The sequence below is a fragment of the Bubalus kerabau genome, chromosome X, assembly GCF_029407905.1.
Source record: "Bubalus kerabau isolate K-KA32 ecotype Philippines breed swamp buffalo chromosome X, PCC_UOA_SB_1v2, whole genome shotgun sequence".
Classification (NCBI taxonomy): Eukaryota; Metazoa; Chordata; class Mammalia; order Artiodactyla; family Bovidae; genus Bubalus; species Bubalus kerabau.
This window is the reverse complement of record NC_073647.1, coordinates 115,928,993-116,505,708: the sequence shown is the minus strand read 5'-3', so window position 1 is coordinate 116,505,708 and position 576,716 is coordinate 115,928,993. Positions and strand designations below refer to the sequence as shown.

The following is a 576,716-nucleotide window of genomic DNA, read 5'->3' as shown; positions in this document are numbered from 1 at the left end:
ACTGGTTCTGTTTCTCTGGAAAACCCTAAATGATACACCAGGTTTCTACCCACTGGATACCAGTAGCACCACCACTGCTCTCCCCTTCCCCACCATTTGCATGCAACAAACAAAAGTGTCTCTAGACATTGCCAAATGTCCCCTGGTGGGGGCAAGGGAGGACCAGTCCCTGTTGAGAACCATTGGTCTAGATGAAAGCACCTTGTACTGATTGAATTAGATGTCTAACAAGTCTCTAATGTAATTCTTTCCCTATCCAACTGAGACAAATCAGGGACAATTTGAGCAAATAAAGCCTATGCATTTGAAAAGCTCATTTCTAAGATGAATAAAGGTGCTGCCAGACATGAATACATGATGATGAAAAGGCAAATGATGAATTGTATCCATTAAGATCACACACATTCACTTCAAAGATTTTGACTTCAGTGGTCCTGGGTTGACCTCATCAGACTTGCTCATTAAAATAAGTGCATCTGAAAATGAAAGGGAAATCATTACTGGCTAATTATAGAGATGATTACCTTTAATAAATGCTTCTATATCTACAAGTTGGTGGGGAGAAGAAAAATTGCCCATGATGAAGGAAAAAAAGAAAGACCCTTGAAAATCTGGAGGCCCTCCCAAGAGGCATATCTCTTTAGCTGATAAACACTTCTGTTAATTCAAAAATGCTTGAAAATTTTGCATATTCAAAATTATTCCACCAAAACAGGTAGTTGCCATATTGTTCATCTCTGGCTATCTTATCCTAGAGAGTTCATTTCTTCACTTTGAGAAACAATTGCTACTGCTAACTACTATTTGGAGCTTCCCTGGTGGCTCAGTGGTGAAAAATCTGCCTACCAGAGCAGGAGATGAGAGTTTGATCTCTGGGTCAGGAAGAGCCCCTGGAGAAGGGAATGGCTACCCACTCCTGTATTCTTGCCTGGAGAATCCCATGGACAGAAGAGCCTGGGGGTAGCGAAGGAGTCAGAGACGACTTAGCAACTAAACAACAACACAGCAAGCTACTATTTGGAAGTTCATTAAGAATTGATCTCTATGGGAGAGATAAGCAAGATGTATTCATAGCACATTTTTCCTGATTCAAGAAATTTTTCCCTTTAGTGAAATTAGAAAAAAAAATCACTTATTCTAGGAATTTATTAAGTGCAATGGATTAATGGATTCAAAATATGGATTAAATGAATGTATACTTTGAATGCACACTGTTTTAGGGAATTATTGACCAAATATTAGAAGAAACTCTTTTATCCTTGCTTTCTTTAAAAAGTAAAACTTTGAGTGAAAGTTTTGGAACTCCAAGAGATAATCAGTCAAAAGGATTTTCAGTAAAGTCCCTTAATTTCCTACTCATGGTAATAATCAGGTATAGGACTTCTATTTCCAGCAACATGATGTATATAGTAGATGCCCTGAAAATTTTTCCAATACAAAACAGCTAAAAATGCTAGATAAAATATAACAGACATCACATAATGTAAAACAAAAGAAGGCTAACACAAAAGGTCACAGATAGAATGATACTATTTATATGAAATATAAGCAATAGGTAAATCCATAAATACAGAAGGCAGTATAGCAATTGCCAGGGCCTGAGGGGTGCAAAACAGGGAATTAACTGCTGGATGGGTTCAGGGTTTCCCTTGGAAGTGATAAAAATTTGTAGAAATAGACAGAGGTGGTGATTGCACAACACTGTGGATGTACTAGATATCACTAAACTGTACACTTCAAAATGGTTAATTTCAGGTTATATGGAATTTCTCTCAATACAAAACAGAGAGAGATGTAACAAACATCTTTTTATGTGTGTGGCCAGGTTAATAATAAAGTGGTAGAAATTATGAAGGGCTAAAGAGGCAGATGGAAATGCAAGTGATCATATGAAACTATAGCTCTAGTGGGGCTATATGATTTTCCTAATGAAGGGAATTGACTTTTAAGGGCAGCACAGGGCAGGAGGCAGTGCTTTGGATACATGCTGCATCAGGTGAGACCACTGGATGAAGCCACAACACTGAAAAGAATGGTTTAATGAAAGGGTTCATTGGAAACAAGCCACCTGCAGGAAAGGTAGAAGAAGAACTTATCTCAGCTTGGGGTGTGAATGTGGGTAAAAAAGTTTCTTTCTGAAAAAACTAACAGCAGGTTGCAGTTACAATGAATGCTAGAAATGATGGGGAAAAGTAACAATTGAAAACATATAATTAAAAGGGATATTTAGCACATTAAACAATTACATAAAATTAAACAGAATGGTGAAAATATAAGAAATTGAAATGAAAATAATTGGTTAATGTCTTGAAATTAAAGAATGAAAATACTATAAAGGTGATTTTTAAAATTAAAGATCATATAAAATGAAGAGATAATCAAAAGGAAGAATTTTTAAAGGAATAAATCTTAGAGTCAAAGACCAGAAAATGGTGTACTAACCCATAAAAAATAATTTAAAATAGGCTAAGCAGAGTAAGGGGGCTTCTCAGGTGGCTCAGTGGTAAAGACTCTACCTGCCAATGCAATAGTTGCCAATTCAATCCCTGGGTCAGGAAGATCCCTTGGAGAAGAAAATGGCAATCCACTCCAGTATTCTCGTCTGGGGACTCTCATGGATAAAGGAGCCTAGTGGGCTACAGTCCATGGATGTCACAAAAAAGTTGGTCACAACTTAGCAACTAAAGAACAACAATAAAACAAAATAGTGTACAAAACCAGAAATGCCAAGGTACAAATAATTCTAAAATAAAGGATATATATACTCCATTACTGTGAGCAAAAATAACAGCCTCGCAAGCAATAACAAAGTGATTGAGACTTCCTAACTGTGAGTGGCCATATCCCAGAGTGGGAACTGGTAGAGGCCCTCAATGTCAGAGGGACATTGGTGGCAAAGTCCAAATTCCAAAGGTCACAGACATACCTTTGGTTATTTATAAGATGACTTGACATCCAAGTCACCTCCTCAGTAAAAACACACACAGACTGGGAGGCAGGAGATAGATGGGCCCCAGACTGAACAGTTTCTCCCCTGTGGACAGAAACTCCATGATAGTAGAAACTCCATAAAAGCAGGATGATGGAGGAGGCTGGGCCCTGTCCAGATAAGAGATAAAAGGCCACCTATTCCTTGTTCTTGAAGTTAAGAAGACCTCCCCAACTATGCATGCACAGAAAGGCTCCTTGGAGGTCAATAAAGGAAGAGGAGTAGTCACCTCATAATGAGTGATGTCAGTTACCCATAGACCCCTTCGCTGGAGTCCATCTTGGCTAAGAGATGAGCATGCACACGTGGGAGGACCCTGAGACATACCAAATACGGACTCAGAAGCAAGCAAATGAAAATGATCAGCCAAAAGAAACCTGGAAGAAATGCCCCCAAAAAGTGACTCAAACCACCATGAGGTCACAACCTTCCCTCTAAGTCTGCCCATGTGTTGTATCTACCTACACACACTGTACTCTTTTCTCCCCCTAATAAATACTTGCTTCACTACTTTTCATCTTTGTGGGAATTCTTTTCTGCAAAGCCACAGGGCCAGGGCCTTGTCACTGACTACTGGTCTAGTGGCTAGGATTTGGTGCTCTCACCTCGACAACCTGACCTCAGTCTCTGGCTGGGGACTGAAATCCCACTTCAAACCATTGTAGGCCAAGGGCCACTCGAGATCAAGAGTACCATGGATAGGGGCTTTTCCAACATCACACAACTGATAAATGACAGAACTATGAGCATATGCCTGGGCAAAACTGTTACTTCAAAACTGGGGACAAAGGATGTGCTAGGAGGATTTGAGGCAAGGCACCTGAAGGGTCTGATACAATGTTTTGGTCAAGTAGAAGAAGGATCCAGAAGCAGTTGCCTCATGATAAGCAACAAGCTTTCAAGTGAATCTTCAGTTGAATTTAATGCTCTTTCCATTAGCCTATAGCACTTCTGGCCTCATCCCAGTGACAGCTTCAGTGGGCAGGCAGTTCTTCTTCTTCTTCTTTTTTTTTTTTTTTTTAATTATTTTGTTATTATTATTATTTTTTTTTTTTACTTTACAATATTGTATTGGTTTTGCCATACATCAATATGCATCCGCCACGGGTCCTTGAGGGGCTTCCCAGGTGGCTCAGACAGTAAAAAAATTGGCCTGCAATGCAGGATACCAGGGTTCCATCCCTGGGTTGGGAAAATCCCTTGGAGAAGGGAATGGCTACCCACTCCAGTATTCTTGACTGGAGAATTCCATGGACAGAGCCTGGTGGGCTACAGTCCATGGGGTTGCAAAGAGTTGAACACAACTGAGCGATTAACACTTTAACTTTCTGGTGTATAGCAAAATGACTCCGATATATATATATATTCTTTTCGATTATGTTTATCACAAGATATAGAATATAGTTCCCTGTGTTATACAGCAGGACCTTGTTGCTTATCCATTCTATATATAATAGTTTACATCCAGGCGGATGTTTTACTAACACACCATGTAACCAACCCCAGCTGAGACTCTAGCTGGTGTCTTCAGGTTTCTTCCTTCCCAAGGTCCCTACTTTCCTCTCATATTTGCACAGTAACTGCAGTGATCTGCTCTTTGCATAATGACTTGATAATTCAGTCTCACGTGTTACTGCAATGGGACTCCTTCAATTCTCCATGGCCTAGACTGGCTCAGTCCCAGCCTGGGTCAGGAATAAGGTGTCACATTTGTACAACCCTGCCAAACTTACAGAACATTTTCACATGACATTTCTTGTTTAACCTTCACATCAGCCCTGGAGGAATCAGTTTCAAATAGTAAAAGTGACAGCTGCATTCCAGAGGTAGCATAGCTACCAAGCCATAAAATGTTACAATTTCTAACAATGTTCTTTCCTATTAGATTCTACATTTTCTTTACAACAATTTGGAAAAATAGCTGTTAGGCCCAAATAACTTTATTCTTACAAATTAAAGGTAGGACATTGCAATGACCATCTTCTGTCACAGTTGTCATTATTCTTGAGTAAGCAACTGAAATTCGATTCTATCTACCTTACGAAACAAAGAATGTGTTGGAAAGATACAGGTTGGTTAACAGAATCAGTGGGAAGACTTACAAACTAGGCTAATAAATAAACAGGAATCAAAGTTACAGGGTTGGCTAGGTTATGTTTAAGCAGCTTAAATCAATAAAGTCTTATTTCTTACTCAATCCACATATCCATTCTGAGTTGACAAAGGATCTCTACTCAACATAGTCCCTCAGGGTCCTAGGCTGATAAGGCAGCCACTATCTCAAACCTTGCCAGTAGTCACACCAAAAGGAAAAGATAGCTCTAGTGGGTTGTGCTTGAGCATTCTTTGTGTTGGAGAAGACTCTTGAGAGTCCCTTGGACTGCAAGGAGATCCAACCAGTCCATTCTAAAGGAGATCAGTCCTGGGTGTTCATTGGAAGGACTGATGCTAAAGCTGAAACTCCAGTACTTTGGCCACCTCATGCGAAGAGTTGACTCATTGGAAAAGACTCTGATGCTGGGAGGGATTGGGGGCAGGAGGAGAAGGGGACAACAGAGGATGAGATGGCTGGATGGCATCACTGACTCGATGGCCATGAGTATGAGTGAACTCCGGGAGTTGGTGATGGACAGGGATGCCTGGCGTGCTGCGATTCATGGGGTTGCAAAGAGTCGGACACGACTGAGCGACTGAACTGAACTGAAGTGGGTTGTATGGGTGTGTGCTTTGTTCCTTTGTCGTGTCTGACTCTTTGCAACCCCATGGACTGTAGCCTGCCTGGCTCCTCTGTCCATGGGATTCTCCAGGCAAGAATACTGGAGTGGGTTGCCATGCCCTCCTCCAGGGGATCTTCTCAACACAGGAATTGAACCTGTATCTCCTGCATTGGCAGGTGGATTCTTCACTAGGAGCCACCACTCGACCAATTAAACTCTCAGTCCTGAAGGAACACTCTTCACTTCCACCCCAGTTCATTGGCCATAGCTAGCCACATGGCTCCACCCAACCACAAGGCAGCCAGAAAATGAAATTGTACCATGTTTCCAGAGGAAGGAAAGAACTGGAAGTCAATGACAAATAGTACTCAGGACCGACACAGTCGTGCAGAAGGAAAATTCACTGGTTAGCATGTCAACCCTGGGCAATGTTGGCCACCACTAGCAATGGCAGAATAAAGCCTAAACTCTCCTTATCATTCATTCTGATTTCCAAACCCCGAATGCATTCTGAATTCAAAGTCCATATCCATTGACTGGGCTTGGGTGACATAACCATGCTCTAGTTGTCAAGACCTGTCTCCCACCATGTCATTGTGTGAATTCAATAGTAGATTCCCCAAATTCAAGAAGGAAGTTTAGATCCTGGGCAATCAAAAGGGAGAAAAATGTCTACTGAGCAACAAATTTCCAGTATGCTTAGCTTGCAGAAGAAAATTTTTAAAAATATATAAATGACCTTATCTGAAGTGTCTTTTCTATTTGTTCTCTGATTCATTTGGAAATCAGTGCTACATGGGACATTCACTCATATCCACATCCATATATTCATTTAAGCAACAATGTTCACAGAGAGCTCACCTATTTCCAGGCATTCTGAACACACCAAGATGAATAAGACATGGTCCTCTGGCAGCTTATGTTCCAATAATAAGATAGACACTAAATAAATAATACTGAAACTAACACAACATTGTAAGTCAACTATACTCCAACAAATTTTTTTATAAAAAGAAAATATTTTCTCCCATTCTGCATGTTGTCTTTTCATTTTGTTTATTGTTACTTCTACTGTACAGCAAATTTTTAATTTGATTGTCTCTTGTTTATTTTTGCTTTCATCATTTGAATTTTTGGTGTCACATCTTAAAAATCATCCTCTAGACCCATGTCGAAGTTTTTCTCCTGTATCTTCTTCTAGAAGTTTTATGCTACAGTTCCAATTATGTCCTTAATCTACTTCAGGTTTTTTTTAAAGTGGTATAAGAGAAAGCTCTAATTTTATTATTTTGCATGTGAATATTCAGATGGTAAAGGATCTGCCTGCAACATGGGAGACCTGGGTTTGATCCTTGGGTAGAAGATCCCGTGGATAAAGGCATGGCAATGCACTCCTGTATTGTTGCCTGGAGAATCCCCATGGACAGAGGAGCCTGGCGGGCTACATCCATGGGGGTCACAAAGAGTTGGGCACAGCTGAGCAATGAAGCACATGTGCACATTCAGTTTTTCCAATGCTATCGGTTAAAGACTGCCTTTTCCCCACTGTGCGTTTTTGGCTCTTTTAAAATATTACTTGATAATAAAATGTGATAACTGCAATACAGTGTGATGTCTTTATATAGAAATTAATGTTAAAGAATGGTGTTGGCACAAAGTAGAGAGTAATTAACTTTAATGAAGGAGGGACCGCATGGTCAGAGATGGTCATTCTGGGAAGATACTATACAAGTGAGATGCTGCCTTGGAGAAAGATGATCACAGTAGTATACCAGGGGCATAGATGAGCAGATAGAGCTGGGGCTAGAATCCAGGCTGCCAGATTTAACAAATAAAAAAATAGGATGTCCAGTTAAATGTAAATTTCAAATGAACAATAAATACTTTTTGTGTGTATGTCCCATACAATATTTGGGACATCTTTACACTAAAAATTATACCAAAAATTGTTTGAGTAAGACAGATTAAACTGTGTGTCTGTATTGTATCTGGCCACCCTAACTGGAATGCTTTCTTACTCACTCTTTAGGATACATTTCAAATGTCCTGAACCCCTTGGTTTGCCCGAATACCTTCTTCTGGGCCCTTCTGGACTCACACATGTGCCTCCATCATAGCATAGAGAACATTTTTGTGAAGTTATCCTTGGTACTGGGTGAATTGTCATAAAGAACTCCAAGAAATCATATCATAATCTTTGCAAAGCATCAAAACGTTCAGGCAACATAGAAGTTTGACCTTTCAGGGTAAATATATGCTTGACATGAAACTTTAGAAAAAGGATATTTTGTATGTTTTCTATTTTAGAATGCTGACAAAATGATAAGTACATATGAAGAAATTAGTGCTTTAAGAGGAAAAGCATTGTTTAAAAGCTAAATCATTAGGTAGCCTGGCAAGGAAATCTAACTCATTTCCTTGACTTGAGATAGAAATCATATCAGCAAGATGAGAATCTAGTTAAGAATTAAGTGTTCTTTTACAGGTACAGAAATTAGGACTCAGAGAAGCTGCGTAACTTGTCCCAGGTCATGGAACTAATTAGTGATTAAGGTTTAAAGGTCTTTTGATCTCCAGCCCAGCACACTGGTAATTGTCTACAGAAAACTTGGATGGACAATTTCCAAGGTCATTTGAGTGTTTATTACCTTCTTCTTATCAAAAAGTCCTTCTTTCCTTCCATCTTATTTAAGAGCTTCATCCTGCTTAAATTCTTGCTTTGGTTCTTCTTCAATAAAATGGAAAAATAAACCTCACTCTCATCAAACCGTGCTTTGTATATTTAGAGCACTATTAATTTTATTCCTAGATCATCTCATTCTCAGGCAAAAATAAACACAGTTTTTTTTTATGGAGTTTGTTCTCCTGGACCAAGTGACTCTCTTTTGAACTATTAGATCTTTAGATCTGTCCTACATCAGAGAGCATGGAATAGAAATGGCATTTTAGCATGGTTCTGCTCATTTTGAGAATAAAGAAAGAACTACAATCAGTGCATTTTCATACATCCCAAAGAGTCCAAAATGTAGTACTTGGATGCAATCTCAAAAACGACAGAATGATCTCTGTTCGTTTCCAAGGCAAACCATTCAATATCACAGTAATCCAAGTGTATGCCCCAACAAGTAACGCTGAAGAAGCTGAAGTTGAACGGTTCTATGAAGACCTACAAGACCTTTTAGAACTAACATCCAAAAAAGATGTCCTTTTCATTATAGGGGACTGGAATGCAAAAGTAGGAAGTCAAGAAACACCTGGAGTAACAGGCAAATTTGGCCTTGGAGTACAAAATGAAGCAAGTCAAAGTCTAACAGAGTTTTGCCAAGAGAATGCACTGGTCATAGCAAACACCCTCTTCCAACAACACAAGAGAAGACTCCACACATGGACAGCACCAGATGGTCAACACCAAAATCTGATTGATTATATCCTTTGCAGCCAAAGATGGCGAAGCTCTATACAGTCAGCAAAAACAAGACCGGGAGCTGACTGTGGCTCATATCATGAACTCTTTAATGCCAAATTCAGACTGAAATTGAAGAAAGTGGGGGAAACCACTAGACCATTCAGGTATGACCTAAATAAAATCCCTTATGATTATGCAGTGGAAGTGAGAAATAGATTTAAGGGAATAGATCTGATAGACAGAGTGCCTGAAAAACTATGGATTGAGGTTCGTGACATTGTACAGGAGACAGGGATCAAAACCATCCCCAGGAAAAAGAAATGCAAAAAAGCAAAATGGCTGTCTGGGGAGGCCTTACAAATAGCTGTGAAAAGAAGAGAAGTGAAATGCAAAGGGGAAAAGGAAAGATATAAGCATCTGAATGCAGAGTTCCAAAGAATAGCAAGGAGAGATAAGAAAGCCTTCCTCAGTGATCAATGCAAAGAAATAGAGGAAAACAACAGAATGGGAAAGACTAGAAATCTCTTCAAGAAAATTAGAGATACCAAGGGAACATTTCATGCAAAGATGGGCTCGATAAAGGACAGAAATAGTATGGACCTAACAGAAGCAGAAGATATTAAAGAGATGGCAAGAATACCCAGAACTGTACAAAAAAGATCTTCACGACCCAGATAATCATGATAGTGTGATCACTGACCTAGAGCCAGACATCCTGGAATGTGAAGTCAGTGGGCCTTAGAAAGCATCACTACGAACAAAGCTAGTGGAGGTGATGGAATTCCAGTGGAGCTATTTCAAATCCTGAAAGATGATGCTGTGAAAGTGCTGCACTCAATATGCCAGCAAATGTGGAAAACTCAGCAGTGGCCACAGGACTGGAAAAGGTATTTTCACTCCAATCCCAAAGAAAGGCAATGCCAAAGAATGCTCAAACTCCCACACAATTGCACTCATCTCATACACTAGTAAAGTAATGCTCAAAATTCTCCAAGCCAGACTTCAGCAATATGTGAATCGTGAACTTCCAGATGTTCAAGCTGGTTTTAGAAAAGGCAGAGGAACCAGAGATCAAATTGCCAACATCCGCTGGATCATGGAAAAAGCAAGAGTTCCAGAAAAACATCTATTTCTGCTTTATTGACTATGCCAAAGCCTTTGACTGTGTGGATCACAAGAAACTGTGGAAAATTCTGAAAGAGATGGGAATACCAGACCACCTGACCTGCCTCTTGAGAAACCTGTATGCAGGTCAGGAAGCAACAGTTAGAACTGGACATGGAACAACAGACTGGTTCCAAATAGGAAAAGGAGTACGTCAAGGCTGTATATTGTTACCCTGCTTATTTAACTTATATGCAGAGTACATCGTGAGAAACGCTGGGCTGGAAGAAGCACAAGCTGGAATCAAGATTGCCAGGAGAAATATCAGTAACCTCAGATATGCAGATGACACCACCCTTATGGCAGAAAGTGAAGAGGAACTAAAAATCCTCTTGATGAAAGTGAAAGAGGAGAGTGAAAAAGTTGGCTTAAAATTCAACATTCAGAAAACTAAGATCATGGCATCTGGTCCCATCACTTCATGGGAAATAGATGGGGAAACAGTGGAAACAGTGTCAGACTTTATTTTTCTGGGCTCCAAAATCACTGCAGATGGTGATTGCAGCCATGAAATTAAAAGACACTTACTCCTTGGAAGGAAAGTTATGACCAACCTAGACAGCATATTGAAAAGCAGAGACATTACTTTGCCAACAAAGGTCTGTCTAGTCAAGGCTATGGTTTTTCCAGTGGTCATGTATGGATATGAGAGTTGGACTGTGAAGAAAGCTGAGCGCCAAAGAATTGATGCTTTTGAACTGTGGTGTTGGAGAAGACTCTTGAGAGTCCCTTGGACTTCAAGGAGATCCAACCAGTCCATTCTGAAGGAGATCAGCCCTGGGATTTCTTTGGAAGGAATGATGCTAAAGCTGAAACTCTAGTACTCTGGCCACCTCATGCGAAGAGTTACTCATTGGAAAAGACTCCGATGCTGGGAGGGATTGGGGGCAGGAGGAAAAGGAGACGACAGAGGATGACATGGCTAGATGGCATCACCGACTGGATGGACATGAGTTTGAGTGACCTTGGGAGTTGGTGATGGACAGGGAGGCCTGGCGTGCTGCAATTCATGGGGTTGCAATGGGTCGGATACGACTGAGCGACTGAACTGATATATTTTATGATCACATTTCTTTTAAAGAAAAAAAGGTAGAGAAAATGGCTTTTAGTTGCTGCTGCTGCTAAGTCGCTTCAGTTGTGTCCGACTCTGTATGACTCCATAGACGGCAGCCCACCAGGCTTCCCCGTCCCTGGGATTCTCCAGGCAAGAACACTGGAGTGGGTTGCCATTTCCTTCTCCAATGCATGGTTCATGATTATGTCACTCACTTCAAATCACGACATAATTTTACTGCTACCCATAGTGAGTCCCTTGTGGCTCAGCTGATAAAGAATCAGCCTGCAGTGCAAGAGACCTGGGTTCGATCCTTTAGTTGGGAACATCCCCTGGAAGAGGGAAAGGCTACCCATTCCAGTATTCTGGCCTAGAGAATTCCACAGAGGGTGTAGTCCATGGGGTTGTGAAGAGTCGGACACGACTGAGCAGCTTTCATTTTTCATTCATAGTGAGTCCACTGAGATCCTGGTACTTCTGCCCTGTAACTAGGCATTAATATCTTATGTGCCCTACACCTTAAAGGGCGTATTTTGCCAAAGTAAGCTGAAGCTCATTCTCTTTGGTATTCTTATGCTTTCCCTTAGATGCATTTTACTAAGAATGCAAAACCATGAACATGCAGACCATTGATATTAACTAGGGCAAAATGTATTACATTTCAAGGAATTTAAGTCTAGAGTTTCTTCTTGGCCAATTCTCACTGAAGTCCCAATATCCTTTTTACTTAATCTCCCTCACAGCCTTTTCGTATGTATTGTCCTTATTTTTAATCTACAAAGTCTCTAATTGCCCTGTAATAACACAAGCTTATCTTCTTAGGACATTTCCTTATACATTACAAATCTTTAAAGGTACATGATGTCTATATTCTAACTTAGAGGGTAAACACGAATATCTGCTCATAAACTGTAATACCAGGATCAGAATAAATATTAAAACCATTCTGTTCAGAATCTGGCATAATCACCTTTTCTTCTAATACTTTTGTTTGAACCTTTCCTTCTTGTCTAAAAGTGTAAGTCTCTTCTATCTAAATCCTCCCCATTCATAAAGATTTACCTTATAATCTCTCTCCTCTATGATGATTTGCTGACCAAAACATTGTTACCATACTTACTAAACACACACCTTTTAAACCTACCTTTAAGTAGTATCTGTTACTTGAAAATTAAGTTTTAACTAGGGAGGCTTTCTGGAGAATGTTACAAACAAAAATTAATTTTGAAGAAGTGGGAGTTTACAAGATGAATAGACTGTATTTGAAAGATTTGTAACTGTGTGAGAAGGGTATAGAATAGCTATATGAATGCAGCAGAATATCCAGGCAGTCTTAATATTCCAAAAGGAAGAGAATCTGAAGGGTGTGATAGAAGGTATGGTGGAGAGACAGACAGGAGCATAATCCTGTTGCTTGCATAGCAAGGATAAAGAATTTGATATGTATCCAAAATTGAAGATAAACTACTGAATAATTTTAAGCTGGAAAAGAATTTGTATTTCAGACTGATCTTGCTGACTTCAGCAACCTAACATGATTTTGGGGACTCTAGACTGTCAAGAAACTATGGATTTCCATCATCCAGGAAAGGGGTGGAGAGGTCTGAATCATAGCAGATATAATTATGTCATTAGTTGCCTCAAAAGGGGAATTTTCTTTTAAAAAAAAAAACTTTTTATTTTATTTTGGAGTATAGCTGATAACAATGCTATGACAGTTTCAGGTGCACAGCAGAGTGACTCAGTCACATCTATAAATGTATCCATTGGGAGTTTTAAATATCAATATGTCCAACTAAAATTTACTTAATACTTACTACTTGGGGATCATCAAAAAAAAATAAAATAAAATATTTGACAGAATTAAAAACAAAAAGAATATACATTACTTGGAATTTGGGGTATTTTGAGAGACATTCAAGTGTTAGCTTTAACTACATTTCTAGTGAAAAGGACTCTTTAGGGTCAATTGCTTTCACCTTCTTTCTTACTCTAAATGTACTTGAGCATAAAAACAAACCAAAATGTCCCACAAGGAAGCCAGCACATGTAGTTCCACAGTTCATTTATGCACACAATCCAGACACATTAAAGTTTTACCTTAGAGGAAAATAAACTGACAAAATTAATATTTGAGTAGGGAAGTCCCACATATTTAGATTCTGCTGGCAAGTTATGCAGTATGATCAGAATTCAAGCTGGAGAGACATAAACAAGTAATCTTGAGGTTAACTTTCTATAAAACTGCTAAATACTGAGGTTCAAATATATGTTAGTTTCAAATAGCAACAAGTTTCCAGGGTTGTTAGATTTTTAAAAATTGTGCTCAGTGGACTTCGCTAGTGATTCAATGGCTGAGGCTCCTTGCTCCCAATGCAAGGGGCCAGGGTTCCATCCCTGGAAAATTAGATCCTACATGCCGCAACTAAAAACAAACAAACAAATGGATCCAACCGGATGCCACTAAGACCCAGCACAGCCAAATAAATAAATAATAATTAGAATAAAATGGAAAAAATTGTGACCAAATTATATTTCCATCTTTCTTGACCACAGTCTCCTCTCATTTCCATATGAAAACAATAGCAATTGTCCATCTATTTCTTTAAATACCCCCAGAGAATCTCACTTCCTTTAAAGAAGCCTTCTGGTTTTGTTTGTTTACTCACAATTTTTAGGGATAGAGAGCTGCAGCTTGTACATTGTCCTGTGTGCTTCAGACTTAAATACTTCCTGTATTTTTCCTACGCTATTGTGCCAATCTGTTAATTCAAGATACCACCTTTCATTTAGCTGGTGCCCTTTAAGTCATTCTGAATTATGTTGATCCAGGGTGCTTCATATCTAAGACCTCTTTATAGTAAAATAGCATATGACAGAGCTTGATCGAAACTGTCCTGAGGAAAAGCAGGTGGGGTTTAAATTCTAAAGGGAAAGCATAGCTTTTTTATTTGATTTTCAAGGTAATTGCTCAGATCCAAACCAGTCAATGCAATAAAAAATCTTATCTGGAATAAATGTTATTATATTATCCTCCAGTTGCTTCAGTAACAACCATAAATTAGTCAATTCTGATCATAATAACAAGCATTTTAAAATAAATTGGTCAGATGTCTATGCCTGAGACAAAGCAATGGGGAGGGTGTGTGTGTACATAGACATAAAACAAAGGATGGATTTCATAGATTGCAGTTCTGATATTTTCTTGGCAATAAGATCAGAAGTTATGAACTACATGAACCTGAAATCCTTCCTAGAGGAAAACAGTGCTTCCTTTATTTAGCTCAGGGCTCTCAAAACAAAAGACATCTGTAAAATGTGGCTTCAGATTCCAAAGGTATTTAAGCATGGATATGAAGCACACAAAACACTATTATTTAAAACATTCTTTTAAAAATTTTATGTGACTCCATACATGTTTTCATATAAGTATATTTTAAAAATGCAAACTTTTTTCTCTTTTTCACTTTTGCTTGGCTGCTCCATCTACCTCCCCTACTCTCACCCACAATCACCCCTCCTGAAGGGTAAAAGTTTAAATTTTACATAACTTTTTGCTCCTTCTGCCTTTGTAACTCAGCTTGCTCCTTGCAATGTCTGGATCATGTAGGTCACATAGTCTCAGAAAGTGGGGACTCAAAATACTAGGAACTGGAGCTTATCTCCCTCACCCTTGTCCTGTTTGTTGCAATCGCCCAGCCTCTGCAAACCCGCTTAATCATGCCTGTCTGTGTATAAAAACTGCAACCCCTTTGTTTGGGGCTCAAAACTTAAAGTGTTAACTCCTTTGGGCCCGCCTGCATAGTAAACCTGAGTTCTCCAACTCTCGGAGTGTGGTGCTTAGTTTCTCGAGTACTGGTTTCTGCAACATTTCTGGAGGCCCCGGTGAGATTCCCTTGAGCCGCCGGACTGGTGGCTCGGTCGGGCTGGAGTGAAGGAACCCCAAGAGGGACGAGGAGGTGCGCCACCTGATGGTATTCCAGGTTCTCTTTCGGACCACTGTTCCCACTCTCCGGACAGACAAGACCCAACTTGACTAGTTGGAGAGACGGACCAACTCACCGGGAATGCCCACAGGATCACGGAAGGCCCCAGGGCCAGACCCCAGTCAGATCCTACCCCAACGGGTAGAAGAGACAGATCACCTCCTTGGAGCTCCCAGGAAGGGAGCAAAAGTTAAGGAAATCTGGAGACTTGGGAGAAGGGAGGCATTGACTGATAACTTCCTTGGAGCTCCCAGGAAGGGAGCAATAGTTAAGGAAACCTGGGGACTCAGGAGAAGGGAAGCATTGTGATAGCCTCTGAATGATTGTGAGTGCATGATTGCTGATTGAATGCAGTGAGAAAAAATTTTCTTTTTGGAAACTGCAAAACCAATTCTTTTTTACATATACAATTAAAAACAACTAGCTTGTTAAAAGTCCTGCCTAGGGAAAAGCTTGAAGTTAACCATTTCCACATCCTTGAAATACACAGACAACTTTGCCTGAGGCCTCAGCCTTGGGCAAATTAGAACTTCAAGCAAAGAAAAAAAAAGGGGGGGGTCAAAGAGATATTTTAAATCTCAAACGGGAAACTATAAGATCTCCGTCTGTCTGTATTTATGTATGTCTCAGCGTATGTCTTTTGTTTTTTTCTGATAATATTGTTGAAGTTGTAAATGAATTCTAATTTAATTGGCCTAAAAAAGTAAGCACTTGAAAATCAAACAATTCTAAATACAAGAAAAATTAACCTAAATAAATTTCAGATTCACGAAAACTGGGAAATATTTAATATTAAATATCTAGTATTAATGTTTGTTTGCTAATCTAATAAAGAAGTAGGATGTATGTTTTTAATGAAGAAGACATAAAAAATAAAATTACATTTTATAAAGGGAAAAGAAAGTAGGTCTGACTTACAGGTGGCTGTTACAGAAAGTGGATAAAAAGTTTGTGGAAGGTGGACCCTGAAAAAAAATTTTGTGCATGGTTAGGACTAAGTTTAAAATAAATTTAGTTAAGTTTACCTAAACGAGTTTAAAGTAAGCTGGTACGAACTTGAATTCAGCCTTTCTTTCTGTTAAGAGAATATACTTTCTTCAGATGTTGAACTGCTTTTAATAATAGATTTAAGTTCCTTTACTTCTTAATTGATCTGTTCTATATTTACCTTAGAAATCTTTTGTTACCTTTGGCTAAGTAAATAACTATTATTTCACAGTGACTTATATGATCCTACCTGAGTGTTATAAACCCTTTTGATATTTATCCACAAAGCTTCCTAAATAACTTGACTTCTAGCTAACTTTGGGATGCTTCAGAGGGCCCCGAGACATCCCAAAGAGCTATCAAGCTACCTGGGTTCACCGGACATGTTAAATTACATGAGAAGTACTGCTGAAGGGGTGATAAACCTTTTCAGGTCATACTGTATAGTTGATGTTAGTAATACAGATATCCTAAAATTACGTGAAATTCATATAAATCCGATATGCCCTGATAAAATATGGTCAATTATAATTTTAGTTATCATATTAAGGAGTTATGACCAGGTTTCTTTGTCAATTACAATAGAATCAGATTTTAAACATGCCTTCTATGGTTTTGCTCTCATGCCTTTAGAAAAATACTGCTAGTTCTTCAAAATTTATGGAAAAGACTTTCTAAGATTAAACAGATAAACAAATTTTGTTATTAACAGTAAATTGGCACCAGACTGGGATTTTGTCTTCTCTCTGTTTAGAGAACGAAGTTTTTTTAGAATGCAGCTTTCAATAACAGATTATGAATTTCTTTGTCTTTAAGTGATTTACATTTGTTTTTAAAATCTTGTTGTTACTTTGGTAAAGTAAATAAACATTTAAGATTATGGTACATGTAGACAAAGCTCATTCTGCATCTACAAAAAATACCCACTCACAGTTAGACTTTTGCTCTCCTGATGTCATTTCTCTGATGATTAGTGATGCTGAGCATCTTTTCAGGTCCCTTTTGGCCATCTGTATTTCACTTTGGAAAAATGTCTATTTAGGTCTTCCACCCATTTTTTAATTGGGCTGTTTGTTTTCTTGACATTGAGTTGTATGAATTGTTTATATATGTTAGATATTAACCCCCTTACAGTCATATCATTTGCAAATATTTTCTCCCATTCAGCAGGTTTTCTTTTCATTTTGTCAGTGATTTCCTTTGCTGTGCAAAAACTTTGAAGTTTAATTAGGTCCCATTTGCTTATTTTTGCTTTTATTTCCTTTATTTTAGGAGACAGATCTCAAAAAATACTGCTGCGATTTATGTCAAAGAGTGTTCTACTTATGTTTTCCTCTGAGTTTTATAGTATCTGGTCTTGTATCTAGATTGTTAATCCATTTTGAGTTTATTTTTGTGTATGGTGTTACTTCAGTTCAGTTCAGTCACTCAGTTGTGTCCGACTCTTTGCGACCCCATGAATTGCAGCATGCCAGGCCTCCCTGTCCATCACCAACTCCCAAAATTCACTCAAACCCACGTCCATTGAGTCGGTGATGCCATCCAGCCATCTCATCCTCTGTCGTCCCCTTCTCCTCCTGCCCCCAATCCCTCCCAGCATCAGAGTCTTTTCCAATGAGTCCACTCTTCACATGAGGATGGCCAAAGTATTGGAGTTTCAGCTTTAGCATCAGTCCTTCCAATGAACACCCAGGGCTGATCTCCTTCAGAATGGACTGGTTGGATCTCCTTGAAGTCCAAGGGACTCTCAAGAGTCTTCTCTAACACCACAGTTCAAAAGCATCAATTCTTTGGCGCTCAGCTTTCTTCACAGTCTAACTCTCACATCCATACATGACCACTGGAAAAACCATAGCCTTGACTAGACGGACCTTTGTTGGCAAAGTAATGTCTCTGCTTTTTAATAATGTCACAGTAATGTATGGTGTTAGGGAGTGTTCTAATTTCATTCTTTTATATGTAGCTGTCCAGTTTTCCCAGTCCCACTTATTGAAGAGACTATCTTTTCTCCAGTGTGTATTTTTGCTTCCTTTGTTGTAGTCTGCCTGATAATTTTTGTTCGGTTGTTAGACACTGTGAATTTTACCTTACTAGTAGTTAGATATTTTCGTGTTCCTAAAAAAAATGTCAAGCTTTGTTCCAGGATGTAATTAAGTTACTTGAAAGTAGTTTGATTATTTGGGGGCTTTGTTTTAAGCTTTGTAAGATGAGACCTGAGTAGCCTTTAGTGAACGTCTAATTTTTAACTCATGATTCAGTTAATATCCATGTGATTACTCTCTGTCTGCTGTTTTTGGATAGCTCCTTTCCCCAGCCTCTGGGAGTTCTTTTATACTCATTCATTTCAGCCCTCAGTTGAGGGGGCCCTATGTAAACCTCTGGAAAACTCTCTTTGGATACTGTCTTCTTCCTTATCAACTTCCTCAAAACTCAACTCAGGGAAATCGCTAAGCTTCATTGTGGTTCTCTCTCCCTGAATTGCTGCCAGGAAATCCTTTTTGAGCAACAGGTTCAACTTTCTCAACTCATTTGTTTATCCTCTCTCAGTGACCTATGTCTTCCACTGCTTGGTGTCCAATGTTCGAAACTGTTGTTTCCATTCAATTTTTTTCTAGTAAAATTGTTTTAGGCACCTGTTATTCCATTTTTTAAATCTATTTATTTTTAATTGGAAGACAATTTCCATTTTGAATTGAAGCAGAAATTCAAAGTAAGTTTTAACATGCTTTATGAAGGTTCAATTATTAAAAGCTTTTTTTTAGCTGATACAAGAATCCTTGACAGATAAATAAATCTGTATATCATTGACAGGTAGTCATGCAATGTATGATAAAGGTGGCACCATAAATCAGTGTTCAAAAGGAGGAATTAATCAGTAAGATGAGTTGGAAAATTACTTAGCTATTTGGGAACAAAATCAATTTATATCCTCACCACACAATATACTTGAAATAAATTTCAGTTGGAGTAAAGAATGACTGTAAGTCTAAACCAAGCAAATATAAGCAATCCAAGAAGTAAATACAAAAATAGACATGAGTATTTATTTAATCCCTCCAAGCACAGAATTTCTAAGTTTAAATTTAAGACTGTGTTTGGAAACACAGATCTGATGGATAGAAAGAAAATACTACAGGTCAAGAACTACTAAATACGAACAAGAAACGTTGAATTATTTTCAACATTTATACACATTAATAAATTTTTGTAAGTTAAAGAGAATGGAAATTAACACAAAATAAATATGATCTCAAAATATAAATGAGTCCATGTTATTAGTATATATCCCTCAAAATTCTAAATATGATTACCAAGTAAGCTTGTGATAAAGTACTGAAAATGGTAGTTACCAAATAACTGCAAACTAAAAGTAACAATTGGAATCTGTTTTTAAAGAAGTTTAAATCTGTTTAATCTGCCATATTAAAGAAGACTAAGAAAAGATGAAACCCAAAACTGGCAAGGGAGGGGAAATGAATTGAGTGTTTATCTGTATTACCAATGGAAATAAAAATAAGAATTATCTTTATGAACACAATTTGGCAATATTTATCAGCAGTCTTAAAAGTGTTCCTCTCTTCTGTTTCTATAATTTCATTTCTGGGCACCTATCCTTAGTAATGGAGAAGGCAATGGCACCCCACTCCAGTACTCTTGCCTGGAAAATCCCATGGTTGGAGGAGCCTGGTAGGCTTCAGTCCATGGGGTTGCTAAGAGTCGGACATGACTGAGTGACTTCGATTTCACTTTTCACTTTCATTCATTGGAGAAGGAAATGGCAACCCATGCCAGTGTTCTTGCCTGGAGAATCCCAGGGACGGGGGAGCCTGGTGGGCTGCCGTCTATGGGGTCGCACAGAGTCAGACATGACTGAAGTGACTTAGCAGTAGCAGCTTAGCATCCTTAGCAATAATAATTCAAAATGCAAACATTTATCTGTACATGAAAAAAATTCAAATTACAAAATAATGGGAACAGCCTAATATTGATTAAATAAATGACATAGCTAAATAATAAAATGGTACTGCATTATTAATAATGTTCTCAAAGAATTTAGAGACAAAATATAGTTATCAAGTTTAAAAAAACAGGAACAAAATCAAATATATAGTAAGTACTCTACCATGTTAAAATTTCATGGAATTGGTGGCCAGAATGACATTCACAAATGTGTTATGATCATTGAAAACAAGAATACAGACCGCTGCATTTTCTTCCTCATATTTCTCTGCATTTTATGAATTTTCAATGATAAACATACATTATTTTTATAATCGGCAAAAAGTTAACACTAAAAATTATCAGTCCTCAAGATGAATTTAAAACTTGCTACAGAGTCTATTTTATTTTTTAATTTTTTAAAATTAATTATGGTGGCTCAGACGGTAAAAAGTCTGCCTGCAGTGCAGGGGACCAGGGTTCAATCCCTGGGTCGGGAAGATCCCCTGGAGAAGGAAATGGCAACCCACTCCAGTATACTTGCCTGGAAAATCCCATGGGTGGAGGAGCCTGGCAGGCTACAGTCCATGGAGTCACAAAGAGTTAGACATGACTGAGCGACTTCACTTTCACTTTTTCTTTCATTATTGAACCCCTTAGCCAAGAGTGCTGTCATGTCCTGCTCCCCAGCTGCTGCACATGGTGAGGTGTTGCTTTAAGACTCAGCTTTAGACATGTAAGTTCCCCTGTTTAATAAGTCATTGCTATCTCTGTCATTGTCTCCAAGATATTCCTTTAGTCTCGAGGCTGGCAACTATAAGGCTTGTAGGCCTGCGTGGTGTAGATTGGTGAGTCAGCCATTAGGCTGAGGCAACTCCTGTGAGTGCCAAGATGTTGGGAAATGAGGACAAGGAACAGAAAATTGTCGGGGTGACCCTGAGGTGACCATTCACTAATGTGTGAGGCCGTGTGGCAGCTGTCTACCATGAGAGACGTCGGCGTCTGTCTCGTTCCATTATATCAACAGTATCCTATTAACTGGGCTTTCTCAGTGGCTCAGCAGTAAAGAATCCTCCTGCAATGCAGGAGATGCAGGTTAGATCTCTGGGTCAGGAAGATCCCCTGGAGAAGGAAATGGCAACCCACTCCAGTACTCTTGCCTGGAGATACCATGGACAGAGGAGTTTGGGGTCTACAGTCCATGGAGTCGCAAAGAATCAGACACGACTGAATGACTAAACAACAATTCTGTTAAATGCAGAGTCTCCTCCTAGTTTAAAACTAACAGCCCCATGCTCATGGCTCATTTGATTGCATGGAGATGGCTGGTAAATAGGCCACTGTTGAACAGCTGTGTGTGAGATACAGGACCCCAAGGACATCAATAGACAAAAGGACCCACTTTGTAGGCCATGAAGTTTAGGAATGGGTCAATAAGAATAACACACATGGGCATCTCCACCTACCTCACAACCTCACTGCTGCCGGGTTGTGAATGAGCTGCTTCAACAACAACTGAGATGAGAAATGTGCTCCCTCAGCATGTGGACACATCTGAGGAGTGATCCTCCCAGTACTATTGCCTTGGTAACCCAGAGGCAGCAAGTCAGCCCCATCTGAGTCCAACTGTTGACCACCGAAGGACTGTTGCCAACTATTGGTCAGTACAGTAACTCACGTTTGCCACAGGATCTATTCCCAGGGGAGCATATTATAACATGGCCCTGAGATGAGCAGTGGATAGAAAACAAATCCTTCAGCAAGAAGAGAAGCAACGGAAACACCACTATGCAAATGGATAATAATATTATTATAACATTACAGAGAAGCAGGAAGAGAGCAATTCCATAACCAAGAGAACAAAAATTTGGAACTTTCCTGGGAGGCACCTGGTTATCTATTTGCATAGTGGTATTCCCTGACAAGTAGTTGGTCATTCAGTGGTCAACAATTGGACTTGGATAGGGTTGACTAGTTGCCTCTGGGTTATCATGGCATTGACACTGATATGATCAGTAAAATTCCTGCTGGATATTTATCTTAAAGAAAGTGGCTGGATCTGAATTATTTCTCAGCTCAATATTTACCATGCTCCACTCACTGACAGCTGAATTTGGAGAAGCTTTGGTCATTATATGCTGAGTAATCAAGGGACTCTTTGAGGGGATAACACTAATAACTCAGCAAGTAGTCTGGAAAAAACCCTGATGCTGGCAAAGATTGAGGGTAGGAGGAGAACAGGGCAACAGAGGATGAGATGGTTGGATGGCATCATCGATTCAATGGACATGAACTTGGGCAAGCTCCGGAAGATGGTGAGGGACAGGGAAGCCTGGTGTGCTGCAGTCCTTGCAGTCACAGAGTAGGACAAGACTTGGCAACTAAACAACAATAAGTAGTCTGGATTAAGTGGGCTCCTCACCTGAAACAAAGCCAATTTACCATTCTGAGATTATCAGGACTTCTGCTAGGACCCTGTACTGTCCTGAATATAACTGAATTTATCTGTGACTCCCTGGGATGATGGCTCAAGGTCTTTTACACTTTTGGTGCTTCTGGCTGTGCCTTAAGTCTTCCCTGGTTCATTCTGTTTTATGAGGACCCAAAGAATCACTTATATATAAGCATCAGTGAGAAGGAATATGTCACGTCCACCCTCGTCCAACAGCAGGTCATATGGCAGACATCTTCCAGTGCAGGAATATTCTCAGCATATTCACCATCCAAAACTCTTCACCTATCAAGGACTTCTCCTTCCTGCCCTCTTCAGCCTGTGCCTACTTTACCTGAGTTCCAATTTCCATGGCACTATGATTTTCCTGATAGTTGCCAATGCAAGACAAAGCTTTATTTTTTGGGGCTCCAAAATCACTGCAGATGGTGACTGCAGCCATGAAATTAAAAGACGCTTACTCCTCCTTGGAAGGAAAGTTATGACCAACCTAGATAACATACTAAAAAGCAGAGACATTACTTTGCCAACAAAGGTCCGTCTAGTCAAGGCTATGGTTTTTCCAGTAGTCATGTATGGATGTGAGAGCTGGACTATAAAGAAAGCTGAGTGCCGAAGAATTGATGCTTTTGAACTGTGGTGTTGGAGAAGACTCTTGAGAGTCCCTTGGACTGCAAGGAGATCCAACCATTCCCTCCTAAAAGAGATCAGTCCCGGGTGTTCATTGGAGGGACTGATGTTGAAGCTGAAACTCCAATACTTTGGCCACCTGATGCAGAGAGCTGACTCATTTGAAAAGTCCCTGATGCTGGGAAAGATTGAGGGCCAGAGGAGAAGGGGACGACAGAGGGTGAGATGGTTGGATGGCATCACCAACACAATGGACATGGGTTTGGGTGGACTCCGGGAGTTGGTGATGGATAAGGAGGCCTGGTGTGCTGTGGTTCATGGGGTTGCAAAGAGTTGGACACGACTGAGCGACTGAACTGAACTGAACTGATTTACATACTTGCTCCTCGTAAAAGTAATATTTTAAACAAGATGCTTCGAGGGGCAAGGTCTTCACCTAAAGAAGGCACTTTTTAAAAAATCACTTTATTGAGGCATGACCAATATACAAAAGCTGTAGATATTTAATATATACAATTTAATGTTTTTCTGGGGAAAGCACACACTTGTGAAGCCATCATCTCTGTTAATGCCATAAACTTATAAATCACCTCTGAAAGTTCCTTCCCACATCCTTGGGTTTTTATTTCCTTTTGTCATAAGAGCACTTAATATAAGATCTACTTTAGAAATTTTTAAAGTATACAAAACTGTGTAGTTTATCACAGGCTCTAGGTTGTAAAACAGAGCTACAAAATTATTTTATGTAACTGAAGCTTTGTCCCATTTGATCAAACCTCCCCATTTTCCCCTTCATCTAGCCCTGAGAAACTACCATTCTACTCTCTGCTTCTATGTGTTTGACTAATTTAGGTTCCACTTATAGTTTAGTTAGTTAGTTAATTGCTCAGTTGTGTCCGACTCTTTGCGACCCCATGGACTGTAGCCCATCAGGCTCCTCTGTCCATGGGGATTCTCCAGGCAAGAATACTGGAGTGGGTTGCCATGCCCTCTTCCAGGGGATCTTCCCAACCTGAGGATTGAAGCCAGATCTCCCGCATTGCAGGCAGATTCTTTACCATCTGAGCCAGCAGGGAAGCCCCCACAGATAGGTGAGATCATGCAAAATTTTTCTGTGTCTGTCATGTTTCACTTGGCCAGAAGAAACTTCTAAGAGCAAATTTAATAATGTAGCAAGTGATCTAGAGAGTGATTTGGGAGCAACAGGAATCATCCTAGAATAACCTCCAGTCTTCCTTACTTTACCTATGGGTATGGTCATCGATAATAATAATAATGAAATCATAAAATTTCAGGCACAGACAAAATCTTGAATATTTTCCTTTCCACCAACACTTCATAGAGGGAAACCAAGACCCAATGAGCCGAAGGAATCTCCTTGAGGTATATCAGAGGCAGGCCTAGAAGCCAGATCAGGCTTTGGGGTTCCCAGTCTAACCTTCCCTGATACTATATTTCAAGATGAGGTGAGAAGGGAGATATCTGCAAAGGTGATAGTGATACTGCTAAAGAGAATTCCCATATGTGTAAAGTCTTCTCTTCACCTTGTTCTACAGAGGGACACTGATTTGCCATAGTGTGGTTTTATGGCTGAATTATGTTCCCATCCCCACTCCCTCAACCTGCCAAATTTGAATGTTGACGTCTTAATCTTAACCTGCAGTACCTGAGACTGTAACACTATCTGGAGACAAGGTCTTTAAAGAGGTCAGTAAGTTAAAGTGGGATCATTAGAGTAGGTGCTAATCTAATATGACTAGCGTCCTTTTAAGAAGAGGAGGTTAGGAAGCAGACAGCACAAAAAAAGTGATCACCATGTGGGGACACAGCTAGAAGGCAGCCATCTGCAAGCCAAAGAGAGAGACCTCAGAAGAAATTAAACCTGCCAACACCTTGATCTTGAACTTCCAGCCTCCAGTTCCGTGAGGCAGTAAATTTCTGTTCTTTAAGCCACCAGTCTGTGGTGTTTTGCCATGGCAGTCTGAGTAAACTAATATACATGGCAATTTTGTCCTTTTTATGAAAGCAATTAGCCAGTTATTTGCATGATTCCTCTTGCTGATTAGAACTGGTCCTGATCACTTGTGCCCTTCTCATGGGGAAATCTTTCATGAGTGAAGGCCTGGGAGAAAGGAAAGAAGTGCAAAGATGAATCAACAAAGGAATTCAACCCTAAACAAAGTAGAAGAGGATAGAGAATGAAGTTGGTTAAAAACTGACAGACAATATAGGGAAAATACCACCCTTGTGAGTGAATTTTTTCTTGGGTTTAGGAAAATTTTCTTTTTGTTTACAGAGATTTTAATGTTGATCTAAATGGATTTCCCTCCCTTGAAGCCTTTCACCTGCAACTTCTTTTTTATTTAAAATTAATTAATTTATTTTAGTTGGAGGCTAATTACGTGACAATATTGTGGTGGTTTTAGCCATGCATCAATATGAATCAGCCATGGGTATACATGTGTCCCACCATCCTGAATCCCCTCTCACCTCCCTCCCCACCCATTCCTCTGGGTTGTCCCAGAGCACCAGCTGTGGGTGCCCAGCTTCCTGCATCAAATTTGCACTGGTCATCTATTTTACATACACCTGCATCTTCTTTATCATTGTATTTAATTACATAATAAGTACATTTTGCATTGATTTTATAAGTGGAAAAAACAAGGCTTCCATGGTTCAATGAATATGAAATTATAAAAACTCATCATCATCCTGTACATAACAAATCACATCAACTGAAAGATAGCAAGATATTTATTTTGATCTGCTATGACATGTCACAAAGAAGCCCATGTCACTTGTGTGCATACAAGCAGCTTTAACCTGCAAATGAGTGTGTTCTCATTGTGAAAGCACGCCACTCTTGGACATTCCATTTCACCAACTAACTGAGTGCCTGCCCACTTATTATTTACCTCAAAGAAAAGATTTATGCCTCTGGCTCAAATCAGTATATATTTGTTTTTTAAAATGTTGATTACAGTTTAACTTATTTCTTGCTTTATTGTTTGCTCTCTTTCACAAAAGTAATGATGACCTGAGAAAGAAAGGATAAGTAGTGTGTACTCAGATAGAGACTTGTTTTAACTTGGAAACCTTTGACAAATAGAGTTACTGCGTTTTCAACCTATGTATTTACATGTCCAAGACTAAAAATGCCTGTACTTTTTATTCCGTGTTTGTCAGTATTTTAGCAAGAAACATCAAGGCCTACAGAATCAAGGTGCTTTTGTAGGGTGTTGTAGATAAATTTTTATTTTTAAATTGTAAGTCCTACCTTATCATCAAATAATTTCTTCATAACTTAGACACAACACATATCTCATGGTAACTCTCCAGTAACTGATTATATAAGCCCTGATGGCAAACTTATAATTATGAAGGGGTCTTTTTTTTCTTTTCAGACAGAGAAAAAGCTTCTGGGATAAGTCTCTCAAGCTTAAGATGTCATATTTCTAGCTTTTTCTTTGAGATCATTTAAATTAAAACTGAAGCTGAAAAATGGTATGTCAAATATTGTCTAGTGATTTCAAATACTCTGAGTTCATTAGAACAGCAAAATACTTGCTAAGAATTTATCAGAAACTGAACAAAGTGGTACCTACCAGGTGAAGCAAAGTATATTTAATAGGCAGCTTAATTAAAGAGTAAAAAATTGTGATGATCATATGAACCATATATTTTCATGAGACAAGTGACAGAGGGAGGGGATATACATACATATATAGATGATTGACTCTGTTGTACAGCAGAAACTAACACAACACTGTAAAGCAATTATACATCAATTAAACAACAAAAAAGTGTCCATAGAAATCTAGGCAGGCCATAATAAATTGTAGTCAAAACCCTTGCAATTTTAACTTTTGGAATGTTCTTGAGAGAATGAAGATTCAGTTTTAGTAGAAGTTTGAGTGCCAGGCAATTGTGTGCATGAAATTTAGATTTCATGATGACTCATCAGATGGCTTTATGTAACTTTGGGCTTTAGTTCTTTCACACCATGGAAGGAATTACAATTTATTTTCTCACATAAATCTTGGTAAATGTTGGTTTAAAAAAATTAGTCCATCAACCCAAAGTATTTTATTTGGAGCCTTCTAGGCACATGTGGTCCCTCTGGTTCATGACCTTTTTCAAAACAGACACAAAGAATGATTAAGAATAAGTCATTTGTACACAAACATGATGAGGTGGTCTTCTTTTCAAAAAGCAAAAGCATTTTAGTTTCCAGAGTTTAGGGGCCTAGAATCATAAGACAAAGGAAATACAGTTCCAATTCCTCAAGTAATGCATCCACTCTCTGGGAGTTAAAAAGAAAAATTTCCTTCTTTTTACCACACAGAGGATGCTTTCTTGGCAGACTAAAACACCACCTAACAGCCTTTATTTAATTTTGGCTTAAGTGCATTCTGCTGGGAGAGTGAGACAAATTAATGACAATATGTCAATTCTCATAGTTATCAAGAAAAGCAGTCGCAACAATTTTAACAGAAATTTTGTCAGAATTTAATATCCGAGGGTTTTTTATTTGCAAAGTCTCTGCTGTCTCTTATAGCTGTGCCATCCGGTTATTCAATCTGTTTACAATCTCTATAAGCATAGGCAGAGATAGACTGGTAGATATAGGTGTGGAACTGTATGGATAACTCTTGTGACAAATTGCTCTGGTTTCAGTTCATATATGATGTGCAAGGATATTATGAAAATAAACCAATTTCCTCTTCCAAAACATTGTCAAAAGCTAAAAGCACAAAAGGTTGTGCTGGCTATCTCACCACCTTCATCTGACTTCTGAAGCTTTCCTAACCTGCAAACAGTTCTCATACTTCTCTGAGAAACCTATATGTTACTGTACCAGTTCGGTTTTTGCTACACAGCAAACTACTCCAAAATGAAATTGCTTAAAACTCCCATCGTTTAATTTGCAATTCTGTGGATTGGCAGTTTGGACTGGACTGGCTTCTGCTGGTCTTGACTAGGCTTCCTTATTGGTCTAAGGCGAGGGTCAGCAAACTTTTTCTGTAAAGGGCCAGATGTAACTATCTTGGGTTTTTAAGGCAATACTATCTCTGTCATGATTATACAACCCTGCCAGTATAACACTAAAGCCATAGATAGAAGTGAATGAATGAGCTTGGCTGTTTTCCAATAAAACTTTATTTACAAAAACAGGCAGCTAGCCTGTCAACCTCTGGTCTAGGGTCAATTGTTTGTCTGCTGTGAGCTGACTGGTCTAGAAGGGCATCAGCTGAAATGATGAATGTTTTTCAAGCTTCTGTTAACATCTTGTTTGCTCACCCCCCATCAACCAAAGCAAATCAGCAGGCCAACCCAAATTCAAGGGCTGCAGAAATAGACTACCCCTCTTGATGGGAGGGGAAGTATTTGTGGCCATTTGTGATCCTTGAGCTCCCAGCCAATCATACTTGACTTATCTAAATGATCTTGGGAAATACATGCTAAGGACCAAAGACACAGCTAGGGCTCATAGTAGCCAGGCATAGACAGGCTGCCTGCGTTGATCTTGAATTCTGCCTCTGCTGGCAGAGCTAAAATTCACAAAATCTCTTTGAAGGGTTCTCCTTTCTAGGATTTGGGCAGATGGCCCTGGAGAGATTGCCACCCTATGCATCTTTTTTTAAACGTTTTATTTTATATTGCAGTATAGGTGGAGCCAGCGGTAAACAATCTGCCTGCCAATTCAGGAGACGCAAGAGACATGGGTTTGATCCCTGTGTCAGAGAGATCCCCTGGAGTAAGAAATGGCAACCCACTCCAGTGTTCTTGCCTGGAAAATTCCATGGACAGAGGAGCCTGGCGGGCTACAGTCCATGGGGCAGCAGAGAGTGGGACACGACTGAGTGCACACACACACACACATAACTGATTAACAATGTTGTTATGGTTTCAGGTGCACAGCAGATCTCCTCAGCCATGTATACACATGTATCCACACTCTGTGCATCTTATGTGTATTAAATGACCAGGTAGGATAACCTAAGAATGAGAAAGCATCAACCACCACCAATAGCATATCTTTCACCATTAGAAGCACTTCTTTGGAGTAAACTATAGAGAAGCACCTGTCCTCGGGGGCATCCCAAGTGCAGTCAGGCCACAGAAAGACCAACTTATAGCTCTGATTTACTATCTGCCATCTTGCCAAGCACCTTAGCACCCAAAGGGCACCACTGTGTCTGTCGGCTGCTCTCACACCACACACAGCATTTCCATGTTGTTGTGTAATGGTCTCTTCATGACTGTTCTATTTGTTCCTTGTCATTGAGAGTGGGAGCAGGCCTTATCTACCCAATATCTATTCAAGGGCCACTCAGATGTAAATTTAGGGCACAGATGTAAGTACAGCAGAGGGGAGAGAAAGTATAGGCACAGAGGGCACACGCTTAGGAATGTAAATCTTAGGGAAGTATTGCTCAGGCCTGTTAATGACAACATGAAAACATCTCAAACCAAATGCATACTGTTTCATGACTTGCATGGAAGAAGCCTTTCATGAACTGAGTCTCTGCCATCTTATATTCCCATCTTTAAGAACTTGGCTTACATTCCCTTATTTACTCTTCCTAAAAAGCCCATGGTATATGTATTATTGTGCCCATTTTACAGATCAGAAAACTGAGACCCAGAAAAGTTCAGTCAATTGCCCTAGGCCATTCAGCTAGTAAATGACAGAATCAAGATCAAAGCTCAAAACAATGTTCTGACAACTCTGCTTACTCCAAGATGGGTTATATGGGTGTTTCTTCCTTCATATTGTCTCATTCCTTCTTATCAGGCAACATTAACTTTACAAGTGTATGACACCCAAACTTTCCTTTACACTTTGGTCTGATGAGTTTTGTAGACTATGCAGTGATCATCAGAAACAAACAGTAGTTTGAGTTTGGATCATGACACATGACACACTCTCTACTCTGTACTCAGAATCTTGTCATCTCTTATTAGAATTAAGAGAGACCCAAAGAAATAGTCCGTCTTGTCTGGCCCTCACTCCAAGGTTGAGAAGCTGCCTCAGCCTCTCTCAAATTGCTATCTTGTTCCTTTCTCAAGGATCTCTGGTAGAAAATCCATACCTTTCGCCCTGCATACCTCTTCCAGTGTTTTCTTCTCTTGAAAGAAAGGATTTTTTTTCTAGTGAAAATCTAAAGTTATTGCAGTTTTGACTTAAATCTTTTACTCTATTTCTGTCTTCTAAGAAGATAAAGAAAAGTGACCCAACTTATCCCTATGAAAATCCTACTATATGTTTAAAGACAGTAATCGTGAGTTAGATGGGGAAACAATGGAAACAGTGAGAGACTTTATTTTCTTGGGCTCCAAAATCACTGCAGATGGTGACTGCAGCCATGAAATTAAAAGATGCTTACTCCTTGGAAGGAAAGTTATACCAACCTAGATAGCATATTAAAAAGCAGAGACATTACTTTGCCAACAAAGGTCCATTTAGTCAAAGCTATGATTTTTCCAGTAGTCATGTATGGATGTGAGAGTTGGACTATAAAGAAAGCTGAGCGCCAAAGAATTGACGCTTTTGAACTGTGGTGTTGGAGAAGACTCTTGAGAGTCCCTTGGACTGCAAGGAGATCCAACCAGTCCATCCTAAAGGAAATCAGTCCTGAATATTCATTGGAAGAACTGATGCTGAAGCTGAAACTCCAATACTTTGGCCACCTGATGTGAAGACCTGACTCATTTGAAAAGACACTGATGCTGGGAAAGATTGAAGGCAGGAGGAGAAGGGGATTACAGAGGATGAGGTGGTTGGATGACATCACCAACTCGATGGACATGAGTTTGAGCAAGCTCTGGGAGTTGGTGATGGACAGGGAAGCCTGGCGTGCTGCAGTTCATGGGGTTCCAAGAGTTGGACATGACTGAGCAACTGAATTGTAATCATGCCTTCAGCTCCTCTTTATCTGCTCTACTTCCTCAGCTAGTTTTTGGCATCCTTTAAGAACAATAATCATATTATTATTAACATAATAATCATAATAATGATCATATATGTCTTTATCTTTAGAGACTACTTATTTACAAGGACTAGACTGACGGTCATAATTCCATCTCTTAAGAGATGAGCCTTTGGACTTGATCATGTGAAGCAATAAAAAGAGCAAGGAATTTGGAATTAGATAGTCTAGGTTTCAGCCCTGGGTCTACCAATGGTTAGTTTATTTTCTTCCGGGCCTCAGTTTTTCCTTAAATGTATTTTATTTGTTCTCTTTCTTTTTGGAGGGAGGCAAAGAGATGCAGATCCTATCCCTGGGTCAGGAAGATCCCCTGGAGTAATGAAATGGCAACCCATTTCTGTATTCTTGTCCATGGGAAATCCCATGGACAGAAGAGGCTGATGGATGAGCTAGTCCACGGGGTCACAAAGAACTGGACACAACAGAGCACACACACATATATTTTGACATTTGGGAAGTTTTATGTTTTTGTTGGAACCTAGTATTTAGCTACTGTGACAAAAAGAATAATGCCTTCTCCAAAGGTGTCCATGTCTTAATTCCTAGAATTTATGAATATTTTATATCACATGGTAAATGGAAGTCTCAATGGACATGAGTTTGAGCAAGCTCTGGTAGATGGCAAAGGACAGGGAAGCCTGGCATGCTGAAGTCCATGGGGTCACAAAGAGTAGGACACACTGAGCGACTGAACAACAACAACAAAGGCGAGTTAAGGGTGCAGATGGAATTAGAGTTGTTAGTTAGACTTTAACATAAGGAGATTATTCAGGATGGCCTGGCTTCCCAGGTGGCACAGTGGTTAAAGAACACACCTGCCAATGTAGGAGACATGGGTTTGATCTTTGGGTTGGGAAGATCCCCTGGAGGAGGACGTGACAACCCGCTCCAGTATTGTTTGGAAAAATCCCATGGACAGAGGAGCCTGATGGGTTATAGTCCAAAGAGTTGAGCACAGCTGGGCACATACACACTTGTGTTATTCAGGGTTATCTGCGTGGCTCAACGTAAACACAACAGTTCTTAAGTGGAAGGGGGAGAAAGGAGAGGCAGAGGGAGATATGATGATGGAAGCAAGGTCAGAAGGATGCAATGTGAGAAGCACTTGACTCACATGATGAGCTTTGAAGATGGAGAAAGGGGACCATGAGCCAAGGGATGCGGTATCTCTAGAAGCTGTAAAGGCAAGGAAATCAAGTCTCCTCTAGCATCTCCAAAAGAAATTCGGCACTTTCAGCACCTGGATTTTAGCCCAGTGAGACCCATTTTGGACTTCTGTCCTCCAGAACTGTAAAACAATAAATTTATATTGTTTAAGCTGTTCTTTACCAACTGAGCCACCAGGAAAGCCCTTAAGCTGCTAAGTTTGTGATAATTTGTGATGACAGCAATAGAAAATGAATATGATTACCTATACACTGCCTTTATCAATAACCTTAATCCTTTTTTGTTTATACTGTCTACAATGAGCAATTTTCAAATTACTCATAAACACTTTCTAACCCCTCTGCCTCCCCTAGTATATAATTTTGATCCCAGTTTATGTATATGTAAGACAGTCAGCAAATTTATCCTACTTTCTGTGTATTCTCTCTCATTCAATTTTTTGAACACTGCATTTACATGGTCAGAGATAACCATTACAAACTACTTTCTTCCTTATCACTATGATTTTAGTCTTAGGTCATTTTTTGGTTTTCCAAAGCTTATTTTTTAGTAGATTTTTTTCAGAAGGGCCTTATGAGAATAATATTCCCCAAATTCTTATAGATTTTGCAACAGTTTGCCTGTGGCCTCTATATTTAAAGGTCAGTTTGGTTGCTTATCAGCAACCTTGGCTCACATTTTCTTTCCCTTAGCATCATAAATGGAGAAGACTGGAGAAGACTCTTGAGAGTCCCTTAGACTGCAAGGAGATCAAATCAGTCAATCCTAAAGGAAATCAACCCTGAATATTCATTGGAAGGACTGATGCTGAAGGTGAAACTCCAATACTTTGGCCACCTGATGCGAAGAGCCGACTCGTTGGAAAAAACCCTGATGCTGGGAAAGACTGACGCAAGAGGAGAAGGGGACGACAGAGGATGAGATGGTTGGATGGCATCACCGATTCAGTGGACATGAATTTGAGCAAACTTCAGGAGATAGTGAAGGACAGAGGAGCCTAGCATCCTGAAGTCCACAGGGTTGCAAAGAATTAAACGCGACTTAGTGACTGAACAACAGTGTCATAAATATGCTGACTCCATTGTCTTTGGGCATAAATAGTCTAATGTCAATCTGATTTATCTCCCTCATCAATGACATGGTCTTCTAGCTTGAAAACACCAATAATTCTCTTAGAATATGTCTTAATGCTGACTGTTTTGGTGAATTGTTCTAAATGGCTTTCCAAGTTTTCTTCATTTTTTCTCAGGAAGATTTTCTTGAATTCCTTCCTGAGCTTTGCTGTCTCACTTTATTCTTATTTTTCCTTGCCTCTAGAGCAACTCTTTCTATTCATGTGGGTCTATTTATTAGGTCGGCTTTGAGAGTTCTTAGGGCCCACAACACTCCAGTGAAACTCTACCTTAACATGGTTCCTAGATTGGAACCTAGAAATACCCTTGCTAGTTTTAGCTCTTCTCAGGTTGACTCCTGATCTTTCCATGCTAAGGGGCATTTTGGAGAAATCAATGGGCAATTTTTGGATTATCTCTTTCTTGTGGTCACTGAAATTCCCATTCTTTTCCTCTCTTTTCCCCTGGACAGTGGCCGGTTCTATACAAGTCTTGTTGGTGATGGTGTTTTGTCCCAAATCTGTTTCTCTTTCAGAGTTGATGAGGACACCTTGCCACTTGCTTTTATTATAGATGTTCTTAGATTTACTATCTTAGCTTCTCTTTATTTTGTGTGTGTGTGAGCAGATTCAAAATATATGCTCCTGCCAGCACCAGTACCTTCCTAGGATTCCTTTCAATAAAATGAGATTGATAAATGATAGTAATAAAACTTATCTTGTGCCACAAGTTTGTTACAGAAATCAAGTGAGATAACATCCATGATAGCATGTGTAAGACACGGGATAATCCACACATGTTTCTTTGAATTGCTTGTGGGAGAGACTATAGCCCTTTCATTGCTCAGACCACATTCAATGCAGCCTCCACCCAATAGACATTCACAAGCTCACTTTCATGATCATTGATGGCTCAGTGTCACATGGAGGTAAGGAGCAATCAGACCCCATACACTGAGATCAAATCTCTTGTATTTCCAGAGGATTAATGCTATACTATTAAACTACAAACTAGAAACAGATCACAAGTATATAACATCCTAGTTCTCTAATCCTCAGTACAACATTCCAGAAGTAAAACCTGATGAAGATGAAGATAAGGAAGAGGAATAAAGGGAGGAAGGAGAAAGTCTAAATAAAATAAATTGGTTGAGTAAAAGAAGTCCATGGGAAAAGGGAAATTCACATTGTCATGGTTGGATGTTCTCCAAAATGTTCCCAAATTTAAAACTACAGCTGTACTACACGAAACAGAATGAAATTAGAACACCCTGTGACTCAGATGGTAAAGCATCTTCCTGCAATGCAGGAGACCCAGGTTCGATCCCTGGGTTGGGAAGATCCCTTGAAGAAGGAAATGGCAACCCACTCCAGTACTCTTGCCTGAAAAACTCCACGGACTGTCTGCCGAGGAGCCTGGTAGTCGACAGTCCATGGAGTCACAAAGAGTCGGACACGACTGAGCAACTTTCACTTAACCCCATACACAAAAATAAACTCAAAATAGATTAAAGGCCTAAATGTAAGGCTTGATACTATAAAACTCTTAGAGGAAAATATTAGGCAGACCACTCTTAGACATAAAGCACAGCAAGATCTTTTTCGATCCACTGCCTAGAAAATGAAAACAAAAGCAAAAATAAATAAACAGAAAAAATGAATAAATAAACAGGACTTAATTAAACTTAAAAGCTTTTGCACAGCAAAGGATATCATAAACAAATCTAAAACAATGGGAGAAAATATTTGCAAATGAAGCAACCTATCAGGGATAATCTCCAAACTATACAAACAGCTCATGCAGCTCAATATCATAAAAACAAAAAACCCAGTCAAAAAATGGACAAATCTAAACAGACATTTCACCAAAGAAGACATACAGATGGCCAACAAATGCATGAAAAGATACTCAACATCACTATTTATTAGAGAAATTTAAATAAAAACTACAATGAGGTATCACCTAACAGTCATAATGACCATCATAGAAAATCTACAAACAATAAATGCTGGAGGTGTGGGAAAAAGGGAGCCCTCTTACACTGCTGGTGGGAATGTAAATTGGTACAGTCACTATGGAGAACAGTATGGAGGCTCCTTAAAAACTAAAAATAGAGCCACCATATGATCCAACAAGGGCTTCACAGGTGGCGCTAGTGGTAAAGAACCCATCTGCCAGTGCAGGAGACATAAGCTACACAGGTTCGATCCCTGGGTTGGGAAGATCCCCTGGAGGAGGACATGGTAACCCATTCCAGTATTCTTGCCTAGAGAATCCCATGGACAGAGGAGCCTGGTGGGTTATAGTCCATAGGGTCTCAAAAGGTCAGATACTACTGAAGTGACTTAGCATGCACGCACATTAGATCCAGCTATTCCACTCATGGGTATACAACTGGAGAAAATCATAATTGGAAAGTATGCATGCACCCCAAAGTTCATGGCAGCACTATTTACAATAGCCAGGACACAGAAGCAATGTAAATGGCCATCAACAGAGGAATGGATAAAGAAGATGTGGTACATATATGCAATGGAATATTACTCAACCATAAAAAGGGATGAAATAATGCCATTTGTAGGGACATGGATGGACCTAGAGACTGTCATACAGAGTGAAGTAAGTTAGACAGCTGCTGCTGCTGCTGCTAAGTCGCTTTAGTTGTGTCTGACTCTGTGCGATCCCATAGACACCAGGCCACCAGGCTCCCCCGTCCCTGGGATTCTCCAGGCAAGAACATTGGAGTGGGTTGCCATTTCCTTCTCCATTGCGTGAAAGTGAAAAGTGAAAGTGAAGCCACTCAGTCGCATCCGACTCGTAGTGACCCCATGGACTGCAGCCTACCAGGCTCCTCTATCCATGGGATTTTCTAGGCAAGAGTACTGGAGTGGCTTGCCATTGCCTTCTCTGAAGTTAGACAGAGAAAGACAAATATCATATAATATCACTTAAATGTAGAATCTAGAAAAATGATACAGATGAATTTATTTGCAAAACAGAATTAGAGTCATAGATATAGAAAACAAACTTATGGTTTATCATGGAGGGAAGGGGGTGGGATAAACAGGGAGATTGGGACTGACATATAAACACCACTGTGTATAAAACAGATGACTAATGAGAACCTACTGTATACCACTCTAGTAAGTGGAATTCTACTACTTGGTGCTCTGTGGTGACCTAAAGGGAAAGGAATCTTAAAAAGAGAGGATATATGTATATGTATAACTGATTCACTTTCCTGTACAGCAGAAACTAACACAACATTGTAAAGCAACTATACTTAAACAAAAATTAATAAAAAATTAGAAATATAGAGAATGGTCCCCCAAAAACCCTACAGCTGTAAAACCCCTATAGTTATTGACAGAAATTTACTTTTAAAATTATAAAAACAAATGGGCTCAATAGAAATAGCTAAAAGGAGAATGGTAAAAGTGAAAAAATATCAATAAAAATATGGAAATCCATTTTAAAGATGCCATAGGCAAGATTTGGGTACTGAAAAATAATGGAAGTATGCAAACATATTACAGAACAACAAAGCTCTTGTCAGTTTCCTGACTCCTTATGGTAATTATCCTGAAAGGCCAGAGAAGAGTTCTCTTGACTATGCAAGCTAATTTAAGACAATAAATGCTGTATTAAAGGCAGTAGAGGGCGCTGGAGATCAATAGGTTTGTGTCAGCAGGTCCTGGATAGGGCAGAGTAGGCCACAGGAGCTCACCCCTCTGGACTCTTCCTCCCTCCCTGCCCAGGAAATCTGAAAAAAGCCTGGTGGATTTGCTTGCTAGCTTCATTTCTGCAGCCTTCAGTCCCCACCGTCCACCTCCTCTGGCAGTCGGGCCCCTTTCCTTTACACTTTGATGGCAAGTCTCTGACCAAGGTCACCAAAGATTTCCCAGAATGCCACTAAATCCTCTAGTCTTCACACAATCCTTGGCTGAAGGACGCACTGATGACTACCCCCGGATCTTCACCAACTCCCACTTCCTCAACTCCTTCTTTCCTGATTTTGCCTCAGCATCTCTGACAGAAACCACTCAGATGTCTCCAGCAGGGCCTGTTTTCTACTTGCCCCTTAAATGTGGGTGGTTCTAGGGTCCCCTGAAAGGTTTGCTTGTTCTCATGGCTTCCACTGCCATATCTGTGCTGAATACTGCTATACCTGTGTCTGGTTTTGGCTTCCATCTTGCCCAGCCCAGCCAAGTGCTTCTAAGGATTTAGCACTCCACCTACTGCAGACTGTGCAGGGAAACTTACAAATAGCCCATTTTACCACCGCCTCCAGAATCTAAACACCTAACCTCATCTGCAAGTCACTTGTCCCTTCTTTCTCTATTCCTCCTCCCATTATGCCTTCATCTAACCCTTAGGAGATGACAGATGTCACCAATGGAAAAACAACCTTGGTCTTCAGATATGATCACATCGTTCTACTAGTAAATGTGAAGTGTTCACTCAGATGCTCCCTGTTCTGTGAGTACTACCTTGTCCAGCCAATTTCAAACCTCTTTCACTTCCCCACCAGCCTTCCCAAACCCCTTTACCTTGCTCTACTTTTTCTTTTTTCCATAATACTTACCACCTTCTGGCATACTGTACAATTAACTTATTGATTATATGCATTTTTGTCGTCTGTCTCCCAGCTAGAATGAAAGCTACAAAAAGGCAGAAATGTTTGTTTTATTCTCTGGTGTATCCCCAGTGCTTAGTGCTAAACGTTCAATAATTCATTTTTGCATGAATAAGTGAATAAAGCAATAACACAAGAGCAATTCACGAGGCATATGAGAATCAGAAAGAGATACAGGATGCAAATGAGTCCAGAGGATATGGTTCAAAATTCCATCCATTATAGTGTAATAAGCATTAGTAGGGTATTATTATGGGTTTCCCTGGTGGCTCCGAAGGAATCAACCTGCAATGAAGGAGACCCAGGTTTGATCCCTGGGTCCAGAAGAGGGTATTATCAGTGGCTATGCAAAAGAGAATAATCAGTGGGCCTAAAAATGGCCCCAGCTAATATATTATATATATATATATAAAATATATACTTTCAAGTCAGAAATACTATGCTATATTGTATGTTTAGATCCTGAAATTTGTGTGGTTTGTTAAATCCCACATGTCAGGTAACATGGTAGACAAAAGCTGACCACAAGAAGGAGGCTTTCCCAATAGTCTCCTGCTTCACCTTAAGTGGGGTGTCCAGGGTATATTAGTCATGTTGTTTGTTTTTAATTTTCTGTATTTTATGATGCTTTGGCATCTTGGGACCTTGTGGACTTAGAGGAGGACTATTTCCTCCCCTGCTACTGCTACTAAGTCACTTCAGTCGTGTCCGACTCTGTGCGACCCCAGAGATGGCAGCCCACCAGGCTCCATCCCTGGGATTCTTCAGGCAAGAACACTGGAGTGGGTTGCCATCTCCTTCTCCAATGCATGAAAGTGAAAAGTGAAAGTGAAGTCACTCAGTCGTGTCCGACTCTTAGCGACCCCATGAACTGCAGCCTACCAGGCTCCTCCATCCATGGGATTTTCCAGGCAAGAATACTGGAGTGAGGTGCCATTTCCTCCCCTAGGGTTAGTTAATTCCTAAAAATAGCAAACAACTTGCTGCAAACCAACCAATCCTAAGTCTATACCCTCCATCTACCTCCTTTTATCAGGATCCTGCCTCCCAAGACAATATCCCTCTGCCCTAAATCACTCCAGGGCTAGGTACCAGACAACCAGGGACCATCCTCATGGCCCAGAGCCTGTCAAAATTATTCACACTATTCAAGCCTGCTCTGTTTGCCTACTCTGCCTCACTCATTCCTTTTCACAAAAACTGCACTAAAGGCTCTTGCTTACATTTCCCCCTGACTCTTTTTGCCTCCTAACTGACTCTGGTGCTTCCCCATGTGGCCCTGAATTGTGTGGAGTGCTTCCTGATTCTAGGAATCTGTAAGAACTTATTCTTTCATGGCAGTCATTTCCATGTCTGTGTGTCTTACCATAATTTAATAAAAGAAATCCCAGGAATGTTTTAAAATACAGGGCCTTTGATGCTTCTGGTCAGACTTTTACAACCCAGAATTTCTGACTAAGAAACCTCAGCTAAACTGAACTGGCAAATGTATTCCATTTGCTTAACTGAGTAACACAAGGAAGGTATTAAAAACAAGAACACTTTGGGAACGTTCTGTTTGGACAAGTGTACTGACAAATGTTGAAGGCTTGTGTTGCTCCAAATGGGCTTCTCTTTTCTTTTTTTAAGATCTTTGAAACACTTAAGAGAATTTGATCCACTAAATGTTAGGAAAGTTTTTCACATTAGATTTGTAAATCTGCCTTTGTAGCTGTGAGAGAACCAAATGCATTAACTTTGTAAATATAGTTTGAAACACCTAAGATCATTCAATTAATTCAAGTTGAAACTGATGCTAAATACTGAGGAAATTTTGGGTTGTCAAATTTATGAAATAAGAGCATATTAATCAAATAACCAATTAAAGTGATGGGTTTTTTTTCTTACACAGAAATCACTTAGGTTATAAATATAGCTTATATGTTGAGCTTAAAAGCTGAAAAGTAATGGTTTTTATATTTATTATGTTGATAAATTAAATATTAAGACACAAGTAACTGTAAGACTATTTTTCTGTGCATGAAAGCTCTTTGCACAGAAAAGTCACTAACACTTAAAATTTTCCAAAGGCTTCACAAGGCACCTAAAATCAAGTCTAAAATCCTTAGCACAGTGCAAAGTACCAGAGGCAAGTCAGCCAGTGCATCCCTTTCCTTGTCATCCCTATGCTCCTTTACCCTCTGCCTCACTTCCCATACCCGGTCTCTGGGGCTGCCTATTGCTGGCTGTCAGCTTCCCTATCCCCATAGGTGCTGGTGTCATCTTAACCTTCCTCTTCACCTGGCTCTTTTGTGCCCTTCCTTCAAGTCTCAGCTTGAATGTCTCTTCCAACCAAGCCCCCTCTGAAACAAACACGTATGGTATTCTGTATTTTGCAACTAAAATCCACATTAGAATTCCCACCTATGGGGACTTCCATGGAGGTCCAGTGGTTAAGACTCCAGCTTCCAATGCAGGCAGTGAGGGTCTGATCCCTGGTTGGTCAGGGAACTAAGATACCATGAGCTGTGCAGTGAGGCAAAAAATAAATAAATGAATAAGAATTCCCACCTGTGTGTTAATTTCTTTGTTCTCCCCTGGGCAGGAACAACTTCCCCAGAGTGGTACCATTTGGCCAGGTCCCTAATAGGTGTTTTTTAAAGCAATGAGCAAGTCTCTTGTCTTCTGAAATTCAACAAGAAGACCACAAGTGACCCTTCAGACCCCCAGGTCTAATCCCAACTACTGATGTTTGAGGCAAGACAATGCAAGCCCTCTGCCCCTCATATGACCACCCCCTCCCAATGTAATGTCCTCTCTGTCCAGTCTTTCATTTGAGTGCAACCTTTTGGCCAAATCCCTTCATCTATGAAAAATATGATGATTAGCATGATAATAATATTCTAAAAAAATGGAACTGGGCCAGTTGTATAGAAAACAAAGAGAACCTTGACTTCTACCTCACTCCATTCACACACACACAAAATTATTTTGGGGTGTATTATAAATTTAAAGGTAAAACCTAGAACTACAAAAGATTCCATAAGAAGGCCTAAGAGGATATTTTCACCACTTTGTAGCAGACAGATTTCATACACAGGACACAGAAAGCCTTAATCACAAAGGGTTGGGGTTGTAGAGTTTATTTAAATCTTTTATTCTGCCATACTGGTAAGCACAATAGGATATACTTGCCAAGCTGATATTTGAAAATTGATATTTGATACAGACCCTTTCACTTCCTAAAATCCAAAATCTTAAAAAGCTCATACTTGTTGGCATCACCAGAAATGTATCCTAGTGGATCCTGGAATCAGAGGGAAAAAATAGTTACAAAGCATACCATTCGAATAATTGCTGAAATTTGAGTATGGAGTGTATAATTTTACTCAACTTATGTAAAGTAGTGAAAGTGTTATTTCCTCAGTCATGTCTGACTCTTTGTGACCCTGTGGACTGTAGCCCACCAGGCTCCTCTGTCCATGGGATTTTCCAGGCAAGAATACTGGAGTGGGTTGCCATTCCCTTCTGCAGGAGATCTTCCCAACCCAGGGATCAAACCCAGGTATACCACATTGCAGGCAGATTCTTTATGTCTGAGCCACCAGGGAAGACCCGAGTTGTGTAAGAGAATGTCATTATTATGAAATTCATGATGAAATATTTAGGAATATAAGGGTATTTACATGTCATTTACATTCAAATGAGTCAGGGGAAAACACATATGAGAAAGAGTGAGAAAGAGAGAGACAAGACAGAGATAGAGAGCAAGTGTGGCAAAATATTAACAACTGAGGAATCTAGATCAACAACATATGAGTGTTCTTTGTACTATTCTTGCAACTCTGGTAAGCTAGAGATTTTTTTTTAAACAAAAATATATCAAATTTATTTTAATATCTAGTTTCATTTTTAAATTAAAGCTATTGGACAGTTTTTTTGTAATTTAAAATTCATTTTCAGAGGTGAAGAAAGAATTAATAAGCTTTTAACTATTGATGACAACTAAAATTATTAACCATGCATTTTTAAAGCCATGTTAGAGTAAAAATTTCCAGTTATGCTACTTAATGAAGGAACTATTCTTTAACTCTTTATTTCTAATTATAGTCTCATTTTGACATAATGTACATCTTTTTCATCCAATCAATACTATGCCAAACAAAAATTTTCCAAATGTTAAACCTTTCTTTACTATTTATAAAATATGACTTAACTGTTACTCTTTAAAAGTTCCTTAAAGGAAATTTGAAATTTTAATTTTCACCGTGAACCTGTTTGATCAAAAAGGTAAAGGATGTCACTACCACATTAATTAAAACAAAGAGTAGAATAAAAAGCAAAACTGGTATTTATATAATGACAAATTATCTGAAAAACATTTTAACTACTTCACATTTCTTCTTAGCACAAGTGAGAATAAATTGGTTCCAAGGTACTACAGGTTTGGCATTTTTACTACAAGCTTTAAATCATATTGTTACTATACTCAAATCATCTCTAAGAAAATGGTGGTGTTCACAAGTACAAAAATTATTATATCCAGTAAGTGGTGTTCTACACAGTCAAGATAATAAGAGAATTCTTTACAAAATTATATTTTGAAAAATGCAGAATGTTTGACAATTACCAGTATCACAAAAGCTAAAATGAGAAAAATACAGAAAATAGAAGTACTCATTAAATAATATTATTTTGCTTTGAGGAAGCCAGAAATGATTCTATTTGAGGAAATAAGTGATAATGATAAGAGATGTAATTAATACACCCTATCTCTTTTAAGCCAAAGCCTGCTTTTCACCTCAGGACAATTCTGATTTTTGCATTCTTAATCTCCTTTGTCCAGAGCAGGGCCCCATTTTAAGCCATTGTTTGAATAGAGTTCATAATCTAAAGCCATTTTCCTACACAGGATGTTTTCATTTTAGTATTAATACATAAGTTGCAAAAAGGCAAATGACTAAGTCAGTTACAAAGAATTTGTAGCATAATAAGAGCCAATTTATAGTAACTGTCAACCGACTTCTATACTGAAGCTGGAAAGTTGCTACAGTACAGGTGAGAACTAACATGATTCTTCCATATGCTCAGACTTTGTTTACTAAAAAATACCATCATAAGATCTGAAAAGAAACCTTACTGGGTCCTTCCAAAGCTGAATACTTTTCCAAACGATTTTCCTCTGGTTGCAGAGCCTGTTCATGCCTTCAATGTTTTTTTCAATCATTTAGCTTTTGCAATATTTTTTTGATATTTTTGTTTCTTCTTTTGCTCCTTTTCCCAATCATCTTAGCCAATTTCCAAGACAATATAGCACTTGCTAGAAACAATGACATTAAGGCCAAAATAACTGTGGAAAAGAAGTCATATGGGTCCTTTGAAGCCCATTCCACAACATACTCAGCCTAAGCCTTTATATCAACTCTTTGCAACTCCATGGACTATAACCCGCCAAGCTGTTCTGTCCATGGAATTCTCCAGGCAAGAATACTGGAGTGAGTTGCCACTTCCTACTCCAGGGGATCTTCCCAACCCAGGAATCAAACCTGAATCCCTTGCATCTCCTGGATTGGTAGGTGGATTCTTCACCACTAACACCACCTGGGATTATTAGCCAATCATAATTTCATATGATCCTTGGTTGGTTGTCTTCTTCTTTAGCTCTACCATGAACTCTGACTGAAGACTTAAATTCTATATACTCCAGGGTGGAAGCAGGAAGGCAGAAGCAGTGGCCTTCCCGAACCACCCATGGGCCAGTGCTCACCTGGATCCTAGAGCTGTTGTTTTAATTTTAAGAACAACAACAACAAAAAAAAAGTTCTTGCTGAAACTGAGTTGAATCCTGTCTCCCAAAGATTTCCATCTCTTTGGATCTAATTCTGTCCCTTCTGTGATCTTTCTGAACAAACATGTTTTTCCACTATAATACCATTTCAGACATCAGAATGATGGTATCATGACTCTCCCAGGTTTTTCTCAGCAGATAATCTGGGTGGGAACTTCACCTCTTTCCTGATCTCTACCCTTCTTTGCTCCCTAGTTGTTCTTCCTCTTCCACTCAGGGCAGATATAAACACATGTACACACACACAAACACACTCACAAGTGTATATATTAAGTGTGATGTCTTACTTTGGGAACCTCTGTCAGCTCCTGCATGTGCAGAGCTGTCCATGGGAATGCACAAGGAGTAATTTTCTTCCGTGCATAAAAATCTCAACAATGTCAAAGTCTTCTCAATGAGACTGTGACACAGCCTGTCACTCACTGCATTGGCAAAGAAAAACTAGAGAGCAAAGCATTGTCTCTTTTGGCAGGACTGTGAGACGAATGGAGTCTCAGGAACTCACAGTGTGTGGAAAAGAGAAGAAATAAGACATAAAAGCCCGCTGTAGAAAGGTTGCTATGGTGTGATGTGTTTCCCCCACCCCACCACTCTTTTCAGAGGCAGAAAAAAAATGAATGATGGTAGATTTCACCAATTCTTTCGTAAGTGAAAGAATGAGGCTTTCCCGGAAGAAAACTGTCTCACAAAATAAATGGCTCCATTACACAAATCTGGTGACACAATCAGACATTAGGAACCAAGATAGCCACAAGTTCTACTCAGTGCACAAAGGCACAGATGGATCTGAATTCTGAGGATGTATATTCACATTTAAAGTATTGACTGATGGCATGGATTGCATGAGATCTACCAAGAGTGAAAAGTGAAAGCGAAATTGTTAGTCTATCAGTCGTGTCTGACTCTGTGACCACATGGACTGTAGCCCACCAGGCTCCTCTGTCCATGGAATTTCCCCAGGCAAGAATACTGGAGTGAGTAACCATTTTCTTCTCCAGGGAATTTTCCCAATCCGGGGATCAAGCTCAGGTCTCCTGCATTATAGGCAGATTCTTTACTGTCTGAGCCACCAGGGAAGCCCCAAGAACATGAGTGGCTAGCCATTCCCTTCTCCAGGGAAGCTTCCTGACCCACGAATGCAAACCTGGGTCTCCTGCATTGTAGGTGATTCTTTAATCCGAGCCACCCGGTAAGGTACATTTAGCATGACCAAAACCTAGCTATAGCAATGAACACCTGTGAAATGTATTTTTACCAAGATAGCTCCAAACCTGTTTGCTGGTGTGTTCCCAGGGCTTGGAACAGGAGGTTTGAAATATAGCTAGCTTCTCAAGGTCCTTTCTACCTCCTTGATGCTGAGCACAGAGTTCTTGCAGACTCCGTGTTAAAAGTAGAACATTAGCACCATCTAAAGGCTACATTCCAAATGTCTTGCCAGTGTAAATGTTGCCTGAAATAGTGTTTACTGTGGATTTTTTTGGGCTCCAAAATCACTGCAGATGGTGATTGCAGCCATGAAATTTAAAGACGCTTACTCCTCCTTGGAAGGAAAGTTATGACCAACCTAGATAGCATATTGAAAAGCAGAGACATTACTTTGCCAACAAAGGTCCGTCTAGTCAAGGCTATGGTTTTTCCAATGGTCTTGTATGGATGTGAGAGTTGGACTGTGAAGAAAGCTGAGCGCTGAAGAATTGATGCTTTTGAACTGTGGTGTTGGAGAAGATTCTTGAGAATCCCCTGGACTGCAAGGAGTCCAACCAGTCCATCCTAAAGGAGATCAGTCCTGGGTGTTCATTGGAAGGACTGATGCTGAAGCTGAAACTCCAATACTTTGGCCACCTGATGCGAAGAGTTGACTCATTGGAAAAGGCCCTGATGCTGGGAGGGATTGGGGGCAGGAGGAGAAGGGGACGACAGAGGATGAGATGACTGGATGGCATCACCGACTCGATGGACATGAGTTTGAGTGAACTTCGGGAGTTGGTGATGGACAGGGATGCCTGGCGTGCTGCGATTCATGGGGTTGCAAAGCGTCGGACACTACTGAGCGACTGAACTGAACTGAATGCTTTGGAGTATTGACGCTGAAAATTTTTGCCTACCAAGAATGAAGCAGTGGGCCAGTATCACATGCAATGTGTCTGAGATGGTTATATTTCTGGAGAGGTACATGTTATCTGTAGTGCTTGCCTGTTTGAAAGAGTAGGCCTTTTAAAAAAAATTTTTACAGAAATATTGATTTACAATGTTGTGTTTCAGGTGTACAACAAAGTGGTTCAGTTATACCTATATGTATAAACACATACATTAATTTTTTTTACATTCTCTTCCCTTATAGGTTATTATAAGATATTGAGTAGAGTTCTCCATGCTAAACAGTAGGTCTTTGTTGTTTATCTATTTTATATATAGCAGTGTGTATCTGCTAATCCCAAACTCCCAATTTATCCATCTCTCCCCTTCCCAAAAGTAGGTCATGTTTATCAAAAGCTGTACTGGCTTGCTGTGTTGTTCAAACTGCCAGTGGGTCTAGTCTGAACTTGGCCATTGGTGGGAGGGAGGCGGTTGAGGAGCGGGGGGAACTGGGTGGTCATGAAATAGCCATTAGCCTTGTAGGAGAGATGGGGGGCTCCAGGTCTGCTTTGCTCTTTGCTAGGTTTGTGGCTTTAACCTCTCTGATCCTCTTAGGCATAAAGCAAGGTTGCTCAACTAGATTATCCTTAGGGACCTCTCCTTTTCTACCATCATTGTGGCCCTGCATTTTGAGACGATGATGTAACCTGGTCCCATACCTCTATTTTATATCATTTTGGAAAGCAAAAGAAAATGATCCAGGAAACTTTCTGTTATGTTATACCCAGGTGAGTTGTACCCAAATCCTTTGGGTTCAAAGGCAAGGAAAGTCTGACTTCAAGTTTCTTTGGAAAGTTTCCAAGGCCCCAGTAGTAAGCTAGAGTCCCCAGATTCCCTAGAAGTTACTAAGGACCTATTAGAAATAGGAGCTTGTCTTTACAAGACTTGGGTGGTAGGAGGATTTTACAATAGATTGACCCTCTGATACAGTCATCCAATGGAAATGTGACTTCTGAGGGTCAAACCTTGGCAGGTGTGGGGACAGAGAGTGGTGCAGCAAAAAGAAAAAGAATTTTAAGCTTAGTAGATAGAGATCTAGGGCTTCCCAGGTGGCGTTAGTGGTAAAGAACCTGCCTGACAATGCAGGAGTCGAAAGAGACATAGACTCGATCCCTAAGTCAGGAAGATCCCGTGGACGCGGGCATGGCAACTGACTCCAGTATTCTTGCCTGGAGAATCCCATGGACAGAGGAGCCTGGTGGGCTACAGTCCATAGGGTCACACAGAGTCGGAGATGACTGAAGCGACTGAGCACACGCGCATGCAGACAGAGATCTGTGGTTAGTTTGCCTCCGCCCCTTACTGGTCGTGAGACTCAGGACAAATCACTCAACTGCTCTAAGCTTTGGTTTCCATGTCTGTAAAATGCACCTAACAACCAAGTTGTTGAGAGGATTAAATTAGACACTGTACTCATCTAGTCTAGCCCAATACTGAATGCAGCATAAATATCCCATGAACGATGCCACAAGCTTATTATTTTAAAAGCAGACTCTCCCGTTTAAGGCAACACAGTGAACAAAGAAAGGTTTGAGATTCTTGTGCATTAGCACAAGCCCCAGCAATAGATTTTGAGTCTCAGATCTAACAATGCTTGCCAGGTTCCTCTGACACACAGCCCGGGTTCTTGCTTTTGTCTTTCACCATGGCCTCTTAGCTCTGTGCTTCTTGAGTGTCTGCCATCGGTTGCACCTTTCCCCTGCACCATCTTGCTTCTGCTTTTAGCACAGGTGGCTTTGCTGTCAGGGTATTTGAAGTCTTCCTTTGATGGCCCTGCAACTAAGCAACTTAATTATGAATGAGCACTCTGCCTAAAAGCCTGTATCGCTCTGCTCTTGTTTTTGTTCAAGTACCTCTGGCATATAGCCAGGGACTCGATACACAAAAGCAAAGGGATAACCGACCCACCCACCCACCACTGAAGGACCCCACTCCCTTCCCATCCATCTGCTGCTTGCTGCCTTTGTTAGAAGCGAAGAGAGGAAGAGTGGGCTATGAGGAAAATATCATGAAAATATAATACATTTTTGTGAAATATATTGATAACATATTTAACCTTTAAAAAAAAAGTTCTCAAAATGAATGATGCATTGTCAGCAATTCATTCTGTTCCAAGATTGGTCAAAGCAATGAGCTTACTTCTATTTTTAATCACTTATATAAAATATCACCCATGTACAGCTCTTGGAAAGAAGAAAAGGAAACATGAGAAACTCAATAAGTAAAAATACAAGGTTTCTTTGTGGTGAAAGTACAGCAGAAACTTTATCTTAAGAATAGTTAAGTTTTGGGGGGGGAGGAGCCAAGATGGCGGAGGAGTAGGACGGGGAGAACACTTTCTCCCCCACAAATTCATCAAAAGAGCATTTAAACGTCGAGTAAATTCCATAAAACAACTTCTGAATGCCGGCAGAGGACATCAGGCACCCAGAAAAGCAGCCCAACTCTTCGAAAGGAGGTAGGAAAAAATATAAAAGACAAAAAAAGAGACAAAAGAGGGAGGGACGGAGTTCCGTCCCGGGAAGGGAGTCTTAAAAAGAGAGAAGTTTCCAAACACCAGGAAACCCTCTCACTGCCGAATCTGTGCCGAGCTTTGGAAGCACAGAGGGCAACATAAAAGGGAGGGGAAAAAAAATAAACAATTAAAAATCGCGGATTGTGAGCCCTACGGTAACTCCCCCAGCGGAGAAGCAGCGCAGACGCCTGCACACGGCATTAGCAAGCGGGGGCTGGGCAGGGAAGTGCGGCGCGGGCTGTGTCCCTTAGAGTAAGAATCGGGCCGAATGTCCTGAGCGCTATCTGAGCGAAATAATTTGGGCTAGCAAACCAGACTGTGGGATATCTACCACGCGAAAAGCCAGCCCTAACCTAAGACACCGCCAGGCCCGCGCACAGAACAAAGGACTGAACAGAGATAGCTGGCTGCAGACCTTCCCCCTCCGGTGACAGGCAGCCAGAGCCGGAAGGGGGCAATCGCAGCCCCAGAGAGACACTATCTATAAAACTGTAAGCAGGCTTCTTTGCTAACTAAAACTTCTTGGGGGTCTGGACGGTCAACATCTGCCTGAGAAGGTGCGCCGGTTTTACACCCAGATAACCGAGTGGCGGGGAGGCGATAAGTCGCAGCATTGGCGCCCGCCAAACACCTCATCACCTGAGCTGCTCGGATCTGGGAAGAACACAAAACGCAGGCCCAACCGAGTCTGCGCCTCTGAGGACTACCCGAGTGCCTGAACCTGAGCGGCTTGGACCTGGGAGCTCAGCCCAGGGCCGGCCTCTGATTGTTCCCTGCGGAACAACCTAGAGCCCAAGCAGTGTGGGCAGGGAGGCTACACGCGCCGTGAGCGGGGGCAGACCCAGTGTGGCTGAGGCACTGCGAGTGCACGCCAGTGTTATTTGTTTGCAGCATCCCTCCCTCCCTCCCCACAGCGCGGCTGAACAAGTGAGCCTAAATTAAAAAAAAAAAAAAAATAGTGTCCTCAACCATCCCCTTTGTGTCAGGGCGGGAACCAGACACTGAAGAGACCAGCAAACAGAAGAAGCTATAACAGAGGGAAACGCCTTGGAAGCTACAGGCCATAGATTAAAACCCTGTGGTTACTACGGATTACATAGGAAGGGGCCTATAGATCTTGAGAAATATGTCGGACTAAGGAACTGCCAAAAATGAACTGAACCCACAATACTCACACCAAAACCAGAGAAAGACCTAGATATATTTTTACTATTTTTACGATCAATCTTTCTTTCCTTTTTTTTTTTTAATTAAAAAAAAAATTTTTTTAAGTCCTCTATTGTCCTTTAATTTTCACTTTTATAACTATTACTTTGCAAAAAAAAAAAAAGACCCTATTTTTTTTTCTTCTTCAGCAAACTTCATATATATATTTTATAATTTTTTGACCGTGGTTTTTTTTTTTTTTCTTTTTTCTTTTTCTTCTTTTCTTTAACATTGTATTTTTGAAATTCCAAATTCTACTCTAGATTTTTAATTTTAGCCTTTTGATATATGTTATCAATTTTGTACCTATAGTTTTTTTCATAATTTCTGTGACTTTTTTTTTCCTCTGTTTCTTTCTTTTCTTCTTTTATATAACATCGTATATCTGCAATTCCAAACTCTACTCAAGATTTTTAATTTATGCTTTTTGGTATTTGATATCAATCTTGTACCTGTATTTTCTTTATAATTTTTGTGACATTGTTTTTGTTGGTTTGTTTGCTTTCTCTCTTTATTTTTCTTCTTCTTTTTTTTTTTTTTTTAACGTTGTATTTTTGAAATTCCAAACTCTACTCTAGATTTTTAATTTTTGCTTTTTGGTATTAGTTATCAATTTTGTACCTGTAGTTTCTTTATTACTTTCACGACCTTGTTTGTTTTTCTTTATTCGTTTTTTCTCTCTTTCTTTTCCTTCTTCTTTTCATTAACATCGCATTTTTGAAATTCCAAACTCTACTCTAGATTTCTAATTTTTGTTTTTATGTATTTGTTACCAATTTTGTACCTTTAAGAACCCAATCTTCAGGACCCATTTTTCACTAGTGTACGAGATTAATGGCTTGACTGCTCTCTCTCCCTTTGGACTCTCCATTTTCTCCACCAGGTCACCTGTATCTCCTCCCTAACCCCTCTCTACTCTACCCAACTCTGTGAATTTCTGTGTGTTCCAGACGGTGGAGAACACTTAAGGAACTGATTACTGGCTGGATCTGTCTCCCTCCTTTTCATTTCCCCCTTTTATCCTTCTGGCCACCTCTGTCTCCTGCCTCCTTCTTCTCTTCCCTGTATAACTCCGTGAACATCTCTGAGCGGTCCAGTTGTGGAGTGCACATAAGGAAGTGACTACTGGCTAGCCCACTCTCTCCACTATTGATTCCACCTCATCTCATTTGGGTCACCTCTAACTCCCTCCTCCCTCTTCTCTTCTCCATGTAACGCTGTGAACCTCTCTGAGTGACCCTCACAGTAGAGAAACTTTTCATCTTTAACGTAGATGTTTTATCAGTGGTGCTGTACAGAAGGAGAAGTTTTGAAACTACTGTAAAATTAAGACCGATAACTGGAAGTAGGAGGCTTAAGTCCAAACCCTGACTCCAGGGAACTCCTGACTCCAAGGAACATTAATTGACAGGAGCTCATCAAACGCCTCCATACCGACACTGAAACCAAGCACCACACAAGGGCCAACAAGTTCCAGGGAAAGACATAACAAGCAAATTCTCCAGCAACAAAGGAACACAGCCCTGAGCTTCAAGATACAGGCTGCCCAAAGTCACCCCAAAACCATAGACATCTCATAACTCATTACTGGACATTTCATTACACTCCAGAGAGAAGAAATACAGCTCCATCCACCAGAACATCGACACAAGCTTCCCTAACCAGGAAACCTTGACAAGCCACCTGTACAAACCCACACACAGTGAGGAAACGCCACAATAAAGAGAACTCCACAAACTGCCAGAATACAGAAAGGACACCCCAAACTCAGCAATTTAAACAAGATGAAGAGACAGAGGAATAGCCAGCAGATAAAGGAACAGGATAAATGCCCACCAAACCAAACAAAAGAGGAAGAGATAGGGAATCTACCTGATAAAGAATTCCGAATAATGATAGTGAAATTGATCCAAAATCTTGAAATTAAAATGGAATCACAGATAAATAGCCTGGAGGCAAGGATTGAGAAGATGCAAGAAAGGTTTAACAAGGACTTAGAAGAAATAAAAAAGAGTCAATATATAATGAATAATGCAATAAGTGAAATTAAAAACACTCTGGAGGCAACAAATAGTAGAATAACAGAGGCAGAAGATAGGATTAGTGAATTAGAAGATAGAATGGTAGAAATAAATGAATCAGAGAGGATAAAAGAAAAATGAATTAAAAGAAATGAGGACAATCTCAGAGACCTCCAGGACAATATTAAACGCTACAACATTCGAATCATAGGGATCCCAGAAGAAGAAGACAAAAAGAAAGACCATGAGAAAATACTTGAGGAGATAATAGTTGAAAACTTCCCTAAAATGGGGAAGGAAATAATCACCCAAGTCCAAGAAACCCAGAGAGTCCCAAACAGGATAAACCCAAGGCGAAACACCCCAAGACACATAGTAATCAAATTAACAAAGATCAAACACAAAGAACAAATATTAAAAGCAGCAAGGGAAAAACAACAAATAACACACAAGGGAATTCCCATAAGGATAACAGCTGATCTTTCAATAGAAACTCTTCAAGCCAGGAGGGAATGGCAAGACATACTTAAAATGATGAAAGAAAATAACCTACAGCCCAGATTATTGTACCCAGCAAGGATCTCATTCAAGTATGAAGGAGAAATCAAAAGCTTTTCAGACAAGCAAAAGCTGAGAGAATTCTGCACCGCCAAACCAGCTCTCCAACAAATACTAAAGGATATTCTCTAGACAGGAAACACAAAAATGGTGTATAAATTCGAACCCAAAACAATAAAGTAAATGGCAACGGGGTCATACTTATCAGTAATTACCTTAAACGTAAATGGGTTGAATGCCCCAACCAAAAGACAAAGACTGGCTGAATGGATACAAAAACAAGACCCCTGCATATGTTGTCTACAAGAGACCCACCTCAAAACAGGGGACACATACAGACTGAAAGTGAAGGGCTGGAAAAAGATTTTCCATGTGAATAGGGACCAAAAGAAAGCAGGAGTAGCAATACTCATATCAGATAAAATAGACTTTAAAACAAAGACTGTGAAAAGAGACAAAGATGGTCACTACATAATGATCAAAGGATCAATCCAAGAAGAAGATATAACAATTATAAATATATATGCACCCAACACGGGAGCACCGCAGTATGTAAGACAAATGCTAACAAGTATGAAAGAAGAAATTAACAATAACACAATAATAGTGGGAGACTTTAATACCCCACTCACACCTATGGATAGATCAACTAAACAGAAAATTAACAAGGAAACACAAACTTTAAACGATACAATAGACCAGTTAGACCTAATTGATATCTATAGGACATTTCATCCCAAAACAATGAATTTCACCTTCTTCTCAAGTGCACATGGAACCTTCTCCAGGATAGATCACATCCTGGGCCATAAAGCTAGCCTTGGTAAATTCAAAAAAATAGAAATCATTCCAAGCATCTTTTCTGACCACAATGCAGTAAGATTAGATCTCAATTACAGGAGAAAAACTATTAAAAAATCCAACATATGGAGGCTGAACAACACGCTGCTGAATAACCAACAAATCACAGAAGAAATCAAAAAAGAAATCAAAATTTGCATAGAAACGAATGAAAATGAAAACACAACAACCCAAAACCTGTGGGACACGGTAAAAGCAGTCCTAAGGGGAAAGTTCATAGCAATACAGGCACACCTCAAGAAACAAGAAAAAAGTCAAATAAATAACCTAACTCTACACCTAAAGCAACTAGAAAAGGAAGAAATGAAGAACCCCAGGGTTAGTAGAAGGAAAGAAATCTTAAAAATTAGAGCAGAAATAAATGCAAAAGAAACAAAAGAGACCATAGCAAAAATCAACAAAACCAAAAGCTGGTTCTTTGAAAGGATAAATAAAATTGACAAACCATTAGCCAGACTCATCAAGAAACAAAGGGAGAAAAATCAAATCAATAAAATTAGAAATGAAAATGGAGAGATCACAACAGACAACACAGAAATACAAAGGATCATAAGAGACTACTATCAACAATTATATGCCAATAAAATGGACAACGAGGAAGAAATGGACAAATTCTTAGAAAAGTACAACTTTCCAAAACTCGATCAGGAAGAAATAGAAAATCTTAACAGACCCATCACAAGCACGGAAATTGAAACTGTAATCAGAAATCTTCCAGCAAACAAAAGCCCAGGTCCAGACGGCTTCACAGCTGAATTCTACCAAAAATTTAGAGAAGAGCTAACACCTATCCTGCTCAAACTCTTCCAGAAAATTGCAGAAGATGGTAAACTTCCAAACTCATTCTATGAGGCCACCATCACCCTAATACCAAAACCTGACAAAGATCCCACAAAAAAAGAAAACTACAGGCCAATATCACTGATGAACATAGATGCAAAAATCCTTAACAAAATTCTAGCAATCAGAATCCAACAACACATTAAAAAGATCATACACCATGACCAAGTGGGCTTTATCCCAGGGATGCAAGGATTCTTCAATATCCTCAAATCAATCAATGTAATACACCACATTAACAAATTGAAAAATAAAAACCATATGATTATCTCAATAGATGCAGAGAAAGCCTTTGACAAAATTCAACATCCATTTATGATCAAAACTCTCCAGAAAGCAGGAATAGAAGGAACATACCTCAACATAATCAAAGCTATATATGACAAACCCACAGCAAACATTATCCTCAATGGTGAAAAACTGAAAGCATTTCCTCTAAAGTCAGGAACAAGACAAGGGTGCCCACTTTCACCATTACTATTCAACATAGTTTTGGAAGTTTTGGCCACAGCAATCAGAACAGAAAAAGAAATAAAAGGAATCCAAATTGGAAAAGAAGAAGTAAAGCTCTCACTGTTTGCAGATGACATGATCCTCTACATAGAAAACCCTAAATACTCCACCAGAAAATTACTAGAACTAATCAATGACTATAGTAAAGTTGCAGGATATAAAATCAACACACAGAAATCCCTTGCATTCCTATACACTAATAATGAGAAAACAGAAAGAGAAATTAAGGAAACAATTCCATTCACCATTGCAACGGAAAGAATAAAATACTTAGGAATATATCTACCTAAAGAATCTAAAGACCTATATATAGAAAACTATAAAACACTGGTGAAAGAAATCAAAGAGGACACTAACAGATGGAGAAATATACCATGTTCATGGATTGGAAGAATCAATGTAGTGAAAATGAGTATACTACCCAAAGCAATCTATAGATTCAATGCAATCCCTATCAAGCTACCAACAGCATTCTTCACAGAGCTAGAACAAATAATTTCACAATTTGTATGGAAAAACAAAAAACCTCGAATAGCCAAAGCGATCTTGAGAAAGAAGAATGGAACTGGAGGAATCAACCTACCTGACTTCAGGCTCTACTACAAAGCCACAGTTATCAAGACAGTATGGTACTGGCACAAAGACAGAAATATAGATCAATGGAACAAAATAGAAAGCCCAGAGATAAATCCACGCACATATGGACACCTTATCTTTGACAAAGGAGGCAAGAATATACAATGGATTAAAGACAATCTCTTTAACAAGTGGTGCTGGGAAATCTGGTCAACCACTTGTAAAAGAATGAAACTAGAACACTTTCTAACACCATACACAAAAATAAACTCAAAATGGATTAAAGATCTAAACGTAAGACCAGAAACTATAAAACTCCTAGAGGAGAACATAGGCAAAACACTCTCTGACATACACCACAGCAGGATCCTCTATGACCCACCTCCCAGAATATTGGAAATAAAAGCAAAAATAAACAAATGGGACCTAATTAACCTTAAAAGCTTCTGCACATCAAAGGAAACTATTAGCAAGGTGAAAAGACAGCCTTCAGAATGGGAGAAGATAATAGCAAATGAAGCAACTGACAAACAACTAATCTCGAGAATATACAAGCAACTCCTACAGCTCAACTCCAGAAAAATAAATGACCCAATCAAAAAATGGGCCAAAGAACTAAATAGACATTTCTCCAAAGAAGACATCCAGATGGCTAACAAACACATGAAAAGATGCTCAACATCACTCATTATCAGAGAAATGCAAATCAAAACCACTATGAGGTACCATTTCACACCAGTCAGAATGGCTGCGATCCAAAAGTCTACAAGTAATAAATGCTGGAGAGGGTGTGGAGAAAAGGGAACCCTCTTACACTGTTGGTGGGAATGCAAACTAGTACAGCCACTATGGAGAACAGTGTGGAGATTCCTTAAAAAACTGGAAATAGAACTGCCTTATGATCCAGCAATCCCACTGCTGGGCATACACACTGAGGAAACCAGAAGGGAAAGAGACACGTGTACCCCAATGTTCATCGCAGCACTGTTTATAATAGCCAGGACATGGAAGCAACCTAGATGTCCATCAGCAGATGAATGGATAAGAAAGCTATGGTACATATACACAATGGAGTATTATTCAGCCATTAAAAAGAATACATTTGAACCAGTTCTAATGAGGTGGATGAAACTGGAGCCTATTATACAGAGTGAAGTAAGCCAGAAAGAAAAACACCAATACAGTATACTAACGCATATATATGGAATTTAGAAAGATGGTAACAATAACCCTGTGTACGAGACAGCAAAAGAGACACTGATGTATAGAACAGTCTTATGGACTCTGTGGGAGAGGGAGAGGGTGGGAAGATTTGGGAGAATGGCATTGAAACATGTAAAATATCATGTATGAAATGAGTTGCCAGTCCAGGTTCGATGCACGATACTGGATGCTTGGGGCTGGTGCACTGGGACGACCCAGAGGGATGGAATGGGGAGGGAGGAGGGAGGAGGGTTCAGGATGGGGAACACATGTATACCTGTGGCGGATTCATTTTGATATTTGGCAAATCTAATACAGTTATGTAAAGTTTAAAAATAAAATAAAATTAAAAAAAAAAAAAAGAATAGTTAAGTGTTAGGGCAGGGCTATGTGGGGGGGGGGGTGTGTGTGTAGAATATTCATGATATGGGAAGAGATCTTCATAATCTGGTCTACAAAACTGAGTAGCAGAAGCAAAGTGATGCTCTCTGGATCACACAGCCGGTTGGTGGTGGAGCCAGGAGGGCATTTGGATTTCCTGACTCCTAGATATTATTGAGAAAGGCCATGTGGACAGTGAAGTCTCCAAAAAGTCCAAGTAACTGTTGCTTGTGTTACTGTTGCTTTTGAACTGTTACTAAACCAGTTCAACTTCTTTTTTTGTTCCCTCAACCTCTTTGCTCTTGTTCTTAGACTTGTCCACTATATTTGCTCCCTTTTTACACAAAGATTTCAGTACATATATTTCAAAAATAATATATGGTTGGAATTGACATGCACTGTGAATGTAAAATAAGCACTAGATTTCAAAGACTTGATATGACAAAAAGAATGTGAACGATCTTAGTGATAACTTTTCTTATTGATTACATGTTGAAACAATATTTGGGATAGACTGGATTGAGTAAAATATGTTGTTAAAATTAATTTTTACCTGTTTAAAAAAATTTTAGTGCTGCTACTATGGAGTTAAAAATGATTTATGTGGCTCACATTAAAGCTTCAATGATGTAGAATTATAATCTTCCAATTTGAATTAGATATTCTACTCTTTGTTCAAATTCAAGATTTGCAACAAAGGCTTCTGGCTAAGGGTACATGACTACTGTTTTGGCAAAATAGAATTTAATGTAAGAAATAATTGACCTAGGTATATTAAGCTGTGCTAATCAATAATTGCACTGTTTGGGGGCAGATTATATAAATTATACTAATCCATAGTTGTACTATTCTGGTAAAGTAGAAATTAATGTAAGGCACAAATGATTTAAATGCATTAATTTGTACTATTTACTATAATCCTCCCTTCCTTGTGGTGGAACATATAGTCCCCGACTCTCTGGTGTCTTTAAATTTAAATGTAACCAAAAATGTTGCCTTCATAAAGTTCTTCCAGCAGGCCACTACTCAGAATATACCTCAGAAGAGGCTCATTAACTCACAGCTGTAAGCTGTTATTAAAGGGTGGGGTGTGAAGCAGAGGGAGAGAAGACAGGGCTTTTGAGAATAACTGAATGATGTGAGGAAGAAAAGGCTATACATTACTTCAGAATAAATTAATTTCCCAGAAAAATATTAAAAAGCTTACACATTGTTTTCATCTAAGCCTGATTCATGCATGGAGGAGGGCAAATAAAATGATCTAATAAGTGTCTTCTGCCACTAGAGTGAATGTAATTTTAAAGCAGAATACACAAGCTAAAAATTAAGCTATAAAATAGAAACCAACTTTGATTTATTTCTACCAATTTAGTACTATAACTTTAAAAATGAAAACTTTTTATTGTATAGTAATATAACAGAAAATCTTAGGAATGCATAAATTTTTCTGGGGAAACATATGGATAAGAATACCATTCAGCTTAGGCAAAGCTCTATTTGAGAAGTTGCAACTTGTTCTAACTCTGAATGCATAATGCAAATGGTTGCTAATACTCATGAGTGCTACTCAGTGCCAGGCATTGTTCTGGGTTTCTACACATCATGTATTAACGTATTTAATTGTCATAATAGAATAATGAATTCTATTCATAGACTCATCCTACCTTACAGATATGAAATCCAAGGCACAGAAAAATGGAAAAGCTTGCCCAGAAGTCACATGGCTAGTAAACAGCAGAACAGGGGTGTAAGGCAGTCTGGCCTCAGAGTTCATGATCTTAACATACAACAAGCACTCTGAGTGAGTAAAAGTGGCCAAACGGTTAAACAAAGTCTTAGAATATTGGTTTCAACAACAATAATGAAGAATTCATTTGCATGGATCATGGGAAACTGCCATGCAAGAAGAATCAAGGATTTAGCATTGGCCAATGGCGTGAGCCTTGGTTGAAAAGTCAGGAGACACAGGATCAGAAACCTCTATAAATAACAGTGGTCCCCAACCTTTTGGCACCAGGGACTGATTTCATGGAAGACAATTTTTCCATGGATGAGGGGGTTGGGGGGAATGGTAGGAGGGTGGTTTCTGAAAGATTCTCATAAGGAGTATGCAACCTAGATTCCTCACATGCACAGTTCACTGTAGGGTTTGAGCTCCTATGAGAATAGGAGATGGAGCTCAAGCAATAAGAGCCATAGGGAGCAGCTATAAATACAAATGAAGCTTCACTCCTTGGCCCATGGCTCACCTCCTGCTATGTGGCCAGAGCGAGGGGTGTGGGGAGGAAGGATGGGGAGTTGAGGAACCCTGTTCTATAGAGTGAGACAGTGGGATGACGTGCCCTCCGTGTACCTTTATCAGACCAATTATTCTGTTAGTATTATGGTTTCTGAGAGCTTCTTCCAATGACAATTACCTAAAAAGTCATGAATCGCAAATGAAGTTGTGGAATTTAATAAGGGCAGGTGAAGGAGACTGCCCCAATGCGAAGAGGCAATAATTGGACGCTAGGATTATGGGAAAAACACTGCTGGTGTCGACCAAAATTAAAGAGGACACACTGTTAAGAATTTAGTTATTTAAAACCAAACGCAGGGTTTAGAATATCAGTTCTTACCAGGAAATATCTTTACCTCTTTAAATTTTTTTCCACTGCACATATGCATGGACAGTTACTTTAATACACTTTGTGATGATGATGGCAATATTAGGTTTAGTGATTGTTTTGAAGATAATGAAGAATTCTGGGATACCAAAGAAAGTCTGAATGATTAGAAACCATAAGAACTTACTCGTACTATCTGTAAAGTGAGGGTAATATTAACCTCACAGTCTGTTGGAAGGATTAAATGAGATAAAGCAGAGAAAGTGCTAAGCTCAATGTCTGCTTCATTATGCTGTTAATCAAGTTTAAAAATGATGACAGCAACAGTGATGATGACAATGACGAGCCACACAAGTCAAACTGCACGAAGGGAGCCATGCCTAACTCTCAACAATTTTAAAATAAAACATTCCTTTTAACATGTATACATAACATGAAAATATTGAAGCTATTCAAAAGACTACAGCCAAATATGACAGGATTTTAAACTCACAAGCTCAGCTTTGGTTTCATATATAATTTGAAATATATTTATTTTCTGCAGAAGCTTATATTCAAATAGCATATTCTCTAAAGTTCTGTTGAGTCAAACCCCTCATGCTTTGTGTCAACAAGCTCTTTACATTCTGGGATAGTAGTTTGCAAATGAGAACTGAGAGATGCCAACACAAGACGGTTTGGTGGTCATTGTCTTCTGTTTTCAAGTTTAAGGGAAAAAAAAGAAGTTGTTACAGAGTTGCAAAGAACCTCTGGTTTCTTATCCAGGAGATTTTTGTAGTAATTAATTTACCTCATAAGGATGAGATACCATCTGTGTAAGTACTGTATCATTATAATGTTATTATTGAAAGTCATAGCCCCTTGGTTTAAAAATGGCCTCCTTAAAACCAAGCACCCAAGAACATCTGCTTGTGGATTATCTCTATGTGTCACCAGTGAACTTATTATAGTCATCTCTCACCCTCTCTAGGTTGTACACGTATGAAAATCAAGGCTATGGCTTTTTCACCTCAGTATCTCCAGCACTTAGATATTGGTACATATGTTGAAGCTGTGCATTTAGAGGAAGCAGAAATATTGATTTGAACCCTAAATATTATGGGCCACTTCAGAAGACAAGATGGCTTAGATGCACTTGCTTCCTTTTCCAGGCCAATAAAATATGTAGAAGTTATTGTTGCAGGTTTGGTTCCCAAGACTCAGAGGCTGAGATGGAGCTTGTGATGCAAGGTATTTATTAGGGATCATCACAAACACAAAGAAAGAAGCACGCCTGGCCAGAAAGAGAAGTAGAACTGACATGCCTCAGCCAACCCAGTTGGACAGCTCTGGCTAGAGTTGTCTTTCATCAGAGTAATATAGATAGGCTCTGATGACTCCACCTACATTAGTCACTGGATGTGAAAGCCACCCCTGGAAGAGCATACCCCTGGGCAAGGTGACTCTGCAGCTGAGGCAGTCTTGGAGAAGACTGACAGCGGAGGCAACAAATCCTTCCTTGATGCATGCATATCCATGTCCACCCTGGTCACCAAATTTTAAATGTCCTGTCTACCATGTGATAAGATGGCATTAACATGTCTTTAATCAATAAGATTAGACCACTAGACCATTCAGGTATGATCTAAATCAATCCCTTATTATTATACAGTGGAAGTGAGAAATAGATTTAAGGGACTAGATCTGATAGATAGAGTGCCTGATGAACTATGGACTGAGGTTCATGACACTGTACAGGAGACAGGGATCAAGACCATCCCTATGGAAAAGAAATGCAAAAAACCAAAATGGCTGTCTGGGGAGGCCTTACAAATAGCTGTGAAAAGAAGAGAAGTGAAAAGCAAAGGAGAAAAGGAAAGATATAAGCATATGAATGCAGAGTTCCAAAGAATAGCAAAAAGAGGTAAGGAAGCCTTCCTCAGCTATCAATGCAAAGAAATAGAGGAAAACAACAGAATGGGAAAGACTAGAGATCTCTTCAAGAAAATTAGAGATACCAAGGGAACATTTCATGCAAAGATGGGCTCGATAAAGGACAGAAATGGTATGGACCTAACAGAAGCAAAAAATATTAAGAAGAGGTGGCAAGAATACACAGAAAGTGAAGTCACTCAGTTGTGTCTGACTCTTTGCGACCCCATGGACTGTAGCCTACCAGGCTCCTCCGTCCATGGGAGTTTCCAGGCAATAGTCCTGGAGTGGGCTGCCATTTCCTTCTCCAGGGGATCTTCCCAACCCAGGGATCGAACCCAGGTCTCCTGCATTGTAGACAGATGCTTTACCATCTGAGCCACGAGGGAAGCTCCAAGAATACACAAAAGAACTGTACAAAAAAGATCTTCATGACCCAGATAATCACGATGGTGTGATCACTCACCTAGAGTCATATATTCTGGAATGTGAAGTCAAGTGGGCCTTAGAGACATCACGACTAACAAAGCTAGTGGAGGTGATGGAATTCCAGTGGAGCTATTTCAAAACCTGAAAGATGATGCTGTGAAAGTGCTGCACTCAATATGCCAGCAAATTTGGAAAACTCAGCAGTGGCCACAGGACCGGAAAAGGTCAGTTTTCATTCCAATCCCAAAGAAAGGCAATGCCAAAGAATGCTCAAACTACCACACAATTGCACTCATCTCACACGCTAGTAAAGTAATGCTCAAAATTCTCCAAGCCAGGCTTCAGCAATATGTGAACCGTGAACTTCCTGATGTTCAAGCTGGTTTTAGAAAAGGCAGAGGAATCAGAGATCAAATTGCCAACATCCACTGGATCGTCGAAAAAGCAAAAGAGTTCCAGAAAAACATCTATTTCTGCTTTATTGACTATGCCTAAGCCTTTGACTGTGTGGCTCACAATAAACTGTGGAAAATTCTGAAAGAGATGGGAATACCAGACCACCTGATCTGCCTCTTGAGAAATTTGTATGCAGGTCAGGAAGCCACAGTTAGAACTGGACATGGAACAACAGACTGGTTCCAAATAGGAAAAGGAGTTTGTCAAGGCTGTATATTGTCACCCTGCTTATTTAACTTATATGCAGAGTACATCATGAGAAACGCTGGACTGGAAGAAGCACAAGTTGGAATCAAGACTGCCAGGAGAAATATCAATAACCTCAGATATGCAGATGACACCACCCTTATGGCAGAAAGTGAAGAGGAACTAAAAAGCCTCTTGATGAAGGTGAAAGAGGAGTGAAAAAGTTGGCTTAAAATTCAACATTCAGAAAACTAAGATCATGGCATCTGGTCCCATCACTTCATGGAAAATAGATGGGGAAACAGTGGAAACAGTGTCAGACTTTATTTTTTGGGGCTCCAAAATCACTGCAGATGGTGATTGCAGCCATGAAATTAAAAGATGCTTACTCCTTGGAAGAAAAGTTATGACCAATCTAGATAGCATATTGAAAAGCAGAGACATTACTTTGCCAACAAAGGTCCGTCTAGTCAAGGCTATGGTTTTTCCTGTGGTCATGTATGAATGTGAAAGTTGGACTGTGAAGAAGGCTGAGCGCCGAAGAACTGATGCTTTTGAACTGTGGTGTTGGAGAAGACTCTTGAGAGTGCCTTGGACTGCAAGGAGATCCAACCAGTCCATTCTGAAGGAGATCAGCCCTGGGATTTCTTTGGAAGGAATGATGCTAAAGCTGAAACTCCAGTACTTTGGCCACCTCATGCGAAGAGTTGACTCATTGGAAAAGACTCTGATGCTGGGAGGGATTGGGGGCAGGAGGAGAAGAGGACAACAGAGGATGAGATGGCTGGATGGCATCACCGACTCGATGGACATGAGTCTGAGTGAACTCCGGGAGTTGGTGATGGACAGGAAGGCCTGGCGTGCTTCGATTCATGGGGTCGCAAAGAGTCGGACATGACTGAGCGGCTGAACTGAACTGGAATCAATGAGAAATTTGTAATTACATTCATAATTGAGTTAAATAATTTACCCATGTTTTCATAGATTTCCAGTAGAATCTACCAAAATATTTCATAAATATAATGAAGAATTCAGGGAAAACTTTGATTTGTTGGCATATGATGTCATTTTCACATGAACTATTGTCCTTCAGCAAGTGGTGGCTGGGTACTTGTTTGTACATTAAAACAGATGTTACTAAGGTGTTTCAATGGGCAGTCTTTCTGGGATGTAACAATATACCTATGGCAGAGCTTGGGTAGAACCTTTCTGCCCAGATCCAAGCCTTTCCATTATTCTAGTTCCTGAAGGGAATGGGCTTGTCTGTCTACCCAGATGTGACTGTGTCCTGGGGTCATGAATCAGCATCAGCAGGATATGGCTTCCATTTCTGATCTAAGCCCTCCCAACTACCCATGCATTTGGTGTTTCATCTTGTGTAGCTGTCTTATTCAAGTGTGTATGTTTCAATGGGGCCTGAAAAAGTAACCAAAAGTAAATCTGTATCTTAACTTCTCCAAGGTCACAAGAAAGAAATCAACTTACCTAAACAGTTCCCCAGTCATAACATGTAGGCATCACATTCTACCTAATACAAAATCATGGGTTGAGTGGATTAGCAAACACTTGAGTTTAGAAGAAAACCAATTGTTATTTCCTCAAGACCCAAACCAGTTGAATTGTTCTTCATTCTAAGTTTCTGAGGAAAATTCAGGTGGTTACATGAAGAAAACTAAAGTGATTGGTCTGGGAAATTGAGAACTCAAGAAAATCAGTTCAGTCCATAAACCTCTCCATTTTCTACTGCACTATTAACACATTATTATTAAATGCTTATAAATTATGAGGGTAAGATCAACTTACCCTAAAGGAAATCCTTATCCTTATCCTAAAGGAAATCAGCCCTGAATATTCATTGGAAGGACTGATGCTGAAGCTGAAACTCCAATAATTTGGCCACCTGATGTGAAGAACTGACTCATTGGAAAAGACCCAGATGCTGGGAAAGATTGAAGGCAGGAGGAGAAGAGGACGACAGAGGATGAGATTGTTGGATGGCATCATTGACTCAATGGACATGAGTTCGAGTAAGCTCCGGGAGTTGGTGATGGACAGGGAAGACTGGAGTGCTGCAGTCCATGGGGTTGCAAAAAGTAGGACACGACTGAGTTACTGAACTGAACTGAAGATCAGCTTATAAGAGGCTTGCCCTTCACAATTGTGGATTATCACACATATCTTAAAGATGTAAGTTGCTAAAAGTATAACATAATTTCCCTTTATTCATTCAGAGCAAATGGGGAAGACATTCCTTCGGCATTTCAAGAATGCAGTGTTTTTAACTGATCAATGTTTTCATTTAGTTATCTCTCAGTCCTTAGGGGTAGACATTAACATATGGCTAAATATGTTTAATTTTTTAAAGATATAGTGAAAATTCCATAGTAACTTACTATCCAATAATGTCTAAATTCTCTCCATTCCCAGGGCTATTTTTAGGTCTTTTGGAAAATTATAACTCTTTTTCCTCTGTCTCAGCCTTGATATGCCCCATTAAATTTTACTGTGTCTCGCTATGCTCTTTTCCAGCCCATTCACCATAGTCAACATCCAAGATCCTGAGAAAAGCAGGACTCCTTTCAGGGGCAATGGGAAGGGAAGAACTCATGGTTGTGGAGAACAGGAAGTCTGGGTTCTAGTCTGAAATCCAGGACTAAGTGTATGACTTTGGGCAAATTCCAGGGTTTCTGCAGGTCTCCATTTGCTCAGAGAGAGGAGGACGGAAGCTTTTTAATGGCTCTCCCAATGCCACTGTTCTCTAACGTTCCAAGCATATTCTACTTTTTTCCATGGGGGAAACTTTGACAATAGACCATGTAATAGAATTGGGAGGAAACACTTTCTATGGCTTTCAGAGAATTTGGAAAATATGAGTCATAAAACTGCCCCCCTCCAGTCCCACATTGGTAGCAAGGAAATAAAGATTTAGTTTAGGGCATATGACTCTCAAAGCAAATTGTTTTCCAAGCCAGGAAGAGATATTTTAAGACTAGAAGCACTATTTTCACTTTTTGATTACTGACATGAAAGAATAGCTATAAATGTGACCAGCAGTTAATACTTTCGTTATCAGTTATGAATTATAACAATTCAACTTTAGGTGTTAAATTTAATTCTTTTTTTTATGACCAAATTTCTCTTCTATAATGATTCAAATTACCACTACACATTTGCCTTCAGAATGAGGAGAACCTCCAATTTAGTGGACTGGCTGGCTCTGTCACCATGAAGGTTAGATCAAGGTCAAGGTTTAATATATTAGTCTCATTCTGTTCCAAAGCCACAAATATAAATTTAATCCTGCTGGCTTTCTTAAAAACGTGTGAAAGTTATGCCAAAGAATGTATAAAACCATCATCACTACAGGAAATGTAATTCTTGTGTTAACTACAGTGGGATGCACCGTCATCTCTGGTGAACCAAGACAGCAAGGTGTCACAGTTGCCTTGGAAGCTGAGTTGCCAGCCTGGGTTAGTGTTGAGATGCTTAAAGTGGACACAGCACTATGCCAGCACCATGAGTATTCTTGCAATGCTCCTAAGTACCATTGGCCCTGGATCAATGGGCACAGAATGGCACAGAAACCATTGTCTATGAACCATTTGTTTTCCTTCTGGTTCTTCAGACTTCATTTATGGATACTTATTTTCTTCTGAGAATAGTGCCTAAGAGATGCACCAGATTTTGTGCCCATTCAATAAGCTAGATTCTGAGACTAAAAGCCACATTTCATAAGCCCCCACTACCCTAGTACATTGATTTTCAAACAAATGTCCCCACCCAGTATCTTCTGAAACCTTACCTCCCTCTATTTCTGGATCCCCCTCACACACCATAGGGGATGCGTCCTAGCGTTGAGTAGGAAAAAACAATCCTTACACCGTCAAGATTTTGAAGATACTCTCTTTTTATTTCAAAACATGGGAATAACTCCAATTTTGAGCCTCAAGGACCAAAATCTATTTGAACCAAATATTAAGAAAATGAGCCAGGCCACCATTTTTGGCAGCAAGAGTCCCATGGACAAGTGGATATGAGAGAATGACGCCCACGACATGGCTAAAGCTATAGCACACCCACAAAGATATTTGTACTTGGTTGTCTAATTTGCATGCATGAGTATAGAGCATTTTCCATGCCACTAGTACATATATGGCTTTTTCAAAGTCAGTGCAGGATCCATATTTGTGCAGGTCTTTAAAAGTCTGCTCTCTTACTATACATTACCATAATTTATCTGAGAGAGCTTCAAGGTGACAAATTCTTTATGCCACTTTTACTTTCCCAAAGTCACTTCTGAATAATAATGATGGCTATCAGAGTTCCAGCATCACATAGGAGAATCTGCTTGTTAGTGATTTTAACATCAGTTAGCTGGCTGTGAATGAACCTGGCTAAACATATCCACATGCTTGGTGCCCGGAATTTGAAATTGGTAATATTTAGCAGCAAGGGCAACCTTAGACCCAGTCACAAGACTTAAAAAAAAAAAAAAGCCAGAGGATGTCCCAGAAAGAATTCAGCTTTCCTGCTTTCCAAAGCAAATGCTTCCGTCATCAATACTAAAACTGTGACAGCCTGATCCACTCTTGCCTGGGAGCCCGCTTTTCCCACTAATGCTGAATGGTTGGAAGCCCAGATGGCATTCAGCACTAAAGGGGGAAATGCCCGAATCTGAAAAGGAACCAAAAGAAATTGTAGCAAGGAAAGGAGATGGGAATGGAAAACAAGTTCCCAGAGTATCTCTGTCAACAAGCATGTAGACTCTTTATTACTAGAATATGCAGAATCCCGTGGGAATTGCTACATACATACATATATATATATATATTTTTTTTTTTTGCCTTAACTCTTCCCTTGCCAGTCCTTCCCTGGCTGGTTGAACTGCCTCAGCAAGGGGGAGGGTCTGTCCCATCCAGAAGCCACTCAACAGCAGGCCTCAGGAGCTGCACTCCTCACAGTGACAGGAGAGGATGTACCGGTAGGTGGCCGTGAGTCGCATGCCCCCGGAGCAGCGCAGCCGCAGTGCCTTCAGCTTGGACGTCTGGGGCCGGCAGCAGTGACAGGAGGAGCGGAAGGGCTGCTTGAGGACAGTGCTGAAGGAGACCAAGGGCTCAGACCGTGACGCCTGGCTGCAGTGTCCCTCACACCGGGCCAGGAGTACCATCTGGGGAGAGAAAAGAAATGGTTACCCCACGTGCGTGCATGGTAAGTCGTTTCCATTGTGACTCGATGGACTGTAGCCTGCCAGGCTCCTCTGTCCATGGGATTCTCCAGGCAAGAATACTAGAGTGGATTGCCATGCCCTCCTCCAGGAGATCTTTCGGACCCAGGGATCGAACCTACATCTCTTATGTCTCCTGCATTGGCAGGCGGGTTCTTTACTACTAGTGCCACCTGGGAAGCCCAGTTACCCACGGGGAAGCCAAAACCTTAGCCAAGTTCCAAAGTATCCTTTAAAAGGCCCTAACACTCCTGGCTGGATGAGTTCCTGCTGGAAGAGACCAGTGTAAAAATATTTACACATCTACTTTTAAGTCCACAGTTTAGCACTCTTATCGTTATGGCTTTAAAAGTTATAACACAAGATCTTTACATTAAGGACTGGGGGAAAAGATTCATTCAAAACAAAGCCTGATATGTACATGCTTTTTGCTTAAAAGTTCCTCATTTTTTTTCATCTGGTGGTAAAATGCTAGTGCAACTTTTCATCAAAATAAAGTTTGCCACAGACATAAATGAATTTTCCCAATTGAAACTGGCCTTTCAGCTGCTATTCAATGAAATTTCCCAACCTAAGTGAAAAAGAATCTGTATCTGTCATTATACACGAAAATATGAAGTATGATAGCATCACCCGTGGTTGTTGTTCAATTGCTAAGTCATGTCTGACTCTGTGAGACCCCATGGACTGCATCACACCAGGCCTCCCTGTCCCTCACTATCTCCCAGCGTTTGCCCAGGTTCATGTCCATTGGATCGGTGATGCTATCCAACCATCTCTACATTGCTGCAAATTTGCTTCTAAAATGTCAACACTCAGGCCCCATCTCAGGCCAAGTGAATTTATATCCTCTGGAGTCGAGCCCAGACTTTCATGGTTTTCCAAGCTCTTTAGGTGATTCTGAAGGTGCGCTGGGGATTTAGTACCACTGAACACAGCCCACCACCATGATGTGCAAATGAAAACCAAAGAATAAAAGAAATTTTTACTGACAGGTGGTAGTTTACCATTGGCTCCATGCCAGTTCCATCAGTCTCAAAATGTAGAACGTCATTCCAAACTGCAATCGGGGGTAAATAAAGAATGACTAAAGAAAAGAAATTTGCTATCTACAGGAAATTACTAAAGAGAAAAGAATATGTTTTCTGAAGAAGAAAAAGAGAATAACCTAATGATGCTTAGGAAGAACTATTCGGGACACTACAACTTGAAACAAGAGAGTGAAATAGAAACGGGATGTTTTGAGACCTGGAATCACACTTCTGGGCATATATGTTGCAGAAGACTAAGATTACGTGCAATTGCATTTTCAGAGTCGTTTAAGGCAAATATTAGGATGCATTCATTCTGACCATCTCCATTTCCAATGATAGGCTAGGACGATAATAAAGCTTAGGTTTAAGTAGCAGAGGCTGTGTGTTCTTTATGAAAGTGAAACTGTTAGTCACTCGGTTGTGTCTGACTCTTTGTTGACTCCATGGAGCCACCAGGCTCCTCTGTCCATGGAATTCCCTAGGCAAGGATACTGGAGTGGGTTGCCATGCCCTTCTCCAAGGGATCTTCCCTACCCAGGGATCGAACCTGGATCTCCCACATCGCAGGCAGATTCTTTACCACTTGAGCTACCTGGGAAGATTCTTTATAGGGGCTCTTAATGTGTCTTTAGTAAACAGACCCTTTAAGAATCTGATGCAAGTTACCGAAGTTTTCCAGCAAACAATGGATATAAGCACAAACCTTATATTTTGCATACAGATTAAAAGGATGGAGCAGAGACTCATTTATGTGTACCATACATAAATGGTATCCTGGGAGTGGTAGTCATAGTGGGAGAAGGGTGGGTAGCTTGATTCATTAAGCTATGGAACATTATATATTGGGGCACAGAAGGTGGTGGAAACCTGAGATTATTGGTCTGTTTATGTGGGAGGGTCTTGCTTGGTGAATTTCACATTAAGTGATGGAAAAAAAGTTGCCCTATTCTTCCAGAACCCACAAGAACATAAAAAGTGGAACTATTCAAATAAAAGATTAAACAGTCCATAAATATGCATGAAGCTGTTTGACATTTATCTCATGGTATTTTAAGAATTAGCAATTATTATTAAAACTCACCAGCTATTATCATCTCTAATATCATCCTATAGGACAGAATTTAATGCCCAAGAATTAAAAGAAGTAAATGGACTGCCCATCTTTCCAAAAGGCAAAGATGACTTCTGGTAATTAGAACTCATTAACATCAATATCTGAAAAGATGCTGGGTGAATTCAATAATCTCTTAGCAACCAACAAGAGAATATGAGACTAGCAGGGCTTGGTGAAGGATACGTTGGACTAGACCTACTGATTTATTTTCTCTGAAAGGTCACAGAGGCAGGGAAAAAATGGCAGCTGTAAGTCATTTTGATTGTATTAAAGGTTTGAATCTACCCTGCCTGCTCTTCACATTGACAGAGAAAGCAGACATGATCTGAAACTGGTTTTGAGAGACTATGCCACAAGTCTGTATCACACATGCCAGTTATTGGTGCCCGCTCCATCCATCTAATGAGAGAAAAAGTTCAAGGTCTTCCCAGTCTCTTCTCACCCTTGATAGTACATGGAAATAGTTCCTTCACATCTCACTTTGGAGTAATGTTAAAATTGCTCATCTCTAATGTGGATCATCTATTAGGCAGATGAATAGTTCTTCAAAGGATCACCTCTACAAATGGAGTCTTTCGAGATTCAGTTTCAGTCTGGATAGATAGAGCTAAGCTGTGGCAGCAGACTTCATTCAGAAGGGCAAAGACATATGGTGTGTCATATCCAAATGAGACATGGAGATGTAAGAGAGGCGGGTTCCATCCCTGGATCAGGAAATGGCAATTCGTTCCAGTTTTTTTGACTGGAAAATCCCATGGACAGAAGAACCCATGGGGTCTCAAGGAATTGGACACTACTGAGCATGCACACACCACCAGTGATGGAAGCTAACATTTATCGAATGCTTACAACATGTTATTTCATTTAATTCTCATAACAATCTTCTGTGAAAGATACTATTATTATCTGTATCATTATTACAGATGAGGAGACTGGGGCTTTAGAGAGTTTAAATAAATTCCCCAGACTCACCTATCTGGTAAAAGGCAGAGCTGAAATCAAATCCAGGTCTGTCTAAAACCAAAGCCCTAGTCTAAGGCACTGTAATATCATGCCTCCTAATATTAAGATGCTTTCCTGAGGCATGAGCCAACTCACCCCTTACTGTTATCTACTTTGACCTGCCTACGATATGGAGTCCTAACCATATAACAAGTCTGACCTTTTTCTTATGTATGGGCTTCTTGGGACCCATCATCACTATCTCTAAACTTAAGCACAGCTGAATCTTCTAAGAGCGATGACAGTCCTAAATAATATCTCCTCCACTGTCAAGTCTCTTGCCCAACTCCATTCCCCAGTGATTGAAAGACTCCCACAACCTCCCAGCAATTCACTGGATGATACCACACACCCTCTAACTGGTCACCAATCCATCCTTCAATTCAATAGACCTTTGACACCTTCAAGCATCAGTTTACCTGCCAAAACACACTGGCCCCCAGCTTAAGCTCAAGCACATTCCTCATACATGGGTGACCTGGCTGTATTTTATTAATTCCTCTGCATTTTGCAGTGCACTTAACTACTCTTAATGGAGACCATACACACTGCTCCATTATCAAATCAAGAAATGAACATTTTTGGACAAAGAACCCACATGGAGCTGCACCCCTACAGGAGTGGGTTCAATAGGTGGTTATTGCTCATACAAACTTCTATTGATTTTTCACAGCTTGAACTGGGGAGGGTGGGGGTGGTAATGTGTGTGTGTGTGTGTGACAGATACATAGTATCTGCTTTTGGTCAGGTTCAATTTTTGCTATCTTATGGCTTGATGCTAGGAAGTTAGGCAACTTCTCCAGCAGCCTAATTGTATCTCCCCAACCTTGGAATCGCTTGGCTCTGGCTGGATGTGAAATCTAGTTCTTTTTAACATAAACAGAGCTGCCGGGTTCAGAGGATTTGCTCAAGGATAGACTTTTTTCATTTTCTAATCTGATTTCCATGTGCTGAGGCTAAGAGCAACAGAAGGTCCTTGGGTAGTAATAAAAGAATAATGATGATGATATATAACATGTATTGAGCATTTACTAGGCTCCAGGCACTGTGCCAAGACCTTCACAGGCAACTTAATACTTAACAACCATTTCAAAAGGTAAACTCTCCCCACTTTACAAATTAAGAAATTCAAAGACAGAGGATAAGTTATCTGCCTGAAGTCACACAGCTGTACAATGGAGGGCCAAGTTTCTGAACCAAGACCCCACGATTCCTGAGCTCTCTCTCCTAACTGTGGTGCTATACTGTCAGGGCATAAAAGTCAGCCTTTCAAGCTCTCAAGTTTCTAGCATAAGATGCTAGTTGGTCATAAACAAGTTCAGGCTACATTGTGAGGGTTGTAGCCAGCTGTGATTCCTGGGGCCAGCCCAAGGATTGCAGCCAGATACCTCAGGCTCCCACTCTCTCTGGTGACCTACCACAGTTCTTAGATAGTTATGTCTTTTGCTGCAATACACAAGCGTCTTCCAAGAGGGAGAAAACCCAAACACAGATGGTTTTCATCACCCCTGTTGAAAGACTCACCCTCTCCAAAGCCACTTTCTTTTCCTGTCATGTGGAGACCCCATGAATTCCTGGTGCAGGTCATGGTCTCCATCACTATCAGAATAAAGACCCACCTGTTCCATCCTTCACTATCAGAACAGGGTTTTGGCTATTTTAGCTCAATCGAGTGAGAAAAATTTTTTGCGTTTTCTTAGCAGTGAGCATCCCTTATTCCATGGCACCCCTTGAAGCACCCCGCTTTCTCCTCAGAAACATGACTCACCTCTGTTTCTCCCCTTCCTCACCTCACCAACATCATTGATAAATGATGGTTTAGCTCATCCCCAGAGACCCAGGTCAACCTCTGAAGGGTCCATGTCAGGCTTAGGGCATCCACAAAATGGCACCCAGGGGGAGGAAGTAGTTGTGGGTGGTGGGGTGAGCTCTCATAGGGCGGGTGGAAACTTAGTGGATTCCAGCTAGAACCTGGTCCCTTTACTCCGGTTACAACTCAAACTGACATGAAGAGACTTCTGCACACCGAATGCTTCCCTTTCCTCTCTCCCCACTTTACTTATAAGCATGATGAGGGCAAAAATGTAGCCTGTGTTTTCTTTTAACTTTTGTGCCTCAACTACCCACCACAGTATAAATTTGTTCCTTTTTAAAAAAAAATCAAGTCATATCCATCCAGTAGGCAATTGTGTTATAAACTCAATATTCCCGATTCCCCTCATTTCTCCATGAGCTTCATGGGCAGCACTAGGAAATGGCTCAGGGATCCTAATCCCCTCTTCTCAACCTTGAGGCTCAGCCTGGGCATCAAAGGTCCCCTTTCCTTAGGGAATTTCCCCAGGCTTTGTCCCCTGAATCCTCCTCCTTCTTCTCCTTTGGCCGCTGCCTGCTTGCTCCTGTGGCCCTTCAGAGTTCACACAACCATATGCCCTTCTTCCCCACTCCTGGCTTGGTGCCGCCATCTCCTGTTCCTCACCCAGCTCAGACTTCACAGCCCTGTCCTGTGGACTCGCTTTCCCAGCCTCGATTCCTGAACACCTCTCCTTGCCCTGAATCCAGAACACACCCTACCAAGCCCTCCTTCCTCCGCTCACCTGAGAAGGGAGGTCAGACGGCTCGATCTGTTCCCTTTTGACTTGGATCCTCCCTTTCAGCACCCAGTACAGTGGCTTACATTTACTTTGCCCCTCTGTGCGCTTCCCCACCCCCACCAGGTCTCTGTGTTTAACAAGAACTGCAGTGAGCTTCATTTTCCTAATCCTTTAAGGCTGTAGGAGATCCCAATACTTATTGAGGTTTCAGTGGTGACTGAAATAGAAGAGTGAGTCTAAACACCTGTCCAGTTTAAAACTTCATCAAGATCACACTATCATTTATTAATGTCTATTAGATGCCAGATACTAAGCTGGATGCGTTACAAATATTACCACCAATACCCAGACCCATACCTTTTGGAAGACAGCGTTAGCTTCACATAGGAAGAAACTGAGGCACCAAAGAATGCTTTCACTTGCCCCTAAGTCACCCTTAGTCAGTGTGAAGCTGGAATTTCACAAACTGGGGAACTGGAATTTAAAACCAGGTCTTTCTCACTTCAAAGCCTGGGATGCCTCAGTTCCCTTGAAGATTCCCCAGATAACTCATTTCCACTAACCTCTGACCCCTTACTTGTTTGCTCTACCACCTTTACTAAAAATTCCAGGGAAGACTGTCAATGAAGCTGCCACTCCCTGAATCTTTTGCACCAAATCCTAGAAGCTGTTGCTGAAAGTCAGCAGGCACATCGTAACCTGTGGCCACACTGACCTCCTTCGTGGACCATGGTGGCTGGTCCTTTCTGCTTGACTCTGTCAGCCCTTTCCAAAATTGCTAGGAGATAGGAGACAGGCCCCCAGGGCTGACCAGCTGCAAGTTCAGAGTGAGGGGAAACAGTCTCATGGGAGGGTCCCAGAAAAGCTTTCCCTACTATTTTAATTTTTCTACAGATATTGTTGAGTGTAAATCATTATTTTCAGCAGACCAGAAGTTGAGCCTAGACTTCTAAATACCAGCTCCCATTTGCAGCAACATGGATGGATCTAGAGATTACCATACTAAGTGAAGTAAATCAGAAAGATAAAGACAAATACCATATGATATCATTTGTATGTGGAATCTAAAATACGGTATCAATCAGCATATCTACAAAATAGAAACAGACTCAGACATAGAGAACAGATTTGTGATTGCCAAGGGGGAGAAGGGGTGGGGAGAGAAAGAATGGGAGTTTGGCATTAGCAGAGGCAAACTATTATATATAGAATGGATAAACAACAAGGTCCTACTGTATAGCATAGGGAACTATATTCAATATCCTGTGACAAACCATAATGGAAAAGAATATGAACAAGCACATATATATATACACACATATATATATCTATATGTATGTGAAACTGAGTCACTTTTCTGTACAGAGGAAATTAACACAGCAATGTAAATCAGCTATACTTCAATAATTTTTTTAAAATAATAAAAAATAAATAGTGGCTCTTGCATTGTATTTGCATATCTCCAAAATAGGAAGAGCCAGATGAAAGACGAATGAATTGAATGAAAGATGAATTGATAGATGAACACTCCAAGGCAGACATTGCCAATCCTGAGCTAACTGACATTGACCAATCCACTTAACACTTCTTTCAGGTTTCAGCTTTCCTTACTTGTAAAATGGGGATGATAAAGCCTTCCATCATAGGTTTGTCAGCAATGATTAGATCATAGAGTATGAGGTGCCGGACACATTTTAAAATTTTAAGCAAATGCTCTTTCTTCCTTGAGCATGCGTCAAAAAGCTCCACTTTATCTGTCTTCCAAAGACCAGACACCAGATAAACTAGCCTGAGTCTGTGAGAATTAAGATTTATAGAACATCTCAAAATGAAAAGCAATTTTTATTCCTGAATACATAGAGAAAATTTAATCCAGAGAAGGTCTGGGTAGTTGAGATTCTGCCAGGCATATTTTATGGACAAGGAAGCAAGGTTTATAACTGCAAGCACCATTTACATAAAACTATTGCTATATTAGGGATAGTTTGTTATGTTTGAAAACAGATTGTTCCCATGAAATTACAAACATTTTTCTACAATCACGATTTTGCGCTGTTTATCATGGTATTCTGGAAGAAACAGAGGTGACCAAAGGTGGACTAAAGTCTGTTTCTAGGACTCATGCTCAAGCACCATGAGTTTGTTGGGTTCGAGTTAAGGCTATCTCTCCTTTGACCTTTCCTTAACTAATGTGATAATTTCTAAGCCGCTCCACCATCATTTCATCAAATCTCAGCTTGTTCTTTAGTTTTTAGAAATGTTTCAATTTTCCTGTTCTTTCCTATCATCAAGTGAACACTTTCTTTGAAATAATTTTATTTCCTTTCTTTTTAACTTATTTTTGGCCTCATCTTGCAGCATGTGGGATATTTTAGTGCCCCCCACCAGGGATCGAACCTGTGCCCCTTGCAGTCAGAGTGCAGAGTCTTAACCACTGGACCATCAAGGAAGTCCCTGAATTTTTTTTTCTTTTTTAAAAAGAATCATGATTATAGAGGACAACTCAGTAGAGGGAGAAATCATCCATGGAATAAGAAACACGAAGTACTAGTGGTCTCTGTAGGGGGAGTGGAGGAGAAATGAGTAATTGCTCTAGTCCATCTCACCTCAGGCCTACAGCTACTCAGCAATCACAGCTGTGAGAACATGTCCTGATTGTTTTTTCTTAATTTGTTTTATAATCTTTCCTAAGAAGGAATTGCAGGCTTGCACAATTTCAAGTTTATGTAGTTACTGCTTTTTTTTTTTTAGTTCAACAAGTACAAATAAGAAGTTTTGGTTAAAGTGAGTTAATCCAAATTCTGATCTCCCTAAACTAAAACAAACCATCATCACTGAGCTATACTCAGAGACGCTATGGAAATTTTAACAGGAGACAGAAGTCGTAATGTTTTTAAATGGAGAGGAGAGCCATTAATTTATATGGTCTCAGTTTTAGTGGTTGATATTACCAAAACTTCTTAATTATACTGGTAATTAAAAAAATGCATGCCATATGAGAATATTTAAGTGGTTTTAGTCTCAGGGTTGGAAATGAAAATCTCTGAGGTTGAGCTAAACAAATTCTTATTTACCAAATGTGGGCAAATTTCATTCATGTGACTGGGAGCAGTGACAGTCGTGAGAAGTCTCCTTCTGAGTCTATTTTTCCCTACTGTGTGCCTCCCTTCTGGGTGGTCCATGTGGCTGGCCACTCTTGGTGATGTTTAAGCATGGTATTACTTCATACGCTCCATTTCAACACTGAGACATCATTTTTGCCTGTGCAAAAAATATATATATAACCTGCACCAAACAAGAATGACTTGTATAATCAAGGTAAAATAATAACTTATCAAAAGGCCATTTTTCTTTTGAATTCATTTTAACATAAACATGGCAGTAAGAGAAAGGTATGGACCAGAAAACTATTTGAAGAGCCCACCAAGAAGTATGTTCCAATGCACAATCATATTGCTTGTATCCCCTTCCTCTTCATTGCTGGTGGAGATAGAAGGAATTATGATAACATGTAGACACCATTTTTCTTTCTTGAACAAGGATACCACTGCTCATCAATTTCACAGCCAAGGATAAAACATACTCCTCCCACCTTGAGCCTAGCATCAACTTTATTGTGGAAGCTTTCAGCCTTTCTTATTGACTTTGAGCAGTCTGAATAGAATGAAGGTAGCTAGGTATGTACATGGTCAGTTAGGCAGCTTTATTGACAACAGTTGAAAGCATGGTGGGAAACCCTGAAAGCGTGATTCTGTGGCAGTCCCTATGGGTCAGCCATATAGTTCCCCATCTCTTGTTATAAGAATAGGCCTTCTCTCCTGTTTCTGGGAGTAAGGATATCTCACAGAGATCTTGGTCTTACCTTGGAGCTACACTTGTATAGCGGGTGACTGATAGAATCAACATAGTGGTGCCTCATGCAGCGTCGAGGATCCGAGTCCATCATGAATGAGCTCTCTGTTTTGCTGTCTGTATCTCCCATTAGCGCCAGCAGGGAGAGCATAGAAAAGGATGCAGCTAGTACATGATTTCTCATTGTTGTAAGAGAAAAACTTCTCAAGAAGAACAGCAGAGGGAGGCAGAGGACTAAAAATTGGAAATGCCTTCACCTCCTAGGCTCCAGTTCCTTTCAAAGAAAGGGCAGGATCTGGTTGGAGCTTTCTGCTTGTCATTGTCCTTTGTATGCCGGAGTTTCGTCTTACTCTTTGCACTCGTGGTCCGTCATCACTGTATCTGCTGCACAACTGGAATGAAAGCAGAAATTATTTTCCCCAGAAACATTTATCCAGAAAAACTAATGGAACCCTGGAGGTATTGAGTAGAATTTTTCCATGTCATTTATGAGTTGAAAATATTGGTTTCTAGAGTGTCATTCTCATAAGCTGTCAGCCATTTCGTACCTCTTCCCCCATAGCTTATGGTATATATTTAAAATCATTTAAAGGTGGACATAATGGTTTAATGAAAGTACATGTTGACTCTGATCGCTGGAGTCCATGTTCCAAGTAACAAGGATAGTTTGAACCCATAGTCAAGATTAACCATGTGGTTCTGGCCTTAGCATAACTCAATTGGGTGGTCTCATTCTTACTCCTGGCTGGTGGGGGAAAGAGGGTCTATTTAGTGTCTCAGTAAGCTTTGATGTCCATGTCAGCTTCCAGGGCTTGAGAGGAGGCAGGTCAGCAGTAACAAACACAGGGCATGTCCCACGGGAAGGAAGCACATTTTCCATGTCCAAGTCTAACCCACCCATACACCTAGTTTTCCACTTCTGCACTCTGGGCTCATCCTGTTTTTCTGTGAAACTCCGTGCCACCCAGCATCAATGATAAGCTGCATCGGAAATACACATTATGCTAACCGCTCTCCAGTGTGGTTAAGGCAACACATGTATAGTTGCCAACAGACTCACACATTTCTGAAGAGCCTTTGTAGCCCAAGCACATGGTATAATTTGAAAAAGTAAGTGGTTGTTGGAGCAGAGACTTGTCATTAAAGTGGGATCATGCCATACCTGAAATTTGCCTCGTTTTTTTAAAGCATATACCTCTTGAACAAAGGACTCAGGTCCATAGTCAGCTCAAATCACTTCAGTAACCCCACCCCCAAGGCATGGCCAGCATTATCACACCAGAAGACAGAGAGCATCAAAAATATTTTCAACCATTTAGGAAAATTGGAGGACTTGACATTACATCAAAAACAAAAGGAACATAATAATTAAAGCTTCAGAGAAGCTTTCAAAGGTATTTCAGATAATAGTTTGAATATTTTGCTTCATAGTACAACATTTTTTTAAGCTTCCTACTCACGGTCTGAATAAACATGGCAAAGTATTGATAAGATGAAGTTCTAGTCCATATAAGTTGGTTACTCTTGCTCTAACAGAGTGGCCCCAGACTCCCTTAACCTCAGTTTAGCTGTCTTGCTAGTGTGGGATGGTGGAATCCCAGGTGGAAAAAGGTATGTAACACAGGGCTTTTTCAGAGTGGAGCGTCCCTGGCAATGGCAAAACTTGAGTATGTGTGTTTCAGAGAAGCCCTGTAAATTGCAGGAAGGGTTGGAAACAGTAATGAGGGGACTCACCTGGATTCTAGCACTGCCATTCATTAGCTGGGGATCATGTACAGGATCATTTGAACTGTTTCAGCCCCGGTTTCCTCATCTGTAGGGGAGTTGAGGAAAAATGGCATCTGCAGCCCCCTCTTGATCAAAAATGCCAACATTTTAGATACTTATGGATTCATTTACCCCCATCTTCATATGTAGAGAATAATCCTAAAGTTCAAGACACCATATTTGCATGCAACTTTGCACCACTTTCCTTTATGTGCATGCTAATGGTAACATCTCACTAAAATTGATCAAACCTGAACCTGAAGCTCCAAATCAGCAAAAGATGCAAAAGAGCATTTTTGCTTTCTTTTCAGCTGCATATTCTAGATTTTCCTCTGCATGTTACACTGAAAGTCAGCAAGACTTTAGCTCAAAGAGCCAGAGCTTTCTTCAGTTCCATGTCAAGAGGCTGAGGTATTACTGACCATTTCCTGAGTTTCAATATGACTATATTTTCCCAAGTGGTTATCTGTCTCTTTGAAGCCTTAATTAGTCTCAGAAAGAGAATTTATTGAACTTCTCCTTTCACCACTCTGGTCTACAGATATTTCCCCCAGGAATCAATGGCAAGGGGATGAAGGGGAAAAGCAGACATTCCAGTCCTGGCCTTCCCTTTCCACTGCCAACTTCTTTTCAGAGCCATGGCCAAGAGGTATGGTTAAATGAGCAAAGCAAATGAAAGAAAAGCATGCATAGCATGATGGTAAAAACAAGCGACGACATCGACAACAAAATCCTATAAAAGTGTGTGTATGTATGGTGGTATGTGTTGGCATTTACATTTATTCCACAGAAAACGAAATATAACAGGCCCTTAAATATAGAAGATGGCCCTTAAATATATAAGTCCCTCACTTATATAAGAGAAATGAAAATTAAAGTACTTTGAGATACTTTGTTCAGCCAGTCAGATTTATAAAAATCCCAAAGTCTAATTATGTACTCTGTTGGCAAGGCTATGGGAAAACAAGCTTATTTTGGAGACAGTACAGTAAAAATTGGTACAAATTCTATAGAAGCCAATTTGGCAATATTTATTAAGCCAAAAATGTATATAACTTAGACCAGCAATTTCACTTTGGAGAACTCTCCTACATGTGAGATCACACAAGCATATGGTTATTCACTACAGCATTGGTTGTCATAGCATAAAACTGGAAACAGCACAAAATTTCCATTAGCAGGGGGCTGGTTAAATATATTATACAACATTCATACAATCAAATAATGTGTACCTCCATAAAGAGGAATGCAGAAACTCTACTGATTTGTGTTAAAACAAAGAGGGATAAGAATATATATTTATGTTAATTTGTATTTACATAGAGAAGCTCTGAAAGGATACTCAAGAAACTATACAGTTAGTTATGTGTGGGAGTTGGAGGACAGGCCTGGGAAAAAGACTTTTTGCTATATATCTTTTCTTAAATTTGTAGATATCTGAACTTGCAAATGTATTACCTAACCAGAATTTCATTAAAAAAAATAATACTTTCTCTTTTCAAATCAAATCTTGGCTTAGAAATAGTAATGAAGTTAATGGATGTTTGATGTTTGTGCCACTTTGAGTGTTTTAATACTATTAAGCTTTTGTTCCTTAGAAGTATGGGAAGACATGTTGGTCTCAGTCAAATAGTTTTCTCCGTGGGCCAGTTTGTTCTTGTGCACTACTGCCACCTAGTAGTAATACTCTGAATTGCAAGCACAGTTAAAAATTTTTTTTTTCCCAAAAGATGAATAAAATAATTTTGTAAGCAAATGTTATGACGTTTATACTGATAAAGAGCTAGTTAATGTCATACAAAATGTAACTCTATTATTTGATTTTCTCTTTAAAGATAATAAGCTGAGCCGAAAAGTAGTAATAAAAAGTGTAAAAGAATGACAGAAAAAATATTGCTTCACCATTAATAAGAAATAGATGTTTTCATTTCAACACTCTCATAAAGCATGATACTTTTTGTTCAGTTGTTATATTAAACTCTGACATGAGAATGCAAGCAACAGTGTAAATATGCCACAGAACTCACAGAACCCTTGGAGCGTGAAAGTCTAATCCTTGCAACAGAATGCTGGGATTTTTGCCTTGTGCTCGAATTGAATGAACTAACACTACTGTGTTGAAGAAAAAGTAAGCAGAATGCTCAAGAAAAGAGTGATTCTCATTAAGCCAAGTTGCCTTAACATTGTGTTGGTCTGGATGTGCACAGGTGAGGGTGTATAGAGTGCCCTGGGAAGCACTCGCAAAGAGGAAAATCAGGAATGAAGGAGATTTGCATCACTCGAGATGAGATCCCCCTTTGATAGCAGCCTAGGAGTATCTATGTCTGTCTTGTAGGAGCTTCTGTTATTTTTCTCAAAATTAAATTAATTCTAACTTGCTTTAATTTTATTAAAGCCATGTAGCATAAAAATCAAATGCTGCCAATGAAGACTTAGAACCTCAGCCCAGCTAGTGATGGATTAAGTGAGAAAGTAACTGTCTCATTGAACTCAGTAGACCTGGGTTGCTCAGTGCTCCGGATACAGTCTCTGAGACATGAACTTGGCCGATATACAGAGCCCACATTCTAATAGCTCCAATGTGGAGCCTCTGCCGGCAGGAGAGGCACGTAGGCTGGCGTGCCCGACTTTGGAGCTACCCTCCAAATGATACCAGTGGAAAAGAACAACTGGTGCCCAGATTTCCCCACCTGTCACCCTCAGCGAAATAATATAGCAGAGCTTACAGTGGGCCCAGCCTCCTGGGTGAGAGATGGTGTTGTATCCACAGATCAACTCACTCTTGGGCTGACCTTCTCCCTGGCAAAGGATAAAGTGCTGGTTTCACACAAGTTATTCCAGCAATCGGCTAAGACAAGTGACATGTGCCGAGTGGCCTTATTCTTGCCCTGCTTGCCAGACAAGGGAGGGTGGTACTCAGCATCCATATTTCCCCCCTGGACTGTTTTTCAATATAATACATGCAGGTTTTACCTCCTGAAGCTTATTTCTACAAATACATATTTAACACATATTCCCACTGAACAGCTACTATGAGTCTCCTTTTGCTCTAGCAGATGAGACTTAAGGGTCAGGAAGAAAAATAGGTCCTATTCTAGTTCCTTCTTCCAGCTCACTGCATCCACAAGCAAAGAGTCTTGGCCTGTTGTCTTTCTGGGTAATCTTTTCGGACATGCCGATGAACTCACTTAACATCTAATTCATATGCAACATCCATTGCATCATTCCTAAGAAGATCAAGTTAAGCAGATGAAATCTAATGACTTTGGAATGACGTCAGTGTGCCAGACTGAATTATTCGATGTTTACTATCATTTAAAACAATCATCTCAGGCATGAGTAAGGTAAAGATGGCAGAACATAGAGCCTCTCTCAAAGGAATTGCACACACACAAAATCAGAGATTTAAAAGTGGAAGAAAGCTTGCCACTAGATAACACTTCACACTAGAATTAGAAAAACAAAAAATTAAAGTCTCATCAGAGAGTGTGAAGTGCTAAGTAGCCCCTTCCCAGGAACTCAAAGAATTCCAATTGGATCTAGTCAACGAGATGCCTTGGAGAATAAGTCAGATGCTCTTCCCAAGGCACTTAATTTATAAACTGTAAACAGCATGCTGGATTTTATAAAGCATCCCATGTGCTCAATGAATGGTTTTTTATATTATTCCTATCTGATAGCACATCAGTAGCAACAAAGAGGTCAAGCCTGGGCTCACCCAAAGGCAGCCCTCCAGCCTGCCCATCCCAGGTATCTCCAAGGAGGGGCAGCCCCAAGGTCAGTGGGGAGGGAGCAGCTCCTACCCCTGGCATCTCAAGTATGGTGTCTGTTCTACACTTAGAGGTGGCAGAGCATGGGAGGCAATGCTTGCCCCCACAGAGTCATCTTAGGAGAAAGATGACATCCTTGGGATTAAACAACAGCTCTCTAGTCTCGGAGAGCCTCTTTTCTCCCAGCCTGCATTACAAGGCGTGCTCAGTCGCTCAGTCACGTTCAACTCTTTGTGACCCCTGCACCGCATCCCGCCATGCTCCTCTGTCCATGGGATTTCCCAGGCAAGAATACTGGAGTGGGTTGCCATTTCCTTCTCCTGGCAGACATGGCCAAACTCAGGGGTGATGGTGAGAAGAGATGGAAACAAGCAAAGAGATGGAACAAGCAAAAGGGAACAAGAAATAGAGCCCCAGAAGGAAGCAATAAATCAAAGGCTAGGACAAAGAGGGATGTGAAAAAGGAGGACTGGGAATAGAAGTAATTTCTGACCAACTGTCAAGTGGCGCCACCTGTGTGTGTGTCCTTGGATGAATAGTTTTACTGTCTGGGGCAGGACTGGTGTGGGAGGACTGGACCTAGAACCTGACTGAAACTTCAAATCCTGATTTTTCAGGAAATCCAGAGAAACCACTCACTGTGATCCAAACTCCCACCTATCTACAGTTTTCATCTCTTCCTCCCCAAACCTATTTCTAGCCTGTGTCCTGCAACCCGCTGTCTTACATTCATTTATCAGAAATATTAGATATCTATTCTACAACCTTCTGAAACTCAAAGGGCATTCTACTGTTGTCTGCTCTGGCAGAAGGAAGGCCATATTGAGGAGCTGAAAACTCTACCTACTTTCCTGTCACTGGCTGTGTGATCTTGAGCAAGTCAGTTGCCTTCTCTGGGACTCAGTTTTCTCATCCACAAAAAGAACAGATTGGTCTAGATATTTCTATGGTTCTATCTGTTTCTAACATTCTCTAACTCTATCCAAGCTTATCAGAGTATATGTTTGCTTTGGGGCTACATGGTCCCCAAAGAAATACTACAGAAAAAGTTCTTTTCTTACTCAAGAAGTTAATGATCACAGAAAAGTCCAAACAAGTTCTAATGTGGGGCCTAAGCCAAAATTTGAAAGTCAAACTATGAGAATTTGACACTTGATGAGGCCATATTGGTGCCCAGAAATAAAAATAGCCCTTAATAATCAGTTGACTTGGTGTTTGAATGTACTATGGTTTATAAATTAATAACATGTCATTAATAATAGGAAGCAGTTAATGAATATACTTAACCAGTTCTTATTTCTCTTAAAGCTGTCCTAAAATTTGAAGTGTTTCTTTCCAGTCTTCACCAAATGAGGAGAAGAGAAAGACTAATAGTAGTCAGTCATGGTAAAATTAAACTTCTTTCAATTGAGGATGTTGATGATACAGGCTGAGTTCAACCTTCTTGCACCTTTCCTGTGAATGACCCTTATTCCTAATGGGTTGAGTCACAGATCTTCATGCCCTAGTGGGGCCATTTGTGATGCTCTGGTTTAGGATAGAAGAGGAAGACTGGTTAGAAGAACTTTCTTCTCTGCAAATGTGGTCAAGAGCAAGGCACTCTGCTTGGTAAAGCATCTATGGAAACATTGTGTTAGGGTTCCTGAAGCTCTAGGTTGGGCATTAGTTAGTGTTAGTCACTGAGTCCTGTCCAGCTCTTTGCAACCTCATGGACTGTAGCCTGCCAGGCTCCTCTGTGCATGGGATTCTCTAGGCAAGAATACTGGAGTGGGTAGCCATTCCCTTCTCTAGGAGATCTTCCCCACCCAGCGATCAAACCCTGGTCTCCTGGATGGCAGGCAGATTCTTTTACCATCTGAGCCACCAGAGAAGCCCTTCTAGGCTGGGAGTTGGACTAAAAGAGTTGTCCGTTGGGTATGGGTTTTGGATCCTACGCTGGGCTTCTGTAGGCTTCTATAGTTTCTATACAAAGACTCATTCTGAATTCTTAACAGTTGACATAACTGACTTTTAGAGGACAAAGCTTGCATAAATTGGAAATGACCAAGTCTGATTACCCATGTGTCAAGAAGTAGGATACAGTTGAAGGCTTCTCCTCTAGAGGTTTGGATTATTTCTGTAAATCCACTCCACTAAAAGCTGTGACTGATATGTTGATGAGCTATCAGAAAATGTATAGGGGTGGCCTTTTTGCAGTGCTAAAAATCAACAATAGCCCTAAACATGGAGCCCGCTTCCATTTTTTCATCAATAATAGGGAGAGAGGAAGCCGCAAAAGAAGTAACAGGAGAGATGGAGGAAGCATGATTTTTATGTTTCAAACCTTTCACTGCCCTTTCAGTGATTTCAGATAGCAAAATTCTACAAGGGGATGGTTTCCTTCATTTCACCCACTCTTTCCCAGGAAGGGGCTTTCACATGAAGACTGAGACATGCTCCACCACTCACCTTGCGTAAGACCCTTTGGAAGGAAAGCAGGGGAGTTCTGAGATACTCAGCACAGGGCACTCTGTCTCGTCAAAACGTGAATGTGCACTCTCCCTGTAGAAAAGAAAAGGTTCCCAGGTGTTCTGGGGACCCTCTGTGCTGATGTAATTTCATACTTGCTCTGCCACTGGACCACTGGCTGTGCTATGGCCTCAGGAGAAGAGGGATAACCAATGTTAGCTCAGGGTACAAGCTCCTGTTCACCCTGGAGCCAAATGAGTATGTTGGCGTTTCTTCAAAGTGTCCAGCAAAGCATTTCCAAAGCTGCATTTGCATCTCCTCACCCACAACAGCGTTCTGGAATGGTGGGTAGTGATCTCACCTAACAGCTGTAGAGCCCTTAGTTAGAAATTGGGCATAAACAATAGAGCAACTCAGTATTTCCACTCCCCATCCAATTTGCCTTTTCTGCCTAGTGATGGGACTTGGATACTGAATCCCCTCCTGTGGCAATCCGGAAGCAACACTTGCAGACAAAGATTCACGTCAAAGGGGCAAGGTTAAAGCCCAGGGAACTCTACTCAGTATTCTGTAATAAACTATATGAGAAAAGAATCTGAAAAAGAATACACACACACACACACACACACATATGTGAAAGTGAAAGTGCAGTCACTCAGTCGTGTCCAAATCTTTGGTACCCCATGGACTGTAGCCCGCCAGGCTCCTCTTCCATGGGATTCTCCAGGCAAGAATACTGGAGTGGGTAGCCATTCCCTTCTCCAGGGGATCTTTCTAACCCAGGGATCAAACCTGGGTCTCCTGCAATGCCAACAGATTCTTTACCATCTGAGCCACCAGGGAAGCCCGCCCCCACCACATCCACACATGTAAGTAATTCACTTTGCTGTACACCTGAAACTAACAATCATTGTAAATCAACTATACTCCAATACCATTTTTTTCAAAGTGAAAAAAAAAAAGCCAATCACATAAAAATGTGTTTCCCAGGACTTCCCTGATGGTCCAGTGACTAAGACTCTGCACTCCCAATGCAGGGGGCCAGGGTTCAATCCCTGGTCAGGGAACTAGATCCCACATCCTGCAAGTAAAGATCCTGCACGCCACAACTAAGACTCCTGTGCAGCCAAATCAATAAATATTAAAAATGTGTTTCCCTCTATCGCTAATCGCTCTGAACTTATTGGCCTTTAGGTTTTCTGTTTGTATTTTGCTTTGCTTAAAACACACACACTTTGGTTATGTCTCTTGATTGCCAGCCCCCATATGACACTTCTATTCTGCTGCCTTTAGATTTCAAACTTCAAAAGAAAAATTCTAATTCTGAAAAGAAGTCATTTCCTGTAACTGGGAGGAAGTCACAGAAATGTATTAAGCCCTTAAATACTGCCTTGAGCTTTAAAGAAAAATTGACCTTGATTAAGAATTGAATTTCTTTGACTCATCATATCCATATCAGGAATGTGTGTGCCTACATCATTTTACTTAGATTTAAGCAAGGGGAATTTTTTTTTCACCTGAAGAGTTGATTTTTTTTCTAATGACAAGTAAAGAAGGCAACTTCAGAGTTCAAGTCCCTCTTCCTGGCAAGGAATAGGTGAAATTAAGGGAAGCTTCCCTTTCTGAAATTATGCTATTTGAAAATCTCCAGTAGCAGATTTTGAGCATCAGAAATAATCCTTTCTCCTTTTTTTTTTTTTTTTTACTTCTCCCGTGGCCTACTCTTTTCCTATCTTTATTCCCTATTGATGAAAGGATGGGAGGAGACTCCATCTTTAGGGCTATTGTTGGTGGGTGGCACCACAGAAGGGTCACCCCTGAGCATTTTCTGACAACTCATCAACTTTCTTGAATGTATTAACCTGTTGCCCTTTCATTTTTAAAGGATATGGCAATCGGTTGGATCACAGCTTAAAAGAAAAAGTTGGGATTGAGCCAGGCTTTGGAAGAGAGAACATGGTATGAAAAGATTTTAGCTTTTGTAGAAAAAACAAAAAGAAAAACATATCTACTGGAAATCTTAAAGAACTGAGTTTAAAGCTATAGACCATGTTCATGTACAGATTAGGACATGAGGGAGAAATGCACTCTAATTGGATGAATTCCTGATTCTAAGCATGAGGGATATATTGCCTCCTAAAGCTACCCATTCTTTGCATTTCTGAATCAGCAGTCTTTCTAACAAGAAAGTGGTTGTCCCAGACGGTGAACCCCCATCCAGGGAGTTACATTCTAACGACTAAAAATGGCTCTGGTAAGGCGGGGGGGGGGTGATTCTCAGCAGTATAGTCTCACCCACCAGACTCTGAGACCCTCTGATGAGGCAGACAGGAAGGATGGATGGTACCAAGCAAATTATTGCCAGACACACAACAGAAAAGCTTTGCAGATGTGAGAGCAGCTTGCATCAGAAAGCATGCTATGGAACAATCTTCCTTAAAAACTCCAGTGGGTGGGTGTGTGAATTTGCCACATGCAACCTGCGTGGCCAAGTCAGCACTCGCTGAAGTACCAGCTACTCCCACCCAGCTGCATATGCACTGGGCTTTCAGCAGGATTCCCCACCCTTTGTTTTTTTCCTGGATGCCAAAATAGAAGTTTATGGTTGCTGATCTGAAGGGTGAGGAGTGGGTACTACCAGCTGGAATGTTGCCACTGGTAGGGGCAGACAGGAAAATAGGAAGGCTCTTAATGTCCTCCCAAAGAAAACCTTTGATGGACAAAAGAGTGGTTGTATTTTTACCCTCTCTCTTCACGCTGCCAGGCATCTTTAAATAGATTCTCTAGCCTAGGGACTTGTATGGAATAATTCATATTAAAACCCAAGAAGTGGCAACAGAGGGGAGTTGGTTCTTTCTTCGCTTTCTTTTCTTTTCCTTCTTGTCAAGCTAACAGGAAAAAAAAAAGGCTCATTTTAATTCAGCTGTGTTCAATTTTTCCTTTTGGGTCTTTTAATGAACTTTAGCTAATTCGGAAAAGACTACCAAAGCCCCCAGGAAAAGAAAAGGAATAGGAAGCTGCGTTGTAGAGTGCTCCTTAATACCTTTTGGACCCGAGGACATTAGTAGCATCTTTTAAGGATGCTGCACCTAGAGGGTTACACAGGCTCTTAAATGGGATGTCTAATTGAGAAGTCCAGTCGTTCCATTTGCAGCTCATAAACTGATCTGTTGTTCTGCTGTTTAAAGACAGAAAAAGAGAAGAAGTCCTCCCCACCTCCCTAACCCCATGCATTTTTAGTTCGGCTCAACCCAGGAACCATTTCTCCCCTCTCTCTTTCACAAAACGGGTTTCCTAAAGACGTTCAGCCCCACACTAGCCAAATTAAAAGTCCTGTCTGTCCTTCTTTTTCCATGGTAAGGGAAGGATGTGGGAAGGACAGAGCAAGGGGGCGGGTCCAGGTCCAAGGATCCAGGGAGCTTTGTTTCAAGTCACTTGTCTCTCTCCCTGAAACAGAGAATAACCACATTTCTCTTAATGTAGGCTGAAGTGCATTCAGGCGTTCCCATAGCACTCCCACCCCCGGCCCTTTGCTGGAGATGTGCGGGTCACTGTGATGGTATGCCGGTCCCTGCCAGCCCGGGTCACTCCAGCCCTTCTCTCAGAAGCCTAAAGGGCAGCCTGAGCCATGAGGCTGCTCCTCTCTGCAAATGGGCTCAGGCTCGGGGTGCTCCAAAAAGACCCCCGATCGCATCAGCCCGGCAGAGCTCCTGCCAAGAATGACATCCTGGGAATACTATGGATATGGGGAGACCTCATGGGCTGTTGGCCTCGGATGGGACAGGACCCAGGCTGTCTGCAAAACAGACTGAGCAAAAAGCGAGCTCACAATGGAAGGAGCTCAGGCGAGGGGAATAGGGGGCGGGGTGGGAGTGGTGGAGAGCAAAATCGAAGAAAAGCCACATGCCACCCAGGAAGATTCCAGGGAGGGCGGGAGGAGGTGGTGGAGGAAGGACTTGCAGGAAACTAGTACCCAGACATGGCACTGCCAGTCTAGCTGGATTCTTTTCTGAACTAGATTATGCGAAAGAAAGAGGAGAAATATATAGCCTGCCAGCTGTTCAAAGGCTTACAACCTTGCTTTTATTGTCCGGGTAAGTTGGTGAGGTGGGGCATCAGAGGAATTCCAAACATACCATCCCAGAGAAATTTTAATATGTTCCACAGTGTCATACACGAAGAGGAAATGACAGCTGATCACAGCCAGGGCAGGCTGCAGCAATCTGGGCCTTGGGGCTCACCCACCCTCACATGGCCCAGCTTCCCTCCTCTCTCTGTCCTGCCACCTGCCGCCCCATCCCTCCTGCTCCCACTGGCTCAGCCAGGGGGCCTGGACAAAGTTGCCTTAGTTGACTGTCATGGGAAGAGGTGAGGATGAGCTTGAAGGCTTCTGGCCAAGAAGTTGAGGGCTGGCTAGGGTGAGTCAGCCCCCCTCCCCCCACAACCCCAGGGAGTCAGAGGCATCTTAATCCAACCACAGGGGATTATCTGCTGATAAGGAGCAAATCAAGGACTCTGGTGATGCTGCCTTCAGGGTTTCCCCCACCCCACCCCCAGTAACCTACTGGTGTCAGAAACAAAAGATCGGATTATTTGAAAGCAACATTGTTAGTGGCTCTGATGGAGACCTGGGTTTAGGCAAGGACTTCCAGCAAGTTCTTCCCAGGGGCCTGTGGAATTTAGGCCAGGCCCAGAGGTCATTGGTTTCGATCCTGGGGGTGGGACAACTAAGTGGGGGGAGATACTGGCTACATCTTCCTCCGGGTGTGTTTCTAATTCAATGATTCATCAAGCAGCCCTGGTGTAAGCCACTGAGTAGGTGACTCATAGCTGTCCCTGATACAGACAGCACGTGGTCCTTTCCAAAGGGGGCTCAAGAGAGCAGAGAGAGGATAAACTGCCCTTTTGCCAGGCTTCTCCTAGCCAGGAGGGAAAGATCTGGGTTGTGCTAGCTGTGAGTGACGTGTCCCTAGGATCCGATGATAAAAGCCTAAGGGGAACCCCGTTATCATAAATGGAAAGAAAACCGACTGATATACAACCATCATTTCTAGTAAATCTGGGTACCGGCAGATATGTGAAATGGTTCTTTCTAACAAGGAACTCATTGACCAGTTTGCCCACTGGCCAAGTCCATGTCAGTTACAAAATGTAACTGGAAATAGCATAGAGACTGAGAATTAGGGCATGAGACAGTGTCTCATTCACCTTTGCATCCATCAGGACTGGCATAACATTAAAAGAATAATGGCATGAATAATTAACCAATAAGAAAAATAGGCCTTGAATTGTAAGTTCTCAAAATACAGTAAAAATTGCCAGCCACAACTGGTGGCTATAATTTCAAGAAACTCACCACATTTTTCAAGGGCCGAGGAAAATAAATGAGTTGGAAATTGTTAAATGTATTGAAAAATGATTTATTTTCCCCTTGACAGTGTCATTGGAGCTTGAATTAAGATTGAAAACTCCACAGACGTGTTTCCATCTGTGGCTGTCAGCTGATGGTACATGGTCATCTAGAAGGCTTCAGCCAGCTCTCCTTCTACCTGAATCCAATGTATGCTAAAGTAAACAATGCAAAACATTGCGTTTTGTGCTCAGACACTCACATATCGTGGTCTGAATAATAGTTTAAAAAATTGTTTTGATTTGGCTAAATGCTTTGTTAACAGCAGTAGTTTAAAGTTGTATAGCAATAGAATCCATGGTATTTTCTCAGACTTTCTCGAATAAATAATGACTCTCTCAAAGCTGTAAATTAGCTCATTCAAAAGCCAGATTTTCATTCAACAATGCTTGTTCGCTTAGTTATTAGAGAAAATCACACGAGTTTCCCCAGAAAGCACGTTCCTGCTCCACGATAAAAATTGGCCACTCGGATGCTAAAGTTTACTTTCAGAAGCCAGACAGATGAGAAGAAAATAGGCAGATATTTGCATTTGATCTAAACACACAACTGAGAAGCATCTGGCAGTCCCCATGGTAGGTATTTGGTAGACCCCTATAGCCAACTCTGCATTTTAGGCATCTCTACATTTGCAAATGCACCTGGCATTTAATTTAGGTGTTGAAGCAGTTTGCCAATGCCAGCTCCTTGTAATTAAAATACACTAGTATAAATGAAAAGAAACAAGCTTCACAGCATTCGGATCTGCTATTCATGACAGTTTCCAAGCATAGAATGAGGGACTCCCCTCTTGCCAAAGAGTTTCCTTTCCTGCACCTGAATCTCAGCAGAGAAGGGAGGCTACCTTTTTTCAAGCAGGTTTATCTCAGCTCCTCCCTGACAATGAGCCTCAGTTACAGGGCGTTCAGAGTCATTAACATTCTGTACACAGTCAAACTTCCCGTCTCCCAATAAAGAGTTATGCCCAGGCCTCCTACAGCCCAATTGTTCATTCAGAGAGAGAACTTGTATTCAGGAGCTTGAAAGAACCCTCTGAATATTCCTCAGGTGTTTGTAGGAGTCATCCCTACATGTCCTGGTCCCCAGGCTGGTGGGAGCATCCTTTCCCGGTTACTTCTTGGGCAAGGTAGCATAAGTGGAGCTGTAGAGACAAGCTGATTTACTAAAAATAATCCTTTGCAATAAGGCCAAGGCAAACAACATGCATTTCCCCGGACTTTTTGCGGAATGCAAATACTATAGTAAACCCATCCTCCTTTCTCCCTGGCGCTCCTGACCGCATCTATGGAAGTGAAGATCTTGCAAGTTGGCAGAAAGGTGCAAAGGAACAGGATTCCTGCAAAGCGTGACACAGAAAGGTAGAAATAAATGTTGCCTATTGTTTGAAGTCATTCTAAGCACTCCGGCAGAGCCCTGGCAGGAGATCAGCAGCATACATAAGTAGTAATAAAAGTAAACAGTGCGCTTTTAAACTCGCGGGCTTGCCCGTGTTCACAGTACCCCATTGTAAGAGGGATGAGGGCGGCGGGGAAGATAACCGGGGCTTCAGGAATCCATGTCGGCGAGTAGCTGCTTCTCAGTCTCCTTTCACGGGGACAAATAGAAGAATCATTACAAAGTTCCATCTAACTACGCAGAGTCTGAAAATCCAATCCCTTTCAGTCCAACCAAAGGAGATTTTCCAGCCTCTCTTGGAGGCTCCCCTGCTCTGTCACTGACTTCAAAGACCCGTTCATTTACAAAACACAATGCTAGCGCTCTACAGATTAATGCAAATTCAATTAATGCAAATTTAAGTGGTATTTAAAGGTTGTCTCTTTGTCTGAGAGGAGGATGAAACGCTCGCTTTGGAAAGAAGTAATTTCCTAGGGAAGCCGTCAGCGCTGTTTTCCTGCTTACCTTGGGGGAAACGCAGGGCTCCTTTCTCCCCAGACTTTTCTGAGAGCTAGAAAGAGGTCGTGCTACTTCCAATTGCTTTTGTTCTTCTGTCCCTCTGTCACATGGCTTGCCTTTTATATTTGCAACACACAAAAGTTAGGACTGTTGTTTAAGCGACACAGGGAGAGAGAGAGAGGGAGAGAGAGAGGGAGAGAGAGAGAGAGAGAGAGAATGTCAAATGGAAAAGAGCCATTGAAGTCATATATCAATCAGGCGTGCGGCCGCAGCAGCGCACTAGCAAATGGGAATGCCAGGGAAATGTGAGGCGCCCGGTATCGGGGACTCGCCGCCTCTGCCCACCGCTCGGCTCCCTTCCGCCGAGCATCTTACGATGGGAACCGCATAGGACTAACAAGGGCAAGGAAGTCCCCACCCACCCCCCTCCACTTCTTCTTCTTCTTCTTTTTTTTTTTTTTGGTGTTTTGGAAATATTTAATAAGGGGCTACATAATATTCGGGATTTAATTCTTTGGCAAGCATGCGGCTGCCCTAAAGAGGTGGCGTCCGCAAGAAAGACACAGAAATACAGAGTGGCACTCTGCTTAACGATTCAGCAGCTGACCAGGATGAAGTTGAAATTCTCAGAAAGAGAGGAGAAACATGGGAATCCGAACTCCTTCTCAGGAGATACTGTGGTAGCAAGTGCAAAAGGCTGCCCTGTTTGTTCCCGCTGTGGGTGGGTGGTGAGAGTTCTTCTTTTCTGACTTGTTTATCCAGTAAATGATTTTTAGCAGCAGATCCATGATTAAATTCACAATAGTACTTAAATCAGCGCCTTCTCAGCGTCATTTGAATAAAACTCTAGATCTGATTTAGATACAATGTCAAAGTGGGAGTCCTTGACTCCTGGAGTTCTCTGAGGGTGAGAATAATAACAGGTAAAGCCAACCCACTGCACCACGACTAGTAGAAAAATGACAAAGGTAACTATGTGTGTGGGCTAAATGCCTGCTAGCTGGATAATACTGTTATGAGCTGTGGGAATACAAAGGGAAATATTTCATAATTCTTGCCCTTAAAAGCTGAAAATTAAGACAGAAAACCATCAGCAATTTTTTGTGGAAAACACAAAGATCCATTTATAAATTTTTTTATGTCAGATGAACCCAGCTCCAGAATGTTTTTTTTTTTTTTTAGAAATGAACACTGTTGAAGAATTAAACTGAGACTATAAAAACGTGATAAATATGTCATAGAATTTCAGAAGAAATTTCTTGCGAGAACTCCATATAATTGTTGATGCTGAAACTGTTATGTTCAACTAGATCACATCATTTATTATTCATTCATAAATAGGCGATCACATTATTACTTTCCCACAGAACCTTTACTTCAGTCACTGAAGTTTATAAGAGGTGTCTTATGTTTTTCAGTTTGATCTCCACACTTTTCTTTTGCTTTACCAGGAAAACCTAGTCTACCTGGGACCAGCCAGTCACAAAACTGAATCTACTTTCAAGGATAAAGGACAAATGACAAGCTCAAAGCTTTGAAAGGAAATCTGGCACTTGGCCAATGATGATATTGGCCGAAATGTCTTAAAAGCAGAAGATCAAAAAGCAAATGGAAATTGGACCTTAAAAATGGAAATAATCTGAAAGGGGAAATGACTTGTAGCTGAGTAAGAGCCATGGAAAGAGTCATGAACACATTTTCTGGCTCAATTTTGTGGGTCAGATCGAGAGGGTGGATAAATCCTTTGGCCACCAACATTTTCAAATATCAGAGCTTGACGTCCATCCACCTTTTCACTTCTCCTAATAATTTGTGGATTTTTTCCTCAACATGTGTTCATCACTCCACCCTGCTATCTTTTGAGGGTTTTCAGAGTTACTCTATCTGCTCTGAAGTAACATGAAAAGGTGTGGTTCTTCCTGGTTGGAATTTTCCAGCCTCCTACAAGCAATAGCACCACAGAAAGTGTAAAAATTGCAAACACATTGATTGCTTGGCCACAGAAGACAGGCTGTCTCCCAGATGGAGCCCCACTGCTTCCTCCAGGAGTTATTCTGTTAGGGATAGCAAAGAATACCATCTGCTGCCCCTTTCAAGAGGGAGATTTGCCTCCGCCCCTTGAGCTCCAGAGGACCCGTTTCTCAGTAGGTATCTGGCAACATGACTCTTTTCATCACATCACCATGCTTTTCAGAAAGGTCACTGTGCCACCCATGGTTACTTTACCAGCCATCATTAACATTCCTGAGAAAGGAGGACTCTCTTTACATTTCTATCTATGCCAAAGGGGGTGAAAACAGTCCTGCTGTTATTTCATATGTGCTCAGGATTGGAAGAGTTTTGGAGAAGGTGCTGTCTATAAGCTGGATGGGAAATTCTTCAGGGGACCCTCCTGACCCTTTTTTTTCTGTTTCTGTTTTCAGCTTGCCTCTTTCTTGTTAGCTCTAGTGGATATTTACAGGAATTTCCCATCATCCAATTACCCCTGAAGGACAGGAAATCCCAAGGCTGCCTTCTCCCATCAGAACCTGTTCTCTCTTCTGAACAGCTGGAGAGTCAGGTGTGACCAAGCTTACCAGATGCACCATTCAGGAGGCATGGTTAAGAAAGACCTGCAGACATTCAGAGGTTATTCCCTATGGGTGCACTGGAGGTCCCAGAGGATACAGCAGCCAATGTCAAGGGCAACAGAGCCCAGCATGTGACAAAGGGTGTTCTGCGGACAAAATCCATGATGGCATTCTGAGCAGTCTGGTCTTTTGGGCTGCATCCATGTTTGTCACCATTTTATGAGGCTGAATCTCCAGCTTTCCTGGGGATTCTGTGAACTGCCTCCCTCATCACCACACCCACAGAGATCCTGCCAATAAATTCTTTTCTGCTTTAATTAGCTAGAGAAGTTTTTGAGGTTGGCAACCAAGAGTCCTGACCTGAACATTCCATTTTTCAAGTTTAGGTAACTAACATCATTAACATACAAATGGGAATGTAGCCTCTTCTTCTTCCTAACTACTTTTCCAAACAAATAAATGGTTTCAGATTAATTGCCAGTCTGCTATAGCTACATTTTGAAAGTAGAAAATTTCTAGGTGGATGTATAATAAGATACACATATATACTGTGTGGACTTCCCAGGTGGCATTAGTGGTAAAGAACCTGCCTGCCAGTGCAGGAGACATAGAGATGTGGGTTTGATCCCTGGGTCAGGAAGATCCCCTGGAGGAGGGCAGGGCAACCCACTCTAGTATTCTTGCCTGGGAAATCCCATGGACAGAGGAACCTGGCAGGCTATAGTCCATGGGGTTGCAAAGAGTCAGACATGACTGAACTGACTCAGCATGCATGCATGAGTATACTATGTACTTATTAAGACACTCACCAAAAACCAACAACATTTGACATCATGCCTACATGGATATAGATAGGTGTGTGTTTGTGTGTAAAATCCCAACATACCAGCATAGTCTGCCAAGCATGATTTATAATTATCTATGAGAATACTAGTCTTTACCATGCTCATGAATATAATTGTATTTATTCAAACATATCTATTAATAATAATAGCAACTATTTAATGAGTGTATACTCTCTACTGGGCTTTGTGAAAAATATTCTATATGGATTATCTCTTTTAGAGAAATACACAGTAATCCTATAAGGTAGATATTATTCTCTATTTTGTAAGTAGGGAAACTGGAGTTCTGAGTTGACAGGTGATTTCCCTGAGGTTGACCAAGTAAACAAATAGCAGATACGAGTCCTGGCTTTACTGTCTTTTTTCAAAAAATAATAACGAATGTTTATTGAAAGATTGCTCTGTGCCAGGTACAAAGTGCTTTACTTACAGTAACTTGTTAAATCCAAATAACCACTTAATGACATGTGCTTAGTTGCTCAGTTGTGTCCAGCCCTTTGCAACCTCATAGACTGTAGCCTGGCAGGCTCCTTGTCTATCGGGATTCTCCAGGCAAGAACACTGGAGTGGGTTGCCAATGCCCACCTCCAGGGCATCTTCCCAACCCAGGGATCAAAACCAGATCTCCCGCATTGCAGACGGATTCTTTACTGTCTGAGCCACCAGAGAAGCCCAAGAATACTGGAGTGGGTAGCCCATCCCTTCTCCAGGGGAATTTCCTGACTCAGGAATTGAACTGGGGTCTCCTGCATTGGCAGGTGGATTCTTTACCACTTGAGCCACCTAGGAAGCCTAAGCAACTACTGTTTCTTTAATATTTGTTCCAGCATATGTAAATTTTTTAAATCTTAAATATGTCTTTGCTTTGGGTATACTTGGATGGTTAAGCTTTGTTTTGTTTTCTTAACTGGTGACTTTTTTTTTTTTTTCTAAGTCACTTCAGTCGTGTCCGACTGTGTGTGACCCCATAGACTGCAGCCCACCAGGCTCCTCCGTCCATGGGATTTTCCAGGCAAGTGTACTGGAGTGGGGCGCCATTGCCTTCTCCAACTGGTGACTTTTTAAAAACATCAGTCCTTGGATTTTCTAAGAAGCTAGTCCTACTATATGATAGCATACATATTCATTGGAGTATAATTGCTTTACAAAGTTGTATTAGTTTCTGCTGTACAGCAAAGTGAATCAACTATATGTATACATATATCCCCTCCCTCTGGAGCCTCCCTCCCAGTCCCTACTCCAGCCCTCTAGGTTGTCACTGAATGCCAGGTTGGGTTCCCTGTGTTATATAGCAACTTTCCACTAGCTACCTCTCTTACATATGGAAGTGTATATATGTCAATGCTATTCTCCCAGTTCATCCCACCCTCCCTTTCCCCCACTGTGTCCACAGTTTTTTCTCTACGTCCGCATCTCTATTCCTGGATGGACCTAGAGTATGTCATACAGAATGAAAAAAGTCACAAAGAGAAAAGCAAATATCTTATATTAATGCATATATATATACACACACACACATATGAAATCTAGAAAAAAGTACTACAAGCTAAGTCACTTCAGTCATGTCTGACTCTTTGCAACACTTTCAAGGCAAGAAATAAAAACCTTAAAGATCAATGGCTTAAGTCCAGGTTCGATGCACGATACTGGATGCTTGGGGCTGGTGCACTGGGACGACCCAGAGGGATGGAATGGGGAGGGAGGAGGGAGGAGGGTTCAGGATGGGGAACACATGTAAACCTGTGGCGGATTCATTTTGATATTTGGCAAATCTAATACAGTTATGTAAAGTTTAAAAATAAAATAAAATTTAAAAAAAAAAAAAAGATCAATGGCTTAAAACATAAGGACATTTATGGTGCTCAATCAGACAGTAATAACTTGACAGTTGGTACAGTAGTCCTGGTATCATCAAAATCTCAAGCTCCTCCCACTTTCATCATGCTCAATACTGTTGGGTTCTGTTCTCCTGTGGAAGATCAATTCATGCACACAAGATGGCTGGTGGAACTCTAGAAATCATACTGAATTTCAGGAGTCAAGAGGGAAGGAGAGAAGAGCTTGTTTTGTTTTTTCTCTGCTTCTTCAATCAGGAGGAAAGTCTTTCCAGAAACCCCAAGGACTTCCCATTGCATCCTATTGACCAGAACCTGGCCACATTCCCACTCCAACAGTAATCTCTGCAATGTTGTTGCTGTTGTTGTTGTTTAGTCACTAAGTCATGTCCGACTCTTTGCAACCCCTTGGACTGTAGCCACCAGGCACCTTTGTCCATGGAATTTCCCAGGCAAGAATATGGGAGTGGGCTGCCATTTCCTTCTCCAGGGGATCTTCCTGACCCAGGGATTGAACCTGTGTCTCTGAGTGTCCTGCATTGGCAGGTGGATTCTTCACTGCTGAGCCACCCAGGGAAGCCCCAATCTCTGCAAAGAAAAGCACAATTGCCATGACTGATGTGGCCCAATCATGATCCATGCCCTGGGGCTGGATGCATGGCAGACTAGACATAGATTCTTTGTGATGAAAGAGGATCTGCTGCCGTGAGAAAGACAATATAAACACCAGGTGACTGGAGAGTGTGACAAATGCTATGAGGAAAATGAAATAGTAATGAACTAGACAGTAACTGAAGTAGTACAGAAAGAGGAGTGAGTTAATAGTGTGCCTGACCAGAGTTGGTTTCTCTGTAGACATGACATTTGAATTTAAATGCTAAGAGCAAAGTGGGCAAGCAGAACTGCCTGGAACAGAGTGAGAGGGGCAAGTGGTAGGAGACGTGATCAGAGATGAAAGCAGGGGGCATATATACAAGCTTTATTACATAAAGCTTGATTGGTCAGTGTAGGGAGTTTGGGGTTTTGTTTTTGGTTGAATTGTGTCTCCTCCAAATAAGATATATTGAAATCCTAACCCCCAGTAGCTTAGAATGCCACCTTATTTCAAAATTGAGTTATTATAAAGATAAATAGTGAAGTCATTAAGATGGGTCCTAATCCAATATGACCAGTGTTCTTATAAAAAGGAGAATTATAGACAAAGAAACATACATACACAGAGGGAAGAAAATGTAAAGACACAAACAGCGAGAAGATGGCTGTGTGACTGTAGTGAAGCATCAGTAAGCTGAGGAAGATCAAGGGTTTCCAACAAAGACCAGAAGCTAGAAGAGACAAGGAAGGATGCTCCCCTGAAGCCATCAGAGAAAACATGGCCCTGCTGACAACTTGATTTCAGACTTCTGGCCCCCAGAACTGTGGGACAATATATTTCTGTAGTTTCTTTTTTTTTTTTTTTCTCTCTCACAAAGACGGCTCTCTTTATTCTTTGACTCCAATATTTATCACTCACCACCCGAACATCACTTTTGTGTTTTCCAAGCAGCAAACATAGCCTGTTTCAAATAACCCATATTTTGATACCTATTATACTCTTAAGAATTATTATGTAGTATTTTAACAGTTAACCACACATCTGTTCTCATTACAAAGCACATTATTAAATCAATGCCCTATAGTAGCAGTCACCATACCTGTCCTCAGCAGTGAAAGGTAAGGGCAGCAGCACGCACTTAATAACATCTTTCCCAATACTAGTTCATCTGGTCTATTATTTTATTTCTTATCATAATCTTCTCTAATAACTCAGTTGAGGCACAAAATTATAAAGAGACAATTTTCATGTTGAAATGAAATGAAATCATTTCAGAGATAATATGTATTATCTCTGTGTAAAAGTTTGAGACACTTCTTGAATATATACACATACCTGGATTTTTTTTATTTTTCCTGAAAGAGGGTTGGATAACCATGGTGACTAGACTAGAACTTTTAATTGTGAGTCAATCTTCTAATGGCAGAAACTCCATTCTGAAAAGTAATTAAAATATGATCACACACAGGTAGATGGACTCACACTCTATGTGGACTTGCATCATAACTTGGTTATTGATCTCTGTGTTACTTTAAAGTTGTTTTCCAAAGATAAAAACTTTTAATTGGCTATTTAATTGCCTATTTTTGATCATTTTAGCTTATTCCAAAAGGGTACGTGCTGCTGCTGCTGCTAAGTCGCTTCAGTCGTGTCCGACTCTGTGCGACCCCATAGACGGCAGCCCACCAGGCTCCGCCATCCCTGGGATTCTCAAGGCAAGAACACTGGAGTGGGTTGCCATTTCCTTCTCCAATTTCTGTAGTTTTAAACCACCTAGGTTTTGGTACATTGGTATGGCAGCCCTTGGAAACAAACAAACAGTTTTGCTTGCAAAAGGATGGGAATTCACTGGTGGGTTTAAAGAAATGATTTACATTTTTTAGAAACTTGCTCTGGTTCATATGTAGAGATGGATCATGGGCAGATGAGGAAATGGGAAGTGACAAACAGTGGAAGGAGAGAGGTCACTGAAGTCTCCCAGGAAAGAGAAAGCGGTGGTTTGCACTGTGGTTGAAGTAGTCCAAGTGGAGTGGAGTGGACAGACTTTGGATGTATTTGAGGGGTGTAGAATATACATGACTTGCCTCTGAATTGTATGTGGAGAGGCCAAAAAGAGAAAACATCAGTCTTATGCTTGCCCCATGGTGGACTGAGGGAAGTACCAGTTGGTTTGATGATGTGTGGAGCTGGAATCATTCAATTCAATTTGGAACAGGTTCAGTTTAGCATTCTTATAAGACATCCAAACTGAAACTCAGAAAAGATAATGTGATATACTAGTTTGGATTTCAGGGGCAATTTCAGAGCTGGAGGAAAAAACATGTGGACATTGTCAACCTATGGAGGGTAGTTACAATATGTGGGTGATGAAGATCACTGAGGAAGAGAATGTAGCTAGACAAGAGATGAGGAAGGACTTCCCAGGCAGTCCAGTGGTTAAGAATTTGCCTTTCAATGCAAAGGGTGCGGGTTTGATCCCTGGTCAGGGCACTAATATCCCACATACCTCCAGGGCCAAAAACCAAAACATAAAACGGGAACAATATTGTAACAAATTCAATAAAGACGAGTCTTTATTAATAAAATAAAAATGGTCCACATCAGAAAAAAAAGAGAAAGAGAGATGGAGAACTAGGATAAAGCCCCAGAGCTCACCTACATTAAGTGAGATTGAAAAGATCAGAAAGGTAAGAGGAAAATCAGGATATTGAGCCATCACCAGAAAAACAAATAATAAGTTTTTTTTGTTTGTTTTTTAGTTATATAAAGTTGTTGCCTAAAAGTAGAGAAAGGGAGCTATGGCATTAGGCTTCTGTTCCTCCAATTTAGAATTAACTAGAGAGTGTTACTAAGCAACTAACACACACACACAGTGTTAAAATGCTGTTGCCCAGGCCTCACTCAGATTAACCAAAACAGACTCTTTAGGGGTGAAGAGCTGGGCATTTGATATCTTTAAATGCTCTCCTTTCTTCCTCAAAAAATTAAACATAGGGCTACCATATGATCCAGCAACACCACTCCTGGGTATTTATCCAAAGGAAATAAAAACAAGATTTCAAAGAGATATGTGTACCCTCATGGTCACTGTCAGATTACTCACAATAGCCTAGATATGGAAGCAACTTAGGTGTCTATCAACAGATGAATGGATAAAGAAGATGTGATATATGTGTGCACGTGTCTGTGTGTGTACCTGTGTGTATACACAATGGAATACTACTCAGCCGTGAGTAAGAAAGAAATTTTGCCATTTGGGACAACATGGACGAAATGTGAGGACATTATGCTAGGTGAAGTAAGTCTGATATAGAAAGACAAATAGTTTATGGTCTCATGTATATGTGGAATCTAAGAAAACTAAACTCTTAGATAGTAGAATAGTGGTTATCAGGAGCTACGGATTTGGGGAAATAAGAAGATATTGGTCAAACAGTACAAACTTCCAGTTATAAAATGAATAAGTTCTGGGGATCTAATGCACAGCATGGTGATTATAGTTAATCATCAGTTCAGTTGCTCAGTCGAGTCCAGCTCTTTGTGACCCCATGGACTGCAGCACACCAGGCCTCCCTGTCCATCATTAACTCCCGGAGTTTACTCAAACTCATGTCCATTGAGTCAGTGATGCCATCCAACCATTTCATCCTCTGTTGTCCCTTTCTCCTCCTGCCCTCAATCTTTCCCAGCATCAGTCTTTTCAAATGAGTCAGCTCTCTGCATCAGGTGGCCAAAGTATTGGAGTTTCAGCTTCAACATCAGTCCCTCCAATGAACACCCGGGACTGATTTCCTTTAGGATGGACTGGTTGGATCTCCTTGCAGTCCAAGGGACTCTCAAGAGTCTTCTCCAACACCACAGTTCAAAAGCATCAATTCTTCGGCACTCAGCTTTCTTCACAGTCGAACTCTCACATGCATACATGACCACAGGAAAAACCATAGCCTTGACTAGACGGACCTTTGTTGGCAAAGTAATGTCTCTACTTTTTAATATGCTATGTTGGTCAAAACTTTCCTTCCAAGGAGTAAGCGTCTTTTAATTTCATGGCTGCAGTCACCATCTGCAGTGATTTTGGAGCCCCCCAAAATAAAGTCAACCACTGTTTCCACTGTTTCCCCATCTATTTGCCATGAAGTGATAGGACCTGATGCCATGATCTCAGTTTTCTGAATGTTGAGCTTTAAGCCAACTTTTTCACACTCCTCTTTCACTTTTATCGAGGCTTTTTAGTTCCTCTTCACTTTCTGCCATAAGGGTGGTGTCATCTGCATACCTGAGGTTATTGATATTTCTCCCAGCAATCTTGATTCCAGCTTGTGCTTCCTCCAGCCCAGTGTTTCTCATAATGTACACTGCATATAAGTTAAATAAACAGGGTGACAATATACAGCCTTGACATACTCCTTTTCCTATTTTGAACCAGTCTGTTGTTCCATGTCCAGTTCTAACTGTTGCTTCCTGACCTGCATACAGGTTTCTCAAGAGGCAGGTCAGGTGGTCTGGTATTCCCATCTCTTTCAGAATTTTCCACAGTTTATTGATAGGGATTACACTGAATCTGTAGATGCCTTGAATAGCATGGTCATTTTAACAGTATTAATTCTTTTAATCCATTAATACAGTATATCTTTCTACTTGTTTATGTCACCTTCAATTTTTTTTTATCAGTGTCTTTACGTCACTTACTTCCTTAGTTAGATTTACTACTAGGTATTTTATTCTTTTTGATGTGATTATAATTGGGATTGTTTCTTTAATTTCTCTTTTTGATATTTCATCGTGATTGTATAGAAATGCAACTGATTTCTATGTATTAATTTAGTATCCTGCAACTTTACCAAATTCATTGATGAGCTTTAGTAGTTTTTTTGGTGGTGTCTTTAGGGTGCTGTATGTCATGTCATCTACAAACAGTAAATGTTTTACTTCTTCCTTTCCAAATTGGAATAAAATTTTCCAATTTGCAACAACATGGATGGGTCTGGAGGGTATTATGCTTAGTGAAATAAGTCAGACAGAGAAAGACAAATACTGTGTGTTATCACTTTTATGTGGAATCTAAAAAGTAAAGCAAATGAATGAATATAATAAAACAGAAATAGACCCACACATACAGAGAACAAACCAGTGGTTTCCATGGGGAGAGGGAACAGGAGGGGGGCCAGATAAGGGTAGAGGATTAACAGACATAAACTAGCATGTATAAAATTAATAAACTACAAGGATATATTGTACAACACAAAGTATATAGCCAATATTTTATAATATCTATCAATGGAGTATATACTATTAAAATGTCGACTGATTACTTTGTAAACCTGAAACTAAAACAATACTATAAATCAATATTCAGTTCAGTTCAGTCACTCAGTTGTGTTGGACTCTTTCTGACCCCATGAACTGCAGCATGCTAGGCTTCCCTGTCCATCACCAACTCCCAGAGCTTACTCAAACTCATATCCATTCAGTCGGTGATGCCGTACAACCATCTCATCCTCTGCCATCCCTTTCTCCTCCTGCCTTCAATCTTTCCCAGCATCAGGGTCTTTTCCAAAGAGTCAGTTCTTCGTATCAGGTGGCCAAAGTATTGGAGTTTCAGCTTCAGCATCAGTCCTTTCAATGAATATTCAGGACTTCCTTTAGGATGGATTGATTTGATCTTCTTGCAGTCCAAGGGACTCTCAAGAGTCTTCTCCAACCCCACAGTTCAAAAGCATCAGTTCTTCAGCACTCAGCTTTCTTTATAGTCCAACTCTCACATCTGTACATGACCACAGGAAAAACCATAGCTTTGACTAGATGGACTTTTGTTGGCAAAATAATGTCTCTCCTTTTTAATATGCTGTCTAGGTTGCTGATAGCTTTTCTTTCAAAGAGTAAGTGTCTTTTAATTTCATGGCTGCAGTCACCATCTGCAGTGATTTTGAAGCCAAAAATAAATAAATAAATAAAGTCTGTCACTGTTTCCGTTGCTTCCCCATCTATTTGCCATGAATTTATGGGACCAGACGCCATGATCTTCGTTTTCTGAATGTTGAGTTTTAAGCCAGCTTTTTCATTCTCCTCTTTCACTTTCATCAAGAGGCTCTTTAGTTCTTCTTCGCTTTCTGCTGTAAGGGTGGTGTCATCTGCATATCTGAGGTTATTGATATTTCTCCTGGCAATCTTGATTCCAGCTTGTACTTCATCCAGCCCAGCGTTTCTCATGATGTACTCTGCATGTAAGTTAAATAAGCAGGGTGACAATATACAGCCTTGACATACTCTTTTTCCTATTTGGAACCAGTCTGTTGTTCCATGTCCAGTTCTGTTGCTTCCTGACCTGCATACAGATTTCTCAAGAGGCAGGTCAGATGGTCTGGTATTTCCATCTCTTCAGAATTTTCTACAGTTTATTGTGATCCACATGGTCAAAGGCTTTGGTATAGTCAATAAAGCAGAAATAGATGTTTTTCTGGAATTTTCTTGCCTTTTTTTGATGATCCAGCAGATGTTGGCAATTTGATCTATATTGTACTATATACTGGAAAGTTGCAAGGAAAGTAGCTCTTAAACATTCTCACATAAAAAAAGAAACAGTAATTATGTGACGGGATGGAGGTGTTAATGTTATGGTGATAATCATTTTGAAAAATATGAGTATATCATATCAAATCAACATATTGTACATCTTAAACTTACACAATGCTATACATGAATTATATTTCAGTAAAGCCCAGGAAAAAACAAAAGGAAGATGAAGAATGTAAATAAATACATAAATAAAGCTCCCCTTACAACGTCAAAGGCCCAATTCGTTAAATAATTGAGCTGGACTTCATTAAAATTAAAACTTCTGCTCCACAACAATGTTAAGAGAATGAAAAAGAAAAAAAAGCCATGGACTGAGAGAAAAATATTTGCAAAAGACACATCAGATAAAGGACTATTACCTAGACTATACAAAGAAATCTTAAACTTAACACTAAGAAAACAAACAACCTAATTAAAAAATGGGGAAAAGATCTGAACAGATACCTAATCAAAGACGATACACAGATGGAGAATAAATATATGAAAAGATTCTCCATGTTATATGTCATCGGGGAAATGGAAGTTAAAATAGTAATAAGATACCACTACATGTCTATTAGAATAGCCACAATCCAGAAACTGACACCACTAAATATTGGTGAGAGTAATAGAAATTGATTTATGATGAGTAGGAATGCAAAATAGTAAAGCCACCTTGGAAGACAGTTTGGCAGTTTCTTACAAAACTATACATACTCTAACCATATGATCCAGCAATCGTGATCCTTGGTGTTTACCCAAAGAAGTTGAAAACTTATGCCCATGCAGATATTCATAGCAGCTTTATTCATAATTGCCAAAACTTGCAATGAACCAAGATGTCCTTCAGTAGGTGAATAGATAAACTGTGGTGCATCCAAACAATGGAATATTATTTAGTGCTAAAAATAAATGAGCTATCAGTCATGAAAAGACATGGAGGAAGCTTAAAGGTGAATTTTTAAATAATTTTTATGTCAATTATATCTCAACAGAGCTGGATTTTTTAAATGCATCTAACTAAGTGAAAGAAGTCAAACCTAAAATGTTATATACTCTATGATTCCAACTAAATTATATTCTTGAAAAGCCAAAACTACTGGAGACAGTAAAAGATAAGTAGTTTCCAGGGATTGAGAAGGGGAAGGGATGAATAGATGGAGTACAGATATTATAATGATAGATACACGTCATTATACATGCATCTAAATCCATAGAATGTACAACTCCAGAGGCGAACCCTAATATACACTATAGACTTTGAGTGATGATGATGTCCAAGTTGGTTCATCAGTGGTAACTTATGTACCCTGCAGTGCTGGATGTTGATGTTGGGGGAGGCTACGCATGTGCAGGGACAGGGGAATATGGGGACTCTGTACTTCCCACTCAATTTTGCTGTGAACTTAAAACTGCTCTAAAAAATAAATTGTGAAAAAAAAATATGGCAGGCTCCCTTCTCCCTGCAAAAATATTACCCAATTAGAGGAGACAGCCTCAGGAAAGAAAAAAAATTCCCCAGGAAATTTTAAAGCACAGTTAGAGTCAAGAACCAGTCTTTAGCCATTATAAAAGTACCCAGTCAATCAACTCAATAAACAATTTTATAATGTAAATTCAAGCTAATGAACCCCTAGACATGTGCTAATTGTAGTGAATAATCTTTTTTGGCATCCTTTCCACCATTTTATGAGCATCTTCAAAGAGTTGAGAGGACATCTTTTCCTTACAACATACTGTACATTTCATCAAAGGCATAACTCAGTACAATCTTTGGTTTATAAAAAGATGACGAAAGAAAGACTCTCAACTCTAAATCTAAGCACCTTTTGAACTTTATAAAAATCACTTAAAGAGCGACATAGTCAGTGTAATAGAAAAACTAAGATCTTTATCTAGCCCCTTTTAAAATAATACATCTTACTGTCCATGAGTTACTCCATAAGGATAATGAAAAATTATTTTATACTTCAAATTAAAAATGCAAGGATTCAAAAAGTCCAAAAAGCATTTGAGAAAAGAAAGGACTTATATTTAAGGAGGAAACAAATCCTCTAACAAAATGTAGTGTCTTACTTCATTATGGTTCTAAAATAAGCCTTTCTTTAGTTTGGTGAGGAATAGGTCTATTAAAATCATCAGTACTCTGCCAAATCACTGAGGGGGTGGGGGCTCCTTGCTAGAAGTAAGGATCTCAATGTTTATTTTAATTCAAAGATCTTATTCCTCACCCCATAGAACTCAATAGTATCTAACACGAATGAGTGAGCAACTCTTCCTTAAAATTCATCCTTCTCTTTGTCTTCATCATGTTATAGCAGGGGTCCCTAGCCTCCGGGCTCTAATGCCTGATGATCTGAAGTGGAGCTGATGCAATAATAATAGAAATAGATTGCACAATAAATGAAATGTGCCTAAATCATCCTGAAACCATTCCCCCACCCGTTTTCATTGTCTTCCATGAAACCAGTCCCTAGTGCCAAAACCACTGGGGACTGCTTGTATAGGAACCACTCCTATCCTGCCATCCTTTCCTTCATGGCCTCAATTCTTTTCTCCACAAACCCACCTGAGTGATTTATCTAGTTCATGGCTCAAATGTTACCTCCAGGTCCATTTCAGTTCTCAGTCTACTTTCTGAACTTCAAAACAAGAACTGCTACTTATTCCCAAGGACTCACCATTTAAATAATTCATTGGCACCTCTCACTGGGCCACCAAGTTGGCTCCTTTCATGCTACTCCAGTATTTTGCATCCTTAAATCAGGTGTACCACAGTTGCCCCAGCCTGAAAAATCTTATTAGTTCTGTAATTTAGGAAAAGTTGTTAACTTCTTACAACCTCAGTTACTTCATCTGTTTTATGGGTAAAGAAAAATAATCTAAGAGGCTCAGTGTGAAGGTTACTTGAGACATTGCTTTAAATTGCGAAGATTATTGCTCTGTGTTGTTGTTAGATGAGGCCCCGCTGGAGAACACCTAAGGAAACAGTGAACTCAGTCTCAAGCTATAAACAGAGCCAAGGTCTTTGACTCCCATATTATGATGCCTATAAAACTACTGGCTGGCTAGGAAATAATAACGTTCTCCATAGTGAAACAAAATGGTTTCAGTCATATTTGAACTTCAATTTCTTACATTCTAGCTATAAAATAATGTAGTCTACTGTCAAATCCTATTTTCTCAAAATCTTAAATTTCACAGGACTGAAAAATATCCCCTCCATTTAGTTTCAAAATGTGAAATTCATTTAAAAATGAAGGATTTTGGAGGTGGGAGGGGGCTTTAGGATGGTGGGACACATATACATCCATGGCTGATTCATGTCAATGTATGGCAAAAACCACCACAATATTGTAATTAGCCTCCAATTAAAATAAATAAAAAATTTAAAAAAAGAAAAAGAATGAAGGATTTGAAGGGAGGTCAGAGGGAGGTTCAAGAGGGAGGGATCATAGATATACCTATGGCTGATTAATGTTGGTGTTTGGCAGAAATCAACACAATATTGTAAAGTAATTATCCTTCAATTAAAAATAAATTAAAAAATTGAAAGCAAATAACAGCCTAAAATAAATTAATGAAAAAAATAAGGGATTTTTCATTAACTTCACATGTCTCAGAGATCATAGACAAACTATAGTCACTAGAAGCTCAACAAATTCATGTTAGGTCAGTTTTAATCCTACCTGAGGTCAATTTCACACGGAAAGAATTATTGTAAGAGTTCATACTGACAGCTTGTAATTAATGTATGCTTTTGAAAGGATGAATAGTCATTGACTGGATGCTCAAAGAAAGATTATATTTTTTGATCTTCCCCCACACAGCAAAAAAAAAAGATACCACCCATCATATTGGACACTTTGTTATCTTTCCCAGAAGAATCTTCTCACATATTGAAAAGTTTGTCTTCTTCAAATATATGATTTTTTTTCCAATTAAAACTTAATTAAAAAAACATATTTTGTGGTTTGAGTCAAGAAATAAATAACAGGCTTAGAGGCATTCTGTAGTTGTTCTATGTGATGAATAAAAGCAGCTTTATTTTATATATTTACTTATTCAATCTGTATTTATTAAACATTTACTAAGCCCAGAAATTTCCAGATGTACAAGCTGGATTTAGAAAAGGCAGAGGAACCAGAGATCAAATTGCCAACATCTGCTGAATCATAGAAAAGGCAAGGGAATTCTAAAAAAAAGTCTACTTCTGTTTCATTGACTACACTAAAGCCTTTGACTGTGTAGATCACAACAAAATGTGGAAAATTCTTAAAGAGATGGGAATACCACACCACCTTACCTGTCTCCTGAGAAATCTGTGTGTAGGAGAAGAAGCAACAGTTAGAATTGGACATGGAACAATGGACTGGTTCAAAAGTGGGAAAGGAGTATGACAAGGCTGTATATTGTCACCCTGCTTATTTAACTTACATGCAGAGTACATCATGTGAAATGCTGGGCTGGATGACTCACAAGCCGGAATCAAGATTACCAGGAGAAATATCAACAACCTTAGATATGCAGATGATACCACCTTAAGGGCAGAAAGTGAAGAAGAACTAAAGAGCCTCCTGATGAAGGTAAAAGAGAAGAGTGAAAAATATGGTTTAAAACTCAACATTCAAAAAATGAAGATCATGGCATCTGGTCCCATAAATTCATGGCAAATAGATGGGGGAAAATGGAAACAGTGACAGATTTTCTTTTCTTTTCTTTTTTTTTTTTTTTTGGCCTCCAAAATCACTGTGGATGGTGACTGCATCCATGAAATTAAAAGACTCTTGTTCCCTGGAAGAAAGGCTATGACAAACCTAGACATCATACTAAAAAGCAGAGACATCACTTTGCTGACAAAGGTCTGTATAGTCAAAGGAATGGCTTTTCCGGTAGTCATATACAGACGTAAAAGCTGTACCATGAAGAAGGCTGAGCACCAAAAAATTGATGCTTTTGAACTGTGGTGCTGGAGAAGACTCCTGAGAATCCCTTGGACAGCAAGGAGATGAAACCAGTTACTCCAAAAGGAAATCAACCCTGAATATTCACTGGAAAGACTGATGCTTAAGGCTGAAGCTCCAATACTTTGGCCACCTGATACGAAGAGCAGACTCATTGGAAAAGATCCTGATGCTGGAAAAGATTGAGGGCAAGAGGAGAAGGGGGCAACAGAGGGTGAGATGGTTGGATGACATCACTGACTCAATGGGCATGAGTTTGAGCAAACTCCAGGAGATAGTAAAGGACAGGGAAGCCTGGCATGCTTCCATGGGGTCACAAAGAGTTGGATGGCACTTAGTGAATGAACGGCAACCACAAAGTGTAGAAAACCCTGCCTTTCCTTGTCTAATTGATGAATAATTATATTTTCAGAAAGTTCCTCTGATTTTCCCAGGTTTCTGAGAAGTGATTTTCAGAACTTTTTAGTCCCTCTCATTAGTTTTTCAAGAAATAAATTTTGAGCAGTGCCAAGCCCTGTTTTAGGCCTTGCACAAAGAGTAGCAAATTAGACCGAAAGGTCCCAGCTCTCATGAAGCTGAAAATGTATCAGGGAGACAAACAGTCTCATGAGGAAATATGTAATATACTTTCAGGTGATAAGTATAATGAGAAAAAAAAAAGGATAAGGTGATCTAGAGTGAAGGAGAGTGCTACTTTAGATTGGATGGTTAAGAAACACATGAAGGAGAAATTAGTATTTGAACTCCAGGATATGAGTGAAGTAAAAGTCATGCAAGGGCTGGCAGAAGACCATTCCAGGCAGAGGGAACAGCTTTGGGATGAAACCAAGCTTAGCATGTTCATGATGAAGAAAGGAGGCCACTGTGGCTGGAGCAGAGTGAATAAGAGCAAGAGTAGAAGAAAATGAGATAAAGACCAAATCATGTAGTACCTTATACCCATGACTGGGCATTTAGAGTGTATTCTAAGTGGAATGGGAGGCCGCTGGGGATATTAGAACCAGATGGTGACATGAGCTGATTCATGTTTATCAAAGATGACCGTGGGTCTTTTGTGGAAATAAAAAGTGTGGTTAGGAGGCCAATGCAGTGAAACATGGTTGAATTCTGACTATATTCTGAAAGTAGAGCTCTTGCAGAACTTGATAATGGATTGGATTTATGGTTCAGATATAAAAGAGGAATTGACAGTGACATTTAGTTTCTTGATATGAACTGGTGATTCATTTAATTGAAATAGGGAAGATTAGAGGGTGAATACAGTGGATGGAGGAAGCAGAATCAGGAGTTCTTACTTAAACATAATAGAGAACCTGTTGTGCAACAAGTACAAATGATCTGTTGTCAAGTAGACCAGACCTGTAGGAACATCATTCATAGGAAAAATTTCAGGAAGACAGGACGAGGGAAGCTATGTGGATTCCTTGCTGCCCCTCACATTCTGGGGTAGCTTTGCCACAGATGCCAGATATGGGAGAGGGACATGATTTTTGGAATGTGGGGCTTTTAATTTGAATGGTTAGGGAAGAATCAGGTTCTTCCCTGATATAATGAGGGGCTGGGATATAATAGCAATATAACACAGTAAACTGTGCTCCATCCCCATCCTGCCAGTTCCTCCTTTGGGGTGATCAGGGACCAAGATATAATGGCAATAGGATACACCAGAAATTTGTTCAATCCCTATTTAACTTTGTATCCATCCCTCTTCTTCTGCTGTTGTGAAACCAAGAGAAGGATCCAAGGTACCTGTTGCAGCTGTATGACAGAGAAAGTTAACAGCACAATTTGCCACATCAGTGCTCATGATTGGAGAAGTACCAGCCTCTTTTGGGGGCATGCTGGGAGGGCTGTGGTCCAAGCCTTGTGGTTGACCAAGATTGATTGCCTTAAGCACTAGACTTAGCCAGTTTCTATGGAGATTTTCAGGAGGCCAATTCCTTCTCTACAGGGGATAATTCATGAACAAATTAACACTTACCTCTTCATAAAAACTTGGATTGAGTTGGTAGTAGTGGACTGGTGAAATGTGATTGGATTCTAGAAATACTCTCAATGTAGATTTCCAAAAGAACTTGCTGGTGGATTGACTTTTCAAAGGGAAAGGAAGCAATCAAGAAGTATGTATAGGTTTTTATCCTGACCAACTGATTTAATCATGTTGTCATTGACAGAAATAAGGAAGACTGAAGGAAGGTATAGTGGGGGTGGAGATGAAATCAAGGGTTATGATTTGGAAATGACTAAAAGACAGTCAAGTAAGGAGGTGGACAGCACCTGGAGTTCAGGGAAAAGATCTGTATGAAGGATATAAATTTTGGAGTCATTAGGATATAGGTGCCTTTTAAAGCTGTTACTGAGTCCAAGTTCATTGCTCACCACATTACAGGCCAATAATTCAAGAGATGAGTTGTTGGGACAAGTAATAGTGACTTTATTCAGAAAGTCAGCAGATTGAGAAGATGGTGAACTTGAGTCCCAAAGTCAGAATTCAGGTTTCTTTTGTACCAAAAGGGGAAGGAGCGTGGCTGGTTGTCGGAAACTTCTTGTTGCAGGAATCCTTTGTTCTTGCAGCTGTCCATGTAGGTGTGGTTACAATGTTCCTATAAACCTCCAACAAGACAATAGTTATTTTCTGTTTTGCAAATTTTTATGTCTATACAAATGAAAAAGTGCTATATCTTTAAAGGTCAGAGCCCCAAGAATGGCCTATCCTGTACATTTCAGGCTCTAGGCAACATTCTTCTATGAAGGTGCAGAGCCAGCACAAGTGACAGAACACAAGAGTTAGAGCTAAGGAATAGATTCAATATGGAGTCAGGTTTGTTCTCTGCTACAAAGCTGTGGAACTGGTTCACTTTAGGAGCAAATATAAGAGAAAAAAGGACCTCACACTGGCAAACTGAATCCTGCCCAGGTTATGTTAATATTTAGAAGCTTGGAGCAGGCCTAATATTTAGAAGCCTACTTGGCCAGGCAGACTCTTGGTTGCCTACATCAAAAAATAAATAAATAAATAAAAATAAAAAAGAAGGTACATTCAAGCACAATGTAATCTCAAAACAATACCTGTGATTTACCACATAAGGCAAAACTGAGATAGATCTAAATTGTCATTTTCAAGATAAAGGGGGAATATTTCTAAGGAGATATAAAACATAATAAACATAAAATTTGAAAAGCATGGCTTTCCCCTCACTCTGCTAAAGAGAATTACCCACCAGTTAAATATAAAATTCACAATATTCCATACTTTACACTTTCAGAGACTTCAATCAAAATTATAAAATTATTCCAAAGCTTTTTGAGCAAGATTTGTTTTTCTTTTGATTTTTTTAATTTTATTTTATTTTTTAAATTTTACATAATTGTATTAGTGAAGTAAGCCAGAAAGAAAAACACCAATACAGTATACTAACACATATATATGGAATTTAGAAAGATGGTAACAATAACCCTGTGTTTTTCTTTTGAATGCAACATTTTACTCTCTCCTCCCCCCAAAGTATAGAACTATTAAATTATAGGACATTCTTCACATGTGATATGTGTATTTTCTTTTTTGAGTCTAGGTTTTAAGACAACTGTTTCAATTACAGGGCAATGATGCTTCAGATATTGTTACTCCACTGCATATCATTCTTATTTTCATTCTTACTCTGAAGAGAAATCATTAAGGAAATTTGAAAATGCCATTGACTTTTCTTCAACCTTTGGATCTGGTACCCTGAGCTAAATGAACTAGACATTCAGTCATAATTAGGAATACTTAATTAAGAACCAAAAGAGTGCTGATTGGTAGGAAGGGAGCAACAAGTGTCCAATAATAAAAATAGGGAACTGTTCTTGTCCCTCTTTGTTTTAGCTTATTTCCTTCCACTAAAATAGATTTAAAAAATTGTAACATATAGTGGGACTATATATAACTTTGTTCTGTCTCTTGTAAATGTGTTACCATACTTTCATAATTTAAGAAATAAAAAATTAAAAAGGAAAAAAAATGCATATGAGATTCTCAAGGTCCCATAAAATTTTCAAAATTAAATTAATTAAATTCACTCTCAAAAAAAAATAGAAAGCTGAGTTTTTTTAAATAAAAGCAATTAAAATAGCATATTGGATTCTAATATTTGTCAGGAACTATATATGTGTGAAAATAGCCAAGAAATTTCTGGAAAAATTAACAATGAATAATAAAGAGTACAGCAAAACATCTACCTCTCATCCAATATTTATATCTTTTCCAGATTTCTCAGCCCCCTTGTTGTGGATGGGACTATGTGGCTAGTTTTGGCCAATAGGCAGGAAAGGAGTCACTTCTGGGTCAAACCATTTAAGATCTTGGGCACAAGCTCTTCAGTTCTCTCTTCCCATGCTTCAGTGACCTAGAGAGCATCTATTGAGGTTGTGGCATCACAACAGGGAAGCAGCCTGTGCCACTGAATCTCCAGATGGAGGACAACTGGCCTAGAACGTTGCCTGACCCATGGTGGAATCCACGTGAATGAGAAATGAGTGCTTCTTGTACTAAACTACAGAGATTTGGGGGGTTCTATTTCATCATAGCATTATCTAATACAAAAAAAGAAAAAGAAAAGAAAGATAATCACAGGCAAAACAATGACAACAACTCGCCCACTATGTTGTGAGGATGTCTAGGTTTTGCATTACTAATTACTAATTAGCATTACTAATATAAAAAGAAACTTTCTTCAATGAATACGACTAAACAGATCAATGAACTATAAAAACGTTCATAAATAGACTCATGCCTATTTGGAAGTTTAATATGTGACAATGAGGTCTTAAATCAGTGCAGAAGGATGGGTTACTGGTGCATATCTCAGTCAACAAAATTAACTCAAAATTTAGCAGTTTAAATGACAATAATCATTTGTTTTATTTTGTAGGTTTGGTGGGTCAGGAATTCTGACAGAACATCACAGAAAAAGTTTGTCTCCCCATCATGCATGATGTCTAGGGCCTCAGTTGGACAACTCAAAGCTGAGGGCTGGAGTACTCTGAAAGTTCATTCACTTGCATGTTTGAGGCTGATGATGCCGGCTATGGACCAGAGGCCTAGCTGGGTCTCTCAGCTGGAACACCCACATGGGGCCTCTTGCAAAACTTAGACTTTCTCACAACATAGTGGGCGGGTTGCTGTTGTTGTTGTTTGCCTGTGATTATCTTTCTTTTCTTTTTTTTTTAATTATGAAAGTATGATAACACATTTACAGGAGACTTGGAAAATACAGAACAAAGTTACATGCAGTTCTAGTGTATATTACAATTATTTTTAAATTAGATAAAATTAAGATTTTCAGTTGGAATTTCAATATCAAGCTTTCAAAAATTAATAGAATGACTGAACAGAAAGGTAGAAGGATACAGTAGACCTGAAAAGAGCACTATGAACCAGTTCAACATAATTAAGATTTATACAAACTTTTCATACAATCAGATCAGATCAGTCGCTCAGTGGTGTCTGACTCTTTGCGACCCCATGAATCGAAGCGTGCCAGGCCTCCCTGTCAATCACCAACTCCCAGAGTTCACTGAGACTCACATCCATCGAGCCAGTGATGCCATCCAGCCATCTCATCCTCTGTCGTCCCCTTCTCCTCTTGCCCCCAATCCCTCCCAGCATCAGAGTCTTTCCAATGAGTCAACTCTTCCCATGAGGTGGCCAAAGTATTGGAGTTTCAGCTTAAGCATCATTCCTTCCAAAGAAATCCCAGGGCTGATCTCCTTCAGAATGGACTGGTTGGATCTCCTTGCAGTCCAAGGGACTCTCAAGAGTCTTCTCCAACACCACAGTTCAAAAGCATCAATTCTTCGGCGCTCAGCCTTCTTCACAGTCCAACTCTCGCAACCATACATGACCACTGGAAAAACCATAGCCTGACTAGACTGACCTTTGTTGGCAAAGTAATGTCTCTGCTTTTGAATATGCTATCTAGGTTGGTCATAACTTTCCTTCCAAGGAGTAAGCGTCTTTTAATTTCATGGCTGCAGTCACCATCTGAAGTGATTTTGGAGCCCAGAAAAACAAAGTCTGACACTGTTTCCACCGTTTCCCCATCTATTTCCCATGAAGAGATGGGACCAGATGCCATGATCTTAGTTTTCTGAATGCTGAGCTTTAAGCCAACTTTTTCACTCTCCACTTTCACTTTCATCAAGAGGCTTTTTAGTTCCTCTTCACTTTCTGCCATAAGGGTGGTGTCATCTGCATATCTGAGGTTACTGATATTTCTCCCGGCAATCTTGGTTCCAGCTTGTGTTTCTTCCAGTCCAGCGTTTCTCATGATGTACTCTGCATATAAGTTAAATAAGCAGGGTGACAATATACAGCCTTGACATACTCCTTTTCCTATTTGAAACCAGTCTGTTGTTCCATGTCCAGTTCTAACTGTTGCTTCCTGACCTGCATACAAATTTCTCAAGAGGCAGGTCAGGTGGTCTGGTATTCCCACCTCTTTCAGAATTTTCCACAGTTTATTGTGAGCCACACAGTCAAAGGCTTTGGCATAGTCAATAAAGCAGAAATAGATGTTTTTCTGGAATTCTCTTGCTTTTTCCATGATCCAGCGGATGTTGGCAATTTGGTCTCTGGTTCCTCTGCCTTTTCTAAAACCAGCTTGAACATCAGGAAGTTCACGGTTCACATATTGCTGAGCCTGGCTTGGAGAATTTTGAGCATTACTTTACTAGCGTGTGAGATGAGTGCAATTGTGTGGTAGTTTGAGAATTCTTTGGCATTGCCTTTCTTTGGGATTGGAATGAAAACTGACCTTTTCCAGTCCTGTGGCCACCGCTGAGTTTTCCAAATTTGCTGGCATACTGAGTGCAGCACTTTCACAGCATCATCTTTCAGGATTTGGAATAGCTCAACTGGAATCCTATCACCTCCACTAGCTTTGTTTGTAGTGATGCTTTCTAAGGCCCACTTGACTTCCCATTCCAGCATGTCTGGCTCTAGGTCAGTGATCACACCATCGTGATTATCTGGGTCATGAAGATCTTTTTTGTACAATTCTAATAACAGGATACAAATTCAAGTTCCCATAGACTATAAACCAGGAGGCACTGGAACATATCCAGGGACTTAAAACTTTAAGATGCAAAAATGTCAGAGTCTAAAGGTATTGAAATAATACAGAGTCTACTCTCTTATCACTGTGGAATTATGTTAGAAATCAATATAAAAAGATATTTGAAAATAACCCACATATTTTCAAGTGCAATGTGACATTTACAAAAAGAGATCTTTGACTTATCCACTGAAAACATCAATAAAGTTAAAACACTGAAAAAACACAGGGGCTGACTGCAAACATGAAAGCATTTAAATTAGAAGTAATATCAAAATGAGAAATTAATACCAAGAATACTTAAAAAAAAACCATGTATTTGGAAATTAAATGTCCACTTTTAAATGATGAGTGCATTTAAGAAGTCATCTTAAAGTGTTAGTTGTTCAGTTGTGTCTGACTCTTTGTGATCCCGTGGACTGTAGCCCACCAGGCTCCTCTGTCCATGGAATTTTCCAGGAAAGCATAACAAGGAAAATTATAAAATATTTGTAATCAGAATAAAAATGAAAAGAGAATTTATCAGAATCTGTTGCATGCAATGGAAGCTGCTGAATGCAACTAAATACAATGTGGAATCTTGAATAAGGTATGGAAACAAGTAATGGACCACAGTGGTTTTAAGAGTAAGTGTAGCAAGAAAAATAAGCTATCTTGCCTATCATGACTTAGCCTCTGAAGTCACAGGGCATCACTTCTGCCATATTCTGTTGATCAAGGCAATTACAAAACGTTTCCCATGTTTGAGGGAGGGAACATAGATGCTATCTCTCAATGGAGACACATCAATAATGTATTGTAGAAAAGCATGAAGAATGTAATATAGATAGATATAAAGATATAGATATATATATATATATATACACAGATAAATAACAGCTATCTTTGGAAAATATAATCCGCCATAGTGCAAATGGTTGTTTGTTAAGGCTGCAATACCGCTTTTGGACAAGCTCAATCTATATATGTCCTCCTAGTATAGAGATGAGACTAAAATATATATTCTTATCTACAGATATTATAGTTTGAACAGATTGCTGAAACTTAGCTGTATAAAGAAGGAATTCAGTGAATAATCTTTTCTAAATTTATTGACAGGATTTTTGGTAGACTTTCCTCAAATTACAAACTAGTACACAGATTAAAGGGCTTCCCTGATATCTCAGTTGGTAAAGAATCTTCCTGCAATGCAGGAGACCCTGGTTTGATTCCTTGGTTGGGAAGATCTGCTGGAGAAGGGATAGGCTACCCACTCCAATATTCTTGGGCTTCCCTTGTAGCTCAGCTGGTAAAGAATCGACCTGCAATGCGGGAGACCAAGGTTCGATCCCTGGGTTGGCAAGATCCCCTGGAGAAGGGAAAAGCTACCCACTCCAGTATTCTGGCCTGGAGAGTTCCTACAGTGCATGGGATCACAAAGAGTCGGACATGACTGAGCAACTTTCTCCTCTTTCTATTTCTTTTCTATATAGATTAAAGGACTTCCCAGGTTGCGCTAGTGGGAAAGAAACCACCTGCCCATGCAGGAGACATAGGAGATGCAGATTCAATTCCTGGGTTTGGAAGATCCCCTGGAGAAGGGAATGGCAACTCACTCCAGTATTTTTGCCTGGAGAATCCCATGGACAGAGGAGCCTGGCAGGCTACAGTCCATGAAGGCGCAAAGGGATGGGCATGACTAAAGCAACTTAGCACACACACATATATATATATAAATTTCCATATATATTATTTTATTTAGCTATCTTGTATTGCTAGAAATAATTTGGGTTCTTTACTGAGATTACTTTTTATGTCCAAAGCTTTACAAAATTCCAGACTAAAGATATTTTTGTTAAATTATATGAAGTAGAGCTTCAGGCTCTTTTCCACGTGTCTATGCACTATAGTAAATGAAAACAATTTTCTAGGAGAATCTTGGCCTTGCCTATTGTTTCCTCATGTCTCACCTTGAAGCTAAAGTACTATGGCTTTCCATTCAGGCACACAGTCTTGTTAGATAGTTCCTCGATTTTCACAGAAGGATATCAGCCCTACTCCCCAGAGACTGATCATTTGATCATCTGCAAAAGTATTCCAACATAGAAGGACTGGTATCTGCAGGTGGCCCAGTGGTGAAGAATTTGCCTACTAATGCAGAAGCTGCAGGAGACGTGAATTCGATCTCCGGATTGGAAAGATCCCCTGGACCCTGGAGAACAGAATGGCAACCCATTCTGGTATTCTTATCTGGAAAATCCCATGGACGTAGGAGCCCAGCGGGCTACAGTCCATGGGGTCGCAAAGAATCGGACACGACTGAGCATCTGAACAGCAGCAGCACAACCCCTCCTCCAACTTCTGCAACTCATAAAAGTATGAGGACTGACCTCAGGCCACTGGAACCACTTTGCCCACAGGCATTAGAGCAGGAATTACCAGAGAGTTTACATCATCCCCCCTTACCCTTGAACCCCACAGCCCTTAACCAATGAGGCTTGTCATAGCTTTTCTTCCTAGGAGCAAAGGTCTTTTAATTTCATGTTTACAGTTACCATCCATAGTGATTTTGGAGCCCAAGAAAATAAAATCTGTCACTATTTCCACTTTTTCTACATCTATTTCCCAAAAAGTGACGGGACCAGATGCCATGATCTTAGTTTTCTGAATGTTGAGTTTTAAGCCAGCTTTTTACACGCCTCTTTCACTTTCATCAAGAGGCTCTTTAGTTCCTCTACACTTTCTGCCATTAGAGTGGTATCATCTGCATATCTGAGGATGTTGATATTTCTCCTGGCAATCTTGATCTCAGCTTGTGATTCATCCAGCCCAGAATTTCCATGATGTACTCTGTATATAAGTTAAATAGGGTGACAATATATAGCCTTGTCATACTCCTTTCCCAATTTTGAACCACTCACTTGTTTCATGTAAGACTCTTAACTGTTCCTTCTTGACCCACATACAGATTTCTCAGGAGATAGGTAAGGTATTCTGGTATTCCCACCTCTTTAAGAATTTTCCACAGTTTGTTGTGATCCACACAGTCAAAGGCTTTAGCATAGTCAATGAAGCAGAAATGGATGTGATGTTTTTCTGGAATTCTCTTGCTTTTTCTGTGATCCAATGAATGCTGGAAATTTGATCTCTGGTTCCTCTGCCTTTCCTAAATTCAGCTTGTACATCTGGAAGTCCTTGATTTATGTACTGCTGAAGACTAGCTTGAAGGATTTTGAGCATAACCTACCCTACTAGCATGCAAAATGAGTGCAATTATACAGTAGTTTATACATTCTTTGGCACTGCCCTTCTTTTAGATTGGAATGAAAACTGACCTTTTCCAGTCCTGTGTCCACTGCTGAATTTTCCAGATTCACTGACATATTGAGTGCAAGCACTTTAACAGCATCATCTATTAGGATTTGAAATAGCACAGCTGGAATTCCATCACTTCCCCTAACTTTGTATGTAGTTCAGTTCAGTTCAGTTCAGTTGCTCAGCAGTGTGTGACTCTTTGTGATCCTATGAATCCCAGCACGCAAGGCCTCCCTGTTCATCACCAACTCCCGGAGTTCACTCAAACTCACGTCCATCGAGTCGGTGATGCCATCCAGCCATCTCATCCTCTGTCGTCCCCTTCTCCTCCTGCCCCCAATCCCTCCCAGCATCAGAGTCTTTTCCAATGAGTCAACTCTTCGCATGAGGTGGTGTATGTAGTAATGCTTCCTAAGGTCCACCTGACTTCAGACTTCAGGATCTCAGGCTCTAGGTGAGTGACCACACCACTGTGGTTATCTGGGTCATTAAGACCATTTTTGTGTAGTTCTTCTGTGTATTCTTGCCACCTCTTTTTAATCTCTTCTGCTTCTGTTAGGTTCTTACCCTTTCTGTCCTTTATCATGCCCATTCTTGCATGAAATGTTCCTTGATATCTCCAGTTTTCTTGAAGAGATCTCTAGTTTTTCCCATTCTATTGTTTTCCTCTACTTCTTTGCAATGTTCATTAAAAAAAGGCCTTCTTATCTCTCCTTGCTTTTCTATGGAGCTCTGCATTCAGCTGGGTGTATCTTTCCCTTTCTCCCTTGCCTTTCATATCTCTTCTTTCCTCAGCTACGTGTAAAGCCTCCTCAGACAATCACTTTGCCTTCTTGCATTTCTTTTTCTTGGGGATGGTTTTGGTCACCACCTCCTATACAATGTTATGAACCTCTGTCCATAGTTCTTCAGGCACTCTGTCTGCCAGGTCTAATCCCTTGAATCTATTTGTCACCTCCAGTGTATTATCATAAGGGATTTGATTTAGGTCATATCTGAATGGCCTGGTGTTTTTCCCTACTTTCTTCAACTCAAGCATGAATTTTTCAATAAGGAGCTGATGATCTGAGCCACAGTCAGCTCCAGATCTTGTTTTTGCTGACTGTACAGAGTTTCTCCATCTTCAGCTGCAAAGAATGTAGTCCATATAATTTCAGTATTGATCATTTGTTGATGTCCATGTGTAGAGTCGCCTCTTGTGTTGTTGGAAAAGGGTGTTTGCCATGACCAGTGTGTTCTCTTGATAAAACTCTGTTAGCCTTTGCCCTGCTTCATTTTGTACTCCAAGGCCAAACTTGCCTGTTACTCCAGGTATCCCTTGACTTCCTACTTTTGCATTCCAATTCCCTATGATGCAAAGGACATTTTTTTTGGTGTTAGTTCTAGAAGGTCTTGTAAGTCTTCATAGAATGGGTCAACTTCAGCTTCTTCAGCATTACTGGTTGGGCCATAGTCTTGGATTACTGTGATATTGAATGGTTTGCCTTGGAAACCAACAGAGATCATTCTGTCATTTTTGACATTGCACCCAAGTACTGCATTTCATACTCTTTTGTTGACAATAAGGGTTACTCCATTTCTTCTAATGGATTCTTGCCCGCAGTAGTAGATAGAATGGTCATCTGAATTAAATTCTCCCATTCCTGTCCATTTTAGTTCACTGATTCTTAAGATGTTGATGTTCACTCGCCATTTCCTGCTTGACCACATCCAGTTTACCTTGATTCATGGACTTAACATTCCAGGTTTTTATTTACAATATTTTTATTTGCAGTATTTTTCTTTACAGCATTGGACTTTATTTTCACCACCAGACACATCCACAGGTGGGCATTGTTTTTGCTTGGCTGAAGTGCTTCATTTTTTTTTCTGGAGCTATTAGTAATTGCCCTCTGCTCTTCCCCAGTAGCATATTGGACACTTTCCAACCTGGAATATCTTTTTGCCTTTTCATACTGTTCATGGGGTTCTCATGGCAAGAATACTAGAGTGGTTTGCCATTCCCTCCTCCAGTGGACCACATTTTATCAGAATTCTTCACTATGACCTGTCTGTCTTGGGTGGCCCTGCATGGCATGGCTCATAGCTTCATTGAGTTATGCAAGTCCCTTTGCCATGACAAGGCTGTGATCCATGAAGGAAATAATATTATAACACTATTTAAATAATTCCAAAGTACAGAAAATGATGGAAAGCTTCCAATTCATTTGATGAAGTTACCAAAACTCAATATTAAAACCTAATAAATATTAAACACTCAGAAAGCTTATTAAATAGGTTAGCGAATATATAGAAACAAAAATATTTAAACATAGCATTGGCAAAGGGAATCCAGCAAGAAAATAAAGAGAGTAGTATACCACATAGAACAGAGTTTATACCAGGAAGGCATGGGGTATTTAATATTTGAAAATCTAATAACATAATTTATCACATCAAGAGAGAAATACCAGAATTTCAATAGATGTTTCCAATTTAATTAATAGATGATAAAATTATTAATTATAAATATGTGTTATAAACTGGGGCTGGAAGAAAACTTTCTTAACATGATAAATGGCATATTTTGTAAACCAACAATTTACATCATTCTGACAGGCTTTTCAACTGAGGTCAGGAATAAGATAAAGACACTTAAAATAATCACTATTCTTTTTTATTTCTTTTTTACTATTCTTTTTTATTTCTTGTAAGTTTGAAACCAACAGAAATAGGAGGTATAAGTATTAGAAAGAGAATAAAACTAATGCTATTTTCAATTTTTTTAATCTACCTTGAAACCTCAAGAAAATCATTCATGAAAATGTTAAAACTACTAGGAAGTGATGGATAACAACATAAGCATACAAGAATCAATGACTTTTACATATTAAAACTAGATATTAATATTTCATCTGTAAAATTAATAGAAGCTATACCAGACCACCTGACCTGCTTCTTGAGAAACCTATATGGAGTGAGGAAGCAACAGTTAGAACTGGACTTGGAACAACAGACTGGTTCCAAATAGGAAAAGGAGTACGTCAAGGCTGTATATTGTCACCCTGCTTATTTAACTTATATGCAGAGTACATCATGAGAAACACTGAGCTCGATGAAGCACAAGCTGGAATCAAGATTGCTGGGAGAAATATCAATAACCTCAGATATGCAGATGATACCACCCTTATGGCAGAAAGTGAAGAGGAACTAAAAAGCCTCTTAATGAAAGTGAAAGAGGAGAGTGAAAAAGTTGGCTTAAAACTCAACATTCAGAAAACGAAGATCATGGCATCTGGTCCCACCACTTCATGGGAAATGGATGGGGAAACAGTGGAAACAGTGTCAGACTTTATTTTTTTGGGCTCCAAAATCACTGCAGATGGTGACTTCAGCCATGAAATCAAAAGACGCTTACTCCTTGGAAGGAAAGTTGTGACCAACCTAGATAGCATATTAAAAAGGAGAGACATTACTTTGCCAACAAAGGTCTGTCTAGTCAAGGCTATGGTTTTTCCAGTGGTCATGTATGGATGTGAGAGTTGGACTGTGAAGAAAGCTGAGCACCGAAGAATTGATGCTTTTGAACTGTGGTGTTGGAGAAGACTCTTGAGAGTCCCTTGGTCTGCAAGGAGATCCAACCAGTCCATTCTGAAGGAGATCAGTCCTGGGTATTCTTTGGAAGGAATGATGCTAAAGCTGAAACTCCAGTACTTTGGCCACCTCATGGGAAGAGTTGACTCATTGGAAAAGACTCTGATGTTGGGAGGGATTGGGGGCAGGAGGAGAAGGGGACGACAGAGGATGAGATGGCTGGATGGCATCACTGACTCGATGGACGTGAGTTTGAGTGAACTCCGGGAGTTGGTGATGGACAAGGAGGTCTGGCATGCTGCAATTCACGGGGTAGCAAAGAGTCGGACATGACTGAGCGACTGAACTGAACTGATACCATACTTTCAAAAGATCTTAAGTATTGTGCTATATTGTATAAAGAAAACAAACAAAAAAAAAATACCTTAAAAAGAATTTAAAATAGAGAAAGACATTATATTTCTGGACAGGAGGATCTATTATTATTAAAGTGTTAATTCTCCCTAGTTTACTTTATAAATATGATATTTTAAATTAATTAATTTATTTTAATTGGAGGCTAATTACTTTACAATATTGTAGTGGTTTTTGTCATTCATTGACACGAATCAGCCATGAGTGTACATGTGTTCCTCATCCTGAACCTCCCTCCCACCTTCCTCCCCATCCCATCCCTCAGGGTCATCCCAGTGCATGAGCCCTGAGCACTCTGTCTCATGCATTGAACCTGGACTGGTGATCTATTTCACGTATGATATATACATGTTTCAATGCTATTCTCTCAAATATTTTTTAATCTAACCCCAATACCAACTGAACATTCTTGTAACTTGACAAAATGCTTTTAAAGTTTATCCAGAAGAATAAACATGAAATAATAACCAAGAAAATTTTTAAAAGAAAAATGAGAAGGAATCTGAAACCAAATGTTGAAATATATTATAAAGCCACAGTAATTTGAACAATGTGGTATGGGCACAGGACTAGACAAACAGTTCAAGGTAAGAAAAATAAAAAGTCCAGAACAAATGCAGGAATGTTTAAGAATTCAGCATATTATAGTAGTGTCTTTTATATAATACTTATTTTATAATTTTACTAAATATTTGTGGAAAAATTAAGCTAATTTCATTATTCCAGAATAGATTCCAGCTGAGCTAAGAATGCAAATTTTTAAGGAAAAAAAATCAATGTCCCAGAAGAGAATATAGATAGAACATTTATATATTTTTTATTTAAATTTATTCATTTTAATTGGAGGCTAATTACTTTACAATATTGTGTTGGTTTTGCCATACATCAACATGAATCCACCAGGGGTGTACACGTGTTCCCAATCCTGAACCCCCCTCCCACCTCCCTCCCCATACCATCCCTCTGGGTCATCCCAGTGCACCAGCCCCAAGCATCCTGTATCCTGCATCAAACCTGGACTGGTGATTCATTTCTTATATGATATTATACATGTTTCAATGCCATTCTCCCAAATCATCCCACCCTCTCCCTCTCCCACAGAGTCCAAAAGACTGTAGAACATTTATATAATCCTGGAGTGCTATAAGTTTTTCTAATCATGGCACTGAAAGCAATATCATTTTAAAAAATGATGTAGGGGATTCCCAGGTGGTCCAATGGTTAGGGCTCTGTGCTTCTACTACTTGGCACCAAGTTCAGATCCCTCAGATTCCACAAGCCCCATGGCATGGCAAAAAAAGTTTATTTGATTATATAAAAACATTAACACTACTATACATACAGAAAAAAAAAGTATATATTAAAATTCAAGCATATTGTACTTTTCTATCAGAAGAGAATAAACAAAATTAGGAAAACATTACTACTACACAGGAAGAAAAATAAATACATGTATACAATAAAAAGCTTCACAAACTAAAATAATTAAAATTGGCAAAGGCCATGAAAGGCCATATAATTCACAAAATTGCAGACTCAACCATTTTATTTTTAAGAAATGTTAGGTTCTTTAAAAATAAAGTGCAAATTAACAGTGAGGTGTACATTACCTTTTGTGTATCAAACTGATAAGAATTAAATAAAATTATGATACACAATGTTTTGGTAAGTGTATAAGCAACTGGTACCCTTGAACACAGCTGGTCTAAGTATAAATTCTATGAAGTTCATACAGAAAAGTGGACATTTATGTATAAAAATGTTTAAATATTGATCATTGGTTTTCCAGGAATTTGTTCTAAGGAAATAACTATAAATTTTTGCTATGATTTAACTATAAGTATGTCCATGGAGAAGGCAATGGCACCCCACTCCAGTACTCTTGCCTGGAAAATCCCATGGATGGAGGAGCCTGATAGGCTGTAGTCCATGGGGTTGCTAAGAGTCGAACACAACTGAGTGACTTCACTTTCACTTTTCACTTTCATGCATTGGAGAAGGAAATGGCAACCCACTCCAGTGTTCTTGCCTGGAGAATCCCAGGGACGGGGGAGCCTGGTGGGCTTCCGTCAATGGGGTCGCACAGAGTCGGACACGACTGAAGCGACTTAGCAGCAGCAGCAGCAGCAGCATGTCCACAGCATCATTTCTTATGGTAGCTAATCTTGGAAACATACTAACTATCCAACAATAGAAGATTTGCTCAATAAATAAATGCCTTTATTTAATGAAATACATAGAAACTGTTAGAAATATATTTTTTTAAGAGAATGTTTAATGGCTTGGGAAAATGTGCATGACATATAATTTAAGTAAAAACAGATTGAAAAATAACATGCAGTTTGAAATGTTTGTTAAAAATTTCATTCATGCATAGCTTGAAATAGGAAAAACACACCCTAGACTGTTAACAATTTTTTTTCTTAGATACTTGGATTTTAGATTATTTATAATGTCCTTTTCTACTTACCTGCAAGTTTCATATTTTCTTCAATGAAGCACATAAAAAATTCCCCAACATCATTAATTATTAGAGAAATGCAAATCAAAACTACAATGAGGTATCACCTCACACTTGTCAGAATGGCCATCATCAAAACGTCTACAAACAATAAATGCTGGAGAAAAGGGAACCTTCCTACATGGTTGGTGGGAATGTAAATTGACATAACCATTATGAAGAACAGTATGAAAAAAGTGAAAGTGAAAGTCGCTTAGTCGTGTCCAACTCTTTGCGATCCCATGGACTATACAGTCCATGGAATTCTCCAGGCCAGAATACTGAAGTGGGTAGCCTTTCCCTTCTCCAGGGGATCTTCTGAAACCAGGAAGCGAACCCAGGTCCCCTGCATTGCAGGTGGATTCTTTACCAGCTGAGCCACAACAGTTTAGGGGTCCCGTAAAAAGCTGAAAATAGAGCTACCATATAATCCAGCAATCCCACTCCTGGGAGTGTATCTGAAAGTAAAGTGGAAGTCGCTCAGTCATGTCTTACTCTTTAGGACCCCATGGACTATACAGTCCATGGAATTCTCAAGGCCAGAATACTGAAGTGGGTAGCCTTTCTGTTCTCCAGAGGATCTTCCCGACCCAGGGATCGAACCTAGGTCTCTCGCATTACAGGCTGATTCTTTACCAGCTGAGCCACAAGGGAAGCCCAAGAATACTGGAGTGGGTAGCTTCTCCCTTCTCCAGCAGATTTTCCCAACCCAGGAATCGAACCTAGGTCTCCTGCATTGCAGGCAGATTCTTTACCAACTGAGCCATCAGGGAAGCCCCAGTGTATCTGGAGAAAACCATAATTCAAAGAAATACATGCACCCCAATGTTCATTGCAGCACTATTCACAATAGCAAAACATGGAAGCAATCTAACTGTCCATTAGTAGAGGAATTGGATAAAGAAGATGTGATATGTATATATAATGGAATATTAATCAGCCATAAAAAAGAAAATAATGCCATTTGCAGCAATATGGATGAACCTGAAGATTATCATACTAAGTGAAGTAAGTTATACAGAAAAAGAAAAATATTGTATGATTCACTTATATGCTAAAAAAGTGATACAAGTGAACCTATCTAGAGAACAGAAACAGACATACAGACTTAGAAAAACAACTTGTGGTTACCAGGGGGAAAGGGTGGGGAGAGGGATAAATTGGGAGTTTGGAACTGACATATACACACTAGTATATATAAAATAGGTAACTAACAAGGACTTAGTGTATAACATAGGGAACTCTACTTAATACTCTGCAATGGCCTATATGGGAAAAGAGTCTAAAAAAGAGTGGATATATGTATTTGTATAACAGATTCACTTTGCTATACGTCTGAAACTTAACACAGCATTGTAAATCGATTATACCCCAATAAAAATTTTTTAAAAAGAACATTGTAATCTTTTAATTAAAATTTTTTATTTTATATTGGAATATAGCAGATTAACAACGTTGAGACAGTTTCAGATGACCAATGAAGGGACTCAGCCATACATATACATGTATCCGTTCTTCCCCAAACTCCCTTCCTATCCAGGTTGTCAAGTAATATTGAGCAGAGTTCCCTGTGCTATACAATAGGTCCTTGTTGGCCATCCATTTTAAATATAACAGCTATTATGTGCCAGATACTGTTTTAGGTGTTGAGCAGCCATACAGTGAAGGAGAAAATTACACAATTCCTGCTGTTATGGGCTGCACTGAGTTTTCTCACCCCCTGCCCCAAATTCATATGTTGGAGTCCTAATTCCCCAGTACCTCAGAATGCAACTGTATTTGCAGATAGTATCTCTACAGAAATAAATTAAAATGAGGTCATTAGTGTGGACCCTGATCCAATGTGACTGGTGTTCAAATTAAAGGGAGAAATTTGGACAGACACAGACATCTGTAGAGAGAAAATAATATGAGGACACAGGGGAAAGAAGGCCATCTCTAAGTCAAGGAGAGAGACCTGGAACAGATCCTTCCCTCAAAACCTTGAGAAGAAACCAGCCCTGTCTACACCTAGATAGAGGACTTCCAGCCTCCACAACTGTGAGACTGTAAGTTTCTATTGCTGATGTCATCCTATCTGTGACACTTTTTTACAGCAGTCCTGGCAAAGAAATCACCCACCATCAAGGGGATAAGGAGCAAACAAACAAACAAAAAATAATAATTATGATCAAGTCCTCAGGAAAGCCTGTCATGAGGAAGCCCAGTTTAAGCTGCAACCTGAAGGATGAGAAGGAAGTAACCTGTGAAGTGAAGAAAGCATCCAAGGTAGAGGGGCAACATACATGCAGGTCTGGGCCAGAGAGGGATTGAGCTGCTTTGAGAATTTGAGAATCAAGTGTTGGTGAATGGGTCCTGTAACGAGGCATTGGCGACAGACATCAGAACCCAATGAGATTCTTCTGTCACTTGTTCTCAATAGGTGTGATGAAGTGTAATGAGTCCTCAGTCCCCAGTGTGGGCTCTGTCACTTATTACTGACCTAATTTCTTAATTGAGTCCTCCATTATAAAAAATATTTTCAAGGGAAACCGCCTACACTGTTGGTGGGAATGTAAATTGGTGCAGCTACTATGGAGAACAGTATGGAGGTTCTTTAAAAAACTGAAAATACAGCTATCATACTATCCAACAATCCCACTCCTGGACATATATCCAGACAAAAGTATAATTCAAAAAGATACATGCACCCCTATATTAATAGCAACACTAATAACAGGATACTACTCAGCCATAGAAAGAATGAAATAATGCCATTTTCAGCAACATGGATGGAGCTAGAGAACTTCCCAGGTGGCTCAGCGATAAAGAATCTGCCTGTCAATGCAGGAGACACAGGTTCCACCCCTGGGTGGGGAAAATCTCCTGGAGAAAGAAATGGCAACCCACTCCTGTATTCTTGCCTGGAAAATCCCATGGACAGAGAAGCCTGGTGGGCTACAGTCCATGGGGTTGCAAAGAATCAGACACAACTAAGCAACTGAGCATGCACACACACAAGCATAGACCTAGAGATCATACTAAGTGAAGAAAGTCAGAAAGAGAAAGAGAAATACCATATGATATTACTTATAGGTGGAATCTAAAGTGTGACACAAATGAACTTATTTCTGAAACAGAAACAGACTCACAGACATAGAGAACAGACTTGTGATTATCAAAGGGGAAAGCAGGGGGAGGGACAAATTAGGAGTTTGGGATTAGCAGACTGTGTATAAAATAGATAACCAACAAGGACCTACTGCACAGCACAGGAAATACATTCAATATCTTATTATAACTTATAATGGAAGAGAATCTGAAAAAGAATGGATATATGTATATGTAAAACTGAATCATTTTGCTGTACACTTGAAACATTGTAAATCAACTGCTGCTGCTGCTGCTAAGTCGCTTCAGTCGTGTCCGACTCTGTGTGACCCCATAGACGGCAGCTCACTAGGCTCCTCCATCCCTGGGATTCTCCAGGCCAAGAATACTGGAGTGGGTTGCCATTTCCTTCTCCATGTAAATCAACTAAACTTCAATACAAATTTTTTCAATATATATGTATATTTGAATCACTTTGCTGTATACTTGAAACATTATAAATCAAAATTCTTCAATAAAAAGAATTTTCAATCACAGATACATAAATCCAGAAAGCCAGGTAATGAGAATATAAAAATACTCTCAGAATTCATTCTTAATTTTGATAAAGGTGTGTTTCATGAATCTCATTCTCTGTACTTTTAAAACTCTTTCCCCCTTCCTGAAACTTCCTGGTACCTTTCAAATTTCTAGGTCACTGCCTGATCCCAGTGAAGTGCATGAAGAAGTTTGGCCACCATGTCAGTCCTTAGCACAGGGAAAGTAAGCAGAAAGACTATGACTCCATGGTCATGTATGGATGGAAGTCTACACCTGGGAACTTCTCTAAATGCATTTCATTCTCTTCATGCCCCCACAGTCACCCATCAATCATTTAAGTTCACTAATTCAATTATACACCCCCTTCTTTCTGTCACTGAGGACTGCTGCTGCTGCTGCTAAGTTGCATCAGTCGTGTCCAACTCTGTGCGACCCCATAGATGGCAGCCCACCAGGCTCCCCCATCCCTGGGATTTTCCAGGCAAGAGTACTGGAGTGGGGTGCCATTGCCTTCTCCCGTCACTGAGAACATGCCACCTCATTTTGCCATGAGGCCTAACTCCCAATCACCCTGTGGAGCTGTTATCCAGCTCTTGGGCGGGCAGGCACTTAACTCATCCCTAATAGTGTCCTGACTCAGAGCAACATTTTATTCTTATCACTAAGTCTCCCAAATGCTTATTTGGTTAACAGCAAATGTCCACCTTGTAGTTACTTCAAAATGGATGGCTTTACGGTTCCATCACATATCCAGCTGATCTTTCAGCAAGTAAATTAAAATAGATTGACCCTTTAAAGTTATAGATTTTTTTAATTTGTGATTTTGAGCAGATTTCTGTATTTACTTTATATACACTACAAAGACAAAACTAAAATGACTTCAAGATATTCATTCTAGTTGAATCAAAGCTCATTTTTAAATAATCTAGTGAAAGTCATTTTTCTTCTCAAATAAGTTGAACAGAAAAGGAATTCTTTAAAAAGAAAAAAAGGAGATCCAAGTATATTATGAATATACCATGCAATTTAAAATTTAATACTGCAGCTTGGTTCTCTGCTCATTCTTTTGTGCATTTCTACTGTTGACATATCCCTTTGAGAGCACATCTAGAATACTAATAAACAAATAATGGTTGAGCACAGCTGATAGAACTCCCAAGTACAAACATAGATTAAAGTAAGCTTGATTTTAAACATGGGTGCATGCTAAGTTGCTTCAGCCATGTCTGACTCTTTGCGACCCTATGGACTGTAGCCCCCCAGGTTCCTGTGTCCATGGGATTCTCCAGGCAAGAATACTGGAGTGGGTTCCCATGCCCTTCTCCAGAGGATCTTCCTGATCCAGGGATCGAACCCGAGTCTTTTATGTCTCCTGCATTGGCAGGTGAATTCTTTACCACTAGAGCCACCTGGGAAGCCCGATTTTAAACGTATTGCCTTGCCAGTTCGTATTCAAATCCATATATTATTACTCCTTAACTTTAATTTGCATGGTTATTAAAAGTCAAATAGACCCTTTTCCTCCAGTATGTGGTTATGAGTACAGAGCCCCAGGATCCAGTGGAAGTGTCCTCTGGCAGTTTCCTGGGTCCGCAACCATTTTCAAACATGACTAATATGTCTTACCCTTCTTCATCTACTACTACAATCTCCATATATCCAGCTCTGTTGAGAACTCAATAAATATGAAATATCAGGGGCTATTACTGGATGCCCTTCCAACACCAACACATAAGAACTTTCCAACTCACACGACAACCTTGTGCCAATAAGTATTTTCTTTTACTTCCCTATAGCTTTTAAAACAGTGTATTTTCCTCCTTAAAAACTACCCCCCCAGCTTCTATAACACCAAACCTTGGCTATTTCCATCACTGTGGTTCAGCATGGACTCCACTACATGTTCCTTCCTACTGATTTACACATTACAAACCAATCAATCTTTCTCTCCTCTTTGAAAACCCCTGAGACCATTCCATATTGATTAGACCTGCCACTGACTGCACAGTATTTATACCATTTTGGTCAATAACCAAATATGGTTCAGCTCTATGGCATCTTTCATAATGTAGCCTTATATTTTAGTTAATCTTTATACTCTTCTTAAAGAGAAACATACTCTTCTGAGAGAACAAAGTTGACAATTTGGAATACTATCTGAGGCTCCTCTCCCTTGTCCTTTCAGTGACAGGCATCATCAATTCAGTGAAGAATGTCTTGTTAGAGCAGAGTAAAGGGGCAAAAAAGTACTGTTTTGGTTTTTAATTTAGAAATCAACGTTTGAAACTTGTGGTAGAGATAGTAGTTTGAGAGCCAAGGATTTGAGTTCCAAGAGTATGGTCTTTTTCTGTTTTAAAAGCCAAGGTGACTAGGGGCACAAAGTCTTTGCTAAACCAAAGGCATGGAGTGTAGGGCCAGCCTGGAGAAGAGATTGCAGTGCCCTGAGCTGGACTAAACAAAGAGTCAGAGGAGGAGAAGAGCTTTTGCAGGGAGTGAGAAATGAGTATGGGGACTTGTGTTCCCTTTCCAGTTGTATGAAACTCTTGCAAGAAGTCTCCCTTTGCCCTCCTCTGTAGTTTGAGGATATATGTGCCACAGTGGCTCTTGAAGATTGAGATGTCTAGGCAGAAGGACCTAAGGGAGACATGGGGGCCTCCATGCACTCTAGCATGGCACCAGAAACCATTCTAGTTCTTGGCTAGCTACTCCTAGCCATTCAAGCATAGGAGTAGCTGAAAGAAAAGTGGTGGGACTTCAGTATTCCCAGTTTGGATAAGGACAAAATGAGTGACCAGCAGAAACCATTGATCAGAGGCCAGATGGAAATGTATGGGCAAGTGCCAGTAAGAACAAATGCTAATGATATTCAGGGACAAGGGGGATCAGGTCCACACTGGCTCCTCTGCTAAAGTTCTTCCTGGCCAACCTTGCTGCCTACTGAGCCTGCTGGAACTTAGCTACCACTCCAAAGAAAAGGACAGAGTGGGAAAGCTTTGAAATGACCAAGAAAACCCTGGCTTGAAAAAAAAAAAAAAAAAAAACCTGGCTTGTCTGAATTCATGCAAAACTAACTGTAGTTAAGTTTCTTTGACCAAGCAGGGTGAAAGGTAGAGAGAGCAGTTCTAGAAAAGAGGTTTGGAAGGCTGTAATAAATCAGTATAAGTTGCATGCTCTGGGTGCACTTGGGCTTAATTAAGCCTAAAGAACTTTACTAACTACTGTGCAACATCTCTCAAACTAAGACAGGTATTTTCTTTAATTGTTTTTTTTTTTCCCCTAGAGAGCATCTAGAAGACTTGGTGACACCTGCCAAATAATCTCTGAATGACTTAATCATCCATTAAATAATTTGAAATTTTCAATCAGTGGCTATTTTAGGATGAAAATAACAGCAGCCTGAAGTTTTGCATTTCACACAAAGATGAAGAGGAGAACAGTTAAAAACTAGATGCTTTCACTTTTTCTTACAATCCACTCATTATTCCACTGAAAAAAACAGACTTCTTGTTTCAGGGAAGTGAGGAGATATAAAGTATGTTTAGTCTTCTACTTTTATGGACACCATAATGCCAACCTTGGAGACATGAAGGGACCCAACCACAAAGAGTTATCTGACCACTTGTAAGAAAATATCATTTCTGTTCATCTTCACAGTCATGCAGTAGAATGTTGTAACACAGATGAGTTGGAGGGGAAAAGCTTATGTAGTCATCACTGGGGGAATAGAGGACAATAGCATTAAAACTGAAACTATAGAACAATTCTATGCGTATAGGCTTATAAAAATATCTGAGTTTTGAAAACAAAGCTTTACAGAACCATTTAGATACCCCATTAGTTGCAGCAACATGGATGGACCTACAGATTATCATGCTAAATGAAATAAGTTAGAGAAAGACAAATACATATAATATCACTTAGCTATGGAATCTAAAATACAATGCAAATGACCCTATCTACAAATCAGAAACAGACTCACAGACATTGAGAACAGACTTGTGGCTGCCAAGAGAGAGGGTGAAAAGGATGGATAAACAGCAAGGTCCTTCTGCAGAGCACATGTGTGTGATGGGACCAGATGCCATGATCTTAGTTTTCTGAATGTTGAGCTTTAAGCCAACTTTTTTACTCTCTTCTTTCACTTTCATCAAGAGGTTCTTTAGTTCCTCTTCACTTTCTGCCATAAGTGTGGTGTCATCTGCATATCTGAGGTTATTGATATTTCTCCTGGCAATTTTGATTCAAGCTTGTGCTCCATCCAGTCCAGCATTTCTCATGATGTACTCTGCATATAAGTTAAATAATCAGGGTGACAATATACAGCCTTGACGTACTCCTTTCCTGATTTGGAACCAGTCTGTTGTTCCACGTCCAGTTCTAACTGTTGCTTCTTGACATGCATACAGAAGGACAAGATGTTAGAATAATAAAGACAAGACTGATCTTGAGGATTACTTGGTTTGTAGGCAGGAGTACCACACTAGGAAACTTATTATCCCAGACATATATAGATCAGTTAGGCATGTAATTTGAGTTTTTATTCATTTGCACAAATTACATTTTATATATACTTCAGAAAATATGACACGGTATGTGGGCACATCTCAAATCACTGACTTTTTAATAGCAGATATAAAAATGTCCAATACAACGGCAATTTAATAAAATGAAATGGTGCAAAGCACTCTCTTCATTGCAAGTAAATGCACCCCCATGAATCTTCACTCTAAGGCCATTTCTTAATTTCCCAAAGTGTTGATTTAATAATAATTACCACCAATAAGAATGTCTGTGGAGTGGAATTGACTATTTTATGATTGAAATCAGTTATTCTCAACCAGGGGTGGGATACAGCTGGTGTGGGGCAAGACAGAGAGTCTTCCCTTCTCTCAGAGAGATGCCTTGAAATCTCCTGGAGGCATGTTTATTTAAAAATGAATGATCCATATGATAAGTACAGATTTGATTTTAGTCACAGTACTTAATTCACTTTGAAGATGTAATCACAATTAAAAAGGTGTGGGAATTTTGATTCTTCACATGGAGACAGGCGTTAGGAAAGGTGGAGAAACACAAAAGAGCATGTTGTCTAGAGACAGATTAAACACAGACAGGCTGTCTGCTTCTTCACCACCCACACCACACATTCAGCTTCCTGAATGCCCATGTCCCAAATGTCCCACTCACTGCTCTGGACTTCCCCGATCTGAGTGTGAGTGGGTGGGCTGTGAGAGTTCCAGGAAGCAGCATCCCAGGGGCCCATGCTCTGACTCAGGCTTTCCCTGAGTATCAGGTTCTGTACTCCCAGAATCCCTGGCTTTGCCATCTGGGACCACCTGCCCTCCTCTTCTGACTTCCTTCAAAGTTACAGCGCCAGAACAAATAGATTCCTATTGCCTAGACAGGATAGGTTATAGGAACATCTCTAGTGTATCTGCCTGCCTCAAAATGCCATCATGTTCACACATGTGCACACATCCACACATGAAGGCACCCCTCACCAGTATACACACACACACACACACACACACACACTGGTCCTATTGAATGACCTAGCTGACCCTGCCCTCCTAGCCATTGCTGATTGGACCAGGGCTGCATAACTGACCCATCTGCACCAATTTCTTCCTCCAGCAAATTTAGAACTGAGACTCAGAGGTACCAGTCATTGCACTGGGAGCTTAGACTGCTAATGAAGGAAAGGTTGGGCTAAGACTGTCCTGTTTGACCCAGAATGCCTGAAAAAGCAGGGAAAGTCATCCAGGAGAGGGAGAGAGAAAGAGGTGGGGAGAAAGAGATTGAGCAAAACGAAGCTGGTTTAAGAGAACATGTGGCCCTGGAGGGATGGAGGAGCCCTGCTGTGCTTCTGATGGCTTTTCAGGTCCTGGATTCAAGGCCATTCTATACTCTGCTTTCATTTCTTGGTTTCTGAGATGCCTCTGTATTGTTATAATAAATCCCCCTCATGCATTTTGGTTTTACTTAAGATAGTTCATATAATTTTCTGCTACTTGCCATCAAAAGTTCTGGCACAAAAAAATTAAAATGTTAAATGATTGGTATGAATTTCACCATTTATACTGTACAATACCAGTTTTTAATGCACATATAAGAGCCCCTATCATATGCAAAATCACCACTATTACTCTATTCATATTTTATAGCTTGTTTTACATGTATACTGGAGAAGGGAATTGCAGCCCACTCCAGGACTCGTGCCTGGAAAAATCCCATGGACAGAGGAGCCTGGCGGACTATGGTCCATAGGGTCGCAGAGAGTTGGTCACGATGGAAGCAACTTCACACACACACACACACGTACACATTTTGTTCTTACCAGAACAATGGATACTCTGTATGACATTAACATGGAACATAACATGGAAGATGACACATAGTATAACATGTTCCTGGGTTCCTAAGATAAGGACTTGAACCTCCTTGGGGGCCATTATTCTGTCTAACACAGTAAGGACCTTGGTGGCCCCACATGGCTAGCTTCAGCTTCCTGACAACATAGTGATCTCAGGATAGTCAGACTTCTTACATTGTGGTTGGTTGGCTCTTAGAGTGAACTTTCCAAGCAGAAAAGCCTCAACGTGCAAGCACTTATCAAGCCTCTGACTATGTAGAATTTGGCAACGTTCTATTAGCCAAAACAAGTCGTGTGCTGAAACCCAGAGTCAATGTGAAAAGGGGCCACACAAAGCAAAAGTACAGGGAGGCATGGTTTATTCAGGGCCATTATTGCAACAGCTATGACAATCACAATTAGAATGTTCTGTCCAATAAGCTTTGCACATCCTCAAATATCTAAAATTACAAAAGAGGCAGCATTGTAAATAGCACACAATGTTTGCTAATTCAGGAAATTATTATTCCTTTGAAGTACAGATGAGACTAGACATATTCTGACCCCACTGACCTGTGCATCTAGCACAGATTCCCTGAGCATCTCTTGTGTCCAGGTCTTGTTGGGTGCTAAGCTCTTGAACTTTTTCACTGAGAGCTTCAATAAGAAAGGTTCTTTTTCTCTTTTTATTTATTTTTTAAATTATTGTGGTAAAATATATTTAACATAAAAATTACCACTTTAACTGGTTTTAAGTACATAGTTAAGTACCTAAGCGTCAAGTACATTCACATTGTTGTACAGTCATCGTGACCATCCATCTTCAGAAGTTTTTCCAAACTGAAATTGTCCATTAAACACTAACTCCTTTTTATCCTCTCCCACAGCCCCTGGCAACCACCATTCTACTTTCTGTTTCTGTGAATTTGCCTATTCTAGCTACCTCATAATTGGAATCTCACAATATTTGTTCTTTGCGACTGGCTTATTTCACTCAGCATAACATCTTCAAGGTTCATCTGTGTGGCAGCATGTGTCAGAATTTCATTCTTTTTTAAGGCTGAATAATATTCCATTGCAGGTATATACCACATTTTGTCTATCTATTCATTCATAGACATCTGTTTCCTCCTTTAGGCTATTGTGAATAATACAACTGTGAATATTGTTCTGCTGCATTTTTTAAAAAAAAATTAAAGTATAGTTGATTTACCTATTATATTAGCTTTAGGAGTATAGCATAGTGATTCAGTATTTTCGCAGGTTATATTGCAAGAATAGTCTATATTATATTATATACAGGTTACTACAAGATAATGGCTGTAATTCCCTGTGCTATACTGTACAATATATTCTTGTTGCTTATCTATTTTATACATAGTACTTTGTGTCTTTTAATCCCTAACCCCTAATTTGTCTCTCCTCCATTCCCTGTCTGCTTTGGTAAACTTTGGTTCCCTTTGTTTTATCTGTGACCCTGTTTCTGTTTTGCATGTATATCATCTGTATAATTTTTTAGACTCCATATATAAGTGATATAATATAGTATTTGTCTTTCTCTGTCTGACTTATTTCACTAAGCATAATATTCTCTAGGCCCATCCATGTTGCTGCAAATGGCAGAATTTTGTTAGTTTTTATGATTGAGTAGTATTCCATTGTATATGTATGCCGCATCTTCTTAAACCATTCATCTGTTGATGGGCACTTGGGTTGCTTCCATGTCTTTGTTATTATAAATAGTGTGGCTATGAACACTGGGGTGCATGTATATTTTTGAATTATTGTTTTAATTTTTTCTGGATAGATACCCAGGAGTGGAATTTCTGGATCATATGGTCATTCTATTTTCAGTTTTTGAGGAAACTCCGTATCATTTTCCATCATGTCTGCATCAACTTGCATTCCCAACAACAGTGTAAAAAGGTTCCCTTTTCTCCATATTCTTGGCAACACTTCTTACTTATAGGCTTGTTGATGATTGCCATTCTGACAGGTGTGAGATAATATCTTGTTGCTTTGACCTGTGTTTCTTTAATAATTAGCAAATGTTGAGAATTTTTTCATGTGCCTGTTAGTCATCCATCTGTATTCTCTGGGAAAATGTCTATACAGGTTTTTTGCCCATTTTTTATTGCACTGTTTGGTTTTTCAATATTGGGTTATATGAGCTGTTTGAATATTTTGGATATTAACCCCATGTCAGTGTATCATTTGCAAATATTTTGTCCCATTCCATAGGTTGTTTTTTCCTTTTATTGATGTTTTTTCTTTGCTGTCCAAAAGCTTTTAAGTTTAATTAGGTCCCATTTGTTTATTTTTGCTTTTATTTCTTTGGCCTTAAGAGACTAAAACCAAAAAATATTGCTATGACTCACGTCAAAGAGTGTTCTGCCTGTGTTGTCTTCTGGGAGTTTTATGGTTTCCATCTCCATAGCTAGATCTTTAAATCATTTTGAGTTAATTTTTATATGGTGTGAGAGAATGTTCTAATTCCATCATTTTACATATGGTTATCCAGTTTTCCTAGCACCACTTTTCTCCATTGTATATTCTTGCCTGCTTGGTCATAGATTAATTAACAGTAGGTGTGTGGGTTTATATCTGGAGTCTCTATTCTAGTCCATTGATTTGTGTGTGTTTTCATGTCAGTATCACACTGTTTTGATTACTGCAGCTTTATGGTATAGCCTGCTTTAGTATTTTGGAGTATTTTGTGATTCCATATACATTATAAGATTATTTCTTCTAGTTCTCTGAATAATAGATATTTTGATAAGGATTTCAGTAAATCTGTAAGTTGTTTTGAGTTCAGGAGAGGGACTGGTTACCAGAAAGACCAAGCCATGATTAGAAGCTTGGAACTTCTAGCCCCACCCCCCAACTTCTGGGAAGGTGAGAGGGGCTGGAGACTGACAGCTTCTCAAAGAGACCCCCTGTGTACTCAGGGGGAGAGAGAAAGAAAATGTCTCTTGTTGGATCTACTATTACTGTGGAGCTCAGTTTCCATGCTCTAAACAATACTGAATATTTCCTCAGCCCCCTCACCTTCCCATGTCAGATGTCTAACCTACATAACTGTAAAATAATCTGTGTCTGTTGCTTTAAGCCACTACTTGTGGTAATTTGTTACAATAGCCATAGAAAACTAATAGTGACAAATAGTGACATGGGGTCTCAAAGAGTCAGACATGACTGAGCAACTTTCAATTTCAAGAATCATTATGTCAGCTAGTTACTATACCTAGTTACTATATAGCTAGTTACTATATCAGCTGTCCCCTGGTCATTGGAGTTCACTCCTGATTAGGGTCCTTGAATCTCCAGGGGTTGCCCCCTATCTCAAGCTCCTGCATCTCTTCTCCCAGTTTTCTAGCCTCATAGTCACCTTCTCCTGTGGGTCCTCAACTCTTGATGTATCTTTCTCAGTCCGCTTGCTGGCAACAGCCTGCCTGAAACATACCCAAAACAGGAACATCTCATTTACCCTTACTTTCATCACATCTGCCTTACTTTTATATTTGCTGCTGTAATACATTCAGTTCAGTCCAGTTCAGTTGCTCAGTTATGTCCTACTCTTTGTGACCCCATGAACCACAGCACGCCAGGCCTCCCTGTCCATCACCACTCCCAGAGTTTACCCAAACTCATGTCCATTGAGTGGGTGATGCCATCCACCCATCTCATCCTCTGTCATCCCCTTCTCCTCCTGCCCTCAATCTTTCCCAGCATCAGGGTCTTTTCAAATGAGTCAGCTCTTCGCCACAGGTGGCTAAAGTATTGGAGTTTCAGCCTCAACATCAGTCCTTCCAATGAATATTCAGGACTGATTTCCTTTAGGATGGACTGGTTGGATCTCCTTGCAGTCCAAGGGACTCTCAAGAGTCTTCTCCAACACCGCAGTTCAAAAGCGTCAATTCTTTGGCTCTCAGCTTTCTTTATAGTCCAACTCTCACATCCATACATGACTACTGGAAAAAATACCACAAATTTAATGTTAAAACAACACAAATTTGTTCTTATAGTTCTGTAGGTTAGAAGTCTGACATGGGTCTCACTGGGCTAAAATCAATCAAGATGTGACACAGCCCTGCATTTATTCTAGAGGGTCTAGGGAAAGAATATATTTCTTTATCTTTTCTAACTTACAGACTTGATAGTGTTAGTCCCTCAATCATGTCTGACTCTTTGCGACCCCATGGACTGTAGTGCACTCAGTCAGTTCAGTTGCTCAATGATGTCTGACTCTTTGCAGTCCCATGGACTGCAGCACGCCAGGCTTCCTGTCCATCATCAACTCCCGGAACTTGCTCAAACTCTATCGAGTCGGTGATGCCATCCAACCATCTCATCCTCTGTCATCCCCTTCTCCTCCCACCTTTAATCTTTCCCAGCATCAGGGTCTTTTCAAATGAGTCAGTTCTTCGCATCAGGTGGCCATAGTACTGGAGTTTCAGCTTCAGCATCAGTCCTTCCAATGAACATTCAGGACTGATTTCCTTTAGGATGGACTGGTTGGATCTCCTTGTTGTCCAAGGGACTCTCAAGAGTCTTCTCCAACACCACAGTTCAAAAGCATCAGTTCTTCGGTGCTCAGCTTTCTTTATAGTCCAACTCTCACATCCATACATGACTACTGGAAAAACAATAGCCTTGACTAAACGGACCTTTGTTGGCAAAGTAATGTCTCTGCTTTTTAGTATGTTGTCTAGGTTGATTATAGCTTTTCTTCCAAGGAGGAAGTGTGTTTTAATTTCATGGCTGCACATACCATCTGCAGTGATTTTGGAGCCCAAAAAAGTCTGTCACTGTTTCCATTGTTTCCCCATCTATTTGCCATGAAGTGATGGGATGGGATACCATGATCTTAGTTTTCTGAATGTTGAGTTTTAAGCCAGCTTTTTCACTCTCCTCTTTCACTTTCATCACGAGGGTTATTAGTTCTTCTTTGCTTTCTGCCATAAGGATGGTGTCATCTGAGGTTATTGATATTTCTCCCAGCAATCTTGATTCCAGCTTTTCATCCAACCCAGCATTTCACATGATGTACTCTGCATATAAGTTAAATAAGCAGGATGACAATATACAGCCTTGATGTATTCCTTTCCCGATTTGGAACCAGTCTGTTGTTCCATATCTAGCTCTAACTGTTGCTTCTTGACCTGCACACATATTTCTCAGGAGGCAGGTAAGGTGGTTTGGAATTCCCATCTCTTTAAGAACTCTCCACAGTGTTGTGGTTCACATAGTCAAAGTAGCCTGCTAAGCTCCTCTGTACATGGACTTCTCCAGGCAAGAATACTGGGGAGTTTGCATTTCCTTCTTCAGGGGATCTTCCCAACCCAGGGATTGAACCCACATCTCTTATGTCTCTTGCATTGGTAGGTGGGTTCTTACCACTAGCACCACCTGGTCAAGCTCAAAGAGGCTACCCGCATTCCTATGTTTATGCCCCCTTCCTCCATCTTCAGAGCCACCAAAAACAGGTCAAATCCTTCTCACATATCACTTGGACCATTCCATGATCATATCTTCCTCTGACTCTCCTCTTCTGCCTCCCTCTTCCACTTTTAAGGACTCTTGTGATTATATTGGGCCAACCAGATTATCCAGGGTAATCTTTCTATTTTAAGATCAACTGATTAGGGACTTCCCTGGTAGTCCAGTGGTTAAGACTCTGCTTCCAGGTACTGACAAAAAAAAAAAAAATCAGCTGATTAGCAACCTTTATCTGCAACCTTAATTCCCCTTTGCCATCTAAAATTTTCACATGTTCTAGGAATTAAGGCGTGGATATCATTGGAAGAGGCTTTATTCTGCCTACCACAAACTCCAATTTTAATCCTCCTTCCATTGTAGCTAAAAGCACAAATAAAAATCTCCTTTTTTTTTCTCCCACTGGGCTTCCTCTATGCTTACTCCTAAATCAGGTCATTATTCAGTTCAAGGACTGGTACTTGAGAAAGAAGTTTTCAACCAATTATCACCTCACTTTGTACAGAATCACTTGTTCATTTTGTTAGTCTATAAATGAATGAGTCACTTTTCTATGCCCTAGAAAAAAATGAGAAAGCAATCCTAGCCACTTTTAGACTGTCTTGTACTTGATCAAAAGTCTTAACTACTTGACTTTGGGGTTTTGGCACTCTGTACAAAGTTAGTAGTTGCTCTTAGGAAATGGAACTCAGCGTCATTCAGATTGATTGTCAGGCCCATGAAATGGAAGCAGTAATGTCATTTGTGATTTGGGAAGTTACACCAGAGGCCTCAAAGCTCTTCCTGAACAGAGGAACAGTGAGGAAAGGGGGGTATGGAATGAGAATGTCCTTGAAATGTTTTTATATTCAAATAATTTTAATAAGATTAAGTAAAATGCAAAAGCGTCCTCAAGGCCTGGAGCAGTGAGACTTTATAGCAAAAATATGAGAAGAAGGACTGGATTCCCACCCAGTTTTTATCACTAACTTGTAGAAACTATCCATGATGCCTTCAAGTTTAATCTTCAGAACAAGGAGGAAGACACTTGGCGCCAACCACCTGTGTGCTAATCAAGGCCAGGAAAACAATTCTTGCTCCTCCTAGAGTTGATAGATTTGAGAGGATGGTTTCTTGCTTGTAACTCTGTTAAGAGTCTGCATCTGATGGGACTGAGTTATGGAATGAGTTGGCCTGGATGATCTCCAAGGCCCCCTTAGGCTGTGTCTATCTGGCGTTCAATGACACAGTCTTACTCAACTGACAACCACTGCTCTGCCCTTGGATGGCCCCAATCTCTGCTGCTCTTCAGGACTAATCTTCTCTGTGGCCTTGCTTGTGGCTTAACACTGCACTTCCCTCTTCCTTCCTGAAAGATGAATCAGATTGGCATGACTCTTGCCACTCTCTGTGAGAACTAAGCAAATGTACTAGTGTGCGTGTGGTGTGTCTTTTTTTCCAGCAGTTAGACAGTGACATTTATGATGCATCGCTCTTATCAGGCAAATATAGCCCATTGGTTTATATCCTTGGTCAGAAAATAACAAGCTAGTGTACTGCCTATTTTATTCTGTATGTTTTAATAATGCAATATGGTATCAGTCAGGCTTCCCAGGTAGTACTAGTGGCAAAGAACCCACCTGCCAATGCAGGAGATGTAAGAGACATGGGTATGATCCTTGGGTGGGGAAGATTCCCTGGAGAAGGGAATGGCTACTCACTCCAGTATCCTTGCTTGGAGAATCCCATGGACAGATGAGCCTGGTGGGCTATAGTCCACAGGGTCACAAAGAGTAGGACACGACTGAAGCAACTTAGCCCATGCACATGCATGGTGTCAATCTGTTTGGACTAATATAACAACAATACCATAAACTGAATGGCTTATAGACAACAAACATATATTTTGTACAGTTCTGGAATCTGGAGAGGCCAAGATCAAGGCACCAGAAGATTTGGTGTCTGTTAAGGGAATGCTTCCTCGTAGACAGTGTCTTCTCACTAAGTCCTCACATAGTGAAAGAGGCAAGGGAGCTCTCTGGAGTCTCTTTTATAAGGGCACTAACCTCATTCATGAGGGCTCTAACCACACGATGTAATCATTTTTCTAAAGGCCCTGTCTGAAAGTACTATCATAGTGGGGGGTTGGGTTTTCAACATACGAATTGGAGGAGGAACACAACCAGTTTCTAGCATAGGGAATTTATGAATAAGGAATTTTCTTTTTTTAATTTTTAATTGGAGGATAACTGACTTGCAATGTTGTATTGGTTTCTGCCATACAACATGAATCAGTAATAACTATATATATAGTTATGATATATAGATATGATACATATATATGATATATAGATACATATTTCTATATATCCTAGGAGTTTTCAAGTGAGATTCAGGAACAAAACCCAATTTACAATTTTGTATGTGTATGTATGAATTACATTTTTCTTAGAAGAGGATCAGATTTCCAACAGAATTCATGAGCAAATAAAAGGTAAGACTAACAAATGTAAAAGAATGTTCTATCACCATAGAGTCAGGATCAATCACTGTCTACCTCTAATGGAGGCAGCTCAGGGAGCCAAAGGAACTACAGAAGTAACATCATTAACAATTTTTTTTTTTTTTGGCTACACTGCACAACTTGTGGGATCTTAGTTTCCCAACCAAGGATTGAACCTGTGCCCTGGGCAGTGAAAGTGCAGAGTCCTAGTCACTGGACCACCAGGGAATTCCCCACTAATAATTTAAAGCATTTTATATCAGGCACGAGCTCAGTCATATCTGACTCTTTGTGACCCCATAGACTGTAGCCCACCAGGCTCCTCTGTCCATTCAATTTTCCAGGCAAGAGCACTGGAGTGGGTTGCCATTTTCTAGTCCATTATATTAAGCATCATGTAGTAAAAATCCTCTTCATTAACCACTCCTTAGCGAACTTTCCAACGTAACCAATGCTCTCTGTTTCATCTACAAAATACACTCATTGCTGCCTCCAGCCTTGAGCCCAGCACTCTCCCACACTTTTGGTCCCACCCTTGGATTTGATTCATACCAAGATTCAGTGATGGTTCTTGCCCATCCTTTTCATGCCAGGATATTATATTTCTATGATTTGGTTAAAAACATGAAAATTTGATTAAATATAAGCATACAAAGAAAGTTGCAAAGTTGAATTCTTTCAGATTCTTAATTAAGGCAACTTGATTTTTTTATATAACTGCAGAAATTTAAGGAAAATATGAAAAAGTTTCTGTACTCTGATTGCATGACAGGTAACTTTTAGTTCCTGCTTCACTTTAAAGAAAGTGGCAATTACAGAAGAATGTGGTTTGTGCAAACAGAGAGATACTCAAGAAAAAGTCTTGGTCCTTCATCAAAGGATTGGGGGGGTTGATGCAAATTTATGTTTTGAGTTAAATAAAAAACTTCAGAAGTGTACAAATCATTTTTATGATTCCCAGATTGAACCAATTTTTTCTATAAGCCAAACAACCATGGATTCTCATTGAAATGATTTAGAGCAATTCTACTGTATTGGGATCCCAGATAAGGAAAAAAAGTGTGTTTCAGAGCCCATGATTTTCAAGGATCTTCATATTAGTGTACTTTCACTGACCCAGAAAACAAAGCAAATGGATATTTTCAACTCTACCGATGATTCCACACACAGGATCAACATGTCCTTTATACAAAATGAATGCTTTCTATGTCAGTTTGAATTCTCCAGGAATCAGATGCTCAAGTAAGATTAGATGTGCAAGGAGTCTATTGAGGGAAATTTGTGTGAAAGAAAAAGGGGAAAGCTAGGTGGGGAGAGGCTTAGACCAAGATGCAGGTAGAGCAGTAAAAATGGAAGATTGGGTAGAAGGAGTCACAGACGGCAGCACAGCTCTGAGAAAGTCTCAGCAGATGCGGAGAGCCAGAAAAAAGTTTGCCTATAAGAGATGACCCATGTAAGACTGAAATGACCCAGCCGTAGTACTCCTGCTGTGCTCTGTCATGCCAGAGTGTGAATGTGGCAGTGGATTCTAAAGATGTGGGAACTGCAGCCTGTTGACTGACTATCCTTAGTTACATGAGTGTGGGCACCTTTCCTATTAGAAACCATGACCATTGGAAATAAACATCATTCTCTAGGGAGGCTCAGACCAGCAGGGTGTATGGAAGACCAATTATGTCCAGTTGTTGTTGTTCAGTCACTCAGTCATGCCCAAGTCTTTGCAACCCCATGGACTGCAGCACGCCAGGTTTCCTGTCCTTCACTATCTGCTGTAGCTTGCTCAGACTCATGTCCATCGAGTTAGTGATGCCATCCAACTAGCTCATCTTCTGTCATCCCCTTCTCCTTCTGCCTTCAATCTTTCCTAGCATCAGGGTCTTTTCCAGTGAATCAGCTCTTCACATCAGGTGGCCAAAGTATTGGAGCTTCGGCTTCAGCATCAGTACTTCCAGTGAATATTCAGGCTTGATTTCCTTTGCTAAGTCTTCTAAGAAGGACTCATCTTTATTTATCTGCCTGCATCTGAAACGTTGTGGCAAATGTGATTTGTCACAGATTCGATGATAAAGCTTGTGAAATCTTTACCCAGGCATAGAAACAAATGCTTCCTTGGCAGACCGACTTCAGAGTTAGCAGGTGTTCAGTGTGCACCTATTATGGCTGTGCCAGGCACCGTTACAGAGGTATAGAGTGGTGGCCTGTGCAGACAAAGCCTCCTGGAGCTAACACTCTAGCCAGGGGGACAGACAGTAAGCTAACAAATCTATGGACAAGATATAAATAAGTCCTGTGGAGAAAATCAAAGAGTGTAACATGTTAGAAGGGGGCTGGATAGACGTGGTGGTCAAAGGATTATGGAGAACTACCTCTCTGAGGAAGGAACACTTGAGGCGAAACCAAATTAATGAAAGAGGATGAGAATCTGGGGCAGAGGAAATAACAAAGGCAGAGATTGTCAAGTGAGAGAGATACACTGGTGGAAACGGAAAAATGCCCATTGGAGAGATAGGAGCCAGCTGAGGTGGGGCTCATGGGTCATGAGAAGGAGTCTTGATTCTATGCCAAGTGTGATGAAGGGTTCTAAGTAGGGGACCCACATGACCAGATTTACATCTTAACTTTGGTGGTTCCAGAATGTCTATATGGAAAGAATTTGAAAGTGATAAGATGCTTACAAGGGGGGTGATCTGGAGGAGGGGTGAGGAAGGTTGGTGGACACGGGGAGATGAGAGGTGGCATAAAGCAGCATACTGCTGCATAAACTTGAGAAAATATCCACTGTGTCTACCAAAGACTATGGGGAGGGGGCAGGTTTAGTAGTGATTATGGGCTGATTAAGAGCTTCCCTGGTAGCTCAGATGGCAAAGAATCCTCCTGCAATGCAGGAGACCCCAGTTCAATCTCTGGGTTGGGAAGATCCCCTGGAGAAGGGAATAGCTACCTAGTCCAGTATTCTTGCCTGGAGAGTCCCACAGATAGAGACTGGTAGGCTACAATCCATGGGGTCGCAAAGAGTCGGACATGACTGAGCTACTAATGCTTTCACTTTTCTATCATGGGCTGATTAAAGCGTCTCAAACTCAACTCACTCTCATCCCCAGACATCGGCACTGTATTTTTTTTTTTAAATCACCATGTGTATTATGTAGAGAATGAACATAGGGGAGCAAGAGTAGATGCCTGGCAGCTAGATAGAATGCTGGTTGCAGTGGTACAGGTAAGAGATGATATTGGCTTGAATTAAGGAGGTATTTATGGCAGTGGAGCAAAGTGGATTGATTGAAAATATTTGTTTTTCTCTGAGGGCATGAGTGACAGAGCACTGGTTCTGTAGCATCCTGGGCTTTGTAGAACACTCCTCCAAGCTGTGCCCTTTCCCTTTCTCTTTATAGTATATTTCTGAAATCAGATGTGTGGCAGACACTGTGGGTAATCAGGGATTGCCTCAAGCCCTTTTAACTATTCCCATGTGCCTATCTCCTGGCTGTACTGTGCTTTTGCCAATGATGGCCTTGTGACTCTTCTTCACAGGACCATCCTCCGGTTGCTGAAGGGTTTTGCCCAAATATGACAACTGGAAGTGTCTAGAGCTTTCCATCCCTCCCACCCTCACCTCACCATCTGCCCAATCAGACCTTAGCCAATGACCAACAAGAATGGGAGTATGAAAGTCCGGCCTCTTTGCCCTGAGTTGAGATGACCTTGAGGTATACCTTACTCATCAGAGCTCCCCAGTGGATCAAAGAAGGGTGCTCTCCATGACTTTGCCCACATACCCACCTCACTTGGCTTCTCCACTGTCCTATCCCCTCCATTTCCTTGTTTGTTTCTTCTGGGAGTTTCTTGAAAAATCCACTTGCACACAAATCCTTATGTCAGAGTGTACTTCTGAAGACCTCAGTCCAAGGCTCTCTGCTCACCACTGTCTCTTAATGCAAACTACCATCTCTTACACTGTACCACTGGAGCAAGCATCATACTGTTTCTGAGATTTTTCTGCCATCAGTCTTATCATATGATGGTCACCTGGGTGACTCTCTTCCATGGATGTCACTCCCAGGGTCGCCTTTTCTCCGCCATTGAAGACAGACTATTGTGCAATTGGTTAAGAGTATCATCATTGTAGGCATAACATCAATTCTGGTTTATTTTGTTAAAAATAAAAAGTTAAAAATCCACAAATGTCAGCACTTTAGCTATTACTACTAATAAAATTTTTGTGATATATCCTAACACTGATCATTACACACCAGAAAGGTCTGAAAGGATGATACAGAATCCTATGAGACTTAAGATAAGACTATATAAGAAAAAATACTTACGTACCCAAAGCACAGTTAACACAGGGCAAGCAGGAACAGAGAACAACCTAATCCATTTCCCTTTTCATCACAAAGCTATCCTTTTGTGAAAATAACAAGTAGAAATATTTAAGTATTAAGTTGCACCATATGAAGTCTCCATCAGCATTTTCATATGGTTCAACCTAACACTAATTATGAACTTTGGCTGGATTTTATAGATTTTATAGATACGCTATAGATTTAAAGAGGCCCTGTCTCACTCTTAACCTTGGCCAGATACCTTCTTAAATAAACTCTACTTAATTTCAAACACACCGATCTGGGAACATCCACTCTAGGGCTAAGTAAAAGGATCACAATCGTTTTCATAGATGCAAAGCCTTCCTGGAAATTTCAGCAAGCCCAGGTCTTTCTTCACCCTTTAGGCATCACCTCACTACTAATGGGAATGAGACAGGAGGGCATTTCTTACCATTCCCCAGGGAGTATTAGCCTCTACTTGAACCCTTCCAGTCGCTTGTTTTGGCACCCACCTCTTAAGACAAGCACTGAGCATAAGACAGAAGACCTAAGCGTGAATCAGACTCAACTATGTTCTGACTCTGTGACCATAGACTTCTTTTCTATTACAAACCCCTTCCCACCTTAAATACAAACATTGTTTTATTCTTTTAATTAACGGCTGCAATTTATGCTGTCTTTCCTTCCTTTATATTGAGGAAAACATGATTTATTTTCAAGTTAGTTTTCATATTAAAAGTAGAAACCAAAAAAAAGGCAAGAAAAACCAAGGCTGCAGGTGCCTGCCCATCCTCAAAATGGTATATTCAAATAAATATCTATTTATTTACTACTATTATAGAAACAGATAGCATCATGTGTTAGTTGCACTCCCAATGTTGTACATGGCATTGTAACATTTGCTCTCTCCCAGGACCATCTACCAGAGAAGGCGATGGCACCCTACTCCAGTACTCTTGCCTGGAAAATCCCCTGGATGGAGGAGCCTGGTGGGCTGCAGTCCATGGGGTCGTGAAGAGTCCGACATGACTGAGCGACTTCACTTTCACTTTTCACTTTCATGCACTGGAGAAGGAAATGGCAACCCACTCCAGTGTTCTTGCCTGGAGAATCCCAGGGACGGGGGAGCCTGGTGGGCTGCCGTCTATGGGGTCGCACAGATTTGGACACGACTGAAGTGACTTAGCAGCAGCACTAGCAGCAGGACCATCTACAAAGCATAGGGGAGGGAATGTGTCCTCACTCATGGTTCCTTCAGGGGATTTGCTCCCATGGGGTTGCCCAACTTGAATCAAATGATGCTTCGAGTCAAGTTGCTTTTTCCTTAACTGAGAAACCAAAGACAGACCACAGTTAATAATAGTCTTAAAAATAACATCTTGGGAATAATCATCACATGTTTCTTTATTACAGGAAATGCATACCAAATGTCGCCTTGTATTTAAACCCAAAAAGTGGGCAGAGTGTGGGCAGACAATTACACCAGAGGCTATTTAAGGAGGGCAGGTTTTCCATGACTGGCCACAGTTGGCCTTAGAACTCCATCTGTTCCTGACTTAATTTCATATGTAACTATTAGCACAGGTGCCACTGGTAAGTATTATAGAAACAGAAGTGATTGTCATGTAACCTTTAAGGATGTGAGCCATTCATTCAAATCCCTCTGGCCTGACCACACATCCAGTACGGGTAAGGAACAAAAACAAAGAAGAAACTTGCAAGGACTATGTCTTGTGGTTTTTTAGCCCTTGGAACCAGAGACATGAATTTAATTTCAAGACCCCTTGAACACAGAGGCCCTTTGATGATTCTCCCTACTTTCCTGAAACATATTCTAGCCAAATGCTGTAGGGGACATCAGAGCCAGCTAAATAATTGGCGGGGCCCTGTGTGAAACGAAAGTACAGGCCCTCTTTTCTAAAAAGCAGGAAAAAAGGTGCCACTAAAGGTACCAAAGTATAAAGCCTTTTCTTTTCTTCTGCAGTTTCTCTCTTGCCTTGTCCTGATGTTTTTCATGTGCTATTTAATGTCATTCTAAGTAAAGAAAAAACTAAAATTTTAAATTTTAAATTATTAGCACGAGTTTACCATTAACCTTATATTGCACGGTGCCAGTTACAAATGTATAAATAAGATCACATAACCCACGGGTGAAATTATTGAAATTCAGATTCCTTAGCTCATACATATGTGTGTATTTTGTCCTCATCAGAAAAGTGGAAATAGTGCCCCAAACTAGCCTGTTTTTATTTCACTTCTTCATATGCACACATTCTATTATTATGCTAAGTGAAATAAGTCAAAGACAAATACTGTATGATATTACTTGCAGGTGGAATCTGAAAAATACAACAAACTAGTGAATACAACAAAAAAGAAGCAGAGTCACAGATATAGAGAGCAAACTAGTGGTTACCAGTGTGGGGAGGATAGGGGTGGAGAAGTAAGAGGCACTACAAGGGTATATTGCACACCACAGGGAATATAGCCAATATTTTATAATAACATTAAATGGAGCATAACTTTTAAAAATTGTGGATCACTATATTGTACACCTGTAGTTTAGGTAATATTGCACATCAACTATACTTCAATTTAAAAAAAAAAAAAACCACTCTCAGTCTTGGTTTCTGATAAGTAAGGAAGCACTGGAAGGAGTAGGAACTATGGGTTGCCCTATTTTTCTCTTTCCTTCTATCTCATCATTTTCTATGTGAGTGGTTGGCCAATACAAGGAAGTATTAATAATACAGGTAAGATAAAGTTCCTTGTTCCTTCATGTATCTTAGAACACCCTGCTTTCATTCTGCAGTCAAAGTCAGTTCTGGTTCCAATGGAAAGCCTCACCTCACAGTCTGTCAGCTACCTCACTTACTCAGTTATAGGTTGAACACACTTGGCATCTCCCTGAACTCACATCATACAACGTGCATGCATGCAGTCATGTCCAATTCTTTGTGACCCTATCGACTACAGCCCACCAGGCTCCTCTGTCCATGGAATTCTTCAGACAAGAATACTAGAGTGGGTTGCTATTACCTTCTCCAGGGAATCTTCCCAATCCAGAGATCAAACCTGCATCTCCTGCACTGCAGGGGGATTCTTTACTACTGAACCATTGGGGATGCCCACATGATGGAATTCCACAAGCACTGGAATTCTGTGCTCGTGGGACATCATGAATGGTACATGCTAATGGGGCTTCCTAGGTGGGGCTAGTGGTCAAGAACCTGCCTGCCAATGCAGGAGATATAAGAGATGCAGATTCAATTCCTTGGTTGCGAAGATCCCCTGGAGAAGGGCATGGCAACCCACTCCAGTATTCTTGCCTGGAGAATCTCATGGACCGAGGAGCCTGGGGGACTACAGTCCATGGGGTCACAAAGAGTCAGACATGACTGAAGTGACTTGGCATCAGCATAGCATCAGTGGGGCAGCAAGGAACAGCAGATACTCATATCACTAATACCTCCTCTACTCTCACACATGCTCCCTTACTCCATCAGATTTCACTAAAAACAAAAGCACAAGTTCAAAAGCAAAATTTAATAAGGTCAAGAAGGTGATAGTGAAAGTGAAAGTGAAGTTGCTCAGTCTTTGCGACCCGTGGACTGTAGCCCACCAAGCTCCTCCATCTATGGGATTCTCCAGGCAAGAATACTGGTGATAGCAGGTCATTAACCCAAAGTGCCAGACCTTTCTGAGTGTGGGCCTCTGTATAACTTCTCTGATGGCTCAGACAGTAAAAGAATCTGCCTGCAATGCAGGAGACCTGGGTTCAATCCCTGGGTCCAGAAGATCCCCTGGAGAAGGGAATGACTACCCACTCCAGTATTCCTGCCTGGAGAACCCCATGGACAGAGAAGCCTGGAGGGCTACAGTACATCGGGTCGCAAAGAGTCAGACACAACTGAGCGACTAACACTACAACTCTGTATAACTACACAGATTGCACACCCTTGAAGCTGATCCTGGGGGCACTTCTTTTCATACTTCAGCATTTATTGAGCCTCAAATATGTGTGAAAAAGTGAATGAGACAGGCAGACAAAGTGCCACCTTTGAAGTCTATGAGGGGCAGTTTGGGTGATGGCTATGTTCATGTTTCCAATAGAGGAGTTATTTGCTCAGTTCCTAAAATGATGCTTAAAGTTTCAGGAGAATATCTAGCACTGCTGGGATATGCCTCATCCCCAAAGGTGCAATCCCTTGAGCTAAATAGGGAAAAATACAAGATCTGTACCTCCTGAGACTTCACACCAAACTTGTGAGCTCAACTTGACATTCACAGTTTATTACCCAGGTGGCTTTTGTAAACAGGCTACCAAGAACAAGGTGACCAGAAACAGCTCCCAATAACTTGCCTAAACAGTAAACTCGTGAGCACTTGTGGCAGAAAGCAATGAATTCTGTTAGACTTTTATTTTTAATTTGGTAAAATACACAAAACATAAAAGGTTCCATCTTGACCATATTAGAGTATACAATTTGGTAGTGTTAACTATATTCACATGTCATGCAAGTAATCTCCAGAATTGTTTCATCTTGCAAAACTGAAACTCTGTACCCATTAAACAGCAACTCCCCATTTTCCCCTCCCTCCAGCTCTTGGCAACTACCATTCTACTTTCTATTTATATGAGCCTGACTACTCTATATACCTTATATAAGTAAGTGGAATTATACAGCATGTCTTTTTTGTGACTGGTTTATTTTGCTTAGTATAATGTCCTCATACAACCATGCTGCAGCATGTGTCAGAATTTCCTTTTTTGAAGGCTGACAAACATTCCATGGTTTAGACATATCAATAGCACATTTTGTTTATCCATTCATCCGTAAGCGAACACTTAGGTTGTTTCTACCTCTTGGCTATTGTGAATAAAGCTGCTATGAACCTGGGTGTACAATATCTCTTCAAGACCCTGCTTTCAGTTCTTTGGCTACAAACTCAGAAACGGAACTGCTGGAGAAAACAATTATTTGAAATCATACTTATAGGGGCATGATCTATGTTGGAAGATCAGATGATGTTGGAATTGTCAGGAGACTACCTACCATGAGAATTTGAGGGGTAAGAGATGAAACATGGAAGGATCGAGTTTGAAAAAAAATCTAAGTGTATCCCATGCAGTTGTTCAACACTGTGGCTTTCCAAACTGGACAGACAGAATCACTGGCTGAAGTAAGCATCAAGACAAATACTCTAACCAAAAAAACTGGATCGTAATCAAGTGAAGCTAAAATAAGCACTCTGAAGATGTGTAGAAGAAATATTGAGCATCCAATGGTTCTTGGAAAGATAAAACTATTAAGACACTGTTTATAGGTTTTTAACGCAGCACTTGGAGCCATGCAAAAGAACCCTCTGCAGCAAGAGAGCAATCTTCAGACAAAAAACAATGTCCCCAGTGAGATATTACCACTACGCCCTGAAGTAACCTCGCTGAAAATACATCAGCATTCAACACTTAGACAGTCAACACCCTAGCAGACTACATTGATGGATTTTAGAATTATAGAACTTTCAACCTTATAAGAGCATTACAGATCATCTAGTCCAACTCTCCTAATTATAAAAGGAAGAAACCAAGGCTCGGAGGTGAAAGGACTCTCCTAGGACCACAAAGCTAGTTGTTGACACAGTAGGGTTGAATTTCTCAGTCCTAGTGGTGAATCTGTTAATATAGTTTAAGCCTGAAAAGACAAGAGCTTATGGATTATTTTCTATAGGACAGCCAGGCTATCATTGATGTTGTCCAAGAATACTATCCCAATCCAGGGGTGGAACAGAGGCTTTTTCTAAGATATATCAAGATGTTTAATTGTTTGCAGTCAATCAGAATCATGAAGGCAGTAGTCAGTGCCTCAAACGGCTATACAAATATCTCCGACCTCCTTTAAGTTAATTTAAGACATCAGGACTTCAGATAGTGTTAGTTGTTCAGTGGTGTCTGACTCTTTGAGGCCCCATAAACTGATAGCCTACCTGGCTCCTCTCTCCATGAAATTCTCCAGGCAAGAACACTGGAGTGGATAGCCATTCCCTTCTCCTGACCCAGGGATTGAAACCGGGTCTCCTGCATTGCAGGCAGATTCTTTACCATCTGAACCACCAGGTAAGCCCTCCGAATGTTCCTGTTAAAATGGAAATATATTTCCTAAGAGTGGTTATACACAAATTCATTATGGACATTAACACACTAGCAGGAATTCATTGACCAGATTAGTTAATAGTTAGTCGTCATCTCACCAAACAATCTCCTGGCACTGAGGGACAAGGACTTGGGACCAATGCATTTTTGTCAAGGGGAAAATTCACTTCTCTAACAATATCACCACCAACAGCTATTAAGAATGTTACAATTGATGGTTAATGTCTACATGACCCACACTATGTGCAGCATGAAATAATTTTTGATCATTTGACAACTTTTAAGACAAAATGTGGATATGTAATATGGGACTTTCAAAACTGTACTTTAAACTGTCCATACGTCCCCCCGTAATATTCCTACTTGACAGAGAATAATTTACCTTTAACTAAGATAGCAGCCAAGTTCCTATAACCGGAAGGAAAGGGAAACACTGGGGGAAAACCTGTGATATTTCACCGATGGTGGAGTCACCCAGTTTGAGGGAATTGTGCCTCCTCTGTTACTAGACAATTGGGACAAATGGATATGTGAATAGACCTTGTGGGAACTGGCTACAATTAAAGCAGAATGAATATTTATTTTCTTCACAGTATCTTTATTTTTCTATATCCTTGTACTGCATGTTGATTCAGCCACTAGAGACTGTGAAGTTTCAAAAATGCTCAGGGAAACCCCACAGGAGTTGTGGTTATTCTCCATTCTCTGGTTCATGTGTCTGCTTTGCAACCAGCCATGCTGGGTGGCTGGTTCGCTGGACCCAACTCTTGGTACCCAGGAAATTCCAGAGCTGCCAGGATCACTGGGGTCAGTCACAGAGAAATCCATACCACACTGATCCATTAATACATATTTGTGCAGAGAACTTGTTTCACACAATTCTGAGGATGTCTAGGAATGGCAAATTGGTTTTGAGGAAGATCCTAGAGAACTTACTCTTCAGAAAAACTAAGAACTCATAAACCTCAAAGAAGAATGTGTGTGCACTAAGTTGCTTCAGTCTTGTCTAACTCTGTGACCCTATAGACTGTAGCCCGCCATACTCCTCTTTCCATGGGATTCTCCAGGCAAGAATACTGAAGTGGGTTGCCATGCCCTCCTCCAGGGAATCTTCCCAACCCTGGGATCGAACCTGCAGTCTCTTATTGGCAAGCAGGTTCTTTACCACTAGCTCCACCTGGGAAGGCCCAAAGAATACTACAACTAAAATGGTCACAAAGGCAAGTGGTCCTGGGCAAGCCTGTATTCCTTCATTGCCTTATTGGACTTCTGCTGAATTCTGGTTGACCACTTACCCCTTTACTGCTTTCCCATCCAATCAATAACATAACAGACCCCCTAATTAATGTAACAATAAAGCACCATTCTGAGTGGTTATCTACATTATCTCATTTATCTCCCCCCCTCCACCATGTTAGATAAGGGATATCACTGTTCTCCTTTTCACAGATGAGAAAATTGAGACATAGAGAAGTGCAATGACCACCCCAGGTCACAGAATGAACAGGAAAGTAAGACCCAGACCCAGCGCTACGAACTACAAAGTTCATGGTCTTCACCACACGTTATTTTGTCTTCTGAGCATCTTGCTTTCTTTGGGAAGTGGGGAGGCCCCTCATTCTTCTACTTCAGTCTCCATTTCCCCAACCCTGCCCTCTGGAGCCTCAGCCATGTGGCCTCCTCAGGAAGGGCTGGGCAGGCTTTGAGGAAAGAATCCTTTCCCCTCGGTTTACTAAAAGCTGCCAAAGGTTAACAAGGCCCAGTCCCTTCCACAGGCAATGCCCCACTCTGGGCCCAAAGCATGGAGTCTGGCTGCCTGCTAAAGAGTTTCCATTCCCAAGGGGAAGACTGCCCAGGAGAGATGGCCATCTGGGAACAACCTTCCTGGTGTTCCTTTGGCTACACATTTTGTTGATTTCCTTAAGTGTGTTTTCTTATGGGGTTTCTGTTTCTTTTCTGGCTGGGTTTGTGACTTTACTTCATTTCTGTTTATTTCTTGTTATTTGGCCCAACACACTTGTTTTCATTTGATTTGTTTTTTTTTCCCTCAGATTCTGGCATATACGACCTGTAGCTCATTTTGCCGTATGATATGCCACCCCGTGTGTGTGTTTTGTCTAAAGTTCCTGGAAGCCAAAACTTAAACAACATGAAAATGAGATGGGGGAAATTCTTCAAACCTTTTGACTTAGGCAAAGATCATCTTGTTGATGAAATGCACAGCCACTATTTAAATCCCAGTGTACCTCAACTGCTTGCTACTTTTATAACCGATGAACACTGCCATTGAAAATGTAGCATCAACAGCCCTTAAAAAAATGAAAATGTGGCATGTTTCTGACTCTTTTCTTTTAGTAACCCGAAGATGGGACAGGAAAGGCTTGGAACAAGTAAAAACTTAACTCCTAACCTCAAAAAATCGAGTGGGCATGCTAGGTTAGTGTAGGGGGAAACCATAAAAAGGCAGGGGGCACTCAGTTATATCCCATAGAAAATCATTCATAACACTAAATATGGCATATCATGTCTATGTGTCCAAACTCTTATCCCAGATAAAGCTCTGAAATTTTTTAAAACAGGCTGGTTTGAAGTCTTTCTGGACCTAATTATTTTTCTCACACATCCAAGAACGTGTATGTGAGATTTCCTTCAGAAATTATAGGATACAAAACAATACTATAATGATTTTATCAGGGTAGGGGGAGATTAACTTATTTTATTGCAGTATAGTTAATTTACAATGTTGCGTTATTTCCGCTGTACAGCACCGTGATTCAGTTATACATAGATATACATTCTTTTTTATATTCTTTTCCATTATGGTTTATCATAGGATATTGAATACCATTGCCTGGGATATGCGGCGCAGGAGCGCGGTGGCTGCAATGGCACAGGAGTGCGGCCTAGAAGAGCTACCCCATGTCCAAGGTAAGAGAAACCCAAGTAAGATGGTAGGCACTGAGAGAGGGCATCAGAGGGCAGACAGACTGAAACCACAATAACAGACAACTAGCCAATCTGATCACATGGACCACAGCCTTGTCTAACACAATGAAAGTAAGCCATGCTGTGTGGGGCCACCCAAGGCGGAAGGGTCATGGTGGAGAGGTCTGACAGAATGTGTTCCACTGAAGAAGGGAATGGCCAACCGCTTCAGTATTCTTGCCTTGAGAACCCCATGAACTGTATGAAAAGGCAAAATGATAGGATACTGAAAGAGGAACTCCCCAGGTTGGTAGGTGCCCAATATGCTACTGGAGATCAGTGGAGAAATAACTCCAGAAAGAATGAAGGGATGGAGCCATAGCAAAAACAACACCCAGTTGTGGATGGGACTGGGGATAGAAGCAAGATCCAATGCTGTAAAGAGCAATATTGCATAGGAACCTCGAATGTTAGGTCCATGAATCCAGGCAAATTGGAAGTGGTCAAAAAGGAGATGACAGGAGTGAACATTGACATTCTAGGAATCAGCGAACTAAGATGGACTGGAATGAGTGAATTTAACTTAGATGACCATTATATCTACTACTGTGGGCAAGAATCTCTTAGAAGAAATGGAGTAGCCATCATAGTCAACAAAAGAGTCTGAAATGCAGTACTTGGATGCAATCTCAAAAATGACAGAATGATCTCTGTTTGTTTCCAAGGTAAACCATTCAATATGACAGTAATCCAAGTCTATGCCCCGATCAATAATGCTGAAGAAGCTGAAGCTGAATGGTTCTATGAAGACCTACAAGACCTTCTGGAACTAACACCCAAAAAAGATGTCCTTTTCATTATAGGGGACTGGAATGCAAAAGTGCTAAGTCAAGAAACACCTGGAGTAACAGGCAAATTTGGCCTAGGAGTACAGAATGAAGCAGGGCAAAGGCTAATAGAGTTTCACCAAGAGAATGCACTGGCCACAGCAAACACCCTCTTCCAACAACACAAGAGAAGACTCTACACATGGACATCACCAGATGGTCAACACCGAAATCAGATTGATTATATTCTTTGCAGCCAAAGATGGAGAAACTCTATACAGTCAGCAAAAACAAGACGGAGAGCTGACTGTGGCTCAGATCATGAACTCCTTATTGCCAAATTCAGACTGAAATTGAAGAAAGTAGGTAAAACCACTAGACCATTCAGGTATGATCTAAATCAAATCCCTTATGATTATGCAGAGGAAGTGAGAAATAGATTTAAGGGCCTAGATCTGATAGAGTGCCTGATGAACTATGGATGGAGTTTCATGAAATTGTACAAGAGACAGGAATCAAGACCATCCTCAAGAAAAAGAAATGCAAAAGAGCAAAATGGCTGTCTGAGGAGGCCTTACAACTGGCTGTGAAAAGAAGAGAAGCGAAAAGCAAAGGAGAAAAGGAAAGATATAAGCATCTGAATGCAGAGGTCCAAAGAATAGCAAGGAGAGATAAGAAAGCCTTCCTCAGTGATCAATGCAAAGAAATAGAGGAAAACAATAGAATGGGAAAGACTAGAGATCTCTTCAAGAAAATTAGAAATATCAAGGGAACATTTCATGCAAAGATGGGCTCAATAAAGGACAGAAATGGTATGGACCTAACAGAAGCAGAAGATATTAAGAAGAGATGGCAAGAATACACAGAAGAACTGTACAAAAAAGATCTTCACGACCCAGATAATCATGATGGTGTGATCACTCACCTAGAGCCAGACATCCTGGAATGGGAAGTCAAGTGGGCCTTAGGAAGCATCACTACGAACAAAGCTAGTGGAGGTGATGGAATTCCAGTGGAGCTATTTCAAATCCTGAAAGATGATGCTGTGAAAATGCTGCACTCAATATGCCAGTAAATTTTGATAACTCAGCAGTGGCCACAGGACTGGAAAAGGTCAGTTTTCATTCCAATCCCAAAGAAAGGCAATGTCAAAGAATGCTCAAACTACTGCACAATTGCACTCATCTCACACACTAGTAAAGCAATGTTCAAAATTTTCCAAGCCAGGCTTCAGCAATACATGAACTGTGAACTTCCGGATATTCAGGCTGGTTTTAGAAAAGGCAGAGGAACCAGAGATCAAAATGCCAACATCTGCTGGATCATGGAAAAAGCAAGAGAGTTCCAGAAAAACATCTCTTTCTGCTTTATTGACTATGCCAAAGCCTTTGACTGTGTGGATCACAATAAACTGTGGAAAATTCTTAAAGAGATGGGAATACCAGACCACCTGACCTTCCTCTTGAGAAACCTGTGTGCAGGTCAGGAAGCAACAGTTAGAACTGGACATGGAACAACAGACTGGTTCCAAATAGGAAAAGGAGTACATCAAGGCTGTATATTGTCACCCTGATTATTTAACTTATATGCAGAGTACATCATGAGAAATGCTGGGTTGGATGAAAAGCTGGAATCAAGATTGCCGGGAGAAATATCAATAACCTCAGATATTCAGATGACACCACCCTTATGGCAGAAAGTGAAGAACTAAAGAGCCTCTTGATGAAAGTGAAAGAGGAGAGTGAAAAAGTTGGCTTAAAACTCAACATTCAGAAAACTAAGATCATGGCATCAGGTCCCATCACTTCATGGCAAATAGATGAGGAAACAGTGGCTGACTTTATTTTTGGGGGCTCCAAAATCACTGCAGATGGTGACTGCAGCCATGAAATTAAAAGACACTTACTCCTTGGAAGAAAAGTTATGACCAACCTAGACAGCATATTAAAAAGCAGAGACATTACTTTGTCAACAAAGGTCCATCTAGTCAAGGCTATGGTTTTTCCAGTTGTCATGTATGGATGTGAGAGTTGGACTATAAAGAAAGCTGAGTGCTGAAGAATTGATGCTTTTGAACTGTGGTATTGGCGAAGGCTCTTGAGAGTCCCTTGGACTGCAATGAGATCCAACCAGTCCATTCTAAAGATCAGTCCTGGGTATTCATTGGAAGGACTGATGTTGAAGCTGAAACTCCAATACTTTGTGCACCTGATGTGAAGAGCTGACTCATTGGAAATGACCCTGATGCTGGGAAAGATTGAGGGCAGGAGGAGAAGGGGACGACAGAGGATGAGATGGTTGGATGGCATCACCAACTCAATGGACATGGGCTTGGGTGGACTCCAGGAGTTGGTGATGGACAGGGAGGCCTGGCATGCTGCAGTTCATGGGGTCGCAAAGAGTCAGACACAACTGAGCAACTGAACTGAACTGTGTTATGCAGTAGGACGTTGTTGTTTATCCATTTTATATGTAATAGCTTATATCCACTAACCCCAAACTCTCAATTCACCCCTTCTTTACTCCCCTCCCCCTTGGCAAGCACAAGTCTGTTCTCTATGTCTGTGATAATGCTACTGGAGAGACAAGAAAAAGAGCCACATAATATGTTTCCTGGGTTATAGTGGGAAAGATCTTCCAAAAAGCACAAAATTCACAGAAGAGATGGCCCAGCCAAATAGATCCTGAGTATAATTAAGTACATAGGACAGTGAAAAACTTTCTTACAGGGCTGTACTAGTCTTGAATTTATTTAGAACTCTTGAGGGTTTGCTGTGTCCTAAGGCTTTGGGGTCAGTGAGATCTGAGTTCAAACCCTGGCTGTGTAGTATCCTAACTGGGTGATAATGGGCATTCAGTAACCATATCTGTAAAATGGGAATAATAATATCTATCATTTACAATTCCTATCAGTTGCAACTGAAGTAATGTTTAGTACGATGGTGACATATTAACTTTTCAATAAATGGTTATTCTCAAATATTAGTCTAACATTGCATGTATTTCCTGTTAGCATTTCTTGAGCCCTTTATACATACAGCATAGCACCATATGCGGAGAAGGCAATGGCACCCCACTCCAGTACTCTTGCCTGGAAAATCCCATGGATGGAGGAGCCTGGTAGGCTGCAGTCCATGGGGTCGCTAAGAGTCAGACACGACTGAATGACTTCACTTTCACTTTTTACTTTCATGCATTGGAGAAGGAAATGGCAACCCACTCCAGTACTCTTGCCTGGAGAATCCCAGGGATGGAGGAGCCTGGTGGGCTGCCGTCTATGGGGTCGCACAGAGTCGGACACAACTGAAGCGACTTAGCAGCAGCAGCACCACCACCATATGGAATCACAAATATTGTTTCATGTATATTTACAGCAAATATTGGAGAAATGTTGGCTTATTACTTAATTATTAATAGAAACTAGAGTGAAGTCTGGCTTGGCCAAAAGCAAATGGCAAAGTATAGGGCAAGAACCAAAGCTAAAACTGAAAGATCTAGCAGCTCCTCTCCAACCCTTACCCCAGGAGTATAGTGGAAAGGATTTAACACTAGTTCAGAGGGGTTAGGAAGTAGTCTAAGGAAGAGATCCTAAGACCTGAAATAACTGGATGTGGACAAAGGAAAAAAAATAGATCCAAAAGACAAGGGCAGGTAGAGCTTCTTACATAAGGCCTTCCCTCTTCCCTCTACTTTCTCTCCCAAAGAATGTTTATGTCCAATGTTTCTTTGCAAAATCCCCACAACCACTTCAACTGGGGAGGTGGGCATATGTGCCACTATGGCCCTCAGGGACTAAAGAATGTGCCAAAGAAAAAATGAGTCCATCCATACCAGTCACTTGTATCAATAAATAATGGATGCTTTTATGTTTATAGAGCTCATAGACTGAGAATATTCTATATAATTAATTATGGCCCTTTAGGTTACTAAAATAAACAAAATACTAAAATTCATGAAGAGTGCTCAATTTTGCTTGGCATGACAATCAACAGTTCTGCCAATTCAGGAGCCAAGGTCAACTTGGAAATTAATTCTAGGTCTAGGTTCTTGCAGGTCACTTTCTGCTATGGTCTCTTTTCTGAGTCAAGAAAGAGAAAGGATTTTGCCTCTGTTGGTTAAAGTCATTGTTGTGGTAGATCTTAGATGTATTTGTGGACCCATCTCCACCTTTTCTAGGAGTTGCCAGGTGGCTAGTGGTAAAGAACCCACCTACAATACAGGAGACATAAGAGATGCAAATTCGATCCCTGGGATGGAAAGATCCTTTGGAGAATGGCGGGGAAACCCTCTCCAGTATTCATGCCTGGAGAATCCCATGGACAGAGGAGCCTAGCGGGCTACAGCCCATAGGGTCACAAAGAGTTAGACACAACTGAAGTGACTTAGCATACACATTCCACCTTTTTTTTTCCCATTGATAGTATGACTCTTCCTTGGGGGTCTGCTCTTCTCTGACCCATCCATATGACTCTTTGGGGGCTACCTCTCATGATATCCCACCTATCTAGTCAGAGTCAAGAGCATGTAAGTGAGGTTTAGATGTCCATGGTACCACTTTCCCCTGGACACAGTGATCACTCAAGAGATAGGTGCATAATTCCAGTCAGGCTAATAAGTCTTTCTCTTGGATTTTTCTAAATAGATGTGAGAAGGAAGAGCTCTCTTTCTTTCTCTGGCTTCAAGATGGTGAGGGTATAAACCTAAAACAGTTATGGCTAGGCTACTACCAAATGGAAAAATCCTATCTGTAGTGGAAGACAATGAAATGGACACATAGAGAAACGATGAGCCAAGGTCTTGATAGAGTTCAAGTCCCTGATTTGAGACCCCTGGTACCAGCTTCACCTTTTCTGGATCTTAACCTGATGTGAGTAGTATTTCTTATCACTTGCAACCAAGAATCCTGACTAATAGAGAAAACTCAACCAAGTTACACTCAGGACAGAACAATTGATCAAATTTAGTTTGACAATACATCCACCAGAGAAACTTGTAGGAGGGGCAAGGGGGACTATAAGTCAAGCAGTGAAAACAAAAAAGGTGGATTAGAGCCACTTTGAATCTTTGTTATGTAATCAACATTTCCTAGACTACAGAGAAATGCTGAGTTTCTTAACCAGACAGCAAATTTAGACCTTTCGCTTCTTCACTTGCACATATACTTCCATTTTTTGTGTATATTTCCAGACAGCTACAAATCTCTTGAAGCTAAATAGGAACTGTCTTCCAAGGGCTACAAATGCAACTGGTGATGATGGTGCTAATGAGTCATATTTCCACTTAGCCACTTGCTACCTATGTGTCATAGTTTAACCTCTCCAAGTCTTAGATCCTTCATTTATAAGACTGAAATAGTAAAAACACTGAAGGTAATCAGGGAGTTGAGAATGTTAAGTTGGGTGACATATGTAAACACCTGGTACAGTGAGTGACACATCACTGCCACTGAATGAATGCAACTATCATCACCATCATCATCATCACCAGATTAATTAATGGATGCTTATAGGCTAATTCACTGAGGAGGCACAGACATCAAGTGTTTGACTTTTATAACCAATTTTATATTTAATTTTGAACATGTCATTCTAGTCATGTTTCATCGCATAAATATGGGAGTGCGGCAGTCAAGAACTTCTAGAATATGCTTAAACACCACCTTTATTTAAGTGTAAAAAGGAGTCACATAAAGATATTGTCATTTACATCCCATTAAGATAAACTAAGGGCTTCCCTGCTGGCTCAGACAGTAAAGAATCTGCCTGCAATGCAGGATACCTGGGTTCAATCCCTGGGTTGGGAAGATACCCTGGAGGAGGGAGCAGTGAACCACTCCAATATTCTTGTTTGGAGAATCCCATGAACAGAGGAACCTCATGAGCTATAGTCCATGGGGTCACAAAGAGTCGGATACAACTGAGCAACTAAGCACAGCACAAGATAAACTATAAATAATGGACTTATATATAGTGTTATGGGCTGAAATTGTACCCCCTCAAAATTCATATGTTGAAACCCTAACCCTTAGTTTCTCAGAGTGTGACAATATTTGGAAATGGAGTCTTTAAAAAGGTAATTAAGTGAAAATGGGGTCACCAGGCTGGATCTTACTCCAATAGGACTGACATCCTTCTAAAAAGAGAAGACTTGGACACACATACACACACATACAGAAGGTAGATGATGTGAGGACACAAAGAGAAGGCGGCTGTCTGCAAGCCAAGGAGAGAGGCCTCAGAAGAAACCAATTCTGCTGATATCTGGATCTGGGACTCCCAGTCTCCTGAACTGTGGGAGAATAAATTTCTGTTATTTAAGCCACTCAGTCTGCTTGACTTTGTTATAGAAGCCCTGGCAAACTAATATATATATAGATTGTGATCCCAGGCAAGCAATAGACAACATTGGTTTTTCTTTTAGTGTAATTCGTGCCTTTAGAAATAATTGAGGTCCATTTGGTTGTAACCTGGGATGATGTATGCCATAAAGTGTGGCATTAAAGAAGTTAGGGTGGTGGCTTTCTTTCTGGGTTTAGGGCACATGAGATTTGCCTTGTTTCATGGTCAAATACTAGTCATTGAAAACCAAGCCAAGAGGACCTATTGAATATTGTGGAAAGCTAGGAACAGCCCTAAATTCTCAATCACAAATAATAGATGTATCACCTTCATTGATATAGTTCAAAACATATAACAAAACTTAATACCATAAATAATTACTATTTGTGATAGCATTGTAATCATTTGTTGTAGTTTTAGCTTAAATTTTTGTCCAAACTTTACAAGAACCCCCTTATGAGAGCTATTTTTTCATTTCTAATGTTTAAGATGAGAGAAAAATCAGAGAAAGTCAGTAAAGAAGGTGAGTTGCAGAGGTACATTTCCTATCTAGGCTCTAGGACTCTATATCCCATGTTCCTTTCACTACTTCCTGCTGCCTCTCCACATTTTCCATTTCCCATGACCCCCATTGCTGAGATCCTCAGAGCATTTTTATTAAATATGAGATTTTTTTCACAAAGAGCTTGGCAGCCATTTGTTCTACAGACTTGTGTTTACAGATTGAACATGTGGAAAAAATGAATATAAAACAATGGAACTGGAGATGAAGTTAGACATGAGTTCCTTTTTACAGAGTATTGAATTGACTGGAGATGTACAGATCAGAGAAGGTTTCTATACCAGGAAGGGAGATGAGAGGATTTACCTGGTGGCTCAGATGGTAAGGAATCCACTTGCAATGCGATCATGTCCAACTCTTGCCACCCCATGGACTGTAGCCTGCCAGGAGCCTCTGTCCATGGGATTTCTCAGGCAAGAATACTGGAGTGGGTTGCCATTCCCTTCTCCAGAGGATCTTCCCAGCCCAGGGATTGAACCCCGATCTCCTGCATTGCAAGTGGGCTACAGTCCATGGAGTTGCAAAGAGTTGGATACAATTAAGCAACTAACACACACACATATAAGGGAGATGAGAATAAAGTAAAAAAATCTTTTCTTCCTTGTAACAATTTTATGTTATTCTGTGCAGTCAATAATTAATGAGAATTGATGTAATTGTTCCATTTGCAAGGAAACATGCTTTTATTAGAGTAGGAATTCCAATATTACACTTTCTTACTTTGAAGCTAATCTTGTGAATAACTGACCCTTGGTTGCATTTTAATATGGAACACCTAAAAGAGTGTAAATAAGGATTGATGAGAAAATTAAGTAGTAAAATTTAGCACTAGCAAAGTGCTCCCACATCAGATGACCAAATTCAAATGTACAAAATTTCTCCATTAGATGCGGTAAGGTTTTATTGATTTGGAGTCCATCGATTCATGATGATTGAATCGAGGTCAGGCTGATGTTTACCTCTGCACTTTCTCGAAAAAAAGAATGTGCTGAGGAAAATACTATAGTAAAAATAAGAATAGGTGAAAGCATTTTCATCTTGCCTAAGCAAAACATGTTTTACAAAGCTTGTGGCACACTCCATGCGGACATAAAGTGTTCAATTGGTTGAATCCATCAGTGAATACGTGAATGCAAAGTATGCAGCTTTTTAACCCCTTAAATGAGGCCCAAGAGCTTGTCTGCCTACCAGGATGGTGGCCCTCCCTGTGGTTTACAGATCAGCAGCATCAGCATCACCTGGGAATTTGTTGAACACGCAACTTCTCAGGTCCCACCTCGGACCTACTGAATCCAAAACTCTGGGGGTGGGGCTCAGCTGTTTGTGTTTTAACAAGCCCTCCAGGGGTTCTGATCCACGCTTAAGTGTGAGAACACCGTACAAGAAAACAGTTGTTTGTTAGATGTGTGAGTGTTCTTAATTGCTCTCAAAAAATAGAACTGTCTTTCTGAGTATTCGGTTTATAAACTCTTTCACTATTTCTGATACACTGTCTTCCCAATGAGTCTGAATTAATGGAGATGAGCCATAACTGGGTGTTTGTTTACAGTGAGGCTAAGAAGCCAAAGTGATGCCCATTGTCCTGACAGAGGAATGAAGGTTGCCAGGCCAGGTGGGACTCCTGCTGATGGAGAGTACTGGAAATTGACCAGGATCTGGAACTCTCAAATGGTTGCAATGATTTTCAAATCTATTTTTTCCTTTCTTGTATTTAAGTCGTGTTTCAAATGAAATCCAATCCATATTTTGCCTAATTTACATGTAAAATTGTTCAAATGTGATGTTGGTATGGGGATAAGAGTCCCCAGGAGAGCTTGTGAACCTACTAAACCTTTGACTTCAAAACAGGAAGTTACACTTTACCCAGTGCAAACAAAGTTTAGCTTGAAAAGGCCTGCTTTGTACTCAGCATTTTTAGCCAAAAAATTTGGAATATATTTTTACTTTCAAAACACATTTTCTCCCATTCTTCTTACCATCATCAACCTCTTGATAATGTCATCCCCAATCATATATGCTAACTTTCCTTCTTCTCATCTGAACTAAATTATGAGAGCTCTAACCTAATTTTCATAATCACAGGTTTGCCTCTTAAGGGATTGTATAACTCTGTAAATGTACTAGTTACACCTAAATTTAATTCAGCTCAACAGCCATTTATTACTGCCTGTGCAAGGAAATAGGACTGACTGTAGGGAGGGGAGAGATTTTTTAAAAAATTCAGAAATGAATTGATCTCAGATGAGGAATGCCCAAGTCTTTGTCACACTAAATATATTTTGATCATCATTTGCTCCATAAATTGCCTGAGAATTAGATATAGCAGCCATAGTATATTTCTGAAATTTATCAGAGATTCTTCAGAGGTTTTCCATATTTGGGAACAAACAATTTAACTTGTGATCTGAAGAGAAAAAGAGGGAGAGAATTGTGGCAACTTGCCTGGACCAGGAGAGAATATAGTCAGCTCCTTTGTATCTGACTCCTCTGTCTTCCCATAACACTTTGCACCTACTTCCATCTAGCACTTTTCCTCAAGGGACTGCTGACTTCTGTGTCAATTTCTCTTATGAGGACATGAGCCTCCTGAGGGCAGGGATTGTTCCTTACCCAAGCAAGTCATGTGGAGTTGCCCTAGCTGCTTGATAAAGCATGTACTCGTCACTTGGTTTTCTTAGGTAGTTTGCCACTTTAGACCTCATGGAGGATTACAGAGCTATTGTCCCTTTGGTCTTACACATATAGAAGAGGTTCCCAGTCAGTGGAGGGCAGGGCCTTTCCCATTGAAGGAAGCCATAGTGGAGGGATAAAGGAGAAGATGCCTGGTAACTGGATGTGGAGGTGGAAGAGCCCTGAGGGGATGTGGTGAAAATAGAGAAGACAGAGATATGAGTCTCCCTCCTCCCCTCCCCCACCCATCTCCATCCCCACTCCATTCAGGCACCTCATCCTGAGCCAGTGTGCTCATATTCTAGTCACTATTGCTGTAAAATAAATCACTCCTATCCCACTCAAAAAAACTCCAGCTTAAAACAACAGTCATTATTATTATTATCCTTCCTAGTCTCCAGGAATTCAGGATGGGCTCTGTTGAATGGTTCTGGAGTGAAATATTGAGCAGTGACCTTAGATGAGGGGCCCATAGCAGCTGGGACTAGGTTGGGAATCTCTCTCACTCTCCATGAAGTTGCAGGGCCTCTTTCCAATGTCCTCCATGTGACCTAATCTGGGCTTCCCTAAAGTATGGGGACTGTGGGATAGTCAGTCTGATTCAATGAAGGCTCAGGACTTCAAACATTACTGTTGCAATGAGCAAGATGGCACCTCTTGCCTTTTATGATCTAATTTCAGAAGCTTCATAGTGTTACTTCTGTCATACTTTATTGGTTGAAATAGTTCCAACAGCCCACCCAGTTTCATAGTCAAACCTCATGATGGGAGGAGTGTCAAAGCCACACTATAGAAGAGGGCATGAGATGGAAGTTACTGTTTCCACCATCTTTGGGTGTATATGGTTTGCCACAGCCAGGAAGAGAGTTAACTAACAGCTGTGGGATCTCTTTACTTCCCACCAAGATCTTTTCCTTATACCCCTCACCCACCTACCCACACACACACCATACTTCTTATTCTGGTTACATTTTTCTTTTGTTTTACACTAAGGGAATCTGGCACAACGTTAATCTTAAATACCTTAAGGTTTCTGTCTAATGAATCTGAGTTTAGATTTCATAAAATTTAAAAATACCACAGGTTTGATTGTTCACACACATTCCCAAGTAATTTTCCCAAGGAAATGCTATTTCAAATTCTCTGTTAGGGGGGGAAAAGTTAAATGAAAATCAATACTGATGGGTAGTGCTGTACGAAAAATGTGTGCTGTAAGTTATTTTACCACAGAGGTAGTTTTCTGTGGAAACTGTGACTGGTGCTAAAACTCAGTTTTAAAGTATTTTGAGTCACAAGCCAGAATCTTGGGTGGGGAAAAATAATTCACTATTACCCAAAGAAAAGTCAATTACTTAGTACTAACATTTTAAAAGATGATTCAACTACATATCATTTCTAAAAGAGATTTGTAGCATGTTCAATAGTAGCAAGGATGTATTGGCCATTAATTATTAATGAATTCAATTCACAACTTATAGACAATTTTCTCCTACTAGAAATTATAGTTTTTTAATAAAGAACTACCATATTTTAAAATTTTAAAGTAAGCAGCAAATGACTCAAGCTTGGTGAGATAATGACTATTATCCTTAATTACCTCACTAGCAAAACCTGGTACCATTCAGTATCTTCTATATATAAGTTATTGCAAAGGGAAGATTCAAACCATCACAGATTTGTAGTTTGAAAAGGAATATAAATTATCCTTGCCTCTGTTTTCCATATTGATGACCTGTGTAATAAGCTGGAGAGGGAAAATTCAGGAAACCATCTTCATTAACAGTAAACTAAGAACAATTAATAATATTTTTAAAAGAAGATGGAGAAATCATTACCCAGGGCTAGATAATTGAATTGTAGAAATGTGTTTAAGCTTCACTCTAACTATAAATATGTTTTCCAGTAATTATCACCCACAGCATAAATAATTTCATAATATCTACCTGAGTCAACATTAGTCAGATTTGCAAAGCACCAAGGAAAATAAGCAATTAGTGGATTCCTTATCCAAGAAAAACATATTACTTAGTTACAAATAATTCTAAAATTTCCAAAGGAATTAGTGGGTGGAGGCTGGTTCCGTACAGCCCATGACCCAATTTGAGGAGTTATGGCAGGGGACCTGAGGAGCAGAAGGCCACCTTCTGGTAAGCTGTGTCTCAAGCTTCCTTTACTTATGTGAAAGCCCATAATAATAACACAGAGCTATAAGATATTGAAGTCTGGGAGCTATTAATATAAAAAGTACTAGTCACTCAGTTCTATCAGAGTTTTGTGACCCCATGGACTGTAGCCCACCAAGCCCCTCTGTCCATGGGATTTCCCAGGTAACAATACTGGAGTGCATTGTCATTTCTTTCTCTAGGGGATCTTCTTGACCCAGGAATCGAACCCCCATCTCCTGCATTGCAGGCAGATTCTTTACTGTCTGAACCACCTGGGAAGCATTCATGTGGAACCTGCCCATAAACACTACCTGAAGCACATCCCCAGAACCAACTTTTCAAAAAGACCCTCTGCCAAGAGCTTCAGGTCTGTGAGATAAAGGCCTCAAAGTGAACCATGTAATTAGACTGTGAAGCTCCTGTACTAAAAACTCCTTTCAAAAACAATATATGTTAGGAATGGAAAGGCCTAGAAACTATCTAAATAGTATCATGACATAATTTTTAGTACAAATGCATTCATCTCCCCCATACCACCACCACCAAAACTTCTGGCTGCTCTGCTGAATCTTATCAAATAATTATTGGGGACTTTTTTCTCTAGAATAAACAGAGGGCAAGACCAATCTTCTTAAAGCTAAAGTTCAGAAGAACATCCGTGTTTGAAATCTCACTTGCAAACACTCAGCTGCCATCCTGCCCATGGGTTTTGTGAACAAGGAACCAGCCCAGGCAGGTGTTGGAATAGTTGTGGTCTCTTCGTTCTAGCTTCAGACTGGTAAATTGCTGGGCACTGACTCCTCACCAAAAGCATTTCTGCCTGGCTCAGTCTTAATTGTCACAGCTGTTTCTTTGAGGTGCTTACAGGATGTGGTGCCCCAGTTCATCTTAGGAATGTGCTCCTGTGAATGAAGGAAACATGTTATCTGCTTCCTATCTGATTATATGTTTATAAATACATACCTACCTCGAACCTTGTCCACTCATTTGTTGTCTTAACTTTAGAAACTCAATCCCAATAATTTAAGAAAGCCTAAATCAGTAGGAGCCATCAAATTTCTAGGGAAAATATTTTGTAATACACAAGGTATTGTTAAGCAGAGTAACTGAGTCTGCACTTTTTTCCTTTTATTCTCCATCTAGAAATCTCCATTCACAACTGAAAGTAGACAGTAGTAATACAACTCGTCTACATATACGCCATTTTATTTTCCCCTAGATTCTCTATGTAACAATCCTCTGGGAACTTTGGACTTTCCCCTCTCTTGTTGCCAGTGAAGATGCTCTATGATCTTGAGAGTTCTGCTATTAGTAGAGAGTAACAACATAATTGGAGAAGGCAATGGCACCCCACTCCAGTACTCTTGCCTGGAGAATCCCATGGACAGAGGAGCCTGGTAGGCTGCAGTCCATGGGGTCGCTAAGAGTCAGACACAACTGAGCAACTTCACTTTCACTTTTCACTTTCATACATTGGAGAAGGAAATGGCAACCCAGGGTTCTTGCTTGGAGAATCCCAGGGATGGCGGAGCCTGGTGGGCTGCCGTCTATGGGGTCGCACAGAGTCAGACACGACTGAAGCGACTTAGCATCAGCAGCAGCAGCAGCAGCAACCACATAATTGTAGTAAAGGACTCTACACATGGGTCTAGTTATACTGTCTGGATTGTTTATTTGTCAAAGATAATTTTATATTCAAAGTTACAGATCCTTGAACTCACTCACTCAGGTTAAAGGAAAGAGCGTGAATTCATCAATCATATACAAAAGACAGCAATATTTTTCTTTGTGTTTTATTTTAAATGGGCTATCTTTTAAAACACTACATATGTAAATTAGCCATCCATCTTCAGCTTTCAAATGATAGAGTCTTGTTATTATTTGCACTTATATTTCGAAGTAAAAACCTGTTTTCATACTTGCCTCAAGGCCCACTCATGGGGTATTAAAGACACCAGAAGCTGAAGGTCTGTGAACCAGCCACTCTCAGGCAGGCACTTTGGTAGTACTCTCTGAATAACATTTGGATATGCTCTTCTTTAAAAATTGAATTTAGAGGAAAATCATATTTAGGACTTTGTGGTTGGCACCAGGGTAAGTGTTGAGAAATGTTTCCTTGGCTTGCAGGAAGGAAAGAATATGGCCATCCACAACCTTAAAAAAAAAAAAAAACCCTTAATCTTCCTGTTATACTCAATTTCCTTTTATATGATGTGTGTGGGACTAGAATTGCCATTTGAAAGAAGTGTAAAGAAATAGTGAAGAAGAATGGGAAAGGAGACAGCTGTGGGGTCCCTCTATTAGGTCCTATTCAGATATAATTTACAGTGTTGTGTTAGTTTCAAGTGTATAGCACAGTGATTCAGTTATACATATATATAATACACACATTTTTTCATATTCTTTTCCATTATAGGTTATTTTAAGATACTGAGTAGAGTTCCCTGTGCTATACAGTAGGTCTTTGTTGATTACCTATTTTATATATAGTAGTTTGTGTACACTAATCCCAATCTCCTAATTTATCCCTTTCCCCTCTGGTAACCATAAGTTTGTTTTCAAAGCCTGTGAGTCTTTTTCTGTTTTATAAATAAGGTTGTCATATTTTAGATTTCACATATAAGTGATATCATATGATATTTGTCTTTGCACTTAGTATGACTATCTCTAGGTCCATTCACGCTACTAAAATGGCATTATTTTGTTCTTTTTTGGCTGAGTAATATTCCATTATTTATATATCACGTCTTCTTTATCCATTCACCTGTCAATGGACATCTAGGTTGTTAGAAGCATTTTATGCAATCAAAGGTCTCCAAAGATCTGAAGATAGTCAGGATGCATCATTGAATCTACTAATCAGATATCTTCTCTGTGTCCCTTCATCTCCACTCTCCACCCTTCTCTTCCCTGCTCTGAACCTGGATCCTGCAGATCTGGACTACATTAACAGGGCTCCCGTGCCCTCTGGCTCTCAGGTGAGCTTTTCCAATGGAAAGCATCTTCAGAAGATCACAGATAAAGGAGACCTTCCCTAGAGGGATGCAGTCAATCCGAGGCAACCAAAGGGAGATGGTATCCCTCAACCACCTTTTCTGGGTAGCTAACTCTGACAACTCCAAGACTTACTCACCCCCTCACAATTCTACTACACACCGCCTTTCCACAACCATTCAGGCTTAGAAGTGGTAACAATTTAGTGTCTACTAGTTACAGATTACTGCACTATCCTTCATGGCTCCACTATACTTAATCAATCCTTAAATTATCCTCTCTGGAATATGTCAACTATTTCTTGTTATAACTCTAATATAGCCATAGACTAGAACGTCTGGATTTTTCAAGTTCTCTGAAGGACATTTTCAAGGCAGGCATACAATGAAATGGAAGTGCCAAGCTCTCACAAGATCAGTGTGGAGGGTGGGAGCTGAGGCCTGGGTGGGGGGGATGCCAGTGGGGAGCAGCAGAGAGAGCTAGTCACACTTTTGTAATTTGTCATTTTCCACCATCAGGGTTTACTTAACTACTGCTCCACACATAGGTAGGTGCAAAGAAGCTGTAGGACACGGAGCCAAGAAAAAGAGTCTTCTACCTCACATCCTCCTCCAGGGAACTATGTTCTGAGCTTGTAAGACTCTTCATTGATCCACCCCCGTCTGAAGGTCAGCTTAAGCCAGGTTTACAAGATGTGAATGTCTTTTGGAACCATTTTTCTTAAATCTTTTAAAGAATTTAAAGAATGTCAAGCAATGAAAAAGTTATAGGATGATAAGTTTATGGTAGAGAGATGGTATTTAGACACTCTTAGCCCATGTATTTATGGAAATAAAGAGACACCAAATTAGCTGAAAGTGCCAGGTATTTTCTTAATGACACTGAAATAAAGAATTGTGAAAAATCATCTAAGTCAACTGGCTGCCTCCAGGTAGTATCAATTATGTTTATTTCATTCAATTCTGCCTATTGCAGAAGATCTTTAGGGAAATGGTGAGATAACTGTCTTTCTTACTGTCCAGGTTTGCAATGAAACAAATGAAGAGTTAACAGTTATATTTGTAACTGAAGCTGTATAAGTGGTGACTATGGGAATGAAGATTACGGCATCTGGTCCCATCACTTCATGGGAAATAGATAGGGAAACAGTGGAAACAGTGTCAGACTTTATTTTTGGGGGCTCCAAAATCACTGCAGATGGTGACTGCAGCCATGAAATTAAAAGATGCTTACTCCTTGGAAGAAAGGTTATGACCAACCTAGATAGCGTATTTAAAAGCAGAGACATTACTTTGCCAACAAAGGTCCATCTAGTCAAGGCTATGGTTTTTCCTGTGGTCATGTATGGATGTGAGAGTTGGACTGTGAAGAAAGCTGAGCCCTGAAGAATTGATGCTTTTGAACTGTGGTGTTGGAGAAGACTCTTGAGAGTCCCTTGGACTGCAAGGAGATCCAACCCGTCCATTCTGAAGGAGATCAGCCCTGGGATTTCTTTGGAAGGAATGATGCTAAAGCTGAAACTCCAGTACTTTGGCCACCTCATGCGCAGAGCTGACTCATTGGAAAAGACTCTGATGCTGGGAGGGATTGGGGGCAGGAGGAGAAGGGGACGACAGAGGATGAGATGGCTGGATGGCATCACTGACTCAATGGACGTGAGTCTGAGTGAACTCCAGGAGTTGGTGATGGACAGGGAGGCCTGGCATGCCGCGATTCATGGGGTTGCAAAGAGTCGGACATGACTGAGCAACTGAACTGAACTGAACTGATGGGATAAGCCAGATCAGCATTCAATCTCTAATAGAAGTTTTTCTTCCTGTCTCACCCATCCAGCATTGGAATTCAGGAACCAGACACCTGCTCCATATTTTCAAAAATATAAATATATATTATGACTGAGCTGATTATAAAATGTCCTGAGGGAAATTTCTGAAACTAATACACAATCATTATGGCATCTTCTGGCTTGATCTTCTATAGATTATCTTGGTTAATTTCTACTACACGGTATATCTAGTGTTTATAGGAACTCGACATATGATTACCTGATTGAAAATCTGTTTTCTAAGTAAAATTAGGGATTTAGTTTACTATGACATGGGAATATAAAGATTTCAAGTCAGGTCTTGACTCTGCCACCTAACACCTGTACCTCAAGAGCTTGTTACATTACTACCAGGGGCTTCTCATCTCAATCACAAGGTTTCTATACTCTCATGAGGGGTTAGGGGTAGATGATAACTAAAGACTTTTTTGGATGGAATTAAAATCCTACCATTTGCACATGGGAAAATGGAGGGGCCCAAGTGTACTAATAAGGTTTCTGCTGAAATAGTTCTGTGTAACAAATGACTCCAAAACTTGATGACTTTTAACAATAAGCATTTATTTATAATTCAGGGATCTGAAGATTATCTGTGGTTCAGCTGGGCTTAGCTTCAAGCTTCAACTTGGGTTCAGGTTTGCTCGACATTTCTCTTCATTCTGGGACCAGCAGCTACCTGAGGCATGTTCTTTTCATGGTTGATAGCAGAAGTGCAAAAAACTGTGTGGAAATGCACAGTGCCTTTTAAGATCTCAGCTGGAAATTGACAACCTTTCACTTCTGCTAACATTCCATTGGTCAAAGCAAGTCACATGGTGAAGACCAAAGTCAATGGATCAGGGATAATCTTTCTGTACTGAGGGGTACTGCTAACTCACCTAGCAAAGGATGTGGAAGTGTAGTACCATTGCAAGAAGGGAATTAATAATTAGAAACAGAAAATAAGTGTACTATTCCATTAGTGACTAGGCTCTCTAAATTGGCCAGTTCTGATCAGTGTGCTTGCTCATGCCCTCATGTACAGTAGTAAATCCACACATCATCAGTGAACTTTACCAACCAAGCAGAGTTCTAGCTCTTAGAGAGGGAGACACTGGTTATCTGAGACAAAGTACCCCTCTATTAGCCAGCCACCCCAAGACAATGCAGAGTTAACATCAGTGGTCTATATCGGATGACCATTTCTTGAGGGTCCACATTCATCTAAATTCATGACAGAAGACAGCTATCTTCAGGTCCCAGAGACATTTTGTTCACCCTGATTCAGCTGTAAGTGATTCGACAACAGTCTTTAGGTTCTCCAGTATAGTATACTTCTTAGCTCTTTTCAAAAGATCTCATATAAGAAATTCAATAGAAAACTGAAAGTTTCCCACAGTGGCTAGCCTAGAAGACCTGGCAATGCTGTTGACTGCCAGAAATGCAGATTACTAGACTTGCATCAACAGAAATCAGAAGTTTCATCTCTCACTCAAAATCAATTGAGGCTTCTTGAAATCTGATCTTCAGTTTTACTTGTGTGAAGATGTGCATCCAAGTCTGAGTCAGGAAAATCACCACCCTACCCTTCCCAGACTCCTGTGTGGTATTCTCTTCCTTTGTTCCCATTTGACTCAGAATTATGGGGTGTAGTGGAAATGTTGGCGCAATCTGAACACTAGCTGCAGGCTGTACAAGGAGGCCTCATGTTTATTATTTTTTTTACACGTAAGCTGCCAAGACATATACCCATAACGTAAACTTCCTTGTTTTGGGTTTATAAATTGGATGTCTTTTTACAGACTCGAAGATCTGCAGGGAAATCACTCTGTCATTAACAACTCAGTTTGTTTAATGAGCCACTAGTGAAAGAAAGTGTGGGAGAGAAGCTCAACTCATGTCTATGTTCCAAGCCTCAACTGAAGAAATACAATTCCTTTCAGATGGGGAGACCTCCCTTCTATGGACAGTCATTCACCAAACCTGTGAGAAACCATCATGGGCTGTTTCCTGGCTGAATCACAGCCATGACTTTATCCAGCTGCCTCGCTGTTAGACCAGACAGCTTCAGTTGGATGAACTTGCTCACCAGTGACGGAGAGAAAGGATCCTACAAACAAGCTACTGGCCAAGGGCCAATATGGTCGGTCACCTCCCGGTAGTGATGCAGGCTTAGACCTACTCCTGGAAAAGAGGCTGTCTCCCAAGCTTGTGGAAATGAGTTCAAGCATGAAACAAGACTTGTTCAGAGAAGATATGATTCTGTTTATACGACTGCTTTAATTGATACCCTCCCTGGAAGTCATTCCAGTATATTCTGTTGATGAAAATTGATTTTTTTTAAAAAATGGTGTTAAGATCAAATTAGTAAAAGATAATTTTCCCTTTCAAGAGGAAGTGGAGATTTAAAAAAGGAAATGTGGACTAAAAATTGGTCTTTGATCAAAGATGAATTCTAACATTCTATAATACTAACAGGGAGAAGGCAATGGCACCCCACTCCAGTACTCTTGCCTGGAAAATCCCATGGATGGAGGAGCCCGGTGGGCTACAGTCCATGGGGTCGCTAAGAGTCGGACACGACTGAGCAACTTCACTTTCACTTTTCACTTTCACGCATTGGAGAAGGAAATGGCAACCCACTCCAGTGTTCTTGCCTGGAGAATCCCAGGGATGGCGGGGCCTGGTGGGCTGCCGTCTATGGGGTCGCACAGAGTCGGACACAACTGAAGCAACTTAGCAGCAGCAGCAGCATAATACTAATAAGGGGCATTGTTGTGGGTAACCATTATATTCAGTTTACTAGAACTTCTGGGGACAATTGTTCCTGCTGATTATTTAGTCCCTTTAGGAGATTTCTTCATTGATGTTTTAGAGTCTTTAATGAAGTAAAACATCTCAATTTTTAAAATTTTATATAAATATATTGAAATAATTTTCTTTATTGTCAGAGAACAGCAGAAAGTTACTTTATTAACTTTAACTTTATAAAACTCCTTTACTACTGTATAACAAATTACTACCAAACTTGGTGTCTTAAAACAAAATTTAAATTTATTATCATTTACATGAATTATTTGTTAAAAACAAATTTTTTATCTGACAATTTCTTCAGGTCAGGAGTCTAGGTGTGGTTTGCCTGGATCCTTTATCTCAGAGTCTCTCACAAGGCTACACTCAAGGTATTGGCAAGGCTGTGCTTTTACCTGAAGGCTTTACTGGGGAAGATCTGCTTCCCAGCTCACTCACATTCTTGTTGACCAAATGCAGGTCCTCACAGGTTATTGGACTAAGTGTCTCACTGACTGTTACCTGGAGGCCTCCCTCTGTCCCTTTGTCCCTTGCTGAATGGGATTCCCCAGAGGGTAGCTTACAACATGACAGCTTACTTCCTCCAGAGCAAGTGCCCCAAAAGAGAAGAGTATTTAAGAAATCACAAGCAAGAAGGAAGTCAGTCTTTTTGTAAACCAGTCAGGAAGTGATATCTCAACTTTGCTATTGTCTATTTATTAGAAGTGAAGCACTCGGTCCAGCCCCCACTCAAGGATGTGAATACTAACAGGCAGAGAGCACTGTGAGGCTTTTAGAGACTGCTTGAGATTGATCTTCTAGCCATTTAATAAAATATTGCTTAAGGTATAGAAAAATGTTATACAAACATACTAGAACTTAAAACATAAAAGCATATTGTCCCTCTTGAACTAAACAACTTATGGGACCCTATTTCAGCAATGATACCAAGATCCCCTGGAGGAGGGCATGGCAACCCACTCCAGTATTCTTGCCTGGAGAATCCCATGGACACAGGAGCCTGGCAGGCTACAGTCCATAGGGTCGCAATGAGTCAGACACGAATCAAGTATTTTCTGATCAATTAAAAACATTTTTTTTTTCAGAGCTACCATTAGTACCTGTGGCACATTCCATTCTTTGCAGTCCTCCAACTTCACCCCAGCCCAAAGTTATGGCTTTGCAGGTAGATTTGAATGATAGAAAGAGTTAAGAATTATTCAGATAAATAAGGTTAGTGAGCAATGTTTTTCATCTTTGCTCTTGTAAAAATGAAATTAGAAAGATGGATTTCCATATGTAGCTCACAAACTGGCCAAGAAGGCAGTGCCTGAAAAGGATTATTTTGATCTAACCTTCACTTTAGTGTTTAAAATCTGGTACTCATCTGAAGATTTTCTATCTGCATCCTTCTTAGCTATGGTTTATGTGTTTACACATCTTACTCTGCATCTGATACTGCAGGGCAAATAGAAAACATAAGACCATGTTGGGACATGTTGAAACAGCAGGAGACATTAGGGAGAGACTCAGAGCTTTTCAAGTGAGTTCCAGAGTGTACCCCACCCCACAAACAGTGCTTTTACAGCAGTACACACAGGGATCCCCCAAGTGTGCATCACGAATGCCTTCGGGTTTGTAGTTAGAGTCAGTTATGAGACTGACATGTCCCACCCACACCCTGGGACCCCTTCAGGGCTGAGGGAAATCTGAGAACACCCACAGCCACCACCCTTAACCTGGTTGGGAGAAGAGAGGAGCAGAGTAATGTTACATCACAAATGAATGGGAGTTCTTTACTGGGGATACCCTCCAAATTTAAAATCTTCAGGATGACTAACTATTCACAAACAGAATGCATCTTACTTGTTCAGTAAATATCTTGGATTTCTGTCAAGCTTAACAAAACTGTTATTTCTATCAAGCTCCATTTTCCTAAGTCTAGGGCTGGAGCTGAGAAACTGGGCTCTCCATCTGTGCTAACTCCTTAACCTGTGCAAAATGACCTTGAGCTTCATTCTCCTGTTCCTTCTGCCCACTCCTCCTCCCTCCCTATGGCACATCTTTTCCTTTCTCCAAACGTAAAGAGCAAACCTGCTACCCTGAGAGCTCCAATAATGACTTTCTTGGATGAAGAACTACATAATGACTTCATGTTAAACAAACCTGGAAGCAGCGATACACATGCTCACAACAACAAACTTTTAAGCAGTCGTATATTTACCTTCATAAAACTAAGGTAGTAGGATGATCCTTGCAAGTTTTTTTGGCTGTGCTGGGTTTTCCTTGCTTTGTGCGGACTTTCTCTTTAATTGCGGTGAGTGCCAGCTACTCTTCATTTCAATACTTGGGCTTCTCAATTTGGTAGCTTCTCTTATTACTTCTCCTGGACTCTAAAGCATGGGCTCAGTAGTTGTGGCAGACAGGCTTAGTTGCTCCATTGCCTGTGGAATCTTTCTGGATCAGAGATCAAACCCATGTCTCCTGTATTGGCAGGCAGATTCTTATCCACTGCGCCACCAAGGAAGTCCATCCTTGCAAGTTTTGATTTCTTGATTCCTTTCTGCATCATTTTTCTTTGCTGATGACCCTCCTGCTCTTCAGGGATCAGATTCTCTCACTTTCTGTGGTTGGTTTACATTAGTGGTCCTTGATGGACGGACTATTATTGCTGTTGTTCAGTTGCTCAGTCATGTCCGATTCTTTGTGACCCCATGGACTGCAGCATGCCAGGCTTCCCTGTCCTTCATCATCTCCTGGAGTTTGCTCAAATTCATATCCATTGAGTCAGTGATGCCATCCAAGCATCTCATCCTCTGTCATCCCCTTCTCCTCCCACCTTCCATCTTTCCCAGCATCAGGGTCTTTTCCAGTGAGTCAGCTCTTCACATCAGGTGGCTGAAGTATTGGAGCTTCAGCTTCAGCATCAGTCCTTCCAATGAATGTTCGGACTGATTTCCTTTAGGATTGACTAATTCAATCTCCTTTCAGTCCAAGGGACTCTCAAGAGTCTTTTCCAGCACCACAGCTCAGAGGCATCAATTCTTCGGTGCTCAGCCTTCTTTATTGTCCAGCTTTCACATCCATACATGACCCTCATGTCAGTCAGTTCGTGGCTCACTCATATCCGACTCTTCAACCCCATAGATTGCAGCAAGCCAGGCTTCCCTGTCCATCACTAACTCCTGAAGCTTGCTCAAACTCATGTCAGTCGAGTCAGTGACCCTCCTGTAGGCCCCTCCTACAATGACTTTGAGTTTGGTAATGTGCCATGTGACCTGCTTTGGCCAATGAGACATTAGCAAGCAAGATGCAAGGACTTGTCTTCTTAGAACACCCCTTGAAAGATCGTTGCCAGTAAAGAAGCCCAGGTTACAAGATGGAAAGGATGTTGGGAGACTAGGCACAGAGAAAACCTGGAGGATGAGATATCAGCTTAGATGTCGCCACCCCAGCATGGCTCTAGGTGCTGGAGCTTCAGTTGTGGTGCACAGGCTTAGTTGCCACGAGGCATGTGGGATCTTCCCCAACCAGGGATCAAACCTATGTCGTTTGCATTGGCAGGTGAATTCTTAACCACTGGACCATCAGGGAAGTCCTGAAGTCTGCATTTCTAGTTGGGGATTAGAAGGTGAGTTCATTTGGAGAAAGGTCTCTTCTCTACATGGGTGTAATGAAAACAGGACTTATTTAAGCAGCAACTTTTAGGATTCCACTCAGGGAGGCAGCCAGGAAGAGAAGCTCCCTTGTCCCTCATGGCTCAATTCATCCCTTCTTTCCTTACCTTCTTTACTGACCAGCACCCAACTTTTATTTCCCTTCATGCTCACTCTTTCATTCCATTTCGTATTTTATATCACATTAAAAGATGTTCTTCTGGTGAGCTCCTCTGTTTGCTCTTCCATGCCCATGTTCCTCCCCTCACTGCCTCCTCTGTGCCCTGAGGCTGACCTCTATGGTGCTGCATCAGTTGGGCTCGCCAGACTCCTGGCTTCTGATTGGGTTAGGCGATGTGAGGCACTGGCAGAAGTTTGAGGGTTGGAGGAGAGAGGCCATTCATGGCCTCTATGTGTGTCACCTCTATCATTGTTGTTCAGTCACTAAGTCGTGTCACCTCTACCATGCATGCATGCTAAGTCACTTCAGTTGTGTCTGACTCTCTGCAACCCCATGGACTGTAGTCTACCAGACTCCTCTGTCCATGCAATTGTCCAGGCAAGAATACTGGAGTGGGTTGCCATGCCCTCCTCCACCTCTACCATACCTCCCTGAAAAGCCAGTTTCCTTTATCAACACATCAGCATCATTCAGGTAGCCCCTCTTCCACAGCCATAGCTCTCTCTGGGTTCCAGGAATAGCACCCACCACTGGTCCCTTTAATTCTAGGGTAGTAATGGTTTCCTACTTTTGTTAGTCCCTGGGGTGCATCACCAAACTTGTTCATTCCCTTAACCCTGTCCACAATTTGATTAATAGTCCCTATCTTTTCAATCACTCCTGGAGTGTGTCATCTCTTTTCTGCAGGACCCTGACTGATAAAGATGCTGACTAAAATACAAATTGTACTCATTTAAAAATTATTTTTAAATTTCTTATTAATTATAAATATGCATAATGGTTAATATCTTCTCATTCACATCAGGCCAAGAGTTGCTGTGCTGAGTTGGTATCATCCCAGCCAAAAGCAAAGTTGCATGGGAAAGTAGAAGGAGCAAAATGACCACTTTTTTAAATTTATTTTTATTGAAGTATAGTTGATTTACAATGCTGTGTTAATTTCTACTGTACAGAAAAGAATCTTATATATTCTTTTTACATTCTTTTTAATTATGATTTATCCATATAGTTCCCTGTGCTGTGCAGTAGGACCTTGTCGTTTATCCATCCTGCATATAAGAGTTTGCATCTGCTAATCCTAGACTCCCTATCTATCCACCCCCACCCACCATCCCCCTTAGCAATCACGTCTGTTCTGTATATCTGTGAGTTCATTTCGCTTCATAGATAAGTTCATTTGTACCATATTTTAAATTCCACATATAAGTGATATCATGTAGTATTTATCTTTCTCTTTCTGACTTACTTCACTTAGTTTGATAATCTCTAGGTCCATCCATGTTGCTCCAAATGGCATTATTTCATTCTTTTTATAGCTGAGGAGCATTCCATTGTATATATGAACCACATCTTCTTTATCCATTCATCTGTCGATGGGCCTTTAGGTTGTTTCCATGTCTTGGCTATGGTAAATAGTGCTACTATGAACAATGAGGTACCTGTATCTTTTTGAATTAGAGCTTTTCCTGGATATATGCCCAGGAGTGGGATTGCTGGATCATATAGTAGTTCTATTTTTAGTTTTTAAAGAAACCTCCATACTATTATCCATAGGGACTGTACCAATTTACATTCCCACCAACAATGTAGGAGGGTTCCCTTTTCTTCACACCCTCTCCAGCATTTGTTAAATGTAGACTTTTTAATAATGGCCACTCTGATTGGTGTGAGGTGGTACCTCATAGTTTTGATTTGTATTTCTCTAATAATTAGCCATGTTGAATATCTTTTCATGTGCTTAGTGGCCATCTGCATGAAAATGACCACCCTGAGATGGAGTCCCCAGAACTGGGGACTTTCAGTTCTTTCAGGAGTGGATGCCTGGAATTCATCCAGCTGGGGAGATTGTGCTCTCCTAATGGGCCACAGTGGCCTGAGGCCAACAAGATTTCACTGTAATGAAGCCAGCAACAGCAGGCAGATGGAGAGGACCATGGCCTTCTGGGGGCTGTGAGGAGTCAAGGAGGGATGGCAGGCAGGCAGGCATCACCAGGCTGACCAGCACCAGGAGGGGCTTTCAGGTGTCTGAGAACACAGACTCTAAGCCACTGGTGGGGTACGGGAGATGATCGACACAAATGAAGAGGCTGGGCCCTTTGCCAATCTGGCTGTTAAGTCATTTTAAATTAAATTTGAAGAAAGTTGATGTGATAGAACTGAATCCCTGAGGGTTATGGGATGGATTTTAGAGAACTGTTTTGTACTGACTGTTTTTTTCAATTATGGAGATGTTTATGGTGTTATTTAAAAATCTCTTTCATGTGAAATAAGATTCTATAATTACACAGTGACTCACCTAAAATCTCTGTTGCAAGTCACAAGCCAGGCTAGAACAGGAAGGTATCTGTTGTAAAGCTCACTTGAGATCAACAGTCTAATCAGGTCTAGCCATGGGTTAGGGTTAGGTGGTTAGTGGGAAAAAAGTCAAGTGCAATACCTAGAAATGTTTGTGTTTTTTTTTTGCTATGACTTTCATGTGTAACACATGGAGTTGCAGGACAGATAATTTGAAAGGATACAGTTAAAAAGTTGGGATAACAAGGAAAGAAGGAAGGGGAAAGAAGCTGTTGAAAAAAACACAAAACACTTTGCCTAGAGAGGTTACTGGAAAAAAAATCTCTCTAGAAACATGGCCACATCTTTCCCAAGTGCTTTACAGCAAAATAACAAGAAGAAAAGCAAAAACTGGGCTTGCATATCTGATATGATAACTTTACTCCACTATTTCTCTCATCCCATAATCACTTCTGTAGTCTTGAATTATGCATTTTTTCTTTATTTCCATCTTACAAATTAGAATTCCCACACTGAACACAAGGAATGAACCTTTAAATATATATATATACCTACAGAACAGATACTATGTAAACATTGTCTCCCTGAATCCTTGCAGCAATTCTAGGCAATAGATATCATTACCTCAATTTTGCAAATAAGGAAACAAGCATAAAGAGGATCAATGAATTGCTCAAAGCCTCATGACCAGAAAGCAGTGGCACTGGGATTTGAGCCTAAGTTCATCGATTTTCAACTACTCTACACTGTTTTCTAGTTGGGAAGGGGAAAAAAGTTGGGAGGGGATTTTTGGTAGTTTAGTCACTAAGTCGTGTCCGATTCTTTGTGACCCCATGGACTGTAGCCCACCAGGCTCCTCTGTCCATGGAATTTTTCAGGCAGAAATACTGGAGTGGGTTGCCATGCTCTCCTCCAGGGGATCTTCCCAACCCAGGGATCGAACCCACGTCTTCTGCATTGGCAGGCAGATTCTTTACCACTGAGCCACCAACTGGCATTTTTGGAAAGTTGATTTATGGAAACATTTAAATATTTTATTTTTAAAAAATATCCTAGTTTTTAAATTATTATTAACATGAACTCTGTAGGCTTTAATAGTGACTTTTGATTGCAGACAATATTTAATTAGGAGAGAAAACAGTAGACTGGGGGAGGCTGTCTTATCCAACCAAGCTGATTTGTAATCCAACAAGTTCTCTCTGTTTCACCTTCTCATTGCTTGATGAGCTCTTAGAAGGGGACAGCCTTCTCCCTTTCAACTAGTTTTGAGATATGTTTTTAGTGCCTGTCTATCAAAGCATCTAAATCTGCAGAAATAAAATGATGTAGATATATATTCATGCAATTCTCTAGAACATTTGGTATGAATTCCAGGACAAAAAGCTTCTCTTCCTGCGGAAAAAGCATATGGAGATATTTGAAGATGCTCATTTGCATTGAATATGAAAAATAAACTCCCAGCATGCAGTGATGTGGATGGAATTCTCTCCTCTGCCTCTCAGATGGAGCCGGTCCCATTCTAACCTGCTCATCATGTCAATATGAGTTGATCTCTCTTGGCTACCTTTCTTTCCATGGACAGAGAGAGACACCATCCACAGGACACAAGGGAATTTGCCCAGTCTGCTCTGGGCACATATATCAGTGCCAGATCAATAAAGAGAGAGGGGAAAATAGGGAGGTCAGATGACTGAAAATGACAAAGTGTCATACGCTTGACCTAGTGGACCTCTGGTCTATTCCTTAGTTTGTGTACGATCATAGCCCATGTGAGCTTTGCCATGGAAACTGGGTCAGTATGGCAAGGTAGATTTTGAAAGTATTATTCATCTCTGATAATATTCTGAGCAGGTTGCTGATATCTGTGTAGCAGCAATCTGCTTCTTAAAGTGAAATATTAAGTTTCTTCTGGATCACTCCAAGCTGATAGAAACCAAGACTTAGTTATTCATGTAAATCAAATTAGAGGTGTGAAAATGAAGCTGTGGGAGTCTAGGTGTGTGTTAATGAGCATTAATATACGAGGAAAACAGTGTCAGTTTTGTTTTTTTTTTAACATATGTTTCATTTTCAAAGCTGCAAAATGTGGGAAAACTCACAGGATGTTAGCATGTGTGAATGTGGAGAGCTCAGCAGTCAAAAGGAGACCAGGGTGATGAAACTATTGCAGGGCTTGCTCTGTCTGCGTGACCCTCTTACTCATCTCCATCTGACTTTCAGCTCAAGAGCAGCTGGCTGTGGGAGATGCAGAAGATCAAGAAAAATATTTTTGGTTCTAGGTGAAAAGCAGAATTAAAGCTGCATCACAGACATCTTTGCAGGAGGATGGTCTCTGGGACCACTGTCTAGTGGTGTGCTGGTACGTGTTTCACAACCAGATCTCCAGGAAATAAATATTTCCTGATCTGTAGTGGCTTTCAATTTTCATAGCATCAATACTTCTACCATAATCAATTTCAACCTATCAACCTGACCTCACTCAATGCAGAGTTAGGAAGGAATGTGGAGCTGGTTCCAAGACACCAGAGTATGACTCCCCCAAGACCCTGTTCCAACCCCAAGATCTCTGCTTGACAGGGGCACTCCTCTGAGTGAGATGAAATTGATTGATCTCCATTTCAGAAGAAAAATGCCAGAATGGTCCTCGGAGTTTTTGCTCACACTGGCTCCTCTACATCAGACACTTTCCTCTGTCCATCTGCAGCCCTACTACTCATTCTTCAGTTTACTGTAGAAATCTTGCTTGGCTCCCCATTCCAAATCCAGGTGAGGTTCCCTTCCTACAACCCTGGGGTTCCTACCGAGACAACATTCTGTTTTAAGAGTCTGTTTACTGCTCTGGGAGCTCCTTAAGAGAAAACCTGATCCCCCTTCATCTTTAAACCTTTGGAATTCAGTACAGTATCTTGCAAAGAAGAAGAGGCTTAACACATGCTTATTTACTGATTGAAGCAGGGAGGAAGGGAGAGAATGACTGAGGGATGGACCTTGAATTACCATCATCTAGCTGCTTCTTCTGAGAAATAGAGCTAAGCAATTGATAGAGTCACAGAAATAATCTGTGGTTTGAAATGTGTTCATTGACTTGATCATTTTTATTACAAATCATTTACTTAGCAATCTAGCATTTCCATGGGGTTGTATACTGTGGCCTTTGATTGAGACTCTCTGGTATGAACTCAGTTCCTTCACTTACAAGCTCTGTAACTTGGGGACCAGTTCTGCACTTTTTCTGTGCCCTAATTTTCTCTTCTGCAAAATGGAGAATTATTTACAGCCTGTAGCTCACAGAGAGGTTGCAAGAAAGGAGGAAGCAGCGTGTTCAGTAGTTAGCTGAATATTTGGTTCTTGGCTCGTAACCAATACCGATACATTGTTCTCCATATTTTCTGTCAATTGATTTAATTAGAACCAATAAGTTTTCACCTAGCCATAAACACCTAGCTGAAGAATGCTATGCACAGCATGTGGGATTTGAAGACCCTGCATGCTGCAACTAAGACCTGGTGCAGTCAAATAAATAAATAAATTTTTTTTTCAAGAACGCTGGAGAACAAGATGGTGGAGGAGTAGGTGTACGTGGAGTACATCTCTCTCCACAAATATATCAGGAATACACCTTCAGACACAGAAGTGCATACAGGACACCAGCTGAGAGCAGACAGGAGTACCTGACCAGAGGAAAAGAATATATAGAACAATGTAAAACTCAGTAGGATGAAGGAACTAGGGGTAAAAACAGGAGTGTTAGTAGGACTGGACCTGCCCTTGGTGGGTGGGGCAACTGAAGCAGGAGTCCAATCCCCACATTGGGGCAATTGTCTGAGTCAGAGAAGAAATATTTAAGACTGAAACAGCTGATCTGTTGCAGCCTAAATAGAATGAGAATCAGACAGTCCTTGCCACAGCCATACATACACCAGACTTGGATGCCGGTCCCCTGGAAGGCACAGTGACTGGGAGCTGGAGTTTAGGGATTATGGAGCAATCCCAGTGCGAGGGCTGCTGTTGACTTCAGGGAGATGGATTGTGGTGGGAAATGCCTGTGGAGGAAAGCTGGGCAGCCATGGAAGCAAGGCGATACTGCTGAGCCACGCATAGAGGGTGAAGCCATTACTATAGCCTCTCTCCCCACACGCCAGCATCAGCAGCTGAACAATAGAGAGGCTGGCCCACCAAACACCCGATGCACTGAACTACAGAACAGGACCTACAGAGTAGAACTACAGAGTAGGACCCCACTCAAGGTGCCCCTTTAAGTGCCTAATGCACCTATCTACAGAGTAGGACCCCAGCCAGGGGGTGGAGGGCCCTCTATGTGCCTGATGTATTGAACAACAGAGAAGAACTCCAGGCAAGGGAGCTCTTTAAATGCCTGAACAGGCAGAGCTATGGAGAAAGACTGGCCAAAGAGGCCTTCTGATCACTCTCTACAAGAGGCTGGAAAAAACTCTGATAGGGCCATAATTCCTGCTGCAGAGGCAGTCTGTGTCCCTGCACACTTGGCACCACCAGGGTCCCAGCAAGCCAAGCAGCTGCGCCACCTTCACACTCAACTCTCACTGGGGCAGAGCTACCACAGGCAAAAAACATCTACCACAGGCAAAAAACATGTGTGCAGGGTTGCTTTGGTAGTGTTCAAAACTTTGCGACCCTATAGACTGTGGCCTTCCAGGCTTCTGTCAGTGAGAGGGGTTCTCCAGGCAAGAATACTGGAGCATATTGGCCAATACTGGTTTCCATACCCATCTAGAACACTGTATTTCCTGCTGCCCTAGCCGCCAACTCCCCTGAGTACCTGGTGCTACCAGAACCCTTGTGACCCAAGCAGCTGCACCACTTCCACACTTGGCCCTCACAAGGGCAAACACAATTCCCCCAGGGCAACCTCAGGAACAAACTCCAGTGGATGACCCATATCCAGAGGTAGACATAAAACCACAATTGAAACCCATGGGCAGTGTTGCTGAGAAAAAAGACCCAAAACCTTCTCACCAGCTGTACAAGCTGCAGATTAAATCCACACGATCAACTAGCCAGACTCTGTGTCTATGGAATATATAAAAGGTCATTGAGAGCACCCACAAAAGAAAATGCACTAGTTCTGATAGCTGTGGACATTGGAGGCAAGAACACACAGGAGTAGGAACAGATTAGAATCTGATCTGCCCCTACAGCACGTCCAGAGATCAGCACAGTGTTGGAGGGCATCCTAGGGAGGTGAGGTGGACTGTGATTCTCAGTGAAGGAAAGGATGCGGACAGCAATGACTCAAGAAAAACATCTATTATTCTTATGTTTTGACTTGATCTGTATATTCTTTTGGATTCCCCCCACCCTGCTCTCCCGCCATTGTGGTTGTCAACTTTATTGGCACTATGAAATCTAATTAAGTTTTGAGCTTTTTTTTCCCCCAGTCACATTTTTTTATTGTTGTTATAAACCTCTGCCTATACATTGGGCTTTTGCAGTTCTGTGGAGTTTTCCTCTTTTTTCTTTTCTCTTTTTTTTAAATTTAAATTTTTCATTTTTAAACCTATTGTTATTTTTTCTACATTTATTTCTTTGTTTGCTTTTCCTACTGTTCTTTTCCCCTTGCAGTTAATCTTTAATGTATATAAATCTTCATCTACCTCTATTTAACTTTGCATATCTATTCTTGTTTTTCTTTCTTTCCTCTCAACATATTTGTTAGTTTTGTTTTCATTGCTTTATTCTCCACTTGGCACCTTGCTTTAGTTTTGTTTTCCAGTTTTTGCTTTAGTTAGTTTTGTTCTTAACTGGTAAATATAATTTTTTATTTCCTTTGTTTGCCATGTCAATCTACTGTACTTTATTTTTGTTGGACTGTTTTCACTTTGCTCATGGGTGTATATATGTGTGTGTGTGTGTGTGTGTGTGTGTGTGTATTCCATTATTTTAATTATTATTTGCCTGATTTTGTAACTGCCATTTGTCTAGGGTTCATCTTTGGCTTCTTACTTTTGGGTATTTGTTTTAATCTCACTTAATGCCATAACAAACCACTTGTAGAATCTTTGTTCCTGACCAGAGATCAAGTCCTGAGCTTTTGGAGTGGGAGCACTGACCCCAAGATCCTAGACTACCAGAGAACTAACTCTAGGGAGTTTCAAATAGTGAGAACTTACACAAAGGAAACCACTTGAATACAAGACCCAGCATCACCCAACCACCAGTAGCACCCTGGGTATGATGCCTCATCTAAACAATAAAAAAAAAAAAATACAAACCCAGTCATCAGCAGATAGGATTGCCACCTCACTCAGCCTTGCCCATCAGAGGCAAAACAAATAAACAAACAAAAACTCAGCACAAATCTCACCCTATAGGAAGCTTACACAAACAACTGGACCAACCTTAGGAGGGCAGAAACCAAAAGGAAGAATTAAACCTTGAATCCTGGGAAAAGGAGATCTCAAGCACAATAGGTTAAAAAAAATAATGAAAAGGCAGAGAAATACTGCACAAATGAAGGAACAAACTAGAAACACAGAAGTCCAAATAGATGAAGAGGAAATAGGCAAATTACCTGAAAAAGAATTCAGAATAATGATAGTAAAGATGATCAAAAACCTTGAAAACAAAATGGAGAAAATACAAGAATGAATTAACAAAGACCTAGAAGAATAAACATACAGAGACAAACAACACAATTACTGAAAATAAAATACTCTAGAAGGAATCAATAACAGAATATCTGAAGCATAAGAATGAATCAGTGAGCTGGAAGATAAAATGGTGGAAATAATTTCTGAAGAGTAGAATAAAATAAAAAGAATGAAAAGAACTGAGGATAGTCTCAGAGACCTCTGGGACAATATCAAACACACCAACATTTGAATTATAGGGGTCCCAGAAGAAGAGAAAAAGAATTTCTCCAACATGTAAAAGGAAAGAGACGATCAAGTCCAAGAGGCACAAAGAATCCCATATAGGATAAACCCAAGGAGAAACACTTCAAGACACATACTAATCAAACTAACAAAGACTAAACACAAAGAAAGAATATTTAATGCAGTACGCTTAACAGCTGAGCTTTCACCCGGAAATTCTGCAGGCCAGAAGGCAATGGCAGAATATATTTAAACTACTGAAAGGGAAAAACCTACAACCAAGATTACTGTACCCAACAAGGATCTCATTCAAAATTGATGGAGAAATAAAAAGCTTTTCAGAAAAGCAAAAGTTAAGAGAATTCAGTACCACCAAACCAGCTTTACAACAAATGTTAAAGGGACTTATACAGTCAAGAAGTACAAGACAAGAAAAAAGATCTACAAAATCAACCCCAAACAATTAAGAAAATGGCAATAGAAATATATATATCAACAATTACTTTAAATGTAAATGCATTAAATTACACAAACCGTGAACTTCCAGATGTGGGTTCTAAATTACAAGCTGGATTTAGAAAAAGCAGAGGAACCAGAGATCAAATTGCCAACATCCGTTGGATCATTGAAAAAGCAAGAGAGTTCCAGAAAAACATCTACTTCTGCTTTATTGACTATGCCAAAGCCTTTGACTGTGTGGATCACAACAAACTGTGGAAAATTCTTTAAGAGATGGGAATACCAGACCGCCGGACCTGCTTCCTGAGAAATCTGTATGCATGTCAAGAAGCATTGAAACATGTAAAATATCATGTATGAAACGAGTTGCCAGTCCAGGTTCGATGCACAATACTGGATGCTTGGGGCTGGTGCACTGGGAAGACCCAGAGGGATGGTATGGGGAGGGAGGAGGGAGGAGGGTTCAGGATGGGGAACACATGTATACCTGTGGTGGATTCATTTTGATATTTGGCAAAACTAATACAATATTGTAAAGTTTAAAAATAAAATAAAATTTTTAAAAAATGTAAAATATCAAGAATATGAGGAATAAAAAAGAAGAAAAAAAAAGAAGAAGCAACAGTTAGAATTGGACATGGAACAACAGACTGGTTCCAAAGTGGAAAAGGAGTACATCAAGGCTGTATATTGTCACCATGCTTATTTAATTTATATGCAGAGAACATCATGAGAAATGCTGGACTGGATGAAGCACAAGCTAGAATCAAGATCACCAGGAAAAACACCAATAACTTCAGATATGCAGATGACACCACACTTATGGCAGAAAGAGAAGTAGAATTAAAGAGCATCTTGATGAAAGTGAAAGAGGAAAGTGAAAAAGTTGGCTTAAAACTCAACATTCAGAAAACTAAAATCATGGCATCTGATCCCATCACTTCATGGCAAATATGAGAAAACAGTGGAAACAGTGTCAGACTGTTTGGGGGGCTCCAAAATCACTGCAGATGGTGAGTGCAGCCATGAAATTAAAAGACACTTGCTCCTTGGAAGAAAAGTTATGACCAACCTAGATAGCTTATTAAAAAGCAGAGACATTACTTTGCCAACAAAGGTCCGTCTAGTCAAAGCTATGGTTTTTCCAGTAGTCATGTATGGATGTGAAAGTTGGACTATAAAGAAACCTGAGCACTGAGGAATTGATGCTTTTGAACTGTGGTGTTGGAGAAGACTCTTGAGAGTCTCTTGGACTGCAAGGAGATCCAACCAGTCCATCCTAAAGGAAATCAGTCCTGAATATTCATTGGAAGGACTGATGTTGAAGCTCCAATACTTTGGCCACTTGATGCGAAGAACTGACTAATTTGAAAAGACTCTGATGCTGGGAAAGATTGAAGGTAGGAGGAAAAGGTGACAACAGAGGATGAGATGGTTGGATGGCTTCACCAACTCAATGGACATGAGTTTGAGTAAACTCTAGGAGTTGGTGATTGACAGGGAGTCCTGGAGTGCTGCAGTCCATGGGGTCACAAAGAATCGGACACAACTGAGCAACTGAACTGAACTGAACTGGATTAAATGCTCCAACCAAAAGACACAGACTGGCTGAATGGATACAAAAACAAGTCCCATACATATGCTGTCTACAAGAAACCCACTTCAGACTTCAAGACACATATAGACTGAAAGTGAGAGGATGGGAAAATATATTCCATGCAAATGGGAAGCGAAAGAAAGCTGGAGTAGCAATCCTCATATCAGACAAAATAGACCTTAAAATAAAGAAGATTACAAGACATAAGAAAGGACACTACATAATGATCAAGGGATCAGTCCAAGAGGAAGGCATAACAATTTTAATATCTATGCATCCAACGTAGGAGCACCTCAATACATAAGACAAACACTAACAGACATAAAAGGAGAAATTGACAGTTACACAATAATAGTCGGAGACTTTAACATCCCACTCACACCAATGGAGAGATCATCAAAACAGAAAATTCATAAGGAAACACAAGTGTTAAATGATACATTAGATGAGATGGATCTCATTGATATCTTCAGGACATTCCATCCAAATGCAGAAGAACACACCTCCTTCTCAAGTGCACATAGAACATTCTTATAGATAAGGTCTATAAGGATAGACCTTATCCTGGGTCACAAATCAAACCTCAGTAATCAATTTAAGAAAATTGAAATCATATCAAGCATCTTCAACTTCAACTACAATGCTATGAGACTAGATATCAATTACAAGAAAAAAACTGTAAGAAACACAAACACATGGAGATTAAACAACATGTTTCTAAATAACCAATAGGTTACTGAAGAAATCAAAAGGGGAATCAAAAAATTTCTTGAAACAAATGACAATGAAAACACAACTCAAAACCTATGAGATGCATCAAAAGCAGTTCTAAGAGGGAAGTTTATAGCAATACAATCTTACCTCAAGAAACAATAAAAACATTGAATAGACAACCTCACTTTGCACCTAAAACAACTAGAAAAAGAAAAACAAACAAACAAAAAGCCACCCAAAATTAACAAAAGGAAAGAAATCATAAAGATCTGAGCAGAAATAAATGAAGAAGAAATGAAAGAAACAATAGTAAAGATTAATAAAACTAAAACCTGGTTCTTTGAAAAGATAAACAAAATTGACAAGCCTTTAGTCAGACTCATCAAGAACAAAAGAGAGACGAATCAAATCAACAAAATTAGAAATGAAAAAGGAGAGGTTACAACAGACAATGCAGAAATACAAAGGATTATAAGAAACTATTATGAACAACTATATGGCAATAAAATGGATAACCTGGAAGAAATTGACAGATTCTTAGAAAAGTTCAACCTTCCAAGACTGAACCAGGAAGAAATAATTATGAACAACCCAATTACAAGCACTGAAATTGAGGCTGTGCTCAAAAATCTCACAAAAAACAAAAGCCCAGGACCAGATGGCTTCACAGGAGAATTCTATCCAACATTTAGAGAAGAGCTAATGCCTATCTTTCTAAAACTATTTCAAAAAATTGCAGATGAAGGAACAATTTCAAACACATTCTATGAGGCTGCCATCACCCTGACACCAAAACCAGACAAAGACAACACATAAAAAAGAAAACTACAGGCTAATATCACTGATGAACATAGAAGCAAAAATCCTCAACAAAATTTTAGCAAACAGAATTCAGCAACACATTGAAAAGCTCATACACCATGATCAAGTTGGGTTTATTCCAGGAATGCAAGGATTCTTCAATATATGCAAATCAATGTGATACACCATATTAACAAATTGAAAGATAAAAACCATATGATCATCTCAATAGATGCATAAAAATCATTTGACAAAATTCAGCACCCATTTATGATTAAAACTCTTCAAAAAATGGACATAGAAGGAACCTACCTCAACATAGTAAAGGTCATATCTGATAAGCCTACAGCAAACATTATTCTCAGTGGTGAAAAACTGAAAGCATTCCCCCTAAAATCAGGAACAATACAAGGGTGTCCACTTTCACCACTATTATTCAACATAGTTATGGAAGTCCTAGCTTCAGCAATCAGAGAAGAAAAAGAAATAAAAGGAATCCAGATTGGAAAAGAAGTAAAGCTCTCACTGCAGATGACATGATATTGTACGTAAGAAAATCCTAAAGATATTATCAAAAAATTACTAGAGCTAATCAGTGAATTTAGCAAAGTTGCAAGATACAAAATCAATACACAAAAATCACTTGCATTTTTATATACTAACAATGAAAAATCAGAAAGACCAATGAAGGAATCAATCCCATTCACCACTGCAACAAAAAGAATTAAATATCTAGGAATAAACTTACCTAAGGAGACAAAAGAACTGTACACAGAAAATTATAAGACACTAATGAAAGAAATCAGAGATGACATAAACAGATGGAAAGACATTCCATGTTCCTGGGGAGAAGGAATCAATATTTCGAAAATGACTGTTCCTGTTAGTAGCTGCAGTGACAGACACTAGGACCTATGGTGCTCAGCCACCACCTCCTTTATCTTTTAGATTATGTACAGCTTCCATGGACAGAGAAGCCTGGCAGGCTACCGTCCATGGGGTTGCAAAGAGTTGGACATGACTGAGTGACTAAGCATTCACTCACACACATCTTAATTCATTCCACCTTGGGTGATCATGCAACTCCTCTTTGCTCCTCTTTGCCTTGTCTCTATAACTACATATGCTCTCTGTTTATTCTCTCATCCCTATTCTACTTTTCCTCCCTCCTCCTATTTGTGAGCTCTATATAGTCCCTTCACATGAGTTGTACATCAACATGAGGGAGACAGAAAGTGAAATAAGACAAAATAGAAAACCATCAAAATTAACCTCTAAAGACCTTTAAATAAACCTGGAAGACTCCCCCAATCCCCACTTTATCTTTTCAAATGCTTCCAACAGTGCTTTTATGCTAATCCCCAGCATTCTAAATCGCTAAAATCAAAACATGTATTCTTTTTTCAATTCCAATTTTATTGAGATATAATTGACATACAGTACTTTATAAGTTTAAGGTCTATAGAGTAATGATTTGATTTACATCCATCATGAAATTATTACCATGATAAGTTTAGTGAACAACCATCATCTCCTATAGATACAAAATTAAAGAAATAGAAAAAAAAAACTGGAGCCTATTATACAGAGTGAAGTAAGCCGAAAGAAAAACACCAATACAGTATACTAATGCATATATATGGAATTTAGAAAGATGGTAACGACAACCCTGTATTCGAGGCAGCAAAAGAGACACAGATGTATAGAACAGTCTTTTGGACTCTGTGGGAGAGGGAGTAGGGGATGATTTGGGAGAATGGCATTAAAACATGTATAATATCATATAAGAAATGAATTGCCAGTCCAGGTTCGATGCAGGATACAGGAAGTTTGGGGCTGGTGCACTGGGATGACCCAGAGGGGTGCTATGGGGAGGGAGGTGGGAGAGGGGTTCAGGATGGGAACACACGTACACCCGTGGCAGATGCATGTTGATGTATGGCAAAACCAATACAATATTGTAAAGTAAAAAAATAATAATAATTAAAAAAAAAGAAAAAAAATTTCCCCTTGTGATGAGAACTCTCAAGAATGATTCTCAACAACTTTCATACATAGCATACAGCAACGTTCATTATATTTATCATGTTGTACATTACATTCCTGGTACTTATTTATCTTCTGACTGGAAGTGTGTTCCTTTTGACAGTCTTTATCCCAAAACAAACCACAGATTTAAATTTTTTTTCTTTACTAACTCATTTTGCAAAAGCTTTGTTTCCACCTAAATGTACATTGTTTGTGTTAATAATATCCAAGCTAAACTTTTTCTGCTAAAAATATTCCAAAATGATCCCAACTAAAAAATACACCATGATTAATGTTGGTTTTCTTGGGCGGGGAGGGGTGGTGCAAGATAGAGACTAACCTGAGAACCTGAGTATCCCAATAGTATTGCTTCTATAAGAAAATATTGTAGAGCATGAACTGTAAATGGAGAATTCCTTGTCTATGTTGTTGATTACAAATAGTTGAAATTAGGGGCTTCGTTTGTCACTCAGGGTCTTAGTGCCAGGAAAGCCCAGGCAAGGCCCACATGTGTGTGTGTGTGTGTACGTGTGTGTGCATGCTAAGCTGCTTAAGTCATGTCCAACTTGTGAGACCCTGTGGACAATAGCCCACCAGGCTTCTCTGTGCATGGGACTCTCCAGGCAAGAATACTGGAGTGGATTGCCATTTCACACTCAGGGCGCAACCTTTTCAAGGGACATGTGCTTTGCTACAAGGAAACAATCTTTTGCTTTTGCAAGATAGTCTGTTTAGAATGTGTGGAGATTGAGTACAGCAGGACCCAGCAGGATGTGTGTTTTGCTGAATATCAGCATGTTGATTCTAGACACAAAGCTTATCTGCTTTGCTCAAAAAAACATATTTCTGTGCTTTTGTAGAATTGGATAGAAATCAACATGGGGATACCACACTGACTCACTGTTAATGCTGTTGAACTGAAAGGCTAAGGTGTTAGGAAAACTGCCCTTTAGAAGTCCACACTGAGTTCAACTATTTCTTATCCAGTGACCTTTAATCTTGTTTTGAAAAACTGCTCTTAGTGCAGGCATTTTTGATTCCTTTATGATTCCAAACATATTATTACTATATAAATGATGTAGTCATGATATTAAATTAAGACATATTGGTAGGCTAGAAAGAAAGTATAAGGAATTGAAAACTGGGGTCATTCCTTTTGTCATTCCTAATGGAAGTATTTATTTAAAAGCCAGAGGCCAGACCTGAAAATGAGGTTTTAGGTAGGGAGAGGAAACTTGAGATGTATAATCAAGTTATGAAAAGCCCTGGGTGATGGGCAGGGCCACTAAGTATAGTTGGGCTGGTCGTTCACTGAACAAAAGTTCCTGGCTGGGGGAGTAAGTTGAGGCTGAAATTCAGGCCACCCTCTGCTCCCCAAGAGAAGAACCTACAGAGCTTCCAGCTGCCCAAACAGAGTGTGCGTGAGTGCTAAGTCATTTCAGCTCTGTCCAATTCTTTGTGACTCTATGGACTTTAGCCCACCAGATTCCTCTGCCCATGGGATTCTCCAGGCAACGATACTGTAGTGGGTTGCCATGCCCTCCTCCAGGGGATCGTCCCGATCCAGGGATTGAACCCATGTCTCTTACATCTCCTGCATTGTCAGGCAGGTTCTTTACCACAAGTGCCACCTGGGAAGCCCCGCCCAAATGGGGCACCTTTGTCAAATTCATACCAAGATGCCTCACAGGCTAGCCAAGGCCCTGGGTGATGGGCTTCATGATGGCGCCAGTCACATGACAACAGAGATATAAAAGGATCAGGCAAGGGCTTGACAATTTGGGCTTCAATACACAAACCCCAACACAGCACATGAAAGGGTGTATGGGCTAAAAGCCCTGACTGACAAAACCAGTGTCAAAAAGCTACTCGTTAATCTTGTACCACTATCTGTGTTTATTTCCTTTTGTTTTCCCTTAGAATCATATAAAACTTTTATGTAAGTTCCAGCCTGTCTTGACTGTGTTTAGAGGAACATTGGGAAAGGTGGTTTGATGTTTGGGTTAGTATTAGAGAGTCATCTGTCCCCCAGGGCCCAGAAATGTGGTCATGGAAGAAATTAAAACTGCCCACCTTCACCCCCACCCTCTTTCACTCAGGAGTCTTATAGAGTTCAGCCTATTTGGGAATCCTTTGGTTTGGTTTTCTTTTTAATTCATGGAAGTTAGTAGAATTTCTTTATGTTTTTTATAGAGAAGAGGGGTAGATGCTGATGGTTATGTAGCCACTCCCATAGTTGATTTTCTTTTGAGAGGAACAAAGGAAAGTGTCCAGAAAGAGAGTGATAAAATACTATTTCTGCTTTTTGTGAAAATCTTCAAGGAATCCCACAATATGGTAACTTTCAGTTCAGCCCCTCCAAAGGAGTTTTAGGAGCTCAGTCTAGCAACCATCTGAGTAGGAAGCCATCTGTTTGGGTGTCTTCTCCTCATAAAGTTGTGAACAAATTTTTTCTGCCCTTTCTAGCACTGTCAAGGCTTCCAGCATGGACTGAAATCATCACACAGTTGGCAAGCAAGTGAACAGAATCAACTGTTGATTTCTTCAGCCCTTAGGGTGAAGACTTGCCTTTTTTCTTCCCATTAAGACCGGATAGGTTATCTTAGGATGGCCTGTAAAAATGTTTGGGGATTTTAGAGATGAAGTTGGATTGCTTGCCTTGTCAAAAACACCTTCTAGGGCCCAGGTGGGCTACCCAGGTGGCACTAGTGTTAAAAAAAAAAAAAACTCACCTGCCAATGCAGGAGAAGTAAGAGACATGCAGGTTCGATCCTTGGGGCAGGAAGATCCCCTGGCAACCCACTCCAGTATTCTTGCCTGGAGAATCCCATAGACAAAGGAGTCTGGTGGGCTACAGTCCGTAGGGTCGAAAAGAGTCGGACATGACTGAGGCGACTTAGCATGCATACAGGGCCCAGGTACAAATTCCCTGGATTCAATAAGAGCTGCCTTTGATGGTCAGGATGTTGCTCTAAGGCCAGAGAAAGAACAATGCGTTGGACTGTACTGGATACACACTTAATGTGTACCATGGCCTGCAGAAATCTTAAAGCTCACCAGTGTTATTACTTTCCATTTGTAAAAAAATTTTATTTATTTTTTGGCCATGTCAAGCATCATGCAGGATTTTATTTCCCTGACTGGGGGCTGAACCTGCCCCCTGGCAGTGAAAGCCCTGAGCCCTAACCACTGGACTTCCAGGGAATTCCCATTTTCCATTAATATTTTCTTTTCCTTTTTTTAAATTTTAAAAGTGAAAACATTTTGTAAATTGTAGTGAAATACACATAACATAAAATTTACTATCGTAACCATTTTTAAGTGTACAGTTCAGGGGTATTAAGTACATTCACTGTTGTGCAATCGTCACCACCATCCTTCTCCAGAATTCTTTTTGTCTTCCCAAACTGAAACTCTGGACCCATTAAACAAACATTTCCCACTCCTCCCTCCCCACAGCTCCTGGAAAACATCACCCTACTTTCTGTATCTATGAGTCTGAGTAGGTACTTAAGTGGAATTCAACAGTGTTTTTCTTTGTGTGTCTGTCTTATTTCACTTAGCATAATGTCCTCTGAGATTCATTCATGAGGTAGGATGTGTCCGAATTCTTTTTTATGGCTGAATAATATTCCACTGTATGTGTATACCACACCTGTTTATTCACTCATCTGTCGGTAGACACTTGGATCGTTTTTACTTTTTGGCTAATGTGAATCATGCTGCTATAAATATGAGGGTACAAATATCTCTTCAAGACCCTGCTTTCAATTCTTTTGGATATATACCAATAAGTAGAGTTGCTGGACCGTATGGTAATTCTTTTTAATTTTTTGAGGAACCATAGCATTTTTCATAGGGGTGCACAACACCACTTTTCATTTAGACCCACACATCTTCTGGGTCCTTCTTAGGAGTTTCCACTCATGAAGATGAAAAAGACCAACTTGGTCATTTGTAACAGCCTTTCTCCCTCCCCTCATCCTCCATCAGAAACAGAACACCTAAGCAGAAAAGGCTATTCTGATTAGCCTCAATGATAGTTTTGTCTCTTGAATTGGGAAAAAGACATTAAAGTTCTCATAATGGTATAGGTCAATCTGTATTCTTTTTTCTTGGGGATATTCAAACCAAGATTAGCACTAACATCCACAATCCCTTGGTCTTGTACTTACAATCATCCCTTCATCTCAGGATCACAAAAGACTTCTCTCCCAAGTAACTGATGATTATCATTTTGTGATTGTGGAGGAAATGAAGAGCAGAATGTTTAAATGACTTGCCATGGGTGGTTGGGGGATATGGTAGTTGAACTAAGAAGGAAAGTGAAGAGTCTGTGGCCCCCTGTCTGAATCCCCAACCTGTACCCATTCTAAGCAGCACTGAAGGATCCAGAGAGGACCATGGTTTTCAGAAGCTGCCCTCTGAGGGACTAATAGGTTAGCCATCTCCAGCTGGAGAGAAGAAAATGTGTTTTACATTGGGTTTCACATCCAGGGAGATCCAGACCACCGTGCGCTTGCTGCTACCTGGGGACCTGGCCAAGCATGCCGTGTCCGAGGGCACTAAGGCTGTCACCAAGTATACCAGCTCCAAGTAAATATAATATGCCTTGCTGCTGTTAACGGAGAAGGCAATGGCTCCCCACTCCAGTACTCTTGCCTGGAAAATCCCATGGATGGAGGGCCTGGTGGGCTGTAATCCATGGGGTCGCTAAGAGTAGGACATGACTGAGTGACTTCACTTTTTCACTTTCACTTTACCCTCCCAAGGATGGGAGAGTCTGACCTTGGACAATAGAAAAACAGCTCAAGGAAGGTTCCTTTCTAGTGGGAGGTGTAAGGAACAAGTTATTCTCTTGAGATTATTATAAACAAATAAGAAAGCAAGTCATCAACTTCAGTCGGGCCAAAGGATGCTCTTTAAAGTGTCTGCTTCCTCAGTTAAAAATGCATGTCTAAGGGTTCAGAGAATACTACCAACCAATGAAAAGTAAGGGCACATCTTGGCTTACTGAAGCATTCCAATCTAGTAAAAGTAAACATGGGTGATATGGAACAGCAAGGCAGACAAATATCTCTGGGGCCAGTGAGCATAGACTCTGGTTCTAATAAAAGATTTCATCCTGTTGTTGGAGAGGGTATACACAACTCCCTGATGGATTCTGTAAAATTCATTTGACTTGCCTACAACCTCTCTATATTCCAGGGTTTTACATTTTCTAGATTATGTTACAAGAGGAAATAAAATATGTGCCCAACTGTATTGAATTTGTTTATTTTCTGTGACATGATGGTTATTGTGTATAATTCACAGTGATACAGGGGAGAAAACACACTCCTTTCTCACAGAAACACTGCCTAAACAAAGCTGTTAATCTTCCAAATGAACATATCGTTCTTTCTATTGTATGCCTCTGGAAAATGTTCAACTCAGTCCGGGTCATGTGGGTTCTGTAAAAGTTACAAACCGGTTAGACCTTGCCCTTTTGGCGGCCATGCAGAAGTTAGAGATTGAGGAAAACAGATGGGCTCTTCCAGATTTTTCATGTTGCCTATTCCCTACATATGCAAACAACAAGAGAATGTTTCAAGTGGCTAATTTGGACAAAGATACCGGGGCCACATGAGTCTATTTCTGGTCCATAAATCATCCATAAAATATAGACTCCAATGGGAGAACTTTCTATCTTTCTAAGAGATTTTAGGAAATGTTTCGCAAACAATGAGAGGCCCCTAGACAGAGCCAGTCTTAGGGCACTGGGAACAGTAGCCTGGATGCTTCATGTAAGAGTGACTCAGGGGCCATAAGAGAGGAGCAGAAGGATGCAGCTCTATCAGCTGGTGCTAAAAATAGCTGGAGACAGAGGCAGTTATGCCATCTCCCCATGCATGACTCATGCCCAAGGCTAGGTGGGCGGTACTACCCTTTCTCCCTTGGCTCATCCCTTTAAGCTACAGACCTTTTTGTGGTTTTAATCTACTTCAAGGCTGTCTGAGGTTTATTTCAACCTCATTTTAAGTTAACAAAAATTCTGTGTTTAGAAGATAGAGAGAGAAGGGGGGGAAGGAGTGTATACTTTGTCCCAGGGTTTAAATACCCTGCCTCTGAGTCACCTTTATTTTTTTTTAAGTTGATTTACTATCATGTGTTGCAAATCACATCCCCAAAGACTATCCAAATGGCCTCAGATCTTACTCTCTGTGAAAAGTTTGCACTGGCAGTTACCTCACTGACCAGAGTGTAGTAAATCTAGAGTAGTAAATTGGTTAGCCTCAATCTACAAAAGCCTTTAGCAAAATGTACAGCCATATGAATGACGGCAGCCTTGTCACAAGTCCAGAATTTGTCACAATCTTGAAATGCATTATTAATTGCCTCCCAGCTTGGGAGTAAACCAGGATTTCCCTATTTTTTTCACAGAAGCTGAAAGAACAAAAGCAAAATGCATACAATGCAACAGACAGAATGAGACATCCAGGATTATAAAAGCCTGAGGAAGTATTGTGCGTGTTCAGTCATGTCCAACTCTTTTACGACCCCATGGACTATAGCCCACCAGGCTCCTCTGTCCATGGGATTTCCCAGGCAAGAATACTGGAGTGGGTTGTCATTTCCCCTTCCCGGGCATCTTCCCAACCCAGGGATCAAACCTGTGTCTCCTGTGTTTCCTGCGTTGTAGGCGGATTCTTTACCCGCTGAGCCAACAGGGAAGCCCTGAGCAAGTGCTGATAGATCACTAAAATGTATCGAAGCCTCTTTCTTTGCCTTCTTGTTTTAAAGAAGTTCCTCAACTATGTGGTGATTGCATGTGATTTATGCTCACTAAGCTCAAACAGAAAAGCAACCGCTTTCTCCAACTGACTTTAATAATTTTTCCTCTTTCCAAGCATTTTTACATTTCTTTGGCTTCACAACATCCTTGAAACTCTAAATAGGATAGGAGTTTGTACTGACTCAGCTTGGCAGGGGGCTGAGGGTGTTATCCCAGGTGGGATAACACTTCTGTAAAGCTGGAAGTGGGCCCTCCCTAGTGTAAGGAAGACCCAGACTAGCCTCCAAGATCTCTGTGCCAGAGCATCTCAGCTGATGCTTAAAGGTCAATTTCTCTCTTCAGTGACTCTGTTGTCCTTACTGGCCCAAGCTGTCCAATGAGAGCCAGGATGACTTTTATGGAGCCAGCCCAAATCACTTTCCAAGAAGCAAATCACATGAAAGATAGCTCGAACAATGGGACAGAAGAGGGATGCCTTCTCCCTCCCTTCAATTTCATTAGGACACTGAGAAGCTATTAGTGACCTGAGCTGTCCCCAAATGGGAATCAAAATAACTAACTTGTCAGTGAAGAGAGCCTGACTGGGGTCAACAGGCTCCTTATATTTTGGTTCCTAAGTGTTCTGCATTTCTTTGTTTTCTATGCCAATTAGCCCATTGTGGTATGTATCTCATGTAGAGAACATGCTCATAAATCTAACTGGAAACCAGAATGTGGCACGACCATCTGATTCTGGGAAAAATCCATTTGATGTATGAGATATTATGACCCAGTGAGCTATATTGTACTTTCTTCTCTACTGCCTGGCTTAACTGTGCTGGCAATCAAATCGGTCTCCTTAGCCTCACAATCCAAGGATTCATGGCCTGCTTCTAGTAGCCACATGGGTCAGGGAGGGAATGGTGAAGAGGAGGAAGAGTTGCTCTTTAATTACCACTTATTTGAATATTAAATTATTCTTCATGAAAATAGCTAGACTCAGCAGTCTGGGGCTGAGGGCACATTTTTCAGTTAATGTGATCAAGAGCCCTGCTTCAGAAGAACTCTGAGAAAGCCCACACTTGAGCAAATGTCCTGGGAAGTCTTATGAATCAAAGGCAAGCTGTAATTTCCAAAAGGGACATCATTGCAAAAGCCTCACAATTCAGTTACTCTACGGGAATTTGGTCTAGAGAGCACATCATGTAAGTGATGATTCCTCTGAGAATACTGCCATGTACATATTTCTGGCACTCCGAATGGCATTTTGATGAAGGCTGGTGATTTTCTTTGCTTCATGCTTGGAAACAAAAGTTAACTTTGGTTCAATCTGTGAGGCTAGCGTGGGTGAACCCAAAGTGGGGGCAAGGCTCCTCCTCCCCCACAGGTGAAAAATAGCCAATTACTGGAGCAGCCCACCAAGGAGCACTGCTTTCAAAGGAAGTGCAGTACAATGATCTGTGCTCTTTATCTCCGTAGAGGGCCCAACCCCAGGGCATGCTGGGAGTGCCTGGTCACAACGAAAGAACAAGCCAAGAAGGGCTGGGGTAAGAATGTGGAGAGGGGAGTCCTCTGGGGCCAGCAAATATGCCACTCTTGACAGGGAAGGTATGTCAGAGCTAATCTCTAAATCTATCTGGGCATAAGCAATCCAAGTCTGTCCAAATACAGGGCAGGGAGGCAAGGAGGCTCCCAAGCACCAGTGTGAATGGTGCCTATTTGAACAGATACGAATGTGCCTGAAAGTAGGAACGAGGCTGGGGAAGGGGGCAGCGCCTACATTATAAGCTCTGAGAGAGCACAGGTCTCATCCCTTTCATTTCCACACTCCCCTGTGCTAAAGGTAAGATCAGGTACAGAGTAGGGGCTCAAGAACAATGTGTGGAGTGAACAAGATGACTGGGGCGCCCCACCTGGCAAAGCTAGAGCACTAATGGGTATAATAATGGCTGTACCCATATTGAAGACTAATACTTAACAGAGAGCATGATATTCATTTAGTCAATGCATGTACAATGCTTAGCACAGTGTCTGACACATGATGACTCCCTCTGGCATGTCTACTAATAAAATAAAATACTATATCCAGTCCCTCAAACTACTCGTGAGGGGGCTTCCCTCATCAAGCCAAGCCTCCATTGATTCTAGAATTTAGTGGGGTCCAGCCCATAGAAGGGTGAAGGTAAGACTGATGGGGACCAATAGACACATTCTGGCCTGATTGAAGTCCCAACTTGGACCTTCTTCCTCACTTTTATGTAGCTACAAGTTGAAACTTGTGAGTCCGAGAGTCAAGTTCAAAATCCCTGCTCTGCCATGCAAGTTGCAAAATTCTCTGAGCTTTAGATTCCTCGTTTGCAAAATGGGCATGTTAACAGTATTTACTGAAGGGTTGTTATGAGACTTAAATGAAAAAAAATGTTAAATTTTCAGCACAGGGCCTGTTGAATATGGTGACCAAAATTGACCCACCCAGTAACAGTAGCTCTAGCTAGTACTGTTGTCAATCAGACATAATCTAGTGTCCCATCCTTCCCATTGTTCTCATGCTTAGTACCCCAAGACAGTGCCTTACATAGGGTGAGTATTTCATAGTTGCACATGCCTGACTCTGCCTCTTTTCTCTCTCTACCCCTCTGCTGGGGTGCCAGTCAACTGAAGGTCTAAGTGCCTCTTCAAGCTGCAGGTCCAGCTGACTCAAGAGAGACCCAAGTGTGTCTCATCTTTTTCCTGGTTCCAGTAGCTGCCTAAAGCACGAGCATAACCATACAGGCACATTTTGAGCTCCTGTTTGGTCATATTTGCAAACATCCCATTGGCAAATTATGTCACATGGTTAAGTCCAAAGTCAAAGTATGGTGAAATACACTCTAAGGGAACAATTGCCATTACATGGCAGAAGTCATAGCTAAAGGGAGGGTTGAAGAATCATGATCGATTATCAGAAAGCCTTCCTTGAGATATTTATGTTAAAGCCCACTCCTATTGTATGCCTCCAACACAAGTACTTACCACACCAGCTTCTAGATATGTTTCTTAGGCTCCCTACTAGAATGCGAGCTTTTCAAAGAGAAAAATGGTGTCTTATTCCTTTCTCTATCCCCAGCACCTAGTACAATGCCTGGCACACAGTAGGTATCTCATGAATGAATGTTTGTTTTCATTAATGAATGCATGTTTGTTCTCATGAATGAATGGATGTTTGTTCTCATGAATGAATGGATGTTCATTACCCTTGTTTAATCATCTTTCATCAGTCTGTACAAAATCAAGGCTTGGGATAACTAGGGCTTTGGGAGACACTGATGAGCCCACCCACTATCATTAGGGACCTGTGCCCCAGATAGAAATCTCTTCCATAAATGGCTCCCAGACCTCCTTATTGGTGGCTTCATCCTTCCCCAGTTCACTTTCTCACTCATGTTCGGGACCACTCTCAGGGCAGGTCTCTGTTTTGTTTCACTCCTAAAGAAGGGAAGTACTTTCCTCTAAAATAATTATAGTTTTTAGCCATCCTGTGTGGCTTAACCACAATTCTTTGAGGTCATCAGAAGTCACCCTTATCTCTCCAACATCAAACAGTTGTTTATCAAGCATCCTGAAGAAAGTTTTAGAGGGCTAGGGCCAAAGATTGAGCAATGACCAACCAATATGTGAAAACCAAATATTTTTCAGTTCTTTCCCTCTCCAGTATAAGTTCCCAGTGATAATCCCTAACTCCCCACACACAATCCAAAGAGAGATTTATGGAACTTTATTCCTGTTTGTCTTGATCCATAAGTCCAGTGGGCTTTCCAGGTGGTGCTAGTGGTAAAGAATCTGCCTGCCAATGCAGGAGATTCCGGAGATACAGGTTTGATCCCTGGGTTGGGAAGATTCCCCCAGGAGAGGGCACGGCAGCCCTCTCCAGTATTTTTGCTTGGAGAATCCCATAGACAGAGGAGCCTGGTGGGCTACAGTCCATAGGGTCACAAAGAGTTGGGCATGACTGAAGCAATTTAGCATGCACGTAAGTAATCTCAGTAACCCAGGAGAACATGAAGCCTCAATGCAACTAGAACTAAAGTGTTGTCCTGAAAGCACAGATTTCTGAAGATAAATAACATATTAGGCCCCTTGCATAATTGCATTTGATATGTACTGCAAACAGATCAACCAAAGATGTCTAGAGTTGTTGGCTTTATTATAAAAACATATCTTGAGGGCTCAGTTTACTTTTTATTCTTCATTGGATTTCATAATAGTAGACAGTTCTATGCTCTGTCATAGATAATTTGCTTTTCTAAACACACTTTTACAGTAAATTAGGAAGCATTTTACTCAATAAGACACTTTCTGAATTTCCAATGGGAGTATTCTTGCCCAAAAGGGAACTAGTATTGTCAAAGTCGTCTTTGTGATTTGCACTTGAGGTCAAATTAAAAACAGCCTTTGGAGCCCAATTATAGAACCATAGAAATCGTAGGCCTTACAGGAAAAATGGCTCTTTTACTTCCTGGAAAAACCCCGCCAAACTTGAACTTCTAAAGGTTGAGCTACAGTAAGAACTATGAAAGTAATATTTCCTCTCTTATTCCAGGGCTGGATTCAGCTAAAAAATGGACCAATCTTACAACAAAACTACCCTTAACATCTTTTCTGTACCCATCTAAGTGCTGTGGGAGAGAGAAAAAAATTAGAAAACATGGTGACTGTTCTTTGGAGTTCACAAGTCACACACTGGAAGAGACCAGAAAGAATACTATATAGTGTGTTCTAGCCCAGAGCTTCTTAAACTTTAATGTGCATACAAATAAATGCTGATTCAGGATTTCTGTCATGGGGCCCAAGAGTCCACATCCCTAACAAGCTCCTAGGTCATACCAAGGTTGCTGGGCTGAGCCCACACTTTGAGTAATGAAATTCTACTTGGGGAACATTGTGCCAGAATATTGTGCCAGAATGTAAAGGCGAAGGAGGTGAAGGAGATAATAAAGGTGAAAGTCATGTGGAATTCTCAGAGGATGCAGATCTGGAAACAATGTACATCTCACAGAGCTAAATTCCCATCAAAGATTCTCACTTATGAGGAGCCCAAAAGAATCCTAGAGTTAATTAGAAACATGGTGCTGATTAATTCAGGTTTGCTCATACATATTCTCACTGAACTGGTGAAATGTAAAACTGATTCTGCTCCTACCTAAGAAGACAGGGTTGCAATGATATCCATTAATATATATTATATATATTAATACTCATATGTATTAATATATATAAATTCATATTCTTTGCTGATCTATTTCCACTGAATGTTTTGTGACACAAACACGCAAATACAACCTCCACAGATCTTATTACACACCTAACACTAATTACAGTCAACTGAACTTCTGAACCTGAATAAAATTTGGTGGGGACTGTCTACCAAGAAAGAGTGATAGACTTAATAAGCTGCATTTAAAACCTCATAATATGCTTCCAAAAAAGTTATGTGACTTGGGAAATGATAAAAGAAAACCGAAGACAGAACAGAAACTACTTAAAAGACAGAAAGATTTGGTCGATCTTCTTTCACGTTTGGAGGTTTTTAATTCACTTTTATGAAACCTGAGCTGTTTGAGAGCATCAGAACACCACCATAGCACAGAAAATAGTGGGATTATCTGCTGGTCCTTGCCTTCTCAGGTCAGGCAAAAGTTGTTGTTTCATTACAACAACTGCAACTCCTCTCAGCTCTCAATCAATGCTCTTGGCTCAAATAGGAGGAAGGGGTGAAAATAGCGGGGTGGGAGATGTTCCTGAGATTCTGACACTGCTGGCTTCTCCTTTCTCCGTATTCCTTTCACTTCCCAGAAGATCCTGGCTGGCCTTGGGCAAAGCAGAGGTCCAGGAGCCGGGGATGGGACCGAGGATCAAGGGGAACTGCCCTTGGCCCAAGGGGATGTAGGACTTAGCCTTCTTCCCTATAGCTCCCCCACTGAGTTCACAGCAAAGCAAATACCTCTAGTCCAACAAACATACATGGAGGTATATTGAGTCCAGAGTCCAAAGGGACAAATGTGTGTTCAGCACTTGGAAGGGAATTAGAAAGTGAATCTGTTGTGTTTGTTTGGTTTTTTTTACATTATTTGCCTTAGTTTAAAAAAAAAAAACTATTGGGAGTTTGGGATTAGCAGATACAAACTGGTATATATAGACTGGGTAAACAACAAGGTCCTACTGTATAGCACAGGAAACTATACTCAGTATCATGCATGTGTGCATGTGTGTCCAACTCTTTGCGACCTTATGGGCTGTAGCCCGCCAGGCTCCTCTGTCCATGGGATTCTCTAGACAAGAATACTGGAGTTGATTGCCATGTCTTCCTCCAGGGGATCTTCTTGACCCAGGGATTGAACCCCAGGTCTCCTGCATTTCCTGCATTGGCAGGCAGGTTCTTTACCACTAGCACCACCTGGGAAGCCCATTAAATATTATATCCTGTGATAAACCATAATGGAAAAGAATATGAAAAAGAATGTGTATATATATATATATATATATATGTGTGTGTGTGTGTGTGTGTGTGTGTGTGAAGTCACTCAGTCCTGTCTCGCTCTTTGTGATCTTATGGACTGTAGTCCACCAGGCTCCTCTGTCCATGGGGATTCTCCAGGCAAGAATACTGGAGTGGGTTGCCATGCCCTTCTCCAGGGGAACTTCCCAAACCAGGGATTGAATCCAGGTCTCCCGCAATGCAGGTGGATTCTTTACCATCTGAGCCACCAGGGAAGCCTATATATATATATATATATATATATATATATATATATATATACACACATATATGTGCATATATATATATATCTGAATCACTGTACTGTACAACAGTAATTAACACAACATTGTAAGTCAACAAAAAATTTCAATAAAAAATAAATTAAAAAACTAGCTTTTCCCTCCATCACACACACTAAAAATGTTGAATAAATATTTATAGACTATCAGTGTGAAAAAGCACAGAAATATTATCCTGTTGTCCCCATAAACTCTCTCTAAGTGAAAAGGGTTTAGATTGGTTGGAGAGAAGAGTATTTCAGGCAGGAACAGAGCTCAGGCAACAGTGCAGTTCTGTTTGCTTAGAGCTGGAAAGGAGGTTGTGGAAAGTCAGGTCGCCAGGCAGGTTGCAGCCAGATGGTGGGGAACCAGCTGAGTGCCAAGCTAAGAGTCTGGACGCTCTTCTTTAGGTAAGCATATTTTTGACCCAGAGATGAAATAAAATCTGAAATTGGTTGTATTGAAGTATTTGTTAGTTGGCACTTGGCTCTGCCTGCTGTGGACCATTCACCCACTTGACAGCTCCTCGGGGAGTTCTAAGGGTGGTTCAATAGGGAGGGGTGCCCAAGTTCAAGGTAAATGCAACAGCAGACCTCTAAAAGAGACAGGCTAATCCCCAGCACCTTGGGACCAGGTTCAGACCAGAGACCACTCAGTGAGCCCCAAAGACACAGAGAGTAACTGGTCCTCAGAGGGGCACAGTGCCCAGCAGGTCCCTCAGAGAACAGGGGCATCCATATTTTTCTCATTAACTTCTACATGGCATGAAGTATTATGTCTTGCTGAGGATGGTGGAAAATATTTCACTGAAGTCTTAAGTTGGAAAAAAAAGAAAAGTTAAGAGTTTTTTTTTCTTTCTCTTTATGACCACAGGCCAAAGAAAAAGTTTGTCACTCTGAATGTTTATGAGAGGGGTAAGCCAGAAGAGCAGACCTAGCCAAATCCGTCTGACTCATTACTGAGCAGTAGGAGCGGCATGCTCAATTAGTAGGCAATATAATTTACCTAGCCCCCAGGGTTGAAGGTAGTGGGACAAGGGGTGGGGGAAGTGAGGTGGAAATTAGAATTTTCGAAGTTATAAATTTAGCCGAGTGAGATAGTAAGTGACCCCCTTGGAGTAAAGCCAGGGCTACCTGGCCGTCAGTCACTTGTGAGCTCCAATAGGTCATTTGTTTGACCCTGCTGCCTATATAGCTAAAATGAGTAATGTATAAGCAATGTGAGAAGCCTTGGCTCGTAAAACCAAAGGGGAATAAATCCGCCAAGACTGTCAGGAGGTGGAAGAGGCGGAAATTTAGAGCTAGGACTCCACTAGACTGGGTAATGCTCTTCTTGCTCTGTAGATGCCAATTTCTTCCTCCCGTGGTCAGGTCAGCTCCAGGGCTTTCCTGTGTGAGTACCAGCCCAGGACTGATTTTTCTTCTGCTCTTGGTGAGTGAGGGCTGTTGGTGATAAATAGCATCCCATGGAGAACTTCTTGATTGTTGTGGTTTTGTAATAACACTTGCTCTGTGTTTTACTCTTGCACACTCGTTATTTTCTTCATTTATTTGTTCATTCAGCAAAAAATATTTACACACCCACTACATGCCAAGAGCTGTGCAAAGCACAGCTAGAGTTGTTGTGCACTTAGTCACTCAGTCGTGTCCAACTCTTTGTGACCCCATGGACTGGAGCCTGCCAGGCTCCTTTGTCTGTGGGGATTCCTCAGGCAAGAATACTGGAGTGGGTTGCCATGCCCTTCTCCAGGGGATCTTCCTGACCTAGGAATCACACCAGGATCTCCTGCATTACAGGTGGATTCTTTACCAGCTGAGCTACTAGGGAAGCCCATGCAAAGCATGGACAAATATAATGTTGGCTAAGACTCAGGCCTGCCTTCAAAGAGCTTTCAGTAACAAGGGGCAGGATAGTCTGAACGTTTTGGGTTCTAGATTATTCTTGAATGGTCCATGCAAGAAGCTAATCCAGACCACAGGGCAGCATAAGTCCTCTAGGAAAACTGAATCTGGCTTGGACTGAACAAGAAAGAAGTCTGTCTCATGGTTTGAGAGGGAAAGTGGTTTGGTGGAAATTAGTCTAGAACTTTTTTCTCCCTGTCATCCTGTATGAGTGATAAAATCTCTACATGGATTCCCAGACTCAAACCTGAACCAACATACGTGAGCCTTTGCTTCCTCTTCTGATCAAGTCTGAGCATTACATACCCCAGGCCCCCATGTTATACTCACACTCAAAGCTGCTCTGTTCCATACTGGCAGTTCTGTAAGAATTGAACACTGGCTCCTCCATAGTGAATATAATTGCTTGATGGTGAAGCCAGAGACATCTAAAAGTGACAGGCTGGTTCTCATAGCTGAAAAATAAAAATAGTATACTGACTACAACATTCCTAAATAAGGATGGGTCTCTCAGGAAGGCTCTTCTAGTTCCATCTTAATGTAACGAGATAATTTTTGAGGTCTTAATTCATGTCCCCTATCTCCCTGTGTGTTTTTCCCTTTTTTCTTTTCCTGTTTCCAGCTGATAACCAGACTCCAGGCTTCTTCATCTCAAAGAAAACTGACAGTGGGAGAGCTGAAGTTGATCACATGGAGTGCCATTGGGGCCACAGAAAATGAGAAGAGATGCCTTAAGGCAGTGAGTATAGAGGAGAGAGAGCGAGGGAAACCCACTGTGGGGCAGGGGTTCACATTTTGTGGCTTCTCAGAATAGAGGACATCTGCAGATCTGCACCCTGGGGAGGGGGCCAGACAAACATCTTAGGGGGAGGACTATGAGATACTTCTTAGGGAGGCTTCCCTCGGTCACAGATGCTTCCATTCCGTGGCAGAATGTTGTGCTCCAAGCAGACCTAGGAGGAGAGCATATAGACTGTGAGGAAGGCCTTCTAAACAGTAACAAGAGTGAAAACCACAGGATGTTTGCATACCCCTAGGAGTAGGGGGAGCTTCTAAAGTTTTGGATTGCCTATTAATCCAGCCTAATGGAATCATAGTAGAAATGAAACTGATTTAAGTAAAATTCAGAATTACCATATTTCTACAGTCCTGAAAGAATTTGCTGAGTAATACCTGCTACTCTCCCCCAGATATTTCTTTCTTTACCTGTTTTGGCCAGAGTGGGGATATCAGGCTTAGCATTCAGGTGGATCTTAGCATAAAGCCTGCTCCTTTGAGGTAGACAGCCTCACCTGAATAAAAATTTTCTGGAGTAGAATCCTCCAGAATGTACATGTACATTTTATGCTCCTACGTGTGCATCCTATGCTCCATGCCTCCCTCTTCTCTCTCTCTCTTCCTCTCCCTCTCTCTCTCTCTTTCCTTTCCTCCCTCTCTCCCTTTTCCCCTCCTTCTCTCCCTGCTTTGGCTTCAGGGTTTATGCTCTTAACCGTTACACTATACTCCCTGTTTCTCACTTTGTAAGCACCAAGAAAGAATGGTCAAGTCTATCTGGGCTAATATGAAAATGTATTTCTAAGAATCAAGGTGCAGAAGAGCGTGTATGGAATGGTTCTTTTTGTGTAAATAAAGGTAGAAATTTGAATGGATAATCAGAAAGACTGATTGATTAACTTCTTGGTATATGCCTAAATAATTTGAAGGGTAGATAGGAAGAGACAAAATGTATTTACAGTAGTTGCCTTTAGGGAGAGAGACTAGAGGTGCAAGGAAAAAAATGTTCACTTTTAATTTTGCTCATTTATGTACTGTTTGAATTTTCTAACCATGTATATGCTTTCCTTCTTAAAATTATCTACAAAGATCATATAAAAGGTGAGATTTACATAAAGCTTTTTAAAAACTTACTAATTTTTATGTGCAACCAACTCATATAATTCAAATAATTATATAATAATTCATACAACATATATAATAATTAAATAATTTATATAATTAAACTCATATTTATATAATAATTCATATAATTAAAATAATTCATATAAGTCAAATAATTCTAATATTGTGATACCTTCCCAGTGACTCAGCGGTAAAGAATCCACCTGTGATGAAAGAGAAGCATATCCAATCCCTGTATCAGGAAGATCCCCTGGAGGAGGAAATGACAACCCGCTCCAGTATTCTTGCCTGGAAAATCTCATGGACAGAGGAGCCTGCCAGGCTGTAGTCCATGGGGCTACAAAGAGTTGGACACGACTAAAGCGACTGAGCACTCCCTCTAGAGGTCAAGAGAATTCTGAGGTGATCCTTAAGACACCCCCCTGTTATGGCTGGCTCTGTCAAGAGGCCAAGTACTAGATTGTTCTCGATGTGAAAAGGCTTGTGCAGCAGATGGAGAAGATAGCTGTTGGCTACATCTACTTTTCTCACCTCCAAACCCTCAAAGGCCCTGTGAGGAATCTAGAAACTGCTATGAGGATTCAACTTCCATGTGGATATGAAGCTAACATTGCCAAAAGCATTTTTAAGTTAAAAAGGGAAACAAGAATATTGACTTGGAAACTGGATCAAGGTTACCAATTGGTTACACTGGTGATTTGGTTTGCTTGTTTTTTTTTAGAAATAATTGTAGATTAAAGACATAAATGTAAGATCAGGAACCATCAAACTCCTAGAAGAAAACATAGGCAGTACACTCTTTGACCTAAGTCTCAGCAATATATTTTTTTAATCTATCTCTTCAGGCAAGGGAAATAAAAACAAAAAGAAATGAATAAGACCTAATTAAACTTAAAAACTTTTGCACAACAAACCATCATCAGAACAGAAAGATAACCTATGGAATGGCAGAAAATATTTGAAAATGATATGTCTGGTTATTATTCAAAATATATAAATGGCTCATACAACTCAATATGAAAAAGACAAACAACTCAATCAAAAAAATGATCAGAAGAATAGATATTTTTCCAAAGAAGACATACAGATGACCAACAGATACATGAAAAGATGCTCAACATCGCTAATCATCAGGAAAATACAAATTAAAACCGCAATGAGATATTACCTCACACCTATTAGAATGTTGTCATCAAAAAGACAAAAAAATAAGAAATGTCGGTGAGGATGTGGAGAAAAGTGAACCTTAGTGCACTGTTGGTGGGAATGTAAATCGGTGCAACCACTTTGAAAAACAGTATAGAAACCAGTGCTACTTCAAAACACTAAAAATAGAATTATCATATGATCCAGCAATTCCATTCCCAAGTATATATCCAAAGAAAATGAAAACACTAATTTTAAAATATGCATGCACCCTAATGTTCATAACAGCATTATTTATGATATCCAAATATAGAAACAATCCAAGTGTCTATCAAAAATGAATGGATACAGAAGATATGTTTATATATGTATATGGACTACTAGTTGGCCATAAAAAAGAATGAAATTTTGCCATTTGCAAGAGCATGGATGGATCTAGAGGATATTATGCTTAGTAGGATAAGTCAGACAGAGAAAGGCTCATACTATATGTTTTCACTTACATGTGGAATCTTATAAATACAACAAAAGAATAAATATAACAAACAGACTCACAGATACAGAGAACAACCTAGTGGTTAGCAGTGGGGAGGGGGAGGGGGAGGGACAAGGCACAGGTAGGGAATTAAGAGGTAAAAACTAGGTTTAAAATAAATAAGATATCAATAAAAGGATGGAATATATAGCACAGAGATATAACCAATAGTTCATAAGAACTTTAAGTGGAGTATAATCTCTATAAAAATATTGAATCACTATGTTGTATATCTGAAACTAATATAATATTGCAAATTGACTATACCTCAATTTAAGAAAAGAAATAATTGTGAGATTTTAATAATATTTGGCCACGAGTGCCCAAATCTTGTTCATGATAACTGCTCCTCACTTCCAGAAGGAGGACTTGGCCCCATGTCTGTGGGAATGCAACGAAACTAGTACCTGGAGCTTTAAGCCCATACCCCCAAAGCAGAGGCTCCAGTAAGAGGAGCTCCATGACAGCATCCAGCAAATATATATATGCTCAGGGGGCAGAGGGCACAACCCATCTTGTTTGCCCCAGACTGTCCCAGTGTCCTGGGAGATCTTTCAATTCCAGGCAAACAGGATGATTGTTGTTCATCCTACCAGTGGGTGTCCTCACAGAATTCTAGACCCAGAAAGGATCTTGGTAATTAATTCAATTTTCTGTCTACCTGAAATTTAAGTAACAAAAGTTATTATTTGATCCAATTTGATTTATATGTAAAAGTTGTGTGCATGCATGTGCGTGTGTGAGAGAGAGAGGAGTGAGATTCAAAGTGGTGAAAGCAATTGCTTTATTCTTCCAACAATGATTTACACCTACACCAACGCTTCCTTGGTGGCTCAGACATTAAAAGAATCTGCCAAGAATGCAGGAGACCTGGGTTTCATCCCTGGGTTGGAAAGATCCTCTGAAGAATGGAATGGCAACCCACTCCAGTATTCTTGCCTGGAGAATCCCATGGACAGAGGAGCCTAGCAGGCTACAGTCCACAGGGTCACAAAGAGTCGGACATGACTGAGCACCTAACAGTACAGAATTCTAGGAACTATGATCAGTAAAGGTTTGGTGCAGTATTTTGGAAGAAATAAGTAGAATTTCCATGATATTTTTAATTTTAAAAAAGTAAGAAATTTGATGATATTTAGTACACTGGTTGAATTGGCACCCTCTCCAAGGTGACATGAGGCACATGGTAGGCACCTTATTCTGAGAGAAAGGAGGGAGTTTCAAATACAATGGGGACAGGAAGCAGATGGGAAGATTTCCAGGGGCTGGGAAGAGGCTAGAATGGGAAGTGACTGTTTAAAAGTACAAAATTTCTTTTTGAGGTGATGGAAACATTCTGTAGTGAATGTTGTATAACATTGTAAATATGCTGAAAATCACTGAATTGTACACTTCCAAATGTACATAAAACGGTAAATTTTATGTGATGTGAATTTTACCTCAAAAGAAAAAATTTTAAATATCCTTACTCATTGACTTGCTGCCTGTTCATTGTGAAGGACTGAAGTTTGAACAGTCAGTTGGGTGGATTTATGGATTATGCTATATTAAATATCAGAATCTGTATAGAATGTCCTGATGCGATGGGTAATAATCATGAAACTTTCATGAACCATACAGGGAAGATCTTGTGGGAAAGAAATTTTAAAAGCAATGAAACTTAAAGATGACTACTGCATTTTTCTATTACTCTAAATATGGGTTTCAAATTTATTGACCTTTACCAGGATGTCAAGCAATCCTAACTTTTGGTATTTAGCATAAGCTAAAGAAAGCACATAATCTATCCCTTGATGTTAAAAACTTGAAATTTTTTAAATGAATGAGAAATTAATTTCTTTATGAAAGAAATATATATTATGGAGAGAGCTTAGATGTTTGGAAGATTTCTTCATTGTGTTATTTTTGTTGTAGGAAACAATGTGTATGGGTGACACATAAAAACTTTCATATCTGCACACATAAAAAATAGAACTGAAATTTTCAAATCTGTTTACCTATCTTTCAGATGAATACATCTTCCAAATGTTGCATCTTCTACTTGCTTTATTAGGACACTTTAACATTAAAAGATAGAAATTCACTAGCCAATTTTCAACAAAAATCTTTGCTTAATTGGCATATAGCTTGAAAAAAATTGTTGTGATTAGTCAATGCAGCCAACAATCCACTTCTTCCTTTTGAACGTGCCTCTTTGTCAATATCTTTTCCAGCCATGTCAAGTCATTACAACCAAATTTCATCAAAACAAATAAAAGTTAGAACCAGATGTTCAAATCACCTTTTTACAAAGTATTAAACTGGGTTTATTCCAGTTATGCAAGATTAGGTCCATGTTCAAAAATCAATTGTGATGACCTAGAAGGATGGGATGGGGGAGGGGAGGGAAGCTCCAGAGGAGGGGATATATGTATAATTACGACTGATCAGCATTGTTGTATGGCAGAAACCAACACAACATTGTAAAAATTTAAAAAACAAACAAAAAAGTTATTAACTACTTATACTCTTGCTCATCTCTTAAAATAAATAATAAAGGATAGTTTTGTGGGGAAAAAATTAATTCATGTAATCCATCACATTAATAAGCTAAAGAAGAACAATCACATGATCATATCAGTAGATGTAGAAAAGGCATTTGACAAATTCCAGTATCCACTCATAATTAAAAACTCTCAGCAAACTACTAACAGGAGGAAACGTCAACTTGATAAAGAACATGTACGAGAAACCTACAACTAATATCATTCTTAATGATGAGAAACTTGAAGCTTTCCAACTAAGATTAGGAGCAAGGCAAGGAAGTCCCCTCTCATACACTCCTTTTCAACATTGTGTGGAGGGCCTAACTAACGAAATAAGAAAAGAAAAGCAAGTAAAAGGTATACCAATGGGATAGGAGAAATAAAACTGTCTTTGTTTCTAGAAGACATGATTGTAGACATGATTCTACATAGAATGTAGAAAATCTGAAAGCATAAACAAACAAAAAACTCCTGAAACTAATAAGTGATTTTAGCAAGGTTGTAGGATACAAAAGTTAATGTGCAAAAATTAATCCCTTTCCTGAACAATAACAGTGAACAAATGGAATTCAAAATTAAAGTTTGTTTAAGAAAATAGAATGATTATAGTTTATAGCAGTGATCTAATTTTTTATGTGCATCACATCAGCAAAATATTTATAGAGTATACTCCCTCAGGGAATACCCATTTATCTTTTATAAATTTTATAAGCATTGACTGATTATACTAACACATTGTGCTTTGCTGTTGTTGACTCACTAAGTTGTGTCTGACTCTTTGCAACCCCATGGACTTGTAGCCCGCCAGGCTCCTCTGTCCATGTGATTTCCCAGGCAAGAATACTGTAGCAGGTTGCCATTCCTTCTCCAGGGTATCTTCCCGACCCAGGGATCAAACCTGAGAGTCTCCTGCAATGGCAGGCGGGTTCTTTACCACTGAGCCACCTTTACACATTGTGCACACTATAACAAATAAATTGAAAAATAGCATCCAAAATGTACTTTTATAATATTGCTTTTTAAAAAACTATTTTTGATGTTTTTTGTTGTGATAAAAGTCACATAATATAAAACATACTATTTAAACCCTATTTAACTGTATAGTCCAGTGGCACTAAGTACATTCACATTGTTGTGCAACTCTCATCATCATCCATCTCCCAACTTTTTTTATCTTCCTAAACTTAAACTCTGTCACCACAAACATTAAAAGGGGCAGGGGGTGGGTTGGACTGGGAGATTGGGGTTGACATATGTACACTATTAAGTGTGCAGTAGATTGCTAGTGAGGGTCTACTGTATAGCACAGGGGGAAAAACATACAATCTGTTTGTAGGACATGTATTAAGTTAACTTTAAAAGTGCATTCTGGTATAATATTGCTTGTTTTTATGTTTATTTCATACTTTCAGAATAAGTGTATGTTTTATAGTATATATAATAATCATTAATATAACTTATAAATAAACAAATATGCGTACATTAAGGGTGGGCTCAGAATTTTTTATTGAAAGGGGTTCAAGTTAGAATCCACCTGCAATGCAGGACACCTGGGTTCAATCCCTGGGTCAGGAAGATCCCCTGGAGAAGGGAATGGCTACACACTCCAGTGCTGTTGCCTGGGAAATCCCATGGACAGAGAAGGCTGGTGGGCTACAATCCATGGAGTTTCAAAGAACCAGACAGGACTGAGGGACTAACACTTTCACTTTTTCAAGTTCCACCAGAAACAGAGCTGAGACAAAACCTTGGTACAGGTATTTCATCTGATAGGTGATCCTGGAAGCAAGAGTAAAGGAACAGGGTATGTGAGACAGGGAAGATGGCAAAACTAATACATTGTTGAGTTGATTAACTCTGTGGGCAACTGAGGCTCAGTCCTACTAGGAACCCTCTAAAGAACTAGCAAATGTGCCTTGGAAGTGTTCCTTCAAAGGTGGGAAGCTGAAACATTTACCTGCTGACTCCCATCTCCCTGTAATAAAAGGTCCCTCCCATCCCTAATGATACCTCCACCCACAAACACACTTCTGGATTGCTCTGTCTGGGCTGAATGAGTTCCTGAAAGCAGAGAGAAGAGAGTGACACTTGGGGTGGAACTCTCAATGTGTATGGAAACTGTCCACCACAAGCAATGTGGTGTAGAGTACCAAAGGCATTTGCTACAAGAACTATATTAAAACAAAAGTCTGGAGATTCCCAGCTTGTCAAGGAAATGAATATAGGATTCCTCTTCACCCTGTAAAGCACATCCAAGCAAATGTCAATCACATTATGACATTAATTATTATTATTCTTTAAATATACATTTCTTTCCACTGTCCTGAAAGTGGTTTAAGAATGTTCTGACATCAGACTGAACTAGTTGAATATTCCCTGATCCTTTTCTTACTGGCTATGTGACTCTGATAAAGTTACTTTCTCAGTCTCAGTTTCACCCACTGTACACTAGAGATAATAATGCCTACTTCAAAGCTAAAAGTTAGGATTAAAGTTAGATATATGTGTAAAGGACCTGGCACAAGACATCGCCAATAAATAAGATTTGTGGTTTTCTTTTTGATTATTTGTCTCTCTTACACCTGGATGCAGTAGTCATAGGAATTGGGGGTTCAGACTATAAATCTTAAGACACAAAGGCTTAGTTCAGAGCAAGGTTCAGCAAAGGACCAATTTCAGAACCTTGAGCAAGATCTTTCTAATCTTGTTGAAACTCTTTTTAGTGAATTAACCCACTTCTTTGTCTAAGCACATATAGAATATTGAACATAATTTAAACAAGGTACCTATCACTGTACTTCACACTTGCACCATACATTACTTCTTGATTTTATTTTCTCTCTTGAGATTTAGGATCTCATAGTGTCTTGGTTTATCTTTTCTTAAATTATGGAAAATTTTAAGTAGATACAAAGAAAGATAATAGTATAATGAGTCCTTATTGCCCAACTTCATGGGCTTCCCTGGTGGCTCAGTGGTAAAGAATCCACCTGCCGATACAGGAGACGCAGATTCAATCCCTGGGTCAGGAAGATCCCCTGGAGAGAGAAATGGAAACCCACTCCAGTATTCTTGCCTAAAGAATCCCATGGACAGAGGAGCCTGGTGGGCTACAGTCCATGGGGTCGCAAAGAGTTGGACATGACCCAGCAACTGAACAGCAACAAATTGCCCAGTTTCAACAACCACTTTTCTTTCATCTATACCCTCACTCACTTCTTCCTCTCCCATATTATTTTGCAGGAAATCACATAACATAAGATCATCTTATCTGAAAAATTTCAATACGCATCTCCAAAAAATAAGGATTCTTTAAAATAAGGACTATACTATTATCATACCTTAAAAATTAGTAATTTCTTAAGATTATCGAATATCTAGTCAGTGCTCAAAATTCATGTATCTTGTAAATCTTTTTAAACCATTTATGTGTTTGAACTACTAAACAAAGTCATCATATTGTAATTGAATAATCTTTTACATCTCTTTAATTCTGTGAATATACCTTCTCTTTTTTTTCTTTCAATTTGTGAAGACATTGGATTGTTTGTCCTACAGACTCCCCACAGTCTAGATTTTACTGATTGCACCTTCATGGTGTCATTGAATACCTTTTCTGTTTTCATATTTCCTGTAAATTTGTAGGGGGATCTAGAGATTTGATCTGATTCAGGTTTTCTCTTTTTAAGAAGACTGCTTCATAAATGGCAGTGTGTTCTTCCATCAGGAAGTACATAATATATGATTAATATGATTCTGTCTTTGTTACCAGCCATTGATGATCAATGCCCAGATCTATTAATTTCCTGGGGGTTCACACTGACATTCTAGATCAATAATAAAGATTAAATAAGGACTCATCTTATTGCATCGTGGTTAGATATCTCTTTCATAAATTGGAAAGGATCAGAAAGGTGAACTTGAGCAGGATACTTTGCATTATCCCAACATCCCGTAGCTCGTGATGTTTAAATCTGCTTGAATTTACTGAAATAACTTCCAAGTCCAAATTCAAATCAAATTTAGTGTGCTGCCAGCAAGCATTTCCTTAGGCTTTGGAACAAACTAATCACTAAATACCAAACATATGACATGTTCCACACTCTCTGAACATAGCATTTCTATATGTTACCGAAAGGGAATAGTTCATTGTGATAACATAAAGTGTCCTTTTTCAAAAACCATTCCTGGGCTTTCTAACTGAGCCAGCTGAGGGGGGAGTGGGCTTTGTTATCAGAAAAGTCCTTAATTAACCTCTTTACTAATGACCTAGAGTAGATCAAACTACCCATGTGTGAGTGGCCACTGAACTGGAAATAAGGACAGGTCACATCTGAAATGGAAAGGAAAATAACAATGTGGTGTGATGTTGTATGTGAACAAATTCCTTGTATAATGGTCTGGTCACAAGGGAATGGGCCAGACCTATTGCTTCACTCCAGGATATGTAATAAAGTGACTGGTCTACCAACTGGAAGGAGGTCTGGACTGAAAAAACTGTGTGAGAATGATTTTTTTTAATGCCTGTGTAGATCTTACATAACAAAAACTAAAGAGGGATGGCCTTAGAAATTACCAAACAACACTTCATTTCTGTTTTTTCAAAAATGTAGGAATAACATTGGTGCAAGATAAACTGCTAAGTTATAAGCATAAAATGGATACAGGAAAGTAATCTTCATAGCTTTGTAAGGAATAAACTCAACAGAAGTTCCCATCTTAAATCACTGCCTAGACAATATATATAATTGTCCTTGACTTTAAAGAGCCTTTGATTTTGTCTGGAACAACAGATTCATTAGCAGACTAGAAAAATCCATGTGGTCCAAACCATACAATACTGGGGAAAGGGCACAAGTTCATACCCAGAGACTCATTATGAATGGAGCAGTCACCAAATAGTGATCTCTTGGCTATGCCAAGCACTTTACAAACTCCAATAACCCTGACAACTTTGTAAGGTTGCTATTATTATCTTCATTTTATTGATGAAAAATTGAGTCTCAAAGAAGCTAAATGGCTTGCCCAAAGTCCCTCAGCCAGTAAGTGGCAGAGCCTGTTTTTAAACCCTAGGTCTGTCCATCCCAGCCTTTATACTACTCTGCCTTATGACATTTTGGAAACAACACAAGGACATGACATTTATAGAGCAGCAGCATCTAAATTGCCCATCAAGGGCTACCACATAGCTTGCCTAAACCTGAACAAATAAACACAGTGATTCTTAACAGCTACAATCTACCACAAGTGGGAAGGTAGTACAACACCTCACACTTGAACAATGACCCTGAAGGTCAGCCTTTAATCCATTAGATGTTAGCCTTTACATTAGTGACCTGGGGGACAGAAGAAGCCTGCTCAACATATTTACACATAACAGTATTCTGCACATGGGGACTCCCAGGGAAGAAGCTACCCTAGAATCTAGGGACTATAGCATTGAAAGCCCCTAGTAAAACTCAAGGAATGGGTATAAAGCAAGAGGAAAGAGATCAGCAAAGGTAATTGCTAGGACTCTAGGATTCAATACAATAAAATTCAACAGCCTGTCCATATAGGACTAAAATACTTACAGACTTAATTCCTAAATGTGTCAGCTAAGTAGTTCTATTATTTAACAAAGGTCCAAGAGAGATATAAGCAGGAATATTGCATACATGGTTTAAAGGATTTTTTAATTGTAGAGCATCCCCTTCTGATTTCTATCAGTTAAAAATTCAGAATATCTGCATGAAATGTTGTAGAGATGACTGAACAATTCTACTATAAAAGCTACAAAAGAAAGTGCATGAAACCAGAAGTTTTAAAATAGCCAAAAAGAAAAATAGGAATAACTTAATCATGGGCTCTAAGGAAATTACAGGTTTAATCTTGCTGAAGATATTAGACTACAGCAAATTGAAAAAAAATTGCTAAGCATAATCTTAATATTAATCCATTGTAATTAAATAATTAGCTCTATCAGACAAATTTTTCTTCTACTCAACCCAAATTCCAGATTTTCTTATTCTTTTCTTTCCCTGGAATGGTTGAGAAAGCAACTTTTTGTATAACTAATTCTTTAATAATTATTTTAATATATTCTGCATTTCTAGCCTCATCATTTTAAATGTTAAAAGAAAACTGAAGCAAACGAATTGGGAGAAAGTCCTGTAGGAACTAAAAGTAATAAAATGTGAATATTTCTATTCAAAAAAGAAAGGCCCAAGAGTGAAAATAATCACATAGCACCAACATTGAATCAAATTGTTCTTTTCAGATGGGAGATTGGTTCTAATTTATCCTTTTGGCCTAAGTTTGACTTTGAAGCAACCCAGAAACCAAGAATGAATAAGTGCAACACTAGTTTTATAATGCACTTTAGAATTTATAAATCATTTTTGCATTTTTTTCCCATTTGATCAGCAAGCTAACTCTCTGAGAGAGATGGTGTGGGAATTTTGGTTCTCTTCTGGCAGATAAAGGCCTTCTTTTCTCAGGAAATGTTGGTAAAATGGTTGAGATAGAACTAACAGGACATTCAATTGTTCCCTGCATTAGGATTCTCCAGAGAAACAGAACCAATAGGAAATAAGAGATACACCTGTATCTATTGATACATAGATAAAAGGAGATTGATTATAAAGAATTGACTCGAAATTATGGAGGCTGAGAAGGCCAAAGAGCTACAGTTGGTAAGCTGGAGACCCAGGAGGGCTGATGGCATAGTTCACTTCAATTCAGTTCAGTCATTCAGTCATGTCCAACTCTTTGTGACCCCATGGACTGCAGCACACCAAGCCTCCCTGTCCATCACCAACTCCTGGAGTTTATGCAAACTCATGTCCATTGAGTCAGTGATGCCATCCAACCATCTCATCCTCTGTTGTCCCCTTCTTATCCTGCCTTAAATCTTTCCCAGCATCAGGGTCTTTTCAAATGAGTCAGTTTTTTCGCATCAGGTGGCCAAAGTATTGGAGATTCAGCTTCAACATCAGTCCTTCCAATGAACATTCAGGACTGATTTCCTTTAGGATGGACTGGTTGGCTCTCCTTGCAGTCCAAGGGACTTTCAAGAGCCTTCTCCAACATCACAGTTCAAAAGCATCAATTCTTTGTCGCTCAGCTTTCTTTATAGTCCAACTCTCACATCCATACATCACTACTGGAAAAATGATAGCTTTGACTAGATGGACATTTGTTGGCAAAGTAATGTCTCTGCTTTTTAATATGCTGTCTAGGTTGGTCATAACTTTCCTTCCAAGGAGTAAACGTCTTTTAATTTCATGGCTACAGTCACCATCTGCAGTGATTTTGGAGCCCAGAAAAATAAAGTCAGCCACTGTTTCCACTGTTTCCTCATCTATTTGCCATGAAGTGATGGGACCAGATGCCATGATCTTAGTTTTCTGAATGTTGAGCTTTAAGCCAACTTTTTCACTCTCCTCTTTCACTTTCATCAAGAGGCTCTTTAGTTCTTCTTCAATTTCTGCCATAAGGGTGGTGTCATCTGCATATCTGAGGCTATTGGTATTTCTCCCGGCAATCTTAATTCCAGCTTGTACTTCATCCAGCCCAGCGTTTCTCATGATGTACTCTGCATATAAGTTAAATAAGCAGGGTGACAATATACAGCCTTGACGTACTCCTTTTCCTATTTGGAACCAGTCTGTTGTTCCATGTCCAGTTCTAACTGTTGCTTCCTGACCTGAATACAGGTTTCTCAAAAGGCAGGTCAGGTGGTCTGGTATTTCCATCTCTTGAAGAATTTTCCACAGTTTATTGTGATCCACACAGTCAAAGGCTTTGGCATAGTCAATAAAGCAGAAATAGATGTTTTTCTGGATGGCATAAGTTTCAGCCTACCAATCAGAAGAAGGACTAACAATCAGAGAGCCAATAGAACAATCCCAATTTGAGGCCAAGGAGAAAACTAATGTCTGAACTCAGGTAGAAGAAGCAAATACTCCCTTCCTCCACCTTTTAGTTCTTTTTTTGTACCATCAACTGATTGGATGAGGCCCACCTACATTGGGTAGGCCAATCTGCTTTACTCAGTCTATAGATTCAAATGTTAGTCTCAACCAGAATATACATACACACACATGCACACACACACACACACACACACACATAAATATATATATATATACACACACAATGGAATATTACTCAGTCATAAAAAAAGAAAATGAATGAGGAAAAAGAATGAAGCGATGCCATTTGCAGCAACATGGATGGTCCTAGAGATAATCATACTTAAGTGAAGTCAAACAGAGAAAGATAAATATCATGATATCACCTATATGTGGAATCTTAAAAAATGATACAAATAAACTTATTTACAAAACAGAAATAGAATCACAGACATAGAAAATAAATTTATGGTTACCAAGGGTGAAAGAGGTAGGAAGAAGTTGTAAATTAGCAGTTTGAGATTAACAGATACACACTTCTATATATAAAATAATCAACAAGGACCTACTGTATAACATAGGAAATTATACTCAATATTTTGTAATAACCTATAATGGAAAAGAATCAAAAAAGTGTGTATATATATATATATATATATATATATTCATGTGTGTATCTACATATATGTATGTATAACTCAATCACTTTGCTGTATACTTGAAACTATTACAACATTGTAAATTAACTGTACTTCAATAAAAAATAATGTGATGGTATAAACATGAAAAAAAATTGACTTCAGAAATCTTAGTTTGCACCATCTAGAAACCCCAGAGAATTCCAGAGTAGGGGTAGATGTTAGAGATTTTCTCCACCCTTCAGTAGCCTACCTGTGGGCTCCCACCACTGCAGCACCGTAGCCTTATTGAGCAGGCAGGTCAGTACTGTGCAGAGAAGCAGATAGTAGGCAAGGACCCATAAGTGCATGGGTCTGAGATAGCTCTGGACAGGGCTGCAATGCCAGGACGCCTGGTGAGGGAGGAATTCCCAATCTAGACAAAACGGGTCCCAACCTGGGGCCCCAGAGTGAGTCTGAAGTAGGAAGCAGGAGTGAGGGAGCAAAGCAAGGACCTGGCTTCTGGAACTCGGTGTCAAGGCAGGGCCTGGGCAGGATGCAGGGTCCAGCTCCTAGGAAAATAAGGAGGAAGATAAAGGTTATGGATTAGGCTTACCCCAGAACCTGGGGTGAAATCAATCCTGGTTGAACACTAGAGCACACTTCTCAAAGGTTTGTTTTTGTTCTGTTTTGGGGGTTTTGCTTGTCTGTTTGTTTTGGCTACACCTTGCAGCTTGTGGGATCTTAGTTCCCTGACCAGGGAGGAACCTGTACCCCCTGCAATGGAAGCAAATGTGGAGTTCTAAACACTGGACCTCCAAGGAAGTCCCTCTCAAAGACTAATATGCACATGAATCATCTGGGAATCCTGTTGAAATGCAGATTCTGATTCAGTAGTTCTAGGATGAGGCTTGAAATTTTGCATTTCTAATAAGTTCTCAGGTTATATCCATGGATCACTAGGATTTCCAAGAACCTTCTAGAAGATGCACTGCATAGCAGCAGCCAGGTGACCAGGGTGACTCCTGGAACTCTTCAATTATCTGTTTCCTCTGAGTCTGGGTTCAGATGAAGAGAGAAGGGAACAACTCCCAAAATACACATACACACACAACTTTAAAGCCATGGAAATCAATAGTCTATGAGCCCTTCTAAGAAGCCCACTCCTATTTACTCAGGATTTAAAACACTGCCATAGATGGTGTTGCAAAGAGATTTATGGCTTTTAATCTTCTCATATGGCACAACTGCTAAATACAGCACAATATATGTGACAGGAATTAGTCCAGAATTTATTTAAGACTTTATCCCCTCAGTTCATATGTCAAAAGATTGCCATTTCCAATTATTTATTAGGAATGTGATGTTTTTCAAGGTGGAGGCATTACTGTTGTTATCTGCTTTCAATTAGCTGAGAATTTACTATGCTTAGCCAAATGTCCATTCATCAGCAAATTCCAGATTCCTGGCAGTCTGATTAACTTCCCAGGGATCCTCCTTTAGAGTTAAAATAAATGAGGCTGTCTATACCCCATACTTTCTTGCTTATGGAAGGAAACAGAGTAGAATTTGGAACTGAGGAAGGAGGAGGAGAAGAAGAGGAGAAGAGGAAAGGAGGGAAGAAAAAGGCTTCAGGCAATCAGGAAATATAAATAGAAATAAATGCTTACCTTAGACCAAAAGCTACTCTATACTAGAGTTTTTTTTTCAGCCCTATCAAAGCTAGCACTTCAGTAATACAATGCCTTTAGCAAAGGGTTGAAGGACTTGAACTTGGCACATTATTGCTGGGAGGCAATGAACTCTGGAACCAATGGGGCTTGGCTCTTAAAACTGGGGCACCTGAGCAAAGTTTTCCTAAACTCCATTTTAAACGCACTTAGCTTTCTTTTTTGGAAAATCATGGCAATAATGATATCTTCTTGTTTAGTCTCTAAGTCATGTCTGACTCTTTTGCAACCCCATGGACTGTAGCCCACCAGGCTCCTCTGTCCATAGGATTTCCCAGGCAAGAATGCTGGAGTGAATTGCCATTTCCTCCTCATTGAACCCGCATCTCCTATGGCTCTGCATTGGTAGGCCGATTCTTTACCACTTAGCCACTAAGGAAGCCTGGCAATAATGACTAACTTGCAGTATTATCATGAATGTAACAATGATGTCAGCTAAGGTAACCCTGCTCTTGAGTTTCAAACAACAGCCAATGTGTGCCGAGAATCCCCAATCTCTCTCAGTCTCTCTGGGGACTTGAGGAGGGATTGAGGATAAAGGAGTAGGGATGGTAAATGTGTCCCAACCATAGATGACCACAAGCTCTTCTACCTCCCAAATTAGTCCTCTTCCAGATTCCTCATCATATGTTCTACACAGGTCACCCCTGCACTTCCCAGTGTGTTAGCAACCATCCCCAAATCAAGCCACTCATGCAAGGTCGTGTGTGTGTAGCAGATTTTATTACTGATGGTCTGGGGATAAAGAGGAGGTTTACCTTGCAGCAATCCCATACTTAATATCAAATATTTACCACTTTGCATTTACCAACCTCCATCACCATTTTTGTTTTGTTTTGTTTTGTTTTTTCCACCATTTTTGTTAACTCCAGTTGTCAAACACCTGACTTAGACCTCGTCTGGCCTTCTCTCTGTCTCTTCTTTCTCTTCTCTCTCCTGGGTCAGTGGGGAAGAGGCAATAAGACAAAACCCAAAATATCTTGCCTCTCCTTATGCATATCAGTTTAGCTCTCAACTGGCACTGATCTTACTTTTGGGAGCCTACCTTGATCCTGAGTCTTGACATCTCACTGACTCTTTGATGTTCTCTTCGAGGGAGGCACAGTCCCTCATTCACAGGGATTTCTGCCTGAGGAGTTCAGATCACTGCATTAGAGCCCAACATCTGTCAAACACACACAGTGCAAGCTTGATGCATGGTACATGTTAAGTACTGGACAAAAGTCACTCTCACCTTAATGTTTACTGAATACCAGGCTTGCCTTGGGGGGAAGTGGCAAGGCTGGTGAAATGTGCCTTCCATCTGATTTTCTAATTCTTTTTCCCGTGATTAATTTCTTAGTATTTTTGTTATATTTTCTGGGAAAATTATTTTCAACTTTATCTTGCAAAGCCACATACAACAACAAAGAGCCCGTGTGCCACAATGAAGACCCCGTGCAGCCAATAAATAAACAATACCCCAATATTTTTTTAAGTTTGCACTAGAATCACTGTTTCCCGAGAAAGAATCTTTTCATTTTCTACTCTTATGGCAAAGGTATTAATAGTAAAGAGTGGGAAGAAGAGTGGAGAAACATAAGCCTGGAGGTTGGCACTCTTAGAGTGGGATAGAGAAAGAAAAGAGGCGGGGGTCTCATAGTTGAGCACAAGATCTTCAATTTTTCACCCTTTCTGGAGTTCTATGCTATAGAGCATAATGTGCTCTACAACAAACTTTAGATCACATAAAGATAACCAGAAGGTCTTGCTAAAATACACATTGCTGGATCTCACTTCTGGAATTCTGATTCACCTGAGGAACTGACACAGCCCTGAGATGTTTTCCTCCACCAGTCAAATCCACTGGATAGTTGAGGGAGGTGGAAAGGGCGTTCAGGATGGGGAAAATGTGTACACCCGTGGCGGATGCATGTTGATGTATGGCAAAACCAATACAATATTGTAACATAAAAAAATAATAATAATAAATAAATAAAATAAAAGGAATATATATAAAAAAGAAAGTGGCTGATGGGTATGCCACAAGACTATAAAAACAAAAACAGAAAAGCATCCTCTCTTCCACCATCGACAGCAAATGAATGCCCAGGGTTAAAGTGTCCTTCCTGTTGGTTACCAAACTCCCCCTTTAAACTATGACCATTCATGGAATGTACCTCATTGAAGAGTGACATCTATAACCCCTTCTTTTGAGTTTAGGCAAGCTGATGGCTGTTTGGACCAACAGACAAGGTGAATACAAGACTGAGTAATTTCCCACTGTGAGTCAAGAAGGTGAAGCAGCTTGTGTTTAGTTCTCCTGAACATTCACTCTTTGATGGTCCTCTGGGGACACTCCCTCTTGAAACTGAGATGCCCTGATCTGATGAGCTCGAGCCACATGGAGAGATCACATGTAGGGCCCTTAGTTAACAAACCCTGCTGAGCCCAGCCTTCAAGGCCTCCAAGCCCAGGTGAGTGAGTCAAGTCCCTCCAAGCCACTGGGTGAGTCACCTCCAGGTGACTGCAGCCCTAGCCTTCAAGTCATCCCAGGTGAAGCCCCAGATATCAGGGAGCAGAGACAAGCCATTACCACCATGTCTTGTCCAAACCTCCAGTCTTCCTGTCCAGAGAAGACTCTTTGCTTCACACCTGCTCAGAGCAGCATGAACGGGAGCTGCAGGTTCACATGGACACAGATGGTGATGAGCCTTTCTCCTTAAGGACTGTGAGGTCAGAGACACACTGCTTTGTTCATTTCTTAAAACAGCACCTGGCATATGTAGAAGCTCAACTATTTCACCTTCTTTATTTATAAATGGAGCACTCTAAGCAAAGCCTCTCAATTACTGTCTTAATAGGTTCAAATTCTGCTCTTCACTTGGCTCAGAAGAACCAGTATTGTCTGGTGCAAGGCTCAATGATCACATAGCTGGGCTTTGAGGTTAGTTTCCTTGAGTGTGAAGCCCGAGCTCTGCTTCTTTCTGGCTGTGTGACCTTAGCTGAGCTAAACGCCTTTCTGAGCCCCATTTTTCTCTGTAAAATGGAGACAATAATTGTACCTACCTTTTAGAGGCATTGGAAGGATTAGATACGTGTATATGTAATATGCTTAGTAAGCTATTTAACATTTAGTAGATATTCAATGGCTGCTGTTTTTTTTTAATTAATAGAATTTATGTGCATGAGGAAGTAGTTTTAGGTTTATAAAACTAGTGTGAAAAATAGAGTTCCCATATGTCTCCTCACCCACCCTAACTCTGAATTTCCTCTGTTATTAATATCATGCAGTAATGTGGCACATTTGCTAAAGTTGGTAAACTAATATTGATTCATTGAGTGGGTGTTAGTTGCTCGGTGGTGTCCAGCTCTTTGCAACCCCATGGACTGTGTAGCCCACCATGCTCCTCTGTCCCTGGAATACTGGAGTGGGTAAGACATTCCCTTCTCCAGGGGATTTTCCTAACCCAGGGATTGAACCAGAGTCTCCTGCATTGCAGACAGATTCTTTACCATCTGAGCCACCAGGGAAGTCCATTATGTTTAATTCAAGTCTGTAGTTTACATTAGGGGTCACTCTTTGTTTTGTACATTACATGAGTTTTGAGAAATGTGTAACGATTGCATCCATTCATTGGTTACAGTGAATGTAACCATTTCAGTATCACTCAGAATAAGTTTTCATTTCACAACCTTAAAAATCCTCTGCGCTCCTCCTTATTCATCCCAGCCTTCCTCTCCTCCAACCCCTGCTTTCTTTACTGCCTCTGTAGTTTTTGCCTTTCCCAGAATGTCATACAGTTGGAATCATACAGTACATAATTATATTTGCTTCTTTTGCTTAGCCATATGCACTTAAGGTTCCTCCATGTCTTTTTGTGGCTTGATAGCTCTTTTTTTCTTTAAATCTGTAAATAATATTCCATTGTATGGATGTACCATATTTTATATATCTGTTCACCTACTGTGGGATTTCTTGGTTGCTTCCAAGTTTGGGCAATTATAAATAAAGCTGCTATAGAACATTTGTGCACAGGGTTTTTTGTGGACGTTAGTTAAGTTTTCAACTCATTTTGGTAAATACCAAGGAATGTGATTGCTAGGTCATATGTCTAAAGTATGTTTAGGTTTGTAATTACCAAACTGTATTCCAAAGTGGCACTACCATTTTGTATTCCCACCCACAACGAATGGGAGTTCCTGCTGTTCCACACTCTTGCTAGGCTGCTAGTTATTTGAATATTATTGTTGTTGTTAGTATTATTATAAGGCAATTCTTCTAGGAATCAAACTGCAAATTCCCCCTTCTCATAAAAGCAGCTCCAAAAGGATGCTTCTGGCTCAGAACCAGCTGTTGCCAGTGCCCATGGCAATTCTCTCCACTGGGCTGTTTTTATGTGTTGGCCTTAGTTCTAAGGGGTCTTATTGAGTTTCCTGCTCAGCATGCGTCTGCACATATCACATGTGGCATTGGGGGCTTGTAAAATCTATTGCTTTTTACACAGTGACTCTTGGGTGTGCAAGAATCACCATGGAAGCTTGCTAAAAATGAAGATTCTAAGGCTCTGTTTTAGCCAGTCTGGAGTAGGGCCCAGAAACATGCTCTTTTAATAAACCTTCCCAGGTAGCTCCAACGCAGGGGTCCCTGGAAGCTCTGTTTCAGCAGATGGTCTCCTTAAGACAAACATCTTCCAAACCTTGACATCACCACTGATGATTCCTCAAATAACTGGATTGGAACTTTTCTAATTTTTTAACACAGAGTATCCAAAAAATCAAAAACCTCCAAGATAAATGTATATTTAAACAATATGTTAGTTTCTATTTCAAATATATGCTCTGTACATTTTTTGCAAACTTCAGAAATCTTCTAAGGTGAAACACCCCTAAATTTAAAGCAATAGGTCCAATAGTTAATCTGAAAAAAGTTATATATAACATATTAAATATATGGGCCATAAAGAAGGCTGAGAGCTTTCAAACTGTGGTGTTGGAGAAAACTCTTGAGAGTCCCTTGGACTGCAAGGAGATCAAACCAGTCAATCCTAAAGGAAATCAACCCTGAATATTCACTGAAAGAACTAAGGCTAAAGCTGAAGTTCCAATTCTTTGGCCACCTGATTCAAAGAGCCGACTCATTGGAAAAGATCCTGATGCTGGGAAAGATTGAAGGCAGGACAAGAAGGGGACGACAGAAGATGAGATGGTTGGATGGCATCACCAATTCAATGCATATGAATTTGAGCAAACTCCAGGAGATAGTGAAGGACAGGGAAGTCTGGTGTTCTGCAGTCTATGGGTTTGCAAAGAATCAGACAAGACTGAGCAACAGAACAACAGCAACAACATTACAGAAAGCCTAAAATATATGGAAACACAGAGAAAAGAGTGTATTTATAAATATAGATTTATCAGTTAATAAATAAATACACTCTAGAATGTCCAGAAAGTCTAGAAACATTTGAAAATGTAGCTAACATACCGCTTGATAATAAATGTCTCCTATGTTTCCTGGATGTTCAGACACCTTGTAGAATGTTAATACATCATTATAGTTACATGATTCTGACATATCAGGGCCCATATCAAGCCTCCCTCCCTCCTTTCCTTTCCTCCTCTCTTCCCTCCCTTCCTTTCCTCCTCCCTTCCCTCCCTCTTTCTTTCCTTTCCTTCCTTTCTGCCTCCTTTCCTTCCTTTCTGCCTCCTTTCCTCCATGTCTTTCTCTTTCCTTCTACAATCATTTCCCGAGCTCATAAAATGCACACAGCACTCTGTTAGACTTGGGTGTAATGAATGTATGGGGATGGGGAGATGCTATCCAAAAAATAAATGGCAGAATCCCTACTCTTAAGGAACATTCTCCTTGGGGTTAAAATGTAAACATATGACACATTTAAATGTTATTGTAAGCCAGCATCTCAATTAGGTGAGTGATGCAGAGAGTATGTGCTATAAAATTCTGGGGCAGAAATGTCAGACTGTCCGGGACAATCCAAATCACTTTCAAGGCATTTCATTATGCTGTGAGTAGACTTTCTTAATTATCTCTCCATCTTGGAAACAATCACATAAAAGTCCAACACCAGATCATAAATGAGCTCTATGATACAGTGAAAATGTTTTTCTAATTTTATATGGAAGGAGGTTTTGATTCAAGGGAATTATGTTTAATTTTCCACGCTGTGGGAGACTTGACCCCAATTCAAGGGTGAGGACAACAGCATGTCCAACAGTTTCTATTCCAAGGTTCTGATACAGATTTGACGTTGACATAGGTAGCAAAGTAAAATTGTTTTGACTGAAGTAATATTTATTTGCTTTTAATATTGTTTATGCATAATACTGGGGCTTCCCAGGTGGTGCTAGTGGTAAACAATCTGCCTGCCAATGCAAGGGACATAGATGTAGGTTTGATCCCTGGGTCGGGAAGATCCCCTGGAGGAGGGCATGGCAACCCACTCCAGAATTATTGCCTGGAGAATCCCATGGACAGACGAGCCTGGTGGGCTACAGTCCATGGGGTCACAAAGAGTCAGACATGACTGAAGCAACTTAGCATTCACGCATGCATAATATTCATCATATTTACATAATATTACTGTTTTAGGAGGTTGATTTGTATTCAGTTTTTTTTTTTTTGAGGCTATGGAAGCTTTTTAAAAATCTACTTATTTTTAATTTGAGAATAATTACTGTACAATTTGTGTTGGTTTCTGCCATACATCAACATGAATCAGCCATAGTCGGTTTACAAATATCATGTTAGTTTCAAGGAAGTAAATTTTCACATCTCATTTCTTCTGATTCTTTTCATGAGGTTATTGCTTTGGGGAGGTGAAGAGGTGAAGAAGATTTCATCTTCAGTCTCCAGAAGGCAGAAGAGAGGAGAATTTCCCTGCTCAAAATTATCATTCATCATTCAGTTATCCTGATTAAGAGAGTCTGCTGAGACAAAGCCTCTGACTTTTTACAGAGATTGTGCAGGAATCCACTCTCCATGAGAATTTGCCCAGAGCAGGGTTTCTCAATTTAGGCATGATTATCATTTAGGGCTGGATAAATCTTTGTTGCAGGGGGCTGTTCTGTATACTGGAGGATGTTTAGCAACATTCCTGGTTTCTACCCACTAAATATCAGTAGTACCCACCCCTAGTTGTGACAACCCCAAAATGTCTCTGGATATTGAAAAATGTTCTCTGGGGGTCAACAGTTACTCTGAGGAACAAAATCACATCTGGACTGCACAGTGGAGCCACCAGGGGAGCTTTAGAAAGTACTGGTGCCTGGGACTCTCCCCAAGAATGTCTGATTTGATTTCTCTGGGGGTGGCCTGACCTGCAGAGTTTTTAAACACTTCCCAAGGAATTTGGTGTAGACCAGGGTTAATCTCAGATTCATCTACAAATTCTGACTCTGACAGGGACCTCCTCCCAGATTGGACACCCAGTACCATGTTAACCCGGAGAAGGCAATGGCACCCCACTCCAGTACTCTTGCTTGGAAAATCCCATGGACGGAGGAGCCTGGTGGGCTGCAGTCCATGGGATCGTGAAGAGTCTGACAAGACTGAGCGACTTCACTTTCACTTTTCACTCTCATGCATTGGAGAAGGAAATGGCAACCCACTCCGATGTTCTTGCATGGAGAATCCCAGGGACAGAAGAGCCTGGTAGGCTGCCATCTCTGGGGTCGCACAGAGTCGGACACGACTGAAGCGACTTAGCAGCAGCAGCAGCAGCAGCAGCCATGTTAACCTGGTGATTACCCAAGCTTGCATCCTCCTGCCTTATTGGCACAATGTTGGCTTTGTTCTTTCAGGTTAGAACATTGCCTTTTCCACAACTGTTTGTCATTCACTTATCATGTCTTACTAAGGAAATTCAGAATCAACATCAGACCAATGGGGGGACATTTGGGGGGCAAGAGGTCTTTGTGATAGTCCTACAAAACACCCCGAGAAGAAGGCTTATCTTTCCAACCCATCTTGTGATAGCAAAGGCCACATGCACATGCCTGGGTATGTGCACAGGAGAAAGCACAAGAAGTGAAGCAAAGTGGGAAAGATCACAACTTCTCCTCTTGGATTATTCTGGACTAGCCCTGGTATGGCAACACTCCAAAATAATGAGCATCCGTGCTTCCACATCTTTTAACCAAATGTCTCCTGAATGGTTTAGAACAGCTATTAAATACAACCTACTGCCCCATATCTTCTGATCTAGGAACTCTACTCCTAGTTCTCCACCCAACAGAAATGTGTACTTATATTACCAAAAGAAAAATGTTAGAATGTTCATAGCAGCACTCTCCATAATAGTCATAACTAGGAATGGCCCAGATGCCCATCAATAGTGGGATGGAAAAGTAAATTGTGGTGTAGTCACACAAAGGAATACTACACAGCCATGAGAACGAAAGAGCAATAACTTCATATAGTACATTGATGAATTTCACAGGTAGAATGTTGAGCCATAGAAACTAGACCCTAAAAGTGGGATATATTGACAACTGACTTTATATAAGATCCCTCCCTCAAAGAGACAAAACTTATTGATACTGTTACATGTCAAGATAGGGGTGTCCCTCAGGGTTAGGGATAGTGAGTGAAGAGCATGAGGGGGCTTCTGTGATGTTTCAAGTTACAGCTCCTCTCTGGACCTGGGTATTGGCTAGGTGAGCGTGTTCAGTTTGAGAGAATGCATCAATGTGTACATTTATAATTCATGTGCTTTTCTGTTTGTCTTCACTTCAATAAAATATTTAGAAAAATTACCTTTTCTTTCTCAGCTGCTGTTTCCTCACTCCCAAACGGGGAGACTGGGGGCTTTGACGTGACACTGATGAGTCAGGAACTGGGCAAGTCCCAGAAAGCCCCATTTGTCCTTGTCATTGTCCCACCCCCACACTGTTGTCCTCCACTCAGGTGTCATGCATAGGCTGGAAGCAGATAGCATAGAAGTGAGGAGACTCGGTGTCCCATGGCCTGACTGCTGGAACCAAAACAATTCTACTGATGATCAACTCCCAAGACCACAAACAGTGTCCAGCTCCAAATTGGACAGAGAGCTATGCAAGTTTTTTCTTTTAATCTAGATTGTTTATCCCTAAATAAACAATCTTGCAGCAATGACAGAGTCAGGCTGCAGCTCCAGGGTGGGATCCACTGGTGTGGCCTTTTGGCATGCACCACCCCAGCACATCACACTCCAGACTGCACATCAACTCTGTCCAAGGCCTCTGCCCATCATGGCAGCTAACGTGTTTTTCCCACAGATGATACCATTGTATTTGTCCCAACATCTGGGTAATATTCTGGATGGCATGCATAAGTGAATCGGGCATTTATTTCACTAGTGAAGTACAACTGCATCATAAATAGTGTATGCTGACATCCTAAATAGTGCTGACTCTGCATTGAGACCTGGGTGAGGAGTTGTAAACCCAGGAGGTTCCTCCTTAGCAAGAAGAATCCAAGACTTTCCAATTCAATAAATCTGGATACTATTGAGAGAAGAGAGACATCATTACAGACAGATAATGGTCCAAAATCCCAGCCAGTGATGATTGGGGAAGCAGATGTAAGCCAGGGTGATTTTTATATGTTCCGATAGCCCCTGCCGGGTGGGAGATGAAGTACGCAAAAAGTCTGATTGATAACTACATTTGGGCCACTGAGCAATTTCAGAGGTAGAAGCAATCATATTGCCTATGCTTGTCTGAGGAAAAGGATGGGGTTGACCTGCTAAAGGCAATTGATTTGTCACATAGCTTTATGTACTCAGACATTCTCAAATACAGTTATATAATTCACCTAAGATGCTGCCCATTTGGGACAGTTACTGTCCCCCTCCTCAATGTATTCAGTCATTCAGCCAGTCCTTCTGACATTTGAAAAAAAAATTTTTTTAAGAATATTTATGCATAAAGTGAAGTGCTGGAATGTGACCCCTCTCCTCTCAAGTAGTTCATCATCAGCTTGCTTGGTTATTGCCTGCTACATAAGAAGCCACCTCAAAACTTAAGGCTTCAATATAAGAACAACCAGGGTGACTGTCTTAGTCAGTCCAGGCTGCCCTAACAAATAACATACACTGGGAGGCTTAAACAACAGCAATTTCTGTCCCACGTTCTGGAAGCTGAAAGTTCAAGATCAAAGTGCCAGTAGATTTGGTTCCCGAGACGGACCTGCTGGGCTTCCCAGGTGGTGCTATAGGTAAAGGACCAGCCCGCCAATGCAGGAGACTTAAGACATGTGGGTCCAATCCTTGGATTAGGAAAGATCTCCTGGAGCAGGGCACAACAACCCACTCCAGTATTCTCGCCTGGAGAATTCCATGGACAGAGGAGCCTGGTGGGCTACAGTCCATGGGGTCACAAAGAGTTGGACACGATTGAGCAACTTTCACTTTCTTTGCCATAAAATGATGGGACCAGATGGAGTTATCTTAGTTTTTTGAATGTTGAGTTTTAAGCTAGCTTTCTCATTCTCTTCTTTCACCCTCACTAAGAGGTTCTTTAGTTCCTCTTCACGTTCTTCCATAAGAATGGTATAATCTGCATACCTGAGGTTGTTGATATTTCTCCCAGCAATCTTGACTCCAGTTTGTGATTCATCCAGCCCAGCATTTCACATGAGGTACTCTGCATGCAAGTTAAATAAGCAGGGTGACAACATATAGCCTTGTCATACTCCTTCCCCAGTTTTGAACCAGTCAGCTGTTCCATGTAAGGTTCTAACTGTTGCTTCTTGACCTGCATACAGGTTTCTCAGAACACAGGTAGGATGGTCTGATATTCCCATCTCTTTAAGAATTTTTCAGGGTTTATTGTGATCCACACAGTCAAAGGCTTTCACATAGTCAATGATACAGAAATAGATATTTTTCTGGAATTCCCTTGCTTTCTCTATGATCCAAGGAATGTTGACAGTTTGATCTCTGGTACAGTAGATAGACTCATGGTATATCTTGGAGGCAGAGCTGATAAGAACAGCTACTTAATTGGATGTGGCACAGGACAGAAATCAAGGCTGATTTCTAGGTTGAGGGCTTGGGCAACTAGCCAATGATGGTGACTTTTACTAAGAAGGAGAATACTGGAAAGGAGCAGGTTTGGAATACTAAATGTGCTCACCAAATGTTTTGGGAGCATCTACTATGTGCCAGTGGAGGGGTTCAGAATATGTCACCATGACATAAGGATTATTTTGAACTGAAGATATTTGAGATTCAACAGCTGCAGGAAGAGACTTTTTCTAGCCTCCCCCTTATCTTTCTAAAAGCAAAGCCTCCTCAATTAATTCGCTCTCATAAATCTCCTTCCAGGAGTTTCACAACCAGGGACAATTGACTCTTATCACTGAAGAGGAAAAGTAAACACAGGTCAGCATCTGGATAAAAATTCACTTAAACAGATCAATTCAGTTCAGTTTAGTTCAGTTCAGTCGCTCATTCGTGTCGACTCTTTGAGACCCCATGAATCGCAGCACGCCAGGCCTCCCTGTTCATCACCAACTCCCGGAGTTTACTCAAACTCATGTCCATTGAGTTGGTGATGCCATCCAGCCATCTCATCCTCTGTTGTCCCCTTCTCCTCCTGCCCCCAATCCCTCCCAGAATCAGGGTCTTTTCCAATGAGTCAACTCTTCACATGAGGTGGCCAAAGTATTGGAGTTTCAGCTTTAGCATCAGTCCTTCCAATGAACACACAGGACTGATCTCCCTTAGAATGGACTGGTTGGATCTCCTTGCAGTCCAAGGGTCTCTCAAGAGTCTTCTCTGACACCACAGTTCAAAAGCATCAATTCTTCGGCGGTCAGCTTTCTTCACAGTCCAACTCTCACATCCATACATGACCACTGGAAAAACCATAGCCTTGACTAGATGGACCTTTGTTGGCAAAGTAATGTCTCTGCTTTTGAATATGTTATCTAGGTTGGAGATTGCCTTAAGACCTGATTAAAGGAGTGGGAGCCCTGAATGCACCCTGCTGCTTATCAGCAATTCTTCCCTTGAACCATTGCTATAAAATTCCTCACCAAATGCCCCCAGGAAAGGACACACAGGTTTAGAGAAAGCCACAAGGGTAGCTTGCCAGATCTTAGTTCCCAGACCAGGGATTGAACCCAGGCCTCCTGCAGTGGAAGTGCAGAGTTCTAAACACTGGACCACCAGGGAAGTCCCAGGGACACACAGTTTTGAAGGGCATGAGCCTACTGTGGCCCCTTTGCCAGGCAAAGCATTAGAGTTACTCTATTCTACTTTACCCAAAACTCTCTCTGATATTCGATTTGGTACCAGTGCACAAAAGCCAAGTTTTCAGCATCATTCTCTGCCCTGCAAGCCATAGTTCACTGTATTTCATTGCTGTCCAGCTCCAGGATGCCAAGAGCTGGGCATGGTCTTGGCTTCCCTGCTTCCTGCCAGGCTTTGAGCTCCTTGGCTTGGACTTTTAATTTCAGATTACAGCCCAACACAGGGTCCAGCAAATGTAAAATCTACTTAGTAATTGGCTGAACTGATTGTCTTTGAAATGTGAGAGAAGCCTGAAGCCACAGAGAACACACACCACCCACATCCCTGGGAAGAAGACCCAGATATACAGTCAGAAGAGAGGAGGCAGTGAAAAGCCATCAAAGACTGTCTAAGAGAGCTTCACATCAGCTGCGACCCAGGAACGTGGGAGCCACTTTCCACTGAGTCCAACTACTCTTCAATTTCTGTGCCCTTGAGTCAGCTCTGTTGGGCTCTGGCCAGTGATATAGGCAGTTACCCACATAGACCCACCATACCAAGACCACCAACCTTTTTTTACACATCACAAGACATGGCATTCATTGAAAGGCTGATATGTTTTGCCAATGCAGACCTGGGCTGGCCCTGAACCAATGGCTGGAGGGAGAAGGTGAAAATTTCCATGTCTCCTTTTATGCTGTTATTCCCTCTTACACATATGGGATTTATTTTTTTACAGGTTTAAATCTTACATTGAAAATAAACTCAAGTGACCCAAATGTTTTACTGAACAATCCATAATAAAGATAAAAGGCACCTGCATTAGGGGAGGCACCAACAGCCAACTCTAATTGCTCTAGTGTTTGGAACTTCCTGAATGAAAATATTAAGTGCTTTCTGAACAGTTTAAAGAATTCATCTGTCCAGGGTTGATTAGAACTATCTCAAACCAGGCTTATCGTACCTCAATCAAACAAAAAATGGAGGAAAATAAAACTCCCTGGAAAGACAGAAACAAAAGGAAATAAAATACAACAAAGTCACAACTGTCCCCAGTGGATTTGAATAACATGGAGTTTTCTTGTTCTTGTACAGAATCTAGCATATATATACATATATATGTATATATGCATGTATGTATGTATATACATATATAGAGTATATATAAATGTGTGTATATATATGTTTACACACGCATATATACATACAGACACATGTATATACACATATACACAGACACCCATATAATTTCCCTCTTATTCCACTATGGAATCTCAGTCTAAGATCATGACCCCTCCAAAAAAATAGTAATGTAATGAAGAGACCTTTATGGTCATCTCTACTTTTATGGTCATCTTTATGATTGACCTCATAAAGTAATGTGAGTTATATACATACATGTACACATAGGCCAGATTCTCAACTGATGTAATTCTATGGGAATTCACAGAGTTATATTGGTTGAGAATTTGGCTTCAGCTTCACTTATTGTAGTAATTCCCATCAACTAGCCTGAGATGAGGCTCCATGCACATGGCCACAAAGCTTCATAGGCTGAGAATCTGGCTGACGGAGCACAGAATAATGTCCATCTAAACATCGGCTTGAATTTTATCTGGCCTTGATTTCCAGAGCAGCTTGCATGATGGAATGAGCAAATGCCTTTGGCCTCTGGAGCTTTACAAATCAGTGTGACCCAGTATGGAAAGCTCTAGGTTGTCTGTCCATCTTGGAGGGACAGAGTCATTCCCACCTCAATCTATCCCTACCTGGGAATTGAGTGAAACAATTATTTGCTTGTCCCCTCTTCCTTTGAGCATTCTCTGCTATTTATGAAAATATACTTTGTAAATAGGACTCACAGAAAATAAGCATTAAGAGCTGGAGTCTGGCATTGGTTGCCAGGGAAAATGCATTTATTTGCTAAGTTAGCAAGTGCCAACACCACTAATTGAATTTGTGCCAAAACATGCATTTTTGAAAATGTTGTTCTGTTCCATTCATTATTTATAGAACATCACCTAAGGGCAGTGCATGCTACAAGCCAAAAATCTCATCCTGCATTTTATCAGAAACCCATTGCAGGGAAGGGGAGAAGGGAGACGGTGGGAAACAATAAAATGAGATTTCTGGAAAAAGCTAAAGGAACTTGTCTGGCGTGTTTTGTCTGGACAAGCAATGCCCACAGGGCAACTTGATAATAATCTCCAAATGCAAGAGGACTGGAAAGAATGGCTGCTCTCTCTTGTGACTCAAGGCTGAAGAAGAAATGAACCTCCACTGCAGCATGAAAGAGTTAGGTTAGATAGAAAGGAAATGTCTTTAACAGGGAATGCTACCGAGAGAAACTGAGAGCAGAGAAGAACTTCCGATGTAGGAAGTACCCCATGTGTCCCAGATACTCTAAGGGTAAGAAGTCAATTCAATATTTCCTCAACCCTGAGACAATAGATGTCCCTGGAGGTCATTGCCACACTAGGAAATTGTCCTGGTCCTGTGATTTGTCATCTCATTAGAGGCAGAGGGTTTGGTATGAGAAATCTGCTTTGAAACACCACACTGGAGCAAATTACTTGACCTCTCTCTGCCTGCTTAAGCATTTGTAAAATAGGGATAATTATTCATTCAACACTATTACTGCACCAGGCATTGCTCTAGGGTAGGGGGTCCCCATCCCAAGGGCCATGAACTGGTACGACTCCATGGCCTGTCAGGAACTAGGCCGCATAGCAGGAGGTGAGTGGCAGGTGAGCAAGCAAGTCTTCATCTGTATTTATAGCTGCTCCTCATCACTCTCATTACCACCTGAGCTCCACCTCCTGTCAGATCAGTGGCGGCATCAGATTCTCACAGGAATGAACCCTGCTGTGAACTGCACATGTGACGGACCTAGGTTGTGCGCTCCTTATGAGAATCATCCCCAAACCTTCCCTGACTCTGACAGTGGGAAAACTGTCTTCCACAATTTTGGTGGAAGTCTTTAGTACCAAAAAAAAAAAAAAAAAAAAAAAAAGGCTGGGGACCTCTGTTCTAGGGAATGAGGATACAGCAGTAAATACAATAGATTAAAAAAAAACCCTGCCAGTTCTAATGGGAGAATCAGCTTTATTATAATAATAAAGAATAAAAAAGTAAAATATACAGCACACCAGATGGTGATAAATGCTATGGAGTTAAATTAAGGAGGGAAGTGGATAGAGGTAGGAAAGTTTCCACTTTAAGTAGGATGGAGGGGGACTGCACCCTGAGATGGCATCTTCCAATGAAATATTTGAAGAAAGTGAAGGAGTGAGCTAAGAAGGTGTGGTGGGTTGAATGGTGGCCCCCAAAAGGTCATGTCCATGTTGTGATCCAAGAACCTATGAATGTGGCTTTGTTTGGAAAAATGGTCTTTGCAGATGTGATTAAGTTAAAGTTCTTGAGATGAGATCATCCTGGATTATCTGGGTGGGCCCTAATGGCAAGCATCCTTATAAGAGAGAAGAGGAGAAGACAGACACAAAGAAGCCATGCGAAGATTGAGGCAGAGAGTGATGTGGTCACAAGTTAAGAAACACCTGGCACCACCAGAAGCTGGCAGAGGCAAGGAAGGATTCTCTCCTAGAGCCTTCAGAGGGACTGTGGCCCCCAGAACTGTGAGAGAACCAATTTCTTTCATTTTAAGCCATCAAGCTTCTGTTTTTCACGGCACCCTTTGCTGTTGTTCAGTCACTAAGTCATGCTGAACTCTTTGTGACCCTATGCACTGTAGCACTCCAGGCTCCTCTGTCCTTCACTACCTCCCAGAGGTGGCTCAGATTCATGTCCAGTGAGTCAGTGATGCTATATAACCATTGTATCCTCTGCTGCCCCTTTCTCCTTAGGAGCACCCTTAGGAGATTAATAAAGAGGATATCTAAGAAGTGGTTAAGCAAGAGAACAGCAGATGCAAAGGCTCTGAGGCAGATCTTTTGCCCATCTGCTTGGGAAAGAGCAAGGAGGTTTGTGTCTTGACTTTGCAGCTGAAGTGGACTCTGAAGGAGTTAACAGCTGAAGGCTCTCTGCTGATAGCTCTCCCCACAGAGGGACAGCAAGTCTCTTCTGGAAAAGGCAACTCTGTTTTCAACACAAACAGCGAGTCTGGTGATAATGTCACTGCAAAACCATATGACTTGGACTAGGTTGATAGGAGTGGAAGAAATAAAATTCTGAATATATTTTTGAGGCATAGAGACAAGTGGATTTATGGTAGATTGAATATGGGATATAAGATAAAGAGTGGAGTCAAGAATGGCTCCAAGCATTTTGGCCTGAGCAACTAGAAGAATGGAATTGCCATCAGCTAAGTCAGGGAAGGCTGTAGATGGAACAGGTTTTGGGGAAAAGATCAAGAGTTTGCTTTAGGGTACGTTAGATTTAAGATGTTTGTTAAACATCCAAGTGCAGCTATCAGATAGATACATGACTTAAGGGGACATTTCTGATCTGGAGATATACATATGGAAGAATTTTTAACTTACAGAAAAATTCCTTCTTCCTGTTTGTACAGTTTTATGAGCTTTGAAAACTGCACAGTCATATAACTACCACCACAGTTAAAATACAGAACTGTTCCATCATCCTAAAAAAATCCCCCAAGTAACCCCTTTGTTCTCAAACTCACCCTTCATCCTCAGCCCTTGGTGACAATTCATCTATTATCCATCCCTAAGTGTTACATTTTCCAGAATGTTATATAAATGAAATCAAAAGGTATGTAGCATTTTGAATCTGATATTTTTTGTTCAGCACAATTTATTTGAGATTTATCCATGTCAGGTTTATTAATAGCCCTTTGCTTTTTATTGCTGAGTACTGGTTCCAAATAGGAAAAGGAGTATATTGTCAAGGCTGTATATTGTCACCCTGCTTATTTAACTTATATGCAGAGTACATCATGAGAAATGCTGGGCTGGAAGAAGCACAAGCTGGAATCAAGATTGCCGGGAGAAATATCAATAACCTCAGATATGCAGATGACACCACCCTTATGGCAGAAAGTGAAGAGGAACTAAAAAGCCTCTTGTTGAAAGTGAAAGAGGAGAGTGAAAAAGTTGGCTTAAAGCTGAACATTCAGAAAATGAAGATCATGGCATCTGGTCCCATCACTTCATGGGAAATAGATGGGGAAACAGTGGAAACAGTGGCTGACTATTTTTTGGGCTCCAAAATCACTGCAGATGGTGATTGCAGCCATGGAATTAAAAGATGCTTACTCCTTGGAAGGAAAGTTATGACCAACCTAGATAGCATATTCAAAAGCAGAGACATTACTTTGCCAACAAAGGTCCATCTAGTCAAGACTATGGTTTTTCCAGTGGTCATGTATGGATGTGAGAGTTGGACTGTGAAAAAAGTTGAGTGCCGAAGAATTGATGCTTTTGAACTGTGGTATTGGAGAAGACTCTTGAGAGTCCCTTGGACTGCAAGGAGATCCAACCAGTCCATTCTAAGGGAGATCAGTCCTGTGTGTTCATTGGAAGGACTGATGCTAAAGCTGAAACTCCAATACTTTGGCCACCTCATGCGAAGAGTTGACTCATTTGAAAAGACCCTGATTCTGGGAGGGATTGGGGGCAGGAGAAGGGGATGACAGAGGATGAGATGGCTGGATGGCATCACTGACTCGATGGACATGAGCTTGAGTAAACTCCAGGAATTGGTGATGGACAGGGAGGCCTGGCATGCTGCGATTCATGGGGTCGCAAAGAGTCGGACACGACTGAGTGACTGAACTGAACTGACTGAGTATTTCATTATATGGATGTACCATTGTTTGTTCACAGCAGGACCTGTTTGACAGCAGGACATCTGGGTTGTCTCCCCTTACTAGCAATTATGATAAAGCTGGTATAAATATTCATGGCATTTTTATAAACAAAAGTTTTCAGATTTCTAAAATATACAATGAGGAGTAGGATTGTTGGGTCATCCAGTGAGTATATGTTTTCTAAACTGCCTACTGTTTTCCAAAGTGGTTACCATTTTGTGTTTCCTGCAGGAATATCAGATTTTAAATTATTTTTTAATGTACTTCTTAACTACTCTAATAGATATATAATAGTATCCCACTGTGGCTTTCATTTGCCTTTCCCTAATGAATAATGAAGTTGAGTGTTTTTTCATGTGCTTATTTTCCATACAAATTTCTTCTTTGGTAAGGTGTCCATTAAAATCTGTGCCCATTTTTTAATTGGGTTATTTATTTATACACTGTTTAGTATGGACAGTTCTTTATATAGTCTGCTTATATGTTTTTTGTCATATGTGTGATTTGGAAATATATTTTCCAAGTCTGTAGTTTGTCTTTTTATTCTTTTTTTTTTTTTTATCGTGAATTTTATTTTATTTTATTTTTTTAAAATTTTATTTTATTTTTAAACTTTACATAATTGTCTTAGCTTTGCCAAATATCAAAATGAATCTTTTAAAAGTGTTTTTGGAAGAGCAAAAGTTTTAAATTTTGATGAAGCCCAGTTTATCATTTTTTTTCTTTTATAGATCATGATTTTGGTTTCATACTCAAAAACTCACTGCCTAAATCACAAAGATATACTCCTTTATCTTCTTTTAAAAGTCTTACATATTTATGCTTTTTATTTAGGTCTATAAAACATTTTTATTTTTGTAAGTCTTGAGATATAATCAAGGTACATTTTTTTTGCATATTGAGTGCCCAATTGTTCCAGTACCATTTGTTGAATCTCTGCTTTCCTTATTAATTTTAATCTTCTTTAACATCTCCAGATAGGATCATTTCTAATTACCTGTTTTTAAGTTCATTCACTTTTTTCTCTATCATCTCCATTCTGCTATTGAAGTTATCCAGCAATTTTTAAAAAATTTTAAGATGTCATATTTTTCAATCCTAACATTTCAGTTCGGTTTTTTTCTTAATAGTTTCTATTTTCATCTTGAGAGTTTGTATCTTTCCATTCATTTCAAGAATGTTCACCCTTACTTCATGGAACATGTTATGATAGCTGCTTGAAAGTCTTTGCTAATTCAAACATCTGGATCATCATGTTGGCCTCTGTTTATTGTTTTTTCTCTTGAGAATTGGTTAGATTTTTCTGGTTCTTTGTATGTTAAATAATTTTATATCTCTTCCTGGACATGTTTTGAGACTGGGTCCTGTTAAAATCCTCTTGAGAATGGAATGGCAATAGATTTTATTGCTGTTTTCGAAGGAAATAAACACAGGTTAAGACCATAAGTTTTGTCCTACTTTCTGTGGGCAGTGGTTCAAATATCATTCCAGGATTCAATGCCATTGTTTTTATTGCCCCAATATAGGTGACACTTGGGGCTTCCCAGGTGGCACTAGTGGTAAATAATCTGCCTGCCAATGCAGGAGACATACCAGACTCGGGGTTCAGTCCCTGGGTCAGGAAGATCCCCTGGAAGAGGGCATGGCAACTTACTCCAGTATTCTTCCCTGGAAAAGCCCTTGGACAGAGGAGCCTGGTGGTCTACAGTCCTTGGGGTTGCACAGAGTCGGCCATGACTGAAGCGACTTAACACACATGCAGGTGACACTCAGGACTATGTTTGGGACTTAGGAGTGGTTTGTATCATAGTTCAGTTCTCAGAGATTTTACTCTGCTTCTTTTGAGTCTGTCCTGCTCATGCACAGCTTGGGGGTAAGCTCAGGACTTGTGTTAGTTCATACACAGTATTAGAGGGAGTCCCTTTTCCAATTCTTTGCTCTCTGGGATTTTCTCCACATTCTCTGACTTCCGAGATCCCCTTTTCCAATTCTTTTGGTCAGAAAAATGGACTTTTCTCAGACCTTTAGCCCTCGCTCCCCCTACTACACTGTCCTACAGTTCTGGGTCATTGGAGCCACCTTGAGGGTGAAAGAGCAAGAAAAATAGTAATAATAATAATAATAATGGGGCTTCCTCCAACACTCTTCAAATGCAGGGATTCCTTTTTCCAGTTCCACTAGTTAGAGAGACAAAGTTCAAGTGTCTTCACTACCACGAACATTGTCCCCATAGCAGTGCAGATCTGCAACCGGGGCTGCCTCAAAGACAAAGCCAAGAGAGAGAAAAAGAAAAAAATTAGGATTCTCTCCCCACCCACCTGTACTCCTGGCTCTCATCCTCTGGCCAGAAAGAGTGGGATTTTTATTGGAGCTTTGGATGTCCATTCCTGCTTTAAAATTCTGTGACTCAGATCTCCAGGCCACCCTCATATCAAGTCTAGAGAAACAAGAGGGGAAAAAAAGGAATCTCAAGCTTACTCTATCTTGGTTGGCCTTAGAAGTTCTGGGAATTTTATGCATGTGTGAATGCATGATATTTATGATATTTCAACCATTTAGATTGGATAGCTATGATATTAAAACAATTATTCAGATTAAATGAGATCACCAAAGCGGTGGGTTTAGATACAAAAGAGAGAAAGGGTGCAAGAACTGAGGCCTGGGGCACTACAACAATTAGAAGTCAGGTAAATGAGGAAGAAGGAGAAGACCAGAGATAAAAGGTGAACTTAGAGAAGCAAGTGTCCTGGATGCTAATAACAGTGTTTCAAGGAGGAGGAGGTGATCCATTGGGCCAATTACTGCCAATAAATAATAGAAAGACTGAGAATTTGCCTTTGGATAATTCCAATAGTTGTGGGTGGAATTAAGTGAGATGCTAGGTAGAACAAAATCAGCACAATTCGTTTTAAAACACTTAGGCCATTTTTCATAGAAGTAGAGCAAATAACTTTAAAATTTATATGGAAACACAAAAGACCCCAAATAACTAAAACAATCTTGAGAAAGAAGAATGGAACTGGAGGAGTCATGCAAATCAGTTGTGTGCTTTGTCTATCCTCCATCAGCTTCATCTCTAGATTGGAACCAAGCTTGGGTACATTGGCCATTACTATGATTTATCACTAGCTGATTACCTGATCAATTGTTCCCTTAGTGAAATAAAGTGAGAAAAATCAAATTAACCTTCCATTCAATGGAAGGTATTCCAAATGACAGTTCCCTTCACAGGCCAGAGACTTCAGGCAACTCAGCTGATCACCTGGTATGATCAGCACAGCTGCCTATAGGTGGTACAACAGCGTTATCCAAGGACACATCCACTTACAATCATTTAGTGCTTCTCTCTGGCCATGTACGCACACACATTACTTGGGAGCCCAAGGCAGCCACAATAAATCAAAATCCCTAACATCAGGCGCATGTTTATCCTTCTGTGTTAAGTTATTGTGGGATACTATGATTGTTGTTATTCAAATAAAGGGAGGTTACATTTATTTTCCTGGGTTCAGAAAGGCAGGAACGGACATTTAAATCTCTTTAACAAAAGTACTAAAAAAGAGAGAAGCCACACTGGTGGTGGAGATGGGAGTGGGGATGGAGGCTTTGAAGTCAGCATCTCATCCAAATATGGCTTACCCAGAGACTGACTCAGTCTGCAGGAAAACAGTATGAATGTTCAGTCCTCAGACATGGGGTAGGCTTACATTTCTGAGTCCATAAAGCCATTTTAAGTCTAAGATTTGGCCTTGGTGTTTCAATTTCAAAGTGACTACATTTCTGACTTGAAATCTGTAGGGGCGTAAGGTGTGTCTTTTATATCAATTGGTAAGAAATCTGTATGCAGGTCAGGAAGCAAAAGTTAGAACTGGACATGGAACAACAGACTGGTTCCAAATAGGAAAGGAGTATGTCAACACTGTATATTGTCACCCTGCTTATTTAAAGAGTACATCATGAGAAAAGCTGGGCTGGATGAAGTACAAGCTGGAATCAAGATTGCCGGGAGAAATATCAATAACCTCAGATATGCAGATGGCACCACCCTTATGGCGGAAAGTGAAGAAGAATTAAAGAGCCTCTTGATGAAAGTGAAAGAGAGAGAAAAAGTTGGCTTAAAACTCAACATTCAGAAAAGGAAGATCATGGCATCCAGTCCCATTACTTCATGGCAAATAGATGGAGAAACAGTGGAAACAGTGTCAGACTTTATTTTTCTGGGCTCCAAAATCACTGCAGATGGTGACTGCAGCCATGAAATGAAAAGACTCTTACTCCTTGGAAGAAAAGCTATGACCAACCTAGACAGCATGTTAAAAAGCAGAGACATTACTTTGCCAACAAATGTCCATCTAGTCAAAGCTATGGTTTCTCCAGTAGTGATGTATGGATGTGAGAGTTGGACTGTGAAGAAAGCTGAGCACTGAAGAACTGATGCTCTTGAACTGTGGTGTTGGAGAAGACTCTTGAGAGTCCCTTGGACTGCAAGGAGATTCAACCAGTCCATCCTAAAGGAAATCAGTCCTGAATGTTCATTGGAAGGACTGATGTTGAAGCTGAAACTCCAATACTTTGGCCACCTCATGCGAAGAGCTGACTCATTTGAAAAGACCTTGATGCTGGGCAAGATTGAAGGCAGGAGGAGAAGGGGATGACAGAGGATGAGATGGTTGGATGGCATCACCGACTCAATGTACATGAGTGTGAGTGAACTCTGGGAGTTGGTGATGGACAGGGAGGCCTGGTGTGCTGCAATCCATGGGGTTGCAAAGAGTCGGATCCGACTGAGCAACTGAACTGAACTGAACTGAAGCTCCCTCAAGCCTCTCTCAGCAATCTTGTATGACTGTAGGGAGAGGAAAAGCACTGATAATGTTGTTTTCAACTAATCCTTATTTCCCAGAAAGCTCCCTGGATTTTACTTTGTTGCACTGAGAATTAGAAGGATTCTGATGCCTTCTTTTATTTCTGAAAGGGAAACTTTGAGGTATATTCATCATGAGTAACCAGCCTGCAAATATGTTAGCTTTCCTTCTCATCAGCACATAATCTCAGCTGGGAATTCAGACTTTCCTAGAGGGAGGAGCCAAATGTCAGGACAGAGCATTCACCCAGGTTGGCTAAAGATGGGCCTATATAGTTCCTTGATACCTATATCAAAACTCCTCTGGATAAAGCAACATGGGAACGTGCTTATAGAGGAAAGCAAAAATTTTAAGTGGCTGGGTTTATTTATTAGAAATTAATATGCCTCTATGGGGACTAGTTTTGTGACAAGTTGTGTCATTTGTAGGACTGTTTGGGGGTCCATACACCACAGCTATTCATTTTCTCAGGTGTTGTATATTCCCCATGAGATAGTCTTTATCCACCATTAGTCTCATCCCTAATGGCCTATATTAATTTATAACTGAGGGGTATTGCAAAAATGCACCATGTTTCAAAGAAGCAAGGTGAGCCCTTGCAACTCTTTATAAGTCATAATAAATTAAGCTGCAAAGAATGCCAATATTTATCTTCCATCATTTTTATAGTTACTGCTGCAATTTTTCTTATGCTACCTTAATTAATATGTGTCTTTGGGGGATTAACTTCTGTTGGAAAAAAAAGCAGATTAAAAAAAATAGCTTTGTTTTATTTCTGTGAATAAATAATAGGTGCTTTGGGTTGACCAGATGGTAGAAAGATGTGGGGAACTCTGGCTTGGGAGTTTCATTCCGTTTCTACCTTATACTAGCCAGGTGATTTGGGTGTTACTTCCCCACCTCTAGGCCTTGGTTCTGGAAAAAAACAAGTTGGATTGGTGGTTCTTTGACCACCCCGTCCTGCTGATAACTAAGCAATCAAGCCAATGGCAGCCATGTCCATCATGAAACTCACTCAAATAGTTAAAATATGAGTTAGTTTTTAATGACTGAATTGAGTAATCCACTCAGTATCCAGATGGATTGGTCCACAGCTGGTTGTTATGACAACCAGAAACAATGCTGCAAAAGCCAAGGACTCAGTGGAGATAAATGGTCACAACCAGTGGCCCTTCTGCTATGGGAGCTTTAAAAGGGCCAAGTTGGCCCTGTGGATTTGTTCTTTCCAGCCCAGAGCCAACACTGGGCCCATTAGTCTTTCTATCTGATATGGGATTTTGTATTTACTCATTCTACAATAGCTTTGTATTTAATTTACAAAGCAACCCTGAAAAATCCCTTGGTGGAGCAAACCATAGCCTGCTCTTTGAGCTAATTATTTTTCATTGTTTATGAAAAAGTATGCATGTGCCTAGTAAATTCTTGTCCACATACATCTTTATTTTCATTAATTTTATGCAACATAGGTCAAGCAATAACTCAATCTGTCTGGTTACAAAGGACATACAATGCCCTTTTAAGGTTTTATAATCACAAAAGATTCCCCCTGTTTAGTTCCTCTTGAAAAGGCATACTTTTTTTCCAGGTCAAGGAGAAATAACACAGCAATCCTTCCAGCCAGGCCCTCCTTCAACAGGCCACACTCCACCAAGCAGGACGTTGGCCGTCACCACTTACAGTAAATCACTCGACAGTGGAGCCATCTTTGCCAGTCAGAAATATTTCCCCACACACTGGTTCTGTTTGATTGGTCTTGGGTTTATGCAGTTCCTGGCACAGGGAGGGAGGGCCTTTTCCTCCTCTGCCAGGTTTCTTTCAGCCTTGCTATAGCCTTGTTTCAACTCTGGCTTAGACTCCAACCCACAAAACTACCTTTCCAATTGCTCCTTTTGGCCCAAAGAATGTCATCCAGTTTCCAGTGAAGGCTTCAGTCAAAGGCCTTGTTGTTCTGGGAGCTGGTACCCCAGCAGGATGGGCTGTTGCCAACCACGTCTCCCTCACCCACCCCAGCCCTGGGGACTATTGGGGGACTTTGAGTTCCCACAGCTTCATAAGCAGGCACTGAAGGTCTAGGATGCCATCAGACAAGGTTGCAGGGCATAATTATGGGGTTTTGAAACTCATGACTTATAAAGACCTTGGTCAAGCTGACTCGGAAAATAAAAAAGAAAATGTTTTCAAGCAATAACAGATAATAATAATAATAATATGGATTATGACTCAAACTAACACAAACTAATTTGGAATTTCAGGGCCACTTATTCAGGAAACCTCCCATTCATCTTCCCAGACTCTATCCCTCCCCATTGTCCACACACAATGTTCCCTTTTTCAGGAAGTAATTTCTGTTAAAAAGCTTTTATTGCCGAGTTTATGGGAATCTCTTACTTGGATTTGCAATACTTCTCAGATTCCATACACAGAAGTCATGGGATCTTGATTTCTGAGGAGGGAGTAGCTGCTGGAACCAAGAAAGACATAATGCTGGAAATGCCATGTGGTCAGTGGTGGCTGAACCTCATATGAATTACATCACCTCTCTCCATCCCTGCCCCTCACATTGCCACTCCCACTTATTTAATAATGGGATTGGAGACATCAGGCCAAATTATTTATTAAGCACATTCTGAATGCCGAACAAAGTCCAAGGCAAAAAGAATGGGGAGAAGGGAATCAAAACTTATAGTTCAGGCCTAGAGCCTAATAAATGATCTTCATGCTGCTAGCTTCTCCTGCATTCTCTAATCCAGTTCTCAAATTTTAGGGGCATCAGATTTACCTGGGGGGAGATGATTATTAAAGCACAGGTTTTGGGGCCTCACCCCCAGATTGTCTGATTCAGCAGGTTTGAGGTGGAGACAAGAATTTGCATTATTAAGTTTCCAGATGATTCTTATATTCATGGTCCAAGGACCATACTTTGAGGAGCAGTGCTCTAATCCATTCTTCTCCCTGTTTTCAGAATGATCCTCTAGCATAGGAGTCTAATCAAGTACTCACCATTCAGTCACCATGGAGCAACGTCTCACCTCAACATGACATTGAGGACCTCCCCAACGTGCTCCTGGGCTTCCCTGGTGGCTTAGACAGTAAAGAATCTGTCTGTAGTATGGGAGATTCAGGTTTGATTCTTGGGTCGGGAAGATCCCCTGAAGAAATGAATGGCAACCCACTCCAGTATTCTTGCCTGGAGAATTCCATGGGCAGAGGAGTCCATGGGGTTGCAAAGAGTCAGACACAAATGAGTGACTAACACTCTCACTTTCAACATGTTCCCAGCTGATGTGTGCAGTCACAACCTCACACATACCATGTTTTAGCTTTTAGCCTGGGTTCAGAAGCAAACCTAGAGATAAGGATTTGAAGGGTAATGTCAGGAAGCAATAGTATAGGAGGCATTAATTAAGACGAGAACAAAGGAAACTAACACAGTTAGTTAAAAAGAAGATTACTGCTATAGATAACTGGGGCTCAGTCTCACTGGGAGCCTCTGGAGGACAGCACAGAGAACACCTCAGAGTTATCCTGCCCAAGAGCTGAAGGACCTGGGGAATTATCCACCAATTTCTGCCAGTCTTTGGTTAAGAGCTACCTCTGCTGCTGCGCTGCTGCGTCGCTTCAGTCGTGTCTGACTCTGTGCAACCCCATAGACGGCAGCCAACCCAGCATTCCGTCCCTGGGATTCTCCAGGCAAGAACACTGGAGTGGATTGCCATTTCCTTCTCCAATGCATGAAAGTGAAAAGTGAAAGTGAAGTCGCTCAGTCGTGTCCGACTCTTAGCGACCCCATGGACTGCAGCCTACCAGGCTTCTCCGTCCATGGGATTTTCTAGGCAAAAGTACTGGAGTGGGGTGCCATTGCCTTCTCCGAAGAGCCACCCCTAGACCCATTAATTGCCCATCACTTCCAGAGTGTCCACATTAACTAACCATCACGTCTGCTGTGCCCCTGTACAAGTCTAGCTCTCTGTGGAGGCCAGAGAAAGAACTCAGGCAGAGCCCTAGGCACTTGAAGTAGGAAGCCATCAGGTCAAAGTACATATGAATGTTGAGTTCTGAGTGTTCTTTGATGAGCCACTATCAGCGTCTACTTTACAAGTCCTCTTCACATCCAGCTCCTTCACACCTCTCCTGTGCAGAAACATCCATGCCTGCCTTCTCCTGCTCTGGCTCTCTGATAGAGTTTTGGATGGGGCTGAACTGATTCACTTTCACTTTTCACTTTCATGCATTGGAGAAGGAAATGGCAACCCACTCCAGTGTTCTTGCCTGGAGAATCCCAGGGACGGGGGAACCTTGGTGGGCTGCAGTCTATAGGGTCGCACAGAGTCGGACACGACTGAAATGACTTAGCAGCAGAACTGATTTTTTAGGGCTTGGGTGGGCAGCCGGCTGCGTGCTCCTCGGCTCAGTGCACTCAAGTTGGTGTGACCAGATGAAGTTAAAGAGCCCAGGGCAAGTGATGAACAGAAACAGGAGAACCACGAGGGCCACTCTGCAGGGTGGGGTGGTGGCGTGGGGTGCTGACAAAGCAGCTGAGGACGTGTTTGCAGGCAGTCTTTTTTTTTTTTTTTTCAATTGGAGGAATATTGTTTTACAGTGCTGTGTTGGTTTCTGTCCTACAACAACACAAATCAGCCGTAATTATACCTCTATTACCTACTTCTTGAACCTCCCTTCTCTCTCCCCTCAAACCCACCCCTCTAGGTCATCACGGAGCACCAGGCTGGGCTCCCTACACAGGCAGTCTTTTGAAGACATCCTTTGGGACAAATTTTGAGCCATTTGACTTTAGGTCAGTGGTGGCCACCTGCTGTGCAGTGATTGTGAAATACTATGCAATGCAAGAGGAAGTAGTAGAATTACATTATCCTATTGCCCAAATGGCAAGTCTTAGAGAAGAGCTTGCACAGCACTCATGGATGTGATTACTCTGACCTCCTACCCTGGCACTTAGGCGACATGCTGCCCCCTCCCAAGTGCTATTAGAACCCTCTCCTTCTCAGTCAGTCTTTGCCTCAGGTACTGAGCCTCAGAAATTGTTAATTTCGTGAGAGCTCAACAAGTCGAGAATATTCTCTCCCTTGATTTTCAGACAGACTTCTTGATCTGCTGTCAGGGTTCTAGGAGTGCAGAGTTATGATGGCTTAAAGTGATTTGGGGCAACAAGGGTGTGTAACATTGATATGTAGGGGTGGGCAAGAAAGACAAGGACAACAATCAAAAATTTCCATTTAATATTACTTAGATACCTAATATTTACTATATTAAAAAAAGTCTCCTCTAAAAAGAAAAATAAAAAACATAGAAATTTTTTTCCTAAGGAAATCTTTTGAAAAAAACAGTCTCAAGCTCATGAAATGTTAGTGAGTGACTGGTTCATATCCTATTTTTTAATCCCTTTATCCTTTTTAATCACAGTTGAAGTGATATATGCATGAACTTTGCAAGGCATAAGAAAACATAATTTACTTGACATGATTTGGGGAGAGAAAAACTGAAATATATTAAACATCATTTAACCACATTATTTAGAAAGAAGAAAATCAGAGACACTAATTGCCCATGATGGCTATTTATACAGTGCACCACTGGACTGAAGGGATCCTGGCTGCTCTAGAAACTGGCAGTTTAAATATGATCCAGAAGACAAACAGTGGAGCCAATAAAGACACATTATCTGGTAGGTGACATGTTTTCTCTGTTAAAATTCAGCTATTGAAGGGTAAAGAAATAAGAACAGGCTGCAGTCAAGTCTCAAGTGAGACCACAGAGTGAAAAAACTTTTCCCCCTTTCCTGTCTCATCCTTTTGCCTGATGTCCTTCCTTCAGATGTCCTGAAGATAACCCTGAAGTGTTCCAAACTAAACTGGGTGATGACTTCTGCTTTAGAACAATCCTCTCTTTCCTCCATATCCACCAAAATGCATCTGTTCTATGTCTTAATCTTCAAAAGTTTGCTTTGTGCTTAATTAGCTATCATCTATAATCTAAGACACAAAGTCCCCATAAAGAGTCAAGAACTAATGGTGGCATGAGGAGACTACATCAATTTCTCATGTAAATTTGGGGATCCCATAGGGAGGTCTTCTTTTTCTTAATGCATCCTGTTACTATGAAAACTAAAATTGAAGTGAATAAATACACCCAAATAAAAATGCCTCAGTGTTTTAAGCATTCTCATACTTCCCAAAGAAGTTGTGGGGATGAATAGGTTCAGTTGTCAAATTATTTTGTTCATGGTGTTGACATTTGAAGATCCCTATTAGAGAAAGGAGAAAGGTCCACTTTCACATTCTTCCAACTATATAGGCTTGCTTGAATTTCTTTAAATATAAGTCTAAGGAAGTTATCTTAGAATTTTTCAGTTCTAGTAAATTGGAAATAAATTTTTATCTTTTTCTGGTGAAATTTAAGTTCCAGTTTCCAATTTCTCAAATCATTCTTTTAGGCAGTATACCTGGAATGGCACCAATCTCTCTAAGCCTTGAGGTATCTTTCTTTTGACCCACTGACAGGCAATATGAATGTCATCAGAAAAATAAATGGCCGAAACAGCCACACAAAGGACACTAACTGAGTTGTGCCAATGGTATGAAGGCTCACCCCTTAGGTTCTCCAAAAAGGGCCTAGGCCCACTCTCAGGTGCCCTTCACACCCAAAATACTATTCCTTCGCTCCCAAAGATGTTGCAATTCACACTGTCAATTAAGATTACTTTGGAGAAGGGAATGGAAACCACGTCACACTAGTAGTATTAATACCTACAATATACCAGGCAGTGTACTAAGGTGCGTTCATAGACCTTTATTTCATCTACTAGTCCCAAACACTTGTAAAATTGTCATTATAATTCTCTAGTCCTTGAAGAGAAACCTCAAAAAGAAAAAGTGACTTGCCAAATTAAGTAGCAGAACCAAAACTGGCTCCAAGACCCATGCTATTTTCTCTAAATTCAGGTCAGTTCAGTTCAGTCACTCAATTATGTCCGACTCTTTGCAATCCCATGGACTGCAGAATGCAAAACTTCCCTGTCCATCACCAACTCCCGGAGTTTACTCAAACTCATGTCCATTGAGTCAGAGATGTCATCCAACCATCTTATTCTCTGTCATCCTGTTCTTCTCCTGCCTTCAATCTTTCCCAGCATCCCGGTCTTTTCCAGTGAGTCAGTTCTTCTCATCAGGTGGCCAGAGTATTGGAGTTTCAGCTTCAGCACCAGTCCTTCTAATGAATATTCAGGACTGATTTCCTTTAGGATTGACTGGTTTGATCTCCTTGCAGTCCAAGGGACTCTCAAGAGTCTTCAACACCACAGTTCAATTAGTCGTTCTCAAATGTGTGGTTCCCTGGACCAGCAGCACATTCTCAGGCCTTGCTCCAGCTCCACTGGATGAGAACTCAATGTCAAAACTCAGCAATGTGTGTCTTAACAAGCCCTCCAAATGAAGCTGATACTCCTCAAAATTGGAGAAACCCTGCCCTAGAGCACAAATCCAGATGCCTATATCCAGAGATGAGCACAGCATGGCCCCTACTAGGGGCATTTCATTGTGACAAGCCCAGTTACAAGCTGACTTTTCTGGAACCTCCCTGTTCTCAGATGATCTCTTCCTTAGTCTCAATAGCCATCATTGTCCATATAATCTTATCATCCATTTATCACTTATGTCTCATGACAACTCTTCCACTGGGGCCTGAAACTCTCAGACCTCTGTGGTGATTTCATTTTTTACATCCATCTTCCACTTAACAGTGCTTGACAACAGTGGCTTGCATATAGCCACAAGTTCCATAAATACTGGTTTCCATGATGAATGGATATATCTGAAGAATGGATACATGTATATGTATGGCTGAGTCCCTTTGCTGTTCACCTGAAACTATCACAACATTGTTCATTGACTATACTCCAATACAAAATGCTTTTGGTGTTAAAAAATAATAATTAAAAAAGAACAGAATATGAAATTAGATGTGTCGTTTCTCTCAACCGTGATGAATACTATGCATATAAAGTCCTGGAACTAAATGCATTAAAATTTTAATAGTTACTATTCTTGGGGGAAAAAAAGAAGCACTAGTAACCACCTTGTATACCTCAATAATATTGGAATAGTCTTCTGTCTGGAGAGCACCTACTAAATGAAATGCTGAGAAATGAGAATGTGTCTTCCCTGAGGGCAGTGCTTCTTAAAGTCTAATGTGCCCACAAACCATTTAAGGATCTTGTTAAGATGCAGATTTCATTCAGGAGTCTAACTTCCTACAAGCTCCCAAGTGATGTCCATACTGTTGGGCCACTGAGCCTGCTTTGAGTAGTGTGGTTATGGTGTCCGTGATCATGAAGGGTCTGAAAACTGAAACACAGGAAAAACAGTTGTGGTGGAGACCTCTGTGGTTGGATTTGGATATTTGGGGTGAAGAGAAGTCCACTTACCCTTAGCTGGCCCAAGGGGGCCAGTATAGTGTATAGTGAGGGGACACTATACATTTAGAAGATGATAATTTTAGCTCAATAAAGAGGAACTTCCAAACAATCAGAATTGTCTATGCAGTAAGTGGGTTGCCTGAAAATATCACTGCCTGCCCCACCATCCTCAGCCCTAGAAGTGTTGCATGGCAGATGAAGGAGCACTGGGCAGGGGCATCACAGAAGCAAATCCTGAGTGCGACAGTTGGACAAGATGGCCCCAGGGCCGCTGGTCCAGCAAGGTTTAAGTATAGTCTTACCTTCCACAATTGAGACAAAAGACCATATCTCATTCTTATTAATAAGGTTGTCAATGTTTCTAATATAGGTCAAACATACATTCTGAAGAAATTATCAATTTATAAAAATGCAAAGTGAAAAATGAATTAATTAATAAAAATAAAAAATAATAAAAACTAAAAATAAATTAATTAATAAATTAATTCCTATTATCCAGAAATAACTGCTGTGAACATTATAGACTATTTCCTTCAAACTCTTCTAAGCATATATTTTTAAATGGTTGAAAATTTTTTATACAAATTTTGAACTCTGTTTTTTCTCTTAGTATTTTTTTCTCCTAGTATTTGTATCTTAAGTAATTCCTCATGTTATTAAAAATGTTTCCTAATACTTCTTAATGGCTGCATCATATTGTTTTCTTGTATGTACTGAAATGGATTTAATCAACCCCTGCTGCTACTGCTAAGTCACTTGTCCGACTCTGTGTGACCCCATAGATGGCAGCCCACCAGGCTCCCCCGTCCCTGAGATTCTCCAGGCAAGAACACTGGAGTGGGTTGCCATTTCCTTCTCCAATGCATGAAAATGAAAAGTGAAAGTGAAGTCGCTCAGTCGTGTCCGACCCTCAGCGACCCCATGGATTGCAGCCTACCAGGCTCCGCTGTCCATGGGATTTTCCAGGCAGGAGTACTGGAGTGGGGTGCCATTGCCTTCTCCGAATCAGCCCTTAATCACAGGCTATTTCTGCTATTTCCATATCTTCACTATTTTACATAATATTACAAAAATTAACTTAGTGCAAAAATCTTGGTCTGCATATCTGATTATTTCCTGAGGATGCCTTACTAGAGCATGAATATTTTAAGGCTCTAAATATTAACAGATATTCTCCAACTGCTTTTTAGAAAAATTGTACCACCAGAAATGAGAGTAAGTATGGATTCCCCATTATCCTCAGCAATAGGGAAATTGCCACTTTAAAAATTTTATAACATTTGGTTTCATAGAAATATTAATAGAATCTTATTATAGTAGTTCATTTATATTTCTTTGATTCCACTCAAGGTGAAATACAATTTTAGTTTTATTAACCATTTTTATTTCTTTTTTGTGACTGAGTTCTCTGCTTATTTTTCATTAGTCCTAGAATATTCCTTACCAAATGTGTATAATATTCTTTTTACAGGAGGTAAATCTGATAAGCCATAATTTCTTGTATCTGTTAAAAAGATTTATTATCTAATGTTACATTTTCGATGTTCCAAAGTTTTAACTGCATTATCAAATCTATTAATCATTTTCTTCTGCCTTTACTTTCTTTTATACTTGGAAAGTCTTCTCCATTCAGAGTATACTTAATAAATGTTCAACTTTTATGGTTTGATTTTTGACAGTGAACTTTAATCCACTTATAATTAATGTTCAGGTAGGCTTCCCTGGTGGCTCAGCGATACAGAATCAGCCTGCCAATATAAGAGATGCAGGTTCGATCCCTGGGTCAGGAAGATCCCCTGGAGAAGTGAATGGCAACCCACTTCAGTATTCTTGCCTGGGGAATCCCAAGGACAAAGGAGCCTGGCGGGCTACAGTCCATGGGGTCTCAGAGAGTCGAACATGACTGAGCACAGCACAGCACAGCAGGGCTACATAGGTTTATTTTCCCAAAAGCTGTTTTTCTAATTGATGTATTAAATAACGCATGTGTTCTCCCACTGAATTTTTTTTACATTGAAAACTTTTGTTTGTTAAAGGGACAAAAACACTTTTGTCAGTTTATTAATATTTCTAGTGAGAGCATATGACTAAGTATGCATCACTTTAAAAAAAATCTTGATTTAAAACTTGCAATCTTAAAGTCTTAAAACATGCTTACTTCTCAACTTTTAATTTTGAAAAATTTCAAAATTAAATAAAAATTAAAATAATAATACAATGAACACCCATACACTCTTCATGTATATTCACTACTTATTTTTTTTTTACCAATTGTTAATATTTCCTTTAACTCTATCTGTTCTCTCTCCCTTCCCATCCCCTCCTCCCTCTCTTTTGTTTTGTTTTCCTGAACCACTTGATAGATGCTATCATTTTGACACTTGAACTTCACCCCCAAATCTTCACTATGTATCTCTAAAAACAAGAGCATCTTATTACATAAACAAAATACTTAGGAAATAACATTCACACACTACTATTATTGAATAAATTGTCCATATTTAAATTTCCCCAATTTCTCCAACTATATTCTTTATAGTTTTATTTTTCCTAATATAGAATTCAATCAAGGATTATGCATTGTATTTAGTTATTGTGGTCCTTTCACCTCCTTTTCTTGTCTCTCATGATACTGACAGTTTTTCAAGATTTCAGGCCAGTTGTCTTACAGAATGTCTCACAGTCTGGCTGGTCTGAGAGTTTATTCACAAGTAGATCCTAGTTGAATATTTTTGTTAGAAAAACTTCATAGGTGGTATTGTATCCTTCTCAGAGCATCACATCAGGAGACTCCTATTGATTTTTTAAAATCAGCTTAATCAACATATAATGTACATGCACTAAAATTAGCCAATTGTAAGGGTACAATTGAATGGATATTGACAAACATATGGTCATGTAACCACCACTTCAATCATGATTTACAGCACCTGCAATATCCCAAAAGATTCCCCTGTAGCTCTTTGCGATCAGTCTTCTGCCCACACTCCTGGCATCCACTGATCTGCTCTCTGTTACTATAGTTTTGACTTTTCTACAATGTCATATGAATATATCATACAGACTTTTCTTGTCTGTCTTCTTTCCCTTAACATAATGTTTTGGGATTCATCCATGCTGTTGCATGTATCAATAGTTTGTACCTTTCCATTGGTGAGTAGTACTCAGCTGAATGAGTGGAACATAGTTTGTTTATTCATTTACCAGTTGACTGACATTTGGAGTCTTTTTTTTTCCTGTTTTTCTTTCATTCTTTTTTTGGATGCACTGCATGGCTTATGGGATCTTAGTTTCCTGATCAGGGATCAAACCTGTGCCCCCTACAATGGAAGCACAGAATCCTAACCACTGGACTTCCCTGGAGTCTTTTCAATTTGGGGCTATTATTCATAGCATACAAAACTGCTATGAATATTTGAATACAAGCCTTTGTGTGGACATATATTCTCATTTCTCTGGGGTATATACTTAGGCATGGGATCAATGGTTCATGTGGTAAATACGTTTAACTTTATAAGAGACTCCCAAACTATTTTGTAAAGTGATTGGACCATTTCGCATTTTCACCAACTGCTTTACACCCTAGCCAGCATTATTAATATTCTTTTTTAAAATATTAGCTGTTCTAATGGGTGTGTAATGGTGACACACGGTGGCTTTAATTTGCATTCCCTTAACAGCAAATAATGTTGAACATCTTTTTGTGTGTTTATTTGCCATTTGAATACTTTCTTTGGTGAAGTATCTCTTCAAGTCTTTGGACCTTTTTTTTTTAATTGGGTTGTTTGTTTTCCTAATCTTGAGTTTTGAAAGTTCTTTATATACCTGGATACCAGTCTTTTGCTGGATATGCAATTTACAAATATTTCTCCTTGTCTGTGGCTTTCCTTTTAATTTTCTTAACTATAGCTTTTGAAGAACAGAAGTTTTACAGTTTGATCAAATTAAATTAATCACTTTTCCTCTGTGTTTCAAATTCACTAATCTTTTTCTTCTGCAGTGTCTAACTTGCTTTTAATCCCATCCAGTTTGTTTTCCACCTCTAGAAATCCCATGCTAGCCTTTGTAATATCTTTCTATCTCCCCATCACGTTCATGTTTTCCTGTTTTCTTGAATATAATAGATATATTTATACTAGCTATCTTAGTAATCTTCTTTCCTAGTTCCACCATCACTATTATATCTGGCTTCATTTCTATTGGTTAAATTTCCCCTGGTTATGGACCGTATTTTCTTGCCTCCTTGCATGCCTAAGTTTTAATTGGATGCTAGACATTTTGAATTTTACTTTGTTGAGTGCTATGCTTTTTAAAATTCCTTTAAGTTGTATTGAACTTTGTTCTGGTGTACCATTAAGTTACTTGGAGTCAGCTATATCATTTGGTGTCTTACTTTTAGACTTCATTAGGACAGATCTAGAACAGTCTTTGGTTCAAAATCAGTCTAGAGTTAATTTAGCCTTACTAATACAGCAATATCTCTGAGGACTCTAACCAAGCCCTCCACCTGTGACAAGGTCTTTCTACTCTGGATAGAGAAAAGCCAAATTATTTCTAGCCTTTGAGGGTCTCTGGGAATTCTTTGGCCTACTGCTGTCCAGTGATTCTTGCCCCAGACTTGGGTAACTTTTTCTCATCCATGAGATCAGTACTCAGCCAAAGCCAAAGACTAGAGTTGATCCCTCTACAGATGAACAGCTCTCTCTTGCAGCTCCCTCATCTCTAGTACTCTCCCCACACACTCTAGACTCCTTGGTTTTCCTGAGCTCCAACCCTTGTCTTCTCAACTTAATGGGACCACCAGGCTCTCTTTGGATTCCTCCTCCCTCTACTGTGGTATGAAAACTGCCTCAAGATAGTAATGAGGGACTATCATAGTTCTCACCTCTCTCAGTTCCTTAGCCTTAGGAATCACAGTCCTGCCCTCTTTATTGATCCATATCTGAAAATCATTGCTTCATCACTAGGTTTTCTAGATTTTTAGTTGTCTAAGGTAAAAGGGTAAATTTGGACTTTTAGTCCATCGTGACTAGGGAAACTGAAGTCTCTTTCCTAATGGTTAATGCTTCCTTTATAGACACACACACACATCTGTTATTAATATTTCATAGATCTGCAATTTATTATGTTACTATCATACTACTTCAATTATTATAATTTTAAAATTTAGGAAGAGCTTCTGCTCATTAACTTTTTCAATGTCTTGAAACTATTTTTATATTCCAAATACATCATAATCATTTTATTAAGTTCTCTCCTTAAACCCCATTGGGACTTTTATTTATGTTAAGCCTACATCTGACATCTTAACCATATTCAAATTTCCTTTTTCTCCACACGTCCTCATTTTTTTTATTGCTAATTTTCAGTGTGTTTCAAATGGTTACTACATGTTTCAAATTAAGATTATTCTTCCTGGGTCTTTTAGAGAATATTATCATTATTATAAAAGTGTTTTTTTTTCATTGTGTTTTCTAAGTGCGTATTGCTTGTTTACCAGAAAGCTGTTGATTTCTATATATTTATCCTATATCCAACACTTTTATGAATTGTCTCATTAATTCTAAGATGATCTTTAAAAATTATTCTCTTGGATTTTCTAGGTAGACTATCTTACCATCTGAAAACAAGAATTATTTTATCATAGGCATTGAAGAAATCTCCTTCTACTCTTACTTTGGTGGGAGTTTTATACCAGAACTAGATGTTGGATCTTCTCCAATTCTTTTCCTAAATCTATTTAAATTAAGTGCTGCACTCAATATGCCAGCAAATTTGGAAAACTCAGCAGTGGCCACAAAACTGGAAAAGGTCAGTTTTCATTCCAATCCCAAAGAAAGGCAATGCCAAAGAATGCTCAAACTACCACACAATTGCACTCTTCTCACACGCTAGTAAAGTAATGCTCAAAATTCTCCAAGCCAGGCTTCAGCAATACATGAACCATGAACTTCCCGATGTTCAAGCTGGTTTTAGAAAAGGCAGAGGAACCAGAGATAAAATTGCCAACATCTGCTCGATCATGGAAAAAGCAAGAGAGTTCCAGAAAAACATCGATTTCTGCTTTATTGACTATGCCAAAGCCTTTGACTGTGTGGATCACAATAAACTGTGGAAAATTCTGAAAGTGATGGGAATACCAGACCACCTGACCTGCCTCTTGAGAAATTTGTATGCAGGTCAGGAAGCCACAGTTAGAACTGGACATGGAACAACAGACTGGTTCCAAATAGGAAAAGGAGTATGTCAAAGCTGTGTATTGTCACCCTGTTTATTTAACTTATATGCAGAGTACATCATGAGAAACGCTGGGCTGGAAGAAACACAAGCTGGAATCAAGATTGCCAGGAGAAATATCAATAACCTCAGATATGCAGATGACACCACCCTTATGGCAGAAAGTGAAGAGGAACTAAAAAGCCTCTTGATGAAGGTGAAAGTCAAGAGGGAAAAAGTTGGCTTAAAGCTCAACATTCAGAAAACGAAGATCATGGCATCCAGTCCCATCACTTCATGGGAAATAGATGGGGAAACCATGGAAACAGTGCCAGACTTTATTTTTCTGGGCTCCAAAATCACTACAGATGGTGACTGTAGCCATGAAATTAAAAGACACTTACTCCTTGGAAGGAAAGTTATGACCAACCTAGATAGCATATTCAAAAGCAGAGACATTACTTTGCCAACAAAGGTTCATCTAGTCAAGGCTATGGTTTTTCCTGTGGTCATGTATGGATGTGAGAGTTGGACTGTGAGGAAGGCTGAGCACCGAAGAATTGATACTTTTGAACTGTGGTGTTGGAGAAAACTCTTGAGAGTCCCTTGGACTGCAAGGAGATCCAACCAATCCATTCTGAAGGAGATCAGCCCTGGGATTTCTTTGGAAGGAATGATGCTAAAGCTGAAACTCCAGTACTTTGGCCACCTCATGCGAAGAGTTGACTCATTGGAAAAGACTCTGATGCTTGGAGGGATTGGGGGCAAGAAGAGAAGGGGACAACAGAGGATGAGATGGCTGGATGGCATCACTGACTCGATGGACATGAGTCTGAGTGAACTCCAGGAGTTGGTGATGGACAGGGAGGCCTGGCGTGCTGCGGTTCATGGGTCGCAAAGAGTCGGACATGACTGAGCGACTGATCTGATCCAATTTAAATGATCATCTGATTTTTCCTTTTTAATCTTTTACATTAATGGCATTGATAAACCAACTTTATAATCCTGAGGTAAACTCTATTTGGTGGTGATGTATTGTCATTTTTATAATTACTGGGTTTATTTTTCTAAAATTTTGTTAAGAAACTTTGCATCGATATTCATGAAGGATATTGATTTGTAGTTTCTTTTCCTTTGAGTCTCGTTTTCTTTCTTTTTTTAAATTTGGAGTAATGCTCAACTCTTAGAATGAGTTGGGAAGTATTTCTTTCTTTTCAACTTTCTGGAATAGTTTATGTAGAACCAGTATTATTTCTTCATTAAATGTTTGGTACAACTCCCCAGTGATGCCATTTTCCTTTTGCCAGAAGGACTACCTTTGCATTTCATATGAATTGTAGATTCAGTTTGTCAGTTTCTACAAAAATGTTTGCTCTCATTGTGATTAGGATTGTGCTGAAACTATACATCAATTTGGAGAGAACTGCTTGTGATGGACACTGTCATCTTTCTTTATATCTGACAAAGTATTTTGTCTCCCTTTACAAAAGTTTTCAATTAAACCTTTTATTTTTACATAGTAGTAGATCCAAATGTAATTGTAAGGAACAACACAGAGAAATCCCACGTCTTATACCCAGTTTCACTAATAGTAACATCTTGAAAAACAATAGTGCTGTATCACAACCAGGATATTGACATTAATAAAATCAAGAAACAAAACATTTTCATCATCACAAGGATTTCTCATGTTGCCTTTTCATAGTCACAATCCATTTCTCCTCCTCTCACCCTCCACACTACCCCTCTAACCCCTGACAACCGTTGACCTGTTCTTCATTTCTATTGACACAATTTTTCATTTCAAAAGCATTATGTAAATGGAATAATACACTATGTAACCTTTTGGGATTGACTTTTTTTCAGGCAACATAAATTTCTGTAGACTTACCCAACTTGTTGCATTGAATTGATAGTTCATTTCAATTTTTATTGCTGAGTGGTATTCTACAGCACTGAGACTGTAGTTACAAACAAATCATTGCTAAGGACTAACCCATTGAAGTTTAGCTGGGTTGTTTCCACTTTGGACTATTATGAATAAAGTTGCTATAAATATCCATATGGACTTCCCTGGTAGCACAGCTGGTAAAGAATCCACCTGCAATGTGGGAGACCCCAGTTCAATTCCTGGGTCAGGAAAATCCCATGGAGAAGGGACAGGCTACCCACTCCAGTATTCTTGGGCTTCCCTGGTGGCTCAGACAGTAAAGAATCTGCCTGCAATGTGGGAGACCTGAGTTCGATCCCTGGGTCAGGAAGATCCCCTGGAGGGCGGAATGGCAACCCACTCCACTATTCTTGCCTGGAGAATGCCTACGGATAGAGGAGCCTGGTGGGCTACAGTCCATGCGGTCACAAAGAGACAGCCACAACTGAGCAACTAAGCACAGCACAGCACAAATATCCATATATAGGTTTTTGTAGGAACATATGTTTACATTTCTCTGGATTAAATGCCCATGGGTTAAGTTGCTGGGTCATATGAAAGATACAGTTTTTAAGAAACTGCCAAGTTGTTTTACAGAGTGGCATATGAAATGGTCATATCCCCATCAGCAAAGTGCAAGAGATTCAGCTTCACCACATCCAGTAATTGTTATTATCACTATTTTTTTTAGGGACTCTGAGAGATGTGTATTAATATTGCACTGTGACTGGTTTGCTTTTCCTTAATGAATAAATCATATTGAGCATCTTTTTGTGTGCTTGTATGTTCTTTTTGGTGAAATCTCTGTTCATGTCTTTTGTTTTTTTGTAATTGAGTGTTTGAGATTTCTTTGCATATATCTTTTGCTGGATATATGTTTTGCAAAAATTTTCTTGGTCGGTACCTTGTCTTCTCATCCTCTTAACAGGGTCTTTTTCAAAGCAAATATTTAAATTTGATCAATTTCAATTTATCTTACTTTTTCTTTTATGTAGCATGCTTTTGATATCAAGTCTAAGAACTCATCACTTGTCCCCTAGCCTGAATATTTTCTCCTGGGTATTTTTTTCTGGAAGTTTTATGGCTTAACATGTTAGATTTAAGTCCATGATCTATCTTGAGGTGATATTTGTATAAAGTGTGAAGTTTAATTCAAAGTTTTGATGCTTTTTTTTTTTGGCTTAAAGCTGTTCAGTTACTTCAGCATCATTTGTTGAAAGGCTGTCCTTCCTCCACTGACTTAGTTTTGTTCATTTGTCAGAGATCAGTTTGGTACCATTTGTTTGGGTCTATTATTGGGTTCTGTCCTCCTTCTCATTGATTGATGTGTCTATCATTCCACCAATGACAGTCCAGATGATTATAGGTATATAATAAATCTTTAAATCAGATAGACTGATTCTTCCTACTTTGTCCTTTTTCAAAATTGCTATAGCTATTATAGTTCTTTTCTTTTTCCATATAAATTTCAGAATAATGTTGTCTATAGCTCCAAAAATTCATGCTGAAATTTTGATAGGAATTGCATTAAATCCATATACCAATTTGGGAGAATTCACACCTTTAGCATTTTGAGTTTTCCAGTCCATGCTCAACTGATATATTTTTATTGAAGTGAAATTCATGGAACACTATTTAAAAGTGTAATTTCAGTGGCATTCAGTACATTCACAATTTTATACAACCATCACCTCTCTCTAGTTTCAAAACATTTCCATTGACCCAAAATGAAACTCTATCCATTAAGCAACTGCTCCCCAATCCTCGCTCCTTCAAGTGTACTCTGCATTCTGTCTCTATATATCTACCTATTCTGGATATTTCATACAAATGAAATCATATGTGACTATTTCTATCTGCCTTCTTTCATGTAGCATAATGGTTTTGAGGTTCATCAATGGTGTAGCATACATCAGTATCTCATTTCTTTTAATGGCTAAATATTAATAATATTCCACTGCATGTTAACACCACAATTTGTTTATCCATTCATCTGTTGATAAACATTTGAGTTGTTTTCATTTTTTAGCTATTGTGAATAATGCTACTATGAACAGTGTGTATAAATATTTGAGTACCTGTTCTGCCTTCATTTTTGAAAGATACGTTCACTGGGCATAGAATTCTACATTATCAGTTTACTATTTCAGTACTTTAAAGATGCCGGTCCACTATCTTTTTCCTTACATTTTTCCTGGTGAAAAAATCTGCTGAAATCCTTATTTTTGTCCCTCTGTGCATAACAGATCATTTTTATGTGGGTGGTTTTAAGATTTTCACTCTACATCTAGCTGCTGTTTATGATGTTGTTTGGTGTCGTTTTCTTCATATTTCTTGCACTTGGGTTATCTGAGATCCTTACATCTATATATTACTTATTTTCAAAAAATTCAGAAAATTTTAGGCCATTATTTTCATTTCTTCTCGCTCCACTATTATAATTGCATATTAGAGTGCTTTAAGTTGTCCTGCAACTCACCAATGAACTGTTCATTTTTTCCCCAATATTTTTACTCTTTGTGTTTCATTTTGGATAATTTCTATTAGTATGTCTTCAAGTTCATGAATCTTTTTTTTTCTGCAAAGTCTAATCCGTCTTTAATCCATTCATTATATTTTTCATCTCACCTCATCCATTGTACCTTTTATCAGTAGAAGTTTGAGTTGGGTCTTTTTTAATCCTCCATGTCTCTCCTTAACTTTTTAATTACATGGAAACAGATTAATAGTTGTTTGAGTCTCCATTTCTGCTAACTATAACATCTGTGTCAATCTGGATCAGTATCTATTGATTTCTTTTTTCCTCATTGTGAATTGAACTTCCCTTTTCTGGTATGCCTGGTAATCTTTATTGGAGGCAAGACCTTGTGAATTTTACCTTTCTTGGGTGGTGACTATTTATATATTTCTATCAAAACTCTTACCCTGCAGTAGGAAATGGCACCTCATTCCAGTATTCTTGCCTGGAAAATTCCATGGACAGAGGAGCCTAGTAGGCTATATAGTCCATGGGGCTTCAAAGAGTCAGATAAGTGACTAAGCACACACATCAATAGTCCAGCTTTTTTTTCTGAGACATAGTTAAATTACTTGGAAATTGTTTGACCCTTTTAGGTGTTGCTTTTAAAATGTGTTAATTTTAATCTAAAGTTCATTATTCCTCATTATTGGGGAAAGAAACTTCTGAGTACAATTCTCCATGAATGTTGAGACTTCAGAGTCAGGTTTTTGAGAAGAGGCACTATTATCAGCTTTGTGTGAACACTAAGTGCCATTCTCTGCTCCCCAGTCTTGGGTAGTTTCCTCAGACACATGTGTTGCTCAGTACTCAGCTGAATACTCAAGGAACCGTCTGAAGATCTCTGAAGTTCCGTTTCTGTGCAGTCTCTTCTCTCAAGTAATATTCCTTCTGAACTCTAGCAAACTTGGTATTTCTAGACTCTCGGCTCCATCTCTTCTAGTCAGAGAGGACATCATATTCTATTTGATTTCCCTCTTCTTGTGCCATAGGCCAGAAACTTTTTCAAGGCAATAATCTGAGGCTATAAAGGCTGCCATTTTGCAACAATATGGATGAACCTTGAAGGTATTATGCTAAATGAAATAAGTCAGAGAAAGCAAATACTGTATAATCTCATTTATATGTGGAATCTAAAAAGGTCAAACTCAGAAGAACAGATAGTGGAGAAATGGTTACCAGGGGCTTGGGATGGGCAAATGGTGAGATGTTGGTCAAAGGGTACAAACTTTTAGCTATCAGATGAGTAAGTTCTAAGGAATCTAATGTACAGCATGGTAATTACAGTTAAAAACATTGTATTATATATACTTAAAAGTTTCTTTTTTTTTTAATTTTTTAATTTTCTAAGAGTAGATCTTAAATGTTTTTTCTGCAACAAAGGAATGGTAATTATGTGATATGATGGAGGTGTTACCTAACACTACAATGGTAATAATTCTGCAATATATAAATATATCAAGTTAATATGCTGTACACATTAAACTGAGAAAAGAAGAACAAAACTGGAGAAAGAACTAAAACCATTAATTTCAAGACTTACTATAAAGCTACAGTAATCAACAGTGTGATATTAATATAGACACATAAATTAATGGAACAGAATAGAAGTCCAGACATAGATCTTCACATATATCAAAAACCAACTTTCAGCAAAAGTACAAAAGCAATTCAATGGATAAATGATAATCTTTTCAACAAATGGTACTGTAACAATTGGATATCCATATGCCAAAAAACAAAAAACTTGGAGCCATATCTCACATCATAACAAAAATTAACTAGAAATGGATTACAAAACTAAGTGGAAAACCTAAAACTATAAAATTTCTAGAAGAAACATAAAAGAAAACCCTTGGGACCTTGGTCTAGCAAAGATTCATTAGGTATAACACCAATAGCACAACCCATAAAAAATAAATTGATAAAATAGATTTAATCAGAATTTAAAACTTTTGCCCTCCTAAACACCCTGTCAAGAGAATGAAAAGACCACCACAGATTGGGAGAAAATATTTAGAAATCATATATCTGATGAAGGACTTGTATCTAGAACATATAAAGTACTCTCAAAATTCAATAATAAGAAAATACGCATTCATAACAAGCGACTGCTACATATCTATTAGAATGGTTAAAATTAAAAGGATTGGCCATACCAAGTATTTGCAGAAACATGGAGGAACTAGAACGTCCTACAATGCTGGAAAGGAAAGCAAAATTGTACAATCACTTTGGAAAATAGTTTGTCAGTTACTGAAAAAGTTAAACATTGTTAAAAAGGAGAACATCACGAGAAATGCTGAGCTGGAGGAAGCACAAGCTGGAATCAAGATTGCTGGGAGAAATATCAATAACCTCAGATATGCAGATGACACCACTCTTATGGCAGAAAGTGAAGAGGAACTAAAAAGCCTCTTGATGAAAGTGAAAGAGGAGAGTGAAAAAGTTGGCTTAAAGCTCAACATTCAGAAAACGAAGATCATGGCATCTGGTCCCATCACTTCATGGGAAATAGATGGGGAAACAGTGGAAACAGTGTCAGACTTTATTTTTGGGGGCTCCAAAATCACTGCAAATCATGATTGCACCCATGAAATTAAAAGACACTTACTCCTTGAAAGGAAAGTTAGGACCAACCCAGATAGTATATTCAAAAGCAGAGATATTACTTTGCCAACAAAGGTCTGTCTAGTCAAGGCTATGGTTTTTCCAGTGGTCATGTATGGATGTGAGAGTTGGACTGTGAAGAAAGCTGAGTGCCGAAGAATTGATGCTTTTGAACTGTGGTGTTGGAGAAGACTCTCGAAAGTCCCTTGGACTGCAAGGAGATCCAACCAGTCCATCCTAAAGGAGATCAGTCCTGGGTGTTCATTGGAAGGACTGATGCTAAAGCTGAAACTTCAATACTTTGGCCACCTCATGCGAAGAGTTGACTCATTGGAAAAGACCCTGATGCTGGGAGGTATTGGGGGCGGGAGGAGAAGGGGACAACAGAGGATGAGATGGCTGGATGGCATCACTGACTCAATGGACATGAGTCTGAGTGAACTTCGGGACTTAGTGATGGACAGGGAGGCCTGGTGTGCTGCGATTCATGGGGTCACAAACAGTCGGACACGACTGAGCGACTGAACTGAACTGAAAAAGGAGAAAGCAGGTACAAAATAATGTGCTAAACCCTATGTCAGAGAAACCAAGACTTAATACCTAACCTAATTGCAGTCTTGCCGCCCACCCCCCAGGAATGTTAACATTTAGCCAGTCAACCTGGAATTATCTAGTCAGCCCTGATGAGGTAATCTCTCCTCACCCCTGGAATAGGCCCCTTCTGTTCCCCTTAGGAGGGTGACCTTCCTTGAAACAATGCATTCTTTGCTAATAATTTATTTTCTCTGCTCCCTTTCCACCTTTAAAAACTACCTTTTCTGTAGCTCAGCCGAGCTCCTATGTGCTAGATGAGATGCTGCCCCATTCATGAGTCATTTAATAAAGTCAATTGGGTCTTTAAATATACTCATTTTTGTCAAATTTTTGTTATTTTTTGTCAAAAATTTTGTTATTTAACAATATATATCAACCATTGGATCCAGCCATTCTACTCTGCATTCTACTCTGGTTCCATTCCATTCCATTCCAGCCATTCTACTCTGGTTTCCTTAGTGACTCAGTTGGTAAAGAATCCGCCTGCAAGGCGGGAGACCTGGGTTTGATCCTCGTGTTGGGAAGATCTCCTGGAGGAGGGCATGGCAACCCACTCCACTATTCTTGCCTGGAGAAGCCCCATGGACAGAGGAGCCTGATGGGCTATACAGTCCATGGGATCACAAAGAGTCAGACCTGACTCAGCAACTAAGCACACATTCTACTCTTAGGTATTTATCTAAGAGAAATGAAAGCATATAGTCACACATAAACCTGTACACCAAGGTTACAACAGTTTTATTTGTAATAGGTAGTTAACTGAAATAACCCAAATTTCCATCAAAATGTGAATGAATTAAACTTTGGCATATCTATACAATGGACTCAGCAATAAAATGAAATGAAATACTGGTATATGCAAAAATGTGGATGAATCTCAAAATAATTATGCTGAGTGAAAGAAACCAGACCCCCAAAAAGTACATACTGTATAATTCCATCTATATAAAATTCTAGAGAATGCTAACTTTTCTATAGTGACAGAAAGCAGGTAAGTGGTATGGAGGAGGGTGAAGACTAGCAGAATATATCACCCCTAAATATTCCTGTTTGGCATAAGAATTATTTTGAGCTGACTATTTTGAGAAATAATCACAGCAGACACAGGAGACGTTCTAAAAACGAGCTATCCTTCTGTAGAGACATTTATATCTATAATGGAAATCTCCATTTGTAAGGATGTCTTCCTCTCTGTACCAGGAAGCAAGGATGGCTCAAAATCACAAAAAACTCCTAATAATGAAGAAGGCATTGATTTCTATCTGCAAAACAAATCTTACCCTTGTTTACCTTGCTTTTCCTGGTAATCTTCCATAAGGGCTCTCCTCCCCACAACACACACCTTTATTCTCTCTTTAGCTGAAGGTGGTATTTAAAGTAGTAGCTTAGGTCACTGTGTGTGTGTATATGTGTGTCTTCTCAATCGTGTTCGACCTTTTGTGTCCCCATTGCTAGGCTCCTCTGTCAGTTGGATTTCCCAGGCAAGAATACTGGAGTGGGTTGCCATTTCCTCCTCCAAGGGATCTTCCCGACCTAGGGATCAAACTGTGTCTCTTGTATTACATTCTTTACCACTAGCACCACCGGGGATGCACCTAGGACCACCCTGTAGAGTTACTAATATTTTCTGGTTATCTCCCACATCTACTTTCTGGGGTTTTTCCTCTGGTTAATCTGTCTTTTATTATATTGGGTCTCAGCCGAGAGCTCAGAATGGTGGAGAGTAAATTATTTTTCCTGCCCCACAAGAGGAGGGATTTCAAAGGAGTGTGAGGAAATTTGGAGGGAAGAAGTTCATTATCTTGATTGGGTTGACGTTTCACTGGTATACATATGTGTGAGTTTATCAAATTGTACACTTTAATATGTACAGTTCATTTAATGACAATAAAAGCTCTTTAAAAAACATCAGTAAGTAATACACAAGACACTGTGATTCTCTAGCCAATCTTACCTGCACTCACAATGACCCTCAAATGTGCCAATTCCAGCCCTGGTCATTCTGCAGCCCTGTTCATCCAGTTACCTTATCAACATCTCCACTTCTGTTCTATAGGCACTCTAATTTCCTATGCCCAAGGCAGAATTCTTGACTCCTCCTCAAACCTGATTTTTTCCCGGTATATCCCAGCACAATGATTGGCAACTCCACCTACCCAGCTGCCAAAATGACTCAACCCTAATTTTGATTTCAGCTTCTCCCTCATCTTCAACATCCTGAATGTGTCTGGAATCTATTCACTTTTTAGCAACCTCAAACCAGCCATCACTGCTCTGGCAACAGCCTCCTAGTCGGCCTTCTCACTGCCAAACTTACTCTCGTAGTTCACACACAGAGAGCAGCCAGAGATTTTTAAATACAGACGTGATCTTTTCATTCTCCAGATTTCAAATCTTTTCAGTAACTTCTCGTGCCCTTAGGATGAAATTCCAACTCTTTAATGTGAGTTACACACAAAAGGTGGTCCCTATTCTCATTTGGCTCCTCTCTGCAATGGTCGTATATCTTGCCATTTCCCTTCTTTCTCTCCAGTCTGGTCATGGTTGAAACGGGGGCTATCTGCAGCAGTCTGAAATGGCTTGTCAGCTCTGGTTCTGTATTCAGTGAGTGGCTTCACAAGGGAGAAAAAAGGCAGGCAAAAGTAATTTAATCAAGTTCCTATTTCAGTCAGCTGTTCTTGGACAGGCAAAGTAGGAAAAAGGAAACACAAAGATGACTTTGGTGGAACTCTTTATAAAGGAGAACGTATTTTCTGTTTTTCACCAAGCCATCAGCCCCTCTGGATTTTAATATTATAGTGGGGTCATAACAAGCATTTCCTCTATTGTTGGGTTTACACAGAAGCAAAGCGGTGCTCAGGAAGCTGGGAGATTGATGAATAGCTGGTTTGATGTGTTTGAACCATTCACCACTTTGAGTTAAATGTGCATATTCTGTTCAAAATAGACAATGGGGAGTGGCGGTCCCCTTTTCCCTCTATAACTTGCATAACATCAGGCCTCACTGCTTAAACTAATGAGTATTTAGAAGTAAAGGCTCCTACTGATTCTAGCCAGTCATTAATTCTCCGCTTGCAGAGCCACTGTGGAGTTTTTCATCAGCCACATTTTTCAGCCGTTTCCAGTTGCTTCTGAGCAGCAGTGCTGACCCTTGGCTTCCTGTGCCATGCACCAGACACACAATGGGCTCAAAAGTTCCCTTGGAAGGAATTTTACTGGGGGCCAGGAACAAACGCAAAGAAGATGTACATCCTCGCATTAGAACTCTTAGTTTGGGGGAACTTAATGGAATTTTAAATGAAGATGTTTATTTAAACCAATATATAGCCTGGTAGAAGAATGTGAGTGGGTGTGAATTACAATTTCATTTAAACTAGTTGCATAGTCAGCGCTACCCTTTTAATAATGTTCGCTCCATTATCACTCCAGGTTTATTTGTTAAATAGCTTCATTGATCTTGCCTCAGTTGGTTTTCCATTTTTATACATCACATTCTCTTGGGAATTAAAAAAGTACTGTGTTTCCAGATGCTGTCAACTTCAAGATACTTATTTTTGAAAAGTCTTAACCTGCTTTCAACTGAAAGCAACACAAATGTGGCTCACACAAATATCAGGGCAGAGACTCATCATCTGAGTATATGTTTAACACCATCATTTGGAAGCTGTTTGAAAGATCCTTTACAGACCAATTCTGCAGGGTATTAAAAATTCAGGAATCTATATCCTTAACCAAAAGCAATATACAGATAATTGGGAACATGACTATTCATTATTCCATGGATTCTGCACTATTCAGCATCATAAATATTTTGTGAAAAACCCTACTTTTCATTAAGCTACTAGTGAAGATGCCAACTGCCCAACTTAGAGCAAAATCGTAATATATGGAAGAAGGAGTGGACAAAATGAGGAACAAGTGGAAAAGGCTATGATGAAGCAATCCTCACTCAAATTAAGTTAAATAAACTGAAGTTGGAAAGGCAAGGTTTTTTTAAAAAAAATCTGGATATCATCTTGTTCAATAATTCCCTACTATTTGAAAGAAGGAAGGGCAATGTAAATATCCCAAACTCACGACTGAGGTATCCTTAAAGCCTGGAAGCAATATAACCTCCCCACAAACCGACTTCAAAATAAGACCGAGAATGGTGTGTTTGACATTAATTGGATCAGAGGCAATGCACACACTAAAGTAGGCAAACTGTTAAACTCCTGTAATACTTAAAAGTTACAATGTTCTTCATCTCTCTGTTTAAAATTTTATTTATTTTAGTAAGCATCAGTCAACCAATAGATGCAGCCACTATGGAAAATAACATGGAGATTCCTCAAAAAACTAAAAATAGAGTTGCCATATGATCCAGCAATCTCACTCCTAGGCATATATCAGGACAAAACTGCAATTCAAAAAGGCCCCATGTTCATAGCAGCACTATTTACAATAGCCAAGACATGGAAACAATCTAAATGTCCACCAACAGATGACTGGCTAAAGAATATGTGATACATTCAATACATACACAATGGAATACTATTCAGCCATAAAAAAGAATAACATAATGTCATTTGCAGCAACATGGATGGACCTAGAGCTTATTATACTAAGTGAAGTAAGTCAGAAAGAGAAAGACAAATACCATATAAGATCACTTATATGTGGAATCTAAAATATGACACAAATGAACTTATCTACAAAGCAGAAATAGAATCACAGACATAGAGAATAGATTTGTGGGTGCCAAGGGGGAGGCATGGTAGGGGAGGGATGGATTGGGAGTTTGGAAGTTAGCAGATGCAAACCATTATATGAAGAATGGATAAACAATAAGGTTGTACTGTATAGCACAGGGAACTATATTCAATATCCTGTGGTAAACCATAATGGAAAATAATATAAAAAAGTATATGTGTATAACTAAATCACTGTGCTATACACCAGAAACTAACACAACATTGTAAATCAACTATAGTTCAATAAATAAATAAATCAACCAATAAACATAGCCACAAGACTCTTCAGTTGGGTCCAAATGGTTTAGTTAGGTTAAAAAGTGGGGGGGGGGGAGGCAAATCAGCACTGAAAATTAGTCATCTGCTGACAACATCCATACTTTACAACAATGACTCAGCAAACTAAAGTGAACTGCAACAGCTTTTAATCAGTTTCTTATGAAAAGACATGATTCAATTTGGGCTTTCAAATGACTTTATCAATCATTCCCACAGTTCCAGGAATACTAAAAAAAAATTAGTTCTTAGTACAAAAGGTTTGCCTATATTAACCTTCAACTCACCCAGACATCAAGAGGCAGCACCAGCTTTTCCATCAAAATGAGAAATATTAGCAGCTAAAAATATAAGTATATGCAAAGATAGCAAAACTTCTTTAAAATATTATTACCCATGAACTATGATAATAGTTGTGATTTCTCTTCTTCAGAGGAAAGAAAAGCAGCAGCTAATAATCTAAGTGTGTGCAAAGGCGGTGAAACTTTTAAAAGGTGTTACTATGGAATATTGATGCTTTCAAATTGTGGTGCTGGAGAAGACTCTTGAGAGTCCCTTGGACAGCAAGGAGATCAAACCAGTCAATCCTAAAGGAAATCAACCCCAAATATTCATTGGAAGGACTGATGCTGAAGCTCAAATTCTTTGGCCACCTGATGCAAAGAATCAACTCACTGGAAAAGACCATGGGATGCTGGGAAAGATTGAAGGCAAATGAAGAGGGTGGCAAAGGATGAGATGGTTAGATAGCATCACTGATTCAGTGTACATGAAATGAGCAAACTCTGGGAGATAGTGAAGGACAGGGAAGCCTGGTGTGCCGCAGTCCATGGGGTCGCAGAATCAGACATGATTTAGTGATGAACACACACACTCTGGAATAATGGCAATAATTGGGATTTCCCTTTTTCAGAGGGTAAAGACCAAAATTACAGCCATCTTTCCCACACCTCCCAAAGATTTGAGTCACAGGGTTTATTTGTGTTGAAAACCAGAGTTATCAACAGCTTGAAACCTAAGCAGACTGAGTCAGCATTTCAGGACCACCTGGGACCAAGGAGGTGGGGGCTGGGAGATTTCCAGATGGATTGTAAGACAATTCACTGATATTTACATAACGAGAATAAATGTTTTTCCTAAGATAGCATTTCCCTTCAGTGTCTTGAGACCACCAGCAAAAGAGGGAGGTACAAAAATTCTATTAATAATCTTTGTTTTTATGGCTTTGGCATTTATTAACTAATGGGGGCTGTTTATTGGGTCATAAACTTTACTAATGGGCATATTATCTCTAAATTATAAATCTCCTTCAGTATATGGCTGTTATAAAAAGAATAATTATATAAAGTGTCTGTATGACTACAGTGTATCATGTTTATCCACATGACTCTTATAATGGCCATTTAATTGCTAATTGTGGACTTGTTCTGTGAATAACCAGGGCAGTGACACACACATGTATGTATCAGAACAAGCAGCTGTCACCCTACAGACTCAGGAGCATATCACTGGCTTGCTTCCTTCCCTTTTCTCCTCCCACTTCTCAAATGAACTTTATTACAAGCCTGTACCAGGGCTAAATTATCTACACATTTAAAATCTTGAGGGAAAGACAACTGACTGAAGAATTGAATAGGTAAGTGACGAATGTGTCAGCCTGAAAAGTTCCAGGAAAGTGTCATCCTTCTAAAAGCTTGCTCTCTGGGGAATGGAAAATCTCAAAGTGACAAAATAGCTTGGCACTGTCAGCTGTCTTAAAAAAAAAAAAAAAAAAAAAACCTAGGACAAAAATCAAGAAGTCAAAATTAGGCTTTATGGGTAAATGGTTCTAGTATATAAATTGAGTATTTGAGTTTATTGGAAAATCCTATGAGATCTATTTTAACAATGGCACATGGAGAACTATCCTAGGTTTATATATAGAAATGGTTTACTGACGAACTTCAAATTTTAAAAATGAAGCAGTCATTGTTGTCGAGCAAAGTGGTACATCTGAGTGTCAAGAAGCCAGCTCATTTCTAGGCAAAACACTGCAAACATAGAGTGAAAGAATAAGAAGATAGAAGGGGCCCTTAAGATGCCGTCAGTTCCTCTTCCTCCTCTCAGAGCAGTCCCTGGGTCAGTGTCAGAGATCCTTCTCCACAGGCTTCCATCATCTCTAAAAACACCAGGCAACTGGGTTTATGATACTCAGCACCCAACACTGAAGAACGGGGTAGATTGAGACAAACTTCTCACAGTGAATTCCCAGAGGTCCGTGATTGTGAGGTGTAATCAAATGTGCACTACATGACAAAAGTTCTGCTGAGACTCATAATGTATAGTCCTAGAAGAAAAAGAGAACTAGAGAAAAGCAAAAGGGAACCATGTTACAGTCTTAGAATATTAAAACCTTTGGGTGGTTATGTATGTGTACATAATGAACCAAAAAAACCTCTCAGGACCCTCAACATTCACATCCTTAAATATTTCAGACATAATACAGTTTTGGTCATACTATAATTACATACACATGCATCAACCCACTCCAGTATTCTTGCCTGGGAAATCCCATGGACAGAAGAGCCTGGTGGGCTCTAGTCTGTGGGGTTGCTAAAGAGTCAGATACAACTTAGTGACTAAACAACAACAATATATTCCTAAATTGTTAAGTTTTAAAAAAATAACTGCATATATTTTACTTTCTCAAATTGTGTGTGTGTGTGTGTGTGTGTGTGTGTTTGTATGTTGTAGGGGAAGGGTCTTTTTTCTTCTTGTAGCTTTGTTAATGTCAGAAAAAATAAATACCTTCACTCTACAGAGGTTTAAGGATTATTTTGAAAAGGTGAGTTGCTACAAAGTTTAATTATGTAAGAAGTGTCTGTCAAAAGGATTTCAAAAAATGTTTAATAGAATCACAACTTATTGTTCTGATATAATTTGATTTTATATTGTCTTATATAGCTGTCAAAAGTCATTTTCTTTTTGTGCTGTAATGAATCAAATTACATTGGATAGAAAATTCCTGTAAGATTCTTGGTATTAATAAATCACACATATAATAAAAATGCTCAATGTTTCTTTAAATGGCATTTTTAATAGTGCAGGTACATCAGCAATATGAGGTTCTGAAAACATGAAATGACAAAAGGAGATTAATTTTGGAATATGGATTTTAATTCAATATGAACCTTGTCTCTTTTGTTTAATGGAATTATATCTACTGAAATAAACTTGGCAAAAATTAAAGCAGGAAATTAGAAAATCAAAGAAAGTTAACCAAAACTGCATGGTTACTACTCTCCTAAGCCAAACACATCCTTTAAAAGGTTTAAATAGTAAATGTATTTCACAGGAATAGGTGATGGCATCTCAAGCCACTCATCTTCACATCTCTGGGGAAAAAAAAACACAAAGAAGGATATAATTAGAACTACATTTGAAACTGCAATTTTATAAATGCAACATCAATTTGTTTGTTCCTTGTCATTTATATAAGCTCTTGGCTAAGTAGTTTATTTTCCAAGCAGACATTTCATTGACTTTCAGATCATCAGGACTCTGCAGTAGATTGCATTCTTATACTCGATCCTTTGTCATTCCCTGTATTAGAATTATATATACTGTGCTCTTTGCCATGTGAATTTCCCGAACCTCCTATGGCATCCTGTTTCCTAAGGAGTCCTTTTTCCCTTTGACATGAATTTGGCCACATGACTGCCTTTGGCCTATGTCATCCTAGCAGATATACCACAGACAGAGGCCCTAATGTGCTAGAATGGTTTGGCTTGGCCTTTGTACCTCTGCCATCACCATGAGAAGAACATGGCCCAAGATGCTGCTGGTCCCAGAACCACACAGGTGGAGAAAGCCCCCACACATGCATGCATGATACATCACGGGCTTCCCAGGTGGCTCGGTGGTAAATAATCCATTTGCCAATGCAGAAGACCTGGCTTCCATCTGTGGGTGGGGAAGATCCCCTGGAGAAGGAAATGGCAACCAACTCCAGTATTCTTGCCTGGAAAATTCCAAGGACAGAGGAGCCTACTGGGCTACAGTACATGGACTCGCAAAGAGTTGGACATGACTGACTGCGCATGCGTACACACACACACACACACACACATATTATGTGATACATATATGTGTATATATATTTGTTAAACAACTTCACTCTAAGGAGGTTTAAGAATTATTTGGCTAAGGTGGCTTGTAACAAAATGCAATTATGTAAGAATAAACATGTCAAGGAGATTTCAAAAATCTTGTATATATAAATCTATATACACATAGGCATACACATACTTTTATTTATGCTGCAATGGCTAATTAATATTATTATCAATGGCGGGGGGGGGGTGAGTCCATAACTACACCTACCTCTTTTTCTATTGTCAAGGTTAATCGTTGTATATAAGAGCTGTTAAATCTTTCCTAGTGCCAAATTAGTATCTGGAGTCACAAGGTACGACAGAAATACAGGTAAGGGCTCCATAATTCTATGTGATGTGGAAGCAACCTGAGAAAGTGATATTTCACTTGGGCTTTATGGGATGAGGAACAGTTTGTTGATGTGTTGTTTAGCTACTAAGTTGTGTCCAGCTCTTTGTGACCCCATGGACTGTAGCCCTTCAGGCTTCTCTGTCCATGGGATTTCCCAGGCAAGAATACTGGAGTGGGTTGCCATTTACATCTCCAGGGGATCTTCCCAATCCAAGGACCGGCATCTCCTGCATTGCAGGCAGACTCTTTACCATTGAGCCACCAGGGAAGTCTTGAGCAGCAAGCAGTTAAGCAGGGGATTAAAGTGATGAAGGCTATTCCAGGCATAGAGAATAGTATAAGCAAAGGCCTGGAGACCTAAAAAAATCTATTTTCAAGAAAGGGTGAGTATCCTGGTTGGTCTGGGGTACACAGTACAAAGCGAGAAGAGAGGCAGTTGGAAGGAAAAGGCGGGGCCAAACTTGAGGCCTTCTGTGCTAGTTTATGCTTTATGCTATGGCTAGGGCAAGTCAACAGTGGATCTCAGTGAAACTGGATTAGAAGTTTATTAGGCAAATCATTGGATGTATGAACAATGAAAGGAAGGAGGACAATCACTTTGGAGTTTACTGCAATAATCCTAGGGAGAGATGACTATGCCATAACCAGTGCAGCTGAGCCTGGGGTGAATAAGAACTAAATCTGAAAGACTCTGCCACAGTAGAACATACAATACCTGGAAGGTGATTGATGTGAAGTGGTGATAAAAGAAAGAGGTCAAGTTATAGGTTGAATTGTGTCCCCTCAAAAAAGACAAGTTGGAGTCCTAACCCTCTGATATTTCAGAATTGCAGATGTAATTAGCTCGATGCAGTCATCCTGGAGTAGGTTAGGCCCCCTAATTCAATATGCTCCGTGATCTTATAAACTAATACAGATAAGGATGGTTCTAAGACTTCTAAATTTGGTAACAGCTGATGATGTCTGTATTAGTTTCTTAGGGCTTCCGTAACAAATTACCACAAACTGAGAGGCTTAAAGCCACAAAATGCACTGTCACCGTGAAGAGACCAGATGTCCAAAATCCAGGTGCTGTCAGGGCTGGTTCTTCCTGGACACTCTAAGAGAGACTGTCCCATGCCCCTCTCCTAGCTTCTGGGAGTTAATAGCTATCCCTTGAGTTCCTTGGCTTGTAGATACATCACTCCATTCTCTGCCTCTATCTTGTTCTCCGTGTGTCTGTGTGTGTCTCTGTCATCACATAGCCTTCTTATGACAACAATTACTGGATTTAGGGGCCACTCTAATCCAGTATGAGCTCATTTTAACTTTTAGTAGGTATTTTAATTGTATCTGCAAAGATTCCATTTCCAAATAAGTTCACATTCTGAGGTTTTGGGTAGACAAGAATTGAGTGACGTGGTGGTGGGGGGGGCAACATTGTAAAGAAAATAGAAAAGCACAAAGAAGATAAGTTTTAAACATTTTTAACTGGGAAATAATGATCATGGGGAGAAACTAAGCTCAGTTTGGGACATTTTAATTTGAGGTACCCCTAAGACAGCAAGGTAAAGATTCTGGTAAATATCTGGAAACAGGGTTCTGTATAGCACAGACCTAAACTCCAGAAATGGGCACAGAGGTGGAAGTCACTGAAACATGGGTTATATGTAAAACTGTGATAATTAATAATGATGATGCAGAATCAGAATCCAAAGAGCATCAAGAACTGGCATCTCTAACTGAAGCATAAATTCTTAGTTTAAGAGATGATTGATGATGACAATGATTATAAATTTACTGGTTATTCACTATATGACAGGTATTCTTTTAAGTGATATACTGAGCTATTTAATTGCTGCAGCTTAAAAAACTAATAAACAGAAACTTCAGTTAAATAGAGTCAGGAGACCAGAAGGGGAAGCCTCCATGCCCTTCATTATAAGCAGAACACAAGAGAAGAAGAGCAACTCTTCTTTGCTGGTAAGGACACAGCCAATGAAAAGATATGGACCCTTTGTTTGCTACCACTTTTCCAATTTCCTTTTCCTCTCAAGTGTTCTCCTTCCCTTGCCATGAAGGAACTTGCACATGGCTTACCATGGCTGCAGACCCCCAAAATGCACTTCTCTTCCTGTTGTTGTTTAATCGCCAAGTCATGTCTAACTCTTTGGGGCCCCATGGCAATTCTCTGATAATTGCAAATAAACCCATCTTCGCTGGAGAAGTGTCCAGCAATCTATTTGATTTTAAGTCAACACCTGAATTTAGAAAAGGCACCAGAAATCAAATTGCCAACATCCGTTGGATCATTGAAAAAGCAAGAGTTCCAGAAGAACATCTACTTCTATTTTATTGACTATGCCAAAGCCTTTGACTGTGTGGATCACAACAAACTGTGGGAAATTCTTAAAGAGGTAAGAACACCAGACCACATCACCTGCCTCTTGAGAAATCTGTATGCAGGTCAAGAAGCAACAGTTAGAACTGGACATGTAACAACAGACTGGTTCCAAATCAGGAAAGGAGTACGTCAAGGCTGTATATCGTCACCTTGCTTATTTAACTTACATGCAGAGTACAACATGAGGAAATGATGGGCTGGATGAAGCACAAGCTGGAATCAAGATTGCCGGGAAAAATATCAATAATCTCTGATATGCAAATGATACTATCCTTATGGCAGAAAGCTAAGAAGAACTAAAGAGCCTCTTGATGAAAGTGAAAGAGGAGAGTGAAAAAGTTGGCTTAAAACTCAACATTCAGAAAACTAAGATCATGGCATTCGGTCCCATCACTTCATGGCAAATAGATGGGGAAACAGTGGAAACAGTGACAGACTTTATTTTCTTGGGCTCCAAAATCCCTGCAGATGGTGACTGCAGCCATGAAATTAAAACTCTTGCTCCTTGGAAGAAAAGTTATGACCAACCTAGACAGCATATTAAAAAGCAGAGACACTACTTTGTCAACAAAAGTCTGTCTAGTCAAAGCTATGGTCTTTCCAGTAGTGATGTATGGATGTGAGAGTTGGACTATAAAGAAAGCTGAGTGCTGAAGAATTGATGCTTTTGAACTGTGGTGTTGGAGAAGACTCTCGAGAGTCCCTTGGACTGCAAGGAGATCCAACCATTCCATCCTAAAGGAAATCAGTCCTGAATATTCATTGGAAGGACCGATGCTGAAGCTGAAATGCCAATACTTTGGCCACTTGATGTGAAGAATGGACTCATTTAAAAAGACCGTGATGCTGGGAATGATTGAAGGCAGGAGAAGGGGACAACAGAGGATGAGATGGTTGGATGGCATCACTGACTCAATGGACATGAGTCTGAGTAAACTCTGGGAGTTTGTGAAAGACAGGGAAGCTTGGCATGCTGCAGTCCATGGTGTTGCAGAGTTGGACATGACTGAGTGACTGAAATGAACTGAACTGAACAGAACAACAGCAGAAAACCCTAAGAGGTAGGTATTATTATGATACTCACCTACATAAAAGGAAACTGAGGCAAGAGAAGGGTTAAGCAGCTTGTCTAAAGTCAAACTGCCAGTAAATGGAGGAGTCTGGACTGTAACCCCAGTCTGAGGGCTCCAGAGCTCTGCTTATCTGCTGGGCTATCCTCCAAATCCCAGGGAAGGAGCAGGCCTGTTCAGAAGCAGCTGGCTCTCATCCTACATGGCTACATTTAGTCCCATCATTTTCAACAAGAATAGTTAAGTATAAAAAACTGTGATTCTTGAAGGGACACTATACTTCTCTTTCAAGGATGCCTCCTGTTGGATGCTGTAGGTTGAGCCCAGACTACCCAACCAGCTGTGTAAAGAAGGAAATAACTATTCAGATGGATGATGGCTAAATCAACTCCTAGGGTGTATTCTGTGTAATTCATACTACATGGAACTTCAAGAAATGTCTTTCCTATGCCCTAAAGTAGTAAATCACTGTGTGTCTGCATGTGCATATACAAAATGTGTGTGTATTTTATGTGTGTATGTGTATATATATCTTTTTAATCAATGAAGGCTAAGATCAAGTCATTCAATTCAACTATTCAACATGTCCTCAAAAATTTCATTATAAGACTTTAAGCAATTTTCACTCTTAAGTAATAGAGTAGTTCCTCAGTATCTTGGCTCTAGGATCTCCTGCAGATACTAAAATCTAAGGATGCTCACGTCCCTTACATAAAATGGTGGAGTATTCACATATAATCTATGCATATCTTCCTGTATATTTTAAATCATCTCTAGATTACTTAAAATACCTAATACTATGTAAATGTCATGGAAATAGCTGTAAATACAATGTAAACACTATGCAAATAGTTGGTGTGTGGCAGATTCAAGCTTTGCTATTTGGAATTCTCCAGATCTTTTTTTTCCAAATACTGTTGATCCATGGTTGGGTGAATCTGTGGATATGGAGGGCTGACTGTATTTCTTAATTTTACCATGTTATAGAAGAACATTGTACAGATATGTACATTCACAATCACTATTTCCTGACAGGCTTTTTTTTAAACAGAAGTTTTCAATACAAAAAAAGAAACACATTATATAACATATAACATTACAATGAAATTATCTTCTCTCACGAAACAGGTCAGTATTAGAAGATCTTCATTCTTTATTTGGCAGCAAAATTTTTGAACTGTTTGGTTTAATTTTTGTTTGATTTTTGAGCAAAAAATCATGATTTAAATCCTAACAACAAGAGAAAAAGAAAGAGAAGAACTTATATTGGAATAATGATAACTCAAGAGTTTGGAGATGAGAAATTTATTAGCAAAAAGCCAAACCTGGATAAATGAAACTCAAGGAAAATGCCCTGAGATTTGAAGTTAAGGACAATTTAAGATGAAAAAATAATGTATGGGAGCAAAATCTGCCACCCCAAAATGTGCCTCTCTGGCATGAGGATTATTTTAAGTTGATTATTTTTAAGAAACAAAAGACTCAGGAAGAGCTTTTACCTCCCCCTTAACTGCCTAAAAGAATTTAGATAAAGGGTTTGTTCCAAGAGAGTAGATAACTACATGTGAAGTAGACAGGGAGGAACTGAGCAAAGTCTGCTTGTTCAAATTTCTGTGTTCCATTGTTTCTGCATGGCCCAGAAAAGATTTCTTTACCAAACATTTGCTCTTTTCATCTTCCTGGGAATTGCTTCCTTCCCTTTCCTTTTACAGTCCCAGACCCCTAACCCCTTCTCCTCGGTCCTTTAGTCAAGAATGACATCTATAACTCATTTTACCTGTCTTTGGAATCTCTTATATATGGATTCCCCATATATAAGCAATTTTTATTTCTTCTGTTAATCCATCTTAAACTCATTTTAACTATTAAACCAGCCAAAAGAACCTAGAAGGGTGGGAGGAAATGATTTCCCACCCCCAACAATAGTCCATTTCTTTTAATTCTGACCACTTTAAATCCTGTGGCTCACACAATGCTTTCCTGACAGCTCCAGCTCCGCTATGCCCTTTCTCAAAAATCAATACCACTTCCCTCAAGTTTATTTCCCTTTGTCACTTTTCTCCAGGTTCTAGATGGAAATGATGTTTTCTGCCTAAATATCTGAGTTTGTAGTGCCCGAGGAACCTAATATTTATACATTGGCAATATGATCTGGTGATTTATAGTAAGAAATGTATATTTGGCTTTGTCCCCATTTCTGGCACAGAGCTCTTAAAACTCTTCAGTTCAGTCGCTCAGTCGTGTGCAACTCTTTGCGACCCCATGGACTGCAGCACACCAGGCCTCCCTGTCTATCACCAACTCATGGAGCTTATTCAAACTCATGTCCACCAAGTCAGTGATGCCATCCAACCATCTCATCCTCTGTCATGCCCTTCTCCTCCGGCCTTCAATCATTCCCAGCATCATGGTCTTTTAAAATGAGTCCATTCTTCACATCAAGTGGCCAATGTATTGGCATTTCAGCTTCAGCATCGGTCCTTCCAATGAATATTCAGAACTGATTTCCTTTAGGATGGAATGGTTGGATCTCCTTGCAGTTCAAGGGACTCTCGAGAGTCTTCTCCAACACCACAGTTCAAAAGCATCAATTCTTCAGCACTCAGCTTTCTTTATAGTCCAACTCTCACATCCATACATGACTATTGGAAAGACCATAGCTTTGACTAGACAGACTTTTGTTGACAAAGTAATGTCTCTGCTTTTTAATATGCTGTCTAGGTTGGTCATAACTTTTCTTCCAAGGAGCAAGAGTCCTTCAATTGCATGGCTGCAGTCACCATCTGCAGGGATTTTGGAGCCCAAGAAAATAAAGTCTGTCACTGTTTCCACTGTTTCCCCATCTATTTGCCATGAAGTGATGGGACTGGATGCCATGATCTTAGTTTTCTGAATATTGAGTTTTAAGCCAACTTTTTCACTCTCCTCTTTCACCTTCATCAAGAGGCTCTTTAGTTCTTCTTAGCTTTCTGCCATAAGCGTGGTGTCATTTGCATATCAGAGATTATTGATATTTTTCCCGGCAATCTTGATTCCAGCTTGTGCTTCATCCAGCCCAGCATTTCTCATGCTGTACTCTGCATATAAGTTAAATAGGTAAGGTGACAATATACAGCCTTGATGTACTCCTTTCCCAATTTGGAACCAGTCTGTTGTTACATGTCCAGTTCTAACTGTTGCTTCTTGACCTGCATACAGATTTCTCAAGAGGCAGGTGATGTGGTCTGGTGTTCTTATCTCTTTAAGAATTTCACACAGTTTGTTGTGATCCACACAGTCAAAGGCATAGGCATAGTCAATAAAGCAGAAGTAGAAGTTTTTCTGGAACTCTTTTGTTTTTTTGATGATCCAACGGATGTTGGCAATTTGATCTCTGGTTCCTCTGCCTTTTCTAAAACCAGCTTGAACATCTGGAAGTTCACGGTTCACATACTACTGAAGCCTGGCTTGGAGGATTTTGAGCATTACTTTGCAAGTGTGTGAGATGAGTCCAATTGTGCGGTAGTTTGAACATTCTTTGGCACTGCCTTTCTTTGGGACTGGAATGAAAACTGACCTTTTCCAGTCCTGAAGACACTGCTGAGTTTTCCAAATTTCCTGGTATACTGAGTGCAGCACTTTAACAGCATCATCTTTTAGGATTTGAAATAGCTAAACTGGAATTCTATCACCTCCACTAGCTTAAAACTCTTGGAATGTCCTAAGTTATGACAGTGATAGGGTCTCGTTTCTTATGTTAATGTGACATTTTTGAAAAGCACCTTAATGATGGGGGCTGGTTGCCAAAGGAGCCAACCACATGATTGGAAGGTTGGAACTTTCAGTGCCCCACCTCCACTCCCCACCCCATAACTCCAGGGCGGGGGCAAGGGGCTGAAAAGTGACTTCATTCACCAACAGCCAATGATTTACTCAATCATGCCTTTTTAATGAAACCTCCATAAAACACCAAATGTACAGGGTTTGGAGAGTTTCCAGGCTGGTGAACACATGGAGGTGTGGGGAGAGTAGTTGAGCCCAGAGTTGAATGGAAACTCTGCGCCCTTGCCCCACACTGTGCTTCACGCCTGTTTCCTCCATCTACCTGTTCCTGACTTATGATGTTTAGTTGCTTCAGTCGTGTCCAACTGTTTGAGACCCTATGGACTGTAGCCCACCAGGCTCCTCTGTCCACAGGATTTCCCAGGCAAGAACACTGGAGTGGGTTGCCATTTACTTCTCCAGGGGAATCTTCCCAACCCAGGGATTGAACCCGAGTCTCCTGCATTGCAGGCATATTCTTTACCACTGAGCTACCTGGGAAGCCATTCCTGATTTATATCCTTTCATAATAAACAGGTTCAGTTCAGTTCAGTTCAGCCGCTCAGTCATGTCTGACTCTTTGCGACCCCATGGATTGCAGCACATCAGACTTCCCTGTCCATCATCAACTCTGGGAGCCTACTCAAACTCATGTCCATCAAGTCAGTGATGCCATCCGACCATTTCATCCTCTGTCGTCCCCTTCTCCTCCTGCCTTCAATCTTTTCCAGCATCAGGGTCTTTTCCAATGAGTCAGTATTTGCATCAGGTGGCCAAAGTACTGGAGCCTAAACTTCAGTATCAGTCCTTCCAATGAATATTCAGGACTGATCTCCTTTAGGATGGACTGGTTGGATCTCCTTGCAGTCCAAGGGACTCTCAAGAGTCTTCTCCAACATCACAGTTCAAAAGCATCAATTCTTAGGCACTCAGCTTTCTATATGGTCCAGCTCTCACATTCATACATGACTACTGGAAAAACCATAACTTTGACTAAAGAGACTTTTGTTGGCAAAGTAATATCTCTGCTTTTTAATATGCTGAATAGGTTGGTCATAGCTTTTCTTCCAAGGAGCAAGCATCTTTTAATTTCATGGCTGCAAGTCACCATCTGCAGTGATTTTCAAACCCAAGAAAATAAAGTCTGTTTCCATTATTTTCCCAACTATTTGCCATATTAAAAAATTAATTAATTGAAATAAAAAGCCTAGTTCCACATTCACATTAGCCACATTTTGCACTAGTCTGGTGGCCACTGTATTGGACAATGCAAATACAGAGCATTTCCATCATTACAGAAAATGCTACTGGACAGTGCTGGTCTAGACACCACTATCAGATCAGATCAGATCAGTTGCTCAGTCGTGCCCGACTCTTTGCGACCCCATGAACCACAGCATGCCAGGCCTCCCTGTCCATCACCAACTCCTGGAGTTCACTGAGACTCACGTCCATCGAGTCAGTGTATCCAAGCATAATTCCCAGTGGATATTAATAGTATACCAAATTACAGGAAAGGAATCTGACATCCAGAGTCTTTAAATCACTTATGCAAACTCCCAAAGTATTGAGGCTGGAGCTGAAGTCAGTCTGATTTTTAAATACCTATTCTTTTCATCTACCAGGCTCTTCTTTGTACCTTGCATGAAGGAGAGAGTTAACCAATCAACAGATCCCTGATTTTATCATATGTTGGAAAATGTTGCAATTTTCTTAAAAGGGATTTTTGAAGAATATTAGCTCAGTTCAGTTCAGTCACTCAGTTGTGTCCAACTCTTTGTGACCCCATGAATCGCAGCACACCAGGCCTCCCTGTCCATCACCAACTCCCGGAGTCTACTCAAACTCATGTCCATTGAGTCGGTGATGCCATCCAGCCATCTCATCCTCTGTCGTCCCCTTCTCCTGCCACCAATCCCTCCCAGCATCAGGGTCTTTTCCAATGAGTCAACTCTTCGCATGAGGTGGCCAAAATATTGCAGTTTCAGCTTTAGCATCAGTCCTTCCAATGAACACCCAAGACTGATCTCCTTTAGGATGGACTGATTGGATCTCCTTGCAGTCCAAGGGACTCTCAAGAGTCTTCTCCAACACCACAGTTCAAAGCATCAATTATTTGGCACTCAGCTTTCTTCACAGTCCAACTCACATCCGTACATGAGGTTATCTAGTAAGTAAGTTGTTTTTTCTGAGTTATGTGAGCAGCTCAAGCAAATTACTCAAACCCAAGGAGGAGGACAACGAGTCAAGTATGGCTCAGATGGTAAAGCATCTGTCTACAATGCAGGAGACCTGGGTTTGATCCCTGGGTTGGGAAGATCCCCTGGAGAAAGAAATGGCAACCCACTCCAGTATTTTTGCCTGGGAAATCCCATTGATGGAGAGGCCTGGTAGGCTACATTCACAGAATCGCAAAGAGTCGGACACAACTGAGCGACTTCACTTAAGGAGGAGGACATGGGAACCTCTAATCCACAGCCCTTTGTTCAGAAGCACAGGTGACAACTTGGACTTGTGAATGACATCTGAAGGAGGAGAGGTAGTCCTGTAGGACTGAGCCCTTAGCCTGTGGGATCTGATACTATCTCCAGGTAGACAGTATTAGAACTGAGCTGACCTGTAGGAGACTCAGCTGTTGCTAAGAACTGCTTGCTATGGGGGAAAACACACATTGGAATTGGTACTAGAATTGCAACTAACCCTCAATTTCAGGCAGATGTTCACAGTACTAGTTTAAATGGACTAACAGTAATCAAGTTGGGATCCAAAAGATGAAGGAAGCAGGACATAAGATTTAAGAAACTCAGGGGAATGGGGCATTAATAAAGTAGAGGGCAAAGGTATTTTCTTCATAATTTTGTCTGTAATTGGGTCCACCTAAAGGAATCACTCTGCATATAAGTTAAATAAGCAGGGTGACAATATACAGCCTTGATGTACTCCTTTTCTGATTTGGAACCAGTCTGTTGTTCCATGTCCAGTTCTAAATGCTGCTTCTTGACCTGCATATGCAGAGTACATCTTTTGAAGTGCCAGGCTGAATGAAGCACAAGCTGGAGTCGATTGCCAGGAAAAATATCAATAACCTCAGATATGCAGATGACACCATCCTTATGGCAGAAAGCTAAGAAGAACTAAAGAGCCTCTTGATGAAAGTGAAAGAGGGGAGTGAAAAAGTTGGCTTAAGACTCAACATTCAGAAAACTAAGATCATGGCATTCGGTCCCATCACTTCATGGCAAATAGATGGGGAAACAGTGGAAACAGTGACAGACTTTATTTCTGGGGATCCAAAATCACTGCAGATGGTGAGTACAGCCATGAAATTAAAAGATGCTTGCTCCTTGGAAGAAAAGCTATGACCAATCTAGACAGTATATTAAAAAGCAAAGATATTACTTTGCCAACAAAAGTCTGTCTAGTCAAAGCTATGGTATTTCCAGTAGTCAGTATGGATGTGAGAGCTGGACTATAAAGAAAGCTGAGTGCTGAAGAATTGATGCTTTTGAACTGTGGTGTTGGAGAAGACTCTTGAGAATCCATTGGACAGCAAGGAGATCCAACCAGTCAGTTGTAAAAGAAATCAGTCCTGAATATTCACCAAAAGGACTAATGCTCAAGCTAAAGCTCCAATACTTTTGCCACTTGATGCGAAGAACTGACTCATTGGAAAAGACCCTGATGCTGGGAAAGATTGAAGGCAGGAGGAGATGGGAATGACAGAGGATGAGATGGTTGGATGACATCACCGACTCTAGGGACAGGGGTTGAGTAAGCTCTGGGAGTTCATGATGGACAGGGAAGCCTGGTGTGCTGCAGTCCATGGGGTTGCAAAGAGTTGGACACGACTGAGCAGCTGAACTGAACTGAAAGGAATCACGTGGCCAATCTCTTTTAGAGGTCTTTGGTAACATGGTAACCCACTCCAGTACTCTTGGAAAATTCCATGGATGGAGGAGCCTGGTAGGCTATACAGTCCATGGGGTCGCAAAGAGTCAGACATGACTGAGCGACTTCATTTTCTTTCACTTGGTAACATGAGAAATCCCCTCACTACCATTGCCTAATTGTTCTAATAAATCTGCAAATGTTCCAATCATTACATAATATTTATGACTGGGCAGTGAGTTAAAAATATTCTTTGTCCTCACTGACCTTCTATTCATCCCACGCTATAAAATTCGAAAAAAACTTCAGATTATATTGTTTCCCAGCACCACACAAGTTTTAAGTGGAAATAACTGCATGGTGATTTTACAACAGGACAGTTCATCCACAGCAGTCAATCCCTCCTATTCTGGATGAGGATAAGCCTGCTTGTGTTTTTGTAAAACAGCCTCCCTAAAGGTGCAGGATCAGAATCTTAAATACCTGTATGTATCAGATGTTCTGCCATTATCCCTCCTGTTCCTCTCCCCCTTTCAACTTTGGTGCACACCAACCTAACCTGCAACCATCAGCACCTGCCTTCCTCTGCCCGAGAGCTCCCCTTTGGCCTCTGGGGCCTGCTTTGGTTGTCCCTGTGACATGCCACGGGGGCTTCCCAGGTGGCGCTAATGGGTAAATAACCCTCTTGTCAATGCAGGAGACACAAGAGATGCGGGTTTGATCCCTGGGTTGGGAAGATCCCCTGGAGGGAGGGTACAGAAACCCACTCCAGTATTCTTGCCTAAAGAATCCCATGGACAGAGGAGCCTGGCGGGCTACAGTCCATGGGGTCACAAAGAGTTGGACAGGATTGCAGTGACTTGCACACACACGTGATGTGCCACAAGTGCCTGGGAATCCATTATTTCCCCCCACTTCAGCAGCAGCTGTCAAACGATGACTGACAGGAGTTGATGGAGGGGATAACCCTGATGTACATATCAGGTTACTGGATCCCTGTGTTTCCCACAGACATTAAGTCCCAGTCATTCCCATTTTTACTGGTTTGATAATATGCCATATATTTCTGCTCTTCCATTTCTCACTTCCCTGCTCCCTTGCTAGCATTCCCTTCACTTTGTCCAAAAAACTATTTACACGCAAATCTGTTGTCTCTGAGTCAGCTTCCAGAGGAAGTCAAACAAAGATAGTATGCAATTTTGTATTTATCAAAATTAATAGAATGTCTATGAAAGTCCCGGAACAGCTTGGAACAAAGCAACTTCTTGACAAACTGTGGATGGATCCAGAGTCTCCAGTGTGACTGCCAGATAACTCTAGAGACAGTACATAAATCTCAAAGCAAAATTCAGTGTAATCTGGAGCGTAAACAGTATGTGCCACATAGCATTTTCTGGAAGAAGGAAGAACTACGAGATGCAGAGTGAAATTCAATGGTAATACAAAATCATGACTCTAAAATGGCTGGAAATCATTGTCTGCAAGAGGGCCCCATGACATCTTTCAATCTGGCTGTCACTGGAGCTACTTAAGATGTCAGAGAAGTTGGCAATAAATTACTTGTTCATCAATGGTGAAAAAAAAACGTAGCTGCCAATCTGTAAAACCACATATCCTTGAAATGGGAAGCAAAGATGGCACTGGATAGAAACCCAGTAAACAGCAGCTGCCCAGTGAGAACAGCAAAGCTGTGTGTGAGCTCATAGGCCCTGGATTTATTTGCTTTGACATTTTTAAAAGGAAATTTAATTGGATTATGTCTCCTTCTAGCTTAAAATTTTCTACTGTAGTACTGGCCACCAGATGCATACGGGAAAAAGATCAGGAGCCAATTAAATTCCACGCTTCACTGAAACAAGGTTATTTTTATTCCTCCCAAATGTAAGGCTGCTAGAGTCATGTTAGTGATTTCACTCTATTACTCCCCCTTCGCTCAATAAAAAAAAAAAAAAGGATGCTTTTTATCTATGAATTTGTAGAAAAATCCAGTGCTGTATGAACTGAAATTGCTGCTTTCTTGGATTTTCTTTCTTCTACTAGGTTGACATGACCTCGGAAATAATCAAATTAAGTTGACAGAAATCATAAAAACAATTAAATTTCAGTCAATTAAATTGAAATTAATTTGAGGAAGAAATTTTGCAAATACTTGCTAAAATAATCAAGAGCATTCTGATGACATAAGGAAAACCTCATATATAAAACCAGGAGACCTGTTTATGTTTCTATCCATTTCTGTCTTTACTATAATGCCAATATTTCACAACTGCATTTCTTTGCCCTACACCAAGCTCCAGGAGAGTTTTCAACTGTGTGAGTATAGCTAAAAGTTGTTACTTTTAAACAAGAAAACCTTTCCTTGAAATTGCATTACAGGGCAAGTAAAGTTTTCAAGGAGACATGAATTTTTTTAGTTTTAGTGATAAGCTTATTTATACAATTCAAGTAGACATCACCAAACCTTTTAAATGACAGTGGATTCTGGCAGTATTGTTCCCTACTAGGTCATTGCTTTGTGTTACATAATCAGTATGTGTTTACCAGGTATTTTTTAAATCTAATGAGAATGACTGAAAGTGTTAGCTGCTCAATCATGTCTGACTCTTTGTGACCCCATGGACTGTACCCACCAAGCTCTTCTCTTCTGTCCATGGGGATTCTCTGGGCAAGAATACTGGAGTGGGTATCTGTTCCCTTCTCCAGGGGATCTTCCCGACCCAGGGATTGAACCTGGGTCTCCTGCATTGCAGGAGGATTCTTTACCATCTGCAACACCAGGGAAGATCAATGAGAAAGGTTAATAATCTTTTATTTCAACTGTTAAATTCAACCTGCAATATTAGACATAATTTTGCTTAAAGAGTTGGCACTAGCCCTTGACTACATAATCTAGACCTTTAGGAATGCCTTTGAGTCTTAGCTTCCTATTTATAAATTGGTAATGATACTTATTGCCACAATATGGTTGGGAAAATAAAATGCCACAGGGTATTCCACCCTCTAAATACCAAAAGATCTTCAAGTGGGGTGTCCAAAGATAGATACCAAGGTGTACCCTACTGTTCCTTATTCTACAATACCAAGGCTATATATCATCCTGTCATGACAAGAGAAAACTTCAGAGCCAATTGCTAATGTTTCTGCAGTGCCAGTGCTCATAAAAAGAAGCCACATCCAATTTTTCTCAGAAATGTCCAAAGATAAGATGCCAGTCACACAGTGTGAATTATAAAGTTTATATGAGATCCGATTTAGCATTATTTTTTAAAACGTGACTTCTGAGATTAACCAGGCAGGCTCTAAACAGTGGGGCCTCTTTTGCCAGTTTTACAGTTACCATCTGTGAGCAAGCACAATAGAATGGAATTGGGGTCTCTAGGCCGTGACAGCTCTAGGCAACACGCTGAGACCATAGATAGTCACACAATGGAGTGAGAATTAAATTACTCCAATGGCTGAGGTGGGGCCAGGCAGAGGCCCAGCTAAGGCAGCTCCTGAGAATCCAGGCTACAGGCCACACTCAGCAGCCCTGGTGGGTGACAATAAGTTTCCGCCCGTCCACACAGGGAAAGTTCTCACCAAATCAAAGCTGGGCTAGCTACTTACCACGGTCCTCTCTGAAAATTCTGCTTTTTTGTTGTTGGTCCCCAGTTCTACCAGCTGATGCTATGTGAGGATCACACATAGGTGAGTCCTACTGAAGTCAGAGGGACCAGTCCTGACATCCAGCAGACCAAGCTTCAGGAGCTGTTAGTCTTGACTTGGCCTTAAACATTGGCTGTGACATTTGCTCACCAGAGCACAAGTCTTTACTCTGGTAACAGACTGTGCTGGCTCTTTCTCCATTTGTCCCCCAAGACCCATCTTCTGCCCTTCACACCAAGCTCTCTGCCCTGGGAGGCTGACCTCTGCAGATTACACCACTTCTTGAGCTTCCTCGTTCTCTACCTTCCGGGTGGGTCCAGACAATGGGAAGCAGTGAAAGATAGGGGTATGGATTCTACTTCCTCTCTCCCTGCTCTCTCCCTACCTGCTGCCACTGCTACAGCACTTCTACTGGGCTCCAATAAGACCAGTCCCTCCCTGCTTCTCCAGACCTAGGGAGGGTAAAGGCTTCCCACTCCAGCTAGGCCCTGAGCACTTCACTGCCCAAATTGGTTCCCTTGACCTTACACACTCCTCTGTCAATAGCCCCTGTATTAAATCCATACCCTGACTCCTCTATGAGAGCTGTGAGTCTCGAGCTAGAACCTCAGTGGTATAGGGACTTAGCCTGCTCTTTCCCCTGGCCAGGGCTGAAGGCTTTCGTTCAAGCCTGCTGACAGGCCCCCTCTGGTTGCTCAACAGTCCTAACCCCAGGATTCCTCAGCACTGTGCTCCCTGTTCTGGGGAGCCTCCCTGCTAGAGCTCCCTGATATGTTGCCCTTCCAATCCCTAGTCTTGTGTAGCAGACCACTCCCCTACTCAGCTTCTGGTTGGCTAAAGCTCATGGTCCTGTTCCTCTTTTTTTGGTCCCTCACTGCTCCCATTCACTGTAGTTAATCAAGCTTGGGAAGGTGTCCCAAATCCCTACCCCTACCATCCAACCCTATCCGTTCATGCTGATGCAAACAGAACTGGTACTTAATCTAGTACTGGGACCTGCCTAGCTTTCATCAGCTTTGCAGTCTCTTTTCATTTCTCAGTAAGATCCCCATTTCAGGGAAGACACCCTGCTAAGTATACAATGATCAGCCCAAGAGTATAGTTACCCACCCAGGTTCCGAGTGGTGGCTGGTGCCAGTAACTTCTAGAGAGGTGTTCATGATACCTCTGGAACTTCAGCCAGAGCTGACTCGTCCAGCTCATACACTGGGGGAAGCATGCAGCTGCCCCACTGCTGGCCTCCACCAGGGCCACACTTCCACACAGGAGCTCAGCCTGCCATTCCTTGTTCTCAACAGAATTTTAATCTGTCACATCACAATCAAGGCTGGGTCACTTTCACAACCTGGTGGATCTTGTCCTAAAGTCCTACATTCAGTGTTTTGGCTACAGCAGACTCTCTAAGTATTGGCAATCCCCAAAGCTCTAAGTGAGAGGCTTTCTTTGCCTGAGTGGGCCCCACAGACCTACACATCTGGTCCAACTCCTCGAGCATAACCATTTCCTCTTCCATAACCATGGCATCTTCTAGCATGTCAGTTCCCTGCCACGGGTGAAAGCTCAGAGAGTAACAGAAGATCAGGAGCATGGAGAAGGCTGTGCCACAGGCCAGGGCCCCAGTTCATACCAAGAATAATCAAGAGTGGTTGGCTGCCAAGACATGATCCATCTAGAATGCTCTTGAGTAAGGACTTGGTGGTCCAGCCTCTAGAAGACCCTTCGGGGATTGCTTCAGCTACAGAGCTATCCTGACTGCAAAGAGCAACACTACCCTTTCTAACTAATTTCTAACTAATTTCTGACTCATTGGAAAAGACCCTGATGCTAGGAAAGATTGAAGGCGGCAGGAGAAGGGGATGACAGAGGATGAGATGGTTGGATGGCATCAGTGACTCGATGGACATGAGTTTGAGCAAGCTCTGGGAGTTGGTGATGGACAGGGAAGCCTGGTATGCTGCAGTCCATGGGGTTGCGAAGAGTCGGACATGACTGAGTGACTGAACTTCACTTACCCTTTCTAAACCAATGCACAGGGATAAAGTCCAGGTCATTTTGGCCTAACTAACTCAGGATGGCTCTGAGAAGCCATTCTAGCTCCAGAGTTCCCTGTGGACCAGCAAAAGCTGCCTTTGGATCTGCATCAAAGCTCAATTCTCCCTCTGTGCACTCCAATGTCCCCCCTCTCCCTCCCATAGGTATTGATACCAAGGACATTTCCAAATAAACATCCTGCACATTAAACTCCATCTGCTTCCTGGAGAAGCCAACCTGTGACATAGCTCTGACCCATTGTGTCTCAGGGCATTATTAGATATTAACATTTATGTACACTTGTATGGTTCAGGAGATACTACACTCTTTTTTTCTTTTTTGATACTACACTTTTCATGGCTCATTCTGCTGTCTGAACTATGCAATATTATGGGCAACCCATTTACAGTACATCTTTTCATATAGATTACAGACTCACTGGTAACATTCCCAGGCTATCTAATATCCTCTTTAATGAAATGATAACAAGCTTAGGAGTACCAGAGTGCTTCAGACTCTGCAGTTTAGTTAAATTCTACTAAAGGTTAAATTGGTCAGGTGCCATTTTATATCTATGTTCTTCCTTTTATTTCTAAACTGGCTGAAAAAGAACGGCCCCTTCCAAATGTCTCCTGAAGACTGAACTGTTTCCAGGCTTGGTCCTCTGGGATGATAAGAGACCCTAAGAGTAAAGTTCTTCTCACCATAAATGAGTTAACAACTGGAAGAGTCTACTTACTGCTGAAGCACAGGCCCTTTCTGATGCTACATGCCTGTTCTGTAGCTGTTCTAACTCTTACCTTTAAGGATAGAATCACTGATCTTAGCTTTCGAACTTGACAGCTCAAGGCCCAGCCCCCTGACTTCAAGACTTAAGACATTGCCATTTTAGAAACAATAGTAACAACCACCATGTAAGCCCTTACTGTGGGGTAGGTATTGTGGTAACTGTCTCATGTGTACTGACTTACCTCCATTTTTGAGATGGGGAAACTTGAAAGGTTGACTCACTTACATGAAGTGACCCAGTTAGCCAATCATAGACCTAAGGATTTGAGTTCAGCTTCCTATGATTCCAGACCTTCTGTTTCACACGCTGTCTCTAAAAAACCTGAGGCCCACTGCTCAATAACTATCCCAGCAGACAGAGTAGGTAAAAGATGAAATGGGGGAGGGGTGGCTAAAGGGAAAGTAGATTTTTGGCTTTTGCACACTGACTCTCCTTCCAATGCAGGTGGTGATCCTTTTGCAGGTCCTTAAATCAATTTAATGGGTAATGGACTATATTCAAAAGAAAGAAAGAAGGTGGGGAGAAAGAAAGGAAATAGGGAGGAAAGAAAAGAAAGATCATACATCATTGCATGTAGTTAGAATAATATTGTTTCATGAAACATTTGTTCTATTGTATATGTGCATGCTGGGTTACTATGGAAAAATGTCTTTCTTACTGTAGGTTGTAGTACCAAAAGGTAATTAAATTTCATTCAAACTCAATAGTCATCGGGAAAATAAAAATTAAAGCAATAAGATACCACATATTTTCAGAGGCAAAAATGTAAAAATAACGTGAATGCCTAGTGATAGAGAAATGGATGAATAAATTACTCCATACTCATACTACAGTATTAAAGAATGGCTTAGTGACGTGAGTGAAGTTCCTTGGTCATGTCTGACTCTTTGTGACCCTGTGGACAGTAGCCTACCAAGCTCCTCCGTCCATAGGATTTTCCAGGCAAGAGTACTGGAGTGGGTTGCCATTTCCTTCTCCAGGGGATCTTCCCAACCCAGAGATTGAACCCGGGTCTCCCACATTGTAGGCAGATGCTTTACCGTCTGAGCCACCAGGGAAGTCTGCACATATTAAACTAGAGAAATGTCCCATGGTGTACAATTAAGAAAAATATACAGTAGATAAAATGCATGTGGTACAATTATATTTCTGTGCATTAAAATGATGAAACCTCAAAGCATAGGTAAACATTTGGGTGATGGATTGGGTGGAATAGAAAAGGAGAGAAGGAGAAAGTGAGGAGAAAAACAACAAAGGTAGTTGCTAACTAGCAAAAATAAGTATGTGTATCACTCAGGATCCCAAAAGAAATAGAGGATATATGTGGACTGTGCAAATTGAGAAAAGCTTAATAAAATGACTATTTACAAAGTTGGGGAAGTGTTCAGGAAAACCAACAAGGGATCCTCCAGATCCTCAAGGAGCCATACCACCACTTGAGGCTCAAGGGGCATGTGAGAGTGGTTGCAGATACATGGAGAGAAACTCCAGACAGGTGCTGTGGACCTTGGAGGAGGAGGCAGTCAGGGAGGGAGATGACTTTTTTCTCTTCCCACCCTCCACTCTCCTGCTGGTGCATCCCAATGGCTCCCCCAACTGGAGGCCAGAGGGCTAGGGGACTCACTGATGAAGCTTACAAAGATCAGCTGCCTAGGACTCAGAGCAGGGTAGACGGGGTTGGAGCAAAGTCCCAATGGGACAAATGCATTCTACCCAAAACACAATACTGTAACATTAAATGAAAAGGTAGAACATAAACTCTATCCATCATTGTTCCTTTTACATGCAAAAATTACATATTTGTGTGGCTAAGAAATTAAAAGAGACTTCCCTGGTGGCTCAGATGATAAAGAATCTGCCTGTAATGCAGGAGATGCGGGTTCAATCCCTGGATCAGGAAGATCCCCTGGAGGAGGAAATGGCAACCCACTCCAGTTTTCTTGTCTGGAAAATTCCATGGACAGAGGAGCCTGGCAGGCTATAGTCCATGAGGTTGCAAAGAATCGGACACAAATGAGCAGTTAACACTTAAAAGATTACCAAATGACAGTATTAACTTGTTTTTGTGACACTATCTTGAACTTTAGTGAATTAAATCTAGTATCTTCAATAATAATTATATTTAAATGATTTTTTTCCTTTTTCATTCTTTGTGGTAAAACAGATCTGAGTTAAAATTCTCACTCTCCCATACACTGGCTGTTCTTTTAACTTCCTCATCTCTAAAATGGGAATGATAAAAGTATCTACCCTCAGAAAGTTGCTCTGAGGATTAAATGAGCAAATAGATTTTGAGGTCTTAGAAGAGAGCTTGACACACAGTAAATGGTTTAAGTGTGTGCTGTTGCTATGGTGACGATGGATCATCAAAGAGCCTCTTAAGGGGTCTACTTGTCTCTTTGTCTTCTCTCCAATCTACCCACCGCCCAACCAGAGCAACGGCCCTTTAAAGGGCATACCTAATCATGTCACTCTCTTCCTGGACATTTGTTCATGGTCTCCAGACTTTGCAGGATGATATGCAAACCTCACCCATGAGGTTATCTCCAGCCTCATCCCTCTCCTCTCCTCCCGCTTTGTGCCTTCATCCCAGCCGCACCGATTCTTCCTGGTTCTGACCAAGAGTCATGCTGCCCCTTTCCCTGGAGCCTCTGTTGGGAAGGCCACTGGGCATAACATGCCACTCTTCCTATCTAACTCTTACCTTTCATCATTGAAATTTCCAGTGTCACCTCCTCTAAGACTTCTTGTCCCCCTGACCCTCCTCAAGGTAGCAAAATTGACTGTCTCTAGACCCCAGGACATAGCACCAAAACTGCTGAGAGTGGATACTTAAATGTGACTTGTCTGAGAATTAAATTAATAAATTAATGAGTTAAGTAACTATCCCCGAAGTCACTGAGCTAAGCAAGCGGCAGGGCCAGAATTCAAGCCCAGCTCTGTTTAACTCCAAAGGCCACCAGTGTTTCCCCATCATCTGGAGGTTCTAAGGCTGCCTGACACTCCAGAAGAGCTGCATGCCTGAGGGAACTCCCCAAGGGCACTAGACCAGTTCAGGCCAGAATGAGCTGGTCAGCAGAGACCGGGAGGAATAAATGCCTCCTTTCTGAGAGTATCGACCACATGACATTTGCTTTATCAAGGGACTTTCCCAAGAAAATCAATTTCTGGAGCATGTTAAAACATAAACAAACCACCACCCACCCATCCACTCCTTAAAGACAATTGGTCCAAAGAGATCTTAGAGAATTCAGACAATTCCACAATGTTGAGAGCATCATCTGATCACAAGAACTTTGTTTTCCCTAACCAAGCATTTTTCTACTGAATTTCTATTTCAAATTTGGCCCCACTAGGAAATATGCATCTCCATACAATACTGCTTCACCCAAGGCAAACCTGTGTGCACTGCCTCAGACACAATGGGGATTCTTGACATATGCACCATTTGAGGTTTGCTCTTGTGGCTTATGATGATATTACCAGAATCCCCTGATAACAGTGTTTATATCTATTTATAACTGTAACCTACTATCCTATTTTCCATATAATTGGGTGCAACTTAGGTTAAAAAACATTCAGCTGCATAAGAAAAATCACGCTCTTATACAGCAGATGTTCGCTCAGCATGGAAAGTGAATTAGCCTTTAACACAAATACTCAGAAATACACAGTGCTCTTTCCAAAAGCACTGATGTTAATATTCTACATTGAAAAATAATTTCAAGATAAAGGATGTTAAAAATGCAAGGCAGGTAGCTATGGCTTGTTTTTAAAGCAGGTATTACTGTTAATTTTACCTCTTTAATGTACGATGCCACTTCCAATTCAGGCACTGGATTCACTCTCCAGTTCAGGGCACAGAAAAATGACTCATAATTTATTTGTTTTTCACTGTCTTCAAACCTAAAAATATAATTATATGATTTGAGTCAATCTGTACAATTCAGGACCAAAATGTCAGCTTAAATCCACCATGAAAACATAATATTAGAAGTGCTTCAATACTGATATTTTTCTTATTTCTTATTACTTTATATTTTGTTTCTAATGCTCCAGGCTGTAAATTCTTTGAGAGCAAAGACCTCACACATCTAATTCACCAAAGTATCCCCAGGACCTATGACCAATCTAGATAGCATATTAAAAAGCAGAGACATTCTTTGCCGACAAAGGTCCATCAAGTCAAAGCTATGGTTTTTCCAGTAGTCATGTATGGATGTGAGAGTTGGACCATAAGGAAGGCTGAGCGCTGAAGAACTGATGCTTTCAAATCGTGGTGTTGGAGAAGACTCTTGAGAGTCCCTTGGACTGAAAGGAGCTCAAACCAGTCAATCCTAAAGGAAATCAACCCTGAATATTCATTGGAAGGACTGATGCAGAAACTCCAATACTTTGGCCACCTGATGGGAAGGGCTGACTCACTGGAAAAGACTCTGATGCTGGAAAAGATTGAAGGCAGGAGAAGAAGCGGGTGACAGAGGAGGAGATGGTTGGATGGCATCACCGACTCCATGGACATAAGTTTGAGCAAACTCTGGGAGACGGTGAAGGACAGGAAAGCTTGGCATGCTGCAGTCCATGGGGTTGCAAAGAGTCAGACATGACTTAACAACAATAGTTCCATATATGTTATCACGGAAATATGTTAATAATATATTGTTGAGTGGAAAGGAGGTTATAAAATAGAATGCAGAGTTATGATCTCATTTTAGGTTTATATTTGTACAAAACAGCATTTAAAAAGTCCAGTAACAATACACAGAAGTATTAAAAATAGCTATCTTTGGCAGAGAAATTATAATTGTTGCTTTTTCTTTAGACTTTCTATATCATCTGAATTCTTTTAAATTTATAATCAGGAAAACTTAAGTCCATTTTCATTTTGAAAACAAAAAAAAACACAAATGATTAACCTGCATCATAAAGTTATAGGTCAAAAATAACTAATCTAGTTGACTGCTGCTGCTGCTGCTGCTGCTAAGTCACTTCAGTCGTGTCTGACTCTGTGCAACCCCATAGACGGCAGCCCACCAGGTCCCGCCGTCCCTGGGATTCTCCAGGCAAGAACACTGGAGTGGGTTGCCATTTCCTTCTCCAATGCATAAATGTGAAAAGTGAAAGTGAAGTCGCTCAGTTGTGTCTGACTCCTAGCGACCACCATGGACTGCAGCCTACCGGGCTCCTCTGTCCATGGCATTTTCCAGGCAAGAGTACTGGAGTGGGGTGCCATTGCCTTCTTCAAATCTAGTTGACTACTATTTCCTAATTATAGTAGGAAATTGTCATAAGTTTGCTGCTGCTGCTGCTAAGTCGCTCCAGTCGTGTCCGACTCTGTGCGACCCCATAGACGGCAGCCCACCAGGCTACACCATCCCTGGGATTCTCCAGGCAAGAACACCGGAGTGGGTTGCCATTTCCCCCTCCAATGCATGAAAGTGAAAAGCAAAAGTGAAGTCGCTCAGTTGTATCCGACTCTTCGCAACCCCATGGACTGCAGCCTACCAGGCTCCTCCATCCATGGGATTTTCCAGGCAAGAGTACTGGAGTGGGGTGCCATGTCATAAGTTTATTCTTAACCATAATAGAGTTTTGGCCATTAAGACCTCAAATTTTCAAGGCAATTGCTACAATGTCCCCAACACAAAGTACTTCTTATTATAATACCTCAATGTTACCTAATCTGAATTTGACCACGTTCTGCCAATTTCTAAGGCTAAATATATACTGGTTATGTAACATGATTTTTGGAAGAAAAAAAAAACAAAGGTGGTCACTAAGGCATTGTTCCAAGCACCCTGCTCCAGGTTCCTGCCCTTCTCTCAGCACCTCTAATTCAACAGGCTCTGCCCCCCGCTCCCAACCAGCAAGTGAGGTGTGCAAGTTACTATTGCAAGGATGAACAGAGGATAATTAACTATAAGAAAACTCGGTGATAACAGAAGCAGGAAAAAAATTACTCATAATCAGTCAAAAGGCTTTTTTTCCAAGCATTAAGAAAAGAATAGCTCACATTTATAAACTAATAAAAATTAGCAGCAATAAATGAAATGTTACATGATGAAGTTACATAGACTCATCAACATAAAGTAGAATAAACAGAGAGATCAGAAGAGGGGAAAGGGAATTCAGTCATTTTTTTGTGTACATTTTCTTTGGCCAAGGATTCTGGGAGACAGCTCCAACATGTTGCCCCTTACCACTGTTTATCCTGTGAATTCTGGCTCACTCGTCATTTGAACTCCTTGAAAGGACATGATCTGTTTATGGAATAGTTTGTAGCCAAAATGCAGGACCATTATGTCTTTTATTTGCCTGTTTTTGGGGAGATGAACTAAAACTCAATCAATGAAAGATGTTTTGTAAGAAGCTTTCCTTTAGCATGGTACCTCGAAGAAAAATATTCCCTAATACTCTGAGTAGGAGCTGAGATCAGAGAATGAGATCATGGAGGGCCTTTGACTTTCATACTAAGGACAGCTAAGAGCCATTGGAGTACATTGTGCAGAACAGTTATGAGATCTCTGTTATATTTTCTGAAGATCACACTAGTTGATATATTGCAGGTACAATGTAGGGGCAAGGCCACAGTGGCAAGGGTACTTAGCAGTCTTCTGCAGTAATCTGGGCAAGAGGTAATGGCAGCTTTGATGACAGTGGTGGCAGTGGAGAGCAGTGAGGAACGGTAAAGCCTGAATATATTTTGAGCGTAGGATTCCTGAAAGATGTTATAGTGTATAGGGGAGGTGAGGGGGAGAATGAATAGGAATGGATTCAGGACAACTTCCAGGGTTTTGCTTGAGTTTGCTTGGAGTTTGGTTTTGGATGTGTTACATTTTGATGGGAAGTGTGCAGTTGGGTATATGAGTCTGAAGTTCAGGGAATAGGTTTGAGTTAGAGATCAAAATGTGGCAGTCATTAGCATACAGATTGTATTTAAAGCCACCAGCCTGGAAGATTGAATGAGATCACCAATGAAAGAAGTTTCTCTGTCTGTTCCTACAATACAGAATCTAATCGTTGCTAAATTCCCATCACATCATGACAGGAGGCATGTATAGAATCCTAGAGGTTTCAGAAGTATAATATCCCAGTGATTTGGAAACCAGTCAAAAGACTATGAAACAGATTTAGAATCAGGTCTGACTTCACCCCTCATATACAGTCCACTAACCAGTTCTGTAGGCTCTAACACCTAAGCATATCACAAGTCTATTTTTCTCCATCTTTTCTATTCTAATAAGCCACCATCATCTCTGACCTGGGTTACAGGAATAGCATTTGTATCATGGTCTTGCTGCTTCTACTCTTACATCCTCCACCAGGATGGTCTTTCTAAAACACAGATTGGATTAGTTACTTCCTCGCTGACAACTCTCTGGTGACTTTTCAATCCACTTAGAACACAAGCTGAACTCCTTATCAGGGTTTATAAAGCCACATATAATCTGGTCCCCCACTAACTTCTCTGATCTCATCTGAAATCTCTCTCCCTCTTCACCATCTTCCAGGTACACTTGCTTTCTTCATGCTCTTTGATCATACCAAGACTGTTCCTAGCAATGCAAGGCATTTGCATGTTCTGGGCCCTTTGTCTGGAAAGTCTCCATTCAAATGTTACTTCCTTAGAAAGGCCTTCCTGCTTCCACTTTTAAACCGAGTCCCCATGCCTAAGTCAGTCTATATTTGTTCCATATGATGGCACTAGATGGTACAGGAAAACTTCTGGAAGTCACCACTGAAGTCCTATTATCAGACTTCCTTACCAATCTGTCTGATATTTGCTTATGATCACTTGTCAACCCTGGCACTCTTCCCCTAGCACTTTTCCCTGCCCAACTCATGATAATGTCTGACTCAACACAATCTAACCATTCACCCATCTCAAAAGATATTTGGGAAGCTATTCTTGACTCAAATAATATTCAGGAAGGATCAAATGGTGTTAATCAAAGAATACATACACAGCTTAATAATGATGTCTAAAACCTTTTTGAGGAAAAATGTTTAAAGATTTAATCTTTCCAAAGTCCAAAGCCAAGCCTCAGGAAAGAGCTGAGCTGACGTGATAAAATGGGCTTCCCTGATGGCTCAGTTGGTAAAGAATCTCCCTGCAGTACAGGAAACCCCAGTTTGATTCTTCAGTCAGAAAGATCCACTAGAGAGGGGATAGGCTACCTACTCCAGTATTCTTGGGCTTCCCTAGTGGCTCAGCTGGTAAAGAATCTCCCTGCAGTACAGGAAACCTCAGTTTGATTCCTCAGTCAGAAAGATCCGCTGGAGAGGGGATAGGCTACCCACTCCAGTATTCTTGGGCTTCCCTGGTGGCTCAGCTGGTAAAGAATCCACCTGCAATGTGAGAGACCCTGGGTTGGGAAGGATCCCCTAGAGAAGGGAACGGCGACCCAATCCAGTATTCTGGCCTGGAGAATTCCGTGGACTATACAGTCCGTGGGGTCGCAAAGAGTCGGACACGACTGAGTGACTTTCCCTTCACTTCAACGTGATAAAACAGCTCAGCTGGTAAAGAATCTGCCTGCAAAGCAAAAGACCTGGGTTCCATCCCTGGGTTGGGAAGGATCCCCTGGAAAAGGGAACGGTGACCCAACAGTATTGTGGCCTGGAGAATTCCATGGACTATATAGTCTGTGGTGTCACAAAGAGTCAGACACGACTGAATGACTTTCCCTTCACTTTACTTCAATGTGATAAAATAGCTCAGCTAGTAAAGAATCTGCCTGCAATACAGGTGACTCCAGTTCAATTCCTGGGTCAGGAAGATCCCCTGGAGAATGTATAGGCTACCCACTCTAGTATTCTTGGGCTTCCCTGGCAGCCCAGATGGGAAAGAATTCGCCTGCAATGTGGGAGACCTGGATTCGATCTCTGGGTTGGGAAGATCCCCTGGAGGAGGGCATGGCAACCCACTTCAATATTCTTGCCTGGAGAATCCTCATGGGCAGAGAAGCCTGGTGGGCTATAGTAAGACACAACTGAGCGACTAAGCACAATGTGGTAAAATACTCCAAGTTTCTCTTTTCAGTTTTGTCTGTGAGGATTTCACTGGAGGTGGGAATCCCCCAAAAGGAGCAAGACAGAAAAAGAACAAAGAATCTTTCAATGAAAAAGGATAAAATTATGCAATGCTTCCTGGGAGATTCCTTTGCTCTTGGGAAGTGGGTAGGATGGCAATAAATCACAATGGGTCACTCACAAATACTTATCTCCTTTTCCCACCAAAATCTCACCCAATGACAATAGATAAATAAAAGTAGATAGTATCCTGCAATGACAAAGATAGCTGGCGGAAAAAAGGCAACACTGAATAAGAAATTTCAAAATCTTTTGAAAGATGGAAATCAGACTAGGATAACTGACTTGGCACAGCAGAGGAAAGGAAACTGAACTCCAAATGTCTGTGGCAGAGATAGGGAGGGCACTTAAGAGATTAGGCAATGTGGCCCACAAAACTGCTGAGAGGCTGAGCGATTGTAGACTCCAGGTGCCAATAAAGGCAGGGATAAGGTGCTGTGCTTAGTTGCTCAGTCAGTCATGTCCAACTCCTTGCAACCCCATGGACTGCAGCCTGCCAGGCTCCTCTATCCATGGGGATTCTCCAGGCAAGAATACTGGAGTGGGTTGCCATGTCCTCCTCCAGGGGATCTTTCCAACCCAAGGATCAAACCCAGGTCTCCCGCATTGCAGGTAGATTCTTCACTGACTGAGCCACCAGGGAAGCCCAGGGATAAGGTGGTGGTGGTTTAGTCACTAAGTTGTGCCTGACTCTTGTGACCCCATCGAATGTAGCCTGCCAGGCTCCTCCATCCATGGGATTCTTCAGGCAAGAATACTGGAGTGGATTGCCATTTCCTTCTCCTTCCTGACCCAGGAATCAAACCCAGGTCTCCTGCATTGCAGGCAGACTTTTTACTGATTGAGCTATGAGGGAAGCCCCAGGGATAAGGTGGGGTACTGAAAACAAGGGCTGTTTGAAAGCCTGAAAACAGCAAGAGCAGCTGGACCCTCAAGAATCTGTCCTTGTACACTGGACTCTTCACTGTAGAGGATTGGGGCTTGTTCCCCAGAGAAATTCAACTAAAGAAGCTCTAGTCTTGGGTAGATGAAGCACAATGGAGGGTTAAGAAGAACATTACCCACTGAACTTGGGTCTCTCAGACCCCTTCCTTCCCCTTTCCTGTTTTCAGAACATCAGTGGCTGTGCTTAATTTCTCCTCCTTTTCCTTAACCCACTTCCCTCCTAACCCTTCAGGAGAAGATAGGATTCTTCTCTCGATGCTCTGAGTGGCCCTGAGAGATCTCCAGATTGTGGCTTCTGGGGATTCCCTAATGAAAATGTAGGCTAGGAGATGACTCATGCAGTGAAACCCACTAATCAAGAAGACCCACCCCCAAAAGCTTCCAACATTAAGGACAGAAGTCAAAGCAGCAAGAGGGGAAAAAAGCTATCAGGGGACAAAGAAAATTCAGGTAGCAGAAGGAAAGATGTGACATAAGAAGATATGTTACACCCATGAAGAAAGAACAGAAGACTACAAAAAAGGAACCAAAAGTGTGCTCTTGGAATAAAAAATATGATAGTAGTAAAAAGATGTGGTAGAAAGGGTGGAATGTAAAGCTGAGGAAACCCCTTGGTAAGGACATCCTAATGACAAAGAAAAACTTAATCCAGATTCAATCTGGATTCAAATTCAATTGAATTTGAATTCCAATTCAATTTGGCTCGAGAGCCAAAATCTTAATGATAGGAGTTCTCACAAGACAAAAATGAAAAAAGGATGGGAGGAAATAATTTAAAAATTAATGGAAAATTTCTCTGAGCCAAAGGACAGAGTCTCCAGACTGGAAGGGACCATAAACTGTTAAGCACAATCTATATATAGGCGTGCGCCACTCCCTCCCCCCCCCCACACACACCCAACAAGGCCCCATCGTGAATTTCCAGAACATCAGGAATAAAGACATGATTCTAAGAGCATCTAGAAAGAACACCAGTAATGGGAATCAATATTATACTAAATTCTCAAGCATCATAACAGGAAATTAGTACTAGTATCTAAAAATGAGAAATCCAGAAATAGCAAAATGTACATGCTATTTTAAGTTCTGTAGAAACAACTAGAAAGACTGAAAGGCTGTTTTTTGAGAGTGGGTCTGGGAGGTGGGGAGAGATGTGGCTGGAAACTGCTCTTGTCAGTTTAAGTTTTTTTAGAATGATTTATTTTCTTTACTATAAGCATGTATCCGTTAGGCATAAATGAAAAATATAAGAAGTGTTAAAAGCAGATGAAAGACAGTGCAGAGTGCTTTCCCAGGTGGTCAATTCATGCATCAGACTTGGAAAGGCAGGCGCACCCTCATTTGGGGCACACTGATAAGCGAATCGTCTCCTGGTCTTTCTCCCAGTTCCAAAACTCAGCACAGAGCTTCCTCGCCTGCACCACTGACAGCGTGAGATTTTTCACATTTGCTCCATTTGCTACTATACCCTATATCTACTATATGCTACTGTCAGATGAGGCTGTCAGAGAGGCAAGAATAGGATACAAAGGAGCACTCCAGGTTGGAGGAGAAGGAGACGAGGAGGAGCAGTTTAGAGATGGACGCAGGCTCAACTCTTAGGGAGTAAGGACAAGTAGGTCAATTTCCCCTGAAAATTATCTCCCCAGCAGTCCTCCCTGTCTCCTGACCACTGCAGGTCATCATTCACCAAATCCTATCCATCCTTTCAAAATATTTTGGGAAAGCCTATGAGTCATATAGAAGATGGATCTCTCTTACTTCAGGGTCACGCTGTGCTTCTGTTCAAAAATGTGAGCATCCTCTTTCTCCACCTGAATCTACTACTTCTCTCCTTGCCAAATGACATTTGACTCTTGCTAAGACTCTGATTCACAGTCAAAGGATGAAGATTTGCCACTCTGGAGGAAATTCCTTTGAAAAGGCTGTGAAGGCAATGCCAAAGAAGAGCTTTGTATGGCGACATTGTTGGAATGAGTGCACAGCCTTCCAGGGTGACTGCCCTAAAGGGCAATGCTAATTCTGGCTTTTAAGTGTGCCTAAGCTTGTTAAAAAGTCAGCCTGCTTACTTTAAAGTCCTACCTCACAGTGCTGAAGTGTTTTCCTAAAGCCTCCATAAATTCTTCTTTCCCTTTGATACTCAGGCAAGCCACCATTTCCTTCCCTACACAAACTAAAGGACATGTTTGTGGAAGAAGAGGGAGGGCAAAGCCATTTCTCTGGTTCCCCTCTCGATCATAATGACCTCCAAGTAGGCTTCCTGATGCCTTGCTAGGTGGGAGTTCTCAGAAGTAAGTCTAATGTGTCATTTGACGGGTACTCTTGCTCCTCCCTTCCAAAAATGATGAATGGCTTGCAAACCACAGCAGCCATCCATCTCCTTGCCATGGGGAATAATACTGATATGCTTTATTTCCCCCATCTGTGGAGGTAATAGGCGCAGCAGCAGCTGTATTCTGTGCCAGAGTAACTTGGGTTCCCCTCTGCCACAAAGACCATCTCATAACTTAGGAGAGAGGGCTGGCGGCATGGCCAGGGCTGAAAGAGAGTGAGGGTAGTGAAGACACGTTTGACTCACTTGCTTGGGTTTGGTTTCAGTTCATTACCCGACAAACCCCAGGGTGCACACTGAAACATCTGGTGGGAGTCTTAAAGACCAGACACTCGAGGGGGAGAAAAGTGAAGCTCTGGGCCGCTGTTGCTAGTTGGTCACAACTTAGGAGCTGGCAAGACGGCACTGCCCAGGGTGCCAGTGAGTTAAGTTCCGTGATCTCAAATCACCAGGCTTCTAAATTCCAATTGTGATCCCAGCACAGATCTCCTTAGGGACCAAATCGCCTTATATTTGAAAAAGTAGAAACCATCTGTGTGTATGGTCAGGGTGGGGGGTGAGAGAGAAGAGAGGGAGAAGAAATGAACAGGGAGAGAAGGGGGTTTTTCTCTCAAAACTCCCCAGGGCACCGAACACTTTGCAACGTGAGCAGGCACACGGTTCCACCCCTGCCCCTCAGCTTCATGGCCAGGTACTGTTGGTGAAATTACTTAAGCCCCAACCATGCCTCTGCAAGGGGAACAGGGGGAGAGGCTGGGTAGAGCATAATGAGATGATTTGAAAGCCCTGTTAACTTTTTCCATTTTAACTAATACTTCTGGATGAGGCACCAGCTCTCCTGGGAGGCCAGTCCTGAAGCATTCTGTGGAACCCAAAGGCAAATGTAAAAGACTAGCTTGGGGCAGAGCTGCTGGGGAAAGAGTCACACCTGACTTCTAAGTCCCGCTTCGGAAGGCCACAGTCAGGGGAGGAGGGTGCCTCTTCACTCCCCAGGCCCACCGGGAACAGAGAACAGAATGACCTCAAAATTCTCCCCATCTCTTATGGTTTGAGAACCAGCATTTCTTGCTTATTAGTTCTGAGGAAACCTTAACACCCAAATGAAGGCTCAGTGGGGTTTATTCCATTTACAGTGATCACTTGGGCAGAAGGCAGTAGGGTTGGACTTCAGAGGCAGCTCTGATAGGTATAAAGCCCATGTGTTTCTCCCCCCTGCCCAGTGTAATAGCATGGGACACATCTCCGGGACTGCAGGGTTGAATGAGATATCATCTCTACCCCTAGGGCCTGAGATAGAAACAAAGGTTGAGGGTATCTTAGGGGGTTGTTATTCTAATTCCATCTGGGGCTGAAGTACATTTATTCAGTGAGACAGCCTCCTCAAGAAAAGAGGTATCATGCCTATCATCAATGAAAATGTACCTTCCAATGTGCTCAAGGATTTACAAAATATTCCAGGGCCCTAGGCACTGTTTCAATACAGAATGTCACTCCTATTATGGGTAATAGCTATCACTACATCAAACATTTACATCTGATGTTCTGTGCATTAGTGAAATGATTGTTTGGTAAGGAAGGTGACCTCATACCGGCTGTGTATATGTGTTAGTTGCTCAGGTGCACCAGACTCTTTGTGACCCCATGGACTGTAGCCCACCTGGCTCCTCTGTCCATGGGATTCTCCCCGCAAGAATACTGGAGTGGGTAGCCATTCCCTTCTCCAGGGGATCTTCCTGACCCAGGGATAGAACCCAGGTCTCCTGCATTGCAGGTGGACTCTTGACCGTCATACTGGTTTCCACAGCACAAACTGATGGGGGCTGGGGTAACCAGATGTGAAAAGATTTTGAAGTCCTGATTCCAGCATGAGTTGTGCTAATAAGGAAAAGACCTAACTGAATCAGAAGAAAAATAGAAATGGAGTAGAAGGGAAATCTTAGTACCCAAATGCAGGGTCAGGAGAAATATACAAGTAACATTCCCCAGGTGAAAGAAATCATTGGAATCTTTAGCCATATAGTTTTTCATCTCCTGATCTGAATTCATAGGGGCTCTACACCTGCTCACCAGCTGCCCAGCTCCATCCCAAGGCAGGTAAAACTGCCCCTGGGCAGAGTGTGTGCTGAACCAAGTCAACAAACTCTGGGCCTGTCTCCCACGGGAGACTGTAGACGTCAGAGGGGCTCTGGTTTAGCGTGCCACAGGAGGGCTGTGCAGAAAGAGAGTCTGGTCAAGGCTCTGGAAAGCCCTGTGGAGTCTGTAGGGAACAATAAGAATGCAGAATATAAATGTAAGCTGCAGGCTGATGGGCCCGTTAGGAATTAGGGCCGTCTTTGAAAGGAATCTGCGGAGATGATGCAAAACATCAAGCATGTGACCCAAATCGTGGCAGGGCATATTGGAGGGAGAGGGGAATGGGAATGAGACATTTTCTAATCTGATTAGTCTGAAGTTTCCCCTGAGTGTGGAGAAGGGTCAGTGCACAATTAGAAGCAAAGTTAGACTGAACATGGTCTGCTTAGTGGCTCAGAGGGATGACCTCCTTGGAGCTAAGCTGGGGCTCGGAGGCGGATGTGATCTGAGACTGAGCCGGCTTCATGGCAAGTTGGGGAATCATCTTTCTGCCTTTCATGTCAAATCGTCAAGGCAAAGACAAAACAGTCTGCTGAGAGAATGAGAGGATGATGACTTGGTGGCCTCAGTGCTGGATAAGAAACATCTAGGTCCCCCAGAGGCCAGGCTCCCACATTACTGGACTTTCCAGGACAACTCATCCCGAGGCCATCAAGAGATAATTTAATAAACATCTGCAGCTTCCTGACTAGAAGACAGCTTAATGTGTGAAAGGCATTCAGATCCAACTGTTTAAAAACAAGGCTTCCTCAATGTAGGACACAGGTCTCTTCCAGTTCATTTCTAAGTCAGAGCGTGTGGTCTATGGTGTCTGATGAACACTTCTCTTCTAGTCTCCAATCAGGACTTAGTACCAGATGCTATGGCACTGGGGAGTTTATGTATGTTATTCTCAATTCGCCCCAAGAACCACGAGGAAGCAGGTATTGTTATCTCATTCTAGAGGTATGGAATCTGAGGTTCAAGCAGGTCAAAAAACTTGCACAAGATTACACAGCTAGCAAGTAGATTCAAAGAATACAGGAGACAAGGTAAGGGGCAAAATTGTCAAGCTGTGACAACCTGCTGCTTATTTTTAGGCAGTAAATCAAACAGGTTAGAAGTAGGTCTCGGTATCTGAGTGGATCAGATGTCTACTCACAAATCTTCATTACAAGGTAAGAGACAAAAAAAAAAGAAAAAGAAACATAAATAGTGCTGTGAGAATCCTTAGCAGGAGATAATCACACCAGCCAACCAAATCCAAGAGGGCTTCATGGATACAGTGCTATGCAAAACAGGTCTCAAATGAAGAACAAGCTTTCAGCAGGTGAAGAAAACTCAAAGCTAGTTCCTACTGAAGAAACAGCAAGAGAAAAGGCAAAAAAGTGGGAAGTGAAAAGCTAAATGGGCCATCTGGCTGGACTACTGGGAATGGGAAGAGAAGCTTTGAGAATGTGGTAACTGTGGAGAAACCAGACTCCTAAGCCTGCACTTCATCTCAGGTCCTTTATACTGGGATGGCCTATTTATCCCTCATACTGCTGCTAGAAAATAAAAGCAAATAGAGCTGAAAGTCTAGAAGACAACCCCATGTTATCCAATGCACACACACACAGCCACCTAGATTGGCCTCTTCTTGATTCTGCTCCCGATACTAGGAGCAGAAGGACCCTAGCTCTCCCATGTGGGATTTAGTTTTTGTCTGCTTCCTTTTTTTTTTCTGTCTCAGATGACGACTGCCCACTCCAACCCCTGCTTGAGAATAATGCTCTAATGACAACCCTAGGCCCCACAATGGAGAAGGCGGAAGAGGAGCTCAAAGCTGAGGAAGCTGGTCATTCCTTAGAGAACAAAGAAATGGTACAGAAGGCTTGTGAGTAGAAAAGCGACACTAGGATATTCTTGCTCTTAGAAGGTACTTAGCTGCTAGATGTAAAGATGGATTTAAAAATTTAGAGGCTGGTGGAAGAAAGGCCAATGTGGGGGCCCTGCAACAGTCAAGAAGAAAAGTAGGTCAGAACAAGAGTGGAGGTGGTGGGAATAGAGGGGAGAGAGAACATGCAAGCAGCAGAAGTAGGAGGCAGAACAGGCAGAACATTCTAATCTACTGGCTATTTGTAGACAATAATTCAAAACAGTTTGAAGCAGAAGATGTGCATTTTAAAGGTTCAGAGGTTAAGTCACAGTTCTTCTTCTAGACTATGTGACTTTGGGCAAAATCTTATCTCTCTAGACCTCAGTATCCTCATGTAAGATAGGAGGATAATAGCTCTGACCTCACCAAGCTGTTCTCACGAAGTCAATGAGGTAATGTACTCAAAGCAATGATAACAATGCCTAGAACACAGCCCCAGATGTCAGCATTATCAAGATAAGTCAGTCAGAGGAGGGGCTGGCGTCATGCCATGGGAAGCATAAAAGATGACCAGAGTGTGGATGGCTAGGAGGGTGGTGCCAGGCAGTCAAAAAGTCGGGTTTGGTACAAGAAGAGAGGTGATTTAGAAAGCAGTTCACTGTGCTTTCCTTTGGCAACACCCTAACCTCTGCACTTGACATCTGGCACTCTTGCTCTGTGCTAATAACATGAGGTCCTCTAATTGCATGTCTTTAGCCATTAGAAACTACTGTTCTGAAAAACCTGTCCTAAATTTTAGATCTAAGACTCTCACAACCAAAGAAGCAGTTCATTTTCATTTTGTCCCATGAATCTGTGTGCACTTAAGTGCATCTTCATGTTAAAAAGATCAAACAATAATTCATTAGAGGCTCTGTGACATTCACAATCATGACTAACTTTTCCTTCTGTAATAATTAAATGGAGATGTATCATCAGTGAAACAATACTGAGGTAAAGGGTAAATCAAGGGCAGTTAAAGGCAGATGTAAAACCAGAAACTGTCTCCAAAACAAAAACATGCAGGACATGGTCCATGAGGGTGGAGATCTCACCTACCTGGACAGTAAGGATCCTAGAAGATCTTCATTCAAAGGTAATCTGGAGGACTTGCACAGCCTTTTGATGTCTTTGCTGGGTAACACTTTTTTCCTGCATTAAAATACAGTCAATGAGCTTTTCTATACTTCATGTCTCTTGAGTAATAATTACATGCTAAAGGAAAGAAAACATAGATGTGTCCCAAAAGCATGCACATGGAAATAAATATGAAAGCTGGTATTGGAATCGCGGTAAGGAAAAACAGTCTTATTGCATTTCACCAGCTTGTTTCCATTTCAGAAGTCACTAGATTCTGTCCTTACAAAGGCCGTTCCATCAAGATTCAGATTCTTGGTTGGTGATAGTACAGCCTGTTAAGGCTGCAACCACGAGTGTTGCTCTAAGTAATCGATCTGCATTCTTGACCACTAGTCAAAAATGGTTCTGATATTTGAAAACATCACTTAATTTGACAGGCATCTAGAGCCTCCATCACAAGTATTATATGACCAGAGGCTGTTTTTCTAGTCTTTTCCTTGGACCCAAATCGCATAACCTAGAAGCCCCAACTGGGACCTTAACATTCACCTAATTTTTTTTTTCCTCCAGAGCAGCCCAACAGTCATTTTCCCCAGCCTGCTGGGGCACAGAAATGCCTGTCTAATGTTCTCACCCCGCCAGTGTTCTTCCAGGCATCAGGCAAAATTAGAACTAACAGGAAAGAAAGTGGGCTTCTTTCTTAGCAGTAGGTTATAAAATGGTAAGAGAATCTTTATGTCTAGAATTGGAACTTGTTGGATCTGGAAGAACCTCAAGAGTTGTCTCATCAACTAGCCCCTTTTTTTCCTAATAGGTATTCCTTTAATGAAAGAAGGTCACACTTCTCACCCTGGAGAGGGATACCACCAGGCTGGAAGGCAAGGCCAGAGTCATACAAAGCTCAGGTAACACGTCTTCCAGAAGGCTCAGAGAAGCTTAAAGATTCAAGGAAGAATACCATTTTATAACAATTTAACAAGGGTGTATTATGGATTAGGAAAAAATTTGTTCCCTAGTAAGATAAACTGGGGGCACTTCCAGTAGCACTAGTGGTAAAGAACTCGCCTGTGAATTCAGGAGACACAGGCTGGATCCCTGAGTTGGAAAGATCCCCTGCAGAAGGAAATGGCAACCCAACTCCAGTATTCTTGCCTGGAGACTCCCACAGACAGAGGAGCCTGGTGGGCTACAGTCCATGAGGGTAGCAAAGAGCTTGACATGACTTAGTGACTACAACAACAACAAATTAAGAAAAACCATGTGTCCTTCTAAGATAAATTTAGGGTACAGGTTTGGGGATGAAGGAAGTAGTAATGGGGTAAAGAGATGACAGTGGTCTGAAGTAACAAAACCAGTGGCTAGAGTTAGACGTAAGATTTTCTAACTCCAGATGAATATGCTCCCCCACCAGTATATCAGATCTGTGGGTAAGATGAACACCAAAATATACTAAGATGGGGCTCCAGTTGTTTGTAACAATGACTGAATAAAGTTCAAAGGCAAACATGATAAATGTATTAGAAATACATTATTTGGAGCGTCATTATTTTTGAGAAGAAATAATTTCAAAGAGATTTTATAGAAAGTTTACTTGCAATATACCCCTGTCCGGTATATTATAAAACTCATATTTATAAATCCCACTTATTAATAAAATAGTGTAAAGAGATGCCATCTCAGAATTAAATCTTCTAACACTGATTTACTGCTTCAATCGAAAGCTTCTAGAAACCAATTAGAAAATGCAAAGGGGCCATCCTATTCTTTTGAAGACACAGAACTTCCCCTATTCCATCAACAAGCAAAACTCACCATACATCACTATGAAATATGTGTACCCAGATAATCTCCAGAAATGATTTAAGGTGGCTTTGCTACCTAGTGGAGTATGAGGAGACTTGCCAATTTTCTTTTTGCCCTTTTTGATACAATACAAATTCCTTCATTACTCAGCTTCACAGAAACATAAATGATTTCTTAGAATCAATAAAATAAAAGCTTACTTTTCCCAATCTTTGTATACACACATAGCAATGAGTCTTTCAAAATTCTCAAAAGCATTTTTCTTGAGTTGTTCATGGGCCTGTGCAACTAGGACATTCCTATGTGGACACAGGTCCTCAGGCACCCGGTAACGACGTGCAATGGTTATAACTTCTTGGTCTGTGAGTTTCCCGACAGTTCCATTCATCATTATTTCTCTGTTTAAAAAAAATGGGAAACACTCAAGAAATTATATCTAAGATTATTTTACCTTTCTATTAAAAACACACCCAAATTCCATTTTACAAAACTTTACCAACGGCCTACAGACAGGTTTGTTTTTTTTTTAATTTTATTTCTCTACTATGAGCAACCAGGAAAGTAATTGTGCTAGAATGGAAAACCATAAGCACAGCAGATTATAAATAAAATGGCACTTTGCCCAGAGTCAAACTTCTATCAGATAATAGCCTACAACCAGGAAGTAAATTCTTAAAGTCCTTGAATGGTCAAAAATCCTGGGACTAAATACATGAGTTCATTCAATGCCTATTAATCTTACTTTATACAAAACAGTAACAGACTTGGGGTTCTGATCTCCCAGGGTATGAAATTTATAAATCAGTAAGTTAGAAAGATGTTTTGAGACGAGGAAAGTGTATAAGCATATTTCTCTGGTAAAAAGTAAAAACTGACACATCCTACCCATGAGTGGAGAAAGAAATGGCAACTCACTCCAATATTCTTGCCTGGGAAATCCCATGGACAGAGGAGCCTAGCGGGCTACAGTCCAGGGGGTCGCAAGAGTCAGACATGACTGAGTGACTAAACCACCACCATCACCTCCTACCAATGAGAGAAAAAAGTAAAAACAACTGTGTAAAGGTACAGTCGTCTGAGTCTTTAGAAGGCAAATGGAATTGATATCATTTGGCAGAGCAGTTCAGTTCAGTTTAGTTCAGTTGCTCAGTATTGTTTGACTCTTTGCAACTCCATGGATTGTAGCACGTCAGGCCTCCCTGTCCATCACCAACTCCTGTTCACTCAAACTCTTGTCCATTGAGTCGGTGATGCCATCCAACCATCTCATCCTCTGTCGTCCCCTTCTCCTCCCGCCTTCAATCTTTCCCAGCATCAGAGTCTTTTCAAATGAGTCAGTTCTTCGCATCAGGTGGCCAAAGTATTGCAGTTTCAGCTTCAACATCAGTCCTTCCAATGAATACCCAGGACTGATCTCCTTTAGGATGGACTGGTTGGATCTCCTTGCAGTCCAAGGGACTCTCACGAGTCTTATTCAACACCACAATTCAAAAGTGTCACTTCTTTGGTGCTCAGCTTTCTTTATAGTCCAACTTTCTCATTCATCCATGACTACTGGAAAAACCATAGCTTTGACTAGATGGACTTTTGTTGGCAAAGTAATGTCTCTGCTTTTTAATATGCTGTCTAGGTTGGTCATAACTTTTCTTCCAAGGAGCAAGCACCCTTTGATTTCATGGCTGCAGTCACCATCTGCAGTGATTCTGGAGCACCCCAAAATAAAGACTCTCACTGTTTCCAGAGTTTCTCCATCTATTTGCCATGAAGTGATGGGACCAGAGAATAGCAAGGAGAGATAAGAAAGCCTTCCTCAGCGATCAGTGCAAAGAAATAGAGGAAAACAATAGAAAGGGAAAGACTAGAGATCTCTTCAAAAAATTAGTGATACCAAGGGAATATTTTATGCAAAGATGGGCTCGATAAAGGACAGAAATGGCAGGGACCTAACAGAAGCAGATGATATTAAGAAGAGGTGGCAAGAATACACAGAAGAACTGTACAAAAAAGATCTTCATGACCCAGATAATCACGATGGTGTGATCACTCACCTAGAGCCAGACATCCTGGAATGTGAAGTCAAGTGAAGCATCGCTACGAACAGAGCTAGTGGAGGTGATGGAATTCCAGTTGAGCTATTTCAAATCCTGAAAGATAATGCTGTGAAAGTGCTGCACTCGATATGCCAGCAAATTTGGAAAGCTCAGCAGTGGCCACAGGACTGGAAAAGGTCAGTTTTCATTCCAATCCCAAAGAAAGGCAATGCCAAAGAATGCTCAAACTACCACACAATTGCACTCATCTCACACGCTAGTAAAGTAATGCTTAAAATTCTCCAAGCCAAGCTTCAGCAATACGTGAACCATGAACTTCCAGATGGTCAAGCTGGATTTAGAAAAGGCAGAGGAACCAGAGATCAAATTGCCAACATCTGCTGGATCATCGAAAAAGCAAGAGAGTTCCAGAAAAACATCTATTTCTGCTTTATTGACTATGCCAAAGCCTTTGACTGTGTGGATCACAAACTGTGGGAAATTCTTCAAGAGATGGGAATACCAGACCACCCCATCTGCCTCTTGAGAAATCTGTATGCAGGTCAGGAAGCAACAGTTAGAACTGGACATGGAACAACAGACCGGTTCCAAATAGGAAAAGGAATACGTCAAAGCTGTATATTGTCACCCTACTTATTTAACTTATATGCAGAGTACATCACTTCATGGCAAATAGATGGGGAAACAGCGGAAACAGTGGCTGACTTTATTTTTCTGGGCTCCAAAATCACTGCAGATGGTGACTGCAGCCATGAAATTAAAAGATGCTTACTCCTTGGAAGGAAAGTTATGACCAACCTAGATAGCATATTAAAAAGCAGAGACATTACTTTGCCAACAAAGGTCCATCTAGTCAAGGCTATGGTTTTTCCAGTGGTCACGTATGGATGTGAGAGTTGGACTACAAATAAAGCTGAGTGCCACAGAATTGAAGCTTGTGAACTGTGGTGTTGGAGAAGACTCTTGAGAGTCCCTTGGACTACAAAGAGATCCAACCAGTCCATCCTAAAGGAGATCAGTCCTGGGTGTTCATTAGAAGGACTGATGTTGAAGCTGAAACTCCAATATTTTGGCCACCTGATGTGAAGAGCTGACTCATTGGAAAAGACCCTGATCCTGGGAGGGATTGGGGGCAGGAGGAGAAGGGGACAACAGAGGATGAGATGGCTGGATGGCATTACCGACTCAATGGACATGGGTTTGGGTGGACTCTGCGAGTTGGTGATGGACAGGGAGGCCTGGCGTGCTGTGGTTCATGGGGTCACAAAGAATTGGACACAACTGAGTGACTGAACTGAACTGAATTGATGGGACCAGATGCCCATCATGCCATGGGACCATGATCTTAGTTTTCTGAATGTTGAGCTTTAATCCAACTTTTTCACTCTCCTCTTTCACTTTCATCAAGAGGCTTTTTAGTTCCTCTTCACTTTCTGCCATAAGAGTGGTATCATCTGCATATCTGAGGTTATTGATATTTCTCCTGGCAATCTTGATTCCAGCTTGTGCTTAATCCAGCCCAGCATATCTCATGATGTACTCTGCATGTAAGTTAAATAAGCAGGGTGACAATATACAGCCTTGTCATACTCCTTTCCCAATTTGGAACCAGTCTGTTGTTCCATGTCCAGTTCTAACTGTGGCTTCCTGACCTGTATACAGGTTTCTCAAGAGGCAGGTCAGGGGGTCTGGTATTCTCATCTGTTTAAGAATTTCCCACAGTTGTGGTGATCCACACAGTGAAAGGCTTTGGCATAGTCAATAGAACAGAAATAGATGTTTCGTAGAGCAAAAAGAAAACAAATGACAACATATTCACATGAGACCTCAAAGCCTAACAAATTGGTTGACATATTTTCAATACATTCTCTATGGGAAAGCCATAAACCATTTACCAGGCATTAGAAAGAATTTCATTGAAATGGTTAAAATGCAAACTTATATGGCACTTAACCAAATAAGCTTCCACCATCTAGAAAATCCACTTACTGGAAATATTGCCTTGGCCAAAAAGTTCGTTTGGGTTTTCAATAACACCTTATTGGAAAGCCTGAAAACACTTTTTGGCCAACCCAATAATTCAGTTTCCAAGAAGTCCAAATAAATGAGAAAATACAAGATTTTATTTATTCTGTGACAGACTCATCTTTTGTAATAATGGCTTTTAGTTCTTTTATATATTTCTTGTCATTTTCACTATCATTTAACAAATCTACAGGTTCTTCTGGTCAAGAATTTCCTAAGACAGACTGTAGGAAATCCCACAGCTATGATGTTAACCTACCTAAAGGAACTGTATTTCACCTACATCCACTTATTAGGATCTCTGGGTTTTTTATTTTGCTTTGTTTGTGTCTCTTTAATGGGAAATGAAGACCAAATTCAACCAAGAGGACCCCACCATTGTAGCAAGTCAGTTTGGGTTAGACCATCAATCAATAACATTGGCCAGGGGCTCAGCAATCAGGAATAACATTATAGATGTTTTGGCATGTATCCTTGCAGTCATTTTTCTGTCAATATACATGTACTGGTATCCTTAGTTTCATTGGGATCATACAACATTTATCAACATAGAATGGGCATCTTTCATACCCATAAATGCCAATCAACAGCCTACTTTTCACAGTTGCATGTTGTTCCATTTCATTCATGTGTCACAACTGGTCATTCCGTGACCAGTGCTGTAAATGAGTGAGGGGCTTTCCTTGGAGTGGTTCCACCTCAATCTCTCTTAACAATCGAATGGGAAAGACTAGAGATCTCTTTAAGAAAATTGGAGAAAGCAAGGGAATATTTCATGTAAAGATGGGCACAAAAAGAGATAGAAGATATAAGGACCTAACAGAAGCAGAAGAAATTAAGAGATGGCAAGAATACATGGAAGAACTGTACAAAAAAGGTCTTAATGACCTGGATAACCATGATGGCATGGTCACTGACCTAGAGCCAGACATCCCGGAGTGTGAAGTCAAGTGGGCTTTAGGAAGCATCACTACGGACCAAGCTAATGGAGGTTATAGAATTGCAGCTGAACTATTTCAAATCCTAAAAGATGATGTTGTTAAAGTGCTGCACTCAATATGCCAGGAAATTTGGAAAACTCAACAGTGGCCACAGGACTGGAAAAGGTCAGTTTTTATTCCAATTCCAAAGAATGGCAATGCCAAAGAATGTTCAAACTATCATAAAATTGCCCTCACATTACATGCTAGTAAGGCTATGCTCAAAATCCTTCAAGCTAGGCTTTAGCAGTATGTGAACTAAGAACTTCCAGATGTACAAGCTGGGTTTAGAAAAGACAGATGAACCGTAGATCAAACTGCCAACATTTGCTGGATCACAGAGAAAGCAAGGGAATTCTAGAAAAACATCTACTCTCCTTCATTGACTACGTTAAAGTCTTTTACTGTGTGGATCACAACAACCTGTGGAAAATTCTTAAAGAGATGGGAATACCAGACCACCTTACCTACATCCTGAGAAATCTGTATGCAGGTCAAGAAGCAACATTTAGAACTGGACATGGAACAACAGACTGGTTCCAAATGAGGAAAGGAGTATGTCAAGGCTATATATCATCACGCTGCTTATTTAACTTATACACAGAGTACATCATGCGAAATGCCTGGCTGGATTACTCACAAACTGGAATCAAGATCTTTGGGAGAAATATCAACAGCCTCACATATGCAGATGATACCACCTTTATGGCAGAAAGCCAAGAGGAACTAAAGAGCCTCTTGATGAGGGTCACGGAGGACAGTGAAAATGCTGGCTTAAAACTCAACATTCAAAAAACTAAGATCATGGCATCTGGTCCCACCACTTCATGGTAAATAGAAGGGAGAAAAAAAGGAAGCAGTGACAGATTTTATTTTCTTGGGCTCCAAAATCACTGCAGACAGTGACTGCAGCCATGAAATTAAGACGCATGCTCCTTGGAAGGAAAGCTATGACCAACCTAGACAGCATATTAAAAAGCAGAGACATCACTTTGCCAACACAGGTCCATATAGTCAAAGCTATGGTTTTTCCAGTAGTCATGTACGGATGTGAGAGTTGGACAATAAGGAAGGCTGAGTGCTGAAGAACTGATGTTTTCGAATTGTGATACTGGAGAAGACTCTTGAGAGTCCCTTGGACTGCAAGATCAAGCCAGTCAATCCTAAGGGAAATCAACCCTGAATATTCATTGGAGGGACTGATGCTGAAGCTGAAGCTCCAACAGTTTGCCCACCTGATGCAAAGAGCTGACTTATTTGAAAAGATCCTAATGCTGGGGAAAATTGAGGGCAGGGAGAGAAGGGGTTAACAGGGGATGAGATGGCTGGATGGCATCACTGATTCAATGCAGATGAGTTTGAGTAAACTCAGGGAGACATTGAAGGAAAAGCATGTACAGGACTGTAACCTGGTATGCTATCATCCATGGGGTCACAAACAGACACAACTTAGCTACTGAACAACAACAAATACCTATACATAAAATGTCTCCTTTTTGAAATTTTATAATAATCAAATATTACTTTCATTGAAAAAAAAAAACCTATTTGAAATATTTTTCCTTTCGTGGGTAGAAAATGACATGAAGAGGTGGCACGCTCCCAAGAATGAGGGAACAGAGCATGTGCAGCAATAACTAGAAACTTTCCACGCACCTTTAACTAAAACTACTTTAGCCTGACCAGGTCATAAAAGTTTATTTTCCTTTTCATTGGATAAACTGAAATTATCCTGGCCTCACTGCAGTGAAACTTTATATTTGGTGGGTTTCTGTCTCCCTGGGTTATAAACAGCTTGGTACTCCATTGCTTTTCTTGTCTCCATGTGAGGATTCCAAACAAGCTGTCCCCAAATTAAAACTGCCTTCAGTCGTGCAGGATACCAGGAGCCCCTGAGCAGCTGCCCCAGTGGCCGCTGCACCCACATGAGCCAGGTCCTGGCATCAGGGATCCCAACCAGGCAGTGCAAGCCTTGTCATGCTAAGGTTTTGCCCTGTTTATCACATGTCCCTCTTTAGAACCCACCCCACCCTGTCAAATGTTAATGGGCTTCACCAAGAATGAGGAATCTTTTCAAAACTTACACATTCCATTTCTTTTTCCTATGGTGAAATACACATAACACAAAATTTACCATTCATGGCATTTACTGCATTCATAATGTCGTGCAACCACCATGTCTATTTGTTTCAAAATATTTTCATCACCACAAAGAAGCAATCATTCCAGTTTCTTCCTCCCCTCAACCCCAGTCTCTCTCTGCCTGATCATCACTAATCTGCTTTCTTTCTCTGCAGACTACCAATCTGGATACTTCATATAAATGGAGTCATGCAGTATGGTTTCTTGTGTCTGCTTTTGCTCATTTATCATACTGTTTTCATGTTCATACCTGTTGCAGCAGGTATCAGTACTTCATTCCTTTTTATGGCTGAATACTAGTCCACTGTACAAATGTACCACATTTTGCTTATCTATTCATGCATCAGTGGATATCTGGGTTGTTTCCCCCTTTTGGTTATGGTAATTAGCATTGCTACAAGTTTTTGTTTGAACATCTGTTTTCAATTCTTTAGGTATTTTTACCTATGAGTAGAATCACTGGGTCATATAGTAATTTTATGTTTAAATTATTGAGGATCCATCAAACTGCTTTCTGCATACTCCACTTTTGCGAGCCACAGTCATAAAAATGAAGGTCCAACTTCCATCAGATACACCCCTTTCTCACTTAAACCTTCAAGTTGTGCTAGTCGCTCAGTCATGTCCAACTCTTTGTGACCCCATGGACTGTAGCCCACCAGGCTCCTCTGTCCATGGGATTTCCCAGGCAAGAATATTGGAGTGGGTTGCCATTTCCTTCTCTAAAACCTCCAAAGTGAACCTCAAATATCATCTGAGAGCAAAGCCTCATCTTGGTACTTCCTGGCCCATCATTTAAGAAAAATAAAAATGCACTTTAAAAAGAAGCTGTAATTGTATTGATCTAGTATTCTGTGAGTACTGTCGTTCATCTTAGAGACTCAAGTGGCAATCATCTTTGCCTTTACTCAACATTGCACTATGCCCCTGGCACTAATATTTTATACAGATTATCACAGTATTTAGTTAATCTTATAAAGGATGCTGCCATGCTTTTCTCTCCATTTTTGTAATTAAAGCCTAAAAAAAAAAAAGCCAAACTGCTCTAGGGTATTGACATAACTAGGCAGAATTCTGAAACATGAAATGCTAAACAGTTTTAAAAGACATAATTCCATTAAAGTCATCCAGTCATAATGGTGAATCAAAACTTCATTTTAAAGGGTATTTTGTTACATATTGAATTGTTAAAAGTCTAAGCAATGTCTTTCAAACAAAAATAAAAATCAGTTTCAATGTAAACAAGGGCTTAAGAGATGAAGTTTTGTGTCCTAAGGCTTATAAGAAAATCTAGTTGAGCCTAAATTAAACCAAGAAGCAATTTTAATGACAATTGTTTAGCACTCTTTATCATCTCCTTCAATCTGATATTCAACAAATAAAATGTGTTTCAGTTTCTCTAATCAGAAGCCTGGCACAGCTGCTCACATCCTATATTGCTTCAGGTATTCTGTTACTTATGGGCCTAAGCTGCCTATAATGAGCAGAAAACCCTGCCTTCCCATAACTTACGTTCCAGCCAGGCACATGATTGGACTAGTGTGCTGCCAGGCAGCAGAGAGTAGTAGAGACAGCTGGTAGAATATGTGTCAGTGGAATAAGAAATGGAAAGATAGATCAAATGGGGCCAGTACAAATGTCTGACCAGATTTTGCTACCAGCCTAACTATAGTTCAAAAGCATTTATAGAGCTCTTCAGTCTCACGGGGGAACAAAGCCATTACATTTGGTCATGTTGGCTGGGTACCGCCCACCTCCAGGGAGAACCTTTATACACTTATGGTATAAATGGTGTCCCCTGGAGTTGTATGACATGGTGGCCTCACCGGAGAAGCTAAAGAACTCCAGACAAAAGGGGGAAGAAACGGTCACCACAAGTGGGAGGTAGTGTGGCTCAGAGGGAAAAATGTGAGCTTTCAAATTACACAGACCTGGATTAAAATTTCAGCCCTGTGAATTTGCTAGAAAATGGAAACACTGGTAAACTGTTAACTTTTCTGAGGCTCTGTTCCTTATCCGTGAAATTGGACAAGACCGCTTGTTTCACAGAATTTTATTTTACCACAGGAGCCAGGATGATCCTGTGAAAATGTAAGTCAGATCACATTATGCCTCTGTTCAAACCCTCTAAGGACTTGCCCTCTCTCCTGAAGTCGAAGCCAAAAGCCTCATGATGGCCTAGCAGGCCTGACATGGTATGTCCCCTCTACTGCTCTCTCTCTCAGACCTCGTCCCCTCTCTGTCTCTCTGCACCACCAGACCACACTCCTTGCTCTTCCTCAAACAAGGCAGGCAAATTCCAACTTCAGGGCCTTTGCACCTGCCATTCCCTCTACCTGGAATGCTCTTCCCCAAGACAGTTACACAGTTCCATCCTTCACTTCCTGAAGAGCATCTTCATTTACTCTGGTGTCATCTTCTCCATAAGGCCTTCTCTGACCATCCTTTTCAAAAGTGTGACCCCTCCCCCTAGAAGCCTGGCATTCCCAAACCCCTTCTCTGCTTTTTTATCCTCAGTAGCACTCATCATACGCCAACCTAGTATATAATTTATTTTCTTATTCTCTATATCATCTTTATCCCCCAGCTAGAACCTAAGTTCCACAAAGGGTTGGGCTATTTGTCTATATTTTGCTCATTGCCGAATGCTCAACACCTTCAACAGCCCCTGGCACCTAGTAAGCACTTTATATTAAATAGTTCTCTGAACAAATGAAAAATGAGGGTTAAGTTAGCAAAGTATGAAAAGCATTTCGCTTTCTACAGCACTATGTTGTTTTAGTTGCTAAGTCATCTCCGACTCTTTTGCAATCTCATGGCTTGTAGCTCACCAGACTCCTCTGTCCATGGGATTTTCCAGGCAAGGATACTGGAGTGAGTTGCCATTTCCTTCTCCACTATAGAACTATATGAATGCTCAATAAATGATAGCAATTTTTATTGTTCTCATCATCTCACAATGGAGACAGTTTCATGTTGCATTAAACTGGAAGAGTTACTTTCTTTAAGCAAGTTCATCTTGGAAAAATGTGAAATGTCTTTGATGGGTGAAATCTTAGAATTTATCGCAGACTATAAAGGGAAGATGGTACACTTGTTTTAAATAGTCAAACTCAGGATTTAAGTCTGAAGTGATAAAGCAATAAGCTCCAGGTGTGCCTCCCTTTATATAATTGAATATATTTGAGAAGCTGCACAAATGCTTAATTCTTAGAATTCAAATTACATGTTCCCTTCCACTCTCTATTACATTTAAAGATGCTCTATCTTCATCTTGGTTATTTTTAATTGGCAATGGCACCAAACACCTTAGCTTCAAATTCCTTTAATTTCTGTCAAGTTGTTAACGACAAGCAAGCACACTGAACTCTGAAATAAGTTCTTTGGAAACTAAAGAACCTTTTGACAGTATAATAATTACTGCCAAATTTCTCTGCTTTGTAAACTGATTTTTTGATGTATTTTCTCAAAGAGAAGTACATCTGCATTGAAAATCATTGACCTTGTTTTCTCATTCCAAATAAATGTAAGCAGCTTTTAGCTTTCTATTACTGCTCTAATCTTTATTTCACATCAAATTCTATGGCTTTTCCTGTTTTGACATGCAGTGGAATGTACATGATAATTTTGATTTATTTAGTTTGAAATCCAGTATGTCTTGGTGCACTCGACTTTGGGGCTATTTAAGTGCAGCCAAACAAAACGAAATCTTCTCACGCAGTTAACAGTAATTGCTATATATTATTAAAAATATTCTTCAAAGAGGTACAATTTTAGAAAAGCTCATCTAGAATTCTGCTACAATTTGGCACAATATGCATTTAAGTAAATGCTTAATTGCATTTCAGGATTTAGGCCTGAAGTGATAAAACTTTTAACCACTGTTAAAAGACACAGTGGGTTTTTTTGTTTTTTAAATCAGGTCAAGATTTTTTGGTAGCAGCAAATGGATGATGGTGGTTCAGTTGAGATTTGGGTAGATGCGAATGAATATGCATTTCATTTACAAGCAAAGTGATTTGTTTTCTACCATTTCTTTTTCATTAGCACTCATCCTGTGTTCAGGGATTATTTGTCTCCAAGCAAACCTCACTTGAAGCTTCCCTGGTGGCTCAGTCAGTAAAGAATCCGCCTACAGTGCAGGAGACCTGGGTTTGCTCCCCTGGAGAAGGAAATGGCAACCCACTCCAGTATTCCTGCCTGAGAAACCCCATGGACAGAGGATCCTGAAGGGCTACAGTCCATGAGGTCATAAGAGTTGAACACGACTTAGTGACTAAACCACCATCACCACCAAACCTTGTTTGGCCTTTTTTTTAAAAAAAAAAAAAAAAAAAAAAACAACTCTTTCTTATTGGTTGCCAGATGAGATGCTTTAGAGGCCATGCTAATCCCTGTGACAATTAGCGGGCCTTAATGGAGGGCAGCCTCATATAAGCTGACAGCTATTTACTGGTTACATGATCAGCTGAACACAAGACCAGATCTGTGCCCTCCAGTACTTCACCTCCCAATTCAAGACTTACTCATGTTAAAACATAGCAAACAAAATATAATCAGATTCTTAATTCTTTCTGGGCATGCACTTTAAAATATAAAATTTCTTGGCTTTACTCCATTATAAAAGGAACACATTTCTAAATATAGAGAATTTGAATAACATATAAAAGGAAGAAAGAAAAATCATATACACTTACACCATACAAATATAACCAAGTAATCATTCTGGTATATTTCCTCATTCTGGTATAGTTCCTCTTTTCTATGCATGAGTATCTGTCTTTTTTTCTTAATAGTTGTGAACATATTTTATAGTCTGCTTTTTTTCCCTTTAACTAATACACTTATTATCACATATTTTTCTGAAACCAAAATGCTACTCCATTCTTCTATTATTGGGTATTTCATGGGCTTTTCTCAAAATTTTACATAAATAATGTCATAATGTACATGTTTATGCAGAAACATTTGTCTGTATTTAAAATTATTTGTTAGTATCCCAGAAGTAAAATTAGGTGGACAAAAGAAAAATATATTTAAAGGATCTTGATACATGGTGTTAAATTACTTTTACCATTCCACCAGCCACAAGAGAGGGGCCATAGCAATAGATATTACCCTTTTTAAAGGTGTTTCCTAATTCATTAGGTAAAAATGATGTCTTATTTTAATCAACAATGATTTAAGTACTAATAAACTTGAATATGTCTTATTTGCTTGTAAATTATGTTTCTTCTCTAGCATTCTGTCAGCACACCCTTACCTACATATTCATTCATTCAACACACACTCAGTAAGTCCTTACTCCATCTCAGGCCACATCAACAGATAGAGAATAAGAGAAGAATGGACTAGATTTGACCTCCAACCCTCAAGGCCTGCACCCTAGAGTAAATCACAGACCAAAAGCAAAGCCAAATCAACAAAGTAGAAAATAGGCTCTAATAAAGATATGTCCAGTTCAGAAAAAGTACCCCTCATCCAGTCTGGCATGTATACACCTCAAGGGGAAAATCTAGGAAGGCTCCATAACAGAGGTGACAACAGAGCCACCTTTCTGCAGATGAAAGACAATTTGCTAGTCAGAAAGGTAGGGTGGGGAGGGGAATGAGGTTGGGAGGGATGGGAAAAAAAAAAAAATCCTCAAGATATTGGGTTGGCCAAAGAGTTAGTTTGGATTTTTCAATACAATTTTATAGAAGAACCTGAATTAAATTTTTGGCCAACCCAATTCAAGGAGAGCAAGAGGTTGGTACATTTTAGGAGCTGTACGAAGTACTAAGAATAGGAGCTATCATTTATCACGTGCTTAGTGTACGCCAGACATTGATCTAACTGCTTCACAGGTGTGAACTCATTTAACTCCATAACAGCCCTTTAAGTAGGAACATTGGTTATCCCCATTTTATAGATGAAGAACTAAAGTCCAGAGAGCTTGAGCAAATTGCTGAAGGGCACATAGCTAATATGTGATAGAGCCAAGATTTGAACCCAGGATGGTCAGGATTCTTAGGATGACTGGAACATTGGGAAATGGAACAAGAGATAAATTAGAGAAATGGCAGGTGGGGCCCAATCATGAAAGGGGTGTCTTTCACCATGAAAGGGGTGTCACCCCAATCATGGGGTGTCTGCATTTTCTTCCACTGGTGAAGGGAATCTCTTGAAGTGTTTATAAGCAAAAGAACACTATGAATAGAGTTGCATGTCAGAGCACTCAGGAAGCAATGAGAGCACAGGCATGCCAGTGAGGGCTGCTGGCCAGAGGAAACAGGGTAAGAGGATGAGCTGAGAAGCATCTACTAAGGTTGGGTATGCTTGGCTGAGGATGGGACCTAGGTCTCTCTTTTTGTTCGATGTCTGAGAAACAGGGACATCCTATCCCCTTGGATAGCAGATGGGACACTTTTTCTACTAAGGTGAGAAAGGAGGAATGCAGAGTTCTGGATAGAGGGATGTGGGGGAGGTCTGTATCTCAGGACCTCTACACTCTCTGTAAACTTGGAGATGAGGTTTTCTGTGGTGAGTGGGAGGGAAACAGTGAGGTTAGGAACTTAAGAGTGAGAAAATTTGAACCATTCACTGTGGAGAATGGGAAAAGGCATAACTACACCTTGATCCATCCCTGCTTCTTCATCTGTAATTGCCCAATGATTCATCAACTGTCCAATTTGTCATCTGTGCCTTCGATTTCTTGGTCCCAATTGATCCTTTCTCTTTGGCTTATAGACATGTTCATGTCTCCTGCATCTTTAAAACAAATGGCAAAACCTAGTCATTAATCTAGCCAGCTAAGCCATCCCAGTGGCATCCACCAGCCAGGCAGAATCAGGCTCCCACAGCATCCTCAGGACAGCAAGGAGCCACAGCAGTGGTGTTGGGTAGTGATCTGACCACCCTCTCTGGACAAGTCACCCTCCTGGGGTTCCTGGACAACTAAAGGGGAAGTGAAAGGGAAGAGGCTTCAAAAAGACTATACTGATCATTCCTGATAATATGGCCCATGGGAGCTCAAGAATTAAATGGGAAAATAAAAGAGAGGTGATCATATGCCAACCTCAAGAAGATGGAATGTGTCATAATGGCTCCAGGGGCAATCAGAGAGTTCACATTTATGGTAGAGACTTCTCCCAGGACTCCCCACCACCCCGCACATCTTCTTGTTTTATATTTTCGGTTTTTTATGTATTATTGCCATGACCTTTTATGACTACTTGTCTTTTGCCATAAAGATTATACTAGGTTTGCTCTTAGGTTCTGCAATTTTTTTCCTAAAAAGGAACACTATGTCCTATGCTTGACTTTGTTTCTTAGTGATAGATTTTTAAATAAAATGATATATCAAATTCAAAAAATATAAAAAGTTATATAATGAATCTCCTCACCACCTCAAGCTCCAATCCCACTCCTCAGAATTCTTTCTTCACTCAGCTTTATTTGACATATAAATGAGAAAATTATATATATTTAAAGTGTACAATGTGATGATTTGATATACATAAGTACACTGTGAGATTATAATTAGATTCTGCAAGTCTATTTGGAATTTAATCTTGGTTAAGTTGAAGTTGCCCTAAAATATTTTAAATTTATAACTACCTGATTTTCAAAGATAAACTTGAAATATGATTTTACTCTCAAGATGAAATATGAGGAATTCAGCCCTTAGTTTTTTCCCCAGCTCTATTTGGCTATTTTTATCTGTGGTATAAACCATGTCATCTTCCATTTTAATTTTTCTAACAATATTCACTTCTTGAAATAATGTTTTATCCTTGAATTTAGCTGAGTAACTGTGTGTGTGTGTGTGTGTGTGTGTATGAAACCTGTTTAGTGTTCAATGCTGTTCTAATCTTTCAAGATAAGATGCTCTCCTTGAGTTCTTAATTCTTATTTTCTGTTCATGTTTTGGAGCTGTTTATTAAAGTAATATAGTACTTTGAGTAATGTATTAAAGAAACTATATTATAGTCTGTTTTCTTGAAGATTTGAAAACATTTCTATTGTCTCTATGTACAAAAAAACAACTTATCTCCAATTTGTTTATTCTCAAAGCACTGAAGACTTGATCCATTTTCTCCTTGCGTTACCTAAGCCATTTAGGTCATTGGTTCTGCTGCTGCTGGGTGGTATTTTCAAGCTTTACTTTGTGTATGTTTTGCTTTGATGCTCCTTATAAGATTGTTTCTTCATATATGACCTTTAATTTTTTACCAAGGTATCCCTTTTTCATATATTTTGTGATCCCTTTTTCATATATTTTGTTTGGAACAGAGTGAAATCTCTCAATTTCCAGACATATTTTTTTTTTCACTTAGAAAAGGATTTTCCTTTAAAAAATGTCATTGATTATTACTGTACTTCCAGTTGTTCAGTTCCCTTTCTACCTCTGTTACTACTCTCTTCTTTCTCACCATTTTAATCTTATTTTGCTCTGTTGGAGGGTTGTTTCTAAAGATAGTTCTCTGAGTCTTCTGCAGTATTCAGTCTCCTTTTAGTGCCTCCTGCTTAATGTTTAATTCAGAAAATATGTGTTTTGTCCATTTTAATACAACTCTTTCCCTATTTTGGTCTGTGTGCTTCTCAAAATGGTCTGCTCTTGCTAAGACCATCAAACATCTGGTTGTGACCATAACTAGGTTCTAGAAACAAATAAACAGAAACAAATTTCTCATATAATAAATCACTTTTAGAATCTGCATGGATTCTCCTACACTGCACCATTTAGATTCTCTGTGTACAACCTTGAGTGAAGTCACTCAGTTGTGTCTGACTCTTTGCAACCCCATGGACACAAGGCTCCTCCGTCCATGGGATTTTCTAGGCAAGAGTACTGGAGTACATTGCCATTTCCTTCTCCAGGGAACTTCCCAACCCAGGGATCAAACCCAGGTCTCCCACATTGTAGACAGATGCTTTACCATCTGAGCCACCAGGGAAGTCTCTGTGTACAACCTTACAAAGAGGTTTTCCAGAGCAGTCTGGGCATTGGTGGGGGGCTGCCTTTAACCAAATTCCACAGGTTCTATCACAGATGGGGCATATGTGTCTCTGTGATGGGGGGAGGAATTCAGGAAAGGAGGGATCTAGTCATGTCCATCCTCAATAAATGTGCTTAAGCCAACATGAAAGAGGGAGGAAGACAAGCTTTTGATTTGGAGACCAAGAAGCCAAATTTAGGGTGGGGAACTGGTAGGGAAAGAAAGACTAAGTAGCAGAGAAAAAGCTGGGAGCTTGTCTCAATATCCCAATGGCTGATAGAGGGACTCTAAAGAGCCTCTTCATGCTTGGTGTTTCCAGAGCTGTGCAGTTCACCATCTGTACAACCCTTACAGTGGCCCTTCCCTAGGAAAACCTAATGACATTGAAGCCCCAGGAAAGACTCTTTGGCTTATGCTCAACTGACAGATTGTCATTAAGGCAAGTGGGTCTCCTATACCAGGAAATAGGTCAGAAAAGGAAGAAATATCTAAGTCCATCGATGAATACAGTGATTTACTTTCTTATCAGAATCTGAAGTAGGAAAATTTCTTACATCTTATTGTTGTGGCCTATTTCTTTAAAATTTGTTCTGGTCTTCTATGAAGAATTCTGAGCTTGGGAGAGGGCAGCACTGAAATGAGAATTAGATCACTAATCTGAATCACAAGTCATAAACACAACCTAGGCAATTGACTGGACTATTTTGACAGTGGCTGGAACTATTAAACTTTACGGTGTCAGTAAGAAATCATTTTCCGTCCAGATAATATTAATGAGAACTTGTTTCTGGTTCCTTGTTTTAAACACTCTGTGCTTAAATTATGTAATGAATCTTAATGTGTAACCACAGAACATCAGGTCTAAAAATAGCAGTTTTAAAAGTAATATAAGAAATCCATACATCTCACCCTCTCCTCCCCTCTCCCCATGTCCACAAGTCTATTGTCTATGTCTGTTTCTCCATTGCTGCCCTGTAAGAAATCCTTATGCTGACAGCCTCATCTATAAAGCATAAAGGACTCTAAATAAAAAACAAATATGTTCGTCTGTTAAGAGTTCGACATTTCTATAAAAAATAAAGAAAAATGAGCAGGAATCATTTAAGATAAAAAAAAAAATAGGGAAGCTAGTTGTCAGTCATAAATCTAACTTCCCTGCCACTTCAGAAGCCACGTTCTCCACTATGGGCAGGAGGAAGCGTTTCAGCAGGTGCCAGAGCATAGTCCCTGTGAAGACACAGAGTGGTCCCTCCAAGGGTCAAGTTCCCCCAGAGATAATGTGCAGCAACAGTGACAAGCCAGGGTCAGAGTGACTTCATGCCTAAGTCTCCTGCAGGCCGAATTAACCCACATGATGGCAGCAGGTACAACCAGAACACGGAAGAAGGGCCTCACAGCCACAGAAAACTCTAAATCGAAGAGATACACACACCCTAATGTTCACAGCAGCACTATTTACAATAGACAAGACATGTTGTTTGTTGCTCAGTCACTAAGTCGTGTGCGACTCTTTGCAATCCCATGGAATGCAGCATACCAGGCCTCCCTATCCCTCACCATTTCCCGAGTTTGCCCAATTGAATTTGGACATGGAAGCAATCTAAATGCCCATTGACAGATGAATGGATAAAGAAGATGTGGTCTGTGTGTGTGTGCATACATACATATATATGTGCACACACATGTGCACACACACACACATCAGAATATTACTCAGTCATAAAAAAGAATGAAACAAGGCAACTTGCAGCAACATGGATGAACCTAGACATTATCATACTAAGTGAAGTAAGCCAGACAGAGAAAGATGAATATTATATGATATCATTTATACGTGGACTCTAAAAAAAAAAAAAATGAACTTATTTACAAAACAGAAAAAGACACACAGACATTGAAAACAAACTATGCTTACCAAAGGGGAAAGGGGAGAGGAGGCATAAATTAGGACCTTGGGATTAAAATTAACATACTAGTATATAAAAAATAGATAACAAACAAGGACCTACTATATAGCACAGGGAATTATACTCAATATTTTGTAATAATCTATATACATATATTTAAATACATATGCACACACATATATTAATATATATGTGTATACACACACACACACATATGTATATATTGGGCTTCCCTGGGTCAGCAAGATTATCTGGAGAAGGAAATGGCATGACTGAGCACATAGCACACTGGCACATACAAATATATATAAATCACTGAATCACTGTGATATACACCTGAAATTAACACAACACTGTAAATCAACTATACTCAACTTAAAGAAAAAAAAAAAGGGAAGGGCCCCATGGCTCAAAGGGGTAATGAGCTGTTCCCACAGTCACTTCCATCTCCTCTGTGGGATACTGTATTACTATCCTCAATTCTCCATTTCTCCCTGTACCTGTACCCCTTCCCATGTGCCTCTGTTATTCCACCTTCCAAAAGGGAACAATTTCTTTCCTGCTCCTTGACTACCACAGGAAATGCTCTGGCCAGTATGATAATGTGGAAGTCAAGGTGTGCCAGTTCTGAGCAGAAGCATGAAGAGGTCTTCCATGTTTCTTATTTCCTGATTGTACTTCTGTCATCACCCTAAAAATTACACGCTCAAGTGCACTCACTGCTTCCTGGAGGGGAATGAGGAATGTGGAACAGAGCTGCCCCAGACAGGCCCATGGTGTATGATACTTTTTATACATTGCTGAATTCCATTGCTAATATTTTGTTGAGGATTTTTCCATCTAAATTCATTAGAAATGTTGGCATGTAACTTTTTTTGTAGTGTCTTTGTCTGATTTTGGTATCAGGGTAACAGTGGCCTCATAAAATGAACTTGGGAGTGTTCCATCCTCTTTAGTTTTTTGTAATAGTTTGAGAAGGATAGGTATTAGCTCTTGAAGAAAGTAGGGAAAACCACTAGGTCATTCAGGTATGATTTAAATCAAACAACTTATGATTATACAGTGGAAGTGACAAATAGATTCAAGGGATTAGATCTGATAGACAGAGTGCCTGAAGATCTATGGATGGGGGTTTGTAACACTGTACAGGAGGCAGTGATCAAAACCAACCCCAAGAAAAAGAAATGCAAAAAGGCAAAATGGTTGTCTGAGGAGGCCTTACAAATAGCTGAGAAAAGAAGAGAAGCTAGAAGAAATGGACAAATTTCTAGAAACATACAACATTCATTCCAAGACTGAATCAGGAACAAACGGACAATCTGAACAGGCCAAATACTAGTAGTGAAATTGAATTTTTGATAATAAAAACTTTCAGGAAATAAAACTTCAGGACCTGATAGCTTCACAAGGGAACTGTACCAAACATATTTGTTGTTTAGTCTCTCAGTTGTGTCCGACTCTTTGTGACCCCATGGACTGTAGCATGCCAGGCTTCCCTGGCTGATACCATCTCCTTGAGCTTGCTCAAACTTATGTCCATTGAGTCAGTGATGCCATCCAACCATTTCATCCTCTGTCATTCTCTTCTCCTTTTGCCTTCAATCTTTCCCAGCATCAGGGTCTTTTCTAATGAGTCGGCTCTTTGCATCAGGTGGCCAAAATATTGGAGTTTCAGCATCAGTCTTTCCAATGAATATTCAGGATTGATTTCCTTTAGGATTGACTGGTTTAATTTCCTTACAGTCCAAGGGACTCTCAAGAGTCTTTTCCAACACCACAGTTCAAAAGCATCAGTTCTTCGGTGCTCAGCCTTCTTTATGCTTCAACTCTCAAATCAATACGTGACTACCTGTTTTCTAGTTTTGTATTCTTCCCTGTTCTATTCTTTCTTTTCTTCCTTTCTGACTTGATTATTTTCTTTAGTGGTATGCTTATATTCCTTTCTTCCTTGTTTATGTATATCCACTGTAGGTTTTAGATTTGTGGTTACCATGGGGTTAATATATGTTAATGTATATATCTATTTGTGTGTGTGTATATATATAAATATACACTATATGCTACTGGAGATCAGTGGAGAAATAACTCCAGAAAGAATTAAGGGATGGAGCCAAAGCAAAAACAATACCCAGCTGTGGATGTGACTGGTGATAGAAGCAAGGTCCGATGCTGGAAAGAGCAATATTGCATAGGAACCTGGAATGTCAGGTCCATGAATCAAGGCAAATTGGAAGTGGTCAAACAAGAGATGGCAAGAGTGAATGTCGACATTCTAGGAATCAGCAAACTAAAATGGACTGGAATGGGTGAATTTAACTCAGATGACCATTATATCTACTACTGTGGGCAGGAATCCCTCAGAAGAAATGGAGTGGCCATCACGGTCAACTAAAGAGTCCGAAATGCAGTACTTGGATGCAATCTCAAAAGTAACAGAATGATCTCTGTTCGTTTCCAAGGAAAACCATTCAATGTCACAGTAATCCAAGTCTATGCCCCAACCAGTAACGCTGAAGAAGCTGAAGCTGAACGGTTCTATGAAGACCTACAAGAACTTTTAGAACTAACACCCCAAAAAAGATGTCCTTTTCATTATAGGGGACTGGAATGCAAAAGTAGAAAGTCAAGAGACACCCGGAGTAACAGGCAAATTTGGCCTTGGAATACGGAATGAAGCAGGGCAAAGACTGATAAGAGTTTTGCCAAGAAAATACACTGGTCATAACAAACACCCTCTTCCAACCACACAAGAGAAGACTCTACACATGGACATCACCAGATGGTCAACACCGAAATCAGATTGATTATATTCTTTGCAGCCAAAGATGGAGAAGCTCTATACAGTCAGCAAAAACAAGACCAGGAGCTGACTGTGGCTCAGACCATGAACTCCTTATTGCCAAATTCAGACTTAAATTGAAGAAAGTAGGGAAAACCACTAGACCATTCAGGTATGACCTAAATCAAATCCCTTATGATTATACAGTGGAAGTGAGAAATAGATTTAAGGGCTTAGATCTGATAGATAGAGTGCCTGATGAACTATGGAATGAGGTTCATGACATTGTACAGGAGACAGGGATCAAGATCATTCCCATAGAAAAGAAATGCAAAAAAGCAAAATGGCTGTCTGGGGAGGCCTTACAAATAGCTGTGAAAAGAAGAGAAGTGAAAAGCAAAGGAGAAAAGGAAAGATATAAGCATCTGAATGCAGAGTTCCAAAGAATAGCAAGAAGAGATAAGAAAGCCTTCTTCAGCGATCAATGCAAAGAAATAGAGGAAAACAGCAGAATGGGAAAGACTAGAGATCTCTTCAAGAAAATTAGAGATACCAAGAGAACATTTCATGCAAAGATGGGCTCGATAAAGGACAGAAATGGTATGGACCTAACAGAAGCAGAAGATATTAAGAAGAGATGGCAAGAATACACAGAAGAACTGTACAAAAAAGATCTTCATGACCCAGATAATCATGATGGTGTGATCACTGACCTAGAGCCAGACATCCTGGAATGTGAAGTCAAGTGGGCCTTAGAAAGCATCACTACGAACAAAGCTAGTGGAGGTGATGGAAGTCCAGTTGAGCTATTCCAAATCCTGAAAGATGATGCTGTGAAAGTGCTGCACTCAATATGCCAGCAAATTTGGAAAACTCAGCAGTGGCCACAGGACTGGAAAAAGTCAGTTTTCATTCCAATCCCAAAGAAAGGCAATGCCAAAGAATGCTCAAACTACCACACAATTGCACTCATCTCACACGCTAGTAAAGTAATGCTCAAAATTCTCCAAGCCAGGCTTCAGCAATATGTGAACCGTGAACTTCCTGATGTTCAAGCTGGTTTTAGAAAAGGCAGAGGAGCCAGAGATCAAACTGCTAACATCCGCTGGATCATAGAAAAAGCAAGAGAGTTCCAGAAAAGCATCTATTTCTGCTTTATTGACTATGCCAAAGCCTTTGACTGTGCGGATCACAATAAACTGTGGAAAATTCTGAAAGAGATGGGAATACCAGACCACCTGACCTGCCTCTTGAGAAACCTGTATGCAGGTCAGGAAGCAACAGCAACAGTTAAAACTGGACATGGAACAACAGACTGGTTCCAAATAGGAAAAGGAGTACATCAAGGCTGTATATTGTCACCCTGTTTATTTAACTTATATGCAAAGTACATCATGAGAAACGCTGGACTGGAAGAAACACAAGCTGGAATCAAGATTGCCAGGAGAAATATCAGTAACCTCACATATGCAGATGACACCACCCTTATGGCAGAAAGTGAAGAGGGACTCAAAAGCCTCTTGATGAAAGGGAAAATGGAGAGTGAAAAAGTTGGCTTAAAGCTCAACATTCAGAAAACGAAGATCATGGCATCCCGTCCCACCACTTCATGGGTAATAGATGGGGAAACAGTGGAAACAGTGTCAGACTTTATTTTCCTGGGCTCCAAAATCACTGCAGATGGTGACTGCAGCCATGAAATTAAAAGACACTTACTGCTTGGAAGGAAAGTTATGACCAACCTAGATAGCATATTCAAAAGCAGAGACATTACTTTGCCAACAAAGGTCCGTCTAGTCAAGGCTATGGTTTTTCCTGTGGTCATGTATGGATGTGAGAGTTGGACTGTGAAGAAGGCTGAGCACCGAAGAATTGATGTTTTTGAACTGTGGTGTTGGAGAAGACTCTTGAGAGTCCCTTGGACTGCAAGGAGATCCAACCAGTCCCTTCTGAAGGAGATCAGCCCTGGGATTTCTTTGGAAGGAATGATGCTGAAGCTGAAACTCCAGTACTTTGGCCACCTCATGCGAAGAGTTGACTCATTGGAAAAGACTCTGACGCTGGGAAGGATTGGGAGCAGGAGGAGAAGGGGACGACAGAGGATGAGATGGTTGGATGGCATCACCGACTCGATGGACCTGAGTCTCAGTGAACTCTGGGAGTTGGTGATGGACAGGGAGGCCTGGCGTGCTGCAATTCATGGGGTCTCAAAGAGTCGGACACGACTGAGTGACTGATCTGATCTGATCTGATATATATAAATATATATATAGCACACCTTCTTTATCTACTTATCTCTTGATGGACACTTAGGTTGCTTCCATATCTTGGCAATTGTAAATAATGCTGCTATGAATACTGGGGTGCACGTGACTTTTCAAATTAGTGTTTTGCTTTGTTTTTCAGATATATACCAGGAGTGGAATTGCTGGGTCATACAGTAGTTCTATTTTTAGTTTTTTCAAGGACATCTGTACTGTTCTCCACAGCAGCTACACCAATTTCCATTCCCACCAACAATGTATGAGGGTTCCCTTTTCCTCACATCCTCAGCCACATTTGTTATTTGTGTTCTTTTTGACTATACATTCTACTTCCTAGTTAAAATTCCCATTGTGTTCATCTATTTGTTCCCTAACCCATCTAGCAGTCTTATTACTCATTCTTTGATTCTTTATCTGGTAAATTGTTTATTTCTGTTTCAGGAGTTGTTTTTGTTTTTTTCAGAGGTTTTTCTCTTGTTTCCAATTGAGACAAATTCCTGTCTTCTCATTTAGCTTCTCTTTCTCTGTCTCAATGAAATTAGGTGAAAGTTACCTATTTCTTGAAGATGTCTTGAAGAGGCATCTTTCTGTAGGAGCATCCTTATATAGTCTCTATGTGTCTAATGGCTTTGGTGAGAGAGCTGGATTTGACATGAACACAGTTCATGTCTTTCCTCAAGGTGTGCTGACAGGTATCACCTTAGTAGGACATGGGACTGGAGAAGGAGGGGCTAGAGTCAAGCAAGGTGCGAGGGGGTATTCTTCTCTGCTCAGTGGCCATCAGCAGTAGAGTCAGGTCCCTAATTATTGAAGCAGAAGCCCTGAGGGTCGGGGCTCAGTTCCCTTTCAGTGTGTGCTGTTCTGCTTCCCAGCACCACCACCCTTACCCAAGAGGGGAGCAGTGCTGGAGCAAGAAGGGCTGGTGTGGGTATTTGGTTAGGGTCAGGGCATGGGCTGTAGCAGCCTGGTTACTGCCAGAGATCCAGACTACCTAACCCTAACCACCTGTGTGATCACCAGAAGTGGCTATTCCCTCCTTGCTCAGACTCTGCTTAGGATTTGAGCCACCTCAGCATCTCTTACCCAGACTTTTTCCTCAGTCATAGCAGCCCTCACTCCAGCGTGGACCTGCAATGCAAGGCAAGCCATGCTGAAATGTTCTCTCAGCTCAGGCTGGGGGGTATGCCGAGGCAGTCACAGGAAAGCAATCAGCCACTTGTATAGTTTCAATCACCCATTCCACCCTGTGCTTCAGGAGCCAGCAAGCATTAATGCACTCCTCATGGGTAGAATCCATGCCTCCTACAGCCTTCCTATTAGCCTCACTGGCCCTCTACCTAGCCAAGAGGGCTTATCTTCTCATCAGGCCCCAGGGCTGAAGCACCCAATATGTGGCTCAAATTGCTCCTTTCCTAAGGAGGATTACCCGTGTAATCTCCCTTTTCCTCTGAGTCCCCTTCCAGGAACTCAGGACCCAACCTGATTGCTTCTGTTCCCTTCTTACCGAATTTTGTGCAGATCTTTCTTAAAGCCATGATTGTACAGGAGTCTTTCTGCTAGTTTTCAGTTTTCAGTGAGAACTATTCCACATGTACATGTATTTTTTTGTTTGTGCAGGGAGGTGAGTTCCACGTCCTCTGACTCCGCCATCTTGATTCAGTCTCCAAACTTAAGCATTAGCTATTATTAAAATTATCAGTAAGTGGTACAATGAACTGTCCTTCAATAAATGTCAAAATCAGTTAAGAATTCCCTTTCTATAGAATCCTAACTACTATGTGAATGAAAGTTGAATCCAAACAGAGGTCACTGCCTTTGTTAATGCATGTATTCATTCACTTATTCTTCAACACACATGCATGAGGGAATAAAAAGATGTGCTGAGAGTGATACCAGCCATAAATACAATGAGATCAAAAAGGCAGGGATCACTGTGAGCTGGGGTGGTCAGGAACATCTTAAGAAATGTAAACTGGAATATCTTCACAAATAAGAGAAAGCTCGACAGTAAAGGAGAGATCCCTTCCAAAATGGTATGAAAAAAGAATGACATAAATTGGGTGGTGTTGGGGGCCGGCGTGAGGCACTCCGCCCATGGCAAAGGTCATGAGGAAGGAGGCTCGACATACGCAAAGGCGGGATCGAGCCTCAGGAGTCCCCCTGGAAATCCTCGAGCATCTACCCCCATAACCAGAGCCTGCCTACTTTACTACTTTGCTTTCTCCCTTACACCTCTGACTTTACGGGGGGCTGTCCCCCACCACCTCTTTCGGAGAAGGAATTAACTTAGAGCTCCAGTTAATAATAATTCCTGGGCGTGATAGGAGTGTTTCAACCTACAAACTCCTCTGAAGGTTCTCTAGCCCGCCTGACAGGCTTGTCCGGCCACATGTGATTGCTCACAGCCTCCCAACCGTGAGAGGCACGAGATGCTTTAAACCTTCTAAAAACAGGTTCTTTAGAGAAGTTAGAAAACCATTAGTATAAGTATAATGGGCTGATTAGAAATTGTATTGGTGAAGGGTTTTTCATTTGTTGAGCCAATGTTTGTTGCTAAGTCTCCATATCCCCTGCCCTTAACACACATTAATGAATATATAGAAGAAATAAGTATTAACCTTTGATATAAATCACATTAGACCTTAGGCTAAGTAAATTCTTTCCTTAACTAAAACCCACTACACCCTCTCCCTATAGGAATGTAACTTTATTTGGGTGGCATCTGTTTTAAGAATAATCACCCCTGGAGAAATAAGTGTCCTGGTTGACTGACCGCTGTCACAAGGAGAGGGTCATAAATTGTCAGCAGGCCCCCTGGCCAGAAGATGATGTAACATCCCTAAGACCTCTATACATTTGTATGAAGCACCTGACTTTGATAAAAGTCAGGACTGCTGACGCCACGTGACTTTTGCATAACATCTCAGTGTATAAAAGTAGACCATGGAAAATAAAGAATTGGGATCAGTTTCTCGAAATACTGGTCTCCCCATGTCTCTCTCTCTCTCACTCTGGTTGAGTCTCCATCTGGAGTGCGGAACCCACCAAGCTTACTAATTTTGCCTGGGCTTCTAAGATCCGACCGGGGAGGCCTCAGTATCTCCTCTCCTTCGGGAGAATGGAAGGACGCCTGCGGCCTACGTAAGTGGTGCAAGCTTCTTGTCTTGAAGTTTTATTGGTCCCCCGTGTAAACCAAGCTACTCAGCCTCTCTTCTCCACTGAATTTTCCTACTGAGCTATCCTCATTCTATTACTCTTTATATCCTTAATTAACGTTTAATTAAGCAGTTGTTCCCTGACCCTCGCCTACGCCGTCTCTCCTTCGAATACCCTGGATCAGCTGGGGCTGGACCCCGGCAGGTGGCGCCTGAACAGGGACCTGAACCCTAGCTATTCAAAGGTAAGCTCCCAGCAATTACGGTCATCAGCCCTATTGCCCCCCCTTCTCGGAACAACTGGGTCTTCAGCCCTCTTGTTCCCCCATGGAGCAGTTTGGGTCATCAGCCCTACTGCTCCTCCCTCGGAACAGTTTGGGTCATCAGCCTACTGTTCCTCCCCCGGAACAATCTGGGTCATCAGCCCTATTGTTCTTCCAGTGTTCGGGACGGCTAGGACCCCACTCAAGGGTGCCACGGACCCCCCTGTAGGATAGACAGGGCGAGAGGAGTGGGAAGTGTTGAAACTGTTGAAGAGTTAGAGAGAAAAAACGGTTCCTAAAAAGGCTGACAAGAAAGGCCTGATCTTTTGATAGCTAAAAGCAAAATCTATTATACTTAATTTTCTGACATGGTTAACACTGAAACTAAGAACGCCAACTCTTTATACAAGTACTCTTGAAACTGATAAAGAGGCTACTGTTAATTTAGATACTTGGGTGAAGGTAAAAAACAACTAAAAACTTATCCTATAAATATGATTAAAAATGTTCTGGACCCCCGTCATGAGGCTGTGGGATAACCTATGGGAGAGGCTATAGCGGTGGATGGTAGTGGGTCTCCACCTTCTGCACAGATCATATTTTCTGCCATTGATGAGGAAAAGGAGGGAGACTGTGCTCTACCTCCCGAGGAGTGAGAGGGCTTACAGGACGCTAAGGCTGGGTGCCCTGGCGAGCCACCTCTTCCTCTACACAAACCTTTAAAAATTTATCCAACAATTTCTGATTTAAGGCGACTACTCCACCTCCGCTTGCACCTCCCAGGGCCTAAGAATTCCCCAGTTTACATCCAAAGCCTCCCAGAACATTGCCTAAGGTTGAAAAAGATAAAAAGTTTTCTTTTAAACAAAGGAGCTTTTAAAGAATATACAATATACAGAGCCTGCTCCTTGCAGAAAAACCCCCTCAGGGGGGCCTCACGCAAGCAAAAAAAAAGAGAAAAATAAAAAGAAAAAAGGAAAGAAAATAGAGAAAGATCTAAAGATAAAAAAAGAACTAAAGAGTGAAAAGGAGAGAGGAATGGAGGAAGAAGGAATCAGGGAACGCAGCAAGATAGAAAAAGGAAAAAAGGAAGTTAGAAAAAGAGATACATAAAAAAGAGAGGGAGAGAGAGAGAGAAAGAAAGTAAGAAGGAAGAAGGGGGAATGAAAGAGGGAAACAAGAAGGAAATGATAAAAAGTAAAAGAGAAGAAAAGAGGAAGGAAAGAAGATAGAGTGAGGGAAAGAAAACTTGAGAAAGATTTAAAGAGAAGAAGGAAGAAAAAATCAGCAGAGGAGAGAGGAGAGGACTTACAGGACACTGTGGCCAGACGCCCTGGTGAGCTACCTCCCCCTCTGTGCAAACCTTTAAAAAAAACTTATCCACCACTTTCTGATTTGGGGCGATAGCCGCCGTCTCCATTTGTGCCTTCCAGGGCCCAAAAGTTCCCCACTTTGCCTCCAAAGCCTCTCAAAGTGTTGCCTAAGCCTGAAAAAGATAAAGAGTTTTTTAAACAGTGGAGCTTTTAAAACAGACTGCATGCACAATATGCAGAGCGTGCTCCTTGGAGAAAACCCCCTCAGGGGGGTCTCACCCAGGCTAAGAGAAAAGCAGAACGGTAAGGGGATTTAGCAACAATAGTAACCCCTGACAGCCAGTTACTCCAATTCCAACGGGAGTGGCTGGCCCCCTACCTGAGGGCATTGTAGGACTTGTGCTAGGGCGTAGCTCGCTTTCTTAAAAAAAAAAAAAAAAAAGAAAGAAAAAAAAGAGAAAAGAAAAATTTCGGTGGTGCATGGTGTAGTAGATTCTGATTATATTGAGAAATTAAAGTTTTGACCTCACCGCCTACTAAAACTGTGCAAATTAATAAAGGTCAAAGAGTAACACAGTCTTTGCTTTTTACCTTAGTATCAGACAGGAAAAAAACTTGACTTCTCAGGCTAGGAGCCACAGAGCATTTGGATTTAGTGATCTAGCTTTTTGGGTGCAGGAAATTACAGCTCCAAGGCCTTTAAAAGATCTTTTAATTCAAGAAAATAAAATGTCAGGGCGATTAGACACAAGAACAGACGTCTCTTAACATTGCTGGGAAAGACTGGCCCAGTTCCTGGCCCAAATGAGTTGCTGAGATTAGAGAAAGTGGTATGCAGGGTGGGAATGCTGTAGAAAAAAAGGTGAGGGAGAGTTTAAAACCTTGAGGAGCAGTGAGTTCCCCATTGCTGGAAGTATTAAAGCAAAGATTAGATGGTTGCTTGTCATCTAAAAGGCTATAGACCAGATTTAGGTTACAAAATGATAACTGGAGAAGCTTATAAAGATGTTGTGCAACACCTCTTTACTTGCTTCTCATATTTAAGTCTGCCAAAAGTTTTAAAAACTGCCCCTTTGAAACAGAGAGATTGTTTACTAACTTTAAATGATTTTCAAAAATTACTAGGGGACATTAATTGGATACGCCCACATTTAAAACTGAATACTGCAGATTTAAAGCCTTGTTTGATTGCTTAAAAAGCGATCCTAATTCCAGTTCTAAGAAAAAGTTGACTAAGGAGACAGAGTTGGCTCTTGTTAAAGTAGATGAGACTTTAAATGATCAATTAAGATTAATATTACCAAAAGATGAGATTAAATTATTCTTGCCACAAAACATACACCTACAGGGTGTTTGTGACAAAAAGGCCCGTTGGTTCCATCTACCAGTGACCCCAAGAAAAATAGTTTTATCTTATCCCAGCTTGGTGGCACAATTAATTATAAAAGGAGGAAAAAAGAAGTGTGGAACTTTTTAGAAAAGAAGTAACAAATATATTAATTCCATTCAATAAGGATCAACTGCAAGTCTTTTACAAAATAGTGATGATTGGCAAGTTGCCCTGATAGATTTCAGGGGTCAAATTTTGTTTCATTTGCCCTCAAGCCCCCACAGTAGTTAAAAGTTCAAAAATGTTAGATTGGCAGTTTGAAGATACCTGTGAAACTTTCCAACCCTATGTAGTTCCTACACTCCCCTTTACCCTATGGGGGAGGGACGTGCTGTCTCAAATAGGAGATACTCAGAGAAGGGTTTTCTCAATTTCTTAGTTATCAACAGGTAGTACAATTAACAATACTATATATATTATTATAAATACATAATATAAATATATTTGCCTAATTGCAGTTTGCCTAATTAGATATGGGTACAAATAAAATATAATAAAGGTATACTTAATTCTATTTATAGATCTATACTTAATTAATTTGTATATAATTAATATGTATACTATATATGCATATTATATATATACTATATAATTAAATGTATATTGCAGTAATATAATGTGTGTGTGGCTGATATTAATTGGTATGGATTGATGCTGTGATGATATATGTTCTATATACTGTATAATTATACTATATATGCATGACATGTATTATTATAGTACATTGGTTTGTGTTGGTTGGTATTTGCTGTGCACGTGTTGTATTGCTGTGATATATATTAATTAATAATTATAAAGATTAATTCAAGTATATTGATTTATATATATTATATGTCAATAAGTTTATACTTGTTTCCATATATAAATACATATATAAATGCATTTTGCATTTAGGCATATCTGTATACCAAAATGAGATAAGGAGGTTATACATTTATTATTTAAATTTATACAGAGACCTAAACTAAACATTAGACCTAAATTAACATATCCCTAAATTTATGTTGTTAAAATGTAAATTTTAAAAATTTAAAAAATTAAATTGACAACTGCTCGACAATTCCTTTACCATAAAACCCCCATAGGTGTAATTGGGGAAGCCAGACAAAAAATTGGTTTTATGGCAAAACGGCCCCCTAGAGTGGGTCCATCTTCCTGCTCAAACTAAAAAAGTAGTGGCTTCTTATCCAGGATTGATAGCTACTTTGATATTAAAGAAAAAAAGTGGAACATTAAATTATTTGGTAAAGAGCCATCAGAAATTGTAATTCCATATAATAAAGAACAACTTGATGCTCTTCTAATGTTTGATGAAGACTGACTGACTGCTGTAAAAAATTATTGTGGTCAAATTCTGCATCATTTACCTTCACATGTTTTGCTGAATTTTATATCCAGACATCCAGTTATTTTTCCTGTCAGATGTAAACAATCTCCTATTCCAAATGCTCAGATAGCCTTTATTGATGGGTTAGCAAATGGTAAAGCCTCCATAGTCACTAAAAATCACCAAAAGATTTTAGAAACACGGGAAACTTCAGCTCAAAGAGCTGAAATAACAGTAGTCATAGAGGCTTTTGCTATGTTTGCAGATGAGGAATTTAACCTTTATTCTGATTCTCAGTATATTGTCAGGTTGTTTCCACACATTGAATCTGCGGTTTTGCCTGAAAATAAAACTACCATATTTCATTTGTTAAGTAATTTACAGCAACAAATTTAGAAAAGAAATAAAATATTTTTTATTGGACACATTCGGGCTCATTCCAGATTGCCCGGCCCTTTAAATGCCTTTAATGACTTGGCTGACTTGTTAACCAGAAATACAGTGGCTACTGTGATTGAGGAGGCCAGAGCCTCTCACTCACTTCATCATCAATATGCTACTGCCTTAAGATATCAATTCCAAATTCCCAGAGAGACTGCTCAAGAGATTGTGTGTTCTTGCCTACACTGCCCCACTGTTTATAATAGTTTACCTATGGGAGTTAATCCTCGCGGTCTCAAACCTAACGTACTCTGGCAAATGGATGTAACTCACGTCTCTTCATTTGGAAAACTGTCCTTTGTTCATGTAACTGTAGATACCTTTTCTCACGTTATTATTGCAACTGCTCCTACAGGGGAAGCAGTTAAAGATGTGATACAACATCTCTTTACTTGTTTTTCATATTTGGGCCTGCCAAAAGCTCTGAAAACTGACAACGCTCCTGCTTATACTTCTAAGTCTTTTCAGGAATTTTGTTTACAGTTTCAAATTAAACATAATACAGACATCCCTTATAATCCCCAGGGACAAGCCATTGTGGAAAGAGCACATCAAACATTAAAGCTTCAAATTCAAAAACTAAAAGAAGGGGAGTTTAAGTATAGCTCTCCCCATCAAATCTTGCAACATGCTCTTTTCGTAATAAATATTCTAAATACTGATCTGGCTGGAACTACTGCAATGCTTCGTCATTGGTGCCTGGAACAATTAAATGCAAAACCATTAGTCAAATGGAAGGACCTCCTCTCAGGACAATGGAAGGGTCCTGACCCATTATTAACTAGCGGTCGAGGATGTGCTTGTATTTTTCCACAGGATGCAGATTCACCAATTTGGGTTCCAGACAGGCCAGGTTCGTGGCGCGTACTCGCTCGCCCCGCCCACCAGGCAGCTCTCGCCTCCACGCCTCCAGCCTCGCCCCGCACCCTCCTTGCTGCACCCCGCGACCTAGAGCAAAGAAGTTTGTGCAGCGAGTGAGGGCCAGAAAGGAGAGCGCACCCGCAAAGTGCCGTCCAGACCAGCGCGGCGCCTGCCAGCAGGGGAGACAAGATAAACATTGAGATCCCGGCAAGACTGACAGGGCTGCTGCAGCGTGAACTCCAACCAGAAAATAATTCTACTTATTCTGTTTTAGCTTATCTACCCTTGCCTTATGTTTTCCTTTTTACTAATGACTCCAACAAACAATGTATGCATGAATTATTCAGGTGGACCTAACGTGGTAACTTGTGAACAATGTATGCTTTCATCTTGTTTAAACCCTCAATGTAATGTTTGCTCCTTTGTGGTGTTACAACGCCCATCCTATCTTATGGTGCCTATATGATAGCTATGGTCTTGCTGTGTTACAACAACTGCAGGATTTAATGCGATCGCGACGGTTTGTGGGCTTACTTATTTTAGGAATATCAGCTTTAATAGCAGCAATTAGTTCTGTTACTGCGGCAGCAATATCATTGACTCAACAAGTGCATACTGCCCAATATATTGATACCATGTCTAAAAATGTTTCTTTAACTTGAGCAACTCAGGAAGCTATAGATAGGAAATTAGAGATGAGAGTAGAGGCCTTAGAAGAAGCAATTATGCATATTGGGACTGAGTTACAGGCTTTAAAGGTGAAGATGGCTTTGACATGCCACGCTGATTACAGGTGGATATGCATGACATCTTTGAAGGTAAACGAGACAGATTATGAATGGGAAAAGATTAAAAATCATATCTCAGGTGTTTGGAATAGTTCTGATATTGGCCTGGGCTTAGGGAAACTTCATAGTCAAATACAGACCTTGGAACACTCTCGATTGGATTTTACCGCCGCTGAAGCAGCTAATGACTTTTTTCATACCTTCTCTAACTTTATTTCTGGAAAAAATATTCTGTCTAATATCCCTCGTTACGTTGTTTTTGGTGCTCTAATCCTACTTCTCATAAACATTCTTCCTTGTATTGTCAGGATTCTTCGGCAGAGCATTCGGAAGCTCGCGACTGAGCTGCATCTGGCTGTTTTAAGAAATAAAAAAGGGGGAGATGTTGGGGGCCGGCGTGAGGCACTCCGCCCATGGCAAAGGTCATGAGGAAGGAGGCTCGACATACGCAAAGGCGGGATCGAGCCTCAGGAGTCCCCCTGGAAATCCTCGAGCATCTACCCCCATAACCAGAGCCTGCCTACTTTACTACTTTGCTTTCTCCCTTACACCTCTGACTTTACGGGGGGCTGTCCCCCACCACCTCTTTCGGAGAAGGAATTAACTTAGAGCTCCAGTTAATAATAATTCCTGGGCGTGATAGGAGTGTTTCAACCTACAAACTCCTCTGAAGGTTCTCTAGCCCGCCTGACAGGCTTGTCCGGCCACATGTGATTGCTCACAGCCTCCCAACCGTGAGAGGCACGAGATGCTTTAAACCTTCTAAAAACAGGTTCTTTAGAGAAGTTAGAAAACCATTAGTATAAGTATAATGGGCTGATTAGAAATTGTATTGGTGAAGGGTTTTTCATTTGTTGAGCCAATGTTTGTTGCTAAGTCTCCATATCCCCTGCCCTTAACACACATTAATGAATATATAGAAGAAATAAGTATTAACCTTTGATATAAATCACATTAGACCTTAGGCTAAGTAAATTCTTTCCTTAACTAAAACCCACTACACCCTCTCCCTATAGGAATGTAACTTTATTTGGGTGGCATCTGTTTTAAGAATAATCACCCCTGGAGAAATAAGTGTCCTGGTTGACTGACCGCTGTCACAAGGAGAGGGTCATAAATTGTCAGCAGGCCCCCTGGCCAGAAGATGATGTAACACCCTTAAGACCTATGTATACATTTGTATGAAGCACCTGACTTTGATAAAAGTCAGGACTGCTGACCCTGCGTGACTTTTGCATAACATCTCAGTGTATAAAAGTAGACCATGGAAAATAAAGAATTGGGATCAGTTTCTCGAAATACTGGTCTCCCCATGTCTCTCTCTCTCTCACTCTGGTTGAGTCTCCATCTGGAGCGCGGAACCCACCAAGCTTACTAATTTTGCCTGGGCTTCTAAGATCCGACCGGGGAGGCCTCAGTGTCTCCTCTCCTTCGGGAGAACGGAAGGACGCCTGCGGCCTACGTAAGTGGTGCAAGCTTCTTGTCTTGAAGTTTTATTGGTCCCCCGTGTAAACCAAGCTACTCAGCCTCTCTTCTCCACTGAATTTTCCTACTGAGCTATCCTCATTCTATTACTCTTTATATCCTTAATTAACGTTTAATTAAGCAGTTGTTCCCTGACCCTCGCCTACGCCGTCTCTCCTTCAAATACCCTGGATCAGCTGGGGCTGGACCCCGGCAGGGTGGCCCAGAAACAGCAATGCCTGGTCCTATGGTAGCTGATCAAGGTTAAGAGATGAGGCTGGCATCTTCAAAGGGCAGCTTATTCATCTCTGAACCTCCATCACCCACCATGGGACCTGACACAGAGTAGGTACCTAGCATATATTTATTGAATGCATGATAAATGAACATGGTTAAACACCACACTGAGAGGCACACCCTCCATATCCAGTACTTTGGGTTGCAAAACTTACTCGAATGAAAAACAGCCAGGTAGGGCTTACCCTAGAGTAGCTCAAGTGTCATTGCCCTCCTGCTCTGTAGTATTCTCTCATTTTACAGCATAATTCTCCCTCTTAGGAACTAAAAATTAGCATATAGCTACTGTTCTCATTTTTTAAAACCAAACTGGGACTCTAATTAAAGAAGACAGCCTGGGTGGCACTAACTTGGTCATTTGTTAGCAACTAATGGCCACACAGTTGCCTTGCTTTTATTCATAGAAACTTCATTTAGAATAGAAACCATTAGAACATTGTGTTTTGGATGAAATAGTAGTTTCACTGTTAATGACTTACCCACTCCCACAAGAATATAATCATGGAAAAAGAAATAAAAGAAACACAGTATAAATATATATGTATATATAAAACCTCAGAAAAAGAGTTGGTCCTTTTTCCACTCTTTAGAAACATAAAAAATAGTCTATCTGCTTTGGCACAGCACTATATGGTTTATTTATTCTAAAATGCCAAGAATTTTTTCTAGCATCCCATAAAACTCAAGGCTATAAGAATGGATATGCTTCAAAAATAGAGAAAAGCCTGAGAGTTATTAAGATTTTTAAATAGTGGAGCTGATTTTAAGTAGGTCTACATGAGTGAAGCCAAACCCACTTCAGCTTAGGTATTAATAATGATGTCATATCCCCAATAATGTGTCTAGTCTGTATTTTCTCCAGACTAGAAAAATTTTAGAGAGTCCATATAGCATGGTAAAGAGATTATGTGTGGCAAAATGGTAGATGAGATAGCAATTAAAACTCAAACTTCCAGCTGAGCTTGTGAAAAAAGGAGAGGAAATGTCCTAGGTACCAAAGCAAAGAGGTATCTGGTACAGCCAGAGAGGAAGGTGTACAAGTCAAGAGGGTGGCACCTGGGGAAGGTGGGAATCAAACACTATTAACAAGTAAGAACATGGATTTTAATGCTCACTCAGGCACAATAAACAAGGTCTCCGGCCAAAGGGAGTAGCAATTTGAAACTCCTACATATGAAAGCTATGCATAAAGCTAGAACTGTAAAAGGCTGCAATTGAAGTGAAAGGAGGGTTGATAAACTCTAACCATTGCTTAGGCAGCAATGGACCTTTCCTCTGAGTCTCTGTATACAAAGTGGGAGGACAAAGGAACATAGATAGATTACATGATAGAACTTAAAGCCAATATTCTGCCTAATAAGAATCTATAGTACAGATTTATTTTACCCACTAACTATAGAAAGTTTCAAGTCAATAAATTAGATCAAAATTAAGATTGAGTTCAGTTTATAAGCCAGCCTGGAGAGGTAAAATCAATACTCTGAAAGTTCTACTTCTGGATGACAAAATTAGTGGTGAAAGCTTGAGGAAAAGCAGGATTTGCATAGTCTCAATTTTCTCTCTCAAGATATTTATTCACTACAAAAGGAAGGATAGTAACTTTACAATGGAGAAATCTGACAAACACCATCTTAATAGAGAATAAGGTCAATATCACTATAATGATAATATTGATATCAAGAGCTCCTTGATGTGATGCACTAAGAAGGTTGATTTATTTTTGTAGAATTCTTTCCCAAAATGCATAAACTTAGTCCAACCATGAGAAAACATCAGAAAAATACAAATTGAGGGACATTCTACAAAATAATGGATTCAAAAAATGTACTCAAAAATAAAGACTGAAGAACTGTTATAGATCACAGAAGACTAAGAAGAAACAACAACTAATTCCATGTAAGATAGATCCTGTGGGGGAAAAAGACACGTCTGTGGTATTGTCCTAATGTTAAGTTTCTTAGTTTTGATAATAGCACTATGACAAGAGGCTAACACTAGGAGAAACTGGGTGAGGTGTTTCACCCTCAACTGGGTGAGGTGAGAGACATGAAAACTCTTCATACAATGTTGGAACTGTTCTGCTGTTGCTGCTGCTGCTGCTGCTAAGTCGCTTCAGTCGTGTTCGACTCTGCGCAACCCCATAGACGGCAGCCCACCAGGCTCCCCCATCCCTGGGATTCTCCAGGTAAGAACACCTTAGTGGGTTGCCATTTCCTTCTCCAATGCATGAAAGTGAAAAAATAAAGTGAAGTTGCTCAGTTGTGTCCAACTCCTAGCGACCCCATGGACTGCAGCCCACCAGGCCCCTCCGTCCATGGGATTTTCCAGGCAAGAGTATTGTTCTAGAAGTGTACAATTAGTTCAAAATAAAAGGGTTTGAAACAAAACAAAACAAAAACTACTCTGAAAGGCCAATTCATTACCAAAGGATCACTGTGGTAGGGGAGGAAAGTTCAGCTTAAGATGAGCAAAAGGAAACAATCCACTATGAGTAAGAGTCAGCAGATGCAACAGAAAGACTGCTACTGCTGCTAAGGTACTTTAGTCATGTCCGACTCTGTGCGACCCCATAGACAGCAGCCCACCAGGCTCCGCCCTCCCTGGGATTCTCCAGGCAAGAACACTGGAGTGGGTTGCCATTTCCTTCTCCAATGCATGAAAAGTGAAAAGTGAAAGTGAAGTCGCTCAGTCGTGTTCAACTCTATGCAACCCCATAGACAGCAGCCTACCAGGCTCCTCTGTCCATGGGATTTTCCAGGCAAGAGTACTGGAGTGGGTTGCCATTGTCTTCTATGCACAGAAAGACTAGTACTCCCATAAATTTGGAACAACAGAACAAAAGTCAGCAATAGACTATGAAATCATTGTGTTTAAAAATACAAAACAGATTAAAAAATAGAGAAACCATAAGAAAGGAACAAGATACCATGGGAAAAAAACAGAAATATTTAAAACACATATGAGTGCATGCACGCATACACAGACATACACACAACTAAACAGCATTTAAGAACTGGAAGGTAAAGTCACTGAATCAATGAACATGATGACATATATAAGGAAAATTCCAAGAATGCAGCACAGAATTAAAAAATCAATGAAAAGGATGAATAAGAGGTTAAAATACATGGAAAAGAGAAAGAAATTTGATAAGTAGTTAGGAAAACAGAAAACAGCTTGTGAGTTTGAGAAGAAAAACAGAATGGACAAGAGATGACATTTGAAGAGATAATGGCTGAGAATAATTCTTAAATTGAAGAATTACAAATAGTCCCAAGATACAGTGTAATGACACCAAAGAACACCAAAAACAAAGAGAACGGTAGTCAGAGGGGAAAAAGGCATATGACTACAAAGGAATAATTATATTAATAGGAGACTTACCAACAACCACAATGGAGGGCAGAAGACAACAGAATAATATATTCAAAAGGTCAAAGGAAAATAACTATAAATCTAGAATTATTTACCAAGTTAAACTTCAAAAGGAAGAGAAAAAATAGATACATTTTAGAAACTAAGTTTATTTGTTCCTAGAGTTACTAAGCAAATCTCAATAAACATCAAAGAATTGGTATCATGCAAACCATATTCTCCAAGTATATGTAACAAAAAGAGCAAAATGAACTATAAAGCTAACATCACACACATTTGGAAATTTAAAAGCAAACAAATAATTGGCTGTTTTTAGGAAATATTTGCACATGAAGGACAATAAACACTGAACTAAAAGTACTACTTTGGCACTAAAGCCAAAGTAGTACTTACGAAGCATTGCATAGCCTCAAGTGCATTTCTCAGAAGACAAAGACTGATAATCAGTGAAATAAATGTCCGAAGTGAAACAAATGCCCAACTCAAGAAATTAGAAATTAAAAAAAAATAGAAAGGAGAACATAATAAAAATAAGAGTAGGAATTTATAAAATAGAAGCTAAAGGTAAAAAAAGTAACAAATTGAAATCTGGTTCTTTTTCAAATTAATCAAATAACTAGTAAAATTGATTTAAAAAAAAACAGAAAAGGCACAAACTAATAGGGTTTAAAGGTGATACATTTTAAAAATTAGACAAAATGGAAAACTTTCTAGAAAATATATATAATTTTCAAATCAATTCAAGAAAAAACAGAAATCTAGAATAACATGTACTCCTTAGACAAAGTAAATCATTAGTTTAAAATCCACTCACAGGAAAAAAATGAAATGGCTATATGTTTTTACATGCAACTTCTACAAAACCTTCAGAAAACTAATAATACCTAAATTTTACAGAGAATGAATGCTCTGAAACTTATTTTATGAGACTATTATAAAATACTGATATCTCAACAGGACAAAGACAGTATGAGAAAGAAAAAGGATAGGCCTATAGGCCTATTTCCTGTAAGAACAAAGATGTGAAAATTGTAAATAAAATTTCTACATCTACCAAAAGCCTATGACCTTAATGGTGAAATATTAGAAATATTTCTTTCAAAATCAGGAAAATATAAGGATATGTGCTTTTTCTACTTATTATACATACTACATTGCAGCTTTTAGCCAATATAATTTAAAAATAGAAAGAAATCATATAGATTAGAAGGGAAGAAGCAGGGATGTCATAATTTATAGTTTATATGATGTGGTCCAAAATAAAATCCAAAAGACTCTACATACTCTGAGAACTCAAAAAAGAAAATGAGATCTGCATACAAAAAGTAAAATACTAAAATCAACAGCATTCATATACACCAGCAATAACCAACTAGAAAATGTAGTTTTAAAATTAAAAGGCAGTATTTGCAATGACAACAAATATTATAAAACAAGATATATCATATTCACAGATGGGAGATCTCTATTTCATAGTGACAGCAATTCTACCACTAATTAATCTATAAATTCAATACAATTTCAGTCAAAATCCAGTCAGGCTTTTTAAAGAGCTAGAAAGTAGTTATAAAATTTATAAGGAAAATTAAAGCCTAAGATTAGTCAGAAGAAGAAAAATTAGAACCCTGCTATATATGTCACAACTTATCATGATTCTATAGTAACAAATTTAAATAGACAAGTCGACAAATTTAACAAAATAGAGAGCTTAGAAACAGATTCATATGGATACGGGACCATGAAATATGTCAGATGTTTCAATACAAACCTCTGGGGAAAAAAGGACAGACTTAATGCCTGGTGCTGGAACAATTGGGAATTCATGTGTTAGTCATAATTTCTTAAAGAGGATGTAAAATTTACAAACCATAAAGGAAAAAAGTCCATAAACTCATCTTTAATTAAAAATTTAAACTTCCACATGTCAAAAAACACAATACAGGAAGTGAAAAGGGAAACCAGACACAGAATACACCTGCGATCCACATAACCAACAGAGGACTGGCATACAAAATGTAGCAAGAACAAAAACGTTAAGAAAGATTTAAATCTCAACAGAAAAATGAGCAATATGCAAAAGATGAAAATATAAACTGATGGCTCCACTTCCTAAGAAAAATTTAACAATCTTTAGTGAAGTTGAAGATAACAGCCTATAGCCTAGCAATTCTACTTCTAGTGAGAGGGTAACAGGCAGGAAGGCCAGGGGTCTCCAAATGGAGGAAATAGCCTGCAAATGTCAGACATTTTTATCTCTCTTAGGCCGCAGGAGGAAACAAACTAGCAATATTTTTTTCCTTCTATACAAATTTAAAGGGAGGTTTCTCTTAAAATACTGTGTTGCCATAATGACACCTGGTTTCGCCTGAAGTTAGCTATTCTTGAGCCTAGAGATAACCAATGCCTTTTTCTTATGGAAATGTTTGTCTTAAGCTATGCTAATGTACTACGCCTTTACCCCAAACTCTGTCTCCAAGTCGGTTCCGCCTCTTGGCCCAAAACCTACTTGACAAACCAGTATGTTATACTCAGATATTGTTCCCCTAATCTATGTAAATGAAACTATTTGTATGATGGTCTGCCCTTCTTTAAGATTCAAGTTAATTATTTTATGGCCCAAGATAAACCATTTGGTGCCATTCTAAATTTTAAGACATTCCTTTCTTTCATTAACAGACTGCTAGTGACTATATAACATCCAGCTGAAGACTAGCAGGGGGGTACTCTTTCTGCCCCCTTCTGATGCCTATGTCAGAAGCTTTCTCTATCTCCTTAATACTTTAATAAAACTTTATTACACAAAAGCTCTGAGCGATCAAGCCTCGTCTCTGGCCCCGGATTGAATTCTTCTCCTCCGGGGGCCAAGAATCCCGGTGTATTCGCGTGATTCAACAACAACCTTTCACTAGGTTCCTATTCTAGAGAAATTAGCACATATCAATAGACATGTATAAGGATGTTCTCTTGCAGCTGTTTGTAACAACAAAATAGCTGTTCACAAGTACAGGGGACTGAAGAATGATCCCAAAAGATATCAGGTTCTAGTCTCTGGTACCTGTGGAGGTGGCTTTATTTGGAAAAAGCATCTTTGCCAGGATTATCCTGATGGACCCAAACTGCCATCACATGTATCCTCACAAGAGACAGCAAGAGACTGCAATCTCTGTCTCTCTCTCTCTCTCTCTCTTTCACACACACACACACACACACACACACACAAGGAGAAAGCAATATGAAGTTAAAGGCAGAGACTGGAGTAATACCACAAGCCTAGGACTGCCAGCACAGAAACTGAAGAAGCAATAATCAGATTTTCCCAGAGGGAACATCATCCTGCCAGCTCCTTGATTTCCCAGAGATACTCTGGGACTTCTGGCCCCTAGAACTGTGAGAGAATAAATTTCTGTTGTTTTAAGTCACCTAGTTTGTTTTTTATTACAAAAATAATTTTTTGTTTTGTTTTTTTGTTTTTTATTTCTGTAGCCACAGAAAACTAAGATAATAAGTAAGAAACTGGTAAACTGCAATTTATTCATAAAATGACATATTATAAGACAATGGGGATAGTTCAAATGGTAAAGAAGCTACCCGCAATGCAGGAGACCCAGGTTTGATCCCTGGGTTGGGAAGATTCCCTGGAGAAGGAAATGGCAACCCACTCCAGTATTCTTGCCTGGAGAATCCGATGGACAGAGGAGCCTGGTGGGCTACAGTTCATGGGGTTGCAAAGAGTCAGACATGACTGAGTGATTCACATACACATAAAACAATGAGAATAAATGAACTAGGGCTACACGTTTCAACATGGAAATAACTCAATATCATATGTGGACTGAAAACGGTAGCTCACTAAAGGATATAAAGAGTGTTTACCACTATGTACATTTTTAAATGTACAAACAATATTATAAATTGTTTATGGATACATATATACGTGGAAATAATTAAGCATGGGAATTACATACCCATCTTGAAATTGGTAAGGCAAAGAGATGTTGAGAGTGCAGGCATTAGTTCTATAATCACTTCTTAATTTTTAAAAAGAGATAAAAAGAAAATGTAGAAAAATGTTCTTTTGTTAGTTCTGGGTAGTAGGTATATAGTGCCTTTCAGCACATTTTGGTATATTTAAAATTTTAATAATGACACTTTCATTTAGGTTTTGAAATAGAACATTTGGAATCAAACAGACTTAGGTGTGAACCCCAGTTCTGCCCTGGGACCTTGAGCTGATAATGACTTTGCCTTGCAGGGTTATTTTAAGAATGAGATGAGTTTTATGTAATTGTCTAATACAACCTCAAAGACTAAGAGCAAAGTGTCCCAGGGGGGGAAAGACTGAGGCCTATGAGAAAACCTAGTCCTGATGCCCAAGAGAATTATGTATGGCATTGTTTCCAAAACTGCTTAATCAAGAACACCACTTCGTTAAAAAATTTTTGAGTAGTCACTCTCAATATATTTACCACATAGTAATAATATGCTTAAGTTATATTACTTTTATATATAATAAAACATATGTAAAATAATTTAAGGGATTAAATGAAGATAAATGTAAATCATGGGAAAATAAATATGAATAATAGAAAAGACCATTACAATGGAAAATAACAGATAGATCATCAATCCAGCCTCTTCCTTTTACAAATAAGGAAATAAAATCCCAACAGGTAAAGTGACCAGGTCACCATTATAGGCAGACAACTCATTCTATGAGGTTTCATGAAAATAGAGGCAAAAACTCAAAACAAAATTTTCACAGATTAAATTACATGTGGAGTACATCATATGAAACACCGGGCTAGATGAAGAACAAGCTGGAATCTAGATTGGTGGGATAAATATCAATAACCTCAGATATGCAGATGACACCATGTTAATGGCAGAAAGCAAAGAGGAACTAAAGAGCCTCTTAATGAGGGTGAAAGAGGAGAGTGAAAAAGCTGGCTTCAAACTCAACATTAAAAAACTAAGGTCATGGACATCCAGTTCAAGATGGTGGAGTAGGATTCTCCTTCTCATCTGCTCATCTCTTCCTGTGAGAGCACCAAAATCACAGCTAGCTGTTGAACAACCATCAACAGGAGGACACTGGAACTTACCAAAAAAACATACCCCATGTCCAAAGACAAAGAAGAACCTGCAGCAAGATGGTAGGAGGGTACAATCATGAAAAAATTAAATCCCATATCTGTGGGGTGGGTGACCTACAAACTGAAGAATAATACCAAAGAAGTTCTCCCACTGTTGTGAAGGTTCAGAACCCCACATCAGACTTCCCAGCCTGGGGACCTGACAAAAGGACTGGGCTTCCCTAGAGAATCTGACCTTGAAGGACAGTGGGATTTGATTACAAGACTTCCACAAGATTGGGGGAAAGGGAGACCTCCAGTCTTGGAGGGCACAAACAAAACCTTGTGCATACCAAGACTCGGAGGAAAGGAGCAGTGACTCTACAGGAAACTGAACCAAAACTACCTGCTAGTGTTAGAGGGTCTCCTGTAGAGGTGAGTCAACAGAGGCTCACCACAGGGATAGGGGGACTGGCAGCAGCTGTCTTGGACAGTCCCTTTGGTGTTAACACTCTTGGAGGTCACCATTAACCTAGCCATAGAGCCCACAGACCTGAGGGCTGGGTCACCTCAGGCCAAAAAACTACCATAGACGGAGCACAGCCCCATCCATCAGCAGATAATTGAATTAAAGCTTTACTGAGCAAGGCCCTGCCCACCAGAGCAAAAGCCAGATTTTCCCACCACCAGTCCCTCCCCATCCACCGGGTCACAAAGAGTGGGACATAACTGAAGACTAATACTGTAATCTAGTCCTTCCCATCAGGAAGCTGACACAAGCCTCTTAGCCTCCTTCATCAGAAGGCAGACAGAAGAAGCAAGAAGAACCACAATCACACAGGGACTAAAACAAAACCACATTACAGAAAGTTAATCAGCATGAAAAAGCAGACAGTTACATCCCAGATGAAGGGACAAGATAAAATCCCAGAAAAACAACTAAATGAATTGGAGACAGGAAACCTTCCAGATAAAGAAATCAGAATAATGATAGTGAATATGACTCAGGATCTCAGAAAAAGAATGTAGGCAATGATTGAGAAGATGCAAGAAATGTTTACCAAAGACCTACAAGAACTAAAGAACAAACAAACAGAGAAGAATAATATGCTACAAGGAATCCACAGTAGAATAACTGAGGCAGAAGCATGGATAAATAACCTGGAGGACAGAATGGCGGAAATTACAGCTGCAGAAGAGAATATGGAAAAAAGAATGAAGACAGCCTAAGAGATCTCTGGGATAACATTAAACACACCAACATTCACATTATAGGGGTCCCAGAGAGAGAAAGGAGAGAGAAAGGACTTGAGAAAATATTTGAAAAGATAATAGCTGAAAACTTCCCTAACATGGGAAAGGAAATAAGCAACCAAGTCCAGGAAGCACAGAGAGTCCCAGGCAGGATAAACTCAAGGAGGAACACACCGAGACACACAGTAATCAAACTGACAGAAAATTAAAGACAGATAAAATATTAAAAGCAACAAGGAAAATAACAACAAATAACATACAAGGGAACTCCCATCAGGCTATCAGCTGATTTCTCAACAGAAACTCTACAAGCCAGAAGGGAATTGTATGATATATTTAAAGTGATGAAAGGGAATAACCTACAACCAAGAATACTCTACCCAGCAAGACTCTCCTAAGATTTGATGGAGAAATCAAAAGTTTTCCAGACAAGCAAAAGTTAAGAGAATTCAGCACCACCAAACCAGCTTTACAACAAATGCTAAAGGAACTTCTCTAGGCAGGAAACAAGTGAAGGACAAGACCTACAGAAAATAAACCCAAAACAATAAAGAAAATGGTAAAAGGATCATAAGTGCTTCCCTCATAGATCAGTTGGTCAAGTATCCACCTGCAATGCAGGAGACCCCAGTTTGATTCCCAGGTCAGGAAGATTCGCTGGAGAAAGGATAGGCTACCCACTCCGGTATTCTTGGGCTTCCCTTGTGGCTCACCTGGTAAAGAATCCGCCTGCAATGTGAGAGATGTGGGTTCAATTCCTGGGTTGGGAAGATCCCCTGGAGAAGGGAAAGGCTACCCACTCGGTATTCTGGCCTGGAGAAGTCTATGGGGTCGCAAAAAGTCGGACACAACTGAGGGACTTTCACTTTCTAATAAGATCAAACACATCAATAATTACCTTAAATGTAAATGAATTAAATGCAACAACCAAAAGACATAGACTGGCTGAGCAGATGAAAACGTGTATGTACACACTTCTACTTACCACTTCACTCTGCTTGACACCCCAAATTGTATGTAATTATTTTATATTGCTAGGTTAATCATATTCCCTTTATGGCTTGCAATAGTAATTATCTTTTACTTTTTGTCTGGCTATTGATTGTGAAAATTGATAAACAACTTTTACTATTGTGATTATATAACTATTACTCACTAAAGACCACTGTATCATGATTGGTCAACAGAAAAATTATAGAATTCTATATCACAAAAACTACCATTTAATAGAAAAACCTGTAATCACTTTTTAAAATTCATGTGCATATCAAAATTATCTTGGAATTTTTGGAAAAATACAAATGCCCAGGTATTGCTTTTTTTGGTCAGAGTTCCAGATATGTTTCTAATGAGCAGTCATGTTTAAAAACAATTGGACTACAGAGGATGTTTTATCTAAATTGTTTCACTTTTTCTATTTCATATTCACTGCTCCCATTTCATTTAGTTTATGTTTTCCAATTTCTCCATCTCTTTTTTTTATGCTCTTTGTAAAGCCTTTATCAAGCACAGGAGAAAAGCTTTTGTATACATATATATATAATATGTTTAATATATATATTTTAGAAAACATATGAATTTTTGCCTAGCTAAAAAATTTATGACACTTTGTACTTGTTTGACTTAGTATGAATAGAATGCTAGACTTCTAATTTTAAAAAATAGACATGCAACAACAACAAAGGTTTACTCTATAGCACAGGAAACTACAGCCAATATACTGCAATAATCTATAATGGAAAATAATTTCAAAAATAATATATGTGTATATCTAAAACTGAATCACACACACACAAAAGAATTCTACTTTTTGAAATTTAGTAACTTTTTTTGCCAGTTTTTCTAAATGTCCTATGGACATCTAATAACAACATACAAGATACAAAGTTTTAAATATAGGATATGTGTAGGATATTGATCATATATGTGTAGGATATGATTAATATAAATTGAATATAAATCTATTATATCTAAATTATTAATGGCATCATTCAAGATGCTCCTGTTCTTATTTTTCTGCACTCCATAAAATATTCTCAGAGAAATGTTAATATGTCTCACTATGATTTCATATTTATATTTCTTCTGATTTTTGCTTTTTATACTTTTGTTGCTTTGTTGTTAAGGTGTCTAATGGTTTATGATGTCTATCTTCTTTGTGAATTGCACCTTTTATCATTAAAAACATTCATCTTTGTTTCATTTAAAATAAATTAATTAAAAAAACTAAAATCATGGCATTTGGTCCCATCACTTCATGGCAAATAGATGGAGAAATAATGGAAACAGAGATAGACTTTATTTTCCTAGGTTCTAAAATCACTGTGGACAGAGACTGCAACCATGAAATTAAAAGATGCTTGTTCCTTGGAAGAAAAGCTATGGCAAACCTATACAGTGAATTAAAAAGCAGAGACATCACCTTGCCAGCAAAGGTCTGTATAGTCAAAGCTATGGTTTTTCCAGTAGTCATGTATGGATGTGAGAGCTGGACCATAAAGAAGGCTGAGTGCCGAAGAATTGATGCTTTCAAACTGTGGTATTGGAGAAGACTTGAGAATCCCTTGGACAGTAAGGAGATCAAGCCAGTCAAACCTAAAGGAAATTAATCCTGAATATCCATTGGAAGGAATGATGCTGAAGCTCCAATACTTCGGCCACCTGATGCAAAGAGCTGATTCACTGAAAAAGACCCTCATGCTGGGAAAGACTGAGGGCAGGAAGAGAAGGGGGCAACAGAGGATGAGATGGTTGGATGGCATCATCGACTCAATGGATGTGAGTTTGAGCAAACACTGGGAGATAGTGAAGGACAGGGAAGCCTTGCATGCTGCAGTCCATGCGGTCACAAAGAGTTGACATGATTGAGCGAGTCAACAACAAAAGAAAAGGGAAAACAACATCGTGGCCAAATAAAGTTTATCTCACAATGCAAGTTTTCACATTTGAAAATCAATCAACGTAAGTCATTATATTAACAAAATTTGATCATTTCAATAAATGACTTGACAAAATCTAACACCCAACAACAAAGGAATAACAAGGAACTTTCACAACCTGATTTACCAAAAACTCTTAAGTGACATTACAGTTAATGTTAAAAGAGTATATGCCTACCCCTTAATTTTAGGAACAAGAGAATGTTCTCTTTCACCTCTTCTATTCAATATATTGATAGTACTGGAACTTCTAGCCAGTGCAAAAAAGCAAAAAAAAAAAAAAAAAAAAGAAGAAATCAAATGAATGCAACTTGGAAATAAAGAAGTAAAACTGCCTTTATTTACAGATGACATGACTGCCAAAAAACCCAACAGAATAAAAAAGAAAGCTATTAGGACAAATAGGTGAGTTTAGCAATGTATCAGGATATAAGATCAATACACAAATAACAATATTTATATACACTAGCAATATACAATTGGAAATAAAAATTAAAAACAATACAATTTCCAAATATGAAACGTTCATGGATAAATCTGACAAGAGATGTGGAAGAAGACCTGTACACTGAACACTATTATAAAGTATGTCCGAAATAAATCACAAATAAATGAAGCAATACACTATGTTCATGAGTCAGAAGACTCAATGTTGTCCACAAATTTATCTAAAGATTTAATGCAACTGCAGTCAAAATCCCAATAGGGTTGGCTGTATAAATTGACAGGCTACAAATTCGATGCATGAAGCAGGGCACCCAAAGCTGGTGCTCTGGGCCAATCCAGAGGGATGGGGTGGGGAAGGGAGGGAGGTGGGAGGGGGGTTCAGGATGGTGGGACACATGTACACCCATGGCTGATTCATGTTGAGGTATGGCAAAAAACACCACAATATTGTAAAGTAATTAGCCTCCAATTAAAATTAATTAATTACTTAAGAAATAAAATTTAAAAATTGACAGGCTGATTAAAGTTCCAAAGGAAATACAATGACCTAATATAGCCAAAATAACTTTGAAAGAGAAGAACAAAGTTGGAGAATGAACACTACCTGACTTCAACATTTATTATAAAGATATAGTAATCAAGAAAGTGTGGTATCAGTGACAAGGTGGACAGATTGACAGAATATAACAGAAAAAGGCCCATCATATATGGACACTGATTTACAAAAACAATTCAAAGGCAATCTGATGGAGAAATGAGAGTTTTTTTCTCAACAAATGGTGCTGGAAAAATGCATATCTACATATAAACAACATGTACACCCATGGCTGATTCATGTCAGTGTATGACAAAACCACTACAATACTGTAATTAGCTTCCAATTAAAATAAATTAATTAAAAAAAATAAAATCTAAACCTTAGATCTAAAAAAAAAAACAAGAAAAACAAATAAAACTTCAATCCTTATTTCACACCACAAACAAAAAATTAACTTAAAGTGCATCATAGATCTCATTTAAAACTGCAACGCCTCTAGAAGAAAACATAGAAAACGTTTGTGACTTTGGATTAGTCAAAAATTTCTTAGATGTAATACCAAAATCATGATCCACAAAAGCAAAAACTGATAAATATGACTTAATCAGAATTCACAACTTTTTCTCTTCAAAAGACAGTTTTTTAAAGAAATAAATCACCAGCCACAGACAAATATATTTGGAAATCATATATCTGATAAAGGACTTGTATCCAGAATAAATAAAGAACTCACAAAATAGGAACAAGAAAACAAGAAACTCAAAAAATGTTTGGGAAAAAGACCTGAAATCTCCTCTGGCTTCACCAAAGAAGATTTATGGATGGCAAAGAAGTTCACGAAAACATGTTTAACATCATTAATCATTAGGAAAATTCAAGTAAAAACTACAAAGAAATACTACTACTCCTCTGTTAGGATGGCTAAAATTAAACAGACCATACCACGTGTGGGAAGCACGTAGAAGAACTGGAACTCTCAAAGACTCTTGATAAAAATAAAAATGATACAATCACTTTAAAAAACAACTTGAGAAGTAAAAAAGCTGAAGAAACTGAAAAATCAACAACTGTTCTTAGATCCATCTGAGAAGGGAGGTCACTGGGCAAACCACTGTCTCTCAAATTGAAAAGACAAATAGACACACAGATACAGAGTATCATGACTTAGCAGAAACCCACAAGCAGAAACCAGCAGAAACCTCTGTGGGAACCAGTAGCAGGATAGGAAAATCTGGACTTGGATAAATTTGATGTAATTGATGAATTTCTGGAGACTCCATGTGGTCAAATCTAAGAGATAAAAATTCCAGGGGAAGCCAGTCATCAAGGGAGCCCTACATTTCTGTGAGTTTTATCTCCAGGAGCTTAATCAGGTTCTCATAGTGAATATCAAAGAAAAGTCCTCTCTGACTTCTGTTCTTCTTAACAAGGGAAACTATTTTACCAGAGTCTAACCTACTGGGGTTTATCAGAGACTAACCAACCTGGGGGAAGGGAAATACTCAACTCCAGCCCCATGGAGCTTTCTACATAAGGGCAGGTAAATACCCATATCTAGCCCCCGCTGCCACCCCACCCCGCCCGCCCAGCCATCCTATCACACCTAGAGGAGTGGGAGAGGAAATTAAAATGTCCTTAAGAAATTCACAGCTGAGGGACACGGGCACACTAAAAAGATTGAGGCCTAATCATAGCAATGGAGAACACTTCTCCCTCCACACCTTACCATCATATCACCAAAGGCTTACTTACCAGAGTTTCTTTTATCTAGTATATCATAGTCTGGCTTTCAGCAAAAAATTAAAAGGCATACTAAAAGGCAAAAAATAGAGGTTGGAGAGACAGAGCAAACATCAGAACTAGACTCAGATATGGCAGGATATTGTAATTATCAGTCTGTGAATTTCAAATGAGTAACATGGTAAAGGCTCTAATTCAAAAATCAGACAACATTTAAGAATAGATGGGTAACAGAGACAGAAATTCTAAGAAATAATCAAGAAGAAATGGTAGAGCTCAAAAACACTAACAGAAATCAGTGCAATAAAAGATGTAAAAAACAACAACAACAAGTTTTGTAGTTTTTCAGAAAGTTAAACATATGCCTACCATATGATCCAGACATTTCATTCCTAGGCATTTACTCAAGAGAAAGCATTTTCTCTAATTTGGCAGGGGTGGGGGGTGGGGGCGGGGGGTGGTGGTGAGGAGGCAGCTATGGTAGGATTGATCTGTATCTTTATTGTGATGGTTGTGGTGGCACAACTCTCGGAATTTATCACCATCATAGAACCCTGGGCACCAAAAAAGAGTGAATCTCGGTGTATGTAAATTTAAAAATAAATTAGTGTTTAAAAATTAAATGTGTTCTTGGAAAATGAGACCATATCTTCTTTGGATGGAAAACATACCTAACTTCACAAAAGCACCCATCCCCATCTCACCTTGCCCAGTTCAGGTAGAAGGAAATTTTACTACTATTCTTCCAGATGGAAGGTACACATACAAAGGATAATTTCAATACTTTTTTTTCCCCTACCATATTTCGCATATTTTGCATTCTAACTCATGTGGAAATCTCTTCACAAGAGTAACTTCCAAGACATGGCACAGGATTTCTCCACTTCTGCAATTAAAGAACTGGGAAGTCATGACTCTGAGGCGCTAAAAGATATCAGACTGTCTCTCAAAAAATTAAACATCAAATACTTAATTTCAGGGCTGCATATTATCAGTATTCTAATTCTTCAAAATGTGTTGCTGCATGCCGCTTCAGTAAATATGGCTGCTTAAAAATTGCTCTAAAAATCAACAGCTTAAAACAACTATTTTGTTATGCTCATGGATTCTGTGGATCAGGAATTCAGACAGGGCACAAAAGAATGTCTGGGGTTTCAAGTTGGAAGATTCTATAACTGAGGGCTTGAATTATATGAAGGTCTGTCTGTTTAGTTGCTAAGTCATGTCTGACTCTTTTGCAACCCCATGGACTGTAGCCCACCAGGCTCTTCTGTCCATGGGATTTCCCAGGCAAGAATACTGGAGTGGGTTGCCATTTCCTTCTCCAGGGAATCTTCTTGATCTAGGGATTGAACCTGTGTCTCCTGCACAGCAGTCGTAATCTTGACACCACTGAGCCACCAGGGAAGCCCTGTGTGAAGGTATCTATGCTCATAAATCAAGTGCATAGCAAGAGCCATCAGCTGAGATTTCAGTTTGGGCTGTCAGGTGAATTACCATCTACACATGGTTTCCCCATGTAGCTTGGACTACATAGCATGGCAGCCTCAAGGTGGTAGGATTCCTTACATGGTAGTACAGGGCTCCAAAAGCAAGTGTCACATCAGACAATTTAGAAGTTGCATCATTTTTTCTGACCTGGCCTCAGATGTTACACAGCATCACTTCTGTTGCATTTTATTGGTTAGAAGTGAATCACTAAGCCACTCAACATTCAAGGGGAAATGACACGGACCCCATCTGTCAATGAAAGAACTGTCAAGTTCACATTGTAGATGAACATTTTGGATGGGACACTGTTGTAGCCATCTTTGGAAAATACAATTTGTCACACATGTAATAGACAGTTTCCTTCAGTTAACAAGACCATTGGTACCCGGCATTCCTCAGTTAACTGGGATATTAATGTAGCGAGGATACGTCAATCCTCAAGAAGTGGAAATGTACTATGTAAGGAAATTATTGGAAGTATAAAAGATCAGCACTTCAGTTTCTTTTTCAAAGGAGAATTTGTCATTTTAATAGTCAAAACTAAGTCACACACAGTGGGCGAAGGTGAGTGTGGGATAAATTGATAAAGTAGCATTAATATATATACACTATCAGATTAAAACAGATAGCTAGTGGAAAGTTGCTATATAACACAGGGAGCTCAGTCTGGCACTCTGTGATGACCTAGAGGGGTGGGATGTGGGGGGTGGGGGCAGTTGGTGGAAGTTCAAAAGGGAGGGGATATATGTATCTAAATAGGACTAATTCCATTGTTGTATGGCAAAAACCAATATAACATTGTAAAGCAATTTTCCACCAACAAAAAAATTTTTTTAAAACTAAGTCACAGAAGAAGAAGAAAATGAAAGGGTAAGATAGTCACTAATAAGAATTTGAAAACATTTTAAACATTTCAAAATTATATTTTAAAGCTCTGGAATTTTTTACTTTAATATAAAATAATCCTGGCATATAATAGAAAATTTTCAACTAAGCATTTTAAGAATTTAAGTATAATAAACCTTCATGTTTATCCAACAGCACATATAAAATATAATTTGAAATGAATCACAGACTAAAAAGTAAAAGCTAAAATCATAAAGCTATTCAGTTCAGTTCAGTTGTTCAGTCGTGTCCAACTCTTTGCTGCTGCTGCTGCTAAGTCACTTCAGTCGTGTCCAACTCTGTGCGACCCCATAGACAGCAGCCCACCAGGCTCCCCGTCCCTGGGATTCTCCAAGCAAGAATACTGGAGTAGGTTGCCATTTCCTTCTCCAATGCATGAAAGTGAAAAGTGAAAGTGAAGTCACTCAGTTGTGTCCGGACTCTTAGCGACCCCATGGACTGCAGCCTACCAGGCTCCTCCAACCATGGGATTTTCCAGGCAAGAGTACTGGAGCGGGGTGCCAATATAATAGCACAACACACCTCAATAATAATAGAACAAGCGATCAATAAAATTTGGCAAAGGATCTGAAAAGAGACTTCACAAAATACACAAAGAGTCAGTGTTGTTCAGATGCCAAGTCATGTCCGACTCTGTGACCCCCTGTCCCTCACCATCTCTCACAGTCAGTATCTCTCAAAGAGCCAATAAACACATGAAAAAAGTGTTTAACATCAAGGGTTAACAGAAAAATGCAAATTAAACTACAACGGGACACTACTATATATCTACCAGATGGTTTACATTAAAAAGCCTAATAATACCAAATCGTTGATAAGGTTGTGACGCAATTAGACACTCTGTACATTGTTAGGGGAAATGTAAAGTGGTATAACCTCTTGGGTAATAAGTCTGGCAGCTTCTTTAAAAACTAAACACATATCTATGTCCCAGCAATTTCATTCATAGTTACATAACCAAGAGAAAAAAATTATGGTCACAAAAATATTTGCATAACAATGTCTAGAGCAGGTTTATTCATATTAGCCCAATATTGGAAATAGCCCAGATATTCATCAGCAGGGGAAAGAATAAACAAATTGTAGTATTCACTACTGAGCAGTACGAAGGAATGAATTACTGATACACTCAACAATATGGATAAATCTCAAAATCATACTTAATAAGAGAATCCACAAAAGAATACATGATGTGTAATTCCATTTATATGAAATTTTAGAACAGGAAAAATATATTTACTGTGAAAAAAATCAGAAAAGTGATTGCTCCTTGGATGGAGGTGTGGGCAGGGATTGACTAGGATCGGGTGTGAGGGAACTCTCTGGATGATGGTAATGTTGTATGTTTTAACAGGGATTTGGGTTGCACAGGTGTATTTGTCAAAATTAAGCAAATGTATACTTCAGATTTATCCATTTTATTGACAATAAATTTTACATCAAAAGGGAAAAAATGTAAATAAATGGTAAGCATGCTGATATATTTAGAAGGAAATAACTGATGTCTGTGAATTTTCTTTAAAATGCATTGAAGTTAGATGGATTAATGGGGTTAATGAGGTAATGGATTAATGAGGGGTGTGCGAATGAAGAGATGCAAGATAAAGCAAATACAGTAAAATATTAGTGATACAGTCTAAGTGGGGAAAATAAAGGGGTAAGACTTTGTTGTTAATTTGATAAGAATTTGAAAGTTATAAAAACTATTCCATCCCAAATTTACTTTCAAAGCTCTGGGATTTTAAAACATAAATAAAAAATATTATAGCCCATAATGCAACAATTTTAAGTAAGCACAATAAAATTAAATCAATAATCAGAGTAGAGCATCAAGTGGAACAATTCATATCCTGCTTTATGATTCTGAGACTCTTGACTTTTGCTCAAAACATTCTGCCAGCATTTGCCATTAGCTCTTTCTGGAAACTGAAGCAAGAAACAGAAAATGCTCATTGTTATTTGCCCAGGCTTTTTGGTTCTATTTGCTTGAGCTTTATTTGTTTTTATCTTTTTAATTTTTTTTTACAATTGGTCATTGTTTAAAAAATATATCAAAGAATGAGGCAGACTGGTGTGCAGCCTGCTAAGATTTCTTCAAAGGATACACAATCTTTGAAATATTTATGTAAATATACATGTACATGTAACCTTTAGATTTTTGACATAAATAAGATCATATTATACAGACTTCTGAATTTTTGCTTTATCTACAGAACAGCATGACATATATATGGTAGCCATTAGTGCTATTTATCTAGCATCTGGTTTCCCTCTTTTCTTCTGAATATATGGGTGGAGCCATGTGACTCATACTAGCCAATGGATTGAGAGTGTAAATGATGCTTTTCTTCCCAGCTGAAATTTATTGGTCTTGACCCTCCAAAGTTCTCTTCTCTCTCTGGTACATTCCAGGTAGTGGCTGTTCTGTCAACTTCAGTCCTGAGTGACTATTATGAACAAAGCTCCATCTGACAACAATGGATACACACAGAGTAACCCTTATTGATTTAATTCCTTGAGATCTGGGGGTTAGTTACTGCAGCATTACTTAACCAATCCTGACTAACGCACTGAAGATTTTTTCAAGTACACATATTTGGCATATCTCATCCTTTCTAACCGAGAAGGCAATGGCACCCCGCTCCAGTACTCTTGCCTGGAAAATCCCATGGACGAAGGAGCCTGGTAGGCTGCAGTCCATGGGGTCGCTAGGAGTTGGACACGACTGAGCGACTTCACTTTCACTTTTTACTTTCATGCATTGGAGAAGGAAATGGCAACCCTCTCCAGTGTTCTTGCCTGGAGAATCCCAGGGGCGGGGAAGCCTGGTGGGCTGATGTCTATGGGGTCGCACAGAGTCAGACACGACTGAAGTGACTTAGCAGCCGCAACAGTTTAGCAGCATCCTTTCTAAACGCTAAATAGTGTTAGTCACTTAGTTATGTCTGATTCTTTGTGACCACATGGACTGTAGCCCTCCAGGCTTCTCTGTCCATGGAATTCTCCAGGCAAGAATACTGGAGGGGGTTGCCATTTCCTTCTCCAGGGGATCTTCCCCACCCAGACACTGAACCCAGGTCTCTCACCTTAATGGCAGAATCTTTACTGACTGAGCCACTAGGTAAGATCTAATGGCTAAATAGTACAGTCTTAAACCAAAGCAAAAGAACTTATCCAACTATTTCCCTACTGTTGGACATTTGATTTTTTTTCCAAATTTTTGCTATTACAAATTTTGCTGCAATAAATATTGTTTGAGTGCACACACAAACATCTATTACAACCTACTTGTCAAAATTTTTCGGAGTAAAAAGTTTCTAAAAATGCAATTACTAGGTAATAGAATCTCAGCATTAGATATTGCCAGTTACCCTCCAAAATGCTTAACCTATTTAAACTTCTATCAATAGAAAATGAAAGTACCTGTTATCCCACACGCTCATCTGGAGCCAGTTATATTATTCTTTTTAAATGTCACTAATATAATATGCGGAAACTCTATTTCATTATTGTTTCAGCTTGTGTGATTATTTGGCTTCTTTTCATAGGTTTAAAGGCTATTTGTATTGCTTCTGAGAACTGTTTATTCCTGTCCTTAAGCCATTTTTGTCTGCTGATTTTACTGGAGTTTTCATAAATCCTTAATATCAATCCCCTGGTTCTTACATTGGTTGTAACTATTTTCTCTCAGTCTATCCTTTATCTTTTCAGTTTGTTGATAGAGAAATACTTTTTTGATATAAAGAAATAGAAAATTTTCCTGTAGTGAATACAGTCAATTTTTCCTTTTTTTTGGCAGCTGTGCCCTGCCTACCACAAAATTAAAATGTATTAAATGTTTCCTAATCAACTGTCACTAGAACCTTTACTATTAATCTATTCTTTGTCCACTGATTTGAGAATTTCTCTGTACCTTACAATAAAATCCATAATGAATCTTTTATGGGCTTTATACTCTATTTCACTGATAGTTTAATCCTCTATCAGTACATTACAGTGTTTTCAAATATCTATCAATTATATAAATTCTAGTATCTGGACTTTCACATTCTTTCTTTTCAATTTTTTTTTCAATCCCTGATTTTTCTTGAGGAACCTCAAAAATCAATGAGCCAATTTCTCTCCCTCAACCCTGCAAAACAAAACCAAATCTAAGAACAGAATTGTAATTCTGATTAGAATCGATTCAAATCTAGATTAATTTGGACAGATTAGAATTTTTTTTAACCAGGCAGAAGTTTTATTTCCTCCTAATCCCATCATTCAAGGCTCACCTAACTCATCCCAGGAGTGATAAAAAGCCCCCACCACAAGCAATAACAAGGAGCACCCATGTGAAGGGGTCCGGACATACAACCCTAGCTTTCTGCTCAGGCCAGGAGGGAAATGTCACCATACACAAAGGTTGCTCCCACTTTTTCTGAAGGCAGCTTTTTGGCTTGCCGGTACTTTGCAAATGAAACACACTTGTCAGTCCTTCAATTTAAAGTATATTTCCAGCTCTCAAACCCCCAGCCTCAGACAACTGGCAGGGTTACCATTTCTCCTCCCTAAGACTGGGCAAAGAGTGCCTAGGGTTTCCCTCATCAACCCTCCATCCAGGACTCAACTGAGTTCACTACAAACTGTCAGTGGCTCTCCTGAGGGAGAGGCTGGGAGAGGGACTGGAGGGTCCAGCCACTTCAGTCAGGGGCCTTATATATAGGGACAGAAGCACAGGAAGAGAAGGGGACCTCTCCAAACCCGCCTTCCTCATTAGCATCCCTACAATAATGGACACGGTTTGGTCTGTCTTCTACCAGCGGGAACATTACATAGAACAGCACTCTTTTTGTGAAGGAACAAAGAAGTTGGGGCTCAGAGCGGGGTCAGAGGCTAGAAGACACCACACAGCTGACAGATCCATGTCTCTCTGGATCTTCTCACTAAAGGATGAAGGTGGGATGCCTCTCTTTGGAGTCAGGCCAAGGCCTGCACACCCTACTATCCAGTCCCTGTGCCCAGGTGGGCCCCTACCTGCTTGAGTAGGAATTGATTATGGGTGTTGGTGTGCAGGGCGATGGTCAGATGGAGGACAGACAGCAGCACCCCGCTGAATATCGCAGGCTGCATGCACACGGGCAGGAGCGTATAGATGATATTGATGAAGAACACAGTCCACCAGATGCCCTTGGAAGCGCTGTGCAGCTGGAGCAAAAGCAGGCCCACCACCTGGATGGCCAGCACCATGGAGATGAGCACTTAGAAGGCCAGGCCCATGTGGTCCTGGTGGAAGGTGGCGTGGTTGCAGAGCACAGCCATGACGAGGATCACACCCACAGTGGCCACTAGGATGCCTAGGTAGGGCAGCTGCAGCGGAAGCCCTGCCGCACACAAGAGCACCAGCACAGCCATGAGCATCGTGAGGCTTTTCCGGTTCAGACGGAAGTAGCAGTGCTGGTACAGCCGCTCCAACTTGTCCCAGGGGAGCTTCTGTGAGTGGAATATCTGCAGCAGTGCCAGGCAGCAGGCGCCCAGTGACAGCACCGCACCAGGCCCTGCGCCCGAGCCTGCAGTGCTGCTGCCATCCCCGGACCCCTAGTCTTCCTCCTCAGCTGCGCGCCCCTTGCCGCCGCTGTTCCAGCCCTAGCTCCACGGAAGAGGGGCGCACTTCTGTTCCGCCTGTGACTGTGGCCGCTGCTGCCTGCAGGGGGCGCCCGGGTGCTGCTGCTGCTGGCCAACCTGGAACAGAAGCCGAAGCCCCCAATCAAACAGACCCCCGCCCCCCACTCCTGTCTCTTGGTGGAGCTGCGAGCCAAACCTCAAGGGTAGAATTTTTAAAATAGTGCCTTCCTATTCAGAGAGATAATAAAGTTTTGAAACTGTATTCATTTTGAAAGTGAAGTTGCTCAGTCATGTCCAACTCTTTGTGACCCCATGGGCTGTAGCCTACCAGGTTCCACCATCCATGGGATTTTCCAGGCAAGAATACTGGAGTGGGTTGCCATTTCCTTCTCCAGGAGATCTTCCCGACCCAGGGATTGAACCCAGGTCTCCTGCATTGTAGACAGACACTTTACTGTCTGAGCCACCAGGGAAGTCAAACAAATTTTAATTATTTTTGGCACAATGACATACACATGTTAGGTAGAGAGTATTAATGTATGTGAAGTGAGTGAAAGTCACTCAGTAGTGTCCAAGTCTGCAACCCCATGGACTATACAGTCCATGGAATTCTCCAGGCCAGAATACTGGAGTGGGTAGCCTTTCCCTTCTCCAGTGGGTCTTCCTGACCCAGGAATCGAACCAGGATCTCCTGCATTACAGGCAGATTCTTTATCAGCTGAGCTATCAGGAAGTGTATACAACTGTATTCATTTTAGTCTTACACATTTCTCCTCCAATTTTATTGCACCCAGGTATTTCATAATATTTGTTGGTATAGCAAATATTATCCCCATTGCATAAAATCTCATGTTTATTATTAGTATAAAGTAAAACTATTGCTTTCTATGTTAGTTTTCTTGTATTTAGCTACTTTCCTGAATATTATGAATAGTTCTAACCATTTTTAAATTGAGTCTTTTATATATATAATCACATTTGGGTTCTAATTTAAACATCAGTCTTCAGTTCTTCTTTGAGCTATTTACACAGTCATCCCTAATTACCTATTTCTACTATACCTAGGGCACAAAGGGACCTTAAAATTATCCAGTCCAAGGATTACCTAGTTAAGTACCTTCTGGGATATGAAAATAAGATAAATGGGAGAAGGCATAAGACAACAGGGCTTCCCAGGTGGTGCAGTGGTAAAGAATCCGCCTGTCAATTCAGGAGATGGTGGGTTCAATCCCTGGGTTGGGAAGATCCCGGGGAGGAGGAAATGGCAACCCAGTCTAGTATTCTTGCCTGGGAAATCCCATGGGCAGAGGAGACTGGTGGGCTACCCACCCCTGGTGGGTCCATGGAGTCCCAAAGGGTTGGACACAACTGAGGACACACATCACACACATTAGACAAGAAGGAATTGTAGGGATTGGGAGAAAACTGCAAAGAACAGGCAGAGTCTGAGAGGGACAGCTGCCATTTACCCTAACTGATTATTGACATGGGGAAATGTAGGCCCACTTTCTATTTTTCAAGAGGAGACAGAAATATAGGTTTTTATCTTTAAACTCTTAATTTAAAAAAAACAAATACAAGCCAAACAAAATACAACTGCCAGCTATCAAACTCTATGAACTTGAAAGTAATCCAATGCCTTCAAGGCAATTTAAACTCAGAAAGGTGTGTCAGAGATTGCAAAAGTAGTGGGATATAGGGAAGAAGTTTCTATTTCGTTTAGCTACTTGGGTGGATCAGAACAGTATTTGCAAAGTGCTAAAACCAGGCAAGTGTTTTGTTTAGTTTGTTCACAAACAAGGAGTTCAGTTCCTAATTACTGACATTTTATGCCCCCTGTTTGGCTCATCTTGGCTTGAATTTGCCATCATGGTAAATGAAAAGGGTACCTTTTAAATCCCCCATTCTGTTTGAGGAAATTACCACATTCTATTCTCCGTCGACCCAACATGGAAGTCAGAGCTTAATTTCCCAGCCTTCCTTGCAGTTAGAAACATGCCAGTGACCCAGGATCTGCCAATCAGGGAAGCTTACATGAGACTCTGACTTGGAAGAGTAACAGCTAAGTATGGGCCACATTTGGTGTCACAGGGGTCCAACTTTCAGGGGTAGCATCGGACACAAGGTCGCCAAAAGTAGTGATAGTGATGGCTGTGATAAAATTGAGTTCTTGGCAGCAGTGCAAATGTAGCAATGAGTGTGGGTGGTGCAGTAGCAACAGAGGCCATTTTCCCATCAGACAAGTTCTACAACCCACTTCTGGGCACTGTTCCTAGAACAGAGCCTCAAGCTTATTTCTCCAGCCCTTCCAAAGATACTGTGAACCACCCAGGATCCTTTTAGTTAATTCCTTTCCTGCTTAACTAGCCAGGGATGATTCTGCTTTTTTAAACACTAAGCCTGCCTTCACCAATACAAACAATACCATCAGGCAGTGACAGAAAGAAATTAAAGATCTCGGTCTTTTTGAATCCCAGGCCAGCATTTTTTCCTATGACATCACATCGTTTACGTTTAATGCTTTTAGGAAGGTTCAAAATGTTGTTTTCAAAATGCATGCTGAGGCTGGCATCTCAAATATATGGTATGGATGCTGTCAAAGAGTCTATTTGGTTCAAGATAAGAGTACACGTTTCAAAGCTTTTGGAATTTGCCTTTTCCTTCTGTTCATATAGATTCATAGACCAGTGGCTTCCTTAAAAGATGTTAGACTTACAATAAAAACACCAATAACAATGTACACAGTGCTGTTAAAAAAAAAAAGATCAAAACCACATAAAAGGAGAGATAATTGTATGAGATAAATCAGGATGAGATCATCACAATGCTCTAAGCACTAAATTTACAATCTTCTTCCTTGAAGTTAAAGGACAGTAATGGAGTGGATTAATGTTTCCCAACCTTGGTCCACCAACAATCTTTATTTTCCACCTTCATGGTCTCCAAGTTTTTTAAGGGCTTATTCCAACCTCATTTATTAAAGAATGTTTTCAATGACTCTATCAAGAGTAAATAAACAACTTACAGAAATACTGCAAACAGGACATAGATTTCTACTACTATTTTCAGTGACTATTTTGAACTATTCCAACTCTTGAGATAAAGGGTTTTCATTTTATAGTGTCCACTACAGTGCACTCTAGTGCACTACAGTGCTATAGTAAGAATTTTATATACGTTATCAGCTTTATTCATACATTATATGAATATACGTTATAACCATCCCCATTTTGTAGGTGAAAACATTCTTCAACAACTTATGCAAGGACATCAGGATGAAAAATGGCAGAGCTGAGATTTGGATGCACGTGTCTGACTCGTGAGACCCCATGGACTGTAGCCCGCCAGCCTCCTCCATCCATGAGATTTTCCAGGCAAGAATATTGGAGTGGGTTGCCATTCCCTTCTCCAGGGGATCTTTCCAACGCAGGGATTGAACCCTGGTCTTCTGCTTGGCAGGCTGATTCTTTACCACTGAGCCACTAGGGTGAAGAAGTTGCCTGCCAAGCAGGAGACATGAGTTTGATTCCTGGGTTAGGAAGATCCCCTGGAGAAGATAATGGCAGCCCATTCAAGTATTATTTTCTGGGAAATACCATGGACAGAGGAGCCTGGTGGGCTACAGTCTATGGGGTTGCAAAAGAATCAGACATGACTTAGCGACTAAACAAGTAAAAAATCGGATCGATTTACTACATTATATAACCTCGTTCTGGAAGAATTTTATATTTACAAGAACAAAAATTTCCTTGAGACTCTAAATCTTAGAAGGAATTTATCACATGGAAACTCACAGGAAATCTTTTGATCCTGCAATTGACAACAGGAGTCTGAGAAACAATGGTTTAATAATTCATTACATTCACTGTGGCCTGAGACACTGGGTGCTGGAAGTATTTGGGAAAGACACCAGGGTGAACTGGGCATGTGTCCTGCCCTCTAAGGCAAGAGCCCAGGTGGGGAAAAGAAGTGAGCACTGAGCTCGCAGAAATCCAAAATATACTCAGGCTACATGGGGCAGGTGTCATCTCTGATGGGGAGATCAAGGCTTGGGGAGGTGGCTGGAGGGAGGGACTGGCCACGTCTTCCCTGGCACAGGGCCCTCCTTGCTGCTGTTGCCTGGGGTTCAGAGTCCAGGGCCCACATCAAGAAGCCTCACTCTGCCCATGTTTCCAATTGTACAAAACACTAGCCCTGCTAAGCCTCATCCCTGTCTGGCTCCCTGCTAAAATCTGTCCATCAGGAATCAGGGAATCAAGGCTCTGAGAACAGCTCTCTGCACTCCCTTAATAACAACTGACAGTGCTCACAGGCCCATCTGGCAGACCATGAAAAACGGGTCCCAGAGAAATAGTTCCAGCCTAGAGGTAGAACCAGTGAATCCCACGAGGAGAAAAGAAACGCTCCCTGCCCAAACTGCCTTCTGTTTCCACCTGTCCCTGTATTCTTCAGGTCCATTTTGAGACAAATATCTCAGGAAGGCCCACAGGTTAGTCCACTATTCCACTATTAACCATGGCACCTTATGCAGAGATAGGATATCAGCTCCTGCCTGGATGGTTTCCTTGAGAATAAAGGAAATGCCCAAGGCTTGGACCATTGTCCAGAGCATCTGGGCTCTGAGGCCCAGGTACATACTGAGAGGGCCAGGTACGTAAGTAGGGGAGAGAAGCAGGGCCACAGACATGAAGCCCAGAGGCCTACACTGCAATCCTGCCTCTGCCATTTCAATACAGATATGAAAAGGGAACATTTTACAAGTGTATTTATAAACCTACATTTTCCACATCCTCTCCAACATTTATTGTTTATATAGAGTTTTTGATGATGGCCATTCAGATTGGTGTCAGGTGATACCTCATTGTAGTTTTGATTTGCATTTCTCTAATATCAGCAATGTTGGCCATCTTTTCATGTGTTTACTGGCCATCTGTATGTCTTCTTTGGAGAAATGTCTGTTAAGGTCTTCCACCCACTTTTTGATTGGGTTATTTGTTTTTCTGATATTGAGCTTTATGAGCTGCTCATATATTTTAGAGATTAATCCTTTGTCAAGTTGATTCAGTTATAATTATCTTCTCCCATTCTGAGGGCTGTCTTTTCATCTTGTTCATAGTTTCCTTGAGGATGTGGAGAAAAGAGAACCTATCGCACTGTTGGTGGGAATGTAAATTGATACAGCCACTATGGAGAATAGTATGTAGATTTCTTTAAAAACTAGGAATAAAACTACCATATGATCTAGCAATCCCACAACTTGGCATATACCCTGAGAAAACCACAATTCAAAAAGACACACATTTCTCAATGTTCATTGCAGCACTGTTTACAATAGCCAGGACACGGAAGCAACCTCAATGTCCACCAACAGATGAATAAAGAAGATGTGGTACATATATACAATGGAATATTATCTAGCCATAAAAAGGAATGAATTTGAGTCAGTTGTAGTGAGGTGGATGAACCTAGAGCCTGTATATAGAGTAAAGTAAGTCAGAAAGAGAAAAACAAATATCATGTATTAATGCATACATATGGAATCTAGAAAAGTAGTACTGATTAACCTATTTACAGGGAAGAAATGGAGACACAGAAGTAGAGAACAAATTTGTGGGCACAGCAGGGAATGGAGAGGATGAGACGAATTGGGAAAGTAGCACTGACATATATACACTACCATGTGTATAAGAGATAGCTAGTGGGAAGCTGCTGTATGACACAGGGAGCCCAGCCTGGTACTCTGTGATGACCTAGAGGAGTGGGATGGGACCAGGGAGGGAGGCGCAAGCAGGAGGGGATACATATATAATAATGACTGATTCACACTTTTGCATAGCAGAAACCAACACAACATTGTAAAGCAATTATCTTCCAATTAAAAATTAAAAAAAAATAAAACCTACATTTGAAGAGTTTCAGGATGTCAGCATCTGAAAGAGGCCTTAGAGATCATTATATGGACAAAAGAGTGAGACGCAAGTAGGTGAAGCAAGTTGCCTAAGTCACTTGAATTGTGAGGGTTGGGACTAGATCTCCCTGATACCCCTACAGTCAGAGAGAGAGTTCCCTTTCCCAGTACAAGGTAATCAATTATTTACTTGTTTGCTGCAAGCTTTAGACAGAATGTTCCTTGAGAAATAGGACCTTTCATTAAATTATTCAACAAACATCTATTGTACTTGGCAGGAGCCAATTGTGGAGGCAGGGGAATAAACAAATAACTCAAGAGGGGCTACCAGTGGATGATACAGGAAAAGCATTTAACATGATGCATGGCCCGTGGTAAGTGCTCGATAAATGGTGACTTCTACAAAAGAATAATTCTTCGAGTGAGATGGAAATAAGGGAAGAGATGTTGGCAAGGGTCAGCTCATGACCAAATTCACAAGAAACACTAACAGGTTGGGGATTTGCCCTAGAGCCAAGGAACAATATGATAAGACTTTAGGGAGGTCATTCTTGCAAAGCTTTGGAGGGTGAGCATTAAGAAAAGAAGATCAGTTTTGCAGCTTTCAAGAGAGTAGTGAAAAGATGAAAAGCCAAACTGCAACAGTGAAGCTGGGGATGGAGAGAAGGCGTTTAAGAAATATGATTTCAAGAGGGTGGGAGAGGTCAAGGTAGGGGAGAGGGCAAAGACAAGATAGACCCTGGCTCAGGCCCTGGGGACAAGTCTGGTGGCCTTTACCAAGATAGGGTCCCCAACTGCAACTGTATGGGGGAAGAAAATGAGGTTAATTTAGGGAAAGTTGTTTTGGAAGGCCTAAGGGAGATCCAAAGGGGAGATGTCCTGAAAGCCTTCATATTTCCAGATCTATAATTCAGGAAAAAGGTCTGAGCCTGAGGAGCTAAATGGAGAACTCAACCTTCAGCTAACAGGCAAAGCAGGACAGACTGGATAAAATAGAGCCACTCAACAAGGCATGGTGAAAAGTGATGAGCCTAAAGCAAAAAACAAGAAAGAGAAGTTCCTTGCCCTCAAAGAGGTTATGTTCTGGTGAGAAGAGCCAGAGTATATCCGTATATATACACATGGAAATAAAAGAAAAATATTTGCTAGTTAAAGCTCCAAGCACAGAATTAAATTAGGAGGTGGTGTGATAGCAACACTGTAGTTCCTTTGCCTTTGCCCAGAAAGAGCATGAGGAGCAACCAAGAGGGCTGACCTCCAAACTAGAACACCCCTCCTCCAAAATAATCCTAGAATCTCACTCTTCCATTCAGGAACTATGATATGTAGTTAGCCCAGTGCAAGGTGCTGATTTTAGGATAGTGAACAGGGATGTCGAGGACCCTGCCCTTCCTTTTCTCCTAGAGAAAGCTCACACTCTAGGAGGAGAAGACACACTTAACGACACACACACCAAATACAGTTATCTAAATAAAGTAACTACAAGGTGTGCCAGGGGTAGTGAAAAATATTGGGTTGGCCAACAAACTTTTTGGCCAACCCAATATAAACACGGGGCTAAGAAAAAATCCACTTTAGGTAGAATAGTCAAAAAGAAAGCCCCTCTGAGGAAGCAGCATTTACAATGAGTCCCAGGATTTGCCATGAAAAGGATAGCATATGGACATTCCCAGCAGAGAGAACTGCATGTGCAGAGGCATGGAGAACAGAAAGAGCTTAATGTGTTTGAGAAAGTGAATGACAGTCAGCAGGGTCAAAGGACAGGGTGGGAAGAAAAGAAGTGATGACACTGGAAATACAAAGCAGCATCGCTCAAGGCCCTGCTGGCTGCAATAAAACGTTTGAATCTTATTGTAAGGATGAGCGCAAGCCACTGAAGGGTTTTTCAAGCCAGGTATGGCCTGATTTGATTTCCATCTTAAGGAATTTTTGGCCAGGAGACACCCTAAATATTCGCAGTTGTTCTTTCCAAGCATTGGGTGCCTTGAGGTCACCCTCCAATCACACGGCATGGCCGTCCTTTATTCCACCCACAATTAGGGTCAGGCCTCCATCCACGGGGCAACTTACCCTCCTTGGATCTCCTGCCTGGCCTATGTGCTTCCCCCAAAGCCCCATAAACTCACTCAAGTGTTTCCAATAGACACTGCTAGAGTACGAGGAGAATGGATGCTTTTGTAAAGAACACAAAATAATAAAACAAAACCACTCCCTCATTTCTGATGGAAATTTGTTTTCCCCTCCACTGCTATCCATTAGTCCTCGGCCTGAGTAATTGTCTATGCCCTTCACCCCATCCTTCATTTATTTGCCAAAAGGCCAGGAACATGTGTACTGCCATGAACAATAACAAAGAACGATAAATTCTTATTGATCCCAGAAGCTTGGGAATTCTAAACAATAAAAATATGTCCTCTGACTGCTGCACTCAAAAGAACGTTTTGGAGATACAAAAGAGCTTTGTTGAAGGAACAAATGAGCTCCAGGGACACTGTGGGCCTCATGGAGGGCTTGGGTCACCAGGTATTGATGCAACAGGCAACTCCAGACACAGAGTCAGAAAGACCTCCCTGCCACGCTCCCCCAGCCTCACATCTTCATTTCTCAGCTGCATCTTGACTGCATCAAGCCGAGTTTCCTATATAGCTTTTAGCCACTATTGTTTTTAGGAGCCAGAATTCTCAGCCTAAAGAGAAAGTCCCCTTTGTCCTCCATCCATGATTTAATTTACATTCTCCTAAACGCTCTATTCACTTTGTTTTCAGGCTAAGAAATCTCACAATTGTACCAGGCCCTAAATTTGAATTTCCCTGTGTTTCTGCTCTTTGGAAATTTGCCTAGTTCAGTCACTGGACAGTCCTAGAAATTCAAGCTTAACCTTAGAGAAAAATCTCTATTGTTCATGATTTCTTATAGTACTTCTAACTTCTGTCCTATATTTGCCCTTCAAATTTCTACATTTTCATGTCCAAGTACTTAACGTGTTTGTGAGCATACATACACACAGATGAATGCACAGCACCTGTTCTCTGATAATCAGTGAAGTCTCTTCTATCTTTTCCAACTGGATGGCATTCTTAGGGAGACGTCGCTTCTTCATTCCTCACACTTCGAAGGGTGGGGGTGCTCTGAGCTGCACTGCTTTCAGCCTTTCTCATACAGATGCAGCCTTCCTGGCACTCCCCTGATCCTTCAATGCCCTGCATGACTCACAAGACACTGTGTCCAACTGACTTACACTGCTTTTGTCTCTCTGTTCTCCCCTAGGAATTTCTTTTATATGCAAATATATAAAATTCACTAGAAATGGGCAAAACTTGATCACGAAGTAAAACGTAAAGAAATACCCATTCTTAATTTTAAAAAATAGTATGTAGTAAATTAATGAAGAAACGCTTGGGAAGAAAACATCCTTTCTGTTCTTTGGACAATGAGATAACTGCTAGCAGCCTATGGCTTACCTGAATGCATTAAAATCCACCATCTTTGTGTGCATGCAATCAGCAGTTGTAAACACCTGCTTGAGCTCTCTGGATTTGCATTCTTTTTCTTTTAACTTCTGTATGACAAGTTCAATGTTGCTCAGGGGAAACTAGGAGAAGGAAAAGACAGACATTTAAGATAGGGAGCTCAATCTTTCTGGTGGCCAGCAAAGCTGGCTATGTCTTTCCACAGAAACCAACTCTAAGAAGACATGACTAGATTTGTATTTCTTCAGCTAAGGCTCTGGGACAACGAGTGACATTAGCATAGGCCCAGATCTGAGAGAAATGAGGTTACGGGACAGCGGGTTACAGGAATCAGAAAAGAACCACTACTTTCACCTCAGCCTCCTTCCTTTGACCCTTGGACTCTGGCCCACCATGTTGGGAGAGCCTAATGGAGAGAATGGGGATTCAAAGTTGTATAAGTGGATCCCCATTTTCTCCAGAACTTTAGAGTGGGACCCCTGGAATCATCAGCCACCAGGTAAATACCCTGAGCAGAGAGAGGATGGGTGCCAAAGGTCTACAGGCACTGCAGTCCCCTACATTCACCCCCCCAGGAGACCCCCAGTACCTGTCTCCTATACTGTGATTTGGTTTTTGACTCTGTAAGAATACTTCTTATTCGATCGAGTAAAGCACAAGGCTATAAGCAATAATACTGACATTATAATACAAGTAATTATATTATAGCAAAGAGCTAGAAAAGACTCATTGTGGAAATAAAAACATTGATGGTAACTTAACGTAAGGTTCCCCCTCTGCCACCAGAGGGTTTGTGGGGGGGCGGGGGAGCAGGTCAGTGGCATTCCCTCCCTTTTTTTGATTTCATCTATTTCCATGATAGGATCTATTAGCTCTTACAAAAAGACCCCTCAGACTAACATTAATCTTTCTCTGCTTAGAATGTCCTTGTTAAAGGTAGTGTTAAGAAAATGCAGTTTTTACCTGGGATGCTGATACCAGATAATGTCCTACCTTGCTTTTCTTTTTTGGAAAGGATAAAAGCCCTTAATGTCTCATATATACATACATATATATATATATACACACACACACACACACACACATACATACATACATATTCATGCTATATATATTTTATATTAAAGTACAGGTTTGCACTGTGTTTAAAAATGCAGCCCTAATTACAATAGCTATTGTAAACTGTACACTGACTCCATCTCCTATGGGCCACACAGAGCTAAGCACTTAAAACAGATTACCACATCTACACAGCAACTCTCTGAAATAGGCACCGTTGGTACTCCCATTTTAAAGATGAGGAAAGGGAAGGCACATGTCTAAGGCCCCTCAGCTTTTAAGGAGTCAAGTTTCCTGGCCAAGCCTGCTGGTCTCCAGAAATTTAACTGCCCTATTACTGAGCCCCTCACCTGAATTAAGTGCTTTTGAAGAGCTACCCATTCCTGGTATTGTGCTAGTTCAAGTTCCTAATGCTGCAAATGGAGAGGTGGTGTGGCAGCCCCGTAGGGTGCTACCCTGGCCTACCCTCAAGAGAGACAAGTTCTATTAGCAGACAGTCCCCTGCTGCTGCACCTTCAGGTCACTGGAGCACTGCAGCTTTCAGAGATTCCCCCAGAGGCCACAGTCTCCCCAGACTCTTCACATCCAGTGACTGAGCAGGACGGAGGCGCCAGAGCTGGGCCATTCCTGCCTGACATGGGATTTCTCTGATGCATAGTGTGTGCTCTGGGGCTCGCTGTGAACCTGGCTGCAATGTGTCTGAGGTTCTTCTCACCCCCATCCTCCTTCCTTCCCTCTCCTTTCTCAGGGGTCAGATCTACGTCTCAGTCTCCCCACCTACTCCTGCTCCCTCCTTTATCCTTCATACACATTTCCCCCAATACATCTCTTGCATGTATCATTCTGTTTTGGGATCTGCTTCTCAGTTCAGTTCAGTTCAGTCGCTCAGTCGTGTCCAACTCTTATCATTCTGTCTTGGGATCTGCTTCTCAGAGGACCCAAACTGATCCAGGTAATGTGTTGTACACAGAGACTGATCCTAGCAACATCTCCCTGAGTGTTTGACATGAAATGAAATGGAACTGGCACTGTATCTATATAATTGGCACAGAAGTATTATTATTTATAGGCAGACTTTGAAAATAGTTTCTAGAAAGATTCTATAATAGTAGGCTATGGTTCTGAAATATACATGCTGGTACATGGAACTCATCCACACTTAAAATCAAGGTTTTGTCAACATGTTTTCAGTAAACAGCACTATCACAATAGTACTTTCAGTAATAGTACCCATGTGCCATCTCATTTCAAATGGAAAAACTTGTGGAGCTCACTGTTGCCAATTTGTCCTTGGAGTTTCATTTAGGCCTCAGGTGGCTCCTGTTATGGGAAGTTGCAACCCCAGCAACTATCGGGTTCCCTTGGGGTTTCTGTTTGTTCAGGTCTTTGCCTTCTTTGCAGGCCTGTGCCAATTAACTGAGACAGCACAGTGTGTGGCACCAGGTTTTCTTCCTTTCAAATCATTGCTGAATTTCTTTCTGAAAACATTGTCAGCATCAGCAGAAAACCCAGGAAACTTGATTCAACCCTGGGCCTGCCTCCTGCCTGCGCCTGGCATCTGTGATGCTGGGCAGCAGCAAACCCAGGACATAAACAGAGGAGACCAGGCCCTGGCCTCTGTGATGGGACCTGCGGCCAAATCATGCAGATCCATTATTCATGCCCACATGTGTGAATGCACAATGTAAAATTGGTTGCAAGGCGAAGAAGAAAAGGCCTGGAGTAAGGAAAACACAGACTGCAGAGTGCTGAGGGGCAAAGTCAAGAATTATACCAAGTGAGTTCACCTTATCTGAATTCCTCTCCATGTAGTTCAAGGTATACTCATCAGCATTGACCAAAAGAAAGAGGTAGCCATTCACGTTCACTTTGGCTCCAACATACAGCTCCTCAGCCTTGATATATTCCAAGAATTCACTTTTAAAGACTTCTTGTCCAGGCTTCTTAACACGAGCTCTTTTTAAGAACATCCCTCCAGTATACCCTGTAGAAAAGGAGAAAAAAGTTATTGAGTAGGTTTTTCTCCTCAAAGAACCAGACAACTTGCCTTTAGAGATACTTCATGCTCAAACACAGACCACAGAACTTATCTGTGAACTTGTGAACTCATACTATGTATAGTCAGTCTTTAAGGGAAGAAGAATGAGGCAGTGAAGAAATGAGACTTCTAGGTGAGTGTATAAAGAAGAAAAGTGGTATGGCATTCCAGCCTTTTCTTTCCTCCATCCTCTCCCTTCCCAATCCAAACACTTAAATAAACATTTAGTGAGGACTTAGTCTATGTCCAGAAGCATCCTGGAAACTGATACAACAGGAACATCTTCTGAGCCTGCCTGAACTGTATCAGGTAGAAAATTTCTCACCTGAGTTTATTTCCACCTATTTGTCCCAGATGATGTCTTATATACATCTTCTGACATACAGATGAAATGTAAAGATGCCCCATTTCTGGAAAGGCGTTACTTAATTGAAGATAACAATAGGAGTTCCCTTAACTCTTTGTTTCTACAGGCAAAATATTTAAATAATGCTTCATTTTTTTTTTTAACTTCTCAGAATTCTCATCATTTCCTTTGCTCTTTTCTGGGCATTGTTTGGGTTTTGGCAAGCAGTGACCAGAGTTAAACGTGGGACTCTACTATCTTCTAACTGATACTGAACTGAAATCTCCAACCCTATGGATACATCCTGGGACCAGGTGAGCTCTAGGGAGCGGCTTCCTCATGCTTTTACCACATTCAGAAACCAGAAGTGGCGGAAAGACATAGGCTTTGTAGCCAAAGAGAGCTGGAGTCCATCCTGGTTCTGTCACTTGCTTGCTGGATGATCTTTAGGAGTCATTTAATCTCTCTGAGCCCCTCCAATTTCTCACTGGAAAATGGAATAATATTTGGGGGGGGGGCTATGAAAATGTACTTCTCAGATTGCTGGCTGTGGGGAACATAGTTGACAGAAGGCTCTAACTGCTATGTTTGGAAATCTATCCTCAGATTTGTGCCGAGGTCATGCTTCCCACAGGCTGCTGCCAACACATGACTGAGCAAGGTAGGCAGACTAAGACAGGCAAGATGGGAGTTCCTTGCACTGGTGACTCTGGCTCCAGAATGCCCAGTCAGCCTTGCCAAAATTTTCTTAAGACTTTCACTGTGGTCTAAGACCTTCCCTTTTCCTCTTTCCTCTGTCCTTCACAGGAGTCACACACACACTGTAGTCTGATAGCGCTCCTGGCATCTTCTGGCTCCTGCCACATTTTCCCTCACCTGCCATTTCCCTAATAAATCTCTTGTACATTTAACCTCATCTTGGGCTTTGCCTCTTAAGGACCTAGGTTAACACAAGACTTAACCTCATAAAAGTCTTATAAGGATAACAGGAGGTACTCAGCCAGGGCTGCTGTTATTACCAGCAAGCTTCTCGTTGACTGCTATCATCCTGTTTTATGAATGTTGCAATTTGTTTAGCCATATCATCCCTATTCTAGATGTACAGAGGTGATTTTTTGACTTTCAGGAGCATGACTTTATAGTCATCCCTATTTGACTTCATATTTTAAGATCTGGTCCATTATTCAAATCTGTATAAGTGGAGCCTGACTTACTTATACAAATTATTCGTGATTCATTGGTATACTGAGCGGCTCCTACCAGCTCATAAGGACTGACAGTTTAATGTTCAAGGATTTGGAAAGCCAGTTGTTAAACTGTTGGTTGCTTGAAATTGGCCATGGTTTGGGTATTTACATCATGGAAATTGACAAATGGTACAAAATAGAGCTTTTAAAATTTTTTCAAAGAGCTGGTTAACCAGTACTCCACAGACTATTCTTCCCAAATGTGTATCTTCAGCACTGATAAAAATTTTAAACATGTTGAGACAAAGGATAGAGCCCTACAGTTCCATAATTTGGTAAGTCAAAATCAATAGCTTTCCTCAGCAATGGCCACCCTATCAGTGCACTGCAGCAAGGACATCCCATGGGCCTTGGTGCTGGAACCTTGGCACCAGCCTCAATAGCCTGAGGGAAATAGACTCTGAAGATTAAATTTGTTAATCAGGGATTCTTGTCTTATTTTGTAAGTGATATTATCACAAATACAGATTTTATTCTTGTCTTGCTAGCTGTACGCAGAATTTGTGGCAGCCAGACCATAATTTTGAAGCCACTGGATTCCACAGAGGTGCCTCAGAGACCACAAAGGAAGTGGGGACAGTGTCAAAAAAGAGGTGTCTTGAGTCCCCCAGTCCTGAGTCAACCAAAACTATTCCTCTTTTACCATTTTATATGTCTGAGTTCCCATTTAAGAGGTCTTTGTAAAATGAACTTTTAGTGGTTAAAGAAAAAGAAAGAAAGCCACTCTCTTAGATCATCTAGGCTGTAAAAATGAAATTATATTCCATAACTTTCAACATGAAGAGACAGTTCACTGTTCTGAGGAAATTGCTATGGGTAGTATGTCTCTTACCTGAATTCCTCTCTATGGGTTCAAACACTGAAATTGTGTCATCACTGAGAAAATATGAAATAACAAACATCCTTTCCACATCAGCACATTTATGTGTGATTAGTTTTGCAAAAAACCGGAGTGTATTACTTATGTTGCCATAGCTAAATGGAAGAAAAAATGAAGGTTATAGCATAATATAAGTAATCTTTTGCATATTACATATGTAAAAAATCCTGCAAAATACATGCCATTTTTATTGACATATAATATTAGTTTCAGGTGTATGACACAACGATCTGATATTTGTATATATTGCAATATGACCAACACAGTTAAGTCTGGTTAACATTCATCACCAAAAATTTTTTTCTTGTGATGATAGCTTTTAAGATCTATTCTCTCAACAACTCTGAAATATGTTCTATAGTATTATTAACTACAGTCACCATGCTATATATCACATTCCTATGACTTATTTATTTTATAACTGGAAGTGTGTACTCTTGACTCCTTTCACCCGCCTCCCATCCAAGTGTACTATGGTTTTCAGACAACGGCATAAACTCTCAGAGGTTGAAAAAGTTCAACCATTTTCTTTTAGGGCTTTAAATCTATATGCAGAGACATGTTCCCAGTTTATTAAAATATCTCTTATTCTTTCAAAGTTCTCTTTCAAAGAGTTCTAAACACTCTTTTTATCACAATATACCCAGCACTCAAAAAATTTAGCATTTTCCCTGCTTCCGATCATACCACCTAGACCGTTCATTCTGGCTTTCTGGGCCATTCATAGTCTGGGTTCAAACACACACACACACACACACACACACACACCTATTTGTCCAGGTTAACACAGTGGGAAAACGTCCAGGGTAACACATTGGGAAAACGTACCCAAAACGAATGTCATAAACACACTGCTCAAACCATCTGCATTAAATGGATGTTCTCTACTCACAAGGTTGGACAATAATCACAGCAACCATGTCAGCTAGAAGCACTGCGCCTGGGCCTTGCTGCCCCAGAAGGCAAGAGGCTGTGCTTTGCCAGTGCCTGAAGCAACCTCCCCATTTCACTGCCCACTTTCTCAAGCCCATTCCTTATGTTTCTTCCAACCTCACAACGTCTCCTTGCTAAGTCACTCTCCCAGTTCCCCAGCAGCCCCCTAACTCCCTTCAAGGGAAAATTTCCCTTTTCCCTTTCAAATGCTATATTAAATATGACAGACCTTTCATAACACTTATCACCCATATCATAAGTTGCCATTACAAGTCTCTTTTCTGAGGGCAAAGACTGCATCTTATTAATCGTTGTCTAATACAACATTTTTTTTTGCATTCTAAGTACTTAATAAATGTTTGTAGACAGTTGTTATAAGATCCATGTAGATTGGAATTTGCACTTAGAATTCAATGTGTGAACAGAATAGTCTTGAAGACTGATGATGAGATCAAATTCTAGAACCTAAAGTTCCCCAAATTGACTGCCTGGTTATGGAATAAATTAATTTATGGTCTGTCAGCAGAAGTATGTCTGTGGATATTAGCTAGTGAAAGGTGGTGCTGTGCTATGCTTAGTCACTCAGTTGTCTCCAACTCTTCACGACCCCACAGACTGTAGCCCTCCAGGTTACTCTGTCCATGGGATTTTTCAGACAAGAATACTGGAGTGGGTTGCCATTTTCTCCTCCAGGGGATCTTCCCAACCTGGGGATCAAACTCGCATCTCCTGTATCTCCTGCATTGCAGGCAGATTCATGACAAACACTAAACTCTTTGGGAAGGCTCTGATAATCAAAATCAATACTCCAAGTAGGAACAGAGTAAAATAAACCATGTACTTCATCCCTTCCCTGTCACAAGAGAGGTCCTCACTTTCAGTCTCCAATGCCGAAAGTCATTCTTTCCTTTCGGTCACAGTGATTTATAAAGAAACAGACCAAAAAAAAAATATTTCTGATTTACAGAGGCAGAAGGTGTTTTTCTCCGTCCAAGGAGGCAGGATTGAAAAAGCATGGCTCCATGATTCCCAGCTTGAGGCCTCAAGTGAGATGGAAAGTAGCAATATAGGGGTTAGCCCCAGGGCAGCCCTGGCAAAACAGCCAGATCTCCAGAGCTGTTTTCTTAGTCCCTAGTTTCCCAGGCTTCAGACAGACCTTGTACAGCACAGGGAAGGGACAACTATACCTTTTCAACCATCTTTTCTGGTACATAATTGGATTTAAAAGTAACAAACAGATTTGGTAACCCCCCCTTTCATAAAAGACCCATACTTTTACAGATGCCTGAAATATCCTTGAAACAACTGAATGAGGTCTAAAGTCAGGCCAAATGAACACAATTGCAAATTTAGCTTCCTAGAACTTACATAAATTTACAAGTGTGGATGTTAAGTATGGATTTTTCATGTTTAATATGCCTTTTTAAACATAATTTTAGTGTTTTAGACAGCTCATCAACCAGGAATACAATCTACTCAAGCAAAATCTTTATCTATATACTACAATCTGTAGGTGTGCTGCAGTCCTTGGGGTCGCAAAGAGTCGGACATGACTGAGCGACTAAAATGAACTAAACACTACAGTCTACTCAAGCAAGATCATTCACAAACGTTGTCATGTGTGAAAGTCACACGGGGAGCTTGTTAAATATACAGAATCCAGAGTCCCACTCCTAGAGATATAGATTCAGTAGTTCACTTACAGCTCCAGAAACCTACATTTTTAATAAGCTCCCCAAGAGATTCTGATGAAATTGTCCCCAGAGCATGCTTTAAAAAAACACTTGCAGGTTATCTTCAGATATTTCTTTGACTAATAAGCTAGTTATCAAAGTTCTCTAAACACTCTTTTTATCACAATACATCCAGCACTCAGAAAAAATTTAGCATTTTCCCTGCTTCCGATCATACCACCTAGACTGCTTAGTCTGGCTTTCTGGGCCATTAATGGTCTGGTTCAGACACACACACACACACACACACACACAGACACACACACACCTATTTGTCATGACTGCCTATAACACACTCTCTACTCAAATCACATAGTCACTTCACTTAGCGCCCCACACTGAGCTTGTTTCTATATCCAGCCTTTTGCTTTGTGTCATCCCCTCCCCCAGGGTACACTCTCATCCTTTCTTATTCCTGTCCAGAATCCTGCCCATCTATTTGGGCCTCAATCAGTAGAGCTCTCTGTGACCATGGCTGCCTACCCAGCTGATCACCTACTCATACCTCCTGTACCAAATATTATCTGTGACACCTAATTTAGCATTGTATAGACTTGTATCCTTGACTGTTTTTTTTTAATGTGGTGGTTCACACTGTCTCAAAACAAATGATAAATTCCTAAGTCCAGCAGCTATGTCTTAACCTTTTCTCCACACAGCCCAGAGTTACTTATAATCATTGTCTTGAATTCTTCTCCCATTCTCTTAAATCCACTTCCATTAGGTTTGTTCTGCCTAAACAACCCTTGTCAAAGTCAACAGTGATCTCCACAATGCCAATTCCAATGGTCCATTTTTGTGTCTAACTTGACCAATCAGCAGCAGTTGGTATAAATGATCATTCCTTCTTCCCTGACACTCTTGCTTCACTTGGCTTCCAGGATCCTATATTCTCTTGGTTTTTCTCCTATCTCCTTGCTTGCTTCTTTTCAGTGTCCTTCAATAGTTCCTCTTCTTTTCCTCGATCTCTTAATTTGGGGTGTCCCAAGGATAACAAGGAATAACTTAGTCATCCACTTCTCTGTGTATATTCACTCCTTCAGTGATCCCTTCTAGTCTCATGTTTTAAATACTATCTACATGTGGATGATTTCCAAAGTTCTGTCTCTAGCTCAGAACTCTCTCCCAAACTCCAGACTCATATCCAGCCGCCACCTCAATATCTTTACTTGATATCTGACACCTCAAACTTAACTTGTTCCAAACTGAACTTCTGCTCTTGACACAAACCTACTCTAACTACAGTCTTTCTCATCTCAATAGATAGCAACTCCATCTTTTCAGTTGGAGAAATCTTGGGAGTCATTTTTATCTCCTGTTGTATCCAATCTGCCAGGAAATCCTACTGGTTCAACCTTCAAAAATATTTCTAGAATCTGCTATTTCTCATCATTTTCATGGCACTCACCCTGATGGAGCCATCATAACTTTTCTCTTGGGACTACTACAGTCTTGTTTTAACTGGTCTTTACTTCCACCATTGCCCTTCTACACTCTACGCTCAACACTGCATCTGGAGTCATTCTTTTAATACATAAATCAGATCAAGTCACTTCTCTGCTCAAATCTCCCAATGAGTCCCCTTATCACCTGAAGTCAAAAGAATCCTTACAATGGTCTGCAAGGCCCTATGTGATCTGATTGCCCATTACTTCTCTTAATCTGTCTACCCTGCCTGTTACTCATCTTGTCTATCCTTGTCAGCCTCCTGCCTATTCTTTGCACATCCCAAGCCTGCTCCTTGCTCAGCATTTTTACACTGACTGTTCCTTCTGCCTAGTACATGTTTCTTCTCCTCAGTAAGGTCTATCCAAACCACACTGTTTAAAATTGAAACCAGCGTTTACTGTTTGTAGATTTTTTGATGATGGACATCCTGACTGGTGTGAGGTGATACCTCACTGTAATTTTCATTTGCATTTCTCTAATAATGAGTGATGGTGAGCATCTTTTCATGTGTTTGTTGGCCATGTGTATGTCTTCTTTGAAGAAAAGTCTGCTTAAGTCTTCCTCCCACTTTTTGATTGGGTTGTTTGTCTTTCTGGTAGATGTCCACTGGCACATGAATGGGTAAAGAAGTTGTGGTACATATATATTAATACAATGGAATATTACTCAGCCATAAAAAGGAACACATTTGAGTCAGTTCTAATGAGGTGAATAAACCTAGAGCCTGTTATACAGAGTAAAGTCAGAAAGAGAAAAATTTTGTATATTAATGCATATATACAGAGTCTAGAAAAATGGTACTAATGAACCTATTTTCAGAGCAGGAATAGAGATACAGACACAGAGAACAGACTTTGGACATAGTGGAAGGAGAGGGTGGGACAAATTCAGAGAGTAGCACTGACATATATACACACTCAGTTCAGTTCAGTTCAGTCACTCAGTCGTGTCCGACTCTTTGAGACCCCATGAATCGCAGTATGCCAGGCCTCCCTGTCCATCATCATCTCCCAAAGTTCACTCAAACTCACGTCCATCAAGTCAGCGATGCCATCCAGCCATCTCATCCTCTGTCGTCCCCTTCTCCTCCTACCCCCAATCCCTCCCAGCATCGGGGTCTTTTCCAATGAGTCAACTTTTCGCATGAGGTGGCCAAAGTACTGGAGTTTCAGCTTCAGCATCATTCCTTCCAAAGAACACCCAGGGCTGATCTCCTCTAGAATGGACTGGTTGGATCTCCTTGCAGTCCAAGGAACTCTCAAGAGTCTTCTCCAACACCACAGTTCAAAAGTATCAATTCTTCGGTGCTCAGCCTTCTTCACAGTCCAACTCTCACATCCATACATGACTACTGTGTGTAAAACAGATAGCCAGTGGGAAGCTTCTGTATAACACAGGTTGTCACAAAACACCAGGTGCTTTGTGACAACCTGGAGGGGTGGGGGAGCATCCTGGAGGAAGAGGACATATGTGTACTTGTGGCTGATTCACTTTGTTGTATGGTAGAAGCCAACACAATATTGTAAAGCAATTAACCTCCAATTTAAACTATTTTAAGAATTGAAACCCAGGTTGCTCCTCAAGCCCCACATTCCAAGTTCCCATTTATTCTCTTCATAGCTACCTTCTTAATTTTTTTGTGGCACTTTAATACCTTCCATACACTAGAGAATGTACTTATGTATTATCTTTATTGTTTATTATCTACCTCCCCTAGCTAAAATGTAAATTCTATGAGGGCAGGGCTCTGTGTCTGTTTTGATCCCAAGCCCCAATATCAGTGTCTGGCACACTGAGGGTAAATGACTGGCTCACCCAGGGCTACATACATAATAAAAACCTTAAAGATAGCTATAGCTATAGTCTTATGGTTAGAAGAGACATGAAGGCTTATTATTACTGATGGGAAAGAGGAAAATAAATGACTGATGGAGACAACAGAGGGACAATATCTGAAACAAGTCAGAGATTAAGATTAAATTGTGAATCTTTAGATGCTGTATGATTATGAATAGCAAAAGTCTGGGATAACAGCCTTTCTGGTAGGAAGCCATCCATCTCTTCTACCCATCACTAAGAACTAAAAGGGTGAATGTTCATTTTATTTACTCACTTATTTATCATTCCTGTTCTCTTATGGACAAAATATTTATTGAATCCCAAGTATACATCCAGCACTGTTCTAACTCTAAGAGAAACAATAAAGCCAGACCCTGCCCTCAAGAAGCTCTGAGTCTATATATAAACAAGTAACTGCCACACACTATGATATGTACAGATTCTGGGGCAATAAAGGTGAACTCCAGAAGTTGATTTCCCTGGGTTCAAATCCTACCTCAACTAAAAATTAGCTGTGTGAGATTAGGTAAATTGAATAGACTCTCTAAGCCTCAGTTTCTTCATGTGAAGAATGGGTACAATACTGCTGCTAAGTCACTTCAATCGTGTCCAACTCTGTGCGACCCCATAGACGGCACCCCACCAGGCTCCACCATCCCTGGGATTCTCCAGGCAAGAACACTGGAATGGGTTGCCATTTCCTTCTATCTACTTTATGAGGTTGTTTCGAGGATTAAATGAGATCAAGTATTGTAGTTAGCACATCGTAACCACAAACTACTTTTTACTAGTAATATTATTATTATAAGTATGCTCAGCAGAGTATTGTGAGCACATAGAAAACAAAATAACTAATTCAGCCAGGTGCAATGAGAAAGATATTTTTCTGGTTCTCCCAAGTCAGACTGGACAATCTACCCAGCAGGCACCACAGTGAATTTTTACTCAGACAATAAAAGTCTCCATTCCATCAAATATGCTTTGATCTGAAACTATCTCTCTCCAGTGACTCACCATAGATGACTGTTAACCTCATACAACAATGAACACAAGTACAATTTTAATAGCAATATATATCATCAATATACATCATGTGTGTCGCATGTCCCAATTCACAGCTTATTTATTTGCATTAAGAAACTTTTCTTTGTATGCTTTGTGAGATCATCTTCCTAAGGTTCTCACGGTTTGAAAACCTTGGGTTATTCAAACTCATGTGTAAGTCTCCAGCTGAATGTGCCAGTTTCTATGGAAACAAGGTCACTGTGTGGGAGGAGCTTGAGAGAAGCAGCATATTCCTGGCACAGAATGAGCAATGGACAGAAAGAAAAGAAATTAGAGCTATTCATGCCTGGACCACTGTTCTCCAGCCACAACAGCATGACAAGAACATGGAATGCTGTCTATAGTCAGTGCTCTGTGGGCAAGTTGATGTGGTGCAGACAGAAAGAGAGACTAAGGCTACTACCCACAAGGAACACTGTTCCCACTGGATTCCAGAAGCAACACCCTGGATCGTGTTTCCTCCTGTTTACTTATAAGAAAAATTCCCTCTCCTTTTACAATAGGGACATTCTTCCTGCCCACCTCCTTCGGGTGGTTGCCCTTAAAAACAGCAGTTAGTGAAAAGTATCCATCAAAGCTATGGTTTTTCCAGTAGTCATGTACAGATATGAGAGCTGGGACCATAAAGAAGGCTGAGCAATGAAGAACTGATGCTTTCAAATTGTGGTGCTGGAGAAGACTCTTGAAAGTCCCTTGGACCACAAGAAGATCAAACCAGTCAATCCTAAAGGAAATCAAACCTGAACATTCATTGGAAAGACTGATGCTGAAGCTGAAGCTCCAATAATTTGGTCACCTGATGCAAAGAGCTGACTCATTGGAAAAGACCCTGATGCTGGGAAAGATTGAGGGCAAGAGAAGGGGACAACCGAGGATGAGTTGGTTAGACAGCATCACCAACTCAATGGACATGAATTTGAACAAACTCCAGGAGACAGTGAAAAGCAGGGGGGCCTGGCATGCTGCAGTCCATGGGATCACAAAGAGTCAGACATGACTTAGCGAGTGAACAACAACAATCCATCAAAAGTCCTGCCCTGGAACTTCACATAAATACTGCTATCTACAAGGGAGGATGGAGTATGAGTTGGTGTCCCTCTTATGTGATCTGAAATTAGTGGTTCTCAAACCCTGGTGCCCATCACCAGAAACCCCTGGATGTCTTGTTAAAACACAGAGCCAGGCCCCACCCCCAGAGACTGGGCCTCAGTAAGTCTGGGGTGAGACAAAGACCACAAAGTGTGGGGACCACACTTTGAGCAGTATCAACTCTTAAACTTAAAAACAAAACTCCCAAGTCTTACAAATAAAAGATTACTTCTTAAAAGACAAAGGACATCATGTCAAGGCAAACGCAGCCTTTCAGACACTCTACACAATTCTTAATGCATTTTTACCATGTTTACCATGATACCAAAACTGTTCTCTCCACCTCAAAATATTCTACAATGGCATCTCATGCCATTGAATTTGATCAAATTCAGGGTGATGCCTTGTTGTTTTCCTTCTCCTGCTCTTACTCCATGTTCTCTTTATCTTTTTTCTCCACAGGTTCTCCTGATCCATTATTCCCCTCACGTAGGACTTCAGTGTTTAGCCTACATCCTATTCAAGCATCTGCAACATTTTCCCACCCCTCTTCCTCTTCCTACCACGACTTCTTTCTCCAGGGCTCCATTTCCTACAGAAGCAAAAAGTAGCAATGAGCAGTACCACATTTATACACATGACTCAGGGGCAGATTTTTCCTCACATATATTAGGAACACTTCTGAAAGTCCTTCTTTTGAAATCATATTCCACCACATGAGCAATCTGTGGTTACTGAACTCAACCAAGCCTCTTAAATTAAAATCAATTAACATTCTATAAAAGTTATAAATCACGGAAGCCACTACAGTCTATGGGCCAAATACAGCCAGTCACCTGTTTCTATATGGCCTGTGAGCTAAGAATGGTTTTTACGTTTTTAAATGGTTGAAAATACTCAAAGAATAATACTTTGTGATATGTAAAAGCTATATGATATTCAAATGTCAGTGTCCATCAGTTCAGTTCAGTTCACTCAGTTGTGTCCGACTCCTTATGACCCCATGAACCGCAGCACGCCAGGCCTCCCTGTCCATCACCAACTCCCGGAGTTCACCCAAACCCATGTCCATCGAGTTGGTGATGCCATCCAACCATCTCATCCTCTGTTGTCCCCTTCTCCTCCTGCCCTCAATCTTTCCTAGCATCAGGGTCTTTTCCAATGAGTCAACACTTCGCCTCAGGTGGCCAAAATATTGGAGTTTCAGCTTCAGCATAAGTCCTTCCAATGAACATCCAGGACTGATCTCCTTTAGGATGGACTGGCTGGATCTCAATTCTTCGGCACTCAGCCTTCTTCACAGTCCAACTCTCACATCCATACATGACCACTGGAAAAACCATAGCTTTGACTAGCCGGACCTTTGTTGGCAAAGTAATGTCTCTGCTTTTTAATATGCTGTCTAGGTTGGTCATAACCTTCCTTCCAAGGAGTAAGAGTCTTTTAATCTCATGGCTGCAGTCACCATCTGCAGTGATTCTGGAGCCCAGAAAAATAAAGTCAGCCACTGTTTCCACTTTTTCCCCATCTATTTGCCATGAAGTGATGGGACCGGATGCCATGATCTTAGTTTTCTGAATGCTGAGTTTTAAGCCAATTTTTTCACTCCACTCTTACACTTTCATCAAGAGGCTCTTTAGTTCTTCTTCACCGGAACTTCACGTAAGGGTGGTGTCATCTGCATATCTGAGGTTATTGATATTTCTCCTGGCAATCTTGATTCCAGCTGGTGCTTCTTCCAGCCCAGCATTTCTCATGATGTACTCTGCATATAAGTTAAATAAGCAGGATGACAGTATATAGCCTTGACGTACTCCTTTTCCTATTTGGAACCAGTCTGTTGTTCCATGTCCAGTTCTAACTGTTGCTTCCTGACCTGCATATAGGTTTCTCAAGAGGCAGGTCAGGTGGTCTGGGATTCCCATCTCTTGAAGAATTTTCCACAGTTTATTGTGATCCACACAGTCAAAGGCTTTGGCATAGTCAATAAAGCAAAAATAGATGTTTTTCTGGAACTCTCTTGCTTTTTCAATGATCCAGCGGATGTTGGCAGTTTGATCTCTGGTTCCTCTGCCTTTTCTAAAACCAGCTCAAACATCTGAAATTTCACGGTTCACGTATTGCTGAAGCCTGGCTTGGAAAATTTTAAGCATTACTTTACTAGCGTGTGAGATGAGTGCAATTGTGTGGTAGTTTGAGCATTGCTTTCTTTGGGACTGGAATGAAAACTGACCTTTTCCAGTCCTGTGGCCACTGCTGAGTTTTCCAAATTTGCTGGCATAGTGAGTGTAGCACTTTCACAGTGTCATCTTTCAGGATTTGAAATAGCTCAACTGGAATTCCATCACCTCTACTAGCTTTGCTCGTAGTGATGCTTCCTAAGGCCCACTTGACTTTGCATTCCAGGATGTCTGGCTCTAGGTCAGTGATCACACCATCATGATTATCTGGGTTGTGAAGATCTTTTTTGTACAGTTCTTCTGTGTTTTCTTGCCACCTCTACTTAATATCTTCTGCTTCTGTTAGATCCATACCATTTCTGTCCTTTATTGTGCCCATCTTTGCATGAAACGTTCCCTTGGTATCTCTAATTTTCTTGAAAAGATCTCTACTCTTTCCCCTTCTGTTGTTTTCCTCTATTTCTTTGCATTGATCACTGAGGAAGGCTTTCTTATCTCTCCTTGCTATTCTTTGGAACTCTGCATTCAAATGAGTATATCTTTCCTTTTATCCTTTGCTTTTCACTTCCCTTCTTTTCTCAGCTATTTGTAAGGCCTCCCCAGACAGCCATTTTGCTTTTTTGCATTTCTTTTTCTTGGGGATGGTCTTGATTCCTGTCTCCTGTACAATGTCACGAACCTCCATCCATAGTCTATCAGATCTAGTCCCTTAAATCTATTTCTCACTTCCACTGTATAGTCATAAGGGATTTGATTTAGGGCATACCTGAATGGTCTAGTGGTTTTCTCCACTTTCTTCAATTTCAGTCTGAATTTGGCAATAAGGAGTTCATGATGTGAGCCACAGTCAGCTCCCAGTCTTGTTTTTGCTGACTGTATACAGCCTCTCCATCTTTGGCTGCAAAGAATATAACCAATCTGATTTCAGTGTCGACCATCTGGTGATGTCCATGTGTACAGTTTTCTCTTGTGTTGTTGCAAGAGGGTGTTTGCTATGACCAGTGCGTTCTCTTGGCAAACTCTATTAGCCTTTGCCCTGCTTCATTCTGTACTCCAAGGCCAAATTTGCCTGTTACTCCAGGTGTTTCTTGACTTACCACTTTTGCATTCCAGTCCCCTATAATGAAAAGGACATCTTTTTGGGTGTTAGTTCTAGAAAGTCTTGTAGGTCTTCATAGAACTGTTCAACTTCAGCTTCTTCAGTGTTACTGGTCGGGGCATAGACTTGGATTACCGTGATATTGAAAGGTTCGCCTTGGAAACGAACAGAGATCATTCTGTTACTTTTGAGATTGCATCCAAGTACTGCATTTCAGACTCTTATTGACTATGATGGCTACTCTATTTCTTCTAAGGGATTCCTGCCCACAGTAGTAGATATAATGGTCATCTGAGTTAAATTCACCCATTCCAGTCCATCTTAGTTCACTGATTCCTAGAATGTCGATGTTCACTCTTGTTATCTCCTGTTTGACCACTTCCAATTTGCCTTGATTCATGGACTTAACATTCCAGGTTCCTATGCACCAGTCCTGTTCACAACTGGGTGTTGTTTTTGCTTTGGCTCCATCCCTTCATTCTTCCTGGAGTTATTTCTCCACTGATCTCCAGTAGCATTTTGGGTACCTACCGACCTGGGGAGTTCATCTCTCAGTGTCCTATTTTTTGCCTTTTTATACTGTTCATGGGGTTCTAAGTGTCCATAAACAGTTTTATTGGAATGTAGTCACACATTTGTTTATGGATTGTCTATGGCTGTTTTCATGCTACAAGGACAGAGCTAAGCAACTGTGACAGAGGCAGTATGGTCCACAAAGCAGAAAATATTCGTATCTGACCTTTTAAGAAAAAGTCTGATGACCCTTACTCTACACCATCTCCTAGGGATCATCTTGAGGAGATAGATATATATGGAAAGGCAATATAGATTGGGGATAATATGGCTTTAGGGGCTTCAAGATGACACATTAAAATAACCACTCAATGTGAAGATGTGGGGAACAGAGAACCCTTGTGCACTGTTGATGGGAATGTAAATTGGTGCAGCCACTGTGGAAAACAGTAGCATGGAGGCACCTCAAAAAATTAAAAACAGAACTACCATATGACAGTAATTCTACTTTTGGATATATATATATACAAAGGAAACAAAATCACTGTCCCCAAAAGATATCTGCACCCCCATGTTCAATGCAGTATTATTTGCAATAGCTAACACAGGGAAACAACACAAGTGTCCACTAACAGGTATACGGATAAAGTCTAAAAAAATACATACATACATACCACACATACATGGGGCTTCCCAGGTGGCATAGTGGCAAAGAATCTGCCTGCCAATACAGGAGATGTAAGAGACACAAGTCCGATCCCTGGTCAGGAAAATCCCCTGGAGTTGGAAATGGCAACCCACTCCAGTTCTTGCCTGGGAAATCCCATGGACAGAGGAGACTGGAGTGCTACAGTGCATGGGGTCGTAAACAGGCGAAACTGAGGACACAGTGTATGTGCATGTGTACACACACACACACATAAACACACACACACAGTGGAATATTATTCAATCATCAAAAAGAAGGAAATCCTGCCATTTGCAATAGCATGGATGGACCTTGAGGGCATTATGCTAAGTAAAATAAGTCAATAGAAAGACAAATACTACATGATCTCACTTATATGTAGAATCTAAAAAAACAAACTCTTAGAAACAGGGATCAGACTGGTGACTGCCAGAGTTAGGGGGGTGGGTAGTGGATGGGATAATTGAGTGAAGGTGATCAAAAGGAACTACTTTTCTGCTATAAGACAAATAAGTTCTGGGGACATAACATACAGCATGATGACGACAGTAAATAATAATGTATATTTGAAAGTAAGAGAGTAGAGCTTAAAAATTCTCATCACAAGAAAAAAAATTTGAACTGTGAGGTAATGGATGTGAACTAATCTTCTTGTGGTGATCATTTTTCAATACATACATATATCCAATCATTATGTTGCATATCTTAAACTTACGCCATGTTTTATGTCAATTATTTCTCAAAAAACCTGGGGAAAAAAGTAAATAAAATAGCCACTGATGTAAGAATCTGTTAATACTTACATATTAATCACCTTCATTAAAGTTATAACAACATGTCCCTGGACTTGAAATCAGATAAATTGTCATCTGTTTTGTCATGAGGACAATATTACAAACCCCACATACATTTGGGAAAAATCAGATTAAAATAACAGTTCCCTATAGCACCTGTCAAATTCAATGAACTTCTTGAAGTTCCTCTGATGAGATGTGGGCATAAGGCCTATGCAGGAGCGAAGAGAATCCTCTTCAGAACCGAAGCCGGTATAAGGTGGAATTTTCCTTTCTATTTTTGGAGGAGATGGGGCCTTGCATGGAATCGAGGTAAAGTTCTCTAAAACAAAACAAAGGCAGATGAAACATCAATATTTTTTTTGCCCTGATTATGGATGTTTTGAAAGGTTTGTTTTCAAGATGAACATGGAGATCTTTGTAGACTATTTTAAACTCTTTCAAACAAAACACACCAAAATCCTGAGAGGGTAGGTTTCAAACATGTTTACAAAAACCACAGAACTCACTCAATAATCGCCATTGGTTCAAAAGAAAAAAAAAAAGAGAGAGAGAGAGAGACTGAGTGTGTCGAATAAGTAAACATTTATCTTTTGTCATCACATCCCCATTTCAGAATATTTTTGTTCTTCCTTGATTTTTCCAATGATATGAAAATTCAAGTTTGAAACTTCATGCTACCCGTTCCATATTTTAACCTGTAATGCAGCCCTCTCCTATCTTTAGTCAACACTCACTAATTAAATTCCTTTCCAAATAGGACTGACTCCTGGCTGTTTTGCCTTTACCTTCCCCATCTGATGTCTCTTCCTCCTAAGCCCACATTTTAAGCCCTCTCCCTTTCCTCTAGCTCAGCTCCAGGCCATGATACTTCACTACCTAGATCAAAAACAAAAACAACATTTCTTCTCACCAACAACCCCTCCAGGTTGCCTCTATTACTGCCCAAGAAAAGACTGCAATTGTACTGAAATGTGATACTGCAAAAATTAATAAATAAAACACAAATCAAACTAACACAACTTTTAAAACCACCACTGCCAAAGGGAGTGGTAAGTGGTAAATATGGTTGACCTTCTTAATTCATTTATCATCTGTGATGAAGGAGAGATGAAGAGACAGGTGGAGACATATTTGTAATAGCCTGGGAGCTGTTAGGTACTCATTCATGAGGCTGTACCACCTCTGAGAAGCAAGTATGCCCTCTGAAGTAGATGACACGTTGACTCAATAGATCCCAATCACCAGTGTTAGCACACCACAAATGGCAAAGATGATGTCTGGATCTTTCTTAAAGCAAAAGAAAGCAAAGCAACCAAACAACCCATGGAATCTCATTTCTACCTCTTCCCCAAAGTTGACCATCCCATAGGTGTTTCCATTAGAGCCTGAAAGGAGTCTCACGTAAGAAAAGATTTCCTTTTCCATTGCCAAAGTTCTAACAGAAGGAAGAGAACAGATTTAGTACATACCTCTCTAATTGAAAATGTGCACCAATGTGTCATCCAAGGCAGCCTACCTCTTAACATGGAGGGACAGTTTCTTTTTTTTTTTTTACTGATTGATCAAAAGCCTAAGGGGCTATTTCTAACTCTGATTTGAAAACATTTTCAACGTTCACATTTCCTTAGACTTCCTAACAGCCTTTGTGTGGAACCTCCTCAAGCATAATCCCCAAAAGAGTATTGTTCCACCCTGACAGAAATTGCTCACAGAAGACATACTAGCAAAGAGAATGCCATCAGATATTTCTCACTGACTTAGTGAAAGGAGGCGGCCACACTGCAGGTATGGAAATGACTGGTGAGCCTCTCCTATTGCTATTTTAGTGGCAATTAAAGAGAAGCCTTGGTAATAAAGAGGCAAGTTTAAATATTGGAATTCGTCAGAATTACAGCAGACCCTATCATTCCTAATTGTAACATGAAACACACCACTAACTGGTACCTTCATTTTTAGGAAAAGGACCATAGGGGATGGCAGGAAGAACTGTATGTGATTATTAGAAAATTCAGGCATGATTGGTTTCTTCCAACAGGGGACATATGCCTCCAACTCTATATAATAATCTAAACAGCCTAACCAAAAGAGGACACACACTGAATCTCAAATTAAGAATGCATTCTACATCTCCCCCCAAAATTACAGGTTTTATAACACACTGTTGTTTTCTCAACTACATCATTTTTGCAACAGATTTAAGTAACAAAAGAATCAATTTAGAGCTTTCCTCTGCACCCACAGTGCCATCTAGTGTATAAATGCCGAGAACTGTTCCATTCCACCATGTCTGACTTTTTCAACAATACAGTCTTTCTGGATACTGTGACTCAAGATTCCATTTTTTATGGGTTAATTGTGTATATTCACAAAGGTTTGGAATTGTGCCTGGATAAATTTCTGTCTTTGGTTTTCCATTGTTCCACCATCCTGCATGTTTTAGGTGTTAAAAAATATTTGATGAAAAAGTATACATTTTTTTTTTTTACAAAGCATCTTCCCAAATATCTTCTTTTTAAAAAAATTTTATTGGAAGATAATTGCTTTACAATATTGTGCAGGTTTCTGCCATATATCAGCATGAATCAGCCACAGGTCCCAAATATCTTCTTATACTTACATTCTAATAGATCCTAAAACACATCTGCCTTTCAAATAGTCTGATGCTTCTAATTCCGAGAGCTTGTAAAAACATATATATTGACTGTCCATTCACAATTGACTAGATTCCAATAAATTTACATAGAGGGGACAGACTCTTTTTTAAAGAATGTATCTTAATGCTCCCTCACAGTGGTTTACTATTCATCATCTCATTTGGAAATGATTCTGAGAAAAGCCTTCAATTACCTCGATAGTCACCTCTGATTTGCTAGTAACCGAGATTTGGACCAGGTTTTGGGAGGCCTGAAGCTTATTATTTGGGAGAACCTCTGTAAGACCAAAAAATGTCAAATAATTGAGACAAAATTAGGCCCAGGACCTTGGAATGGGGCCCCTGCAAAGAAAAGAACCCTAAAGCTTAAGCTTCATTATTTTTGAGGTTGAATCCACCTCTGCTTGCACCCCATATGCAGGTCAAATGACTTCAGTGGGATGGTCACTTTGGGGTCAAATAATCACATAATTTTCTAGCTCTAACTAGAAAACCGTTAGAAATCATCTAATTCTCAACCTTCTTCACTGCATACAAGAGGTTTAAAAAAAAAAAAGCAAAATTGTTAGGTCCATCAAAGCCATGTGGTGAGACTAGAAGCAAATTCTACCTCTGCTGTTGCATCTTGGGATGGCTCATTTGTTCAAATGATCTTTAGACTCTCATCTTAGATGCTCTGCTGTTTCTAACACCAAGAGTTCAAAGATGGCTATAAATAACTCCACAAAATTAAATATGCTTTAAGTTTTTTTGCTTATCCTTAATGGCTTCCCTGGTGGCTCAGATGGTAAAGAATCTGCCTGCAATGCAGGAGAACCAAGTTTGATCCCTGGGTCAGGAAGATCCCCTGGAAAAGGGAATGGCTACCCACTCCAGTGTTCTTGCCTGGAGAATCCCATGGACAGAGGAGTCTGGCAGGCTACAGTCTATGGGGTCGCAAGAGTCGGACATGACTGAGCTACTAAGCATGCGCATGCACACACAAACACACACACACACACACACTAGTTTGGTTGTCCCAACCACTAAGAATTGATTGTAACAAAGTCCTCTTATGGACAAAAAAATAATAACCTAAGGCAGGAATTCTAGGTAAGAACAGTTTACATTCAAATCCATGTCCCTTCAGTGAAAGAAACACCTGCTAGAGCCCCTGGAGCCTCTTCCAACCTTCACGCTACAGGAAAGTCCAACAGGCCTCCATCTGCCAGTCCGTGTTCATGCACACGAAGTAAGGAGGGAGTAACATGCTCCTGCCCGGCAGGCTAGCCAGGGCCAGCGGGATAGCCAAGCTGCCTAGTGGGGCAGTCACACTGGACTGTTTCGTGGAGGAAGTTGCCTTCTGTTTAGAATCCTGAAACGCACAAAAGAATCTCATCTTTTTAGGAGTCCAGATGGGGTTTAACACAGGGGTTTTACATATATATCTCTTGGGATTCTGTCAAGCCCTCTGCTTCTACATAATAGAAAGCTTTCTCATGTGCCTTTCTTGGGACTGTGGCCAACTTCACCTCTTGGTCCGTCTGCCATTTTTTCTCCTCCCAAATATGCTGGGGGTGGCAATAGGTAAGAGAAGGTACTGAGGCACCCAGGCTGTATACTGCATTAGAAATCTCCCCCTGGCTTCCTCTTAGGGAGGGCCCTAGCTGTGTCATTGGCAGTTGTCAGCTTCTTCCTGTAGCGCTGCAGAGTGGTGACACCAGGTTTCTACTGACCACGATTATTGGCAAGGAGGGAAATGTGACCACAATTATTGCCAGAACTCTGTCCTGGTTTGGGGTTCAAGAATACCAAAATATAATGTATAAAATGTGGTTAGTCTTATGAATTTTTAGAGCCAGATGAGTTATTAAAAAAATGTAAATGTGCAAAAAAACTGCATCTAAGTAACATTAAGTCTATTAATTTAATGTTACCAAAAAGTCAGGAAAAGCAAATGCAAAGATAATCAGAGAATACTGATTCACTCCCCTCCTCCCTGAATCATGGATATAATTTCTAGTCATTAGTTACATTAAGTATACTGTTGTTACTCAAGAAATGTTGTGTAATAATGGTGTCTATTAAACGGGATATTTTAACATATCTTAGGAGAAATATAAAAAGTCAGCATGACTATAAAATGCATCATAACTTTGCATTTGCATAATTTTCTCTTTAAAGACATAATGCTCATGTTATATGAGCTTTAAAGGCACAAATGACTTTTTAAAATATAATACAGTAAGTCTCTAGAGAGAGCAAAAGTAAGCAGGAAGAAATTAGGCACTAGGACTCAACTGAAACTGACCACAGGACATTTGAAGTTGATGTATCTGGTGAAGATGGCTAGATCCGGAGCACACTGGTAGATTTCCTCTGCCTCTCAAAGTTCCCTGTAAACCCATTAAGAGACTAACAATGTACTGGGTCTCCCAGCACTATGTTCATTTCCCCAAATACAAACTTTATATTCTCAAAATCAAGCTAACAAACATCAACTGAATGTTCAACTTAACATTTAAGGGATCATATGACCTCACCACATCCTTTGTATTAAGGTAATCTTTCAGTGGGCTTCCCAGGTGGAACAGAGGTAAAGAATCCACCTGCCATGCAGGAGATGCAAGAGACACAGGTTTGATCCCTGGGTCAGGAAGATCCCCTGGAGTAGGAAATGGCAACACCCTCTGGTATTCTTGCCTGGGAAATCCCGTGGACAGAGGAGCCTGGTGGGCTACAGTCCATGGATTCCAATTCTACAAAGAATCGGACATGACTGAGCAGGCACACATACAATCTTTCAGTAGGACATAGGTAAATGTCTTCAGTGACTCATTCTTTTTTTATCAATTTTCAACTCTACACTGAAGACTTGTCAACTCTGAACAGGTACTTACATTTATTAAAAATCAAATTATCCTTCCCAACTATCTAAGGGTCACTAGCAGCTTCTCTATGGCAGCCACTACCTGCACATTCCTGGCTCCTTCTTGTCCTCAGTACCCAAAACAAATATGCCCAACTGTGTCCACCAACAGGACTAATTTTAGAAAATAATATAAGAAGAGGCCACCAATTTGGCCCCATTTTGACTAATCTGGCATGCAGATGCAGTGGAAGAAATTCCCATAGTGAACCAAAGAGAGAAATTGAAAGTCTTTTATATTCCAACCCCTTTGTGTGCTGTGTGTCTTCTTACATAATATAATGATTCCCATGAGGCCAGGAATACTACACAGTGGGGACATCAAGACACATAAGGTGGGCCTCGTGTCATCCTAGAGACAAAGCACCCTGTCTTTTAGGAAAAGCTGTGGTTGTTTCTGGCTTCCATCTCATGGCTCAGGGAAGTGAGCTCATATGAATACTCCAATGTTCAGAAAGGAGTAAGCAACCCCCAACTGAGCTCCAACGCCAATCTGGGAGGTTGGCAACTCCTATCACCCCCATTTAGCCAAGCACCAGCAGGTACCTGAACCCTGGGGTAGAAGGCCTGGGAAGGGGGTAGGGCTGGCCTGCAGGTTTAACAAATGGAGGGGCTTGTTTTTCAGGTTTCATCTCAGATCTTCCCCCTGCTTCTGTGACAGTTATAACACCATGTAACATGCAGTAGATCTCTGCTCCCCTTCCAGCCTAGAAACTCCTTACACAACTCTGCATCTCCTGTGTCCACTGCAATGACCTACATCTAGTGGGTGCTTAATAAGTCACTGGCTTCCATTATGAACTGAACTAACCTGATCTGAATGGAATGAAGAGCTAAGAAGAGAGAAGCTGGCAGCCTGGCTGTGCCTCACCAGGAAAGGTAGAGCAGATGGGCACAATTTGCTAGAGAACAAAAATCAGTATAGCCTCTGTGGTAAGCAAGGATTCAGTGGAAAGAAAAGTCTTTGCATTTCCATTTCAACTGCTTGACCACAGCAGTGAGGCAGGGGACTACATGGGAAAACGGCAGCCTTTGGCATCAGGCAGACAAGTTTAAGTTTTTGGCTCACTCTTTACTTGCTGCATGCATGACCTTCATCCAGGAAACCCCTTGTAAGCCACAGTCTCTTCACCTCTAAAATGAGGATGATATTAGGGGAATAAATAAGACAACAAATGCCTGGCAGTTAGCAAATGCTCAATAAACGGTAGCAGCTATTAGAAGCTTAGAATTTGAAACTCAAAAGTCAGCTCAATCTTAACTAGGGAACAAAGACTCCAAGTTTAAATATTATTTTCTAATTGACAGATGTATCACTTACCAATTCCATATTTAGTCCTATAATAAGTTTTCGTGAAATCATCACAGTCACAAAGGAGCACTTTCCTTCCCCACACATTGATGGTGGTTCCTATGGATAGGTCAGTATCTTTGTAAAACTCTTGGTCTAATTTTCCTAGCTAATAAAAACAAAGGAACATGATGTTGGCACCACAGACCCACCAAAGATCTTGGCATCCCCCCTCTCAAAGGAAAAAGGAAATTTTAAAAAATCCATTACATCACTTATAACCAAATTTTTTAAATCAAATCAAAAGACAACCACTCAAAATCAACATTTTAAAACACTCTTTTAGCAAGGTAGTGCTACCAAATGGCAATGCAATGCATATATTTATATGTACACTTAAGCATGTTTATTATTGATAAATGCAACAGTGCAACACATACATTTATATAGTCATCAATGTCGTTCACAACCAGTCTCCCAGAAGAATACGCAACTCAGCCCACATTCCAGGTTTCAGAGAAGCCATACTGGTAACAGTAATAAAACATGACTTACCTCATATTTATCCAACAGGTAGCCATACACTCGGGTCTCTGTGTAGCCACCATACACACTGAGAACTGTCCGGTCTGTTAACTGGCCTGGTTGATAGACTCCAGGGGGGCCATACTAGAAGATATAAATCAAATCAAGATGTGGTAGGTAGACTCTCAACATAAACATGCTCCTGGTGAGGAGCTCAAGTGGCAAGTGATATCATCTGGTTCTCCTCTATCATCCCGAGGAAGACAGGACACAGACTCCAGCCACCTTTCCCCCATGTTTCCCCACCCTCTGCGGGTCGGTCTACACTCCCCTCATCCTTCAAGGACCTGACGAAGCCCCATCTTTTCCATCTGACCTCTCCCATCCTGCTGGCCACTGCCCAATCCAAACTTCTATAGCACCCACCTCAGGGTTAAACTTGTCATTGCTCTCTAACTGCTTCATCAGCAGTCATCTTTTCACTAAACAACAAGATACCCTGATGGAGAAACCCTGCCTTGCTTTCTTGACTGGCTCAGCACCCTGCCTGACCCTGACCAAGGAGGCATTTTTCTGGCTGAGAGAGGCAGTGTGGTGAGGTAGTATGAACAGTGAAGTACGGTCAGCCTCTCACACAAACTGTGACCGGGAGCAAGCCAGGGAGGACACCCTTCAGTTTCACCCATGCTGGAGGTGGTCAGGCAGGAAATATCTGAACTTATGGAAACTGATACTAATTGGTTTATCTCAGCTGAGAAATCAGAATCATCCCTGATATGTGTGACATAAACTAGAAGTTAAAACGTGTGAATTTATGAGGTGTGGGGTGCAAGTAAGGCACGTTACAGAGGGAAAAAACAACACATTTTTTGATGCAAACTCTCTCATTGCCACTTCTTAGCTATAGGACATGGGGCCAGACATTTATCCTCTCAGAACTTCAGTAGCAACAGTATTTACTCCTTGCTTTCTCAAAGGATGTGGCATCAAGAGAATACCCATTGCTCTTGGATCTTTCCCCCACGAGAATGAAAACACCATACAGCAGGAATTAACCCATTTTCTATCTCATGGTAACCTCAGAGCCAGCACACAGCTGACACTTACTAAATATTTGTTGAATGAATGAATAAATGAAGCAATTGATGTCAAGGAACACTGCAAATGTCAGGTATGTCATTATTATTTTATATTTAGCCTATTTTTCAAAGCCATTCTAAAAACAGGCTTCCCTGGCTCCTCCTGGCCACCTGCTATGCATATGCCTGGAGTTTGCTCTGGGACAAACCCAGTCCCAGCCCCAAGAAGCTACATAGCAGGACTTCTGGTGGGAGACTCTTGAGAATCTGGAAGAGTCTCTTGTGATAAACAAATAACCAGTGGTTGTACGCATCAGAAATGAGTGTTACAGTAATCTTTTCAGTAGCACTAAGAAGTAAGTTTAAAAATACATGATCCAAATAAATAAAGAAATAAAACATAACAGAGAGCTGTGAATAAGCCATGATGTTTTCATGTGCCTTATAGTTAGGTGTTCATAGGTCTTTGCATGCATCCGTGCTAAACTGCTTCATTCGTGTCTGACTCTTTGTGAACCCATGGGCTATAGCCCCCCAGGCTCCTCTGTCCATGAGGATTCTCCAGGCAAGAATACTGGAGTGGGTTGTCATGCCCTCCTCCAGGGGATCTTCATGATCCAGGGATTGAACCCAGGTCTCCTATCATCTCTGGTATCGGCAGGCGGGTTCTTTACCAATAATACCACCTGGGAAGCTCTTATAGATCCTTATATAGTGCTTTTTACTATATTATCTCATTCAGTCTTTACAGTTACCTCAGGAGGGAAGCCTAGTTAAAAGCATTTTAGAGATAGGGAAATATGCTCAGAGAGGTTAATGACTGGCCTAAGGTCACAGAGCTATTAAGCGACAGATCTACAATTCTAACCCAGGTCTTCTGTCTATGTGCTGTTTCCGCTGCACCCAGGTTACATTAGCTCTCAAGCAGCCATGAACATGTGTAGAAATCATTTGGACAACTCTTTTTTAACAGTAAAGGTGCTAAAGCTATTACTGTTGCTAGCCAGTGGCTAGTTGGTGACTACTTCTGCAAGTGGCTACTCACAGAAGAGTCACTCCTCTGTGTGTGTGTGTGTGTGTGTGTGTGTGTGTGTGTTCACAGCCCAGACCAAAACAATGGGATCTCCCCAGTAGGCTACAGAGGCCAAAGGCTATTGCTCTTCCCAAGGCCATGAGCAATTCTTTTACTCGAGAGTCATTTACTTTCATAAGATTCACGGTAAACTCAATGACATAGGTAGCTCTCTTGCATTTGACTTTTTCCCTTTACATGCCTTAAGCCCTGAATCTTCCAGTTCCAATTTGTCATATCCTCTGTATTACTTTCATAGATGTATATTAATAGAGGGCACAAAGTGCAAATTTTCTAAACACCAGCACTAATACATAGTAACTTGTCACCAACAGTCATAACACGCGACATTCCAGACAGTGACTAGAGTCTTCAGCCCACAAGCAAACTCGGAAAGCAGTCCCGTGTCTACTGCTCACCTTAGGTAGCTTTCTCCTCTGGAGAAACAATGACATAGCATCTCTTCCTGAGTTATGTGGCAAGACTTCTTTGATCTCGACGGTATCATCAGACAGAAAGTAATGCAGGATAAGTTCTCTACGATCCCCAAACGCTGAGCCTGAGTCGTCCCACACGCAGAAAAAACGCAAGACCTTCCTATCATACTCGAGGAACTGTTTCAGAGTGTCGAAGGACTCATAGGGACGTATGGGCTCCATGCAGTCTAGCTTCTGTCAGTGGAGAAAAGGTTAATGATAGTGGAAGTCTTTCCATAATTGGTTCTGGGATGCAAGCAGTCAAAAAACATAGAGGTATCTTTTCCATAGACTATTCTGTGATATTTTTAAAAATCTCAACTAACAACATATATGATATACATATATAACTAGTTTCAACCTTAGAAATACAGACAATCAAGTATTAGGAAGCTTTTCATTAAACATTATTTTAACACACTAAAGTATACTTCTATAATGTTTTTGAAAACTGACTCTTCTCAGAGACTTAAAATTCTTGTTTGAGAGCAGACAAAACTAATATATGGTGACAGAAATCAGAATAGTTATTGCCTCTGGGTAGATGACTGATTGGAAAGGGGGGCAAGGGAACTCTCTGGGGTGATGGACATATTCTCTATCTTGATTTTTGTGCTGGTTATTAAACTGTATATACATTTTTCAAAATTGTCAACAGGTATGCTTAAGATTTGTACATCCAAGTCTATATTAATTATAATAACCAAAAAGTTATTTTTACTGAAAATTCATATCTGTTTATGCTTCTTACTCATCCACAGACTTTTGTGAAAGTAAAAAGAGAAGAAATATCTTCACAGTTTTATTTTGCTCAAAAGGTTTAGGTAGCAAAGATCTGAAAGGTCACGGAAACAGGAACAGAGCAAATGGAGAACTTCTCAATTTGCACAGGATTACTGTGCAGGCTCTGGCTTCCAACCCAGAAACCACTAGCTGGGCAGTCTTCTTGGCCCAATTCTTCTCTATCTGCAGTCTCAGTTTTGTCGTGGAGCGCAACCGCACTCCGCCTCCCCATTCTATCTAATGTAGCCTAATAGGGTGGCTAGATAAGGAAGGGCTCACTAGCAAGTGAGATGTAGTCCCACATTGGGTCATGTAGTCTTATTTGTAAATTCTCAAAATTTTGTGTCTGTCCAGGGAAGTCTAGGGGCAGACTCATCCCAAGACAGAGGAGACACGATGGCCCTCCAGAAGCTCTTGAGTCTTATCCTTGATATTTAAATGAAATTATGAGATCTCTACTTTCATTGATTATCTTTAACATTTAAATGAAATTATAAGATCTCTATTTTCACTGATAGAGAAAACTTTCTTTTGCATGATAAGGCCTCTAAGAAATCCATTATTGATTACATACCACAGGAGATCTTTTCAGTTCAAGTTAAATTGTTAAATTTTAACTTTACATTTCAAGGCAGCAAACACTGGAGAAGTAAATGAATTAAAGTCAATATAAAAGCCTCTTATTAAACTCCTAATTTTCCACAGACTTCTATATTTATTGAAGAGCTTTCTCCCTGAGGGAATAAATCCTAAAATGATTCTCTCAATCTGAAAGGAAATTATTTAAAACATTTCTTGGCTGTTCTTGGTATTTATTCTTGATTCCTGGAACAGAAGATTTTTTTCCTTATAAACCTATGAAATCATACATTGTTCCTATGTATTTCATATTATGCATCATCACTCACAATCACTATCATATAATACCAGCTGTTAGTGAATGAGTGTGGCCAGATGCAAAGGGTGATAAATCATATAGATCCATTTCTTTTGGTCTCTCTCTGCTGGTTCTAAAGACTTTGTATTTATCCAGACTCGTACTTCCAGGGCATTTAGAAAAACACAGAAATGAACCCAAACCATAAATCTCCTTGCATGCCAATACACAAAAGAATATTGCCACAAGGATTTCACCTTAGATATTCCAGGATCAACAATCTATATTTCTCAGGAGGGGTATATGTCTACAATATTAAAGGATAATTCTGATGGGGCTAGGAGGCAGGAATAGATGAATGATCCTACATGCAGCTTTTAACAAGAGATCAAAGCAGAATCAAAGGAGACTTTCATTCTAAATTTTATGTTATCTTTCTGCAAAGAAGTTAATTACAAGTTTTAGAAACAATAAAAATGAGACCAAACTAATCTATAGGGATAGAAATGAGAATAGTGCTTATCCCTGGGTGGGGGGAAGGACAGATTGGAAAAAGGCATGCAGGAACTTTCTAGGAGGATGGAAATGTTCTAGACTGTGATTCCATGTGTGGATTACATGGGTGTATGCATTTGTTAAGACCCATCAAACTGTATATTTAATTTCTGTGCATTTTACTGTGCATGATCATACGTCAATAAAAAGAGAAACAAATGAGAATAATTAAAATCAGGATAAGAAGCAAGAGATTTGAGTTCAAGTCCTAGCAAGAAGACTGGTGAGGTAGGTGACCTTCCACATAATAACACCTGCCCTTTTAGGTATTTAGATTTTCAGATTTTTCTATACAACATAAAATTTGGGCCAAGGGCTCATTTAAAAAAAAAAAAAACTCTGGAAAGACTATAATAATACTACTAACACTGATTCTTTCCTCCCTACACTGGCTTGGATCAGACTTTGCCAATAAGCATCCTGTTATCATGGGAGCACATCAAAATCATGGCCCTCCTCATTCTTGAACCTCTCTGCATCTGATGTCACCTTAAAGGAAGCTGGGAGTCTTAAGAAAGAAAAAGGTGTACCCAAAGCTTGGTTGAGTATATCAGTAGCACAGGAGCAAATATTTTCCCCAGGGTTAGGCAACTAAAATAGGAAAAGAAAAGCCAGGTAAGAGTGGGCCCAACTGTTTCAGTGTCAGTGACTACAAAGCCAATGCCGGGCTCTTAGAAACCATCCCATATGGGCAGCTCATGAAGACTCACCTTGCCTGGAAGGGCCACTCTCTGTAAAGAGAAGTAGGGGTGAGGGCAGAGAGTGAGTCTTTCCTGCACCGAAGCCAACCCCCAGCCTCTGTCCAGCCCAAAGGAAAAGAGGACAACTCCAGTGACCATGGCCCCCCAAGTCCTTTCACCTGGGCATCAGAAGTACTGATACCATTCACTGATTCTGAACGGATTCTCATCTTGAAGACTAGAGCTCATGGATAAGTCAACTTACCTCTCTCCGTGTTTTCATGTAAGGATCTTCTGGACATTGTCCTGGGGGATTTAATTTGACTCCTATTTTCGTCAAGAAGTTTTTTGTGAATGCGTCACAGTCATAAATCTTGAACGTTCGACCATAAAAGACAATGTCGGTGCTGACATTAAAGTGATGCACAGTATAAAACTGATCCTCATTAGGAGGTGGGAGAGAAATCCGATGACGCCGGATAAAAATTCCTACAGTGTGAAATAAAACACAATTGTTTCATCATGTGGCTCACCAGCAAGAGATCAGAGCATATCTTTATAACAACCCTGAATGTTTTCTCACCATGGTGAAGTGGGCAAAGGACTGGCTCTTGGAGAAGTAGCATCAGAATGTTCAAACTCTGATGGTTCCACAGGGAGCTAGGGCTCCTGAGATTCAGAGTTAATTTGACCAGCCTTGTATGTTGTTAGAGTTGCCTAAGTGGTACTAGGGCTTACTCTATTATAAAGTACTCCCAGGTGGCGCTAGTAGTAAAGAACCTGCCTGCCAATGCAGGAGGCTTAAGAGATGCAGGTTTGATCCCTGGGTCGGGAAGATCCCCTGGAGGAGGGCATGGCAATCCACTCCAATATTCTTGCCTGGGGAATCCCATGGACAGAGAACCTGGCCACATACAGTTCATAGGGTTGCACAGAGTTGGACACAACTGAAGCAACTTAGTGTGTGCACACAAAGACTATGGCAGGAGGGAAGGAGAAGGGAGTATTAAACAGGGTGACCCAATGTGCCAGACACTGCCATCATGTTTTTCCCAAAACAAGCATGCTCACTTTTTCACTCACAAGCACTCAATGTGAGCGCGCTGAACAAGGAACTAAGACCCCAAACCACAGTACTCACAAAAATGCACTCTTGACTGAAAAAAGAAAACTACTAAGCCTCACTATGGTAGAGGCCAACACCTTGATTTACAGCTTCCATAAGCACAGATGACTCTATGTTGCTTTGTAGCTTCTTGGAATCTTGTTCCTTCTACCAACCTCTTCTCCCTCCGCCTTTCTCTACAGCCTCTGTCCACCTCCACCCAACCACTCCCACAAAGTGAGAGTTAGCACAGGCTTCATAGTACCTTCTACTTTCAACCCTATGATATCCATTCACTTTTTTTCTTGAGAGTATGGACCCAGGGTCCCCGAGTACACCTAAATGGTAACTAGCCACTGGAGGTAAAAAAGGCTCCCTAACTAGATGAATGTATCAACTATACCACACCATAACCAGCCAACTTACCCTAACACTGCTGAAACCTGTTGTCAAGAATTATTTAGGGATTGAGATTTTATCCTGCTTGCTAGCTGACAAGTTAGCCTGCCACAATTTCAAGGATGCTGGTAGATGATATGAGATGCTTTGGTGACAGACAAAGGGCAGTTTATTACTCACAGTAATAACAGTACCCAGAAGATCAATATTTTGGTACCAGTTTTCTGAGCCCCAATTTCCAAAGAGTGACACAACAAGGGCCAGGTAACTTCTGCACACACAGTGCTTTACACTACAGGACAGGAACCCTGAGCTGAGGGAAACTGAATCTTTTGTAATGGACAATAAGCATCCCTGCCTTTTGTCTCAGAGAGAAACATTATCTTTATTAATGCGTGCATGCTCAATGACTCAGTCGTGTTCAATTCTTGTGACCCCATGGACTGTAGAATAATGGAACAGAGAACCCACCAGGCTTCTCTGTCCATGGGATTCTCCAGGCAAGAATACTGGAATAGGTTGCTATTTCCTTCTCTAGGGGATTCTACCAACCCAAGGAGCAAACCTGAGTCTCCTGTGTCTCCTGCATTGCAGGCAGATTCTTTACTGTCTGGGAAGTCCCCTATCTTTACTAGACTGTACAGTAAACATGTCTGCCCTTTATTCTGGAGGGAGACATCACCTCTGTTTTCCAAGGCTGTGAGCAAACTTGCCTTTTGTTCCAGAAGGAGAGACTACCTTTGTCTTCCAAAGCTGTGTGCTATATCAACATCCTTGAAAAGATAATCCAGAACAAAGAGCAGTCAGTGTCTCTGCTTGCAAGATTCACAAAAATGCAAGATAACCATGGAGGAATGTCTCTCAATATCTGTAAGCTGACTTAAGCCTGGGAATCTACTCTAGGAGCAAAGACAAAAAGAAGAAAAGGCAAGCAGAGCAAACTGAGGGTCTAATGGTTCAAGAAAAATTGGCTTGTGTAACCTGTACCATAATGGAGGCATTTTATTATAAAGATGTCAAGCAATCTTCCTCGTATTTTCTGTAGCACTGAGAATAGTGTCTTTTCCCAAAGTCTAGAAATACTTAGAAATTATTCATTCCTTATTCATTAAAGAACATTCAATGAATATCTTTATGTGCCAGGAACTGTGTTGAGCTCTGTTCCATTATTCTACTAATCATCTTTTCATTCTGTTGAGGGGAAATTAACTAAAATCATTTTCATCTTCTTTTCTTTGTAGCAATTTTTAATTACTTGCTACATTAAAATAAAATAAAAAAAACTGTAAAATTAAAACTGGCCTAGAATATTTTTAAATGTACTACATAAAAGATGATATAATTTTACTGCAAAAAATTATACTTCAATTAGCCCTTAATTCATGCCACTGAAAACAGTATGCAAATTATTTAAAAATTCAAGATTAGACATTTAGAACAAATTGCATACTTGAACACCCTTATAAAAGCATGGGCATTCCAGGTACTTCCACAAACCATTATATATCTCTTTAAAAATACTTATATTTTAAAGTATAGCTGACAGCTTTTAAAATATATAAGATTTATTCAACAGCCAAGAGTTTCTTCAGGAATTCCATCTATCTTGCATGTGTACTTCATTATACAAATTAAAATAAGCAAATCCGTGCTGCTTTCTTTTTAGTAAGACTTCAAATAGGAATCCTATATTTTTCTAAGTGGGAAGAACTGGCCCACCCACTAAACTTTTAAATAATAATCATTATAATCATCATCATGGCCCTAGAATATGCTTTCATATATTCTTCTCATTTAATCTTCAATAATTGCACGATGCAGATAATGTATGAAATACAAATACTCAGTTTATGGATGAGAAAACTCAAGATGGTTAAGTGACGTGCCCAAGGTTATGCACTCACAAATGGCAGAAAAGTGTCTTGAACCTGGGTTTTTCAAGCCCTAAGTAAGTGCCATTGCTCCACAGTCTACACTGAACTGTATTTCACTATACTACAGCCACAAGTTACCTAAGTGGAGGAGAGGAGGGAATGTCTTAGGCAAAACAGGCTAGAAATGTGAAGAGCAGCCAGCCACTGTGAAAGAGATAATGGAGCCGCTCTTCCAAAAGAACAGCCTCTCTCTTTCCTAAGAGTTTGTTTCTGGAGAGGGTCCATTTGTCAGTGGCAACAATTCCCCCCTCCAGAGTCAACAGCACCGCCATCAGCTGTCCCTCCTTGCAGAGCCTGTGTATCTGCAACCTCCACACACTTTCTTATGTTAGGTCCCGCACTCTTCTCCCTAGATGGTTCTTACAAGAAGCCAGGGGACTGGCGATTCATTTCACAGTACACCTGTGGCAGATTCATGTTGATGTATGGCAAAACCAATACAATATTGTAAAGTAATTAGCTTCCAATTAAAATAAATAAATTTATATTAAAAAAATAATAAAAGAAAAGAAGCCAGGGTAGTTCCTTGTGGTAACAAGAGAGAATCTGGACCATCCATGGGTTGAAAAGAGAAGGCAGATCTAACACTAAACAAGAAAATTTTAATAACAAGAAATCCAAGGTCACAATTCCATGTTAATCAAAAACTAACGTGGGGCATTTGAAAGGTAGTCACACATGAGAACTTTCACAAATATTAGTAGGATCTCTCAACTGTGTCCTTTGGGGACTGAAATTTCTATTTATTGGTATTTGTATGGTTATAGTCTTTCATGATAAATGGCAGAAACCACCAGTAAGTGGTTCTTCTGAATATCAAAGAAATATGGAGGATGCCATGTCTTTGGCACATGTTGAAGAGCACCTGAGATCAAGGTATATAACATGACAAAATGTAAAGTGAGAAGTGTTAGTCACTCAGTCATGTCTGACTCTTTGGGACCCCATGGAAAAACAACAACAAAAGTACTGTATCTGCCCTTGAAATTTTCAGATGTTTATTTTCTTAATTGACCCATAAAGACAATTTGGGGAAATATCCAGGCATCAGGTGTCTGCTTTTCAGCTCTTCCTTATCTTCATATTTTACATGTGTCTTTCTTTTTAAAGGTCCTGCTCTCTGATTATATTCTACAAGCTTTAACTTTCTAACATTTCCCTGTGATTTAGATCAAAATGATGATATATTCATTTATGTTGAATGTGTTTTCATTTCGTTCAGTTGGGAATTGCTTTAGATCTTTGCTCATACTACTAAATTTAGTTTTTAGGAATTCACCTTCAAGAATTAAGACTCCAATCTCTTATCTCTAACTTAAGTGTGTTTAGTTCATTTTAGTAACACTGCAGACTTAAGGCACATCCAAGTCTCGAGGCAGGTATTTCTTATGTTAATGAATATACAAGTGGAATTGCCACTTGTCGTGTCCGCCTCAGCTGGTAAAGAATTTGCCCGCAATGCGGGAGATCTGGGTTCAATCCCTGGGTTGGGAAGATCCCCTGGAGAAGGGAAAGGCTACCCACTCCAGTATTCTGGCATGGAGAATTCCATGGACTGCATAGTCCATGGGATGGCAAAGAGTAAGACACGACTGAGCGACTTTCACTTTTCATATCTACTAAAGTTTATCTCCTAAAAATATTAAGACCACTCACTGTGATCAGAAATGACAGAGTATCTTTTCCTCTTTTGTTCACTCTTTCACTACAATTAGCATTCCACTTTTAATTTTATAAAACATCATCTTTGTGGAGTTTGATTTCATGGGAATAACTTTTTAAATATAGTTGGCCTGATACTTAGTCTTACAGCAAAAGAATAAAAATTTCTGAATTCTGTATCTCTGATCATAATCCTATGCATCTCCCCCTAGCCACTGAATGAGCCCCAAATGATGGCATGTTGGGTGTTCTGTCCTCTTGCGTTACCACCTTCTTGCCTAGTTTTCCTCACACATTCTATATCTGCTCCCAAATACCTCCCAACTCCTCTCCTCCTGGGGCTTCCCTGTGGCTCAGATGGTAAAGAATTTGCCTGCAATGCAGGGGACATGGGTTCAATCCCTAGGTCAGGAATATCCCCTGGAGAAGGTAATGGCTACCCACTCCAGTATTCTTGCCTGGAGAACTCCATGGACAGAGAAGCTGGCAGGCTACAGTCTATGGGATCACAAAGAGTTGGCCACAACTGAGTGACTAACACTGTCCTCACCACTCTCCTACCTCTTCACCTCATGCTGTTCCTTCTGACTAACATGCCTTCCTCTTCTATCTTTATCTGGAGAAACTTTTGAGGTACTACTCAAATGCCTTATCCTCTAATGGATACTGGTATTTCCACCTCTGACTCCTCAAAGTACCTCATATAATTCATGATGCCTGCATTGTGCTATCATTGTCTATCACTTTTCCTTTCCTTTTTCACTCCCTCCTTTTCTTTCTTCCTTTCTTCATCAAACTTACTGAACAGCCACCATGCACCAAGCACCTATCTTCACAGACCAATGGCTTACCTCCACTCCTAAATTTTACTCAGCTACATTTAGTGACAATTCCCTCCCCAAGGTCTACCCTCTGGGGCTGCCAGATTTAGCAAATTGAAAAAAATGAGATGCCTGGTTAAACTTGAATTTCAGATAAATAATGAATAATTTTTAGTATAGGTATGTCCCATACAATATTGGGGGGGGGGGCATAGTTATACTAAGAACTTCAAATTTAACCAGGTATCCTGTATTTTATCTGGCAACCTTACTATCACCCTACCAGTCTACTTTATGGGATGTATATTTAGATACAGCATATGCCCAGTATAAATAAATGCCTTCTATTTTGTGATTACGTTTGCCTGATTCAGGTAGATCGTCTTAAAGTATAAAATGTAAATATATATAGTACACATTATAGTACATCTATACTTTATATATAGATATATACATATGAAATACTACCCCATTGAAGAACCAATACAAATCATTAGTGGAGATCAATATTCTTAACCAAGGATACACTGAGAATCAAGTAGAAGTTATTCCTTGACCCCAGGCCTACTGAATCAGAAATTCTGGGGGTGGATCAGGAGATTCTGATGATGGCACTCCAGTGAGAACTGGTACAGACCCTACCAGAAACTCATGGCATATTTCTAATGGTTATCCTTTCCTTACACTAGATTAGTTTGGACTTGGCAGCATTTGACAAATCATTGTCCTGTTAGACAATCAGAGGTAAAACTATTGGGATTAACCTCTGACATTCTTGGCTTGGCATCACATTGTTTTAACTATACTCCAGCAGAACAGCAACAAATTCTGTAAATATAATGCATCTACCCAAAGAGAATGATGCCCTGGCAAGGAATGAAAGCAAGTCTTGACATGCCTCAGTGACTTGACTTTTCACACACATCTCTCTGCCAACAAGGATTTGTGAATATGTTGTTCTGATGAGGAGCTTCACAAAATTGAATGCCTATTTTGGCACCGTGCTAAGGGATGCCTCTTTTATTTCTGGCTTATTTCAAAGTCCCCTCTCCTTAAAAAAATTACATGATAAGAGAGGCAGCTACAAAGGGAGGCTATAATTCATCCAGGTGCACTCATTTCTGAATGGTCGGCTCTACTAAAAAAAAAACTGGTGCATCTAACCTCCCAGTTCATTCAGAAAATATCAAAACCCTATGGATGTAACAGGAGCACTGTCAGTGCCCAGCAGCTAAATGTGACCCTTAATCTCTTCCAAGGGTCCATATGTGCAAAAAAGCAGTCCCAGGCCACTCAAAGGGCAGATGAAAGAAACACTACCTACCCATCCCACCGAGCTTGAGCCCCTGGCTCAGTATACTCATTTCCCCCCTCAATTGTTTTTTTTTCCAATTGTTTAATTTAGGAAAGCTTGAAGAAGACATACAATGAATTTGCAAAGTATCCTTTGTCCTAACAGACCTTCCTTAACAAGAATCATATTAAATATTTCAAGAGAGACTGCTCTGTCTCTGAATGAAGCTTGATGATAGAGAAGTTATTTCTGTTTGTTTTCCACAGGACTTGTGATAGCCCGCTAGGTATCTCCACTTTGCTAACAAATTTAGCCTCGTTACATATCATGATTACTATGTATTCTGTTCATACCATTTGATATGTCTCAATTAGGGAAATGTCCTGATCAGAGTGAGGCAATCAGAAATTCTGAAAGAGACTTTAAAGCTGTCTTTTCCTAAGGTTCACCCCCTCTCCGATTCTTTATGAACAACATTCCCTCCTATTACATAAAAATTATTTTCAAAATCAATCATTATAACTACCTTCAATTTGCCTTTGTAATCTGCCTATGTGAGATTTAAAATCAAGAGGCTTAGAGAATCAAAAAGTCTTAATAAAAGCATTCCCAAGATCCTCATAGAGGTTACATTTCATTTTTCTTCTTGAAGTTTAATAAAACTAAGATTCACTGGACAGGGGCCAGTGAGCTACAGATAATATGAATTTTTGTCTTAAAGTAATAATTAAAACCTAATGCAAGTCACGAATGCAGGTTCAGAATGTCGTATGACCTCCAGTCCATCACTTGTGTAAATCTTATGTCATGTGAGGAGGTAATAAAAAATAATAAGCAAAGCTTAGTTAGGGAATATCAGAGTAAAGCATTTAAGAGAAAATTTACAAGAAAATACTTTTTTTGCTAAAACAATAACATCACTTACTTAAACCAATGAACTTAGGCAAAACAGATGTTCATGGAAATTAAAAGCTGTAAATTTTCTTAATATTTTGAAATAATTATTTAAATGTTTTCTAATACATTATTGTCAATATTTAAGAACTGCATTATATATGTTTTAAATGACCGTAAATAGACCTATAAATATATGATACTGTTTACATATGGAATCTAAAAAAATAATAAAAATGAACTTATTTACAAAACAGACATAGAGTCACAGATGTAGAAAACAATCTTACAGTTACTAGATGGGGAGAGAGAGAAATTGGGAGATTAAGATTGATATATACATATTACTATACATAAAATAGATAACTAATAAGAACATACTTAGCACAGGGAACTCTAATATTCTGTAATGACCTGTAGATTTAAGGCACTAGATCTGATAGATAGAGGGCCTGATGAACTATGGACTGAGGTTCGTGACACTGTACAGGAGACAGGGATCAAGACCATCCCCATGGAAAAGAAATGCAAAAAAGCAAAATCGCTGTCTGGGGAGGCCTTACAAATAGCTGTGAAAAGAAGAGAAGCAAAAAGCAAAGGAGAAAAGGAAAGACATAAGCATCTGAATGCAGAGTTTCAAAGAATAGCAAGGAGAGATAAGAAAGCCTTCCTCAGCGATCAATGCAAAGAAATAGAGGAAAACAACAGAATGGGTAAGACTAGAGATCTCTTAAAGAAAATTAGAGATACCAAGGGAACATTTCATGCAAAGATGGGCTCGATAAAGGACAGAAAAGGTATGGACCTAACAGAAGCAGAAGATTAAGACGAGGTGGCAAGAATACACAGAGGAACTGTACAAAAAGATCTTCATGACCAAGATAATCACAATGCTGTGATCACTCACCTAGAGCCAGACATCCTGGAATGTGAAGTCAAGTGGGCCTTAGGAAGCATCACTACAAACAAAGCTAGTGGAGGTGATGGAATTCCAGTTGAGCTATTTCAAATCCTGAAAGTGCTGTGAAAGTGCTGCACTCAATATGCCAGCAAATTTGGAAAACTCAGCAGTGGCCACAGGACTGGAAAAGGTCAGTTTTCATTCCAATCCCAAAGAAAGGCAATGCCAAAGAATGCTCAAACTACCGCACAATTGCACTCATCTCACACGCTAGTAAAGTAATGCTCAAAGTTCTCCAAGCCAGGCTTCAGCAATAAGTGAACCATGAACTTCCAGATGTTCAAGCTGGTTTTAGAAAAGGCAGAGGAACCAGAGATCAAATTGCCAACATCCGCTGGATCATTGAAAAACCAAGAGAGTTCCAGAAAAAAACATCTATTTTTGCTTTATTGACTATGCCAAAGCCTTTGACTGTGTGGATCACAATAAACTGTGGAAAATTCTGAAAGAGATGGGAATACCAGACCACCTGACCTGCCTCTTGAGAAACCTATATGCAGGTCAGGAAGCAACAGTTAGAACTGGACATGGAACAACAGACTGGTTCCAAATAGGAAAAGGAGTACATCAAGGCTGTATATTGTCACCCTGCTTATTTAACTTATATGCAGAGTACATCATGAGAAACGCTGGGCTGGAAGAAGCACAAGCTGGAATCAAGATTGCTGGGAGAAATATCAATAACCTCAGATATGCAGATGACACCACCCTTATGACAGAAAGTGAAGAGGAACTAAAAAGCCTCTTGATGAAAGTGAAAATGGAGAGTGAAAAAGTTGGCTTAAAGCTCAACTTTCAGAAAACGAAGATCATGGCATCTGGTCCCATCACTTCATGGCAAATAGATGGGGAAACAGTGGAAACAGTGTCAGACTATTTTTTTGGGTTCCAAAATCTCTGCAGATGGTGACTGCAGCCATGAAATTAAGACGCTTACTCCTTGGAAGGAAAGTTATGACCAACCTAGATAGCATATTGAAAAGCTAAGACATAACTTTGCCAACAAAGGTCCGTCTAGTCAAGGCTATGGTTTTTCCAGTGGTCATATATGGATGCGAGAGTTGGACTGTGAAGAAAGCTGAGCACCAAAGAATGGATGCTCTTGAACTGTGGTGTTGGAGAAGACTCTTGAGAGTCCCTTGGACTGCAAGGAGATCCAACCAGTCCACCCTAAAGGAGATCAGTCCTAGGATTTCTTTGGAAGGAATGATGCTAAAGCTGAAACTCCAGTACTTTGGCTACCTCATGTGAAGAGTTGACTCACTGGAAAAGACTCTGATTCTGGGAGGGATTGGGGGCAGGAGGAGAAGGGGACGACAGAGGATGAAATGGCTGGATGGCATCACCGACTCGATGGACGTGAGTTTGAATGAACTCTGGGAGTTGGTGATGGACAAGGAGGCCTGGCGTGCTGCAATTCATGGGGTCGCAAAGAGTCGGACACAACTGAGCGACTGAACTGAACTGAACTGAACTGAATGACCTATATGGGAAAAAAAATCCTTAAAAAAGAGTGGATATATGTATATGTGTAACTGATTTGCTTTGCTGTATACCTGAAACTAACATAACATTGTAAATCAATTATACTTCAATACAATTTTTTTAAGTATAAAGTTTTCTTGTCCCTTTACAAAATGTCACACTTCAACCTTAAAAGTTTGTGAAAATCTTTTTTTAAATATCAAAGCATTTCTATGTTTTCTAAAAGATTCATCATTAAGCCATAAATTCTCCAAATAAATGACACAACAGAAAGAGAGAGAGGATCATTGCCTACTCCAGGCAGGGTAGTCCTCTGACCCACTTGTACCTTGTCCTAAATGTGTGAACCTCTCAGCCAGAAAATTATTTCTCTTACTGACCAGAAGAGGAAATTAGTCCTCTTCTGACCCCCTACATCCTGTCCATGAGGATATAGAAAACTAGATCACCCCTCCCCCACAGGACAGCCCTTTAGATTCCTTAAGACATTCATTAGGCATACTTGAGTCTTCTGTTTATAGGTAAACATCCCTTTTCAGTATTATCTCTTACACATGACAAATCTTCAGTCCTTTCATTATCACGGTCGCTCTCCCTTAAAGGCACCCAGAACTTGGCATCATCCCAAGTCAAGGACTTCTACACTCAGAAGAAATCAAGTCACCTCCCTTGACCTCTGCCATGATTCTACTAAAGCAACCAACAGTTAGCTTCTCTTCACATCAGAGAGCTAATTCTTATCTGGCTGAAGTGGAGTATGGATAAAGATGACTGATATATGTGGGGCAAAAGAGCAATAGCCTTCTCTTGAAGCTCTATGAAAGCCTGTACTTAACAGGGATGAAGATGAGGAGACAGTGGTTGAAGCAAATGGCAGTGAATTCAAAAAAGGAGAGAGAACCTCAGTCTGGAAGTGGCAGTGGAGACCAGTCTTCTTTGTTCCCTGAGAGTGTTGTGAAGGAAGTAATGTGGTCATAGCAAAAAGACAAAAAAAGTTTGAAGAACAGAGACAAAGACAGAGGAGTGTTTGTTCATACTAGAGCAACACATGAAAGGATACAATGATGACAACAGACAAGTGAGTGACATGGCCAGTGTTGAGGTATGAGGCATAGAAAGCTGGTAAGTTACCATCAATAACTACAAGGTAACAGCACGTTTATATTCACCATTGTCAACAAGTTAGATACCCAAGCAGTAGCATGGGGTCTTTAAAAAAGCTAGAGAAAGTAGTAGATAAAGGCAGTAGTTACAAGTGAAAGAACCATAACTCTGCTTTAAACAGATACCTTGAGGCAGTCCACTATTTTGCAACACTGGTTCATTTACTTCAACTGTGTCATCTTCAAGGTAGAAGTAGATTTTATAGCGTCTTATTCTATAGTTTCCTTGACTTTTATCAGGCACTTCATCTTCTAAATAGGCATCAAATGATAATACCTGTTGGAATCATAATTAGAAACTAAGAAATGAAAAAAAAAATCAGCAAACTTAAAATCAACAAAGCCACTGCCTACTTTTTTTTTTAATGTAAAGAAAACAGTTGAGGAAATGTTTGCAGAAAGACATTCTACACATCAGCTATGAGAATGGATATACAATCTAGGTTTTGCAGAAAGACATTCTACACATCAGCTATGAGAATGGATATACAATCTAGGTTTGTTGCTGTTTCATTATCATCCGGTTAGAATGAGGAAATGATATTCAAACAATAAATCCATCATTCAACTCTACCATAAATTGAACTAGAATCTGTCCTTGGAACTTCACAGTGTGATTCTATATGTATGTGTTACAGAAAAAATAATATTCTTTCCAAGAAGATGAATATAAGTTTTGTTATTTTTCTCTCGTTAAAAATAATAGAAAGCTATCTTGGTTTCCTTGGTGGCTCAGATGGTAAAGAATTCATCTGCAATGCAGGAGACCTGGTTTGATCCCTGGGTCGGGAAGATCCCTTGGAGAAGGAAATGGCTACCCATTCCAGTATTCTTGCCTGTAGAATTTCATGGACAGAGGAAACTGGCAGACTACAGTCCATGAGGTCACAAGAGTCGGACACAACTGAGCAACTTCATATACATACATCTTGCTTTTAAGGATAAAATTATTCTGATTTCTGGTCCTGCTGATGGCTTGCCTTGAGGGAATTCAAACAGGCAGAGCTGAAATTCTTCCAATGCACTGGAGACCCAACCCTATACTTGTCTTCAGGAATCTCAAAAAGCCTAGCTCAATGCCAGACCATTTCAAGCTTGGCCTGGGGCACAGGCTCCTTCAGAGTTCCATTTTAATACTTCCTTTGCTCTCATTTTTGTCCAATTTTTATAATTAAAGGAGTAAAAGTTAATTCTGCATATGTTGTAATACCAAGTTAATTCAACACAGACAATATATGTGAGTGAGTCTGTGAGGCACAATCTAACCTCTAGGGGTGGTCAGTGACCCTAATTAGGATTACATGCTCCAGGGCTGTTTAGCAAATTTCCATCAGAAGCCCACACTTCAGAAGTAGCTGACAAAATGCCTCAGTAATTTATCTCTCATCAACAGAAAAGGCTTTGCTAACTACCATAAAGAATATTAGAAATGAGTTTTAGTTACTGAAATAATCATATTCAAAATGAATGGATCAGTTACTGATCAGGCACTGTCTTTACCAGATAAGGTTTTAGGAATCTAGTGAGCCCAGACATCTATACCTTTCAGGTATCTATACTGGTACCTCTGGCTTCATTATAAAATGGTCCTACATTCAGTTGCTTTCTTAGGGAATTTATCTGGCCTGATTTCAGTTAGAAAGTTAGCCAAACCCACTACTAAAAGGTTGTCGTATTTGTGTTGAGTGAACATTTCCAGGTGTTGTTGGGTGGGCACAGGGTTTCCTTCTGGGATGATAGAAATGTCTTGGAATTAAATAGAGGTGATGGTTGTACAACACTGTTAATATATTAGATGCCACTGAACTGCACACTTTAAAATGGCCAATGAACTGATTCAAATGTATTCTTTTTAATGGCTGAGTAATACTCCATTGTGTATATGTACCACAGCTTTCTTATCCATTCATCTGCTGATGGACATCTAGGTTGCTTCCATGTCCTGGCTATTATAAACAGTGCTGCGATGAACATTGGGGTACACATGTCTCTTTAATGAGGTGGATGAAACTGGAGCCTATTATACAGAGTGAAGTAAGCCAGAAAGAAAAACACCAATACAGTATACTACCGCATATATATGGAATTTAGAAAGATGGTAACGACAACCCTGTATGAGAGACAGCAAAAGAGACACAGGTGTATAGAACAGTCTTTTGGACTCTGTGGGAGAGGGAGGGGGGGATGATTTGGGAGAATGGCATTAAAACATGTATAATATCATAAGACGGAGAAGGCAGTGGCACCCCACTCCAGTACTCTTGCCTGGAGAATCCCATGGACAGAGGAGCCTGGTAGGCTGCAGTCCATGGGGTCGCACAGAGTCGGACAAGACTGAGCAACTTCACTTTCACTTTTCACTTTCATGCATTGGAGAAGGAAATGGCAACCCACTCCAGTGTTCTTGCCTGGAGAATCCCAGGGACGGGGAAGCCTATTTGGGCTGCCGTCTATGGGGTCACACAGAGTTGGACATGACTGACGCGACTTAGCAGCAGCAATATCATAAGAAACAAATCGTCAGTCCAGGTTCGATGCAGGATACAGGAAGCTTGGGGCTGGTGCACTGGGATGACCCAGAGGGATGGTATGGGGAGGGAGGTGGGAGGGGGATTCAGGATGGGGAACATGTGTACACCCATGGTGGATGCGTGTTGATGTATGGCAAAACCAATACAATATTGTAAAGTAAGAAAAAAAATAGTAATAATAAAAAATTAAAAAATAAAATGGCCAATGATTAATTTTATGTCATATAAATTTAACCTCAATTTTTAGAAAAAGATGTGAGATGCTGAATTATATTGAACACTAAAATAGTAAATGTTATATGAGTTATATCTCAATTTTTAAAGGTATGGGGAGGAAGATGTTGCTGGAACACCTAAAAGGACAAAAGAGCTGGGACTCCATCAAGCTTTCAGTAGAGATAGTGAGAAGGAGCAAGATATGCCTGCTACCCTAGAATGTGCCACTTTAGCACATGGATTATTTTGAACTAAGGATAAGCAGAGCCCAGCAGACACAGGAAGAACGTTTTACCTCCCCTTTAAGTATGTAAAGCTTCCCAGGCAGCTCAGTGGTAAGGAATCCAATTGCCAAAGCAGGAGATGTGGGTTCAACCCCTGGGTTAGGAAGACCCCCTGGAGAAGGACATGGCAACCCTCTCCAGTATTCTTGCCTGGAAAATGCCATGGACAGAGGAGCCTGGTGGGCTACAATCCATGGGGGTCACAAAGAGTCGGACATGACTTAGTGACTAAACAACAATAACTGTCTAAAAGAATTTAGATATGAAACCTGCACCAGGAAGAGAGTTATTACCAGAGAAAACGTTTTCTATCAGAAAGCCTTATCAGCATGGCATGGCAAATAGTTGTTTACCAAACACTAGCTCTTCTCATTTTCCTGTGAATGATTTTCCTTCTCTTTGAAGCCCCAGACCCCTGTCCCAGTCTCTTTAGCTCTGAATGGTATATAAGCAACAAGAACCCAACTGCTGACATGTCTCATATTTTTATGGGACTCCCATATGTACAAAATTTCTTCTTCTTCCATTAATCTTTCATATATCAATTTAATTATTAGTCCAGTGTGGTGTTGGAGAAGATTCTTGAGAGTCCCCTGGACAGCAAGGAGATCAAATCAGTCAATCCTAAAGGAAATCAACCCTGAATATTCATTGGAAGGACTGATGCTGAAGCTGAATACTTTGGCTACCTGATACAAAGAGCTGACTCATTGGAGAAGACCCTGATGCTGGGAAAGATTGAAGGCAGAAGGGATGCGATCATTGGATGGCATCACTGATTCAATGGATGTGAGTTTGAGCAAACTCCGGGAGATAGTGAAGGACAGGGAAGCCTGGCATGCTGTAGTCCATGGGGTTGCAAAGAGTTGGAAAAGACTGAGCAACAACCAGTGAAAGAATCTAGAAGGGAAGAAATAAAAAGTTATCTACTCCTATAGTAGTATTCACTTTAAAACTTTCTTTTCTTGTAAAGTGTAGAGGAAAATGTAGGAAGTGTAGGAAAGTGTAGAGAGCATATTCATATCCCACCTACCTCTATGTATTGAATATTACTGGTATAAATTTGTGCATGACCAAACTGCCAGAGATCAGCTGATAACACTGTCATATATATTATCATTATTTATCAAATAAATGATGCATTTAAAGAGAATAAAGATGCTCAACAGAAACAAAGAGAAAGAAAGATATTATTTTAGGTTGGATTTCAATATTTCTATAAGAGGGATAGACTGACAGTTCATGTTCTGGCCCCTTGAGAATACAGGACTGACGAACACCAGCATGAAATGTAGAGAGCAGGTCAGAGAAGTAGAGATTGAAGGATAGAAAAGGAAGAGGGAGAGAAAATGGTAAAATATTATAGCAAAATAGATGCCAAATAGATTAAAAGTGATCTCACAAAGGTGAAAGAACTAATTGCAATGGAACTTGATGTACCAGAGAATCCAGAGAGAAAGCTCTAAAATAAAAATTGCAAGAAATGAAAATTTATAGAAACATAATTATGATGCAAAGTTTTATCATAATTTATGATGTCAAGCAGAGACTAGATAAATAAGGTCCTAGAGGCTGGCTATAATTTTCTTGAAAACGGAATGTAAATGTCATTTGGCAGGATGTGTGACCTTCCATTTCCCACAGGCCTTCACAAGCCCTGTATTACATAAGGTTATGTGCCTGATCCCCAAGGCATTCAGATTTTTGATGCTAGTCAAGAGGATATAAAATTTGAAATCAATTGGCTTTAAATAACAGATATGTATTTCCTCCTTATAAAGGAAAAAATTTTAATGTTAATATTTCTGAAATCACAGTCTTCTTAAATTAAAGCTAAAAGAAACATAAAGCAATCATGAATGCATTTTAATAAGGATTTAACAAAGCATCTAGATGCAACTTGAAGTAAGGCATAAATTTAACCTTGTGGGGAAGTAATTCTATTTTATTGTCAATTTCACTCTTTGCTTTGCATTGCATATCCCAAATAGCTGGATGTTAACATCAATTTGGAGAAGGCAATGGCACCCCACTCCGGTACTCTTGCCTGGAAAATCCCATGGACAGAGGAGCCTGGCAGGCTGCAGTCCATGGGGTCGCACAGAGTCGGACACGACTGAGCGACTTCACTTTCACTTTTCACTTTCCTGCATTGGAGAAGGAAATGGCAACCCACTCCAGTGTTCTTGCCTGGAGAGTCCCAGGGACGGGGGAGCCTGGTGGGCTGCCATCTATGGGGTCGCACAGAGTCGGACACGACTGAAGCGACTTAGCAGCAGCAGCAGCAGCAACATCAATTTGGATTCCTAATTTTCACCTACAGTGCTTCTAAATATTACTGTCTGATGTAGCATTGACACAAAAAAATTGTGTGTAGAAGATTGTCCATCATGTGCTAGGCAATGCAATCATAAGGCAAAACAATAATCTCTTAGAATAAATTACAGAATTTTAAAAGATGGTGAAGTTAGTATGAACAATGCATGAGTCATAAAGGCTATTACTCAGGAACCAAACATCTAATTGTCTAAAACTTACAGTTGAGTTTTTAGAGATATTAGGAAAGAAAGAAATACCAATAATGTTCAGACTTAAATGGAGAGGTATTAAAGAAGGTGTATAACAATAAGGATCAATGCATGCTATTAGAGGTTAGTTAGTAGACAAAAATTTGTATACATTTAATGCAGTGTTGTTTATTCTTCCTGAAAAAGCTGTTATTAAAGCTGTTATAAAAGCTGTTATTAAATCAATGGTTTCTCTTGCGATTATGGAATCATAGAATTAAGGAAATAAATTGTAACAAATTTTGCACTGTGTATATTAGATGGCTCCTTTATACAGGACAATATTTAAAGAAGTTTATCATATGTGAAGGGGAACAGAATAAATCACCCTAAAATATGCCTCTTTGGAATAAGAATTATCTTGAGCTTATTATTTTTAAGAAACAGCAAGAGAAAGGAGAAGCTCTGAAAGCTGAGTAAAAGTCATTATTGTAAGGGACATTTGGGGCTTTCCAGATGGTTCACTGGGTAAAGAATTTGCCTGTAATGCAGGAGACACAGGAGATGCAGGTTGAGATAAGGGTTGGATCCCTAGGTCAGGAAGATCCCCTGGAGAAGGAAATGGCAACTCACTCTAGTATTCTTGCCTGAAAAATCCCATGGACAAAGGAGCCTGGTGGGCTGTGGTCCAAAGGATCACAAAGAGTTGGACACCACTAAGCGTGCATAGTTTGTTGTTGTTGTTGACAAGGGACATTTACAATGATAAGGGAAATCTCCATTGGTAAGGGTATCTCTCTGTCTGTGCCAGGAAAAGAAAGACTGTATCTAAAAGGCAAATCTCTGGAAACTTAACAATGGAGAAAGCATGAACTTAAGTCTGCATAACAACTGCAATGTCCTTTACTGTGCTTTGCCTGATAACCTCCCATAACTGGCTCACCCTGAGGCAGGAGACACATGGGCCCCGCCCAGGGTAAAGCAATTGGTGATTCATTCTCTATTGACTCCAAGACAAGAATAGCAGGATAATTAAGGGAGGAGGCTGGGCCATGCCCGGACCACATATCTCTCATTCCTAAAGTCAGGAGACCACACATGAGCAGAAAAGTTCATTAAAGGTCATAGAGGAATGATGCTAACTAATGCCAGCCTACCCATTCGTCTTTTTGGTAAAATCCATCCTGGCTAAGAGATGCGTGTGCACAAATGGAAGGATCCTGAGATATACTAAATATGGACTGTGAACCAGGCAAATCAAAATGATTGGCCAAAGAAAACCTGGAAGAAATGCCCCATAAAAGTGATTTAAACTGCCACGATGGTGCAACTCAGGGAATCTCCCTCTGAATCTGCCCATGTCTACCCACATGTACTATACTCTTTTTCCTCCTAATAAATACTTTACTTACTTCACTATTTTCTGTTTCTGTGGAAATTCTTTGTAGAAATTCTGCAAAGGCAAAGGGCCAGGGCCCTTGTTACTCACCACTGGTCTAGTGGCTGGGATCTGGTGCTTTCATCACCAAATCCAACCTCAGTCTCTGGCTGGGAACCCAGGCCCTTCTCCAAGCAGTTTCAGGGTGAGGGCACCTGAGGTCACCCCCACCCCCAACATCTTTTGCCTTTAGCTGGAGCTAGTATTTAAGGTTGTGGCTTGGGCTACTTGGGAGAGTTACTCAGTTTTCCTAGTATCTCCCATGTATACAAGAGATAAACATGCTATTAAACTTGTTTGTTTTTCTCCAGTTAAGCTGTCTTTCATTACAGGAGGCATCTCTGCCAAGAACCTAGAAGAATACTGATAGTGGGTTGCCATTTCCTTCTCCAGGAGAGCTTCTCAACCCAGGGATCAAACCCGTGTCTCTTAGGTCTTCTGCATTAGCAGGTGGGTTCTTTACCACTAGCGCCACCTGAGAAGCCCCATACAGGAGGTAAACATGCTATTAAACTTGTTTGTTTTTCTACAGTTAAGCTGTCTTTCATTACAGGAGGCACCTCAGCCAAGAACCTAGAAGGGTAAAGGGAAAATTATTTTCCTTCCCTGAACAGGCTCATTTACAAAAAATTCTAATAAATTTGAAATACAGAAATCATAGCCATCAATCATCAATACAACTAAAAATATATCATGTAACTATAAATATTATCACCCCTAATAATTATTATGAGGTGAAGAAATTTTAAAATACAAAAAATAAGTATAAAATTTAATAAAATTTAAAGAGGTACAAATCTGTAAGATACAAGCAAACCTATAACCTTAAGAGAATTTAAAAACAGCTAACTCAGGTAAATGTACTAACTCAGTGATTCTCAGCCTTCTCAGCTTCTCATTAGGAACTGAAAAAAAACAAACATCATACTCAAGCCCAAATAAATTAAATTGAAATCTTGGAGGCAATTAAAAAGGTCATTAGTATTTTCTTAAAGCTCTACAAGTAATTCTGAAATGCATTCACTATAAGCAATGGATTGAACAAAAATATTTGAAAATTTGTCATTAGGAAAATAAAGCAAAAAAGGATAAAAGCACAAATAGATATATTTAAAAGGGAAAAAACAACTGTAATAAGTAAATCCAAAAGAGATTTTTTAAAAATTGGTAATATTCTAGTGAGTGGATGTGTGTGGGGGGGGGTGGGAATTTCCTTTACCCTTCTAGGTTCTTCTGACTGGTCTAAAGAATTAAATTGAAATGAGAAAAATTAACAGGGAAAAAAAACAAATTTTCTTATGTACATATAGGGCTTCATAAGAATATAAAGCCCAAGGACATCAGGCAATTGAAGCTTGTATGCCCTCTAAGAGAAAGAAAGATGTAGGGGTTTAGGTGGCTTCCCCTGTGGCTCAGCTGTAAAAGAATCTACCTGCAATGCAGGAGACGCAAATTCAATCCCTGGGTTGGGAAGATGCCCCAGAGAAAGGCATGGCAACCCACTCCAGTATTCTTGCCTGGAGAATCCCATGGACAGAGGAGCCTGGCGGGCTACAGTCCATATCGTTGCAAAGAGTCAGACATGACTGAAGCAACTTAGTATGCATGCATGCTAAGGGGTTTAGGACTTCAAAGAGGAGGAAGGTAATTCACAAGAAGATGAAAAAAGCAAATGTTCTGTAAACAAACATTTGCTGGGCCATACAGAAACAATGGGACACAGAGAGGAATTGTAACCAACACTTTGCTAGATTTTTCCCTGTCTCCCTTCAAGGAATAGGTCCTCTATCTAAGTTTTTTTACTCAGCTGGGGGAAGGTCAAAGGTTCTTCTTGAGTCTTTTGGGCCTTGACTGCTTTCAGCTCAAAATAAACTTTATGCCAAAGGTGGCAAATTTTGCTCCCTGCACTAGCAAAGATAGTAAAGAAAGAATGTAATAACATAAAATCAGAAATGCAATAGTGTATTACAGAGAGGTGTAATAAATTATAAGATAGACATTATCTTATTATAAGTCATTCAAGCTTTTATGAAAATAAATTTTAAAGCCACAGTAAGTGATTTTCTGTAAGAATTGTGAAGTATCAAAACACAATAATAGCCAAGTGAGAAATTTAAAAATTAAAAAAAAATTGCCCCAACAAAGGCTCCAACCAGGATGATTTACTAATGGATTCTTTCAAGCTTTCAAAGAAAAGAAAATCACAACTTTATATAACTCCCCTAGGATAACAAAAACGCTGGAAAGCCACAAAGGTGAATTTCAATGCCTAACAGACAAGCCATAAAAAAAAAAAGTTAACTCTGGAGCAACAGTTCTCACCGTGGCTTCACATTAGAATCACCTGTAGAGCTTTATAAAATCGTGATGTTTGGGCCACATCCACATCTATACACACCCACACACAATGAAATCAGGATGCCTCAGACTGAGCCCCGGTATAAGGGATTTTAAAGCTCCCCAAATGATTACAGTGTGCAAGCCAAGGTTGAAAACTACTGCTCCAGAGAAATTTCACTACTTAATGATTTATAGAGCCAAGATCCTAACTAAAATACAAGCAAACAAAGTTCAGGAGTCCATAAGAGTTATAAGCCAACTACACAAAAAGCAGCATTTTCCTCACAGATGCAAAGATGTTTCCAAATAAAGAAGTAAGAGCAAATATATAATGATCTCATACTGTTTCCCACCACATACATTTTAAAATTTGAGCAATTCCTTAACAGGATTAAAAAGCATCTGCTTTAAAACAATAGCCTAAACTTTCAGTACTATATTTAATTTAACTATGTGTCTACCACAATCAGGAACAGAAACAAAAATGCCCCTACCAACACCATGATTTAATATTTTTTTAGGCATCCTGGACAAGGTAAGAAGTACAAATATTAGCAAGAAAAACACAAAGGTGTCATTATAAGGAGACGTAATAATGGCACAGGCAAATGCTGAAAAACTACGGATAAATAAAAGATTTTAACATAACCACAACTGAACCAAAAATATCCTTACGTACTAGCAATGCCGCTGCTGCTGCTAAGTCACTTCAGTCATGTCTGACTCTGTGCGACCCCATAGAGGGCCTGAAGTGGAAGGACAAAATAGGTTCACAATAAATAAAAAATTACAAATAGTTTTAATGAAAACCCTGTGACCTAGATATAACTCTAAAAATATTTACTAAAATATATAGAACGTGACAAAAAATAGGACAGGTGAAGTATATTCTGGATAAACACACTGAAATAACATATTTCAAGTGGATATTTCATTGGTGTTTTGCAAGGACTTGAAAACATGATTCTAATTTCACCTGATAAAAATAAACAGGTCAGCCTATTAAGGATAATTATGAAAATTAAACATAATGTAAAAGACATAACTCTCCCAGATTTTATACCTTACTATTATGCCTCGATTATTAAAAGTGTAAAACCAGAGTAATAAGAGACATACTAATGTGTAGAAAAGAATAGATGGTCTGGAAATAGGCTCTATTGAAAAGCTGAAGTTGAAAGTGAACTCGCTTAGTCGTGTCTGACACTTTGCAACCCCATGGACTGTAGCCTACCAGGCTCCTCTGTCCATGGGATTTTCCAGACAAGAGTACTGGAGTGGATTGCCATTTCCTTCTCCAGGGGATCTTCCCAATCCCAGGATAGAACCCAGGTCTCCCACATTGCAGGCAGATGCTTTACCATCTGAGCCACCAGGGAAATGTCTTACATATAGTAATTTAGCACATGATGAAAGAGGAGTCATATTACTAAGTTTAAAAAGTACTAACGTAGTAAAGTATCAATGTATATCTCCACCTAAAATACATTATAACCCAAAATAAATACCAGACAGATTATAAGATTAAATATAAAATATCGGTTCCTTTTACCCTCCAAAAAGTGTGTATGTGTCAAAGCCCTTAAAGAGAGGATGACCATTTCAGAGTTATGAAAAAAAGAGAAAATTATGACAGAAAAATATTAAAATTTAACTACAAAAATAAGTTACTGCAATGGGCTAAAATACAAATTAAAAACAAGCAACATACAAATTAAAAATTTTAAGAAATATGACAAAAGTTTATTTCATTAAAAATTTCTAATTAATTTTTAAAAGATCCTAAAAAGAAATAAAAACACGTGACCCATGGCGGATTCATGTTGATGTATGGCAAAACCAATACAATATTGTAATTAACCTCCAATTAAAATAAATAAATTAAAAAAAAAAAAGAAAAACAATTTAAAATGTACCACGGTCAATTTTAAAAAAGGAAAACATTCACTCAAAAATTATCAGATAAGAACAAATTATTTATGAGGCACTAGTTTTGTTTGTTTCTATTAAATGAGCCTGGTAGGATTATTCATTACCTGCTGCTGCTGCTGCTAAGTCGCTTCAGTTGTGTCCGACTCTGTGCGACCCCATAGACGGCAGCCCACCAGGCCCCGCCGTCCCTGGAATTCTCCAGGCAAGAACACTGGAGTGGGCTGCCATTTCCTTCTCCAATGCGTGAAAGTAAAAAGTGAAAGGGAAGTCGCTCAGTCGTGTCCGACCCTCAGCGACCCCATGGACTGCAGCCTTCCAGGCTCCTTCATCCATGGGATTTTCCAGGCAAGAGTACTGGAGTGGCGTGCCATTGCCTTCTCCGTATTCATTACCTACGAGATTTTAAATTATTAAAGTTATTCTGAGGTACTGTGACGCTATGAGGAGCCATTTTAAAATTCCTACACTTTGTCTAACTCCATTTTTGGGCATGCAGCCCCGAAGAAACAAAAAAATATGGAGAAACATATGGCGCAAGGATATTATTTGCAGCATCTTTTTTAATTATAGAAAAAAAATTAGAGCAGGGAAATTACAGATCTAACAAGAAGGGAAGGATTTGGTGAATTATGGCACATCTACGTATTCTATGGAATATTCTGAAGGCACTAGTATAATGTTTTTAAAAATGATGCAGCAGTAAGAGAAATGCTTAGGCTACAAAAAAACACTGAGTGGAAAAAAAAAAGGACTGAAATGATAATAGGCTACGATTATAACTACGTTTTCAAAATCATGTATGTTTAAACTATGTTTTTAAAAACCGTAATTACATTTTTTTTATTTTTTAAAAAAATCGGGTGTTAGAAAAACAAAAAGCCAGTAATGGTTCCAACGGCGGCGGCTCCAACGGCAGTCTGGCTGGGACACAGGATGTGGGGGGAGGGGCAGCTGTTGGGCAGACGGAACAGACCTGAGGTAGAGGCAGAAAGGTGGAGCCCAACTTGGGGGGAGTGCTTCCGGTGGCCATGGCTGGTGGGCAGGACGATCTGTGCCCTTCCCCCACCCTTCTCCAGCACACTGGGTTCGGCCCTGCTCTCCTTCACTCCATCGGCCAAATGGACTTCTAGGCCACCAGGCCAGCTCAAGGGCGCCTCTGTGACGGGGTCCCTAAAGCACCTTGCAGTCTTTTAGAGGGCTCTGATATCTCTCGAGGGCCTCGTATTCCAAACCAAACGGAAGCACTTTCTAGTCACCGGAAGTGCTTTGACGCCCGGAAGTAGATCCGTAGGGGCGGGGGAGAAGTGGTCCGTGATCCGTGAGGCACGCTGTGGCTTCGGGGCTTCGGACGACAAACCCGGCTTTCGGTGAATCTTGGATCTTTGTGACTTTTCCAAATACCTTTGAGATCACGAACTCAGTGGAAGAACCTTGACAACACTAGAACACTGAGAACTGGGACAGTCGAGTGAAAGAAAGGAGAGCAGAGCGGTTCCGAAGCCGCGGAAGCGGCGCAAGTTCAGCGCTAAGGTAGGATCCCCCAGCAAACGTGGATCCTCTGGCGTCCCAGTGACGTGGCCCCCTCCAGCTGGCCAGCTTAGAACTCTATATCACGTCCCGGGGAGTCTAGCAGCCCCGAGGACCTAAAAGTCCAAAAGGACATTCTTGTGGCCTTCAAGCCGAGGTTTCCTGGGGCTCATCCTACCAGGGAATTCCTCCGCCTACCCTTCCGGTTCCTCACGCTCCAGTGTGGGTAGAAAAGCCTCCAAAGACTACTGATTTGGAGTACTTGAGGTTCTTCTCATCTTTGGAATCGCCTTAGCGCCATCCGCATTTGTTCTGCTAGCTTTCTAGAAGAAATGGCTTCTGTAAAGGATGCTAAGGTTAATCCCAAAAACAGTTCCTGTGACTCTGCAAATGCAGAATTTGGAGCCGGAGCTGACGGTCAGAGTACTAAGACTGAGGAAGCAAATGGCGGACAGAGAAAGCAGGGTAGTCAGCAAGACCAAAGCTCATCAGTGGTCGACTTGAAGGCAATTCAGGGCGTCCCAGAACCATCAATGCCAGGAGAGGCTGCCACTAGTACAAAAGGGAGTGCAGCAGAGCAGCCCAGCCCTGGAGAAAGAGGAGCCAGCTGTATCCCCTTCTCTGGTCCTCACGGAAAAACGTCAGCCTCAGAGGTCGGAGTCGAGAATAGAGAGATTAGAGGCGTCTGTGACAAAAGAATGATGACGCAGCCTGAGCAGAAGCCACTTGGTGACCCAGAGTCATTCTTTTCTGAAAAAGGCTCTTCTGCCCGAAAATTTCCAGACAGCCATGACCATACTTCAGAAATACCAAAACATCAAAATTGGGGTGTGGTAACTGAGCACCCTTCTTCAGGATGTGACTGGTCTGATTTGGGTGAGGTTCCTACATTGGGATTCCCTCAGGAAGAGCCAGTCTCACTCAGTCTGGCAGAAACTTCAAAGCCTCCATTCTTCACAACTGAGCAGGTTACCTACTGGCCTAATTGGTACAGTGGCCCTTGGCATGACTCTGCCAGCTATTGGCCCAGCAGTTCCAAGCCTCCTTGCTATTCTTCCATGGGCCATAGCGTCAGCAGCAGCAGCACATACCTGGCTGGAAGGAGCAGCGAGAGCTACTGGAGTGATTATTCCTCCAGTTTTCTAGTGTCCTCCTCAGACTGGTCCAGAGAGTCGATGGCATCAGAAAGTCAGTCTCCAAGTTCTCGTTCATTTCTTTTCTCTAGAGGTTCAGAAACCAAGGTGAAGGAGAGGAGATGGCCTCTCCAAGAGGAGATCCCACCACAGCATCAGAGAGGATATGCATATTATTACCAGCCAAAGAGCCAGTGGGAACAAAGCCTAGAGGTGGGTTTCACTGATACCCACCTGCAAAAGCGCCATTGGAAACAAAGCCTAGAGGGTTTCATTGATACCCATTGTCACCTGGAAATGCTGTTTTCCAAGCTGTGTTTCAGAGGGACCTTTGGCAGGTTCAGAGAAGTTTATAGCCGCTCCTTCCCTAAGGAATTTCAAGGCTGCATCTCGGACTTCTCTGATCCTCGCGCACTAAACAATGGTCTATGGGAGGAGATGTTGAAAGACAATATGACTTGGGGGGCCTTTGGCTGTCACCCCCATTTTGCAAATTCCTACAATGACATCCAAGAAAGAAACATTTTGCAAGCCTTACGGCACCCCAAGGCTGTAGCGTTTGGAGAAATTGGCTTGGATTATTCCTATAAGTGTGGCACACCTATCCCAGAGCAGCACAAGATATTTAAGAAGCAGCTACAGCTGGCCGTGTCTCTAAAGAAGCCCATAGTGCTCCACTGCCGAGAAGCTGACAGTGATCTGCTGGGCATCATGAAAAAATTTGTGCCCTCTGACTACAAGATCCATAGGCATTGCTTCATTGGCAGTTACCGAGTCATCGAGCCTCTTCTTAACTACTTTCCCAACATGTCCGTGGGCTTCACAGCAGTCCTGACCTACCCTTCTGCCTGGGAGCCCCGGGATGCTCTGAAAAATATCCCGCTGGAGAGAATCCTCGTGGAAACCAACGCTCCCTACTTCCTCCCAAATGGGGTTTCTAAAAGGTATTGCCGGTTTTCCCATCCAGGTCTGGCCCTGCATACGATTGAAGCGATTGCCAAAATCAAAAATCAGCCGATCTCTCACACCTTGGTTACCATACGAAAGAACACTAGTCGTGTCTTCAATATTTAAGCAGAGGGCACAGTCAGGAGTCTTCCAGAAAAGAGAGACCAGCATCCTGACAACATAAACATAGACTTGGTTTGAACTCTGCCTGTGTCCCAGGTCAAGGAGGTGTTTGGCAAGCCCACTGGAACAGAAGAAACCAGAACAGGATGTTCTCCTCAAAACCTCTTCGTAAGACTTCTGCTTCTGGCTGGTAGGGTGGGGTGCAATGGGATGGGAGGAGGGCTAAGGGGAACTATCCTTAATGTTATTAGGGGTTTCCTCCTAGCCCAATTGTGCCAGGGTAGTCCGTAAAGAAGAAAGAGTTCCATAGGGTTCAAGTTCGCTAATCCAAATCCTTGTTCTCTGCAGCCTGTGTTTTTGAGCAATTGGTGACTAAAGTCACCCTCCTGTCTTAAGAAAAGGGAGGGGGGCAAGGAGTGTTGAATTTTAGAAATAAGCTAGGTGACTTGTTCTGTTTATTGCCAAAATCTATTTGTTATTATAGGAGTTCTATAATCCCTATGGGTTGTTGTTAAATTCTTAAATTTGTGACTGTTCAACTTGCAATTTCTTTCTAAAGATAAACTAACAGTATCGTTTTATCTAAGAGGAAATCGGTTTAGATAAAAATGAGTTAATAGTCATAATAAGGGTTGGGGGGACTGTCGGGTAGCTTAGAATGACAGGAGCCGAACTGGTGGAATCTTAAAACCACTGAGATGGGTTTTGACTCTGAACTGAACTTCCTCACAACACTTGGATAACTGTAAAGCTCTTCAGATAACCAGCATTTAATACCAATTCTTCATTCAAATTGCTCTGATTCTTTACAAAGGCAAATATATACCACTTAGAAAAATCATTCTCCAGAAGGGCAGAAACAAAGAAGAGCTTCAGCTGCCCACTTGGCAAACAGCAGTCCTCCTTGAGAAATTAAAATGAACCCACATTTTAGGGAAAACATTTGAATTAGGAAATTTAATTTTACCAGCCAAAGCACATACTTAAGTCTAGGAGTCCCATTACTGGATGAGAAATTCCATTTTTAAAATGGAAAATCACTTTTGAAAACTAAATCAATGAAAAGAGGCCTAGCATACTCCAGACTTCTCTAGTTTGCTTTGTGCCTGTTTATGAGAATCCAGAAAAATCAGCTGGCTCTTTACCATCTGGTTCTCAGTTCAGAAGTCTCCTCCACAGAGAAGCCCTCCCTGACCACCAATCTGTAAGTGTTCACCTCACCTAAGAGGAAAAAAACCCTTGGTTTACTATTTTGAATTTCATTCTAGCCTTGTTTGAGATTGTATTGTTAATATAATGTGTTCATTGGTTATCTTCCCCACTAGGTTGTAAGTTTACACACTTGTGATTCTCCTTCACAGTGTACATACACCTGATGTTAGAAAAGTGCCTGGAATAGAGCAGGCACTCAGCAAAGATTTCTTGGAATAATGTGAATGAATAACTGACTTTATTAACAACTGGCAGTAAATGATAATACCTGAGCAAAGGGGCAGATACTAGTAAGAGACTAGAAAATTAAGCCATCCTAGTCTAGCACTCCTGTTTAATTTACAAGGCAAGGCAAGGTTGAAAGGCCAGGTATACTCTGCCAGTAGATGTCATCGATAATAAAACGAATAAATAAAAAAGATCAAGCCCTACCAGGGACTTGATAGTTCATATTTCCTATGAGTAATACTGAGTATAGCATAGATTTCTTCTTTGCTGGGAATCTAGTCATTTGAGAAAAAGAAAGCTGTAGCTAAAGTGCTTCGCTTTCCTTAGAACAAAAGAAGTTGATGCAATGTTAAAGGTGCGATTTAATTATATTTTGCAAGACAGAAAACATTCAAAAATTAAGCCCGTGTTTTGAGTTAGGAAGGGTTTTTTTTTTTTCCATTTAATGTATGTTTTAGATAGACATTGTTCACAGTGTGTCCCTCAACCCACTGGAGCCCTGAGCTTTTGATAAACAATTTTAGGAAAGTGGGTTCCATGGACACACATATTTGGTAAATAATGAGTTGTACAAAGTTTCTCAGATTTCTTTTTATCTCACATGTTCTGTGATATACCAACACGAGCCACAAATACCCAAGAAGGTGTTCCTTAAAGTTGTGCTGTGCTTAGTTTAGTTGCCCGTTGTGTCTTTGTGACCCCATGGACTGTAGCGCGCCAGGCTCTTCTGACCATGGGGATTCTCCAGGCAAGAATACTGGAGTAGGTAGCCTATCTGGAAATGGCAACCCACTGCAGTATTCTGGCCTGGAAAATCCCATGGACAGAGGAGCCTGGTGGGCTACAGTCCATGGGATTCCAAATAGTCAGGTGTCTGAGCACACATGCATGCACAGCACAATTCAGTGAGCTCAAGTTCTTTAGAAACACAAGCTTGGGAAACACAGCCTTAGTCACACTCTTGCTGTTGTGATGCCCTTATCACACTTTGTACAAATCTCTACTCATGACATTCTAACATCCTCTTTCATTTACCTTTCTCACAACATAAGATCTGTGGAGAACACAGTGTCATCAATGTGATCCTAGCAAAGTGACATTACCAAGTGGGCACTTTAAAAACAAGTGTAAATGAGTGTTTACATTTGTAAGCACAAAATCAGTAAGACAAATAGGATATACACATATTAAAATTAAAGTTCTGTTCCCAAAAAAAGGATCTTTTTACATGGAGAAAATACTTTTCTTAACCTGCTCATCTCCCTCTACATTTTGATGACAAATGCATAGACTATACTCTGCAGTGTTTCTAACATGTGAGAGCTTTGCCATTATTTCTTTAGGAATGGAAGTGAGCAATAGTCTTTTCTGAGTGTAGTATATCCAGAGTGGCAGAAGTCAAAAATCACAATCTTCCTTTTACTTATTTCATGAAAGCAGTAAAGAACATTTTATCTGTTAATGTTACTAGTTAAAAATTAAAAGGAAAAAAGAAAAACAAGGGAAAAAATGAAAAAAACACACAAAAAACCCCACAAAACAAAAACAAACATCATGATCCAGATGTGCAAAATTTGAGCCGTTTGTAAGTCGTTTTCTACTAAAGTCATAGATAGGTCATTGAGTTGCAGAGATAGATTATTTAGCATTCATATTTGTATGGCACTTGGTTTGTCTACCTGTTCTGGAAGTTCAGAGAGCCATGAAGGCAGCCAGGGATCTAGAATTTCAATTTGTCATAAGTGGTCCCTGGGCCATCAGTCAGTCCAGAGTCACCAGGTCTCTCATGCCCATTAATGGGCTGGGCTCCCTGAACCTTGGCAGTCCTTTCACACTGCACATCAATATTTCGCTTCACTTAAATTTTAGAAAGGCAGTTATTTCTATCTTTAAAGCTCAAAAGGAACAAATTGCCCACTTTGTCTTGAGAGATGGGAGGATTCTGTTTCTTCAGCTGGTCTTTATTCGTAGCTGACATCAAAATGAGTACCTGCTTATTGTGGAATTTTTGAGACTACTAAAGAGCACAAATGGGGAAAAAGTTCAAAATCCTACTACTAAGAAACAGTTTAACAACTGAAGTAGCTCTCTAGAGGTTTCCCCTAACATTTCCATAGTTTTGGCCAATTCCAGCATTGTACTCCTTGAGTCAGCTTTACTAATTAGTATTTACTATAAAATTCATTTCACGTCATAATTAGCATAAGCAGTGCATTTTACTTCCTCTGAGTTTGTGATTTAAATACATTAATTTTGTGTATTACGGTTTGCTTTCCTGAGCAACAAACTAGAAGTGTGTTAATTCTGTATGTTTTTAATACTCAACTCTTTGATCTCGAACTTGTTCAAATCTTTTCTGCTTGCTGATTTATAAAATGCTGCTTTTAAGTTTGTTTTTTCCTTCAGTTCTTGGGTATCTGTTTTTTTTGGTACTTTTTTCTAATGCCTTAAGTTTAATTTGGGGGGAAAAGACAAAAGTATTCAATACCACAGATTTGCTTTAATTATTACTCTGCTATATCGATAGGATTTTTTATTTTAATGTTTATTTTCCCACTAAAAATTAATACATATGCATTACACAAATATGAAAATAGGAACAGAAAGAAGTATAGGATATTTCCACTACCCAAAACCCACTGTTTTATTAATGTCTTTTATTAACATAATTGTGATTCTATGTCAAATTACATATACTTTTTAAAAAATTGTATTTTACTTATTATGCCAAATTATATATATTTTTTTTTTTCAAATTATATATTTTTTAATGCATATGTTTTCATGCCCATACTCACTGAAGATTTATATGCCATAAAATCCCACCACCAATCTGTATACAATGTTCATGTATGTGTTGATTAAGCAGAGTTAAAGAAGGAATATTTACAGGTCCGAGAGATTTCAATTCTATTAATTTTTTTTAATTTGTAAAGAATTGTCAGTTCAAGTATTAATTCCAAAAATTAACATCTATTGGAACAATGCCCTTGAATGGACAAAAATAATGTATTTTTTTCTTTTTATATCCCTATCTTGCATTTGTCATTTTACTGTTTATTGTGCTTTTATCTTTCAATAAACAATTTAAAATGTTTACAATCTGTTTTCAACTTTATTTATATTTTGTAATTTACTCATAAGTTTGTTTCCATTGCTTACCACTAACCCTTTTATTTTATGACTTCCCCAAGGTTGAACCATTTAATTTGCTTTATGATTGGCTGGAGTTCAAGCAACTTTCTCAGGAAAAGATTGTAGATGGCATGTTTATGAGAAGTCATATATCTGAGAAAATCTTTCTGCTGCTTTCATTAATAATACCTTGGCTGAGTCTAGAACTTTTGGGTCACATACATTTTCCTCTAAAAGTTAGAGACACTGCTTCACTGTCTCCTTGCATTTAATTTGCATAGCATTCTGATGTCAACTTCTCTTTATTTGGAGGGTTAAACTACTTTTTCTCTCAGGATGTTAGGTAATTTCTTTGCTTTGCCCTTGAAATTAACATTAAAAAATGCCAGACTATATCTGCTTATTGGTCTCTTTTTTATTATTTTCTCTGGTACACACTAAGCATTCAGTCTAGCTGAGAAAGTTGGTTTTGTCGGCTGCCGTCTCGGGTCGCACAGAGTTGGACACAACTGAAGCGACTTAGCAGCAGTATAGCATGCTTAATTGATTTGATTGCTTTTAATCTAGCTTTTAATTCTTTAGGAGCAACTGTCTATATTATAAGAGCTCCACCTTTTGTCCAGCCTTTCATTACCTATCTCACTGCTCTCATATCTGACCTTTTCCTCTGCATTCTGGGAGAATTTTTCAAGTTTGCCTCTTCCATATCATTTTCTCCAGTTTCTTTTCTTTCTTTCTTTCTTTTCTTTTTTTTTTTTTTTTTTACTATATATAGTGCTTTTTAGTTTCCTCACATTTTTTTCCTTTAGTGAACTCCCTTTGCCTTTTCACCTACAGGCTCATTCAGCAATATTTTAAATGTATTCTCTTGTTCTCTTTTCTCCTTCTAACCTTCACTTCAGTTTGCTTTAACCACTTTGTTTCATATACTTCTTTCCACTTAATAGGAAGCACAAAGCAAATTATCAAAAATATTCATTTTCTTATGGTAAACATCTTTTTAAAATAAATATTTGTCTTCCTCTGCCCCTTAAATACTATGTTCTTCTCCATTTATGTTACAGAGCCTTTTCAGAAACCTTCTCTTGGGTTTCTTTGTTCATTCTTGAATAAAGAGCAGTGTATCCAGACTGATGTTTTTCTAAAACTAGGGTGGGCAGGTCTTCTTTCCTTTCTTCACTGCCAATTCCAGTGTTCTAATTCCTCCTGTCAGTGGGAAGCTGGTTGATAGAAATTCATACACAGCCTATTAAAAGAAGCAGGGGCCATGGAGAGTCCCTGCAGGAAAAACTTCAGGTTTTTCCATGAAAAAATTTTATAAATTGACCCGACTTCCACTCTGGGAACAGAGCGTGTATAGCCAGTCCTTCATGTTCATTGCCTGCCACATCAGAGAAACGCCCTAATGCAGGGACTGCTTTTTCCCGCAGTGTGACTATTACTGAGTGGGCCTCCTAGTAACACTTTTAATCCATCAATAGCTGTTTAAGTAAGCCCAGTGGAAGTCCCTACAGATTGTCAGAACCGCCCAACTCCATTCTTGTCACTTCCTGAAGTGAAATTTCACATTGCTTTTGGTATAATTCTTAAAACTGACCACCTGCACTGTATCCAGTGGAAATCCTTCACCATTTGCAGCATGAAGATGGAACTTCTCCCTGGCCTCCAACACTATTATGGACTCTCCACTGCTTGTCAGCCTTTTGGCTAAGATGAAGTGTGACTTCTAAATATTTAAAAATTTTGCAGTCATTTTATTTGGGATTGCGAAGATGGAGATGTTCATCTAAGTATCAATGCCCAAGTTATAACCTCACTCCAAATTCTCATTTTTTCCTCATTTCTTTTTTGATAAATTTATGTTCCTATGGACACTGTGTTCAAATAGGCATATCTTATTTTAGAAAATTCAAGTTATACAAATCTGAATCCCATTTAGCTGAACATAAGCGATGGTCAATAAAGGTAAATTCAATAACTAAATAAAAATACAAACTAGAGAAAGATAATTTCTAGAAATTTTTATATTATAAAAATATAATAAATCAATTTATGCTCCAATTTTCTTTTTTTTTTTGTCTGATGGAATTTATTTTTTAATATAAATTTATTTTAATTGGAGGCTAATTACAATATTGTATTGGTTTTGCCATACATTGACATGAATCCACCATGGATGTACATGTGTTCCCCATCCTGAACACCCTTTCCACCTCCCTCCCCATACCATCCCTCTGGGTCATCTCAGTGCACCAGCCCTGAGCACCCTGTATCATGCATCGAACCTGGACTGGCAATTCATTTCACATATGATAATATACATGCTTCAACGCCATTCTCCCAAATCATCCCACCGTTGCCCTCTCCCACAGAGTCCAAAAGACTGTTCTATACATCTGTGTCTCTTTTGCTGTCTTGCATACAGGGTTATCGTTACCATCTTCCTAAATTCGATATATATGCGTTATTATACTGTATTAGTGTTTTTCTTTCTGGCTGACTTCACTCGTATAATAGGCTCCAGTTTCATCCACCTCATTAGAACTGATTCAAATGTATTCTTTTTAATGGCTGAGTAATACTCCATTGTGTATATGTACAACAGCTTTCTTATCCATTCATCTGCTGATGGACATCTAGGTTGCTTCCATGTCCTGGCTATTATAAAACAGTGCTGTGATGAACATTGGGCTACACGTGTCTCTTTCCCTTCTGGTTTCCTCAGTGTGTATGCCCAGCAGTGGGATTGCTGGGTCATATGGCAATTCTATTTCCAGTTTTTTAAGGAATCTCCACACTGTTCTCCATAGTGGCTGTACTAGTTTGCATTCCCAGCAACAGTGTAAGAGGGTTCCCTTTTCTCCACACCCTCTCCAGCATTTATTGCTTGTAGACTTTTGGATCACAGCCATTCTGACTGGCGTGAAATGGTACCTCATTGTGGTTTTGATTTGCATTTCTCTGATAATGAGTGATGTTGAGCATCTTTTCATGTGTTTGTTAGCCATCTGTATGTCTTCTTTGGAGAAATGTCTATTTAGTTCTTTGGCCCATTTTTTGATTGGGTCATTTATTTTTCTGGAATTGAGCTACAGGAGTTGCTTATATATTTTGAGATTAATTTTTTGTCACTTTCTTCGTTTGGTATTATTTTTTCCCATTCTGAAGGCTGTCTTTTCACCTTGCTTATAGTTTCCTTTGTTGTGCAGAAGCTTTTAATTTTAATTAGGTCCTATTTGTTTATTTTTGCTTTTATTTCCAATACTCTGGGAGGTGGGTCATAGAGGATCCTGCTGTGATTTATGTTGGAGAGTGTTTTGCCTATGTTCTCCTCTAGGAGTCTTATAGTTTCTGGTCTTACGTTTAGATCTTTAATCCATTTTGAGTTTATTTTTGTGTATGGTGTTAGAAAGTGTTCTAGTTTCATTCTTTTACAAGTGGTTGACCAGTTTTCCCAGCACCACTTGTTAAAGAGATTGTCTTTTCTCCATTGTTAACAAGTGGTGCTGGGAAAACTGGTCAACCACTTGTAAAAGAATGAAACTAGAACACTTTCTAACACCATACACAAAAATAAACTCAAAATGGATTAAAGATCTAAATGTAAAACCAGAAATTATAAGACTCCTAGAGGAGAACATAGGCAAAACACTCTCCAACATAAATCACAGCAGGATCCCCTATGACCCACCTCCCAGAGTATTGGAAATAAAAGCAAAAATAAACAAATAGGACTTAATTAAAATTAAAAGCTTCTGCACAACAAAGGAAACTATAAGCAAGGTGAAAAGACAGCCTTCAGAATGGGAGAAAATAATACCAAACGAAGCAAGTGACAAAGAATTAATTGCAAAAATATACAAGCAACACGACTGAGCGACTTCACTTCACTTTTTAGGTCCTTGTTAAACCTTTCTTGCATCTTCTCAATCCTTGTCTCCAGGCTATTTATCTGTAATTCCATTTTGTTTTCAAGATTTTGGATCATTTTTTACTATCATTATTTGGAATTCTTTATCAGGTAAATTCCCCATCTCTTCCTCTTTTGTTTGGTTTGCTGAGCATTTATCCTGTTCCTTTACCTGCTGGGTATTTCTCTGCTTCTTCATCTTGTTTATATTGCTGTGTTTGGTGTGGCCTTTCCGTATTCAATGGCTTCCCTGGTGGCTCAGACGGTAAAGTGTCTGCCTGCAATGCAGGAGACCTGGGTTCGATCCTGGGTCAGGAAGATCCCCTGGAGAAGGAAATGGCAATCCACTCCAGCACTCTTGCCTGGAAAATCCCATCGATGGAGAAGCCTGATAGGCTATAGTCCATGGGGTCACAAAGAGTCAGACATGACTGAGCAACTTCACTTTCACTTTCCATATTTTGGCAGTTTGTAGGGTTCTCTTTATTGTGGAGTTTCCTCACTGTAGGTGGGGTTGGACGGGTGGCTTGTCAAGGTTTCCTGGTTAGGGAAGCTTGTGTTGGTGTTCTGGTGGGTGGAGCTGGATTTCTTCTCTCTAGAGTGCAATGAAGTGTCCAGTAATGAGTTATGAGATGTCAATGGGTTTGGTGTGACTTTGGGCAGCCTGTATATTGAAGCTCAGGGCTATGTTCCTCTGTTGCTGGAGAATTTGTGTGGTATGTCTTGCTCTGGAAATTGTTGGCCCTTGGTTTCAGTGTAGGTATGGAGGCATTTGATGAGCTCCTATCGATTAATGTTCCCTGGAGTCAGGAGTTCTCTGGTCTCAGGATTTGGAGTTAAGCCTCCTGCCTCTGGTTTTCAGTCTTATTCTTACAGTAGCCTCAAGACTTCTCCATCTGTCACTTCCAGGGTGGTTCCCTCTATTTCAGCTTCTTCTGTTTGCTGGTCTCTTCAGTGTCTAATTTCCGCCTTGACACAAGGAGGCGGTGGTGGACACTTTTTTAGGCTCACTTGTTCAGTCGTGCTGTGGGGAGGGAGGAACACTGCAAACAAATATCACTGGCGTGTGTGGGGAGTGCTCACAGTGTCTCGGCCACACTGGGTTTACCCCTGCTCACGGCGTGTGTGCTTTCCCTGTCCACACTGCTTAGCCTCTAAGTTGCTCTGCTGGGAACTGCCTGAGGCCGGCCCTGGATTGTATGCACTTCCCAGGTCTAAGCCACTCAGGTTCAGGTTCTTGGGTATGCCTCAAAGGTGCAAACTCGGTTGGGCCTGCATTTTGTGCCCTTCTCAGGTCCGAGCAGCTCAGGTGACCAGGTGTTTGGCGAGCGCAGTCGCTGCAATTTATCACCTCCCCCGTCCCTGCCGCTCAGTTTTCTGGGTGTACAACCAGCACACCTTCTCAGGCGGATGTCTACCGTCCAGAATCCCAAGAAGTCTTGGTTAGCAATGAAGCCTGTTTGCAGTTTGGTATAGGATGCCTCTCCAGGACTGCAACTGTCCCCTTCTGGCTCTGGCTGCCCTCACCTGCCTGTCTCTGGCGGGGGATGGGCCAGTCTGCAGCCAGCTAGCTCTGCTCAGTCCTTTGTTCTGTGAGCTGGCCTGGAGGTGTCTTAGGTTAGGGGTTTTCACTGGATAGCTATCCCACAGTCTGGTTTGCTATCTCAAGTTAGTTCCCTCAGATTGCCCTCGGGGCATTCAGGCCTGGTCCTTACTCTAAGCAATGCAGCCTGCGGCTCCCTGCCCAGTCCCCGCTTGCTAGTGGCAGATGCAAGCATCTGAGCTGCTTCTCCAGTGGGAGTTACCATTGGGCATGTAATCTGTGGGTTTTAATTATTTATTTTTCCTCCTAGTTATGCTGCCCTCTGAGATTCCAAGGCTCATCACAGACTCGCCAGTGAGAGTGTTTCCTCGTGTTTGGAAACTTCTCTCTTTTTTAAGACTTCCTTCCCAGGACGGATCTCTGTCCCTACCTCTTTTGTCTCTCTTTTTATCTTTTATATTTTTTCCTACCTCCTTTTGAAGACAATGGGCTGCTTTTCTGGGTGCCTGATGTCCTCTGCCAGCATTCAGAAGTTGTTTTGTGGAATTACTCAGCATTCAAATGTTCTTTTGATGAATTTGTGGGGGAGAAAGTGGTCTCCCCGTCCTATTCCTCCACCATCTTAGGACCGCCCTATGCTCCGATTTTTGTGACTAAATATAGGGTGGGTTTAAAATGAAATGCACCTACATGGACAGGATAAGCCTTCATCAAACTTATTTTTACTTGTCTGTTTCTTCTTGAGACCTGATTTTATGGTGCATAAAGGGGGGGAAAAGGGGAGAAAAAGATGGTGGAGGAGTAGGTGGAGGTGGAGTACATCTCTCTCCTCAGATACATCAGAAATACACCTTCAGACACAGAATTGCACGTACAATAGAAGCTGAGAGTGGACAAGAGTACCTGACTAGTGGAAAAGAATATACAGAACCATCCAAAACTTGGTAGGATGAAGGAACTGGGGAAAAACAGGAGTGTTAGTATAAAGGGACCTGCCCTCAGTGGGTGGGGGAACTGAAGCAGGGGTCCAATCCCCAAATTGGGGCAATTGTCTGAATCAGAGGAGAAATATTTAAGGCTGAGAGTGAAACAGCTGATCTGTGGCACCCTAAATGGAATGAGAATCAGACAGTCCTTGCCACAGCCATACATACCCAGGACAGGAATACAAGTCTCCTGGAAGGGGCAGTGGCTGGGAGCTGGAGTTTAGGGATTGTGGAACAATCCCAGGGCAAGGGCTGCTGTTGACTGCAGAGAGATGGATCGAGGGGATGTGAGGGAGGAGATCATGGTGGAAAATGCCTGTGGAGGAAAGCCAGGCACCCATGGAGGCAAGGCCATACTGCTAAGTCATGCATAGTGGTTGGAGCTATCACCGTAGCCTCTCTCCCCCACTCAAGCCAGCATCTGCAGTTGAACAATAGAGAGGCTGGCCCATCAAATGCCTGATGCAGTGAACTGCAGAGTAGGACCCCACCCAGAGTGACCCCTTAAGTGCCTGATGCACCAATCTTCAGAGTAGGACCCCAGCCAGGGGGGCCTCCTCTATGTGCCTGAATGGGCAGAGCTACAGAGAAAGACTGGCCAAAGAGGCCTTCTGATCAACAGCTACAAAAGACTGGAAAAAAGACTCATAGGGCCATAACACCTGTGGCAGAGGCAGTCTGTGTCCCTGCACACTTGGAGCCGCCAGGGTCCCCACAAGCCAAACAGCTGTATGAACTTCATGCTCAACTCTCACTGGGCCAGAGCTACCACAGGCAAAAAAAAGTCTTGTGTCTATGCGTGTAGGGTCACTTTGGTCGAGTCCAATTCTGTATAACCCTGCAGGCTGTGGCCTGCCAGACTTCTGTGTCAGAAAAGGGGTTCTCCCTTTTCTGGAATACTGGAGCGTATTGGCTAATACTGGTTGCCATACCCTTCTAGAGCACTGTATTTCTTGCTGCCCTAGCTGCCAACACCCCGAGTACCTGGTTCCACCAGAACCCCTGCAACCCAAGCAGCTGCATGACCTCCAAATATGGCCCTCAGGGGCAAACCCAAGTCCTCCAAGGCAGCCCCAGGAGCAAACCCCAGTGGACGACCCATATCCAGAGGTGGAAATTGAAACCCAGGGGCAGTGTGGCTAAGAAAGAAGACCCAACACCTCCCCACCAGCTGTAAAAGCTGCAGATTAAATCCACACAATCAACTAAGCAGACTCTGTGTCTATGGAATATATAAAAGGCCAATGAGAGTTCCCACAAAAGAAAACGCACTAACTCTGATAACTGTGGACAGTGGAGGCAGGAACACACAGGAGTAGGACCACATTAGAATCTGAGCTGCCTCCATAGCAGGTCCAGAGATCAGCAGAATGTTGGAGGGCATCCTAGAGAGTTAAGATGGACTGTGACTCTCAGCGAGGGAAAGGACTGACAGCAGTAACTCAAGAAAAACATTTATTATTATTTTTTAACTTGTTCTGTAAATTCTTTTGGATTTTTTTTTATTTTCTTCCCCCTCTGTTGTAGTTGTAGATTTTATTGGCATGAAGAAATACAATTAAGTTTGAGCTTTTTTTTTTTCTCTCAGTCACATTTTTTTTTTAATTTTAGTTTATTTTTAAACTTTACATAATTGTATTAGTTTTGCCAAACATCAAAATGAATCCGCCACAGGTATACATGTGTTCCCCATCCTGAACCCTCCTCCCTCCTCCCTCCCCATACCATCCCTCTGGGTCGTCCCAGTGCAGTCACATTTTTTATTGTCATAAACCTGTGCCTCTATTTTGGGCTTTTTCAGTTCTGTGGAGTTTTCCTCATTTTTTCTTTTCTCTTTTTTAATTTTAGTTTTTAATGTTTAAACCTATTATTATTTTTTCTACATTTATTCCTTTGTTTTTTTCCTACTGTCCTTTACCCCTTGCAGTTAATCTTTAATGTATATAAATCTACTTTATCTACTTCTATTTAAATTGCATGTCTGTTCTTTCTCTTCTTTCTCTCCTTTCCTAACATATTTGTTAGTTTTATTTTCATTATTTATTCCCTAATTGGCACCTTGCTTTAGTTTTGTTTTCCAGTTTGTGCTCTAATTAGTTTTGTCCTGGTAGATATAATTTTTGCTTTCCTGTGTTCGCTGGGTCAATCTATTGTACTTTATATTTGTTGGACTGTTTTGATTTTGCCTAGGGGTGTATATGTATATGTGTATATTGAGTCACACTTTCTCTTATTGTTATAAGCCTCTGCCTCTACACTGGGCTTCTGCAGTTCTGTGGAATTTTCTTTTTTTCTTTCTTTTTCCATTTTTTTTCTTTTCCCTTTTTTATAATTTTAATTTTTAAACCTATTATATTTTTTTCTACATTTATTCCTTTGTTTACCTTTCCTACTGTTCTTTTCCCCGAGAGTTAATCTTTAATGCATAAATCTTCATCTACCTCTATTTAACTTTACATATCTATTCTTTCTTTCTTTTCCTTCTTTCCTTTCCTCTCAACATATTAGATTTGTTTTCATTGCTTTATTCTCCACTTGGCACCTTGCTTTAGTTTTGTTTTCCAGTTTGTGCTTAAGTCAGTTTTGTTCTTAACTGGTACATATAATTTTTTATTTCCTTTGTTTGCTGGGTCAATCTACTATACTTTATTTTTGTTGGACTGTTTTCACTTTGCTCATGGGTGTATATGTAAATGTGTAAATTCCATTATTTTAATTATTATCTGCCTGATTTTGTAACTGCCATTTGTCTGGGATTCATCTTTGGTTTCTCATTTTTGGATATTTGTTTTATTCTCACTTAATGCCATAAGAAACCACTTGTGGCATCTTCATTCCTGACCAGAGATGAAGCCTTGAGCCTTTGGAGTGGGAGCACTGACTCCAAGACCCTGGACTATCAGAGAACTAACACTAGGGAGTATCAAATAGTGAGAACTCACACAAAGGAAACCACTTGAATAAAAGACCCGGCATCACCCAGCCACTAGTTGCCCCTGTGCAGGATGCCTCATCTAAAGAACAAACAAAACGAAAATACAAACCCAATCATCAGCAGACAGGATTACCACCTCACTCAGCCTTTCCCATCAGAGGAAAAACAAACATAGGAACAAAAACTCAGCACAAATCTCATCCTATACAAAGCTCACACAAACCACTGGACCAACCTGAAGAGCAGAAACCAAAAGGAAGAAAGAATTCAACCTTCAATTCAACTTTCCTCCAAGCCTGGGAAAAGGAGACCTCAAACACAATAACTAAACAAATAATGAAAAGGCAGAGAAATACTAAGCAAGTGAAGGAACGAACTAGCAACACAGAAGTCCAAATAAATGAAGAGGAAATAGGCAAATTACCTGAAAAAGAATTCAGAATAATGATAATAAAGATGATCAAAAACCTTGAAAACAAAATGGAGAAAATGTAAGAATCAATTAACAAAGACCTAGAAGAATTAAAGTATAAATACACAGACAAACAACACAATTACTGAAAGTAAAAATACTCTAGAAGGAATCAATAGCAGAATATCTGAAGCAGAAGAACGAATTAGTGAGCTGGAAGATAAAATGGTGGAAATAACTTCTGAAGAGCAGAATAAAGTAAAAAGAATGAAAAGAGCTGAGGACAGTCTCAGAGACCTCTGGACCATATCAAATGCACCAACATTTGAATTATAGGGGTCCTAGATGAAGAAGAGAAAAAGAAAGTGTATGAGAAAATTTTTGAAGAGATTATAGTTGAAAATTTCCCCAATATGGAAAAGGAAATAGTCAATCAAGTCCAAGAGGCACAAAGAGTCCCATACAGGATAAACCCAAGGAGAAACACACCAAGACACATACTAATCAAACTAACAAAGACTAAACACAAAGAAATAATATTAAAAGCAGCAAGGGAGAAGCGACAAGTAACATACAAAGGAAACCCCGTACTCTTAACAGCTGATCTTTCAGCAGAAACTCTGCAGGCCAGAAGGGAATGTCAGGATATATTTAAAGTACTGAAAGGGAAAAATCTACAATCAAGATAACTGTACCCAGCAAGGATCTCATTCAAAATTGATGGAGAAATAAAAAGCTTTTCAGACAAGCAAAAGTTAAGAGAATATATATATATATATATATATATATATATATATATAGTCAAGAAATACAACCAAAGAAAAAAGACCTACAAAATCAATCCCAAACAATTAGAAAATGGCAATAGTAACATATATATCAATAATTACTTTAAATGTAAATGGATTAAATGCTCCAACCAAAAGACACAGATGCTGAATGGATATAAAAACAAGACCCATATATATGCTGTCTACAAGAAATCCACTTCAGACCTCAAGACATATAGACTGAAAAGTGAGAGGATGGAAAAATATATTCCATGCAAACGGGAAGCAAAAGAAAGATGGAGTAGCAATCCTCGTAACAGACAAAATAGACCTTAAAATAAAGATTACAAGAGATAAGGAAGAACACTACATAATAATCAAGGCATCATTCCAAGAGGAAGATGTAACAATCATAAATATCTATGTACCCAACATAGGACCACCTCACATAAGACAAACACTAACAGACATAAAAGGAGCAATTGACAGTAACACAATAATAGTAGGAGATTTTAACACCTCACTCACACCAATGGACAGATCATCAAAACAGAAAATTAATAAGGAAACACAAGTCTTAACTGATACATTAGATGAGATGGTTCTCATTGATATCTTCAGGACATTCCATCCAAATGCAGATGGAATATACATTCTCCTCAAGTGCACATGGGACATTCTCCAGGATAGACTACATCTTAGGTCACAAATCAAACCTCAGCAAATTTATGAAAACTGAAATCGTATCAAGCATCTTCTCCAAGCACAATGCTATGAGACTAGATATCGATTACAAGGGAAAAAAGTGTAAGAAACACAAACACATGAAGACTAAACAACACATTTCTAAATAACCAACAGATTACTGAAGAAATCAAAAGAGAAATAAAAAATTCTAAAAACAAATGACAATGAAAACACAACAACTCATAATCTATAGGATGCAGCAAAAGCAGTTCTAAAAGGGAAGTTTATAGCAATACAATCCTACCTCAAGAGACAAGAAAAATATCAAACAACCTAACTTTACACCTAAAACAACTGGAAAAAGAAGAACAAAAATCCCCCAAAATTAGTAGAAGGAAAGAAATCATAAAGATCTGAGCAGAAATAAATGAAGAAGAAATGAAAGAAACAATAGTAAAGATTAATAAAACTAAAAGCTGGTTCTTTGAGAAGATAAAATTGACAAGCCTTTAGTCAGACTCATCAAGAACAAAAGAGAGACAAATCAAATTAACAAAATTAGAAATGAAAAAGGAGAGGTTACAGCAGACAATGCAGAAATACAAAAGATCATAAGAAACTATTATGAACAACCCTATGGCAATAAAATAAATAACCTGGAAGAAATGTACAGATTCTTAGAAAATTCCAGTCTTCCAAGATTTAACCAGGAAGAAATAGAAATTATGAACAACCCAATTACAAGCACTGAAATAGAAGCTATGATAAAAAAAAAAAAAAACTCCCAAAAAAACAAAATCCCAAGACCAGATGGCTTCACAGGAGCTATCCAACATTTAGAGAAGAGCTAATGCCTATCTTTCTAAAACTCTTTTTAAAAATTGCAGAGGAAGGAATACTTCCAAATTCACTCTATGAGGCCACCATCATCCTAATACCAAAATCAGAAAAACACAACACAAAAAAAGAAAACTACAGGCCAATATCACTGATGAACATACATGCAAAAATCCTCAACAAAATTTTAGCAAACAGAATTCAGCAACACATCAAAAGGCTCATATACCATAATCAAGTTGGGTCTATTCCAGGATGCAAAGATTCTTCAATATACAAAAATCAGTCAGTGTGATATACCATATTAACAAATTGAAAGATAAAAACCATATGATCATCTTAATAGGTGCAGAAAAAGCCTTTGACAAAATTAAGCACCCATTTATATTAAAACTCTCCAAAAAAATGGGCATAGAAGGAACCTACCTCAACATAGTAAAGGCCATATGTGATAAGCCTACAGCAAACATTATTCTCAATGGTGAAAAACTGAAAGCATTCCCCCTAAGATCAGGAACAAGACAAGGGTATCCACTTTCACCACTATTATTCAACATAGTTCTGGAAATCCTAGCTACAGCAATCAGAGAAGAGAAAGAAATAAAATGAATCCAGATTGGAAAAGAAGAAGTAAAGCTCTCACTGTTTGCAGATAACATGATATTGTACATAGAAAACCCTAAAGATAGTATCAGAATTCAGTAAAGTTGCAGGATACAAAATCAATACACGGAAACCATTTGCATGTCTATATACTAACAATGAAAAATCAGAAAGAGAAATTAAGGAATCAATCCTATTCACCATTGTAACAAAAAGAGTTAAGTATCTAGGAATAAACCTACCTAAGGAGACAAAAGAACTGTACACATAAAATTATAAGACACTAATGAAAGAAATAAAAAATGACATAAACAGATGGAGAGATATTTCATCTTCCTGGGTAGGAAGAATCAATATTGTGAAAATGACTATACTACCAAACACAAGCTATAGATTCAATGCAATCTCTATCAAATTGCCAATGGCATTTTTCACAGAACTAGAACAAAAAATTTCACAATTCATAAGGAAACACGAAAGACCTTGAATAGCCAAAGCAGTCTTGAGAAAGGTGAATGGAGCTGAAGGAATCAACCTTCCTGACTTCAGATTATACTACAAAGCTACAGTCATCAAGACAGTATGGTACTGGCACAAAAACTGAAATATAGACCAATGGAACAAAATAGAAAGCCCACAAATAAACCCATACACCTATAGGTACCTTATTTTTGACAGGAATATACAATGCAAGACGTAAGAATATATAATGGGGCAAAGACAGCCTCTTCAATAAATGGTACTAGGAAAACTTGACAGCTACATGTAAAACAATGAAATTAGAACACTTCCTAACACCATACACAAAGATAAGTCAAAATGGATTAAAGAGCTAAATATAAGACCAGAAACTATAAAGCTCTTAGAGGAAAACATAGGCAGAACACTCGATGGCATAAAGCAAGATCCTCTATGACCCACCTCCGAGAGTAATAGAAATAAAAACAAAAGTAAACAAGTGGGACCTGATTAAACTTAAAAGCTTTTGCATAGCAAAGGAAACTATAAGCAAGGTGAAAAAGACAACCCTCAGAATGGGAGAAAATAATAGCAAATTTAAAAACTGACAAAGGATTAATTTTAAAAATATACAAGCAGCTCATACAACTCAATGCCAGAAAAACAAACAACCCAATCAAAGAGTTGGAAAAAGACCTAAACAGACATTTCTCCAAAGAAGATATATAGACGGCTAACAAACACATAAAAGATGCTCAACATCGCTCATTATTAGAGAAATAAAAACTACAATGAGATGTCATATTACCTCACACTGGTCAGAATGGCCTCAAAAAGTCTACAAACAATAAATGCTGGAGAGGGTGTGCAGAAAGGGGAATGCTCTTGCACTGTCTGTGGGAATGTAAATTGATACAGCCACTATGGAGGATGGTACGGAGATTCCTTAAAAAACTAGGAATGAAACTGCCATATGATCCAGCAATATCACTCCTAGGCATATACCCTGAGGAAACCAAAACTGAAAGACACACATGTATCCCATTGTTAACTGCAGCACTATATACAATAGCTAGAACATGGAAGCAACCTAGATGTCCATCAACAGATGAGTGGATAAGGAAGTTGTGGTATATATTCACAATGGACTATTAGTCATAAAAAGGAATGCATTTGAGTCAGTTCTCATGAGGTGAATGAACCTGGAACCTATTATACAGAGTGAAGTGAGTCAGAAAGAGAAAGATAAATACCATATTCTAATGCATATACACAGAATCTAGAAAAGTTGTACTGAAGAATTTATTTACAGGGCAACAATGGAGATACAGACATAGAGAACAGACTTATGGACATGGGGAGAGTGGGGAAGGGGTGGGATGTTTGGAGGGAGGAACATGGAGACTTATGTTGCCATGTGTGGAATAGGTGGCAGACAAGTATCTGCTATGTGGCTTGGGAAACTCAAACGGGCTGTGTATCAACCTAGAGTGGTGGGATGGGGAAAGAGATGGGAGGGAGTTTCAAAAGGGAGGGAATATATGTATATCTATGGCTAACTCATGTTGAGGTGTGACAGAAAACAGCAAAATTTTATAAAGCAATTATCCTTCAATAAAAAATAAATTAATTTTTTTTTTAAATCTCAAGAAAAGGGGGGAAGATGTGACTAAAATGCTAGAATATTGCTCTTGTAGCATTATTACTAATTAACCAAATAACTGGTGCAAACAACTCAAATTCTTTGCTGGTTAAACTTTGAGCAAAAATTAGAAAACCAACACCTGCTCACCACAGGATAGTGCAGTACTATTTAAAGGATTAAGAAAATTATGTATAGATAACAGTGCTTTGGAGAGAAAATGAATATATAAAAATACTGAATAATATATAAATCAGTATAGGATGCAAAGCTATAAGCTTAAAAATACTATAAAAACCACATCTAATAATTGTCTTTTCACATCCTTATGGAATCTATTGAGCAAGGCAAGTTAAAAACACGCGATATTACTGGGGAGCGGTCCTAAAATGGTGGAGGAGTAGGACAAGGAGATCACTTTCTCCCCCACAAATTCATCAAAAGATCAATTGAACGCTGAACAAATTCCACAAAACAGTTTCTAAACGTTGGCAAAGGACACCAGGCACCCAGAAAGGCAGCCCACTCTCTTTGAAAGGAGGTCACCTCTATCTCCTCCCTCCCCCTTCTCTTCTCTACCTAACTCTGAATCTCTTTGCATGTTCCATGCTGTGAAGAACACTTAGGGAACTGATTACTGGCTAGATCTGCCTCTCTCCTTTTGACTCCCCCTGTTCTCCTCCTGGTCACCTCTATCTCCTTCCTCCCTCTTCTCTTCTCTGTGTAACTCTGTGAACCTCTCTGAGTATTCCAGACTGTGGAGAGCACATATGGAATTGATTACTGGCTAGATTGCTCTTTCCCCTTTTGATTCCCCCTCTTCTCCTTCTGGTCACCTCTTCTCCCTCCTCCCTCTTCTCTTCTCCATGTAACTCTGTGAACCTTTCTGGGTGTCCCTCACTGTAAAAAATCTTTTCACCATTAACCCAGATGTTTTATCATCAAATAAAGAAGAATGGATGCAGAAGTCTTGAGGCTACTGTAAGAATACGACTGAAAGCCAGAGGCAGGAGGCTTAAATCCAAAACTTGAGAACACCAGAAAACTCCTGACTCCAGGGAAAATTAATCAACAAAAGCTGATCTAAAAGTCTCCATACCTACACTCAACAGCCAACAAATTTCAGAGCAAGACATACCAAGCTAATTCTCCAACAACACAGGAAAATAACCCTGAGTATTAAAATACAGGCGGCCAAAAGTCACACCAAACCCATAGACACCTCAAAACTCACTACTGGACTCTTCATTGCACTCCAGAGAGAAGTGATCGAGCTCAACCCACCATAACACTGATGCAAGCTTCCCTAACCATAAACCTTGACAGGCCACTCATCCAACCCCACCCACAGGGAGCAACCTTCACAATAAAGAGGAACCACAAACTTCTAACATACAGAAAGGCAACCCCAAACACAGCAATCTAAACAAGATGAAAAGGCAGAGAAATATTCAGCAGGAAGGAAACATGATAAATGCCCAGCAAACCAAACAAAAGAGGAGGACATAGAGAGTCTACCTGAAAAAAAATTCAGAATAATGATGGTAAAAATGATCCAAAATCTTGAAAACAAAATGGAGTTACAGATAAATAGACTAGAGACAGGGATTGTGAAGATGCAAGAAATATTTAACAAGGACCTATAAGAAATAAAAAAGAGTCAATCAACTATAAGTAATGCAATAACTCAGTTCAAAAGCACTCTGGAAAGAATGAACAGTAGAATAACAGAGGCAGAAGATAGGATAAGTGAGGTGGAAGATAGAATGGTTGAAATAAATGAAGCAAAGAGGAAAAAAAATAATTAAAAGAAATGAGCACAACCCCAGAGAACTCTGGGACAATGTTAAACACTCCAACATTTGAATCATAGGAGTCCCAAAAGAAGAAGACAAAAAGAAAGACCATGAGAAAATACTTGAGGAGATAATAGTTGAAAACTTTCCTAAAATGCAGAAGGAAATAGCCACCCAAGTCCAAGAAACCCAGAGAGTCCCAAACAGGATAAACCCAAGGCAAAACACCCCAAGACACATACTAATCAAAGTAATGGAGATCAAACACAAAGAACAAATATTAAAAGCAACAAGGGAAAAACAACAAATAACACACAAGGGGATTCCCTTAAGTATAACAGCTGATCTTTCAATAGAAACTCTTCAGGCCAGAAGGGAATGGCAGGACATACTTAAAGTGATGAAAAAGAAAAACCTACAACCCAGATTACCATACCCAGTAAGGATCTCATTCAAATATAAAGGAGAAATCAAAAGCTTTACAGACAAGCAAAAGCTGAGAGAATTCAGCACCACCAAATCAGCTCTTCAACAAATGCTCAAGGATCTTCTCTAGACAGGAAACACAGAAAGGGTGTATAAACTTGAACCCAAGACAACAAAGTAAATGGCAATGGGTTCATACTTATCAATAATTTCCTTAAATGTAAATGGGTTGAATGCCCCAACCAAAAGACAAAGACTGGCTGAATGGATACAAAAACAAGACCCCTATATATGCTGTTTACAAGAGACCCACCTCAAGCCAAGGGACACATACAGATTGAAAGTGAAGGTCTGAAAAAAGATATTTCATGCAAATGGAGACCAAAAGAAAGCAGGAGTACCAATACTCATATCAGAAGAAAGATTTTGAAATAAAGGCTGTGGAAAGAGACAAAGAAGGACACTAGATAATGATCAAAGGATTAATCCACGAAGAAGATATAACAATTATAAATATGTATGCACCCAACATAGGAGCACCAAAATATGTAAGGCAAAGGCTAACAAGTATGAAAGGGGAAAGTAACAGCAACACCATAATACTGGGAGACTTTAATACCCCGTTCATACCTATGGATAGATCAACTAAACAGAAAATTAGCAAGGAAACACAAACTTTAAATGCTACAACAGACCAGTTAGACCTAATTGATATATATAGGACATTTCACCCCAAAACAATGAATTTCACCTTTTTCTCAAGTGTACACAGAACATTCTCCAAGACAGATCACATCATGGGCCATAAATCTAGCCTTGGTAAATTCAAAAAAATTCAAATCATTTCAAGGCTCTTTTCTGATCACTATGCGGTAAGATTAGATGTCAACTACAGGAAAGAAACTACTAAAAATACAAATATATGGAGGCTAAACAACATGCTTCTGAAAACCAACAAACCACAGAAGAAATCAAAAAAGAAATCAAAATACGTATAGAAACAAATGAAAATGAAAACATGACAACCCAAAACCTATGGGATTCAGTAAAAGCAGTGCTAAGGGGAAGGTTCATAGTAGTACAAGCTTACCTCAAGAAACAAGAGTAAAAGCAAATAAGCTAACTCTACACCTAAAGCAACAAGAAAAAGAAGAAATGAAGAACCCCAGGGTTAGTAGAAGGAAAGAAATCATAAAAATTAGGGCAGAAATAAAAGAAAAAGAAACAAAGGAGACTATAGGAAAAATCATCAAAACTAAAGGCTGGTTCTTTGAGAAGATAAATAGACAAACCATTAGCCAGACTCATCAAGAAAATAAGGGAGAATTATCAATTCAACAAAATTAGAAATGAAAGTGGACAAATCACAACAGACAACACAGAAATACAAAGGATCATAAGAGACTACTATAAGCAACTATATGCCAATAAAATGGACAACTTGGATGAAATGGAAAAATTCTTAGAAAAGTATAACTTTCCAAAAGTGAACCAGGAAGAAATACAAAATCTTAAGAGACCCATCACAAGCACGGAAATTGAAACTGTCATCAGAAATCTTCCAACAAACAAAAGCCCAGGACCAGATGGCTTCACAGGTGTATTCTATGAACACTTTAGAGAAAAGAAACACCTATACTACTAAAACTCTTCCAGAAAATTGCAGAGGAGGGTAAACTTCCAAACTCATTCTATGAGGTCACCATCACCCTAATACCAAAACCAGACAAAGATGCCACAAAAAAAGAAAACTACACACCAATATCACAGATGAACATAGATGAAAAAATCCTTAACAAAATTCTAGCAAACAGAATCCAACAACACATTAAAAAGATCATACATCATGACCAAGTGGGCTTTATCCCAGGGATGCAAGGATTCTTCAATATTCACAAATCAATAAATGTGATGCATCACATTAACAAATTCAAAGATTAAAAACCATATCTCAATAGATGTAGAGAAAGCCTTTGACAAAATTCAACATCCATTTATGATAAAAACTCTCCAGAAAGCAGGCATAGAAGGAACATACCTCAACATAATAAAAGCCATATATGATAAACCCATAGCCAACATTATCCTCAATGGTGAAAAATTGAAAGCATTTCCCCTAAAGGCAGGAACAAGACAAGGGTGCCCACTCTCACAACTACTATTCAACATAGTTTTGGAAGTTTTGGCCACAGCAATCAGAACAGAAAAAGAAATAAAAGGAATCCAGATAGGAAAAGAAGAAGTAAAATCTCCCTGTTTGCAGATGACATGATCCTCTACATAGAAAACCCTAAAGACACCACCAGAAAATTACTAAAGCTAATCAATGAACATAGTAAAGTTGCAGGATATAAAATCAACACACAAAAATCCCTTGCGTTCCTATACACTAACAACAAGAAAACAGAAAGAGAAATTAAGGAAACAATCACATTCCCCATTGTGACAAAAAGAATAAAATACTTAGGAATACATCTACCTAAAGAAACAAAAGACCTATATATAGAAAACTATAAAAACACTGCTGAAAGAAATCAAAGAGGACACAAGTAGATGGAGAAATATACTATGTTCATGGATCAGAAGAATCAATATAGTGAAAATGAGTATACTACCCAAAGCAATCCATAGATTCAATGCAATCCCTATCGAGATACCAAAAGTATTTTTCAGAGAACTAGAAGAAATAATTTCACAATTTGTATGGAAATACAAATAAACTCAAATAGACAAAGCAATCTTGAGAAAGAAGAATGAAACTAGAGGAATCAACCTGCCTGACTTCAGACTGTACTACAAAGCTACAGTCATCAAGACAGTATGGTACTGGCACAAAGACAGGAATATAGATTAATGGAACAAAATAGAAAGCCCCGAGATAAATCCATACACCTATGGACACCTTATCTTTGACAAAGGGGGCAAGAATATACAATGGAGAAAAGACAATCTCTTTAACAAGTGGTGCTGGGAAAACTGGTCAACCACTTGTAAAAGAAGGAAACTAAAACATTTTCTGATACCATACACAAAAATAAACTCAAAATGGATTAAAGATCTAAATGTAAGACCAGAAACTATAAAACTCCTAGAGGAAAACATAGGCAAAACACTCTCTGACATAAATAACAGCAGGATCCTCTATGACCCACCTCCCAGAGTAATGGAAATAAAAGCAAAAATAAACAAGTGGGACCAAATTAAACTTAAAAGCTTTTGCACAATGAAGGAAACTAGGAGCAAGGTGAAAAGACAGCCTTCAGAATGGGAGAAAGTAATAGCAAACGAATCAACTGACAAAGAATTTATCTCAAAAATAAACAAGCAGCTCATGCAGCTCAATTCCAGAAAAATAAATGACCCAATCAAAAAATGGGCCAAAGAACTAAATAGACATTTCTCCAAAGAAGACATACAGATGGCTAACAAACACATGAAAAGATGCTCAACATCACTCATTATCAGAGAAATGCAAATCAAAACCACGATGAGGTATACCATCTCATGCTGGTCAGAATGGCTGTTTTCAGAAGTCTACAAACAATAAATGCTGGAGAGGGTATGGAGAAAAGGGAACCCTCTTACACTGTTGGTGGGAATGCAAACTACTAAAGCCACTATGGAGAACAGTGTGGAGATTCCTTAAAAAACTGGAAATAGAATTGCCATAAGACCCAGCAATCCTACTGCTGGGTATACACACCGAGGAAACCAGAATTGAAAGAAACACATGTATCCCAATGTTCATCGCAGCACTGTTTACAATAGCCAGGACATGGAAGCAACCTAGATGTCCATCGGTAGACAATATATAAGAAAGCTGTGGTACATATATACAATGGAATATTACACAGCTATTAAAAAGAATGCATTTGAATCAGTTCTAAAGAGGTGGATGAAACTGGGGCCCATTATACAGAGTGAAGTAAGTCAGAAAGAAAAACACCAATACAGTATATTAATGTGTATATATGGAATTTAAAAAGATGGCAACAATGACTCTATATGCAAGACCACAAAAGAGACACAGATGTAAAGAACAGACTGTTGGACTCTGTGAGAGAAGGTAAGGGTGGGATGAGTTGAGAGAATAGCACTGAAACATGTATATTATCATATATGAAATAGATCGCCAGTCCAGGTTTGATGCATGAGACAGGGTGCTCAGGGCTGGTGCACTGGGATGACCCTGAGTGATGGGATGGGGGAGGGAGGTGGGAGGAGGGTTCAGGATGGGGAATACGTGTTCACCCATGGCTGATTCATGTCAATGTATGGCAAAAACCACTACAATATTGTAAACAATTAGCCTCCAATTAAAATAAATTAATTTTTAAAAAACACTTGATATTACTAAGAGAAGTGGTTCAGACCCACTGAAAAAATAATTAGGTTGAGAAGAATCAGGTCACCCTATCCAACAGAAATCACATTGCCAATCATGGGGTTTCATAAAATGAATAGAGAAAAATGAATATTCATATATTTAGTAGTAAAGATACAAATAGCAACCATGATATAAAAGACAAAGGAAAAATATTTTGAAAAATATATAGTTTACCAAATATTATATAATATATATATTCAGAGGTAATAATAATGAGAACCGAGGCAAAAACACTCTTTCATGCCATGAAATGTTGCTGGATTCTACCCAAATGAGTCAGAAGAAAGATGCTCAGATAAGCTGTCTTTTATGTTCTCTAATTGAAAGAATCTATTGTATAATTCTAATAATTACTCAGTAAGCTGGGCTCCTCTATACATTGGATTATTCTATTGGTTTCAAAGTATGTTATTTACTTCCCACAAGTTCATCAACAGGCGAGTTCACAAAATGGATATTTGATATGGAAAGGTTCCTGTATCAAAAGCAAAGTAACACAAACCAACCCAGTTACAGAGTAGCTGCTAAATTCAAAGCTCTATGTGGAGGGTACAACATTCAGTAAAACAATCTCTCCAGCTACAAAGATTATGCAGTCAAGTAAAAGAGATTAGACTGTATGCAAATAATTGCAAAACAGGGAATGGTACCTCCAAACAATTATAAGACACCAGAGATAAAGTGAAAAGCCATTAGGAAAAACAAAATATTAATAATATTCTTACAAAGCCATTCAGCATAGATTACCAAGCACTGATGTGTCAGGCACTGTGCTAGACTCTGAGAATTAAAAGATAAATGGAAATAGCCAACATTGATTAGTTATTAATACACTGGGTCAGGCAATGTGTTAAGTGCTTTTATACTCTTATCTCATTTACTCCTTACAACACAGTTATAAAATAGGTATCATTGTTATCCTTGTTTTACAGAAGTCAAGGTTAAGGAAGTTAAACAGTTTACCCAAGGTCTTTCTCAAGGTAAAAGAATAGGGCAACTGGGGTTAGAACTCACACTGCCTAGCTTCAGAGGCCACAGATTAACCATTATCTCCTGAACTGTCACAAGATTCCCACCATATTTCAGCTCAGTGAAGGACACAGAGAAGAGTAACAGGATTATTATAACAGGAGTTTGAAAATGCTCCAGTAGGAGGGGGAAGTGCTGAACCACCTGAGAACATAGAGAAGAAAGCATCAGAGTGGAGGTGACATGTGAAATGTTTCTTCAAGGCTGAGCAATGAAAGAACTGCATTCATGGGCAAATGGGTAAGGGCATTTTCTATGGAGGGAACAGCAGGTACAAAGTTATAAGAGCATGGTAGTATATAGTATGTGTGGCCCTCTGAAGGTGATCTAATTTATGCTCCATATCACCTCTTCTCAAAAAAAAAATGCCTTTCCTCTTTTTTGAGTCTTATCAGTCTCACATTTCCTCACCATCAGCCTCTAAGACATCTCCCTCTCTCCCTCCTCACCCCAACTCTCTCCAGCCCTTCTCCCTTTACATCCCCCAAAGCCTAAGAATCTGACTGAAAAATTTGAAGAATCCTTAAAGGATGAAGTGAAGTGAAGTCACTCAGTCGTGTCTGACTCTTTGTGACCCCATGGACTGTAGCCTACCAGGCTCCTCCATCCATGTGATTTTCCAAGCAAGAATACTGGAGTGGATTGCCATTTCCTCCTCCAGGAGATCTTCCCAACCCAGGGATCGAACCCAGGTCTCCCACATTGCAGGCGGATTCTTTACCAGCTGAGCCACCAGGAGGAGAGGGAAAAGTAGAATGAGCAAAGACAAATTTTTGTTCAGCAGGCAGGGCATGGGGATAAGGAGAAAGCTGGGAACACATGTTAATAATATTATCCCCATTACATATCAGTAAGAATCAAAGCTTCAATTAATACAGCTGACTATAAAAGCCAACTAGACCAGAACTGAAAATAGTTTCATTTTTGAAATTCAAACATACATGTAAAAACAAATGTAGGTCGATAATTATCAGAAAAACACAAACCAAAACCAGTGAGACATCATCTCATACCTATCAGAATGGCTATCATCAAAAAATCTACACATAATAAATGTGGCAAGGATGTAGAGAAAGGAGAACCCTTGTACACTGCTGGTGGTAATATAAATTGGTGCAACCACTATGGAAAACAGTATGGAGGTTCACCAAAAAACTAAAAATAGAACTATCACATGATCCAGAAATTCCACTCCTGAATATATATCTGAAAAAATGAAAACACTAATTTGAAAAGATATATACACTCCAATGTTCACAGAATCATCATTTAAAATATCCCAAAATATAGAAGCAATCCAAGTGTTTATCAACAGATGAATGAATGGATAAAGAGGATGTGATATATACATGCACACAATGGAATACTACTCAGCAGTACAAAAGAATGTAATTTGGCCATTTGCAACAATGTGGATAGAACTAGAGGATAATTAGGCTTAGTGAAATAAGTCAGAGGAAGACAAATGTTACATGTTATCACTTCTATGTGAAATCTAAAAAATAAATGAATATTACAAACAGACTCAAAGATAGAAGCATTGGTCACCAGTGGGGAAGGGGGGGGGGTCAAGACAGGGATAGGGAATAATTAAGAGATACAAACACTCACGTATAAAATAAGTAAGCAACAAGGATATATTATACAGCACAGGAAAATATAGCCATTATTTATAATAACCTGAAATGGCATATAATTTATAAAAGCATTAAATCACTGTTATATACCTGAAATTAATACAATATTGTAAATCAACTACATTTCAATAAAAAGTTTAAAAATTTTTAAAAAGTACCCTGAAATACTAGATGAAAAAATCAACAAGTAGAACCAGAGACAGAATAAAATACACTCAAAGACAGATTTCATATTTTAGGCTAAAAAGGAGGGAAACAACAAGGTGGACTACAAAGGAAGTAAAATTTTTGATTAAACATAAAAGGACTACATGAAGTTTCTAGAACTTAGATGATAATGATGTAAAATCTTTGAGTTTAGAATAATCAGAATGTAAATACAACTGTAGTAGTCTATTGCTGACTGCTATTAGTTCAGAATAGTGAAAAATAAAACAATAATAAACGTAGTTATCAAACCTTTCTCCTAAAAGACCATTAAGTGAATTTGCTCAAATAGAAGACAAGACAAACTCTCTTATTTAAACAATAGAAATAAATTTAAACCACCTTAATACCCACAGCATAATGGAACACTGGGGAACAAATGGAAAGAGCAATGCATCAGTAGTTTAATGGCTACCTTTTTAGGACTTGCTGGTCTCAATGTCAGCACCTCCAAACTGGTTCCTCTGAAATATGGCAGAATTTGTGCCAAAGAAAAATGCAAGAATCCTGCAGCACAGGAGGTAACTGGGATACTCCCAGCTTCACTTCCCCTGGGAACACTGCCCTCCCTAACCCATGTAAGAAAATAAGCCAAGTCTTAAGCAAAAGAGGAGTGTTAATTCTTTAGGACTAGGTAGGATGAGCCAGGCACTTGATGTGCATTGTCCATCTGATGCTCCCAGTAACTCTAAGACAGGTTTGTTATTCTTACTTGACAGATGAAGGAATTAAGACCAAGAGAAGTTAAAAGCACAGTCCAGGACTTCCCTGGTGGTCCAGTGTTTAAGACTCCATGCTTCCACTTGGAGGAAGGGTTTGATTCCTGGTCAGAGAAGTTCCACATGCCACACAGTATGGAAAAAAAAAAAAAAAACATAGCCCAGATGAAATAGATAATAAATGGTAAATCCAAGTTTTGAATCCAACTGTCTGACTGAAACCATTGCAGTCTCTACTACACCTCCTCCCATTACAGGGCACTGCAGGAGGATAATGTTCCTTATGGTTACCCCAACTAATGTATAGAGTTCATTTCCAACAACACTCCATTTGAGTCCAATGTACCCTGGGTCCAATGCTAGAGGTAAAGGAAAAGACCCCGGCAATAATCATGATAATGATGATGATCATAATTCTACTTTCCTAAAAAGAGAAGTCAGCAATTACAAGACCTGGGACAGAGAAAGACAAAGTAGAGAAAGGGAAGGAAGTTAAACAGGGCACACATGATGGAAGATGAATAAAAACGCATGAAAGTAAAGAGGAGGATTGAAGAGATAGACAAAGTTCAGTAAAAGAGAAAAATAGAGAAGTCAAAAGAATGGAAGGGGAAGGATTAAGGAGGTTGAGAGATGGGATATAAGAAAAGGAAAATGAGACAAAATTGAAAAAAAAATGAAGATAAGCATTTCTGCCCCACCTTCAATAATGTGGAATTCATGCCCTCCCTGCCACCTCCCCATTTCTGATGCCGTAGAATGAACAGTCATGTGCTTTCAATTATTTATACCTCTGATAAAAGGTTTATGATAATGACATGTGTCCCTGAAGGATCCTCCTTATTAAAAGAACTATTACCACACTAAACAGCACAATGAATTTCATAGTCAGAATAGGTATTTAAATAGAGGAGCATAATTAAAATAAGCAGAAGGATAGGAACGATTCTAACATGTTTAAATTTAGAAATTGGCAATGCTAAATGTTTTTAAAACCTCTGAAGGGAGTTAGGAGAGTAACTTATTTGGGAAAAAAAAAACAGTATGTTTAAAAATAAAGGGATATCAATCCAGAGAATGAAAAAAATGATTACACAAATACCCAGAAATCTGCCATGGTGGATTATCACATGTGAATTGGCTGCACTTTGTTTATATACATACAGAGTATCAAAGCTGTGCCTCAAATCTTAAATCCCAAACAGACTCCAGAGAAGTAAGATTCCACTAATATGAAGGTGAAGAACAGGCAAAACTAATCTATAGTGATGGAAGTCAGAGCAATGGAGGAGCACTGAATGGAAGGCAGCATAAGGGAACTTTCTGTGGTGGGAGAGATGTAAATGCTGTCCAGAATGGTGGCTACCTATGTGTACTAGTAGAACTCATGGGACTGTATGCTGAAAGTGGGTACATTTTATCCTAAATAAATTGTATCTCAATAAAGTTGATTAAAATAAAGACTCAAACAATAAAACCCTAAAGGAGTAGAGTTTTCTGTGTCCTGATTGTGGTGGTGGTTACATGAATCTCTGTGATAAAATTTCGCAGAACTATAAACTTATGGGAAAATATGAGTGCATGTAAAAACTGGTGACATTCAATTAAGGTCTGGAAGCTTAGTACTATACCAATGTCAATATCCTGCTTTTGATAATGTACTGCATTTGTCTAAGATAAGATTGGGGAAAGCTGGGGAAAGAGTCTATGCCATTTTTGTGATTTCTTATAAGTTAAAAATAATTTCAAAAATATTTTTTAAAAAGAACGTGGAAATTTATGCCAACCAAAAATGGAAGTTTAAAAAAAATAAAAAATAAAAAGAACGTGGATTATATAGTTCGTATTTGTACCATTACCCACCATCAGAGTTACAAAAAGGGTGAGCTTACTATAGGGCAGAATCCTGCAAGAACAAAATTCAGGAAGGTAAATAATTGTTTAAATGTTTCCAAAAACCTGCAGCTGGTCTGATTTCAGAAGGGGAAAATACATAAACATTACTCTATAGATGAAAAATTCAGAACAAAATATCAATGAGCTTTAAAATATAAGTCAACAAATCAAATAGTAATCATTAGTTCCAAATTTGTGAGCTACAGTGTTACACATGACCAAGGTTTTTGTGTTAAAAAAAAAAATCAGTGTGTACAGAGAACAACCATGCAAAGAGGCAGCAAGAGGGAGGGTCTGCAAGCCAAGAAGTGAGGCCTTAAGAGAAATCAACCCTGATAGCACAGTAATCTTGAACTTCTAACCTCCAGAACTGTGAGAAAATTAATATCTGTGGCTTAAGGCACTCAATCTATAGTATGTTGCTATGGCAGTCCAGAAGATTAATATATTAAACTATAATTTATACTTCATAAAATTTACCTCTTATAAGTATACACTTCAATGACTTTTCATAAATCTATAGAGTTGTGTAATCATCACCACAACCTAGTTTAAAACATTTCCATCACCCCCTCAAAATTCCCTCTACTGCCAGCCCCAGGCGAACTATTGATCTGCTTTCTCTGATGTAGTTGCCTTTTTTAGGATTTCAGATAGACGGAATCATACAATATGAAGTCTTCTGTGTCTGCTTTCTTAGTAAGTTTTTGGGGCTGATCCACATTGTATTAATACTACACATCAGTAGTTTCTTCCTCTTGACAAATGGTTTCCACCGTATGGCTGTACCACATTTTGTTTATCCATTCATCACCTGATGGACATTTGGGTTGTTCCCTGTTTTGGGCTACGTATGTTTCAATTTCTCTTAGAAATATAAGTAGGAGTAGAATTAACTGAGTCATGTGGTCATGACTAATGGTTAAATATGTCATGAGCACATATTTAACTATTTAAGAAACTGCCAACCGGTCTTCCAAAATGGCAATACCATTTTACATTCCTTTCAGGAATATATAAAAGTTTCAGCTTCTTAACAGCCTTGCCAACACTTGGTATGTCAGTCTTTTTAAGTCATAGCCATTCTAATGGGTGTGCAGTAGTATCTACTCAGGTTTAAGCTCAAAAAGACAATTTTAACTTTGAGCTAATAAGAATAAGCCACAGGCCTACTACTGCTAAAACGTTTAACCCTGAGGGGAAGGTCTTAAAATTTTTCTAGTAACTAAACTCTAGTTTTTAGCAAAGAGGGGAGGAAAAACTCTTCTTCAATAAAAGACTCATTTATGAACCTCATTATTTTTATTCTAAAACCATTTATTCCAAATTTGCAGATATTTTTATAAAGTGCCTTTTGAATTTCAAAAAGATTAGAGAAAGCCATAATATATGATGAAACTGGAAATTTTATCAGTTTAACAAATTTAATGAAGGTAATTATGTGTTTTAATGATAAATACAGAACATACAGTTGGGAATTTGGGATATGAAGTGCTTGATTTCAGGCAAGCCTTTTGATTTCTTCTTTAAAACTAAATAGCTGAAGAGTATGTAATTGTGACTTAAAACATGGGTTTAAATGGCAATTATTGTGATTACATTGTGTTATATATATTGCTGTCTTTTATGAAATGATCCCCATAGGTTTCAGATAACCTGAAAATTACATAAACCTATGGAACATTTTTCATTTGACATTTTGGGCATGGTTTAAAGGTATAATGTCTGACACATATAATATTTTTAATTGTATTTAATTTATATATACTCATTATATTTTGTAAGATTCCTGATTTGGCTTTAGGCAAAACTTTGAGTGTCTATAGTAGTTTATTGTTCTTTGCCAATCATATGAAATTCTAACCTACTTGATGGCTCCTTGATCACCCTGCAGGAAAATTAAACATTTTGGCTGGCATTGGATAAGAAAGAGAAAAACAGCCCCTGATATCCAGGAGCCAACCTGACCTATCAGCTGGCTTTGGTGCTGCTACAAGCTGGTCTGCTAAACATGAAAACTTCCAGAGGATACCATTTTCAGACAAGGCCACTCTGTGAACACAATGGATCAAGATGAAAAAAAGAGAGAGATCAGACCATAGCTACATCTGAACACAGATAGAACATGAATGTTGTCCAAGCCACAAAACGCCAAATATCCCCCTGTCCTAGGAGTAAGGGCTGCTTCTGTCCCAATTACAGATGTAGCCTTACTTCTAGTCTCCTCTCTCCATAAATGAGATTACTTAAGATACAGAATCTTTTTTAAAAAATGAGCAAAAGAACTGAATAGACACTTTTCCAAATAGGAAATACAGAGGGCCAACAGGCACATGAAAAGACACTCAACATCACTTAATCATCAGGGAAATGCAAAACCACTTATAAGATATCAACTCATACCTACCAGAATGACTATGATCACAAGGACAACAAATAACAAATGTTGGTGAAGATGTGGAGAAAAGTGAATCCTTGTGTGCTGTTGGTGGGAATGTAAACTAGTACAGCCACTGTGGAAAACAGTATGGAGGGTTTTCAAAAAACTATAAACAGAACTGCCATAGGACCCCTGGTGGCTCAGACCATAAAGCCTCTGCCTACAATGCAGGAGACCCGGGTTCGATCCCTGGGTCGGGAAGATCCTCTGGAGAAGGAAATGGCAACCCACTCCAGTATTCTTGCCTGGAAAATCCCATGGACGGAGGAGCCTGGGGGCTACAGTCCAGGGGGTTGCAAAGAGTCAGACACGACTAAGCAACTTCACTTTCAATTTCACTTTTTCACCATAGGACCCAGCAATTCTACTCCTGGATATACATCTGAAAGACAAACGAAAAACACTAATTCAAAAAGATGCATGCACCTCAATGTTCACAGTGGCATTATTTACAATTGCCAACCTATGAAAATAACCCAAGTGTCCATCAACAGATGACTGAATACAGATGTGGGGTGTGTTTGTTTGTGTGTGTGTGTGTGTATACTAACCTACTTGATCGCTCCTTGATCTCCCTGCAGGAAAATGTGTATATACACACACACATATGACTATTACTGAGCTATAAAAAAGAATGAAATTTTGTAATTTGCAGCAACATGAATAGCCTTGCAGGGTACTATGACAAGTGATACAAATCAAACAAATAGTGTATGATATTACTCATATGTGAAAATCTAAAAAATATAATAAATTAGTGAATATACAAAAAGAAGCAAACTCAGATACAGAGAACAAACCAGTGGTTACCAGTGAAGGGAGTAAAGGGGGATGGACAATAAAATAAGCTATAAGGATATACTGTACAACACAAGGAATATATCCAATATTTTATAATAAATATAAATGGAGTATAACCTTTAAAATTGTGAATCACTATATTGTACACCTGTAACCTATATACTGTACAACAACTATATTTCAATTTCAAAGATACACAATCATAGCAGTAACCCCACTTCCTGACAGCACCCAATCTAGAGCAAGGCCTCACTTCTTTAAATCCTCTCCAAAATTACCTAACATGAGCCCAAATCTTATAGTAAGTCTTTTCTAACACTTGCTTACTTAGACATCCCACAGTTACTCATAGTGGATGTTTTTCCTCACTGCAATGAGTAACAAACCAACTTGCTCAATGAAAAACACACATCAAGGTGACCCAAGAGATCAGGTTATATTTTAAATTGTTATTTTTATATTGTTCAAAGCATAAAGAGCCACACAGTACTACATATACAATCAGCTCACCATAAACCCCTTATCAACAAATCCAAAGTTATTAAAATTCCAATTCTATGGTCAGTAGTTTTGATTATAATCATTATGTTCACAGTAGATGGAAAAAATAAAATAATATTTTAAATGCATGCATACCCCATAGGATCAACCTTTACCCTGCCACTTACTATAATAGAGTCATTTGCAAAGCAGCAAACAAATTAGGCTAACTAGGAGCTATTGACAAATGAAGAGAAATGAAACCATAATTGTAGTCTATGTAAAAGATGCTTAACATCCAGATAAAAGTCAGTAAAAAACATTCAGTCATTTGAGTATTTCTAACTAGACTGACTTTTTATAAAAGCAGCTAACAATAGCAATGGCAGCATATTATAAACTACTAAATGCCAAACTTCAATTAACAATAAAGCAGTAGGTACCTGATGTAATTAGAAAGAGCCCCAGGCCAGGAGATTCAGGGTCTGGGCTTAGTTTTAGGATCAGTTTGCCTTTAGTCACAGACTACATGCCACAGACTAAGACTCAAGTCTTAGGCACAGACTGCTAAAGGTAAGGGGGTATTAAGCAAGCATCTAGCCAAGTCCCCGCTCACAGTCAAGGAAACTGAGGCTCAGAGAGGGAAGGTGACAAAGCCACAATCATAAAGATATTAGTTAGTTCCAGTGCCTCCAACATGCATCCTCACAACACTATCTCTGCCACACTTTTTGCAAGTGGTTCCTCATTTAAAGAATGAGAACAGTCATCCATGTTTGCTTCTTCCTGGGATGTTGACTGGAACTAACTTGTTGAGTGAATATGCGCTTGCTTATATTTAAACAAATTCACAAAATAACTAGTCTTTGGGCAGTGGGTGCAGTATCAGGCACAATTGTGTTTGGCTACTTGCATAAATCCTCCCACTGGCAAGGGTTTTAAAAGCACGTTGGTGGTGGTTTAGTCGCTAGGTCATGTCCTACTCTTACAACCTCATGGACTGTAGCCTGCCAGGCTCCTCTGTCCATGGGACGCTCCAGAAAAGAATACTGGAGACTGTTGCCGTTTTCTTCTCCAGGGGATCTTCCCGACCCAGGAATCAAACCTGGGTCTCCTGCATTGCAGGCAGGTTCTTTACCAACTGAGCTACAAGAGAAGCTTAAAAACACGTTAGGGCTGTGTTTCTCAATGGGCACGGTATTTGCATTTTAGGTAGAATATTCAGTTGGGGGGTTCCCCTCCCCAAGTTGCAGGATGTAAAATACAAGGCTGGGTCCCAGCTACTCAAATAGCAGCAGCACTTCTGTGTCAGGTCTGGCCCTAGGGCGAGGCAATTGAAAACATCAAAACTAATGCCAAAAATCCAGGATGAACAAAATACCACCATGTTAAATAAAGACGGAATCAGCACTACTGATTTTCCCTTTTGCCTCAGGCTCCAATATGGCTCAGCATGACACAGTTACTGATCCTGTCTTTATTTAACATGTTATTTTGTTCATCCTGAATTTTTGCATTAATTTTAAAGATACTTCATGGGAACTTGAATAGAATTTGTATCCTACTATTGTGTGAAAATTGTATAAATCTTAATTATGTTGAATTGGTTCATAGTGCTTTTCAGGTCTACTATATCCTTCTACTTCTCTGTATATTCAATCTATTGGCTTTTGAGAGTTTGATATTGAAACGCCAACTAAAAATCTTAATTAATCTACTTTAAAAAATAATTGTAATATATAGTGGAAGTATATGTAAACTTGTTCTGTATTTTCCCAAGTTTCTTGTAAATGTGTTGTCATATTTCCATAATTTAAAAAATAAAAAATATAAGCAAAAAAATTTTAAATTATTTCATTAAAATATTACCTGGCTGATTACTGAGTTTAGGGGCACCCCTTAAATTCTGTACTCAAGACAAGTGCCTCACTTGTTTTATCATAGTCCAGTTCTCTTCCCGGTCATTGGGACAACTCAAAACACCTCCAGACATTTCCAAAGGTCTCCCTAGGTTGAGGACCTCTAAAATAGGGGTTGATTTTTCTCATTTAATAGGATGTCCAGAGAGACACGGCTCAGGCCTGAAACAGTAGTCACTTGATGCCATCAGGGCCCTAGATTTCCTTTATCTCTGCTGCATTCACAAGATGGCTGCTGTGCCCCGAGGAATTACATCCTACTTCCAGACAGGAAAACACAGCAGTAAAAACATATCAGCTGAGCCTGACACCTTTAATTAGAAAAATCACTTTCCCAAGAGCCCCACCCTTTGGCCACCTGATGCAAAGAGCCGACTGATTGGAAAAGACTCTGATGCTGGGAAAGACTGAAGGCAGGAGGAAGAGGGGATGACAGAGGGTGAGATGGTTGGATGGCATTACTGACTCAATGAACATGCGTTTGAGCTAGCTCCAGGAGTTGGTGATGGACAGTGAAGCCTGACGAGGTTGCAAAGAGTCGGACAGGACTGAGCGACTGAACAACCACGACCACCCTAATAAGCTTTAACTCACATGTCATTAGCTAGAAGTGAGCCAAGTGGCCAGCCTTAGCTGTAGGGAGCCTGGGAACACAAACGCGTGTAAGTGGGCACATCTCCAGCCTGAATAAAACTGGCCTTTTCTCCATAAGAATAAAGGGGAGAGTGAAGAAAAGATAAAAGAGCTAGAAATGTCTGCCATGAGGATCACTGCAAATAGTCTCTTCTCTGCTTATAATCTGATGGTCTGCCTGAGCAGAATGTTTTCATGGTCACTTTTAGAATTATGGACAGAAGCTGGAATATTTTCTCAGGTTGGGCTCCATAGAAGCAGAGTCTGAAACAGGGGTTTAGGTATGTTTGATTTATTATTAAGGGCATACTCTTGGGACAAACTTGAAAGGGAGTGAGAGGAACAGCCAAGGGAAGGGAAATCATCCAAGGGAGGATGCATTCTCATATGAAATTTTGCCAAGGCTTAATGGACAAGGAGGGCTTCCCTCATGGCTCAGACAGTAAAGAATCTGCAATGCAGGAGAGCTGGGTTCGATCCCTGGGTCAGGAAGATCCTGACCCTGCAGGAAGGCATGGCAACCCACTGCAGTATTCTTGTCTGGAGAATTCCATATACAGAGGGCCCTGGTGGGCTACAATCTATGGGGTCGCAAAGAGTTGGACAAAGCTGAGCAACTAACACTTTACTTTTGTAATGCACAAGGGGCCATGAGCCTAAATCAAGCATGACACAGAACTGTTCCATGTTAAAGAAGCTCAGCCTTTCACCATTGACAAATCAGTCAGCCATTTGCTACCCCATCCTATGCTGAAGTAAGTGGCCATGGTAACCTCCCAGGTGAACTCTCTGGGTGATGCAATGTCCACTAGCCAAGACAACACTCCATGGAGGGTTACAAGAATGAGTTGTTAGCCAAAGCACTTGCTGCACTAGCTGTGGGGGGTGGGGTGCCCATTGGGGGTGGGGAGGATCAAAAGCACTTACTACAGATATTAATTATGATGCACTTTCCAAAAATCTGCCTTTATTTCTACCTTATATTGTTTGAGAAAGTAGCCCTAGATATATTGCTATGATTAAAAGCTGTTGGAAAAACTGATTCAAGTTGAAAGTGTCTCATTTTCAAGAAAAACGATTAACAGGTGTTGACTTGTTTTGTTAAGCCACAAATGCCAAAAGCACTTTATAATTTGCTCTGGGTATTAACCAGGATCCAATCTGTAGTTCACAATCTCATCAGAGCACGTAAATATTTCATAGTCTTAGTGTCTCATTTAAAGCTCAATGAGTATTTAATTGAAGTTGACCAACAAAATAACTGAATTATGTTACATTTAGTTAGGCCTGAAATGAGCAAGCTCTTCATTTTCTCAAGTAGTTTGAAGCTAAAATTATTCCAACTTCATGAAATATTCTACACAATTTTATAAGTAATTAAAAGACTGTAAAATAGACTCAAAAGCACATATTAAATATTGAGAAAAACATGAAATAAAATGAATTTTCAACTTTAAATACAAGAGAATAGTTTAATATATTGTGGCCTACATTATTTATTAGTTGGAGGATTAAACTATTCTCAATACACTCTTTTTGACATAAGTAAAAATAGAATCTTTTCTTTGATGCTTGCAAGTTAAATATTCTAGAATGATGATGTGCAAACACCTATAATATTGATATTAACAGGAAACCATGCATGAGCCATTCAAGTAAGTCAGCCCAGAAAGTGTTTCTGAACCCTAGGTCCAGCATTAAGCAAGGTATATACTAAAAATAATCCAAAAAAGAGAAATATTGAGGACTTCACTGGTGGTTGGGTCCAGAGGGTAAGAATCTGCCTGCCAATGCCAGGGACAAGGGTTCAATCCCTGGTCGGGGAACTAAGATCCCACATGCTACAGAGCAACTAAACCCACGTGCTACAACTTCTTAGCTCACACACCACCTCTAGAAAGTCCGTGCAAGATCCCACATGATGCAATGAAGATCCCACACAGCCAAATAAATAAATTTTAAAAAGAGAGCGCGCGAAATATTGGTCCACATTCAAAGTAGAGAAGGTTTCCTAAGAAAGAAGCTTTCCCATGGTCTGTTAAATCTCCGTAAGTGTCAGAACTGGACTTCAAAAGAAGTGTGTGCTCTGATTGACCCTAACTTGGATGACATGGAATATGTCACTTCTGCCAAATCTGAAGACATTTTAATTGGAATCAAAGCATTGCCAACTAATCCCCATGTTAAGGCTGCTAAAAACTACCTGGTAAGTTTAGCATACTAATGTTTGAATTCTTTAGTCCTGAGTTAGTTTTTATTTATAGGACCTAAATAATTTAATAACAAATTCTCGGAAAACAGACCGCGGGGCCATGGTGACACAGGGCTGTGTGATAAAACAGAGCATATCCACACAGCTGCCTTGTGGGAAACAACTGGCCACTTTGGGTTTTCTCCCTTTGCTCTTAGTCCCTTTTTAGATATTCAAATGGACTGCCTACTTCAATTGTAAATACGCCAGTATATGTGCATGTGTTATGCACACAAACACACATCACAAAAACTTCAGACTGTTGTCTAATAATGGCACCTCTTTCCTTCACTTCTACAATTCTGGCCCTATCACCCTTGGTCTTCAAGGATGGGGAACCATAATTAGTATGGAGAAAACACAAGGAGGCATTTTCCTGTTGCATTCAATGGCACATTCAGAATCACACAAAATTCTTTAGTTAATGGCAATCGCTAAGCAAAAGTGGCAGTCTGACTAGACCCTTACTGTCTATAGAAGGACACTATCCTGTCCAGGACAGGAGATAAGAGAATGGTTGATAAGCATTCACCATGAAAGGTGATGAACATTAGGCTTCCTGTGACCAATGTGCCTGGTCAGAAACAGAATCAGGGATAACTCTTCTTTGTTTAGAGTACTTTTATGTCATTTCAAATGAACATTTACGTTGAGGACTCATTTTCTCAAATCTACTTAATATTTAGGTACATGTAACATTTTAAGACTGCATGTCTCCCAGTGTCACGTGACTTACCTGTTTATTGAAAGCCACCCAAGACGGTGAGTCAGTTCCCATTCCTTTAGGAAATACACTGTATTTTGGCTTTATCTTCTGTCCGAGAAGCAGTTCTCCACCTATTCCTGGTTTATCTTCACTCACCAGCATCCTAACATTGTTGCAAAAGCCCCAGTGTTGAGATTTGTGGAATTTCTCTTTTCCCATCTGTGAACAAAAGAGACAACCCAAAATGGCCAAAGTTATTCTTTCTGCCTTTTCATATTTGTTTTAAAAGGTAAATACATTTCCCATCATTTATTTTTCCCATTACAAAATGCAAATTAGAGTGGCAAATAATTATGATCAATCTTCACCATAAACTTGTGCCTCATTTTAAATTCAATTCATTTTAACAAATTCAAAAGCTTGAAAAGCAATAAGAACAAACCCAATGCTCCATGCTATTTAAAACATTTCAAAATAACTGTTACTGCAAGTGAACATTTAGGACATTAACTTGCTAATTGGTCTATTCCACTTATTTGCCAAGAATGCAAACAGAGGGAAAAAAAGAAACTTCTCTACTTCAGAGTAAAAAATGTAACAGTTTTCCCACAGAAATCGAAATATTATCTTCATCAAAATGGAGAATAAAATCTTTTCCTCATTAAAGTAAGTGTCACAGGAAATTTGTCAGAGCTGACATTCTCCTCCTAATTGTAGAACCTTGCCCTCCCTCTTCCCCACTTCCCCTCACATCTTTTCTGAGGATCTGAGCAGAAAAGGGCAAAGCCCAGATAATGCTTCCAAGGATTGGCAAAGATGGGGGCCAACACCAATGTGCATGCACTGCTAGTAGAAAAGTAAAGCAGAAAAATCAATCTGAGGAAAGATATGGTAATACCTAGCAAAGTGAAAGGCATATGCTTGCCCAGAAACCTAGCATGTCCACTTCTAAATATCTCCTGCCCCTTGCATGGGGAGCTATAAATCAGATTATTTGTTACAGCAGTGTTAGTAAGAGTGAAAAATAGGAAACAATCTAAATGTCTATCAGTAGCAGAAAAGATACCTCAATTGTGTTCTCTTTATAAAATGGAATATAAATACAGAGATCTAAAATTATATGCATCAATATGGACAGATTTCAAAAACTATCAAGAAAAAAAAAGCTAGGACACAAAATTTGATCACTTCACCTTATATAAAGTCTGAAAATATTCAAAAACACAGGGTTGTTTATGGATAATATAAGCATATAAATGTGCCGGGGTCCAGCCCCAGCTGATCCAGGGTATTCGAAGCGGGGACGGCATCGGCGACCTATTTAATTATTTATTCATCAAAGATATAAAGAGTAATAGAATGAGGATAGCTCAGTAAGAAAATTCAGTGGAGAAAAGAGGCTGAGTAGCTTGGTTTACGCGGGGGACCAATAAAACTTCAAGACAAGAAGTTTGCACCACTTACGTAGGCCACAGGCGTCCTTCCGTTCTCCCAAAGGAGAGGAGACACTGAGGCCTCCCCGGTCGGATCTTAGAAGCCCAGGCATAATTAGTAAGCATGGTGGGTTCCGCGCTCCAGATGGAGACTCAGCCAGAGTGAGAGAGAGACATGGGGAGACCAGTCTTTCAAGGAACTGATCCCAATTCTTTATTTTCCATGGTCTACTTTTATACACTGAGATGTTATGCAAAAGTCACGCGGGGTCAGCAGTCCTGACTTTTATCAAAGTCAGGTGCTTCATACAAATGTATACAGAGGTCTTAGGGGTGTTACATCATCTTCTGGCCAGGGGGCCTGCTGACAATTTATGACCCTCTCCTTGTGACAGCGGTCAGTCAACCAGGACACTTATTTCTCCAGGGGTGATTATTCTTAAAACAGACACCACCCAAATAAAGTTACATTCCTATAGGGTGAGGGTGTAGTGGGTTTTAGTTAAGGAAAGAATTTACTTAGCCTAAGGTCTAATGTGATTTATATCAAAGGTTAATACTTATTTCTTCTATATATTCATTAATGTGTATAAGGGCAGGGGATGTGGAGACTTAGCAGTAAACATTGGCTCAACAAATGAAAAACCCTTCATCAATACAATTTCTAATCAGCCCATTACACTTATACTAATAATTTTCTAACTTCTCTAAAGAACCTGTTTTTAGAAGATTTAAAGCATCTCGTGCCTCTCACAGTTGGGAGGCTGTGAGCAATCACATGTGGCCGGACAAGCCTGTCAGGCAGGCTAGAGAACCTTCAGAGGAGTTTGTAGGTTGAAACATTCCTATCACACCCAGGAATTATTATTAACTGGAGCTCTAAGTTAACTCCTTTTCCAAAAGAGGTGGTGGGGGACAGCCCCCCGTAAAGTCAGAGGTGTAGGTAAGAGCACAAAGTAGTAAAGTAGGCAGGCTCTGGTTATGGGGGTAGATGCTCGAGGATTTCCAGGGGGACTCCTGAGTCTCGATCCCACCTTTGCGTATGTCAAGCCTCCTTCCTCATGACCTTTGCCACGGGCGGAGTGCCTCTCGCCGGCCCCCAACATAAATGATAAGCAGCAAATTCAAATTAATATAATATCCATGATAATGCATGATATATGATATAATAAATATCACATGATATTTATATGTGATATATTAATATATTTGTTGTATCATATATCGTATTATGAACATCCATGTACACCACAGCCCTGTAGAAAAAAATAGAACATTTCAGATACAATTAAAGCTCTCTCTCATCCCAAGTTCCTGATTTCAATATCTGTAAGTCTGCTTCTGTTTTGTAAATGAATTCATTTGTATGTTTTTTTAAAAATTAGATTCCACATATGAGTGATATCATACAATTATTTGTGGATGAACACACTACTATATATATGACAGATAACCAACAAGGACCTACTGTATAACACAGGGAACTCTACTTGATATTATGCAGTATCCTATATTAGAAAAGAATATAAAAAAGAATGAACATATGTATCATATATGTATAACTGAATCACTTTGCTATATGTGTGTGTGTGTGTGTGTGTGTGTGTGAGTGTGTGTCTGCTCAGTCATATTCAACTCTTTGTGACCCAGTGGACTGTAGCCCGCCAGGCTCCTCTGTCCATGGAATTTTCCAGGCAAGAATACTGGAGCGGATTGTTATTTTCTCCTCCAGGGGATCTTCCCAACCCAGGGATCAAACCCACATCTCTTGTATCTCCTACACTGGCAGGTGGATTCTTTACCACTGAGCCACCTAGGAAGCCCACCATATATGTAAAACTGAATCACTTCTCTGTGTACCTGAAAGTAACACAATCTTGTAAATCAATTATGTTCCAATAAAAATAAAATATTTTAAAAATAAATATAAGCCCTCTCTCAGAGTTCATGCTCCTTGTCTCCCTCTCCAGAGGTAACAAGTATCCTGAATTTGCTGCTTGAACTTGAATACTTTGCCAGGATTATGTAGATCCAGGGCAATAGCCTCTTGCAAAGCATGATGCATTGGCAGGAAGTCTGAAAGGAAATTCAAAAATACTTTGTTTCAAGGCAACCTATGAAATGGGATAAAATATTTGAAAATAATATACATGAAAAGGAATTAATATCCAAAATATAAAAAGAACTCATACAACTCAATAACAAAAAATCTGATTAAAAAATGGACAGAAGATGTGAATACATATTTTTCCAAAGAAGATATTCAACTGGCCGACAGGTACATAAGAAGATGTGCAACATCACTAATCATCAAGGAAATGCAAATCAAATCCATAATGAGATACCACCTCACACGTGTTAGGATGGCTATTTTGTCAAAAAGGTAAGAAATAACAAGTGTTGGCAAGGATGTGGAGAGAAGGGAACCCTTGTGCACTGGTGGTGAGAATATATATTGGTGTAGCCACTATGGAAAATAGTATGGAAGTTCCTTTAAAAATTAAAAATAGAACTACCACATGACTCAGCAATTCTACTTCTGGGTATTTATTCAAAGAAAATAAAAATACTAACTTGAAAAGATATGTACACCCCATGTCCATCTGTCGCATTATTTACAATAGCCAAAAGAGAAACAACCTAAAGTGGCTACTGACAGATGAATTAATATTATTATATTATTCAGCCATAAAAAAGAATGAAAACCTGCCACTTGCAGCAACATGGATGAACCCTAAGGGCATAACACTAAGTGAAATGTCAGACAGAGAAAAACAAGTATTATATGATTGCACCTATATGTGGAATCTTAAAAAGAATAAAAAATAAACAAGCTCATAGATACAGAGAACCAACTGGTGGTTGCCAGAGGTGGAGGGTAGGGGTGGGCAAAATGGGTGAAGGTGATCAAAATGTACAATCGTTCAATTATAAAATAAATAAGTCATGGGGATGTAATACACAGCATGGTGACTATAGTTAATACTGTACTATTGGTATATATTTAAGAGTGTCAAATAGAGTAAATCTGGAAAATTCTCATCACCAGAAAACAAAAAACTTGTAACTATTGTGTGATAGTAGATGCTAACCAGACTTATTGTGATCATTTTGTGATATATACAAAGATGGAATCACTACATTTTACACCTACAACTAATATAATGTTATATAAAGAAGGCTGAGCACTGAAGAATTGATGCTTTTGAACTGTGGTGCTGGAGAAGACTCTTGAGAGTCTCTTGGACTGCAAGGAGATCAAACTAGTCAATCCTAAAGGAAATCAATCTTGAATACTCATTGGAAGGACTGATGCTGAAGCTCCAATACTTTGGCCACCTGATGCAAAGAGTCGACTCATTGGAAAAGACACTAATGCTGGGAAAGACTGAGGGCAGGAAGAGAAGAGGGTGGCAGAGGATGAAATGGTTGGATGGCATCATCGACTCAATGGAAATAAGTTTGAGCAAACTCTGGGAGATAGTGAAGGACAAGGAGGTCTGGTGTGCTGCAGTCCATGGGGTCACAAAGAGTTGGACATGACTTAGCCTCTGAACAACAACAAATTAATTAATATTAATAAAAATTAAATACCCAAAAATTAAAAGGAAAATACAAGACCTCATTTTTTCTTATATTGAAGGCAGCCTGGAAGAACAGGGAAGGGCTTGAGTAGCCTTGCTCAGGAGAGTCAGGGCCACACAGATGCCCCAGGAAGACAAACAACCCAGGCAGAAGGCTGCTGAAGGAAAGCTAGAGACAGTGGTTAGGATGGTGACCGGCAGCCTGGCTCTGTCCCATAGAGAATCCATTGCCACAACCTCCACCACCACCCCACTCCCCTCTGACACACACTCACACAATACTCAGTTTACCATAAGTCAGTCCCAAATCACCATAGCAAAGCAAAAGCTGGGTTGGTTAAAATGAATGGTGGAATAACATTGAATTTTATAATAATGTCCCTCTTTCAAAGCAAGTATTTTGGGTAATCACAAACTCATCTCAGGTCAAACCAACAAATGTTTGTTAAACATTTACTATATTCCTAACTTTCTGCCAGATATGCATGCATGCATGCAAAGTCACTTAGTCATGTCCAACTCTTTGCAACCCCATGGACTGTAGCCCACCAGGCTCCTCTGTCCATGGGATTCTCCAGGCAAGAATACTGGAGTGGGTTGCTGTGCCCTCCTCCAGGGAATCTTCCCGACCCAAGGATCAAACCCAGTTCTCCTGTGGCTCCTGCATGGGCAGGCAGGTTCTTTACCGCTAGTGCCACCTGGGAAGCCTTGCGCCAGATATAGTATTTATTTATTTATTTATTTTTTTCAGATATAGTATTTAAAATAAGCATAAAACTCAGCCGTGCCTTGAAGAGGAAACCCACCATCTGGCCGAGGAGTCAAGATTTAGATTAACTAATAGGAAGCAGTAGACGTCCATTTTTGACCACTTACCATGAGCTATACCATTTGCATACATGCTCAGTCACTCAGTCGTCTCCAACTCTTTGCAACTCCGTGGACTACAGCCTGCCAGGCTCCTCTGTCCATGGGATTTTCCAGGCAAGAATACTGGAGTGTATTGCCATTTCCTCCTCCAGGGGATATTTCTGACCCAGGGACCAAACCCACATCTCTTGGGTCTCCTGCATTGGCAGGAGGATTCTTTATCACTCTGCCACCTGGGAATCTTTATATGCATTACCAAATTTTGCCATCACAAAACTATGTGATAGGCATTATTACAGCCATTTTACAGAGGCAGAGACAAGTTGACTAGCACACCCATGGTTATATGGTAAATAGTGGAGCCTGTATCTGAATCTAAGCTCATTGACCCTAATCTCTGGTAAGTCTATCTACCCTGAGCCATAAACTGATGGGCTGGAGTAACAGTATTGAGGTCCTTCGGGTAGTTGGATACTGTCTTGAGCCTGGAGAAATGGGATGAATTGGACAGGAGAAGAAGGAAACAGGAACCCTAATGCTCTGCTGATGGTACAGTTAACTATCATTCTGGAAAGCAATGTGGTACTACTTGGCAAAACTAGGGATGTGTATTCCCTATGATTCAAGAATCTTACTCCTGGATATGTATCTCAGAGAAATTCTCACAGTAGCCAATAAATGGAGATATATGACAATGTGCAATGGTACAGTAGGTCATCTACATACAAACAAGTTCCATTCAAAGAGCATATTCATAAGTCCAATTTGGAAGTCCAACAAAGTAAGTTTGTAAGTCTAAGCTACAATTTCATTCATGCCTAGTGTTGACAGAACACACATTCGCATCTTTGAAAGCCCACAACTTGAAGGTTTGTACATATGGGACATACTGTATTTTGGGAAAGTTGGAGACAAGCTTGATAAATATGTTGATGAAATGGATAAGAAAATATGGCTTCATGGATAAGTACACTATGTTGGATCTTCATTTCATTTCACTTCTTTGAAGCAATAAACCAGACGTATGTAGGCTGTCATAATAAATGACCGTAGATGTCATGGCTGAAACAGAAACTAATTTCTTACAGTTCTGGAGCCTGGGAAGTCTAAGACAAGAGTGCTGGCCAATTCAGTTGCCCAGTGAGGGTTCTAGTCTTGCCTTGAAGACTGCCAATGTCTCCCTGTGTCCTCACAGGGCAGTGAGAGAGACAGCAAGCTCTCTGGTGTCTCTTCTCATAAGGGTACAAATTTCATTATGGGGGGTCCCATCCTCATGATCTCATCTAAACCTAATGACCTCATCTCTAAACACCATCACACTGGGGGGTTAGGGTTCAACATACGGATTTGGGAAGGACACATAGCATTGGAGAGAGAAGGAAATGGCAACCCACTTCAGTGTTCTTGCCTGGAGAATCCTGTGAACAGAGGAGCCTGGTGGGCTGCCGTCTATGGGGCTGCACAGAGTTGGACACGACCGAAGCGACTTAGCAGCAGCAGAACAGCACTGGATGTACATATAGCAACATAGATTCTTAAAACATACTGTTGGGTGAAAAATGGTATCTGTAGCATACTATATGATTTGCACATTTTTAAAAAACAATGCTACATATTTTGCAAGAACACACAGAGATTCAAGAATGTGCATCAGGACTTCCCTGGTGGTCAGTGGATAAGAATCCACCTGCCATTGCAGGGGATACAGATTCAATCCCTGATCCGGGAAGATCCCACATGCCATGAAGCAACTAAGCCTGTATGCCACAACCACTGAGCCTGTGCTTTAGAGCCCACAAGCCGCAACTACTAAGCCTGTGTGCCACAACTACTGAAGGCCACATACCCTAGAGCCTGCACTCGAGCTGCAATTACTGAAGCCTGGGCGCCTAGAGCCTATGCTTTGCAACAAGATAAGTCACGGCAATGAGAAGCCTGTGCACCACAATGAAGAGTAGCTCCCGACTGCCACAACCAGAGAAAGCCAGCACACAGCAACAAGGACCCAGCACAGCCAAAAATAAAATTAATTTTTTTTAATGTATATCAAAGACATCTGTATGGAAGCCTATATAAAGTCGAAAGGGAAAGAGATTAGGGATTGGGAATGATAAGGAATAAAAATACATAAAACAAGAGAGAGACCTTGCACAAATCAATGATGGCATTGTGTCATAAATGAAGAAATGTAATTAATTCACCTCTTTCCACCTGACATTAAAAAAAAAAAAAGGATGGATTTGAATGAGAAGTGAGAAGTAGGCAGGTGAAGTTAGCTGCTAGTGCAGCTAAGCAGATACAAGGTGAGAAAGGCCTGAAGAGGGTAAAGACAATGGGAATGGGAAGGAAAGGACATCATATGGGACAGGACCTTCAAACTCTCATTGAGGAAGGGCAAGTTTGATTGTTTATTTTCTCAAATCATCTCAGACTGATACTTTTATAGAATACAATAAAATTAATTATAAAAATTTGAAATAAAAACAAATACATAAAAACTTACAAGCTCACTGATCACACCCTCAGATATCATGGCAAGGTCAATTTGCTACAGAAGTTTCTAAAGGCTCTCAGTGTCACAGATACAACACCACACTTGGAGAAGCACTACTACAGTAGACATCAGGTAAAGAAACCAACATGTGTGATCGGGTGTGTTAAGAAAGAAAGAGACATGGGAGGTGACTTGCAAGTTTCATGCTAGCCTCACTTCCACTTGGGAAGGGGTAGGAAGGAGAGCAGAAAAAGCAATAAGGACAACAAAGTACTTCTATCACCTGGCTTCTTAGCCTATCTATTGCTGCAGCTCCCAAATATGGATGTAACAGCATTGGCTGAGTTTCTCATTTCTGAAATTTCTGAAGGAAACTAAGGCACTGGATTGAGCCTGAAGAGCCCTCAGCAAGGCTGGCCTTCCCATTCCTGGCCACCATCACAGCAGCAAGGCAAAGAGAAGAGACTGGAAGAAGCAAAGGGCTTCCCCCACCACACACCTACACAAGTGCTATGAACCCTTATCAATACATTTCTATCCAGCTAGTGACAATGACTAAGTATACCATACAAGGGGGCCTTTTTCTAAACTACCAGTGCGATGAAAACTGAAGAGAAACCACAATGCGTAAAGTTCAGAACGTAGTTCAATCAAGTTCTTGCTAAATTGATGAGCAATTTCTCTATGCAGACTATTAGCTGCTGCTGCTGCTGCTGCTGCTAAGTCGCTTCAGTTGTGTCCGACTCTGTGCGACCCCATAGACGGTGTCTCACTAGGCTCCCCGGTCCCTGGGATTCTCCAGGGAAGAACACTGGAGTGGGTTGCCATTTCCTTCTCCAATGCATGAAAGTGAAAAGTGAAAGTGAAGTCGTTCAGTCATGTCTGACTCTTAGTGACCCCATGGACTGCAGCCTACCAGGCTCCTCCGTCCATGGGATTTTCCAGGCAAGAGTACTGGAGTGGGGTGCCATTGCCTTCTCCGACTATTAGCTAGATATTGTCAAATATTTTCGAATCTTTTGCTAAGTAAAATCAAGTCAGCCAGACAAGATTCTTGAATACTTTTAACATGAAAGGAACTATTACTAAATTCTTTCCAAAACTCTTGATTTGTGAGTTGTGAATTCACACATCCAAACCCCAATCAACAACAATACACCTATGCTTCCTTAAGTTCACTGACATCATTATTTTCATCAGCACAGCATGCAAAAATTCCATTTTTGCACTATCAGAATATTAACTTGAAATTTCAATTCAAAATTCTATAGCTCAGAAACTAATTGCTTGGAGTATTTGTTTGGTATGATATAAAAGTACATAGGGACCTGTTTCAAATGTTTGCCCCTCCCAACATACACATACATATACACAAGCTTGAGATTTGCCATTACAATCTCTTAGGATCAGATGTCAACCTGCCCTATGCCATGGTAGCTGTGAAATGGTGCTCAATCTCAGTGTAAAGAGATTAGGCAAATGTCTTAGCAAATGATAACATCAGGAACATATTATCCAAAGATCCAGTGTTCCTTGATACCTCAACTCCTTGGGTCCCATCACACTTACAGTGCCACCACCAGAAAGGGAGCAGCCAAAGCCAGACTCTCCTTGATGTTTCACATCACATTAATAACTGGTCCCACCATCCCTTCTCTGTTGCTAGAGATTGGAAGAGCAGTTTATCACATGATTGAATTGATTAGTAAATAATCATAAGTTGCCAGGACCACCATAAAAACCATAAAGCTAACCCAAACTAAGAAGCAGGTTATGATCACCAGTATTGGGAGTTGTTTATGCATGTATAATCTCTTTCAGAGCTCCAGCACATCAGAGTCTCTTTGTTTCTACCTAGACTGCATCCGGAGAAGGCAATGGCACCCCACTCCAGTACTCTTGCCTGGAAAATCCATGGACAGAGGAGCCTGGTAGGCTGCAGTCCATGGGGTTGCTAAGAGTCAGGCACGACTGAGTGACTTCACTTTCACTTTTCACTTTCATGCATTGGAGAAGGAAATTGCAACCCACTCCAGTGTTCTTGCCTGGAGAATCCCAGGGACGAGGAAGCCTGGTGGGCTGCCATCTATGGGGTCGCACAGAGTCGGACACGACTGAAGCGACTTAGCAGCAGTAGCAGCAGCAGACTGCATCCAAAGCCCAGATGCTTGACAACCTTGCTATGACCAAGGCAAGAAGAATAAGGTGTTTGGTAAGAACCTGACAGGTCATTAGGGCCACCATTAGTTAGAAGCACATCTTTGCACATGTAAATACCATTCTCATAGCCAAAAGCTGACATGTGTAGCAGTCCTCTAAGTACTTTAGAAGTGATCAGTTCAGTTCAGTTCAGTCGCTCAGTCGTGTCCGACTCTTTGCGACCCCATGAATTGATTATCAGAAAAAAATCTCTGAGTAAAGATGGGGATACTCAGGAACAGAGTTTAAGTAATTTGCCCAACGCCAGTCAACTAATATAAATAGTGAATCCAGGATGAAAACTCAATACCTGAGCCCACAAATATTAGGCCTTGCATTATGTGTGCCCTCTTAGAGAAAAGGAATAGATCTCCCCTTGCTTAAGTCATCAGGGTTGAATTACCACTTTCACTTTTGACAAATGTAATAACAAAAATGACCACCATGATGTGGGAGGGAGGGAACAGATCAGATAATTGGACCTAGACTCAATCTCTTAAAAGCAGAATAGGTACTAGAGAGTACTGCAGATACCCGTTTACAGCCACCAGAAGTTACTAAAAATTCAGGGCCTGAAGAGAGCCAGTTAATATTTAATATTTTAATATATGTCAACAAAACTTACTTTTCTAACTACTTTTTGAGGTTGGTGGAAAATCTGATACCAAATTACCTAAAACTATGATTCTTTTTTATATTTATTTATTTATTTTAATTGGAGGATAATTACTTTACAATATCAGGATGGTTTTTGCCATACATCAACATGAATTGGCCATAGGATACATGTGTCCCCATCCATCCTGAACCCTCCTCCCACCTCTCTCCTCACCCTATCCCTTCAGGTTGTCACAGAGCACTGGCTTTGGGTGCCCTGCATCATACATCAAACACACTGCTTATCTATTTTACATATGGTAATGTATATGTAAAACTATCATTCTTAGGTGGACTTCCCAGGTGGCTCAGTGATAAAGAATCCACTCATCAATGTAGGAGACACAAGAGAAGTGGGTTTAATCTCCAGGTCAGGAAGATCCTCTGGAGGAGGAAATGGCAACCCACTCCAGTATTCTTGCCTGAAAAGTCCCAAGGACAGAAGAGCCTGGCAGGGTACACAGTCCATGGGGTAACACACACACACACATACACACACACACATCATTCATAGGTAGTCCTGTCTGACTAGATTTGGGACTAGTTTGTTTCTGTTCCATGAATAGAATTTTTTTACCTCTCTCTTCAGAGCATATTTATTTTAGAAATTCATTTTCTCTTTTCTTCTTTTCTGTACTTTTATAGAGAAAAAGAAGTAACTGAGCAAATCCTATGAATCCCCCAGAGAAAATAATAACAAAATTGCCTTGGGTAGAGCTCAGGACCAGAGGAGCATGAAAGCTATCATTACTTATTAATAAAACTAAATCACTCAAAAAGAAACCCCAAATGTGAAAATTTTAAAAAGTCATGTCAAAGAAAACTTCAAACATTTTTAAACTAATTTTCTTCTCTTTCCAATCCTAACTTGGAAAAATGTTCTGCTCATGATTCTCAGCCATCAACTCAATGTAACAATAAGGCTGGTTTTATATATTTAATAATGTATTTAAATCGGTAAAGGAAAAAATAAACTTAAATCAGTAAGATCTAGAAAGTTGTGCAGCCCTTCCTCAGAAAACACTGGTTTTTTTTTTCCCTCTAAATACTTAAACTCAGAGCACCAATCAATAAAAAGAATTCTAAAGATTTCCACCAAAGTCAGTTAACATCACTGGCTCATTGTAGCTGATAAGTACATGCGTGCATACTAAATTGCTTCAGTTCAGTTCAGTTCAGTCGCTCAGTCGTGTCCGACTCGTTGCGACCCCATGCACTGCAGCACGCCAGGCCTCCCTGTCCATCATCAACTCCCGGAGTTCACTCAAACTCATGTCCATTGAGTCAGTGATGCCATCCAGCCATCTCATCCTCTGTCGTCCCCTTTTCCTCCTGTCCCCAATCCCTCCCAGCATCAGAGTCTTTTCCAATGAGTCAACTCTTCGCATGAGGTGGCCAAAGTACTGGAGTTTCAGCTTTAGCATCAGTCCTTCCAAAGAACATCCAGGACTGATCTCCTTTAGAATGGACTGGTTGGATCTCCATGCAGTCCCAAGGAACTCTCAAGAGTCTTCTCCAACACCACAGTTCAAAAGCATCAATTCTTCGGCGCTCAGCTTTCTTCACCGTCCAACTCTCACATCCATACATGACCACTGGAAAAACCATAGCCTTGACTAGACGGACCTTTGTTGGCAAAGTAATGTCTCTGCTTTTGAATATGCTATCTAGGTTGGACATAACTTTCCTTCCAAGGAGTGTCTTTTAATTTCATGGCTGCAATCACCATCTGCAGTGATTTTGGAGCCCAAAAAAAATAGTCTGACACTGTTTCCACTGTATCCCCATCTATTTCCCATGAAGTGATGGGACCAGATGCCATGATCTTAGTTTTCTGAAAGTTGTGCTTTAAGCCAACTTTTTCACTCTCCTCTTTCACTTTCATCAAGAGGCTCTTTAGTTCCTCTTTACTTTCTGCCATAAGGGTGGTGTCATCTGCATATCTGAGGTTATTGATATTTCTCCCGGCAATCTTGATTCCAGCTTGTGCTTCTTCTAGTCCAGCATTTCTCATGATGTACCCTGCATATAAGTTCAATAAGCAGGGTGACAATATACAGCCTTGATGTACTCCTTTTCCTATTTGGAACCAGTCTGTTGTTCCATGTCCAGTTCTAACCACTGCTTCCTGACCTACATATAGGTTTCTCAAGAGGCAGGTCAGGTGGTCTGGTATTCCCATCTCTTTCAGAATTTTCCACAGTTTATTGTGATCCACACAGTCAAAGGCTTTGGCATAGTCAATAAAGCAAAAATAGATGTTTTTCTGGAACTCTCTTGCTTTTTCAATGATCCAGCGGATGTTGGCAATTTGATCTTTGGTTCCTCTGCCTTTTCTAAAGCCAACTTGAACATCTGGAAGTTCATGGTTCACATATTGCTGAAGCCTGGCTTGGAAAATTTTGAGCATTACTTTACTAGCATGTGAGATGAGTGCAATTGTGCGGTAGTTTGAGCATTCTTTGGCATTGCCTTTCTTTGGGATTAGAATGAAAACTGACCTTTTCCAGTCCTGTGGCCACTGCTGAGTTTTCCAAATTTGCTGGTATATTGAGTGCAGCACTTTCACAATATCATCTTTCAGGATTTGAAATAGTTCAACTGGAATTCCATCACCTCCACTAGCTTTGTTCGTAGTGATGCTTTCTAAGGCCCACTTGACTTCACATTCCAGGATGTCTGGCTCTAGGTCAGTGATCACACCATCGTGATTATCTTGATTGTGAAGATCTTTTTTGTACAGTTCTGTGTATTCTTGCCATCTCTTCTTAATATCTTCTGCTTCTGTTAGGTCCATACCATTTCTGTCCTTTATCAAGCCCATCTTTGCATGAAATGCTCCCTTGGTATCTCTAATTTTCTTGAAGAGATCTCTAGTCTTTCCCATTCTGTTGTTTTCCTCTATTTCTTTGCATTGATCGCTGAGAAAGGCTTTCTTATCTCTTCTTGCTAGTCTTTGGAACTCTGCATTCAGATGTTTATATCTTTCCTTTTCTCCTTTGCTTTTCACTTCTCTTCTTTTCACAGCTATTTGTAAGGCCTCCCCAGACAGCCATTTTGCTTTTTTGCATTTCTTTTCCATGGGGATGGTCTTGATCCCTGTCTCCTGTACAATGTCATGAACCTCATTCCATAGCTCATCAGGCACTCTATCTATCAGATCTAGGCCCTTAAATCTATTTCTCACTTCCACTGTATAATCATAAGGGATTTGATTTAGGTCATACCTGAATGGTCTAGTGGTTTTCCCTACTTTCTTCAATTTCAGTCTGAATTTGGCAATAAGGAGTTCATGATCTGAGCCACAGTCAGCCCCTGGTCTTATTTTTGCTGACTGTATAGAGCTTCTCCATCTTTGGCTGCAAAGAATATAACCAATCTGATTTCAGTGTTGACCATCTGGTGATGTTCATGTGTAGAGTCTTCTCTTGTGTTGTTGGAAGAGGGTGTTTGCTATGACCAGCGCATTCTCTTGGCAAAACTATATTAGCCTTTGCCCTGCTTCATTCCGTATTCCAAGGCCAAATTTGCCTGTTACTCCAGGTGTTTCTTGACTTCCTACTTTTGCATTCCAGTCCCCTATGATGAAAAGGACATCTTTTTGGGGTGTTAGTTCTAAAAGGTCTTGGAGGTCTTCATAGAACCATTCAACTTCAGCTTCTTCAGCGTTACTGGTTGGGGCATAGACTTGGATTACTGTGATATTGAATGGTTTGCCTTGGAAATGAACAGAGATAATTCTGTTGTTTTTGAGATTGCATCCAAGTACTGCATTTCGGACTCTTTTGTTGACCATGATGGCTACTCCATTTCTTCTGAGGGATTCCTGCCCGCAGTAGTAGATATAAGTGCCATAGATAGTAGTAGTAGATAGTAGTAGATATAAGTGACAGACCGCGTGGCAGAAGGGCGCTGGCTGCGACGGACCTTGCAGAAGCATGGCCAAGAGGAGCTACCCCATGTCCGAGGTCGGGGCAGTGGCCAAGAGGAACTACCCCACGTCCAAGGTCAGGGGCTGCATCTGAGAGGAGCTACCATGTATTTGAGGTCAGGGGTGGCAGCTGAGAGTCCCAGGCTGCGACAGCGCAGCAGCGGCTGAGAGGAGCTACCCCCCACCCGAGGCCAGGGGCAGCAGCCGGGAGGAGCAACCCCATGTCCGAGGAATGGTGGCTGCATGGGCGCAGGAAAGCTGAAAGGAGCTACTCCCACGTTCAAGGTCAGGAGGGGCGGCGGTAAGGAAATACCCCTCGTCCAAAGTAAGGAGCAGCGGCTGCGCTTTGCTGGAGCAGCCATGAAGAGATACCCCACATCCAAGGTAAGAGAAACCCAAGTAAGACCGTAGGTGTTGCGAGAGGCCATCGAGGGCAGACACACTGAAACCATAATCAGTGTGCTTCAGTCGTGTCTAACTCTTTGCCACCCTATGGACTGCAGCCCACCAGGCTCCTCTGTCCATGGGATTCTCCAGGCAAGAATACTGGAGTGGGTTGTCATGCTGTGCTCCAGGGGATCTTCCCAACCCAGGGATCAAACCCACATCTTTTAAGTCTCCTGCATTGGCAGGCAGGTTCTTTACCACTAGTGCTACCTGGGAAGTCCCTAGCAGATTAGTACATCCATTCCCAAATTCCTTCTCCCTTGCTGGACTCCATTTAAAAGCTAGATAAAGCTAAACACTCCACTTGCTTCCTCAGCCTCCTTTTCAGAGTTCTGTTCTAGGATTCTGGAAAAGGCTTTTGTCCTCTTAAGCCAAGGAAATACAAGTGATCCTACCTCTAGCTCACTTTTTCTTGCCTTGAGATGTATACATAATGTCTGGAGCTACAGCAGCCATCTTGGGATCATGGCAGGAAGGTGGGTAGGACTGCAGAGATACTGGCTCAAAGTAGAGCTTTTAAATGTGTGCCAGTAGCCACCTACCTCCAGACTCCCTGCTTGGTGAAAAAAATAAACCCCTTCTTGTTTAAGCCTCTGGTCAGGTATTCCATTACTTGCAATATAAAGTATTACAAATTAATGCATTTAGTCTTTAAAAGCTTGCTTTAATGCCCTTTTTAAACAGAATAAGATTATTAATCTTATGTAAAGCATATGGGTTTCCCAGATGGCTCAGTAGTAAAGAATCCGCCTGCCCGTGCAGGAGACACAGGAGACGTGGGTTGGATCCCTGGGTCAGGAAGATCCCCTGGAGGAGGAAATGGCAACCCACTCCAGTATTCCTGCCTGGAGAATCCCATGGACAGAGGAGACTTGCAGGCTAAAGTCCATGAGGAAGCAGAGTTGGACACAAATGAGCGACTAACACACACACACACACACACACATATTACTACAGGAATAAAAACAGCATGACATTGGCAGAAGGATAGACATAGTTCAAAGGAACAGAATAGAGAACAGAATGAAACCCACACAAATATGCTCAAATGACTTTTTTTTACAAAGTTGTAAAAGCAATTAAATGGTGGAAGGCTATCCTTTTCAACAAATGAATCTCGACCTAAATTTCACACTTTGTACAAAAATTAGTTCAAAACAGGTCACAGACTTGCCCAGAAAGTGTTAAACTACAAAAATTTTAGGAAAAAGTATAGGAAAATAACTTCAGAATCTAGGGCTGAGCAGAGAGCTCTTAGGCTTACTATTGAAGTGTGGCCATAAAGGGAAAAAATTTGATAAATTAGAGTTGATTAAAACTTGAAAATTTTTTTTGCTCTGCAAAAGAGTTAATAGGACAAAAAGACAAGCTACAGATTGGGAGAAAAAAAATGTGCAAACCGCATCTTAGAGAAAGAGCTAGTATCTAGAATGTATAAAGAATTCTTAAAATTCAACAGTTAAACAAAACAATCCAATTAGAAACAGGCAAAAGACATAAAAAGACATTTCACCAAGGTAGATATACAGATGGCAAATAAGCACATGAAAAGATATTCAACTCATTAGCCATCAGAGAAATGACAACTCAACCTAGAATGAGATATCTCTACACACCTATCGAGATAACTGAAATGAAACACAGTGACAACACTAAATGCTAACTAAGATGCAGAGAAACGAGATCACTCACGCACTGTTGCTGGACTGTAAAATGGTACATTTGCTCTCAAAAACAGCTTGCTAGGTTTTTTTAAATAAAACTAAACAGGCAATTATCATAAGATCCAGCAATTGCACTCTCAGGCATCTATCCCAGAAAATGAAAACACATGTCCACACAAAAACCTGTACATGAATATTTGTAAAAGCTTTATTCATAACAACCAAAAGCTGGAAATAGGCAAGAACTTCTTCAACAGGTAAACTGTTAAAGAAACTGTGGTACACACACAGAGTACTACTCAGCAATGGAAATGAACAATTGATACATGCAACTACCTGGATAAAGCTCCAGAGAATTATGCCAAGTGAGAAATAAAAATAATCCCCAGGGGTACATACTTTATGATTTCATTTATGTAATATTTCAAAGTAATACAATTTTAGAAATGGAGAACAGGGGTTAGGGAAGCCGTGGGGAACAGCAGGACCAGGAGTGGGGGTAAGGGGTGGGGGGAGGCTGATGGGAAGGAAGAAAGTATGGTTATAAAAGAGCAATAGGAGAGATCCTTGCGATAATGAAACCGTTCTGCACCTTCACTGTCAAGATGGCCACAGTAACCGACACATGTGATGAACTGTAGCGATAAAATGCACACATGCAAATGAGTACAAGTATTAATAAAACTGGGAAAATCTGAATAAGATCGACAGATTATATTAATGTTAATATCCGGTTGTGCTACTATAGTAGTTTTGCAATATATTACCAATGGGAAAGTGGGTAAAGTATACACAGGCTCTATCTGTATTGTTTCTGATAGCTGCATGTAAATCTACAATCATCTCCATAAAATTTTCCATTAACAATAAAAGGCAAGAGAGGGTTTACTTTCCTCAGTAACAAGGCGAGTTTCTACTCAGCTGCCTTTTATAAGGTACTAAGTATGAACATGAATACAGATGAGCAATGAATGACTGATGTCTCACAGAAATGAGATAAAACACAGTCCTATAAATGACAAAACAAACATCTCTGTTTCAAATACCAAAGGCAAGTGAAGAAGAGAAGATGGTCTAAATTAACCATTCAGCCATGTGAACTGACCTGATAGCCCCCAAAACTCCAGCAGTTCGTGACCATTCCCTTCTTTGAAATGCCAAACACATAGTCAGGAAAGCAAAGAATTTGTTTGGTCTTCAACTGGCCGAACTTGTCACTTTGTCATAGTGGAGTTCCCAGGTCAAATTTGGGCATTCTGGGGCTTTGGTTAATGAGAGAGTGAAAATGTCTGCCTCTCCTTTCTTTTTTTGCTTCGGGGAATCCCCCCTACAAAGTTGACCGGGAAAACCTCCTCAGGAAATGAACCAAGAAATCCCTTTACATTTGCACTCCTGCATACCTGGAATCCTGTTCTTGGGAGACTGGTCTCCTACAGGGCACTGCCTGATGAATGTTCAGAGAAAAAATCTGCTGCCTCCAGAAAAAAACAAACTGGATGCTAACAAGGAAAAAGGAGCATCCCACTGCATGGCAGAGAGGCTTTGGGTCACAACCTGCATGGTGACATCTATGTGATGTCCTGGCTGCTTTGTAATGCATCCTGAGAGGCTTATTGCTGATTTATGTCACAAAAGCAAATGTCTTTCTTCCTCCTTTATATTCACTCTTGCTAAAAGAAGAAGCATTTGTCACACGGCATCAGTGGAAGACACTGGCGAGAAGCATTCCAGAGATGATTCTCCCAAAACTGCATCTATCTCGCTACCTTTTAGGCATGGCTGCTACAGGTAGACAGGGGCAATTGACAGGCACCTATTGAGGGCCTGCCCTGGGTAAGGAAGACCAACCCAAAGGGCCTCAACAATGGGTTTCTCAGTTGGCTGAGGGATGTTACAATCACACATTAAGAATGCAAAGTACAACACAGCCAGTAAGGCGGCAAATGAGTAGTCTGGACAATATGAGTGTTCACAGTTATGGAGCCAGAGAGACGGCTTCTGCTGAGATGATCAGGGAAGGTTTTAATGAAGGGGGATAAGAGACAAGTTTCAAGGGAAGGCTAGCATCTGGATGGAAAAGAGGAAAGGTACGAGAATGCCATTGGGGAAAGGAGCAAATAAACCAAGAGTTGAGTGGAAAAGTCCAAAATATATTCAAAAGATAGATAGTAAGCTCACCGGTTTAACTGAAGTGTTAGGTTTGTTTTTCATTATGAAAAAGAACATTGTTAAGAAAAGATGGTATTGTTTGAATTTTTACAATGATATTAATAATATATTCATGCTGTTGTTTAGTTACTAAGTCATGTACGACTCTTTCTCGACCCCCTGGACTGTAGCCTGCCAGGCTCCTCTGTCCATGGGATTTCCCAGGCAAGAATACTGGAGTGGGTTGCCATTTCCTGCTCCAGGGGATCTTCCCAACCCAGGGATCAAACCTGGCTGGGTCTCCTGCATTGTCAGGTGGATTCTTTACTACTGAGCCACCTGGGAAGCCCCAATATACTCATGTTACCTGTATAATTTAAAAACAAAAAAGTTTAAAGAAAGGGATGCTAAGGCTGAGAAGAGCATTTAGACTCACAGGTACTGAGTCTGTGGCTGGTGTGGCAAACAAAATTTGCTGGCTCCCAACAGCCACTGTTTGTTCCCTTTTCTCTTTCCCAGCTCCAAAAATAGATGGTGAAAAACCAAGTTCCCAATGTTCCTTGTAGCAAAGGATAGCCAAGTGACTGAAGTTTAGACAATAAGATGTAGGGCAGAAACCTCCTGGCAGCCTGGAAACACATTGTTTTCTGATATAAGAGCCTTACCCCATCCCTCCTTCCTGTTTGTCTTGAACATGGTTATAGGAAGTTGTGATGTCTGGAACTGAGGCAACCATATTTCAACCATGAAGTTACAAGCCTAAGAAAGAAAACCCAACATTCTGAAGATGGTGAAATGGAGAGATAAAAAGAATCGGAGCCATTTATGACGTTCATCATCCACTGTCTAAACCTAAAACTGTCACATCTCTAGACTTCTTACCATATGAGATAATTTAGATTAAGTCACTATAAAGTTCAGGACAGAATACAAAAATAACCAAAATCACATATTTGATACCTGAATAGGCAAAGAGACTTTGCTTTCTGAAATGCAAATTAATATTTAGCAAGAGCAATAAGAGTTTTACATCATTTCCAAAGTATGAACAGCAGTCACAAGAAGTAGCCCAATCTGGAGCTCCCTAGTGATCCAGTGGTTAGGATTAGGTGCTTTCACTGCCATGCCCCAGGTTCAATCCCTGGCCAGGGAACAGAGATCCCACAACCCATGCAGCATGGCAAAAAAAAAAAAAAAGCTCTCAAACAAAGTGGCTCAGTCTGAAATCATGTGATTTCAAGGACATTTCAAAAGTTAACAGGAATGAGTAACTGAAAAGTAAATCAAAACAATCCTGTGATCTGGCACAGTAAACACCGATCATTTGACTGTCCAGCAATACACCCCCACCAACTCCTTTCTTTGGCTGTTGTTTTTTTTTTTAACAGTTTCATGAGGTATAATTTATATGTCATATAGTAGTTCTATTTTTAGCATTTTTGAGGAACCTCCATATACTGTTTTCCATAGTGGCTGAAACAATTTACATTCCCACCAGCAGTGTACAAGGGTTTCCTTTTCTCTACATCCTTGCCAACATTTGTTTGTGGTCTTTTTGATGATAGCCATTCCGGCAGATGTGAGGTGATATCTCATTGTAGTTTTGATGTGCATTTCCCTGATGATTAGCAATGTTGAGTATATTTTTCATGTGCTTATTGGCCATCTGTATGTCTTCTTTGGAAAAATGTCTACTGAGATGCTTCTGCCCATTTTTAAATCAGACTATTTGGGTTTTTTTTTTTTATACATTGAGTTATATGAGCTGTTTATATATTTTGAACATTAATTCCTTATCTGGGTATATATCCAAAGAAAATGTAAACACTAATTCAAAGAGATTACCTGCACCCTAATGTTCAGTGGCTCAGATGGTAAAGAATCTGTCTGCAGTGCAGGAGACCCAGGTTCAATCTCTGGGTCAGGAAAATACCCTGGAAAAGGGAATAGCTACCCACTCCAGTATTCTTGCCTGGAAAATTCCATGGACAGAGGAGCCTGGCTGCTGCAGTCCATGGGGTCACAAAGAGCAGACACAACTGAGCAACTAACATTTTCACTTTTCACTTTTTCAATGTTCATAGCAGAATTATTTACAATAGCTAAGCTATGGAAGCAAAATAAATGTCTATTGTAAAGTTCACCCATTTAAAATATACAATTCAATGGAGTTCACTATAATTACAAAATTGTGCAATCTTCGTCATAATCTCAGAGTAATTTCATCATCAAAAAAAAAAAACCCATACCCATTAGCAGTCACTCTCCACTTCCTCCCTTCATCCACACATACATCTAGGCAACTATTCATCTTTCTGTTACTATAGATTTGCCTATTCTGTACATTTCACATAAATGAGATGATATAATATGGAGTCTTTTACATATCATATGTGGTATAATACTTTTGGGGTTCATCTATGTTGTGGCATGTATCAGTATTTCATTCCTTTTTATGGCTAAATAATATTCTACTGTATTAATATACCACATTTGTTTACCCATTTACCATTGACAGACATTGGGGTTGTTTCTACTTTTTGTCTACTATGAATAATGCTATTATGAACATTCATGTACACATTTTTTGTGAATAAATTCTTTCTTTTCTCTTGGGTATATAATTAGGAGTGTTGTGTCATACAGTAACTGCATGTTTAAACTTCTGTGCAACTGCAGACTCTTCTGTATAAGAGGGTTCTAATTACTACATATCCTCATCAACACTTGGTATTACCTTTTTTTTGTTATATCTATCCTTGTAGGTATGAAGCAATATCTCATTGTGGTTTTAATTTACACTTCTCTAATGACTAGTCCTGGGTGTTCATTGGAAGGACTGATGCTGAGGTTGAAACTCCAATACTTTGGCCACCTCATGCGAAGAGTTGACTCATTGGAAAAGACCCTGATGCTGGGAGGGATTGGGGGCAGGAGGAGAAGGGAACGACTGCCAGGAGCCAGTGTGAGGAACTCTGCCCGTGGCAAAGGTCATGAGGAAGGAGGCTCGGCATACTATGCAAAGGCAGGATCGAGCCTCAGAAGTCCCCCTAGAAATTCTCGAGCATCTGCCCCCAAAACCAGAGTCTGCCTACTTTACTGCTTTGTGCTCTCACCTACACCTCTGACTTTATGGGGGGCTGTCCCCCACTACCTCTCTCTGAAAAAGAGTTAACTTACAGCTCCAGTTAATAATAATTCCTGGGCGTGACAGGAGTGTTTCAACCTACAAACTCCTCTGAAGTTTCTCTAGCCTGCCTGACAGGTTTGTCCGGCCACATGTGATTGTTCACAGCCTCCCAACCATGAGAGGCACAAGATACTTTAAACCTTCTAAAAACAGATTCTTTTGAGAAGTTAGAAAATTATTAGTATAGTATTAGTGGGCTAGTTAGGAATTATACCGGTGGAGGGTTTCATTGTTGAGCCAATATTTGCTGCTACATCTCCATATCCCTTGCCCCTTATACACATTAATGAATATATAGAAGAAATAAGTATTAACCTTTGATATTAATCACGTTAGACCTTAGGCTAAGCAAATTCTTTCCTTAATTAAAACCCACTACACCCTCACCCTATAAGGAATGTAACTTTATCTGGTGCCTTCGGAAGGTGGCGTCTGTTTTAAGAATAATCACCCCTGGAAAAATAAGTGTTCTGGTTGACTGACCACTGTCACAAGGAGAGGGTCATAAATTGTTAGCAGGCCCCCTGGCCAGAAGATGATGTGACACCCTAAGACCTTTGTATACATTTGTATGAAGCACCTGATTTTGATAAAAGTCAGGACTGCTGACCCTGCGTGACTTTTGTATTACATCTCTGTGTATAAAAGGGGACCCTGGAAAATAAAGAATGGGATCAGTTCCTAGAAAGACTGGTCTCCTCATGTCGTCCTTTCTCTCACTTTCAGGCTGAATTCCCATCTGGAACATGGAGGCTTGTCAAGCCTACTAATTATGCCTGGGCTTCTAAGATCTGACCGGGGAGGTCTTAGTGTCTCCTCTCCTTCGGGAGAATGGGAGGACGCCTGGGGCCTACGTAGGTGACGCAAATTCCTTGTCTTGGAATTTTATTGGCTTTCCATGTAAACCAAGTTATTCAGCCTCTTTCCTCCACTGAATTTCTTTGATGAGCTATCCTTATTTAACCACTCTTTATATCTTTAATTAACACTTAATTGATCTATTGTTTCCTGGTCCCCGCTTTGAATTCCCTGGATCCACTGGGGCTGGACCCCAGCAGACGACAGAGGATGAGACGGCTGGATGGCATCACCGACTCGATGCACATGAGTTTGGGTGAACTCCAGGAGTTGGTGATGGACAAGGAGGCCTGGCGTGCTGCGATTCATGGGGTCACAAAGAGTCGGACACGACTGAGTGACTGAACTGAACTGAACTGAATGACTAATGGGTCTCCTGAATCATGGACAGATTCCTTACTGTCTGAGCCACCAGGGAAGCCTCTTATTTATGGTAGGATAAAGCAAATAATTGGGCTTCCCAGGTAGCTCAATGGTAAAGAATCTGCCTGCAATGCAGGAGATATAGGAGATGTGGGTTCGATCCCTGGGTCAGGAAGATCCCCTGAAGTAGGAAATGGCAAGCCACTCCAGTATTCTTGCCTGGAAAACTCCATGGACAGAGGAGCCTGGTGGGCTACAGTCCATGGGGTCGCAAAGAGTCAGAAACAACCAAGCAGACACACATGTATGCACAAAAGCAAGTAATTATGGTAATGTCTTTATGAGTCAAGATTTTCAATGTAAGTAAAGAATCAAAGAAGTTAAACAAAATTTCTGTAATCCTTAATTAGCATTTCAAATATCAGTGTGGATTCATGTGGTATTTTATCTTTAAAAATGTATACATATTTTCTAGCCTTGTTTTAAGAGAATGAAAATTCAAGCCACAGACTGGAAGAAAATATTTGTAAACCCCATATCCAACAATCTTTGTATGAAATGTTCCCTTGGTATCTCTAATTTTCTTGAAGAGATCTCTAGTCCTTCCCATTCTGTTGTTTTCTCTATTTCTTTGGATTGATCGCTGAGGAAGGCTTTCTTATCTCTCCTTGCCCAGCAATCAATGCAAAGAAATAGAGGAAAACAACAGAATGGGAAAGACTAGAGATCTCTTCAAGAAAATTAGAGAGACCAAGGGAACATTTCATGCAAAGATGGGCTCGATAAAGGACAGAAATGGTACGGACCTAACAGAAGCAGAAGATATTAAGAAGAGGTGGCAAGAATACACAGAGGAACTGTACAAAAAAGATCTTCATGACCAACATAATCACGATGGTGTGATCACTGATCTAGAGTCAGACATCCTGGAATGTGAAGTCAAGTGGGCCTTAGAAAGCATCACTACGAACAAAGCTAGTGGCGGTGATGGAATTTCAGTTGAGCTATTTCAAATCCTGAAAGATGATGCTGTGAAAGTGCTGCACTCAATATACCAGCAAATTTGGAAAACTCAGCAGTGGCCACAGGACTGGAAAGGGTCAGTTTTCATTCCAATCCCAAAGAAAGGCAATGCCAAAGAATGCTCAAACTAATGCACAATTGCACTCATCTCACACGCTAGTAAAGTAATGCTCAAAATTTTTCAAGCCAGGCTTCAGCAATACGTGAACCATGAACTTCCAGATGTTTAATCTGGTTTTAGAAAAGGCAGAGGAACCAAAGATCAAATTGCCAACATCCGCTGGATCATGGAAAAAGCAAGAGTTCCAGAAAAACATCTCTTTCTGCTTTATTGACTATGCCAAAGCCTTTGACTGTGTGGATCACAATAAACTGTGGAAAATTCTGAAAGAGATGGGAATACCAGACCACCTGACCTGCCTCTTGAGAAATCTGTATACAGATCAGGAAGCAACAGTTAGAACTGGACATGGAACAACAGACTGGTTCCAAATAGGAAAAGGAGTACATCAAGGGCTGTATCTAGTCACCCTACTTATTGAACTTATATGTAGGGTACATCATGAGAAACGCTGGGCTGGAAGAAGCACAAGCTGGAATCAAGATTGCCGGGAGAAATATCAATAACCTCAGATATGCAGATGACATCACCCTTATGGCAGAAGGTGAAGAGGAACTAAAAAGCCTCCTGATGAAAGTGAAAGAGGAGAGTGAAAAAGTTGGCTTAAAGCTCAACATTCAGAAAACGAAGATCATGGCATCTGGTCCCATCACCTCATGGGAAATAGATGGGGAAACAGTGGAAACAGTGTCAGACTTTATTTTTTTTAGGCTCCAAAATCACTGCAGATGGTGACTGCAGCCATGAAATTAAAAGACGCTTACTCCTTGGAAGGAAAGTTATGACCAACCTAGATGGCATATTCAAAAGCAGAGACATTACTTTGCCAACAAAGGTCCGGCTAGTCAAGGCTATGGTTTTTCCAGTGGTCATGTGTGGATGTGAGAGTTGGACTGTGAAGAAAGCTGAGTGCCAAAGAACTGATGCTTTTGAACTGTGATGTTGGAGAAGACTCTTGAGAGTCCCTTGGACCACAAGGAGATCCAACCAGTCCATTCTGAAGGATATCAGCCCTGGGATTTCTTTGGAAGGAATGATGCTAAAGCTGAAACTCCAGTACTTTGGCCACCTCATGTAAAGAGTTGACTCATTGGAAAAGACTCTGATGCTGGGAGGGATTGAGGGCAGGAGGAGAAGGGGACGACAGGGGATGAGATGGCTGGATGGCATCACTGACTCGATGGACATGAGTTTGAGTGAACTCCGGGAGTTGGTGATGTACAAGGAGGCCTGGCATGCTACAATTCATGGGGTCGCAAAGAGTTGGACATGACTGAGTGACTGAACTGAACTGATCCAACAATCGACTTGTATCCGGAATATATAAAGAACTCTCAAAACTCAACAGTAAGGAAACGGCCCAATGAAAGATGGGCAAAAAACATGAACAGACATTTCACCAAAGTGGATATATGGATGGCAAATAAGGACACAAAAAGACATTCAACATCATTCTTAAGCCACTGAGGAAATAAAAGTTTAAATCAAGAACTACACACCTGAGGGTGGCGGTCCTAAGATGCCAAAGGAATAGGATGGGGAGACCACTTTCTCCCCCACAAATTCATCAGAAGAACACTTGAACGCTGAGTAAATTCCACAAAACAACTTCTGAATGCTGGCAGAGGACATCAGGCACCCAGAAAAGCAGCCCATTTTCTTCGAAAAAAGGTAGGAAAAAATATAAAAGATTAAAATAGAGACAAAAGAGCTAGGGACAGAGATCTGTCCTGGGAAGGGAGTCTTAAAAAAGAGAGAAGTTTCGAAACACCAGGAAACACTCTCACTGGTGAGTCTGTGGAGAGCCTTGGACCTCAGAGGCCATCATAACTGGGAGGAAAAATAAATAAATAATTAAAAACCACAGATTACATGCCCAACGGTAACTCCCAGGGGAGAAGCAGCGCAGACACCTGCATCCGCCACTAGCAAGCAGGGGCTGGGCAGGGAGGCACAGGCTGCATTGCTTAGAGTAAGGACGGGGCCTGAATGCCCCAAGGACAATCTGAGAGAACTAACTTGAGATAGCAAACCAGACTGTGGGATAGCTATACAGCAAAAAGCCCTAACCCTAGACACCTCCAGGCCCGCTCACAGAACAAAGGACTAAGCAGAGCTAGCTGGCTGCAGACTGGCCCATCCCCCACTGGAGACAAGCAGGCGAGGGCAGCCAGAGCTGGAAGGGGGCAATCGCGGCCCCAGAGAGGCATCCTATACCAAACTGCAAGCAGGCTTCGTTGCTAACAAAGACTTCTTGGGATTCTGGATGGTCGACATCCGCCTGAGAAGGTGTGCCAGTTGTACACCCAGAAAACTGAGCGGCAGGGACGGGGAGGCAGTAAGTCGTAGCAACTGCGCCCACCAAGCACCTGGTTAGCTGAGCTGCTCGAACATGGGAAGGACACAAAACACAGGCCCAACTGAGTCTGCACCTTTGTGGAGTACCTGAGTACTTGAACCTGAGCAGCTTAGACCTGGGAAGTGCATACAACCCAGGGCCGGCCTCAAACAGTTCCTGGCAGAGCAACCTACAGCCTAAGCAGTGTAGACAGGGAAAGCACACACGCCATGAGTGGGGACAAACCCAGTATGGCCAAGACACTGCGAGCACTCCCCACAGACACCAGTGTTATTTGTTTGCAGGGTTCCTCCCTCCCCACAGCACGACTGAACAAGTGAGCCTAAAAAAGTGTCCACCACTGCCCCCTTGTGTCAGGGCGGAAATTAGACACTGAAGAGACCAGCAAACAGAAGAAGCTAAAACAGAGGGAACCACCCTGGAAGTGACAGGTGGAGAGGTCTTGAGGCTACTGTAAGAATAAGACTGAAAACCAGAAGCAGGAGGCTTAAGTCCAAATCCTAAGAACACCTGAGAACTCCTGACTCCAGGCAACATTAATCGATAGGAGCTCATCAAATGCCTCCATACCTACACTGAAACCAAGCACCACCCAAGGGCCAAAAAGTTCCAGAGCAAGACATACCACGCAAATTCTCCAGGAACACAGGAACATAGCCCTGAGCTTCAATATACAGGCTGCCCAAAGTCACACCAAACCCATTGACATCTCATAACTCATTACTAGACACTTCATTGCACTCCAGAGAGAAGAAATCCAGCTCCACCCACCAGAACACCAACACAAGCTTCCCTAACCAGGAAACCTTGACAAGCCACCCACCCAACCCTACCCACAGCGAGGAAACTCCACAATAAAGAGAACTCCACAAACTGCCAGAATACAGAAAGGCCACCCAAAACACAGCAATATAAACAAGATGACGAGACACAGAAATACCCAGCAGGTAAAGGAACAGGATAAATGCCTACCAAACCAAACAAAAGAGGAAGAGATAGGGAATCTACCTGATAAAGAATTCCAAATAATGATAGTGAAAATGATCCAAAATCTTGAAAAAAAATGGAGTTACAGATAAATAGGCTAGAGACAAGGATCGAGAAGATGCAAGAAAGACCTAGAAGAAATAAAAAAGAGTCAATATATAATGAATAATGCAATAAATGAGATCAAAACCACTCTGGAGGGAACCAACAGTAGAATAGGAGGCAGAAGATAGGATTAGTGAGGTAGAAGATAGAATGGTAGAAATAAATGAATCAGAGAGGAAAAAAGAAAATGAATTAAAAGAAATGAGGACAATCTCAGAGACCTCTGGGACAATGTTAAATACCCCAACATTCGAATCATAGGAGTCCCAGAAGAAGACAAAAAGAAAGGCCATGAGAAAATACTTGAGGAGATAATAGTTGAAAACTTCCCTAAAATGGGAAGGAAATAGCCACCCAAGTCCAAGAAACCCAGAGAGTCCCAAACAGGATAAACCCAAGGCGAAACACCCCAAGACACATATTAATCAAATTAACAAAGATCAAACACAAAGAACAAATATTAAAAGCAGCAAGGGAAAAACAACAAATAACACACAAGGGGATTCCCATAAGGATAACAGCTGATCTTTCAATAGAAACTCTTCAGGCCAGGAGGGAATGGCAAGACATACTTAAAGTGATGAAAGAAAATAAACTACAGCCCAGATTACTGACCCAGCAAGGATCTCATTCAAATATGAAGGAGAAATCAAAAGCTTTACAAACAAACAAAAGCTGAGAGAATTCAGCACCACCAAATCAGCTCTTCAACAAATGCTAAAGGATCTTCTCTAGACAGGAAACACAGAAAGGGTGTATAAACTTGAACCCAAGACAATAAAGTAAATGGCAACAGGATCATACTTATCAATAATTACCTTAAATGTAAATGGGTTGAATGCCCCAACCAAAAGACAAAGACTGGTTGAATGGATACAAAAATAAGACCCCTATATATGCTGTCTACAAGAGACCCACCTCAAAACAAGGGACACATACAGACTGAAAGTGAAGGGCTGGAAAAAGATATTCCACGCAAATAGAGACCAAAAGAAAGCAGGAGTAGCAATACTCATATCAGATAAAATAAACTTTAAAACAAAGGCTGTGAAAAGAGACAAAGGACACTACATAATGATCAAAGGATCAATCCACGAAAAAGATATAACAATTATAAATATATATGCACCCAACATAGGAGCACCACAATATGTAAGACAAATGCTAACAAGTATGAAAGGGGAAATTAACAATAACACAATAATAGTGGGAGATGTTAATACCCCACTCACACCTATGGATAGATCAACTAAACAGAAAATTAACAAGGAAATACAAACTTTAAATGATACAATAGACCATTTAGACCTATTTGATATCTATAGGACATTTCACCCCAAGACAATGAATTTCACCTTTTTCTCAAGTGCACATGGAACCTTCTCCAGGATAGATTACATCCTGGGCAATAAACCTAGCCTTAGTAAGTTCAAAAAAATTGAAATCATTCCAAGCATCTTTTCTGACCACAATGCAGTAAGATTAGATCTCAATTACAGGAGAAAAACTATTAAAAATTCCAACATATGGAGGCTGAACAACATGCTGCTGAATAACCAACAAATCACAGAAGAAATCAAAAAAGAAATCAAAATATGCATAGAAACAAATGAAAATGAAAACACAACAACCCAAAACCTGTGGGACACGGTAAAAGCAGTGCTAAAGGGAAGGTTCATAGCAATACAGGCATACCTCAAGAAACAAGAAAAAAGTCAAATAAATAACCTAACTCTACACCTAAAGCAACTAGAAAAGGAAGAAATGAAGAATCCCAGGGTTAGTAGAAGGAAATAAATCTTAAAAATTAGGGCAGAAATAAATGCAAAAGAAAAAAAAGAGCTAATAGCAAAAATTAAAGTCAAAAGCTGGTTCTTTGAAAGATAAATAAAATTGACAAACCATTAGCCAGACTCATCAAGAAACATAGGGAGAAAAATCAAAACAATAAAATTAGAAATGAAAATGGAGAGATCACAACAGACAACACAGAAATACAAAGGATCATAAGAGACTACTATCAGCAACTATATGCCAATAAAATGGACAACTTGGAAGAAATGGACAAATTCTTAGAAAAGTACAACTTTCCAAAACTGAACCAGGAAGAAATAGAAAAACTTAACAGACCCATCACAAGCACAGAAATTGAAACTGTAATCAGAAATCTTCCAACAAACAAAAGCCCAGGACCAGACGGCTTCCAGCTGAATTCTACCAAAAATTTAGAGAAGAGCTAACACCTATCCTACTCAAACTCTTCCAGAAAATTGCAGAGGAAGGTAAACTTCAAAATTTATTCTATGAGGCCACCATCACCCTAATACCAAAATCAGACAAAGATGCCACAAAAAAAGAAAACTACAGGCCAATATCACTGATGAACATAGATGCAAAAATCCATAACAAAATTCTAGCAAACAGAATCCAACAACACATTAAAAAGATCATACATCATGACCAAGTGGGCTTTATCCCAGGGATGCAAGGATTCTTCAATATCTGCAAATCAATCAATATAATACACCACATTAACAAATTGAAAAATAAAAACCATATGATTATCTCGATAGATGCAGAGAAAGCCTTTGACAAAATTCAACATCCATTTATGATAAAAATCCTCCAGAAAGCAGGAATAGAAGGAACACACTTCAACATAATAAAAGCTATATTTGACACCCACAGCAAACATTATCCTCAATGGTGAAAAATTGAAAGCATTTCCCCTAAAGGCAGGAACAAGACAAGGGTGCCCACTCTCACCACTACTATTCAACATAGTTTTGGAAGTTTTGGCCACAGCAATCAGAACAGAAAAAGAAATAAAAGGAATCCAGATTGGAAAAGAAGTAAAACTCTCCCTGTTTGCAGATGACATGATCCTCTACATAGAAAACCCTAAAGACTCCACCAGAAAATTACTAGAGCTAATCAATGACTATAGTAAAGTTGCAGGATATAAAATCAACACACAGAAATCCCTTGCATTCCTATACACTAACAACAAGAAAACAGAAAGAGAAATTAAGGAACCAATCCCATTCACCATTGCAATGAAAAGAATAAAATACTTAGGAATACATCTACCTAAAGAAACAAAATACCTATATATCAGATCAGATCAGATCAGTCGCTCAGTCATGTATGACTCTTTGCGACCCCATGAATCGCAGCACGCCAGGCCTCCCTGTCCAACTCCTGGAGTTCACTCAGACTCATGTCCATCGAGTCAGTGATGTCATCCAGCCATCTCATCCTCTGTCATCCCCTTCTCCTCCTGCCCCCAATCCCTCCCAGCATCAGGGTCTTTTCCAATGAGTCAACTCTTCACATGAGGTGGCCAAAGTACTGGAGTTTCAGCTTTAGCATCATTCCTTCCAAAGAAATCCCAGGGCTGATCTCCTTCAGAATGGACTGGTTGGATCTTGCAGTCCAAGGGACTTTCAAGAGTCTTTTGCAACACCACAGTTCAAAAGCATCAATTCTTCGGTGCTCAGCCTTCCTCACAGTCCAACTCTCACATCCATACATGACCACTGGAAAAACCATAGCTTTGACTAGCCGGACCTTTGTTGGCAAAGTAATGTCTCTGCTTTTGAATATGCTGTCTAGGTTGGTCATAACTTTCCTTCCAAGGAGTAAGCGTCTTTTAATTTCATGGCTGCAGTCACCATCTGTAGTGATTTTGGAGCCCCGAAAAATAAAGTCTGACACTGTTTCCACTGTTTCCCCATCTATTTCCCATGAAGTGGTGGGACCGGATGCCATGATCTTCATTTTCTGAATGTTGAGCTTTAAGCCAACTTTTTCACTCTCCATTTTCACTTTCATCAAGAGGCTTTTTAGTTCCTCTTCACTTTCTGCCATAAGGGTGGTGTCATCTGCATATCTAAGGTTATTGATATTTCTCCCAGCAATCTTGATTCCAGCTTGTGTTTCTTCCAGTCCAGTGTTTCTCATGATGTACTCTGCATATAAGTTAAACAAACAGGGTGACAATATACAGCCTTGATGAACTCCTTTTCCTATTTGGAACCAGTCTGTTGTTCCATGTCCAGTTCTAACTGTTACTTCCTGACCTGTATACAAATTTCTCAAGAGGCAGATCAGGTGGTCTGGTATTCCCATCTCTTTCAGAATTTTCCACAGTTTCTTGTGATCCACACAGTCAAAGGCTTTGGCATAGTCAATAAAGTAGAAATAGATGTTTTCCTGGAACTCTCTTGCTTTTTCCATGATCCAGCGGATGTTGGCAATTTGATCTCTGGTTCCTCTGCCTTTTCTAAAACCAGCTTGAACATCAGGAAGTTCACGGTTCACATACTGCTGAAGCCTGGCTTGGAGAATTTTGAGCATTACTTTACTAGCGTGTGAGATGAGTGCAATTGAAACCTATAAAACACTGGTGAAAGAAATCAAAGAGGACACTAACAGATGGAGAAATATACCGTGTTCATGGATCGGAAGAATCAATGTACTGAAAATGAGTATACTACCCAAAGCAATCTATAGATTCAATGCAATCCCTATCAAGCTACCAACAGTATTTTTCACAGAGCTAGAACAAATAATTTCACAATTTGTATGGAAATACAAAAAAACTCGAATAGCCAAAGCAATCTTGAGAAAGAAGAATGGAACTGGAGGAATCAACCTGCCTGACTTCAGGCTCTACTACAAAGCCACAGTCATCAAGACAGTATGGTACTGGCACAGAGACAAAAGTATAGATCAATGGAACAAAATAGAAAGCCCAGACATAAATCCACACACCTATGGACACCTTATCTTTGACAAAGGAGGCAAGAATATACAATGGAGAAAAGACAATCTCTTTAACAAGTGGTGCTGGGAAAAGTGGTCAACCACTTGTAAAAGAATGAAACTAGAACACTTTCTAACACCATACAAAAATAAACTCAAAATGGATTAAAGGTCTAAACATAAGACCAGAAACTATAAAACTCCTAGAGGAGAACATAGGCAAAACACTCTCCAACATAATCACAGCAGGATCCTCTATGACCCACCTCCCAGAATATTGGAAATAAAAGCAAAAATAAACAAATGGGACCCAATTAAAATTAAAAGCTTCTGCACAACAAAGGAAACTATAAGCAAAGTGAAAAGACAACCTTCAGAATGGGAGAAAATAATAGCAAATGAAGCAACTGACAAAAAATTAATCTCAAAAATATACAAGCAGCTCATGCAGCTCATTTCCAGAAAAATAAACGACCCGATCAAAAAATAGGGCAAAGAACTAAACAGACATTTTTCCAAAGAAGACATACAGATGGCTAACAAACACATGAAAATATACTCAACATCACTCATTATCAGAGAAATGCAAATCAAAACCACAATGAGGTACCATTTCACGCCAGTCAGGATGGCTGTGATCCAAAAGTCTACAAACAATAAATTCTGGAGAGGGTGTGGAGAAAAGGGAACCCTCCTACACTGTTGGTGGGAATGCAAACTAGTACAGCCACTATGGAGAACAGTGTGGAGATTCCTTAAAAAACTGGAAATAGAACTGCCATACGACCCAGCAATCCCACTGCTGCGCATACACACCGAGGAAACCAGAATTGAAAGAGACACGTGTACCCCAATGTTCATCGCAGCACTGTTTATAATAGCCAGGACATGGAAGCAACCTAGATGTCCATCAGCAGACAAATGGATAAGAAAGCTGTTGTACATATACACAATGGAGTATTACTCAGCCATTAAAAAGAATACATTTGAATCAGTTCTAATGATGTGGATAAAACTGGAGCCTATTCTACGAGTGAAGTAAGCCAGAAAGAAAAACACCAATACAGTATAGTAACACATATATATGGAATTTAGAAAGATAGTAATGATAACTCTGTATGCAAGACAGCAAAAGAGACACAGATGTATAGAACAGTCTTTTGGACTCTGTGGGAGAGGGCAAGGGTGGGATGATTTGGGAGAATGGCATTGAAACATGTATATTATCATATGTGAAACGAATCACCAGTCCAGGTTCAATGCATGATACAGGATGCTCGGGGCTGGTGCACTGGGATGACCCGGATGGGATGGGGAGGGAGGTGGGAGGGGGTTAAGGATGGGGAACACATGTACACCCATGCCAGATTCATGTCAACGTATGGCAAAACCAATAAAATATTGTAAAGTAATTAGCCTCCAATTAAAAGAAATGAATTTATATTTTAAAAATAAATAAATAAAAGTTTTATAAAATGAATTTATGATGTTAAAAAAAAAGAGCTACACACCTATGAGATTGGCTAGAATCCAAAACACTGCCAATGCCAAATGCTCTCAAGAATTTGGAATAACGGGAACTCTCATTCATTGCTGGTGGGAATCCATAATGGTACAGCCACTTTGGAAGATAGTTCAGCAATTTCTTATAAAATTAAACACACACATATGACCAGTTCCAAATTTATATGAAAATCAAGTGTCCTGCCATTCATACAAAAGTAGTGAGCACTGTGCTGCAGTTTTTAACTTCTCACAAATATAAGCAAAGCTTTGCTTGCTTAACAAGTATCAAGAAAAAGGTGAGAAACCTCATCTCAGTTGAAAACGAAATGTGTATGTACTTATCTCAAATTTGACTCAGAATTTCATGTCTGGATGACAAAATACAAGCCTAGGTTTCACCCTGAAGATCTAATTTTCATTCTTTTGGTTTTTTTAAAAACTATTTTCTTATGTATATAAAGGTCTACAAGGAGATCAAGATTATCATGATTGTATAACTGTTAATATTTGAGCCTGATCATATCAGCCATTAAAAAAACACAATTTTTAGGTCTCACATAAAATTATGTCTCAGGCTATATTTTTATTCATATTGCTTTGTCAGTATGATTTTAGAAGTTTTGCTTATTTAACACTGTCTATATTTTCATCTTATAAACAGCATTAAGTAAAGTGAACTTACAACCTTTATTTAAATTAAACCAACTAAGCCTACTTTTTTGAAAAAGTAAAGCCCACCTTGAATTAAAATAGTTATTTACCAGAAATGGATCATGCTGCTTTATGAATTTTTTAAAAGTATGAAAAAAAAAAGAAAGGTAAGCTAAGCTTAACTACCTGTTTGTTTCTCAATAAAACCTGGCTAAAAGTCCTTTTTTTAGTTTTAAATGAGGGAGAAAACTATTCTTGCTCATACCACATTTCATACTTTACTGGCAACCCTCTATAGTAGAAACCATGAGAGGATTTTTAGGTCTACTTGGGTTAGGAAAAAAGGGGAGAAAATCAAGTAGGAAATTTTACAGTAAGGAAAAAAAAAAAAAGCCCTGATGTTTCCCCTAGGGCACTCCCATTCGAGTTGAGATCCTTTGTAAGAAAAGAAAATCACACAGAGTAGGTGAATTACTTGGCCAAAATCAACAAATCCACAGAAAACCATTATTCTTTACTCAAAATAGACAATTATTATTGGATCACTATATCTACAACTCATGGATCTTGCTAACATACCATGGGCTATAGAAATCATTTTTATGCAGGAGTTCCCCCAAGACCTGAAAATCATTTCAAAGGTTCTCCTGGGGTAAAAGATTGTGAGGGGATGAAAATGTCTTGGAACTAGTTAGATAGAGATGACAGTCATAAAACACTGTGGATGTACTAAATGCCACTGAATTGTACATTTTGAAATGGTTAATGGCTCATTTTATATTACGTGAGTTTCACCTTCATCGAAAACAAATAAAAGAAAAACACTAAGAAAGACTGACTAGGATCAGTTGAGACTTCCTGAATGGTGAGAGACTAGATTTGGCCTTGAAGGATGTTGAAGATAAGAATTTAAGTCAGAGGCAAGAAATTGGTGAAGATGGCTCTAATGAGAGTGGTTTCCAAACGCTGACTGCAGCCACAATAACAAATAGATTTTAGTGCAAGCTAGTTCACTTATACACATGTGACACAAAGGTTCATGAAATAATACTTACTCTTCCCAAGCATAATAAAGTGATTTTTTAAAATTCTATTCTACGCTATTTTTTTTCTTTTTCTTTTTTCTCTAAGTCCTGGTCATAATTCATTACACTGATCTCACAAAATGAGTGACAAACTCTAATGGCCTGCGGTGTCAAGTTAAGAGGTTTGGACCTGATGCAGGTTATTTTAAGGCCATGGAATTGACCACTAAGAACATAGTCAGGAATCTGTAGGCAGAATTTTAGGCTGCAAAACCCTCTACCTTGTGAATAAAGTGATTGTTTTATGATTTTGTCACTGAGATAAATTTAAATTGACTTAGCTAACACCACATGATGAAATCAATATGTGTACTATGTATTACTCATAGTTTTTCTCTCTCAGCTGTTTATCATTTAAATTACTGGTCAATTTCCCAGAGAATGATTTTTCCTTTGTTAATATGGAGGCTTGCATTAGTCTGCTGCTGCTACTGCTGCTGCTAAGTCGCTGCAGTCGAGTCCGACTCTGTGTGACCCCATAGACGGCAGCCCACCAGGCTCCCCCATCCCTGGGATTCTTCAGGCAAGAATACTGGAGTGGGTTGCCATTTCCTTCTCCAATGCATGAAAGTGAAAAGTGAAAGTGAAATCGCTCAGTTGCGCCCGACTCTTAGTGACCCCATGGACTGCAGCCTACCAGGCTCCTCCGTCCATGGGATTTTCCAGGCAAGAGTACTGGAGTGGGGTGCCGTTGCCTTCTCTGTGCATTAGTCTAGATAAGAATATTCAAGGTATTTCTATAAGAGAGACAAATTCTAAATTTGTTTTATTTTACTGTTGTAAATTCAAATAATTCCTTTTTCTTAAGGAAACAGTTGCTTCATTATAAATTAGAGGATGAACTGTTTACAACATTTATAGAGGATGGACTATTTACAACAAACTCTCCTAAGATGGTGGTGAGGTATCTTCATGAAAAACAGAAAGTGTGCTCCTCATTATTCATTAGAGGCATTCAGGATCAGCTACACAACCATCTGTCCAAAATGCAGAAGAAGGGATTTTCAGCTCTGGCTGAAACTGTGCCTTTTAACTTGAATAGCCTCTCATTTTTGACAATATGCCTGAGATTCTCTTAGCTTAATACAAATCCAGCATGTAAATTTTTGGGAGAAAAAAAAAGGATATTTTTTGTCAGAAATTGTGATCTTTCCCCTAGGTTTGCAATTAATTCACTTTAAAATAATGTGAACATCCTCAGTGATACAAATGCCTGTATCTTAGAAAGCACAATACTTCTTGTCCTTCAGAGATGAAAGGAGAGGTTGCACATCACCTGGCTGCAGACAGAAATCAATCTATTGCTCATGATTGACTGCTGCTGCTGGTAATATCGCTTCAGTCGTGTCTGACTCTGCGACCCCATAGATGGAAGCCCACCAGGCTCCCCCGTCCCTGGGATTCTCCAGGCCAGCAACTAATTAAGATGGGGAGTACATTCTTTTTTCAATTTCTAAGAAAAAGCAGTAAAGGTAGTTAGCTTGTGTTATAATTTTAAACCCAAACAGCCAATAATTATGCTATCTCCAGGAGGCCAAGGTTTTTCTCTCAATAATTTAATTCAGCAAGCAGAGCTCTGTAACAGGCAGGAAGGAGGCAGGGATAAAAAGGCCAGAATTGGCTTTAGGACTCTGTGACCAATCTGTGCCAGACAGCATCCAACCTTTTATCTAAGTGCAAGTTTTAAAAAATATTAATTTTTTGGCAACACATAGCACATTTAGTCCCAAGGCTAGTGTAACAATTTTTCAATGTAGCCACCTGCTTTGGGCACATACTAGGATACTCAATATATAAATACTGATTTGTAGAAGGACAGCCTAAGACATCCAGTAAGTATACTATCACTCCCTAGTTCACACACACACTCCTATTGGTCTAAAGCATAAAGTAAATAAATACTTTTTAAAAATACATTCACAAGTCTAAGCAGACCCATACATATTTTGGATACTTGATTTATGAGAAATGTAGCTCTACAGAGAACTGGAAAAAAAGTTGGCCATTTCCAAAAATGTGTTAAAGACAACAGGACCCAAATGGAGTTGCTTACGCTAAGCCCCATGTCACCAAACTGCAATTTAATGTTGTTACAGTTTCAGCTCTCCCAGAAATAGAATCTTAAACCAGTCAACCATGAATCTCCTGATCAGCATTAGTTAGGTAATCTGCCTGATAAACCCCTGCTATTCCCTATAAGGAAAGTAACCTTACAATAACCAATCCAATTTTTTGCCTAGTAAAACTTCCCAAAATCTCTTGCCTTGTATAGCTCTTTAGAGCTCCTTTCCATCCGCCTGATTCATGAATCACTGAATAAAGTCAATAAGCTCTTTAAAATTTACTCATAATTTTGTTCTTTAACAAACGGTCTGGGTTAACTGAATAGCTACATGCGGAAAAATACAACCTGACCCCTACCTCTTTTCACACACACACCTACAAATGTGTTACAGTTAGATTATAGATCGAAACATGAAAGGTAAAAACAATCAGATTTCCAGAAGATAACACAGGCAAATATCATCATGAACTTCATGTAAGGAGCTATTTCTTAAATAGGAAACAAAAAGTACTAATTTAATTGAGGACAAATTCTTCATCAAAAACACCATTAAGAGAGTAAAAAGGCCAACCACAGACTGAAAGACATTTACAACACATACAAAGGAGTCATATCCAAAATCTATACAGAACTCCTACAGATCACTAAGAAAAAGACAGGCAGCCCAATAGAAATTACACAAAAGACAAATAGGCACCACACGAAAGAAACTATCCAAAGGACCAAAAAATGTGTGAAATGTGCTCAATTTCACTAGGAATTGGAGAACCACAGATTAAAATTAGAGAGCTGCACTACACCCACTGATCAAAATAACTAAAATTCAGGGCTTCCCTGATGGGTAAGAATCCACCTTACCCATCCAGCGATTCCACCCCTGGTCCAGGAAGATCCCACATACCACCTGGCAACTAAGCCCATGCTCCAGAGCCTGGGAGCTGCAACTACCTAAGCCCACGCATGCTAGAGCCCGTGCTCTGCAACAAGAGAAGCCACCACAATGAGAAGCCTGTGCGCTACAACTGAAGAATAGCCCCAACTCACTGCAACTACAGAAAAGCCCATGTGCAACAAAAAAATGAAGACCCAGCACAGCCAATAAATAAATAAAATTACCTTAAAAACAAATAAATAATAATTATATTCAAAAGACTAACAGAATTGAGTGTTAGAATATGGTTCAGTCCAGTAGCTCAGCTGTGTCCGACTCTTTGCGACCCCATGCACTGCAGCACACCAGACTTCCCTGTCCATCACCAACTCCCAGAGCTTGCTCAAACTCATGTCCATCGAGTCAGTGATGCCATTCAACCATCTCATCCTCTGTCAGTTGTCCCCTTCTCCTCCTGCCTTCAATCCTTCCCAGCATCAGGGTCTTTTCAAATGAGTCAGCTCTTTGCATCAGGTGGCCAAAGTATTGGAGCTTTGGCTTCAACATCAGTCCTTCCAATGAATATTCAGGACTGATTTCCTTTAGGATTGACTGGTTTGATCTCTTTGCAGTCCAAGGGACTCTTAAGAGTCTTCTCCAGCACCACAGTTCAAAAGCATCAATTCTTCGGTGCTCAGCTGTCTTTATGGTTCAACTCTCACATCCAAACATGACTATTGGAAAAACCATAGCTTTGACTAGATGGACCTTTGTTGGCAAAGGAATGCCTCTGCTTTTTAATATGCTGTCTAGGTTGGTCATAGCTTTTCTTCCGAGGAGCAAGTGTCTTTTAATTTCATGGCTGCAGTCACCATCTGCAGTGATTTTGGAGTCCAAGAAAATAAATCTGTCACTGTTTCCATTGTTTCCCTATTTGCCATGAAGTGATGGGACCAGATGCCATGATCTTAGTTTTCTGAATGTTGAGTTTTAAGCCAGCTTTTTTACTCTCTTCTTTCACTTTCATCAAGAGGCTTTTTCATTCTTCGCTTTCTGCCATAATGGTGGTGTCATCTACGTAGCTGACGTTATTGATATTTCTCCCAGCAATCTTGATTCCAGCTTGTGCTTCGTCCAGCCCAGCATTTCACATGATGTGTTCTGCATATATATTAAATAAGCAGGGTGACAATACACAGCCTTGACATACTCCTTTCCCAATTTGGAACCAGTTTGTTGTTCCATGTCTGGTTCTAATTGCTGCTTCTTGACCTACACACAGGTTTCTCAGGAGGCAGGTAAGGTGGTCTGGTATTCCCATCTCTTAAAGAATTTTCCACACTTTGTTGTGATCCAACAGGAAAATAAAATGCTGGTGGGAATTTAAATTTATATAAGCACTATGACCAGTCCATCCTAAAGGAAATCAGTCCTGAATATTCACTGGAAGGGCTGATGCTGAAGCGGAAACTCCAATACTTCGGCCACCTGATGCAAAGAACTGACTCTTTTGAAAAGACCCTGATGCTGGGAAACATTGAAGGCAGGAAGAGAAGGGGATGACAGAGGATGAGATGGTTGGATGGCATCACTGACTCAATGGACATGAGTTTCAGTAGGCTCCAGCAGTTGGCGATGGACAGGGAAGCCTGGCGTGCTGCAGTCCATGGAGTCACAAAGAGTTGGACACAACTGAGTGACTGAACTGAACTGAAGCATATGACAGCATCTATCAAAGCTGAACCCAAGAATGCCATGTGAGAAATTTTAAAATTATATAAAAAAAAAGAACTTGACTTTAAAAAAAAGAATACTATTTGATCTGGCAATTGTACTCAGAGACATGAACAACAGTCACAGCAAACTATTTTTAATAACCCCAAACAAACCTAATCTCTGTCAAGAGTAAACTGTGTATATAAATGATGCCATACCCATACAGTATCTTCCTGTATACATACAAGGCTTCCCTGATGACTCAGATGGTTAAGAATCTTGGGAGCAATGCAGGAGACCTGGGTTCAATTCCTGGGTTAGGAAGATCCCCTGGAGAAGGGAATAGCCACCCACTCCAGTATTCTTGCCTGGGAAATCCCATAGACAGAGGAGCCTGGCCGGCTATAGTCCTTGGGGTTGCAAAGAGTTGGACACAACTGAGGGACTAACACTTTCACTTTCAACACCCATACAGTAGAATATTCTAGAGCAGTGAAAGCATACAAACTATCTCTACAGACAGACACATGAACAAATCTCACAAACATAATGCTGAGCTTAAAAAAAAAAAGCCAGCCACAAAAGAATAAAAACCAGACATTTCCATTGACACAAATTTCAAAAGCAAGCCAAACCAAACTACGGTGATAGCAGCCAGGAGAGTAGTTGCCTTCGGAGAATAGAGAAGGTATAATGACCAGAAAGGGTCATAGGTAGGGTTGCCATGTAAAATACAAGCTGCTCAGTTAAATATGAATTTCAGATAAACAACAGAGAATCTTTTAATATAAGTAGATCCCATGCACTATTTGGGACATGTATTTTTACTTGTTAAATCTGGCACCTCTAGTCAAGGTTGATGTTTTGGGAGTCCTGGTAATATTTTCCTTCTTGATATCCATTCTATAAGCATTCATTGTGCATTTTTCTGTACATGTGTTATACTTCACAATAAAAAAAAACTTTAAAAAAGCATAAGTACACTCAGTACAGCCTTGCAGATTTTAAAATATCTCATCCAACCACTGTTCTTCGCACTCTTAATCACTGTATGTGAGAGCTGAGGATCTGAAGTGTTGCTATGTCCAAAGCTGTGGGCTCTACATTCAATTTTGATAAGAATTACTTTTACACAGCATGTTTCTTTATTTCTGGAATCCTTTTTCATGCCCTGCCTTTCAGGGGTTTTACTTAATTTGTGACTCGCTTAATCTTACCAAGGGCTTCCCAGGTGGCTCAGTGGTAAAGAATCCACCTGCCAATGCAGGAGACACAAGAGACGTAGGTGGGACCCCTGGGTCAGAAAGATCCCCTGAAGTAGGAAATGGCAACCCACTCCAGTATTCTTCCCTGGGAAATCCTAAGGACAGAGGAGCCTGGCGGGCTACAGTCCATGGGGTCACAAAGAGTTGGACACAACTAAACAACAATAATCTTACCGAAGGGCAACATTAGGATGGAAGGCCAGCCTCTATCCATCAGCCGAGAAAGCACAAACCAGTGGTCAAGAAACAAGCTGAACTGACCAGCCAACCTGCAGGGGTCAGAATGCACTGGCCTGAAGCTACAAGAAAACTAGCACCTTAGGGCCAACAACTTGGATACAGACACTGTTCAGCATCCATAAAGTCGAATGCTTCAATCTGCAGCCTGTTTTCTAAACTTAGCAGAGGTTTACACAAATACCTTGAGTGGTTCCATCGATTTCCCTTCTTACAGATACATCTGGAAAACCCAAGTAAAGAGTAGGGACCAGTGAAAACAAAAACCTGAATCATTTTTCTGTTCTGGATTAAAGAAGGTGGTATTTACTGGCAAAAGTTCTTGCGTGCTCAGGGTTTTTAATGATGTGTTGTTTGGTACTTTCAATCTTGTTTTGAAATGAACCATTCCCAATCCTAATTGAAGAAAGAACTACAAGTTTGGATCCTGCTCTCTATAACGTTTAGGATCAAACTTTATAGGCCAGTGGAACCCTTATCCGCCCCCTACAAGCCTTGAGAGTGCCAGGTTTCTTCACTTTAATAACCAACTCTTTCACAAAGGGTATTAAGGAGAGTGATTAGGTTCCTGGGCTGTGGAGACCGGTTGCCTGGAGGAAACCCAGCTTCACCACTGAGACTGTGTAGCTCTGGCCAGTGAGTGACTGACTCATCGCTCTGTGCCTCAGTTTCTTCAACTGTAAAATAGGAATTAAAAATTAAAATAAATTTATATTAAAAAAAAATAGCTGATACAAAGGGCTGTTGGGAGCATCTAATGCCGTGTAAGGTGATTAAAGCACAGCCCCTGGCACACCTTTAACGCTCATCGATGACTATCATCAACCCTACCTGCGAGGGTCTTAGCATCTATAAGGACTCTACTTCTGTATCTAATGTAGGGAAAGCATCTATATGCAGCTGGACAGAGGAAGGGGAGGTAGTCCAAGAGCCTACAAAGTTTGACCCAAGCTGCGCCCAATCCACAGAAGGCGAAGCAGCGTTAGGAGGCCAAGGTAGTGGCCACACCTGGACCCCAAACTTTGGCTGGGACCTCTGACCTCGGGTGCCCTCTCTACTCACATTACGGTTGAAGCTGTTGCGAGGCAGCAGGGGCAGGGCCATGGCTTCGAGCGTCCGAGGGTTAAGGGTCCGAGAAAAGAAGTCAGCAGGCAGCGGCCACCTTTCGGCCGCTTTGTTTGAGCCCCCCCCGCTCCCCACTCCACGTTACCTAGAGACGGACACCGTGTCAAGGAAGGAGGAGGGGCTTCCGCGGGCCGGGGGCTCGGGGCGGGACCGGGGCGGGGCTAGGCGGAAGCTCCGCGCGGGCACCTCCCCCCGCGCACCCCACCCACTCAGCCGGGTACCGGTCTCCCCGGAGGCTTTTCTCTCCACACGCATTGTGCACACACAAAGGCTGTCTACCGCACCATTCCCCGCCCCTGCTGCTTGCTGTTTTAACCCTTTGATAGAGCTCAAAGCCCTTCCTGCACTGAAGCTCCTCTGTTTCTCGCCATTTGGTTATTAAATTTAGTTCATACAGAAGAGTGCAGAAAATAAAATGACACCCGTGTCCTCACAGAAATGTAACACCAGTGCACGTTACATTTACATCAGCTTTTACTTTGTAATTAAAACGTTCCAGATGAATCCCAAGCCACACAAACCCCAAGCGTCTCCCAATCCCCCCCCCACCACCACCACCGAGAAAATCCATTTAGCGGTAACCATCATCCTCAGTTCTTCCTCTGTACTTTTTTCCGTTTGAACGAAACATTTTTTAAGATGCTCGTTCCTGGTGCAGTCATGGTGGCCAGGGGTGGGGTCAGGTGGCACAAAAAGTGGCCTCTGTCACTCCATCAGACACCCACGATACCCAAGCCAGCGGCTCCTCTCCCCACACCTACAGCTACTCCCTCCCTTAGTCCTACTCTACTGGTTGGACACTCCGGGTAACTCTCAGCCGCCACATCCTCTGTCTCAGTCGAGACCCTATTATTTCTTGTCTGGTTTTCTTTTAAAACAGAAACAAAACAACTAATCTTGCCTCCAGAGCCAACCTCTTATATAATTAATGGTGCACCTGTTACTCTTCAGCTTCAATATTCTTCTAGCTGTCACGAGGCAGGCCAATTCCTTAGCCTGGTCAGAGCCTATGTCAGTAGGTGCCCACGAACGCCCTCCATCCCTTTCTTTGCCCCATTCCTCTACTCCAGCTCCGAGGAATCACTGACAGTTTCTAAACCAAACTCTACAGTCTCTGCCCTTTGAGATTTTGCAAATTTCACTATCTGCTGGAAACACCCTTCCTTGCCATCTCTCACCTGGGTAACCCCTTCTTGTCTTTCAGGGCTTGGTTCAGTGGGGGAGAGAGGTGTGGAAGGCTTTGCCATTTCCGGGAAGCGTTCCTCCACCTTCTCCACTCGCCAGTTACTAGCTGCCCGTTCTAATGGTGGCTTTTGTGGTACTGCAATGTAATCACGCCCTTTACTTGACCTTCTTCAAATGCCCACCAATTCTCCCAGGGCAGTAACTCTCTTCTCTCTCTTTTTATTCCTTAAAAATATACATTATGGATTTTCTGTCTTTATAAATTTCACCCTATGAATTTCTGCTACCTGCTTTTTTCACCTAAGATTTTGTTTTTGAGATTTCTACATCTTAACACATGTAGCTCTGTTTCATTCATTTTAAACGAATTGTATGATTATACCACAAATCACTGATCCATCTGTTGATGTCATCTGTTGATGACTATGAGGTTTTTTCCAATTTTTCACTAGTTATCAATGCTGGAGAGAGCAACCCTCTCCTGTTTCTTTGGAGATTATCTAGGCTACATATCTAAAGGTGGAATTGTTCACACATTCAACTATACTAGATCTCCAGAATCTTTAAACCAATTAAGAAAGTCCCCTTTCACCTACATCCTTTCAACAAAAGTTATTACCAAATTGTGTCATTTTGAACAATCATTTGAATAAATATGAAATGGTATGCCACTGTTATTTTAATTTGTTTCTCCCTAATTCCTAGTGCAGTTAGTCATCTTTTCACAGGCTTGTTATCTTCTTCTGTGACTTGTCCATTCATGTCCTTTGCTGATTTTTCTATTTGATCATTTGTAATTTTAAAACTATCTTCTGGATACGAATCTTAGGCATAGCAAATATTTTCTCATCATTTGCGGTTTGGTTTCTCCATTTATAGATTTCTTTATTGTACATGAATATGTCATTTTACTCTACTGAAATAGATCATTCTTTCCCATAATGGTTTGTGCTTTGTACATGAATTCAAAAATTCCTATAGAACAAAATTATTCTCCTATATCTTCTTACAAATATTTTTAAATGTTTCTTTTTCTTACTTTTTACATTTGAAATAATTCAAAACCAATAGAAAAGTTGGAAGAATAGTACAAAGAACTCCTGTTTACCCTTCACCCAAATTTCCCCAATTGTTTTATGTTTTACCATGTATTTTATCATTCCCTCTGTATACACAAGTTTTCCATTTTAGAGTAAATACCAGATATCATACCCTTTTACCCCTAAATACTACAGTTTATATTTCCTAATAACAAAAACATGCTCTTATATAACTAAAGTACAATAATCAAAATTATAGTTGGTATTAATTAATAAAATATTATTTCTCACTATAAATATTTAATGTAAATTTTGTCAACTGTCCCCAAAATGTTCTTTTTAGCAAAAATTAAAAAATAGTTTAAAATATCTGGTTGAGATCTCATCTAACATCACAAATTACTAGCTTTTTGTTTATGGCATTTTAGCAGGAACACCACAAGAGAAAGTCTGTGTCCTTCTCAGTCATCAAAGGAGCAGGTGCATAATGTGTATTTTAACCATCAATGGTGAAGTTAACTTCAGTCACTTGGTTAAGATACTGCATACCAAGTTTCTCCACTGTAGTGTCTTTTTTTTTTTTTTTTTTTTTTGCCTTTTTTAATTAGTAAGAATTCTGTCAGGAGATCATTTGGAACTATGTAAATACCAAGTTACTCATTAAATTACTAGTGTCAATTGATGATTTTGCCCACATCATTTATTACTATTGTGATGGCCAAAGGATGTAACTCCACATTCCTTCTACAGATTTTAGCTGGCATTCTAATACAAGCAATAATTTTTTTCCTAATTATTTATTTATTCATTCATTTATATCAGAATGTTCTATAGACTCTTGTTTTATTCAGTGTATTATAATCTGTTACTATTATTTATTTTGATGTAAAAAATGTCCTACATTTAGTCAGTGAAACTCCCTCTAAGCTGACTCTTCTGTCCTTTTGTCCATTTTTCAAGCACCTCTTTGTACTCTGCCATTACAAGATATTCGAGATATCTGTAGATATAGGTAGATATGCTTCCTTGGTGGCTCAGATGGTAGAGAATCCACCAGCAATGCGGGAGACCTAGGTTCAATCCCTGGGTTGGGAAGATCCCCTGGAGGAGGGCATGGCAACCCACTCCAGTATTCTTGCCTGGAGAATCCCCATGGACAGAGGAGCCTGGTGGGCTATAGATAGGCACAGATAGCTTCATCTCTTTCAATTTCTGTCTTTGGATAGATAGATAGATATTAAAACCCATGAGTTTATACTGATATGTCCAGTTTCAGTCAACACAATAGAGTACATGTTCGAGTTCCCCTTTCCACATCTATAAGCCCCTTCTCAAACTGTAAGAAGTCTGATTCCAATTACCTTCAAAATAGTTACTTATTTGCTCAATGCAAAAAGATCCCGCAAAATGGTTACAGAACAGCTAACTCATATCATTGTGAAAACAAGCTTACTAACCAAAGTTCAATATAGGCGTTCAGTTTTGTTTTTTTTTCCTTTAGTCAAGGTATTTAGTCAAAATACTGTGTACCAAAATAACTTGGGTGTGTTTCCCCACTTTAATTCTCCCCTTCCTGTTTAGAGTGATTATGTTACTTTTGTTACTCATTTGAAAAACAGTCAGCTTCATTCATTTTGACTACGCCAAAGCCTTTGGCTGGGTGAATCACAACAAACTGTGGAAAATTCTTAATAGAGATGGGAATACCAGACCACCTTACCTGCCTCCTGAGAAACCTGTATGTAGGTCAAGAAACTACAGTTAGAACCTGACATGGAACAACAGGCTGATTCCAAATTAGGAAAGGAGTACGTCAAGGTTGTATATTGTCACCCTCCTTATTTAACTTATATGCAGAGTACTGGAGTGGGGTGCCATTGCCTTCTCCGATATGCAGAGTACATCATGTGAAATGCCAGGCTGAATGAAGCACAAGCTGGAATCAACATTGCCAAGACAAATACCAATAACCTCAGGTATGCAGATGACATCACCCTTATGGCAGAAAGCGAAGAGGGACAAAAGAGCCTCTTGATGAAAGTGAAAGAAGAGAGTGAAAAAGCTGGTTTAAAACTCAACATTCAAAAAACAAAGATCATGGCATCTGGTCCCATCACTTCATGGAAAATAGATGGGGAAACAATGGAAACAGTGACAGACTTTATTTTCTTGGACTCCGAAATCACTGAGATGGTGACAGCAGCCATGAAATTAAAAGACACTTTCTTCTTGGAAGGAAAGTTATGTCCAACCTAGATAGCATATTAAAAAGCAGAGACCAGTCCTTTGCCAACAAAGGTCCGTCTGGTCAAAGCTATGGTTTTTCCAGTAGTCATGTATGGATGTGAGAGTTGGACTATAAAGAAAGCTGAGCACTGAAGAATTGATGCTTTTGAACTGTGGTGTTGGAGAAGACTCTTGAGAGTTCCTTGGACTGCAAGGAGATCAAACCAGTCAGTTGTAAATGAAATCAGTCCTGAATATTCATTGAAAGGACTAATGCTCAAGCTGAAGCTCCAGTACTTTGGCCACCTGATGCAAAGAACTGACTAATTAGAAAAGACCCTGATGCTGGAAAGATTGAAGGCAGGAGAAGGAGATGACAGAGGATGAGATGGTTGTATGGCATCACCGACTCAATGGACATGAGTTTGAGCAAACTCTGGGAGATGGTGAAGGACAGGGAAGCTTGGCGTGCTGCAGTCCATGGGGTCGCAAAGAGTTGGACATGACTGAACGACTGAACTGAACTGCTTCGTTCTGTTCCCATCTGTAGCCCACACTCAAATTTTTTGCTCCATCCTTGTCTATTTCTTCTTTGTCTTTCTTATTTTGTAGTTGTGCTTCTCCCATTTCCATTTGATTAATGTAGCCAGTGGTTTATATATTTTGTAACTTTTTTCAAAGAACCAGAATTTTGATTTATTACTCTGACCTATTGGTTTCTAATCCTAATCTTCACTAATTTTCTACTCTTACCTTTATTTTTTTCTTCCTTGTGCTTTCTTTCAGTGCATTTCTTGTTCTTTGTCTCACTTTTTAAGTTGATACAATTCATTCACTGTTATTTTATTGATGTAAGTGTTTAAGTGTATGAATCTTTCCTCTGATCTCTAAATGTATCCAATAGCTTCTGATATGTAGTGTTTTCATACTTTTTTATTCTAGTTTTATTTCACTGTGATAATAAAGTGTTGTTTGTAATATTTCCATTATATAGAACCTACTGTAGCTTTCTTTGTGACCTAATATTTGATGGATTTTTGTAACTGTTCTATGTGCAGTTGAGAAGGAAGGCATGCATACTCACTATTATTAGGTCCTAAAGTTCCTTATAGATCAATGAGATCTATTTTATTGATTATGTTGTTTACTTTTTCTGTATCCTTATGTTTCTGCCACTTGATCTATTCTGCACTAGGAATGACCTGTTGAAGTTTCCTACTAGCAATCTATTTCTATCTGTATCATCTTACATCTATAGTTTCTGCTTTTAAAAGATTTTTAAAGATTTATAAATGTTATACTTAACATTATGAAATTGGATTTTTTGCATTATAAGTTATCTATTTCTGTCACATTTAATTATTTTTGGCCTGAATTCTACTTTATTTGATATCAAGGATAAAAATCCCCACTTATTTGTTATTTCCGTTTGCCCATGTCTTTATTTTTAGCCTGTATGACTCAACTTGGATGTATCTCCATACACCATACATTTGAGTCTTGCTTTTAAGCCATATTGCAAATATTTTTCAGGTTTCCCTGATGGCTCCATGCCAATGCAGAAGACATCAGTTCGATCCCTAGTCCTGGAAGACCCCACATGCCACGGAGCAACTAAGCGCGTGTGCCACAACTATCGAGCCTGTGCGCTAGAGCCTGGGTGCTGCAATTACTGAGCTCACGTGCTGCAGCTCCTGAAATGTGTGCACCCTAGAGGCTGTGCTCCACGATGAGAGAAGCCACTGCAATAAGAAGTTTGCGCACTGAAACCAAGAGTAGCCCTCTCTGCAGCTAGAGAAAGCCCGTGTAGCAACAAAGACTCAGCACAACCAAAAATAAATAACTAAAATTATTTTTTTAAAGAAAATATTTTTCTTTTAGTAGGTGAGTTAAGCCAATTCACACCTTTTTTAAAGCAAATGTACTGTCTAAGCCTATTCACACATTGATGAAGTGAAAGTGAAAGTCACTCAGTCATATCCAACTCTTTGCAACCCCATGGACTATACAGTCCATGGAATTCTCCAGGCCAGGATACTGGAGTGGGTAGCCTTTCCCTTTTCCAAGGGATCTTCCCAACCCAGGGATTGAACCCAGGTCTCAAACCCAGGTCTCCTGCATTGCAGGCGGATTCTTTGTCAGCTGAGCCACCAGGGAAGCCCTCACACATTGATAGGACATATTTTTTATCGCAACTCTGATGTACTAGTTTATATTGTAATCACCATGTGTACCATGTATATTTACTGTTTTTCTTTTGTCAATTAGTTTTCATTGGCATATAGTTGCTTTACAATGTTGTTAGTTTCTCGTGTGCAGCAAAATAAATCAGCCATACATATACATATAACCCCTCCCTTTTGGACTTCCTTCCCACTCAGGTCATCACAGTGCATTAAGTAGAGTTCCCTGTGCTGTACAGTATGTTCTAATTAGTTATCTATTTTATACATAGTATCAATAGTGTATACATGTCAATCCCAATCTCCAAGTTCCTCCAATCCTTCCCCTTTCCCCCTTGGTATCTATACATTTGTTCTCTACATCTGTATCTCTATTTCTGCTTTGCAAATAGGATTATCCATACCATTTTTCTGGGCTTCCCCCATGGCTCAGAGGTAAAGAATCTGCCTGCAAGGCAAGAGCCACAGGAGCTGCGGGTTCAATCCCTGCATCCAGAAGATCTCCTGGAGAAGGGCATGGCAACCCCCTCCAGTATTCTTGCCTGGAGAATCCCATGGCCAAAGGAGCAGGGCAGGCTACGGTCCACAGGTTCACAAAGAGTCGGAAACAACTGAAGCAACTTAGCACAGCACAGCACATACCATTTTTCTAGGTCCCATATATATACATTAAAATATGATATTCATTTTTCTCTTTCTGACTTATATCACTCTGTATGACACTCTCTAGGTATATCCATGTAACTGTTTTTTTTTCCCTTCATTATGTGTTTTCTTTGCTATTGTAATTTATAAATTCTCTTAGTGTTCAGGAAGACTTGTTATTTTTTTTCTAGTGCTTAGTTTTGTACTTATAACTTCTTTAAGACAATTGAGTATCTCCAGTTTTACCAAATAATATTAAATGTTTTAAAAGTGATTATAACCAATACACAGAAATTTTCATTTCAATAAATATACTTTTATTTCTAGAAGTTTCCCTTCTTCTCTTTAAATCTATATGTTCTTAAAAGTGGGATCCTTCTCTTATAATTTCTCTCACTTATTTTCTCTTTAATTATTTTTAAAATACTTAGCTTAGGGTCCTTAAACAACAATTCTACCCTTTGATGTTCATTTTCCCTTTTTCCTGTGTTGGCTGACTCTTACTCATGGACGACTGCTGCCCTGTGTGTTTACACATGTTTCTGTGGGGCAAGTAGTAGAGCTGGAACTCTCACTTTCTGATTCCAAGTCCAGTGTCCTCTTTAATACACCACATCTCACACAGTCCACATGCAGATGGTCTCTGTCTTCTAAGGGAGGATATTTTCCAAACAGAAAAGCAAGTCTAATAAGAATGACTCTCTTAAGGAAGTAACAGAACAAAATATCTTAAATCAAATCTGTCCAAAAAATCTAGGGCCTGAGTCTAACACACCCATCCATCTATTGCCCTGGTTGTTCACATGTGCTATCTCCTCTGAGCATTTTGATTCCTCCACTTTTGTACTTCTATAGGTACTTCCCACATACTGTCTCCTATAAACACAGAGAGTCTTAGATTCATTAATTCAAAGGTTTTCCATTTGTGTGCATGCATGCAAAGTTGCATCAGCTGAGCCTGACTCTTTGCAACCCTATGGGCTGTAACCCTCCAGGCTCCTCCATCCATGGGATTCTCCAGCAAGAATACTGGAGTGGGTGGCCTTTCCCTTCTCCAGGGGACCTTCCTCACCCAGGGATCAAACCTGCATCTCTTAGGTCTCCTCCATTACCAGTTGGGCTCTTGACCACTAACGCCACCTGGGAAGACCAGTTTTCCATTTAGCAAATATTTACTGAGCGTCCACTCTGATGTGTCAGGACTTCTTCCAAACATTGGGATAAATCAGTGATTAGGACAGAGTGAATACTTCTAAATACCTCAGATCAAAGATTCTCAGTCTTCTGTAACTTGTAACTTTTCTTCTAGCTTTGTTTTCTTTCTATGACACCTAGCTTCCAATTCCTCCTCCTCTGACACATCTACCACAAAGAAACATCTGAAATGGCATGCATCTTTTTTAAACAAATAAATAAACTGAAAGTAAACCAGTTCTGAGAATTGCAAGACACCCCCTGAAGTAACTGAAGACACTTTGGAGCATGTCAGGACCAGTCCTGGGGAAGCACTGTTATTGATGTTCAAAGAATCTGTGTTACACACACCCATGGATAAAGAAAGCACAGGGGAGGCCAGCAGAGCTAACACTTCTGAGCAAGCCCAAACTAGCCTGTGAAAAAGGAAAGCTATACCTGGTTGGAGAATTTCTTTTGAGGAATGAGGTCATTGTGCAGTCTAGAGCCTTTCTACAAGACACAAGAGCCCTTGGCAGCAGGAGGGAGTACCTTTGACAGTATTTCTGCAGGAACTTCCTTTTCTCCTCCACTGAAGCCTTGCCTCTCAAGTCTCCCTTGTCCTGATGTCCTCATAAATAGCACTGCCCCATTGCTCTGAGATCCTAAAACTTGATGCTTTTCACTATTTTGCGCTCCCTTGGGTTATATCCACATTTCATGTCCTTATCCTGAGCATTTAAAGGAAGAATTAGCACCGATCCTTCATAAACTGTTCCAAAACATAGAAGAGAAGGGAACACTTCCTAATTCATTCTATTAGGCCAGTATTACCCTGACACCAAAACCAGATAAAGATATCACAAGAAAATTTATGAATATCCCTTAAGAATAGAGATATAGAAATCCTCAGCAAAATGCTAACAAACCAAATCCAGTAAATGTATAAAAAGGATTATACATCATGACCAAGTGGGAATTATTCCAAGAATGCAAAGTTGGTTTAGCATCTGAAATTTGATGTAATGTATCATTTTAATAGAATAAAGAACAAAAACTTCATAAGCATCTTAATAGATACAGAAAAAGCATTTGACAAAATGCAACAGCCTTTTTTGATAAAAACACTTGACAAACTAGGAATAGGAAGGAATTTCCTCAATCTAATAAAAGCCTCTCTCTCTCTCTCTCTCTCTCTCTCTCACACACACACACACACAGAGCTACATCATATCTGACAGTGCAATATAAGATGCTCACTCCCTAAGATCAGAAACAAGACAAGAATGTTTATTCTTGCCACTCCGTTCAACATTGCTCTCAGGGATACATGATCAATACACAGAAATCAATTGTATTTCTATACATTAACAATGAACTATTTGAAAGCTAAATTAACATTTAAAGTGGCATCAAAAAGAATAAAATACTGAGAAATCAATTTAACCAAAGAAGTACAAGACTTGGACATGTAAACTATAAAACATCAGTGAAAGAAACTAAAAGAGACCTGAGTAAATGGAAAGATATGAATTTCATGGATTGGAAGGCTTAAGATTTGGAAGATCACAATGCTCTTCAAATTGATATAAAAATTTAATGCAATCACTAACAATTTAAAATGCTTTTTTTGCAGAAAATCTGATCTGAAAATTCACATGGAAACACAAGGACAGCCATTAAAAAGAATACATTTGAATCAGTTCTAATGAAGTGGATAAAACTGGAGCCTATTATACAGAGTGAAGTAAGCCAGAAAGAAAAACACCAATACAGTATACTAACACATGTATATGGAATTTAGAAAGATGGTAACAATAACCCTGTATACAAGACAGCAAAAGAGACACTGATGTATAGAACAGTCTTTTGGACTCTGTGGGAGAGGGAGAGGATGCCATGATTTGGGAGAATGGCATTGAAACATGTATAATATCATATATGAAACGAGTCGCCAGTCCAGGTTCGATGCACGATACTGGATGCTTGGGGCTGGTGCACTGGGACGACCCAGAGGGATGGTACAGGGAGGGAGGAGGGAGGAGGTAGGAGGGTTCAGGATGGGGAACACGTGTATACCTGTGGTGGATTCATGTTGATATATGGCAAAACCAATACAATATTGTAAAGTTAAAAAATAAAATAAAATAAAAAAAGAACAAAATTGGAAGATTCACACTTCCCAATTTCAAAACTTACTGCTGCTAAGTCGCTTCAGTCGTGTCCGACTCTGTGCGACCCCATAGACGGCAGCCCACCAGGCTCCCCCGTCCCTGGGATTCTCCAGGCAAGAACACTGGAGTGGGTTGCCATCGCCTTCTCCAATGCATGAAAGTGAAAAGTGAAAGTGAAGTCACTCAAAACTTACTACAGAATTACAATAATCAAGGCAGTGTGTCACTGGTATAAAGGTCATATACAGATAAGTGGAATAAACTTGGGTGTCCAGAAATAAACTCTTACATTTATGGCCACTTGATTTTTGACAAGGGTGCCAAGACAATTCAATGTGGGAAAGAATAATCTTTTCAATGAATAGTGCTGCAAAACCTGGGTCTCCATATCCTAAGAATGAGTTCGTACCCCTGTTACACACCAACACATGGTCATCACACCATAAACAAAAATTAAGTTGAAATGGACCAAATACTATATATAAGAATTAAAACTATAAAACTCTTGAATGAAAATATAGGAGTAAAGCTTGGACTTGGTTTAGGCAATGGTTTTCTTGGTATGACACCTAGAGCACAAGCAACAAAAGAAAAATAGATAAGTTGCTTTCATCAAATTTTAAAACTTTCATGCTTCAGGGGACATCATCAAGAAAATGAAAAGACAACTCACAGCAAGGGAGAAAATATCTGAAAATAATATATCTGTGAAGGGACTTATATATAGAATATATAAAGAACTTGTACAATTCAACCAAAAAAAGTGACCCAGTTTAAAAATGGGCAAAGGATTTGAATAGACATTTCTCCAAAGAAGATACACAAATGGCCATAAACACATGGAAAAATGTTCACTATCTTTAGTTGTTTGGGAAATGGACATCAAAACCACACACTAAATTGGTTACACTCAAAAAGATGGACAATAGCAAGTGTTGATGCAGATGTGGAAAATTTGGAACTTGCATATATTTCTGAAGGGGAAAACTATTTGGCAGTTTCTAGGGCTTCCCTGGTGGCTCAGAGGTTAAAGCGTCTGCCTCCAATGCAGGAGACCTGGGTTCGATCCCTGGGTCAGGAAGGTCCCCTGGAGAAGGAAATGGTAACCCACTCCAGTATTCTTGCCTGGAGAATCCCATGGACAGAGGAGCCTGGCAGGCTGCAGTCCATGGGGTCACAAAGAGTCGGACACGACTGAGCGACTTCACTTCATAAAAGTCAAACACAGAGTTACCATATGATCCAGAAATTCTATCTTTAGGTATTATGCTCAGGAGAATTGAAAACATATGTCCACACAGAAACTTGTAATGAATGTTCATCATAACATTACTCATAAGAGTTAAAAAGTAGAACTAACTCAAATGTCCATCAGCTGGTGAAAAGATAAGCAAACTATGGTATATGCATACAATGGAGCATTATATGGCCATCAAATTACATAAATTAACTGGTATGCATTAATGCATCAGTTGATCAACCTTGAAAACATTATGCGAAGTAAAAAGTGCAAGATACAAAAGGCTATATATTGTAAAAGTTCCTCATATGAAATATCCAAATAGGCAAATCCATAGAGAAAGACTGTAGATTAATGGTTGCTGAGGGTTGGGGGCAGGGGAAATGGGTAGTGATTGTGAATGGGTTTCTTTTAGAGATGATATAAATGTGCTAGAATTAGTGCTGATCAATGTACAACTTGTGACTATATTAAAAGTCACTGAATTGTTACAATTCAAAGGGTGAAGTTTGTGGTATGTGAATTTTCTTTTAATAAACTATAAGCAAACATCTTTAATTATTTAAACTTAAATAAAATTAAAAATTCATTTCCTCAGTTGTACTAGTCACACTTCAAGTGCTCAATGGCCATGTTATGGCTAGTAGCTACCACATTGGATACACAGATATAGAACATTTTTTATTATCACAGATAATGTTATTGGACAGTGTTGATCTAAGCTTTACTACAAGATCCCAGAGGTTTCGGAAATATATCAAGCACATGCAGTGTAAGGACCTTAATTGAATTCTTATTTGGGCAAACAGTAAAATAAAGCTGAGAAAATGGAGAAATTTTGAATATTGATTGGGTATTTGATTATATTAAAGAATTACTGCTAAATTTTTTAGGTACAACAATAAAATCATGGTTACATTTTCTTAAAGTTCTTATCTTTTAGAGAGTAATACTAAAAATTTGCCTGCAATGCAGGAGACTCAGGTTCAATTCCTATGTTAGGAAGACCCCCTGGAGAATGGAAATGGCAATCCACTCCAGTATTCTTGCCTGGAAAATCGCAATCTGTGGGATCACAAAAGAGTCAGACATGACTGGGCGACTAAACAACAATAACAACTAAAGTATTTAAGGATGAAATAATACAGTGTCTGGGATTTGCTTCAAAATAACCCATGGATCAGGAGATCAGCAAAAATAGATATAACAAAATTGGCCATGAGTCAATAATTGTTGAATTTTGATGATGGATATCAGGGAGCTCTTATGCTCTTCTTTCTATCTTGAAAATATTTGAAATTTTTCATAATAAACAGTCACCAGGCAGCCACTACTTATTCATACCTAATTAGCTATTTAGTGCTTGAAAACATAATGTTGTCAGATTTTCTAACTTTCTGAGAGAATTCAGAAATCCAGATCCTCATGTAAAATCTTTGGCATTTCATTGTTGGTTGATTTATTTAATTATAAGGCACAAAAAACGATCACATCTGGAGCTTGGGTTCAGCTCACAACTCCCACTCTAAAAAAGGTCCAATTTAGAATAATCAATAGAATTAATAGATTCTGAGGTCATCCATCATGAAAGTGATTTATTTTGAAAACGTAATTAATATTGTGTATCTCATTTTTAAAAATTATGACCCATTTCAAAAAGGCACAAAGAATAATAAAACAGTCACTCATGCACCTGCTATGCAGCCTTAACAAACCTTAATATTTAATTCTATTTCCTTCATAAAGAAATAAAATGTTATAGATACCATTAATGTCCTCTTTCTGCCTCTCCTCAAGCTCATTCCCTCTGCCTCTCCAAAAAACACATCCTGAAGGTTGTGTCCATCTTTCCAACCAAATTTATAAAAATTCATTACAGCTATAAGTATTCATAAACAATAAATACGTTGCTTTTCTGTTTCCAGGTATTAAATAAGCAGTTCATTTTTTTAAAAAAAATCAATTGCACTTCTATCTACCAACAACAAAGAGCTAGAAAGCTAACTTCTAAAGAGACCATTTAAAATAAATCAAAAAGCAATATCTATCTAGGAATAAATCTAACAAAAGATAAGCAAGACATTTAGGGAGAAAATGATAAACTACATTGAAAGACATTTTAAAAAGACTTGAATAAATGAAGATATATATTACGTTCATGGGCTGGAAGATTCATTATCGTGAAGATGCCAATTCTCCTTAACAACCCCAAAAGAGACATAGAATAGAGGGGGGAAATCAAGTTTCAATGCACAGAATGATCTTTTTACATCAATTTCAAAAACACACAAAAGCAACTTATTGCTTAGGTATACAAACATATATGCAAGCTAGACTGAAAAGTAAGAATATGATAAGAGGAAATACATGGTAAGAGTTACAACTGAGGAAGAAGGGAACAGGAATTCAAAGGTAACATGACAATGTTCTGTTTCTTAAACAGAGTGATATCAACATGAGTGTTCACTGCATGAAAATTCTTTTTATCTTATGCATGCTTCATAGTCTTTTGTGTTCAATCAGTATTTAATAAAAAACCAATTTTTTAAAAAATATTGGTATACATCTATAACACTACCATGGAAATATGTCAACAACATATATGGTTAAATGATAATGCTGAAAACCTTTATACACTTATACACAACATTAGCTAAAATGTGTACCAAAATGTTAATAGTGGTTGTGTCATATATTATGTAGAACATACACAAATTGTTAATAGAGGAACTAGGCACAAAAATGTTCATAGTGCTTATGTATAATATTAAATAAAATATGCACCCAGTTTTAATCATAGTTATGTATAATATTAAATAAAATGTGCACCAAATTGTTAATACTAGTTATGTCCTAGGGAAAGTTTGACTGTCTTTAATTTTCTCTGTTCTACAGGGGATGCATTTTTTGTTATTTACCATTAGGAAAAAAATAAAACAAACAAAAAGAAAAAAATGTAATAACAAAGAATCATAAAATTGCAGGAAATATTCAAGTTATATTATATAGAGAAAAGACCAGGTAAATTAAAAGAGAAAAAGCTTGAGGGCAAAGCCAAAAAGGAGGGAGCCTTAAAGTAATCCAGGATTGAGATAAAATGTGATGGCCAAGGAACTGAAAAGACGGTTAAATTCAAAATTCTTCATGGAAGGGCTCCAGGGGCAATGAGACAAGTAGTAGTAGAAGAAAGTGCCTAAATCTAAGGGGTAAGGTACAAAGAGGGAAGGTATGCTTTTGTGTGCTTAGTCACCCAGTCGTGTCTGACCCTTTGTGACCCCATGAACTGTAGCTCACCAGGCACCTCTGTCCATGGTGATTCTCCAGGCAAGAATACTAGAGTGGGTTACCATGCCCTTCTCCAGGGTATCTTCCCTACCCAGGGATCGAACCCATATCTCCCACATTGCAGGTGGATTCTTTACCACTGAGCCACCAGGGAAGCCCCATATGCTTTTAGGGGAGGTAGAAATTATATGTCTGAGATATAAGAGCAAACTTACTTCATTCTCCATAAATGAGAATATAGAGCAACTTGTCCAAGTTACTCAGCTGACAAGTGATAGAAGTAGAATTCAAATCCCTGCTGTCCACATCCAGCGCCTTTGTGCTTAACTGCTACACACCTGTACCTCTTACTATCTGTTAAGCAATGTCCAGTTTCACTTCTTTGATATTCATGGTCAGGGGAGTTTAAAGGATATGTTAGTACCAAGGACAGAATACGCGGTGCAATCCTTTGTGTGTGTGCGTGCTAAGTTGCTTCAGTCGTGTCTGACTCTTTGTGACCCCATGGACTATAACTCACCAGGCTCCTGTGTCCATGGGATTTTCCAGGTAAGAATACTTGATTGGGTGACCAAGAAATAGCTGTTGAAACTGAAAATGAGTTCTCTGATAGTTTACAAATGATGCAAAGCATAGATCTGAAGAATAAATCTTAGAAAACAGACCCTTTTACTGCTGCTATTATCTTAACACAGTCAAGTGACTTGATACAAGTGACAAGACTTGAGTTCAAATTCCAGCTCTGTCACTAGCTAGGTGTTCTCAGGGAAAACTGCATATCTGTAAAATAGATGGTCATGATAATTACATGAAAATATATGTGAAGTACTTAGTATTATAGCAGTCAGATACTGGGTGTTCAATAGAATGCCACTTTGTTTTAAATCTTGTGTTAGAAATGGGAAGATCAGAGGCTGAGAAAGTAGTACATAGTCACATAAACATATTTGTTGACACTCTAAAGAAATGTCCTCTTTCCTGATATTTTTATAAAAGTTCTCCATTTCTTATAGCAAGTTAATCTCTCCCTTGCCACCCAGTTACCAAATTATGCATCACTTTACTCATTCATGCATGCTAAGTCACTTCAGTCATATCCCACTCTTCATGACTCTACGGACTGTAGCCCTCCAGGCTGCTCTGTCCATGGTATTTTCCAGGCAAGAATATTGGAGTGGGTTGCCATGCCCTCCTCCAGGGGATCTTCCCAACCCAGGGATCAAACCCATGTCTCTTAGGTCTCCTGCATTGGCAGGCAGGTTCTTTACCACAAGCACCACCTGTATAAACATTACTTTGATTTATTTCCCTTCTATGTAGAGTTGCCTTTTCTTTCTTTTTTTTCTTCTCTAAGTGAGAGAATCATAGGAGTGATAAAGCAAGGAAATAAAACAGATCTTAGAACCATATCACAAATAAATACTGTAAAATGAATGTGTTAAAGCAATTTTTAAACTAAAAAGATACAAATTTGAGGACAGTACATTACAGAAAACAGATAAGGAATGATTGAAATATGAATTCCAGAAATGACAAATGTTATCACTAAAATTAAAAACCTCAATGGACAATTGAAGGAATTAGATATATTTGAAGAGGGACTGGTGACTTGAAAGACATTTCTCAGGAAATTTCCCAGAATGCAACACAAAGACATTAAGAGCTGGGAAATAAAATGAGAGATAAGGAAAGAGGCATGTAGAAAAGCATGAAAGGGTTCAACATGTATTTTTTAAAAAATATATTTATGTATTTGGCTCTGGAACCCAAGCAGCCCAGACTGGGGAGGTGATTAAGATGCCCACCTGCGACAGTACACTAGCCAAGCACCTGGTTGCTTGAGCTGCTTGGACCTGGGAAGGGCACAAAATGCACACCCAACTGAGTCTGTGTCCTTGTGAAGTACCCGAAAACCTGAACCTGAGCAACTCAGACCAGGGAAGTGCACAAAATGCATGGCCTGCTTTGGGCAGTACCCCTGCAGAGCAACCTGGAGCCTGAGCAGTGTAGACCAGGAAAGCACAAAACGCTGTGAGCTGGGCCCAGTGTGGTCCATACACTGCAAGCCACTCTTCACACACACCAGTGATATTTGTTTGCAGTGTTCCTCCCTCCCCACAACACAACTGAACAAGTGAGCCTAAACAAGTGACCACCTTTGTCCCCTTGTGTCAGGGCAGAAATTAGACACTGAAGAGACTTGCAAACAGAGGAAGCCAAAATAAAAAAAGAAGAGGGAACTGCTCTGGAAGTGACACATGCAACAGATTAAAACCCTGTAGTTAACATTGACAGAGCATTGGAAGGGGTCTATAGACCTTGAGAAGTACAAGCTGGAACAAGGAACTATCTGAAACTGAACTGACCCCACACTGCCCTCAATAGCTCCAGAGAAATTCCTAGATATATTTTTACTATTATCATTTTTTTATTTTAAAGTTCTTTATTACTCCTTTAATTTGCATTTTTATAACCTACTGTTACCTTGCAAAAAAGATCCTATTTTAAACTGAAATTTCATACATATGATTTTTATAATTTTTATGATTGCTTATGTTTTGTATTTCTAATATTGTATTTTTGAGAGTCTACCCTCTACTCTAGATTTTGGGTATTTGTTATCAATTTTGTACCTTTAAGAATCTACTCTTCAGTACCCATATTTACTTAGGGGTATTATTACTGGCTTGATTGCTCTCTCCCCTTTTGACTCTTCCTTTTCTCCCCCAGGTCACCTCTATATCCTCAATCCCCCTTCTCTTCTCTACTTAACTCTGTGAATCTCTCTGGATATTCAGGGCTGTGGAGACACTTAGGGAACTGATTACTGGCTAGATTGGTCTCTCCCCTTTTGACTCCTCCTCTTCTGCTCCTGGTCACCTCTATCTCCCTCCTTCTTCTGCTTTTCTCCATGTAACTCTGTGAACCTCTCTGGGTGTCCCTCACTATGGAGAATCCTTTCACCATTAACCTAGGTGTTTTATCATCTGTGCTGTATGGATGGAGAAGTCTTGAGGATACTGTAAGAATAAGACTGAAAGCCAGAGGCAGGAGGCTTAAATCCAAAACTTGAGAACACCAGAAAACTCCTGATTCCAGGGAACATTAATCAACAAGACCTCATCCAAAAGCATCCATACCTACACTGAAATCAAGCTCCACCCATGAGCCAACAAGTTCCAGAACAAGACATACCATGCTAATTCTCCAGCAACACAGGAACACACCCATGAGCATTAAAATACAGGCTGCCCAAAGTCATGCCAAACCCATAGACATCCCAAAACTCACTACTGGACACTTCATTGCACTCCAGAGAGAAGAGATCCAGCTCCACCCACAAGAACACAGATGTAACCTTCCCTAACCAGGAAACCTTGACAAGCCACTCATCAAGGAGTGCTCCCACCCACAGGGAGCAACCTCCACAACAAAAAGGAACAATAAACTTCCAGTCTACAGAAAGGCGATCCCAAACACATCAATCAAAACAAAATGAAAAAGCAGAGAAATAATCAGCAGGTAAAGGAAACATGATAAACCAAACCAAACAAAAGACGAGATAGGGAGTCTACCTGAAAAAGAATTCAGAATAATGATAATAAAGATGATCCAAAATCTTAAAAACAAAATGGAGTTACAGATAAATAGACTAAAGACAGGTATTGAGAAGATGCAAGAAATGTTTAACAAGGACCTAGAAGAAATAAAGAAGAGTCCATCAAAAATGAATAATGCAATAACTAAGATCAAAAGCACTCTGGAGGGAACCAACAGTAGAATAACCTAGGCAGAAGATAGGATAAGTGAGGTGGAAGATAGAACGGTGGAAATAAATGAAGAAAAGAGGAAAAAAGAAAAAAGAATTAAAATTAATGAGGACAACCTCAGAGACCTCTGGGACAATGTTAAATGCCCCAACATTCAAATTATAGGAGTCCCAAAAGAAGAAAACAAAAAGAAAGGCCATGAGAAAATACTTGAGGAGATAATAGTTCAAAACTTTCCTAAAATAGGGAAAGAAATAGCCACCCAAGTTGAAGAACAGGATAAACCCATGGCAAAACACACCAAGACACATATTAATCAAATCAATGAAGATCAAATACAAAGAGCAAATATTAAAAGTAGCAAGGGAAAAACAACAAATAACACACCAGGGGATTCCCATAAGGATAACAGCTGATCTGTCAATAGAAACTCTTCAGGCCAGATGGGAATGGCAGGACATACTTAAAGTGATGAAAGAAAAACCTACAACCCAGATTACTGTATCCAGCAAGAATCTCATTCAAATATGAAGGAGAAATCAAAAGCTTTAAAGACAAGCAAAAGCTGAGAGAATTCAGCACCACCAAACCAGCTCTTCAACAAATGCTAAAGGATCTTCTCTAGACAGGAAACACAGAAAAGGTTTATAAACTCGAAACCAAGACAACAAAGTAAATGGCAATGGGATCATACTTATCAATAATTACCTTAAACATAAATGGGTTGAATGCCCCAACCAAAAGACAAAGATTGGCTGAATGGATACAAAAACAAGACCCCTATATATGCTGTCTACAACAGACCCACCTCAAACCAAGGGACACACACAGACTGAAAGTGAAGGACTGGGAAAATATATTTCATGCAAATGGAGACCAAAAGAAAGCAGGAGTAGCAATACTCCTATCAGAAAAAATAGACTTTGAAATAAAGGCCTTGAAAAGAGACAAAGAAGGACACTACAAAATGATCAGAGGATAAATCCAAGAAGAAGATATAACAATTATAAACATATATGCACCCAACATTGTACAGGATGTGACATTATACAGGAGACAGGGATCAAGACCATTCCCATAGAAAAGAAATGCAAAAAAGCAAAATGGCTGTCTGGGGAGGCCTTACAAATAGCTGTGAAAAGAAGAGAAGTGAAAAGCAAAGGAGAAAAGGAAAGATATAAACATCTGAATGCAGAGTTCCAAAGAATAGCAAGAAGAGATTAGAAAGCCTTCTTCAGTGATCAATGCAAAGAAATAGAGGAAAACAACAGAATGGGAAAGACTAGGGATCTCTTCAAGAAAATCAGAGATACCAAAGGAACATTTCATGCAAAGATGAGCTCGATAAAGGACAGAAATGGTATGGACCTAACAGAAGCAGAAGATATTAAGAACAGACGGCAAGAATACACAGAAGAACTGTACAAAAAAGATCTTCATGACCCAGATAATCACAATGGTGTGATCACTGACCTAGAGCCAGACATACGGGAATGTGAAGTCAAGTGGGCCTTAGAAAGTATCACTATGAACAAAGCTAGTGGAGGTGATGGAATTCCAGTTGAACTGCTCCAAATCCTGAAAGATGATGCTGTGAAAGTGCTGCACTCAATATGCCAGCAAATTTGGAAAACTCAGCAGTGGCCACAAGACTGGAAAAGGTCAGTTTTCATTCCAATCCCAAAGAAAGGCAATGCCAAAGAATGCTCAAACTACCGCACAATTGCACTCATTTCACATGCTAGTAAAGTAATGCTCAAAATTCTCCAAGCCAGGCTTCAGCAATATGTTAACCATGAACTTCTTGATGTTCAAGCTGGTTTTAGAAAAGGCAGAGGAACCAGAGATCAAATTGCCAACATCCGCTGGATCATGGAAAAAGCAAGAGTTCCAGAAAAACATCTCTTTCTGCTTTATTGACTATGCCAAAGCCTTTGACTGTGTGGATCACAATAAACTGTGGAAAATTCTGAAAGAGATGGGAATACCAGACCACTTGACCTGCCTCTTGAGAAACCTATATGCAGGTCAGGAAACGACAGTTAGAACTGGGCATGGAACAACAGACTGGTTTCAAATAGGAAAAGGAGTATGTCAAGGCTGTATATTGTCACCCTGTTTATTTAACTTATATGCAGAGTACATCATGAGAAACGCTGGGCTGGAAGAAGCACAAGCTGGAATCAAGATTGCCGGGAGAAATATCAATAACCTCAGATATGCAGATGACACCACCCTTATGGCAGATAGTGAAGAGGAACTAAAAAGCCTCTTGATGAAAGTGAAAGTGGAGAGTGAAAAAGTTGGCTTAGAGCTCAACATTCAGAAAACGAAAATCATGGCATCCGGTCCCACCACTTCATGGGAAATAGATGGGGAAACAGTGGAAACAGTGTCAGACTTTATTTTTCTGGGCTCCAAAATCACTGCAGATGGTGACTGCAGCCATGAAATTAAAAGATGCTTACTCCTTGGAAGGAAAGTTATGACCAACTTAGATAGCATATTCAAAAGCAGAGACATTACTTTGCCAACAAAGGTTCGTCTAGTCAAGGCTATGGTTTTTCCAGTGGTCATGTATGGATGTGAGAGTTGGACTGTGAAGAAGGCTGAGCACCGAAGAATTGATGCTTTTGAACTGTGGTACTGGAGAAGACTCTTGAAAGTCCCTTGGACTGCAAGGAGATCCAACCAGTCCATTCTGAAGGAGATCAGTCCTGGGTGTTCTTTGGAAGGAATGATGCTGAAGCTGAAACTCCAGTACTTTGGCCAATTCATGCGAAGAGTTGACTCATTGGAAAAGACTCTGATGCTGGGAGGGATTGGGGGCAGGAGGAGAAGGGGATGACAGAGGATGAGATGGCTGGATGGCATCGCTGACTCGATGGACGTGAATCTCAGTGAACTCCGGGAGTTGGTGATTGACAGGGAGGCCTGACATGCTGCGATTCATGGGGTCGCAAAGAGTTGGACATGACTGAGCAACTGATCTGATCTGATGCACCCAACATAAGAGCACTGCAATATGTAAGGCAAATGCTAACAAGTATGAAAGGGGACATTAACAGTAACACAATAATAGTGGGAGACGTTAATACCCCACTCACATCTATGGATAGATCAACCAAACAGAAAATTAGCAAGGAAACACAAACTTTAAATGATACAATGGACCAGTTAGACCTAATTGATATCTATAGGACATTTCACCCCAAAACAATGAATTTCACCTTTTTCTCAAGTGCACATGGAACTTTCTCCAGGATAGATCACATCCTGGGCCATAAATCTAGCCTTGGTAAATTCAAAAACATTGAAATCATTTCAAGCCTCTTTTGTGATCACAATACGGTAAGATTAGATGTCAACTACAGGAAAAAAAAAACTATTAAAAATACAAACATATGGAGGCTAAATAATGCACTTCTGAATAACCAACAAATCACAGAAGAAATCAAAAAAGAAATCAAAATATGCATAGAAACATATGAAAATGAAAACACGACAACCCGAAACCTATGGGATTCAGAAAAAGCAGTGCTAAGGGGAAGGTTCATACCATTACAAGCTTACCTCAAGAAACAAGAGAAAAATAAAATAAATAACCTAACTGTATACCTAAAGCAACTAGAAAAAGAAGAAGTGAAGAACCCCAGGGTTAGTAGAAGAAAACAAGTCATAAAAATTAGGGCAGAAATAAATGAAAAAGAAACAAAGCAGACTATAGCAAAAATCAACAAAGCTAAAAGCTGGTTCTTTGAGAAGATAAATAAAATAGACAAACCATTAGCCAGACTCATCAAAAAAAGGAGGGTGTGGGGGAGATGAATCAAATCAACAAAATTAGAAATGAAATTGGAGAAATCACAACAGACAACACAGAAATACAAAGAATCATAAGAGACTACTATCAGCAACTATATGCCAATAAAATGGACAACTTTGAAGAAATGAACAAATGCTTAGAAAAGTATCACTTTCCAAAACCGAACCAAGAAGAAACAGAAAATCTTCACAGACCCATCAGAAGCACAGAAATCAAAACTGTAATCAAAAATCTTCCAACAAACAAAAGCCCAGGACCAGATGGTTTCATAGGTGAATTCTACCAACAATTTGAGAAGAGCTAACACCTATCCTACTCAAACTTTTCCAGAAAATTTCAGAGGAAGGTAAACTGCCAAACTCATTCCATGAGGTCACCATTATCCTAATACCAAAACCAGATAAAGATGCCACCAAAAAAAAGAAAACTACAGGCCAATGTCACTGATGAACATAGATGCAAAAATCCTCAACAAAATTCTAGCAAACAGAATCCAACAGCATATTAAAAAGATCATACATCATGACCAAGTGGGCTTTATCCCAGGGATGCAAGGATTCTTCAATATCTGCAAATCAACATGATACATCACATTAACAAATTGAAAGATAAAAACCATATGATTATCTCAATAGATGCAGAGAAAGCCTTTGACAAAATTCAACATCCATTTATGATAAAAACTCTCCAGAAAGCAGGCATAGAAGGAACATACCAACAGAATAAAAGCCATATGTGATAAACCCACAGCAAACATAATCCTCAATGGTGAAAAATTGAAAGCATTTCCCCTAAAGTCAGGAACAAGACAAGGGTGCCCACCCTCACCACTACTATTCAACATAGTTTTGGAAGTTTTAGCCACAGCAATCAGAGCAGAAAAAGAAATAAAAGGAATCCAGATAGGAAAAAAAGAAGTAAAACTCTCCCTGTTTGCAGATGACATGATCCTCTACATAGAAAACCCTAAAGACACCACCAGAAAATTACTAGAGCTAATCAGTGAATATAGTAAAGTTGCAGGATATAAAATTAACACACAGAAATCCCTTGCATTCCTATACATTAACAATGAGAAAACAGAAAGAGAAATTAAGGAAACAATCCCATTCACCATTGTGACGAAAAGAATAAAATACTTAGGAATACATCTACCTAAAGAAACAAAAGACCTACATATAGAAAAATATAAAACACTGCTGAAAGAAATCAAGGAGGACACAAGTAGATGGAGAAATATACCATGTTCATGGATCAGAAAAATCAATATAGTGAAAATGAGTATACTACCTACAGCAATCTATAGACTCAATGCAATCCCTATCAAGCTACCAACAGTAGTCTTCACAGAACTAGAACAAATAATTTCACAATTTGTATGGAAATACAAAAAACCTTGAATAGCCAAAGCAATCCTGAAAAAGAAGAATGAAACTGGAGGAATCAACCTGCCTGACTTCAGACTATACTACAAAGCTACAGTCATCAAGACAGTATGGTACTGGCACAAAGACAGAAATATAGATAATGGAACAAAATAGAAAGCCCAGAGATAAATCCACACACCTATGGACACCTTATCTTTGACAAAGGAGGCAAGAATATACAATGGAGAAAAGACAATCTCTTTAACAAGTGGTGCTGGGAAAACTGGTCTGGTCTTGTAAAAGAATGAAACTAGAACACTTTCTAACACCATACCCCAAAATAAACTCAAAATGGATTAAAGATCTAAATGTAAGACCAGAAACTATAAAACTCCTAGAGGAAAACATAGGCAAAACACTCTCTGACATAAATAACAGCAGGATCCTTTATGACCCACCTCCCAGAGTAATGGAAATAAAAGCAAAAATAAACAAATTGGACCTAATTAAACTTAAAAGCTTTTTCAAGGTGAAAAGACAGCCTTCAGAATGAGAGAAAATAATAGCAAACAAAGCAACTGACAAAGAATTAATCTCAAAAGTGTACAAGCAGCTTAATACCAGAAAAATAAATGACCCAATCAAAAAATGGGCCAAAGAACTAAACAGACATTTCTCCAGAGAAGACATACAGATGGCTAACAAACATATGAAAAGATGCTCAACATCACTCATTATCAGAGAAATGCAAATCAAAATCACAATGAGGTACCATCTCATGCCAGTCAGAATGGCTGGTTTCCAGAAGTCTACAAACAATAAATGCTGGAGAGGGTGTGGAGAAAAGAGAACCCTCTTATACTGTTGGTGGGAATGCAAACTAGTATAGCCACTATGGAGAACAGTGTGGAGATTCCTTAAAAAACTGGAAATAGAATTGCCATATGACCCATCAGTCCCACTGGTGGGCATACACACCTAGGAAACCAGAATTGAAAGAGACACATGTACCCCAATGTTCATCGCAGCACTGTTTACAATAGCCAGGACATGGAAGCAACCTAGATGTCCATCAGCAGATGAATGAATAAGAAAGCTGTGGTAAATATACACAATCGAATTCTACTCAACTATTAAAAAGAACGCATTTGAATCAGTTCTAATAAGGTGGATGAAACTGGAAACTATTATACAGAATGAAGTAAGAAAGAAAAACACTGATACAGTATACTAATGCATATTATGGAATTTATAAAGATGGTAACGATGACCCTATATTTGAGACAACAAAAGAGACACAGATATAAAGAACAGACTTTTGGACTCTGTGGGAGAAGGCAAGGGTGAGATGGTTTGAGAGAACAGCATTGAAACATGTATATTACCATATGTGATATAGATGACCAGTCCATGTTTGATGCATGAAACAGGGCACTGAAAGACAGTGCACTGGAACAACCCTGAGGGATGGGATAGGGAGGGAGGTGTGTGGGGGGGTACAGGATGGGGGACACGTGTACACCCATGGCTGATTCATGTCAATGTATGGCAAAAACCACTACAATATTGTAATTAGCCTCCAATTAAAATAAATAAAATTTTAAAATAAAGAAAAATATCTTATAAAATTGAATCTAGCAACAAACTGAACAAATGATACATCATGACAAGGTAGAGGAGAAAATTCTCAATGACTATTTTAGGCTTTGTTATTGTTTTAGCTGCTAAGTCGTCTGTCTCTTTTGTGACCCCATGGACTGTAGTCTGCCAGGTTCTTTCTGTCCATGGAATTTTCCTGGCAAGAATACTGGAGTGGGTTGCCATTTCCTTCTCCAAGGGATCTTCCCACCCAGGGATCGAACCCACATCTCCTGCATTGCCAGATGGATTCTTTACTGCTGAGCCACCAGGGAAACCCATTTTAGGCCTTAGGGGAACTCAGTAAAGCTAAAGCCCATGGTAAGTTGATATAGAACAAAATAAGACAGCTGTGGGACTAAGGGAAGATGCTATGTACATGCAGTGTATTTAAATGTACAGAAAAAGATCTGTGTTTCCATTTCTGACAATATTAGACAGTAGATATTCTTTAAAATACACCACTAGTGGACATATATAAAGCCTGGATGTGTATAAAGTCCTAGAATAGAAAGGGAGGTTTCCTTGAGCTGGTCTTTGGATACCTCTCTAGTATCTTTCCACACCAACTGTGCCCAGCACATTATTTACCAGCAATATCAGTGAGGCTTGCAACAAGACTCAAAAACCCCATTTTTTTTCCCAATCCTTCTATCCTCCACCTCTCTCTCCTCCTTGGCAACCCTAACTGTGTTCTCTGTGTCCATGAGTATGTTTTTGTCTCATAGATATGCTCATTTGTGTCATATTTTAGATTCCACATATAAGTGATATCATATGATATTTGTCTTTGCTTTATTTCACTCAGTATGATGATCTCTAGATCTATCCATGTTGCTGCAAAAGACATTATTTCATTCTTTTTATAGCTGAGTAGCATTCCATTGTATATATGGAGCACATCTTCTTTATCCATTCATCCGTTGATGGATATTTAGGTTGTTTCCATGTCTTGGCTATTGTAAATAGTGCTGCTATGAACACTGGGGTGTATGTGTCTTTTGAATTATTGTTTTGTCTGGGTATATGCCCAGGAGTGGGATTGCTGGATCATATGGTAGTTCTACTTTTTGTTTTCTGAAGAACCCCCCATACTGTTTTCCATAGTGGCTGCACCAATTTACATTCCCACCAACAGTGTAAGAGGGTTCTCTTATCTCTAGGTCTCTGCCTCTCCTACCCCTAGTCTCCTAGTCAGTTACTATTTGTCCTTGTCATACCCAGGCTCTCTCTCCCAGGAGAACTTCTCTGTTCCCATAGTCTCCTCCATGGATCACCAGCATACATGCATTTATCCATATGTGTGTTTCTCTCTCCAACTGAGCTGAAAGCTGCATAAGAGAAGAAACTCCATATGACTCAAATGCATCTTAGCATACAGTAGAATAGGCCTTTATTGTCTGAACTGAACCTGAAACACAAAAAGTAAATGTTCTAAAGCAAGTAATAACATATCTAGGAAGATGCCCTGGAGGAGGGCATGACAACCCGCTCCAGTACTGTTGCCTGGAGAAGTCCACGGACAGAAGAGCCTGGTGGGCTATTCCATGATGTCACACAGAGTCAAACACGACAGAAGTGACTTAGCACGCACAATGACATATGGATTTTATAAAAGTGAGAAATTTTCTTTATTTAAAAAAAAATGCCAAGGAGTACATCAAAGTACAAAAAAGAAAGCTGCAAATCCCCTTGGCAAGATCCAGTGTCTACAGATCCAATGATGAAGACAGAGAATATAACAGTCCAGATACTCTGAAATCATTTCATAAGAATACAGTGGGACTAGAAATGTTATATCTAAAAAACATAAGAAATGTAATAATACTTTAACTTAACTTGAGGAAAAAAACTGAAGTGAATCTGCAGGAATTTTTAGAACCATTCACAAATGTTTCCACATTAGGAGCAGTATTAGTGAGTTTTAAAAAGTGTTTCAAACTCCCAGGTAGATGATCTGCATTTGGCAGAGTAGTTAACAACTTCAATTACTGTATAACTTTGGGACTGGTTAAGGAGTTCCCAAGAGGAAAGAAAAGTTTTACTCAGAAACAAAATGTATTGAGTTAAGCAATTTGGAGCTAAAAAACAATTATTATTAAGAGCTTCACTGTTTTTTTTTTTAACTTTACAAAATTGGTTTTCATTACTTGCACTCTTGGTTCAATAAAAAGGCTTTTAAATTGGCTCTGTTTAGAATTTAATAAGCTCCTTAAAAGTGATGCAAATATTTCTTAAATCCTGAAATAAGCTTTCCACTGCATTCAAATGTGCCCATCTGAAAAGGCTGATTTCAATCAATGGAATTTAACAGATGCACCTAACTGAAGGATTACTCAGTGAGATTCTGCACTTCCCTACAAAATCCAATGCAGGAGAGCCACTGTGCCTGCCTTTCTGGAACTTACAATCTGGTAGAAATGTGTTCATTTGTTCCTTAAATATTTTTCACAAAAGATGATCATGTGCCCAGCACTGTGCAATACACAGTGGTTGTGATACCTACATCACACCAAGGGAAAATGATGAGTTAAGAGAAAAAAAAAAGAAAAATATAGTCATAGAGCTCAAGTATCTCATCAGTGCAGTCTCTACCATCATGGTAGTATCAGTTCCTGAGACAAGAAAAGCATAAGGGAAACCAGTTTGGGGTCAATGTTACCAAGACTTTTTCAGTTGTCTGGTCTCACAGCTTCAGAGGATAACTGAATCTGTTTTAAGTAAACTGATTTTGAGATTCCTATGAGGAACTCTGAAAAAAAGTCAATCCCCAGTTCTTACAAAGTCAGCACTCTACTGCAATTGATTTCCAGTCCCTAAACCTGAGGGTCTTGCTTTGCAGATGCTTTCTAAAAAGAGTGATGGACACTACTATATGTAAAATAGGTAACTCATAAGGACCTACTGTATAGCACAGGGAACTCTACTCAATTCTCTGTAATGGCCTATATGGGAAAATAATCTGAAAAAGAATAGATACACATATATGATTAACTGAATCACTTTGCTGCACACCTGAAACTAACAGAACAGAACATTGTAAATCAACTATACTCCAAATAAAAATTAAAAATAAAAAAGAGTGATGGAAAGGTTAAGAGTCTGGCCTCCAGAACCAGGGTGTTTGATTTCAGTCCTAGCCTCTCTCACTGGTGAGTTATGTGATTGTGGATTACTTACTAAAGTTCTTTGTGCCTCAGCTTCTTCATCTTTAAAATGGGGATAATAATACTACCTATATAATAATTTGAGGCTTCAATTGAATAGCAGATATTTGGTAATTGTTAACTGTTTTATTTTTGAAGTGAGGAAATAGAAAGAAAAGAGGCCCATGGATAGAACATGAGTGAGTGGGCACACTTACGGGCAGGGGGAGATGGAAAGCCAGAGAAGAAAGTAGAGAAAGGACAGAAGAATTGGAAGGTAGAGAACAGATTGTGGTGTCCTAGGAAGCAAGTAAGAGAGAGTCTCCAGAAACAGGAAGACATCAGCTTCAGACACTGCAGTTTAAGGAAAAAAGGTCAATGTATTTGGGGAGTAGGAGGTCCTTGCGGATATTTAAGAGATCATCATTACTGGCAAATACCGCTTTCTTGTTACCTGGTTTGCTCTGAAGTAGTACAACTGCTAGCCATTTGTTACTTCCTCTGCAATACTATTTGACTGATTTCTTGAAAGATGAAATACTGTGTAATGAGATACTGCCTGACTCCATACTGGCTCTAGCAAGAGCTAGAACAATAATTTTTTTTTAATATTTAGTTGGCTGTGCCAGGTCTTAGTTCTGGCATGCAGGATTTTTAGTTGTGGCATGTGGTATCTAGTTCCCTGACCAGGGATTGAACCCAGGGCCCCTGCATTGGGAGTGCAGAGTCTCAGCCACTCTGAGAAGTCTCAGTTTCTCATCAGGGAAGTCCATAGAACAATGATTCTTAACTTCTCATTTTCAAAATACCAGAATTTGTATTTTTTAATAATAATACATTAGCTCCCAATGATGACAATGATTAATAATAATGAGTAATGTAGTACTGGGTTTGCTGGTAAAGAATCTGCTTGCAATGCAGGAGACCCCAGTTCAATTCCTGGGTTGGGAAGTTCCCCTGGAGAAGGGATAAGCTACTCACTCCAGTATTCTTGGGCTTCCCTGATGGCTAGACAATAAATAATCCATCTGCAATGCAGGAGAGATGGGTTCGATCCCTGGGTTGGAAAGATCCCCTGGAGGACAGCATGGCAACCCACTCCAGTATTCTTATCTGGAGAATCCCCATGAACAGAGGAGCCTGGAGGGCTACAGTCCGTGGGGTCACAAAGAGTCAGGCACAACTGAACGGCTAGGCACAGCACACAATGTAGTACTAGAAAACAACGCTTGTCAGAAAATTTTCAAAACCACTATCTCACTCAATTTTATCTCAGAGTACCACAGTGAATGCAAGGTCTGGCAAACATAAACATATTGAAATTCATCTATGAATCAAATATATGCCTAGTGATTACTATTATGGGACAAACTGTTTCTGGGTACCTGCTTTTTGTTACATGCTAAAATGTGTTCTGGGAATTGGTGGATGGTTTGACCTAGTCCTAAACCTCAAAGTTCAGGAGAGAGAGGTAAACAGTCTTAATGTAACCCAATCAGTCTATGGAAGGCACAAAATACAATGTGTAAACTGCCTGCAGTGCGGGAGACCGGGGTTTGATCCCTGGGTTGGGAAGATACCCTGGAGAAGGAAATGGCAACCCACTCCCCTGGAAAATTCCATGGACTGAGGAGCCTGGTGGGCTACAGTCCATGGGGTCACAAAGAGTTGGACACGACTGAGTAACTTCACTTAGTCATTCACTCAGACTGACAAAAAAAGGTCCCACTTAGCCTGGAGGAGTTTAGAAGTTGAACTAAGGAGGTGACATTTGAACTAAATCTTGAAGGCTGAACAAGGATTTACCGGGTAGAAAAGGGAGAAAAGGAAACCTCACTTTTTAGAAAAGTGAGTCAGATGTCCTGACAGCAAAACAGAATGTCCCCAGAGGTTTGTACATACCTACAGATTTTTCATTGGCAATTACAACATTCAGATACTTTTAGATAGAACCAGCTGGTTTATTTGAGGGAAATTTCAACTTCTAATTATATTTTGTTTTCTAGAAGTCTGTATGTAACAATGAGTTCTTAAAAAAAAAAAAAAGTAGGCTCTGCTTTGACTGGATATATGTAGCACGTCAAAGAGAAAGATATACTGAGAGAGAGCCTGAGAGTATTAAGTAAGAATGATTTTCAAGTAAGGCCACAAAAATATCCACATTTTGTGTTAGAGGGTTTATAAGGGGTTCCCAAGTCCATCCCCAGGTTCGGTGCTTCATGAGAAGGGATCACAGGACTCAGCATATGTTGTACTCATGTCTTAGAGGTTGTTCTCACGTCTAAGATTTATCACAGTGAAAAGACACCAAGCACAATCGGCACAGGGCAAAGGTGTGTGGGGCAAAGTCCAGGGAAGAGACCTGGGGCAATTTTCCAAGAATTCTCTCCCAGTGGAGTCATAAACAAGTTGTGACAACACACATGAAATGTTGCCAACTATGGAAGGTCGTTATAGGTATGGTGTCTAGTGTTTCTATTGGCTGCTCATTATGTCGGCATCCCTTGCCTGGCACGTCCCCAAATGCCACACTCCCAGAAGGAAAGCAGGTGTTCAGCATAAACCTTCATGGTTACACAAACAATTCAGGCACAGTGAGCTGCCCTTATCAGTTCTAGAAATGGTGGGAACTCCCCTGATGTCCAAGTTCCCAGACTCCAGCCAAGAACCAACCTTGCTAGCAGGACTTCCCAAGGATAAACAGTCAGGCACGATATGTTAACTCGTTCTAAAGTTAATATTTGTCTCATGAGTACTTTTTCTTTCTTCCTGGGTTGTTTCATCATTGGATTCTCTTGAGATCTAAAGCACAGGCCTATGAGTAGAACTGAATTAACATTCAATTGGATTTTGTGTGTGTGTGTGTGTGTGTGTAAAATAATCATTGTACCTGAGTCAACCTAAACATTAAGAGTTGTAAATGTCTGGTGTCTTTCCTTTACGGCTACTATCTTTTTTAAATTTTACTGAAGTATATTAATATTTGATTTACAATGTTGTGGTAATTCCTGCTACATAGCAAAGTGACTCAGTTATACACATATATACATTATTTTTTCATGTTTTTCTATCATGATTTATCATAGATTATTGAATATAGTTCTATGAGCTATACAGTAGGACTTGTTATTTATCCATTTTATATATGCTAGTTTGTATCTGCTAATCCTAAACTCCCAATCCTTCTCTCTCCACCCCTTGGCAACTATAAGCCTGTTCTTTAGGTCTGTGAGTCTGTTTCTGTTCATAGATATGTTCATTTGTGTCATATGTTAGATTCCACATAAAAACCATACCATGTGATATTTGTCTTTCTGACTTACTTCATTTAGTATGATCATCTCCAGGCCCATCCATGTAGTTGCAAATGGCATTATTTGGTTCTTTTTTACAGCTGAGTAGTAATCCATCGTGTGTGTGTGTGTGTCTTTATCTATTCATCTGTCAATGGACATTTGGGATTTTACATGTCTTGGTTATCATAAATAATGCTGCTATGAACATAGGGATGCATGTATCTTTTTCAATTATGATTTTCTCTGCATATATGCCCAAGAGTGGGGATTCCCCAGTGGCTCAGTGGTAAAGAATACACCTGTAACGCAGGAGCCACAGGAGACATGGGTTCAATCCCTGGGTTGGGAAGATCCTCTAGAGAAGGGCATGGCAACCCACTCCAGCATTCTTGTCTGAAAAATTCATGGACAGAAGAGCCTGGAGGGCTACAGTCCATAGGGTCGCAAAGAGTCAGACACAACTGAAGTAACTTAGCATGCATACACGCATGCCCAAGAGTGGGAATTTCGGATCATATGTTAGCTCTATTTTTGTTTTTTTGATGAACCTCCACACTGCTTTCCATAGTAACTGCACCAATTAACATTCCCACCAACAGTGTAGGAAGGTTCCCTTTTCTCGACACCCTCTACAGCATTTATTATTCATTGACTTTTTAATGATGGCCATTCTGACCAGTGTGAGGTGGTACCTCATTGTAGTTTTAATTTGCATTTCTCTAAGAATTACAGTTACTACGGTTTGAAGTCCTCACCCAGATGAGTAATTACAAGAAAGTGTTGTGGCTTACTGTCAATGTGATATTTTATTTATTTTTTTTTAAATTTTATTTTTAAACTTTACATAATTGTATTAGTTTTGCCAAATATCAAAATGAATCCGCCACAGGTATACATGTGTTCCCCATCCTGAACCCTCCTCCCTCCTTCCTCCCCATACCATCCCTCTGGGTCGTCCCAGTGCACCAGCCCCAAGCATCCAGTATCGTGCATCGAACCTGACCGGCAACTCATTTCATACATGATATTTCACATGTTTCAATACCATTCTCCCAAATCTTCTCACCCTCTCCCTCTCCCACAGAGTCCATAAGACTGTTCTATACATCAGTGTCTCTTTTGCTGTCTTGTACACAGGGTTATTGTTGCCATCTTTCTAAATTCCATATATATGCGTTAGTATACTGTATTGGTGTTTTTCTTTCTGGCTTACTTCACTCGTAGAATAGGCTCCAGTTTCATCCACCTCATTAGGACTGATTCAAATGTATTCTTTTTAATGGCTGAGTAATACTCCGTTGTGTATATGTACCATAGCTTTCTTATCCATTCATCTGCTGATGGACATCTAGGTTGCTTCCATGTCCTGGCTATTATAAACAGTGCTGCGATGAACATTGGGGTACACGTGTCTCTTTCCCTTCTGGTTTCGTCAGTGTGTATGCCCAGCAGTGGGATTGCTGGATCATAAGGCAGTTCTAGTTCCAGTTTTTTAAGGAATCTCCACAATGTTCTCCATAGTGGCTGTACTAGTTTGCATTCCCACCAACAGTGTAAGAGGGTTCCCTTTTCTCCACACCCTCTCCAGCATTTATTACTTGTAGACTTTTGGATCGCAGCCATTCTGACTGGTGTGAAATGGTACCTCATAGTGGTTTTGATTTGCATTTCTCTGATAATGAGTGATGTTGAGCATCTTTTCATGTGTTTGTTAGCCATCTGTATGTCTTCTTTGGAGAAATGTCTATTTAGCTCTTTGGCCCATTTTTTGATTGGGTCATTTATTTTTCTGGAGTTGAGCTGTAGGAGTTGCTTGTATATTCTCGAGATTAGTTGTTTGTCAGTTGCTTCATTTGCTATTATCTTCTCCCATTCTGAAGGCTGTCTTTTCACCTTGCTAATAGTTTCCTTTGATGTGCAGAAGCTTTTAAGGTTAATTAGGTCCCATTTGTTTATTTTTGCTTTTATTTCCAATATTCTGGGAGGTGGGTCATAGAGGATCTTGCTGTGATGTATGTCGGAGAGTGTTTATTTTAAAAATCATCCTTCAGCCATTAAAATTTGCTTCACCTACTCTTAACATCAGTTTTCTCCATGCAGGTGCTCATGGAGAGAACAAAAAAATACTCTTCTGAGCAACATTTCTTTTTGACTTCAGTCACATTTTTCTCTTTAATGTCCATACCTCATTTGCTGTGTATGAAACAGTAATTCCATTTTTAGTACTGAGTTTGCTTATGAGTCAGATTTTTACTTCTCTTTCTTTGTTTACTGTGTGGTTGATGTGTATGTAACACACATTCCTGCATAAAGCAAAGTCTTCCCAAGCTGAGAAGAATTTGAAATTGGTCATAATCACATTTTATCAAGGTAAAACTTTTATTTCATTTCCTAAGAATTCCCCTATATCATCTGATGCCCAAATTTTACAGATTAATTACCTTAAATTTTTACTCCTAGAAGATTACAGTATTTCAAATAATGACCCTCCTATATATGTTCTTGAGATTGGAATGAAAACAGACCTTTTCCAGTCCTGTGGCCACTGCTGAGTTTTCCAAATTTGCTGGATATTGAGTGCAGCACTTTAACAGCATCATCTTTTAAGATTTGAAATAGCTCAACTGGAATTCCATCATCTCCATTAGCTTTGTTCATAATGATGCTTCCTAAGGCCTACTTGACTTCACACTCCAGGATGTCTGGCTCGAGGTGAGTGATCACACCATCGTGGTTATCTGGATTATGAAGATCTTTTTGGTATAGTTCTGTGTATTCTTGCCACCTCTTCTTAATATCTTCTGCTTCTGTTAGGTCCATACCATTTCTGTCCTCTATTGTGCCTACCTTTCATGAAATGTTCCCTTGGTATCTCTAATTTTCTTGAAGAGATCGCTAGTCTTCCAGATGTTCAAGCTGGATTTAGGAAAGGCAGAGAAACCAGAGATCAAATTGGCAACATCCGCTGGATCATAGAAAAAGCAAGAGACTTCCTGAAAAACATCTATTTCTGCTTTCTTGACTACGCCAAAGCTTTTGACTGTGTGGATCACAACAAACTGTGGAAAATTCTTCAAGAGATGGGAATACCGACCATCTTACCTGCCTCCTGGGAAATCTGTATGCAGGTCAAGAAGCAACATCTAGAACCGGACGTGAAACAACAGACTGGTTCCAAATTGGGAAAAGAGTACGTCAAGGCTGTATATTGTCACCCTGGTTATTTAACTTATATGCAGAGTACATCATGCAAAATGCCAGGCTGAATGAAGCACAAGCTGAAATCAAGATTGCTGGGAGAAATATCAATAACCTCAGATGTGCAGATAACATGACCTTTATGGCAGAAAGCGAAGAGAAACTAAAGAGCCTCTTGGTGAAAGTGAAAGAGGAGAGTGAAAAGCCGGATCAAAACTCAACATTAAAAAAACTAAGATCATGGCATCCAGTCCCATCACTTCATGGCAAATAGATGGGGATACAGTGGAAACAGTGACAGATTTATTTTCTTGGGCTCCAAAATCACTGCAGATGGTGACTGCAGCCATGAAATTAAAAGATGCTTGCTCCTTGGAAGAAAAGCTATGACCAACCTAGATAGCATATTAAAAAGCAGAAACATTACTTTACCAACAAAGGCCTGTCTAGTCAAAGCTATGGTTTTTCCAGTAGTCATGAATGATGTGAGAGTTGAACCATAAAGAAAGCTGAGCACCAAAGAATTGATGCTTTTGAACTGTGGTGTTGGAGAAGACTCTTGAGAGTCCCTGGGCAGCAAGGAGATTAAACCAGCCCATCCTAAAGGAAATCAATCCTGAATATTCATTGGAAGGACTGATGCTAAAGCTGAAGCTCCAATACTTTGGCCACCTGATGTGAAGAACTGACTCATTGGACAAGACCCTGATGCTAGGAAATATTGAAGGCAGGAGAAGGGGATGACAGAAGATGAGATGGTTGGATGGCATCACTGACTCGATGGACATGAGTTTGAGCAAGCTCCGGGAGTTGGTGATGGACAGGGAAGCCTGGTGTGCTGCAGTCCACCAGGTCACAAAGATCTGGACACGAATGAGCGACTAAACAGAACTGATATATGTCCTTCAAATCCTTATTCCCTCAACACTGATTTCAATTGATTATATATTTATTTTTATTTATTCATGGAGATATATATATATATATATATATATATATATATATATATATCATTCAGGGCAGACTGAAGGGGGTGAAAGCAGGAGCTATTGAGTCCAATTAGGAAGATATTGGCTAATCCTGAAGGGGAATTAGGATGGCCTGACCTAAAGGATAGAATTACTTATTCCTAATTCAAGACCATCTTTTAAGTTGTATTCAAAAAAGAGACTGTGATGGACTTGGGCAACATCTGTAATATGCTATCTCCCAGGATCTTCTTGAGTAATATATACACATTGTCTAGCAGAGAGTGGCCCAGTCACACGACATGTGCTTTGCAACACTTTCCTTTTTCCATCCCCTATAGGACATCTTAAACTTTTACTTCCCTTTATTCATGTGTCACATGACACTTATATTAGCACATGAGGAACTACCTTGTCCTTTCTCACCAAGGCATAGAATTTCATCATATGATTAAATCATACATCTAACCAGTCCCCTGCTAATGGACTTTCAAGTTGTTGTCATTATTATTTTTATTTTTACTCTCATTGCTATTATAAAGTGTTGTAATTCCCATCCTTGTGTGTTTATGTTTGAGTGAGTGTACAAGTATTTCTGAATAATAGAGTCAATAATATGTATTTCAAACTTTCATAAATAACACTGGGTCTCTTTTGCCCACTGATTCCCAACTGGGTGAGAGAGAGCTGCCCCTCTGTGTTGCCTGGGAAACTTGTCAAAACCACCTGGCACCTACTCCCTCTGGGCCACTCTTACATGCACACCTTGATCAGATTCTGGGGGGTGGGGACAGGGGAAAACAAGGAATATGTGGTTCCCTGGGTATTTTTGTTCCATGCCTTCCTCTCTTGAGGACCATTGCTTTAGCTCTTCTAATTAGGAGACTGATGCTCTGAACTAATTCATTTTCCACTGGAGAGAGCTTGTGTTGGCCATAGTCCTCGCAAGAGAAAATGTTCCTTTAATATTTGCAGCCCTCTATTCTTCAAGAAGCAACTCTTTTTTTCCCCCAGAGTCAACATTGCTTAATGTGAACACTTCCCAGTTCAAAAGAATAGGTCAGTGATGGGTCTACAAAGCAGGATGGAACCCAAGAGTTTCTCTTCTTCATCTGCAGTCCTCTAGTCAAAACCATATTTAACCACATAGGCCTAAGTGCCTCACTCACTTCATCCTTATCCCAACCCTATACTCCAGGTGATTATCCTGAAAACTCATCAATAAGAATGTTAATGTTTTGGAGGGAAAAAAAGTTAGTAGACAAAATATTCAGGTTGCTCTCAATGAGATAAGAACCTGCCTGAAATTGGACATAAAAAGCAAAAAAAACACTATTAACCCCTTTAACAATTTTCATACAAGCAGTTGAATCTTTGTGTAACTTCCCTGGAAAAGAAAATTTAAAGTGTCAACACATTTTACTAGAATTCAGAGGCCCAAGATTTAAAAGAAAGGACTAAACTTTAGAACCTGAGACTAATAATCTAAGAAGAGAGAAAAATGGAAGTTGGAGATATTTTTTAGATAGCTGCCAACCACAGGAAACTTGTCTGGAGGATAATCAATAGCTGCTCTCCATTTTACCACGAATTAGTCACTTAGACATAGATTTGAATTACACATAAAGACAGATTTACCACATTTCTTAAAGCAAATCTTCATTCTAAAGTACTTAGAGATGCATTTAAGTGAGAGACAATGGATTATCCTTTCATTTTAGAATGAGAAGCTATACGAAACAATTTGGGGTACAATGGCTACCCTTGATGTGTCAGTTTTTCCTACTTCTGACAACGACTCTCTCCTTGACCAAACCTGTGTCAGGCTCTTCTGGGTCCTTGTCTCAGCTAGGCCCCAGCCTCCGGTTCTGTCCTTGGCCCACTCAGTCCAGTGTTAGCAAGAATCCTCCTGCTGGGTCGGTTTAACAAAAATCCTCACTCTTGATATCTGACCAAATTCCTTATCCTCCATCTTCAATATCTTATCACCCTGGCCTTACTGAAGGCAGAAATCTTGTCAAATCAATTTAACCATAATCTTCCTTACCCTTTGATGCTTCCTCTTAGTAATTCTACATCAGCGGACCCCAACCCTGCTCTTTGGCTATGAATCTTCACTTGTCATATTGTATTCAGATTGGAGCTGGATCTCTCACCCTCACTGAAAATCCCCATTGCAATGGTCCCTGTTGAATAAAGACTTCCTTACTATCTTTAACAAAGCTGTGGGAGGTTATCAGGAAAAGCACAATAAACAAGGATTCAGTTGTTATGCAGATTTAGGTACTTGTCACCTGCATTGATAAGAGTTCCTAGAGATTTAGTCATCTGACTAAGTGAATGAGCGTGCGTGCACGCGCGCGCACACACACACACACACACACACGTGCGCAAACACACACACTCTTCCTGGTACAGAGAAGGAGATACCTTGACAAATGGAGACCTCCCTTATAAATGTAAATGTCTTTTTCAGAGGGTAACGTCTACATGATTTTCAGATTTTCTCCTATGCCTTCTTTTTCTTAAAAATAACCAGCTCAAGATAATCCTTACGCCAAAGAGGCATAGTGTCAACTACAAGTTGTCACTTGCCATGGGCACTTGCCATCTACCTCTACAAGGATTTAATCATGTGCTGCTGCAGCTGCTGACCTTCAATATCCTCTGAAAGGAGTTCAGGATGCAGTGCAGAAATGAAGCAGTCTGTGCTGGGTTGGGGGTGGGGACTAGCAGGACAGGTCTTCAGATAGTTAGATATTCTCAGGAGCCGATTTTATGAGACCAATTCTTGTATCTCCTCATATCTAGAAAAGTACTAAAATCCTTCATAGTGACAACTGTTTCTCATGACTAGCAAAAGCTTCACCAGACTAGCAGAAACCTTCTGGAAAAATATAGGCTTGATTGCCTGTATTCTCCCTTCACCAAAATCATTTCCCCTAATAAAGTTCTCACACATTTATTCTTGCCTGGGTGTCTGCTTGTCAGAGGATCTGCTCCAAGACAACACTCTTTTGAAATACCCAAACAAACTTTCTGGCCAACCCAATACATGACATATGATTGCATTTATGCCAAGTTCTGGAACAAGCAGAACTAGCCTATGGTTGAAGAAAATCAGAGCCATTGTTTCTTCTGGGGGCAAAGACTAACTAGAAAAGGGTATAAAGAAATTTTGCTTTGTATCTTGATAAGGATTGGGATTACACTGGAGTGTGCATTTGTCAAAACTCAGTAAATGTATGCTAAAGATTTGTGCATTTCATTGTATATAAACTTTATAGCAAAAGAAAAAAGCATAAATAAATTTTAAATTTTAACTAATGATATGCACTCTGAAGTATTTTTCGGGGTGGGGGGAGTCTGCAATTTACTTTAAAATGCATCAAAAAATAAAAGGGAACTTCATACTCATTAGGATGGCTACTACAAGAAAATAGAAGATAGCAAGTGTTGACAAATATGTGAAGAAATTGTATCAGTAAAATGGTGCAGTTGCTATGAAAAACATTATGGAAGCTCTTCAAAAAAATTAAAAATAGAAATAGAATTACCATATGATCCAGCAATCCCACTTCTGGGTATATTCCCCAAAGAACTGAAAGCAAGATCTTGAACAGATATTTGTACATCCATGTTCGGAGCACCATTACTCACAATAGCCATGAGGTGGAAGCAACCCAAATGTTCACAGATGGATGAATAGATGAATAAAGTGTAGTGTGTATACATACAATCAAATACTATTCAGCATTTAAAAGGAAGGAATTCATGTTGACCTGTGGACATGGAGGGCCAACTAGAAGTTACACTCAGATTTTCAACTGTGTGGAGAGTCAGTGCCCTAACCTCTGTGTTATTCAAAGGTTAACTGTACTTCTTAAGTATAAGAAATAGTTCAATAGTAATTCTGATTAAATATGGAATTAGGTAGTTCCTAGTCTTTGGCAGAGATCAAGTATGTGTTGGTGAGGAGAGTCAAATAGGACAATTGTCTGCTAGAAATTCCCAGAGCTAACTGGGACACTGGCTCCCCCATCCCCCACGGTAATGACACAATGGTATGGGAGTTCCCTAGTCAGCTGGCATCCAATTGCAGGGTGTTGTCTCTCTTAGGAAAGCCCTTATTATGATCATAAGTGTGTCAGAATCACATGCTTGGTTAGATGCTCCTTGGGAGAGCAGCAGGAGGGTGGGTCCCTTTCCAGGAGCACAACCTGTGATGTATTTAGCAGTTTCTAGCCCAAATACACCACTTCATGAGATGGCAGAAGACAGAGGCACTGTGTTCTTTCAGTGGTTCATCCTCTGTCTGCGAGTTCTAGCCTGAACCACATAATGCTCGTGATGTTTGCCCAAGTCCTTTACTTAATACTTACTTAGACAATCACCTTGTAAAAACTATCAGAGAGGATTTAGAATGAGTCTGCTGGTCAGATAGATGCATTAATGCACTTTTAGTTCACTATGGTTCTCATGACTTTAATGCCACCACAAACTGGTGTCTCCCAAAATTATATATCCAGCCTAGACCACTTCCTGATCTCCAGGTTTATATCCCAAATTGTGTATCTAAGAAGCATCTTTTTAAAAATTGAAGTATAGTTGATTTACAATGTTGTGTTAGTTTCAGTTGTACAGCAACGTGATCCTTTTATACATATATATGTCTCTATTATCTATTTATCTATTTCATTTGGGCTTCCCAGGTGGCTCAGTGGTAAAGAATCCACCTGCCAATGTAGAAGACACAGGAGATGTGGGTTCAATCCCTGGGTCGGGAAGATCCTCTGGAGTAGGAAATGGCAACCCACTCCAGTATTCTTGCCTGGAAAATCCCATGGCCAGAGGAGCCTGGTGGGATACAGCCCATCAAGTCCCACAGGAGTAGCCAGGCTTTGGCTGAATCTCCCAGAGCCTGCATGACAGTCTAGGATGCTCTCCTCCACCTCCCTGCCCTCTCAAATTCCTGCAGGTCAAACTAGCATCACAGCTCACTGATAGATCTCCCAGCCTTGCCAGCCTCTCTTCCTATTTCTGTCATAGTCATTTCCCCTAGTAAAGTCCACCAACATTTACTGTGGCCTGAGCATCTACTTCTCAGAGGATCTGCTCCAAGGCGCATTCTTTTGTGTCGGGTTTCTTTCACTCACCATATTGTCATCACGATATTTCTTAACTGGCATTGTCAGAACTAAACACCACACATCAATGGAAACATCACAGTTCTCTAAATACACCTCAGGTCGGGTCGGTATTTTCTGTGTCCCAGATGTGGGCTTGATCCCTGGTTCAGGAAGAGTCCCTGGAGAAGGAAATGGCAACCCACTCCAGTATTCTTGCCTGGAGAATCCCCATGGACAGAAGAGACTGGTGGGTTACAGTCCATGGGGGTCGCAAAGAGTTGGACATGACTAAGCACACATACACACACACACACACACACACACACACACACACACAGGATAGCTGACCCAAGGGAATGATGTATTGGGTTGGCCAAAAAGTTCATTTTGATTTTTCCATAAATGAAATTTTTGGCCAACCCAGTGTTTACACTAAATTACTTCAATCATTCTCATGCATGCTTTTGCTGAGCCCCATCCCCTCCATCCTTCAGCTGCTGGATTTTGGACACAAACAAAGTCAGAGAGGTAACTCTGTCAACTTTTCTTCCTTCATAGAGCAGCAGAAGTGCTATGTACATACAAGGATGTTTGTCCCAGCTGATTGATACACAAATGTGCACAATAGTACAGAGATTGATAATATGGGCTCTGCGCTGGTCTACAACAACACCTATGTGTACCCATGGTGGGGTGAAGCCAGAGGCTGGGGCTTCATGCTCTCCTCCATGCTGTGTGTGCCCCTCCACCTCCTGGGCTGCCTTCTCAGGGCTAAGGGGACCATGGCTGAGGGCTGGCAGCACCTGACACAGACTGTCTGGGGCCTTCACCACTTGGAGTAGACTTCCAGACCTGGATGTCAGGGGCCTGACCACCCTGACCCCAATGTCTGAAAGCAGCAAAGTGGTGGTGGTGGAGAGCATGATGTGACAGGCACCTTGGCTCACATCACCAGCTCACCCTCTTGTAACCATAGCAGCCCCTGTTTTAGTCCCCCACCCATCCAGGGGCCTTGCCTTTCCCTGACAGTTACAGGAGTCTGCCTGAGGTGGGGGAGAGGAGGAAGCATCAGGGTACTTAAAACTAAAATAACTTTTTTCCATTTTTAATAAAATGCCAAAAAATAAAAAAGAACATGCTCTCTGGACCCAAACTACCTGGCCCATATCCCTGCCCCAGTACTGTATCAGCTAGCAGTGCTTTAGGCTACAAGTTACAGAAAAGCAGACCAGCAATGGTTTAAAGAAATAGTTCATTTTTATCCCATTATATGAAATCTAAAAACAGGCACATCTTGGCCTTGGTTTGCAGGCTCCACAGTGTCAGATCTGGCATCTCCACAATTCTCTTGGCCTTTCATTTATGCTTGAAAGATGGTGAGATGGCTGTGTGTGCTTAGTCACTCAGTTGTGTCTGACTTTGTGACTTCCTGGATTGTAGTCTGCCAAGCTCCTCCGTCCGTGGGAATTTCTCCAGGCAAGAATACTGGAGTGGGTTGCCATGCCCTCCTTCAGGGGATCTTCCCAACCCAGGGATCTAACCCAGGTCTCCTGCATTGTAGGTAGATTCTTTACTATCTGCTTAAATCATTTCTTACATATGCAAGATGGTAAGACACACAAAGTCTTTGCTAGAAGCAATCAGAAAACTTCTACTTACATTTCATTGGTCTCTCCTAACTGCAAAGAAACCTGAGATAGCAGAATTCGGCCTTACTAGTCTAAGGATGGAGGTGGACAAGGGAGAAAGTATTGGGAATAGGTGTTGAGTTTGGTAACCAATACAGATACTATAGCTGTTCACTACTGGAGGATCTTGGGCAAGTTACTTCCCTCTCTCAACTTAGTTTTCTCATCAATAATGGTTATAATAATAAAATTTACTTCATAAATTTTTCTGTGAGAAATAAATCAGCTATTATATACTAATGTTTAGAACTATGCCTAAAACATAGTAAGTCCTTAATCATGGTAGACATTATTTATCACACAGGAAAATCAAACATAACCAAACTGTTTATCACAACAGGATCAATTGCATAAATAAATCTGTCTTTTTTGGGAGAGTATAACAGAATACCATATAATAGGCAGCTTAAAAACAAGAGAAACTTATTTTTTCACAGTTCTGGATGCTGGGAAGTCCAAGATCAAGGCGCCAGCAAATTTAGTATCTGGTAAGGACCCACTGCATTTTGGTCTCTTAACTTCCAGATGTTCAAGTTGGTTTTAGAAAAGGCAGAGGAACCAGAGATCAAATTGCCAACATCTGCTGGATCATGGAAAAAGCAAGAGAGTTCCAGAAAAACATCTATTTCTGCTTTATTGACTATGGCAAAGCCTTTGACCGTGTGGATCACAATAAACTGTGGAAAATTCTGAAAGAGATGGGAATACCAGACCACCTGACCTGCTTCTTGAGAAATTTATATGCAGGTCAGGAAACAACAGTTAGAACTGGACATGGAACAACAGACTGGTTCCAAACAGGAAAAGGAGTACGTCAAGGCTGTATATTGTCACCCTGCTTATTGAACTTATATGCAGAGTACATCATAAGAAACGCTGGGCTGGAAGAAGCACAAGCTGGTATCAAGATTGCTGGGAGAAATATCAATAACCTCAGATATGCAGATGACACCACCCTTAAGGCAGAAAGTGAAGAGGAACTAAAAAGCCTCTTGATGAAAGTGAAAATGGAGAGTGAAAAAGTTGGCTTAAAGCTCAACATTCAGAAAACGAAGATCATGGCACCTGGGTCCCATTACTTCATGGGAAATAGATTGGGAAACAGTGTCAAACTTTATTTTGGGGGGCTCCAAAATCACTGCAGATGGTGATTGCAGCCATGAAATTAAAAGACGCTTACTCCTTGTAAGGAAAGTTATGACCAACCTAGATGGCATATTCAAAAGCAGAGACATTACTTTGCCAACAAAGGTCCGTCTATTCAAGGCTATGGTTTTTCCAGTGGTCATGTATGGATGTGAGAGTTGGACTGTGAAGAAAGTTGAATGCTGAAGAATTGATGCTTTTGAACTGTGGTGTTGGAGAAGACTCTTGAAAGTCCCTTGGACTGCAAGGAGATCCAGCCAGTCCATTCTAAAGGAGATCAGTCCTGGGATTTCTTTGGAAGGACTGATGCTAAAGCTGAAATTCCAGTACTTTGGCCACCTCATGCAAAGAGTTGACTCATTGGAAAACACTCTGATGCTGGGAGGGATTGGGGGCAGGAGGAGAAGGGGACGACAGAGGATGAGATGGCTGGATGGCATCACCGACTCGATGGACCTGAGTCTGAGTGAACTCCGGGAGTTGGTGATGGACAGGGAGGCCTGGCATGCTGCGATTCATGGGGTCGCAAAGAGTCAGACATGACTGAGCGACTGAACTGAACTGAACTGAAGTACCCACTTCCTGATTTATAGGCAGCCATCTTCTCACTGTGTCCTCAATGTGGTGGACTGGTCCAGGAAGCTCCCTGGGGGTCTCTTTATAAGGGCACTAATCCCATTCATGAGGGCTTCACCCTCATGACCTAATCACCTTCCAAATGCTCCACCTCTAGATACTATCATTTTAGGGATTAGATTTCAACAGATACTTTCAGTCTATAACAGTTCACTGATCCAACTGGCACACTATGTGTAGCCATTAAGATGTCAGTTGATCATGATTGGCATTGTAAGTTTGACCATATATTGTTCAGTGAATATAACAAGTTTTGGACAATACACAAAATATGATCTCTGTTATAAAAAGAAACATCATTTTCAGGAATCAGAGCTCTCCTAAGGCCTCAACTACTTCCTGCTTATGTGAGCTTTTTGCCATTTTCAGACAAAGAATTGACTTTGTTCTCTGAGGAAATGATTTAAAAAATTTTTCCTAAATGTTCTGAAAGAATTTAAGAAATAACCAAGATGACTCATTTATAACTATATAACTTAGTCCCCCAGAGAGTGTTTGACTCAATGAGTATGCCCTATATGCTTAAGAATTTGCATTTAAAAAAAAAATTTGGATTGTTTTTTTTAAGGAAGGAAATCAGATCTTTAAATGACACACCTCACCTTAACCTGAGAAACCAAGTACAGGTTCTCATTTCTGATAAGTCATACAATTTTTCCATAAAGAATGCTAATTTAATTTGCATATTCAAATATTAGAATCCTCAGATTTTTTTAAACAGTCCAAGAAATGTAGAAAATTTGTTTTCTCTGAAAGTATCCTTATGTCTTTGCCCCAAAGATGGCTCTGATGGCTTCAGGCAGGCCCTTTCATCCTGTCATTGAGTCCCATCATTTCTTTTTTTTTTTTAATTTAAATTTATTTATTTTAATTGGAGGCTAATTACTTTACAATATTGTATTGGTTTTGCCATACATCAACATGAATCCGCATCATTTCTTCAGCTCATTTTCAGGGCAAATTTTCTGCTACTAAAATAGAAGTGTTGACCAAACTATTTAACAGTAACAGTTTATCAACCTCTAAGCTTGAGTTTCAGTGTAAAGGAGCACTACCTTTCAGGAATTCATTTTCAAGTTTTATCCCCTCAGTAATATATTCATTGTGATTTGGAATATCAAATCCTCTGTGGGGTTTGTCAATTTCACAGACCTCTGAACTAACTCATGTGTTCAGTGAAGAAAAGAGCAGGCAAAACTTGAAGCTGAAATTTAGATTGGAGAGTATAATTGTAGAGAAGATTTTAATGACACCTGCTAATTGCTAGGAGACCTGGGAGAGCCTTGCAGAGTGTTAGGCAATATCCAGAAACACACACACACACACACACACAAAGGACTGGAACATAGCATCTAGAAGCATCAGTGGATCCTGTCATAACCCCATCCTCTCCAGGAT

The 576,716-nt window shown here is 40.0% G+C and overlaps 3 protein-coding genes, 1 long non-coding RNA gene, 2 other non-coding genes and 1 pseudogene across 7 annotated transcripts; 4 read left to right on the top strand and 3 right to left on the bottom strand.

The window, feature by feature from the left end:
* Nucleotides 1–43,411: 43,411 nt before the first annotated feature.
* Nucleotides 43,412–43,650, bottom strand: LOC129640159 (small integral membrane protein 15-like; annotated as a pseudogene).
* A 23,700-nt stretch (nucleotides 43,651–67,350) lies between these two features.
* NDP (norrin cystine knot growth factor NDP) lies at nucleotides 67,351–77,459 on the bottom strand. The gene is made up of 2 exons (XM_055565201.1): nucleotides 77,286–77,459; nucleotides 67,351–67,625 (listed from the first exon to the last, which is right to left on the bottom strand). The coding sequence occupies exons 1-2, from the start codon at nucleotides 77,457–77,459 to the stop codon at nucleotides 67,398–67,400; spliced, it is 402 nt and encodes a 133-aa protein (XP_055421176.1). The 3' UTR covers nucleotides 67,351–67,397.
* An 8,795-nt stretch (nucleotides 77,460–86,254) lies between these two features.
* TRNAG-CCC (transfer RNA glycine (anticodon CCC)) lies at nucleotides 86,255–86,327 on the top strand. Its single transcript has one exon. It is a non-coding gene; the product is annotated as a tRNA-Gly (tRNA).
* Nucleotides 86,328–282,045: 195,718 nt separating this feature from the next.
* EFHC2 (EF-hand domain containing 2) lies at nucleotides 282,046–530,437 on the bottom strand. 2 transcript variants are annotated; one of them, XM_055563252.1, is made up of 15 exons: nucleotides 530,297–530,437; nucleotides 486,669–486,857; nucleotides 431,100–431,250; nucleotides 419,521–419,744; nucleotides 416,304–416,555; nucleotides 413,764–413,877; nucleotides 413,239–413,377; nucleotides 406,510–406,675; nucleotides 392,924–393,066; nucleotides 390,248–390,444; nucleotides 387,393–387,523; nucleotides 320,430–320,627; nucleotides 318,406–318,498; nucleotides 304,768–304,873; nucleotides 282,046–282,248 (listed from the first exon to the last, which is right to left on the bottom strand). In XM_055563252.1, exons 1-15 carry the CDS (start codon nucleotides 530,336–530,338, stop codon nucleotides 282,150–282,152), a joined length of 2,244 nt encoding a protein of 747 aa, XP_055419227.1. In that variant the 5' UTR covers nucleotides 530,339–530,437; the 3' UTR covers nucleotides 282,046–282,149. The 2 variants fall into 2 exon arrangements, with proteins under 2 accessions (XP_055419227.1, XP_055419228.1); XM_055563253.1 differs by lacking the exons at nucleotides 431,100–431,250; nucleotides 486,669–486,857; nucleotides 530,297–530,437 and adding exons at nucleotides 282,655–282,874; nucleotides 419,839–419,992 and having other exon boundaries at nucleotides 282,159–282,248.
* On the top strand, nucleotides 390,010–392,891 carry LOC129638676 (uncharacterized). Its single transcript, XR_008707964.1, has 4 exons — nucleotides 390,010–390,237; nucleotides 391,017–391,158; nucleotides 391,451–391,505; nucleotides 392,580–392,891. It is a non-coding gene; the product is annotated as an uncharacterized LOC129638676 (long non-coding RNA).
* LOC129638675 (putative deoxyribonuclease TATDN2) lies at nucleotides 442,855–450,131 on the top strand. The gene has a single exon (XM_055563254.1). The coding sequence runs from the start codon at nucleotides 444,081–444,083 to the stop codon at nucleotides 445,953–445,955; it is 1,875 nt and encodes a 624-aa protein (XP_055419229.1). The 5' UTR covers nucleotides 442,855–444,080; the 3' UTR covers nucleotides 445,956–450,131.
* An 11,557-nt stretch (nucleotides 530,438–541,994) lies between the features above and the next one.
* On the top strand, nucleotides 541,995–542,067 carry TRNAW-CCA (transfer RNA tryptophan (anticodon CCA)). The gene has a single exon. It is a non-coding gene; the product is annotated as a tRNA-Trp (tRNA).
* Nucleotides 542,068–576,716: the final 34,649 nt, after the last annotated feature.

What these genes read in the sequence shown, in the direction of transcription:
- NDP (XM_055565201.1), bottom strand. Translation starts at nt 77,459, where the DNA reads ATGAGAAATCATGTACTAGCTGCATCCTTTTCTATGCTCTCCCTGCTG. An exon ending in TATACAAGTGTAGCTCCAAG is followed by an intron (nt 67,626 to 77,285) that starts GTAAGACCAAGA and finishes TTCTCTCCCCAG; the next exon opens with ATGGTACTCCTGGCCCGGTG.
- LOC129638675 (XM_055563254.1), top strand. Translation starts at nt 444,081, where the DNA reads ATGGCTTCTGTAAAGGATGCTAAGGTTAATCCCAAAAACAGTTCCTGT.
- EFHC2 (XM_055563252.1), bottom strand. Translation starts at nt 530,338, where the DNA reads ATGGCCCTGCCCCTGCTGCCTCGCAACAGCTTCAACCGTAAT. An exon ending in GCAACAGCTTCAACCGTAAT is followed by an intron (nt 486,858 to 530,296) that starts GTGAGTAGAGAG and finishes TTTTGTTCACAG; the next exon opens with ATGGGAAAAGAGAAATTCCA. An exon ending in GGGTGGCTTTCAATAAACAG is followed by an intron (nt 431,251 to 486,668) that starts GTAAGTCACGTG and finishes TGATTCCAACAG; the next exon opens with GTATTATCATTTGATGCCTA.